General features: G+C 35.6%; 19 protein-coding genes and 1 non-coding gene across 34 annotated transcripts; 13 read left to right on the top strand and 7 right to left on the bottom strand.

Moving 5' to 3' along the window:
• Positions 1-272: 272 nt before the first annotated feature.
• On the bottom strand, positions 273-1,723 carry LOC105254077 (cell division cycle-associated protein 7). Its single transcript, XM_011262553.3, has 3 exons — positions 1,498-1,723; positions 681-1,379; positions 273-578 (listed from the first exon to the last, which is right to left on the bottom strand). Exons 1-3 carry the CDS (start codon positions 1,555-1,557, stop codon positions 420-422), a joined length of 918 nt encoding a protein of 305 aa, XP_011260855.1. The 5' UTR covers positions 1,558-1,723; the 3' UTR covers positions 273-419.
• A 1,386-nt stretch (positions 1,724-3,109) lies between these two features.
• LOC105254075 (ornithine aminotransferase, mitochondrial) lies at positions 3,110-5,866 on the top strand. The gene is made up of 5 exons (XM_011262551.3): positions 3,110-3,192; positions 3,814-3,940; positions 4,055-4,356; positions 4,840-5,170; positions 5,261-5,866. The coding sequence occupies exons 2-5, from the start codon at positions 3,866-3,868 to the stop codon at positions 5,849-5,851; spliced, it is 1,299 nt and encodes a 432-aa protein (XP_011260853.1). The 5' UTR covers positions 3,110-3,192; positions 3,814-3,865; the 3' UTR covers positions 5,852-5,866.
• Positions 5,867-7,855: 1,989 nt separating this feature from the next.
• Positions 7,856-10,758, top strand: LOC105254076 (ornithine aminotransferase, mitochondrial). The gene is made up of 6 exons (XM_011262552.3): positions 7,856-8,045; positions 8,361-8,751; positions 8,954-9,258; positions 9,522-9,722; positions 9,983-10,208; positions 10,502-10,758. Exons 2-6 carry the CDS (start codon positions 8,373-8,375, stop codon positions 10,666-10,668), a joined length of 1,278 nt encoding a protein of 425 aa, XP_011260854.3. The 5' UTR covers positions 7,856-8,045; positions 8,361-8,372; the 3' UTR covers positions 10,669-10,758.
• Positions 10,759-11,060: 302 nt separating this feature from the next.
• LOC105254074 (zinc finger protein 184) lies at positions 11,061-13,247 on the bottom strand. 2 transcript variants are annotated; one of them, XM_020028370.2, is made up of 3 exons: positions 12,970-13,247; positions 12,761-12,901; positions 11,061-12,691 (listed from the first exon to the last, which is right to left on the bottom strand). In XM_020028370.2, exons 1-3 carry the CDS (start codon positions 13,120-13,122, stop codon positions 11,066-11,068), a joined length of 1,920 nt encoding a protein of 639 aa, XP_019883929.1. In that variant the 5' UTR covers positions 13,123-13,247; the 3' UTR covers positions 11,061-11,065. The 2 variants fall into 2 exon arrangements, with proteins under 2 accessions (XP_019883929.1, XP_011260849.1); XM_011262547.3 differs by having other exon boundaries at positions 12,776-12,901; positions 12,970-13,246.
• A 20,937-nt stretch (positions 13,248-34,184) lies between these two features.
• Positions 34,185-163,440, top strand: LOC105254073 (DE-cadherin). Its single transcript, XM_020028384.2, has 16 exons — positions 34,185-34,682; positions 151,819-151,892; positions 155,281-155,416; positions 155,857-156,095; positions 157,152-157,340; positions 158,067-158,368; positions 158,480-158,750; positions 158,874-159,453; positions 159,538-159,719; positions 159,806-161,144; positions 161,223-161,446; positions 161,524-161,739; positions 161,812-162,151; positions 162,231-162,383; positions 162,496-162,683; positions 162,811-163,440. Exons 1-15 carry the CDS (start codon positions 34,580-34,582, stop codon positions 162,636-162,638), a joined length of 4,491 nt encoding a protein of 1,496 aa, XP_019883943.1. The 5' UTR covers positions 34,185-34,579; the 3' UTR covers positions 162,639-162,683; positions 162,811-163,440.
• Positions 163,441-171,290: 7,850 nt separating this feature from the next.
• On the top strand, positions 171,291-187,229 carry LOC105254070 (uncharacterized protein PF11_0213-like). 4 transcript variants are annotated; one of them, XM_025409719.1, is made up of 6 exons: positions 171,291-171,368; positions 171,650-171,774; positions 172,088-172,414; positions 173,934-181,816; positions 181,991-186,151; positions 186,929-187,229. In XM_025409719.1, the coding sequence occupies exons 2-6, from the start codon at positions 171,666-171,668 to the stop codon at positions 187,133-187,135; spliced, it is 12,687 nt and encodes a 4,228-aa protein (XP_025265504.1). In that variant the 5' UTR covers positions 171,291-171,368; positions 171,650-171,665; the 3' UTR covers positions 187,136-187,229. The 4 variants fall into 4 exon arrangements, with proteins under 4 accessions (XP_025265504.1, XP_025265475.1, XP_025265453.1 ...); XM_025409690.1 differs by having other exon boundaries at positions 173,934-182,665; positions 182,801-186,151; XM_025409668.1 differs by having other exon boundaries at positions 173,943-186,151.
• A 3,579-nt stretch (positions 187,230-190,808) lies between these two features.
• Positions 190,809-191,878, top strand: LOC109610568. The gene is made up of 4 exons (XM_025407812.1): positions 190,809-190,829; positions 190,904-191,119; positions 191,414-191,779; positions 191,871-191,878. The coding sequence occupies exons 2-4, from the start codon at positions 190,927-190,929 to the stop codon at positions 191,876-191,878; spliced, it is 567 nt and encodes a 188-aa protein (XP_025263597.1). The 5' UTR covers positions 190,809-190,829; positions 190,904-190,926.
• Positions 191,879-191,936: 58 nt separating this feature from the next.
• Positions 191,937-197,565, top strand: LOC105259189. Its single transcript, XM_025407811.1, has 10 exons — positions 191,937-192,436; positions 192,533-192,713; positions 192,921-193,261; positions 193,412-194,287; positions 194,469-194,702; positions 195,230-195,448; positions 195,842-196,024; positions 196,194-196,411; positions 196,607-196,762; positions 197,205-197,565. The coding sequence occupies exons 1-10, from the start codon at positions 191,941-191,943 to the stop codon at positions 197,412-197,414; spliced, it is 3,114 nt and encodes a 1,037-aa protein (XP_025263596.1). The 5' UTR covers positions 191,937-191,940; the 3' UTR covers positions 197,415-197,565.
• Positions 197,566-198,630: 1,065 nt separating this feature from the next.
• Positions 198,631-201,206, bottom strand: LOC105259186 (transmembrane protein 230). Of its 2 annotated transcripts, none has more exons than XM_011270959.3 (4): positions 201,035-201,206; positions 199,299-199,411; positions 199,021-199,143; positions 198,631-198,816 (listed from the first exon to the last, which is right to left on the bottom strand). In XM_011270959.3, the coding sequence occupies exons 1-4, from the start codon at positions 201,060-201,062 to the stop codon at positions 198,679-198,681; spliced, it is 402 nt and encodes a 133-aa protein (XP_011269261.1). In that variant the 5' UTR covers positions 201,063-201,206; the 3' UTR covers positions 198,631-198,678. The 2 variants fall into 2 exon arrangements, with proteins under 2 accessions (XP_011269261.1, XP_011269262.1); XM_011270960.3 differs by lacking the exon at positions 201,035-201,206 and adding an exon at positions 199,728-199,882.
• A 2,785-nt stretch (positions 201,207-203,991) lies between these two features.
• Positions 203,992-215,238, top strand: LOC105259185. 2 transcript variants are annotated; one of them, XM_011270957.3, is made up of 5 exons: positions 203,992-204,281; positions 206,396-206,513; positions 212,609-212,725; positions 213,806-214,305; positions 214,503-215,238. In XM_011270957.3, exons 2-5 carry the CDS (start codon positions 206,403-206,405, stop codon positions 214,987-214,989), a joined length of 1,215 nt encoding a protein of 404 aa, XP_011269259.1. In that variant the 5' UTR covers positions 203,992-204,281; positions 206,396-206,402; the 3' UTR covers positions 214,990-215,238. The 2 variants fall into 2 exon arrangements, with proteins under 2 accessions (XP_011269259.1, XP_011269260.1); XM_011270958.3 differs by lacking the exon at positions 203,992-204,281 and adding an exon at positions 204,693-204,753.
• Positions 215,239-220,039: 4,801 nt separating this feature from the next.
• Positions 220,040-345,628, top strand: LOC105259184 (rho GTPase-activating protein gacJ). 3 transcript variants are annotated; one of them, XM_011270953.3, is made up of 7 exons: positions 220,040-220,274; positions 244,881-245,132; positions 337,490-337,967; positions 341,723-341,971; positions 342,234-342,384; positions 342,529-342,733; positions 342,837-345,628. In XM_011270953.3, exons 1-7 carry the CDS (start codon positions 220,260-220,262, stop codon positions 345,084-345,086), a joined length of 3,600 nt encoding a protein of 1,199 aa, XP_011269255.1. In that variant the 5' UTR covers positions 220,040-220,259; the 3' UTR covers positions 345,087-345,628. The 3 variants fall into 3 exon arrangements, with proteins under 3 accessions (XP_011269255.1, XP_011269254.1, XP_011269256.1); XM_011270952.3 differs by having other exon boundaries at positions 341,723-342,013; XM_011270954.3 differs by lacking the exons at positions 220,040-220,274; positions 244,881-245,132; positions 337,490-337,967 and adding an exon at positions 339,549-340,318 and having other exon boundaries at positions 341,723-342,013; positions 342,837-345,627.
• Positions 345,629-351,984: 6,356 nt separating this feature from the next.
• Positions 351,985-494,010, top strand: LOC105259182 (LIM domain-binding protein 2). 6 transcript variants are annotated; one of them, XM_025408595.1, is made up of 11 exons: positions 351,985-352,791; positions 353,072-353,114; positions 360,256-360,910; positions 470,966-471,065; positions 488,716-488,818; positions 489,772-489,944; positions 490,621-490,824; positions 492,032-492,164; positions 492,989-493,113; positions 493,199-493,441; positions 493,866-494,010. In XM_025408595.1, exons 2-11 carry the CDS (start codon positions 353,096-353,098, stop codon positions 493,968-493,970), a joined length of 1,860 nt encoding a protein of 619 aa, XP_025264380.1. In that variant the 5' UTR covers positions 351,985-352,791; positions 353,072-353,095; the 3' UTR covers positions 493,971-494,010. The 6 variants fall into 6 exon arrangements, with proteins under 6 accessions (XP_025264380.1, XP_011269253.2, XP_025264373.1 ...); XM_011270951.2 differs by lacking the exons at positions 351,985-352,791; positions 353,072-353,114 and adding an exon at positions 358,048-359,571 and having other exon boundaries at positions 470,984-471,065; XM_025408588.1 differs by lacking the exons at positions 351,985-352,791; positions 353,072-353,114 and adding an exon at positions 358,048-359,571.
• Positions 494,011-494,111: 101 nt separating this feature from the next.
• On the top strand, positions 494,112-496,118 carry LOC112637910. Its single transcript, XM_025408605.1, has one exon. The coding sequence runs from the start codon at positions 494,250-494,252 to the stop codon at positions 494,535-494,537; it is 288 nt and encodes a 95-aa protein (XP_025264390.1). The 5' UTR covers positions 494,112-494,249; the 3' UTR covers positions 494,538-496,118.
• Positions 496,119-503,195: 7,077 nt separating this feature from the next.
• On the top strand, positions 503,196-507,376 carry LOC105259181 (stAR-related lipid transfer protein 7, mitochondrial). 2 transcript variants are annotated; one of them, XM_020029970.2, is made up of 7 exons: positions 503,196-503,958; positions 504,049-504,200; positions 504,287-504,552; positions 504,637-504,764; positions 504,979-505,118; positions 505,204-505,518; positions 507,317-507,376. In XM_020029970.2, exons 1-7 carry the CDS (start codon positions 503,546-503,548, stop codon positions 507,331-507,333), a joined length of 1,431 nt encoding a protein of 476 aa, XP_019885529.1. In that variant the 5' UTR covers positions 503,196-503,545; the 3' UTR covers positions 507,334-507,376. The 2 variants fall into 2 exon arrangements, with proteins under 2 accessions (XP_019885529.1, XP_011269250.1); XM_011270948.3 differs by lacking the exon at positions 507,317-507,376 and having other exon boundaries at positions 505,204-505,804.
• Positions 506,888-508,818, bottom strand: LOC105259180 (DNA-directed primase/polymerase protein). The gene is made up of 3 exons (XM_025415216.1): positions 508,161-508,818; positions 507,211-507,998; positions 506,888-507,112 (listed from the first exon to the last, which is right to left on the bottom strand). Exons 1-3 carry the CDS (start codon positions 508,482-508,484, stop codon positions 506,899-506,901), a joined length of 1,326 nt encoding a protein of 441 aa, XP_025271001.1. The 5' UTR covers positions 508,485-508,818; the 3' UTR covers positions 506,888-506,898.
• A 2,369-nt stretch (positions 508,819-511,187) lies between these two features.
• On the bottom strand, positions 511,188-512,834 carry LOC105259188 (cuticle protein 16.5). Its single transcript, XM_011270962.3, has 2 exons — positions 512,639-512,834; positions 511,188-512,153 (listed from the first exon to the last, which is right to left on the bottom strand). Exons 1-2 carry the CDS (start codon positions 512,648-512,650, stop codon positions 511,323-511,325), a joined length of 843 nt encoding a protein of 280 aa, XP_011269264.2. The 5' UTR covers positions 512,651-512,834; the 3' UTR covers positions 511,188-511,322.
• Positions 512,835-515,044: 2,210 nt separating this feature from the next.
• Trnas-gcu lies at positions 515,045-515,126 on the bottom strand. Its single transcript has one exon. It is a non-coding gene; the product is annotated as a tRNA-Ser (tRNA).
• An 891-nt stretch (positions 515,127-516,017) lies between these two features.
• On the top strand, positions 516,018-519,682 carry LOC105259179 (molybdenum cofactor sulfurase 1). The gene is made up of 7 exons (XM_011270945.3): positions 516,018-516,353; positions 516,850-517,006; positions 517,072-517,734; positions 517,800-518,767; positions 518,861-519,055; positions 519,117-519,334; positions 519,395-519,682. Exons 1-7 carry the CDS (start codon positions 516,272-516,274, stop codon positions 519,578-519,580), a joined length of 2,469 nt encoding a protein of 822 aa, XP_011269247.1. The 5' UTR covers positions 516,018-516,271; the 3' UTR covers positions 519,581-519,682.
• LOC105259178 (migration and invasion enhancer 1) lies at positions 519,495-520,586 on the bottom strand. Its single transcript, XM_011270944.3, has 3 exons — positions 520,427-520,586; positions 520,059-520,156; positions 519,495-519,985 (listed from the first exon to the last, which is right to left on the bottom strand). The coding sequence occupies exons 1-3, from the start codon at positions 520,465-520,467 to the stop codon at positions 519,822-519,824; spliced, it is 303 nt and encodes a 100-aa protein (XP_011269246.1). The 5' UTR covers positions 520,468-520,586; the 3' UTR covers positions 519,495-519,821.
• A 408-nt stretch (positions 520,587-520,994) lies between these two features.
• LOC105259177 (ras-related protein Rab-27A) lies at positions 520,995-524,264 on the top strand. The gene is made up of 5 exons (XM_011270943.3): positions 520,995-521,558; positions 521,877-521,947; positions 522,404-522,518; positions 523,431-523,543; positions 523,684-524,264. The coding sequence occupies exons 1-5, from the start codon at positions 521,415-521,417 to the stop codon at positions 523,865-523,867; spliced, it is 627 nt and encodes a 208-aa protein (XP_011269245.1). The 5' UTR covers positions 520,995-521,414; the 3' UTR covers positions 523,868-524,264.
• Positions 524,265-576,716: the final 52,452 nt, after the last annotated feature.

Genomic DNA, 576,716 nt, shown 5'->3' with positions numbered 1-576,716 from the left:
CATGCTTATAATATGATTATTATGAAGAACATATTGAATATTATCAATGATTGCCATTTGATTTGTCTTTCAAACTAATTAAAATGCTTGTAACAAGCAAATTACAAAATTTTTCATAAACCAATAATTTTCCAAATTTTTGTTAAAATATAAATATAATGAAAATCACTAATTAGATAAGTGTACTATACATAGTTATATAAACAATAATTCATATTATAATTAACGTTTTCAATTAAAAATTTTCATCAATTATAATCAAAAATTTTTTATGTAGGTGAGACATGTAAAATTTACTCAATATTTAATGTATCAAAATATGCATCTAAAATAAATTCTTAATTCAATGATTTTAACTGACATTCTAGTCAATATTGATATTTTACATAACTAAACTTAATCATATAATGCATGAATGTTTAATTATCATCGATTTCTGATGCTTGCAAATAGTCCATAACAGATGAGTATCCTTCCTCCCGTGCAATAGGAGCTAAAATACCTGTAGGACAAAGTCCACTTCTAGTGCGACATATACTACAATTACACAAGCCTCTACAGGGTGGACAAGCCCAATCCTAAAAGATTGCAGTTAATTAAAGTTACAAAAATTTAATCACACTAATATTTTAATGTATAATGCATTATACAATGCTAATATTAGAAGAAATTTAACTTACTGGATCTTTTAATGCTTCTATAGCATTTTCGCCATATCTTCCTTGCAAACATGGACCACAAAATTGTCCTCTAATACCTACACATTCTCCTGATCTGCAAACTGTTTTTGTATCCAAAGTCTTCTGTCTACATTGGTGACAGCTTGTACCATTAATTTTACAATATGTTTTCAAGGACATTTTTTTCACTACATTGTTTAACATCTCTTGCGTAATCTCATCTACCGATGGTATGCTTTCAGGATCATATGCAGATTTTGTTACTTTGTAAACTCTTCTTTCTCGCCTATTTTCATCGAAACTGTCATTTTTGTAATCTTCTTCTTCTTCTTCCTCGTCTACATCACATACACCCATTTTCATTAAATCAATGGAGCGCTGAAATGGCTTTGCCCATGGAAATAAAACTCTCAATTTGGGTCGATTACGTTTAGACTCTGATAAGTCATTTTCTTCATTCTCATTTTCAGAATCGTTAGATTCATCGTTGCCGGATGCCTTCTTTCGGCTTCTAGTGTTGTATGTTCGACGAAACTGCAAACGTATTCCACCACCATGAAAATTTTCTACACTTTCTGAAGTTGTTCTACGTCTTTTCTTGGACGGTTGATTTTCGGTATCGTGACTGCTCAATCGTTTCTTCTCCAGTCCTTTAATTTCTCTCGTTTGTTTCTTTATATCTTTGAAAAGATCTGCAAACTATATAAGATACATTATATCATAACCGAAATATTCTGCATACATACACAAAGAAAATTTTAGCTTTCTCTGAAAAGTAAGGTTATTTACAGTTTCATCGAATGAAAAAAACACTTACAATAGCGTTCCTTTCGGATATATTTTTTTGTCGGAGAGCTTCATAATCGTCTTCATCCATGGGCTTGGTTAAAGAATATTAAAGCTATTGGAATAAAAGATTCACAAAGCTTTTAGACAATAGCAACAGGTGTTCGTTCGAAACAGTTAATTCAAATCAATTTAAATCGCTTTGCGCATCCACGCGCGCATTTTTGGCGGGAAAGAATCTGCAATTGATAAATATACAAGTATAGCCGAATCGATAACAATACTCAAATGATATGAAGTCTTACAGAAATTTACTATCGATAAGTACGTAAAATAACTTGGTCGATAACAATGCTCAAATGTGATAAAATGTATAATTATATTTATACGTATAAATTGCAATTATACCAATAAAATAATTCAATATTTTTGTTGCTGATACTGACATTAAATAAAATTTTATGTTGAAATATTATAGAAATATATTACTGAATATAATTATACATATATACATATATAATTATAACGACGCGAAATGTTGTTTACTTTTATAATAAATAACTAGATTCTTATACACATACATCTTAAAATTTAAAAAAATGGAAAATATTTTCATTTTTTTATATTCTGTGCTAAATAGAAAATTAACAGTTTTTTGCATAAACTTAATAATTTACGTAGCATTAAATATTAGATTGAAATTCATTTATAAACTCGACAAGATGCGTTGTGTTTAAATGCGTCTAAAATAAATATATCGCGTATACAAAATGTCCGAAAAATCGCCCGCAGTACTTTGGGAAGTGATTCGGGACTCAAAAAAAGAAGACAAAAAAGCTATATAAACATAGGTTCGGAAATAAGTCGTTTTCGAGTTATAGCCACTTTTATGTTAAAAAAATCGTAATTTATAGTCCGCTTGACATCCTCCTTTTTAAATTACGGAATATAAGTGGAATATAAATTACGATTTTGTTAACATAAAAGTGGCTATAACTCGGAAACGACTTATTTCTGGTCCTATGTTTATATAGCTTTTTGCCTTCTTTTTAGAATTATTTCTTAAGTACTGCGGGCGATTTCCAAACACTCTATATAATATATGCATATAAATGTTGTTATGCAATAATAACAAACTGATTCTTATTTTGTCATAATAGTAATTTCGCAATAGTAAAATGCTATTAACTATTTTATAATCAACAATTTTACTTCAACAGGAAATTTATTTTTTCACAAATAGGATTATTCAGCAATTTTTTCTTATCGGTAACGTAAATTTGCAATTATTTAGTTATATAGTGATAAAGTTTAATTGCTTTTAATCAAAAATATGCAGTGATAGCGACAATTTTTTAATAGTAACATTTTTTGTCCACAGAAATTGAAATCGTTATTATTTATTGTAATGTAATTGCAAAAGTTATTTATTTATTTTGCGTAAGAATCGTCTTTATATATATAAATGTATCATATGAGAATGTATTGCTTATCGGCGATAATTCGACAAGGATAGATGTATAGGAAGGAAAGTAATAAGATTTGTATTGACGTAAGTGTAAGCAAGAGATACATAATACGATGTTATCCTTCAGTATATACTGTACGATTAAGATAAATAAAACTTGAACTAGCAGCAGAAAGAACATACAATTATACGCCAGAGTTCGACTAGAGTCGCTGTTGAGTGACAAGTTGGTGTACGTGTCGTTAGTGACAGTGAGCTGTAAGACTTAATATATTTATATTAATTCATATATGTATGTTAATCTATTAATGTCAATTCTTAAAAGTTTTATTGCGAATAAAAAATAATTTTTGAAGAATGATTTAATCTTTTTCTTTAAATTTTTAATGTCTAATTTCCAATATTGTTTAAGGATTCAACTATCATAATTAGATAAGAGATATGTAAAAAATAAAGATAATTAATATGATTTATCTAAAATTTCATATTATAATTACAGCTTTTGAAAAAAATAGATTAACAAATTTGTCTTGCAATTTGAAAAATGTTTAAATAATTTATATAATATTTTTCATATAATTTCTTATAATTTTAAAGCTCGTCTAAGGAAAAATATTATTAAAAAAATAAAATAAGGAATAAATGAATAATAAATAGATTAGAAATATTTTATAAATATAAATATAAATTAAAAATATATTTTTTCTTTGGCAAATATTTAAACTAATATTTTAAAAGTATAAATTTATCCAGTGGCGACGGTAAACTTTTACTTTATCACAATTTATCGCACAGAATGTTCGCGAATGCTTTACGACGGGCCACTTAGCTTACGGTCAGAGAATTCTAATATCAAATCTCTCAATCGTGCTTGCGTAGCAAAGCATATTGTCGTGCGGCTTACCAAGCAAGTACCTCAACAATTTCTTCAATGGATCCATTAGCAAGAGTAGCGCTATTAAACATCAAAAGATCGGCAAGAGTGCTATTATATCCTCAATCTTGGGTAATATATATTATTAATACTAATTTAACCGTATTCTTCATTTCGTCTTATAGAATAACTATAAAATATTTTAAAATATGTTAAGGCTAAACTTAATATAATTTCCTTTTTTAGCACATTCAATGTAGAAAACTTACATCTCAACAAATCTTCGATCGTGAAGCAAAGTATGGAGCTCATAATTACCATCCACTTCCTGTAGCCTTGTGCAAAGCACAGGGTGTTTTTATGTGGGATGTCGAAGGTAAACGGTACTTTGACTTTCTAAGTGCTTATTCGGCAGTTAATCAAGGCCACTGCCATCCAAGAATCTACAAAGCGATGCTCGATCAAGCAAAGACTTTAACTTTGACATCTAGAGCGTTTTATTCTGATGTTTTGGGTGAATTCGAGGAATATATTACGAAACTTTTCGGGTATGTAACGCGCTACCTTGAAAGATTTAATGTCTATATTGATAAGATTAATTGATAACGTAACAGAGTATGAGATCTGTGCAGGAAAAATATTATAATCTACAGTGTAATCTCAAGTGTAATCTATATATAAGATGCAGTTCGAAATCCACATTTATTTCGAAGATCTTAAATATTTTGAAAATACTAAGGCTAGGGATATATAGAACAAAATTAATCTTATTCTTTTTTAAAAAATCTTTTTAAAAAATTCTTAAAACTAATGCAATCACAAATGACTAATAATTATTAAATAAAGACATTGAAAAACATTGCAATTTATGAAATTTTGTTTCTATTATATAACTAATAAAACAAAGAAACTTTTAAAAAGGAAACTATTGTACAAATATTTCCTCCAAAATGTATACAATTTTGTAATATTTATCCTTAATAACGTTGCGAAAAAAATTATTCATACTTGATATCTATTTCATACCTCAGATATGACAAGTGGCTACCGATGAATACAGGTGTCGAAGGTGGTGAAACGGCATGCAAATTGGCACGCAAATGGGGATATTCTTGTAAAGGTATACCGCAGAATCAGGCTAAAATAATATTTGTGGAAGGCAATTTTTGGGGAAGAACTATGAGCGCTGTCTCCTCCAGTACCGATCCGAGTAGTTACGGCGGATTCGGGCCATTCATGCCGGGCTTTGAAATTATTCCTTACGATGATCTCTCGGCGCTCCAGCGAGCTCTTGATGATCCAAACGTTTGCGCCTTCATGGTGGAGCCTATCCAAGGTGAATCTGGTGTAGTGGTTCCTAAGGTAATATCCCATGCAAATATTAAATATAAGTATAAGAATTTATTTAAGGATTTTCAAACATTATTTTTAAATTGTCTTTGTTTCAAAAAGGATGGATATCTGAAAGGAATCAGAGAACTTTGTACAAGATATAATGTCCTATGGATCGCTGATGAGGTGCAGACTGGTTTGGCGAGGACAGGGAAGCGAATTGCCGTTGATTACGAAAACGTAAAGCCGGACATCCTGATCCTTGGTAAGGCTCTATCCGGAGGATTTTATCCAGTTTCCGGTGTGTTGGCAAATGATCCCGTCATGCTCGCTATCAAACCCGGTGAACATGGATCCACCTATGGTGGCAATCCTCTGGGATGTAGGATCGCTCTCGAGGCGGTTCGTGTTCTGGAAGAAGAAAAACTTGCCGAGAACGCAGAAAGACTTGGACATGTGCTCAGAAACGAATTAAACAAGCTACCGAAAGACGTAGTCACTCTAGTGAGAGGAAAGGGTCTTTTGAATGCCATCGTCATCAATAAAAAGATCAATGCCATGGATATTTGTATAAAACTAAAGGAACATGGACTTTTAGCGAAACCAACACATGGACACATTATTCGTTTGGCACCACCGTTGATTATTACGGAGGAACAGATACGTGAGTGCGCGGATATTATTTCTAAAACTATTCTTACTTATAATTAGCATATTAATTATAATTAGCATAATAATTATAATTAATATAATTATAATTAATATAATTAATACATTAATTTTTAATATAACATAATTCGATAAATAATTGTTTTAAAGTATATATTAAAATCTATTTTGGATACAATTCATGTAATTTGCGGTAAAATTCAAAACAGAATTCTATTTATAATATTGTACGTTATGTATATATGATATAGAAGACATTTTAAGAAATAAAATATACATATATTAGTAATACGATATATAAACATTTGTTTTTGTACGATATAAAAACATTTGTTTTTATACTTGTAATTATATTGTATTTTTCAAATAAAAATGTGTATTCTTAACAATTTATCATGATACATTATATCTATTCCTTCATTTTCCTGATTTACTTTATATTAAAAAATTTTATTTAATCAAGATACAATCCATTACATACATACAAGATATAATCTTGATAATGTTCATGCAATATCTTAATCTACAATATGCAAGTGCTATCTATCTACCTACCTACCTACCTACCTACCTACCTACCTATCTATCTATCTATCTATCTATCTATCTATCTATATATATATATATATATATATATATATTTATTTATTTATTTATTTATTTATATATATATATATATATATATAAATAGATATATATATATATATATATATATATATATATATATATATATAGGTAGATAGATAGATATAGATAGATAAATAGATAGATAGATAGCACTTGCATATAGTAGATTAAGATATATATATATATATCAAAAGAATTCGATACTTTTGATAAATTGAAATTATCAAGCGATACATATTACGGGGATTAAATGTTTGACATAAAATTGAGAACACGATAAATAGTAATCTGAGATAACGATATACATGTGCAATTTAAAAATATACAAACATCGACATGTATGTATATTTTTAAATTGCACATGTTGTTTATTCATAAAATGTCATTAAACGCGACGTATAAATGTATGTACTTATACGATTATCATTACTTATAATGATTTTTTTCTATTATGAGAGAAAGTCTTCATCTTGAATGGTGTTATTATCTCGTCGTGTTATTATCTCAATAATGATAAAGACTAATGAAACGAGAGAATGTGTGTGTGCGTTTATTCGATTTATTACATTTGGGTTATTAATAGCTTAATACGATAATGTTCTCTACGCAAATAACGATGTGTTCCTAGAGCAATAATACGAGAGATAAAATATGACGAAAAATATATACATATAACTTGTTGCTACTTGAATAATTCACAAGATTGTTTCGTATTGTCTTATTTCAATTAATTTATCAAATTATTTCTCATTCTTTAAATAATAAATTAATTAAATAATAAAATAAACAATTAAATTATGAAATAATATCTAAAAAAATGTGATTATGCTGATATGCCATATACCTCTATATTATTTTTACAAGATTGTAATAAGCAATAAAAGCAAAACAAAGTAAGATGATTCGTGTTTGATAAAATATCTATTTTTCGACACATTATATACAGTTCGACATACATTCAATTTATATCATTATAAACCCAGTTAATAGTTGAATGTGATATTATCTTTTTCTTCTCTCTCTTTCTTATTATTTATCTTTATTTAAATATTAAATAATTATTTGTTATCATTTTGAGCAAAATATAAATTATTTAACGCAAAGCTTATTATTAAAATATATAATCTAAAGTTTTTTGAAGTATTATATTTTCAAGATTTATTCACAAATTTAATTTTTTTTTGTATATATCATTATATGATTACTTTATCAAATTCTTAACAATGATAAAAAATATGCTTGAAAATTATTAATAAAAGAATTTAATCCAAATTCACACGCACAATAATTTCATTTTCTCTGTATCCTTAATGTAGAAGTCATCTCAGATTATTGTTTATCGTTTATTGTTTATTGTTTATCGTTATCTCATTTACTTTGGAACATTGGCGCCTTCATATCCTCAGTCATTAGACTCTTTATCAGATATGGTTTGCAACAGTATTTATTTTAAATCCATATCTGTCGCAATGCTTGCGTACAATGTCAATAAATAAGCAATCATATCTTTTGCCATATCTTTTACCAACTTAGTATAAAAGCAAGATTGATTGAATGCCATCAGACTATTTCTTGGCATTTTACTCTTATTCGTATAAAGGAAAAGACGGTACCTTTCTGTGTATATATTAAATATTATATTAATAATAATAAATTTTTTTAATTTTTTCATATAAAAAAATATGTTAATCACAAGGTATACGTGCAATACATACATAATACTTTCGAATAAATTTACTTTAGAATAAATAATAATTGTTTTAAACGTAAATTTAAAAATTAATATTATTTTCAAAAAATTTATTTTTATTAAAGATAATAATAAAAAATAAAAATAATAATATAAAACAAAATACATTATTAAATAAAAAAATATGATATCAATATAAAGTAAAAAAATTGTAATATACTTATTGATGAATAGGGTGAGAAAAAAATGTCCATGCAATCCGTGAGGCAAAGGTTCTTCAATTTTATAAGAGAATCGGACAAGAGGAGATTCTTGAGTACCCAGGAAGTGATTGATCGTGACACTAAATATGGCGGTATACACTTCAAACAGCTACCGGTTGTCCTATCTCATGGAGAAGGGGTCTATCTGTGGGATATTAATGGTAAACGTTACCTTGATTTTCTGGCGGGATTCTCGACCGTCAGTCAGGGCCACTGTCATCCGCGTCTAGTAAAGGTCATGAGAGATCAAGTTGGAAAGTTGGCGCATACATCAAGAGCCTATTATTCGGAACCTCATGGCGAATTAGGAGAATACTTGACAAAACTCCTGGGATGGGATCGATTTTTACCTATGAACACAGGTGTGAATTCATTTTAAGAATTTTCATAAAAAAATATTTATTTGTTTCTGTTGTTAGTAATTATCGGATGAAACCTGTAGTACTACTTAGTATTATTTATAAGAAACATTCTATATTCTATAAATTACGGGAAATTCTATATTCCCGTATTATGGAAAATTATAAAAATTTGCATCATTTTCTTTTGTTTTACTTACAACAGGTGTCGAAGCTGGCGATACAGCCATAAAATTGGCCAGACGCTGGGGCTACAGAATTAAAAAGGTGCAAAGTAACAAGGCTACCGTTTTATTCGCTAATGGAAATTTTTGGGGCCGTTCATTAGCGGCTTTGTCAGCCTCGTCGGATCCGAACTGTTACACAGATTTCGGTCCTTATGTACCCCTTTTTGAGAAAATACCATACAACGATCCGGTCGCTTTGGAACAAAAATTCAAAGAGAATCCCAATATCTGCGCGTTCATGGTAGAACCTATTCAGGGAGAAGCTGGTGTAGTGATACCGACTGTAAGTTGACGCAAAGATATGCAATATTATGAATATTACGGGACAAGCATTATTTTTATTTATTTATTTATTTTGTTATTATTATATATGATTAGAATATTGAAGAAAGTCTCGTTATTATACAAATATAACTTATCTCCTTTGTTAGATAAAAAAATTATTTCTCAAGTACTTGTTCTAATTATAAAAAAAAAACTAGATTAATATCATTATCGTTATCTTTGTAGAGATACTAATACTTTTTCGCTCTCTGTTCTATTCAGGATGGTTATTTGAAACGTGTAAGAGAACTTTGCACAAAATACAATGTTTTATGGATTGCCGATGAAGTGCAGACTGGTCTCTGTAGAACTGGTACACGTTTGGCAGTCGATTACGAAGGTTGTAGACCGGATATTCTTATTTTGGGGAAAGCACTTTCTGGTGGCATGTATCCAGTATCCGGTGTTCTGGCAGATGATAAGGTATCTGAAAAGATGTTATTGCAGCCACTAAAAAATCATTTTCATTCTTACTTAAATTTTAAATATAAAGTATTTTTTAATAATCATAATTTCGTTTACACACCTTCAAATTTTATGCAAATACGATAACACGTATCTGGATCTACTGTAGCTCCAAAATATCGTTATATCCAATGCTAATCGATTGATTATTTCGATAAGATCTTTAAAAATCTTAAATGTCCTAAATGTTAATTATTAATAATTATCAATCCTTTTAGATAATGCTCTGTCTGGAGACGGGTTCGCATGGAAGTACCTTCGGTGGAAGTCCGCTTGGAAATAGGGTTGCTCTAGAAGCGGTTAAAATATTGGAAGAAGAAAATTTGGCGGAAAACGCAAAAAGACTCGGGAATATTTTAAAAGAAGAATTAAGTAAGCTACCGAAGGATATCGCGACAGAATTTCGTGGACGTGGTCTTTTAGCTGGCCTCGTCATTAATAAAGGTATCGTAAACAATTTACTCGATTAAGCCATCGCCGATAAATTCGGTCGACAAATTAAAACTTTGTTGCATGATACGAGCAAAGATAAAATATTTATTTTGATGCACACGTAAATTGCAAATCATATCTTTATCTCGCGTTGTCGATATCTTTACATAAAAAAGCATGATAAAGTGGATAAAGTGGATAAAGAGACTACACGCGTCTGTTTAACAATATTTTTGAACAATTTTTATGTACAAGATACTGAATCTTGCTATACATGATATATTTAATAAATCTTTTGTTTACAGAGTTTGCTGATGGTTGGGATATCTGTCTGAAGCTAAGAGATGCTGGATTGTTATCGAGACCTGCACACGGTCAAATTATTAGGATATCACCACCATTAACAATCACGGAAGAGCAATTGCGAGAAGGCATAAATATTCTAACTACAATCCTAAAAAATCACAAGTAAAGGATTCAAAATTTCGTCAAAATTATGATAAACATATTTTTATAACAAGTAAAGAAATTATAATGTTTCTATTCTGGCATTATTTCATTTTCTCCAAGAAAAGTGTCTAGATTTCAGATTTTAGATTTAATATTTCTTTATTCTCTGATAGAATATAATAAGAAAGAATAATAAAAAAAAAAAAAGAGAATTTATTTTTTATTATTTTATTATTTTTTATTAAAGAATAATAAAAAAAATAATATCTAATATAAATATAGATAAAAAAATCTTGCAATTATGCAAAATGTATCTTTGTAATAGCCATTCATATATTGTCTATATACATAATATATATATATATATACATATAGAAACACAATTTTCTATGTACATAAATTACAATTTGTTAAATAAATTATATATGCGATTCATTGTGCCTTTTTAAATGTCTTGTCAAACTGAAAGATTGGGAAAACATTTGATTACATTGATTGCACTTGTACATCTTTGAACCAGTATGTAAATTTAAATGCCGTTTTAAGTGATTAGCTAATTTAAATCTCTTTCCACATAATCGACATTGATGTTGTCGCAAGGCGCCGTGCGAAGTTTCATGACTTTTAAGATGACTTGATTGCGCAAATCTTTTACCACATAATTTACACACAAAAGGCTTCATTTTAGTGTGAATCCGTAAATGTTCGACTAAATTACCTTTCTGTACAAAACGTTTGTCGCAATATTCGCATTTGTGCACTCTCGACATTTTGTGCGTTCGTAGATGCATTTTTAGATTATAATTTTGACTAAATTTTTTATCACAAATCTCACATTGCACTAAGCCCTTTCCAGTATGAAGTCTTTCGTGAGCTTTCAAATTCTTTAAAAGTTGAAAACGTTTATTACAAGTGCTACATTCAAATTCCTTGCTTTGTGGCCTATCGCTATCACTTTTATTATGTATTTTTGTGTGTTCCTCTAAATAAGACGGATATGGAAATATTTTATCACATACCTTACATTGATGCACATTGGTTTTGGTGTGTAATCTCATATGCGCATTGAGTTTACTTTTTGATGCATAAGCTTTGCCACAACTCAGGCATTTGAACGGTTGTTGACCAGAATGAGACAACTGATGAGCGAATAATTTAGATTTTTGTCCAAATTGTTTCAAACATACTTCACACTGATGTTTCTTTACTGTTGGAACATCTTCTATGCTTTTTATGTCAGGCTGTTTGTAATTATTATCAGTTGAACATCCATGATATTCGATTACGAGTTGCCTATCTTTTTCGAGTGCTTTTATAAATCTCAAATTTTCCGTAATTGATACATTATTTTCCGATTGTATCGTTACATTGTGTAAACGCTCTGAACTATTCTCTTGGACGCCATCCAAATCAATATTTTCTGGAAAGTTTATATTTTGCATTCCATCGTTATCATCTACAGTGGATCTTTGATAAGACAGATTCTGAATGGGATTGTCAACAGAATGAATGGACCTTTCGTAACTTAAATTTTGTGGAATATGATTAGAATTTTCACATATTTCTATATTTTCATTATCGCATGATATATCTACATTCTCTGTACTATGTGCTATATTATGACTTATTAATTGTCTCCTATTGGTGAAAGTATGGTTGCACAAAGAACAATGCAAGGCACAAGCAGCGCGACTCGAATTTTCTTCGTTCAATGACATAGCATGCATCATATTTGATCTGACCGATGGAGATAATTGCATATTTATACTACTATCATTGGTAAAGTTTGAACCCACATGAGTAAAATTGAGGTATGAATTTTGAGATTCCACAATGTGCATATGTTGCATAGGTATGTTATCCTGTATAAAGGGCAAATGCAGTCGATTGTGGGCGCAGAGTTCTTGATAATTGGTAAACACTGCACCGCATTCCATACACTTTAGCGTCTTGTGAGGATTTTGCACAGGTATGAATCCTTGATTTTGTTGATTTTGATAGAGTTTGCAGCCAGAAACGGTAGTATACGACGTCAATCCAGATACCTATTTAAATATAATCGATAGTAATATTCTATATGTATATAATTCCGAATATACTACAATTTCTCGTACGATTCGTCCTGCTACCTTCAACGCTGCTTGTCGCAAAGCCCTGTCAGCTGCACGACATTGCTCCCTGTATAAAAGAGCCGACTCTGCTCTGGTGACACAACGATCGCACATCTTCTCCGGTAAACCATCTCCTTGCCAGACCTGCAAGTATCATACTCAAAATATGACTTTACATACGCAAGCTTAAAGAGACGGAAAATGTCGCTTACCTCCAAGCAAGAGAGCGATCGTAATTTAGCGGCGAGTGACGAACCAGCCGGGCCCACGAACAAGCATACCATTTTGTCGCCGTCTTCCCTCAAGCACGTGCGACACAATTTACTAATATTCTCACTGTCAATCTCCTTCGTCACTATAAACATTCTTCTACCTCTCTCCTAACCGCTTATCTTGGAATTTGTTTGCGCGATGTCAACGATTCAGAAGGTTAGGAACGTCTCCGCGTCCATGGATAAATAATATACATAGATGAGCCACAGATTTCACACCGTGCTCGATAGAAACTAGAAACAGAGAAAAGACTGATTGTGAGAGGTGTCATGACCTGCTTTTATGAGCTGCTGTGATTCCTGAAAGCGATACTCCCTCTAGGGACATTGAAACGTGGACATGAACTACAAAACCAATGTCCATGAATGTTCTCAGAGGGTAATATAACGTGCACAATTTCTGGTTTTGTTTCGTGCTATGTGCACGAAACAAAACCAGAAATGCCGGTAACACCAGTGCTGTATAATAAGATACTTATGTATGTAAATTGTTAGTAAATAAATTATTCAATCGCGAAAGATACTGTAATATTCAAACATGAAATAAAGATCTTTCTATATTCATTGTCATATTTATATCTTTTTATTTATAAAACACAAAATGCCTGCTGTGGGATAAAAACATTTTTAACCGTATTTCTATAAATCTTCTTAATTAGCAGTAAACTGATCTTTGATATTTATTAATCATTTTTTTAATTATTTGAAAATTTAATTATTAATACATATATAGAATTTGTCAAATTAATCACTGATTCTTTTGAAGTTTTTATAATTAAGATTCGAAAAATATAGATGTTGCAAAATATTTTAAGTCTCTTACTTTATATAAAATATAAGGAATTCATATGTTCCATTTTAATACAGCTAACATTATTTTTATATATTTTTATTATAATTTTCATACCAACATAATATTTTTATACATTTTTATGCTAAATATATATTACAAAATATACGACAAAATATAAAAAAATTTAATATAAAGTATAATTCGAAATTTCATTATACAAAATAATTTATTACATGGAATAATTTATTACACGAAAATGTCAAAAATATACTAAATAATATAAAATATACTAAAAATTTTTATATAATCCAGACGAGACTGATCAGCAAAAATTAATTACGCGACATTTATTATTAATAATAGATATGCAATAATAGAATTTAAGTTTTATATAACGTAAATAATCGTAATCAAAAGAGTCATTAATAAAATTATTAATCGTTTCTGAAAATATTAATTATTGAAGATAAACCTATCTCTAAAATAATTATTGAAGTGTCTGAAAATATTAATTAATAAAAATTTTATGAATGTTTTAATTATTTTAAAATAAAATGGAATATTTTTTATAAATATATGTATTATATATATTACAATTTAAAATCACTATTGAATCACTAACAAAGAAATAAGAAACGTAAAATACATATATTTTGAATATATACTAATGATAAATAATTTATATATTTTTACATCCGCGGAACGATAACGCGGTAAATAACGCGATTTAAGATGCACAAGTATTTTAATAAACCGCGAGTAACATTCAAGAATTCAGAATAAAACGGATCACAAATAGACGCGCGTCCGCACATTTTGACAGCTGGGCTCAGACTCTCCGACAGTCGTTGTTTATAATAATATCTTGACAACGCGCGCGGAAATGATCTTCTTCCGTCAACGTACTTCCCGCCGAAAGAATTCAACGGGTAGCAAATACATCTAGGGAGATATGACGCGGGGACGTAACAATATAATAAATAATGAATGTGATAAATAATTAAAATATTAATGACTTACATCATATCTTATTGATCCATCCATTTCCAAGACTTCCTTTTTTTCTTTTGCTTCCTTTACTTTTTCCTCGTGGCACTCCAATCTTCGTTGCACTCATTTGAATTCCTCGTTAGACTTACGCTCATTCACGAAAAGTTCCTCCTTGCACTTGCAATTGTGTTTAGAGAAAGAATTTGATAATATATGAGACGTCTTACATCACTACTTCACTGCTCAAGAACCACTGAGCGAATGATTGTAAGTCAAAAACATTGCGGTACTGTTTATATCGCCAAGGTTGACTATGTAAAGAAAAAATTTGATAATAAATGAAACGTCACTTTATTGCTCGAAGTTACTGCGAATGATAATAAAGCCATGTAACATATTAACAATAGCACGATACTGTTTATCAAGGTCGAACACGGTGTTATTGATAAAATTCTCTCGTTGCTGAAATATTTTCTGTAATATCAAATATTTGCGCGAGGAATATTAAATTATAGAAGTATTTTAATTTAATGATTAAGATTAATTGATTATTTATTATTATAAATTATTCATCACGAAGCCTTTCGTTATGTTAATTATTTGAATCTATAATTCGATTGTTTTATTTCGTTATGTTAATTATTTGAATCTATAATTCGATTGTTTTATTTCATCTCACATTGTCAAGTAGAATGATAAAATAACGCGGAATATATTTGTGATTTTAAGTATTAAAATAATAATTATTGTCCGTAAAGATCACAATAATCGAAGTGATTATTTAATATTTTGTATTCCTATCATTTTATCGATTCTCGATTAAATTGTGTATTGTTTAATTAACAAGAATTGAGAATATTTAAAGCATTGGTCGAAATATATTTAATTCTAATATTATTAAAGAAATATTATTATAATAAGCATCAATATGATTGAAAGGTCATAACATAAGGATCATAACATAATTAATTCTCTTATGCCCTTTTATGTATTCCCTATTTTAATTTTTATTCGCAGTAATGAATGAATGCGTTTCGATAAAGATTTATCGTTGCGAGTTTTATGTCGTTAATTAATTTTTAATTAATTAATACTTATTGTTATTTATAGCAAATTATGTTTCAATATTAATCCTAATCGTGTTTAACACAAAAATTACAATATACGAAGCGTTTCTCATCACTACTTTATTACTCGAGAGTCACCGTGCGAATGATGACAAAGCCGTGATATGTATAGCGCGCTTATACATTGCCTATACATCGCCAAAACAAACATAATATTATTGATAATTCTCTGCCGAAATATTTTACGTACTACATATACACGCGGAATTTTAAATTATAGAGGTATATTTTATTTTAAATTAATTATTAAATTGATGTATCACGGAACCTTTTGTTATGCTAATGATTTGAATTTATTCGATTGTTTTAACGCGCTTTTCCGAAGTCAAATTTTATAATATTTAGTTTTGCATTTTAAAAGAGTGACTTAGAGCGAACTAAATAAATAAATAAATAAATAATGTTGAGAAAAAGAAAAAGAAGACACAAAACCATAACATAAATAAATAAATAATAGCGTGAAAAGAGACAACATATTATTTTTATATAATAAATTATTATTAATTAAATTATTTATATTTTTATTTATATTATTTATATTATCAGAAAGACATATATAATGTATTATCCTCTGAGAACATTCGTGGCATTGGTTTTGTAGTTCATGTCCACGTTTTTAATGTCCACAGAGGGAGTATCGCTTCCAGGGATCACCTAAAAGCGGGCTATGACATCTCTCAGTCTTCTCTCTGCTAGAACCTAGAACTTAAAATATTGTTAACTAAAATCTCTAGGAAACAAGCACCTTTATTGGATATTGGCAGCTAATGCTTCCATTTATACATTTTATACATTTATGTATTTATTTTTACATTTATATATTTATTTTTGTGTTTATTTTTACATTTATATATTTATTTTCACATTTTACACATTTATATATTTCATGTCTCCGCGACAATCGTGCCGCCATATTTGATTTGTCTCGCTCGACTGACGCAAGATGGCGCAACCGTACCTCGCAAACAGAATTCCCGCCGTAAAACGACGCCATTGCGATTAAGCGCGAACGCGACTCGATGGTGATATTCAAACGTGGCGATGAATCGTGAATCGATGATTTGGTGGAATCATGATAGATTCGATAGCGTCGATTTGTGTGCGTTTATTACAGTCGGTTCGAGACGAGCGTACCGATAAACGGATAATAACTTTCGTACTTTCGAATTTGCATCCGTTTCAATGCGAAATCGGAATATTGACTCGCGCTGAGGCTTTTCACCAACAGCCAAGGTAAATTGTTTTCTTTTCATTTCGTATATTGATATTTGGTAAATACTGCTTGCGATCGGACGTAATCCGTATATATTTCATTCCATTCTACTCTAGTATACGTGTAGCTTGATTCAATTGTTTCTATACTAAATTATTGCACGCAAAATACACATGGAAACGGTTTTGAAAATCTTTATATTTTTGTCTTTTTCTTTTTTATATAAACATATATATGATGTGGATTTTTTTAAGTAATACAAATATATTTGGAGGACAAAGATCATTTATAATATATAGTTATATTTAAATGCAAAAATTTTTTTAATTTCATGTATCTCCCAGGTAGCAAGACGTCTAAAGACCCATATAGCATCCTATGTCCAAGAGACATTAACAGGATATCCTGAAGATGTCTAATCACCCAAAAATATCTTCTGGATATCTTCTGGATATCTTTTGGATATACATGCTATGTGGAGACGTCTTAATGACGTACGTCTTAATCACGTCATTAAAACGTTATTATATCATTTGACGTCATTCTGTCACCTGTGCTGGGTTAATTTTATTTATGAAAATCAATGTTGTACACTTATTAATATAATCGCGGTGTGAATGAAAGAAAATCAATAAAAGTGCTATTTATAGGTGGATATTTTGTTTCTATCATCTATCTCGATTTATGGCAATTTAATAACAAGATGATCTCTTGCTGATATCTATATCGATTCCGTTGATGAAATTGTATTCAAATAGATAATATTGATAGCAATAACAAGCTATGATTAAATATTATTATCATTGAACATGTAGTCGAATAAGTTATATTGCTGAATACGCGTTAGAATTTATTCTAAACAATAACAATTGATGAAGTCTGTTATACATTTAATAGAATGTCATTTATCGCAAACTTTTCAATTTAATTTAATTTTAAAATACAAAATGCCAAACATGAAAATACTAATTACTAAATTATTATTAAACTAATTTAATATCGATTTTTTATCGATATTGATATGTCAAATTTGGAACTTTTTTTTTTATAAATAGTTGACGATAAAATTTATGACCTGTTTGAAATTAAGGAATAAAAAATATATCTTTTTTTAGTATCTGTCTTGTAGAGTTTTACGTGTTCTAAAATTAAACAGAAATATCGATTTGTGAGATTTGATACATGTATTGAATAATAAAATAATTTTAATAATATATATCTATTTCACGAAAAGCAAGATATCGGTATATCAGAAATAGCACAAGAAATTTTTATTATAGTATTTTTTAGATATTTTTTTTGATTTAGGAAAACTAATAGACATGTAATTAAACATAAAACACACATAATAACAATCGATACATCATCGACAAATAAACTTGCACTTATAACAACTCCAATATTAGTCCAAATTTCGCAAAACGATATTAACGATACACATATAAATTTTTGGTAAAAGCTTTTTTGAATAATAAATTTGACAACTTTACGCAATGATTCAAAAATATCGCAGTAAATATTGATATTCAGTTCATATAATGCGCATCGTTAAATGTTGCAAAATTTTTCACTAAATATTGTTCGTATAGTTATGAATTTTCTATAACTTGTAAAATGAAATTTATATGTGTATATAAATGTATAATATATGATGTTAAATATATCATTAAAATACGATATAAAATGTATTGATAATAATGCAATATTCGAGAAAATCATTTTTTTATAAGAGATGTAATTAATATTAAAAAGTCTTTTTTTATTAGAGAAAGAGAGATTTAATTCGAAACTTCCTTTTCAATTCATTATTTTTTTAAAATATTGATTTTATAAACACAGCTCTGTAAGTTTCAACCCGTGATAAAATTCCGATAATTTCTAGATTGATATATTAGAAAGTACATCGCGCGCGATATACATATATATAATATATATATATATATATATATATATATATATATATATATCTTATATCATACATGAAAACCTAAGCAGTGTATAAAATGTATAATATAAAAATACTATACAGTTTTTCAAATGAACATTACATGGAAAAAAATATATACGCTCAATTTATCACAAATTTTTAAAAATTTTTATAACATTTTAGCAAAATTATTTGAAATATTTTATTATATCAGAATTTTTAATTTGTATGTTTAATAGTTATATTAATAATTATTTATATTAATTGAAAAAATTTAAGCCATAACTGCGTGTATATGCGTATATATATACATAAAACGTTTTCTGCCCCTTTTTTGATGAGAATAACAGTCAAAGAAAGTCTCCATTTAATTTGTAAAAAACTTATATTTGAATTATACTTTTACTCTATTGAAATATAATAATAGATTATATTTATCGTATTGCGAACAAGTTTGCTGCTAAAACACATCAAAGAAAATTTTAAACCGAAATATATAATTATTGAAATGATCTGATAAAAATTTTTTGATTTTTTTATTCTCATGGCGTGTCATGATAGAGATTGAATTTTCTCGTTTCAAGACGCGATTTTCGTATCTATTTTCGTATACATTTTCTACAGAAGATTCGATCTTTCGTGCGTACGTGCGTGCATTCAAGTCGTGATTTAGACGAACGAATAAGAAAACGAGCGAAATTTCCTAGAATATTCCTCGAACGAGTTTCCCGACAAACTCGATCTAAGAAGCAAGAAGACTCATGCATGTTTCTGTCCACGAATGCAGATTATTGCGGATACATTCGAACACGCAACGTGACAAACGTATGCATTTCTCTGTTTATCGATACTTTTCTGGTAAAAATATGCTCGTTTCAATATAGATAGATACTTTTGTATAAATGCAACATTTTTTTATCGAAAAATATTAAATTATCTAAAAATATCATTGGAAATAAATCAACAATTACAAATTATTACAGAAATTAATTGTAATATATATAATACTTCCGTTACTTTATCCAATAATGCATCTCAGGACATAATCATAAATTATCGAAGACGTGTTTAATATTTGATTTTAAAAATAATTTATAAAAATTTAGTTTTTTTTGTTGGCAAACATGCTTTTTCATGCGGTTAATCAATTTTAATATATACAGTTCAACAAAAGGGAAATGACGGGGATTTTTTTAAACAATTTTTAAAATTACAATATTTCAAATTTTTGAAATTATAACACTCTTTTATAAAATACAATATGCATATGTATAACATTATTGCGTAAAAATATTGTAGTTTCTCTCATATGTTAAAATATTTCATTCAATTCCAAAAATCACATATTAATTATTAAAAAATTATTAATTTGTTATTAATTTGTAATTTTCGCTATAATATTTTCTTTATGTGTACTTTATGTGTTTCTTCATGTGTTTTCAAAAAGTGAGCGATATATTCATATTTATTTAGATTGCAGTGCTTAAATAAAAAAATTGATTTCTAGATTTATTTTTGCTAATTAATTATAAATGAACGTATCAATTTAAAACTTTCAAGCAAACAATTAGTTAATAAAATTTCTGGCTAATTGAAACTTGCAGTTCCATTTGCCCTTTCAAAAGTTTGTCACGTATCTGAATGAGGTAGATGACACATGGGAAGGATGATACAAAACGAGGACACGCAGCTCTAAATGTTTCGTTAAATATTGTTGCTGTATAATTTTAATAGTTTATATAATGTATCTAAGTCTCTCTAAGGGAATAGTTATGATAATTTTATATTTTGGTTTTTCTTTTGGTTTTCTTTGGTCGATAAACTTTCGGTTGATTATTTCTAATCTAAATTGTGTATAATCTAATCTAAATTGTGTATAACCATCCTAACCATCACATATAGACATGTCCACTATCTACTCTTGTATGTAATTTATAGAAATATTTCTTTTTCCGTTCAAGGGAATATGTTAGGATAAAATGTTTTATTTGTCGATTACGATGCATTTTTATCGCTTTAAATTTTATCGCTTTAATAGTAATAATATAATAATTTTGTATATTTTATATCCATTGAAAATTCCACGTGAGAATTATAACATAAAAAAATAGACGTATTGTATAAAATGAAAAATTTCAATTATAATTCATATATTCAAATTTCAATTATATTGCGGATAAAAAAAGCAAGTTTTATATTCAAATATTATTAATTAGTTACGCAAAAAAACATTAAAAAATACATGGTTTTTATTGTCATTCTTAAATTTTTATTTTCATTCAAATTGCTTTTTTCCTCACTTTATTTAGATTTAGATTATTGTGTGTCTCTATATTATTTAGGTACGAACACTATTTTCCTCTAATTTTTCGAAACTCGTTATCATTTAGATACGTGAAAGCGACTTCGTATCTTGCTCCTCAAACGAACCAAGTAAAACCCGCAGCATCGAATGCAATTTATTTTCCGGGAGATAATGTCTGTATCAGACGTCTTTTCTGGGCTAGGCTACGAACGAACGTGCGACACTGAGACAAAGTGACAAAGCAGCAAAACGAGAGAAGAGCCGAGAGAAGAAGATCAAGAGAAAGAACGCGAGATAGAGAATTGAATTTTCTACACATGCAAGCACGGTTCTAAATAAACGGCATACTGAAAGCAGTTTGAAACGCGAAGCCCAAGTTCTCTCATTTCGCTTCTTCAAAGAACAAGTCTATAAAGACATTTTTTTCCCTTAATGGTTAAAAAGCAATGGTTGTACAGGCGTCTTTGAAGTTCACGCCAATCTATCGTAAATCCATGACTGTTATTTTTAAACGAGATTTCCATTGAGATTTATCCGCCCGAATAAAGATGCGATCTCGGACTTTTGAGGACTTTTACAAGCGTTAGTAAGTTAGTAGTTGTATAAGACATATCTTTAATTTTTATTATCGATTTTTATCGGATACTATCTCTTGCTCACAAGATTGTATCTTTAGCGTTTAATATTAGATTATTCGAAATGAAAATGTATTTATCACTGCCTCGATGCCAAGCAAGTACTATCATAATCGAAATAAAATATGCTTCACACAATATTCTTTATATATAATTTTAAAAAATCCTTGTTAATTGCTTTTGAATCTTATTAATTGCATCATCACAATAATATATTAAATTATAAAATATAGTATCGAAGAAACTAAAATATATACTTCAAGATATACACAGTATTATTATATCGCTGAGCAAATATTTTATCGTGAAATGCGCTGTTTTTAGAATACATTTACTAAACTACCGATAAAAAATCTTATTTTTTGATCTAACATATTTAGTGGCTTCTATTCTTTGATCCGAATTGCGAGCAGCCAGTTAAATTTATCGGCGACAGGAAAATAGATGAAGCGCCTCAAGAGAATTTTCCGATAAACGAACAGAAAAATATGAGAAAATATGATTTAGCGCAAAAATGGGACTTGTCATCAGCTCGATTACATCATCTCTAAATTACTCTAATAATGGATTTTGTTCTTGGGTATTCACACAAATCGTTTGCCGAAAAATATATGGCAAACATCATTTCAATTTAAGCACATCTTATATCCTGTAATATCTAAAATACACACACTTTTATACACACTGCATTTTATTAACATTATATTATCCTTTAAATAAACATACTATACTTTAATATTATTGCCGATACTAAATGTGTATAAATTTTTAAAAGATATAAAGAGCTATCAAATATTTTAAAATCGAAAATGATAACAATCTATGATTGTTTTGACACAATTCACGCATTATAATTGAATCACCCGAATAGTTACACATCCGTATACGTAAACACATGTTTATTCAAATATAATTTTATATAAAATATATAAATTCAGAAGAATTTTGCATGTTTGCAATGCGTTTATCGATTAACTTTTAATAGAAAAGCTCTGATACATAAAAGTCACTCTCTTTGTGTTTTGAAAAACTATGAGATGTTCGTTGTTTTTTCAAAATATAAAATACATTTCGAGAGATTGTACGATATAAAAAATATATAGCAGATATATTTTTACATGGTGCGACATATCCTCGTAATTTTTTTTGTGTACGTAATGCGAGTACACGTGTATGGAGCGGGGGCGAGACCGGTAGTCGCATGTGTATAACGCGGAATAAATGGAGAATCCCGAAGGGGATTTGTTTGACGCGTCGCAAGGCATCCCGTGCGGTCACCCCGTAGTGCTACCCATAAATCATAATTCGCTCGACAAAGTATAAGGCTCGAGCATCGTTATCGCGGACAGTGATGGAGTTTTTATAGCAGACTTTGCGCTACTTTTATTATTCGCATCGTATCGCAAAATTACTCAATATCCTTCGTCATTTCTCTAATTGTTCTCGCGATGAAGGAGAGCAGAGAAAAAAATGCTATAGCAATCAAACAAAATGAATCGCGTTGCACTTTAAGGATTTTGTCATTTAATTTGTATCATGGTGTGAAAATAAATTGGATGCACATCGTTCTTTGTTATACGAATATTGAAAATAATAGCGAATAGCTGTGGGTAGGTATGTACAACTCAATCTGCCGTAGCTTGATATTTTTTATATAATAACGAAATGTCAACGAAAATAATGATTAAAAACGAGATGCAAAAGATAAATACAATATGTGAAAGAGAACAAAATGTTATAAATACACTATCATATCTCTAACTAGATATATATGTATTCGAAACTCTATTGTATAATTTATAAACGTTAATTAAAAGAGAACCGCATATAAGAAAAATGTTATCGATTTATATATATATATACACGTGTAATGATTTATCTATAGAAATGGATATAGCATTATTGCATCTAAAAATATGACATTTTATCTGCTATTGAATTTGCTATATTTGTCATAGAGAAATAAATGGATTAACTTACATGTACAAATTTATGAAAATGGATTTCTGACAAATGAAGATTACTTACAGAATCACTAAAATATGCAACTGAAAAGTTGTAGCAGATGGAGATATCAAAGTTGTACATTGTCGATATACATATAATTCCTTTGGGAACAAAGTTTTGTTATTGATATGCATCCTTCATGCGGCTTAGGAAAAGGAAAGCAAACGTCATGGAAATACGAATTGCGAACGGACTTGCGTGGAGCCATGTCCGAGATGATCTCATAGGTATGCACGAAGCACAACGAGTGTCGAACTATAGTCAATTACAGACCATAATTATGGGATTGGTCATGCTGAGTTGAGCCGTGTCTCATTAGCCCGGTTCTTCGTCCTGCAACTAACTTGTCCGCTGGTCGTCTAATTTGGAAAGTTGTTTAACTGAAAGCGCTTACCTATGCACCCCAGATTGGGAACACTGCGCGCTCAATGTGGACACATATGCCGAAGGGATATGAGAGACTGTGTGTGCGTGTATGTGTGTCTCTCGAGAGACCAAGTCTGATATTCGCAGAATTGTGGCACAACGATCGGCATTGCTTCAACTTGAATTTTCATCAAACATTAATAATTTTATTTTTATACATTTTTACTTTTATTATTATTTTTTTCTCTTTTCCCCAATGTAATTCTATTATTCATTATCTGATGATTCGAAATATTTTCGATTTAAATATTTACCAAGTTTTGATAATATAATACGCTTACAGAGAAACGCTGTGGTTATGAATTAATAAAAAATTTTCAATTCAACCCATTCAGCAGTTGGAATAAATGGTTAACAATAATTTATTGATATTTATTCTGTATATTGGTCACCATAAATAGCTTGTGCTTCAAGCATCATACTGAAATATATTTTTATTTTAAACGTCACATTTTTCCCAGTACTCGGTAAATGTAATATTTTAAAAAAAAACATAAATATGATATCAACAAATGTAATAATCTTAAAAAAAATGGGAGAGGTGACCGCTTTGTATTCCTAAAATAAGTATGACTGTATAGAAAAGAGAGCACACGAATCGCGAAAAATTTAACTAAACTCGCGGATTTATCACGGAGGTCACATCGCGGTGAACAATGGCACATCTATTTAACTTGCCTCTGTGCTTGCGCGGAAAATGGAAAGATAAGCGTGCAGGATTTATACGTCAACGGCGTTTCATCGATGATCGACGCGTACGATGTACGATCGCGATACCGCGATGCATCGCGCTGTCCGCCAAATTGACGTGTTTCGATCGAGCACTACTTTTTTCTAATCGAAAATTTAAACTCGGAATTGATTCGATTAAGGATATGTGCTCTTTCGCGCACATATAGCATTAAAGTAATGATATGCGGACACAGACAAGCGCTCTCGCGATTAGTTAGCGCGGTGTCGGCGAATTGCGCTGCGGCAAATAGTGCTTGCAGGCCATTCGATGGCACATTGCGGTCCCCATATGCAAATCAAAATAGGTCCGGAACCGCTTCCGAATGTAATTTACGGCAACGAAACGCTCGGCCGTGCCATCCGCCGGACTCTACTGCCAGAAAATGCATTACGACTTGAATAGCCTGACCGCCTGTTTTTCGATGTCGCGCGTAATTCGTTGGTGCTTGAAGCATTGTTGGGAAATTATTATAATGAAAACTGTAATTATAGTGTGAAGTAGCCACTATATTCTGGAAAATGCAAATTCCTTTTTAATTTTCATAAATATTTTATATGTTGCCGCGAGTTTATCCGTTTTCGAATTGTAATTACTAATGTATCTTATTCTTATTGATTATACTTTGTCAAGTATGCATATTATAATTAGATAAATATAAATAAGTTCCATAGTCTGCTTATAAATCACGCATCGTCTCGATTAAAGCACGATCAAACTTTTCAGCAATATTGTTGCACATTTCAAAAAATAAAAATTGACAACAGCGATATAACATAATAAAGAAAATTGCAATTATGTACGATGATGTATCGTTGCGTCTATCTGTATCATCTATATTGCCGTACGATGACGTATTTTACGAGAGATTCGTAAATAATCGTTCACATATCGTCGACTTTCGTTTATATTGTCTAGATAAATTTCCAATTAATGCGTCTACGCACATGCTGGACACGTAGATGAATAGATCGATATTGCGACTCGTGGCATCGCACGATCGCATTTTTCACATAAATATCATTTATAACGAATTCCAAAATGAAAAAAAGGCGATGAGAAAAAGTTCTACGAGACGCTATGGGAATTTACTACATCGCGATGGTATATGCTATTATCTAATTTATTTTCTCTTTCCGGGATAATGGGTGAATACATTTTCTCTCGTGGGGATTATACTTTATCGTTTGCGCGGCGTAAAAAGGCGCGGCCTATTATCGAGGCCGACATGATGACCGATCTTAATATTCGTGCCAATTATTCCTTTCGAACGGCAGCAGCGCGTCGAGGAGGCTCTTCGTTAATTCGATTGTGGCAATATATCGATTCGCGCGCCTGATACAGGAATCGTATCGAGCCGCGATTCGTGGCGTTATCGCTATTTAAAATCACCTGACCGACCATTTTTGATGAACCGATGGCAATATTTAATAAAGTCGCGATACTGAAACTTCTTCAAGCGGAATTAGCGCGAATCGCATCAAAAATACACAGAAAAAGAGAAAATATATTTAGTTTTAACATGGAAATCTTGAAATGAGATTATATTGCGTTAATTAAAGAAAGATATAATTGCTTGAATAATTACTTACTTGAATGAAGCCATTATATAGTTTAATCGAGAAAAATATATTCTTATGATTTAAGATTTAATTTTCTTGAATGGTAAAATGTTAGATAGGAAATAACATTTTTAAATAAGGAATTATATTTTTCTTAAAATGGAATTAAATAATTATATATTCTTGAGGTCACAATTACAATATTCAAATAAGTCTATAAAATTGTTAAAATTTTTAGATTCTTCTAAGAAGATTATAAATTGTTGCATATACGAAACAATGAACTAACGACGCGGTTTAATTTAAGTATATAAGTTTTGATTTAACACTTATTTTTTTTTCTGTGTACCGGAAATACCGACTCGTTTACGTTATATGCGATTTCGTCAAGATAACGTTAAAACATCGGCTTTAAATCGTTTCTTCGTTTACGTGTTACAAAATGCGCTACGCTGTGAGATGTTGCGACGATAAACAACGTAAATCGTTATTTATGGCTACGATGTTGTATATCGTATGATTATTTATAGCAAATGTAAAAGCACGATCTGATAAGAGTGCGACGTACGATGTACATACAACTATGTAGTAGTATATAAATATATTGACTATGATTTTTATATCAATTCATATAATATCATTTTCGATATGTATGCTGATATTATGTAAATTATGTATTATGTAAACGCTATTATGAGCATATTAATATGTTTCTATTATGTATGACGCAGCTATTTCATAAATTGTGTTTGATCGTTCAATACGCTAATTTATGTATAATATGATCTCCATCTTTCCTTTATACAATTATCCAGATGACATGCACACATTCCGTAATATCTTTTCAAATGTCAAGCATATTCAGAAAATTGTTTTGCTTGAAAGTAATGTTATTACAGAAACTGACAGTGAAAGAAAAATATAACATATGGAATTCCATTAACTCAATTCTGTCATTAATCCTAGATGAAAAAAAATTGTGCGTCCAATAAAGTGCAATTGTATATAACATGATTGTAAAGCTTTTATTTTTAAATGTTTAATGTGTGTGTTACTAAATTTTTGTCTTAATATGTATTTATTTCGTACATACTATAATTATACATACATATATTTATATATATATCATATAAAATGCCAAGTTTTTCTCTTTCATATTCACCAAAATAAAAACAAATAGTGAAAATAATAGTGATAAAAGGATTGAGAAAAATTTTAAATGCAATGCTATTTGGATATTTGTATGAAAAGTGTAAATTGTTATCTGTATATTTCACGTATAGATTCGTATCGTTCTAGAATAATAGCATTGTGAAATATAAGTGCCATTGCAATCAAAGCCAATAAATTCGATTAATGAGAATGTGTTGAAAAATGAACAAATATGTTAAACAAATATCACAAACATGCAATTATATTTTGTTACATTTTTACGTATTGAGATACGAACTACAATTTCACGTCAATGCTACAATGAATGCGCCTGCGGCATCATACATATACGGTCGATCGAGCGAAATTCGAGGATATTTCGATTCTCTTCGACATCGTGATTGGTAAATTACATTCTCATTACTTATAGTAATTCTATGCAAATTACATGTATCAAATTTTAGAGAATGCCGACATACATATATAATAGATTTCAACATTTTTATAAAAATCTTGTACAAATCTCGTACATTTTAAATTGCATAATTAATTTGCATAATAATATATAACTTAGTCTTCTCTCTCTCTTTTTCTCTTTAAATTATTTTGTCATAATTTTTGAGAGGTAATACAATTAAAGCCAAGAGAAATAGATTTTGCATAATCATTCCTGTTGTAATACCATTGAAAGCACATTGAATTAAACATCGTGAATAAATGAAACCTATGAAGTTTATCAAACGCGATTATCGAAATCGTTAAGTGCATTACGAAAAGCAGCACAGATCGATTATTAATTTATTTAACGGAGAAAATGAAATATATTTTCGAAATGTTTGATTGTTTGTTGATTTTGCGTATTGACGACGAGTGTAAATGTAACGCTGGTATACGTGAAATTGACAAAAAGCTTCTCTAGTACCTGACGAGCAACTAGGACAATTGCTGCACAAGTGGTTCGTGCAACAAACGTTAGTCTGTATCGAAAATTGTTGTCCGCCTGGCAGCCTGTCCTTCGACATAACTGTGTATGTTTTTTTCCTCCTTTTTTTCTTCTTTTTCTTTCGATTACATAGGTGTAAATCGTTTTCCGCTCGAAATAATTTTGACGTGGGTGTTGTGGCGCGGCTCTGTTTATATTTATACGAACATGACGATGATTTAACGGATAGTTTAATGGAATTAATTATATTTCCATGAAAACGCGGCAATTAACAGGAGCGAAAACAATGTATCATGACTCGTTACACTGTGCACGTTCTATTTAATATGAAATTCAAGGCTATTACTTGCCGCCCCACGCGAAAAGTTACGCCTCGTATGTGATATGCGTAATCCGCTAATCTCCTAAAATGCGCTTCTCTTTTATCAATAAAAACGTTTCGAAAGTTTTCTGGCTTATAGTTGAGCTATTAAAAAATGAGGCAACTTTTCGCGTTGATATAAATGATGAAATTCGTACTCAAACTAATTGCTCGAAATGCTAAGAGAGAAAATAAAAAAGATAGAGAGGGAGAGAGCTTTTCGTTTTTATACTGCTCTTTAAAAAAGTGTTACATCTAATCGTGTAGAAAGAAATTATTTATGTAGCTATGCGCGGTTTCAATCCAACAGCTAAATATACTATCTCTAAAAGAAGAAATTTCTTAAAATGTCTTTTCATGAGATAAACAGCTTTCAGCTTTTTTATCTAATAAAATTCATCACGTGAATGTATATGTAATTTATAATTGTGAATATTTACATCCATGATATATTATTTTCTCTCGTTCGTTAAAAGAAATGTTATATGTTCCAGCAATCTTACTGAATATTGTGTAAATATTGAGATTATTTCTTTTCGTTTCGTAACTGTGTGTTTTATCACAGGTTGCAACAATATAATTCATGCGTCATCGATCGTTCTTTACATTGACATTGCACAATAAATGCGCGAAAGATGTGAAACAATGAGCCATATCGAATGAAAGCAAGTGTTCTCGTAAAGAATAATTAACGCGACACGTGCAATCGACAAGCGGCGTATTGTACAGCGGTGGTACCAATGCTGTAACGATTATTAAAAGCTCCAAACTAACAACACACGAGTTTTATCGTTATAATGATGATTAATGTGCTTCGCGAAATTTTCGACACTGTCGAAATGCCGTTACAAGCCAGTTAGTTTGCTTATCGATTTGTAGCTCGCTATCGAACGCGCTAAAATAAATTTTCTTATATCGATTTAATTGTATCGTTTATTTAACACACTTGTAATTTTTGACTGAGAAATTTATTTATACATTTGGTACCGAATAATCCGTCTTATCAATTAGGTCAGAGAGAAACTTGGTCCTAAGGGATTCTTGCAGTGATCGTCGCTTTTAATGAATCCGATTTAGGGCGCTGAGAGACTCAATTAGACTATCCCCAAAGAGATTCAAATGACCACGACTCTCTGAGATTCGAAACAACCGCAAGGGTCAATTGCATAATCTGACATTGTAGCAGCTTGGTCTATGGTATTCGCCCATCAACTCGTATCAAGGGACATTATTCTTAGAGGAAGACACGAGCGACAAAATCTAATTTCCTTATTTTCGCCGTAAACATTCTCGGTTCGAGAAAATTATTCGCTTAAATCGGTCTTCGTCCGTCTTCTAATTGATCGTGAACGGGTTGTTGTTGAGAAGTTTAATTGCAGGGACGCTGTACCGAGACTCGCGAGGAAACGTGCGAAATTGAATTTTACAGAGTGTCCAAGGGGTCAACTGCATTCTCTCTCCGTATTTTGGCCCTTCGGTCCTCCGCGACCCGGGCGAGAAACGAAAAAGGAAGAAACGAAAGTGCCGGGCGAACCTCTAATTTAATAGAAAACCGCGATAATTACGGCAATTGGTTACGAATAAACGTGCACTGCATGAGACAACAAACGACTACGGTTGGCCGGGTCATTAGCAGCGCATCTATTCTCGCAACAATGTCTGTTTCCCTAGCAGCGAGCACTATGTCGCGTATTATTAATGAACGTGTACGTCAGCCTTTCCAGTCAAATCAAAGACAATTTTCCGTAGTTGGATTAACTGCTCCCTTAGATTAGGTGTACATATATGTGTGTTTGTGTGAGTAGGTGTATGAATATGTAAGAGAGAGAGAGAGAGAGAGAGAGAGAGAGAGAGAGAGAGAGAGAGAGAGAGAGAGAGAGAGAGAGAGAGAGATCTATGATATCACAATTAACGTTAGACTAGGAATATTCATTTGTCAAATTTGAAATGGCTTTAAGCAATTATATACACATATATAGAGCAAATTGACATACATGTGCAATAATCGATATGTAATAAATATCTTTCCAAGAATATTATATTATAAAATTTTTCGAATCAAGAGATTGAACACATTATTGATAACATTGATTTAACATATTATTTAATAATTATAATTCTTGCTACACACGTTTGTTACATATAATTGTGAGCATTATTATATTTATTATTGGAAAATATCAGGTTTACTCAATTTACTAATCATTTCGATTAAACTTATCCTCTGTTTGCAATAGTCTAATATTTACACATCTCTTGCAGTTCTATGTTTAATATATAATTTGCATAGTAGATAATATATGTTTGTAATATATGTTATATCGAGCTTCACAAATTACAACCGTTGAACCTTCAGTATATTGCTTTTCATGTAAGAGGTCAGATTATAATTGAGATTCCGGAATATAACATACGTCTCGATATGAATATTACGAATTGGCCTGCGAATAATGTTGAATTATGATCTCTCTAGTATTTGGACCCCTCTCGATGATGACAATTTAATATAAAAGACAAAAAAAATAATGTTAATAATACATCTTTTATATATTTGTAATAACAATTGAATGAAACATGCAAAATATGTATTAATTTATGTTTATGAATAAAATAAGGATAGATAATCGTTTCCATTTTTCTCACAAATCACTTTGATTTACACATACATTATGTGCTTTTCCAAGTCATGTGCGCTTTGAATTATGTGGGGATCGTTTCCGGTTTAGGAGATATATGGCGCTTCAAAGTATAATAATTTTCACCATCTGTAGAAACTTATTGTTCTCGTACGCGCATATTTTCCAACAAGATTAAAATTATACATTCAATAGTAAATCTATAGAGATTTGTAAAAACGTATTGAATTTTATTTTATTTATTCTCAAGTATAAGCTGAACTAACATTAATCACAGAGCATGTAAATATTTGCAATAATTTATTTGCAGTGGTATATGAAGTAATAAGGACAAAATTAATTCAATAATCATATGTAAGGTATAATAATTATACTTTAAAAATTATATGTAAGGTAAAATAATTATGCTTTAAAGCGTCACATCTTTGAAATCAAAAGCAATGTACATAATTCAAAATCCATGCAATTCCATACTTTATTACATATGTAAAAAAATCATAATGATCCATGAGATATAAATTTTATTTAGATAATTATCCAAAGAGAGGTGATAATTATGATAATAATTTTCTATTTCATTTTACAACAATTTTATAATTTAATTCTACAAAAGAAATTACACGAGAAATTAGGAATTACAATCGCAATTATGATCGCGATAATCGAATCAGCTGACAGATATAATATGTATATAATATGTATGTATGTGTGCGTGTGTGTGATAATTTTATATTTGAGAAATTCACGTGCGGATTTAATTAATTTCTAGAGAAATTATTTCGTTTATTATTTTATAAAATTTTTAATTATCCAGAGATACATGTATCATTTTTGTACGAGTTAATATGAAACAATCCGAGTTATATTGTATACAAGAGCACGTGTATGTACATTACGCGTCTATGTAATGTTTATGCGCTGCTTATTGCAATGGATATATTTTTCATGTTTTGTTATTAGAATAATTACATGTTAACAAATTGCAAACGAGGATTTTAATTGCAGGCGATACGCAGAATACGAGATGTGTATGTTATCCTCATTTTCAATGCGTAGAGATAAGCTATATACTCGTGTAATTATTAAAGTGCAATAATACATGAATTACATGTATTTCCCACATACACACAGTTTGGAAAATATGAAAATAAATTACTCTTGTGCGAAATATTTTCAAGTCGCATAAAAATGTTTGAAAACGCGTTTCATACAATGTGCAATAAAATGCAAAACGTTTTTTTAAACTATTAGAGATAACGATAAAATTTCTTTTGTTTTAAAATATATTGTTGTTTTTTGTGGAAAAAAATGAACAGATTATACTGTCAACTCTGTAAAGAGGAGAAAGGAATCTATTTCACACATTTTTCTGAACACACATGCATGGAATCTATTTCACACATTTTTCTGAACATCACATACATGTATTGCTTAAATTGATCTTTGCCATTATTTTTAACTAGCGATAAGATCGAAAAGTGAAAATGAGATATTTGACATTTTACGTATGACACGTTACTCGAGATTTTCAAGAAGAAAAAATTTGTTTGAAGAATTAGAAATTATTCTATTTAAAATGATCGCAAGATTTGTTTTAAATAGAATAATTTTTAATTCTAAGCTCGTCATTTTCAATATATGAGAAAAGTCATAACAAGGTAAATGTACTGGAAAGTGTATTCAGAATGATAAAATTTTAGCTTAAAAAAATAATTCATTTACATAGAAGAATAGATTAATAATTTATATTAAAATTTTAATTATTGGAAGATTAATTATTTATTTTTAGAACGAGAAATAAAAATAATTAAAATTATTTAAAAAAACATATGTTAAAGTATACTAATTAAAATAATTATTAAAATTATAATATTTATAATGTAAATGAATAATATAAAATTAATTTGGGAAAGTAAATTTAAATAATTGTACCTTCCAGTATCAGGATTAATTAAATAAAAATTTTAAATTTTAAATAATCTCGAAAAAAAAAGAGTTAAGTAATTTATAAAAATTAATGTAATAAAATTATTTTGAATAATTATTTAGAGAAGATGTTTTAATTAATTAGTTTGATAAAAATAATAAAAAGTATACGATGCCCGCGCTGTGTAAATTTGAGAGTGTCTAGTTCGAGAGAAGAAATACAATATCGCTCTTTGTGTTTTCCCTTTGTAGGTCGAGAAGAAACCGGGCTCGACGCGCGGTCGCGCGCTCCTGGACGAAGATCAACAAGTAGCACCGAGCGTGGTGGGGGTGCGCTCTGTTTGTGCAGTTGGAGGGGGGGATGGAGAGCGAGGCCGAGCGGGTGGGGGAACGCACGGCGCGGTACAGTGTTGCACGGAGGGGGAGGATTCCTGGCGGGCGGGAAGGGAAACGACGCGTTCCCGTAGGTGGCCTTAGTCAGTCGGTTAGACGCGTTTGCACGGCGTCGGTCTTCTTCGACGTATCTGACGGACGAGTGTTGGCCGGGACGCGTTCGCGGCCGAGAGTCGCGCGAGTGTGACCGGGTGTGTTGAATTGCGTCTTACTCGATTTTTCACGGAGCAGAGGAGAGCGATAAGACAAGGCACGATGAGAGTCGCGTGTGCAGGTGGTGTATGAGTGAGCGTTGAAACTGATTGCGCGCAACCGCCGAAAAGGACACCGGCCCAACGAAGAGGACGATAAAGACGACGTGGTGTGAGAAGCTTCTCGAAGCGAGATTCCTGGAAGAGTGCAGGGGGAGGCGAGACTGTCGACGATGACGGGGAAGTGTATCGCGCGAGAACTCTCGAGGAACCTGCGGTTTTTTCCCGCGCTACCTGTCTTCGTCATCTGCGAATTGCTACTCTGCGGAACTCTGGGTGAGTAAGGCATATCTTCCCGAGGTTACACGCGTTCGTTACAAGACGCGTCCATGTGTCTCGTCCGTGTTCAAAATCCGTGCTCGTGCGCATGCGCGAGCACGGCACGCGTGCGTGTTGGTGCATCGAAGGACGAGATCGCGAAGGTAAAGGAGGAAAAGGAGGGGGGGGGGATGTTTCGCTCGCAGCAGGGCCTCAGGCCTGGGACTTATTTACGAGACGCGATTCATTGAAACAGAGTCACGCATTCTCGCGAACCTGCGGTCGCGTTCTCGTCGTTAGACGACGACGTTCTCGGGACGAAAGAGAGGTAAAACGTCCTACGAGGAAACCTGGCGGTGTTAACTGCGAACGCCACGTTCTCGTGAGAATAACATGGACGCCATTGACGCTCATGGTATGCGCAAGAGCATATCATCGGTGTTCGGTTTAAAGCAACAAAAGCGGCTATTCGACACGTAAACGGATAAATAAAAGTTGAATAACGGATAAATAAAAGTTGAATAACGAATAATGGCGAAATGCGAGATAAACGCGAACCAATGAGAAATTTAGCTAGATTAGTAATCGAATAGTAATTGAAATTTGTTTCATTTGTATTATCGATTATACGATATTTATGCAGTTTTAGCGCATCTCTGCAATTATATTATAACGGAACGGTAATAAATAATCTTTTATGGGACACATATAAATATTTAATACCGATATAATATGTTTTGGCTAATTCAAAATATCTTTAAATAATTTAAAATGAATCTCTTTTATTTTATCGAATCATATAGGTGATTAATTATAAGCGATTAACTTTGTTTTAACTCTGCAGTTTGGTTAGCTTATTGATTTTAGCATTATATTTACTTTAGCTTAATATTTAACTTAATCACGTTAAATCTTTATTTAGGAGGACCCTATTATTTGATTTAAAAATGTAAAATAAATCGTTCGAAAAAGCATCTCTTATACACTTTAATCACGAATTGAAAGGTTATGCTTGTTATTTCAAAAACTTGAGTGATTTTTAAAAGCTCGATTGAAATTGAATTAATTGATATAAATTTTTATTTTCGAGCGATAATCGATCGCAATAGCAAATTTCCACGAATGGTTAATGACTCTACAATGCTTACGTAATCGTATACGATGCGAAATTAATGTTTAACCCAGATATTTTTTCAACATACGCTACATAGATTTAAAATAGTTTCTGTTATAATAATAAATTCCATTAATTCCGTTATAATAAGCGTGTTTCGCATTTCAATTTATTTCTGCCATTTTGGTTTGAATCGCTTCGCAATTTTGTTAATCAAGATGCGCGACTCACATCTTGTAAACGATGTGCACGGGAGCAGAGAAGTAGGAAAATTGCTAGAAAAATCAAGTCTTGTTAGGATACAAGCTAGATAAAAAGTATCAGAAAAAAAAAGTCGCTCGCCAGGCGATTTGCGCTAAAAGAAGATGCACTCGAGTGAATAACGTTGTTTCGATCGCACGTGACGTTAGAAAAATATAGGTTTACGAAATTTTTCTCGTCACGATTCCAAAGAAACGATCGATGGACATTAAACGGCAGTTATTAATTTCGGTTCCGCAATTAGAATTGTTAATTTGTTTGTCTCGAGAATTGGACAGAAAAAATTGACTTACCGCTGCTTGATATAAAAATAATAATTCTAAATATTTCTGAATCGCGTAATTTTTTTTACGATAATAAAATTCGATTGTCATAAATACCGGCTGTCTTCAAAAACATTTTGCAATTATTTTTAATCGCGATAAGCTCGTTTCAAATCTATCGAGCAGAAAAATTGGTTTTTATTAATTTTTTATATCGCGAATAAAGCTTTTTATATTTCTCTTTTGTGATTAAAAAATTATATAATTTTTTTACAATAATTTAATTGCATAATATATTTAGCTCAACGTAGAAATGTTATTTCCATAAATTTTTTGTTTTATATATATATATATATATATATATATATATATATATATATAATTCATTATGAAATATTGCATATTTATAATTGGAGTGTAATATACACATTTTGCTCCGGGCTACACGCTTTCGAAACAAAAAGTTGTGAAACTAAAATAAAAACAAATTTAAAAATTAATTTAGATATTGGAGAAATTAAATTCATTTTTTAAAGATTATTTAAAACAGAGGGGGTGCCAATTATAAATAAAATGTCAAAATTTATTTTTAAATTTAGACAAAAGTATATTATAATTAATCGTCGGATAAAAATATTACCGAGTTGCAAAGATCTCTTACGCGTTATAGAATTAGACGAGTCCTGTGGCTTGATAAAAATATCAAACGAGAGCGAATTGGGATAAAATTGACTTTGCTTTGACTTTAGCTGTAAATAAGGAACACAAGCACAAAGGAATTATATACAGAGAGTTCCTCTCGAGACACTTTCTCAGTGTCTCTCTTGATTTAACGAGATGGTTTACCGCCGTATTAGGTGACACGATACGCGCGACTTATCGCGAGGGGAAGCGAAGAAAGGAGTTACTCAGCTGTAGGTGTGTCGTCTTTCCCTCGTTGAAATTCTCCAACGCGGAATTAGTTTAACTGACACGCCTAATACCCGCGATGTTTGCCGACAGAACATGGCATATTGATGCGAGTCGCGATAAACCCGATGAATTACAACGCGTATATAAGACGATTCCAGACTGTCAACTAACAAACTGCGGGAGTCTAATGAAAATGATCCGAGCTTAAAATTTTTTGCGGCATAATTGAGTAACTTTCGGATGTGTAAATACATCTGTCATCGGATCTCTTTTGAAGCAATTTGTACACAAGAGAGTTACCAAAGGGTCTATTAACACTTCTAATAAAATTAAGGTTAAAAAATGCCACGAGCGTGATATTTTGGCATCTCTTTGTATGCCGACGGGATTTGTAAGACGGAAGTTGCAAGACTAATAACGTGGTGACCGTTTCTGTTTGCTGCATAATAACTTGAAACATTCTTTCACGTCCCTTCTCTTCTACATGAAAGTCGTATCGCAAATAATGTATGAAAGATATCGTGCGGCACGAAAAGAATAAAGAACCGCCTTCTAAAGATATTAAAAACTGCATTTTTAAAGCGTTTTTAATAGGAAACGTTGAACACTAATGTTGGTAAATTTTACGTCTCTTTTCGTGAAAACTTGCTCACGAAATCTCATTGTACCTCAAACACAAAGGATTAATAAAAGGTCGGAGAGGTCACGAGGCTCGCGCATAAGGGTCGGTCGAAGAAACGAGGAACGCATCGATCTCTTCCGTATCGCGAATATTACAAGTCGATTTGAATCTTCTCGGCGAGTCTGCCGGGTGAAAATTTTTGACGGGAGCGATTGGCAATTTGATAATTGTATAAAAGTTACGATGTGCCAGTTCGTAAAGGCGAGCGAAATGCCTTTTTTTTCAACCGGAGACTGCTGGAAGACATCGTAAACGATTTGAAGTCGGGCGTTCACGTTAGCGAAGAGTAACGAAGAAGAGTTCTCGAGGCCCCGGGTTCTCTTGTACTCTGCGTGTTGCGGTTTTATTACCTCCGTACCTGCGGTTGTATCCGCGCCGTAATCCTTGAAAGGTATTCCGGTTGTCTTTGTCTTCATATGCGTGACTTGGCGTTTCGCGGTAGCATCCTACCGGAAAATAAAGCGCGTTACACACAGGGTCTCCCGGATCATTTTTCATACGTGAATCTTTGCGCAATGTGTCGATGTTTTCGTTATCGGAAATAAAACGGCAGAGTACTTTTATCGAGACGAGTTTTTTTCATTTTTCAACATTAAGGATGCTTTGTACCTATTTTTAAAATATTGAGAATTTAATGAAAATTGTACAGAATGTCCTTACATATGTTTAGAATCTTCAGTACAATTTTTAAAACGATTCACTAAAGTTACACTGTAAAAAATTTTGATGTAAATTTACAACTATTATAGTGGGGTGATATTGAGACCAACTATTAAAGGTGTATATTTACATACATTAGGAAATTTACATTTCATAGGTAAAATTATTATCTTAAATATCATCTTAAATAATAAGTAAGCATCTTGTACTAATAAATTTACATGTTAGAAGTAGATTTCTAGAAATGTTTATGTAATAATACATTTTGTATATGTATTTATACAATTTCACATATTAAATTTAATTTAAAATTTACATAAATAATTAGTGTACCAATTACGCTATTTATAACGAAAATATATAAATTCATGTACTTTTACAAAAATTAATTATTTTACTCTTTATTGTGTAAATATTCGTTTATTAAGTGTAATTTCTCATCAAATATAAACGAATATTTACACAATAAAGAGTAAAAAAACTAATTTTTGTAAAAGTACATGAATTTATATATTTCCGTTATAAATAGCGTAATTGTTACACTGATTATATGTGTAATTTTACATAATTTTTTTACAGTGTATAAGGATTTTAATCTGCACCAAATTAACATGTGTTTTTATGAGAAACGTACAACCATGATTCCATCGATTCAAATGACAAAAACACATGGAAATATTCAGAATTTGTTTAAAATTTAAAAAAGTTTAGATACAGAGGAAATATTTGGTCAAGTAATATTATACAAGTACTAACTGGTTAAAAAGATATTAAATATAATTTGATGAAATTAGCCATGTATCGGAATATTTCAGTAAAAACGCAATAAATATTAAAAAATACATCTCTGCACTGTAGCTAAGATCAAATTGTAATACTCCATACAATTTCTTCAATTCAGTTTCCATTCAATTCAATACTCAAAATACACCAAAAGTGGATATTCGTCAATATTGATTTTCAGCTACTTTTTGCTGGGATTGTACATACAAAACCTTCTCCTTATCTTTGCGATCGATATTTTCGTGCAAATCTGTTAGTGTTTGATGAAACTTTATTTCATAATTTTTTGAAATGCATTTTCTTAAAAGTAATTTTTATTCAAGAGAAATCAATGCGTTATCGCAAACCTTAATCGCATAGAGAATTGATTTCGAGAAACTGGGACTGGGACAACCTATATACCATTCATTTAGACGTGCATTTTGCCTGCAATTTTCTGCGATAACGGTGCGTAACGCAGAGAACGTATTAGAATAGACCGTAACAGCGTGTATTTATCGTGATATCGGACTGTAAAATTAATGTCCAGAACGGAGAAGCTATCGGGATAGATCAATGTCGCTATTGTTCAGATCGCTAGACGACCATCGATCCTTAAAACATCTTTATCGATCGAATCACAAGAGTTCGATAGACGTATTTGTCGCAGTACATTTGAAAAATTATTCATTATGCTTGACAGGTGAACTAAAAAAATGATACAGAGATGAATTAAAAATGATGATGCGAGATGATATTCACTCTTTGAACAACCACGATTCATGCTCATCTGTATTCATGTCTGTCTACGTATATATATACATACATATGTGAGGATCAGTGATCAGCTTTTATTAATATTAATTGACATGAAATTCATCCGTGAACGTCTTCATTCAGCCAATCAGCACCGTTTTGTATGAGAATTCGGTTCGAGAGACCTTCGACTTGGATGGCGTGATCTTAAGCAGGTTGTAGTTTTGTACTTTCTCCTTGAAAGTTTGAATTCTTTTTCGTGTCTTTCGAGCTCGAAAACGTGATGCATCGTTTTTCTTCAAAAATATCCCCATACATTTCTTTACTGCTATAATACTATTAATTAATGTTCACACATTTAGATTATCGATATACGCGAGGATAGTAATTATATAACGATTAAAAGCGTTATTGGTATAGATATAATACAACTTTGAAACGATAAAGACGATTGTTTATTCTCGCTGAGGAAGAAAATAAAAATGTACTTATTTTACTCTTTTGATTGACACAAATAAAGATAAGTGATATCACAAAGGATAAAGGGTATGCGAGTTTATAAGATAAAGATAACAAGAAGTTATAAAAAAAGTTGTATATAAAATAGAAAATTTTATATTTGTTATTTGTATATTTTTAAAATGGGGATATTATCAAAAGAGTATTTTCGAGAAAATTTGAACATTATTTTCTTTATCGTTGATTTCGAACCGGTTGGAAATCGTAAATGTCGGTATGCAAGAGAAATAGGGAGAGACGTAAACAAGTGTACAATCCAGTGGGGATTATGCAAACAGCGAGGAAACGCTTGGCCGATTCTGGGATTACGTTAGCCATAGTCGCCGAACGGACGGCCGGAAGAGGACAAAAGAGAGAGAGAAAGAGAGAGTCGGGGTCGCGTACTTTTCGACCAATCTCACGGGTTTGGTCATATTTTAGGACGACCAAAGTCGCTTACTCCGTGTGAATCTTGAAAACGTTGGAAATCACGCGGTTGAAAGTTCGGGCTGACTTCGAAAATTGTGTCGCGCGTAGATTCTCTCCAAGATGGATTTTCACGCGTCGGGAATGGTATTCATATCTGTCGGCTTTGTTTCAAAAGGTAATTGAAATCACGAAACGATTTATCACGGTCAGCGTGATGACGTAATTAAGTTATCTCGACTTCGATATCTTTTGAATTGGAACGAAATATTAAAGTCGTCTATTTTTAATCATTTAATTTACATTTATCTTGCAACTTTTTTTTTCTTATTTATGCAGCCGCGTACACAGAAAGAAGGGCATTCTTGTTTTGAAAATATATTTAGTTTCGGAAAATGGAAATCTTGAAGTGAAATTTTATTACGTTAATTAAAGAAAAATATAATTGCTCGAATAATTTTATATAGTTCCATCAAGAAAAATATATTCTTATGATTTAAGATCTAACTTTCTTGAATGGAAAAAAAATAATATATTAGGTAGAAAATAACATTTTTAAATCAAAGATTATAATTTTCTTAAAGTAGAATTAAATAATTATAAATAATTACAATATTAAAATAAGACTATAAAATTGTTGAAATTTAAAATTATTCAATTCTTCTAAGAAGATTATAAATTGTATATACGAAACAACAACGAACACGTAGTTTAATTATACAAATTTTGATTTGACATTTTTTTTTCTGTGTACGCATTTCGTTTTATATATACTATTAGAGTACGAATTGTATAACTCATCGCGCGCCCAACATGAATGAAGTCATTAGACTTTATCCGCGTATCGCTTGAGAAATTATTACCACCGCCAAGTTAATCCCAACGAAATGCGACGTCAGTCGGCAAGCGTAAAGTTTCGCAACGTCTGTTCGCCGATTGCCTCTCGCAATCGCAGATTCGAGCTGCCGCGAAATCCTTCCTTTGGCGACCGGGACGCGACAACCGCTAAATTGCACCGTTCTCTTCGGTTAAATACGTTCGCAGATTAGCGGCTTAAGATTCCTTGCAGGACTCGAGCGCGGATTTAACGCGCGGATATGCTGATTTAATTGGTTGTAGTGACGGTCGGAAGGACGGAATGATAAAAGGAAGAGGGTAGAGAATGAACTGCGAGAGCCCGGGACCGAGATCCGCGATTGTTCGCGAAATATTCTGCGAATTTAATGAGTTCCGTTTCCCGCGTGCCTCACGGCGATGAAACAGCTCAAGATGGTTAGTCACGTCTCGCGCTTGAATCATCGACGATTTCTCGAGCCCGAGTAGAGCTAACGGTGCACGTGTAACGTAAATCGACATCGCGGTCTTGTTCGCGCTTTTGGTATTTCAGGGTATCGGGGATAGTTAACTAAAATCACCAAACGTCAGTTGGAAAATTCAATTAAGGATGTTTTGTATGTGCAAAAAGTAGCTGAAAATCAATATTGACGAATATATCTACTTTTGGTGTATTTTGAATAAGAAATTGTGTGGAATTCCAATTTGATCTTAGCTACGGTGCAGAGATGTAATTTTTAATATTTATTGCGTTTTTACTGAAATATTCCGATACATGGCTAACTTCATCAAATTATATTTAATATCTTTTTAACCAGCTAGTACTTGTATAATATTATTTGACCAAATATTTCCTTTGTATTTAAACTTTTGCAAATTTTAAACAAATTCTGAATATTATTTGCATATTATCTCCATTAAATTCTCAATATTTTGAAAATAGCTACAAAACATCCTTAATCGAAATGAATTAACTTTTGGCAGAGAATTTCGCCTTGTGACAGATACATATTATTTGACCAAATATTTCCTTTGTATTTAAACTTTTGTAAATTTTCAACAAATTCTGAATATTATTTCCATGTGCTTTTGAAGCGATGTGGTTATACGTTTCCTATAAGAGCACATGTTAATTCGGTGTAATTATATAATTCGGTGTATTAATAAATTAAAATCCTTAACATATAATTCGGTGTATTAATAAATTAAAATCCTTAACATATTATTCGGTGTATTAATAAATTAAAATCCTCATAACTTGTGAACGCTTTAGTAAATCGATTTAAAAATAGTACTGAAGATTCTAAGCATTTGTAAGGACATTCTGTACAATTTTCATTAAATTCTCAATATTTTGAAAATAGGTACAAAACATCCTTAAGCGCTCCAGTTGAAGGAACATCTCATTCGCCGATCAACTACATTAATTGTGTTATTAGCTACCTTTACCGCGAATTAATTTTCTTGGATATGTTTCTTTTTTGCCTGTATTTATGCCTGACGCAAAATTTATCCGTGTTTTTTTTGACTTATATTTGTACTTCGAAATATGCGTCTCATTCGAAAAAACATTTGAAACACGAAACATTTGCATTATGCAATTTTTAGCAGCGGGAAAATAATGACAATAATAAAAATAATTATTCGTGAATATCGGAGAGTTTCAAGTATCGCAAACGCAGGTAACGATGGAAAAAAATAGAATATACAGATAATGGAAATAACTTTGGTTATTTTTCTGTGAAAAAAGATCGCGGAGATAAATTGTTTTTTTCAGGTCGAAGCAATCGATCCGAATGCATTTTTTGTTTCGGAAATCTGTGCCTGTTCCCCGTCGAACGAGTCCGAGATACTGGCGCGCGATGCTTGGAAGAAATAGCGCGAGTGAGACGGGACAAAGGCGGAAAAGAGAGGGCTGACGGTCTGAACGGTCAGAGAGGGGTGGAAAGGAGTCGAGAGGACAAAGAGCGCCTGGGGTCGCCGGCCGTTTGTTGTAGGTGCAGCGTGTATAAGGCAGGGTTTCTCAACGACCGGCTAACCGAAGGCCCCTCTCTCCGAATTACGCCGAGTATTTTTCAGAAACAGGAGCACGCTCGTACGATAACTTTATTTCGTCGCGATTCGTTATTCCCTTTTGTAAATCAGAAGCTCATTTTTCACGTGACATGTTGAGAGAGAACAAAATTGTAATTAATCAAAACTAGATCCAACCGTCAGTATTGTGACGTCGGTACAGCTGATACGTAAAATTCGCTCTGAATACAATTTTCGTTCGTTTCAAAGTAAACTTGAGAAATTATAGACTTCGCCTGTATCGCTCTGAACTTTATGCGTTCGTTTGCAAGTAAAAAATTGTACGAGCCAACCGTCGACGGCGGCTTACAGCTGTGCGCGCAGCTTTTCATTAACGACGCTCGGCGTGGATGTATTTAATCTCGGCACGAACACGTATGCAATGCTCTCTTGCTGCAAAAACCGTTGCAAAACATTCGTAAATGTAGCTGTACCTTTAACTTTTCGCGTATGCGCCACGAGTGGCTTAAATATTCGCTCTCGGAGGCTCGGCGCTTTGCTCTTGACATCGTAGGATTGTGAAATTAATGCCATGTATTATGACACGCGAAATGTTTCGTTTTCCCCAGAGTTTGTAATTGCAGCTGGAGACGCGATCGCGTCAACTTTTTCCGCGGCCTAGCAATTCCGATTGAATTATCGAAATATGATATACTAATATCTATTAATTCTTTTTTATTGAAAAAAAAATTTACGAAGGAAAGAATTCTTTTTTATTCGTTAAAAGTACATTTTATTCGCTGCCGTATTAATCTCAAATTCAAATCCCATCAGTTATTTTAATCCATTTTTATTCCGCCGCTATATGTAGCGTTATTTCATAGTGCATTAGTGCTAAAAACAATTCCGGTTAGATAAGATCAAATTTAATTAACGATCTTTTTGAAGCGACCTTTTTTTTTATAGAGCGTCATATTTTAAGTCTATTAAAGTTAAAGTAGAATCAGGCCATGCCAGCGTTAAACGCATGTCAATTACGCGAGTTTTTCCGGGATATAAGGTTTCCTCGTGCTTTGAGAAACGCTGTCGCAGAACGTATAGCTGCAGACGATAGACTTCTCGACCGCAGGGCTGCCGCGAGTCGTTGCGAGGCCCCATGGACGCGCGATTATGACTATTCTCGGTCGTTCTTCGGAGTCAAAGCGTTCTCGAGTCCGCGACTTTTCATGGATGGCATAAACGGTCACGTCTCGGTATCTCGTTTCGACCTTTATCCCGCGTAGATAATCGCAAGTATCGATAACGTATCTACGGTAACGCGGAAGAGCACGTTCTAATATCATTATCGTTCTGATATCAATATCGTTGCCGGTTGGGAAAATTTTAGACACATTTTAGACATAGGTATATTTATTCCTTCTTTTTTTTTTAATTTTTTATTTTTTATTTTCCTGACCTCGCGTAGGGGAAATAAAAATTTGCTCCTCGAACGGATCTCGCGCTTCTCGAAACACTTGCGAAATATTCGCGGAGATACGTGACCGAGCGTATTCGCGATAAATATGTCTTTCGATGAGCACGCGAGGAACTTTATTCCAGCGCCCGCCGCGCGAATAAAGAATAATGCGCTATCGGCAAAAAAAAAATTGCATCCGTCAAATTTTATTCCCGGCAAAAGTTTACGAGATGCACGGCCGACGGCTCGGCATCCGTAATGGAATTTACCTACTTACGAAGCGGAGAAACGTTACGGGCGTGTGAATGATTTATAAGTTGGGTTTTCACTGTGTCTCGGGGAAAACGCATACTCTCCTTGGGGTCGTTAAGATTGATTTTTTTTTACGAGGAAGATAGATCGCGCTATCTCTTTCAATTACACCGAGTTTAGTCGTCCGACGTTCCCGAATGACGAGCTCGCTTGCGGGGAAACAAGTACTCGAGCGAAAAAAACTTGGAGGAGAAAAAAAAACAAGGAAGATCGAATTTTTTTTTCCCCCGCGTTCTTCCCGATATTTCCGCAGAGCGAGGTGCGCGAAAAAAATTCAAAATGGGCTTAAACAAATTTGGCAAGGTTTTCGCGGTGATTCGAAGCACGAAGCAATGAGCGGAAAAAGGAAGAGGTCCGATTGTCGAAAATTCTTCGTTGGAGGCTTCGGCTATTGTGGCATATAATATTCATTTATCTTTTTTACAAGATCCTCCAGTCTCGTAGTTTTACTCTTGTGTTCTCTTTCCTCCCGTCTCTCTTTTTACCTGTGTGTCACCACGACGAATCTCAGGCTTCCGAGACATCCTTGGTGGAGGAAAATCAGGGAGAGAGGGAGGTCTCGAGTGATTCAACCTGCGGCGTGTAACATACTTTCGTGACTTTGCGTGGAATGGGACAGTAACGTAGTTGTGTATCTCGAAATCCCTCTCCTCTCTTTTTTCTCGCTTGTGTAATATGATTATTTTACTTCAATAAGATCTCCAGCGTGAAATTTCGCTTCTTTCCTCAACCTAAAAAAACAAAGATAACACAGGCCTGTGAGTTTTTGTTTCTTTTTTTTTCTTTTAAGATGCAATAGTGATTTCCGACGTAATTTTGTGCGCTAAATCTGAATCTGGTCGCCAAATTTACGTAGTACGTCACGTTTTTGAGTAATTTGTAATTGAATGGCTCAAAAATCGTCATTTTGGCCAATTTCATGAATTTATTGTGCGGAAACCAAATATTTTAAAATATTTCTGCCAATGGCAGAAATCGTATAACACTCACTTTCGCCTTTCAAATAATCCATTTTCGATTACCGCCACACGTTTTTTTTTGCTGAGATATATAAGTATGATGTTGTAAGAAAATTTATTTAATGTTAAAGAAAATTTATATAGACATCAATATGGTAGATCCATAATCTTGAAATTTGAAAAGACTGACATATGTCAGATTCGGTTGACCAAAAAAGTATTGTAAAAAAATGTCTAATACAGTTGTTACACATTTTGATAAATTTTTCTAAATTTTATGCCTTTTTATTGTGATTCTATTCGCCATATTGGATGCGCCATTTTTAATTTCAAAAGGTCACAGAATGTATTTAAAAATGTATATTTTTACCCTAATTTTGATCCGTAGAGAGATAGAAAGGTAGCACGATTGATTTAGAATGGCTTATTGGATCTCTATGCAAGACCAGTCTTTTAACTCTTATATCTGAGCGAAAAAAAATCGTGCGGTGGTAATCGAAAGTGGATTCGAAAGATGAAAGTGAGTATTATACGATGCCATTGACAGAAATATTTCAAAAAATTTGGTTTACTCAATAAATTCATGAAATGGGCTAAAATAGCGATTTTTGAGCTATTCAACTACAAATAACTCAAAAACCTGATGTGCTACGCAAATTCGGTGGCCAGATTCGGATTCAACGCACAATTAAATGCAAAATTACGTCAAAAATCACTATTACATCTTTAAAAAAAAATTTTGATCCCCTTTTTCACAGGCTTGTGTAATTATTCGCACTCTCATTTTAAATCTTTTATTTTCATTGCGATTAAAAATGTAATAATTAAATGGGATTTACGGAATATAACAGAATCTCTTTTGTATCTACCATTTATCGGGAATGTTAAATTTAGAACGAGTTGATATTTGGTCTGTTTTTTTAGGTATCCTGTTACACAAAGACGTTTCAAAGACGTTTCACATGCCGCAAATTCACATGTCGAAGGCGTTACATTTCATCGGGCGTTTGACGAAGCGTAACGCATAAGCACATGTAACGAAGGGCTCGTTAAAGCCTGGATAATGGCACTTTCATTCCAAACATACCAGAGCGTCTATGATAAAATCATAAAACACGTTCGCTTTATAGAGCGCAAAATATTTGTGTATATACGATAACCAAAGCGAATAATAACGCGAAACTGAAACTTGACGTTTACGTCGAGTTAGCGATTTACTACTCGGTGCACCGCATCTAGTTTATTCAGTTAATAAGCGTAGTTGATTCTGTCCGCCGTGAAAATTTACGGCAAACGCACCGGCAATCGCCGCGTGTATTTTAATGTCGCCGTGGCTTGTATCACGCCCTCTCTTTGTTTCCGCTCTGGATTTTATCGATATATACACTTCTCGAAGTATATTAATAATATTAACGCCGGAAGCGAGGGAGAAAGGGAGAATACTCGCTCGCGCAAACGATAAATTGATGGGGAAGGGATAATTTTGGCGCCAGGGACATTAGGAGCCCGCGGTCCCTGACGCGACAGTAATTCATGTCGCGACCATTATCGTTCTAATCCGTTCTAATTGGCTGGATTTAACGGTTGCGTCGCGGAGTTTAGAAACCCGGCGACCGTCCGTCAGAAATGACTGCTCGAAAGCGATGTTGACGTCCGTTCGATTGCGGCCGAAATACATTTGCATTCGAAAATCGTCAACCCTGCCACTGCTTGTCAGTCGTTTATGATGAACGGAGCTCGTGACGCGCGTAGACGGAGCAAATGATTTGCATGCGAATTTTCTGACCACGTTCCAAGTACACATTAGGCCCGTCACATCCTTTCTCAACATGGTACAGGTCAAGTTTGCTCTCTTTCTTTCCTCCGCAATGTTTAGCTCTGCCATTTAAACGTATGTAAAATTATCGCATCAAATACATACTTGAAAAAATAAAATTTTGAGATACGAACCGCAAATGTGCCACCTAATCACCGAAGACAGTAACATTTATAGCGGGAAGTCGATTGATTTTTCCTTGAATCAGATTATACTTGAAAAAATAAAATTTTGAGATACGAACCGCAAATGTGCCACCTAATCACCGAAGAAAGTTACATTTATAGCGGGAAGTCGATTGATTTTTCCTTGAATCAGACGAATTAAAATATTGAATATTATGTACTTGACAGTGTGTGTGTGTGTGTGTGTTTGTGTGTGTGTAACGATAATGCATTTAATCATTTATAATATACATATTTACGATGGTTTTGCGACCCCGGTATATCCGGTAATGCTCAATATAAATTTGTTATCAACGTGGAATAGAGAATCGATACTTTAACGCTCATCGTTAGTCTTCATTAGCGTTCCTATGAGGCCGGAGAGACGATAGGATCGTGTTTTCTATGCAAAAACGTGAAATTGGCTCGTTTGTCGACAAACTAAGAAGCTATAAATGATCGTGAAATTTACGTTATAAAAATGCCGAGTGTTAATTTTTTCTATTGTTTTATAACAATGCTTAGATGTACTAATTTAATTTTTATAAATCAAAAACACTTTTAAAGAGAGTGCTTTATTAAAAATGTAATGTTTTTTGGCACATTATGTTTGTTAACGTATATGTATTAGGTAGTTTATGTGTTTGTTAAAAAGATTTAAAATATTTCGATACGTATATATCGACACGAGATGTAATGGACAAAAACAAAAAAGAGATTTGTTATGCCATGTATTACGATCCTCGAATAATCGCAGAATTATTCAAAAAACGATCATTTGTTTTAATTCGTCGCAGTAAAATCATAAACGATACAGCATACATGTACAATAAATTATGTGCAATTGCTGAAGAACAGATACACTGGGTTGAGATAAAAAGCAATGATAGCGATAAAATATAGTGTAAATTTTCACTCCGAATAGTCGAGCGAGAGCAAGTTTCGTTGTTTGCCGCAAGAGCGAATTTATAGAGGACGCGAGAATATGTAGTTATCGTTGCTTATTGTTAGTTATTATAGTTGCGAGTGTGTGTCGGCGAATTTTATCGTTCTTTTTCTATCCGTTTTCGCATTTTCTACTTTTATTTACATGTCGAGATAACTCAAACGACAGACAGAGGGAATTACTTTTAACTGCCGTTACGTGAGATCTTTGGTGACGATAATCGGAGAAAAAATTGTAAATTGCTGCGAATGAGATAGTCGCCCATGCAAATTTTAGCTTGCTGTTGATCGCTTTTTTCCTCTCGTAATATTTTTTTCTACCTTTTTCCACCGTAACAATTTCTCGTATAGAATCATAATTAATCGGAACATTTTTACAGTACGCCAACTGTTATCGTCCCAGAGATATATTTTTGACGTATTCTACTAGAGAGAGCCTTCGCTTTTTTCATCTTGAAATTGAAACAGGTGACATTTCAGTCGAATTTTCGCAGAAAGTTTGTAACATCGGCTGTATGCACTCTTGCATTCGTAGTTCTAATTACCTATGACTACGAGGTACGAGAGAGAAGCGAAATTGCCTTTGCAGACTCCCGTCTGCCAGTGCTTGAATTAGCAACTTATATACGTCATATGCCATGTTTAATTTACCGTTTATTTGCTAGTGATGCCGACGCTCTTAGGATCCGAGTAATAAATAGTTTTTCAATCACGACGCTTTAATTACAAGATGCACTCGGAATATTTTGTCGTTGCTATCTGTATGAATACAGGCCGTTGTTCTCTTTAAAAAAGGAAAGAAAGAACAGGATGGAAACTGGGACTTGTTGAAGGAAAGAAACTTTTGTTTTATTTTGCATTTTATGATAATAAAAGGAACTCTCTCTCTCTCTCTCTCTCTCTCTCTCTCTCTCTCTCTTTGTAAAGAGATGTACCAAAGAATGAAAATTCTAGGGAATTCAATAGTAAAAGGTCCACCTTCGCATTTATTACGTTTATTACGCTTATTTATCGTGACATTCATTATAACGTCAACACGCTATTCACTTTCTTTGTCTCTTTTCTCTCTCTCTCTTTACTTGCATATTAATTCTATTTTATAAATCACCCTTCACAATATTGGCAATATCAATTGCATGGAATAAATCTAATAAAACATCAATCGCCTTTTTATTACTCCCGGCTACTGCCAACCTACGATTGGCAAAAGACGAATAGAGTGTGCGTTTTCTTTGATAAGACAAGCTAAATGTGCTTATAGCTACAGAGAAAAATGTATACTGTATTCAAGTAAATATTATTTATTTTAAGCGTCATAAGTTTGTATATCCGCAAATATATCATAAGTTCACCACAAGCAATAAATTTAATTATTCTGAATATATTCATTAAATTTAATTATTCTGAATATATTCTGAATTTTAGCGAGTGCAGTATTTTAGTCAAGAATATTAAATTAAAACAAAAATTTGGTTTGCTTACTACATACAGTTGGCGTAAAGCAAGTTTGATTTTTCTTTGATACAACTTTACAACATTCTTGAAGAGAAAATAAATTCTTCTTTTGAGTACCTGATAATGAGATTTTCTAACACTTGCGATGAGAGTACATCTTAAGACTATTCAAGAATATATTCTTTGTTGAAGAAAAGTATTATACTTGAAAAAAGAAAAATAAATTGAGGAATCGCTTTTCTTGGCAGTAGAATGATATTTTTCTCTGTGCGCTATCGTGCTTATCGATTTTAGATTTTTAGACAATAATTTATCAAATTTATACATCGTAAATTATATTCGCGCGAGTGGAGAAATATTTCGCTGTGTCCAAACTCAGTGTGATACAGTGTAAGGATTGTAAGTGGTACTGTGGGAAAACGCTTATGATGCTTAATGTATCGGGATACCGGAAACGTGGTGATACCGTTTCCGCGCGACGACGTCTCGCTTACATTACACGTCGCATCGCGTTTCCGTTCGACTAATTCTAAATACAGGTCGCGACGTATAACGCAACCAGGTAGAGAAGAGATCGTCGTAAAAGATAACTATCCATATTTCTCGCAAGTCTGTCTCCATTTTCTATTTTTTTTTCCCATATTCTTTCCTCGATATGCGCGGAAATCGGTTTGCGAAAGAAGAAAACACATGGAACCATTTCGCACATGGTTCATTTTGCTAACGACAAAACATGTGTTTTACTCGCTACCGATGTTTTGCATCCTATTGCCTTGGGAAATGACTTTCGCATTTTTAAAGCTTTCCCTTTTTTTTCTGTTTTTCCAAAGAAAAACCAGTGTCTGCCGTAAAACCGTAATTAACCCATCAATTTGCGTTATATTTGCTTATACATTTTTCGTTTATTCGATTTCAAGTTTCGCGATATTGAATTAAATTTAATACACATATGTGTACACAATTTTTAACGCGAATAAAATCTGATACGTATCCATAATCTTTGGATGCTTCCGCCGCATTTTATAAAAGATTGGCATAAAAAAGAGCAACGCCTTTTTCATTCATTCGCATCCGAATGGAAATATCAATGATTATATTTAATCGCAACGTTTGCTATTTAAAGTAAACTTTGTACACTCTTAGAAAGGTGTTGCTTGCGCGGCAAGCTCGGTTCATAGCGCGCGATAAAAAGAAGGAGAAAAAAAAAAGGAGACAAAGTATATACATGTATACGTATATTTCATACTGTCGTCGACGAGTAATAAGGAGATGTAAAGAGGTCAGTGCTGTACTTGGCGGAACGATCAACGTCTCGATGAATTTCTCGCGAAAGATTCGAGTAAAGTAATGGTCGGATAGAAAGAAAAAGAGAGAAAAGGAACTTTTATATCTTTGTAACAAGCGCATCGACTCCGAGCCCCTTGAAATTTAAGAACAGATCTTGAGTGGGCTCTATTTTCACCACGCTCCGGCCGTCCTCGCATGCTTTCGATCGGTATTAAATTTCTAGCTCGCGAGAGAAGAAATACAAGCTGCAAAGTTTGGTGATCGGAACGCGAAAGGTGCTCGATAAAAAAAGTCGACTAAATTCTTCGCTGTCGTACATTAAATTACAAAGACGAGTGAAACTATGAAACTATGTTGAACAGCCGTATCGGGCTTTCCGCGCGCAAGATAGAGACGATTGGAGTGTTTACGCACTTTAACGCGTACTGCAGATTAAGCTACTATTTATACTACACACATAGCTGAACCAGACGAGATTGAATCACGAGATTATCGTACGTCTCCCACGTCCCGGTCGGCATCTGTCAGTCAGAATTCCGCTTTCTGCGCGTTAATACTCCGAGGGAAGAAGCTTAATACATTCGACATAGACACGCAAACGCGACATCGACGTTATTAAAGCCCGAGCGGAGCCAACAGCTGCTGCCTTACCTCTTACCTATCTATCTCTCTATCTCGAGTCGTCTTCTCCCGTCGTATATATTTAACACTAGACGCGTAGACGACGCGTGGCCGGATGCTCCGAGTCACGGGGAAGAAAAACCGGATCTCTCCACGCGCGCCACGTGATTTGCCACGTCACGAAATACCCGTTTTTACACTTACGAAGGTTTGGCGAACGGCTGAGCGAAAGAAGAGCGAAAGATTTGCGCGGGACTTTGCGAGAGAGATGAACGACTAACATAAGTAGCGCGTCAGAGGAGAAGCTTTTGCTTCCTCCTCTTCCCCCTTTTTCTCCTTCGCCGGGCAAGGAATATAACTAGGAATTTAAAAGTTTGCGCGAAAGAAGAGAAGCACGTAGGCACGTTGGTCTTTTCCTCCGAAGTAGCTTTTAAACGGAAACTCACGACCGCCCCCGGATGAGCTTCGGCTCTAACGAAAATCGAGAAACTCGTTACTCGTTACTTCATCTGCCAATCTTAAATCTCCCAAGTCCGCCGCCGCTTTTTCCGAATCTTTTGCTCAAATTTTTACCTTCTTTCTCGAGTAGAAAACTTTTGTGATACAGGTATTACAGGTATTACGTTGTGTTTATATTGATTTTTTGTTTCAAGGTTTTTTGTGCAATTAGTTAATACAGCGACAGTTTTTTTTTTTATACATGTCTCTTGAGGATGTTTTGTATGTACAGTCCCAGCAAAAAGTAGCTGAAAATCAATATTGAAAAATGAATATATCCACTTTCGGTGTATTTTGAATAAGAAATTGTGTGGAATATTACAATTTGATTTTACAGCTACAGTGCAGAGATGTATTTTTTAATATTTATTGCGATTTTACTGAAATATTCCGAATGTTGTTAATCGAAATTTTTAACTTTTGGCAGAAAATTTCGCCTTTTGACAGATACATGGCTAACTTGATTGAATTATATTTAATATCTTTTTAACCAGTTAGTACTTGTATAATATTATTCGACCAAATATTTCCTCTGTATCTAAACTTTTTCAAATTTTAAACAAATTCTGAATATTATTTCCATGTGTTTTTGTTATTTGTTAATCAACGTTTTTCGCTATGTTTCCCATAAGAACACATGTTAATTCGGTGCAAATTAAAATCCTTATAACTTGTGAACGCTTCAGTGAATTGATTTAAAAATTGTACCAAAGATTCTAAACATATGTAAGGGTTTATTAATAATTCTGTTAATGTATAATTCTGTACAATTTTTATTAAATTCTCAATATTTTGAAAATAGGTACAAAACATCCTTAATTAAAAATTTTCAAATCAAGATATCAAATTAATTAAATTGCTTATATAAATATGTATATTTATTTGATACGCCAGACGTCTTTTTATACGTATTATGTCTTTCGCTTTAAATATTCATATTTTAATTTTTTATAGGATACAATGTGAAATATAATATTATGAAGAACAAGAATCTAGTATCTCGAATAATATGGTTTTATAACAGCATGAATATACAAGTTGAGAGTTGTATGTTTCTTTCTTATTTTCCATTTACATTTTTCATTTACGTAAAGGACGTAAAGCATTTGTACTTTTCAGTACTGCAATAACACCGAGATGCCATCTTAAAGTTTAGCTTCGGAATTTTAAGACGCAAACAATTTTAATGACATAAACAAACATGCGCTAATATTCAGCGCAAACGATTAATTTATCTTTACATCAATCTTTTAATATGATCGCATTATTTATTTTCCTCGGTGTTGAAAAGAAAGAGAGGCATTAATAAATTTTGAGATATTTTGAGATAAATTTATATAAGAGAGAAACTTCTTTAAAAATTGGAAATTTTCTTAAATCGAATGCGCTTCATACATTGCTCGTGTCGATGACAAAATCCTACTTGACATCTCGTTTCCATTAATGATTCATTCATTTCAGAAACGTTGAATTTGACGTTACATTCGAGGTGTGAACTTGAAGCGAGTTTGATTAGGTGGATTTCACAAATTAATTCCTCGAAAAGCGACAGGTGGATAAAACGTGTATTGGCGTACTTTGCGTATATCGGGAGCGACGTAGCAGAGATCTCGCGTATACACGGTGACCTCTTATAATCAGAGTTGGAAAAACTGGTCCCGAAGAGCGGTGTAACTGGATTACACGGGTCGACTACCGCTCGGTTACACGACATCGGACGACGATCAACGTCAGGCGATAGTCCCTCTCGATACAATCTCGCTCATCTTAGCCTGGATTTCCTTTACCTTCCGTCAGTTTCCAGTTTATCGTCGCCAGTGAGAAAACCAAGCGGCGGCGCCTTTCGCGGAGGGAAAGAAAGGAAACGAGCCTCGTAATCGTGACCTCCAAGAGTGAACGGCGGCAGGGAAATATAATTAATTACGCTCGGAAATATTTAACGTCCGACAAATCAGCCTCGTAAATGACGCCGAGGAAAATGAAAAGTAATTCGTGCGGCTTTAATAAATAGGACGCGAGGAAGAGATTACTCTTTTTCTTTCTTTGTACGCGATATAATATACTCTCTAAAAGTAAATCAGTGTATTATCACTGAAAAACAGTAAATTGTCACTGATTACAGCAAAATTAAATCAGCGATATTTTATTGAAAGAATTAGTTAATAATTTTGACTGTTTCAATCAGTAATATTTCTCAATATCAGTAATATTTCTTTCTATCATCGGTAAATATTAAACTATAATTCTCTTTATAATTTTCATTAAGTCACCAGACATTTATTTGTCCGACTCACAAGATCGTTTAATATCTGAAATTAAATCGAAGTAATATTTTTAATTTTATCTATCGCTCTTTCCAAACTTTAAATAATTCTTATAACTAAAACTAAATACGATTAGATACGAAATTCTTATGACTAAAACTAAATACGAGAGAGATAGCGATCGTAGTAAACAAACTAGCGATTACTGGTTTTACAGTAAAATTTACTTTTATAATGAATTTTACTTTCGTTTAACGAAATTTACTTTTATAGTGAATTTTATTTTAACTGACCATAATCAGTGAAATACAAGATAAAAAAACAAAAAAATCAGTGTTTCCACTGAAAATCAGTAAAACACTCACTAATTCTCAGTGAAATCTTAGTTTCTTATTCTTTACCGTTGAAATTAGTGATATTTTCACGGATTCACTTTTAGAGAGTACGTAAGAGGGACAATATTTCACGCTATTCCACTATTACGATTCAGTTCGTCCTTGAGAGGAGGAGAAATCTTACGCAGCTTCCTTCCGTACATCCGACACGGCAAACTCGTCCTCTCGTTTACGATGTTCGGTAATAACGCGCGCGAGCGGCATTCCTCGTGGAGTAACGCGTGGTAATAAAAGGTCACCGAGCAGTCCACTCCAAGCCGTATATACGTACGCGAATAAAAGTCACTCCAGTGGGAGAGCGGTTAAGTGGGAATATAAGCTGACGGATCTACTCTTGGCGACGTTGCCGGAGAGCCAGTATACCGCATGTATCTCTCTTTTGCACCGTTCGCGAACAACGGCGATTACACGCTTCAATATGTGCACGTACATGTGCACACACACGCGCGCGCGCGCGTCCATTTACACTAGCGTGGTTTGCGCGTCATACTTTTCTGCCGCTAGCATGCACTTGGGAAAAATACAGTTGCGCCGACAAGAGAGAATGGCCTAGAATCCGTGTTACTCGCGATTGCCGGCTCTCAATGGCTCCGCCGAGACACAATTACGATTAATCGGATTACAAATCAAAGTACAGCTACACCGATACAGAAAAAGATTTCCGCTTGTGTCCGCTGCTACAAATAGAAACCGAGCGGAGAAAGTTGGAAAAATTACTTGTATTTTAAATGGGACAATTTCAATTTTAAAAGCCGATTCATTCATTTTCCATCGGGGGACTTTAAAGGAGGAGGTTAATAACACGTGATTTATGAAATGCATAACTTGAGATATGAATATACATCGCGTAAGTAGACTTTATTACTACGTATTACTTTGTAGGATTTAAGCGTAGGTATATCACAAGGAGCTATATACACACCTTGTATAAAGTAGACTCGGGAGAGAGGTGAAGAAACGCAAAGAAAAGAGCCGGTTGTGCAAGCCGGTCGGCGACTCGCTTGGGATCTTGACGAACGCGTTTACTCTCACTGCTTGGCACGTGATAGCGCTTATGCGATTTTATGCGATTTTATTTTACATATTTATTTGCTCGAGAAACGTTTGACAGTTTTTTCCCCTTTCCCCTCGGTGATTCTTTTTTTTTTTTTTTTTTTCTTTCCGCTTTAATTGCAAACGATTTGTGGCTTTCTGACTGGAAACGATTAGAAGCTCGCAAGCGCAGGGGCTAAGATGAAATACAGCTCGTTTTTCACGCACATCGCCGCGCGATCTCGTAGATGTAAACGCTCGAGTTCCGCAGGCGCGACAGTATTTTTACATTCATAAATTCTGCTGAGGATACGCCACAGGAAACTTTTGTCACGAGCGCGCGTTACAAGTGATTTATCGGCGATGGAAATCTTAATATTCGATACAGATGCGCCGCTATTTGCATGCTCGCGCGTATCATGTTTTACGTACCATCGATATTGTAAGTGTAACATACTCGCGTATACGCGGGTTTATGTTAAAAATTAACGTCTTTGCCGGCAATTTGGCGTGCTATTGGAAAGGTTGGTAAGGATACGGGTTGTACACGTGAGTTTTCTTTTTTTTTCTCTACATTGCTTACAAATTAGTTTTTAATACATTTACGTATTTTAATTAAAATTCACCCTCTGCATGTATAACACATATATGTATATGTATAACACATATACATATATACATATGTATGCGTATACACATTTCATATTTTCGTGTATCCATTTGAAATTAACCCTCCAACTACGGCTGTCGTCGATAGACGACGAATATGAATACTCGTAGTTGAAAGATTAAAATAAGTAACAACTTTAGGATACGGTGCACAACAGAGTTGTATTAAAAGTCGTAAAGATTGTGATTCTGTAAAATATAAATATTTATTCCAATTAAAAATTAATGTTTGAAATCAACATTATTCGAAATTAATAAAATTATACAACTTTCGAAAAAAATATTTTTTAGATATAAACTTTTGTAAAATATGATAGGTAGAAATATCTTTAATTTTCATAAATTGTTTAAATAATTGTAAATTTTATAAATACAATGTTGAAATATTTATATATTTTTGTATACATCTACAGATAACAAAACTATTATAAATATTTTTTAAATATATATTCAAATATATATTTTATATATATTTTATATATATATATATATATATATATTTTAAATATATATTTAAAAAATATATAAAATCTAGACTATTTAATATTCATTATATTATATGCACTGATGTAACGTGAATTACCGTAAAGAACATTTAAATTTAAAAGTAATAACAAATTAAATAAATGTTTATATGCACATCTCACTCAAATTGCTCTGCTGTCACTTGACATCATCTAAGGCCTCCTCTTCTCTTATTCATCTTTATAGCACTCATAATCTTCACTCGCGAAAATACAATTAATTAGAATTACGCGCACTAATCAGAATATGACTGTTGCAATATTTTTCATAGCACTCGCAATATTAATCTCGTGTGACGCATATTTTATTATATTATAATGAGAAAACAAGACAAAAGTATGATTCATTTGAAAAATACGTCGCACACTATGATAATGCTATGCTGCTCCATTTCATTAAAGATTAATATGCGTTCTCGTTTTAGAAATGATTATTATTTGATTACTTCTTGTATTTAAAATGTACGAGTTAACTAAGATATTTATGGACGTGTATATTCGAAAATATGGTTCACTCAAATGATTATTCGCATTAACGTAGATTTTTAATTGAATAAATAGCAAAATATCTACAAATTTTGATGTATTATAATAATAGAAACTCAGCGATGCGATATTTAAATGTATTTGTTACTAAAGAAATAATTATCCTTTGTAAATATTGTAATGAAATGATCATTTATAATATCTATCCATATGATTTTGATTCCTATTTAAAATATCGCGCAAAATCTCTTTTGATAAAGCTATCATTTACGAGGCAATTGGAAATTAATCGCGTGAATTAATTATCTCTAATTTGTAAAGAATATCACGCTTTACATCTCGATAATATTTATCACATCATATTATGAAAAATAACAGTTTCGTACAACTTATAAACACATAAACACAAGCAACACATAAACAAGCGCCAAACTGTGTTATAGTTATTTGTTGTTATGAAATATTTACCGTTATAAGATAAGTGCAGACAAAATACCCTGTTCTTTGAATTTTAAAAATTAATTATGAGAATTAATTATAACGATGCTTGTGTATCTCAGCTTTTCGTTATTTGTATCATTGAATTCTGTGATTTGTATGTTATTTTGCAATCTCATTTTGAAAAAACTAAGCGACATTTTGCGAAATTTATAAAACATGTTTATAACAATTTATAAACATGTTTTTATAAATAAGTTCAAAGTGAAATATTTCAATTCCCACTTTAAATTTATCTTGTATTTAAGTGCAAAATACTCGTCTTTTTCGTATCGAGAAGACGCAGTAATATACAAATCACATTATCGAGTGTTTCAAGCAACGAAAAATCACGTGGGTTACATTAATCGTTTATTAATAATCAATTTGAAATTCGAGAACAATGCAGTTTTCGCACTCACTTACTTTATAGCACGATAAATATTTCATAGCTATACAAAATTAATCGTCACACGGCGTATACGGCGTTTGTTTTTGCGACTCGTACGTATTGTTTACATTCCATGGCCTTGTTGTCATTCGCGTCGCGAGACTCGAGCAGTACGAACTGCTTCGTGTGTGTCGTCGTATTAATTCTCGCAATACGATCACGATAAATACCACGAGATGATAGACCCGATTATTCGCCATAATTAGAGATTATCAGTCTGCGATTAATTCTCACGATTGACAAAAGATATACGGAAGCGATAGCCCATTTATCAAAGCAGCTATTTCACAAAATTTGCACATTTCAAATGTAAATTGATGCGATATGGCACAGATATTATAACTTTATTACGATCTTTACTGGCGATAATGCTTAGCCTCGAATATATCCCGCATTGTCGAGCGTTTCATACGTTGTTGTAATTTGTCAAAATTCATCTGTATTTCATCCAGATTTGTTTTATCGAAATCTATGTAATGTAGTCGATAAGCCATATCAATATCGGCGGGTATTTTCTTTCTGTGATTTTAACTCGTATATTTACATTTGTATTGTACGAAAGAATAATTGTCTTAAAACGAGTATTATTCGTACAAATAATAGCATTGTTGCGAATGGCGCAGGAATTTGTTCGTGCGTTTGTCGAATGAATCGTATTTTCATATTGTTGTTCTATTGTAAAATAGTAAAAAAAAAGAATACGCTTCTCATGTTATAAATACCGAGAGTGCCATATAAATCGTGATCGTATTTTGATTAGTACGCGATCCCAACTTTTCGCGAGTGAAAAATGTGAGTGCCATGAAGAAACAACAAAGAATGAACATGAAAAGAGGAGGAGATACCTGGTGATATCGTGTGATGATGGAAACAAACATGAGGTAAACATTTTTTCATTAATAATTTATTATTTATTAATTGTTTATTTATCACCACGGCAAATCAATTATTTATTTATCATGGAAATCAATTGTTTATTTATCATCAGTTATCATTATCATTTTATATAATATAATGGATGCAATTCTAAATTTTATTTTCAAAAAGAAAAATATATATTTAACAAATATTTATAGTAAATTATTTGTAATAATTCATATTTTTATACATACGTAGAGATACGTATAAAATATTCCAACACGATATATTTATAAGATATATGTAATTATTTAAACTACTAATACATAAAAAATACAGAGTTTTATCATATTTTATAAAAAATTATATCTAAAGAAAAATTTTTTCGTAAATTATGTAATTTTTTAATATTTACTCAATTTTTTAAATTTATTTAATATTTGATAGAGAAATCAAATATGTGCAAATTTATAAAGCTTTAATTATTTCAGACAAAAATTCTGCTCTCTAAATTGAGTATTTTTATATTTACAAATCATCATAGTATTTTTATACAACTTTTTCTATTACTTCTTCTGCCGTTACGCATCGTAATGAGTATTATAAATGTTTATTTTAATCTCAAAATGGAGGTATGTAATAGATTTATGAAAATAATAAATAAATAATAAAATAATTCAAATATGGGTTCAAATATAATAATATTATATAGAAATAATTTATATATAAATATATAATAAACTGTATATATGATATATATATATATATATATATATATATATTCATCCATTATATTATATAAAATGATAATGATAACTGATGATAAATGTGCATATATATATATATATATTATAAATTCTGTACGAAATCCCTTACATATTCGTTCAAATATAAAAACTTTAATTATATATATATATATATATATATATATATATATATATAATTCTATAAAAATGCTCATTTTATAGCTTAAAACGTTTATATTGTAAGGGATTTCATACAGAATTTATAATCGACTTTTCCGCTCTAAAAATACGATAAATTTTATTTATAAAAATTTCTCAACTATAAAACTGATTTAACTATTTTAGTAATTAAATTTTAAAATTAAAATATTTAAAATATAATTTGCGGAAATTTTATATACAAAACTATATTATTTAGCGTACGTATCTCATTAAAATATACAATGCCGGAAGGCTTACGTCATGTCATGAAACCCTTGATCTTTTATAATCTCGTCTCCTACTATGTCTCTTCAACATTTTATGACAAGTCGCGTAACCCGTCATTTCTCTAATCAAAGCCGCGTGCATTAAAGAAGGACGATTAGAGGGTTGAGTTAGAGCGCACAATATGTGCCTTTAGATCTGCTTTTTGCGTTGTCGTGTCAAATGAAATCCAGCTGTTCCGCATGCGAGAGATTTTCGATTGCATCGCTATTAGTTTGCGAAATGAGCGAACCTTTGTCATTTATACGCGTACAGTTCAGTTCGTAGAATAAGGTATTATTATATTTAATAATACCTTTATTTAACATAAAATTCCAAAATTTATTTAATTTTCTTCGGGACATAAATTATTTCCGCTGTGAATTATTAAAAATTTTTATTTTACATTTTAAATGCGCTTAATTATTATTGCGCGCGTGTAACTCATTATTAATGAATTTTATAATTCTCTTATATAAGCAGAGATAAAAATAAATGGTAAAACAGGTCAGATCTGCAATAATTTGCGTTGAATCGGCGGATTCATCTTTTCTATAGAAAGCTTAGCGCGTTGAAAAGATGACGTCATCGAAAACTGCACGCGAATAGTAGTCCTAATCTCTCGAGATCACCCGTCTTATTGAAACGTTTGTATGGATATATCGCGTAATCCTCTTAAGCGTGCAAGAGATGGCTAAAGCTGTCAGTCGGTACGAGAACTCGAAGCCCGTCTATGCATCAGAAATGCTCAATTAGCGATTCAAGGTAATTTTAGTCATAGCGTATCGCGTGTTATAGTATTTATTCTCTCGTATCCCTTTCGGGAAGCTAATTCGTCTCGACATAAAAACTATATCTCCTTTTTATTAACGTCTTTTTTTTCTATTAACTTGTACGAGAAAGTTGCAAAAATGTGAGCCATATAAAAAAATAAATTTATTTTATACACGTGCCAAAATGTGAAGCTTACCATTAATTTATTTCTCGATATAATCTTCCAAAACAGATTTAAGCATTTGCCCCAGCATGATGAATAATGTTACTAATGCTAATTACTAATGTTAATTAATGTACATAATAGCTATATAATTCATTACACCTTTTACAACTTGCCTTGTATTATTATTCGAGCGGTTGCATTGAAATTTCTCATTGAATTTCTCAAATTTCATAGTAGAAATAGTAAGAAATTTAAAGTTTGGCAAATGGCAAACATTTTAATCATGTATACTAAATTAAACAAATCAGTTTTAATGGCAACACGAGTGTCAAGTGTCGATATACTGTGTCTTATAACACAGTTATTTGTTATACAAATAAATATGGAACAAATTACAATAAAAAGATTGCGAACGTTTTGACCCTATTTTTGGGCCCTCTTCAGCGCAAATATGATAATAAAAAATAACAAAGGTTTTATCGGAGTCAATCATAAAGTATGCCGTGTAAAGTAAAGATAAATGTTTCGGTATCTCATTATTTTGACGATGCCTGTAATAAAATCAGTCAAATTTGTCAAAAAAAAAGTTATATGAAATTAAAAAACAAAAAGTAAAAAAAAATTAAATAGATAATGTAAACTAACTGTGAACAAAAAAAGAGGAAATAAATAATGAAATTAAACTTGAAAAGTTAAGAGGTTGAAATTTCCATGTCAATTTAAAAAAAAAATAATTAAAATAATTGAAATAAATATAAACTCTACAGTCGACACTTGACTCGTATTGCCATTAAAACTGATTTGTTTAATTTTATATTTCGAGTCTTTTATATTTTTAATACATGTATACTAAAGTTTCACATATTAGTATATTTATAATAAACGCAATTAATTATATAGTATACTTGTCCTCGTAAGTTATATACTTATGACTTGTCATTATTGGATTTGTCGTATTACTTCTGATATATGCCGTTAATCATTCTACATCACGTTATTTTGTAGTCGATAACGATTAGCGGAATTAACAAAGCTCAAACGAGAAAACTTTCATGAAACAGAATTTTGGTCTTTTCGAGGAAAAATTTTAACGCAACAAGATATAATTCAATAACGATACGTGAAAAATGTTTTGAGATAAAATTACAACGTACACGTTGTAAAAATGAAGAAAAAAATAACAATTTCAACGACGCTCATAAATAAAGCAGTGTTTCGCGCGAGACTTTATATAAATACAAGAACGAGAGTTTATGTGAAAGCAACGGTTTGCGATGCAGTTTGGTAATCGCTATTTTCTCTTCTCGAACTTTGAAAGACGAAAAATATCGCAGATTTCCGGACGGGAAAGCTTTTCTTCTTCCGCGTGCATCTTTTCTTTTAAGCTTTTGTTGCCCGTCCTCGGCTTGCTCGATAAGATATTTGAACGCAATCAGGATTCTGCGGGAATGTTTTTCGCGATGGTAATCAGAGTAGCGCGACCACTTTGTGCCACTAATGCGAGTGTCGTTGTAAACATCCTCGGACTTGTGTTTCCCAGCGGACCGTTGACTCTGCGGTACTGTAACGTACAGTACATTTTCCCGTCGAGAAAATTTCTCGGCGCGATGTTGTTCCGTAATCCTTTGGACTTCGGTGTTGGTCGGGTCGGGCGTCATCCGTCCTGCAATTTCGTGGACGATTTTCTATAGCGGTTCGTTAACGTTTCCCGCATTGGCTCTTGATTTTCGCGACTCGTCCTTTCCGCAATCTTCCTTCCTTCCTTCCTTCCCCGCGTTAAATGTACGAGCCTTACGGTCGGTGCTCTTCAAAATGCTTATCAATCCCTAAACAGTTTCTCATTGTGCTATTCGGACGGGTATTTCCTGATTACATCGATCGACACGTGCAAAGGCGAGTTCTATTCGCTTTGATATCGACTTTCCAGTTTGCTGTCTCGCTGTCGAAATGTAATTTACAATTCATGCGGTGCAAATTATTTTACATCGAATGTTTTACGAAGATTCCTTTGATTTGCGATACATCTTGAGAATTTGTATCATCAAAATACCTGGATGGTACCGCGAAATAAAAAGGCGAGAGAGAGAGAGAGAGAGAGAGAGAATTCGCATCCGAAAAATACGATGATTTGCCTCTGTCTGCTTTTCAATTTCAAACATCGCCTGTCAAAGAGAGATATCTGATTTGTGTGCGAGATTCGAAAGCCGATCGAAGTCGAAATGGGGCCGTATAGAGCGTTCTTGGTAGAGTTCACATTACACCGCACGCTCATCCTCTCAACGCGAATATGTCATGATGGATGAGAGGAAATTCAGGAAGGCCGCTCTTGCCCGTGACAGCTAACTCTGTGTACGAATAGTTGCTTCCCAAAGGGATCCTTTTCCACAGCAGGAAGTACTGTGCTTTCCGACGCCTTTGTGTTAATTCTATGCTTTGCCGACGCGCCGAGAGATTCACGAGTCTCTGCTGGTAGAATCATATCGATAACGGACTAGAATGAAAACGTTTCGTTCTCTCGCATCGCAGTTTTAATCTCGGAACGTTGATGGGAATTATCGCAGCGCGAGCCTCAAATACTCGCAAATTTTTCACTCGCGAATCGATACGTTTCTTTTCGCAACTATCGCAAACGCTCTCGCATCTCTATATCAATTACTAATTGATCACACATAAATCAATATTGAGTTTCCACGTAAATCAATGTAATGCCTTTGGCATTGTGTAACGTCGATATCAATATTAAATTGCTAATCAGCTTGCATCATTGTTCTACATGTAATTAAATTATCGTAATTTATTCAACGCTCTCGATGTATAATTGCGTGGGAATGAAAAAAGAATTTCGAGAGAGAAAGAATCATATAAGATCATTTCTCGGATCGACGTTCATTCGGTGCGCTTTTGTAAAAAGAAATACGCGAAATCGCGCGCCATTACTTTCGCGAATCACGAGCGAGAGGAACATCGAATCTTTATAAAACCCGGTCAAAAGTGGCGCTGGCCCTTCGTAAAAGGAGCTCTCGACTCGGGATTTCAACCCACCGCCTGCCGTTTATCGTCCGCGAGAAACTGCCTTTTTCGCCGTTAAGTCAGTCCCTCTCTCTCTCTTTCCTTGCCATTCACCCTCGGCTTCACCTTCGGCCCTCGCCCTCGCCCTCGCCCTCGTCCTTCGTCCTCGCTTTTTTTCCCGCGGCTCTTTTCTCGTGCCCGCCAAAGCGCAACGAATACACGAGACGGCTTCCTTCTGCCTTCCACAACCCGGGCGAACGCTTCTAGAGGCCCTAGACGTGATGGCACGTCTCGCGTGTTTAGAACGCGAACGTGGCTCGCACACGTAACGAGCGCGATCCAGAAAGGCCACCGCGGCAGCAAAATATTTTTTCATCTCTCAACACGACGGCGCTCCACCGCGTGCGTTTTAATGCAACGCGCCGTTAAAACCGCCGCCAAGATTGTCGTTTAGTCGTTCTTTTAAACGGGAGAATTTGTTGTCGCGACGCGAAACCGAGAATGGAATTCGTCGCTGTCAGCGCGAACGAGCGCTCGCCCATTTGCTCCCGCCTCTCGCTCCCTTCCATTTACTCTACTGCTTATTATATGCGAAATTGTCGGAGACCATTTTTGTATAATGAATATTTCAGGACTGGGGCGCAAGTGTTTTATGGAAAAAAAAAAAGAGAGAGAAAGAAGGCGAATCTGTTCTTTACCTGACTTTTGCGCTCGCGACGTTTTTCTTCGCGATAAAGTTTAAATTTTTAAACTGACATTGCACCGGGAGATTTCACGTCAACCGACGGTAATTTTACAGACTTCTCATTGCACGTTAGTAAAGTGTAATTCGCGCGACGCTCGTTAAAATATTATCGCGCCTCGTGGCTTTTTTACCAAAGTTTTAATAAATCATTACGCGCGTTGTCACACCCTGTCCGAATCGCTAATTAGTAATAACGGTCGCTAAATGCGGCTCCGTGTAAAAGTTTTCGCTTTGTAAATGCTGCGATTCTATTAATGTTAGCTTCGTAAATTCAAATTCATTAACATGCGCTACCTAACGTAAATTTAGTTGAGTCGCTAACCAGATATTTGCGATTAGTTTGTAATTATTTCGTAATGGAACTCGCACGCTTCCGGTCATATCGCAATCATATCGGGCGATATATGTTTGTTTGCTTTACGTTTATCGATAGAGAAATGTTTTAGAAGATAGGAACGATGGAGAGGAGGGAGCAGCTTTGAGGTCGTGTTTCGGAAAAAAAAAAAAAAAAAAAAAAACTAGAAAAAGTTCAATAGCCCGAGGCTTACCGCGTGATTTCCTCATCAAATGGAAAAGCAAGAAAATATTGCGCGTGATTATTTTTAGAGCGCGTGAGATAGTTTGTCGAGAGAGAAGAAAGCGGATATCTATTTGCTCCCTAGCTATAGACTGCGGCGTTTTCGCTCTGCGAAATATAGTCTTTAGCCGCTAATCGTAAATCGATAACCACGGATGTAGTTAGAGCAAACAACTTTGCGCTTAAATTAGATTCGCCGGAAAATGAAGTCGAGGAGAATGGAGAAAGAGTCAAAGAGTTTGAAAAAAAAAAAAGTACGCGGTCTTTACACGTGTAACGTTTAATTTCGCGGTCCAGGAAGGAAATTGCGGCATTGATATCATCGAGAGAACTCGCGAGACTTCACAATCGCTCGACGATGTCACAGGAAAATAAATAAGCGTCAAAATTTATATACTTAACTAACGCGTTCGTCGTTTCGTATGCACGCAACAATTTCTAATCTTCTTAGAAGAATTTAATAATTTTAAATTCCAACAATATTATAGTCTTATTTTAATATTCCAATCGTCACCTCAAAAATGTATAATCATTTAATTCTGCTTTAAGAAAATTATAATCTTTGATTTAAAAATGTTATTTTCCATTCAAGAAAATTAAATCTTAAATCATAAGAATATATATTTCTCGATTCAACTATATAAAATGACTTCATTCGAGTAAGCAGTTATTCAAACGATTATATTTTTCTTTAATTAACGCAATATAATCCCATTTCAACATTTCCGTGTTAAAACTAAATATATTTTCAAAATAAGACTGTCTTTTCTTTCTGTGTATATTTAATTCGTTTAATTGAATTATTTGAAATCGTGCGCATACGAGAGACGGGCACGAGATATCGATGCTATTTCAACACGCTTGGTTTACATTCCGATATTGATATCGCTCGATATGAAACAGGGGTAATCGTGTAAAAAGTGATTGACTTGGGAAAAGGTGATTTTAAAGGCATGAGCCGAATGGCTCAAGTGGTAGGTATTACATACGAGCGATCAAAAGTTTTCGAGGATTGCTTTGGGCGTGGGTGCAACGTCAGCAACACGGTACCGCAGTCTCGAGGATCGCTCGTGTGGCCGCGAAAGCGGAGGCGGGCTGTTCCTCCGCTTAATTATCGCGTGAAAGCCCTCTATTCGGTGGAATGAATCACAGGACCTACTCACGCAAATCGACCGGCTATCGAGAACAGCTTCGGTGCGCGCGCTTAGTACTTATCGAGAGTGCGGTGCCGGCGAGCTATGACCAATTCTCCCCGTTCGAGTACTCGGACGTCAAGTATTCGACGCTTGGCACGTGGTAACTTCGTGCCACCCCCCCCTACGTTACGCACATACGTACGTGTCATTGGACGCATACGCGGAATTGAACGCATACTCTCTCATTGGATTTCCTTTGAAATCCCGAAAGAGCGATAGGGGGGAGGAGGACAAGAGAGCGGGACCGGATTGTTAGAGGACGAGAGAGAAGAGAACCAATTTAGCTTTTCCATTTGAATCTTTTTAACGCATTGCTGCTACCCTCTTCGCGTATAACGTATATTAGTCAGCCACTTTTAAATGCCGGCTTTTTTCGCGATCTAGCTCATACGCGTGCACGTATGCGCAACATTTGCTTCTAAAACTAAATGCATTTTATTTTATTTTATTTTATTTTATTTTATTTTTTTTGAGCTTTGCTTTTAGAGAGCGCGTTAAATTGCGTGGAAATTAGAAAGCGAGAGAGACGAATGTCGAACGCAATATTTTAACGAAACGTTCAATCTCTCGGTGTATACCATAGGGCCAGAAACTGAGTCTCTTATTATAATGAAATACGCATAAGTGCATCGGAATACCGCGGGAATTTTGCGCCGTCGACGTGCGAGAATTGATCATCTCCCACGCTCTCTACGCGAATATCGGCGCGCAACACATCCGCGTGCGACTGTTTCACGTATACACGCACACGAGAGTTTGCGATATGAACCATATACGCCGACGTAATTCCCTTTGTGGAAGCAAAGTTGACTCGCATCAGGTATACCCGGCGCGCGATGAGTGTGCCCGGCTCCGGCTCCGGTGACGTCACCCGCATTCTTGACTCCCGTGTCACACACGATCGTTAGTCAGAGACTCTTCTACGAGTTCCTTCTCTCAACCGAGGCGTTATGGATTCATGCGGTCGTCCCGTTTCATCGCAAAGATCGAATTTTCATCGACGCGAAAGGAGTCGACCGATCCCTTTAACGACGAAGCCACGCTTTGCGACATTGATATCCATAAAAGCGTCCCCCTGTACATAATTTCGAGCAGAGAAAATAATATAACGATAAAAGACAATGTGTAAAATTATAAATATAATAGAGGAGAGAGATTTGCCAAAATGTAATGCGGCTTTAGAAATTGTAATTGGTTTATTTGGAAGTATAATCACGAGTAAATGCGGGCGTTTGCCTGTGGCCCTTAGCCAATCACGTGCATCTTTTTCATTGATAAGAAGACACCGGCATGGGAACTAATGCGTCACTTCCTCTGCGACGGTATATCGCTCCCACGAATTCTTTTATCGCTAATCCGAGTGTCGTACGATGTGAATCTTATCGCGATATACTCCTACAATTTCGATCGACGGTCACTTTCCAGCTTGCGATAGCGCGTAACGTAGACGCAGGAACTTGCGCACAACACGAAATATGTATGTTTATTTAGTGTTTCTATCTTTCGGTTTTTTACACGGCGCCTTTTTTCCAAGGAGCGTACCCAAACCTTACAAACTTATCCTCCTCTCTCCTCTTTTCTCATACTTATATTGACAAAAACAAAATAAACTAAATAAAACAATAAACTACAAGCATACTAGTTAGTACGACACTGAAAAATTTATAATTTTAAATAATATATAATGGTTTTTTTTTTAGAATCTATAATTCGCTGTAACCCACGCCAGCCAAACTATATATTTCCATTTATCCTCCTTAGTCTTTCTTAAGTCTTTTACTTTTTTTTTATTTCACCTTCCTTCTCCTTCACCACATATCCCTCTTCGTAATCTTTCCCTTTTCTTCATCTCTCCGATTCTCTCTATTTTCTTAATCATCTCGTAAACCTCCTCCATTCTCCTCCAGCAGTACCTTTATCTCAATTTCTTCCTTTGTTTCCTCGCATTCTCTTAGTATGTGATTCCAATCCTCCATTCCTTTTTTACATATTCTACATTTTCTTTCCTCTTCTTCACTCCAATGTCTACTCCCTCTCACCTCATTCCCGCATCTATACCTCGCAATCCTGTTTCTTTCTTTCTTTTTTCTTCTTCCTCTTAGGTATCCTGGTCTTTCTTCTGTTTTTATATTTTTATATTCTTCATTATATCTTGATTCATTTATGCACTTTCTCCTTTTTTCCTTTTTCTTCTCTTCTAGTTTATCCAGCACTTCTTCTGCTATCTCATCTGGCCTCATGTTCTCTCTCTTCTTTACTCCATCCCGTTTTTTCTATTACTTCCCTTCTCTTCCTTTCGCATTTACTTTCTTCTCCTTTTCTCCTTCTATCTCTCTTAAACATTCTAACACAATCTTCTTTTCGGAATTCCTGGCTGATTCTTCATATTTTATTGCCCTTATTGCTTCCATTCCTAATTCTCTCACCTTTGTCTCTTCTATCACTATATAATTCGGAATTCTTATGTCAAGCATCCATTTCACATATCTTCTTTTTATTTTGTCCATTTTTTCCTCTTCTCTCTATCATATTTCTGCAAATGCGTCAAACATTTTCATCCTCTTTCCAAAATCTTCCTTAAATAGCCTCTCTCCTATGCTCCAGGTCTGTTTCATTGTTACTATTGCTCTTCTTATTCTCTCTTCTATGCTTGTCTGATCTACCATTTTTCTGCATTGTGTATCCTAGGTACTTCATCTCTTTCACTCTTCTATTTCTTCTTTGTCCCATCTCCATATTCTTATTTTTCTTTGTCCTTTTTCCTTCCTTTTCAAGTACTTCTTAAATCTCTTTATCATCCCTTTCATTTCTTGTTCGCTCTTCGTCACCAACACTATGTCGTCTGCATACGCCATTGTCCAGAATTTCCCCTTTCTATTATCATTCCTCCTGTCTGTTCCTTCCACATTACCGACTCCAATTCCATTAGGTATATATTGAACAACACAGAGTTCATTGGACAACCCTATCTTACTCCTTTCTTAGTCCAGAATACTCCTGATTTCCTATTACCTACTTTTATAACATTCATTGTGTCCTTGTACGTCTCCATGATTCTCTTCCTTAAACATTCGTTTATATTTGCTCTCCTCAGCATTTCCCCTAGCTTTGTCCTGTCGATCATATCAAACGCCGCTTTTAGATCCGCGAAGAACGCAAATATCTTTCCTCTTTTCACAACACGAAATATAAAAAATAACAAATTTCAACGAATGTTTTATACATGCTTATATTCTTGCATCGTAATCGATGCAGCCAGTCACAGCATCGAACTGCGAAGTGAAATTATTTTTACATCCTCATCGCAGACTCGATATTGCCGATATTTCGCGAATCCACGCGAATTACGATTGCGATTGTACACAAGTACGGAAACTTCCCGTATTATTTATACGAGTCGCGTTCAGTTACGCGGAAATCGAATATCGCTACAGGCGTTTTATGCACGATCGCATACGTCGCGTGATGTTTTCGAAGGCGAAAAATGACAAGAGCCGAGACCGTGGTAACTTGCATAATGTAAGGGTCGACGTCGTCCTGTACAGGAGGAGGAATCCCTCTCTCTCCAAGACAGGCGAACTTTGTTACGTGAAACTTGCGGAGAAACCAAATCTTGGACAAGTTTCCATAGTCGATACTCACCCGTCGTTGCTGTTGCTCGCTCGCTCGTCTTGGCGTTCATTTCGATAGTTGATCTTCCACTTAAACAATACACGGCCGGGTCTACCGTGAGAAAGTAGGGACATGGAAGGAGCTATTGATTACTTCATAACGCTCCATAATTAATGCCTCGCTTCGCGTATCCATTGTTCGCGGTCTCGGAAACGAATGCATTAAAATTTTGCCGCAAAAATTTTCGTTATACAACACATATTGCAATTATCTCGGGTATATCCCGTACATTATACATCGATATGTGCTCTAATCATCGTACGAGTGCGCGATTGTTGACTCGTCATTTACCTGAATACATCATTTTGATCAATTGCGCATTCGTTTATTTTTACTTATGTACATCTGCGTGTATCAATTATAATTACGTCCATCAATATTTAACATTTTCCAGCTTCTCAATTTATATCTCTTCGAGTAAATCACATTATCATTTTTCTCTCTCTCTTTTTTTTTTTTTTTTTTTTATTTAAGGAATTGTTAAAAACTTTACAGATTCGAATAATGCTGTAATTATCGTACGAATGCGCGATTGTTAACTCGTCATTTCCTTGAATATATCATTGTGATCAATTGCGCATTCGTTTATTTTTACTTATATACATCTGCGTATATCAATTATAATTACGTCCATCAATATTTAACATTTTCCAGCTTCTCAATTTATATCTCTTCGAGTAAACCACATTATCGCTTTTTTCTTTCTTTTTTTTTAAAGAAATTTATTAAAAACTTTACAGATTCGAATAATGCTCTAATCATCGTACAAGTGCGCGATTGTTAACTCGCCATTTGCCTGAATACATCATTTTGATCAATTGCGCATTCGTTTATTTTTACTTATATACATCTGCGTATATCAATTATAATTACGTCCATCAATATTTAATATTTTCCAGCTTCTCAATTTACGTCCACATTTATATCTCTTCGAGTAAACCACGCTATCGTTTTTTTCTCTTTTTTTTTTTAAAGAAATTTACTAAAAACTTTACAGATTGGAATAAAATTGCGAGGACTTTAATGACAGCTGTATAATTACTATATTAATCTGGATATCATCACCTCGTATGCGGGATTTGCATGTCGTCTAATATAGATGCGGCTTGTTCTCTCGACGATCAAACACAGGGCGTTACCGTACTGTCATTTCTTAGTATGATAAATTACGATGGGGCGACGCGCGAGATACTCCCCGCGATCGGTCTAAGGGGAGTCGTGCACGCGCACCTGTTACTACGTACATCGGTTCGAATGTAATGAATGTAAACGCATCTCTGTCCCCTCCCTCGGGTACGACACATTAAAATTGCGTCCGACGCAAAAAAGTCAAGGGATTCGCTCGCGTCCCACAATCGCGCGGACGTTTCGCCCCCGTTCGAATCCTGGGCGTAGGGGATTTCGCGCTTAATTGTTGTACGTCCCTCGTCGTAACGTGAGAATGGCGAACAAAGGGCCGTCGCGATTCGTGAGAAACGCGTCCGATGCGCTTCAGGGGCGGTCGGGCCGGCCTCGTTACAAACGGTGAGCACACTTGGAGCATAAAATTGATCCTAAAACCGCCGTAGAACGTCATTTTACCTATCGCTACGAGTCTTCTCGAACGCACGCATGTGCGATTTTATGAAAAAAAAAAATATATATATATGCAGGATATTAGGGCAATCTCTTATTCCCAAAAAAAGTTCTTGTAGATTACCTCGAGAGCTTTTCAAAACACTATAATAAAGTATTTTTTCATCGAGTACTTTTCGAATTATGAAGCTTGAAATAATCTCTTAATTTTACATACACCATAAAAATTTAGTAAAATATTCATTTTTCGATTATCTTATCTTAGCACTTTTATGTACAAAATAATGAGAGCGATCAATTAGTGTAAAGAAAACACATAATTGTTTCGAAGAAAAAATATATAATTTGCAATTAACAATTACATTTTTTTTTCTCGAAACAATTATGTGTTTTCTTTACATGAATTAATTTCTTTCATTATTTTATATATAAAAGTATGAAGGAATATTTTTACTGAATATTTTATGATTGATGTAAAATTAAGAGATTATTTCAAACTTCATAATTCGAAAAGTACTCGAAAAAAATACTTTATTATAGTATTTTGAAAAGCTCTCGAGATAAGTTGCAAGAGCTTTTTTGTGGGAAAAGATTGCCCTGTATGGCCCGATTCCACAACTCGAGTTAATCAATCGAGTTTAATACATTAAACTGGGTCCTGATTGGTCCATTCACTACTTAAACTCGGATTAACTGGATCGTGGAACTGAGCCTATATCAGCGTTTTTCTCTCTTACAAATATTTCACTAGACGTTTTCAAAGTTTGATACGAATTCAACGAACCCATACTTTGTCAATACACAATCGATAAACATAAACGATCGTTACTTAATGTGTATGAAACAGCTCGATGGAAAATGCGCGGATTCCGAGCGGAAGTTGAAGGCATTCGTCGATCTATAATTAAGAGGAAGCGTGGATTTCCGCATTGAGAGGAAGATTAGGTATAATTTTCGGACCGTCGCGCAAGAGGGAAAAAGAGCAACTCGGAAAGACGATATGTCATCTTGGCGGGAGCTACTAATACGCCACATCGGGCGCAGTAATGAGGTAAAATAATGGAGATTGGTGCACCGTGAGGTCATGCGCCAGAGTCACTCGCGCTACTATACAACGTGCATATTGTACATGGACGTGCATAGAGGCAGCTGCAGCTTTTACGTATACATATACATATATTATATTATATTTTACATATAAAAATTGTAGGAAGCTGCAGGGAATCATATTTTACATATGCATATGTATTTGTCACATATACATATGTAATAGAAATCGTAATAGAACTTTATATACATGCATATATTTTACATACGAATCTACAATACCGTTCAAAAGTATTCTATTACTTATAGAAAGAGGAGAATTATTTTAATAAACACAAATATACATATAAAATTGTCAAATTATATTTTATTATTGTTATTTTATTTTTTTTAATATCGTAAAAATTATATTATTGCAGTAAAAAGAATTAGAGATGTTAAGTTTTTGATTCGTCAAAATTGTCTCTTTGCTTTCTTGGCACTGACAATTTTTGTTTACATTGTTACATATTTGATTCCGATATGTTTGCAAGTTCTTTTACACTTTCATTTTCCGTAAATTTCTACATCAAATTTATTCCAACTTATCAGATTATTTCGAAGAAACAAAAATTATTCATGTTTGTCACAATTTTCAATTTTTACGTAATTTTACAAAACATAAAATAACAGTAATGTAATACAAGATGATAAAATTTGTACATGTTTTTGTCGATTAAAGTAACTTGTTTGTCTCGAGTAATGCGATACTTTTGACCGATCCTGTATATTCGCGCACTTGTGTAATAATAGAAGCCCGTGCACCTAGCGCGACACAAGATGCGTCGGGAGTCGCGCGACTACTACTCAGTAGGTAGCCAAGTTAACCAGTAACTCATTAATGTAAGTAGCTGAAATAGCTCTCCCATGGCGGAGACAATGTGTGACAGTAGCGGTACTAGATTGCGACACTCTCCGCCGGACCCAACTGTTGTAAATTGCAAGGTAACTCAATTAGTGCGGAAGGAAAACGGTCGCATTAGTAGAGAGCGCGAGGCAACGAAAGGAGATATTTCCCGTTTGTTCCCGAATGCGACCTCGCGGATATCTTAAATTGGCGGATCCCGCTGGCAAATTCCTCGTTTTATTCTCGAGCACAAAAACTTTCGGTCTCTCGGAGAAAGACGGAAATAGGACCGATGCGTCCGCGGAATATTTCCATTGGATCGCGCGAAACAACCTACCGGATTCATCGCGCGTTAACGCGCCGGGGAATTTTCCTCCAGTCTTAATTGAATTTGGTCCAATCCGATTTCCAGGTGGCGCGTTCGCTCGCGGTATTAGTTCTTTTGTTTATTTAGTTCCGCTGAACGCACACCGCGGAAGATGAAACGCAAGCGCGCGCGACACGGTTTCATTCAACTCGAGATTAAGTCCCTATCGGGTCGGCGAAATGTGCGAAGATGATTAAAATAAGCCTCGTGGAAAAAAAGGTAGCTGCGGTAGCACGTAATATCATCACCATCACCGCCGTGTCCTCCCTTTCGTCGGGACAATTTTCTCTACAAGTGTAACATGAACGACTTTGCGTTCTCGTCGGAGAAATTGGCTAATTTTATCTCGCAGGACGATTCGTGCATTCTAGAGACATAGCGAGTTAGTACGACTTTAGTGGCTGACCGGGTTACATCGCTCCCTTTATTCCGTGCTTGCTTTTCCTGTGCTGAGAATTTCAAGCGGGGAACAAGAGCACAAAGGCCGATGTCGGTAAGCTTCAAAGTGAGTGACGGAACGAGGGGAGAGGATGCAGACACGCTTATTTAAATATTTATCATTAGCGATCACTCTTGACACTTACTTTGCGAATAAAACAAGAGTCGTGATAGACCTGGCTGCATTGTAGCCAGCGTATTGCTTCGCGACTTGTAACCGTATTTCGAAACTGTGCGTCATATCGGAATATCCTCTTATGAGTCAGAAATTACACAAGTCGATTAAACGACACAATATCAGACTCGATAATATTTTACTCGACTGTCGTTGACTAGTTAAATTCCGATGCGCGCGTAAAAATTTATAAACATGTATAATTATGAAAGAAGGAACAGAGGAAGCGTATTTTTATTTTTGTCTTTGTTTTTTTGTCAAATGTTATTTCTTCATTCAAAAATGTATGTGAAATAATATTTTGTATTATTTTAATTTAATAATCGTTATATCATCGCATATCTGTGTAAGAAAAGGAGGCTTGCGTTGGATTATTATTACTGTGTCAATCGGAGTGAGTGAGTTAATGCAGCACGATTATCGAGATGGCGCGTTAAACTTATTAAGCCTGCGAGTTATTACGACCTTTCGATACTAAATGGGATATGTATTCGTCTCGTGAAAATTATTGCGCTGTATGATCGAAATAGTATTCGACAGTGCATGCCGCGGCGATTATCCTACATCTGTTATATATTGACCCGTACTGTATATCTCCCGTAATACAGATTACTAGATCATAATTATCATTGCATACGCGCCGGCATGTTGCGAGCTTAATTAGTATGCTAATTTTCGTTCGTTCCAGTAGCGCCATCTTTTGAAATCGTATCCTCTATTCCAGAGATGTAGCCTTTACTCGTGCTTGATTTACTGATATTGATAAGGTGTGCTATATCTTACGAAATGTGCTATATCTTACGAAAATATATATATATATATATATATATATATATATATTTATTTATTTATTTATTTATTTATCAAGTTATATTTTTTTATACATTACATCTTTTACTTATCGTTATTTCAACAATCAATAATAATAATGCCATAAGCTATATAAGATGTAATCTAAACTTGATAAAATTAGCTTTTATTTTCATACGAAGAGAAGAATGGCCACTAGTTTTCGAAATATAGAAAGACTATTGGCCCAAAAAATATATGTCACGCGCAAAATATTTTATAAATCCCGATATTATTGTTTCGCAGTATAGCATCATTTTTATTTAAAAATTCTTGAATTATTAAATTCTATTCTACTCGTGCAGCTCAATCACAATTTTTTCATTATTGTATACGGTACATTGGACACGCAATAATATTTGCGATAAAAATCCGATTCAAATTTTTTTCATGCAGCTGCTTACATCTGAAAATAAAATAAAATACGTAATTTCAGCTTTTTCCAAATTCCACGATCGTTGTTAACATCCAAACACGAATTTCGAACGTTGTTTCCGATGGGAAAAGTCTTTTCGCATTTTTTTGCGCGGCCCGATAAATACTATACCTGTTGGAATGATGGCGCGTGACGTAGAGTTAAATGTAACGGATTACCGCGAACACCCGTATAAAATGACATCGACCTGTCGAAGCGTACAAATTTTTAACGAAAGAGAAGGAGCGATCGCACGGGGGGCACGTACAGCGCCGATAAAAACTTGACGTGTGCGTGAATCTTTTTCCAATGATTCGGAAACGATTACATGCACGCGAGAGAGAGAAAGAGAGAGAGAGAGGGAAAACTTTTAGCATTGAATAAACGTAGATGCGTTGTAGAGAAAAATGTAGCGCGGTAGTATTCATTGTGGAAGCGTCAATACTCGGCCCGCCAAATTGCTTGTAAATCCTCATCTTTTTTTCTTCGCTTCGCAGATATTCTAGATTTATGCGGAACACTTTTTAAACGTTTTGAATACAAACCGGATTCGCAGATGGTGCACACGCATGCCAACTAAACCGAGTGCGAAGCTCGGGCGGAGAAATTGAAAGGCGGTGTTTGCAAAATATTGAAAATTACCCGTTTTTGTGCGCAAAGGCGGGCGGGGAAGCTCGTTAAGTGCTCGTCACATAGTAAAAAGCTCGGATAAAACGCGGGAGAGCGTTTGCCGTTCACCGGCTATAAAATAAATTCGTCCGACGCGTGCGTTACAAGAGCGACTGGATTTTTGCGCATATGTAACCGAGCTCTATTACGCGCGCGATTGATTAAAAAAAAAGGCGCTAAAATATTTCTTTCTCTTTTTTATTACGAATGAATGGAAGGAATCACGCGGAATTATCGTCGGCGACGTTCGTGGAGGGAAAACGCTCGTCTTCGACGACGTATGTCCATTTCCCGTGTGCCAAGGAGCGCGTGACGGCCGATCGAGCCTTTGTGGTCGCGGACAATGATGAGGACGAAGAGGCTTTCGTGAAGGCATAGAAAGGAAACGGTCCCCGAAGGGGGAACAAGGGCTGGAGGTGGAAAGCTGGAGGCGTATTAGAAACGGAAGACATGCTTTTAAATATCTCGGAGCTCGATCGGGGGTCCTTCATCTCCTAGCACAAATGGATCGAATATATACGTATTATACCTAGGTGTACAACTTGGACGTGACATTCGTTAATAACGTTTCAAATTCTTTTATTATAAGTCGACCCTTTCCTGTTATTGTAGGAGGATTTGTTTTGAATTACTATGCGATTTTAAAGATTTTTTAATTTATTTTATTTAACATTCAAAACAATGAAACTTTTCTCGTGATACTTTGTAAATAATCCTTTATTTTTTGAATGTAATTTTAATGTAATGTATATTTATAAAATCACATGCAGGCAAGTTATCAGTGAACAAATTGATACTTATGTGTGTAATATTTGGATAAAAACCACCGGGAAATAATTAAACAATTATTTGGACAATTTTGACTGGTTGTATTAATCGGCGTGAATTTCAAATGAATAGATTTACTATGAAAGGGCACTAACACTTACCAATCTTGTTGGAATTCGAGCAATGTCGCTTCCTAAAAAAAAAGCGCGTAATAGCTTTCATCGCGCTTTTATCGTTTGAATGATTTTCACACATCGTATAAAGGACTGAATGAAACGTTCGCATATAAAATTGTGGTATCTAACGGATGCTGAAAAAAAATCCAAAAAGAAAGAGAGAGAAATAACAACGCAACGTGAGCAACGTTATCTACTAGAGAACATTTTTTACAAAAATATACGCGAGAACACGACAAACACGAATCTACCTCGAAATTGAATTGTGTCGGTGACGGTGGTGAAAAACCGAGCGCGCGCTCGAATCCTTTATTTATTTTTTTTCCTTTTTTTTTTCGGAGATCGCTGAACCGCGAAAAGTCCGCGTGTGATTTTCGGTCCTCGGAGGAAAAGTCGGTTATCGCATTAGCATTCCGGATCGCTCCTTTTTCCCGGTCGTTCTCCTCCGGTCGAGCATTAGTATAATGTCCATACGCCTAATTATACTCGAAAGTGGACTCGACTGTAACTCGGCTTGTCAGCGACAATTTTTCCCGCGAGCAAGTCCCAACTTTGGCGACGTGGCCGAGCTCCCCAATACGACGCAATTAACCCACCTCAAAATGAATTTGCGACTGTCCGGCCCGCTACTCAGGATAATTGGTTCGGAATATCCAGCTGATGCTTTTATTCCGGATGCGCTCTCTTTTCGTTTTTAGCCCACAGGGAGTAATTACTGTCGTCTGCGCCGGCAGGCGAATTATTTGCCGGGTAATCTAACGCGAGAGGCTCGCGAAAAACTCGGGACTTTGACATTATACAATTACGTCGACAGATAGGTAACAACAGTCGATATATCTATATGTATGACAAAGTTAGATTATCCTTCGTTGAAATTGTTTGCTGTAAAATCCGACTCGGCGAACGTGCTGTTTATTAAACTACGATTCTCCGCTATACTTCTTTTACATGCTAGATTGCGGTAAACATTTATTACGTCTCGTTCTAATTGCATCGTCAAGCTGATATTGTCCTTGGACAAGGTAATAATTGCATGCTTGGTCTCCTATTTTTTATTCGTTAATCTCGCAACAAGTTCGAAAAGCTTCGTCTACCAACTGTGCGTAACAATTGTCGTGATACGAATTTACAGAATTTTGTAAAAATCTTAATCTTTACAAACAATCTTTCCGCAAAGCGACAAGTATTGTCTTGAAATCGGTGGGAAAAACGTCCGCGTTATTAACATAAATATTCGCATAAATCGCATGCAGAGAACTAAGTATTGATTTTTCAACTTGCAATTTATTGTAGAATATTTTTTTACATTATATTTTTACATTATATTATTGAAATGTATTTTTTTGACTTTTAAAAGAGATGGCAAAAGTACAAAATAAAGAGAAATGCGAGCTGGAATAATCAAAGAGAGCGTACGTTTTAATCGATAATCGCTAATTTAAATAACACCATAGGACGAAATATGCAAAAATTTCAAAAGAAAATAATTTCAAGCACCATCGTGTGCAGATATGGATGCAAAAAAAGAGAAAAAAACGTTCCTGTGATAGAACGTATTCAAAATACATGGAACAGTTGAAAGATCGATTGCGATTTAAAGATGAGACAAAAGGAGCATTCACTTTTGAATAAAGGTATAAAAATTGGTGCACAATTTTCACAGATTTTCGTTCACGTATCACAATAGACTGATACAGAGATGGAGATGAAAATTAATATAAAAAGTTGAAATGCGTCGAGTCGATTTTAACCGACAAAATGAATAATACATTCGCTCAGATGTAATTTATATATACTTGATTATATTATTCACATTTAGCTTTTTAAACAATCGAATGGATCGCTCAAATTTTTTGAAGGTAAATTTTGATTTTTGAAGGTAATTCAATTTTTACAGATTAATAAGTTATCATCGGGAAAGAATAATATTATAGATATGATAACATTTTTGCTGCGGCCTGAAATGAATTTCGTATTACGTAACATAAATGAAATAGTCTGCAGCAACGCGCACACAATGAAATTTTGCGTAATTTACCGCATCAACATTTTACGTCGAAGGAATATATGAGAGAATTTTGTTACAAAGTTTTATACCGGTTCGCACAAGTTGCTCCGTATTGTTTCGCGATGAGTTGCTTCTTACGAGTCGTGATAAAACAATAAGAATAAAGAAACAAGCATTGAAAGATGAACAATAGTTGAATAAATATCGCGAGATAAATAAAAATAGCGCGTAATTAAAACTATTGTAATTAAAAACAAAGAGTAAAATATCGTGTACTTATTTTCAAAATACACAACAAATCAGAGAATCATTTAAAAAGCTGTTTTTCATCAAATATTCATTTTTATACATATATATATATATATATATATATATATATATATATATATATATGCGTGCGAGCAAATATTTTATTCACATAATAATATATATTCCCGAACAAAATTAATGCATATTTTTTCCACTTTTTCTTTAAAATTTTTCGTTAAAATTTAAATATCAGCTTTTAAAGAAAAAGTGAAAAAAAAATTATGCGTTAATTGGTCCAGGAATATATTATGATATATGATGATTATGATATGATGATTATATGATTTTTTATTGTAAATTTACTCAAAGGATTAACATTGTTGTATATATTTAGGACAATGCGAAAGAAGCTTTCTCTTTACATAACACAGTGCTACGCGACACGTCGTTTACAGAAATTTTGGATTTACGTCCAATTACAAACACGTGATCTTAATGGTTCTCCTACGACAATTGGGGATCGTGCGACTGACGTCAGGGGACTGTTATTCGGCGCGCTCTCTCTCTCTCTCTCACACTCACTCACTCACTCACTCACTCACTCACTCACTCACTCTCTTTCTCTCTCTCTCTCTGCAAGTGAATAATCTATAATGATATATGCGTGCCAAATATGATTCCCGACATATTGCATTTCAAATTTCAAAAAGTGATAGAAAATACCGATCGGTCAAAGATATGTAAAACAAATTCTGCAACACAAGTAATGAAAATGCAAAATTGTATAAAAAAAAATTGCTTTTTTTATCGCCTAAATAAAAATATTTTGTATCCGTTTCATTTTTGAGCGCAGATGAAAAAATATAATGTATATTCTTATTTTTCTAACTCGTATCCTCACGAAATCGAAGCGCAAAAGATGAAAACTTTTGTATATTAAATTTGAAATGATATCGTTGCTCGAAATGTATAAGTTTGCGAAATAGATCTTTAAACGTACGCGATCAGCGAACGAAATTGCCGAGCATTTAGCTCGCTAAATGATTCTCTATGTTGTGGGTCTTTCATCGCGCCTTCGGCCCATATGGCGCAGCTGGAATTTCCCAACGTTTCAATTGAAATAGAAGGAAATCGTCACAGGAAATTGCTAAATTCGAATGAAACTACGCGGAACGTTTGCGCACATTCGCGAATGACCGATATTGAAAGCGCGAGATCGATTGAAATAAATATGATCGTTTGCGCGCGTGCTTTCATTTTTATCGTCCTACACGTACTTTCGTGAGCGTTGCAAAAGTCGATTTCTTAAACAGCGTATTATCGGCAGGAGCGAATACCATGTCTCGCGTCTTTGGAAGCGTCTTTCGCGAACCTCTCACGCCCTCAATGGACCTCCCCGAATGGATTTGAATGAATCGCTCGCGATGCTTTACGGGCTGAAAGGGACGCGCGTGGTGATTGTATAGCGCATGTATAGTATATATATATACACTATACATATATACTAAACATCACTTCTATAAATACTGTGTCAAAAAAGACTCCTTCAGCGCACAGCTGACGCCTCGATCCCCAAAATGCACGCGCGTGGACGCGATAATTTATTGCAGCCCGAGACATGCACGCGCATGCATATATGTACACACATGCTCTCTTCTGTAATGCCACGTCAAAAAGGATTCCTATATATATACATATATGTATGTGTGTATGCGTGTATATGTGTGCTTGAAACGAGTTCCCGATGCGGCCGGGCGGACAAGATAACTAACCGGAATCTTCTAATGGTTCTAAAAATAAATCCCGCGTGCATCGGGCGCGACCCGAAGGCTGTTTCCACGTGACTCGCTCGCACGATACGCACTACTATGAGGCTACGTGGCCTGCCACCTTGGCCAAGTATGTTGCAACGAGTTACAGCCTCGTTCACAACGACCGAGGAGTTGGAAGGAGCAATGTTTTGCTCTTTGCGAGCGATAGAAAGGGAAAATGTTCCGCGAGCTGTGGGATATTCGTCCTTGTACGTTCGAATCGTGGAATGACATTGCTCATCCTCGTTCCGGAATATCAATATTAACCGAGTAAAGGGTGGTACGGTGCCGTTTAACCAAAGCATTGCCGAAGTATTCTCGGAAACGTGCAGTTCCTGACGTTGGTATGCCATTTTTTTTTAGCAAAGAAGTTTAAGTAGCTCGATCAAGTTTTTATTCTTTCCCGCTTCTTGCCAGGAATGAAAAATTCTTATCGGCTAGATTCTTATTCGATCGTTCTCTTTTATTACTCTAACATTGAGGAAAAAGAAAGTAGCGTGACGCTACAGCGGAAATTCTCAAAATGATGCGTCATCATCTCGCATAGTTGTTAAATATTCCCAAGGTTGTACTTGCGATTAAGTTGAGGAGAGGAAAATTCTTGATTGCAATAAAACGCTGAATATATGATGAAAAAATTTGCCAAGATCGAGTTTATCTCTTTTTAATATATAAATACACCTCGCACACACATGAAAATGTTTTATCGGATGTTGTACATGTACTTGTTCGCGAATCACATCTTCTCCTTCTTCTTAAATTTCTCATCTTTTAAAGTTTTCGAAATTATAAAAGTATAACGTAAAAATATTTACAAAATTGCTATCTCTCTTTTATTTTCTCTGGCGCAGATCCTAAAAGATTGTAATTTTTTACATGATAATTTTTGATATAGCGAACAAAAAGAATCTTCTTCAATCTAAGTTTCTCGTTCCATTTTCGAACCAAGAAGTTTTATTATTCCGATAATATTGTACGATACGCATTGGGAGATGTCCGCAGCGAGACTTTGCGGACTCGAGTACATTGCTGGTCCGTCAATTTGAAATTTAAAAGCGCAAAAATATTTGTCGTACGTAAGTTTGAAACTGCGTTTACTTTACAATAGGTCTCAAATTGCAATTTTTTCTTTTTAAATAATTAAAGCTTTATCCAATTTTTTTTCGTTCAATTTATACCGTCCAATAAACTGTCGAGAGATCGATAACAAAAACACAAATTTAAAAAACTATTTTTTAATGAAATCTTAAATTCATTTTTTATTCCATGTTGACTTAAATCGAGTTATTCACGGACTATATTAAATCTTGTTCTTTTGTTCAAGTTTGTTACGATGAAAAAAAAGTCACAGTTGAAAAAGCAAATTGTCATGATGTTTTCTCTCGATACGATGCGAGTTACATGAACTGGAGAGATTTTCGTTTCACGTGTATTCCAATGACGAGGAAAATTAAGTGAACGCCCGATGCGGCACGGATTCGAGACATCTGGTACGAAAATACGTGGCGTGCATTCATCAAGGATATAATCGCGAGAATCGTCAACTGGTCCCTCCTATAACAAAATATTTTCCACAAGAGCCCAAATGTAATATTTTTCCACGATCCTGCGATACCGGTTTCCACAGTTTTCCAAATGTCGTACATCAACTGTTCCTTTTATTATCATCACTCTTTGAATTATAATCAATTATTTTCACAAGGCATTATTATTTGTGCATAATACTAATAAACGATATAAGCAATGCAATATTGAAGCGAAATTTTTAAAATATATATTTATACACTTCTTTTGACTCCTAGATTCAGCAAACAATTTGAATCAAATAAATTCAGTCTATAGCGATTTGCATATAATCTTTCTTTAAACTTTAAAGGAAGATTATATGCAAATTCGTAAATGTAACTACATTTACGAAAAAAAATCAATTTTATCAAAGCTCGATTAAAGCAATTATTATTTAACATCAAGATGGATCAAGGCCATTTCCGAATCCATCATTATCCGCGACGCTGTCACATTGAATCAGTAAGAGCTCCTTTTGTATCCCACAATCGCGTGCACGCTGCGATAGAACGGGAGTAATTGAGGAAGAAGAGGGAGGCGAGAGATGAAGCAAGCAGGAGAGACCAATAGAACAAAGTGGATTCTCGATCTATGAGTCACCGTTGCGTACACCCGGTATATGCGCGCACACGCGCATACGCTGCATCGGCGGGCTGAATGCATCGAGAGAAGTGGGGAGAGGTGCAGCAAGGGGAACGTGTATAGAAAGGTACGTGTAGCGGAGATAGAATGAATAGAAGAATGGGCAAAAGTGAAAATAGGTAGATCTCCACGAGGGGGACTCGGTCCGTGCCACGTGAGTTAGAAATAAAGATGGGAAAAGGGCCGAATTCGTGGGGGGTAACTTATCGATCTGTATTCGTTAGGACCCTTTGCGCGAGAAAACTACCGATCACGAACGAGACAAGCACTCGCCCTTATATAGAATTTCATGTTCCTTACGATTATGTTGTTTAGCACGAATGAGATTACGTGACTCCTACTTGATTACGTCAAATACGTTTTCTAGACTAGAATCTATTACAATTGATCGTTTGTACAAAATTCAAGACAATGAATATGAAAGGCATAATACTCGGATTTATTAAATTGTGGTATTAAAGTATGGATAAAAGACATTCAATCTATTTAATTATGAAATATATGAATTTATTATGAACTATTGAATATCGGAATTTATTATCCATTTATTGAAATATATGTGAAAGTTTTCTCTTTTAATTTCCCGAAAATATTGTCGAGCTTTATAAAGATAATCTTGGAATAAATGACAGTTGATCGATTTATAGTATAGTCGCAACGAATAATGATTTGTGTGGCGATTGGTATTGATTTGATTTGATAAAGAGATGCAGAAATGTCTATTGTCGCGCAGTGCGTTATGTTGTCGGGCTGTTGGACTGTTATTCGTGCCGGAAACGACGGGAGATGGTTTTGTCAGAAGCGCCAAAATCAACGTGGCATATCGCCGTCCATCGCTCTGACGGCGGCATTCGCGGGGCAAGTTCCGCTGGAATATCTCTCGAAATCTTATTCAAATCATTTCAAACAGAAACTCTGTCCGTTCTTCTCCGCTAGCGGGAATGAAAAATTTGTGCAAAAACTTCCGCCATAAAATTTTTATGAGATCTATTCATTAAAAGTTCAAAAAATTCGAAGAATTTCCAATAACTCCAAGTTAGCAGAATATACGGTAAAATGTAAGGTTTTTTAGAAATTAGATGTTATTCTTTACCCGCGAAAATGGCCGCGTTTTATAACGTTTCGATTCGTTCCAATCGCATGAAAAAAACAACATATCGATTCAAATTCAATAATTTACAGTTGCTGTTTATAAATATTTTTACATTAACTGTATTGCAGAAAATGTCGATATTTAATTATTTATTTTTTTACGACCGAATTTAATCTCTTGAAAAAACTACATACGCTACGATTCTCGATTTATTTCGGAAAAAAAAGATTTATAAAACAGAGTCTATTTATCTTGTCATCAGTATTTAAAAAATATTAATAATAGGGAGAATAATAGTACATAAACTGCATTACGTTTGCACAATTACGTATAAACGTAACACTATTCCGAATAGTTACATTTATCTAATAATGTTATTATCCCCGGAATTTGCGCAAATTTTTATCTTGCCAAGATGGAGTTTGGAAATAAAAGTTGACGCAAGTTTATCCTCGGCTCACGACTAGTTTCTACTCTAGATTACAATAGGTTTCACATTTCTCATAAAACCAGAGCTGTCTTCCATTTTAACATAATTAACGTTCACTTGAATTCATGAGACGTCGGAATCTACTGCGCGAAGAAAACTAATTTTACATATTAATTAATGCGTACGCCGACAGAACGTTTTTGCAACGATCCTACAACATGATAAAAATTGAGGTAAAAATCGTACGCATAGATATACACGTCTGTCAAATGTTAAAGATACTAAAAATACTTATGGTGTTATCAATATTATTATTATCACGAGCAAATGGCTCGATGTCATCATTTTTCATGACGTACGTTTGTGATGTCTCAACAAACAAATTCCAATGAGTTAGCCTCTAGACGTCTAGCGATTATGATTACACACACACACACACACACACACACACACACACACAATTTGTCACACATCATGATAATTATAATGATCAAAACACGCTGCCGGTAAAACTCACTATTTGGAATGAAACCTGTATAAAATTTCCTTTTTATGTATATGTGTTTTATACACATTCATTTTAATATCCAAAAGTTAGTCAGGCCAATCGTGCGAATCAGACACGTGTTTTCTGTATCATAATTTAAAATAAATTGAGATAAATTTTTGGAAAATATACATATCCGTATCATCCGGTGAAAATATTCAAACTCTAATGTCGATTCGATAGCTTTAAACCTTAATCGATGATGTGGAAAAAATTGACATCAATTTCTCTTCATCGATGGAAAAATATTGAAGCCACACACGTATAAAACGTAGAAATATAATGTTCAACAATATAAATTGCAATCGATACATGCTCTTTTTCCTATTTACCTTCTTTCTTCTCTCTTTTTTTTTTTTATCATTTATATTCTCGTTGATAGCTGATGCTAACATAATTCGGGCTGCGTAATTCATGTCGCTTCCGCTTTCTGTCGCGACGTTGACATTTCGACCGCTGGCTGGGATTATCAGGAAAGTCAATCCAATGCATTGATGCCGCTATAATTGCGGTAACGGGCTCTAAAATTGCGTATGCATAATAACTCGGTTTGCCATTGTCGGTAAATTAAGTAATTTGTCTATTTAATTTTCAAACAGTGTTCCGCTGAACGTATTAAATTAAATTTTGTTGGCGCGATAATTGAGAATGCTGTCAATATAATTAATGAGCACAGATGGTATATTAATTCCCCAAAAAAAGTAAACAACGTTTAATGTTTAATATTTTGCCTATAATTAGAAATATATTGAATAATTTTCCTACTTATATATAATATAATGTGTCGTGCGCAATTTTCAATTGGATCGTGTTACACATTTTCTTTAATTACTCGTACTATCGTGAAACATTTCCTCATATCTTACTCGTTTGATGTAAAAATATCGTGTAAAACTTTGGCCAAGTGCGATAATATCACTTGCGCGGGAGAAGAATTTTAATTCATTACCAATTAAAATCCTTCGCGTCTTAGGCACTTGGTAATTTGTTGTTTCGTTGTGAAACTCGGCACGATATCCCATCGCTTTTCGCGATGCTCGAGATTATAGAAACGTGGGTAGTATAACATGAGTCGAATCTTGAAGCTCTCGTGCAAGAGAGAGTTCCTCATATATCGCGTGTTCGGCCGACACAGTTAGTGTATACCTCTCGTGTGAAACTCTCGAGCCAGAGCTGCATGTGATAGACACACACACACACACACACACACACACACACACACACGTGTGTACGAATATGTACGAGCGCTGCATGCATCCCCTTCGATCGTAATTTTCGGTAGAACGATAAATGCCTCTGATACACTTCGCCATGAGCCATTTTAATTTTGTTCCTAGCATTTTGTTTCCAATCATTCATCGTTGACATTCGGACTCGTTATCGCGCGGGTTCAAATCCTTTACGATAAATTATCAACCGGCTAAATTATCAATTACAACTTGGATAACGCCAATCTTATAATAATCAAATTGTGTTATTAATTTTCAGTTGTATTCGACGCTTGGTATGCGAATCGGGATGTTCGGATTTGCGTATTCGATAGAAATTGCATTTAAAATAATTTCTAGTCAATTTTTTATTTTAACAAATTTTTAATCCTAGTTCTTTCTATAGTCGCATTTTCTATAGTGTTACATTTTTGTTTGAAAGTCTTGGTATAAATAAACCTGAAAACGAATATTTGCCAATATAAATCGATTTGAGTTTTCCGGAAAAAATTAAATTTTATTCTTTCATTTTCATTACACATTCAACTTATACTTTTAAAATTCAAATATCGGTGAAAATCTATAATTTGCAATTTTAAATAGCCGGGTATAATTTAGTTCGAATGAAATTTCTAAATGACTTGAAATAAATTGAACGAAAATTAATAACGTCAAGTAAAGATTCTTTATTTAAGAAAAATTTTTTATAAAAATAATCTTGTTATAACTGTTATTGGTCACCGTTATTATTTTAAGCGATCACCTCCATCTCGAGCGATTCAATCGCTTTTCTTATCACGCTTGGCTTATCAAGATGTCCGATAATGCAAATCACGAAGCGATAATCGTGATGCGATAATAGTAGAAAAATCGCTAAAACGATCTTTTTTCGTCCTCAAACTCGCGAGAAACTACGTTTATTCGAAAGACGCGCATTTCACGCTATCTCGTCGTAATGATAATACAATTTGTCATTTAAGCGTTTTCCGAGCCGGATAGCTCGCTACTATTAGCGACGCTGCTCAAGCAGAACGTTCTAAGGTTAGACGATTAAGAGGGGTTAAACGGTACAGGCGGTCGAACGAAGTTACCGTTGGAATTAAATTGTAACTGAAAAGCGCGGAATAGGATGAAATGAAATGTCCTTCGTAGCGCGAGATGCATTTATGACCGTGTGACTTACGAGCACCGCGGGATGCTATCTGTGCCGGCGAGGAAATTGAAAAGAACGTTTGACCGTAAAAAAATTATGCCAGGCGCTATAGTTTAATAACGCGATGGTAGAAGATGCGATCAAATCGCTGTAACAAATTGTGTAACAATTGCTTTTTTTTACTCACCCGTTATCCGATTCGTCTCTCGATGGAACACTGACAAAAATCGTTTGATTGTACGAGACGGATATGATTGAAGGCATTTTGGTTAAATCAAACAAGAATTTTTAGAAATTTTTAGAATTTTTTTATTTTTATCGTGATAAGACTCGATTTTTTATAACTAGAACGTTTAAGTAACGTTTAGATTTTAAGGATTTGGTTAGTATTTTCTGGTTGGATCTACAATTTCTTGTTACATTAATTTCTTTGCTTGCCACTCTTAACTTAACTCGTATTCAATTTTTGCCATAAAATGTATATAAAGAACTAGTATTAACATTAAATCCAAAGTATATTTTTTTTTCTCTTACGAGCAGTAGTGCCAGAAAGAGGACACTAGCTCTCTGATTGTGTGTGTTTGAGCTGCATCCTCTTCTTGCATCACTGTTTATCAGTTTAATTTCTAACAAACTGAATTTAAAATAATTTATTCGATAATCTGGATTGCATTTATCCAATAATCTTGTTGGAAATCAGAATATTAAACAGACTTTTGAGATTGGAAAAAATTTTAGACGACTTGGTGCTGGCGAGTTTGGTATTATTAACCAGAAAACTTGGTAAATTTAACAGGAAGACATTAATCAGATTCATCTGGTAATTCCTACAAAAATTCTGGTTCGTCCATTTTCCAACAGATATACTGGTTGAATGTGCCAGAATTCTAATTAATGCAATCAGATTTTTTTCTCAGTGAAGAAATTATTCCACACACACACACACACACACACACACACACACACACACACACACACACACACACACACTCTCTCTCTCTCTCTCTCTCTCTCTCTTTCCATTTTCTATTTGTGATATTCTTGTATACGCGACTCAAGTAGTAATCGTTGCTTTCCAAATGTATGTAAGATCTTCCCCATTCGTGTTAGCGGGGCTTTCGGAATACAAAGACGCGTTACATTGTGCACGTACACGAATAACAAACGCATTTGTATTTGCGCGCGATGCCAGCGGAAAATTTCATTCCTTCTCAATTCTATGGGAATTCGCGATACACGCGGATACGACGGATACGACGGTTACGCTGCGTCGAAAGATACGTTTCTCTTCTCGGTCGGAGTCACGAAGAGGAGCTTACGGAGCACAATACGAGGCATAACGGCGAAGAATAAACAAGCAGAAGGGAATACGATTCTGCGGCGTGATAGGGAGGACAGATGGAATGTTTCTTTCGCGGTACGCGTTCAATCACTCCGCTCGTTTCTCGAGGGGCGGCAAAGCCCGTCCTGAAAATTGCGGCGGAATAAAACTTTATATTCCGCGTATAAAATATCGCTGCATCTCGCGAGGTCGGCTGTTTGACCGCGAGCGTGTTACGATCGGCGAAGCATCTCGCGTATTTATGGTAGATATTCGCCTCCTCTTCCGTAAAACATATTCTTCGCGGCGCATGCACGAATGAATCTCGATGCTCGGAGAGAGAGCCTGGTCTTGAGGTGTAAGCATGACCCAAGTTTCCTCTAGCCGAGTTTATAACTAAACTTCGGCCGTCTCTCGAGTATTCTCGACACACAAGAATGAGAGACTCTTCCGCCCGTCGCCCACTCGAAGGCGAAAGGTCCCCCTTCGAGGGAATTTTTGGAGCGTGAAATTCGCGGGTCCGAGGTGATCCGTACGTACGTATACATACGTATGTACGCGGATACGTGTCGATCTTGTCGCCCACGCGCTTTGTCCGCGGTGAGACGCGAGAGATGACGCGGACCGCATACTCCAACGGGAAATTAGCCTGGAAAGCGGCGCTTCCGGTAATTCGTACGCTCGATAATAATTGACATAACGAGGACGTTGGAGGCCGATCAATGGCACGATCGTATACGTATGCGCATATATTCCCGCGGGTCAGGATTATGCCGCGCGCTCTCCGATCGCTCCGGGATTGCCGTTGGCTTTCGAAACGCCAAAACAGTACACGGATATTACGCCCGTTTCGTCCGTCGCATCATTTTATGGGATATAATAACATTTGCGGCCAATCGGACAATTTCATCCGCTTTGAGTGATATTTTTCATTTTGTACGCAACGATGCACTTTTTTAATTATCAAGATTTCCACGTATCATTGAGGAGGAGTAAATATTTGCACAGTATTCCGCAGTAGAGCGTTTTTCCCAAGTGAGATGTTTTTTTATCATTTTTATATTTTATATTATATTTTCATATATAATTTATATTATACGAGAGTTATAATAAAGAAGGGAACCTGGGAAAAGGGCATTTTAGTTTCTTCCTTCGATGTTTCTTGAAAATGATGTTTGTTTTTATCACTCGGGGTGAGAGAATTATTATTGTACGTCGCCAAAATAGCTCGATTCGACCTCTGTATTCCCGAGTGGATCAAGAAGCGTTAGATAGGACAGCAAGAGCATCCAGTCTTCCCCTTTGCCGCCCGTCGCGATTATATTGCACGGCGGCTCTATCTCTATTAGCACGAAGTACTCCTGCAGGATACGGAGACGGAAGCGACGTTATATAGGATATCCTAGCATCTCATTTATACATGTATATATACACATATATAAACATGCATATACTGGAAATTTAAAACTGCAATTTTGTTTAAATATGTAAAATATAAAAAAGAGTTTTAATACGTACAAAAAGAAAAGGATATTTCGTTAATCTTCAAAAATCTATAGTTGATGATAATTTCAAAACGCATTTTTAAATTTTTAAGAAATTAAAATTATGCAAACAGAGTTTATTACGGGTACACACATCTTCTAATTAAAAAGTCTTTAAAGATTATACGGGTTTCAGTTAAGAAATCAATAAAAATTCAATAAAAGGCTTTAAGGATCAACACAATGGTAAAAGAAGCGAAATAAAAACAGTTATATTAAAATATAATAAAATAAATATAATAAAATAAAATAAAATAAAGGTGACAGTCATTAGTAATACGTAATGGAAAGACGCAAAAACAAAATAAATAAATAATAATATAAATGTCAAAATAGATTCTTATATTATTATTTATTTATTTTGTTTTTGCGTCTTTCCATTACGTATTACTAATGACTGTCACCTTTATTTTATTTTATTTTATTATATTTTCGTGTTTATTTTATTATATTTTCTTTATTTTATTTTATTTTATTATATTTTCGTGATTTGACATTGATAAGGATCCGAATTGGATCGAAACGCGGCGTTTGTCATTAAAACCAAATAAACGTTTGAATAGGTTATTATTTTAATATAACTGTTTTTATTTCGCTTCTTTTACCATTGCGTTGGTCCTTAAAGCCTTTTATTGAATTTTTATTGATTTTATCTTATGGACCTTTATTTGATTATATTATTTTTAATTTGATATCACTTAAGAAAGATTGATTTAGAGAAAGTTGGTGCAATGAATGACAGCTGGACTTGAAGGAAAAGAAAAATTAGTCCTGAACAATACAGGTTTCGCTATTCATGCACATACAATTTTAAGGTATCTCTTACACATGAATATTCTGTAAATTCGACACATGCGAGTGCATATGTACGCGTAGATCATGGAAGGTCGAGTATATACGTTATATCTATGGAGATGTGATTTATGAGACCACGCTTGACTTCTGTAACATGTTTGCGCATGCTGCAGCTAATCCGTCTCGCTTCGTCTCTTCCACTTTTCCTTCGAGAAGCAGTTGAAATTGTTTCCGACGACACGGGATGCAAATATTGTTCTCTGTGCATAATTACTGCAATTGTCTTTTCATATATATATATATATATATATATATATATATATATATATATATATACATATACTAGAAATTTAGAACTGCAAATTTTTAAAATATAAAAAAAAAGTTTCAATACATATAAAAGAAAATTGCTCTCTCCCTTCTTTCTTTTTTTCTCTCACTCGAGTGTCCATTAAAATATGACATATTGCTTGATATGAGCAATATAATTCAACATTTTTAAGATATATTATAATTACAATATGATTAAAATAATTCATTCGGATCGAGTGTGTAAAAAAAAATTATAGATATCTATCCCTGATGCATTTACCGTTGGTTCTCAAAAAAACGTAAAATGCGTTGGTAAGATTTATGAGTATTTTTTTATAGTAAAAAAATGTTGTAACAATTCTTGAATAATATGATGAAAAAAATTATTATTTGCACGAGCAATTTTTTACGTATACATCTTAATTAGTTTATTTTCATTTTCCTCCTTTCCAATTTGCCGCAATGACATTAGTATAACTAATGATAAATCTTGACAATGTTTATTTATTCACCTGTTTTAAGCCCCCTTTGTTTTTCCATATGCTTTGTACATCACGCATCCGGTTTCTCGTTTAATCTGCTTTCATTTCCTCAAGTACAATCGTCTCGAGATTTTCTTTGAGAACAATGTCGGGATAAGTGCTCTTGTCATACTTACTTCCGAGAAGTTCAATACTAGACGTTTCGCGTAAACTTTATCTCGTTACCTCCATTGAACGTTTTAAACTTTGCAACAATTTTTAACGAAATATTTAGTACGATGGATATTAGTTGCGCACATTTCATTGTTTATATATTTTATTAACGTTGCGAACAAAAGCCGAACGAGCGATTTCAAGCGATAAAAGATTTCTTTGCCATTTTCATCTTCGAACAATAGGATGGCCTAGTTATCTCAATCGATGGCTGTTATATTTTTATTACATCAATTACATTCAATTTTTGGATGAAAAAATTTTGATATAATTGAATCGATATATTCGAGTATCACGGTGCGTTGGTGGATTCGATATTGGAGCACTCTCGTATATAGAACCAACGCGCTCTTGTCATAAAATAAATAAAGGTAGGCTAAATTCGGAGCACCAGACGTTCCTCGTCTTCGTACGATAAATGATTAGGAAAGAAGAGAGAGAGAGAGAGAGAGAGAGAGAGAGAGAGAGAGAGAGAGAATGAGAGTGAGAGAGAAGCTTTGTCGGAAAAGCTTCAATATATAACGGTTACAAATTATCCCCTTGCCTCTTGTTCTTCTAAGGGAATTTCGGTTATTAATGACGTTCTAGATATTATTAAGCGGTAGAATTAAAGCATAACCGATAGATGCGCGGTCCCATTTGAATGATCGCAGCGGCGTCATAATTATTCTCGTCTATCGTTGCCGGTTGAAATATTTTCATATCGGGCACGCGTCGCATGCATCCCAGAAAGCCGGCGACATTTGCACAATGCCACGCTGTACAATCGGCCGTAAAATCAACATTGACATAAGCTCCGGTACAAAGACCTCGGCATTACGAATCCCCGATGGGACATACGCACATGCGCACAATTTTTCCAGCTGCGTCGGCGACGTAGGGGCTGGAAATTGGATTACAGATTTTTGCGTGTCGCTGCGGCTCTTGTTGCGAGACACGGATACTACCTCGTTTGCACGGTGCGCCGTATCGCTATTCGCTGATAACGATACCATCGTAAAGCCGCGAAAGCCGCTCGCGAGGGGAAATTTTGCTCCAACAGTCACATTTTTCTCGTATTTTCTCATCCGCAAGAATCATATGGAACAATCTACTTACGATTTTCACGCGAGGATCTCAAACGTTCGCTAGAAAAATCGCGCGTAAATGTTAAACCTAGATATATTTCGATCGATGTGTGATATATTTGAATAGCTGTCACTTTTTCGTATAAATGTGTGAATTTTACGAGACTATTTTTTTTTTATTAAATTATATAATCTGCGATTAGGTGTTAAATATAATGCGGTACGATACGATATTTCGGAGACGTAGACGAGGTGTATTATTATTCGGCACCTGGCTCAACGAGATTGACGCTTTATTGATTACGCGGTGTTTGCGATGGAGCGATTTGAGAAGCTTGTTTAAAAGAATTGGTACTCTGCGCGCGGTTGTTGCCTCGGACAACAGTAATTTGCGGGAGATTGATACGCCCGCTACAAGTATACGATGCGCCTCGCGTAAAAATATCGGTGCCGTCAGCGAGCGGCGCGAACGACAGTGTATTCCCTCTCGATGAGGTATGGGAAGGTAACGAAATTCCGAGCGAGAAGAAAAATAAAAACCTATAATTGATAGATATTTCATAAAACACGAATGAGCGCATATTTTCGCGCGCTGGGGCTGCTTCCCGTCGCGCTTGAAGCGGAATCTCCGATAATATTTGCTCATTATTTCGCGAGTAATTTCACCCTTAATTTAATTTTCCGCCGTGTCGCCCATCCCGAGTTGGTTCGCCTTCCACGAGTTGTTCTTTCCGCTTTCCGACTCCCTCCTCCGACCTCCTACACCCCGGTTTGTCCTTCCCCGATGTCGCTCTAATATCGCGGTAGTTACGACGTTTGAATTGTTTGCGCACTAGGTCGAGCTAAATGGGACGGAGAGGAAAACGAGCGAATGTGCGAGCGAGTTACGGGGAGATATACCGATGGTGAAGACGGGGAAAACGAGAGAAAAATAAGCCCGTAATAGGGAGATGGAAGTGGCGAAGAGAGGAGAGCGTTTCTGTTGAAACTTTCTACTTTACCAGATTGAAATTGTTTTTCATCGTCTCTCTTTCCGGCCGGGGTGAATAAGCGTTGGCATGATTGTACGTTGGCGATTGCGAATTGGACTTTGCCCCTCCCCTCCTCTCCTCGGGCGTTTTCTTTCGCCACCTTTCTCTCACCCTCGTCTTTCGGGCTGTTCGTCCCTCTTGAAAATTATCGCCGTTTAATCATTGACGGGCGTGTTGGCGCGTCGCGGGGCGTTTTCGAGAAAGCAATTCGCATCATTCGTCGGCCTTCGTAACGACGCTCGCTTCCGACTTGAATTACAGACACGTCCACCACGTCCACTACGTCCCCGAGGTACCATATCGTTCAAAGAACATCATTTCATTTTCGTAGCTTGGTGAAATTTTCGTCCGTCTCGCGCGAAAATATCCTCCGGAGAGTTAGAACGGTGTTGGTGGTAGTTATCAGCTAGCGAGCAGCGAAAATATAGCGTCGCGGACTCGCTTTAAAATTATCGGGACGTATCCCAAGTAACTCCGACTAGTTGTATTTAGTCGCCGTTAAGTGGAAAATATCCTTCCCATGCGGAAACATTCGATCAGCAGAGTCGTACTTAGTCGACGGAGTACTCGAATGTAAATAGTGATCAGCGTCCGCGCTCCGATCGCCGCGGTCGGTTCGTTAAGCACTATTTTATTTTCTTTCCCCATGAATTGCTCCATGTCCGGCATGAGATTATCAAAAGAATCGAATCGACTGCAATGTTCCGCGTGATTACATATTTTATTGATAATTCTTTTACGCTTCGTTAATACATTCGATTTACATTTTAATTTAAATACTATATAAAAGAAAGAGGAAGACGCACTGTAATTCTTGTACATTTATTACCGATTTATTCCGATGTATCGATCGGACGCTTTTGTCGAACGTCTAAACTTCGCAAAATTTCGCATCGCGAAATTACGATTCCCAATTGTTTCGAGCGAAAGCCAGGTTGCTACTCGAGCAAAAGAGTCAATTTTGAGAAAGTAGCGTCGAGAAATTACCGGGGTTAAGAGCCGACGAGCTAAAAAGCTCCCTTACGCCGCGTGTCTTCTCGTCAGCAGCGGGATCCGCATAATTTTACGAAACAAGCAACGCCATTGCGCTCATTTCGCGCAACTACTTTTACATTTAACGTGTGCAAGTCTCTGAAGAAACAAACGACGACCCCGACGTGGAAACGTCGGGCAGAAAAATTTTACGATTATCATAAACACGCTGAAGTGAGATCGTAAATATAGAGACGTATAAGCTACATTCTGTGTTTGACGACGACGACGACGATGAAATAGACAAGAAAATATGCAACATGGAATATTATCGGCGGGCACCTTTTCTAGATTTACATCTCGCGCTTGCACGTAAATTGGCGGGAATTCTTGATACATCCCCTCGATGCAAATTGTATGATTGATATAGTGTTAATATAATCTCAAACGACGTTGATGAGGTTCAATGGGATAGATATTACGCAACGCCGATGTATTATTTGTCAATTACAATTAACTGGATTTCGTGCGCAGGCATTTCGATACGATTCTCGTTTCAACGATTTACGTAAATTATTGTTTTATTACGGCGATTATATTAAATTATTAAAGGGGGTTATTGCTTTTTAATTCTAGATTTTCGATTGATTTTTAATCGAATTATAGGTAGATCTTTCCTCTCGCGCAAAATCCCCATATTATTTTACAAACTGTTATTACCTCTCCCTTTTGCATTTCTCTCTTTATTATTCCGGCTCGTTTACGGTGGAATAACGCGCGTATAAATTATGCCCCATTCCGCGGTAAATTATCGATTTTCAACATTCACACCAACATACATAATTACACGGATCGCAGCATTGTTGTATTGGCTATTGTCGATACACAATATTTGTCAATGGCGTAATCGCTTGATCGGAAGGATTTTCATGGGGTAACTGTCGACACGAATCCCGAGGGTACGGGTGGCGCGCGAAGGTGGCCTATATAAAAATATAGGAAAAGCGGGAGGAAATAAAAGCACAAAACGAGGCGGCGGGATTATGCGGACCCGACCCTGTTGATCGAAATGAAATTTATATTACAATATTGCGCCCTTCGGCCTGCGTCAAGGCACGAGTGTGCATGAGCGTCGACGTGTCGGTGGAGAAAATGTCGATTTTCCCCACCGTTCGATTTCTCATTCCAATTCTCGAAATTTACCATTGGCAATTAATTCGCATTACTTTATTAATCTTTTAATACCGCCTGCAAACAATGTGTTTGCGAGTAATATGCGAATTAATTTCGCAAAAATAGATTCCAAAGCTACACGCGTAAGCTTTTCAGCCGTATTTATTACAGAGAGACTCGTAAACTATCATTTTGATTACAGCCCGAGCAAATGAAAAATTTATACATAATCTCGAAAATATATCTCTATGAATATTTGAAATGCACATTTTCGAGATAATTAAGTGAAATTTCCAAGCGAGTTGATACATAGCGACCGATTAAACCGTAGCATACGGAATATATGCAGTTTATAATTTTACATAGTTTGATTTTATAGTTGAAATATTTCGGTCGAATTGCAAGGAAAACATTTCGGGCATACTTATCATATCGTGTATCAAGCGTACAGCTTTACGCGTACGAAGGGTGAAGCCCTTTTACGTTTCATCATTGATAACTTTCGAAGTCGACGCCTATGCATTCTCGGACACACCGACTGCAGTCTATGTATGCATATGCGGTAGACGCAATATGCGGCGTTCGTATCCGTGAAGGGGTCACACATGGATGCGCGCAGCGTGCAGTCGGCACGTGACCAAGTCGGCATGTGAAAGCGAGGGGACGCGGAAGGGGATGGAGCTTCATTTCGACGGGGAAGTTTTAGCTCTAGAGTCTCGAGTCGAGTCAGCTGACGCGGCCTCGAATGGAACAGCAGCGGGGGGATCCCCTACCCACTCGTGAAAACCAAAGTGGGATCTTGCGGGGTGTGTTACGGCCTGTTTTACGATATTAAATCACGCCGGCCTCCTCTCTTCCTACCATCCGGCAAACTTGTTCCGTCGAGACACGGATTCTAACGCCGTAAGGTACAATGGGCGCCAGCCGAGGGGTCGTGCTCCGCGCAAAGTGTCACCCTCGGCCCAGCAAATTGATTTGCCATTTGCATAGCGCGAGCCTATTATGCACCTAGTGTCACACACGCGGGCACGTGTGCGAGGATATTGAACGGGCTGCGCGTGTGCGTATCACTCTCGGAAGCGCTCATGATAACGCTTGGTGTCGGATAACTTTAATTCTCTCGGAAGCCCCTCTGCGCGAAACAATAGACCGACGACGGGGGAGAAAGAGCATTCTATTCTCGGGCCTTCTATCATGATCGCATTAGCATAAAAGTGAACTGTTTTAAGAACGTCACATTAAATAAAACGGGGCTAATAAAAGAGAGATGGAAAGAGGGAAACACTTGACATCGCGTTATTTGAAGAAATATTTTATTCATACATCCGCATTCGAGATATTGTTTTCCGTATTCCAGATGTAAAACAAGCGCATTTCAAATTCGTCAAACATATGTTGGTTGCTTACACAATAGTGCAATTTAACGTTTCCTTGCTATTTTATTGAACAATGGTCGTTAAATAACGCTAAATATCGTCGGCGCTACAACAACAAGTTTTACGTATTCTTTTCTCACAACTTTTTATTCCTCTTTTGAATAAAGCGAGCAAAAACTTGGCCGTAGGGTAATAAGAATCACGAATTAACTTTCGCACATCGTGCAAGTTTCTAAATGTATACTGTATCATGAAGCTACAAGGAAAGCTATTGTTACACGGACTTCTTATTTGATATTATGCGCGCTAAAATATTTCACACAATGCAGTCAGCGTAAAATATTTTGAATAACAACATATACATATTCAGAAAATTTAAAAAAATAATAAAATTATGATTTATCCGCTCGATGATTGCGAAAAACTTTAAGAAAATTGTAAATAATTTTTGCATCTCTACATCACACAATTGGACAAGAGACCATTTTTATTAATGTTCTCTTTGGACAAAACGAGATTCTCTTTCATATAATTTTTCAAAAATATATTTATTCACAAAGAAAGAGGGTACACAGAAAAAAAGGACATTCTTATTTTGAAAATATATTTAGTTTTAACATGGAAGTCTTGAAATGAGATTATATCGCGTTAATTTAAGAAAAATATAATTGCTTGAATAATTGCTTACTCGAATGAAGTCATTTTATATAATTGAATCGAGAAAAATATATTCTCATGATTTAAGATTTAATTGTCTTGAATGGAAAAGAAACAATGTTAGATGGAAGATAACATTTTTAAATCAAAGATTATAATTTTTTTAAAGTAGAATTAAATAATTCTTGAGGTGACGATAATATTGTTGAAATTTAAAATTATTAAATTCTAAGAAGATTAGAAATTGTTACGTATATACGAAATACAATGCGTTAGTTTAAGTATATAACTTTTGATTTGACACTTTTTTCTGTGCAGCGTTACGACTTTGTATCGCGAGATGCAATGCTAAAAGTCATAAGAGAGGTACATCGATAATGATCGCTCCTTTCGACGTCCCTTCTTTCTCTCTCTTTCAATAACGGCGGAAGTCGAACGCTCTATTACGCTTATACTTTACTGTTAGCTACGTGCGTGCTCTACCTTCTTACGTGTATGTACAAGATATGAATGCGACCGAGGCGAATTGAACATGCGCGCAATATTAGCGACACAATGCACGCCTCCGCCTCCGTGACACGCGTCTCTCGATTTGATATTGTATACGCGACACAAGCCTTTGAGTCGCCGCGCGCTTACGTGCGTGTCGCGGGACGCCTGATTTTCCTCTCGCATGAGAACGCAATCAATTGATCGTTTTATTGCGCATTCGCGTCACATGTCTCCATCCTATTATCCGGACTTCCGTCTCCAACATTCATCGCGATACGTGCACATTTCCGCGTGATAGATCTGCCGATCGCGCGCACCGAGGAGCGGGGAATGTCCCTGCTTTTTGTTTGCTCCGCGGACGTCCCGGTGCACGAACGAAGAGGACACGACAAATTTTTTTTTTTTGCGGTAAAAAACTTCGGCGTCGATCTATCTCTCCATCGGGGTCGCTCATGCGATACTAGGACTCGCGAAACATTTACCGCTTATCGATTCATCTTTTCGAGTTACGTGCGCATTGTTGCATGTTGCGTCTTCTCATGAATGTTCTCGTTTTACCCAGCTGATCGTGTCGCTCGCTCGCACCCCGAGTACGGTGCGCCTCCGCCGCGTTGGCCGGAAATGGAATCTCGCCCCCGATTTTATGCGGCAATAACGTACACGCGTCCCTAGTCCAGATTTAATTCGGTGCCATAACATATCCGATTGACATGCGGCAATTTGCGCGTAGGATGAATCGCGAAATGAAAGTATTAAACTTGAGATTGAAAGCACGAAATTTTTTTTTTTCGCGGTGCTTATGTGATCAGCGAACGTCGTGTTTGAATCGGTATAAAAGCTTCTCTGCGGTTATTAAATTTGGAAAATGTGCACTCGCACGGAGATTACGCGATTTTATTGTACGAATTTTTTAAATTTTTATCGTAATTCTCCTATTGTATCTCTTGAAAGCATTTTAACTTTTTTATGATCAAAAATGAGAATTATCATCGCGTTGAAATAAAGTATAAAATGGAAGAATAGAAATGAAATTTGCTATGCTATATTTAACTATAGTTGCTGTCACTTGAATTATCTTTTGCGATGAATCGATTTGTAAATTAGTCTGTGTTTAATCGATTTTTTTTTCGGCTTCAAAGCTGAAACTATAAAAATGTCCATGTCTATCTGGATGAATCTAATGTATAATCCATTTGTCATTTCGCGCTCTACTTACATTTGCGTTCGAAATTCTCCTTGAATACTCCAAAGAGCTGAATTACGCCAAGCATGGTTTTGGCATAATGTAGCAGCTGTCATCTTCCAGAAAATTATGACATTAATGTTAATATATTTACGAACAAAAAATTCAAATTTAATTTATTCCACTTCTATTTTGTGCATGGACGTGGAAATAATTTATTATTAGTTTATAAATGTCGCCGACATTTTTCTTTCAATTATTCTTTATATTTGATATTTACGTTTTATATTTAATAATTCCGTCGCTGATGTTTGATCGACAAATTTGTACTCGTATCTATTGAATTTTGCACGACATCATTTTATCCTCGCAAACGTCTCGTAAACTAAATTTCCTCGCGAAGTTGTGAATATTAATGTGACATTTGACCAATGCGATAAACATATTTAATTTACGACGCGGAAGGCGATAAAATCTATCGGTGGAGGTGGAGGTTTCGATCGATATTCCTACTTTGATTCTTTGAACAAGGAAACGATTCTTGCGAAATTGCAAGGAAAAAAAATTCGATAGGGAATCGTGAAATATCGAATCACAAACATCGTCGATAGTGTATCAAGCGGCGTCACGAGCAACATGGACAAATTCAATTGCTTTTCACGTTACGGTCTTCCGCGACACAGTTTGGCACGATAAAGCAATGAAATGCTCTCGGAACGATGATTCCACTTCTCGAGTTTGAAACTGATTCGGAACGAGCGCGAAACTAGCGTTAATTTTCTCGCGAGCTGCAAGTTGCAAATCAAGAGGGCGGGGACTCTCTATTCCCTTCATCTTTCCGCGATTAAATCATAATTCTCTAGGAATGTCTTTTTATCGAGTAGGACAAAGGAAACGATATTATTTCAAGAACGTTGAGTGAACGTCTTGTAAAAAGTCTTAAGTTTTAAAATTTCATTGCAATTTTCTTTTTCGTGTTTCTTTTTTGCTTTCTTGTAATTATTTTATATATATATTTTATATATATATATTTTATATATATATATATATATTTTTTATATATATATATATTTTTGCTTTCTTGTAATTATTTTATATATATATGACAAATTTGATATACAGGAGGATGGTTTAAAAGTCTGGAAAGGGTCAATTATCTCCGAAAATAGTAGTCTTGTGGGAAAATGTTTCAGACAAAAGTTGTAGGGTTTTAAGTGACGCATTACACACTAATATTACTATGATCTTGAAGAGTGTTGTTTAGGTAATGTCAGGATCACCTTTCTTTTCTTAAACGGAACCCCCTATTTTTTATTGCATATTCTTATAGCTTATCTCGAGAGCTTTCCAAAACACTATAATTAAGTTAGTTTTTATTAAGTACTTTCCGAATTATGAGGCTTGAAATCATTTCTTAATTTTACATAAATCATAAAATATCTAGAAAAATATTCATTTTTCGATTATCTTACCTTAATTCTTTTATGTACAATAATAAGAGAATAATGAGAGAAATCAATTGGTGTAAAGAAACTACATAGTTATTTTTAAGAAAAAATATGTAATTGTTAATTGCAAATTACATATTTTTTCTTTGAAACAACTATGTGTTTTCTTTGCACCAATTGATTCCTCTCATTATTTTGTACATAAAAGTATTAAGGTAAGATAATCGAAAAATGAATATTTTTCTAGATATTTTATGATTTATATAAAATTAAGAAATGATTTCAAGTCTTATAACTCGAAAAGTACTCAATGAAAAAATACTTTATTATAGTGTTTTGAAAAGCTCTCGAGGCAAGAATATGTAATTAAAAATAGAGGGTTCCATTTAAGAAATTTAAGATGATCTTCACGTGATCTTAACAACACTCTCCAAGTAGTAATATTACTGTGTAATGCGTCACTTAAAATTTTACAACTTTTGTCTGAAACATTTTCGCACAGGACCGCTATTTTCGGAAATAATTGATCATTTCCAGACTTTTAACCACTCTGTATACATATATACTCCGTATACATAACTCGTGAAAAATATTATACATTCATTTTTCAACGATCTAATTTTCAACATTTACCATTTGACTTGACAAAATCTTGCACATTCTAGTATTTTTTTTCTCATGAAATATCGAACTGAAATTTTCCAAGCTTTAACGTAAAAACAATCGTTTCCTACTTATATAATGATTGAACTTTAATAGAAATTGTCCGCAAATGTATCTTCCGTATTAGATAGAATCTCGATTATGTTCCATTTTCTTGATCCAATAAACGCATTCACATCGAACGAGATACTCCCTCAATCTGCGTCGCGCATTGCGTATAACGAATACGTTAATCGCGTCAGTCCGCGCAAATCCTTTGTATTTCCTCATTCGGTGTGCTGAACGGCAATTCCATTTATCGACAGCCCCTTTTCGTTTTCCTCTCTTTCGTCTCTTCGGAGCTCTCCCCGCGAAATTAAATTCTATTCTTTCACGCTTCCTCTGCCATATTATGTACGAGTTGCTTGGCATCTCCATCGTCTGCCCTTCTTTTCCTATCATCTCCCCTTTTTACGTGAGTAAAAAATTATCGGTACTCCTTCATCTGCAAAATTTTTAATTGAATTATCTCGTTACGCGTTTATCTCTTTTTCGTTCGTGTATTCTGATGATGCCACGTTCCTATATAACATGTACATACGTAAGTTCTTGCTGGAAAATTTGGTACTTTTTCGTGTTTACATTTTCGTTGAAATTACGGTCGATTCAAGGAAGTACTTTGCAAATTAAAGTCAATACTCTGCTTTTACTCTCGGTAAATCATGACTTTGAAAAATCGCGCTTTCAGCTATTTAAACGCGGCCTCAATTGACTTAATGAATGATATTTCAAATGTCCGTAACGAAAATGCAGAAAAAAAATAACAAATTATAATATTTCTTCTCTCTCTCTCTCTTCTAGATTATATTACTATGAAAATCAAGCTCTCAAAAGCTTGTTTTTCAATTATTACAGCTTATTTGAAAAATATTTGTTTCTTCTTTCTATACAAATTTTATAATTATTTCATAAATTTTCTTCTCAATTATTTATTTTGCTTTCAGGTGAGTACAAATGATCCACTTGGGCCAATTTATTATTTACAATGCACTACATGTAAAAAAAAATCTGTTGGCAGAATGCACAAGGTAATTCAAACATACACACAACATTATATAAATAGTATATTTTATAATTTAATTACGAGACGAGAAGTTTTGTTTTCTTTTCTTTATACTTTTTTTTTTTCCTTTTTGATTCCTTTCTTCCTTTCTCTCGTAATGTTCATTAATTCTCCGGTAAAGCGCTTTTTTCTAACAAGAATTTAAGCGAAGCTTGTTATAACATAGATTATTTTACGCGAACCGCGCTAAATCGGATACTCGAGATCACTGCATGTATAATTATACGCGTACATGTGTATTACATGTGCTCATTACACGCGTTATGAGTCAACCTTAAGTTCACGTGGCGAGAAATGGCCTCGAGGGTATCACTTTGTCATCAATGAGCCGTCGCTGTCGCTATGATAATTTGCATTTTGCTCGATATATCCTTCTGATTGTCAATTATGCAGGCAACTAATTACTCGATAAAATAACCCGATCTCATCTTAACAACGAAAACCAATCTAACTCGTTTTTCACCGTAACATCTCATTTAACGAGCGTAAATTAATTATCAAAGCAGCGGCTTTTTTTTTTTCACGCACGCGTGAACGATGGGAGTAAAAAGTGGTGTGTGTAACGTGAGCGATAAAAACGACAAAAACGTGTAAAAAATGCGGGATTGTGACGTAAGAAAAAACTCGTAGATATTTAAACAGTTAATGGTGTTCCCGAGATAATCTTTTTCCGATTCGCGCGAGTTAATTCTCGCTACGCGCGGATTTGCAATGTCGGCAAACGGAACTGAATTGTTCAATCCTTAAATAGCCCCGAATGGTTTTTTAGTCTATGGCGTTTCCTTCTTTGTTCAATGAGATGATTGTTACGAGATTGTTATATATCCGTGAGGTCGATAATTGTGCGAGAAAAAGAAGCGTATAATATCGACTTGCCAATCTGTCCGTCCTTTATAATAATAAGCGTTCTTTCAATAATGATTGAACCGTAAAAATTGCAATTGCCCTTATCGTTATCAATAAAAACTCTGGTATTTTTACCTCGATATAGGATTGTTAACGATCGAAAATATTTTATGTACCATAAATAAAGATAACGATTTAAAATTTTTAAAAAGAGTTTGTCGAAGAGAGAAAGAAATAATATTATATACGTTCGATGTGTCATTAGTTTTACGGTATTTATCAAGTTCTTTCTCAAGAAAGATTTTTTCAGAAATATTATCTCCATTTACGTGAAATAAAATATTTTTGGTCTTTAACGATTTTACTTCACAGTATAAATGCCGTACTATTTCAGCCGTAAAATTAAATAATGTATCGGATATTTGTGATTGAAAGTATGCCACAGGTTAAAATTATCTCAATTTGTTCCATCACAAAGATGCAATCTATTCATTTTGTCTTTTAAATTTTCAAATCTTTTACGTCAAGTTTTACTACGATATTGTCTATAGAAATCGCACCTGTATCTGGGATCTCTTAAAGTATGTGATAACCGTACTGGAAAATTTACGACAAAACTGTTGCTTTGTTGTTCGGTAAATTTTATGAAACGAAAAAATTAACGAGAGAAAGAAGAAAAAGGATAGAAAGCGATTTTCATGTTGAAAATATGATACTGTCTAAATTACTTGCTTTGAAAAGCCGTACATAAGTAATGTGTCAGACAAACGTGCAATTATTTTTCAGACAGTAATGCAGGCAGCATAAATATCTTTCATTTCGATATACATTATAATATCGAGCAAAATCGATATACATAATAATATCGCTGTTTGCGATTAATTGATTTGTTTAATTAGTCGCGATAATAATTACCATCATATCGATGAATGTATTTATAATTATTATTTTTTAAAATAAAAGATAGATTTCCCCGATGTACTTATCGTATTCGCGTTTCACTGATGGATTAGACTATGTTAATTTAAGCCAATTAGTTTTCTTTCCGAAACTTATTTTAAACTTTGAACGGACAGAATCTACAATGTGGAAGATTCGCTCTGATTTACTCGTCCGAAGGTCTCCCTTTCGTTTTCGAGGGAAATTTCTTCTACAAGGACTTTGCTTTATTCCAGATTTTCGTCGTTCGTTCTTCCTCAACATTCTCCCGAACCATCTTGCCTTCCAAGTTGGCTTATTGCTCTCACGGTTCTTAATTCTTCTCTACAATGCGCACAATCAGGTACGACGTCGGATTTTCCTTTCCCTCGCCCTTATCCTTCTCTTGGGATCTTTCTGGGTAATTTTCTCCGGGTTTTACGATACAGTGCATCGATATCGACGGTTTACAAGAATTTCAGATGTAATGCAAGCGACGAATTTTGTCCGAGTATTTGAAAAGCGACTCCGAAAATAATTTCAACATTCTCGTGTCGGGCGAGCTTCGCCTGACACGATCCAAGGGTGGTGGCCGGTGAGCCTGACGCAAAGTGGATCGCAAAGCTATTATATCGCGTCTGATCCCGGTTTAAGCTCGCGGATGTAATCGCGGGAAATGGGCAATGGCGGGAGCTTGATCTGATAATCGCTACGAGAGCCTGGTTCGTGCACGTCGGCGTCCGCACGCCCGGCGTGGCGGTTTCGTCTACGTCGCTTCGTGCTCCCGTACGTGCGGAAGTGCCGGCACGCGCGCGAGTGCACGATAATTGCCACGTGGAAACGCCAACTCGGCCCGCGTTTATTTTACATATATACGAAGCGGCTTTTTCATCCCGCTACCGGCAGCGGTGGTTTATGCCATCGCGCGAAAAGTGACTGTTGACGAGAAATTACAACGTGCTCGTCGCTCGTCGAGATGTTCCATATTTGCGCAATAAAACGTCCCGCTCTCTATTGTGTTGATAGTTGTTTTAATCGTGCATCAACTATCGTGCACGCGTCTATGAGGCTATTGTGTTGCCCTCGAGAGGGCCGGCGTAATTTTTCAACGAATAAAATTTGTCGGTATTTTCTTCGCGTCGCGCGTACGAATAATAACGCGAAATCGTTTGATTGTACCAACGAGATACGTATATGATTGGAGGCATTTTGGTTAAATTAAACCAGAATTTCTAGTTATCATGATAAGACTCGATTTTTTATATGGTCTATAAAATTTCTTGTTGCATTAACTTCTTTGCTTGCCGCTGGGCGGCGAGCCACTCTTAACTTTACTCATATTAAATATTTGCCATGAAATGTATATAAAAAACTAGTATTAACATAAAATTCAAAGTATTTTTTTTTCTCTTACGAGTAGTAGTGCCAGAAAGAGGACGCTAGCTCTCTGATTGTGCGTGTTTGAGCTGCATCCTCTTCTTGCATCATTGTTTATCAGTTTAATTTCTAACAATTTGAACTTAAAATAACTTATTTAATAATCTGGATTGAATTTATGCAATAATCGTGTTGGAATTTATAATATTAAACCGACATTTGAGATTAGATGGACAAAATTTTAGACGACTTGATGCTGACGAGTTTAGTATTATTAATAAAAAAAATTGATAAATTTAACAGGAAGAAATGAATCAGATTCATCTGGTAATTCCTCCAAGAATTCTGGTTCGTCCATTTTCCAACAGACATACTGGTTGAATCTACCAGAATTCTAATTAATGTAACCAGATTTTTTTCTCAGTGCACTGTTTATCAGTTTAATTTCTAATAAACTGAATTTAAAATAATTTATTCAATAATCTGGATTGAATTTATCCAATAATCTTGTTGGAATTCAGTATATTAAACAGACTTTTGAGATTAGATGAAACAAATTTTAGACGACTTGATGCTGACGAGTTTAGTATTATTAATAAAAAAAATTGATAAATTTAACAGGAAGAAATTAATCAGATTCATTTGGTAATTCCTCCAAGAATTCTGGTTCGTCCATTTTCCAACAGAGACACTGGTTGAATAAATCAGAATTCTAATTAATGCAACCAGATTTTTTTCTCAGTGCGATAATGTATCCTCTCTTAGATCGGTCTCTCTTAGATCGTTGAATAAAAGTCACTCGACAATCGTCGTTTACGCCGTTTGCACGCTTTCGGAAGGAGCGTGAATCGTATTTAACAGTAAGCGCAATGTTTTTTGCAAAGCGCCGCCGTCGTGTCTTTTATTTTTCGCAAGATCCGTTTTCCCGCGCTCCACGTCGATTATACGTCGTTTGCTCCCGCAGCGCAAAGTTTAATCACGCATCTATTATCGTTTTTTGAAATCCCCCTCAAACACATTTTGCCAACGAGGCGCATAAAGCCACTACGGCATTCCCATGCGCGGCAAACCTATTATTCTTTACGTAACCCGAGCGGTTGAGGCTTTTCGTAACAACAGCTGCTGCTACAAATAACAACGTATTAATTTTACAGCCTCGCGGTTTTGCCGACGTCTGTAAAGAATGGCGACGAATCTCAGCTTTTTTCCCCCAATATCTCGTCCCGTACGAGTCGTAAACTAAAAAGAATTATCGCAAAAAGTCCAAGCGAGATTCTCTCTCGACAGATAGCATTTTGTACAATTTTTTACATTCGCGTCGAGCGTTTCTTCTTTTTAAAAAGCAGATAAGAATGTGCGAATATCGTTGCGCGGTAAAATTATATATATACGAGGGTAGTTCGAAAAGTTCTCGGCCTGGCAAAGAAAACACATGATTTCCAGCAAAAATCTTTTTTATTTTTCAACATAGTCCCCTTTCAACTCAATACATTTAGACCAACGATGTTCTAATTTTTTTATACCCTCAGTATAATACGATCGTTTCCGCGATCGACGATGGGTGCCGCGTTTCTGATCGACCGTTAACAAACGTGGCACCCATCGCGCTGAGAGCTTTTTTATATGCAAATGTTCATGTAAGATATTGTGAACACGATCTATTGAGATGTTTGCAATGTTAGAAAGCTCACGCACTTTTACTCGTCGATCATTTAACACGCTATCGTGGATTTTTTGAATGATTTCCTCATTCGTGGCGGTTTTCGGGCGACCCGAACGTTCATCGTCAAAGATGGATGAACGGATGATGGATGCCACGTTTAAATTCAGCAGCCCATTTCTTCACTGTTGAAAATGATGGAGAAGAGTCTCCCAAAGTGGAATCCAGCTCGTTTTTTATTTCTGTTGCCGTTAATCCTTTTAAAACGAAATATTTTATGACTGCGCGATATTCAATTTTATCCATTTTTGGAGAAGTATCAAATCTTGTCTGTTTTACTCGAGCACAGTAAACAAACTAGCGAACGAATCTATCTGAAACTGTGCGGTACGCCCTCTGAGGGATAAACTTGAGAAAAATCATAGCCATTTGATATTCTTAGCAACATCTCTATATTAGGCCGAGAACTTTTCGAACTACCCTCGTATATATATATATATATATATATATATATATATATATATATATATATGTATATGTATATATATGTGTGTGTGTATGTGTGTGTCTAATCTTTCTCCGGATACTTTTAACGAACATATCCGGAATTATGTGCACGCACGGGATGCAAATGTCGACCCCTGTCCAGCCGCGTGTCGCACAATCTCTCGTCAGTGTACGTACGTACGTACGCGCGTGCACGTGTTGCTCCGACATTCCTGGATATCACGCCTCCTTTCGTGCGGGAAAATAAAAAGCGAGGGGTTAAAATAGAGGCGAATACCGCTGTACGCGGAACGTAAAAATAGGGTGCGCCGTGTCGGAAAGGGACTGAAAGCTCTGACCCGTTAATCCAGTCACGAGGTCACGGGAGGATGGCTATCTGTGTCTTAATGTTGCGCTATTTAAATAATCGGCGAGCCAACGATCTTATCCCCTCGCGTCAACCTGGTTGGTTAATGTTAGACTGAATCTTAAGCCGAGTCTAAGCGTCAACCGTCCATCATTTTGATGGACGATTCGAGTTTTCGACAAAAATTCATTGTATGTTCATATTTAAAATATTGATACTAGAGATAATAATTATTCTCTTTTTATGCTTTTTAATATTTTACAACAAAATTGAATAACTAATGCAGCCTTTTCGACAGAGTCACGCGTAAAAACATACGTACACAAAGAAGAGATTATATTTTAACAAATTTACAATAATTAGGTCTCGTTGAAAGTGCCACGATGTAGCGACTAATCTATGAAAAAGTTTATTTAAATTTCCTAGATTTTTTTTTACCGCAGTATAAACAACGCTGCAATTATTTGCGATGAAATTTACATAGCGATTTAAACACGGGCTTGAGCGCTTTATTTTTAGCGAGTAACACGGCAATTTAAAGTCGGTCCACATGGCATTAGCTATCGATGTAAAATGGAAATGGAGGATCGAATAGAGGAGGGGCGTGCTGCAATAAACGACGCCGATAAGCGACACGGTTTTCAGGCAACGCCGTGTCTTTCCGTTGCTGCCATTACTTATGGCACCGCTCGTTTTAAATTTTCAAGTCTATCAAGCGTAAAGCGCGTATATTTAACCGAAACTACACTGAGAAAAAATTCTGGTTGAATTAATTAGAAATCTGGTAGATTCAATCAATGTCTGTTGGAAAATGGACGTTGGAATCAGAATTTTTCCATTCCTTTAAGAATTACCAGATGAGTATGATTAATTTCTTGCTATTAAATTTACCAAATTTTCTTGGTAATAATACTAAATTTACAAAAAAAATCACTCTGTCCATGTTTAGTTAATATAACAAAAAGTTTTATAGACGTTTTTTATAAACGTTCTAGTTATAAAAAATCGAGACTTATTATAACTAAAAATTCTGCTTGCTTTAAGGATGTTTTGCATGTACAATCTCAGCAAAAAGTAACTGAAAATCAATATTGACGAATATATTCACTTTTGGTGTATTTCAAGTAAGAAATTGTGTGGAATTTTACAATTTGATCTTAGCTACAGTGCAGCGATGTATTTTTTAATATTTATTGCGTTTTTACTGAAATATTCCGAATTTTGTGAATCGAAATGATTAACTTTTGGCAGAGAATTTCGTCTTGTGACAGATACATGGCTAACTTCATTGAATTTTATTTAACATCTTTTTAACCAGTCAGTACTTGTGTAATATTATTTGACCAAATATTTCCTCTGTATCTAAACTTTTGCAAATTTTAAACAAATTCTGAAAATTATTTCCATGTGTTTTTGTCACTTGAATCGACGTGGTTATACGTTTCCCATAAGAACACATGTTAATTCGGTGCAAATTAAAACCCTTACAACTTGTGAACGCTTTAGTGAATCGATTTAAAAATTGTGCCGAAGATTCTAAACATATGTAAGGACATTCCGTAAAATTTTCATTAAATTGTCAATATTTTAAAAAATAGGTACAAAACATCCTTAATCAAAATATTCCTTCTATCAGATACGTCTTGTTGATTCAATCAAACGATTTTTTTCAGTGTACATTTACATCATAGAGAGAAACGACTGAATAATATACACCGGATATACATTTGCGATCCATCTCGAAAAGAATCGACTTTTTCGTCGAGCGAGTGACGAGAAAGCAAAGAGCGTAAGGCGATTTTCTCTTGCTCTTTTCACGTACAAAGTTCACACGTCAAGTACACGAACACGACATACGAAGAGCGCTGGATATGAAAATGTGTGCCGAGCGATGAAAAACGTTTCGAGATCTACGGGGTTATCATCCTCTTGGAAATGGCATAAAATTATAAAGCGGAATTAATTCCCTCTGCCAAGTAGGTCCGTCGTTGATGCACCGCGCGATTCAACGAGGGAGGAAACGACAATTCCTTTTTCGCCGTGTCAGTTTTGGCAAATTGTAGAAACGGATGCACAAAAGTGGAAACTTAAAGGGAAGATGCGCTACTCGGTCCTACGCTATACACACGCCGATCTGACGGTATCTAACCTGCTCGAAAGTTAGAAGGGAGCGTACGTGTGGAGCTAAAACGCGAGGAGAAATAGAAAAGCTCCTTTGAGAGCCATGATGAAAGCCGAGCTGAACACGAACCCGCATGTACACAAGGATCGCGCGTTATCAACCGAAGACTATCAAAAAGGAGCGCATTGTACACAACCGGTCTCTCTCGATGTGACGTTTCTTTTACGGCGGACAAAAAAAAATCTCCTTTCTCCGAGCGAGGTCGGTAATCGGTGGGTTCGGACCTCGGAGTAACGTTATATCGCTGTTTAAACCGGGATATTCGGATTATCGGAAAAGCGATACGAGAGTTATCTTTTCTCCCGCGGCATGGATATGAGGTTACGGAATCGTACAACCGGGGCATGGAAATGAGAAGTAACCGGGATCACGATCTTTTTGTTTTGCGCTTATGCGGGCGGGAAGAATAATGAGGCGAGCGTCGCTTAGTCGCCGGCTCTTGTTTGGTTAATCCGGTGGGAGAGAGAACGAAAATAGGGAAATAAAAATAATATCGCGATATAAAAGCGCGCGGTGGATAAATTACGAGTGGCAAGGGGCGGTTAGAATTACACGCGCGTGTAGACTCGCGACCAGAAATACTGCGAGCGGTGCTAAATGTTGAAATAGAAAAGTGTGTGTGTTTCTTTGAGAGAGGTACATCCTGATGAAACTCGACTCGCTGAAAGCACGAAAATGCCTTCGTGCAGTCTGTCCATTCGTATATTTGCCGCCGTTAACCCAGACCGGCTTGTATTTGCCAAAGTCCAACGAGGGTGCGATTGTGCGGATGCGCGGGTGCGCGTGCCACGCACACACGTCGTCCTTGTCGCATGCGCATCGACAAATCGCCACATAACGCCACGTGCGCTTGAAACGCACGCTGCTCTAGAATTTCAACAACGACATATACATATAATCACGCTTGCGATCCGCAAAAGCGCCGTCGTTCGCGAATAATGCAAGTTATTGCGTTCGTCTATCGGAATTTCGTTTATACGCACATACTTGTTACACACGTGTGCAGTCGCATCAAATTTATGTATTCTCATATTAGAGATTTCTGCCATAGCGCGTTGAATTTTCAGACGAGCGATTCGAAAAACGTCCGCTAGCGATGTAGCTCAATTTCCATATGCACGATTCGCATTACGAATAGGAAACATTCGCAGTGATATTGCAAGGGTTATATCGGCATTGTACAATCTCGCGTATCCTGTTCGTGTATCCTTTCCTTCAGAAGTTACCGCTCCCTTCTCGCGCCTGGTGTCGGGAAAGTATAGAGCAGCGTGGCATAGGCGGCCTGTAATTATAAAGCCACCTCTCTCCATCCCCCTCTCCCTCTCTTCACGCGACCCGGTCAGCGGCCCTATCATTCGGTTACCTTTTGTACTTTGACTACTAATACCTTCGGTATTATTCGGCCCGCCGCGTCGGTCATCGTTGGACGCCGCAACGCGCGACCATCGACCACCGAAGGCCTCTTTTGCGGGCGGCATACAACCCGCGAAATAACACGATACCATCCCGATCGCGGGGGTGGCGTGACGAGACGAGGCGAGGCGAGGCCGGAGGGTGGAAATGTGTTTCCCCCGATGGGGTGTGTTCGACCGACGTGATGAAACGATGCGGCGCGGCTCACATTTGAACGCAAAAGAAATCCGCAATGATTACACGCCCATTAATCTGATCGCGTTTTGCGGCTTTTCGGTTTCCCGGCTAAAGCTCTCGTCGAGACAAAGATTGAAATATTTCCCATGTATTTTTTTCTGTTTTTGTTTTTCAGCGCGTTCCTGTCACGGGCGAAATTTGTAACGTTATTCGTTTTGCATCGATCAATTTTGCTTGGTTGGCGCGTAAATAATTGTGAATAGATATTTTTTAATTTCCAAGAGATAAAAAAGAGAGAGATGCGATTGGAGCGTATTTCAAGTTGTCACGAGCGAGTATAATAGAAATCGATAATAATTACAATCCATTTGAAATTTTCCTTGGCGATTGTAAAAAGTTAAATGCATTTTACTGCGCGTCTATAGAATAATTATCCTCGAATATTGGCACTCAAATATTCTGTTATATCTCTGATATAGATAGCATCGAAGATTCTATAAGTATAAGCCATGTATTTCTTAATTGCATAAAAGACTAGGTAAAAAACATCTTGCTAATCTCTATCTCTCTCCTTTTTTTTTTAACGAACGAACAAGCGGTTTGAGCCAAAAGTGACAAAACACAAAAGGAATTTACGATATTACACAAATTATTTAATCTTGTTACAAATGTCGCATTTTTCACTATTGCCTCCTGCTCTCTAAATAAAGAGAAAAATTGCGCTCACTTGCATTATCGGTGTAATTCAATTATTCTTAATAGACATTTTCACATAACGGTACGATAATAAATTCCTCGCATTACTCATTAATCGATTTTTGAAACTATTATTTTATTCACGATCATGTAAAAAGTTCATTAGTCGTCGTGTACAAGAATGAGATAACGCGATGCGCAGTTAACGATAAAATATTGATAAAAAATATTATATTCGCGGCCGATTTAATCCGATCCAACGCGGGAAAATACGAAAAGAATCCGCCATGAGCTTTATCGAGGAGCTTTGCTACGGGCCATTACCCTTTTTTCTTTTATCGCAACTACGAAATTACATCTTACTTGCTTGTCCGGAAAAATTCTCTCGTTTCCTGTATAACTTTTATTATAAAAGCGATTACTCTGTCTGTCCGGCAAGTGTGCCTTTAGTGTGTCGCCCGAGGCACTATATTTATTGGACTTTTACGTCAATTCGCTCTTAATCATCGTACATAGTCACAGCGTGACCGTTTCCTTTTGTACTCGCGATGTAATCGACTGTCGACCGCGGACGAAAAATATCAATGAAAAATATCAATGAAACGTTCTCCGCGATAAATCGAATCAAAATGTCCGAACGAAACGTGAAAAGCGTTTAAATTCACGTCGCTCATTGTCTTATTAATTATTACGATCAAGTTTTTTGATCTTTGGCCTTAAAGTTTCCTTCAACGAATCTCGGCAAATATTCAAGAATATCTATTAGACTCGATTGTCGATGCAAAACAGCGCGATGTTATTTAATAAGGAGCGAGCGTTTAAATTCACGTCGCGCATCCATTTATCTTGCCTTTTTTCTCAACTTCTTAATGTTTTTTCAAGCCGACCCTTTCAATTAACCGCAATTTCGCGCCAGATCTGCGTCTAACGAGCCACTTGCAAAACAATGCGATAACNGGCGCGCGTCTTATACTTGCGTTGCGTTTGAGCGAATTAACGCGAGGAAGCAAGAGGAATGCCTTCAACTTTGTCAGAGCAGCTGCTTACATTTTCCTGGACGTTGTATTGTTACTCTTGCGATCCGTAAGACGTGTATATCGATCGCTAATTCGTTCCGTTCACGCGCGTCGAGACAAAAATAGCATATCTTGAGACAGTCGGCGTGATAGATGGAATTCGCGTCGAGTTATGATGTATCGCGATTATTTAAGTGGCGCGTTCATAACGCGATCATTGACACGAAGCACAATGGCGCAGATAAGGCTAGAAGACGCGACTTGCGGTTGACCGCAAAAAGGCCGGCTCGGTGTAAGTTTAATAAGAATAGAGCCGCGTGAGATTAACCCTCCAATATTAGAAATAATTGATTTTATTTCATGATTCGATTGCACATTGTTTGCACAGAAATGCACTTTTTTTATTTTTGTTTGCACACTCCTAGCAAAAAAGTTATTTAAAAAAAACTTTGGGGGGGGGGAACAACTCACATTAACCCCCCAATATTTTCAAAAATGGTTTTGAATTAATATAATCGACAGATTTTTGTTTGCACACCTTTAGTAAAAAAGTTATTAAAAAGAAAATTTAATTTCACGTTAGTCACCAATTTGTATAAAAATAGTTTTTAATAAACAAAATTGATATTTGTTTGCACATTTTCATACAGTTTGAATTTTTGTTCGAACCTTTTTTGAAAAAGTTATTTAAAAAAAAAACTCGAGGGGCTAACTTTACACTCGAAAAAGTTCAATTGTTGCCAATATTTTTTCGTAATTTCTTAATCCATAAATTTATCTTTGCACATTTACATACAGTTTGCATACACAAGCGCATGCATTTTGATGCACTTTTAATTTTATCCACTCGTCCCACGCGCGCTCTCATCGATTGCTCTCATCCGTGTTTTTGTTCTAATGTTTGCAGAAACGTAAACGACGATATTTATTTCCCTTAGAATGCGTTATACTAGTCCGTGTTTTTCGACGTAGCGTACGTCGATAGACTCGACGCGTAACAATTTTCTACGCGATGGAACTATTAATTATTCCGCGCAGCTATTCTCCGCCATTGGAATACATTGCCGACTTGAGAATTTCAATTACTGTCCGCAGAACTTACAATTAGCCTCGCGACTATGGCCGCGCACGGTCGATCCGCGGTTCGTAAGTGGGATGTACCGACGATGCGCCTACGTATTTGTAACGATTATGCGGCGCTTGCAGTCAATACACCGTTCTGTATACACAGGGTGCTTTTGAAACACACACCCGACGAAACTGTATAAATTATTTCGTTCGGAGCAAATTGCGATGGGATGAAAATTCCACAAAAGGTTGCGCGCATGATCCTTTGGAGGAAATTTTCATGACCGATCTCTCGCTTTTATCTCGGTGTTCGTTTCGCCCAAAGAATTCAAGTCGCATCCGATCCATCGGCCTTGGATTCAATTCGGACGAGCGGGTGAAACGTTGTACGACGAAGCGTTTTCGTTTTGTAATTTTGCGGACGGTGCAAGAATTAGATCTCTCGATAAGATAGGACGGTGGTTTACGAGTCGCCCGGTAGATTCGTCTATACAGATACGTAGGTGACGTAGGTAAACGATGATGGGTACAAATGCCATCGGTCTACGCGAACGGGGAACGAGCGAGCGCGTGCATAGATATAACCGTATATCATTGTTTCCTGAAACTTGCGGAAGCTCCTGGCTGGCACGTCCTGCCGCGTGATTTCTAGAACGAGCATCGTCCACGTGCTTTTTAGCTCCGCCAAGCTCGGCCGCAGGTATCGCGATTAAAATAGTCCTTTACGACGGCACGGATGAGTTTTGGCATAATGTTCTTCTCTCTACTCGCCTCTCCAACTTCGCCAGATTTTGGTCGACGCGAACCGAGAGAAAATAACCCGGGCGAAATGGAACGGAAATTTCTTTCGTATCTTTTGCCTCACGGACCTCTCTTCCGCCTGCGTGAATACAGTACATCCGCTTTGGATTTTTTCGTCATCGCGAATAATAATTTTGCAATTCTCACTTGAAGGTGTTTGTTAGCCCCCGCGAGAGGCGTGGCTCGTAATCTCCTTTCGTTATACTTGCAAAGCTCCAATGGGTCGTTAGGGCTCCCCCTTCCTTCCCATTACGAGCCTTGGTCGATGGTTTTAGTTATGTGTAAAAAAGAAGTCAGCTGGCGGTGACAATTAAAAGGCTCCTCGACGCGCAGCGCTTTCAGCGCGGGATTTCGTTTGTGTTGGACGAACGGCGTGAAAAAGAGGCTTGCTGTAATTATCGAAACATTGGACGTGCCGCGCATAAAAAAGATGCTTTTCAATTACTCGCTAACTAGAAATCCGTTTTGCCGCTCCAAAAACACAGCCTGCGGCCGCTTTGAACCGGAAATCGGAACGACGCCACAGAGGTATTCTTTGCCGATTAAAGTGTCGCGATAGACAATGTCGAATTTTCGCAAAACGATTTTCAAATGGAAATCGCACGATATCCCGCAATATGTTTCCAATCATTATGAAGGAGGGAGGAACGAAGAGTTCAAAGCTTCTTAACTCGAGCTTATATAATTCGGCCCGTAATCCTTCGCAGGAAATCTGGACGTAAAGTCCGTTGCCAGTTTTCGAATGAACACAGGCGAAACTTTCTTCTTCATCCTTAAGACCCGCTGAATGCGCGCGAACGCAAGTAATAGTACGCGGTCGGATAATACTACTTCGTGTCTGGCCCTAATGACAACGATCTGAAAGTCGGAAAGTTTCTTTTTCAACGCACAGAGACGTTCGAGTCTATTTCTAATGAGGTTGAAAGAGTTCATCTTTCATTAAAGCGATTCTCGCCATTTTCCTTTCCAGATTATTATCGCTTTTCAATTTGTGCGCGCAAATTCTGGAGACAAAATTGTATGAAACTTTGTCCGCGACTCGCGCATAAATTATTAGATTATATAGCGCGAGCATCTACGAGCGATGAATACGAAAAACTTTTTTTGTGTGCGCGTCATAAAATATTGATCGCCTCGACAAGGGAGATCGGAATCGATCCGATATGTTTGCCCATGTATCCAATATAACGCTGTCGATACACATATACGTATCTCGGCCGCGAGAAAGCGACCGAGATTTTATCCCTGCCACCGATATTCAGCTCTTAAAATTATTCAAGCCGAACGAATCGACGTGCGGAAAAGCCCCTTCGCCGCCGCGAAGGCAAACTGCCTTTATGAAACGCGTCGAGAGATGTAAACTTCAAATAAATACCGCAAGCTCGTATTTTTACGCCTCCGGCAATGGAAACGCCGTGAGAAGTGCGTAATCTTTTTACGACTTGTGCCACGTGAGCAAAAACTATGGAAAGTGTTTTAGTCTTGGATGTGGAAAGCGCGTCGATATGATCTGGATCGAAGAGTATCGAGAAGCGAGCGCCATTTTGTCGGGATCGCGCAATTTTGTGCTGGCCGATATAAACGACACGAAGCGTACCACCGCATGCCTCGGTCTTCCTTTTTCTATACGTCGCAAAGAAAAGAAGAGCTTTAAACTGCACGTGGTTTTTTGCGGCTTCTATGTGTGTATGATGTATAAAAGAATAAGAGAGAAAAGTGATTTGATCGCGGGATTTAATTATGGTTTACGAACGTGCTACGCGAAATTTATACACACCAAAACAAATCTTAATTATAAAAATATTAATTATTTATAGCAAGCAAAATTATGCCCGTTTATATTTTCCTAAAGTGAAAAGTACTCTTGCTAATTGGGTAAAATGAGCATTGGCTTCTTCATTCGTGCAAACCGACCGAAGAAATGCGTATTTTTGTTAATTTTAAACGAAAGAGAATAATTAATTCTTTGTAGATTTATTATAATGCCACACAAATAATTATTTCTACCGGGAAAGCAACCGTGGTATTATTATTATTATACGGCAATCGGTTTTATCGTTTCCACTCGCGTTTAATTATATGCGATACAAAGGAGCAAGAATTTTATCCATCGCTTGATGTTGGACGCAAATCGAAAGGCATTCCCAAGAGTGTACTACGAATTAATTTGTATAATATTCAATCTCATTGCATACAATTAGCTGGTGTAACAATTAGTTACAAAGCTGATGATGTGTTCTATTACACGAATGCGGAGAAAGAAACGAAAGGGGATGTGCGCTATTATTTATTACTTTGTTAAAGAATTATTACTTTTGCGGATGTCATGTTATTTGAAAATTAAACCGTTTTGTAGATTATACCACGAGTTTGCCGCACGTATTATTTATATAATTTACATTATGAGACTCAAAGAGAGAGATTAATACGCGGTTAAAGAGATTGAGAGACATAAAAAATTGGCAAATATATATATATATATATATATATATATATATATATATCACTATATGATGGTAAATAAAAAAATGATAATTTTCTCGTACGTGACAAATTGTACGCCATAACTAAATGCACACATGTATGATTTTCAACGATATTCTCGACGGTCATAAAAGCATCGGTTCCGGAGATGCTGATTCATCCTGTGGAAATATCATAAGCCGTAAGTTTCGTTGCTCCGGATATTTGGCCACGTCGGCCGAAAACGAGGATAATCGATATGCTTTATCATGCTGAATTATTCAAACTTTACTTGGTTTATTCTTTCTTTTGGCATTGAGGTCGTCTCATCGCATATGAAAGAAAAAAAATTTGATGCTTGCGCAAATATGTATTGTTGGACTGAAAACGTATCGCGAACAATGCCACTAATAATGTTACATCCATTCTTCATTGCACGCCAATTATTTACATTTATTGTAAATATCTCATTGTTATGAAATATTTTAAATAATATCAAACAAAATAAAATCGCCTGCGGAAATCATTTTGAAATGTATATATTTGCTAAAACAAGCAAATAAGTAATCCGATTATTAGAGTTATATGTTAATGGAATTTTTTATTTAAAGAGTATTCCTTCTAAAAAAAAATATTTTGTTGCTGATTTTTTTATTGAAAAATATAAAATTTATTTTTATCGCGGATTGTTTGTATCTCTTGGAGAGTCAAATATATAATTGCAAATACATAATTTGCATCTCTAGTTTTTGCTAATTTCATAAGCATCTTTTATACCGATCGATCTCTCTGACGCATCAAAGTAGTCCATCTAGCGATCCCCCGCATCCTGTGTTCAATTAATTTTCACCGTTTTGGAAAAACAAACAAAACAGACAACTTCCTGTCGTTCTTTCGTTTCTCTTATAAAACTTACAAATTCGCAATAATGATTGAATAAAGAACACGAGCGTCATGTACCTGCTAAACTTAAAGAGATCTCTTTTCATCTCTTATAAAGTTAACCAATTATTTTTAACAGGTATCGAAAGGGAATTCCTTTTAGTTAAGTTGAAGTTTTGAACATTGCGCATATTATTTAATAATGCATTTCATTCGTTAGTGACGAGACTTTTATTATATTAGAATTTATTCAAAGATACAAAATAAGAAATGCTTCGTTAATAGAATGAATTCCCTTTTGCTGCTCGTATCGTTTAAAATCCATTTGCCCAAAACGCTATAAGATAACACTTTTCACGAAGAATGTGCAGTCATTTGAGGTAGAAATAATTTCTACACGATTCTACGCTAATTGCCACAACCTCTTTGCAAGCTCTTCGCTTATTAAACCCTCCGGCGACATCCGTTTCGTGTACCGACGAAACCGCGTCGGATAATTTATGAGCCTTGAAAATGTAACCGTCTGATTCACGTGGAAACTCGTCGACTCGTCAGGGATAATTTACCGTCGTAAATTCACAATTCGTGACGGCGCTAGGATACGAGGCTTTGACGAGAGGAGTTTTCTATGTAAATCCACTGGCCCCACATCATAAACGATCGCGCGTGTTTACTTTAATCCTACGCATCCCTTCCATCCCTTTCTCCCGGAGTGAACCCTCCTGTCCAGAGCGAGGACGCGTGACTTTGGGAATTTTCTTTTTCGGTCCCCCTGGAGGAAACGACGAGGCAGTCACTCTCGTCTTGTCCCCCTTCGCTCTCGAAACGATCGTTTGGCTAAATAAATGATCGGTCGGAAAGTCATTTTGTTACTTACGATGTTTCCTCCGGGGCTCGATGGGGATTGCGCCGTCGGTGGTTGCGTCCCTTTAACGAAAAGCTCGTAATTCATCCCCTCCGAAGTCAATATTCTCGCCTCTTATATCCGCGCCTCGCTCTTAATTCCGCCCGATTCGCGGCCCCGTGCTTTCGCTCGGGATAGGAGGAATCGATCCAAGTTATTGTCCGCCGCGCCGTTTAACGTTTCCCGTTTAACACAGGACGATAAATCACGTTCGCAGACTGTGCGGCAATAAATAACCGCGCGGATGGCGCTGTGCGGTAAGAACAACGTATCCGGCGACCAGGAAGCGACCAGGGACTTTACGACTGTCATGGACATGCGTACAAGTTATCAACGGTCAAAGTTGCTCGCGATAATGGATAACGGTGCGAATATCTCGCGCTTTCGATCGAAAATCAATCGCGCGGACGTGGGTTTGGCTTGGACGATCAGGAGAGGACGGCCCACGCGATCTGTCATTCTCAATTTCCTCCCATCCTTCTTTACAATTTGCAATCCCTCGCCACGTGTCGCTACTTGAGCACGCATTTTCGCATTTGTTCGTGCGAAGGGGATGGCAATATTAACTTCCCGCTTTTCGACCATTTTATAAGAGCATTGTCATGTAATAACGAGATCCGAAGAGAAAAGGGACCTCTTGGCCAGAACACGCGCGCAAAGATTGAAAAAATTGCTCGGGCACTTTTCATTCGGAAAAAAAGAGAGGCGGTAGAAAGGGGAACAGGATTCTTAAGCGCGACTCTCAAGCTGGGCGCTTAATCCCAGGCGAGGTTTTTTCTTTTTGTAGAATGACTACTTCCGCCGGATGAAACGTTTCTCGAAAGTAATCCGAGAATTATAGGTATGGATAAGTGAGAGCGATGGAAAAAGAGGGATCTCTTAAATACAGCTGCAGTAATTAATGGATTAATGGACGCTATCGCCAACTCGCGCGATTATGCGTAGCACGACGTGTGTGATGCACACGTTATGTATCAAATTATCTTACATTCGCTTAGTCGCTTGTCATTTGATTGGGTCAGTTGATGGGCAAAATTATTTAAAAAGATAGAATCGCATCTGAGACTTGTAAATCGCTAATAAACCTACATCGTGACACGATTTGTAAAATATTTTCTGAATATTTTCGAATAATATCATCGGAATTGTTGGCCTTTTTTAATATTGGATATAAATTTTCTAAACACGAAGAGATGTACGTTTGTAGAGTTTACGAGCAAATATGTAGGTATCCTAATTGAATTAAAAATAAATAAATTGAGCGGCTCCTCTTCTTTTCATCGATTCTCGATGGAGTTGCCAAAGGCGATATATACGTGTCGAGAATCTCGACCAAGTTATTTCATAAAAAATTTTTTTTTCAATCACGACTGTTTTCTGCTGAAATTGATACATTAGCACAATTTCATATTAAATTTCTATATGCCAAAAATGACAATATAACTACACATTTATTATGAAATTCTATATTATAGGAATTTATGAATCATATAAATATTGGAAATTGGAATTTCTTCATCATTTAAAGATTGCGAAGCAAGAATGTAATTTTATAATTCTATCCATTTTGAATTTATCCATTTTTATTTATAGGCATTACAAAATATCTAGGGAATTAATATATTTCATTTACAATTATATTTTGTGCATTATTTCGACTCTCATACTTCAAGTTCAACATAACATCAGAATCAATAATTATACACGAGTACAAATAGAAAGAAAATTTTCTTTTTTTAATATTTTTCCTTTAAATATTTTTAAGTGCACTTTGTATAATGTGCAGTCAAGTGTGCTTAAACTCGCAAATATTTATACTTTATACAAACATATATATATATAAATTGCGATATATCTAAATTGCCAAACACAGATGACGAATTTATAAAACTATATATCGCGTATAGTTCTGGGTGATAAAACTACGTTTATCACACCATTTATGATTTTTACACTCGTAAAATTCCGAGGCAATTGACCGATTTTGCGGCGAAATCAAAGGAGCACCTTTAATGCGCTCTGATTCGTGACGCAATCTATAACAGGCCGCAGTAATACCTCTCGCCATCGATCTCAGTGACGATTTTATTTTCTCTCACAGTCTTTTTATTTTCGCGCGATAATTTTCTCAGTTCGTTGAAGCATACACATACACACACGCGAGAGCTCGGGCGAAATTGCGAGCTGCGTAACATTTTAAATAGCACCAAGTGTTATTTAATATTTTTGTCGTGTTCTGTAACATTTTACCGACGCGCCACTTTATAGCTTTTTTCCTTTTGCTTTCTCCATTTCCATTAAAAAGGTATTTCGCATTTCAAAAAATGTTTATAAACTTATTTACATATAATTATATTGAAATGCGCCTGTAATGTGATATATTATAAAAGCTTTTTCGCAAATTGTAGAATAATTAAAGTTTTGCTCATTTTGCCGTAAAATGAAAAAGCATTAAAAAAAAAGAGAGAATACATGTATAAAGGATATATCGGTGCAAAAAATAATTTTATATTCTGCGATAATATTTCGTACAACGTGCATATGTGTCAAGATACATATGTCATCGTACATATTACGATTGCGGCGAATCGTTTAATTATTTCATGATATATCGAGAGTAATTTTCGTCCGATTGCATTAAATGAAACTTGTCACAGTTTAAAATTGAGAGGTGTATTGCAACACACATGGATGTGAAACTATCCTTCTTTTCTACTTTTTCATCTTTATTTGTGTCCTTCCAATAAAGTCGAGCATAAAACGATGGAAATTATCTCTTGGCGAATCTCACTTTGCTGTCACATACAGTTGCCGTTATGTCTCATATTACAACACGTCCTCTCCTTTTTTCTCTATTAGCTTTATGTCCGACATAATTTTTCTTTACAACAGCGCGCAGATGCGCCATTCTTTTTATTCGCAAGGTGTTCCGTAGCACGTTTTCGCGCCGGCTGTAACCGGCTCAACCGGCTGAAATTTACAGCCGCGCCTCTCTATTTCGTGAATCGCATTATGTTGTCGCTTGGATTCGACATGTACGGCGCGCTCCGGAATATTCCTAACTAAGCTCGGTGCCGACTGAAAGAGACTGGGGAAAAAGTTTAGCCCAGTTTCTCGACTATGGCTATTTTGGCTCCGCGACAACGGTCCTCGTCCCCTTGGTACTTTCTACTTCCGTAACTGGAACCGCCGGCGTAAAAATAACTTTCGTTGTTGCGAACTTTGCGATTAACGATTTCATGAAGTATCGCCGGAAGCGAATCAAATGGAAGGACGAATAAGTGAAGTGCCACTGTCGAGGGGGAAAAAAAGAATATTTTCTATCGACGCGACGTCATTTTTTTCCATAATCATTATTCTTTCATACGTTTGATTCGAAATCGTTGAAGTGTTGCCGAAATAAAACTTTGTCGTTTGATGGCATGTATAATTCTGTTTCTGCTAATTTTGAATCGGTCTAAATTTATCGCACGTCCAAATTTCTCTCATCGCAAAGTGCATAAAGTATCCTTCTCGTTATACCTAGATACGTCTTCAGTTTGCTTTACATTCGCTGCTTGTATTATTCAGGAAGATTACCAGAAACAGAACGTTGTATCTGGCCGTTTGTGCGCTTAGATTCTTCAAGGCCAGGCTTATATACGCTATAGACACGCCGCGGAGGAATCTTATTTTAGCTCTCAGGGTCGCAATTTCACTCATAAATCTGGGGATGAAGAGCCACGGCACGCGAGCCTCCCCTATCGATCTCTTCAAGTTTGCACTTCTACTTTTATGCGTCTGCAGTAATGATGTTTCAATCAAATTTCTCCCTCTACTAGAACCCAAGAATACTACTGCCCTCCTCATTTCGCGTTATTTACTTTATTATTAGCGACGTTTACGTCGATTTTCCTTTGAAAATAATTCCTTTGTGACAAAGTTTACACGATTTATAGTTTTAATTGCATATTTGAACTATATAATTTTTTAATTGCATATTTGAACTATATAATTTTTTTAATTTAAAACGCATAAAGAGAGTAATAAATTTTACATTTGGAATGCTTCAGATATATTTTATTTTTAAATATTGTATTACGAACGCACCATTATATTTCCTATTTCAAACGTACTACCTTACTTTGTTAACGCATCGTGGTAAAACTATATCTGGAAAGCGACAATATAACCAAGACCTAACAGCCCATGAAATAAAAGGAAGCACAGAAAGTCGATAACGGAGATATGGGAATAATGACTCACACGGATTTATAAAAAAAAAAACCCCCGGAAATGTCGCAAATATAAAAAAGAGAAAAAAGGACAGCAGAGATTGGAATGTCTTACGATTATGAATATTTTTCTTATCGAAAGGGAGGGAATGAAAAATGTCGGCGAGTGTTGCGCGAGTCTGATTGACAAATGGATATAAAAGAACGTAACGACGCGCGAGTGGCGTTCGCGAGCGCCGGTTAAGGGTGGCTGGTTTAGCGAGGGAGCGAGAGAGGAGGATGAAAACGGACAGAGCGACCGAGTATAATGGCGGGGCTAACGAATGGTCGCGAACGACCGCAATTGAGTTCTAAATTTAACTTGGTGCCAGAGGTGGATTCGCCATTTCTGCGATTTCGCGGGAGTGCCCGATTCGATTCAATTCGAACTCCGCTTCTGAGAAATCTCGTGGACCATCAAACCACTTATTCCCCATTCCGACGTGGCTCGCCGGCTCACTCGCGTCACACAACGATGGTTTGATCAATCTTATTATTTGGGGGCTCGAGCCGGCTCTCGGTCCCGGAACCAGCATCGAGCGACTCGACTATCGAGCGGTGGTGAATCGCGTATACGTTAAGTACTTTATGGCCAAATTGCCCGCGAGAAAGTTTCGCGGTTTGCTTGGCAAACGTCGACGTCGTAAAATAAATAATGTCGTTTAAAAGATTGCTAACACTTTTGATAACACTTTTGAGGACTTTCGAAAATTTATCGTTAAAATTAAGAGTACTCGCAATATCCAGAGTAGCATTAGGGGAAACGCAAAAGCGCATTCATTTAGTTAAATAAACGGGATGAGCGGAAATCCCATCGACGGCGAAAAGTTGCTATAAACATTCGGAAGAAGTGAGAGAGCAATCTTGATACGTTCAAACAAAATATACTATATGTATATTTACATAGATTCGGCCACAAACTTCGCAAGTTGAACGCTGACTGTATATAAGTTTATGCATGCGTAATGTAGAGTTTGCGCGATCGCAAATTACGGCAAACTTTGGAAACTTTTTAACTTCTCGAAGATGAACCACTCGCCGTACTTTAGGCGTAAAATATTCACATTTTCTCGAGGGTGTATAAATGTGCACGTACACATCGAGCGATACAGAGAGAGCAGCATTGTACGCGATGCACAATAAAAGCGAGCTGTACAGATGACGAGAAGCGATGGCAAGAGTCACGTTTCTCTTTCCGTTCTCCTTCCCGATAATAGGAATTGCCGTCGCGTTATGCAGTCACGAAGGAAACTGCATAAGGACGGGCAGGATATTCCGCGCTTTCCAAAACGAGCCACGTCAAGAATTCGCACAAACATCCACGCCACGTACGACGAGAGGCATCTCTGCGTCTGACGTATTTTTGTCCCTTTTTTTTTTGTATATCTCGCGATATACAGCCGCATCCGCGTTATAATGACGTTACGATGACGACGACGGCGTACGATGGTTAAAATTATTTTCGTGGAAAAACGAAACTTATTCGCGCGAACTAAATCCATCGGAATAAAGCGCGAATCGTACGAAATCTTTTTTCGCCATCTTTTCATTTCGCCGCCGGTGAATCGCGTTCATTTTTCGAGAGTGAGTTTCGCGAAAACCGGATATGATTCCACGGATATCGGACGTATATGACGATGGATGTACGTTAATGATCGCATCAAGGAGGAAGCTGCAAAGAGGCGACCCCACTTGCTTCCTATAGGCTCCAAAAGGCACAATGAAGCGTGCGATATTAACGCCGCGAGGCTCAAACTAGAACTGCAACTAGGATGCAATTATTGTTCCGGCGCCGTCATGGCATCGCTTCAATTTTTTTTTGGCCTAACGCCCGCGCACCTTTATTGCGAGCACGTTTCCGGACAAAACTGCAGAATGCTTTTGACGTTAACCCTTATACGTCACACATTTTTTTGCTCCGTTCCGGTCACATATGAATCTTCGTAATGTCTTGTCGCAGTTTTAGCTGCCCCAAAATAGTTGAAAAAATCCATAGAAAAGTTTACATATACACGTATTCCTTGAAATTTGTGTAAAATAATTATAACAAACGTTAAAAAAATAGATTTGTAATATTTTTATTAATTAATTTTACTAGTATTTTTATTTTTTATTAATTAATTTTTCAGATATTTTATATTTACTGTTAAAATATCGACAGAGTCGAAATGACGTAGATGTGATTTTTAAGAGTTAAAACTAAAGAGAGAAATTGAATATGCCCTCGCGTCGGTAGTCGGTACGCCATAATGAAATTATCCTTATTGCGAGCTGTTAAATACAACTAGTGAATTCTCTGAACTCTCTCTAAAACCACGCATTTTTGTGCATTTCCCCTAATTGTATAATCTCTTATAATTCCATCTCGCTCATAATCTTATAGTCTATTTGGAGCTTATAGTCTATTATAGTCCCTTTTTCGATTATATATATTTAATTTTATATTTTAAACTCTCTACCACTATGCATATGCGATATTGTTATTACAGAAATTCGATGCGATTGTTTTTTCATCACAGAGCATGACAAATTACAAAACTACCTCTTATTTAGAATAATTAACCAAATGTAAATGTAGCTTTAATCTCGCAGATTCGAATTGATTCGTTTAAAATTTAATTCTGTCGTTGACGAATTTCTATCTTGGGAAATTTTTATTTTAATTGCGTCGGAGAGAGCTTCTCCAGTTGCCATGAAATTCATCCGTTTTACAAATCATATCGATCATCCACGTGGCAGGTGAACGTGACTGCGCGCAAAGCCGGTATTTACGATATAAAATGCGCTGTCGTGAACGTTTCCGATATCTTTCCGCGCATTATGTAGTACATCAGTTACGGTTCCACTCTATTTCTTCACCTGCTTTCGCCGTCTTTTCTACTCCGCCGTGCTTTTCGCTTATTTGCACTCGCATTGGGAATCTTATACTCCCGTCCTTCTCCCTCATAGATTTCGCGACGTTAGGTCGACCTTATTTGTCTGCGGAATGATCTCGTGACGCTCGACCTATCTACACGGTTTATCCGGCTGTTTGCCGGTGCATTTACTTATCCCCTCGTTCGAAGGGACCGGATAAGAAACAGACGCATTCGAAACAGACAATAAATATCTTGGGATAAATCCGTATCGATAAGGGAGGGCAGACACGATATTTATCGTGCCGCGTTGCGCCAAGTACGCGATATTCTCTATCTTATTGCCGATTTCCGGTGCACCGGACATCCGATTTAAGCCGAGCAGCTTTGTACAGTTCCGCGCATTTGCGCCTCGTGTGAATGGCCGTGCGAAGTCATGCAGGCGGTAAATATAGTTGCGTCGAAGAATTTTTTATCCGGCGAAACTTTCTGATGCGGGAGTGGGCGGAACTGAATATTTGATTGCATGACGAAGCGGGACGAGCCTTTTTGAAATATTCCAAAAGAGTGGAAAACTCTATTTAAAAAACAAGACATTTTCTGAAATTTTATCGAACGCACTTTGATTTCTTCCATTGAAAGTAACGAATAATCAATGCGCTTCATTTTTGTCGCGGCTAATATTTGTCTTTCGACTGTCGTCGGCATTTTATACGATTGGGCAAAATCCATTATATTCGGACAATGCTAAATTAGTACATTTCTAGATACGCGCTTGTTCTAAAAATTTTGTTGAAATATTCCAATCCTTGTCAATGGATAATATTGGAGAAGTGCTGTGCACAATCCGATTTTAATGACGACACGGCTGCGACATGGTTATTCTTAATCTGATGCATGCGATGCAAATGCAGCGTTTTCGCGAATGTATCAGCGAATGCTAGCGCGTATAATTTATAAATTACATTATGTGGGACGCGACGTATCGCGTTCGAATAGAGAGCGAGATTCTTTTCGCGATTATTTTTTCACCCCCAACGTACACGTCCCATGGACGGGTTTTCCGAGTTTCACCTTCAAATGGCATCCCTTCTCGCATTCTCGTATATCTCGTCGGCGCACACGAGGTTGGCGGTTCACGCGGGATATTAATTTCAATATCGAAATCAGATAGTGCAGCGCGGCTCGGCTCGGCTCGGCTCGGCTCGGCGCGAAATACCGCGAGTTTGGACCAAGTTTGTTTCGATTCGCTGCGATCCATGAGGTACGCGAGGCAATATCGATACCGCTGCTAGCTGTTTTCTCTCCCCTTCTATCTGCAGCGTATAACGCGATGAATGGTTTGTTGATGCGGCTGTATTTCGCGGAGCCGCGAGCTGGCGCACGACAGACTCGATATCAATTTTTCATTATAACTTGAGGCGATTCTCGGATTGTCACGAAGAGACGCTCTTCATTTTCCTCAAAAGCGGTTTAATATCCGACAAGAACTTTCCCGAGATCCATTAAAGTAGCAAAACACTTGGTGTGACAGTCCGTAAAGTAATGATCCATGACGTACCGAGAATAAGTAGCTCCGAGAAAGGATCGTTAATTAAGAATAGCGTAAAATTATCTTGACTCTTATCTTGAATTCAGAATCTTGAATCTTTCAGAACGTTAAATATATGAATAATAGAGACGTGTTGCAGGTTGAATGATTTATTTTGACCGCGTTTTTTTTTTAAGAACGTCATTCATATTCGACTCTCTCGATCGATCTTAATTATTGTCATCGATATTCCTCCATGTCAAATAATCCTGCGTTATCGATATTGCCAAAATTGTCCGTCATAACTGATGTGCGCTATCGATCCCTTTGCCTTTGTGACGATTCAATCGGGCGCGATGCGAAAGATGATTAGCGGCCATCCATGGAAATTTCAGCATCAGCGGCTGTCAATTGACGACCTAATATTGTAACCAATCGTGTATAATTTTGGCAAAGTATAATCGCGGTTATTAACGATCGTTGCTTATCCCTGGCTTTCTCAACGTCGCTTGACGTCGAGAAGATCACGAAAGATTTTCTTATAGCCAGTCGATATAATTTCGCGAGGCGTGGAAAGTCATTCGCGTGCAAACGATATCCGTCTCGTAACTTGCCGCTACTAAAGGTAGATGAAACTGCAATTTGGCAGGTTCGAGTATTCGTGATGACACGCAACCCGACTCATCTCTCGGGTAGACTCGACGCAAGAAGTCGCGACAGATGAAAAATTCGGAGACAGGCAACGTACGAAGAAATTGGCAAACCGGCAAACCTCTTTGTTCAACAGCCATTTCTCTTGGCAACAAGTGTCCCATTTCTCTTGCGTGAAAAATCTTGAATACTACTTTGTATCGTGCGCGAAATGATCAATCATTCTCCTCCATAAATCGGACAGCCGAGTCTGGCTAATTATCAGCAACGCGAGACGATCGTAGCGATCCTTTTTTTCTTCCTCGGTGATATCTATATGAAATCCAAAACGGATTAATCTGCTGGACATTAATTTTTGCCGATTTAACTTTTATGCGGCAGTGTAACCTATTGGATTTCAATATGCCGCAATGCCGTGCGCACAATCGATACTTCATCGAAGAGTTATTTCTTCGATATGAGAAAATACATGGCCGCCGTCGAAGGGATACTGATTACGCTCTTGTTTCTTGTTTTCAATCCGCACTTACGAGAACGTTTATTTGCAGGTTCTCAGAGTTAAAACCTTTTATAGAATCGTCTCCTCGCGTCTCCCCTCATAGAGAAAAACGCACGAGCGTGTGTGTGCATATATGTATGCGCAGAAAAACGAGTTTTGAAATCACGCAAACCAGAAATCTGTGGCTTTTTCTAAATGGGACTTGACAGTGACATATCTTATCATTATCTTTTTCTAGCACTAATGAACATTGTTAGCGAACGTATCCAAGTTTTTTATCTACTACTAGAATCTTTTCGCGAATGAATACACGCGTTTGCTCAATTAATTTTTCAATATTTTATTTACGCTAAGTGGACATATATGATAAATGGACTAGTATAATTTTACATTATAGTGTAACAGAGACTTCTTTTCGCGTTTAAATCAATAAATAAGAGAAATTAAATAAATATCTGAGTTATCAATAAACCGATTGCAAAATATAATTGTGTATGAAGTACAAGTTTATTTATGTAAAATTTTGAATTGTGGCTATGATAATTGTACATTTCATAAATAACAGAAAAATTATTTATCCAAATCAATTTATTTAGAAATATATATATATATACAAAATGATAATGTGCTTCCTTTGTCAAAAGCTTTTTCTCTCGAGTTTATATTTATAAAGTATAATTAATGTGATATGTGAAATAAAAATTATTGACACGTCGCTACAAAGTAAGATTTTTAATTTAAACGACTTGATATACATTTCGATATACATATACTTGTATTATTAATATGATGACGTGTTAAATTATAGCAGACCTTCCTTCACTTGACCGAAAATCGATTGAGCTCCGAGGATCTAAATTTAACACTTTGCTATTTTGACATAAATTTGTTTCTTCATTTTTTTTACCAGCATTTATCGTCAATTTTTTTGAAATGAATTTCTCGCCAAAACGAGATATTTCGTTTTCGATAATTTGTCTATATATCATATACATATATGTATATCATTGCAGAAAAGAGCTATTAAGAAAACAAAACACAATAAACATCTTAAAAGTCATTATTGCTGCATATTGCTGCATTATTAATATTATATTTAATTGGACTTGATTATAATTTTAATTATTCATATATAACTATAATTATAATTATATTCAGTTGAAAAGTTAGTACATTTGGTAATTATTAAAAAACATTTTTAGTTCATTTGAAAATTAATTAATGCATTTTGTATAATTGTTTAATTATCATTAACTTACTAGTTCATGTTTTACAATTGATAAAATATACAAATGGGGAAAGGCAATTATCGATTCATTGAACATAAAAAAATGAGAATCGAAAAAATTTTACTTTATTTCTAGTATCATTTTTGTTTAAAATTGTTTAATAAAGTGTTTTGAATTTTCAATTTTCACTTTTCGTTTTTGCTCGCTCACTGCTTTTTTTTGTTAATTTATTAATTTTAAAGATATTTATCAAGAATCATTGGATTGTGTATTATTAATTGTTGTAAAATTCATTTCGAGCAGTTGAAGAAACAAGAGCGAGTTATATATATTATATACGAATATCGCGAGTAATGGAGACAGGCATGTCGGAAATGCGACAAATGTTTAATGAATATTTAAGCAGAAACAGAAATATGAGATAACACGAATGTGACGATTTTGCTTGAAATTTTGTCCGTGAATTATTTTAAGGCATTTACTTACATTCTATTAATAAGAAACAGGTATGTATCTAATAATAAATTGAGATTCGATTTAGCACTTCGTTTCTCATTCTATAGTTTTAATAGATGAAAAAACTATTTTACAAAATTTTAATTATAAAAGAAAAGGGCTTACAATAATAAAAAGGTAAAATTAATCTTCAAACTGCATCTCGTATCCATAACTGTTTTACGGAAGCGTGTAGCGGTCAGCTCTTATATATTTAGCCGTCAGAGGAATTGCTTTTATCACAGTCACACTGTGAAATATGCATGACGATTACGCTACATGACTATGGTATAAAGGCTGCAATCGTTGTCTACTTTAAAATCAGATAGCTCCAAATCTAATGTAGCGTCATGTGTCAAAACGTTATCGAATGTCGTGCGAGTGATACATAAATATAGATGTGAGGAAATGTCAGACAGTAGCGTGTAAAAATGATCGGAAACTTCAAACTGCATAAAATATATAACGTTTACATTAATTAAATGTTATTAATTTGATAAAGCAGAAAACATTTTGATGTCGAAAGAGACGAAAAGAAGCACGCGCGATATTCGATTACAAATCATCTACACATTTATCAGCTGTAAAAAGCAATATGACATTTCGGATATTTGTGCAAAATTGTTCCAAATCCATTGTATATTAGGACTCAACTTTAAATGAAATCAACGAGGATTTAATCGAGATACATAATCATTGGTATTGTTAATGCCGCAAATGAAATCTCTTCCGTGGAGTTATCGATAATTATCGTAATTAAAATCATACGTGCGAAATGATATGAATTTGATATGATTAATTCATCGATGTAAACGCGGTGAATTTTTATTTATTTAATGTCCGCGTAAAGTGATTTTTGCGATTGATTTCAAATCCCAGTACAATTTTAATATCAAGTAATGATTTGCGTTACATTTTTTAATGTTTGTCATACAACAAATATATATATATATATATATATATATATATATATATATATACGAGGGATTTAATTATGTTTTATTTACTATAAACGAAATGTAATCTCAATCATTATTATAAACGGTAATAATGATTAAATTAACAGCATGGTAGCACTTATTATTGATCGAGAAGGTCAGAATTTTTTTTTCAAGTTTTTTTTCGAAATATGGATTTTCTCTCTCCTCTCTCTCTAATCTCGGATCATCACAAGATTTTAAACACCCTTATGATTCATTTAACGCTATTAGAAAAATATGTCTTTCATCACTTTTTGCAACCTTCGCATCTGTGAGTAATTTCCGTAATGCAAGTAGATGCACTATGTGGGCCGAGTTTCTATAAATAGGCTTTGCTCGATAAAGTCGGGACACCAGAGACCGGGTTCGACAACGTTGTCACTTAAGAATCATGACAGGTCTGAAGAACGAGATTTCAATATACGAGAAGATATGCGAACAAATATTAGTCTCTCTTGAACATTACAAGAATTGTACATTAACCAAATATTACAGTCACGTAAGTAAAAATAAATACGTGATAATATAATAATTAAATACGTGATAATATAATAATAATAAATACGTGATAATATAATAATTAAATAAGATTAAATTGCTCTTTAGAAAATTGTGTAATAGTCTTTATGACAAGGTTTAGCGTCGCAAAATAAGCGACACTAAACATGCGAATGAATAAATGGAAAACGCGAAATTAAATATAAGGATAACATGCAAATAGCAATAAAGTTTTTTTTATTCTTGCCATTCAAATGGCGCAAATTTCTATTATAACTCGTTTACGTCAAGCGGGAAGAAATTGGAAAAAACCGCCAATGGAACATTTCCGAAGGAATTTCACGTTTTACGTAACTCATAGGAGATTCGCGTGATTTACGTTTCTATTGCAAATAGGCGATAAGTCAAATGTAACTGCCGGCCATCACGAAATTAAGCGGCGTTTCCACTCTCGTCGCTATCGAAAGTCTTATCGAGCATCGAAAACGTGGATTTCTCGCGCGACCCTCGAGAGTCTTTATCCTAAACGATTTCGGCGCCAACGATCAAGATATATCGGTTCTACGTCCGCGGAAAAGGATGGACCCTCGTTATAGAAAAGGCCATTCAACGTTAGTCCTACTGTATTGAATTCAACGACAACAATGCCGCGCACAATAGACAATATATCGTGGCAAGTTAACAATGCCCTTCCGCGGAATGTGTATCGTGTAGTTGTTAGAAACACGAGTCCGCGCGAGCCGATCGAGCGTGTTCCCTTCCGTTTCGAAGATTCGGCACAATATTTCGAACGATGCGGACGGCGAGATACCGGAAGTATACATCTCGCGAAGAAACACCTCGAGAGAGCTAGAGAGGAATCGAACGAGCCGAGATATTTTAAATCCTTCTAAACCGGCATGAAAATGACAATGAGCCGCGATGGACAATAGATCTGCAGAAGAAAACAATTCCGGAAGAGAGAGGGAGAAGGGGAGGATATATATCGAACGCGCGAGCCTCGTCCAACCCTCCCTCCTGTGTATCCCTTTGTATGGACAATCATTCGATGTACAATGCTCCGTTAATACGTTTCGAATGGAGTTCGAGATGGGGTCTTTGCACTCGCGCGATAATCGCATCCACTCGGAAATATTTAATTAATCGCACGACTATCGGCGTTAGATGGCCTCGCTTAGCCTTCGATTCGCCTCGCCCAGCCATCCCATGAATGGGAATCTTTGTTCTTTTGCGTATGTGTAACTGCGTCATTTTATATCTCAAATCAACGCGTCGACCGAGGTAATCAATATTTTATTGTTCGCACATTGAAGTATTGAAAGATTTACTCGAAATCGTTTGAGAAAAACACTGTACAATCGTAAAATCATAGCAGCCTTGCGCTATAGTTATTCAAAATGCTTTCCAACACAGAATTGGAAAAAAAAGTTTTAATAACACAGGTCTGCGAGGTTTTTTTTTTTAAGATGCAATAGTGATTTCCGACGTAATTTTGTGCGCTGAATCCGAATCTGGCCGCCGAATTTGCGTAGCACGTCACATTTTTGAGTAATTTGTAATTGAATGGCTCAAAAATCGCTATTTTGGCCAATTTCATGAATTTATTGTGGGGAAACCAAATATTTTGAAATATTTCTGTCAATGGCATCGTATAATACTCACTTTCGTTGAGATATATAAGTATGACATTGTAAGAAAATTTACGTTAAAGAAAATTTATATAGACATCAATATGGTAGATCCATGATCTTGAAATTTGATGAAAAGACTGACATATGTCAGATTCAGTTGGCCAAAAAAGTATTGTAAAGAAATATCTAATATAGTTGTTACACATTTTGATAAATTTTTCTAAATTTTATACCTTTTTATTGTGATTCTATTCGTCATATTATTGGATGCGCCATTTTTAATTTCAAAAGGTGATAGAAGGTATTAAAAAATGTATATTTTTACCCTAATTTTGATTCGTAGTGAGATAGAGAAGTGTCACGGTTGATTTAGAATGGCTTATTGGATCCCTACGCATGACCAGTCTTATAACTTGTACATCTGAGCGAAAAAAAATCGCATGACCAGTCTTATAACTTGTATATCTGAGCGAAAAAAAATCGTGCGGCGGTAATCGAAAGTGGATTCGAAAGATGAAAGTGAGTACTATAATGCCATTGACAGAAATATTTCAAAAAATTTGGTTTACTCACAATACATTCATGAAATTGACCAAAATAGCGATTTTTGGGCTATTCAACTACAAAAAATAACTCAAAAACCTGACGTGGTACGGAAATTCGGCGGCCAGATTCGGATTCAGCGCACAAAATTGCATCTTAAAAAAAATTTTTTGATGCCCTTTTTCGCAGACCTGTGCAATTATTATTAAAAAAAAATCGGAGCAAACTCGCGATATTCTAATTTATTCGTCTGACAAAGTATCTGCGAGCAAATTGACGAGTCCTCGGATTTTTACGTACTGCCGCCTTTACGACGTAGAAAATAAATTTCAAACTTTGTCGAAGAAGGGAAAGATTTATCAATTTCGCAGTTGTATATCGATATGTCGCCATGATTGACGCGAACGTTAGAAAATCCAGTGAAAAATATACGTTTTGCGGACAAGGGGAGGAGAGAAAACTGAAAGTCTCTGTCGTGTTATTCTGTCGTAAAATTCCACGTGACTGACTCTCCATAGCACCGTATCATACATATAACCGGAAATTTTTTCGCTTTCGCCATTTCCTGCGTCTATATCTCGTAGGTTTTAAGTATTTATTGCCATCTCCGGCGGCGAGATCGAAATCTATTAGAAGTTAGCCCCCCACTTTTCGAATTAATAAATTTTAACGGTTGTGCTGAATTGTGCTAGGTTTGTGCTATATTGTGCTCGAATATTATAACCATAATATGAAAAATACGAAAGAAAATGAAGAAAAACGAATTTTTAGGTCAGCCCCCCACTTTTCGTTTTTTTCAATTTTTGCGATTGTGCTGAATTGTGCTAAGTTGTGCTAACATTGTGCTAAAATATTATTTAAAAAAAATAATAACAAAAAAAGTTACGATGAAAAAATCATTTTTAGATAATATTGATTTTTTTATCATAACTTTTTTTTTAATTATCCGCTGACGATAATATTGCATATCTGAATTATGCTAGCCTAGCACAAGTCAGCACAACTTTCGGTTTCTCCAGCACAGCGATATCAAGGGCACTTTACTCTTGAGCGCGAGTTCTTGCGCTCGGATTCTATGTCCGTAATTCGGCTTTTCAATTGTCCGATGAAGATAATATTGCATATCTGAGTTGTGCTAGCCTAGCACAAGTCAGCACAACTGTCGATTTCTCCAGCACAGCGATATCAAGGGCACTTTACTTTTGAGCGCGAGTCCTTGCGCTCGGATTCTATGTCCGTAATTCGGCTTTTCAATTGTCCGATGAAGATAATATTGCATATCTGAGTTGTGCTAGCCTAGCACAAGTCAGCACAACTGTCGATTTCTCCAGCACAGCGATATCAAGGGCACTTTACTTTTGAGCGCGAGTCCTTGCGCTCGGATTCTATGTCCGTAATTCGGCTTTTCAATTGTCCGATGAAGATAATATTGCATATCTGAGTTGTGCTAGCCTAGCACAACTCAGATATGCAATATTATCTTCATCGGACAATTGAAAAGCCGAATTACGGACATAGAATCCGAGCGCAAGGACTCGCGCTCAAAAGTAAAGTGCCCTTGATATCGCTGTGCTGGAGAAATCGACAGTTGTGCTGACTTGTGCTAGGCTAGCACAACTCAGATATGCAATATTATCTTCATCGGACAATTGAAAAGCCGAATTACGGACATAGAATCCGAGCGCAAGGACTCGCGCTCAAGAGTAAAGTGCCCTTGATATCGCTGTGCTGGAGAAATCGACAGTTGTGCTGACTTGTGCTAGGCTAGCACAACTCAGATATGCAATATTATCTTCATCGGACAATTGAAAAGCCGAATTACGGACATGGAATCCGAGCGCAAGGACTCGCGCTCAAGAGTAAAGTGCCCTTGATATCGCTGTGCTGGAGAAACCGAAAGTTGTGCTGACTTGTGCTAGGCTAGCACAATTCAGATATGCAATATTATCGTCAGCGGATAATTAAAAAAAAAGTTATGATAAAAAAATCAATATTATCTAAAAATGATTTTTTCATCGTAACTTTTTTTGTTATTATTTTTTTTAAATAATATTTTAGCACAATGTTAGCACAACTTAGCACAATTCAGCACAATCGCAAAAATTGAAAAAAACGAAAAGTGGGGGCTGACCTAAAAATTCGTTTTTCTTCATTTTCTTTCGTATTTTTCATATTATGGTTATAATATTCGAGCACAATATAGCACAAACCTAGCACAATTCAGCACAACCGTTAAAATTTATTAATTCGAAAAGTGGGGGGCTAACTTCTAATAGATGAGATCGAACGTTCTTCGTCGCGCGATGCTTTACCACAGCTAGCACGGAGCATCATTACTGCATATTCGGAAAATGTATAGGTGTTATATGCGGGCATCTGCACGTGCTTGGTGCAAAACCGGGTGTGCATGCCCGTTGATTGTTCTATATACCGAGATATTCTATATTCACATCCCCCGAACGGTAGGATGCGCAGCGAGGCCGTTGATAACGATAACCGCACACACGAGGACGATGATGACGACGACGACGACGAAGACGACGAAGACGACGACGACGACGACGACGACGGCGACGACGACGGCGACGACGGCGTTGGAGGCGCTCTACTGCTCCACTATTTTTTACGACACACGAGAACACAGCAGATGGGAAGGATGGCGTAGAAAAAGAGGAGTGCGCGTGAGAGGGAGCGATGAGAGGTAGTGTCGTGACGCGACACGACAGGTCACGCGAAGCTAAAATTTCATCCGACGACACAAAAGCGTTCCAACCGTGATCTCCGTCGTGTCTCTCTCTCTTTTTCCTTGGCTCTACGGTTCAAACATTTTCGGGAATGCGGCGTTTTTGTCGGTCAGACATACACACGTATCATGAAGCTGTTTCTTGGACGTATTTTTTATCTTGGACTACAAAACCGCGGGCCATTCCATTTTTTAGATGATATAATTATCTCTCTATTTTCATGTTGAGATTATCCTTTGAAAAATTATTATTTAATCGCGTAATTTTCTTTTATCTTGAGCCATGAATGGTATCGGAGAATAAAATAAATTATTTCTCTGTAGAGGTATTTTCACATTGAGGTTGTTCTAAAAAAATTATCATTTGGAATAATTGTTGGTACAATTTAGCGAGTAAGTAAAATAAATATTATTTTATCAATTATTTAGTCCTTTTTTAACGCGAGAAAAAGCTCCATGTTTTTCGACGTCTCGGCTATTCGCAGCGTTCATTTTCAAAATTAATACATGAGAATGACTGGAATCATGAGAATAGCAACATTTGCGCGACAACAGATACTATCATTAGCTTACTTTGTTGCTACAATAAATCTTTTTTATTATTATTCTACCAAAACGCGAAGCTATAGATGCACCAACAAGCGTTGTCGGCTTCAACGGATTCTGGAAGAAGAAATTTAATGACGTAGAAAAGACATGCATATTCAATCGCGATTATTTTTTCCAGAATTCCAGCGTTGTAATTCTAATGCATTCGAGATTAAGAGATATCAATGTCCATTTTATTAATTCTTCGACACGCTCGCGCGATAATCGAAGCGTGATCTCAAATGTCAATCACCTTCGCAGACGTCAATCGGATCGTTGGGACGTTTTCATGTCCATGCGTACGTAATCGTACGCATCTCTGCGCGCTCGCGCTTTATCGAGGCTACAAAAGTGACGACTTTAAATCCGCCTTTTACGAGCGAGCACAACTTTGCGCGTTATACTCTCATAACTGGGCGCGCATGTGGAAAATGCGTCTGCACCAGTAACACACATTTTCAACCCGTAAATGAGGCAGAGCCGTCGACGCATGCGGTTTGTAATAAATTATAAGCTTGGCAGTAATGTGCACGTCGTGGTCGTTACGATGTGTAAGCGTGCTTTGTGATTTCGATGCTCGTCCCGCCAATTGTCGACGTATGTTTTAAACGTTAGCCGCGTTTATCTCTTCGTTATATAACAAAATAGTGTTTTACGAAAAGATTTAAATGAGATTTCTCTATCGCGACTTGTCATCTTTTAAAATGTAAAAAATATTCTATATATATATATATATATATATATATATATATATATATATATATATATATTCTGATCGTAATATATAATATCTCGAAAAATTTTCTGCGGAATCTTAATCTCTTCCGTTTTCGATAATTAATAATTGACCGAGTTTCATCAAATATAGCATTTTATTAAGTAAAATGAAGCTTTCATATGTACCATAAATTAATAATGCGAAGTAATAGGAAATAATTCCACGGTATTGGGCAAAAGTAATAAAATTGTTTAAAAAATTTAAAAGAATTATTTTTATTTTATTTTATATTCAAAAATAACTTTTAAATTTTCAAATTTAAATTTTCAAATATTCAAATTTAAATTTTCAAATTTTCAAATTTAAATTTTCAAATATTTTTTACTTTCGTCCACTGATGCGAGTGGCTTTAATTATATATTATAGTCTGTATTATTAATTTATATTATTTTCCGAAATTTCGTTTGATGGACAGAATTAATTGCTTGAAAATAATTTTTTACTGCAGTTGGACATTCGGTGAAAAATTAGATATTTCGTAGATTCTGTAAATAGTAAGTTGTTTTGTTAAAGTACACACAATATTACAGTTTTATCGCTTTTTCACGTTTCGCATAAAGAAGTTTCTCATCAGTTACTAGATAGCGGGCAGAATGCACGCGCGTATCTTTTTACGAGTAGCAAGATGTCAGTTGTCACTGTTGCGAGTCGGATTTGATGACGAGCGTATTTGGTGCTGTGTACTTCGAGTACCACAGTAGCTCGTAAACTTGTAACGATGCAGCAGTTTTAGGACGATGTCTCCATACGTTGCCCATGACACCATGTTTCGCACCCTCCTACAAGCACGGGTAGAATTTTATGAATTTATTTGCGCGAATTCACGATTCTCGAAATCTCGACAGTTTACGACGATAATTTTCGCTTTGCTTAATACGGCGTTAAATGCCATGAGTGTTCTCTTTTTCGCAAACTTTAGACTTAGCGAGGCTTTAAATTTTTGTGGATTTTTTTACGTTTTAGCGAACTCTTAGATTTTTACGAAAACTCATGTTCTTGAAAAGTTACGTCTTTTTTTATCGCAACAATTTTCCGAAGCAATTCATATTTTCGAAATGGTATTATTTTCAAAAATCTTTAAAAAACTTTTTGAAATATCGGGAATATGTAATTTCGATATTAAGGGCGTTTTGTATGTACAATCCCAGCAAAAAGTAGCTGAAAATCAATATTGACGAATATCCACTTTTGGTGTATTTTGAGTAAGAAATTGTGTGGAATTTTACAATTTGATCTTAGCTACAGTGCAGCGATATATTTATTATATATATTTGTATTTTTTAATATTTATTGTGTTTTTACTGAAATATTTCGAATTTTGTGAATCGAAATGATTAACCTTTGGCAGAGAATTTCGTCTTGTGACAGGTACATGGCTAATTTCATTGAATTATATTTAATATCTTCTTAACCAGTTAGTACTTGTATAATATTATTTGACCAAATATTCCCTCTGTATCTAAACTTCTGCAAATTTTAAACAAATTCTGAATATTATTTCCATGTGTTTTTGTCATTTGAATCGACGTGGTTATACGTTTCCCATAAGAACACATGTTAATATTCGATGCAAATTAAAATCCTTACAACTTGTGAACGCTTTAGTGAATCGATTTAAAAACTGCACCGAAGATTCTAAACACATATGTAAGGACATTCTATACAATTTTCATTAAATTCTCAATATTTCTAAAATAGATACGAAATCCGTCGAAAACTGCAACGCTGAAAAATGAAATGACAACAGTAAATTAAAAACTTGTTTGAAAACTTTTATCCGGGTGGAGTATTATTTTATATCGAAGAATTTTTCGAGAATAAAGGGCAAAGTAGTCTCGAAAGAGGATGATGGAGCGCGAGGATTGATTAAGCGGCTAAAGATTGACCTCGATATGCCGCTCGAGGAATATCAAAACTGCGGCGTACAACGACGTGTGTCGGTGCGCGAGCGAACGCGAGAGTGAGTCGGGAGCGGGACGGGGGGGGGGGCTTGTGAGGCTGCAAAGTAGTCGACAAGTTGGTTTAATTGAGTTAGGCGCGGCGACAGTAATCCATAACACGCGTACATACACACACGTGCGAACAAATGAGAGCGAGCATCGAAGCGGGGGGGTGGTGGCCGGTTCGAGAGGGTGGAAAGGTGGCGCAGAAATAGTGCCGCGGTTTCTCCCTCTCCCCCCCCCTCTTCTCCCCCGCCCGGCACCGTCGCGTGTAACGTGTGCGCGTGAGGCCTGGTTTAGCTTCGATTATCGATACGGAATGCACTTACGGTCCATAATGCACCCACGAGGCGAGGTACGTTCGCCCGCAGTCAGGCGTATCCGGGTGTCTGGCCGCCCGCGGGCCCCCTTACGCGATATTTCATCGTCGTACGTACGGACGTACGTACCGCATCGCTCGCTTTTTTATACCCCCTTTCGCGAGCATCGACGTCGTCTATAATCATCCATCGCGCGAACGTTCCTGGCGCACGATGCACGATCGGCGAAGACGCATGATCGAAAACGAGGCACGAGGATCGCCGTAACGCGCGTTGGCGCGTATCGAATTTCCCTACAGAATAAACCACAATTATACGTACTCCTATCGTGCCGCAATGCATTAAGGCATATCTTTTATAGTGTTACTCGTATGTACAGTCACGCGGCACGGAGAGATCGATATTACTCACCTCGGTGGAGTGACTAGTAATTTACAAGCTTCCGAAACTTTTGAAACACGCTGCTTTTTTTTTTCCTAAAACCTGCGTGATGTAACGCAGGCCTCTTCAATTATCACGCGATCGATCAGCTGATAAGCGGTCGTCCCAGATTACTACGCCAGCGTATATTGTACGATGCAAAACCGACTAGAGTTATTTTTCAGCGATCGTGCAACGCGTCGCAAATCGAGACGGGTGCGTGCAAATTTCGCGTGTGCGTGTCGCTACACGATACTCGCTGTTAGTCACGCTGTTAGTACGTGCGATGACCTGATTATCGATAATCCTCTCGTTAGATAAACCTCTGGTGAGCGGTGGTAAGCACATGCCGCACCCACATCCGCGAGACCAATCTCTCAACAAATTAATTCAACTCGCCTCGTTTCTCAGTAGTGGGAAAGATACGGCTCTGCTGGTGTTCCTCTTAGTAACTTTGCGGGAAAAAATACAGAATTCAGGCAGCCCCCAAGAGGATTTTCCCCGAATTGAATCAGCGCGCAGAAACGATACGCGTCAAACATATTCATGAAGCGACGAAAAATGCGTGCGGAATTTGTGCATTCGTTAAACGAAACATGCCATTAATTATTTTCCTTCCGAAAACTGCTACCTAGCAATTCGTAAAAAAAATACGCAGCTTAATTTGTTCTCGTCTATTTATTTAGCAGAATTTTATGCACTCTCTCGGAGGTATTTTTCGTAATATTTTAATGAAAATAGCCACACAGAGAAAAATGTCATTCTACTGCCAAGAAAAGCGATTACTCAGTATTTTTCTTTTTTTTAAGTAATAGTTTTCTTCAACAAGGAATATATTCTTGATAATAGTTTTAAATTATACTCATTACAAGTGTTAGAAAATCTCATTATTATGTACTCAAAAGAAGAATTTATTTTCTCTTTAAGATTATTGTAAAGCTGTATCAAAGAAAAATTAAACTTACTTTACGCCAACTCTTGTAGTAAGCAAACCAAATTTTTGTTTTAATTTAATATTCTTGACTAAAATACTGCACTTACTAAAATTCAGAATATATTCAATTAAATTTAATGCTTATGATACATTTGCGGATATGTAACAAACTTATGATATACTTAAAATAAATAATAATGAATACAGTATACATTTTTCTCTGTGCATCAGTCGCGAACGTATACATCTATCCGGTATTAATCCTCGCGTCTGCGAATCTTAGAAATTACATAATGCGGAAGATCCATCTAAATTAGCATATTCATCGCTTTCCTATTCCGTCTTATCCCAGAGATTGTCGTGCATCCAACTTTGACAATAATCCGGACGTAATACTCTGTAGAAATGGGATCGACGAGATCTCCTTCTGATCTGGCCGCTGTTAGGTCTATTGTAATCTTCGTCGCTCACGAAAAGCCAATTAATTCGATAATTACACGGTAAACAATAGCGCTCCACAATCAAGATAAATCGCACAGAAATTTGGCGATTTTCGGCGCGCGTTATCTCGAAGGTTTTTTTTTTTTCCTTTCTCTCTTGTTGATGCAATCGCATCGCATGTCGCGTGCGTGGGCGAGCTGATTTTTAATTCCTCGTTAAATTCGCCAGGAAATCGGGACCGGCGAGCTCAACAAACGACCGCGTAACGATTACAGCGCGCGATTACGCTGCAAAAAATGGAGATATTGGCTTCGTTTCGGGTAATGAGAGCATCGATGGTATCGGAATAAAATCGTATTTCGCTTCTCGTGTCCCCGGCGCGATGCGAGAGATCGTCCAGAGATCGCCTATCGGCCGATTCAGGAAATATCGCGCGCCGTGTTGCCTGGCTCTGTGCGAGCGAGATATGAAAAATGCGAAACGGCTCCCGGGCCGACGCGAATCCTTTTACAGTTGACGCTTTTCCGATGACGTCGCCGATAATGCCGGAAATGGCATCTCCCGGGGGTCGATCCCGTTCGTTTTCGACGACGCGACCGGTAAATCCGGGCACGCCGGGTATGTTTTGGCGCGTCCCGTTCTCTCGCGAAAAAATACCCCGCATTTTCATAAGTTCTCCTTTTTTTCCTGCCCCTCCTCCCGCTCTCTCGACAAATTTTCGATGGCGCGCATGTATGGCGCGAAACCAGGGGATTTATGGGATGCGACGCGCGCTGCAGACGGTTGTGCAATAAGCGAAAAAAGACGATAAATTCGAAAAATGTTTTAACCCAATTAGATATAAGTTAATGGTACGTTTTATCGCGGGACGCTCTCGCGAGGAGATAAACGCATGGCGCGAAAAATTATAAAGATTATCCGCGCGTATACTGCGTTTAGGCGCTACGTTTTCGCTGAAACGCGATTTCGCTGTTAGCGAAATAAGCTGGCAGGCTGCTTAAGCGGCACAAATATAACATTCCGCGAACAGCGTGCACTTAGCGAAATGGGGCTTAATAATTTTCGTAGTTCATATAACGGATAATACGCTTATGTACGATGCGACAATCCGCGTAAAAAAATTTGTCGTCGAAAGCACCGACGTGGATTGACTTTGTAGAGGTTCAACTTATCTCGTTTGCCATTCATATAACTGCTCATGCTACCGGTTTAGTATAGTCACTATCACGTTTACGGAAGACGATACGAAGACTAAAATGAGTAAAACGATATCTTGTTGGCGGAATTTCTGTTAATTTTTCTAATTAATATTCACCGTCGAGAAATTTGCTAGCGTCGTTTCTGCAAATTAATTATATCTCGTTTTATCGGTATTTCTATACCGATAAAACGAGATATAATTACCTGTAGGGTGTTTCATTTTAACTTTGCCATATCGAAATATCTCGTAAAGTCTAAAAGATACGAAAAAATGTTTCAGACAAAAGTTGCATGGTTTCGAGGGGGATATAGGATGATGCCATTAGTTTGACCTTGAAGAATCACCTGAAGATCACCTCCAACTTTTTAAATACCCTATATGCTTTTACATATTCTTATAGCTCATTTCGAGAGCTTTCCAAAACACTACGTATTACACTAGTAATTAAGTTAGTTTTCATTAAGTACTTTCCGAGTATAAGTACTTTATGAAACGTGAAATTATTTCTTAATTTTACATAAATCGTAAAGTATTCATTTTTCGATTATCTTAGTACTTTTATGTACAAAATAATGAGAGGAATCAATTGGTAAAGAAAATACATAATTGTTTCGAAGAAAAATGAATAGGTAATTTGCAATTAACAATTACATTTTTTTTTTACAATATTCGCAGACTAAGAAAATATGTGAGGCAACTCGGAAAGTGCTTAATGAAAACTAACTATTTTTAGTTATAGTATTTTGGAAAGCTCTCGAGATGAGCTAGAAGAATATGCAAAAGCATATAGGGTATCCCATTTTTTCGTATCTTTTAGACTTTACGATCTATTTCGATGGCAAAGTTAAAATGAAACACCCTGTACAGTTTCACAAATTCACGAGTATTAAATAAACTGACCAACGTCCATAATTTCCAGCTGGAGCGCGTTTGATTGATCGATCATCGAAGAGCAATTATTAAAGTGCGAGCGCGATCAACTTCTCATTTACTCGACATCGCGGAGTAAAAATAAACAAGGAATTTGAAGACCCGCGTGATGAAATCGGGCAACTATGTACGTTTTCGTAAATGTTTTTTTTTTTTTTCTATGGATTAAAGAACGTAGCGCGTTGCCACTTAAGCCGGAAAAATCGGAGCACGAGAGGAACGATGCGGTCGGATTCAATAAATCTCGCTCGCTGATAGTTTCGATAAATGGTTTTGATACGGAATACGGCGGACTCTATCCGTAATCCGCTATAACATACCTGGTTTTCAGCTCGTGACATAAATGCCGTCGAGTCTCTTTGGGCACAAAATGGAATATAGGATGGCACGACTGACACGAATTCCCTCCTTAATGTGTGTCTCGCGCAAAGTCTCTCTCGCGAAGAATCTTTTTCTCGCGAACGAATGGGTCTCGTGTCACTTCTCTTATCTCGTGCTATCTTAACATTAAGTGTCACCTGCTTTTTCTCGAGTTGAACTTATGATTGCCAGTATTTCTTAATCTTGCGTCTATCTTTTTATGATCCGTTGAGACTCATTTCTTCTTCAAAATATGTAAGGACCCGATTATCGTAATGATTTTCATAATAAATTATATACATTACAAGTTACATTTATGATATTTCAAAGAAGGAAACTGCAAAATACTTTATTTCTTCCCTCGACCGAATAACTAACATTTTTCGAAACGAAATATATAGGTCGAACGGAATCGATTCATGAACGAAAGGTATAAGTATCGTAAGTACGGCTGCATTGTTTATGATGAATGAAATGAAAAATGATAATTTTAGTTGAACACGGTAATGCAATTTCTTTTTAGAATTTGAGCGCAATATTAGATCGATTGTCTCTTCTAAAAAAATATATTTATCTTTTATTTGTTTTTCATTTCCACGTACTTTGGTACGATAAATGGTTTTACCGCAAATAATCGATGAATCAATCTTTCGCTGGAACAAAAAATTGTAATTCCGTTTGTATTTTTCATAATTTCGTTGGGTAAAATCAAGCCACTGTCTGACCCGTATTGAAAGTTACGATAAAATACAAGGCGAGAAAAGCGAACTGGATAAAAATTTCCCGCTTATCACGTGAAACTCCGCGAGAGCAAATGTAAAGTCTTTAATGGATCTGTAGCGGAAAGAACCGTCCAAGAGACGCTCTCTTCCTCGGAGATATCCAAGGGAAAGGGCATCATCGTTACGCAGAGTGTTTAACGCGGCCAACATAGAGAAATACAAATAATTTCTGCTACACAGATGTTCCAACTGGAGCGGAACAAGATAATGGCTAAAGTCTCAGTTTGAATGTTTCGGAGAACAAATCGATTCGTGGTTACGAATAGTGTGCTCGATTGAATTTGAGCGATAATAAATTCGAGTGACGTCGACGAGATTTTAGATTGTCCCAAATAATTTCGAGACAAAGTGCGATGTAGAGAGAGAATGATTTTCAATTCAATTATATCGAGTTTCACTAGCGATTCGAATAGTCGCGTATAATCATGCGCTTATTATATATTATATTTTAATCAGGTTAAACAAGAATTGTTTACTGATTTTCTCGAAGAAGTATAATTAAAACCGTTCATTGGGATATACATCATTAATGTCAAACGGATCGATCGCATCGATTATACATATTTGTGTATACCATTTTTATCAATCGACAACTCGTATAAAAAAATAGAAACAAAAAATAGAATAATAAAAACAAAAAAGAGAGAAAAACAACTCATGCATTCGAAACATGTTGGAAAAAATCCGCGCAAACAATTTATGGTCGAAGATATTCTTTAGCTTCCTCTCATTTTGTCGCGTTTTATTTATTTTGTTATTTCAGCGTATTTCGTAGTGACGGCGCGTTCCGAGAGTGACTGGCTAGTTGAATTTTATGCAATTCCGGTGGTATCGCTTTCACGACGGCACAAATTTACTTAAAATTCGGGACAGAGCCCGCATTAAGTACGGGCAAAACCGCATTGTATGACTGAACCACGCAAGCTGCAGAAATGACAGCGTTTCGTCGCTGTCACGTGGTTAGAAAGTTGAAGACATAATAAAAGGGAGCAAAACCATTTCCATTTAATTTGAAAATATCGACGACAAACATTTCGCAAAACGAGCGCGATCTCGAGTCCGTCTCTCTCGTTTTCGTCTATATTTTGATCGAAGACCAATTATACATAAAAAAATATTATTTTAATAATTTTTCCTTAAACCTATGTGAATTTTATTTAAAATTACAGACGAATATTTTCCGCTCGACCCGTTACATGCTTACATACAGTTTGCTAACGAGCCTCTCAACTTTATATACGTAATACCTTTGCATATTCTTAGAGCCTGTATTTTCTTCGATGTACTTTCCGGCTTCGCGTCTTTGTGCATTAACTTAAAGAAACTCTAATGCCACATTAGCAATGCCTATTTTGTTTAACTTGCGAATAGTTTTGTAGCCGCATAAGTAGTTAATTTAAACTTGAATTCTTCGTTCTTGTTGGGAGAATATACCCTTGTTGTGAATGAGATGCATAAAGATCTTTACAAGCAAAGTTTCGCCTCGAGATAGATGTGTGCAATTTCTAATTTAGTTATAGTATTTGGTAATTATAAATTTTAAGTTAAATTTGTCCTACATTGGAGAAGTTTATTAATTTTCTCATGGAAATGTATGTCGTTTCATTGATCGTTTTACATGCGTACGCGCGTATTCTCATGATTATTATTAAATTTTTACGCGAAAGTTAAATCTCATGTAAAAATGTGTATCGAGGGAATGCTTAATATTTTAAATTCGCGTTTATTTATATAAAACGCGCAGCAGAGAGAAAATTTGCGTATATCCAAAACAGAGAGGGCGAGAAATAAATGCGAGTTGAAATAATTATTAAGCGGAGCATTTAACTCAGGGAGCAATCTTCGTCTTAAATATTACAAATTCTCTCTCGACATTTTAGAGAAGAGAGAAATATTTCAACGCACGTTATTAAATATATGCTCATCGAGCGAGCTATTTTCAATCTATTTTTCTCTTCTCTATTCTCTATTGCACAGTGGACGATATGTGCATACGTAGAGGCCGACATGAATATTTGAACTTTTATATCTCTATTTTCAAACGTATTAAATGTCGTGTCATTTTGATTTTCGGTGTCATTTTTCGGTGTCGCGTTATTCTTAGATTCGAACTTTCTAAGCAATTCGTACCTATCGAGCGCAATATCTTAAATGGACGATATCATCATTCCCCGTTCTTTCTTTATGTTACAGCAACTGCAACGAGATTGAGGCACTCGAGACACCTGGACGTGAGATCGCAGTTTCTGGGCGAGGAAGAATTACCGGTGAGTGCTTCTCGATTCATTCTTGATTCGATTTCTCATCCCTCCTTTTCGCCTCCCCTCTCGCAACCCTCTGTACCATTTACACTCCTTTCCTTCTGTCTCAGACATCAACTCCGAGGTTCCTTTTACGAGGATGATCTCTACCGAGATCCTCGTATAAACCACCCTTCCCACCGCGTGTATAATGGATTTGTTCCTTCTCTTTCAGCGCTAATCTTCTCGGCGATTAAATATTTACCGCGCGCGCGTCAGCAGTCGTTTTTACGTGACATCGACGTGCGGCGGGTCCATTGTTGCCTGTTGAATATATGTAGAATCTATAAAAAGCCGTGATCGCGAGCGATAAATTTAATATTTCGACACTTTATTTCTCTATTATGCAATTGATCGTTTCGATACAAATTTGAATTTGATCTTATCACGATAATGTAATTTCGATCGTACTCTAAATTTGCCACATTTCTTCTAATAAAAAGAAAATTTAAAAACGTATTTCTGGAAACTCTAAAAAGTACCGATAAAACAATATTAGATCACGTTTAATATCGGATAGATTCAAATGGATTCGATTAAGGGTAGCGCGCTAAAAGAAGTGTGATCCCGGATATTTTTTTCGACGCTGTTAAAATATAAAAAGCCTTATCGATAACGTCGAGGCGACGTGCCTCACGTTCCGTTTGTTCGTCGTGCATAAATAATTTGCCGCAGACGGACGAAATCACTCGTAATTCGATGAATAGATGCGCGTTCCACGACTCGCGTTCGTACGTTCACGGTGAGACACTTCCGTGAGAAGTGCTTGGTCGGCGTCCCCTGAGACTTGCTTACGAATCGCTCGTAAATCCTTGACATTACGCCGAAGTTTGCTCGGCGGAGCGTAGGATATTTAGGAACGCGAGAATCGCGGAGAAACTGCAGGGGCCATCTCGTGTGCGCACGATTCCTACAATATGTCGAACTTGGCGATCGAATGAAAATTGTCGCTTCGCCGAACCGATAATTGGCAGCACTAAAGCTGTTTGAGACCTTCATATTCGCATGATGTACCCCAGATAATTGTAATACTTCTGTAACGCGTGATATAATCCTCTTTCTCAATATAATTTCTGTACGGCATAATGCTATATAAACATATAAATATTTAAATAATTAGATTTTTATTAGAGATTCGCTATGTATATAATTGCAGAGGCCATGAAGCATAATAAATGTTTTTTTTTTTTTAATTGACATTTTCGCAAGCGTCGTTGAATATTACTTTAATATACGTAAATTAAATTAAATAAAAGAGAATTTATTTTTATACGCCAAAAGCGGCACAGCAAGAGAAAAATATGACCGTACTATTTATATTAACAATCCAATAGTACACAGATATATAAAGATAAATTTTTTCACACATTTTCAGACGATAGCTCCCATCATTATTTATTTATTATGACAATTTAATTCGTTATCATGACAATTTTTTTTCACTTTCAGTATAAGAAATCTATCATTTTCAAGGCATCTTTCCAATCAATTTAGTTCTAGTACACCTTTTTTGAAGAAAAAAAAAGTCAAACGCAAGAATAATAAGATTCTGCTACTGCGACGTAGCATTTTCTTCGCTATCATTAATAAAACGCAGTTTTCTTATAGATATTACATTAATGGAATAACGTTCAACGCTCTCGGTCCTTTTAAAGAATCAAATTTCATCATTTTCCTTACCCTTGGTATAAGCTCCTACCGTGAATCAGAGATGGTAATCGCGGTGAAGCTCGTTAGTCTTTTGCGCATATTAATCGTCGCGGAAAGATGCCGTGAGCAATTCACAAGTTACGGGAGCTTTTTCATCTTTAATATTAATTAACAGCCGAGAGTGTATCTCGCGATCACGTCACGTGTATCATTCCCTTAAAACTCGGTACAAAGTATCTCGAAAGAGAGAGAGAGAGAGAGAGAGAGAGAGAGGAGGGTCATTTATTCGAGTACAACGTGTACAGTTCGCTTTACAACACCGACTATGATGAAATTACTCGGCGTTTCAAGTACGATATTTACACCGACGTTAAATGGAATACCGATAATTAATGCAATTCACTCCCTTCCCTTTCCTTGCTATTCTTCGAAATAACAGTTTTCGACGACGCGGTGCGTACTCGCGGCAATAATCCGCTCTTCCATCCGCTCTTCGAGACTCTTTTTTCTCGTTATTTTCCCTCGGGTCCCGTTGATGAAGCGATTACGAATTCCAATTGACGGAGAGAGACGTTTCTTGGAATAAGTCGGCGTGAATCAGCCGCGAATAACATAACGGAGTTAATATGCTAAAATACACGGCGAACTTGTTTATCGTTAATGAGGCTGGAAAGTACGAGAACGAGCACGCCGTGCCGGTGCTATATCGAGGTAACATATGACCTAGGCAAAGTGCAAACGCGAAATTCTAAGCGGTCTGATGGGTTTGCCAGATGCTGGAGGCGTGTCTCGCCGCGCGAGCAAACCCAGCAAGAGGAGAGCACACGCGGATTATATTTCTTACCAAATGCTGTTTACCTGGGAATATCGTTATCTCGTGGGACAGAAAATAGTAATGAATATTAATGTCGCGACCATTTAATTACATCGACGATAACTATCTAGGGAGTGCGTCACCCACGTACTTTAGCGTGGTAAGCACGAATTGGAACGTGCTTATCCAAGTCGGAAGAATCTAGCGCGATATATTAGTTATACACGTACCATATTATTATTATTACTGTGTTTGAAAGAAAATTTCCTACGTCGACGTTGTAAAGTTCGCAGTCGCTTTATTGCTACTCGATGTGGACGAATTATTTATTCTTGTCCCAAGTTAAATACGACATCGATCAATCGTACATTACGTATGTTAAACGCCGTTGGATCGATCCTTAATCGCGATGAAACGGTAACACACGGAACGTTATACGGGGGCAGTAGCAGTCATAATTCATGAGAGTATAGCTCGTATCGCAAGACGCAACAGACCGCGTAACCGTTGTGCCAAGCCGTGGAACTTGTCTAACCTTGCACACATGTTCTAGATCACCAACGTGCATGATTATTACGAAGCGCCTACTTATATGGCGCTCCGTTTTTTCCACTCCCTCTCTCTTTCCACCTATACTTGTATCCTATTCTAAGAGGCTATGGATCTTTTATGAGGCAATACGACATAATAGACCGCTCGAGTCCACGCCGTGATTAATGGCGCTTGGTTTATGAGGAGCGCTTTGATTTATCGAGAGCCTTGTTCTCTAAAGTCTTGCTCCGCGCGCCAAGTTTACCGATTAATCCCCCGGACATATCTTTCGGGGACTCCCTCATCTTCCCCTTCGCTAACACTCGCGCTAATAGCCGTCCGTTTCTCTTGCGCTTTCAGCTCGATGAGAATCACAACCACAAGCCGGTGTTCACCAATTGCTCGAATTATGCGCCCGTAGTGAAGGAGGAGGAATCGCGCGGCACGACGGTGATCCAGGTGTACGCCGAAGATAAAGATCCGCCGGATGAAGGAGGTATCGTATACAGCGTGTCGTCAAGTATAACTCTATCGTCATAAATGTTGCAAATTATGCGCCTGGTTAAATGGAGCAATCTTTTTTTACAATCTAGTCAAAGTTTTATTACTTTGAATCGGTACAAACGGAAAAAAAAGTTCGTAGACACGTCTGTCTTCATGTTTGAGCTTATTTTTTAATTACACGAATCAGTAACTTTGTTTTATTTTCGGTGATTTGCCGAGCGAAATAACACGTGGCACGCGATTTAAAAACGAGAAGTCAAAAGTCGCTGTCGCGGCCGAGAATAGACGTATCGGCTGGATGAAATGCCTCGCCTTGCTTTGCCTTGCATTTATAAATTAATCGAGTAAAACACGTGCATTATTTTGTACAAAGTGGAACCAACAAGAACACTACGTCGAGTCGTAATGGATAATTATCTGATAAATTTTCAGGCACTATTACGTACAGTTTCGTGACCGCTCCCGACGAGAGGTTGAAATTCGAGATCAACAGTACGACGGGTCTCATCCAGACGACCCAGATCCTCGACAGGGATGAGCCCGCCAGGGAAAAGGAGGCTTATCTCACAGTTCTCGCGACTGACAATGGAAAACCACAGTTGGATGACGTGTGTACGTTTAAGGTCACCATCGAGGACGTCAATGATAATGCACCCGTCTTTGACAAAGTGGTACGTGATCAACTATCCAGTTACCAACTCGTAATTCCTTTACGATTCGTATTTACAAAAGAATCCGAGTGCATGTAGGACGAATAATATATAATACGCGCGTACGCCGCTTACAGGTATAATAATTATGATTCGTATCGGAAAAATATTGGAAAAATTTATTACGGTTTAACAGCAACATGTTTTTTTCAGTTTATAAAGTTCATTTTACCAGCATATGAAGAATTTGATTTTTTCAATATTTTTAACATTTTTTTTCACCAAAACATTTATCGTAGATACTATCTTTATCGATAGAAAGAAAAGAGATGGATTTTTAAGTATATAAAATATTCCATATATTATACACTTGAAAAAATATCTTTTTCGTACATTCTATAAGATTTTTGAAAAATAAAACATTCTGGCAAACGCACATTTCTAGAAATGAATAGAATTAATTTGATGAAATAATGAATAAACTATATCGTGAATAAACTATATCGCAAATTATGGTAAAGGTATTCGTGTACTTACAAGTTTCCTTTTTTCATAGACTAACATATTATCACTATTAACGATTTCTGCTTGAATTTTTTTTTGCTTTATTTCAATCCCAGGTCTTCCGTGGATACGTATGGAAGGTTGGTTTCGAATTTGCGGTATAAAATGTTGTTCGATATGCGAGATGAATGAAAAAAATTAAAATGTCTCTCAAATGTCGTCTTGTTTTACATACAGTTTACATTTTTTTTTTTTCACGGAACAAATTTTATTTAATTTTTATATATTGAATGTGAAATTTTATCTGTACGAGTTTCAAACGATATTTTTATACGATCTCTCTCTCTATATTTAGTCAACGAACTACCTTTTCCGTTGTCCTTCTGTGTTAAAGAAGTTATCATGCACGTATGAAATGTTTTAGAAATGATAATGCACCGTAAGCATGATTTGCATAAAAACTGCATGTAATATATTACGCGAAATGCGTAATATATTAATTTTAAAAACTACGTGCACTTTGCGTGTAATAATCGTTTCTCGTTTGATGCTAAATTTCGATTTGTTACACAGGCATACACGGAATCCGTGCCGCAAGATTTACCTGTTGGTCGCGAAGTCATGAGAGTCTCCGCTAGCGATATCGATGACGGTAATAATTCTGTCGTACGATATAGTCTAGCGGCTAAGAAAACGGAGGATGCCGCCTACTTTCGAATCGACTCAGAAAGCGGTATCATATTCCTCAACAAAGCTATAGATGTAAGTAATATGAGAGAGAAAGACATGGTTATAAGAGGGTAAAACGCTACTTTGTTTCATAAAGTCCTCTCGAAAGAACTTGTAATATTTTCTCGTGTAAGATATTTTATTAGAGTCTTGTTGGTACAGAAAAATACGCGATGTCCATTCATTACTCTTCTTCAGCGCTGAGAGACTTTCCCTTTCTTCGAGTGCCTGGGCTTTTATTGCCCTTACCGATACACGCCGATCAATTGGCGATCGATTGGCTATCAATTTGCACAGGCTCGATACTAATACGTCATTCCGAGACGATTTCGGAGTACCTTTTCCGTGAATCTCAAACGGCGGATCCGTCAGTGGAACTCCACGCAAACTATTATCTTACACTCGATAGTTTAAATGGCGATAATAATAAATAATTCCTTTCATGATTGTTTCTGAATTTCCATATCATTAGCAAGCTCTATTACGTAAACTATGTGCGTTGAAAATATTACTTCAACATTTTGTATGTGATTAAACAAAGTAATTTATCGGAATTATCGGAAAAACAATTTGTTACTCTATTTTTCATGTTTACTAAAAATTTTATTCCAATTAAAAGCTACGTTAAATAATGCAATACATTGATCCGTTAATTTAATTTTAAACAAAAAGAAAAGAAAGCTTGAGTTTTTCGAAACTCTTACTTAACAGTTTATACATAAATTTCTTATATATTATGTTCATTTTGAATTTGTACAGCGGAGTCCAAATTATAAATTCAGTATGACAGCCACCGCCAAGGATATTGGCAAAATCTCACTCAGGAATTCCATTGATCTTGACATACGGGTTGTGGAATCGCATAAGAAGGCGCCAGCTTTTTTGCCAAGGCCTTTGGAGGCAATTAAACTTAAGGAGAATTTTAGCGATTTCGATGCGAACATTGTCCGTTTAAAAGCAGTCTCCAATATTGATAATTCCAGCAATTCGGACAGTTCGACTCTGCTCTTCGAGCTTGTGCCTGGTAGAACGGAGCAAACTAACAAAGGGAACACTTTTAGGTAAATTATGTTTATCTCATTCTCCTTGCACATTTATATAATAACATGTCTTTTTGCATTTATGTAATTTTATCTCATACTTATGACATATATGTATATAAATATAAATAGATTAGAATCTACTAAGGACGTAGCGGATATCAAGCTCGCTCAACATCTTGATTATGAAAGTAACACGCAGTATTCGTTAATAGTACGAGTACAAAATAAATATCAACTAGCCGCCGAAACAGTGATCGACATCGAAGTTCTCGATGTAAATGACAATATTCCAGTTTTCCGTGATATCAAAAAAGGAAGCGTGTTGGAGAACGAACCTCGAGGAGTTCCTGTAATGCAAGTACGAGCCATCGATGCTGATGGCACTTCCGCTAATAATCAGGTATTGGAGTTATCTAAATATTTCATGCTTTAAAAATATTTTTTTTTTGTTAACGAGTATCCCAGGTAAAAGGATTATATCTAGTTATTAATACGATATCTTGATTTCATTTTCTCTCAAAAGGTCAGTTACGAATTGGACAACTTCAAAGATCTCTTCACAATCGATCCGCAAACTGGCAATATCACGACATTGGTGACGTTTGATAGAGAGGTCGAAGATACGTACAATGTCAAAGTAATAGCAACGGATAATTCTCCAAGCGCTCTGTTTAAAACCGGCGAGCACAATAAAGGGCAACAGGTGTTTCGAATCGAAATCGCCGATAAGAATGACAATCCGCCTCGTTTCACTGAAAAAGTCTATACCCATAATTCAATTTACGAAAATGCAAACATCAATGCGCCCGTGACTGAAGTCAAGGCTGTCGATTCTGATACAGCGAGCCCTGTCACATACAGCATTATACAGGGAAATACTGACAATAGCTTCTATATCGAAGCTACAACGGGAAAAATTCGCGTGAATAAGGCGCTTGATTATGAAAAGATCACCAAATACAATTTGACTGTGAGGGCGTTCGATGGTGTATTTAACGATACTGCTCAAGTTGAAATTTTTATTGAAAACATCAATGATAATCCACCAGTCTTTGAAGATTTTAACAAAAATCCAACGATAGAAGAAGAAAAATTGATAGATGGTAGGATGTCAATACGCAATAATTTTCAATAATTAAAAAGAAATTAATATTAATTTTTAATACAAACCTATATGCTTTAATTAGGATGTATTACTACTGTGGTGGCTTACGACCCCGATATCGAAGATAGAAATGCCGATCAGCATATCGCATATTTCATCGTCAAAGAAGATCAACAACCTTTGATAGGAATCGACAAATCTGGCTGTCTGAAGTTGAAAAAGCCACTGGATCATGATCCGCCGAATGGTTATTCAATGTGGACTGTGAGTCAGATTAAATGATGTTTTTATCGGCTTAAAATATCTTATAAACTTAATTTTGACTTCTGATTTTATTTTTACATTTGCAGGTGATTGTAATGGCAAGAGACGAAGACGGATCGCCTACGGCTCTACGCGAATTGGTTATGGTTAATATCACTCTCATAGACATAAATGACAATGCACCGTTTCTCGAAATGCCTCCCGTCATTTGGGATGAAAACAGGCCGCCAGGCAAGATAACTGAACTCAAAGCGCGAGATTACGACTCTGAAGAGAATGGTCCGCCATTTGAATTCCGAATCGATGATAGTGCGGACGATGAAATTAGATCCAAGTTCGACATTCGTGACGTTAATCTATACGCGCGAGTTGAGTTCGATCGTGAAGAACGGAAAAGTTATGATATACCGATCGCGATCACGGACAGCGGTATGCCACCCATGACAGGTACCTCGACGCTCACTGTCATTATAGGCGATGAAAATGACAATCCCATGCAGGAAGGTTCGAGTTCTATATTCGTTTACAATTACAAGGGAGAAGCTCCCGATACGGAAATTGGACGCGTTTACGTTAACGATCTGGACGATTGGGATTTGCCTGATAAATCTTTCGATTGGGCCTCTCCTCACGATGGATTCCATCTAGATCCCAATACCGGCATGATCACTTTGCTGTCGGGTACGTCAAATGATACCTTTGTATTGAAATTTATCGTCACTGAGAGAGGCCATCTTATTAAATCGCACCAAGTATATGCGTATGTGAATGTCACCGTTAAAGAACTTCCGGAAGAAGCCGTGGATAGATCCGGTTCCGTGCGATTTTATGGGATAACCGCGGAGCAATTTGTAGAGCCTGACGAATCCGGCGTCAGTAAAAAGGAAATATTTCAAGAGAAGTTAGCCTCTATGCTAAACACATCCCTCGAGAATGTCGATGTATTTACGGTGCTTCATTCGCCTCATCACAACAATAGAAGTTTGTTAGACGTCCGATTTTCGGCACATGGCAGTCCGTATTACGCTTCCGAAAAGCTAAACACGATTATAGCGCAACATTCCAAGCAGATTGAACGAGAAATGAAAGCGGACATCTTATTGGTAAACATCGACGAGTGCTTGTTCGAGAAGGTTCATTGCAACAGTTCATGCCGCAGTTTCTTAAATGCCAGCACTATTCCATATTCCGTATATACTAATACTAGTTCGTTCGTCGGTGTTAGAGCAATTGTTGATCCGTTGTGCACTTGCACCGTAGCGGAACCTATCGTTTGCTTAAATGGCGGTACTCCTCTGGCACAACGATGCGAATGCCCACCTGGTCTTGAAGGACCGAGATGCGAACTATTAGGTATCGGTTTTCAGGGAGACGGCTGGGCCATTATGCCACCACCTAATCAAGCTTGCGATGAATCGCATATAGGTACTGTTTTCTAATGCCTTATGTTTATTAATACATAATTTTCATTATGCTTCTATCTATATAAACAAATTATCACAGGATTGGAAATAAGACCACACATGGATAATGGCCTTGTTTTTTACTTTGGTCCTATGACTTATAGTCCTAAACTTGGACTTCGAGATTTCATGGCATTAGAACTTCAACATGGGTTCGCCGTATTGTATATCGACTATGGAACGGGAACTGTGAGACTAGATCACAAACAAATTAAATTGACGGATGGCAAGAATCACAGAATAGATATTTATTATACGAAAACTGTAAGAATTCTCGCTATATATTATTTTATTTGAAATTGAATAAGTCATTATCTCATTGTATTTGATTTTTTTTTTAGTCAATGGAGATGAGGGTTGATAATTGCGGCATATCTGCTTGCATGAGTCTCACTGCACCGCAAGGAACTAATGAATTTTTAAATGTTAATAGTCCTATGCAAGTAGGTGGTACATTAAGTAATTTAGCATACTTGGCATCAAATTTAGGATGGGATCATCAACCAACTAATAAAGGATTTATTGGTTGTATACGTAACATGACATTCAATGGAAATGTAAGTGACAAAGAAAAAGAGATAAAAAGTATAGTTAATTAAATTCTATTTCCCTTTATTCGTTCGTTTCAGACATACAACTTAGGCATGCCATCGCTGTCTAGAAATGCAGATCCCGGTTGCAATCACGGTATGGCAAAGGCCATCTCATTCGGGATCGACACGAATTTTATAGTAGCCATAGTAGTTTGCGTATTAATATTGTTAATATTACTCGTCGCGGTAGTAGTGCATAGAAGAAAGACGGATGATTTGTATAAGGATATGGATGATATTAGGGAAAACATTATAAATTACGAAGACGAAGGAGGCGGTGAGGTTGATACGGCATTTGATTTGAATGTATTAAGAGCTATTTACGATGCACCGCCTATTGATTCCAAAATAGCTCCAATTAGCCTACAGGGTAGAGGTAAAAAAACGAGCAACATTACTAATATATTACTTATACATAAATTGTTGTAAATTAAAAGAAGTCTGTTCGTTTAAAGGAAACGACGAAGTTCCAGACATTTGCGGTTTCCTAGATGGAAAAAAGGAAAGCTGTGATAAAGATCCCGATACAAATCCATTTGACGACGTAAGACATTATGCTTACGAGGGAGAGGGTAACTCGGAAGGCGATCTATCATCGCTAGCTTCCTGTTAGTATTTTCAAATACAAATACAAGCTATTTAGACAGAACATATTTCTATTGCTTCAATTTTTTGTTTATATTAATATTTTTTAAATTATTTTTTACATCTCATTTATAGGTACCGATGATGGAGATCTCAAATTCAATTATCTATCTAATTTTGGACCAAGATTCAGAAAGTTAGCGGACATGTATGGAGAAGATCCAAGTGATGAGGAAAGTGACGGAGTCGGTGAACGAGAGAGCGAAAGCTGGTGTTGAGTTTTCTTAACCGAAAATTTCATAGCTGTAAAATTTTTAACACAGGTAATATAATTAGTTACATAATCTTTAAATAGTGTTATATATTATTTTGTAACATGTACAATATTAACATAAATATGATTATTATTATATTGTTAAAAAATATATATATATAGTATGCATTTTACAGATTCGCTCCAGCATATATGGTTTATGTAACCACAAATATGAGTATACATGTCACAGGATTTGTATTATAGAGATCTACAGCCTCAAGCTTTTAACAACAAGCAAAGAACACCAGGGCTAAAACTGTACTTAAAATTACGCGTGGTTTCATTCACCGATTACTATAATTTAAAGACAGCAAATAAACGGAGAGCATTAAAATATGCAATCCTATTGACGCGATGTGTAATTACACATGAGCGTGATTTATTTAATAAACGAAATAAACTTTACAATTATCGCGAGTGATTATATGGACGCTATAATACGAATTCCGTTTATACAGGAAAGAGTGTTGCGTATCTCATACTGATCATTATGAATTTTTATATTATCGAAAAAAGATTCACGTTTATGTTATAATTTTACACTAGAGATGATATATGTATAATAAGTGGAACAAGAGAGAAAATAGTGCGTTCACTACGTTGCGCGAATATAAACATTACAAGTTCTAGATTATCGTATTCTCGTCGTATGTATTTCGACGAGTTATTGGACAATCTGGATTTCCATAGGCAATTTTTTTTTTCTATAACTAATTATGATGTGTAAATTATGATATATTGTATTTTGAAAAATTATAATAAGCTATGCTCTATACATGGGTTAAAAATATGTAAAAGAGATAATCTGCATAATTTTTGCATTATATAGACGGCTTAATACTTTATCAATAATTAGAAATCATTTCTTACTGATAATTACTAAATATTGTATAGAAAATGATATATAGGAAAACTTATAAAAATTTTGTTTATGCTTTTAAAATAAAAATTAAAAAGAATTTGCATAAATCAATAATTATACATGAGTTTATTTCCTTTTTTTATGTTTTTATTTTACTCTAATTTCGCCAAAATTATCGAAAAGCTTTTTTCTATGTGCTTTTCCATAGTTGATTGATAATTATAACATATATTCCATAATTGATTGATATTTATAACATATATAACTTCTTTTTTTTCAATATATATAAAATTAGCGAAGTATTAAGCATATTTTTTAATTGTTCATTCGTCAAATTTGGATAAGAGAAAGAGAGCTATTTTCTATTTTGTTAATATTTTTTTAATATTACGTATTTTATAATAGCGATGAAATGACTGACTTTATAACTCGCCGTCTAGGAAAACCTAAGTAACTTTATAAAAATACAAAATTGACTGCCAGATTCAAGAGAAAACCATTCGCCTTTTTATGCGCATCATTAGCTTTTAACGTTATATGCATTCCAGCAACGAACAGAATAATTGAGAGTATAATATCAGTTTATAAAATGTCAATAACATACACTGTAGTTTTGTAATTAACAATCTATAACAAGATAGTAAGTTTTATCGATTATTGATTTGTAATCTTGAGTTTGGCAATCTTCAAGTTACGAGAGGAGTTTCCAGACTATTTTTTATACATACTTTATATAAATAAATAAGTAAATATATAAAGATATATACAGGGTGTCCCCGATCACCTGTACAACCCTTTTAAAATAAAAATAAATGGCTTTCATTAAAAATCGCGAACAATTTTTAAGTAAATCGGGTACGCTCTATCAAATGGTGATATTTTCAACTTTTGATTCTGACTGAAAATACACTCCGGATCGGAAGTTGAATTTTTTTAAGGGGAACATGGTACTTCTTATTACAGATTCGAATTGTACATGAAAAAATAAGTAACTTTTGTATCAAATGTTTTTTCTGACCTTGAAAGTAACTGTGATGAAATAATGATCAATTTTAAGATTGACTGACAGAGGCACTTTTAGAAAAAAACGTTTGATACAAAAGTTTCTTATTTTTTCACGTACAATTCAAATCTGTAATAAAAAGTATCATGTTCTCCTAAAAAAATTCAACTTCCAATTCGAATGGCGCATTTCCAGTCGGAATCAAAAATTGAAAATATCACCATTTGAGTATCCGATTTACTTAAAAATTGTTCGCGATTTTTGATAAAAATTTATTTTCATTTTAAAAGGGATGTGTACGGGTGGTCTGGGACACCCTGTGTGTGCGTGTGTGCGCGTGTGTGTGTGTGTATGGTGTATGTGTATATATGTATACTTATACACATACATAATGTCACTCAGATAAGTGAGATCAATGAAATAATTTTAAGAAAAGCCGAGGACATTCTTATGAGAATAAAAAAAGAGCAGCGTGCAAATAAAAGAATGAAAGAAATAAAACGTTACTCTTCTATAGTTAATTGATATAGTATTTTAATAATTATATGTACGTGAAAGTGAGAGAAAAAAAAGAAAAAGTGTGTATGGTATGAAATGCCATGAGTGTATGCGTCTCGATTATATCAGATGAACATGCGTACATACAACATTATGTGTGTATGAATTGTTACATTCGATATATGTTACAAAACATACCTTTTATATACGTATATTTCTCGCGAAAAATTATTCTCGTCGCAAATTTGTCCGTTCTACTAGTAGGATTATAAGCAAGCAGATATTTAAGTATTCCACACAACACACACACACACATTACGTTAAGTCGTAATGACTGAAAGCAATGAAGAATCGACGCATCAAGATCCATAGTGCCATAGTGCGCTTTGAATACTGATCTTTCTCTTAATTTTGCAAAATATCATCTCTATCAATCTCTATCAATAAGATCACTTCGTATTACGATGTGCAAATAATTTCGAGATGATAATAGTCTCATCACAGAAATAATTGTTTGTGTCTTTCATTCATTAATCACTGTTTCGTATTACTAACCCTAATCATCATTTTTGCTAATATATCTTTATGCGATTGATAAGCATTTATATATATCACTTGACATAAAGCTCTTATTTTTAAGCTTCTTAAGCTTTTTTAAACTTCACGATAAAGTTACGATAACATATATATTGTCTGCGCGTGGTTATGTTGAGACATTCTGAAAACAAATGTTTTTCAATTATTTAGTGCTTTATAAGATTTTATATCTTATTAACGAAGAAATAAATGCAAACGAAAATTTTTATATTTCGATACTTATCATAATAATAGAAAACGAGAATATTTTGAAGTCTTCAATTCACTTTAAAAAAATTCAAGATAATGTCAATAAAATCTGTATAATTATATATTCGACAAATTTTCAATAGTTTGCTCATTCCGTGCAAAACTGCGTACAACCAAAAAAATGCTCAATAATATGTTTTTATATTTAAAGTATAATATTCTTACATATTTTACAAATAGAAATTATAAAATACCATAATTTTTTCATAACTATGTTCAAAAAAATAACAAAAATAGCATTAATAACATTTGCCTTTTGTTAATTGCTTGAAAAACAATCTCAACGTACTGCGCTTTTTTAATACATATCGTGAAATTTAACGCGTATGACGTGCATATGCACGTGCATGTATATGATAAGGAACACAACTTAGGCGGATGCATGTGATCTCAAGAGCTGCACATTTTAAATGCTCTTCTTTCATAAATATTTATGAAGAGCTACTTAGGCGCTTGCCATTGAACAACGATTAAAAGAAAAATGATTAGAATATATCAACTTGTAATTTAGTCATTTGTAGAGAAAGATATAAGATTATCTGTATTAAAATTTTTTTTTGTGCAAGGTTTTACAAAAATTCACTTTTTTTAATTAAGGCAATATTTGAAGGCAAGCATTAAGATAAGATGTTAATTAAATATAAAAAGTTTGTATGATAAAGTAAATATAAAGATTAATGTGTATAATGTAATAGGCTAATTCGTCATACAACAACTTATGATAAATATTACTCGATAAATATTTCCTCTATTATTTCAATAATGATAAAAGATTAACAAATTACACATAAACAGGAAGCATAAACATTTTATAACTTCTTTTTGCAAAACATTTTTTATTTATTTATCTAATGGAAAATCCTCTCAAAAAACTTGCCTATGTATTAACCAAATTTATTATAATAATTGTCATTTCGTAACAAATAACTTTGTAAAAAATGTTAAATAATTGTTACTCTTCAGCAATTTTATATGCCTATATATTGTCATTTCTATTATTTGTACAGACAAACAATAGATAATCTAAATAGATAAAATATCAAGAGTAATTGCTATTGATAAAAATTTACTTAACACTGCCTTTAAGTGATAGAAGAAAATCATAAATTCTTTGACGTGCGGTTTTAATAATTAAATCTTAATCAGGGGTACTATTCTACACTTTAATAAAACCTTATTGTAAAAAGACGTAAATATAGAGATACAAAAATATATATGTACACACGTATAAATATAATGCGCGCGTGTATACACAGGCTTGTACATTACCTAGAAAAATAAGAAATATTACGAAGAATTTATTATGTGATAATTGACAGCAACGCATATGAGCGCACCATTATCCTTTCTCTTTGAACCACTTTTAGCCCGAGAAATTATGTGTAATTTCTTTTTTTGTAGTAATAAAATGAGATTCGAATATGTTTTGCTTTCTATTTCAAAATCCACCTTAGACGATTTATCATCCATAAAATTCAAATATTATATTATGTCCTGCATATCTTGATATATATTTCATAAAACGCATATGTGATATGTTCTTTTTAATCTTTTTTTAAAAATATTTTCTATATTATATATCAAGAAATAAAATTCTGTTAGGAATCATAAATTATAACTCATTTAAAGTGATCTTAATTGTCACAGTTATAAAAAAAAATTTTTTAGAGAAATATTTCTTTAATTACGATATTTTATTGTGTGATAACCCAAAAATTAAATATATATATTATGTAAGATTATATATATATATATATATATATATATATATATATATATATAACTGATTGATGAAGTAATCTATGAGGCTTCACATCCTGCTATGACGCTCTTGTTAGTAAATTAGTCTAGAAGCCTTTAAGTGTCACGGTCGCACGCATCAATTTCATTTGGCAATATACATGTCACGGATGATGCAAGTAATATAAAGTTTACTTTTTCGGACATAATTAATTTCATTAATGATACTGCATAATAAGTATTAAAAGAAAAATGATTGTCTTCATAAGTTATTGTATCAAAAAATCAGTTTTTTTTTATCAATGTCTTTTTTTCTTCTTTATTGTAAAGCTTAAATATAAAAATTTATAAAATGTTACATGTTCAATTTGATTTTTTTCTTTATTTGTACAGATGCAAACAAGTTGTATCTTAATAACTGTTGCCGTGATGATTTGTCTCGTGAAAAATGAGAAATCAACGACATGAATTCTCGACTATGATGGGTTTTACTTAGACAGAATTATATCATTTAATTTTGTCGTTTACGTACTTTCAATTATGTAAGAAAAACTATAAATGTGCTATAATGTTATTAGCTTATTTCATTAAAATATGTTTTGATTACAGTAGGAAAAAATATGGTCATACTAAAATAATTTTCAAACAAATATTAAATTCTTTAATGATCAGGCTAATAAGTTAATGGATTATATATTGCAAATGCATGCAAATTAAATTTGACGATTTCTTGTTTTCTAAATATATTTATAGTACTAAATATATTTATACATTTACATATACTTTTATATATATATATATCTTTACATATACTTTGGTTATATCTATTTTTATATATTTTAGAAAATATTTGATATTACTTTTATTTGAAGAAAAATCTTGTTAAAAATATTTATATATATTGAATAATTTAATATATATTCATAATATTGATCTATTGGCAAAAAGAGAACAAAAATATTGCATATAAATATAAAATAGAATAAAATAAATATAAAATAAATATATATAAAATAGATATAAAATAGAAAGTTATATAAAAATTTCTATTTGATATTAGAAATATATATGTATGATTTCTTATTTGAAACAAAATCTTCTTTATTTTTTACATTATGTTATATAAATATATGTATACAAATGTGAGATTTATAAAATTATTAAGATTATTAAGTAAGATATATCTATAAAAGATGTGTTATTAATTTTCCAAAATCGATTTTCTTTTCCTGAAAACATATACAATTCAACATATATAAAAATTGTATTCTTCGATTCTCTTTTTTTTATATATAGAAGATCAGTACTTTGTGTACTTATATTAATTATTATATCAGTTACAAAACATTATATATATGAAAAAATCTGGAAATTGATGTATAATGATTATATAATTTCATATTTTAATATCACATAATAGATGAAAATATCCAACATTTATCTTTTTTGAATGTATGATATATGCGATGATAGTTTGATGCATGATAATTTGCAATTTTATTTTGACACAGTTTGTGTGTGTGTCAAATATATTAATTACGATGTATATATGCAAAAACAGCTGATGGTTTTGCAAGGTCGCATTAAAAGTTATAACGATTTGTATAATAATTGTATTTTGTATAATTATATCTGATAATTATATCTCTAAATGTATTTTTATACATACATGTATAGTTTTATACATGTATGGTTCATAGATTTTTCAATTGTTCTCAATTTTCATATTAAATTTATGTAAAAGAAAAAACTTTGAATGAAACTGTTGCAAAGTGAAAGATTCAACGCCGACGCAGAGGTCCTATTATTTCCCCCTGAGATAGTGATTAAATCAAGATGTTGTAATGCGCGCGCGTTAAAGTAAGGGGTCAGCAATGTATAAAAACAGCAACCGCATCTTAGATCTCTTGTAATCGAAATCTTTTGCACATCGGCACATCGTCTCACGAAAAATACATTCTATACATTTGTACGAAAGTGTTATCATGTGAGTCCCTTTTTTATTTTTTTGTGCATATACAGTGTAATTATTTATTCTTCATTTCATTATAGTCATTATAAACTCATTCACAATGATACTATGCACATTTTGCTTGAGGTGTTTGAAACAAACGCAATTGTTGATTCATTCATTTTTTTTAATTTAATCGAAGATTACATATCGCTGTGTGTAAAATTTTGTGAATTGATTAAGCTCTACGATTTTTTTTCAAGGTTCTGTAAGATGCCAATGAGTTTGTTCGCTTTAGCGTTTCTTTTCTTAATCCTTGTTTCGGATGGTGAAGCTCAGTTAAATTTTTCTCCCGGATGGGGCCAAGGTAAAAGGAGTCAAGATATGCGGATTAGACCGAGTAATACGGATTGTTCGTCGCAAAGCGCATTATTGGAACAATTGTTAAAATTATATACATTCATTCAGGTACACGAAGATGCAAGATTGATTTGAAAATTTAATGAATGCCCTAAAAAGACTATAAACGATTAATTTTTTCGAGTATATATTTTTTAATTATACACATTTTAATTCTAACAGATTTATAGTTCTTATAATGTCTGTTTATATGTGCTCAATAGATTATAAATCAACATACATATTGAAAATATATTTCTTTTATTTACTTATACTTCTTTTATTTTATAAATATCACAGCAAATATTTATTGGAACGCTTATGATTGTGAATTATTATAATGATATATATTTATGATTGCGTTATTTACAGATTGAAGCGCAGAGGATCTTGGATTGTCAAAATTTGAATAAATGAACCGAGCGTCTTATCAAACGGACTCGTCCTAAATTATTGCCCGAAGATATAATTGAATAAAATATCTAAAATGTTTTTGAATGGATACAATATAATTAAAATGTCACATTTTCTAATTTTGTATAGCGGATATTCTATTTATTCCTTATATCATCAACAAGTTTCTTTTTTTGTTAAAAGACACGAGCATCTGATATCGAATATTTAAATTTACTTAATGTATGCTTTGTACATATTTATTATAGCAAGAGCTAATATTGAGGCAAGTGATGAATGACACTGAAGTTAATTTTTCTGCAATCAAACATTTACTATATTACAATTATTTATAAATTTTGCATTTTACCAATATAATGTAATTTTAACAAATTAACAGGTATTGTTAATTGTAGTCTGAAAGTATATACAGCGGAAATAAATATATTTAAAAAATAGTCTGCAATGCTCTCATCCTCTATTATTTTTTTCTATAGCTTTTGTCTATTCCTTTAAAAATAAACGATATGTGTATACCTTAAAAATAAACGATATATGTACACCTTCTAAAAAAACAATATATGTACATCATTAATATTATTTTCCATTTTAAAATATCTCAATTATAAAATATCTCGAATATCGTTTTATAATATCAAAATTATCTGTTAAGATATGCTTAACGTCACAAATATTCGCAATCGCAAATTTTAATTATACATTATATAAGTTTTCTGCCTGAATACATACAGATTTTGCTTTCAAATGTATTCAATTAGAAACCGGTTGACTTTTGTTATTGATTTACGAACATCATTCACATGTTGCACATATATATATATATATATATATACACATCAAAACAATCATATATATATATATATATATATTAAAACTCAGTATATACGCGCGTATCGTAATTTAAGAATTACAATTTTATGAAATTTCAAAGAGTGTGGATCATCTGATTGTTATACGATCGTTAAAATTTGACAACGAGGTGAGCAGAATCTCTATGTCTTTGACAAATTCATTTTTTATCAAAATTTCTTGACTGTAATCATTAAAAAATGTTGTGGTAGTAGTTTAATATAAATTATGTTCTAATGATTGCAAGGTAAACATTTTTTCAAAATGAAGAATTAATATACAATTTTGGAAAAATACTGTTAATTAGATTAATACTTTATAAAAAAATACTATTCATCGTAAATTAATATTCTATTCTCACGATATAGAGAGCAATATAAAACATTATTTTATAAATCTTTTCACTTATAGATGAATTAATTTCACAATGCAAGAGATAATCTGTCTTTTAGTCGCATTTTTAACACTTTCGCATGGTGAATTTAACTTGGAAAATGATCTGAGTTATCAACGAAGACTTTACAATATTGAAAATGGTAAGAATTTGAATCTTTTTCTTCTGATAATTTAATAAAAGAGACAAAAAAATTAGTTAGAAATTAGCCTAAATTATTAATTTTATGTGAATTTATTTTTATACTTTGCTCTGGACAATTAAATTATTGTAATTACAAAAATATTATACATATATATATCAGGATAAGACAAATTAGCGTAATTGATTGATTTAATTGATCAACTTAAATGACTGTCATAACATTTTGAAATTGATATAGTATAGTAAATGCAATGAAAATGGATAAAATCTCCTTTCTACTTTATTAAAAATTTTAATTTGATTTTTTACAGAGACACATAATTACAATAACTTAGAAAGACATGCGAGTTTTGAACGACCACAGTATTCTCAATTTCATCGTTTCAAATGCACAGAATCAGGTCTCTATGCCGATGAAAATGATTGCCAAACATATTATGAATGTACGAAAACTGAGAACAAACATCACCTTGAATTTCGTCAAATAGTTCACAAATGCAATTCTAACAAAGTTTTTTCGTATGCATATGGTGGTACTTGTATACAACCTCATGAAAGTAAAAGAGTGAAATGCAGTGGTTATTCGCGGTTCAAAAGAGCAGCAGAAGTGCTGAATACAGATAAAGAACATAATACAGGTAAAAGATTCATTAACAATTTAGTAAATGCAATTGTAAACATAACATGAAAAAAAAAAAATATATATATATATATACACACAAAGACAGAAAAAAATATTAGAAGTATCAAAATATAAATACTCGAAAAAATGAGGAAAAACACCAATCTCAAAATAGAACCTAATAAATCGGAAAGGTTTTCTACATGTAATACCAAAATAAAAAAACAAGAAAAAAAAATAAAAAAGACACATATGATAATGTACCGTTAAATATTATGGTAAATGGTTTACTTTACGTCACACAGCTCGAAAAATGTTTATTTTCAGATATGTTGTAGAGGACACGTTCCTAAGTAATACACCGTTTGAATTTTGTGGCGCTCTCTCTTCCTGAGATATGCAATTTTGAAGTTTCATACTTACTTGTATTATCTTTTCGTTACTTTCTAAATATGTTTATATTTTTGTGTTTACATTTCCCGAGGTTATCTTTCTGAATAACTTTCAGAAGGTTTTAGCCGCTTATTGTTATTTATTAAATAGTTATTAACAAAAAAAGTTTCAAGAATAGAATATAATTTTATGACATCATGTATGTTTAAGAAGAAATATAGGCACACACATACACATACACACGCGCGCGCGCAGGGAGTGCAAGAGAGGCCTTCGGCCTCCCCTCCTGCAACCACCCCGCCGGTAAGGGACGCATTGCGAAGAGTTCAATCACAATGGATATATGCTGTAAGTTGTAAAGCGAGGTCCACCTTGACTACCGGCAGGGTGGTTGCGGGAGGAGGGCCGAAGGCTCCCCTTTGCGCCCTTCGCATGTGTGTGTGTGTGTGTGTGTGTACACATACATTTGTGATATTTTTTAATTGTATGAAATTGTATTAAATTTTTAGCGACATGGAAGTCATAAGTAGCAAACGTAAACAAAAAATATAAACACACAACGAAAATATAATATCAAATCGTGTTGAGCAAATGTAAACAAAAAATGTGAACACATAAATAGGATATAACGAAAAAATGACATTAAAGTATGAAATTTCAAAACTGCATATTTCAGGAACGAAGAGAGAGCGCCACAAAATTCAAACGGTATATTACTTAGAAATGTATCCTCTACAACATATGTGAAAATAAAAATTTTTCGAGCTTTGTGACGTAAAGTAAACATTTACCAATATTATTTTGAAATCTAAAATTAAAAGGATGTATTAACACACAAGGATAATTTGCATCGCATTCTAGAAACAAAGAGGAATAATATAAATAGCAGCCTCTGTTCAGCGAATTTGTACTATACGAGTTCTTATTATAATAATAAAATTAAAAAATTAAAAATTTTTGTTTGCTGGAAAAATGTATAAAAGTAAATATATAAAAAAAATGCTATGTATTAAATGGTTATTTAAGTAGAAAAGGTTATATTAAATAGAAAATCCATATAATTATAAGCAAAGTTACATTAAAATAAAAAGTTAAGATATAATAGCCAATAAAACAGATAAAAATTTAAATAATAAATACAGATTTTAAAGTTTCAGGAACTTCTTCAAATATATCGTTTAGTATAACAAAAAACAATAACTCAAATAAAATAAACAAAAAGGAAAATAGCGAAGAACATAAAGTGCAGAAAACATCACAACATGATACAAATAATAAGCAAAATGAGAACAAAAAAAAGAAGAAAAAAAAAGAAAAAGATAGTGATGACTCAAGCAGAAGTAATAGCAGTAGCAATAGCAGCGAAGAACGTATAAAAAAATCGAAAAAGAAAAAAGGGGCAAACAAAGAAATAGAAATTACAATGCAACATGTTTTGCAAGAAGAATATCCCGTAAGCAAGGAGGATGATCAGAGCAATGAAATTACAATTGCTATCCCTGAGATTCTTCCTGAGAATCAATCCAAAAATAAAGAGAAAAAAAATAAAAATAAGAAAGATGATAAAAAAAAAAAAAAAGCGAAACAGAGCAGTGAAGATTCGAATAGCAGTGAAAAGCATCCAAAAAAACCTAAAAAGAAAAAAGGTACAAGCAAAGAAATCCCAACGCAACAAATCATTACACAACATAGCTCGGTAGAAGAATACTCCGGAAGCAAGGAGGATGATCAGAGCGATGAATTTACTATCTCTGAGATTCTTACTGAGAATCAATCCAAAAACAAGAACAATAATAAAAATGATAAGAAAGATGACAAAAAGAAAAAAAAAACGAAACATAGTAGTGAAGATTCGAACAGTAGTGAAAAGCATCCAAAAAAACCTAAAAAGAAAAAAGGAACAAGCAAAGAAATAGAAGTCCAAACGCAACAAACCATTACACAACGCATATCGTCAGAAGAATATTCCGGAAGCAACGAGGATGATCAGAGCAATGAATTTACTATTCCTAAGATTCCTCTTGGAAATCAATCCAACAGTAAAGAGAACAATAATATAAATGATAAGCAAGGTGATAAAAAAGAGAAAAAAGGTAAACATAGTCATGAAGACTCGAGCAGCGGTGAAAAGCACACGAAAAAACCTAAAAAGGAGAAAGGTGCAAGCAAAGAAATAGGAGTCACAACACAACGAAGCACTTCAGAACGCGTTTCGCCAGAAGAATACTCCGGAAGCAAAGAGGATGATCAGAGCAATGAATTTACTATTCCTAAGATTCCTCCTAAAAATCAATCCAATAGTAAAGAGGACAATAATAAAAATGACAAGCAAAGTTTAAAGAAAGAGAAAAAAGGTAAACATAGTCATGAAGACTCAGGCAGCAGTGAAAAACATGCAAAAAAACCTAAAAAGGAGAAAGGTGCAAGCAAAGAAATAGGAATCACAACACAACGAACCACTTCAGAACTCGTCTCGCCAGAAGAATATTCAGGAAGCAAAGAGAATGATCAGAGCAATGAATTTACTATTCCTAAGATTCCTCCTGGAAATCAATCCAACAGTAAAGAGAACAATAATAAACATGATAAGCAAGGTGATAAGAAAGAGAAAAAAGGCAAACATAGTCATGAAGATTCGGGCAGCAGTGAAAAGCACGCAAACAAACCTAAGAAGGAGAAAGGTGCAAGCAAAGAAATAGGGATCACAACACAACAAACTACTACACAACGCGTTTCGCCAGAAGAATATTCCGGAAGCAACGAGGATGATCAGAGCAATGAATTTACTATTCCTAAGATTCCTCCTGGAAATCAATCCAACAGTAAAGAGAACAATAATATAAATGATAAGCAAGGTGATAAAAAAGAGAAAAAAGGTAAACATAGTCATGAAGACTCGAGCAGCGGTGAAAAGCACACGAAAAAACCTAAAAAGGAGAAAGATGCAAGCAAAGAAATAGGAATCACAACACAACGAAGCACTTCAGAACGCGTTTCGCCAGAAGAATACTCCGGAAGCAAAGAGGATGATCAGAGCAATGAATTTACTATTCCTAAGATTCCTCCTGGAAATCAATCCAACAGTAAGGAGAACAATAATAAACATGATAAGCAAGGTGATAAGAAAGAGAAAAAAGGTAAACATAGTCATGAAGATTCGGGCAGCAGTGAAAAGCACGCAAAAAAACATAAGAAGGAGAAAGGTGCAAGCAAAGAAATAGGGATCACAACGCAACAAACCACTACACAACGCGTTTCGCCAGAAGAATATTCCGGAAGCAAAGAGGATGATCAGAGCAATGAATTTACTATTCCTAAGATTCCTCCTGGAAATCAATCCAACAGTAAAGAGAACAATAATAAACATGATAAGCAAGGTGATAAGAAAAAGAAAAAAGGCAAACATAGTCATGAAGATTCGGGCAGCAGTGAAAAGCACGCAAAAAAACCTAAGAAGGAGAAAGGTGCAAGCAAAGAAATAGGGATCACAACGCAACAAACCACTACACAACGCGTTTCGCCAGAAGAATATTCCGGAAGCAAAGAGGATGATCAGAGCAATGAATTTACTATTCCTAAGATTCCTCCTGGAAATCAATCCAACAGTAAAGAGAACAATAATAAACATGATAAGCAAGGTGATAAGAAAGAGAAAAAAGGCAAATATAGTCATGAAGATTCGGGCAGCAGTGAAAAGCACGCAAAAAAACCTAAGAAGGAGAAAGGTGCAAGCAAAGAAATAGGGATCACAACGCAACAAACCACTACACAACGCGTCTCGCCAGAGGATTATTCCGGAAGCAAGGAGGATGACCAGAGCGATGAAATTACTATCCCTAAGATACCTCCTGGGAATCAATCCAACAGTAAAGAGAACAGTAATAAAAATGATAATCAAAGTGACAAAAACGAGAAGAAAGATAAACATAGTCATGAAGACTCCAGTAGCAATGAAAAGGATACGAAAAAACCTAAAAAGGAGAATGATGCAAGCAAGGAAATAGAAATCACAACGCAACAAATCACTACACAACACGTCTTGCCAGAGGAATTTTCCGGAAGCAAGGAGGATGATCAGAGCGATGAAATTACTATCCCTAAGATTCCTCCTGGGAATCAATCCAACAGTGAAGAGCACAGTAATGAAAATGATAACCAAAGTGACAAAAACAAGAAGAAAGATAAACATAATCATGAAGACTCAAGTAGCAATGAAAAACATACGAAAAAACCTAAAAAGGAGAACGATGCAAGCAAGGAAATAGAAATCACAACGCAACAAATCACTACACAACACATCTTGCCAGAGGATTATTCCGGAAGCAAGGAGGATGATCAGAGCGATGAAATTACTATCCCTAAGATACCTCCTGGGAATCAATCCAACAGTAAAGAGAACAGTAATAAAAATGATAATCAAAGTGACAAAAACGAGAAGAAAGATAAACATAGTCATGAAGACTCCAGTAGCAATGAAAAGCATACGAAAAAACCTAAAAAGGAGAATGATGCAAGCAAGGAAATAGAAATCACAACGCAACAAATCACTACACAACACATCTTGCCAGAGGATTATTCCGGAAGCAAGGAGGATGATCAGAGCGATGAAATTACTATCCCTAAGATTCCTCCTGGGAATCAATCCAACAGTGAAGAGCACAGTAATGAAAATGATAACCAAAGTGACAAAAACAAGAAGAAAGATAAACATAATCATGAAGACTCAAGTAGCAATGAAAAACATACGAAAAAACCTAAAAAGGAGAACGATGCAAGCAAGGAAATAGAAATCACAACGCAACAAATCACTACACAACACATCTTGCCAGAGGATTATTCCGGAAGCAAGGAGGATGATCAGAGCGATGAAATTACTATCCCTAAGATTCCTCCTGGGAATCAATCCAACAGTAAAGAGAACAGTAATAAAAATGATAACCAAAGTGACAAAAACGAGAAGAAAGATAAACATAGTCATGAAGACTCGAATAGCAATGAAAAACATACGAAAAAACCTAAAAAGGAGAAAGATGCAAGCAAAGAAATGGGATTCACAACGGAACGAATCACTACACAACGTGTCTCGCCAGAGGAATATTCTGAAAGCAAGGAGGATGATCAGAGCGATGAAATTACTATCCCTAAGATTCCTCCTGGGAATCAATCCAACAGTGAAGAGCACAGTAATGAAAATGATAACCAAAGTGACAAAAACAAGAAGAAAGATAAACATAATCATGAAGACTCAAGTAGCAATGAAAAACATACGAAAAAACCTAAAAAGGAGAACGATGCAAGCAAGGAAATAGAAATCACAACGCAACAAATCACTACACAACACATCTTGCCAGAGGATTATTCCGGAAGCAAGGAGGATGATCAGAGCGATGAAATTACTATCCCTAAGATTCCTCCTGGGAATCAATCCAACAGTAAAGAGAACAGTAATAAAAATGATAACCAAAGTGACAAAAACGAGAAGAAAGATAAACATAGTCATGAAGACTCGAATAGCAATGAAAAACATACGAAAAAACCTAAAAAGGAGAAAGATGCAAGCAAAGAAATGGGATTCACAACGGAACGAATCACTACACAACGTGTCTCGCCAGAGGAATATTCTGAAAGCAAGGAGGATGATCAGAGCGATGAAATTACTATCCCTAAGATTCCTCCTGGGAATCAATCCAACAGTGAAGAGCACAGTAATGAAAATGATAACCAAAGTGACAAAAACAAGAAGAAAGATAAACATAATCATGAAGACTCAAGTAGCAATGAAAAACATACGAAAAAACCTAAAAAGGAGAACGATGCAAGCAAGGAAATAGAAATCACAACGCAACAAATCACTACACAACACATCTTGCCAGAGGATTATTCCGGAAGCAAGGAGGATGATCAGAGCGATGAAATTACTATCCCTAAGATTCCTCCTGGGAATCAATCCAACAGTAAAGAGAACAGTAATAAAAATGATAACCAAAGTGACAAAAACGAGAAGAAAGATAAACATAGTCATGAAGACTCGAATAGCAATGAAAAACATACGAAAAAACCTAAAAAGGAGAAAGATGCAAGCAAAGAAATGGGATTCACAACGGAACGAATCACTACACAACGTGTCTCGCCAGAGGAATATTCTGAAAGCAAGGAGGATGATCAGAGCGATGAAATTACTATCCCTAAGATTCCTCCTGGGAATCAATCCAACAGTGAAGAGCACAGTAATGAAAATGATAACCAAAGTGACAAAAACAAGAAGAAAGATAAACATAATCATGAAGACTCAAGTAGCAATGAAAAACATACGAAAAAACCTAAAAAGGAGAACGATGCAAGCAAGGAAATAGAAATCACAACGCAACAAATCACTACACAACACATCTTGCCAGAGGATTATTCCGGAAGCAAGGAGGATGATCAGAGCGATGAAATTACTATCCCTAAGATTCCTCCTGGGAATCAATCCAACAGTAAAGAGAACAGTAATAAAAATGATAACCAAAGTGACAAAAACGAGAAGAAAGATAAACATAGTCATGAAGACTCGAATAGCAATGAAAAACATACGAAAAAACCTAAAAAGGAGAAAGATGCAAGCAAAGAAATGGGATTCACAACGGAACGAATCACTACACAACGTGTCTCGCCAGAGGAATATTCTGAAAGCAAGGAGGATGATCAGAGCGATGAAATTACTATCCCTAAGATTCCTCCTGGGAATCAATCCAACAGTGAAGAGCACAGTAATGAAAATGATAACCAAAGTGACAAAAACAAGAAGAAAGATAAACATAATCATGAAGACTCAAGTAGCAATGAAAAACATACGAAAAAACCTAAAAAGGAGAACGATGCAAGCAAGGAAATAGAAATCACAACGCAACAAATCACTACACAACACATCTTGCCAGAGGATTATTCCGGAAGCAAGGAGGATGATCAGAGCGATGAAATTACTATCCCTAAGATACCTCCTGGGAATCAATCCAACAGTAAAGAGAACAGTAATAAAAATGATAACCAAAGTGACAAAAACGAGAAGAAAGATAAACATAGTCATGAAGACTCCAGTAGCAATGAAAAGCATACGAAAAAACCTAAAAAGGAGAATGATGCAAGCAAGGAAATAGAAATCACAACGCAACAAATCACTACACAACACATCTTGCCAGAGGATTATTCCGGAAGCAAGGAGGATGATCAGAGCGATGAAATTACTATCCCTAAGATTCCTCCTGGGAATCAATCCAACAGTGAAGAGCACAGTAATGAAAATGATAACCAAAGTGACAAAAACAAGAAGAAAGATAAACATAATCATGAAGACTCAAGTAGCAATGAAAAACATACGAAAAAACCTAAAAAGGAGAACGATGCAAGCAAGGAAATAGAAATCACAACGCAACAAATCACTACACAACACATCTTGCCAGAGGATTATTCCGGAAGCAAGGAGGATGATCAGAGCGATGAAATTACTATCCCTAAGATTCCTCCTGGGAATCAATCCAACAGTAAAGAGAACAGTAATAAAAATGATAACCAAAGTGACAAAAACGAGAAGAAAGATAAACATAGTCATGAAGACTCGAATAGCAATGAAAAACATACGAAAAAACCTAAAAAGGAGAAAGATGCAAGCAAAGAAATGGGATTCACAACGGAACGAATCACTACACAACGTGTCTCGCCAGAGGAATATTCTGAAAGCAAGGAGGATGATCAGAGCGATGAAATTACTATCCCTAAGATTCCTCCTGGGAATCAATCCAACAGTGAAGAGCACAGTAATGAAAATGATAACCAAAGTGACAAAAACAAGAAGAAAGATAAACATAATCATGAAGACTCAAGTAGCAATGAAAAACATACGAAAAAACCTAAAAAGGAGAACGATGCAAGCAAGGAAATAGAAATCACAACGCAACAAATCACTACACAACACATCTTGCCAGAGGATTATTCCGGAAGCAAGGAGGATGATCAGAGCGATGAAATTACTATCCCTAAGATTCCTCCTGGGAATCAATCCAACAGTAAAGAGAACAGTAATAAAAATGATAACCAAAGTGACAAAAACGAGAAGAAAGATAAACATAGTCATGAAGACTCGAATAGCAATGAAAAACATACGAAAAAACCTAAAAAGGAGAAAGATGCAAGCAAAGAAATGGGATTCACAACGGAACGAATCACTACACAACGTGTCTCGCCAGAGGAATATTCTGAAAGCAAGGAGGATGATCAGAGCGATGAAATTACTATCCCTAAGATTCCTCCTGGGAATCAATCCAACAGTGAAGAGCACAGTAATGAAAATGATAACCAAAGTGACAAAAACAAGAAGAAAGATAAACATAATCATGAAGACTCAAGTAGCAATGAAAAACATACGAAAAAACCTAAAAAGGAGAACGATGCAAGCAAGGAAATAGAAATCACAACGCAACAAATCACTACACAACACATCTTGCCAGAGGATTATTCCGGAAGCAAGGAGGATGATCAGAGCGATGAAATTACTATCCCTAAGATTCCTCCTGGGAATCAATCCAACAGTAAAGAGAACAGTAATAAAAATGATAACCAAAGTGACAAAAACGAGAAGAAAGATAAACATAGTCATGAAGACTCGAATAGCAATGAAAAACATACGAAAAAACCTAAAAAGGAGAAAGATGCAAGCAAAGAAATGGGATTCACAACGGAACGAATCACTACACAACGTGTCTCGCCAGAGGAATATTCTGAAAGCAAGGAGGATGATCAGAGCGATGAAATTACTATCCCTAAGATTCCTCCTGGGAATCAATCCAACAGTGAAGAGCACAGTAATGAAAATGATAACCAAAGTGACAAAAACAAGAAGAAAGATAAACATAATCATGAAGACTCAAGTAGCAATGAAAAACATACGAAAAAACCTAAAAAGGAGAACGATGCAAGCAAGGAAATAGAAATCACAACGCAACAAATCACTACACAACACATATTGCCAGAGGATTATTCCGGAAGCAAGGAGGATGATCAGAGCGATGAAATTACTATCCCTAAGATTCCTCCTGGGAATCAATCCAACAGTGAAGAGCACAGTAATGAAAATGATAACCAAAGTGACAAAAACAAGAAGAAAGATAAACATAGTCATGAAGACTCAAGTAGCAATGAAAAACATACGAAAAAACCTGAAAAGGAGAACGATGCAAGCAAGGAAATAGAAATCACAACGCAACAAATCACTACACAACACATATTGCCAGAGGATTATTCCGGAAGCAAGGAGGATGATCAGAGCGATGAAATTACTATCCCTAAGATTCCTCCTGGGAATCAATCCAACAGTGAAGAGCACAGTAATGAAAATGATAACCAAAGTGACAAAAACAAGAAGAAAGATAAACATAGTCATGAAGGCTCAAGTAGCAATGAAAAACATACGAAAAAACCTAAAAAGGAGAACGATGCAAGCAAGGAAATAGAAATCACAACGCAACAAATCACTACACAACACATATTGCCAGAGGATTATTCCGGAAGCAAGGAGGATGATCAGAGCGATGAAATTACTATCCCTAAGATTCCTCCTGGGAATCAATCCAACAGTGAAGAGCACAGTAATGAAAATGATAATCAAAGTGACAAAAACAAGAAGAAAGATAAACATAGTCATGAAGACTCAAGTAGCAGTGAAAAACATACGAAAAAACCTAAAAAGGAGAACGATGCAAGCAAGGAAATAGAAATCACAACGCAACATATCACTACACAACGCGTCTCGCTAGAGGAATATTCTGGAAGCAAGGAGGATGATCAGAGCGATGAAATTACTATCCCTAAGATTCCCCCTGATAATCAATCCAACAGTGAAGAGAACGATAATAAAAATGATAATCAAAGTGACGATAATATAAATGATAATCAAAGTGACAAAAACAAGAAAAAAGATAAGCATAGTCGTGAAGACTCCGGTAGCAATGAAAAACATACGAAAAAACCTAAAAAGGAGAACGATGCAAGCAAGGAAATAGAAATCACAACGCAACATATCACTACACAACGCGTCTCGCTAGAGGAATATTCTGGAAGCAAGGAGGATGATCAGAGCGATGAAATTACTATCCCTAAGATTCCCCCTGATAATCAATCCAACAGTGAAGAGAACGATAATAAAAATGATAATCAAAGTGACGATAATATAAATGATAATCAAAGTGACAAAAACAAGAAAAAAGATAAGCATAGTCGTGAAGACTCCGGTAGCAATGAAAAACATACGAAAAAACCTAAAAAGGAGAAAGATGCGAGCAAGGAAATAGAAATCACTACGCAAAAAATCACCACACAACGTGTCTCGCCAGAGGAATATTCTGGAAGCAAGGAGGATGATCAGAGCGATGAAATGACTATCCCTAAGATTCCTCCTGGGAATCAATCCAACAGTAAAGAGAACAGTAATAAAAATGATAAACAAAGCGACAAAAAAGAGAATAAAGGTAAACATAGTCATGAAGACTCGAGTAGCAATGAAAAACATACGAAACACCCTAAAAAGGAGAAAGATACAAGCAAAGAAATAGGACTCACAACGGAACGGTTCACTACACAACTCGTCTCGTTAGAAGAATATTCCGGAAGCAAGGAGGATGATCAAAGTGATGAAATTACTATTCCTAAGATACCTACTGAGAATCAATCCAACAGCAAGGAAAATGGCAGAAATGATGACAGCAGCGAAAGAAAAATTTCCAGTCCTCAATTTCCAATTGAACATCAATCGGAAAGCAAGGAGGACAAGAATAAAAACAGCGACGAAGATAAAATAACCACTTCACAGATTCCAACCAAAGATGTATCTGCAAGCAACGAGAATAACAAAAATAATGACGGCAGCGAAAATAAATTAACTACCAGTCATATTCAAACCGAAAATTTTTCCGGAAGTAAAGAGAAAAGCGAAAATAATGGCGAAAATGAATTCACCACCCCTCAGAGTTCAACCGAAAATCAGTTCACAAATAATGAAGACAATGAGAATAACAAGAGCAGCGAAAATAAAATGAACATAACTGAAATTCCCACAGAAAATCAATCCGAAAGAAAAGAAAATAGCGAAAATAATGAAAATAGCGGAAATAAAATAACCACCCCCTATATTCCAACAAAAAATCTTTCCGGAAGTAAAGAGGACAACAAAAATAGTAATAGCGGCGAAAATAAAATAACCACTCCTCCAATTAAATCCGAAAGCAATGAAGACAACAAGAATAATAAGAGCAACGAAAATAAAATAACCACTCCACAGATTCCAACCAAAGATGAATTTGAAAGTAGCGAAAATAGCAAGACTAACATTTGTGGGAATAAAATAACTACCCCCTATAGTTCAACCGAAAAACTTTCTGAAAGTAAAGAGGACAACAAAAATAGTAATGACGGTGAAAATAAAACAACCACCTCTCAGATTCCAACTGAAAATCAATCCGGAAGTAAAGAAGATAACGAGAATAATAAGAGCAGCGAAAATAAAGTAATCACTCCTAAACTTTCAACTGAAAATCAATCAGAAAGCAAGGAGGACAAGAATAGGATCAGCGACGAAAATAAAATAACTACTCCACAGATTTCAACAAAAGATGAATCTGCAAGCAACGAGAATAGCAAGAACAACGATGGTAGCGAAAATATGATAACTGTTCCTCATATTTCAACCGAAAATCTTCCCGAAGATAAAAAAGACAATAAAAATAGTGATAGCAACGAAAATAAAATAACCACCCTTCGGATTCCAACTGAAAAACAATCCGAAAGAAATGAAGATAACGAGAATAACCAAAGTAACGAAAATAAAACATCTACTCCTCAACTTTCAACAGAAAATCTGTCTGGAAGTGAAGGGAATGGCAAAAATAGTGATAGTAACGAAAATAAAATAACCACTCCTGAGTTTCCAACTAAAAATCTATCGGAGAGCAAGGAGGACAAGAGTAGGGACAACGACGAAAATAAAATAACCACTCCACAGATTCCAACCAAAGATGAATCTGGAAACAACGAGAGTAGCAAGAATAACGATTGCAGCGGAAATAAAATAACTACTTCCCATATTCTTACCGAAAATCTTCCCGAGAGTAAAGAGGACAGCAAAAACATTGACAATGACAAGAATAAGATAATCATTCCTCAGATTACAACAGAAAGTCAATCCGGAAGCAAAGGAGACAACGAAAATAATAAGGACGAAAATAAAATAACCACTCCACACTTTTCAACCAAAGATGAATCTGGAAGCAAAGAAACTAATCCTCATGTAGCAACTGAAAATCATTCCGGAAGTGAAAAGGACAACGAAAATATTAGTGGCGGAAATAAAATAACTACCCCACAAATATCTATCGAAAATCAATCCGGAAGTAAAGAAAACAACGAGAATAATAAGAACAACGAAAATAAAATAACCACTCCTCAGTTTCCAACCGAAAATCAATCGGGGAGCAAGGAAGACAATAAGAATAAAAACGACGACGAAAATAAAATTACCACTCCACAGATTCCAATCAAAGATAAATCTGAAAACAATGAGAAGACAAACAACAATTGTAACGGAAATAAAATAACTACCCCTCAGATTTCAACCGAATATCAATCCGCAAGCAAAGATAGTCAGAATAATGAAAACTCTGAGAGCGCAATATCAACTACACAGATTCCGTCAGAAAATGATCCAGAAATCGAAAAAAGACCAAATGAGTTTGTTTCAGATTGTGTGTCCCCTGGTTTTTTTCCAAATCTCAATGATTGTACAAAATATTATAGATGCGTGGAAGTAGAATCGAAAGCATTGAAAAAGATAGACTTTGATTGTCCTCGAGGAACAGTATGGGATCAAGATAATACAATTTGCAATTTTCCATCGGCTGTAAAACATTTGTCATGTAAAAACAATGAATCATCATCAAAGACGGTGGTTTTATTCAAGAGAGAAATTAATGATAATGGAGAAAGTAATGATAATGAAAAACAAACTATTACTAACTTCTCAACAGCTACCGAACCTCCGACAGAATCAACTATTTCTACTGAATTACCTTATCCTATTGGAAATTTGATTGGAGATCAAATGGATTTAGTTTGTCCAACTGGTTTCCAACGTCATCCAAGATATTGCAATCTTTTCTATCAATGTACCACAGCAAATAGTATACATACTAAAGTTATTATATTCATCTGTCCAGAAGGCAGAATTTTTGATGATAAAAAGATACAATGTGTGAATGAAGGAAGCTTCCATAAAATTCTATATTCGTACATTAAATGTAAGAATTTTGATTCCTCTGCAGATATGTCAAATGCATTTGTAAGTATGAAATAATTATACTATTTTCTATGATTAACTTATATATTTACATACCTATATATTTATTGTTTAAGTATATATTTTGTCAGATATGTTATATCATCATCTATTCTAATCGTGAATTCGAATTACTGAAATTTATAAAAATAATTATATTCTATAAAAATAATTATATTCTTTTATTTTTTTAATAATGAAACAATTAATAAAGAAATTAAATAGTCATTCAGTTTTGTTAAATTATATAACTATTTAATTCTGCAAAATAAAATTTTTAATACTTTTTTCTGTTAATATATCTTTATATAATATATCTTTATAATTTGTTATAAATTATAATATTCAATAAATTAGAACAAATTACTTACAGTATTGGAAAGGATAGCATATGTGCTTTCAAACTCTCAATTTTGTGTAAAGTTAACGTTTTTATAAATGCAGTTTTAATAATATTAATTATTAAATTTCTTTTAATTATATAAAAAATTTTAAATATAAAATAGTTATAAAATTTACACAGAGAATCTTTCAAAAAATATAAAACCATATAAAAATTATATAACCATAATTAAATTATAAAAATTACTGATTTCTAATTAAGTATAAATTTTACGTACATTTAAGTAAATAATAAAAGTTACAACCATAATTAGGAAAATAATCGTTAAAAATTTCTTGAAAACTATCTATAATAATATTATACATTTCTAATTAGTTTATCTGGAAAGTGTATTTGTATGAATGAGAAAAGTTTATGTGATTAATTTTTATTTTCAGCTAAAAGCCCCTACGAGAAAATTATGTCCAGGACAAGGTCATTATCCTTATAGTAAAGACAGTTCCGAGGCATATTATAAATGTAAACGTGATTCGCATGGTGTAATTCAAGGATATCTCTTTAAATGTTCCAATGGACAAGTATTTTCAAATGTTTCAAGACGTTGTGAACGCATTGAATACCCAACTTTGCAAACAGAAAAATGATAATAGACAATTTACGCTATTTAAAGTATTTATCAGTCATCATGAAGTATTTTATGTAGGTACGACTTTATTATCTCAAAAATATGGTTAAAACTTAAAAAAAATAAGAATATAAACTATTATTTCTATACATATACTTTTATCAATATTCGTTATTGTAAAACAATTCTTGTGTAATAAAAATCTTTGAAAATTATAAATATACTATATATATATATATATATATATATAATTTGACGATAAATAAATATATATAATTTCTATAAAAAATATATCCATGACATAATTTCATTAATTTATATAGAAAAAAATATTTAATAGAAAAAAAATATTCCTGAGTTTTCTCTTTCTGTTCTCCTTTATTTCTTTCTCTCTCTTTTTTTCTCTCTGACAAAGTAAAATGCATAATAATACAACATTGTTTAAAAGAAAATATACTTCACATAATAAAAAGTATATTAGATTATTATTATATAAATAAAAAAACTATCATAAAACTTTTTACGATATGTATAATGTTTTTCAATAAAATATATTAATTGTCTTGCACATCATATATTAATATAATATATTACGCGAATATATACTATATAAATATATATGTACATATATATATATATATATATATATATATATATACAATAATAATAATATATGATGTGTAAGACAATTAATATATTTTATTGAAAAACATTATTCATATCGTAAAAAGTTTTATGATAGTTTTTTGATTTATATAATAATAATCTAATATACTTTTTATTATGTGAAGTATATTTTCTTTTAAACAATGTTGTATTATTATGCATTTTACTTTGTCAGAGAGAAAAAAAGAGAGAGAGAGAGAGAGAGAGAGAGAGAGAGAGAAAGGAGAACAGAAAGAGAAAACTCAGGAATATTTTTTTTCTATTAAATATTTTTTTAAATATACACATATATATATACATATATACTATATATATGTGTATGTATGTATGTATGTATGTATGTATGTATGTATGTATGTATGTGTGTATATATATATATATATATATATATATATATATAGTATATATGTATATAGTACATATTTTTGCATAATATATTATATATACTATATATAGACTATATAATCTACGTCTTACCTTCAATCGAAGCGTAGACACATTATATACACATTATATGCACGTATTACTCGCGATCAAATATTTCAATCTTGTATTTAAATAATCACTCGCAAACTTATACACAATTGTATATACTGAATTGTATAAAATCTTGTTGAATTCGTCACACGCGGAAGATTCAAGTTTTTTACTTCGAGAATCGCAAACGATGATATATCGATTTCTGGCGACACCAATGCCGGCAACTTAAGCGGATATTATATTTGTGTGCAAGAAAAATTTATTCGACGCAGATTGGCTGTAAGATAGAGTTCCTATAGTTCTAACTAGAGGAATTCGAGAAATTCTCTATCTGCCTTAGCCAATCACTGAACTGTAACGGAATAAAGTAAGATGGATATATATTTAAAGTTTAAAAGAAAGTTTAAAAGAAAGAAAAAAAATTTAATAAATTTGATTATAAAAGTCAAATTTATTGACAGTAATGTTCATTTTTATTTCATTTTTAAAGGAGACGTCGTGTGATTAAAAAGAAAAATATCAATCCGTCATTTTTCAAAAAGACATCACTTTTATTTTAATATATTATATTGGCAATTTTTCTCGAGCATACTATTATGACTCAAACGACAAGTTAGCTTTTTTTTTATTGTGTTTACGTGTTTTATATGTAGATTTTTTCTTTTGTGATGATTTCTTCTTCCTTTTTTTCTTCGCTTACATCTTTCTTCGCTTACATGCGAGAAATCTGTGACTAGCATATAAGATTACGCCAAGTTCGAACAGTGATTCTCAATAACGATTCTATTAATTTTTTCCGCAAACATGAACTTTATCATCAAATATATATACTTGAAAAATAATTCCTGACATTTGCGTTTATTCAATGGTCATATAAAAAATTGATTATTGCATATTATATATTTTGAATAATTTATAAATAAAAACTAAAGCACGTTATGACAACCTCTGAAGGATAAATTCCTATCTCATTGTTTTCCGTTTCTGAGAAGATACCGATAAAGAGTATCACTTACAGTCTGACATAACAATATAAGGGCGATATTATTCGTACGACAAAAAGATTGTCCAACATACCACACGGCTATCGAATGGAGAATTATTGGAATCTCTATTAGGCATCTAGGAAATTCTCTATCCGACAACCAATCGACGCAGATCATTATAATAGTACCGTGCTCATGTAACATCAAGCTGGCGGCGCTATCATGCAGATATCGATATCATTTGCTTGCGATTCTCGAAATGAGGAACTTGAAAGTTTACGCGGCTAACCCGAGGAAGATTCCGTGAAATCAGTGACTGCAGTTTTGATACATCACCTTTTTATTCACTATACATCATTCTCTCGTTCAAACCAGTTGTTGGTTTGAATACACTGATCGCTCCCAGATCAGAGGTGGTCAAAATCTAAGGAAGAAGAAGTGACTGCAGTTTCACGATTCGTATCGGTATGTACGTACAAGAAGATTGCACGATGATAAAATGTATGTATTGAAAAGAAATTGCGTATCGTAAAGTGATTCTGGAAATTCCTTGCCTGTAGTATTAATAAAATCTGATATTCAGAGTTTTTATTATACGAAATATCGTGTAGTTTTTTTTAAATAATATTTTTATACACAATTTTAATATGAGAACTCTTTACATTGATATGTATATTATATTTTATTGTTGTATTAATGGCATATTTCTAGGTTCTATAATTTACATCTATCCATGATTTTTTATGCAGTTTAATTATGATATGATAATGCAAATATTTTATCATACATGACTTTTCTTGAGAAACCAGAATGATGAAAACATGTGCTTTTAAATCAGATATATAAAATTTTTTATTAGTGCTAATAAAAAGAGAAAGAGAGAGGAAACTTTTTAAATTATTTAAATTAATAGCAAGACATATATAATAAATATATAATAAGACATAATGACACGCAAAAAAAAGACACAAGAGAAGAGTAATTCTATATCAAAAGGGATTCGTGCATGTACTGTTGTACTACATGACATTGCCTTAGAAACAGATTTAATTCAACGCTATCAGTTACATTTACCTTTAAAGAAAGAGCAATTGTCAAAACAATCAGCATCATGTATTAATACATCTCTACATTCTAACATATCTACTGATAAACAGTTGATAAAAAAAAATACACGAAAAAAAAATGCTACAAAGAATGAAAAATATACAATAACAAAAAATTTAAAAAAAGAGAGAAAAGATTATAAAAAAATTAAATCCCAACAAAGTGGCAAAGAAATAAACAAAAATATATCTTTAAACTATCAATATTATGAAGCAACTCCAAAATTTATATTATCAAAATGCATAGCACCGGAACAGCAATTAATACATCATAGCAATGTTGAATCATTTTCTAGTACAAATACTAATGAAACATCTAGTACTACATCTACAGATACACATTTTACTTATATGCAAAAAATGACTATATTGAATAATAAAAATGTTAGAAGACCAAACACAGAAAAAAACAAGAAATTAGATTCTAAAATTAAATTAAAGATATTAAATTTGAATAGGCCAGATGGAACATGCAGTAAGTTTATTTTTGTATTTTATTATATATTATAATATTACTTTATTTTATATATTTATTTTTTTCGTAAATAGATGCAGATATAAGGTCAATCAAAATGGGTTCTAATGAAAATTGTTTGGATAAGAAAAATTTAACTGTTACTGATTATAATAGCAATATGCAAGAGATGTCTAGCAAATCTATTACATATAAACAATGTAATAATAATTTACATCTATTTAATTTTTCTGATGAAATAAACTGCAAAATAAAACAAGAATTGTATGAGAAGAGTCAAAACAGCAAAGGTATGTGTATATTGTTTAAATATAATATTATTTTTTCTTCTTTATATATAACAATAATAATAGAAATGCTAAAAAATAATTTCACATCAAAATTTTTGAATTATATCTTTAAATGTATTAAATGCAAAATTTTAAAAATAAAGTTTTTTAAGTGTAACTAATAGGTATTGGAATAAAAGTAAAATTTAAAGATCTCTATTCTACTCATAATTTTTTAATTATATAATAAAATGAATAAGAGAAAAGACTAGCAAATAAAAAAGTTGAATAATAAAAGCATATTTTTAATTATAGATAATATAGTACAAACTACATGTGGAGGAAAGTCATCAAAAAATGAGACATTGACGCCAATAAAACAAAATCTACCAAAGATAATTGCAAATTGTGTTTTACCAAAAGGAATAAAAATTCTAAAAGGAGTGAGAATTGAAAAATTACGAATAAATAACAGCTTACAGAGCAATATTCCTACACAGATCTCTTTAGAACAAGATGTAAAAACAAGATGTAATAATGATAAAAGTATAGCTCAAACTTTTTGTAATGATACAACAGAAATTATTACTACAATTGAAAATATTAGAGAAAAAAAACATCATACATCCCATGAAATAAATGAATCATTTGATACTTTAAAAATATCAAGTCCACTTAATAGTAATGTTGATTTAAAAGATAATAATAATGTTGATTTAAAAGATAAAGACTTATCAAATAATAAGTCACATAGTAAACTTATTGATTATAGAAATTTAAATTCTGCGACAAAAGTAAAAAATAATGGTGATATAAGTATTAATAATATTGGTGAAATAATAATGACACATGAAAACTATACGTTAAGTAATCAGGAACAATTAAATAGATTTACCAATAACACTGAAATACATGAGAATAACATATTACAAGACAATAGAAAATGTGAAGAAAAATGTACTAAAAACATATTAAACAAGAATGTTTCAGATCTTATGGATATTGATGATGAAAACTATATTAGTACATCATCAATACTCGCAAGCAAAGAAGGGAACATATTACTAAAAAAACCTCTAAAGCGTACTCTGAAAGAAAAAGATTGTAATCAGAGTAGTAAAAAAATGAAATTAAATAGGAACAGTTGGCTACAAAGTGTAGCATTTAAATCGAGTAATTATCAACAAGATAATGATTCTTTAAGTAGTGTTACGACAAATACAACAGTAGAAACAAATAAAACTAAAAAATATAATCAAGAAGAAAGACCAGATTTACGTAAATTTTTGAATCAAATGAAATCAGAAAAAAGTTTTAAGTTAAAGCCTACAGTTGAAAGTAAGTATAACAATTGAAATATAATGCATTTCTAAGTAAATAGATTTAATCAATAAAAATAATTGTTCTTTTTTTTTAATTATATAATAAATGCAGTAGCAAATGAGGAAGTTTGCAAAAAACTTTCTGTCAAAGAAGAATCAACTTTAAATGGAACTTTATATGAAAAGAAAAGTGATGCCCAAGAGAACCCTAGCTCAAGTGTTGCAAGTGATGATGAAGATGATGATTGCATTTCTCTTTTTGCAGAATCTTTTGCAGAATTTGATACAAGCCAGTAAGTAATAGACTAGAAAAATAATATATAAGAAATAATATTATATAATAATATATATTATAATTAAATTCTTTTTGAATTTAAAGTTTTTTTTATTAAATTTATAACTTTTTAAATAAAATATTTTGGAATAGTTATTAATTCTAATAATGAAATTAATCTAAGTATAAAGTAAATATTCATATATTTAAAAATGTATTATTATAGATGTGAAGATATATTTTTGAATGAGAAGGACAAATCATCTAAATCTCTACATTCTGATGTACCATATACGATGACTGCTAGTAGTTTCGATAAGTATGTGAAAGAGAATAACAAAGAATTTAATAAAGAATATGCAAAATGCATAAAAAATGATACAGAATCTTTGAAATCTGATAAAGCAAATGAAATATCCAATAATCAATCTACACAAGTTTTAAATACATATTGTGTACCTGCAACTGCAATACAATCAAAATCATCACAAATTAAAAACATTTATTCAAAAAAGAAAACTCTTTACGATTTTATCAAGGGATATTGTTATCTGGTATTAAAATGTGGTACATGTTACAAAAATCATTATCAGTGTACATTTAATCATGATGTAAGTATATTTATTCGGTTTTTTATTTTTATTTTTATTTTAATATTGTTTAATATAATTATTTATATCATATATCGTAATATAATTTCTCATTTCTAGATAAAAGAAATATTTCAAATAATTAATTCGGAGGATACTAGAACAATTCTTGACATAATGCCAGAAGCATTAACACAGAATTTTAATTATTTTTGTGAAGAAGTATATATAGCTTTATTAAAAAAGTTAAATATTGATGAAATTTTAATAACATACAAGATGCTTTATGACAATTGGAACGTTAATTGGAGAAAGGAATTCACAAGATGGTCGAGAAAAAATATTGCTTCTAATATTATCGAAGAACTATTAAGTAGACAAATATCATTAAAAACTATCGTCGACTGTATGATGACACATATTTTGCCCACTAAAAATTTAAAAGAGCTTAACAACATATTACTGACTGTAATTAAATATGTGAAACCTGGTGAATATTGGAATACTACTAGAAATTTAATTTTAACATTGCAATCAAATGTTCCTAAACATATCATTGACCAAATACTATATGAATGTGTAAGAAATAAAGAATTACAAAAGATTCAAGATGTTAATAGTAACTTGATAAGTAAACTTGATTATACATTAATATCAACATTGAATCAATATGTAATGAAATGTTTTAAAAATATGTTAGTTGAAAAAACTGCAAAAAATTCTGAAGTATTGACTCAAAATTTTGGGGAAAGTTTAATAACAACAGAAACCATTGCTTCTCCTGATTCTCCTGACCCAAGTATAAACTTCACACAACAAGAACCTCCAATAAGATATGTTAGTTCTATCAATGAAACTGATGTAAACCAAAATGAAACTGATGTAAACCAAAATGAAACTGATGTAAACCAAAATGAAACTGATGTAAATCAAAATGAGAATCATATAACTCAAGATGTAAATGTACCAAAACCATATATATATGGTTTCATGCAACCTATTGGTAATTACTTCATTTTACTATCGATTATTTATGAGAATATGTATATACTTCATTTTACTATCGATTATTTATGAGAATATGTATATACACATATGTATACATATACATGTATATACATGTGTATACATTTTTTTAAAAGTATAGAATACATTATCATTATATTTATATATTTTTTTTCTAGATGCACCCTATGCGCGATCTATGTATAGAGATCACGAACGTTTCTGGAAATTTTATATGGATTTAGAACGATTTGAAAAGGGGCTTATACATGAAGATTACAATTATATTATTGATATCTTAAAAAATTATACAGAAAAACGGGAAAGTGAGTTATTTGTTAGTAAATGTTGTCTTATACTTCGAAATATAAAACGTTCAGAATATCATTTAAAAAACATCCTAACGCTAACAGGTAATCAATATTTTAATAAAGATACACTTATAGAGAGAGGATATATTACATAATATATATATAGTATAGATAATATTATAGTTTCTTTATCACTTTTTAACAAATAACTATAATATGAAACTGATTAACTTTTACATATATAAATTCAACTACTATTATTTTGCACATACAGAAATATAACTAATTTTAACCTCTGATGCAAATAATATATATCCTTTATACAGATTTAAAATATCAAGAGTTATATATGTCAAAATTAGAATCTCATAATTAATGATTCTTTCTTTTTTATTTATCAATATTATTAAAGATATATGCATTTTTTTTTAATAACTAGGAAAGCATTTTTTATTACATATATATGAATATCTCTTATATAATATAAATAATATATATAAATATATATATTTTATTATCGCATTATCATTTATGTTATATATTGTAAAGTATTAAAATAAATAAATCTCTATATATAACTAAATCTTTTTTATTTATAATCTCACCTAATTCGTATTTGGACATTTCAGTCCAAATAGGTATCTTCAGCATTCTAGGTAAAATCTTGCTCGACATAGGATTAAACATATTGACCAGTTTAGTGGATGAAGAGGCTTGGGGACTTGCTCTCCAATTCATTCAATTACTTAATATATATAATTTACCATATAACGCAAAATATTTTCTACTATCGGCTGAAATTTATTTAGCTAATAATAAGGCAGTGAAGGCATGCGATTTACTTAAATGTGAGTTCATTCCTCTTGCAAATGCACAATTCTGTTTCTTTCTATAAATGTTAATATACATAAATGAGGAAAGATATATATAAAGGAAATATCCATAAATGCTCTTTTTAATATAAAAATAGAATAGAATAGATACTATCTTATATTTTATCGATTATTTTTCATGTTAAACATGTTTGATTTTTTAAATTCATATTATTAGAGAATATAAGAAAATGCTACAACAAATCAATACACAGCAAATATATTTTAGTTGCTTTTAAGTTTGTTATCATTTATTTATGATGTATATATATATTTACATACCCACGCGCGTGCACGCGCACACACACATACACACTCACTCACATAGTATATATACATGTATTATTTATTTTTCTGTATTTTTTTCAGATCAGAATATAATATGTACAAGTCGTGATAGATGGCATGTTAACAGCACTATTAATGATGAATACGTAAGGAACAAAATAATATGCATTCTGTTGGATTTATTTTGTAATGAATTCCTTGAATATGCTTTCTTTCTTTTCCAATTTTTACTTAAAGATCAATCCAGTTATTATAATCCAATAGGTAAAGTAAACTCTTATATATGCATTTTTATGTTTATAAATTATATATTTATAATTGTTACATTTGTATTTTTTATCATATATCACTTATTAACACTATATGTCACTTATATAACTATACTATATTCTCAGTAACATGTATAATAATAAAGACTTATCTTATGTTTTAGATTTATCTCGTTATGTGGACAAATTAATTGTATTATCTTTATCAAAAAATGATACGAATTTAATAACAGAAATGAGCAACGTAATACTTAAACATAATTTTGCGTTAAGTACAACAACGTGTCGTGCACTACTTTCAACAATAATTCATATAGACGAAGTTTTAGCCAGACAGATATATAATTATGCGGAAGGTATGGGTATCTATTCAACAATGAAGGTAAAGATTTATGATTTTACTTATAAATTTATACAAGAAAGAAAAAAAAAATTTCAATCCATAAAAAAAGATTTCTGGCACAAAAAGTACTTTTACTTTTTTCGTTTATTTTTTAGCAATCTAGTAACTTTTAAATTATATTTGATATATTTATTTTATTTTTTCTATCCCTCTTTTTTCTTGTTTTTGGTATAGTTGCTGCCAATAATACACACTATTATAAATACCGACTTAACAGAAGAAGAAATATATCTTATATTTTTACAATTATTAAAAAATCTTATAATGAATTTTGGACACGCGATTGAATTTGCTAAACCTCGTGAAATCAAAGTATACTTCATTTTAGAGGTAAGCATTAACAAACAGAATTTTCTCTAAAGAAGAAGATTAAATTTCTACAGCACTTCACACATTTAATATTATATATATATATATATATATATATATATATATATATATATATATAGAATATAATTATTGAATATAATATATAATTAGTCTTTTCTTCCTTTCTTATTGCCTTATTTTTTCTTTTCCTATTATTTACTATTTCTTACATTAATTTTTCACTTCTTTATTTACATGATCACGATATGCAATTTTAATTTTTTGTTTTCTCATACTACATATAGTACAGAATTACAATTTTATTAACAAATGCAAGAACAAATTAAAATCTAAAACAGTAAATAATAGAAAAGCAAAAAATAAATAACATAAAAAGCTGATCTGTAATAATGTTTTTTATTTTATACTCAATTATATTATATTATTATATCTTAATTTACAGATAAAAACGAATAAACAGTTTTATTGCGCTGAACTACAAAGCCATTATAATAATAAGGCTATTATGAATGCAAAGGCATTAATTAAAAATGTCTTAAAGAAACGATTTGATCCGCCTATATTACTAATGAAGTCAAATGTTAAAGGTAGAATAGGAAAGTTACAGAGTACAAGTCTTATAAATTATTTGAAATCAGAACATTGCAATTAAAATCATATCTATGAACAAAAGTGTAATGCAAAAATAAGCAAGTAAAAATCAAATAGAGATTAGAAATTAATCTATTTCAATATTCAACACTGAGAAAAATACTGTAAGTTTTATTACTCAAAATGTGAAGTTTTATATTATATTGCATACATTTCTCTTTCTCTCTCTCTCTCCGTGCACTTTATGTATTTGAATTATATTTATAATTTAATTGCAGTATTAAAGAAATTTTTTAACTATAAAAATATACATAAAGTGTACAAAATATCTATATTAAGATATATATTTTTATGCGTATTATTTATGTGATTTAATAATTGCATATTATTTATATGATTTAATACCTTTATAAATCTACTTTTTATTTCTATTTTTTAAATATTGTACTTTTATAAAATTTTCTTATTTTCAATATTTATCTGCATATTATATATAACATTATATATTATAATTGCTTTAAATGTTATGGGCATGCAGAGATTTTCTTATATTAATTTTTATTTTTTGACTCATTTACATTCTTATAATATAACTTTTGTCACAAGAACATAAATATATTATATATATACATATATATTGCTTATATAATTTTATATATAAATTTTGAAATAAAGTTATGGATTAGCTATTTATCCTGTAAAAAAATTATATAAAAAATAATTAACAATAAAGACATGAATATTAAATTAAGTGTTTAAGAGTTAAGAATTTTTATTTTATGTATGTGTACATGTATACATATGTGTATTATAATTAATTCTTATTAATAGTGCATTTACCAAGTTGAAAGCAGTATATGAGCACATAAACGTACAAGTTTATAGAACTTTAGCGAATATACATTTCCATACTATAATCACAGTTTTTGTAAATACACACAGATAAATTTATATTTTGAAAATCTTTTAAACATATTTATAATGTATTCATGGAATAGCTTTTTGATATTTGTATTAATTATATAAAATATTAACACATCTCTGTAGATATTTTGAAATATTTTATAAAAAATAGATAGCAGTATTATATTGTTGTCACACAATTTATATATCTTTCTTTAATAAGGAAATATATATATATTTAAGTGTACATTATATAAATGCTTCAAGATAAAAAAAAGCAATTTTTTATAGTATTTTTATATATTCTTTAAATCTTTTATCTATTGCACAAGTAGATTTTTTTATATTAAATGCATTTTTCGATACACAATATAAATTAAAATTAATAAATAAGTACTATGTGCATATATATACATAATCATTCAATCAAACTCTGGTATATCATCAAAAGAATAGCCAGGTACTTTCTGATATGCTAATATAGCTACCCTCATATGATAAGCTCCTGGTATAAACATCAAGGCCCCTAAAATTATCACTGGCCACATGCGATCCGAATACTGTAACATAAACAAGATTTTTTTCTACAATACCTGTAATTTTGATAAATGTGTTCTCTTTAAAATACAAATTTCCATATTTTTATATGTATTTATCAGACAGTAATTCTATATATTTGTTCAAATTATTGATTAAAAAAATAAAATGTCATCACATGTAATTAGAATTTTCTATAATATCTATAATAATGAGATAAATCTTACTTTTGAATCAATGCGTCCACTCACAATCAAACTTCCCATAATGAGCATAACGGTACCTCCCACAAATAGGAGAGCCGCTAATGTAATAGCCTTCCATGGTATCTTCACTGGTGGACTTACAAACTATTAAAAGAGATTAGTTATATAAAATAAATATTTCAAACGTGATATTTTAACAAGATGTATATAGATGTATAAAGATAAGTATTCATAAGGTATCATCGAATAATAATGCAAATATATTATATTTTGTAATTCTTATATTATTTTTTACATACTTGTGAATCAAAGAAACCATTATCGGTTTCCGTAAGTTGTGTGTAATCCACGTTGCCAAATTGTCTATCACTTTGAATTTTCTTTCTGCACATACTCGCCTTATGAATATAATCTATGAAAAAACATATTTTATTTTTTATTTGTTGCCAATACTTTTATATATAATTATTATTTTTAATATTGTAATTTTTACAATGACTTTTTTTAAATCAAGTGATTTAAAAATTTCAATAAATTATATATAAAAAATTATTTAAAAAATGTTATTCATATATTTCTAATTATTATGCGAGCTATAAAAATGATTCTTTTATATACTGACTCTTCTCTTTCTATTTATTTTTAATTCTGTGACAATGTCAATTGTGTTGACATAGTTTGACATTCTCTTATGTAGCTTACACATTGCGACAAATAAGCGCTATTACCATAAAAATTATCTCGCGATGTTCATGTTTGTTGCATGTTGAACATAGAGCATAATTCTTGCTAAATAAAACTGTACACTAAAATCGTTCGAAATATTTATATCAAATGTATAATATCAATATCATTCATGACGTAATAATTTTAACAACACAGGAATAGAAACTGCGTCAGCGCATAAATATTGTTTAGCTTATTGCTTGAAGATGGCATTACCGTATTTGCTGTCTACCACTGCTATCTATGGCGAAAAACGCAACTAGTTATTAGCATTTGAGGCGGGAACAAAAATGAAGAGATAAAAAGTAATTTTTTTAACAAGTATAATAGTTATAATACATAGTTATATATTCAAGATATTTTTAAAATCCGCTCTATGTTAAGACTTTATTTATATATATGATAAGACTATAATCATCACTCTCTAAATAATTATAGTAATAATATTAAAATTTTTGATGTATTGTTAAATTAATACAAATTTAACGTGTTTGCATGTTGTAGAAATTAAAAACTTTTTTTTTAATATAAGCGTTGGAAAAACACTTTCTTTTGAGCATAATAGAAGAGATTGCACGCACATGAGACAAGCATTTTCTACATATAAATATGTTTAGCAAGTTCTTTAATATTATAATTCTCTTGCAGATTTATGAATCTTTTTGCTATGCATATGCTTTATAGCATCTGTTTCTTTTATATATATTTTGTTATTTTGAAACAAACAAAGAAATTTCTCATTAACATCACTAGAGAATTTAATTAGTATAAATGCGTTTTTTTTTTTATACTGTTATTATACTGTTAAATTTTATATAGTTTTCATAATGTTTGTACAGACCTTTTTTCCAATTTGCATAGCTATCCTATTCATTCTTATTCATCTATCAATTTTATATATACAACCTTAATATGATTCAATTTCATTGTATCAATTGTACGAATTTTTGCCAATGGAGTGAAAAAAGAAATTTTTTGTTGAAATTATTAAATGCAACTGAGATCTTTGTATATAGAATTTTGATCTTATTCTCAAAAAATATTCAAAGTAATCTACAGTAACTATCGGCAAGTAATCAACTGTAACTATCGGTTAAAATAAATATAGAAATATAAGATAGTATTATGTAATTCCTCGTCGATGTTGCTACACATCGAGAATCACTCGTTAGATTCAGTCATAGAATTATAATCACCAAAAAGGGATGGTTGTGGCATACAATGTTACTCACTGACAGATGAATCTTAAGGTTAGAGTCCAAGTGTAATTATCAAAAGATTACACGCGTTTCTTTTGTGTTACTCATACCGAATATGGAATCCCGATAGCCTGGCATAGCGATCAGCGTTGCACGTGCTGCTCGTTGACATAGCAGACTCTAGCTCTCCAGACTTTTCGGCGAGTTTACTTGCCAGTCAGACACGATCGATCTGAGAGAATATAGGAGGCTGTGTTTCGCCCTGCGTCGCGACACTGATGACAGTGCAGCGTTGGGATGGAGGGTGGTTTGCACCCCAGGATGCGCAGTATATACTGAGCATGCTTAAACGATAAATATGTTATAATTATATATATCTTTATTAAAATCGTTGACGCTGTTGATGATTTTTCATCAAAAATCAAACCACCTCCTAATACATTTACCCAGGCAATTAAAAAAGCGCAAATTTTGCACTTTTAAATGTAAAAATTTATATTGGGCACTTTTTTATTCTTTGCAGTAAAAAATGAACATCGGTAAAGTTTATATAGAATTGTATTATACAATTATGTATGACTGTATTTCTGTGAGTCATGCTTATTATATATATTTATACATGATGCAAGACTCATATATAATTATATAATTATATATTAGATTAATAGAGATCCAAATATAATTGTAACATATTTTTATATTTAAAACATTGTAAACATTATACAGGGTGTCCCAAAAGGTAAGGTCAATCGGTCAGGAGATTTAAAAATATTATTTACATTATGTGTTTCACTTATGTTCCTTTTTCATCTCCTAGCCAATTGATCTTACCTTTCGAGACATCCTATATAAGTGCAAAGTGCGCACTTATATATAATTATAATAATAATATATATATATATTTGTATATATTTGTATGAGTGCAAGAATTGCTACATATAATTATATAATTGCTGCGTATAATTATGTGTTCCATTTTAATAAATGCATGTTGACACACACCCTGTATATAAATATATATAATGTCTTATACTTTATCATTTATAATTATAATACACAATTATGTTTAAATTTCTATAATTATATTCAATTTTGCATGAGTATATATGAACAATTTTTTACCGGGAAGTAGCAGTCGATAAAATGTTCACAACTATATGATGAATCATCATCCATATTTAACGTCTAATTTAGATAGAATTTAATATGGACTGAAATCCATTCTGTTTCATTTGTTGATTTACTAATTAAAACACGTGGGCAAATATTCTGTGAAAAAGAGAGATAAATTATGGCCACGTAAGTTGATTTTACATTTTAAATCAGATATACTACAAAATTACAAGTATGAAACTAGACAATATTTTGAAAATACTGTGTGCTTTAACATTTCGTGATTCTATGCTATAAAGCGTATTTCTTCCGACTATATTTTGTGCAATAACAGTGTTCGTAGCACGATCTCACGTGCATAAAGCGCATTGTCGTTTATACACTTACCATCTTGGGTTAAAAAGATACAGTAGCATAATTCTGGAAAGTAACAATTAAAAAGAAAAAAGGATAATAGGAAAAATAGTAGATGATATGCAAATAATAGACGTTCTTCGTATATAAATTATAAATTATAAAGTTATCAGAAGGAGAACTCGATTGGTGTAATCGCGTTTTAATGTTATTTTAATTATTTACGCACGAAAAATACATTAGTAAATAAATTTATATATGCATAGTCTTTTATGTCTCCTATTCGTTTTATGAGCGAATTTACTATCGATTCTTACCACAGTTAAGGTTTCGTGGCACACATAAGGATTTACATAAGGAGACAAATATTGCATCTCAAATTATGAAATGTACAAGACGCTGTATCACTTTACAAAGCTTATATGCGAAATACTTTATTAAAATTGATTGTTTATTCGCGCTTAATCGGATTTTTATCGCAACTGTATATGTTTTTATTATATAATATATATATATATATATATATATATATATATATATATCTCAATTTTACACAAATTATTTTATGTTCGCTTTTCTTTAATTTTTTTTCATCTAACAAATTAATGTAAATTTATTTTATTTTTTCATCTAACATATTAATGTAAATTTATTTTACAGCATGTGTACGGAATTTTAATCTGCACGTGAATGCACTTTGCCTCTAATCATTTATTTAGATTATGTTTTTAAAAAATAATTAATGGTGGAACATGTATTTATGCATTTGCTAAAAAGGTTTTTCTTTGCAGAAGAAAAAAATGAAATACGGAAAAAATACAGAGACAATATAAATTCGTTAAGAAATTGATTCAAAGCGTTATATATTACGACCATTCCATATTCACGACCATTTTTCTAATAAACTTGTGACGCATATGCGACAGCAGGATCTGCAATCCTGGTTTCTATTCTAACTATACTTTTTTGAAGATAGAGGCAATGCGGGGAAACTCTGCAGCTCTGTGCAACAAGAGCATATACCGCATCAGGATCTGGAAATTATCTCCTTCATCCAATCGTCGCATTGACACGTATGTATCATTTTCATAAACTTTTTTTCTCACTTGCATTAGCTAAAGTATCGTATTGTCATGATTATGTCTAGCTAACAATAAGATTCACCGTCCGTGCTTTATAAACAAAAGTGCAAAAGAAAGAGAAAGAGAGAGTATATAGCTTCACAAATTTTAAATTATGAAATTATCGATATAAAGTTATCGATATAAATTCGCCTCGTTGCTTTTAATGATCTTTCGAGTATCATCTTCGTATCTACAATTATAAACTGCTTTGGCCCACTTTAGGGGATTTACTAACACCCATGAATTCATTGTCCATGAAGGACGTTATTTCCCCGATAAAAGTGGCGGGTTGAGGACCTAAGAAAAGAGCTGACTCAGCTTAGTTCAGGATTGTTCGAGCAACATTAGCAACATTGGCAATTATCACGGCCCTGCGGATCTTTCAAGGGTGCCACGTGTTTAAACCGCGGCACTGTTGGCGTCACGACGCCTGCGCGTCGTCATCCCGACAGCGCTCGGTGCATGGAGGACGACGATGGCCCAGGGGCGGCAGTGCGGGTTCAGGGGGCGGCGAGGGTGGGTGCCTCCTTCGTTGGAACTACAGCCCCTTGACAACAGCCCGCGACCATTCTCGCCCTCGGCGGCAAACCCGTACGTTTTGCACACGTAGTAGTTTCGCACGCTCGAGGCCGCGATCAATCGGGGGTAATAGTGCGATCAGTCGACGATCCCAGTGCACGAACGTCGCCGTCGCCGTCGTCGTCCTCCTCTCCAAGAGGAGGATCCGCGCGCGGCGTGCTCGGACGACAGGCTCCCGCTCGTTCAGGTAAATCGATTATTAAGCGTACGTACGTGCAATTTCTCGCGGATTTACCGCGAGATGCGAGAGGCGAGAGAGATCGCTCGAGCAGCGCGAGGATACGAGACGTGGGGATATGCAGCGATGTGTAGCTTCTAGATTGGACCATTCTTGAATCGGGGTAGAAAGGGGGGGAGTTAAGAGGGGACCGGGAATTGCACAACACGCGCAACCGGCACCGCTTGCGGTCTCGTGACATACCGGCGGTTTGAAAATGTATCTCTGTAAAGCGAGTGTGTTCTCATCTCCGATGGCAATCGCTCGCACGATGGGCCACTGCTCTTGTAATTTGCAAATTCCGCGTCAAAGTATCGCTATTCTCTCGCGTTACAACTCTTATGTATCGTGAATAAGAGTCTCGCTTCTTGATTCTTGCTCCTTGATTTCCCTTGATTATCGTATCTAACGATTATGATTACAAGTGCACTTTCGCTATAATGTGAGTAAATTTCTGCTCTTTTAATCTCCGATAAAATATACAGACAAGATATAAATAGTTCGAGCAACAATTCGGTGCAAATTCGTATTAATCTCTCTTCAGCTAAAATTAATTATATTAATCTCTATAGTTGTATATATTATATTTATTTAAAGATACAGATGTAAGATATAATGAAGATAAGGAAACTCTCTCTAATTTCGCTCATTATTTTGTAAATTATTTCGCATAATCGGTCTATATAATAAATGCGAGTGCAAATTTCTTTAGCATTGTATATTTTGTTATTCGAGTTGTTGTAGGTGTTGTAAAAGTCAATAAATGTACGAAACTTCGAAATATTTACCCAGAATATATTTCGATCATATTGCAATTTTCATCCCAAGCAATTTGCAAGAGTTAACACGATATGTACACTGATAATAATGTTTGTTTTATTTTAATAATCCATCGATTTACATAGATTTCTATCCTTTGATAAAGCGATAATGAATGTCTCGTTTTTTTAATCTATTTCCTATACAAACGATAATTGGACATTCGATTAAACTTGCGCAACACGAGTTTATCGTGTCTCTCGGATCGGTTGCGTCGTAATCCTACAAATTTAAGATTGTGCACGTCGTTAAAAGACAAGAAGCCCTTTACTGTTCGAGGAAATTTTACAAAGATCATACTGACCTATATTGCGCTGACGTAGTATAAATACGTCAATATTTCTTCCGTATTCGCAAAATTTTTAAAAATTGTTACGTAACTATTACATTAATGAAACAAAATAAGTAGAGACAAATTTTTTGATCGATATTTATCTTAAGTATAGTCACATTTTTGTGTGAGTCACATCACTTATTTTTATATTTACTTACATATATCTTTATATCGATAATAAATGTTCTTACTACAGTTTTTGAATATTTTATAAGTTTTCAGGACATTTAGCAACATTCGATTTAGCACATTACGGTGGTAAATCGTATAAATACGATATCGTCCCAAATAAATCGCTTATATATCATATTTTATATATATTCATATTATATATACTCATATTTTATCAATATGATATCAAAAGATTAACTGTATTTCACAAGAATAAAAATTAGCTTAAAAAATCTAATTAGGCTTTAAACCGCCGCATATAATGAGTAAAGCCTTGAAAAAAAATTCAAGTTGTAGATTTTTCACCAATAACACGTATTAACGCTAAGCTCGTCATATTGTCCGCGATTTATGATTATACATAAATATTTCACCGATATGCATCAGCCAACAGTCCACGGAAACTGAAACCCGTGTAGCGATAATGAATAGGTGAAGCCGCGTTGCGTGTCTCTTTGCTAATATTATACACAACTTTTTTTTTTTCATAAATTTTCAAAGTGTCACGAACAGAGGATTTAGCAACCTTGAAAAATTATGTATTAATTCCTTGCGTCAAAATTAGATTAATATTGATTTTAACTAAAAGTAGAGCCACGAATTATGTGTTTCCAAAATCAATTCCGAGTTGATCGCCATTTTGCTCCTGACATTTATAAGAAAACTTGAAGGTTTACAAGGCTTTAACATTCACGTAATAATCTATCTAATCTGTGAAATAAGTCTCTATCTAATCTGATGAAAGTCTCCCGATAATTAGTTTCAGCATGGAGTGTCCCAAAGCGGTAGAACGAGGTCGGAATTTTCGTCTACTCGCCGAAGAAGAACTGTCTAATCTTTTAGATTTTCTTACGGGATACTTGCCTGATTCGTTGAAGGTACGTACGTCCTTCTTTATTGCAATCGAAATAAATGTCCTTTTACATTTGCGATTCGTGCGATATTAAATTCTTCGTAAATATTTCATAATCGGAAATACTTCTTACGTATATCTCTTTGCCAATAACGATGCGACAAAGGAAAATTATACGCGTTTATAATATATTTATACTTTTATTTATTAAGGATATATTTCTATATTTAGGCTTAAAGTGCATCTTCCTGCCGTCACTTGCTTCATGCAATTAGCTTATAAATTAATAATATGTTTAGAATAGCAACTACGTAAAGCGTCAACTTTTAATTTAATTTGATGTTGATGAAAGTGAGAAAAATATTATACGAGAATAAAAGTTCTCGACACACACACATTCATAATGAGAAAAAATAGTATATAATAAGACTCATATAAAAATAAATATATATATATATTTTTTTTTGTAAAAAAAAATTGTCGATCGTGCAATACTATGATAACAAGTGTTAAATTAACTTTGCATTGTATACTTCTCAAAGATATTTGACAAAATTTCTAAATTGTAGTGCAGATATTTCACAACTGTATTTAATTTCGAGTTTATTTTTGTTGAAAATTTATTTTATTTTTTCTACCGTTATCCAATTACAATTTGTATTCTCTGAAAATCACCTCATTAAAAGACTAAACATATTCTCCTCCTTACACCTTATGAACACAAAATTGAAATTTCATATTTATAAGATGTAAGGAGGAGAAAGAGAGAGGAGACACTGCGTTCATCAAAGGTGGTTAATTACTGCGTTCAGTGTGCAAATTAGCCTCTGTTTAGTCTGTAAACGACCCCAGCCTTCGCTACGAGCAATAAATTGAACTAATGATTATTTTATCGATCAATAATACAATTGAAAGGCCGCCGAAAGCAGTTTACAATGGGAGAACCGGGAGCTTAATCCTATTATTTTACAATCTTTGTAATAAACACTCCCGCTTTCTGCACACTGCATTCGACGTTTTATTCTGTTTAATAATAACACGTCTCGAAATCAATATAACTCAACATATGTACGACGTGAAAGGGCGTATATTTAGAAAAAATTCTTCTTGTTCAGGATAAAATATAAATTTCTATAGAGACAATACGTAACCTTGATACATAACAAGGGATACAAGAATCGAGATTGGATTTATGATTTGCTTCTTACAATTTTTGGTACCATTTGACATCGAGTTCTCGAGAAATCGTCGCATCGTCGTGATCGCAAGAGAGAGATCGGATTTGCTCTCGAGAGACCAGCTTCATGTATCGATGGAATAAGATTACCGTCATAGGGAGAAAAAGTGCAATGTCTAAATCGCATCGTAACGTGGCCCAAGTGCCGATGGTTGTAAAGGGTCAGGGTTAAGATTGCGTCGCGTGTGCCATATATATATATATATATATATATGTATCATATTACGTATACGCGAATCTTTTATTCGGCGAACGTAATATGTCGAATATTACGATATATAGAAATGATGCTCGAATATTTGTGAGCTTGATCGATCATTGTACAAATTATCAGAATAATCAATAACTTGTATAATGAATTCAATTACTTATTGAATAGCTCGTTGACCATTATTAACGCGCAGCAGCGTAATATAGTAATTTTAAATGCTATTTAAATAATTAATTTAGCAAGCAAATCCCTGCTTTGTCATTTCAATCGCAAGAAATATGAAATTTTCAATGGCAAAAAATATCTTTTTATCAAGGGAAAAAAGTTAGCTTGGTACGAGAGAAATATATATTTAACCTTTTATTCTATATACGATATAACTATCAACTACCATATATTTAATGGATCGATATGAATAATTGCATACACTTGTGTTTTCAACTTTATTTCCACTTTTCATTTCTTCAGCAAATATTTTATTCTCAATTCAATTAAATGATAAAAACAACTGTCATGATACATAAAGTTTTTTATCTTCTTTTTTTAAATTAATCTTTTAAATTCAATTTATATTTAAATTTAATAGAATCAACTATTTCGAGTAATAGATTGCACGTTTTCTTTTCTCATATTTTATTAAAATTATACATTTCATACGATATTAAGATAATTTATTTTTTTTTCCTTTTTCCTTCTATCCTTCATCTAGTTTAATCTTGTTCCGATCTATGTCGGACTATGAAAATATCAATTCAAAAAGCTCCGTTCATTCTTTGATTATTAAATGGATCAACATTATGACGCGCGACCACGCTAGCTTAATCAAAAAAAACGGTCGCGTATACCGGGATGAAGGCCAGGGTCGTTTCTTGCACACGTCGCGGTCATATTACTCGCGAATCGCCGCAGTGCCGATCTCGTGACCTCGCTCGCGATCACGAGGCATTAACACAGAGTTTCCCCTTCCGGCATCACGGAGAAGAGAAATCTGCGACAATCGATGTCAATAATCGTGAACACAATCGGCATTCGTAAGCTCCGTAACTATTATTATTAAATTGAAATCACATCTGGCACAAGTCACAACGCGATATCGTGCGCTCTAAGAGAGACAAAGGTAATTCGTATCATCAATTTATCGATTCGATTACATAAACGGTCACGCTAAATCCCAAAGATATATATATATATATTTTCGTCTCACGGATAGACGAACGCGCTTGTTTTTAACGTGAAAGGTCGCGTTCGGTTTTTCAATCACCGCATAGTCGCGCCCTACAAAGAGAGATGTGTACGTTGAATCGAACAGACTGTCTCGCGTGGCTTTTCCATCGTCGCATTCTCCCCGCTAGTCTCGCGGCGGAGAGCTATATCAAGCCAGAAAGCAATCGGCGGCTCGCCTGACAAATTATTTATAGAAAAACAAGTAAGTAGCGTAGGTGGACGCGGTGTATAATACTCGAGGGAGATAAGGGGAATAGCTGAGCATGTCGCAACGATCACGACCGTGTATCGTTGCGACGATCACTCATCGGTAAACTCTGACGATACGGCGCATGCAAAGTGCATCGATTATATGCTACATGTGCGGCGACGAAAAAGCAAGGTGTGCGTCAGGATACGACCTTGACCTCTGAACACCTTTTCGCCGCTCGTTGAAACCGGTATGTGTCTGCGGTTTATTCCGGGATAAACTGCAGGGGCCTGCGCACAATCCTTTTCGTGCCGACTCGATCTAACGATGTTTATATAGCACGGCGTCGTTAACTCTTCCGGATCACTTTCGCGAGTCTCGAAGCGATGCGGATAATCGCGTTGCATATCGGATGCATGCAATGTCACGTATATATCGAAAACGTCACGCGAAAATCACAGGGTGCGGATATGCATTCGAGAGAGAAAGCTCCATCTCCTTTAACAATCCTCACGAAAAATATGAGAGTAAAGTACAAGCTGGGGATTTATTTACCAGGGGAAATAGCGATGCGAAGGCCAACGTATCGATGAGATGGAAATCTAAACAATGTTCCGAGTCAGAGCTCGCTAGAACAAGCAAAGAAAGTCGGGCTTTCATGTATTACGATAGTAGAAGTAACATAAGACACACATAAAGTACATATAACGATATAATAATTCTCGGTAAAGTTACTAACAATAATTGATCGATATATTGTATATAAATTAGATTTTGAAAAAATCTCCCACACTCTAAGGTTGATGAAATTTTCACTGAGATAGCTTGTCATGGCTTTCTTTATTATCGTGATAATATACTAGCGATATGTGGATGAAGTAACGACTTCGTGTAATGATCTGCGGTACGATTACCATATCGCTGTTAACCTTTGTGGTTTGTTTACGGTTCTCAAAGCGATTTAAGCATGAACATTACTTTGAATATACGAGCTGTATAATACAACCGATCGTTCACGTATCTCATGTTATAGGATAATCAAACTTCTATGGCTTTTACAATCTTTTCCTCGAACATTTCCTTATAATTTCCGAGCATTCAAAATATATTGTTCAAAATATATTTTTTTATTATTATTATATGATAATTACATTATAAATTTTGTTCTTAAAGTAATTTTTTTTAATTTTGATATGTATCCATTTTTGTTCGTCCATTACCTAAAAATGGAATCACGTATTATACCTATTTTATTTCGAGATTTAACTGACATTTATAAACGAACATGCACTCGCAGATATTACAAATATCATGTCGTGAGATCATGTTATATATCGCGAATTTTTATTACACGAGTACTAAATTTTACATATTTCCACTCAAATGTATTCAACGATTCAATCCCGTAAAATCATTTTGTATTTAAATAATTGTATTTAAATAATTTGTCAGCTTAATAACAATCTTTCTACATTTTTCATATTCGCTTTCCCAATCTTTGCAGTTTAATTATACATACTATATGTATGTTATGTAATCTTAATTCCTGACTTTTAATCGTTATGTTTTAAAATTTATTGTTTTCTGAAAAGTAATAATGTATAAAATTATTAATTTTTATCGTACAATCTTTTTACATACTTTACGACATAACATTCTTGATAAAAATTAGTGTCATTATAAATTAATTTTTTACATGATTTTATTTGCAAATAAATCTTATGGTAAGAATAAAATTTTTTACTCATTAAAAATACTAACTTTGTTCAACAAAAGTAATATATCTGCAAAAATAATATAATGTTCCAGAGAAAAGATTCAATAGTAGATTGTGCGTTTAAATCGATAAAAAGTACATATTGTATAGTATGATGCATGGTCATGCCAAGCTTAATATACATTGCAATAATTAATCAGGAAACTTTTTCATAAATAATGTCAATATGTGTGCGCATAGACTTTTTGTAAGCAGGAAATTCGTTTACAGAAATATGAAATATGTGTGTATAGTTTAAAAAATAAATTATCTTTTGCAAAATCTAAAAAATAAAGCAAGAATGTTATTATTTCTCTTTTTATTTTATTATTTTTATAAAGTTGATGCATAACATTTTATTGAAACGTGTGTCCATTTATGTAATATATTTTATAACAACTATTTTGTTAAATATCAAACGCATTTATAAAAATATTTTATATGATTCTTAGAATCCATATAAAAATAAGCTGATGTTTGTGATTATTATTCGGATTGACGTCAATTTGGTAATTCAGAAAGTCAAAGGAAGCTGTCGTGTAAAAGTGCAATTACTTTTATCGATCTTTCCCATCTAAACTGCATTAACATCACTTGTGTTCTGTTATGCTATTTTTGAGAGAGATTTATATACCTTTGAGAGAGATATTTTATTTCGCTCGTTATTTTCACCTGGTGCATTCAATCAAAAAACTCTTGAAAGTGATACAAATATATAGTTAACATTTAATATTTATTTAAAATAAACTTCAATTATACCATGTGAATGTAAAATCTCATTTTTTTGTACATTTAAAAACAAGTATATGCAGTTTTTGAGCAAAACAGAATATTTTTTTTGCAATAGGATAGATTTTTTTAAATAGGTCATTTAAGACATTGTATTATTTTTCTTCTATTTTTCCTTTTCTTTTAATTCTCTACAGAATTCCTTCCTTTTTCCTTTAATACTCTAATATCTTTTTATTTTTCTACGAGTAAAATTAATGAACTTAGAAAAAACCCTTCTATTCATTTCAATAGAAATACCACTCTCTTTCTTTCTTCCTCTTTCATTCTATATTTTATAAAGAATAAATAAATTAACCAGCTTTTTGACATTTTTATTAAACTATATATATATATATATATATATATATATATATATATATATATATAGTTATATATATATATATATATGAATGTGTGTATATATATATAAAATATATAATTTACTCTCTAAAAATGAATCAGTGTATTATGTAGCAGTTATGTAGCAGTTATAAGTACAGCACTGTAATCAGTGCTGTACTTATAACTGCTTGTAATAAAAAAACTGGCTAATTTATTTATTCTTTATAAAATATAGAATGAGTATTTACTGTTTTTCAGTGATAATACATTGATTCACGCTAGTGAAAGTAGTATATATACTTATTTACCACTGCATATCACTGATTCACTTTTAGAGAGTATATTATTAACTTAAAAAAAGATATGCTAACATTATACATTTTTTACAGTTTCATCAAACCGTACTAACTTACATACGGGATAGAGTGTGGGAATTTCATTTCTACGTGGCCAACGATTGGCCCGAAGATGCAATCTGCTTACATTTTCCCGGAATGACATTATCTGTAAGTATAAATTAAATTTATGCTATGATTTAAGATTAGGAAGGAAGTTAGTCTGATGCAATCCTAAACAAAAATTTTAATTTTTATAACGATATTTTGTTATTTACGATAAAACACATTCCCGTTCTTACTTTCTTAATTACATTCTTACACTTTAAAAGATTGTTCTATCTCAAACTTATCTAATCTAACTTATTTCGTTATTTGTGACTTTGTATGTAATGTATTTTGTGTAATATCTCTTCCCTCAACAAAATGAGATACATACACAAAAGATTGAAAGAAGCGAGATTGAAGGAATCGTCGACAGAAAAATGTAATTCTTCCGGAATGTTGCATGAATCATTAATTCGCGAAATATCATATATAGTCAAAGAAAGTATTGCTGCTACAAAAAATTTTTGCCATAAGTAAAAACTCATTATTGCAGATGCGCTATTCTTCAATTTAGAGTGTAAAAAAGTGGGTTGGCCCATATTCTACGAGCTTGGCTATTTGCCAGACTTTCCTCTCTCTGTCCTCGTTATCGTTGATGCCAGTCTTCTAAAATGATTTTGCTCGTGCTCTTTAATTCATTATCATCTCCGCAGTACCATAAATTCAGTAACTGTTAATTATTAGATTCACATACGTAAATACTCTTTCTCACAAATATCAATATATCATCACATCGAAGAATTACGATGTAGTCTCTGACATTTAGCATTTATATCGTTGATCCGCATTTATTTCATGAGTTTGATATTAAGAGATATTAAGAGATTGGCAAGAAAAACACGAGTGTTTTTCGATATTTATACCATGAAAAATAAGAGTATTCTTACTTCATGATTTATACACAGATTCAGAGTATAAATATTCGATACATTAAATACAGAATGCTTATCATTAACGTATCTCAGAGAATCTATTTCTATAACTTTCATAGATTTCAAAAAATGCAATGTGTGAGAAAATTATGACAGCAGCAATAAATATCTCGTTAAAGATTTTCAAGTCGTTTTTCGCTCATGTTGTATATTTTTCTTAATGTTAAACATACTACAGATGCTTTAATCGCGTCTTCCGTTGTGCTTCCAGCCACATGGTTTAGTACACGAGAGCGTCGGTGTCTTCTGTCCCAATGATCGGCTCGAGTTACTTCGTCTTCTTCGAGAGGAGGACGTTCTGCTAGACTGGTCAAAACCTTTGTACATTAATTTCGTTCACTGCGATATCGCCGAGGAGTTAACGCGTCTTTACGAAGATACCGGTACCATTGAAACGGTCGTGGGTGATGTCTGCGCGTGCGAAATCTTCGAGCTGGAAGGAGAGGAGAGCCAGGGTGAGATGACCAATCCTGATGTCCAGGTACTACCTCTAAAGAGTGAGCATGCCGAAGGAATACATGAATTATATCCGGCGAATGATATGGAATGTCACGAGCTTTTTCTTCGACTCATTGGAAAACTACCTGCGGCGGGTGTGTTTGCGAAGGGCAGCTTGGCTGCTTGGATGGTTCAATCTTATTACGGAGCTATGTTCTCTATGCAAACCAAGCCGGAACATCGTAGAAAAGGTTATGGGACAAAATTAGCAAGGTACGCAAATTTGTGAGTTTTGACATTCGTACATTTTTTTAAATGATAACGATTAATGATAACGATTAATGATAACGATTTAAAAAGATCTTAGGAATATTTTAATTTTATAAAAAGAAACAGCTTGTAATTGAATTCTATTATATATATATATAATTAAAATATATGATGAAATATACGTGTGTTTAAAATTTTAGGTACCTGACAAAACGCGTAGCCGAGAAAGGGTATTATCCATTTGTAGTGATACGTCCAGAAAATGAAGCTAGCCAAAGTCTGTATAAGAAGCTGGGCTTTAGGCGGCTTTATCAACTTGTTCGAATGACTTTTACGCCTTTCACATGGCAAGAGAATGAGAATGATTCAAACATTCTTAGGGATAACTTGGAAAATGCCGTTAGACAGCTCACAATCGAGCAAAGGGTAATAACGGCTTTACGCGATCAGCAGGAGAACGAGGAAACAATACGAGATTTTACGGGAACCACGGAGAACGAGTCGGTCAACGTCAAGTCCGAAGGCGAGGAACAAGGCGAGGAGGAAGGCGCCAATGAAAAAGAACTCCTTGAAACTATCGAGGAACAGCCTGAGGACAGGATAAATACCGCGGAGGACAACAGTACGGTAACTGAAGCTGCACCGGAAATTGTGGAAGTTAACGGCTCTTGCTATGGCGACGAATAAACTTATAGGGAACGTTTATAGCGATAAACGCGACGGTCCATAATTCACGTTTTGTTTGCTCGAAGACACGCTCTTCGCCAAGGAATGTTGATAAACAGCGAAATATTTAAGTCGCAAACGGAAGTCGTAAAGTTCTCTTAGGAATGATATGCAAATATTTCTGTGTATCTTTTCTAACAGCTACTTGTATCTATATTTAGTTCGATAGAAATAAACGTCCACATAACTAATAATAATTAATGAATCATATTCAAAATAATGATTCATAGTGAATAATATAACATTATATTTTTGAATTATTATCACAAAGATTAAAAATATAACAGCTTTATAAAATGAGAAATATTATCGATTTTTAATTGCACATTATAATGCGACATGTGGATATGCATATATCATGTGCGAGGAGCACTTTTCTTCGAGCGATAAAAACGAAAGAATGAAAGATAGAACATATTTTAAGAGATTTCGATATCGCATCGTGTTCGTGCGAGGCTTCAATATACAAATTTAATGTACGAAGAATCAAAATTCCTCGTATGATTCCTCATATCAGACTCTTTCCAAAACGTCGTGAAAAATCTCAGGTATTGGTATAGCTACTTTTGAGTTGTCAATGTTATGCAAAGTCTATGCGAATATATATTGGTAAATACTTTAAAAGAAACATCGTCAGTGTTACTAATAATTTGTTACAACAATGCGTTTAGAAAAACGCACTTATTTAATATATATATATTTAAATATATTTCTAAATAAATTAAAGTTGAAATTACAATGTAACGGTTATTTATATCTATTCGCGTTTTTCTTTTATTTACTTCACATACATTTATTTATCAGTAAATCATATGTATTTTGTGTATGACGCATTATATATATATATATATATATATATATATATATATATAATGGTATAAGATATGTATTTATTACAAGTATTTCGTATTAGTGTTTTACAATGTTAACGAGTTTATAATTCGTAAATTTTACATGTATTGATTTCTAATTACTCAAGATATATAAATAAATGAGACCTTATTTGATTTAGGCTTATATGTTATGAATGTATAAGCCTAAATCGACAGTAAAAATAGAGAACGCGTTAATTTTCACCAAATGCAAAATCTACGAGGTAATTCAAGCTCTCTGTGATTATTTTCATGTATAAAGTAGAATTTTGAGAGAAATAACGAAGCCTCGTGCGATCTCGACACGCTTTCTTTAATTTAATAAAAGTAATTTGCTGTGTCGGTGTAATTGTGCACAAATTATAGATAAGCTTTTTTTGAAAAATTCGTCTCGCTAATTTTTTATATTCTTGAATTTACGTACGTTACACACGTAATGATTAATAGATTGTAGAAATAAAATTACCTCGGATAATTAAATATATAAAATTACTTGCAAAATCATAATTGCGTTATGGAAAGAGCTTTGCTTTACAATTTTCTGCGCGTTTTATGCACCGTCACAGCGATTACCTTAGCGTTTAATAATAATAATAATAATATTAATGATAACAAGAGGAGCATGATTAATATTATTATTATTAATATGTATAATAACGATTATATGATATATATATATGTATACATATATATATAATATATATATGTGTTATATATATATATATATATATATATATATATATATATATATGACGAATATGATATAAATACCGCGCAAAAAGGGAGTTTGACCGATTCAGCTCCGTCCATCGGAAACCTCGAGATCTTAGATAGCTACTATTTGTATAATTTTTTCTACGTTTCATAGATGACTTATCAACAATAATAAGACGGGTAACATGTAAGAAATCTGGTTCCGAGCGGACGGAGTCGAAGACGACCGTATGACTCTTTTAAGGCCCCCTCCCCTCTCCTCCCTTCATCCGATCCAAAAAAATTCCTCGTTTAATTTTTGTTTTGAATATTATATCGGGGGCCAGCTGTGATACTTTACCCAATCCATTTACATTCTGATCGTACCAGATCTGGTACCAAATCTAGTCTAGGCGAGGATCAGTCGTTGTTAATGGTGCGCTAGAACTCGATCAATTTCATATACCTTTTGCGCTTCGCATTATCTCGAATTCGGTTTCAATTGGACAAAGGGAGCTTATTCAGTATCCTGCATTCAACAATAGGCACAAACAATCAATCGAAATTGTATGTGCATTTCGCGAATGTCAACATAATACACATACATACACGCTATTACAATGCATATACATACAATGCTATTTTCGTAATAATGCATTCTCAGTTCTTTTTAGATAGTACTATCGAAAATAAATCAAATTGACATGCAAAAAGTTCGAACATTCTCGATCTCTCAAAATTATTGAGTTTATAGATTTTGATCTTTCATTTTAATCTTGTCTCATCCACGTTTTGCATGTAAATTCATTTCTGAACATGGTTGAAAAAAATTTGGCTATTACGGAAAATTCAAGAACTTCAAGCATACTTAATTATGTCAATTAAAAGTGTGATAGATGTTTATATCTTGTCGTTAAATCATCACGCAACGACACTTGACATAAAAAAATGACGACATTGCACGCACTTTTTGCTCGATGCGACTTGCGATTATAAAATAAAATAATTCTTGTGCAATTGTTGTGGTCGATATATCATTTAAAGCATCGCAATATCTCATTTTACGGTGATAAAAAGGGTACAATAGTAAATGATACTGTTTATCGTCCCATTATTAAAAAAAATATACGTATTGCGATACATGTACGAATACATATGGCACAATTGAATTTTCCGCAATGGCTTTTATTACACTTGCATCTCTTTTGCATAGATTTAAATAAGCAAACATCATGCTTTTCCCAGCTTCAACTTCTACAAATAAGCTTATTTTCTCTACAAGACACGAGAGATTTTTTTTACGCACAATAACAATTGATGGAAACTATTTGATAAAATAATCATCTTTCGCCTCCAAAAACACTAAAGATTCATTTTGCCCCCATTGTCAAACCGTCGCTGGAAAATTGCGGAAATCATTAAAAGCGCGAAAAAAAAAACAACGAACTTATTACAACATTACTATACCAGCCTGTATGTAGTACGCTAATCCTAGCGCTGTGTTAATCAGTGTCTCGCGAATTAGGCCTACACCTAAAATCTGCCTGAAGAGGCATCTGATACGTATGTAAATATAATATATATATATATAATGTATTCTTCCTCTCTTTCTTTGTCTTTGTGCACGTTGCCTTCTATTGCAACAAAAGAACGTTTCTTCTAGAACAAACGCAAAATTAAACCTTGATCCTTATGAAAGTTACACGAAAAAACGAAATAATTATGTAAAACGTTTCAAATCTGTTTGTTATACAGAGCGATTACGGAGAGAAGAACATTTAATGACATTAAAATCCGTTTTTTTGTTGACAGCGGGCGATACGCATGTGTATAATATCTGTGAGCGAGAGGAAATTATAATGTGCGAAGAATCCGTAGTTTTATGAGAAATGGATAATATTGGAAACTGGATAAAAGAGCTTTGGATAATAAATGGGACAAACATATATAATTTTTTTTAACGATAGTGTCGTTTATTATGCACTTGATTGCCACATCTTTGATTGCGCATATTCATTCATATCGCACATTTATGAACCATTTGCAAACAATGAAAACATGGTATATATTTTCTGCACAGAATATTAATTTATCTGGCACGAACGATAGCAATTCAATTAAATAAATCACTTGCTACAGAACATCCTTGATAAGCAATATTAATTTAACTATAAAACTTGAAAATTGACACATTTTTACTTTTTTCTTTAGATTTTATAAGAGTAGAAAAATCGCCCTTAATTTTTTCTCTTTTTTTTAAACACATTTACAATAAAAATCGAATAGGAATTTAGCTCGACATTGTACAAAACGCAAAGTGATTTAATTATTGCAATGATAATTTCACACATTATTGACTTAAACTTAACATGCAATTTTGCTTTGGACAAAAGAAATTAATTTTTAAACTTTTCGATCGACGAACAAATCGTTAAACAAAGTAAGAAATTCGCACATTGTTTCACGTTAATACACATGTTTATTTTACAAAATTGTCCACATTAATTAGTAGCTTTAATATAAATAAAATATAAATAAAAAAACACAGAATAACAATGTTTTGTTTTTCAATCACATTTTTTCAGAGATTTTTTGCGAAACATAAAGAAATGAGTAAATGAAATCATTTTTTATTAATATTTCAAATTTATCCGATATGACGCGTTACTTTGTACATGAATTTTTAATCTCGTAATTTTTTTGTTACTGTTTATTTGTTGTATAGATCTTTCATAAAATTGAATGAAATACTTTTGCCTAAAGAAAGTTTGAGGTATTTTCCATTGCTGGCAGTTGGTATCGTTGCACAAATTTTCGCGAATACAAACGCGAGAATACGAACAATATATGTATCTACGTATCATTAATAGCGAATTAATCGTAAAATACCGATTGCAAACATATATGTATACACAATCACACACGCACACGCAATGTAATAGGAAACGATATGCAGCATTCACTCACTGAAAATGTCGCGAAAAGTCTTCGCTTCATCGCACCTCCATGTTCTCGAAAAATTTTCATCATTCGTAGCAACACACGGTTCTCACACGTCGCACAGTTTTCCGCCAGCGGAATACATCGCGGAATATTACTCGGAATGTGATCGCGAATCACTCTCGACTCCCGTGGATACGCGACGAACGCGTATAAATCACGGTGCGAAAAATCCGGAACAACATCGATGCTACGCGGCGCACGATCACGCAACAACTGCGAGCAAACGCGAACGATCGCGAGCGTCGTTGCCGCGAAGAGAACGTGACGCGAGGCGAGACGACAGGTGACTGGTCGACGAGGCGAACTCACTGAACGGCCGCGCCATGTGCGCCGTCGCCGCGGTTACAGGCGGGCTCGGGCGGACTCGGGCGAAGTCGGCCGCGCTCGGCCGCCTTCGGCGGGCAGGAGTGGGGCGAGCAGTGTATCCGTGACGTCACATAATTAGAGTAAATACAAAGTAGTCTTGATGGGACAGCGGCGTGCGCCGCACCGTGAGTCGCTGGTCCGCGCGCGTCAAACCTATATCGCTCCGATACACGCACACCGCGCTCTCGCGAGTAGCTCGTGATACATGTTCGCGCGCTATGTGCCGTCAGTGTGTGTGTCCGCCAAGGGATTCTAGATGACTGTGGGAATAGTGAGTGACAATCGTGCAGCAAAGAAATGGAAAAGATAGAGGTGAGAATCGCGAATGGAAAAGCCGGCTTGTGGTAAAGCGTGAATATATCGTCGTTTGAAGCGCCATCAACGTAGCGCTGCAAACAAATTTCGCGCTTAACGTCTTTCTCTCTCTCTCTCTCTCTTTCTCTCTCCCACTCTCCTTTTTCTCGTCTCTTTCTTTTTAATCACCGCGTTTCGGGCTTCCCTCCCCCGCGCGTTTCCCATTCCCCCGTCTCTTTGCCCCTTCCATGTAACCGTCAGATTTACCTCGGCGAATATTCGCTCGACTGTAATGCAGAAGTGACAGCATGGTGACGAGTGGGAGGAAGGGGTAGCGGATGGTGGGGAGATTATCGTGTAGTTAGACATCTGGCAACGAATACCATTGTATATATCTTCAATACAGTGCTTATTAGATAGACTAGTTATTTCTCTTTCGCTCTGTCTCGTTCTCTTTCTCTCTTTCTCTCTCTCTCTCTCTTTCTTTTTCTCTCTTTTCTTCAAAACCATTATCATCTCTCTTTTCATTTTCATCTTTATCTCGCATTCGCGCGTTTCTCACCGATTTTACTCCCTCTCTCTGTCAGTCTTGGTACTTTCTTTCTCCGTCCTTCTCTCTCTATCTCTCTCTCTTCTCTGGTCTTTCTCCGTATGTATCTTTCTCCGTTAGTCTCGCGTTCTTGTTCTATCAACCATACTCGATATCTCTGTCCCTTTTGCTCAGACTCTTCTCCATGCCATTCTCCCTCTCCTTCCCTCTCACTCTCAGTTAGTGAAGTATTTATAGATGTGCCTTAACCCGATTTAACGCAGCCAACTCGACTCGCATTGTCCTAACGACTATTTAATATGAAATTGCATTGTTTTCGGATTTTTATCTCTCTCGTTATCTCTCTCGTTGCTAATCGCTCTTCGAATGGTGTATCGCGCTCGCTGTGACAAATGCTGCGCGATGTAAGAATGAGAAAAAAAAAAGACGTTAGAGGAAAGCGACATTATTCGTCACATGTCCAAGAATCGAATCGATAAACGGTTACGTTGTTATTACAACGGAATTTCGTTGTGTTTTGTGCACCGTATGCGAATCCAATTTTGCAGCTTTTAAGATCATCTCGCTAATAAAATCGTGGCCACGACGGCGAAGATGGAAAAAAAAAAGAATGGTTTTTGCAGCGCTTTGTCGAAAAAGGCATGTACAGTCCGCGAGGAAAGTTGCTCGCGATAAGAATGTTATTGTTATCGCGAGAGACATCATTTTCTTCTCGGCCGTTCGTCGAGCGTACACGCTATTTATTTACACGATATACCGGAATATCGTTGATACGGCTATATTTATTTGCGATACACGCCGAGTCATTGACAATATATGTATACGGATAAATATACCGCGCGCGCGCGTGACAAATTTTCCGGTGGGGGGGGGAGGGGGATGCAGTTTTTTCGGCACGTTCTCTCCCCGTGCATGATGCTCCGCTTCAACTCTTTTCGTTCCCCCCTCGCCCTCTCCCACGTCGACCACCTCCGACTCCCCCCACCCACCGCTCGCATTCGTTCTAGCGGACGAATTGAAAGTATACGTTTCAGAATTAAATCGATAAACGCTGAATCGCGAATTGCAGCGAGTAATTATTTTATCGACTATTCATATTTTGTTGCATCTTATTTATTTCGAGAGCGAGACGAGTGAAAAAATATTGATACAATCTTGGAAACTAAAATAGAAGAAGGAGAGTAGATGTAGGTTACGTAAAATTTGGATTAAAAATTAAATTACACGCGTAAAGTGTTATTTGACTCGTCATCTATATAAATGACATGTGATGCACGTGTTTTTTTTTATGATTTCTATATTTATCGTTGATACGGGTTACTTTGCATATTTTACTCGCGCGCGAACAATGAAACAGTGCCGGCCTAAAACCGTCTCTCGCGAGCAAATTCTACGACGAAATCAAATTCCAAGGTGGAAGACGATCGCTGCGATTCAAGTCGTCCTTGCTTTCGCTCGCTTTTGCACGATCGGAGCTACAAACGAATCGTGCGCGGAAATAAAATTCGCGCGTCGAAAACAATTGTAGTGATTTATATCGGCGCGTCTAATTTGCGCGGATTCTCCGTGCTATGCGAACAAACTTTTCGAGAAAATCGAATAAGAGCGCACAGAATAGGATTTTATTCGTGTGTGTGTGTGTGTGTTTTCTTTCTCTCTATTTCTATCTCTATCTCCCTCGCTCAGACTTCTCTTTAATTATTTTTACGTTTAACTCGCGAAAGGATTGCGAGATGAAATAAAATGTCGCGAGGAAGGTCATGCAGCTGCATTTATAATGTCACGTATTTGCTAACGCGAGCTGCATCGCTCCGTAAGCAAAACGTAAAAGTAATATACATGCAAAATAAATTTATAATTTTTTTCTTTTCTTTTTGCGCGCAGCAAAAATATAATAATTTAGTATTTTATTTAGCGATACACACACATACACCCAATGTCACATAAATATATATATATATATATATATATATATATATATGTATATATTTATATATTTATATATATGTATGTGTGACATTGGCGTATTATGTCGCGATAAAAATGGCTTTCCGGATGATCGACGCGATGAAAGAAATATATTCGCGCATAATCATATACTCACTATAGAAAATATATATTTAAAAATTCGCAATAACGTGGCAATTCTCTTGGAGAGTAATAAAATCGAGTGTTTTCTCGTGCTTTATTTACGCGCAAGGTTACTTAACGCTACTTTAATCGCGTGACGTGGATTTTGTTTTTGAAATTGTATCGAATACCAAGCTGAAGCGATATCATAACATTGACGCTCAAATATCGCATTTCATAGCACGTAAACGGAGACATTAAATGCGACGTTTTGAATGCGAGTTTAATATTTGTTATGCTAATCGTGCGAAAAAAAACATGACTTTTTATATTTGTTGGCACGTTAATAATTGTGATTTTTTTCAAGTTTTTTCTTTCCAAGTTTTTGTAGTCTTGTTGTATGTTCTTTATATCACGTATCATGATGAAATACGGAATTTTATCATCTTTTTATTTCAACATCATATCATTATTCAAACGATGCGAATGTTTGATGTAACGTTTATATTTATTCATAAATTCCTTTTTTTATTAAAATAATTTTTTCGCTAATTAAAATTATAATTGAATATTGTATTCACTGCGCAATATATCTAGTAACGCGACAATATCTCGTCTCTATTAGAAAATTGCGAATTCCACTTAAATTTGTAATCATGACACATCATACACAGGCGCACACTCATACACGATTACGTACATATATATATATGTGTGTGTATATATATATATATATATATATATATATATATGTTTACTTGTATATTGAAATTATTCTTCCCATTACATAGTGCGAAGGCGGAGCACGTAGACGAATTCTTTTTATCTCGCTATTTTCCAAGTATCCTTTTTTATATTAATTTATCCGGTAATCGTGCGTGCATACATACCCTATTACGTGGAGTCGCATATCCGACGTGTTTACACGCCTGTATCTCTGTGTGAAATCATCAGGATCGTGCGTGTGCGTGTATGTGTGTACATACGTGCAAGCCGGACTTGTACAGGACGAATCAAATTCAGCCGACTGAAAGTGGGACAGGTGTTGACAATTTTATTGACCAGTTTACGCGTCAAACAAATACAATATTTACATAATGGAACATGGGTAAAAATGCTCTTTCGTTGGGGAAAAACATTTTCTCAAAAAGTGATCGCGCGTGTCATATACATCTGTGTCTATTATTAATTCAACGTGCGCTAAAAAAAAATATTCGTTATAAGGTTATACCAGTCCACGAAACCGATCGTTCGAATTTAATTATGCGTACATTTCAAATTGAATCTTACTTGACTTTATTACTTTAAACTACGTTGGATATTATTATGGAGCTACGACCTTTTGATTGAAATACGAAAAGTAATAGAGAGAGCGAATGGAATAAAAACAAAATTAATCGTGTTGATGGAAAAAGTTTTTTCGCCGGCGTATTTATTCGAATTTATAACTCGCGCGGACGTGCATACATTTATTGATCTTTTTGTGCCACCCATTATCCATCCATAGAATCTGTCTTTTTCTCTCTTTCGCCCTCTCTCTCTCTCTCTCTTTCTATCTCACTCTCGCCTTTCCTCGCTTATCTCTCCAGCCTTTTCATCGTACTACAGCGTCAATGTCTGTAAATATTAACGCCGTTAATCTCTAAATCCTCGACGTTGATTTGACCCGTCTCGTCGTCTTTTTCGAGCTCTTTTATTTCTCATTTCTCTTAGCTAACGACATTAAACGGAAGTACCCACTGCTGCTTTAATGAAATTTACTTTTGAAGCTTCCTAGAGCTCACAGTCTGAATTGCATTATAAGAGAACGAAGAACAAGAAAGAGGGAGAAAGAGAGAGAGAGAGACCAAAATAATGATGCGACATTAATTATCAGATTAAGAATTGTTTATTGCATTGTATACTGTCGTTGGTTGACGTATAACAGCAACTTGGCGCATTACATTTGACGTAATTTTAGCAGTTGTATAAACTTGGAAATTAGAGTAAATCGTATCGTATTTTTATCCCATTAAATTGTCTCTTTCATGCAGCGTCAAGGTTATCTTCCGTGTCCCTCTAAACTGTTTAATCGGTTTTAAGCTCAGATTTCTTCTTCTAAATTCTCGCGTTAAAGCGTACGCTAGAGTTTCATCGAAATAAGGAGGGAGCGAGGGCGATAAGAATCTTTTATTTAGCTATGATAACGCGCGAGGTATATGATATTGAATGATTCATTTAGTGTCATCAAAAAAATTCAAAACGATTCATCTGAATTCGTTCGTATAAAAGTTATACGTAAAAAAATGTATTTTTCCATTCGGAATATTTTATCTCATTCTCTACCGTTCGAGAAATTGTGGAAAAAAGATTAAAATTAAAACTCTTTAAAATTAAAACTTTCCTATATTGATTGACGATTGCTATGTCATTTGAATTAATGTAATGAAATTAATGAATATGTGCGATTAGATATCGTACATATTCATTAATTAGACAAATGTAAGACATAATACAGTGAGGAAAACTGCCAGCCAAGGATGCTACTTTATTCGGAAATTCTGCAGCGAACTGTACATCATGTTAAAATTCTAATCGGTAAAATTAGTCGGGAGGGGATACAGTCACGCTAGAAAATCTGGCTGACCGCGATTCCGCAGCAAGAAAGTTATGAAATCAATTCAACCTAAACGCGATTTATATTATTATGGCATTCTCGCAAAATAAATAATAAGATTACAATTCTTTCTTCATTTAATTAAATTAAATTAAATTAAATTAAATTAATTAATGAAAAAACTTATTCCTATAATTTGAATATTAATAACGACGAAGATATTAATTCGTGCTATTGACTAATTAAACATTTTCAATATGAATCTTATGAATAATTTTTCAACGTTATACAAATGTGTATTAAAGGATAATAAATTAAATATCAGATATATATTATGATTATAAATTAAATATCAGATATATATTATGATTTAATTACATCGAAATACGCTGTTATTTAAATATTAATCAATGTGTCAATATACACGTACATACTTTCCGTTGATTGTATTAGTGTCAATGTTTGTGTAGCGGGTCACATAAACGAGTATTCTCCAATAAGTGCGTTATCATACATTATACATCGTATCTTTTTCTTTTTTTTTTATCGATTTCACTTGCACATTGAAATATTTCTCTGTTGATTTAGTTTCGCGGATGTAGTACGCGAGGTCAGCAATTGCGGATATATTATTATCGTGATTATGGTCGCAAACATAACAAGGGTGTTTATGAATTTTATTGCGATATAATTACAGTACCGAATGAATAATTTCTGTACATATGAACATTATCGAAGTTAGTCTAATCTACACTTTGGCCGACCGTTTCATCTATAGAAATTTTGTCATTATAAAGATAAAGGTACCGAATGCTTTTCCACTTTGAATCATTAGTCACATTAACTTGCTGCGATCGTCCTCGCAATTACGATCACGTCATTGCTATTTAAAGTTCGCTGCGCTGTTATTAGAGAATTATTATTTTTGTTATTTCTTGCGTATTCCGTATCTCTCTATCGATTTTATCGGTACTTTTGATAATACTCGCGTATTGAATTATAATGCGGTCTTGGCTTTTAAATAATAATATTTCATCGTTAATATTGCGTTTTGTTTCCTTTTTTTTAAACAATTAATATAATTTTCGTCGCGGTCGATGGTCTGCTCGCTCAAGCAAGAACGTGGGTTAGAAAATCTTTTTCATTTTTACTGTACATTAATATTCCACGGTTATAATCGTAATATAATTCCTTTTACATTTCTCGTTAAATCTTTTTACGAGCCAGTCCATATTACTTACCGTTTTATCTTCTTTTTCCTATTCGTTTGCCTGTATATTAGTATAGAGTGCTCTTATATGTATATGCGTTTCGTATATATAAAAGATCTTGTTTATCAAAAAATAACATTCATTTTATTAAGTTTTAAAATCCATATACTTTTTACTTATATTTATTAAATTTTATTCCACATTAAACTTACACACACACACACACACACAAATCTTGACGTTTCCATTATAATCTTTCGCAAACAAACTTTTAACAAGATTTTATAAAAGTTTCGAATTAAAATTTATAAAATATTTGTTTGAGATATATCAAAGTTATGTCGATTCTTTTATTATATTTGTATCTTGCGGTTCTTATAATTGTGAAATTATATGTAATTGTTCTTCATTACGGACGAATGCGATATTCCCATGGTATTCTTTATTTATGGTATTCCTTATTGCGATCAATAACAAATTACAGTAACTCCCCGTACGTATCTTATTTGCTGATCGGACTGTACGTCTATACACGCATATGTATGTACATACGTCCGTGCGATTACATTGCTCGTTTCAATCGGCCGAAACGAAAAAGTTGAAAAATGAAAGCTACGGTGGTAATGTAAAAAGGAACGCGAGCAAGCGCCTGTGTCGACTTGATTCTTCTTTATCTACATGAATTATGACTGTGCGTTCGTTATCTATGAGAGTTACTTTATCGAGAATCACCGATAAATAATGTATAAGATCTAATTCCGTTCTAGTTACTTCATATTTTACGTTAGGCAATTTAAATATGTCAATAATATATCGAATAGTCTCGTACATAATATAAATTATACAGCGTTATAAAAATTATAACTAATTTATAACTAATTTAAAACTACATAAAATTTATACGTTATAAAGCGTTACACGCGGGGCCCTCGGCAATCATTTAAATTAATAGCATAAAGTATATAGTGGATATAAAAGTTATAGGCATTATAGATTGTTATTATATTTTTCAAGCGTATTTTGTGGGGAAACGCGTGTATATAATATTTATATTTCTAAAAAATTTTATATTCTACCTTTTTTTTTTATATTGAGCAAAAAAATGAATAATGTCGGAAGGTGGTGCGCTTTTATAGTTGTATCCATAAAACATGTACATTGCTATATTGATCCGAGCCATGTAATACTTTGTTCTCTTCCTCGTACGTGCTATCTACATATGCTTGGTTCCAGAATCAATCGATGATTTCCATTATTTTCAGAATAGACTAAATCATTTGTTTATCTGCTTAAAACGGCGACAAATCGCAATTTGTGCTTTATTGATTTTTTTTTATTCTTGATATCGCATCGGACAACGCATTGTACAGTTGGATTAATGTTTATTCAGCCTTGACACGTAAGCTCTTATCGAGCTGCTCTCTCGCGTTTCGGTATCGTCATCCGCTCTAAAACGGCCTTAATGAGTCTTGGCAACATTTTCTCGTCGCGCTTTCTCACGAAATTTGTCGACGAATCTTTAGAGGATGCGTATACATACAGAAATACTCTTCATTCGATAAATTGTACGATTATTCGCTTTAGAATTGAGACAGACATAGCAGAATACAATAAAATAAGCTATAATGAACTTGAAATAAATATTAGAATTTTAACGTGCAATATACTGATACGAAAAAAAAATTAATGATAAAAATTAATAATTTAAATATTAATAATAAAAAAATTAATAATAAAAATAATAGCAAATAATATATAATAATTATTATTATTAATATTAGCAGTAATATATACAAACTTAATATTGTTATTATTTTTATTTAGTTACTATTTACATATTTTAGCATTTTATTTTGTTTTTCATCATCTATATTATCCCAGAGTTGAGATTAATGAATGGCAAAGAAAACAAGTGCGTTTGATCAATGATGCCGTTGAAAAATTTTTTTCTTTCTATCACGTAAAGTGCAAAGAAATGTACTTGTAATATCTCTAAATGTACAATCAAGCATTTCGCACTAAGGTACTAAACGCGAAACCTGTGTATTTCTCTGTGCAACTCCCTCGTGTTGTGGGGATTAATCGATACATTTCACACACGTCGAGAATTCAGGAGAAATCGACAAAACCGTAAGAAGTTTAGAAACGGCCGTTGCATCATTATTCGAGCAGAAATTTTGCCATTTTGTTAAATGCGATATGAATGGAATGAATAAATCTGTATGATAGATTATAATGATTCACTCGTTGATATATTCTTCTATACAAGATCGTTACATTTATCTTTTTATACAACATTAAATACGTGACAATAAAAATTTCTTTTGACATAAATTCGAAGTACGAACTTTTAAAATAATTGTCAGGAAATATAAATAACAAAGTTTTTTCCTTTAATTTATTTGCTACAAATTTTTTATAAAAATTTCCATATTTGATTATTTAAATAAATTTAATATTTCGAAAATAAAAAATACGAATGTAAATGGAAATTGGACATTTATGTTTCCTATCAAGTCAGTTTGAAATGTTTTTTAGCGACATGTTTTTCTTAAAATATTTGATGATCTAACATATACATATCAGCCTTTCAGAAAGAGGTCAAGAGATCAATTCTATTTTTTGTAAAATTTTTAATTTTAATATCGGAAAAAGTAATTACTTTGACATTAAAATTAGAAAATTTTAAAATGAAGTGAATCAGTTTCGTTTTTCTGAGATTTATACATATCGTATAAATTGTTGAGATTTTCATAAATAAAAAAATCACTGTGCTCTTCAAGTCTTTTACTTGTAGAATGTAACGCACCAATGCGAAGAAAACGTGACTCATATTTGATGACCGAATTTAATACATGCCATTTAAGCGTTACATTGTTGTCCCTCTCTCGTCGGGCTCCTCCATTGGGCTTTCAGTTTCTTTCTTCCTTCTCTTTTGTTCTTCTTCAACATGTTCCCACGCGATCTGGCAGGTAATCGTAAAAGAATGAAGTCTGTATATACTGAGCAAAAATAATGGTTGTAAAGTTCAAAATCGCTGTAAATTGCAGTAAATTTCTTTAGCTTTCTATTTAAATATTTTGACGCTATAATATCCACAATAATTCATAGATTTATAAAATGATTAGAACACAGTGATCGGAAAGAATTTTAACACTCATAGATAACCAAATGTGTCGAACGTCTAAATAATATTTTTAGAACTATTCAAGATCGAAAAGTGTCGAAACGAATACGTTTTCCGTTGAAGGGATTAGCTACGAAAACCGATCGAGGAGAATATCACGTTATGTTCTGATTACGCGGTATCGATCCTGCGACATTGTACCATTATCTGATTCCATTTTCACGAACGACTGTGTGATATTTAATTGGTGGAGTGAGAATGTGACGAGTGGCTTTCCAGGAAAACAGATTAATTCCGCGTTCATCGAACACGTCAATGTTCGAATACCGGAAATTTCTGTTTGTTTATCCACAATATATAAAGAACATTTTTTGCATCGATTAAGTTTTATCAAATATGATCAATTTTCTCTGAAAAGAACATATTATCTATTTTCACATTGCAAATATTATTGCTTAAAGAAAAAAATTAATTTCAAATATATTTATTTTGTATGAAATATATTATATGTTTCTTGTACATGTATTTAATAAGAGAGATTTACGATAAAAATATAAAATTAAAGTTTTGAATATTTCAAGAAAACCATATATCATGAGTAGTATGAAAAAGTTTTCTTGTGTAATTTAAACGGACAATAAACTCTGATAAATAAATACTCAAGGATCTCTAGTCTATAGTCTCTAACGTCCATTAGTTCCTAAGAGATACATATATCTTTACTATAGAAAAAACAACTGAAATCATTTATCATCTTAAGAATACACATAAAAGATACACATAAAAGAGAGGGATAAAATCGCTTGAGAAAAAGAAAATTAAAAAAATGTTATAATTTAAAACGAATATCCAATATTCGTTGTAATGCAAACAAAATAATAAAATTCTTAATAATGTAAAGCACTGAAAAAAAAACACTCGCGTGATACAATTTTTTAAAGGAATTGCAACATTTTTAGAAATTTCTTACGATTGGATACATAAAAATATATTTTTGTTGAATATTTATAACGTCGCATAATTGCGAGATTCTTCAATCATCCGCTATAAAATGATTGAATAAATTGTTTAGAGCAGCTTTGTCTATCTTGTTAATATAATTATGGAAACGAAGCCCAGCGAGACTTCGTGCAGCTGGATTGAATAATTTCAAGCTTCCCGGATTTGCATACAATTACAAAATTACTCTACAGTCGACCGACCGTGCATTGTAATCGCGACAATACCCCGATTCTATCCGTCTCGCTATTTTTCTTATTCATTTCCAAAGTGTTTCTTCCGCGTAAAGAATTGCCCGAAGCTTCGCCGAATCGGGTCAAGTGGGAAAATTGTTTAAAAGCATCTCGTTTGTGAGGGGGAATCAACGAAGACGAGCCCCGCGCGCGTGCCACTAAAATCGATACGTCGCGCAACGATGTAAGTGTCACTTCCGTTGCTTGTTAAATAGTACATCTTTCTCGTACTAATCTTCATTAAATTTTCATTTCACAATTCTCGCTTCATGTCGCTTCATCGCGTTAACAAGAATGCTATCGATCCTGTTTGCATAATTATAAACGTCCCACTTTCGCGAGTCTCGAAAATGTAATTTTTCTATGGGCATTCGAAAAAAAATCTGTATTTTTATAAGAAGTCTCGCAAGCGAGCCAAGTGCGAGAATTCACCGTAAACGTGTACGGAAGCAATTTTTGCTTTGACGACGATAGAGGCGTTGGGATAGAGGCGGGACGAAGGCGAGAGGAGTGAGAACGGATGAAGAGGATGAAGAGGGAAGAGAGACGGAGGTAACACACGGTGGCAAAGCCGATAGAAAGGCCCGATGTAATTACTGTTGGGAATTGGACAAATGGAAAATGCATTCTATTATTGTACCAAGCTTCTCCGAAAAGGCAGACTGTCTACCAGAATTGTGTGTCTTTGCTTCTTTTGTATCTTCTATAGCCGGCGTTTTGTCAGTAGAATCGAAATTCGCACGGTGAGATCTTTAGCAAATAATTCAGAAGACGAATCCCAGAATGATGCCACAGTGATGTTTGACCGCGAACTTTTCTCCTCGATTCTCACTTCCGTCTTCGTGATGGAGAGAAACCGGTTCTACTTAAACGACGGGTTACATGCCGATTGTGTTAGAGATTGTAATGCATGCTCTTTATCATAATGCAATGTTTTTAAATAATATACTTTCCGATAAATAAAATCAAATTTTTATTTTATCGATGTCATTTTTGGATTCACGATTCGTGATTACGCGTTATCGCGAGTGACGAAGCTTGCGTTTTCTTTCGGACATCTTGGAGACATTGATGCTTTGATATCAATAATATGCATATAAACACTGTGCGAAGAATCGATATTTGAATAGAAACGAGCGCGCAACACTAGTCAACCGATTTATTGGATTTGACGTCAAATTGAGAATAGATTCATATTCTTGATACAGCAGAAGAGTCGTTTGCTTAAAAATAATGATAATGTAATATAATGTTGCCCGATGCGTCACTGTCGCTTCCAAACTTTTTCAATGAAATTTATATCGAGCGATAAATTATTATACCGCGCCTGCAACTTTATACACGCATTTTTGTTTAGTATCGCTGGTGATTTATAATAATACTGATTTATAAAATTGTTAAAAACGGCCTGTTATCTTTTCATAGATTTTTAATTACGTGGACGCGAAGGGGAATTTTGTCGAGAGCGATGAAACCAGTATAATTTGTTATTTTTGATAACAATATTTATATTTTTCGCCGCATTTTATTTAATTATCGTATATAAAAAATTATTTGTTCACCTCGATGTACCGGATAAACTGGATAACCGGCGATAACGTATTTGCTACATGCTCATGACAAGTTATGGTAATTGTTTGACGCCGCGCAATGGAATACAAAGCAAGGATTTGTATTTTCGAGAAAATGTTCGATCGCATTGCGTTATTGCGTGCCTCCGAAAATTCCTATCCGCCATTCACGCGCATTCTATCGATCGCCTACTCCTCCTATCTTCGATACTGGCGAAACGACGAGCAAACAAAAAAGTATGTGATAAAATATCCGTCGTTTATTATTAAAAAAAAGGAGGAGAAAGAAGAGTGAGAGAGAGAGAGAGAAAGGGAACGGTAAATTGAACTACTCTGAAAAATAATACGCAATATCCTCGAAGGGAAAAATAAAGAGAAGGAGGGGAGGTTTTTATCGATCGCTTTTGCGAAATGTAATATAAACATTAGCTGTTTCTCTTCTTTCGCGCGAGATATGTCGCGCGCGCGCGCATACATGTGTATCTACGCATATTTACGTATGCATCGACTCGGTCTTGCGCGTATGCACGCGTGCATACGTCCCGTGAATACGCGCGTGCGCACCGTTTGCGCGATGAGATACAATCGGCATACACATCTCTACTCTAAGATGAGGGGGAGGGAGAGGGTGAAATCGCTCTCCTCCGCTCTCGCGTCGCCATAACATTCACGGAGAAAGGGTGGAGAGGTCACGAGTGTATAACTCACGTTATTTCTTCGGCTTAATAGAAACTGGGTGTACACACAATCCCACGATTCCCCGAATGCATTATCGACGTTGACAACCGACGGAACAAAATGCATTCGGCATAGTTTGCATATTTGTACAGCGCTGGCTAAGAATATGTTAACTCGCTGCACAAATATCGTTATCCTTCAATTGGTTGTCGAAAGACACAAGCATCGTGCGTTTAATTAAAAGATTTGCTCGTCTTCAAAATCGCATTTATACGCTTTTGATATTAGAAATTCTCTTTATACTTATTTAAATTATGCTCTAAATTTGACTCATATGACGTAAAAGAAATGCCTCCGCAGAGAGATTCGTGATTTTTGCACGCATTTGCGTCTCGTCTTCGAATTGTCAAACCTTTGCTTTTTGAGTGTCAGTTTGTTTAACGCGGCATCCCTAGGGTGTCGTCTGAAATGCACGTATATAGTCACTATATATGGATCAGCTTTTTGTCTCTGACGGTCCCTTCGTGTTCGCATTTTCTCCTCCCTTCGTTCCTTTTCTATTCACACAATACTCGTATACAAACTTTCTACACTTTCTTTTCGAAGTATTTCCTACTAAAAAAATATTCTTCGATATTCAGAGTTTATTTCAAAATTCTAAAAAAATTCTCATATGTGTACACAATATTATTTTTTAATCTTTATCTAAATCTCTTCAGGCTACATTCCATACAAATATATATTGCGTATTGTGACTCTTTATATTATTTAAACATTGATATTTATTGGAATTATTGAATATATAATGCATTTTATTGAATATATTATTATTGAATATATAATGCATTTTATATAACAAATTTTTTACAACTATTATATATAACTTTATATCTTGAATTATTTAAAACATTAATTTATTAAATTTTGCTATATATTAATTAATCAATATTGATATTTATTGGAATGTATAATGTATTTTATTATATAACAAATTTTGTACAACTATTATATATAACTTTATATTTTGAATCATTTAAAACATTAATTTTTTAAATTTTGCTGTACATTAATATGTGCAAAAATAATTTTATTTTTTGAATATATTTTAATTCGAAGGGATTATACGAGACTCAGGGAGAAATAAACTCTCGTAACGCAACATTTACAGTGTACGTGTATTTTAGAAAAAATACTTTAGATTATCGTAGATTTTGATATCGCAATCTCGCTTATTATTGAATGCGACTTTGCTCATATTCGGAAACGCGTAGCACAAACCGGAAGAAGTAAATAAACGAAGCGAGAAGTCGCTCAGCGAGAGTTACTCTTCGGAGAAAAGTGAATTGAATCCAGTCGATGGAGCGGGTAGGTGAGAGGAAAGATGCTCGGAAAGAGTCGACCCGGACCGGGAAGAGGCAAGAAAAAGAGGGGGAAGGCTTCTCCCCTCCCTTTCCTCTCGAGAGAGGGTGAGCGCGTGGGGATGGCGCGGGACGAGATTAATCTCTTCGCGGAGAAACAGAATGAAAAATAACCAAGTATAATATAAATTAAACGACGCAGCAAATGAAACTACCAAAATGCATTAAATATATATAAAATTACATTTCTTTTAAATTTTTTTACAAGTTTCCGTTTCTCTTTCTTTCTCTCCCCCCCCCCCCCCTCTCTCTCTCTCTCTCTCTCTCTCTCTCTCTTTTATTATGCGGTAACATTATTTCGAGAGTGTTGTTCAACAGCATTACCGTTAATAGCATGGATTAATTCAAGTCGAGGCTCGTGATTTAAGTAAAGCGTATTTTAAATTTATAAAATCCTTCAACGCGCCGAGTTTATACGCGCGTTTTTTTATACGCGAGGTCTCGTAAGAGAGCGAGTAGATTCGAGGAAGAAAAATGAAGAGAGAAAATAACGGAGAGATATCTCTCTTTCTTCCGTCTCTAAATATCGTTTAATCGCCCCAATAGCGATTACAATTGGTCGCGTGTACATCACGTATATTTGTTAATTTTTGCGGCGACACAGTCTAATCTAATTTCGCAATTACGCGACATAAAGGAGTATAAATGCGGTCGATGTCGAACGTTTACGAGCGGTCCCTCGTTCAATAATGTTTTTTCATTCTTTACGTTAGAATTTAATAATAATGCGATATCGGATCTATATAACACGTATATCGTGCGTGGCTCTGTGTATGCGTGCGCATGCGTAGCTCGTGTGCGACATATTCTCTCTGCCTTCTCTTCCCCTTTGCCCCCTCGTGTCCCACACGCACACACGGTACCTAAATCGACAATACACATCCCTCCTTTCTCCGCACATTCACTTCCCCGACTGTGCGCGATTGGGAAATCGTGACTGCAATAGCGCATTGCATTATCGGCGCGAAACTGCATGTAAATGCAAAAATGACTCGGATGAGATAGCGTTGTGTACCCGGTAGTGGGGGTATTAAAAGTATTATAATTTCAGATTTCTTTCCGACGCACGAGAAAATAATCTGTAATAATTTTCTTTTATTTTCGTTTTTTTCCCTGCTGTTTGCGTTGACGCGTAAACACATCGTTGCTGTGTGACTAAGTTTTCCCTTTTTAAAATATTTAAAATAATCGAAATTTTTCACCGATCCCCCAACCGATTGCTCGGTAATCATGATAAATAATCACGATTCTTGTTATTTTGATGCGCACCTGTACTTTTGGTATCTTATCGTTATTTTCGTTGCATGTAAGATTGGAATGTACGCAAGTGAATAATAAAATCCTTTCGTCACGTTCTTCGGCGTTGACAATTTCGCGCGGCTAATGCCATACTGATTACGACATTCTCTTTCTCTTAGTTGATGCTGCTGCCACAATAAAGGGAAAATGGCATAATTTTTGAAATTCCGCCCTGCAATTAGTTTCGTAGGCATAGGTCGTTCACATGACATCATAAACTTTAATGAAGGCAGCAATTCGCGATTTACGTACTCGCGGAGCCGACACGACGAAGCCGCTTTAACAGTTACCATATGCGACTTGAAAAATCTCTCGTCCTGGAAATGTGAAACCTTGGTTGGGAATCACTCAAAAATTCCAGGAATGATGCGAGGGAGCGTGATACCGGATAGACTCCGATAAATGTTTGTACGTAATATGTGTTTTTATGCGTTTCCACGATTATCCCCCTGTGACAAAGGTGCAAATTATTTTTTCACAAATTTATACATTAGTGCTTCTCTTTTATGCGTATGTTTAATACTTTATTTTATAAATTTGTTGTGTGATTTTTAAAATTTTGACGTTCGTATTTATATTTCAATGTAAACATATTGCCTTTGATTCGTTTTCTTTGTAAAAAAAAAACAAATAATAATAATAATTCTTTTTTTCGAATTAATTGTTCAGTTTATTCAGACTCGTTGCAAACGCTATCACGTGTAATATCGTTAAAACGAGTGTTACGTAAATGAAACGCTGTTTGTCCGCTTTTATTAAATATTTTACAAGTGCGAACGTAAAGAACATGCAAATTGAAAATGCAACAACAATTTTCCAAAATATAAAATGATATTTTATGAAATGTTATTTTCGTTTTACAAACGAAAAGAAAAATTTAATATAAAATATATTTGCAACAAATAAATTAAAAAAGCGAATGTTTTTGAAAAGTAACTTTTTTTTTCTAATAAATAATATTTTGTTGCCCACGCTTAATTACACATATTTAAGCTAGTTTGTTGAGAACAGGCTTATTAAGCCTATTTATCATACACTTATCGTCTAGTATATAGATAATCAGCAGGCGGTAATCTACGTCCTGATAATGCTACGCATAATGATGTCGCATTTTTCCTATATCTGATAAATGTGAAAATAAGCATTGATTAAGGATCCCTTGACCAAAATAGGAATCCATACACATCAAGAACCGGTTTTATTTTAGATGCCGTTGTCAAGGTGACTTTTGATCTGCAAAATGAAGATCTCTCTCTCTCTCTCTCTCTCTCTCTCTCTCTCTCTCTCTCTCTCTCGTGCGCGGGGAGGGAATGGACCGATTTATTTGCCGAAGCTCGGATATCTTTTATTGCCGATCGACGCGACGCGTCTTTCACGAATGAGAACCTTCCGCGGGAGTAACGACGATAGTGACCCTATGCTGTGTAATAATAACTCGATGAGAACGATGCCAAGGGGCTTTAGCGGGGAAACGAGAAAGAACGGAAGGAAAGGAGGCAGGAAGAGGGACGACGATACGGTCGGCAAGAAAACGAATAGTGCGAGCGCAACGCGTGCTTTTGAAAGGCACGATATACACCGTGTTCTCGCGCGTTCTTCTTTTTCATGCGCGAATCCTTTGAGCATTTTTCAATAAATCTTTCTTCAACTCTTTGATATAGAACAAAATGAAAATAATTTTCAATTTGCTTGTGTAAAGTTCAATAATTTTTTTTATTAATATGTATCTTTTACAAATATATTTAATTAAACATTAATAATTTAATTATTTGATTAAAATCGCTATGAAAAAAATAATAGGAATAGATTGACATTTAAATACATGTGCTTTTGAATTATAAGGAATGAAAATTTATAGAAAATTGTAATTATATCGATGCAAGCAGATTTTGTTTTAACAAAATATTAATTCCAAGATTTGTCTTAAAGATGTATATCAAAATTTATACAAGAATACGACGTTCAAAATTTTTATCAAATACTAATTTCAATTTAAGAAATCTGTAGATAAAAAGGAATTTAAGGAAATTTGAGACACCCTATACACCCTATACTTGATGAACACGAATATTACACGTCCCTGGCAGCCTTCAACGAATCAGTTTTCAGTTGCGCTCATTTTAACAATCCTAGTATTGAAATATAATATAATATTGTAATATATATATATATATATATATATATATATATATATAATCTTTTATATCTGTTGTTTCGAAATAATTGTTTCTTTTAATGTTCGATTTCTATCTTTGTTTATTTTTCCAATTCAAAGACGAAGTATGAGAGTCCATTTGTTATCGATAAATGACTTATTTATTATGCAGCATGTTCAGTGAATAATTTGGTTTATCGATTGACACAAGAACTAGATACACACGTCCCGATAAAATATACATTGACGAAATGTGTTTGCTGGCTTCACACAATCGATTTCTGAATGTACTAGAGAGGGAGGGAGAGAGAGGGAGAGAGGTTCCTACATTATGTAATTTAAAATAGCTAAATATAATCAGCGAAATGCATCATTAATTTTTATTAAAATCTTTTGAGCCATAACACAATTTGCATATCTACAGCATACGAATTTACGAAATTTAATTTAATTCTCTGTGTGAATTTAAATATAATATTTATTCAAATTTCCGTACGACAAGCGCATACACTTTCTGCAAACATATGTTACATTTATTATTAATATCGTATTATACATTACTGCATTCGCTCCCTATCTTCTTGATATGTGCCTTACTCGCTCGGAATATCTAATGTAGGGTTTCTTTGCAGAACATCGTTCGACCGCGCGTAATTGATTCGTAGCACGCACAAGAGGGATAAGATATAGATCGGTAACAAATACGGATAAGCAAAAATCTAGAGCGTACGAGAGGGATATTTATTTGCGAAACTATCCTCTATATACATCGATAAACTTCATTTTCGACACGATACACGGCAGCCCAAATGAGATCTTTAAATGTCCGTGCGCGCACGAGCGGCTTTGTGAGGTGATATGCGTTGATGAGTCAAGTGTGCCTATCCGTTGATTCATCCGCGTATGTATGCGTGACGTACCTGAGTCAAATTCCATGTATATTAGGTCGGCTAGCTGTGCGCGTACACCCGCGCGCACGCGCGCGTGTGTGTGTGCGTGCGTGCGTGTGTGTTACTCTCGCTCTCACGTACGCGCGCGCGGCGGTGGCCACCTCACGCACACGGGAGGGGAACATGTACGGGACCCTCCGCGTCGACGTGTGTGCACGTGCAACGCGGGTTAAAGGTCCGCTCACACGATACAGTTCACGGAAGTTTTTAATTAAAAACTGGCGTCGAGATATATCCACCATCTTCATTTCGGAAAATGAGACGAAAGTGGAGCGCATCGCGCGCATCGTTCTAAGCTTATCTTTTCACTCGTTATGTTAATTTATGAGACGGAATTTCATTCGGACGGACGTAAACGTAAATGAAATATTATATCCCCGATGAAATATATCGCTCGCGTTAATAGGAGTACTTAATTTCAGTGTCGTAAAAAACGACTGCGTATCTAATCAATGTGTAATTAATACCTCGTATTTTATTTTTATTCCGTTGCGACACATCGTATCATTACTTTTGGTGAAATTTAGGGATTATAAAACTGATTTGTTTAAAAAAATATATCATTCTCCCTTTCACGCGCAGAATGACGTCCCGACGGAGGATAAACGAATAATTGAGCATTGTCGTCGAACGACAGCGAGCTCCTTCGCTTTCCATTTGTTGGATTCTCGAATCTCATTATTAACAATGCAACGTCATTGAATCTTCAAGTTGTTTCTTTATCTTTCGGCCGGTGATTCATGCGATGTGTGACGGACGCTTTAAAGCGGTTAGTAAAACTCATTCGCCTCTAGAGGAAGAGAGAAGTCGAGCGGTGAGGAAGCGACGCGCGAGCGCGAGCGAGACAGCGCGACGAGTTTCTAGAGGAATATCATCGGAAAGAGAGACAGATGGGCAGGAATATAGACACAGTAACAAGGAGGGAAAATAGAAAAGGGAGATCGAGAGGGACGGTGGCTTGGCGGCGGACAGCTTCGTATATATGCGATTACACGCGGTGAGGATATACAATGACCGAGGAGAGGAGGGAGGGAATGAGCGGAGGGATGGGGTGCATTGCCCTATATCCCGTCCTTTTTTCGATCCCCTGGGTGCGCGGCAGCGTTTTTTTCTCACTGACCCGTCGCGCGCGTGCGGAGATCTCTTTACTCGAGATATGAACGAAGAGCTATCCGATTCGCGCACGCTGAGAGAGAGAGAGAGAGAGAGAGAGAGAGAGAGAGAGAGAGAGAAAGGTTAATTATATAATGCAAACGTTGCGTTTCGCAATCACGAGCATCTCAAATGTCAGTCGACGTGGGATTTTAAATATTTGACGTTTGGCGATTTTCCGATCGTGGCGGGGCTCCTTACGAGATTCGGAATCGTACATAGTGCCGCGATTGTAATTTGTAATCGTTGGTATTGCGCGATTTCATTTGTTTTCTTTCCTTTGTTCATGACCGCGCTTCTGTGGCCGATAAAAATATTTCAATTATCGCCGTTTATATCCACGCCTTCTCTCGATAATGAGACGATTGCGATGTATCATTCGTTATATTTCCGGCAATGCGAGCTATTATATAAAAACCATTAGTACAGTACTATTAAGAGCTATCAACAGTGATTTATTCGCATTATTCTAGTCGTTTGCATTTACTAATTTCGCGCACCGCCTTTCTACTCTCTTCGCCGTCCGCCCATTCTTTTTGCATGTTTAATGAATACAATGTCGCATGTACAATGAAGTGCTGCGTAAGCGATATGGTGAGACTATTCAACATTTTCGGATCTTTTCTAATCGATGAACGCATCGGCATAGCAAGCAATGGATCTTCGAATATATATAATATTCACGACTGTAGGTTATTTATGTTTTATTAATTTCGTATTTTGATTTTTGATTTTTTTAGCACGCAATCTTGTATTTCGAAAAAATAGAAGAAAAATACAATCATTGTTTTAAAGAAATAGAGACAAAGAAAGAAATAGCATTGATCTTTGAGACGCGCATAATAGCCTCAAAAAATTCTATGCGACATAATTTTTTTAGATATAATCGATTCTGATTTAAATTCTTATTTAAAGATCGTTTTTTTTTTATGTTTTTCCGTATTTTAGATAAATGCGAGCAAAATATTTTGAAGAAAGATAATACAAAACACACGCTCTATGAATATTAATTTATTCAAATATTTTAAAATATTACTGGAATTATAAATATTAATAGAATTTATATTCTCCTTTCTCGAATTTGGTTAATATTGTATGCAGTATAATAGAGCAATATAATGATTGTTGTTCCATGTGAATGCATTTTTGATATTCATATAACTGAGAAAAATATAAACATGAACATTTACTGAAAAGAAAAATAGAAAACTTTATATATACATATATACACTCACACGCCTACATCTATATATGTATATTATATATTATTCTACTCAGTGGTCTTAAAATGTTACGTGACGCATTTTTTTCGCTCTCTCTCCCTCTGATTCTCGTCGTCTCCTTCTCCTCCTTCTTCTCCTCTTCCCTCGCTTCTCTTTCCCCTCTCCCCCGACCGTTTTAGCGAGTGTTTCTATTGCAAGAGGAAAACAGACAACGATCATTATATAAAGCTGCAGAAGTTCCGAGCGTAATGTTACGGTATATTCTCGACGGATAACGCATTATTAAGAAAGATAACAATTATCTTTGCGCGCGCGTCGTATACCTAGTGGCGAACAAGAATTTCTCGAATAACTTTATACTCGATATATTTTTTCTTTTTTTAGTTATCTTTTTTAGTTATCTATTTTTAAAGAGATAAAACAAGTCCATGCCTCTTTTGCTTTATTTTCTTTATTATTATTATTATTACTATTATTATTATTATTATTATATTATTATTATTATTACTATTATTATTATTATTATTATATTATTATTATTATTATATTAATATTATTATTATATTATTATTATATTATTATTATTATTATATTATATTATTATTATTATTATTATTATTATTATTATTATCATTATATTATTATTATTATTATTATTATTATTATTATTATTATTATTATTATTATTATTAACCTAGATTTCGTGGAACAAATTTAAATTATAAAAATTAGAACAATGTTTATGTATCCTTAGTGCAACATAAATGTTCAATTTTGTTGTTTCATGTATATGTTAGTATCTTATTATATATATATATATATATATATATATATATATATATATATATATGCGGAAGTGTGGATGTGTGGTGTAGGTATGGAGGAGGGGGAGGATGCGTGCACGCCTCTTGCACCGATGCACTTGTCCGTGTTGATAAAAGAGCGCGGTAAAGATGCAATAGCGATATCAATGACGACTAAGTTTCGCGTGCGATGCAGAGTGGCGGAGAAACGAGATTAACTGCTATAAATACCATCGCCGGCTGATCTTTCGCCCGCTCGTCTTTCGCGGCAGATCGGACAAACTCTTGGCCGCGACTGTACTTTTAAAACATTGGAAATAGTTATGGCAGTGGTGCTCATTCCACAGAGCGGTCGTTCCGATGCCATTATTGATTCAATTATGTAACGTGGGCTCGATTGATAGCGCGAGGCGACGTCGCTCGCTTGTCGATCTGCGCAGTAATGAGCGACTTAGCGACAATTTTGCATATCGAAGCATACTCGAGACTCGCTCGTTTTCGACAAACGTTTCGACTGGCTGACCCGTGCGCGGGCGTGCGACCAACATGACCCAATATCGAATTCATTTAATCGACAATTAAAGGACCTTGTTACTTGAGATGAGCCTTTCAGAATCATCTTTCTCCATGAAATCGATACATTGTCGATACATTGTCAAACTGTGTGCTCTGTCTCTCTCTTTCTCTCTCACACAAACGTATACATATACGCGTTACGATATAAAACAATAAATCAAAGGAGAGAATTTTATTGACTTGAGTAAAAATGTCCAGCATTTTACGCGAATATTCTCGAGCATCGATCTTTGCGCGCCTGTCTCTTTTACGTCCAAATCCGATCCATTTGAAATTTCGCCCGGATAAATAAAGCAAAGGGAGTAATGGACAAGTTTCCGCTGCAAAGCAGCAGACGCCCGTACAGTCCGTGTCGTAAGTGGGAGCGGATCTCTCATCGTGTTTTTCCTCTCTCATCGAGTGTTTTGAATTACGAAAACAATCCTTTTTCTGCGGCCGCGAAAAAATTCGCGTAATATATTTTCATACATTTCATTTATTGTTCCATATGTATACCATGGTATTTAATATTTGTAGCTGCAATATATTGAAAAATATATGAAAAAAATGAGACAAATGGTATTTACATCTTCTTTGCAAACTCGTATAAAAGCGACGAAATTATATAAAAATGTGATTAATTTCGCTGTAGAATATCATCAAAAATTTCGGCAATTAGAACAAGTTACCTTCGGAGAATTTGCATTGACAATACAGAATAATTTCTGCTGATTGATATGTATGTGGAATGACACACACATCGATACATTCATAAGCATGTACGCGAGAATTCTCGCATTCGACTCTCTCATAGAACCGGTGTGACTGCTTTCGCGTGTTTTTTTAATTACCTGCGTTGACACAGTTCGAATCTTATTGTTAACAGAAAGAAAAGAGACGCAACATAAAAGATTCGAACATAAATCGCATAAAAGATCAATCGAGAATTATGCGAGGGACTGTACGCGCCGCGTGCACGGTTCGTTTGCTCTTTCGTTTGCGGAATTTTTTTCAGGAGCCGGATAATAAACATTTTTCTCATTGAATAATAAATAGTTTTTCTAGGGCAACGAGGAGAGAAAACTACGATGTAAAATCAACGTCACTTGTACCATTCGCAAAAGTTTTTTTTTTTTCATTACTTATTTATCGTTTTCTTTTCTTTTATGAAAAACACAGATTAAACTTTGCGTTCTTTTCATTAAGCGAGAGATTTTCGTCCTTATCGGATATTCTCTTATCCTGATGGCAATTAATTAGTTTTTCACGCGCGTGTTTAGCCTTTATTATTTGCGGTCATGAATTAGTCACGCTTTATCGATTTTAATCGCGTCCATTTCACGAGTCAAAAATCCACGTGCCACTTTTAACACAAAGATTTCCTTCTCATTTTACATCGGTTTATCTCGCGTTACTCATGTGCGTAGACACGCATGTGTAATGGTGCGAATGTGCATGTGCTTTGTGCTTCGCACTGCAAATACTCTCTAGGGAGGCGTAACCCTCCGCTTTTCTGTGGGATCATCCCCTGCCGCCACCACGAATCTTTCGCGGTAGTCGTATCCGGAGAGATGATATTTTAAAAGCCGACTTGAACGAGTTTTCGCTGGCTTCAAAAAATGTGTTCTCTCAATCGAATAATCTTTAATTAAATTGCTCAAATTGTCGGCGTACAAAAATATGCTCTTTGCCACGTTAATCCATTTTATTTTAATATAAATATGCAATCTGTTTATCATTAATACCGATTAATATTGCAGCGTAATACATTGTAATATTCAAACGCATTTCTCATTAAGCATTAATGTATGTTAATTATAATATTAATAATGATACGAGAATAACTATTAAATGGCGTATGTGCCGCAAGCGTATTATTAGAAGCAATATTGCACGGAAATTATATAGAGAGAGAACATATTTTACGTGAAATTCTTTTTTCCATCATATATAATATACGTTTTTTTTTCTTTTTTAGAGAAAAAACACACAAGTCAAGTATAGGTTTTTATAAATTATTTTTTATGCTTTCAGTTATTGGGCGGTGCTTGCTTCAGCCATGGCCCTTACACATTTTATAAAGCGGTAAGGATAGGTAACGGCCGTGTTCTTCGTCTCGGCAGTTTCTTCCTAACGAAATTGTGGAGCGATGCCGATCTCGTCAGCATTGGGGAACTTCAGCTGCTGTGGATGGACAGTCGTGGACCGAATCAGCCTTTGGCGTCTTTACGGCTTTATTTCTTACCTGAGAACACACCGGACGGAAGGAGGGATACGCACGGAGAGGTGAGTTATCTTAAAGATATCTGGAAATGAACGGGGACTAGACTTTTGGCGGATTTTAATATATGGTCGTAAAACAAACAGCAAATATATCACTTTAAGAGATGTTACTTAATTACTGTGCTAATTCTCATTTAAAAAATTTATAGTTCAAACTATATTAATTTCTCATATTTTTAATAAATAAAGATTATCTGGAAATGACCGGAGACTACACTTTTGGCGGATTTTAATATACGGTCGTAAAACAGCGAATATATTATTTTAACGAGATGTTACTTAATTACTGTGCTAATTCTCATTTGAAAAGTTTATAGTTCAAATTATATTAATTTCTCATATTTTTAATAAATAAAGATTATGTATTACACGTTTTTCTTCGTGAACTTTCCAATCTAATAACGTAATTTATATAGCTATAAAATTATATATGTATAACTTTGTAATATATAAACTTTATTTTTAAAATATATGGATTTATAATTAATGCAGTTTGAAAATAAGTTCTTTATCTAAATAATATCTGCTAAACTATTTTATTATGCTTTGTTGTTATAACGCGCGTGAACTTTACGATTACGGCAATTTCTCTTTTGCCGACCATCGCGTCGATAATGAACGTATCGTATGATACTTTGGCCTTATCATTTTCTTCTCTGTGTTCTTCTTGATATTTTTTTTAATTTATTAGTATTTCAATGTGTATACTTCTATAGGAAATTAATAAATAGAAAATCTTTTGCTATTTTTGCAACCAAATATATCGATTTTTCCATTTAGAAAGAGAGAGAGAGAGAGAGAGAGAGAGAGAGAGAAAATATACGTATATATTTTCATATGCATAAAAAAGCTATTTATTTTATTAATATAAATTTAAATAGTCTTATACATATATATACATATACATAATTAAAGTATACACATTGAATATATCGTATATATGATTAATTTGGCCAACCTAATGTAATCGAAATTATCATATAATCACAACATGGCGCATCGATGTAACTATTTTCATGCACGAGATTAAATCAAACGAATCACGCGAATCACGAAAGAGGCATTATTCAAATATGCGGAAATACGTTGAACGCCCCGGGGCGCATAGTAAGAGGAAAGGTCGGGCAAACGAAACTTGTGAAATATTGGTATGGCCTTAAAGCCACTTCGAGGTCTGAAAGGATACGCTAACCCCTCGTCTGCTGTTAGGGTGGCTTTTGGGGTCGTCACGTTTCCTGCCCTGTTGTTCCATTGAGACATCGTCAATTAAGCGCACCCCTTTGCTCGTCATTTTCACTGTTTGCAGGCCGATTATTTCGGAAGGGGCAGTCAAACTCGACTGTGTAATCAGTATCCGTCTTCGGAATCGCCATCTCTGTCATTCTCTCTTTTCACTTTTATCTATTAGCTACACATAAATGCGCGAGATGGATTCTTTCAATATGATAGTTCTATTTTTCATAAATTTAATTCTCTGTTCATTTCCTTTTATTCATCTCTTTATATTTTCTTTTTCATTCGAAATCGCGGAACAAAATTTTGCTATACTTTTGAAACGATCGATACGCATTTAGTTCATGGCCGGGGCAATAAATCGATTTATAGCGAAAAGAAATATTGTTTCTCTCATTCGTATAATACACGAGGAAAAAAAGAGTCGAGGGTGCATGGATTGTTCTTTGATGGGAACATTATGAAGGCCAATAGCAAAATATCCCTTCGTCATTGTCTTCGAGTTTGCGTGCTAGTTTAGAAATTGCTCGTAATAGCTTCTTTTTTTCAAAAACAACTGTTGGAATATAATCCATATTCAGATAATAAAAAGAGAAAGAAAGTGAATAAGAGAGAGAGAGAGAGAGAGAGAGAGAGAGAGAGAGAAGGAAGGAGGAAGGGAGAGAATTAGAGATAGAAACCCATAACTGTGGGTGCTACTTTTGACCCTTTTGTTCCTCGTAATTACTCCAGAAGGAACTGAACGTTTTCTCATCGACAATTATGTCGAACAATACGATAGAAAGCATTATCTCAAGTCAGCGTCATTGTAGCGCTTTTCCCTTGCTCCAGTTCGAAAGCGATATTGCTGCAAATTACTTTACTAATTTTTTTTAATTTTGCTATATACATTTTCCCTCTGTTTCTCTTTTTCTTTATCTATTTTGTTCTTTCATTTTCTTTCGAACGCGCGCGCGCAGACGCATGTTATCGCGAATCGACCATGTCGTGTGTAATTGACGTGATTGATGAGCCCGGTTGGGATGGGGACTTTGCTTCATCTTGACTATCGAAGCAAAATATTTGTCCAACAGCTGCTGGCAATCCGGTTTTCGGTTACTTTTACAACGTAGGAAGAATTTTCATAAAATTACCCAGTAGATTGTAATAATTGAGAAAATATATTAAATTCTATAAAAAAACTCAATACGACTATAATAAACTTTTTCAAAATAGAAAGACAAACATATAAATTTTCATATTTCGAATGAAATAAATTGATTGTGTACTCATCAAATATTTTATAAAAGTATCATGATAATTTAATTATTCTAAATAATAAATATAATTTTCTTATCTCTTTTATTGATGTTTTATTGTTTTTAAAATTAATGTATACTCGAATATTTTCATTAATATTATGTTTTACAAAAAGGAATGATTTCTTAATGATATACTAATGATTTTTCAAATATTATATTTCAATTACATATCTTTGTAACTTTAATAGATCTTAATATATATCGACGAAATAATTCTAAAATAAACTATTTTATAATTATTGAATTGTTATATATATATATATATATATATATATATATATATATTAATCTGGAACCAAGAATGTTAGTGCAGGTGCATATTCGCATGGTACAGTTGATTATTGGAACGGAACCTTGTTATATTAGCCAATAATTATACCTACGTATTATCGCAATCGACGTCCGTTGCAATAATACTTTTATATTATTTCGTAATATTATTTCATTGATTCGATTTTTAATTAAAATTTTATTGAAATTGTTTACTCTGCAATTCAAAGTTGATTACATTGCATTCTCTATTTTTACTGCACGGCGTTGCCAACCGAAAGTTGGCACAAACTCAGCGAGAATCCGTTTCATGAAACTTGATTTTCGTGTAACCGCTATTAGTTTGCATAAAGTCATGAGAAATTCCAATTACGGTAAACATTTATTTATATATATATATATATATATATATATATATATATAACCTCATTAATTTCTGCGAATATTTATAAATTTTAATCAAAAAATATAATTGGAAAGATCAAATCTCTTTCTTCATGAATGTTTAATAATGATAAAATAATTCGATCGTAATAATTCAATTACTTAAAAATAAGTTTAATGAAAAGTGACGTTATATACATTAATTTTCTTGTCTCTACTGTATATACATTATCAATTTATTTCAGTATATCAACGTTGCATCAAAACTATTTTCATTATGAAGTTACTGAAACTATAGTTAATCGAGTTTAAAATCAAGAATGTTTCTTGACAAGAAAAGTTGATTAAATTATACACGCAAGACCGTTAATATTTAATTATAAAATTCCAAATAAAAAAATATGTATAATATTTTATTATCTCGCTGATTTACGTAAACCGTGCCTGTCTACTCGATAAATATTGAGGTATAATGAAAAAATTTCTTTGCGATTAGTTTAGTCGGCGAGACGTTTTTAACTTGGTTGAAGTAATACAGAATAAGCTAATTAATTATTCGAGCGTGATTACATGCAGCAGGTACAGCCGGTCCGCGTGGAATGCAGCGGACTTGTTTACGTGTGTCCGATACACACCGACACACACGCACGGGCACGTATCCGCGCGTGCGCGACCCGCCTGGCTTTTATCAGATGCAACAACGATTTTACTTTCCTACCAACGCGAAAAGAGATAGCGCGCGCGTCCTACCTCGTTACTTTGTAATAGTTCAAAGAACACCGCGCACCCGCTCCTTCTGCAATTTTCGTAATTTTAAATTCGCCTGCTTCGTGTAGGCAAAAGTATGCATTTTTATCCGATGTGCAAAATTTTAATTAAAATTCTCAGACTCTCGTTCGCTCTGATTCGTTCGATAAAGCAATTACGCGTGTCATTATCTCTGCCGTACAATTAGATGGAGAAAAGTTTAGTCTCAAAAGTGGAGAGATTCGGGAGACGAGATAATCTCGAATCATTTTTCATCCCGAATCGAGTCTACATGCGAAAATGCGAATGCGCGATTTGTTACGACCTCTCCCTATCAGATTTACGACGTGCCTACGTCGCGCTTTCTCTATCGCTCTATTTTTTTCCCGTTTACGCGAGCGCACTCGTCACGTTAGAATAATTCGATGTTCTAAATAAAACTCGCGGAATTCGCATGCACGCGGTTGTTGTTCGGCCGCTGGAGGACGGAGGAGAATCTGCGACGGGTGAACGTACCCTTAAGGCCGTCACACAACGAGAGATCGCGCGATTAAGATTCGCATTGCTCGGACAGTCCGCTTTGACGAAATTTCAAAACCGAATCGCGATTGTATCGTTACACTTTAAAAAGTCCGTTATATTCAATTTCATTATTCAAACAGCTTTACACACGAGAAACGGTATTAAATTATTTATCTCGAGAGTAAAATTAATTGGAATGAAACTATTCTGCACTACGTATATTAAATCTATTCAAATGAAATCGTTAGAATTAATAGCATTTCACGTTGATTCAATTGCACGCTAAAATAGATATAATGATATGTGCACATATACATGTATCGGCAAATTACATTAATTATCAATTAATTGAAATTATATTGCACTTTCAGAATTTCCCTCTCTTGTTAAAAAAAAATTAGTTTCTAGTAATCTTACAGACTAGTCAAAATGTATTATTCCTTATTGTTGCAAACGGAATAAATAATTACATTAATAACGTGGCATTTCATTTGTAATAATTAAAGTGTAAAAGCATATTTACGGTAATTATTTTTTCCGTAGTACGCTATTTGTTCATTATAAGTAGTATTATAGGATATGGCATACCTTTCACGGTAAAAGCAACGAGAATGGAATTCAATATTTAATTTCATTTAAAATTTAATTTCCATTTAAACAATTTTGTATCTGAGATGTAAAAGGCGGAAAATATAGGTGTGTATATATATATATATATATATATATATATATATAAGGATATTAAATATGATATAAGGGAATATAAGTCAACATTATATAATGCTGCTCCTTGCAACATTATCATTAGCCAAGCTCTTCTTATTAACGACAACAATGTCGACGTAGTTGCCAGTATTATCATTATTATTGTTACAACTTTCCTCATTAACGAGAAAATTGAAATACTTTGCTTGTGAATAGCGATATAATATTATGAAAAAAAAAACGGATATATCTTTTTTCTTAGAAAAGAACGATTTAATAATATGAACCATTCCTCTCATTTTTTTTTTTTTATTAAAAAGCTTGACATGAAGCAAGAAATGTCTTATTTGCATTATGTAATACCAGTACGCGTGTAGAGAAAAAATGTAACGATTTGCATTTTTCGATTGAACATTTAAAAAGGTATTCAAATGATTCTAAAAATTTGTTTGGAAACTTTTAATCAAACGATTTGTCTGGCGAATTTAATTAATCGACCAATTCAAGAACCATGTTGTTGCGTTTGCATTGGGAAAGCACAATAGAGTAGTGCACGTCGATAGAAGGTCAGTGAACGCGTAATTTCATCAGCCAGCCGCTGTTGTGTTACAACAAGGCAATTAATATATTCATCGAGTCGATTTGATGAATTAGTAAAGCAACGATCGTTGCGAAGCTTCGGATTTGGACGATTCGTCGGACATGTCGGTCATCGATTTTCGACCGCGATGCAACGTCGCGTAGCAATATCTCCCCCTGCTCCCCGTTCCCCTTTCCCCATTCTAATTATTTGCGTTTCGATAATCTTTTATTATTGTTTTCGTTATTCTATCTATTTTTCAAGAGCTTTCGAAGTATTTTCTTTTTCATAATTATCCGCGTACTTCGAGATAAATAATTTTTTCATTATTATTCGAAACCTTAATTTAAATACAGAGTCTCTTACGAATTTTTATTTTGCAATTATCGCTTTAATTACATTCATCGATATAATAAAATAAAAATAGAGATTCCTGCTTTTCTTCGACGACCGGCATTTGGCGAGTATTAGGTATTCGAATGGATTTATGCGAATGCAGTTCGGCGTATGCGCTTTGCTATGATACAGTACAACGTGGTATTGGTGCGTTGCCGTTGCAACGTGGTTGGCATGGTTGGTAGAGTGGGCGACCGTGGGCATGGAAACTGGGGAAGGGAAACAGGGACAGGGGGATATGCCAACGGGGGTGTCGAAGAGAACCTATAGAGCGGGGAAAGAGGGGGTTTCGAGCCACTGTATGGGGTAACTGGGAACGAGGAAGAGAGAGAGAGAGAGAGAGTCAGTGTTATTGGTTTTTGTTGCGCATGCCTACTGCCGGCGCCAATCTGGCGAATTATTAGCCAAGTTTAACCGGCCGGAGGTGAGATAGATTATGACAGGAGCTGGCAATTTAATACCTTCCTCTCACTGCGCAAACCTCGAATCTCGGAGATCTCGGGGAAAAAAAATCATTCGATAAGTTTCCGATGTGATGGGAATCGGCGAAAATTTTAAGACTCGCTCTTCCATCCTTTCCCCGGAGATTTTTTTGCCTACACAAGTTTAAAACTTTTATAGGGTTTTAATAAATTTCGCGCAATATTTTCACAAACTTTAAAAATATTTTAATAATTATTAGTTTATTCGAATATGCAGCACTTATTTAATATATACACGGATATATATATATATATATATATATATATATATATATATATATGTATATATAATATAATATACGTTATTCTCTTTTTCTATTTACATTTTAAGCACCGCAATTACTTGCATCTTATCAGTATTCCCAGTAAGCTTCTTACTCAGCTTAATTTACACATCATTATGAGTGCTAATGCAGAGTCAGGAAAGTTTATCTCGAATACGAATATTTTGTGTAATTCGATTTTATAAAGAAGACGACCGAAGAATAATAAAAGACAAATGCGATAAATGCAATCTTTCCCCTCTCCTACTCTATTCCGAAAGAGAAATTTGAATTTAAATTTAGATATTGTGTTTCTTGAAAGTTGTTGCAAAATTAAAGATTTATTCACCATCTCGAGACGAAGCGATAATATCAATGACAATAATCAATGATACCGAAGAAAGCATTGCCCTTCGAGCGACGTTAATCTTTAAATTGCTGCAGGTAGCAGCATCGGTCTTCGACCGATACAGACAAGGGATGTCTCGATGGTGTTTGCACATGCGTACATGTTTGTGTACAATGTACGTGTATGTGTGCGTGTATTAGCCGATGTTGCGCTTTTGTATGCGCGTATACATGTACGCATCTTACAAGTCGCTTTCATTAGTGTGCATTTGATACCTGCGGCGATTCCTTAAGGCGCATTCACAGGCATCTTGAGCACATTTTACTTGCTTACACTCAACGAGATGAGTTTCTCATGGAATTGTTGAAACTTGCTTAAACAGTATACTTGGTTCCTGTTTGCTTTGCATCCAACAATAACTGATTAAACGTTTACATTTAATACGTGATACATTTTCGCCAACATTCAAACGCAAATGGAATAAAAATCTAATTAGATCAAGCTTTAGGTACTACAGACTATCTGGTAATTAGATTCTTCTTCAATCTAACGCTATTATATTATATTATATTATATTATATTCTTACTTTATGATATTATTATTTTATATGTTTAAAGGGCGAGGGAGGAGAATGAAAAACAATTTCTTGATTAATTTAGAAAAGCAATTTTGTATTTACGTATTTACTACATCACACCAGAACGAGTCTATTCATGCGCGATTTCAATCAAGTTTCTCGTAGCTCGCAGCTAAACATCGTTCTTAATCATTAGTAACGTGCGAGTTTAATTCGTAGGTATGATTAAATGTATGTAGTCGTGTATTTTGACGCTAGCAATCAGTAATTTTCGCAAGATGGACTAAACTTTATGCCGTGTACATTCTCCGGGGTGGGAGGGTTGAAGGAGACGCGGCATTTCCTCGAAACGTAACGTAACTCTATCGAAGTTTGCGCGTAACATTACGCTAATAGCTTTATTACGTTGCCGCACATTGCGAGCGACTTGCACTCCCAAACCGTTTCCATCATTTTCAAGATTGTCCGATGCCAACAAGATATGGTAACCGCGAATACGTCAGCATTATAAGCCAATTATTCGATCGATCGGCACGAGCGCGATTTTGTGAATTCACGTAATCCTCTTACTTATGACATTTCATTAAAATCTTATTTCTAGGTAATAATTAGAAATTGCATTTATGTAATGATTATAGTTTTACTTGTTATTTTTTAAGACGCTGCTAAGTCTGCAATTTCTCTTTCTTCTTTTCTTCGTATTTATCTGGATTGTCCGGAGAGAAATTATAATTCCCTCGTTTTATCTCAGTCTATTTTTTGACGATAATCATGTCAGATTTGTAATTTATATATTTATTGATATTTCGCAAATTCACATTTTCTACCTTGTTATGGCTTTAATTTAATTTTTTACTTTTTAAAATTTATTATTGTTTTTGAATTATTTTACTTTATGTCGCAATTAAAAATTAAATCTAACATTGAGAAAAAAATGCGCGATGCAGTCGAATCCGATTAATGAAAATACCATTCCCGCAAATACATACTTGCAGCTCAATGCGTATCGCATACGGGCGTGGTAATAATTATTATACTAATATCATTAGTGCGGTGCTTGTTTAAAATTCGAATTTACGGCTTCCCCTGCAGCTCCGGCGATCGATGCAGCATTAAATTATCCCAGAGTCGGGGCTAAAATTCCGCACCGAACGAGTCTCGCGGAGTGCTTCGCGCTCCATAATAAAGTCCGGCGTTGTTACAAAACATTAAGCTTGCCGTTGTTCCTCCAAATTGTTGCGCCCGCCTTTTCTCTCATAATTTTGCAACAAGCTAGACTATCAAACTCGTGAAAAAAATCTCGTTTTGTCTCACGTTATTTTTACTATCGAACCGATACTGTGACTTTTATCGATCATGTATAATCGCAGTTTAATATTAAGACATCGAAAAAAGAGAAAAAGGAGAAAAAGGATGACGACGAAAAATAGCATGAGCGCTGCTATATATTTCGCGCATATATATATATAACTTGCGCAATCTTTTTTGATGAGATTGGTAATTTTGATACATAATCGCGCACGTTTGTGCTTGTAATAAGTTTAACCAACTCCGACAACTATACGGATTCTTTTACTATAGGAATGTGGCAGGGATTTCTTCCCTCGTACTCATCTCGTTCTTTCTTCCAAGTTTCTCATCTTTCTTAGCCGAGTTTCTCATCTTCTTCTCTTTATCCTAAAGATTGAAAGAAAAGGACAGCTGAGCTTGCTCTATAATTGTTCTTTTCTTTCTTACTCGCTCTTTCTACCTCGCCAAAAGCTGAGTATTTTCTCCTTTTGCGTCCGAGGGGAAAAGAGAGAAAAGTTCATGAATTCTATGTACGGATATGTGCAGTTATATATACATGTGCGTGTATATATTTCTATATATGTGTGGGTGTGTATATATATGCGAGAGGACAATAGAAAACTATTGAATGGAAAATTTTTAAATTAAATTATTAATTTTTGCGTTTTATTGCACAGAAATAGTTTTCTGTCTTTTTAATGAAGAGAGAGAGAAAGAATGAGAAAAAAATAAAAGATAACACTCACTAAAAGACTTTACGATGATTTTTTAATTGAAGAAGAAAGTTTTTAAAAAAACCTTTAAAGCGACAGTAATTGAAAAAGCATTATGTTACAAACTTTATCTTTCTTTTCTTCTTTAAAAATTCTTCTTTATTAATCATGAAAAAATATATATTGAGAAATATAAATAATGTATAAGTCTCTAATGAGATAGTAATGTTAATATTTTTTTTTGTAGAGAAATATTATGTATTTTTTTATTAATATTTTTTTATTGTTATATCAAATATAAGATACAATATGCAAATTATTTGAGGAATATTATAAATTATGTAATTACAATTATAAAACTGTTTATGTTACATGCTATGAATTGTTATTTGCGCACAAGATATTTACATATATTTATGTTCTAATTGTGACAACGCATAAATGTCCGAAATTGCATTTTTATCGTTTAATCTACGTAAAATATATTCGCCAATTCGCGTAATCCTCAACTGGCAGATCGACCGCCGCAACATTTTTGCGGTTGCAATTTTTCTCGCACGGAGATTTTATTTAAAGCTCCGAGGCACAAGAGTGCCGGTTATTTTCGTTCTCCCGGTATTTTTAAAGCCGATGTTCTCTCCTTCACGGCGAAATGATTACTTGTAGCGGCGGTGTGTGGGCAGAGTGATAACAAATTCCGAAAGTCTATACCAACACCGGTGTCGTCAGTTTACCTTGCGCATTATCGGTGAAGAGTTACACACGCTCACTGTTACATTTTAACCGTGTATGTACATACATATATATACACAGTTGTTTATGAACCTTTTTTTTCGTCTATCTTTTTTTCCTAAAAATCTTTCTTATTATATATTATTTCGAAATAACATTTAATTTTGAAACCTATTACGTTAAAACCATACAATTTCGTAGCTTTCGTGAATACGTTTCATGCATAAAACATTTTAATGAAACGAGCAGTTACAGCGCGGATCTCTAATTATTTTTTTCTATCAAATTAATTGTTCTCTTACAATGAATTATTTTTTACTTGTAGGATTCCGTTTGAAATGTTTGTAAGGCGGAATATATGTATGTATAATCGTCAAATATACTCTCTGGGCAAAATGGGAAAATTGGTTCTGTATTATTTTATATTGCAATACATCAGGGTTTGGGTGTGGCCTCATTTTGGTATCGAACCATTCGAACGAGCTCAAATATATAAATGTGTTTTGAGCTTTGCTTTCGATGATAGGCTGTCGGCTGAAAAGTATATTGCGTATCAGTTTACTATTTATTTATTTTATATCGGTCTTTAATGAAAAACGTTAACAAATGTCGAGAAATTGCAAACGTAAACCAATTATTTAATGGGCGTTATAAAATGAAAAATTTCGAACGGTAATTGATTTTGCTGTAACGATTTTATGATGTGTATTGTTCAACAAGCTATGACTCGAGATTTTTATACATTTATTTCGGTTGGATTAAAAATATATATTTAATTAATATACATAAATGTAACACAAATATCTTTTAACAAAATACGTTAGTATTTTTATATGCATGTGATATACATCGTGTGATATATATAGCATAATAAATTAATTATACTCAGATGTATGTTTATATATGCGTTGTATATTTTAGAGAATTAATATTTCTAGAATAATATATATATATATATATATATATATATATACACGTGTGTGCAATTTTTATGTTTTTAATTCTGCTTTATTGAAAGATTACATTTATATATTTTTTAGTATTTTTATTATTGAATGAAACAATAAATTTAAAAAAATATATATGTGTGCGTGTGTGTGCGTGTGTGTGTGTGTATGTGTGTGTGTGTACAAAGATTTGTATTAATTTAATGAGAAAGTTATTCTATTTTTTAATAGTCGCACTAGCACATAAGTCAAAATAAGATGAATTATGGAAATTGCGGGAAAAAAAAAGTTTTTATCGATCATGATAAATCTATGATACTGGGAAGGTTATTATCACGCTATTGTAATTAACAATGCGAGATACACTCCGTCTCTCGCTCTATGAGCAAAGATAAAATCACAGTTTACGCCTATGTGGCTCGCCCTGTCGTCCATTAAAAGTCGTCGGCCCTTGTCTCCCTCCGTGAAGAGTACAAAAACCAGAAAACGTAAAAGGCATAGCACTCGTTCGAAACCAGTTCACGCTCCGGGGGGAAGCTGCGCGCGGCGCGGAGCAAAATAGATTGTTAACGAATATGGTGCGGGAGAGAGGGGAGGGGAAAGAGGGAAAGTTCGACAATAAGATTAACACGTGAGGAAATAATCACGTTCTTCATTAATGATGCGTATACGGAAACGCGGATAATAAATTATCAATGTCCTTTTGAAAACGTGATATCGGTTCATCTTTTCATCTCCAAGATGAAAGATATTGTATCAAGCACATTGTATTTATAATACAAAAAAGATTAATAATTTATATATAGTTATATATTCTTTTTAGTAAAATATATTATAATAATAAAAGTGTTTTGCGTTGTTGTAAAATATGTATGTTACATTAAAAAATTAAAAATATAGAATATATTTTACAATTAATTATAGAATAAATTTTACATTTTAATTTATACAATTATTAAAATAAGATTTGCGAATAGAAACAGCTAGAATAAATGTACGATGCTCATAAATATGCGGAATATTACGTTTGAAAAACGAGTACTTGCCTTATATATCTTGTACCTTTTTCTTTTATCTCATCAATTTATTTATAAATTTATAAATTTATATTCAATTTATTTATTAATTGCTTATGACGTTTTCTTTGCGATAGAAATTCAATATTTTATCGTATTTATATATTGAAATTAAATGGCGATCCAATCTTCATCCGACAAGTTTTCACAATAAAGCATTCTTCGGTTATATCGCTTGTTTTCTTCGCTTTCGACCTCTGTGGGATCAATATACATATATAACAAGTGTACATATATGCGGCGAATATTCAACGAATTGGAATATTGTGGTAAGCTTTTCTGCATGCTTTAGTCGCGCATTTACGAGTAAATGATTTCAAGATATTAGATGAATTGAATTGAATTATTATTATTATGTTAATTATTATAATTATTATTTAATTCTGCACATTTTTTGCAAAGAAAAATAGTAAATTAAAATACAAAATTATTACTTGAGAAATGATATCTTAATTGCCTACAAATTTTGATAATTTTTAACAAAATAATTTTATAAAAGTATCGTGTGTGTATCATGTATATACGTGTGTGTATAAGGTGAATTAATCTTTACATATGTCGTTATTTTAAAACGATAAATAAAAAACCAGACAAGCTACAGAAATTAATTTGATTTTTGATAAAAAAGAAATAATAGAAAATATATGGGAAGAGTTGTGATTTACATCAAGTAATAGTATACGTGACACGCTGTTATTATCTTGGTCGACACGGTTGAACGGGAAATTCACGTCGGCGTGTGTCACATAATAATCGCTTTTAAATTTATCGAATTTCTATTTCCGCGCATTGATCTACGCCAATGTGCCCTCCCGGAGTTCGGCGCGCGCGCGCGCCGGAAGACGAGGAACGCGCGTTTGTATTCCTCCTCGGGTATCCCTGAGGCCCCATTGACCTACGGAATCGTTCATCTTTACACGCGACGTCTCTGATTTCCATCTTTGACAGGTAAATGAGGGGCTGATGAGATCCTTGAAAGTTTTCGCGGACAAACCAAATTATCTTACGGCGCGCTCGCGCAATTAACGCGATATAATTTCATCGTCGCCGAGAATGACCAAGCGCTGCATTTACTTTTCGTTACAGTCGGCAATTTTAATCCGCGAGAAATTGTCGAAAAGAACGGTGGATCGAAAATCCACGATCATCACGAACTTTGGCTGTTAACTCTAAGTAAACATTATCGTTATATAAATCTACTTTATTATTATTCATTATTAAGCTTTATTATTATTTATTATTAAGCTTTTATTGTTCGTAACAATTTTTTATCTTCCTTAATTATGAGTCCTTAACAATTTTTTTATCTTTCTTAACTATGAGTTTTTAGCATGCGATTAATTATAATGAAATGATATTTCCGACATCGCTACGGCTCGAAAATATATGAAAATGTATATATGAAAGATTAATTTAATATAAATGCTAATAATAGTATCCGCGTCGGTGCATGTAATGTGTCGCATTCTGATGTATACTTCGCTTCTAGCGATTCGAGTGAATCACAAGAATCTCGGGGAATTTACGATGTCAATAAGTTTTTCGAGTCTATCAATTTATTCGCGAGTAAATTTTCCTTAAGCGCGAAATGTGGTTACAATGAACAGATGGATTCAGCGTCGTGTCCGATCGTGATTGATAATCTCCCTTTCTCCCCCTCTCTTTCTTCTCGAAAAAATGTAAATTTAATCCTGACATGTTGTAACGCAATCCCGAACGAGAAATCGTCTCATAAAATATGACTTCCCATACGAATACTCGCTACTTACACCATGTTACAGTCCTGTGTGTATATAGAATGCAAGTATGTGTAAACACATATAACTATATTCCTATATATTCCTATCCGAATGTCTGGATGGGAGAGAACGACGCGTTTCCATGGTAACTTACCCCTCCTATCAAATTTCTCTCTCCCTTTCCATGTTTCTCTCTTTCTCTCGCTTTCCTCTATCCCTCTTGCTTTCTCTTTATCTTCACATCTACTAGTTTCATCTCCCTCGCACCGCTTACTCGGAGTCACACGCTCTCTTTTTCTCTCTCTTTTTCCTCCCCAGCTTGCCACCCGTTCTTGCCACGGAAGAAAACTATTCATTGTCAATACTCGAGGCCCGACATCCACCGACCGTGAAACTTTCTCTTTCTCTTTTTCTCTCTTTTCACTGCGACGGATTCCCATGAAGGTATCATTCTCTTCTTTTTCTTCTTTCAGCTGCCTTTTTTTTCTTTTTTTTTCTAATGACCATACCGAAGGTCAATGATCTTTTATCACACTTGGGAGAGAATTATGGAGAGGTGGAGGACGACAGGGACCGAATACAAGATTCTGTCGAGATTACGCGCGGTGAACATCGAGCGAGATAAACTCGCTCTCCTGAATTGATTTATCTCCAAGTAATTACGAGAATGCGATTATAGTTACGTAATTGTAAACGATCTGATACACGCGCAGATTTGATCTGGGATTTTTTATCTTGCGATCATTCATAAATCATCAAGAAATTTTGTTCAATATTCCAATAGAATAGAATAAGAGGAGAAAAGAATAAATTTAAGAAAAAAATCTGAGAAAGAAAAAGAAGGAAAGAGAAAAAAATAGAGAGTTATAATTTCAAGTTTCCTAATTACATATGTAATATTCGTTGATTGATATTCAGAGGAGTTTGTATAGTGTCTCTTTTGAAAACGGGGATCTATTCTCCCCTACGGTCCTTAAACTTGACCCTCGACACCCCTCTTGGGAGTTAGTATAGCTAGCAGCTTCCCTTCTTTTGTTGGTCAATGCGGAAATCTTTTTCGCTTCGTGACATCGATGGCTGACTTGTTAAAGATTGGCTCGCGTTGCAAAACGCGCCGAGAAAGCGGAGCAATAATTGTACGCGTTCGTTTGGACCGCGTCCAGGAGATACATATTTCGAGAGTCGCCTTTATTAAAACCGCAAAAAACGGAGAGGAGGCAAGGAGCGAATCTTTCGCGCGTTATTGGCCGCGTTCTGTCGTTGCGACTGTCGTTGTGATGACAGAAATGCATGCGAATCTTTCGAATCATAAATACGAATAATTATTCAGACATGTCGAATAAATTTGAAAATATACGAATATATATATACTAGCTTTCTCGTTTACGATACTTTTGACATTTGCATAATTGAAAACATCTTATAAGGAATATTTTAGAATTAGTACATTTGTGTGTTTGTGTGCTGATTCAAATATTTAAATCTTGAAACAGAAAATCAAAATAATTTAAAAATAATTTAAACATTTTAATCATTAAATAATTTAAACATTTTAATCAACGAATAGAAGATTTATAAATATTAAATGTTTTAAATAATTTTAAAAAACTTCAAATGCTATTTCTCAACGTGGCTTTTCTAATAATGTTTAATATGTGTGTTATAGCAAAACGAAATATTACTTACTAAGAAAATTAAACGAAGACTACATTACGTTGAATGCTACACAATATTTACGAAACATGTACGTTCAGCTTTGAAACATACGGGTTTATTTAAGCTTCGGTAAGCGAATCGACCGCGGGTATAAATTCGCGTGTCATGGTTATGATCTCACACATTTATGCGGATAAACCGCCAAGTGATACAATCTCGAGATTGAAACAGTACAATGACGAATATCGCAACAGTGATTCGACATAAGAGATGATTTTCAAAATTTAGATTCGAGGAACAATTCATCATAATCATTTTCTCGGGAGACGTCATTTATTATTATACCTCTTAAAATATATTTATTATTACATTTGAAAATATTTATAAAATACTCGCAATATTGCATATAAACGTCTTTAATAAAACATTTTCTCAAGATTCCGAAATGTAAGTACTAAAACTTTTAACGGCAACGTGAAACAAAAGGTGCCTTATTCGCGCAATTTAGCTTCAGGGACGACGATCAATAATAATCTCGCGCTCGAAGAGAGTGGGTTGTATGTAATATTTTTTTTTGGGTATCAAAACTACGCGTGTTTTCCCGCTGGAATACAGTAAATAACTTGCATTGTTCGTTGATTAGTTTGTCGCTTGTGTAATCGCGGTCAAGCAAAACGATAGAAATTTTTCAACGTCACCTCGCCTGTATCCTCTCGTCGCATGAATACGCAAAGATGAGAGCATCGTTTTTTTCTGGAAATTGTTTTTCGGAAATTGTTTTCAAACGTAAATTTTTGGCGTAATATAGTATATGTCGCAGAATAAAAACAAATAACTTTGCGAAGAGCATTCCAGAGAGAAGTATGTTATACAGAAATTTTTATTCCCTGTCGCAAAGAGATAAACGAAGTTTTAACGTCGAGTTTATCGTGGGCGCGTCGTCTTTTCGCTTCGCAAAATATTCCGTGCATCCGGCGACCTTTAAAATATTTAGATGGTCACTGATATATTGTTCCTCTGTTATGAGAAGGCGGAAAAACTGAATGAATAGAATGTACAAATGATCTGACAAATGAGAAGTGGCGCCATGTCGATGATGTAGCTTAATTTTATAAATGAATTTTAATGCTTTTTACGCGAGATAAAATATATCTCGCAATATTAATATCAATATTTAAATAATACGTTTTAAAGGCGAGACATTGATCGTATCGTTAGTTTTATATAAGCAGCTATTTTCTTCAACTGTTACGCGATGGCAAATGTTAGTGTAAAACATTTTTTACATTTTAACAAAGATTCTCGAAGTATATATACTCGTTATTAAAAATACTATGAAATTTAACCGCCCGTTACACGCCGGAAATATAACTTGCGCGCATGAGGCAGAATAAATGCACCAGCTAAAGAGATAACAGTTATGATAACGAAAATATGGAAAATGTAGAGGATCACGTGGCTTATTATGGAGTGCTTCGTTGAAAATATGAGCACATATTTCTGCATGTATTATTTTATATGTTATTTATGATTTATATTCATTTGTAATGAATTTAATTAAGTAGTAGCGAAATATTTTTACTAATGCACACGCCACGGAAAAATATGGAAATAATAAAAAATAAAATAACAAGAAACTGTTCATTAATAGTGATTAAGCTTTATGGAATTTTATTTTACTTGTAATCATGAATAATGTAACCGAATATTCGCGAAATTTTATTCGAGAAATAATATTTGAATGAAAAAGGCAATTAAACGTTTAAATTATTTATTTTAAAATTAATTATTTTCACTTATAATTTTAAGGATAACATTTATTTTAAAATTAATTATTTATAATTTTAAGGATAACATTTATTTTAAAATTAATTTTATTTCCACTTATAATTTTAAGGATAACATTTTAAGGCTAAACATGCGATATTTATATTTATATTAAAATTCCAACGCGTCCCATAAAACAGGTTTATGTCAAATCTAATAAAATTATCTATAAAATTAATTGACTGTGCAATTATAAAATTATTATATCTTACAATTACAAGTGCACGGTCAATAACGGAAATAACGATTCCTATATAGAATGATCGTGGTGAACGGATAACGCGTTACGACGGCAAACATAGCGGCGATTAGCGAGACGTTATACGCCAATGGTGATACAGGCGAGGCTGCAGTCTGTTTAAAGTCATTGGCGTGGCCGCTAGCGCGTTTTGGAGCTCCGCATTCATGCATTCATGCTCTTTACAAATTTACAAATCGACAAATCGCCGCTGGCAATCAGCCATAGTTATCCTCCCCGTTAATGTTTCTATTGCGCAAAACTCTACTCACATTAGTCTCTTAATCACTGATTTTATAATAGATTGGCTGAGAGAGGATAAGCTGGCGAATAATTTATTTTCATTTTTTTTTACAATTAATATTTATTATCGGTAAAGTGTACGCGTCATAGACGATTTATTAACGATCTTCGAATCGTGGCGAAATATTTCGCTTAATAAATCTTTGCCATACCTGCGTTTTGCCATTGGTAAATGTAGTGGTAGCACACGCTCTCGCACACAAAGAAATATCTCGCATCTATTGCCAAGTATATGCGTGTGTGAATCATCGCTGTACATATTTTCGATATTATATAAATTCTACAGCAAAAAAAGCTTGTTTTTATATCGATGAAAGATTAAATCTGACAAAACCTAAATTACATATAATTACATATAAACGAAATAGTATATTTTTCCAAATGTATTTTTTTTGACATCTATTTATATATAATGACTTTTTTACGTATAATCAATGTTTGATGATCGAAAAATAATATAATATTTCCGCTTGTTCTATTAATATCGTAACGCAAACTTTCTCACTCTCAAAAAGTCTCACTCTCTGAATCTTTTTAAAATTCTATTTCAATAAATTTGACATGTAACACACAAATTACATGTGATGAAAATAATAACTACCGCTGGTGATGTTTGTATTTTTCTCTCCGGTATATTTTTTTCAGTATGTCAAAGGTCGGGTTTTGTTGTACGAATTAAACATAATCTGTGCCGAATCTCATGATGCGAGTCGAAAGGCTCTGCTCGCAGCCACTAATGCAGACGCCTATGTACCGTCCTTGGTACTTGGCATGCCGATCAAGTATTGTCCGCGTGTAAACCACTTGATGCACCCGTCGACGGACAAAATATCACCGATACAGTCGGCGAGGGTTTCACAATAATAGGAAAAAAAGGCAACCCTCGCTATTCAGACCCAAAGCGGTTATTTCTCACTATAATTTAATAACGATCCGTATTTTGATAACGATATTATTTTACACTGTTCGAAGGAGAATCGTTTTTGAAATTTAACAAACATTGATAAATATATCACAATCAGCTGCGAAAATACTTGAATTCAATAAAAGACACGATTGTCTCTTTTTGATTCTCCGTCTCGGAGAAAATTCAGCGTAGACCGACCAACTTTATAATTGATCTATTTACGAACTAATTAACGTAAAAACAACTCTGGCAAACATAAATATTTTTGAGTTTTTATCGACACTACTTTCCTGCAGACCGAAATATTCAGTCGTAGGAATAAAAGTGGAGCAAATGCTTCTGGTAGAAGGTAAAAGTAAAAGCAGTTGTTTTGAAGTAAAAGCTTGCGAAGCGAGAGCGTATCCTACATTTTGCATGAATAATTTCTTTTGCCATGAAACGTTGGCTCGCAAATGTAACTCTAGTGTACCAATGTTCATTTGAAATTTAACAAGTATTACTATAAAAACATGCAATTTATAGTTTTTACTGTATGTATATATATATATATATATATATATATATATATATATATATGCATGTATAAATTTCAAATTTATTTTAAATGTAGCGAAATTTTTCATTTCGAATGCAAAGATAAATGTGCTGGAAAAATCGTTACATTTATTTTTCGAAGCGCTCAACGATATTCGTTCTATTTTATTTATTCGATCAATTGCTCATGTAAGAAACGGTCTCATTAAATCCGTTTGACCCCCATAATTTCGCTCGTCTAATCGATTCCTTGCTCCGATCGTTGAAGGTTCAAGAACTCTTCTCGACCGGCGACGCGCATCGTCGTTGTAAAAGCGGTTTAGCGCCTCTGTAACGCGTAGCCATTAATGTAAACGCATACTCGAGCGAGCTCTCCCGTCGACGAGCATCTTGCATGTGCATCGTGCATCGTGGCGTGGCATACAGGTGTCGCGGTGCATCGCCCGACACGCGCGTGCGTGCGTGCGTGCATGCATGCGCGCGCGGGCGGTCGTGACATACACGCACGCGGTCGCGTGAGACAGTGACAAAGCGGACGGTGACGCATTTGTGGGTACTACTACTATACGTGTCGGTAGATGTGCGCACGTTCTCTCTTACCGCATGGAATAAAACGAAGAAAGCGAGCGAGGACCGAGAGTAGGAGTTCGAAGATCTCCGAGTTGTTTTTTCTGTCCACGAGAGAGGAAAGCGATTATTATTATTCGTGATTACGTGATTAGGTGTGAACGCGACGAGAGGAAAAAAAGGACACGAAATTGCTGGCAAAGAGTGAAACTGAGAGAGAGAGAGAGAGAAAGAGAGAGACCGCGACATGTAATTAAAGCAAAGGAAGGGAGAAAGCAAATAGCGAGCGACGCTTTAATTAATGCGCAGGGTCTTTGTGTACGGTGCGTTTCTGTGTTAATTAAAATTAACTGATTAAACAATTCGGCAGTCTCTTTCTCCGTCTTTCATGGGCTTTCCTCTGATAACGCACAATGCAATCTTGCCAAAACTATATATACATTTGGTCCGTATAAAGATGATGTACTATTCAAGCAAGGAAATAATTAATGATGCGCTATCGTGTCGTATACAGCTAGTGCAATCATTCTTTAATGACTCAGCCGACGACGTGGCCGCGCGCTGCTCGATAGGTCATATTAAAGATAGAGAAAAAAGCAAATAGGGGGCCATTGTGTTTAGCATCAATGCACAGGAATGTATATCTAACTGACGTCATGTATTCATACTTCGATGACCGGTATACACAATCTGAAAAGTTTCCTCTCGTTTATTCTAAGATGTTTATTCTACGATGATTTAAAATATCGATGTTTGCGCAAGATTTCTATCTTATTCTATTATCTATCAAAGTTGAAAGTTTATCGATTTAATTTTTATCGAAAGTTTTTATAAATATCAAATCAATATAATAATAAAAAAAGGAATAAAATCAATTTCCCAATTATTACTTTGTACTTGAGAAATGTAATTGTAATGTCATATTCGACAGATATTTTTTAAATGAACATGCATATATTTGTTGTATTCTATTTATATATTTTTTTTAAATTTAACAATGCACAGAGAGAAATATCATATTGCAGTAAGAGTTTTGCGAAGGAAAAAAGAGAAAAGTTTGTTCCTATTACGCGGCGCGCGTGCAATCTCGCACACAATCACACTTTCGCAAATAAATATTATACTATGCTGTTTGAAAAATATTCATGTATACTGAAAACTCGCCACTCGTATGAATAGCTAATTTGCTTTTGGCGATTACTGTACGCCGCGGAGTGGAGTTTCTCTACTCACACGTTCGCATAAATGTACTGTATACACGTACACACGCGCGCGCGCGCTCATATCCGCGATGTGGAAAACGTTAATGAGCAAGAACAAGTTATAAAACTATCAAATTTAATACATCAAAGCGTATTACATGGCAAAAGATGCGGCGGCGCGCATCGGGAATAGCAACAACAGATTTTACCATCGTAAATTCAAGAGTTTGCTTATCTCGGTAAGCTATCTCGGGTTAGCGAATGATGGCTTATTCACGCTCATAGTCTTATTTTACTCTAAGAGAATACCGAGTTATTTATACGATTACATGCATTATATCCAATAAAATATCTTTTAAGAACTTGCAGCAAATTATATCGTTGAATGAATGAATTTTTCGTATTGTACAAATATATATTTAAAAATGACGAAATTGACGACACGCTGAAAAATATCAAGGTGAAATAGAGAATGTAGTAGTAAAGATTTATACATCTGTTTATTATAATTATTATTTAAAAGAGAGAGAAAGAAAGAGACAGAGAGGAAAATATGTGAGGTATTAATAATAAAAAAATGAATAAAATGTAAAAATTCTCATTAGCATAATATATAAAGAATATATAATTATGTTAATATATATTATACATACTTAATTTATATAAATTATGTTTAATGTAATTTATTGTTTCATTATTATTTTAATATATCACATTCCATATCCTATAAGAGAGATTATCGTTATTATTTTCTAATTAAAAAATTAACATTTGAAAGAACATGGTATAATTAAAAAGAATGTCGTAGAATAAATTACAACTTTTCGCTTTTTTCCTCGTTTAGTGGATTAAGTTTTTACTGAAGTTCCATGTTACTCGCGCACAGCATCTCGAAAGAATCGTTATCCGCGCACATGACGCACACATGCGCGCATGCATATGCGTGCGTACACGCTCTCCCGCGAAGGCGGGAGAGGCCGAAAGGTGGAGAAGAATGAGAGAATGAAAAGAGGAAGAGAGAGAGAGAAATGCCGTGGGATCGGAATTTCTCGGGAACATTATTATCATTGGAAATAACACGCGCATCCCAATTCGATTCAGTCAAAACGCGGTCGCGTATATCTCCTCGAGTGTTCATCAACCGTTCTGCATTCGCGTGTGACGTATCATAATTGATCGCGTAAAAATTAAAACTTGACTATTCGTTATTCCTATCGAGGGAAAAAAATGGAAGCGAAATATAAATCTCCAACAGTATCGGTTCAATGTTTTCCGTTATACAATTTTCAACGTACATTCGATATACACACATTTAATCATAATATTATTTTTTAAATATTTTATGTCTCTGCAGAAAAATATACACACTTTCGATATTATTATAAATGTAGTATTATATTTTTGTATTATTCAAGTAACGATTTTAAATATATTATTTGAACATTTGCGTAATTATGTTTTTTTTTTTCTCTTCCTCAGTCTTTTATGTCACGGTTGAGATAATTCTAGGAGAATTAAACGCTTATCGCGCGTGCAGGCGTGTTGGCGCGGGAAATAAACTGGCCAATGTGTGTGTGTGTGTGTGTGTGTAAGTCGGGAATAAAAATTATTTTCAGAAGTTATTTGCGATCGAAGAAGCGAGCGTTACACTTGCGAATTCACGTGCAAACCACGATAAAATTGTATCTTTGACTCGCAATCTGCGATCAATTTAAACCGCGTTATTACGACGTTCTCAGATGCTGTTTTCGTAATTATAAAGGAAGGGTGATCGAAGGGGGAAATGCAAATAGACGAGTAGAAGGAGAATGTATACCCGACCGACATTTAAGCCGAAAATAGTTCTATATCGCGCACTCTCTCTAGCCTTCTCCTATTTCTCCTATTCCTATCTCTTCTTCTCCTGCCTCTTTTCTCTTCCTTGTTTTTGCTCTCAACAGTTGCATATTTTTTTTCGTCCTAATTACTATTGGATATGCGAAAGAGAATTCGCATAACCTGCCTGCATCGCTTGGGTAAATCAGAGAAATAAGATTGGCGAGTTTATCGCCTCTTGGAAATTAGTAGAACTTTTCTCTCTTTCTCTCTCGTCTTTTCTCTTTTTCTCTCTCTTATCTATTCGCTTTACCGCATGCCCATAATTTTGCGAAATGTACGAGGCTAGACCACGGTGTATTACTCGCGCGAGCGGCTGCTCTTCGAGTGGTTACACATCACGATACCGAAAGTTATTTATAATGCACCGTCGCTTTCGTAGCCGCGAGATCGCTCGGACTCGCGCGATTCATGTATGACGGAAACATGTAGATAGAAACGATAGTCGTCATATACCACACTATCGAATACAGTGATGAGCAAAAGGCTCGGCCTTCTTGGCCTCGTTACACACATTATTATTGATGCCTTGAACCATCTCTTTCTCTTTGTTTCCTCTCCTCACTCGTCGTTGATTCGCACTCTCATCGCAATATTTTAACGTGTGCTTTGCTACTAATGATTCTTGATTAAAAATCTGGATCATCCCTTATTCCTTAAATTCGATTGGAGATACTTCGATGAACCAGAGCCGTAGAAAAGGAGAAAGAAAAGGACATGCGCGTCTCTCATCACGGTTGACGAGATATACATTAGCGAGAAAATTTAATGAGCCGAGCATCAATTGTCAATTTCTATTAGGATTGAACGCGCAGAGACAAGTCTGATGTGTTTCTGTACAGGTAAACGTGCTATAGCTCGACATGTTGCGCCTTACATTGGGGTTAGACAGAGAGCGGTTAGGTCAAATCGATAATCCGTTTAAACCGAAAAATATCGCGCCGTCGATGGAAATGAACTCGAAAGTTAATTTTTCTAGCATTGCAATTGTACAAAAGAGAAAAGAAAAAAATTACGGTAAATTATGCATTAGGTCGTGTAGTAGAAATTGACCGATTTTTGAAGAGGACTGGTTTTTTGCAATACGTTATAAAACATTATTCGAAAAAGATTCTCGAGGTACAAAAATACAAACACATTTTAATCTCTTTGATGTTCTTAATCAATAAATTAAAGCTACAAATGGGAGAAGCATTATTACATTGTGAAAGATTATTATTTTATTCTCTTATACTTGTGGAAGATTATTTTCGAAAAATATTAATTCAATTAAATATATTTGAATATTTTTTTCAAAATTATCAGAAAGTTGCTAATGTATAACAGCCATTCCGGGCACTGTAACGTGATAAATAGCTGAAGAAAATGGCACTCGTTCTCTGGAGTGCAACAGTGCCGCAGCATCGCCCATGTTTCCAGTCAAAAGCTCGATCATTGCCAACACTCATGATGCTGCTATCCGTAAAATGACGATTTTGCCGTTGTGCGATTCGTTTTGAAAGCGTAACGAAATATATACAATGATTGCGAAATTTAATCGATATCAATTCGAGCGGTTAGACGATGTCCGAAATTGAAATGTCAGACGATTACTATCGATTTCCGGGCGATAAATATCGAGGCAGAGAGTTGGGTTTGCCAAACGAATTCTCGCCTGCGCTTCCATTCGTGCATTCTCGTTCCGTGTCTCTCTTTTTTCCGTCCGTTGGTTCTACGCATCCGAGTTGAACGAGAGAAACCACCCGGTATCGAGCAGCAATGCGGCTGATTTGCGAGAAGCAACTTGGCGAGACCAGACCGAGAACTCGTAGAGTTCGCAGAGAAATCTAAAGGATTCTCTCTGCTGCCGTGCTGTCCCACGATTTTACAACGTGTACAAAGATCAGCGACGCGTATATGTATAAGAGTTATTTACAGAAAATTCATTTAAATTTCCATTTTCGCTAAAAGCTTGGAATTGAATAATATTCCGGATCTGAGCTGAGAATTTTTATAACACGGCGAAATGGATTAACTTTCTGGCTAACTTGTTCTATTTTTATAATGTCAATATTACATTAATTAAAAACGAGACAAGTTTGAGAGGGAAAGAAAGATAAATTAATTTTTTAAATTACAATTTTTTATTAGACCGTTTTGCCAGCAGGAATAAAAGTTGAAGAAAAGTTCAAAGTAATATTTTTGCTACAATCGGATTGCACGTGTGTATGTGACTTCGGTTGAAATTAAAGTCCAGTTGAAAACCGGGACAGGGTTAAATGCATCCAAGGTTTGTCCATCATTCACATTGATTGCACGCGAACGTTAAATTCGTTTAGCCAGGCATCGTACAAAATCACTCACGAATCAACTTTACCGAGAGGAACAGATTTAAAGCAGCAATCTCACTGACATATTAATCGTATTAACTTAATTAGCGCATAGTCAGCTTTTCCGCTTGTATTTGTCGTCACGGAGCTCTGTGGATCAATAGAGAGCCGCGCTTAGAATTCTTCTGCATTTTCCCAACTTCGTCAGAGAGTTTCCTTTATGGATTCGAAAGGAGTTTTTGAAAGAGTTTTCATAACTTTGAGCGCGATCAGTGCTTGTCGTTCCACTTGAGGAACGCCGGACAATAACTATGTAGGACAACAATGTAAAACGGATACTGCAATATCGAATATCATTGCGGTACAATGCAAAATGGAAAAGGTAGAAAAATGTAATTAATATAATTGAACGTGAAATTATATATATAAATTAATTAATTCGCAATAAATTATTATATAAATTTAACTTGTAATGAAGATATTTTAATATTCAACAAAAATTATTTATTAATTTTGGAATGTTTGCACAACGATACATTACGGTAAGAGATAAGAATTTCATTTAAATTCAGCGATATTACGCTTTATACGCGCACGCTACTTTCAGATGAATAAGTTTTACACTGCAGGTAGCGATATTAAAAGATAACGTTTTCAGGATTACTTTCGGTTTATAAAAACACGAAATTAGATAAAATTGAGAATTATTTCTGAGTAAGACTTTGGTAATAAATCTTGATTTTTTAACGAGTCTGTGCCTCAACGAATACGGTCAAAATCGATATTCTCGGAACGTTTTTATCGCGAGGGCGTCACGAGTAATAAAACGATCCCATCTATTTGTGCTTTGCGCTATAATTAAATTTCCGCAAATACTTGCGTTTTATTTATTCGGAAAGTCGCGATTTTACTCGTAAACGAATCACGCTTCTAATCTTTCGCGAATTATTTAAATGATACGAAATGCTCGAAGGACGTTATATTCATATACCACGACAAAAGGCGCAAATCACGCTGCAAACAAGCTTGCCCCCGACGTTTCGTAATGAAGTCGAGGAAAGGAAAGAGAGGGCAGAGAGAGGACAAGACGAGCGGGATTGCTGGTGTAGGACAAAATGTAAGAAAGGGAAGGAGAAAAGGGAAAAGACAGAGACGGAGAGAAGAAACGAGAAAGGAGATGAGAAACGAACTAGGAAGACAACGTGCAAGCAGGAAGTCGAAATGAATAGCGCGAGAATTTTCTTTCGTATTCGAGAAGCATTACAAATGTTGCAGATATATTCGTTTTTCCGATTCCGGAGAAGATTTGCGAAGCAAGGCCATGCATTCTTTACCAATCGTTAAATATCGCGATGGAATTTGCGGACCGCGCGTGTTCGCAGTCGGAAATATAAAATCATACGAGTTTAGAACGGAAAGTTGCTAAAAATGAGATCTACGTTTATTATACTCACAGATCTTGAGAATATTACAAGCGAAATGGCATAGCACGACGGCTGGAAAGTTATCTCTAATTGCGGCGTGGCTTTTAAGTCGCATTACCAATTACAACGCGCGAGACAAGTCTTTCGATTCCGAAAGAAGATTTATTACGCGCGACAAAACATAAAACCGAGAAGCGTGCGTTAAATTTGAGTAATGAAAAATAATTCTTTGTCCGCCCGTGTTTTCTTTTAATTATAATCTTATTATAATTTATTATAATGTCTTATATATCCTGTTATAATTTAAAAATAATCTTTGTTATTTTATCGAATTCGGCAACAAATATTTACCGTGAAAATAGGAACGATCAATAACGGATGAGATATAATACGATAGCGCGCGAGCGTGCGCGCATGTGGGAGGAGGGGAGGTTGTTCTAAATCTGAATTTCATGTTGCACGAGAGGACACTAAATTTGCACGTAATAATCTGAAAGTCAACTATCTTCCGTTAAAGGCGAAATAGATCAACAAAAACAGTCGGTGACACATCATACCTCGTTATAAACATTATATTTACGCGGAGAAATTGTAGAAACACTGCTGTAAAAACAATTTTTTTGAAAAGATAATTTTTTAACAATTATACCACTTTTTTAGTTCTTATATTACAGTCGTTATTAAATTGTTGGTTTTAAATCGAATAAATCATAATTTAACAAGTGTAAAACTGTACATTTTTCAAATGTCATTAATATTAAAGTTTCGTATTTTTTTCTGTTTCAGGTATGACACACATCGAATTGAATATTACTTACTTTAAGAAAAATAGATTGAGCAGCATGTAAAAACAATCTAGAGGTAAATCAACGAAATATTTTTATACGCGAGATATTGAGATGTAGGTACATTTTATAATACCGCAATTCCTACGATTTTACACAATTAGGTCACTTCAATATTTTATTATGCCAGTTGAATATTCAGGCAGGTCGAAAACTCAATTTTGTCGATACGTTTAATTTTAAAAGTTTATTATTCCGAGGATGGAATTGAAAATTTTTTTTCTACATTAATTATTATATTATTATATTATTATATTTTGTTGGAGAAATAATATACTCAATCTATAATAATCTAATAATATACTCAAATATGAAAAATTACATCGAATAGAATATTATAACGATATAGATTGTAAATAGAATTTATTTACGTGAAATAATTAATTTATTAATCATTGAAACGTTTGCATAATTTAAATGGACAGCGAGCACAATCGCAGCGAGGTCGAACTAAAGATTAAATGCAAACGATTGCATCATTCTCGATTAGTCACGTCGATGTCGATGTCGATGTCGATGTCGATACGCCGGTATTTTAATTACATCTATCAAAGTTATTATCAATTGATCGTCGCACTTTTTGGAGCATACGTGCAACGATTTAACACGCACTAATTTCGTATTAACTACAATTTACAAAATGCACGCGCGCGCGCAGTAATAATATTTCCCTAAATACAAATTAATTATTCCATCTACGTGACGCTGTTTCCGCGGAATATTCGCTGTATCGAGCAAGTTTATTCACAAACTGGCAGTATTATCAACCTGGGAACAGCGTACCACCGTTGATTGCATGTTGCACATAAACCGCATTCAAAAACAATATCTCATTCAATTTCGAAAATAAATTGCATAGCGACAACGTGGCATTATTAAAAGAAAATAATATAAAATGTATAATTAGACAAGGCAACAGTGTACGTACTTTTCGTCGTATTTTCTTTTTTTTTTTAATTTTTAATTTTTAAAGAAAGAATATTAATGTTCGTTATCGCGTGGCCGTCATACACGTTATTACTCAAGCATATTCAGCCTTGATTACAATTCTTCCGTGAACGTCTTCGTGAAGGATGCCGCGCGATGAGTTCTCGCGGCAGTTCAAGGTAACAGTTTCTCTCTTTTATTTCCATAAAATTGTATTTACGAGGAAAAAACAAGTAAAAACGGGGACCGACAATGTATTAGAGGCTCGATGCGGAACACAAAGGGACGACACGTCGTGCTCTTTATCCGTTCACCGGCGTCGGAAAATAATTCTTTGACTCCTCCATACGTGATTGCACTTACAAGTGCACGCTGCGAGTGTGCGGTGCGTGCAGCTGCTCTCGTGCGTACGCGCTCGTCTGCTTTTATTTCTCCGTGTGCATTCACGCACGGTGAGTTCGTCGCGCGCAGCACCGATAATCTATTCACAAAGTGTCATAATTTGCATACGAGCATTTCGGATGTTCGCCGTAACAAACGAATCGTTATTTAATATGTGACGGGAGAAATCTTACGTCATATTTATTATTTCAATTTATTGCCGCATAGCGTGCATCGCGTGTACACCCATCTACCTACGCTTTTTTGCCAGCGAATCTGAAACGAGTCACGATTTGATTATACGTCGAGCTTGCGAATACAGCTTCTCAAGCGAATTTTCAAAGTAACACTAATTTTCTCGCCGTGTTGCGTAATCGTTTGGACGCTACCAATAATTATCCGCCGCGTGCGCGCGTGTGTTTCTCATCTCGACTAAATCAAATAAATCTCTCTAATAGCAATAAACGTCAGCTTGTTTATCATGATTGCCTCACATCGACTGAGTGGATAATTGTAAATTACAGTTTCTCGCAATTTCTGTGTACACTAGCGATATATATATACATATATATATATATATTTATGCAAAAAGAAAATTATGCAATTTCGTTAATTAGACACGTAGGTATCGCGACATCGATACATTATGGTATGCCGCGATTCGATTCGATTCCTCCGCCCGTAGAGGTACCGATCTAAAAATAAGCGGCAAAAACCTGTTCCTTACGTATCGCGTATCAAAAGGTGTTAAGTATTCCAACAAGCGAATGAACGAGCTCGCGAATGCAAAGCAAGCGAAACGAAAGCGGACTGCACGTCGCTATACCTACGAGAGATCTTATTTCGTTCTTCTTCGTATTTTGTCATAAATATTCATAAGCGAATATCACCGCCATTCTCTCGTACTTTACAATCGCGCTGTATAAAAACTAAGTGCCAGATAGTTGTTGGTTTGCCACGGACAATTCGTGTATGCGGAATTAATGGCATTTTACAAACGACAAGTTTTTTTCTATTACATTCCCATGCAACTTCAACATTTTTCTACAGCTAGCTTGAGTGATAAATCGGTAGAAGCACGGCTTACATAATAGAAGCTATTATTCATTGTTAGATGTATGTAATGTATGATATACAAAGTAAATTAAAAGAATAAAGTATATAAGGAGAGAAAAATTTTTAAAGCATGAAATTTAAAACACAAGGACCTAACGTATAGGATAATCTCTAAAATGGCGCGCTACGTTTTCATGAATTAATAATCGTTCTAAATATATACATTTAGATATTTTTAAAAATCGTATTATTCGAGTATTATCTTTAGTTTCGTTAAATGGGCACTTGAAGGAAACGAATCTGTTATATTCTTCATTTATATTATCTATTTACATAAATACTATTTATATGTTACTGGAATTTAAAATTATTATATTTTCACAACGACGAAAAAAAAAATTATTAATTTAATACGCTGTTGGAAATGATAAAATTTATCGGGCATCTCGATGAGAGAGAGAGAATAACGTAGCGCATTAGTATTAAAATACACACATCTTTCTACTATCGAGAGCATCATCTTTTATAAAAGCGACAATGATTTATCGCGTTTCTGGTTACGCGATTAAGAATGTGTGCGCGTATACGCGTGCACTCACGCGTCTGTATTCGTCGCGTTATCGGCATAATATAACGCGTTAGTTGGTACATGCACATATACGATACCATTAAACGCTAGGTGTAAAAGCAACTGCGAATACAATATCCATCTCTTTGCGCCGTAAACGCGCTAATTATGCAAGTGCATTACGTCCGCGAGTAGATTAAAATCAGGGAAATTGCGCAACGGCTCATATCTCAAATATGGCAAACGGACTTCGCGATCGCTGCTTTTCGATGCATATCGGTGATATTCTGGGAATAACGCGCGTCACATGTCGCGAATATTCTTCAATCATCGATTGTCGATGTTACGTTTCTCTTTCACTATTGTTTTTTTTTTAATGCAAACAAGAAACAAAAAATGGGACGCGCGTATCGCGCATATTGCACCCGTGGGTTTTTTTTATTTCTTTTTACGAAGCAACATTGAATTGGTATTGTTACAATCTTTTTCTCTTATCGTTATGATTTTACTCCTGAACGCTTTACTGCGTTTATTTTTGTCGTTTGTTTGCGCTCGTTATTTTTAATTTGATTTTTATACATAGTTATTTTATTAATATTTGTTAACGGTTAATTAATACAAATAGTTTTCAAAGTGATGGAATATAACTATGTAAAGAAATAAACTATTTAAAGAAATATATTATTTTTACGTTCTATATAAAAATGTGGCACAAATTAATAATGATTGTACTTCTTCTATAATTTGACTTGAAATACCGTTTTTAATTTTCGAAAATAATGAGTTATCCAATTGATATTATTGATTTCTTTCGCCTTTATTGCGAATTCAGTTTTGTTAATTCTTTATTAAGCGATTATATTCATAAATCACATTTATACCCATCATCCATAACGTTTGTGGAGAGGAAAATTTTACCAACTTGTAGTATGAAATTTTTTTTAAGTAAAGCATAAAAATCCGTAAAAAATATCTCATGGAAAAGTAGCGTGAAAGGGGATAAGATGAGAGCGAAGGCATTAAGGGACGCGAGAAAACCGCTATGAAGAAGGAGATTGCGAGAGATGCAAAACGATAGCCGGCAGTTGACTGTTGGCAAGAGAGAGAGAGAATGAGTGAATGAGTACCATGCAAGAGTCGCGAAGGGTTTAGAGTAGGGCAACATGCCGTCGAAAGGAGACTGATAAGGATGGAAACTCTCGAGTTTATCGGGTTTTTCTTTGCTCGCGGTTCATTACCGTCCTCCTTTGTTGCGTTCCAATCTTTTCTCTTTTTCTACAATCATCCCCGTCCGGCAATGTCGCAAATTTGCATCTGTTTTTACGATCGATGCAGATTTGCATCTGATCGGACAGCGGTAATCCTCTCAAGACGGCATGTCTCTCTTCTCTCATGTTTTCCCCCCTTGTTTTCGTAACTTCTTCCGAATACTTGTTCCGGCGTTTAATTTTGTTGTCTCGATATCGATCGGCGTCGAGTCAGCGTTTCCGCACACGGTAATCGCGTGTAAAGCGAACTAAACGTCATGCAAAGTTAACGAAGTCGCACTTTGAGGCGTCTCTTCATTTTTCTAAATGTCATCGGCCTGATCGATGGGCTGTCGCGCGCACGCGTAAAAATAATTGTGCCGTCGCGAAATCCTTTCGAGCACCGATTTCGCTTATTCTGTTTACGCTGATATTTCCCACTTTTAACGAGACACGTCGGAGATAATGACGTAATCTATGATTACCGCGCAACTTAATTATACGTTTGATAAATGATTATAAGCGAAGCAAGTTTAGATAGACGTATAAAGATATTGTTTATTTACGAAAAAGATTAAATTCCTCGCTTTAAAAATTATCAATTTTTATGCCTCATGATTACGCGCATATCAATTAATTTATTACGTCGTAAGAGAAGTCGATTGGATTTTCATCTTTCGTGCATACGGTACTTATTCGTTACATTAGAAAATTCTAACAATCTTTGAAATTGTGCTGTCAAACAGAGAGAATACTAATGAGAATAATAAACAAATGACATTTCATCGCGGGAATATAGTGAGTCTGATTGTAAGTCAAATCGACGCTGCATAAGTAGATATGCATTCAATTGTGTTTGACTATGCATAATGATGCGATGTTTTATCGGTCGTATATCGCGCGTTTGATACATTTGTTTCACATGCAAATGCAGCCTTACAAAAATGCAATGCTGGTATTTGCCGCTCGTTCACCGATTTAAGCAATGCGCAAAGCATTTCTTACTACAAATCAATTGGATTAAGGCAATGTGAAATAATTGTTAAGTCTACCACGATTTTATGAGAAATATATTAATAATATATTAATATATAAAAAAATAACGTAACTTGTTTTTAGCTGCGTAAAGGAAATGGATTATACAAATTGTATGTAAAGTATCTAACATTATTCGAATCGTAAATGTCTCGCTGCGTCTCTATGCAAAATTTATTACCGCTATCAGCGTTTTCTGTCACGTTTCGACATTATATTTATCCTGACATCTTACTCGTCGCTCGAACGGTTCATATTCGCGTTTCTAAAATTACTCGTGCAGTCTTACAAATACATTGGGCCTTGCAAATGTTATATATTCGTAGACAAAGTTACCGATATATTCGACATACTATATGATTTAATAATACGCGAACAGTTTTCTCGCGCGAGATAAAATCCGATCGGTACGATAAGAGCGATAAACGCGTCGAATTTCATTATTTTCGTATGTTATTGCGGAAGAGAGATGTCCCAGAATAAATCATTCGCGGCGCAATGCGGGATTAAAATAAAATTAACGAGAGCCATGGAAATGTATTGCAGCGTGCCAATCCGAATATTCGGTATTACGATCTAATATGCTTTCGCGGGAATAAAAATATCAATAAAGTTTCAATTCATAATTATAGACACGATTACACATAATGCAGTCGACTATGCAACGATAACATTTGTCTAATGTTTCAAAGCATCGTTTATCTTTTCATCGCACTATTATGAACAAACTATGTAACGATACATGATCTTTGCAAAATTAGATGCAATCGAGGCGATTATTCGATCTCTCCTCCCCTTCATTTAATTGCACGCAACAAAGATGTATTTTACGGACTGGCGGATCATAAATCTTACGATCCAGCTCCTTGCATTTACATACATCTTCATACGAGCAATTTCTTCGAGCTATTATCCTCGACAGAAAAGTAAACGAGCAAGCCCGACATATTGTAATATTTCTACATATTTTTGCATCTTTCTCTCCAACACATTCATTTAGATTTAGATTTAATTAAACGAATTTTACGCAATTGCGCGTTTTATATGTTTATCTTCTGGGATTTGTATGCGTTATTGATATTAATTTTTACATTAATTTTTAATTAGTTCTATTCACAGAATGTTAGCTTTTCTCCCATTTTCGCCTTCTCTCTTCGCAATCTGCAATTAACGATACAATTAGATCCGACGAAACGTTTCTTTCTGGCTGTTATTATTTATTCTCGCGATTGTTTGAGAAACATAATATCAGCTAACGCGTCACTTTTATCGCGCATGGTATTATAAATTATGACGAAACGGACGTGCGCAGAACGATAACACGAAAAAGAGGCTGCTCGAAGGATTACCGCAGCGTCGTGATGCAACGGCCGGGACTCGAGGAAAAATGCATTACGGGAACGAATGGCGACTATGTCAGACGGATTATCCGATCTCGACAAATTTATCGGATTCCGTATACGCTCGCTAAACAACTGATTAAATTTTATTGCGACTTTCGTCGCCATCTATATGATATATAATTAGTATCGCGAGTTATATTATATAAATTGCGTACGCGCGCACTCGGTGCGCGCGACCTCGCCCATCTCGCCGTTTTATCTATTAACGAATGATCGAGCAGCGTCGAAACCGCGCGATATTATTAAGTATGACAATACGGGCGTGGTTTTTCGCCGAGCGGCGATTATCATAAAACGCGATATTCTATTACTATTAAAGAATAATTATATTTTATTTATTTTAGCTTAAATGTACACAAAAGTATTTTTCATCGCGCGCACCACTTTGAATACGCGATAAATTGCTGAAATAATAGCAATTAAGGTTAATTTAAGGTTGAATTTTCACAATGAAAATTTCGAAATTTGCTTATGATTAACTAAAAAATAGTATTTTCTCTCACGTATATTATACAGTGGTATTAATTATACGGTGCATTATGGAATTTTTTTCATCGTAGCGCCGCACGCAACATCGGTTATCAGTGGCCAAATTTAACCGTTATACATATGCACGCGTTCGGAACTAATAAAAAAAATTATTTATCGGCAAACTGCACCGTCATGCGCTAACGTATTAATGAATAATTAAGCGGCGGCAGCATTAAACGCAACTGTCGCCGAAACGCATATTTTATGAACGCACGCGTGCGCATGATTATTACGCTCGCTCGCTCGCAATCGCCGCAGTCGTATCGGTTCAATATATATTTTATTCATATGCAACATATGAGTTTGTATACCTCGCGCCGGGTTAGGAAGTAATTCGTAGGTTTTAAACTCGATAAATAAATGAGCGCTCCTCGTCCTCGGGGCGTAATGAATGTGACTCGTTTTGAATTCACGCAGAAACTTGACTACGGTAAATGATGATCCACGTATATACCGTACTGTATAACGTGTTACACAGAAACATGTGGTTACATAAGAGAAACTTGTGTGTACCGAAAGCACTTATCAATTTTAACGCGATAGAAGCTCACGTATCGGGCTATAATAAGACACAAGTTTAATATGTCGCTTTCTGTTATGGTTGGCTGTTAAATTAGTCGGGTTATTGATTTTTACGCGTATGCCGAATAAGGCCAATAATTATTATCGTCGTATAAAAACCGTCGATAAGACAGACATCAAGCTTGTCGATGACTCTTTGATGTCGAGAATCTTTTTCTCGCTTTTCGATCTCTTGGAACACTAGTATTACATTAATATTTCATAATGCGAATATGTCACAGATCGAGAGACGGTGACTTTAAAAATAATTTTTTATATACATGATTATCGTATTTTTCACGAGTACATTATAGACTTTTTTTTATTCTAAATTGCAATCTAATCAGTTACTCTAATAAGCATAATGTGTTTTCCGGTGTTTTCTGTCTGATTAGACATTTTTAGTTTTTTGATATCGAATGTATACCGACAAGAGCTTTCTTTTTATACTAGCTTTTATAATAATAGCTTTATCGACAATAAAAATTTGTTTGAAAAAAAAAAATAATTGTAAGATAAAAAAATAAAAAGGAGACATCATACGAAAAATAAAGATAAATAATAAAATTTTGTCTTGCATGAGGGCTCATTTTATTCATGTTTAGCTATAGAACAAGCACCGTTATTTGCGACAAGTCTCATAAATATATAAAGCAATCCTATGAAACGACTTGCTGCAACGGGATGGCTTCGTTCTATTGAGACAAATGCGCATACATAGGAGAACAATGCGAAACAATAATGAGATTCTTTAAAAATATATATAGTGCAAAATATAGTGCATTTTATTATTCCCTTCATTGCGAGTTCTTATACTCTTCATTAAAATTCAAATTACACGCACCGTCTCCCGTCTTTTATATCGATACATTTGATATGTTGCAATATTAATTTAGTCTCGGGAGCCATTCATCAGATCCATGTATATGTTTTTATAATGCCTTGATACATAAATAACAAATGCTCGATGATTTTGATAATTTTTCTATCTTTATTGTAAACGCGATAAAAATCGCGAAATATGTTATGTTTATTATTCACATAAAAATTTTATAAATAAACAAAAGCGCGAACGCAAAATATTAAAACAGTATATAATATAAATGAAATACAGATAAAATAACTATATGATTATAATATTAATTAAAGACTTACGTGTTTGAATAAATTGTTTGGATAAATATTGTTTGGATAAATAATTTTCAGATAATTAACATTTCGTTATATATCAATGTTCTGGAAAATTTATGCTATTATGCAAAACTATCGATTATGCAACTCTCTTTTTTATTTCTTTTATATTTCTACACGATAATCACGTTGTTTGTGGTCTTGCAAACCGGATCCCTCTGTGCCAGCAATGTAAACGAAAAAATCTGACAAGTGACAAATCGAAGGGGTGCTGCGTGTGCCTCTTTCGCGAAGAGGCAAATATTATGAGCGGGCAATAGTTTTGCGATGGTGATCACGAATGCGCGTTTCCCGAGGAGCGCAGAAATTGCGATTCGCGTCGAAAAATTATCGACTGAATCAAAATAACGAAGTGATAATAGTGTATACATACGTCCACGTGCATTCATCGAATCGAAATTAAGTTAATTCAGAAATGTCAATTTCATCAAAATATAGATGCGACAGAGAAGAGAAAAGATGTCACGTGCGGAAGAGTAAAGATGTCACGTGCATTGCATTGCCGATACCGAGATCATGTTTCTTTTCCGAATCGATTACATAACGCACGATGAAATAATGATTCGAGTTAACGAGCGAGTTTCTCGCATAATATTAATAATCCAGATACTTGTCTGTCATGTGATAATTTTACAAAATACATATGCTTCTCTGAATAACATATTTATGTTGGCACATATATCAGATAAATTCCGTATGCATCGATAAATTAAAAAGATAAAGAAAATAATTTCTTTTATGTAAACACAGATTTTTTTCGTATTTTTACAGAGATTAAATTCTATTTATTAAATTCTATTTTTGATACTGTAAGGAAATGATATAAATGTTTTTGATTTAATACAAAGTTCTCTCTCTCTCTCCCCCCCTGTAATAGTAGCTGTAATAATAAATTTATGCCATCTTAATCATCATGACATTTATATTTTGTTGATGATTATTAGATACAACATGTTTCGTTAATCATGTCGTGCAGCCTGAAATACTTTTATATCATTACTTATATCAGCGTTTTCCATATTACAGATCTGATCGAGTGCCAAAGTTACCGAAATAAAATGTATAGGCGTGTTACGACGATAGCGAAACACAGACGGTTCGTCACCGAAATTAGTTTTAACGATTCGTTCAATCTCGCGACGGCTGTGCCTGATCGAGTAGTTATCGGAATAATGGTTGAAAGTTCTCCGTTAATTGGCAGAGTCACTGTTGGTAATTCGGTTTGTCAGAATTAGCAATTGTATCTGTACTCTTTAATATGCTGAAATATTTTAACTTTAGCAATTTCATTTATTAGCTTCAAAGTTATCAATATTTAAATTTAAGTTTCCAGTTTTATGTTGTTTTGAAAAAATCGTATAAAATATTAAAGACTAAAAAAAAATGAAATTATAATTTTACGAGTATAAATTATTCAATCTTTGTCATATTTTTTAATTAATTTGTTTTCACTTATGCTACTCTCATTTTCCCTCTCTCTCTCTCACTTGCAAACTAGAAATAAGTTTATTAAATTTTTATATCGCGCTGATATTATGTCGTTTGTACGTGATAAATGTTGTAATAATATCCTATATGCTTATTGAGAGCCCTCGGCAAAATTGTAACTTTAATGAAATTGCAGTCGGCAAAAGTTCATATCATAACATTTTCACATATTCAATAGAAAAGGCCAAGCGTTATGATGTTCAATTTCGAATTGAAAATGATTTTTTGCATTTATTACGCAATGTTCGATCTGAATTTTCCAATTGAGAAGCGTGTGAAACTGAGGAATTCGTGCGCATAATACTTAGAGCTCGAGATAATGTCGCGAGAAAAAAGAAACAGGTTTTTTTATTATCGGACTTTATTGTCGTGCTCGAGAAAAAAAAGAGAAGGAAGAGAGAAAAGAGAATGAGAGAGAGAGGATGAGAGAGAGAAAGAGAGAGCGCGCGCAATCTCGTATAGTTGATTAATCACTGCGCCAAAAAAGTAACCGCGCATGCACCGTCGTTGCGCGGTATCTGTCGACACAGTGCGTGTGACACGAGTGCGCTTTACATAATATATTTTCATTTCGCGGCGCTTTATAGTTTTCGCTCAACAAAACTCTCTTTCTACCAAAGGACACCGCAGAGCTTATTTAATTTCCATCGAATACATTTATACGTTTGCCGGTTACGTGCATAATTACGTCGTATTAACGCAATGGAAATGCGCCGTGTTTGAGTAAACGCATTAATCCGCGCCGTCGAGTCTCCCCATTTTGATTATTTCCAAATGAACGGTAGGCGAATAATTACTTCCAACATTGGCAGTTTACCTATTGGGTAGTAAATAACTATTCCTAATCAGGGCGCGAATGTTACCCTCCAAAGTGGGAATAGCGCGCCGTGACATAGTTCTCGATTGTACGTCGTCTAATATTAAATCCGTCGTCGCCTGCTTCCCTTCTCCCCCAATGTCAGATTCATACAAGTTTTTAACGAATAAAAGCACTCGCGCGGCGTCGCTTTGAAATTCAGCAAATTTGTTTTCCACGATCGTGTGTGGGGAAATAACCGCAATGAAAAAGCGTCTGTCGCTTCTTCAAAAGTTGTAACAGTAATATCTGGAAAGGAGGAAAAAGAAAATTTCTCCCTCGAGCGATATCACGGTGCGATATAGCGAGCGCGAATTGATAATATGAAATTTGTAATCTTGCTATCATATAAGCCGCGTAGTTTCTCAAACTCTATATCTTAGCAATGAGGGGGAGGCTGTTTATTCATTTCTTTTCATTTCATAGTGAAAGAGAGAGATACGCACAAGTTATATAAAACACGCATCAATTCTGCTCGACCGCGATACTTCGGGAAATTGATAAGTGTAGCTCGGTTAGCTTTATTACATTCTGTTATAAATTTTTATTAAACGCAGTATCGGCAAAAATAAAGCTGTAAAAACGCGTGCCGATATTAATAAAAAATATATATGCGTGTAAAAAAAAAAATAACGGAGCATAAATCGCATCGGAGGAAAAAATGAAATTACAGAGAGATTTTTAGCAACGACTGCATAGAGTATCTCGAATATCGTTGATTCAAGCATAAGTGTATCGCCACACTCGCGAGGATTTTCTCGCGAGCGAGCTGTGAAATTATTTTTGCCATTTATTATATTCGCTCTCCCGTCTGCAACAGGGCATTTAATTTACTTTTAAGCGGCACGCTTTCAACTCTTTTTCGAAGATACTTGTAATGAATCCGATCGTGCGGGGGCTTTAAAAAAAATTGAGCTGGTTAGCTCCCCACTTGGCGCGATCAATCGCGATTACATTTTCACGTAAATGACACGTTCGCGGGGATTCGTAGGGGGCTCGTAGGGGGTTCGCACGAGTCACGACAAAGGGGGCGGATCGGCTCGGGCGCGCTCGTAAAAGCGATTTACCGTCCGTTTCTGTTCCTGTGCTTGACATATGCATACAGATACGCGTCATCGGCGTCAGCGGCGCAAATGCGAGTGCAAAAGTGTACGCGCCGATCGAAATTACATACCGATCTACATACGCGCGACGATGCTATATACACGGCGATGTGTCGCGGCCAGAAATTCATACGCACGGCTAATAAAACAAGTAATAATAATCGCGGTACATCCAATATTTGCTCACTCGCGCGGACGAGCGTAAAATTGCGTGGCGCCGTAAAAAAGATCATTACGTTCCTGTTTGCGCAATATCATTGATAGATATTTGTTTATTCTCTTTTAAACATCGCGTAATATTTTTTGCCCATTCCGTATAATGCGCGTTTACCATGTTGGCACGTTAAACATTCCGCTACACAATGCGACGCTTCGTAAATTATATTTTAACGAGAAAAATATTGACGAGAAATGACAATTCGAAGTGAATGATAAGGAAAAAGAGATAACGACGAATAGTGTGGTAAATTGCGTTTCGCGCCGAGTTTATCTTGTGATTTATTTGCATTTTGTGCAAATTTCTCGCTAATTAATAAACATTGCTCTTTGTTATGAAATTATTATCAAACTTGTTTTCATCGTTGGTTAATATTTGTTTCTTCTATTTTTAAGTGTAGGAAAAAATAACACGTATATAATATAGATAACAAATTTATATGATAAAACGATAAACGTATCGCAAGGGCAATCCTTAATGAGCCGCGCGTTCCGTGGACGCAATTTCAATCTCTCGCAAAAGTCTGAAGATAACATCGTGGGCGTTATTGCGCTTACATTAGACATAACTCGATAAACAGGTTTGCGAATTGTAATGCGAATCGTTAAGGAGCCATTGAAATGTATATGACATTGTTATTCGTGAACACACTGGATGTTATACATATGCACACACTGGAGTGCCCGTTCGTCCGCACCTTTGGAATTTCATTTTCAACATAATGGAGACGCGCATTTGCGGGGAAAATGTACACGTTTCGCAGAACGGGGTAGTTCAATGAATTGTTAATTACGTTCTGCTGATGTGGCGCGTGACACTTTTGAAGCTTAAAACTCTGAAAAGATCGGTTGCTTCGGATTATTTCTTTGTCAAATAATTATTTGTACGTGATGGAGAAATTTTTAAGCACGTTAAAGAAGATTTGTCTTTTTATTATCATTCTAAATTTGATTTTAATTACTATAAAAATTGTTATTAGTATATATTATTATTAATATATATTATTATCAAAAATAATGTGTATTATATGTATATATATGTATATTCCGAGTTACTACAATATTTAGTTGTTTCAAATGAAATTATTATGTTAATTAACATAATTATATATGTACATATAATTATGTTAGCTTATAATAAATTGGTGTCTTGTTTATCTAAACTTTATCTAAAGTATAATATATTTATATATTTCTATTTTTTCTTACATTTCTCTTCTAATACATTCTTTTCATGTACATACACATATGTTTGTGTGTATGTATCTTTTCGTACACATATTACTTATTCTAAATAATGATTTCGAAAGTAATAATAACTTAAATTCTATAAACATATAAAATAATTCTTACATTTAATTACAAGAAATAATGTTAAATATACTGATTTTTGTTCAATAATGGTGAATTAATGATTGTCGGATAACATATCTTTATTGAATTCAGGTGGAAATTACATGTTATTAATAATATTTGAAATTTTAAAGCCGGCAAGGAATTTAGCTTCAGCAATGGAATTTCTGTCCCTGGATATCTACGAGATCTGACAAAATTTCAGAACTTGCTATTAGCTGAGTTTGCTTCGATCCATGTTTCAGCAATAATTATTTTGCATTGTATGCATAATAAGCTGGAGCAACAGCAGCAGTCTCGCCATCGCGCAATTTGAACTAGTAACGCACACGTGGCACACGTTTGTGCTTGTGCCCGCACAACGGACGTGGTTACACTCGAGAGCATGATTCATGTGCCAATTATCGTGCACACATTTAAACGGGTTTCGATACATGCGCACGTGTACGGATTGCAGTAGTGTATCTCTTTTCGATTATGTCTTGCGTAAATTGCCGCTCGTATCCTTCTCCGTACAATAACAATTCCATTATAATTACTTTAATTATACCTGTATACAATTACTTTTTATTAATTTAATTAAAATTTAATCAAAATTTAAATATGGCAGACGCGCGAATGTTTGATGTAATAGATAGACACACATACATATAGGGATTTATTCTTTTCGCATCATCTTTATTATTTTTTCAAATCCACTCTAAAAAATTGCTTACTATATATAAATGTTTCTTGAAAATAAATGAATATTACGTATTTATCTAACGTGCTAATTTGACGGGTGTGACAATGTGAAACATACACAATGATGGAAATCTCGCTTGAAACGAATAATACAACTACGCTAAACGCGATTGCACGCGACAGAATATTGGAATCTCCGTTGTCGATATGGCATCTATTTTAAAGTACACCACGAAAAAGTCACTGTGGAAAATATTACGTCGAGATTTCTAGTGATCTCACGTATTGCTTTCGCTGTATGTGGATTTTATAGATAATGCATGAGCGCGTAAAGTCAAAGTTTTCTTTCTCGTATATTTATTTATTATTCACAATTGTTTCTCGAGAGTACTTTCAACTATTTAGCATTTACGCATTTCTAATTTTTACTCTAAAATTATTAATAAATACACGTATAAATTTTATATTACTTTCTAAATAAATGAATTTACGCGCGAAAGAACAACCTTTCTCGAGAATATTTTCAACCATTTAGCATACACGCATTTTTAATATTCTTGCCAAAATTAATAAATGTACATATAAATTTTATATTATTTTTTAAAGGGATAAATTACGCGTAAAAGAACAAACTTTTTCCATTTTTACTAAAAGATTAAATCGAAATCATTAAAATCATGTAGAAAAAGAAATTAATTAATTAGAAATGCATAAGCAGACATATATTTTAATTATTTTGTTAATTATTTTGTTAATTATCTTTTATTAAATTTATTTACTTGGTAAATAACTGCTAGAATAAATTTGAACTAAAAACTTTGGACTAAAAGCTGTTCTCTTTAGCTGTAGTATCTCGTTAAACTTGTACTAATTAAATTTGCCAAAATAATATCTTTTCTTTTTCTATTTTTTAGAGGATATACATCCCATTTAAAGAATATTAAAAAGGTTTCTTAATTCCGCAGTGTACTCTGTAAAAAATTTGCACATAAAAATGTGTTCATAACGCAAAAAATTTATTAGAGAATACACATTAAAGAGGAATAATTCATTCGTTATAACAGAATCCATAAAAAGGAATACACATGATAGCATCGCCATCGTAAAAATGGAAGAAAAGATAGATAAAAATTGCGTATTCCAAAAAATTTATATTCTCCTTAATATTGATTTCCTTCATAAGGACATTCGCGGAATTTAAAAAGAATCTGCAGGGTATTTTGCCGCAGCTGCTATGATGGAATTTAAATACCAAGAATCTAAGAGGTGCCATAAAGACACGGTAGTTCGAAGTGATCAGTTGGGAAACCTTATAAGAATGAGGATTAAAAAAAGTAATTTATTACTTCACAAGCCAAGTTTATAAGCACGCAACTGTAAAGCCTTAAATAATCTGAAATCTCAAATATGTTCCGATATTTCGATCGTTCGAAAATTAAGTTTTAATGAATTTTATACAGAGTTTAAGGCATTGAATTTTATATAAAAATATTATATAATTCTGAATATGAGGAAAATGAGCGAAAATAAATTTATAAATATACAACATCGTCTTGTTATATTATTGAAATTAAAACTAGAAGCGTCATTATTAAACTAAAAGTCATTATATTTATAAATTATTATTTTTTAATGTGTGACGACTACAACGCAGCAAGAAACATAATACGATGAATAATGACTCCGCGCGACTACGTTATACAAGTTAATCGCTACTAAGACTTAAATGACAGCAAAATTCGGGATTTATTCGCGGCTTGGCCGCACGCTCCGTCACGCGTGACACGATAAATCGCACGCGCAGCTATCATCCTCGAATATCGGACGGATGACGCCGGGAAATAAATCTAAGCTCTGATCTGATTTTCCCACAGTCTCCGGCGATATTTCAGAGATTTTTGCGAAATTCCACGAATCGTCGCTGAATTATTTCCTATCTGGAAGGAGGTGGCCGTCCGACTGAAGTAATCGCGGAATTTGAATGATCAGAACTCAAGAACCGCCTGCTCGATAAATTACGACGCATATCCGCTCGATTGACGGCTGTAGATTTATCGCGGCGGTAACTTTCGCGATACCTGTCATATGGAGCGAAGAACCTAACTGAATGCTTCATGTAGCGTTTCCAGTTGAAAGTAAATATTGCTTTTATGTTTGTCATAATATTTAGTTCTTTAATATTCATTTCTGATGCAAGATGCAAAGAGTATGAGATTCAAAGATAGAGGATTATCTTTTGTAAACATCTAAATAATAAAAAAGCTATTCTTTGTTTATACATTGCGCGTGTGATAAGCGATGACAAGTCAATTCTCTATATTATCAAAACCGAAAACCGCTTTTATCTCTGACGTCAATTATCTCTGAAGGTTAATTTTTCAATTTATAGAGATTTACGATTCTTTTCATTCAGTTGAATGCCTAATCTCTACATATATATTTTTTAACATTCCCGTAATCTCTATATTTTACTTTAAAATTTAGAGCATCAACACAATCATTAATTTCAATGCAAGCGATCGGAAAGTACACAGAATTACCTATATCCAAATACGTTCAGACAATTAGCATCCATTGTTTTATTAGCATCTGATTCAATGAAATATTTCACTGACTGAAACACACGTTGGACGGGGAGAAAAGGAGCGTGCAATTAAACTCGTCCAATTAAAAAGCCACGCGACCGCTAATCACTGTTTCGTTAATGTGCGTTTGCCATAAAGCCGCTTAGAAATGCAAAATCGAGTCGCGCGGACAATCGACTCTCGCACTTTTGCCGTTCACACGGGAAATTTAATCGAGCGTTAGGTGGAGTTCACGACGCCCCGTAGAATGTGAAATGCTGTATTGTTTTACACGAAACCGCCTCGTTGAATGAAACATTGCGCGGATTTCTAGCTCCATTTGTTCTTATTAATGGCAATATTGCGTTCTCATTGCTCGAATTGCACCAGGTATTTGTTGTCTCATAAATTTATATTAAATATACAGATACGCCCACACACACATATATATGTATATACTGTGCGAGTAAATTTTTCGGAATCTTATTAATTTTTCGAAATGTACATTTCTTCTCGTTCTCTCTATCGAAATGCCTGTAATTTGTTCCCGGATCGTATGATTGTATGTTTTCTCGATGAAATCGAAATTGAACCGTTTATTCCGGAATAAACGACTCGTATTGCTTTTATTGCCTCTCTACAGAGAAATCTATCGCTATCTGGAAATACATCCTGAGTAGTTAATCGCTCGTAATCCACTTTGGCGTGATCTATGCCGCTTGGTCGTCGGTACCGCTACTGTTTAGAGTGCTGCTGTGCCGACTATCGCTACGATGGCATACTTGACTGTCTACAGTTTTGTCGCTATCGATTTGCGCAGACTCGCTAGCTTTCCTTGGTAATTATTTAGTGTCGTAAATTATTAATCATCTCATGCAACATTAATGCATGTAACGTTATATAATAAATATCGTTTCAAAATATATACTATATCTATATATTTTTTAATTACATTTCCTTACAGTATTGTCTCTCAATTATTAATTTATTTAATAATAAAAATGTGTGTGAAAACAATAGCTTTCGAATTACGTTAAACATATAAAATTAATACGTGCCAGTGGAATGTAAGCACAATTAGCTGCGGCCTTAATTTCTGTGCAAAAGACATTTGTAGAAAATTAAATGTCGCCATTTGAAATATAGAACTGTCGATTCGCGACTCGAAAACCACTGGGTTTGCGATCGTACGCTCACGCCGCGTAAATTTATGGAGGAAACCGCATGATCTTAACGCACGTTCTTAAGCTTGTAATTAAAAGCCACGATGTCTGGCTTTAATTTGGCGCGCCTTCATTTACAGTTTGTCGCGACGAGTAAACCTGAACATAGTTCGCGTGTTCAGTTTGGCATCTCGAAAACTAATCTCGCTTAATAATTTCGTGATTCATGAGAATTTCACTTTGCGCCTAACGTCTTTTCTCCGCCATCATGCTTAAAATGATAACGTAATAACCACATATTATTTTAAAATATATTTTTTCAATCTACAAATGTACACATATTCATATATACACCTTTAGTTTCTATTTGTTTTCTCTTTCGGGAAGTGTTTTATGTTTTTCGACCTAAAGTATATGTATGTGTACCTTTTGGCTTTCCATTTCCTCCACTTGTGTACTCAAGGTACACAAATGTGCATTACTTAACTCTGTGGAAGCAGGAAATTGATTAAAATTAAAATTTGAGCTATTTACTTTTCGGTTGCATTTACAAGCACGTTGTTATTAAAGATTTAAAACGTTTTTAAAAATTATGATTTTTAATCTAAAAAGATTAAAATTAAGATCCTTAAAAACTCGTTATTCTTGCTTTTGCAATTGCACGGTCATTGTAATCGATTTGAAACATCTTTCATCTTCGATGACACATCGAGCATCTTTTGCTGATTAATTATGTTTCCGTGGCTTTTGTTCCGTGGGAATGATTTATCGCTCGCTGTTAAATGATGAGCGAGGTCATGCTAAATATCGAGGTTTTATTGGTCGTGTATTTTAAACGAAACATTGCAAGTGATATTAAATGCCGGTCACAGATCGATATCTGCATCGTGGCCTCGTATGCTAGCGTCGTAAAATAAATCCAAGAATAAAATAGCATTACTGTAGTTGCATGAGCTAAATATTATATAATTAAGATTTCGATGCTTGATTAAAAACTCTTGTTGATGTTTCATTACATACTTGCATAACATACAAATTATTTAATTTGAAATACAAATTATATTATAAAATATTCATCATACATGTCATGCATGTTCATCATATATGTATAAGTATATTTTTCTGATATATAAATTGATGATATTTTATATTTTGCGAGTATATTATCGAGTAAATGTGAGAAATAAAAAAATTAAAGAATCGAAAAAATTAAAAATTTCTCGTAATCAGGCATTTTGCGTAATCAACATTGCTCTGCAAATCCCTTTTCGAGTGCACCCTAATACTGCATATCTTTCTTCATAATTTAAAAAATAAAGAAACACATTTACGTATGCAAATTTTGCATTTTGTGAATTTATAACGATAGCTTGTGAAGACGCTTAATTTTCCTTTGGTAATACCCGGTAAGTCGAGTGCATCGCACACCGTCGTCAAGACATAACACTCAAGTGCAACGCGGACTGCGGTTAAAAGAGGAGGAGGAAGGAGAAGGGTAGCCGCAAATATGGGGACCGAAGGAGATTAGGAAAGGGAGGGTGTGAGGGATCTGTTTTGTATGTGCAGCGTGAATTTGAACACGTGTTTCATTTAAATATTTGTACCTGAAACTCCTACGTCATCAATTGACACTACCGGATGTTACGTGTGTATGTATGTATTCATCGCGTGAGCCTGTCTCCGGTAGCAATCACGAAACGACATGGCCCGAAGAATTTTATCCGACTGAATATGTGGCCGGAGAATGACGAAAAGTGTATGATTGCCTTCGTGGAAAACAGGTCACTGGCTGTACCGATCTGATGCACGTGGCGTTTCGCAGGGACGTGATGCCATTTTCGGCTAAAAGAACAGTTACGAAGAATCCCAAACAAAATATAGTAGATACTCACTTTTCATCATCTCAAAGTGTATATACATATATGCGTAATTATATGTGTTATGTTTGCAAGTTGTTTTTCCTAGTATGCTACATTCATAAGTTATTTTTCTTTATATTATATTTATATTATATTTTTATATTATATTTTTATATTATATTTTTTCATTTTAGTAGGACAGATGTTATACTTTATCACGAGAGAGAGAGAGGGAGAGAGAGAGAGGAAAAAAGAGATTTGCTTATGAAATAAAATATTCCATAATATTCATAAGAGAGATAATTCCAACTTTACTAATTATTCACGAAGAGAAAGAATTACTTAGTTGCTTTTAAGTATTCTGTAATATAGAAAACCATCTTAAATGAATTTCGCGAAACAATATTTTTATTCGTTATATTCTTTTTTCAGCTCTTGTTTTATAATTAGAATTTTATTTCATTAAATGCTGATTTATCTATGTGTGTTGATACATATTTATTTTTGTTATAATTTATAATGCTATCATATTAAATAACACATTAAATGTATATAATATTAAATAAAAAAAAGTAATAAATTTAAAAAAAATTATTTTATTTAAAAAATACATAAATAATGTATTATATAGTCTTTTTATACATAACACATTTTTTACTCGTATGTTACATAAATGTAATTATATATGAAACATATTGTGAAAAGTGACTGAATATTTTCTAGATAAACACGCAGAATGTTGTTTTTACTATCACGAAAATTAATTCCGCGTTTACGATACGTCTGATATTATCATCGTGACTGGTACATAAGGGAGTGAATTGGAGCCACGCCAGCTGTCGGCGGGCTCCGGATTCGTTCCGTCGAATAAAATGGGTATGAATGAGCGATGAATTTAAAGAGCGGACGACGCGGAAATCGTCGGCTCTGCGGCAGCGAAAAAAGATTTTTTTACGAGCCTTCCGTTATTGTTGTTGCCTCGTTTCGTTAGTCTCGAATGGGTGTCGTCCAACGTGACTAACGCGAGACTATTGTATCCGAATTTTTGATCCGTTGTGTAAAAGTTTACCCGTTTGCGTGCCGTCAAACGACGAAAATATTGAACTGAAATGGTTATTGCACCTCGCGCACGCAAACAGAATAAATATGCAATAGAATAAATAAATATAAAATAATAATTATAAAAAATAATTTCTGTTTTTCCCGTTACATAATAATCTCTCATTTTTTAACATAAATTTTGTCCGCGTAAAAGAAAGGAAAGAGAAAAAAGAAACAAACTTGCGTGCGCAAGATTATGAATAATTTTTGTACAAATTTCATACCATCTCGGCTTTTCATGTTTCTTCGCAATTTTTATTTATCGTTGATAATGACAATTAACTCGAAATAATATACATCGACTTTCTCTCTCCTTCCTTCTCTCGTATACATTGATTTCGCGTTGCCGTGATGCACATGCGTGTTTGTGCATATTTCAGAGAGAGAGAGAGGAAGAGAAAAGTACTGTAAATGTGTGAGAAGGACGGAGCTATTGGAATATAACTATAACCAGTATGCCAATGTATACGATTGAAAGGAGTAGATAGAAAGAAAAAGATGGAAAACGTTGGGGCGAGTATATCCGGTCATTGCCACGTCTCTAGTGCTCGTTCATTTGATTTGTCTCCCCCGCTCTATCTGCCACATGCATTAGAAACCATTTGCACAGTAAAATGCATGATATTTGCGCTTCAGCATTTCTGTGTTTTATGTTAATCCTTTTTTTTTTATTTTATGAATAACTGCTTGTTTGATTAAAAAGTGATAATAATTATTTTTGCGCATACATGTATATAATAATAATTTAACATCTCTAAAATTATTATTTATATAAAATAAATAAATATTTGTTAGAAATGTACAAAATCCTGAAATGAAACGAATTGAAAGATTCACGATAACATTTATTTCCAACAGAAATGTAAATTGAATGCATAACTCTCTCCTTTTTCTCCTTTTCTCTCTCTCTCTCTCTCTCTCTCTCTCTCTCTCTCTCTCTCTCTCTTTGTTTTGCCGGATCGATATATTACATTTCGGCTTCATTTTACTCTTAATTACCCGTTATTACACGGCTGTTGTTCAAAATAATGTTTTTTAACTGATTATTATATGGGGAAGCTTTTGTTATTTTATAATAATGTTATTTTACATATATCTTTTCGTAATACACATTTAATTTATTATTCACGATGCTCAAACTGAATAATTAATACTTGTCACTTTGTGACGATGCATTGATGTAATTAATAAACGCAATGGACTATAGACTTGTTTATTGTGCAATATTATTTGGCTTCCGCACGCGCGCAATATGAGGAAATATCGTATACGCAAAATTTTTATCGTATAATAACGTTTTATGTTTAAAAAAGAACCATATAAAACAGAGTTTTGAAATTGCTATGCAATTTAATTTTTAATAACGATATTTCTAGTTTGGAAAAGTAAATTATCGCATTTACAAATATTTAAAAGGAAGACTTTGAAAATTATATTTAATTAAAATAGAGGTCTCAATCTAAGATACAATAATTATTAAGTAAAGTTTTAACTTGCATATATATATCACAGTAAAAATATATATTCTACTATGCATCTCTTATCAAAAACTGAAAAATGATAAATTTTTAATTATGATGAACACAATTAAATGTAGATTCAATGGGCGCGATGTGTGTGTCGGATTAAAATTTTATTCGCACTACGTCTTTTCATTCGTTTGCAATTTTGTTTTCTCGATTATAACTCGTGATTTCCGCTAAAATACCTCAAGCTTAACGAAACGGCTTAACTGTTGTCCATATGATGGTACTCGCGAATTTGCATTCCGCGCGAAGAAACGAATTCGCGAGATATTATTGAAGCACGCTGCGCTTTGTGAGTGTATCGCTCTGATATTAAATTTCCATCGTAAACCAAAACGTTTGCATAGAATATCGGCGGCGATATTCTATCCTGAGATATATTCTACATTTGCATACACATCATCGAATATATATTATTATTATGCGTTACGTTTATCTCGCCCGCTCTTTCGCCGCCATCTGTCATTATCTCCGTGCGGTAAAAGCTTTCAGTTATATCCTACATTGATCTAAATAATCAACCGATACAAATTGATTTATCCATAGTGACTGACGTATAATCCCGAATGAATGCTGGCCTCCATCTATCAACTTCAAGTTTCATATAATCCAACTTTTTTTACATTATTAATGAATTCCTAAGATTCCTAATATATTATGTATTTTTGTCTCTTCTGTATCAATTAAGATAAAATTTTCTATCGATTAAGAATCAATCAATTTTGAATATGTTTAAAAATTAATATCATTTTTGATGTCTAATCTCTCAAAATTTTAAAAACACCAACCACTTTGAGATAAAGCTGTTGTCTCCCTTTCTTCGGAGACTCGCTTTAATATATTATGACAGTTTATTGACTATACATAAAAGTATTTCCATCGTTCCGAATTGGAAAATCTGAGAGATATGAGATGGTATCCGATTTTCGTATCGATTTCCGGAATTTGTCCAGACGGCACTTGCACATTTTGCAGCTACATAAATATACTTCACGTAATTCTCTTTTCTTTTGCACGCTCTTACCACCCCTCGATGCCTTGATTTACCCCGGTCTTTCCTGCTTTGGCATCGCCGTTACCTTCCATCGCTTTCGCTATTGCTGCTTCTTCCGCTTCGTCTTCGTCGACGGACAATATTTTATCGGTTCCTCTAACATGTTACTATAGCAACCCGCTTGGCGACCATCGAGTTCCCGAAAGCTCGGATTCCAGTTCCTTTTTCATTCACAAGACCCATATTCCCGTCGACTTCTTTCAGCTATTATGCAGCGATTTGTCCCTATCACGATCAGTGCTCGTCGGCAAAATTTGTATGAAACGTCGCGAGAAGCGAATGTTTTCAGAGAATGGGTGTGATTTTGAAAGAATCATCGTTTGTCCCGGAGCGTTTTGTCGTTCCGAGTGCTTTAAACCTCGATGAATACATATTTGACAAGAAAACTGTTTTCCAAGAAAACTTTCAGTCAATCCTTTACATTTTCTAACGATATTTGTTTGAATATTTTCGACGTGTGCATAGCGATAAATTGAAATACTTTTATGTTTCATTCTATAAAAATCTAGACTACTTTGATATATTTTAGGATATCTTGTTTCTTTTTATTAAACACACGACATCATGGTATAATCGATGAATTACGATAGTAACAATTATTCACAGCGCCTTGGTGATATTGCTTTCACAATTGAAAAGCACCCTTTCTCCTCGCGCACCCTCCGCGTGCATGTTTCTGTCAATCGCATTTTACCCTCGATAAATCGAAATACTCGCATTCCGGCTACGCACAAACAAGTGAATATAACGCGCGTATTTTATTATGCTGAAAAGCGACATAAAAAGAGAAGGAAGTCGAGCGTGGAGAAATAGGAGGGCGGGTGAAGATTTTCATTTGACGTATCCGATTTATGCGATTCACAATTGTAGCCGGCATTAAACTTTAAACAGTCATCAATACGCGCACGGTTAAATGTTAAATTATTCACGAGTTAAAATTTGTTGTTGATAAATTTCATATTAATATGTATATTAGCGCGGGAGAGAACGGATATCGAGCGCATAAATTATTTATATGAGTTATGCGCGTTATGTGCGTATTAATGCCTGTTGCAATTGGCCGCATAAAATAAACGCATTATCTACGATCAATGTTATGTCAATGTGCAGTCTCGCGTGTAATTTCATGCGATTCATCTCTCATGATTTCAAAATACGGAAAGTATTCGAAATTGAATTTTACTCGAGTCAAATCGCCATATTTTTGCAGATCGTGCTTTCTTTGGAAGCAATGCAAGGATGATAACGATCCTCGCAGATTTGTCAGAATCTCGATTGTCGGCCGGAGTTACCTTGTATTCGCGTTCGTTCATCAACCCTCCGATCCTCTAAATGCCATTTCTCCCCCTCCCCTCATCTCCTGTACAGTCTGGACGAGCAGACACGCGAGGTAACCACAATGCCCTCTGGCCTTCCATTCGACGCTACCTTGTATAGGGCGAATCAAGTTAAACCGGAGTTGTATGTTCGCGCCGTTATAATGAGGAGCATTCCGCTAATCCGCTGACGCTGTTAACGATAGTCAATGGACAAGTTTTCTCATCGTACGCACTCCCGAAGCAATTGAATTTCATTTTTCATTATAATAAGCATCGTTACCCGTTACACGTCATGTTCCGTTAAGTTTGAAGATTTATTTTATTTTATAAGTGAGCAAATGAAGATATTAGGACTCGAAATTCTAGATGGAGTTTTTTTTTCAAATTCTGTAGAAATTGCTTTTACCCATGTGTATGCCATCGATCAATTTTTCCTTCTAGATAATTAATAGACCATAGAATATATATTGATCCTTTCCAAACCTCAGTGAGAGCATCATAAATTTTACTCTTCTTTCTGCTATTCAATCTTCACAATCGGATTTCATAAATTTCTTCTTACTATTGTACATTAAAAATGTTCCAGCATGTTTCTTGACTTGATCTCCTCATTTTCAAGCCTTTTAGCAATTTACTCATTTTTCAACGCGTTATTTCATATAATTTAAATCTCATTTAACGTAAATCTGATAGGAATGGATTGTAATAAAAAGAAATGAGAAAGTATTAAACTATCTTTTTTTCTAAAGTATTCGATTGAAACTTTGCGAAATCGTTTCTCACTTACTTTATAGTGTCTGCAAACCTTCATTACAAAACCACGCGTTAAAATTAAGGAATAAGAGAAACTACCTGCTGTGAGATGTCATTCGTTTAATTTAATCACAGACTTTAATCGCAGACAGATTTAATCACAGATTCGAAAAGAAAATCTCTTCACTCGACAATGGCACTCTATCGTACGCATTTGGATTACTCGAGGAGATTCATAGGGATTACTAATTGTATCGATATCTCGCAAGGAAGCTTTATATCTCTTTCTCTTTTCTTCGCGTAGGAAACGCGGGCAAAACAATCTTTTCCACCTCGTGTAATCGGGACTTTACGCATCGGGTTATTCATATGTCGCGTGTGTACGTACGTGCGCTCGCACATTCTCGCGATCGCCATTCATACAGCGAAGGAGGTATAAATACTACGCGCGTGTGCGCATGCGTACGCGCTCACGCACATACGCACGCACGCACAACACACCGGCAAACCATGTAACGACTCTGTAAATCCCCTCCGCCCCTCCGCCCCGTCGCTCGTCATAGCTTTGTTGCCACTCGAGGGGCTTTTATTTATTTACGGAATACATCCCGAGATTCAATTTGGTACATGTGCACGCTCGCGCTCCGCTAGTTGCCCGTTTGTTTGTCCATTTTATTCGTCATTCTCTCCCCGCGATATTTTTTTATTTTTCTTTTTCTTTTTTTTTTTAATACTCCTCGCGTTTCTCTCGCAGCGATCATCATGGAATATCTTCTCGGCAAAGTTTTTCATCCCGTTTTTCATTCGCCATCTATTATGCTCATGCCGTAAGTAGGAAAGTGTCGCGGAGAAAATCGAAGTGGGTTGAAAAATGTGGTAGAATGAATAATAGTGAAAAAATCGTCCATGTATATTTTTATTGTCTGAATTTAGTCTAAAATTTATAATATAAAAAAAAATGAGATTTAAATTGATAAATTATATTTTTTTAAGTTTGAATGAGTAATATCTTCATTAAACGCTTTTAATGCTAAATACGAGTTATTAGAAATCACGGTCGCGTGGACTTTTAACATTTATACAACATATATTTAGATACATGATAAAAAAATACTTTGCATACTTACTTTATCCTATTCTCACACATATGCAATATTTAATTGCACAGATACTTTATAAAATTGAAACGCATAAGACACATTCATGTCATGAGTCATTCACTAGCAGAAAGTAATAAAGAAACCTTAAGAAGCTGAGCATTTATATTGAAGATGGTATTTGAACCCAATTGAATGTCGCGTCCTTTTACAAGCTTTTCACATCGAGATGGATTTCTCCATTTTCTTATCACAATCTCATCCCCCTTTTGGCATCTCTCATCCCTTAACTCCAACGATACTTTTTCTTTTTACGACTTTGCCGAATTTCTGTTTTCACTCTCGTTTTGCGTGCTTAGACTCCACTAATCCTATTTTTTCCTTTATGTAATATGAGAGATATTTATTTTCCAAACCTTGAGTTTATATATATATATATAGGGGACTAATTAAACCTATGGCGTATATATCGAATGTGTATTTATATCGCGTGTTTAAGCTTCAATAAGCTTACAAAGTTTGGCGATGTTTGGGTAAAAGTTTATGTTGAATTTAGCTCGATATTAATTGAGTTTAATCGAAATTATTTTTTGCCGTGACTGATACAAATAGTATATTCTATCTCTTTTTTTTTATTTTATAGACGATGCAGGGCATATATTAATATGCGAGCGAAACAATATAGGAAATGCGCCGCCTTCGGGAAATGCAGAAAATACAATAGAACAATTTGCGAGTAAAATGTAATTTCTCTCTCTCTCTCTCTCTCTCCCCCCTTTCTCTCTCCCCTTTCTCTCTCTATTTTAGAATGATTTCTCTAGGGCGGTGCGTAAAACGAAATTATAGACAAGTTACGACACGCGATATATACTCCTGTTGTATTTCCGTTATCATACTTATATACCAAAGTTTTTTTTATTCGGAGGTCTGTTTTATGCAAACGTCCGGTTATTCTGGAGCACTTGCGACAGGTGCAGATAATTGTGTAACATTGCAGTCAATGGGCGTTTCCACGATGAATCCCCTTCGCGTAAGACTTATTTTTGTAACCTTAGATAAGGAAAAATATACAAGACTATAGGATAAAAGAAGCTGTGGCATATATATTATATATAATATATACGCGGTGATTTAATACATAGGACTGAATTTTATATACCTCTCGGATTAAACTACGTATATTGTTCTTTTTATCCCGTGCGAATATTTTTTCATAAATTTTTCATAAATTTATTTTATCGATATTTTTTCATAAATTTAATTTTACAAGTTTTTCACTAAAATTTGAGGAGCACTGAATATTCCATGAATGACCAAAGTAATTTACGTTTATTTTTCCATAGTGGCAGTATTAATTAAAATTTATATTTTATGTCTTGTCTGAAATTTATAAATTTTGCCGATATTGCGCTGTCAAACAATATAACTAACAAACTTTTCATAGTTTTATATTATCTCGTTCAGAGTTCAAGATTATCTCTCTAGTAAGGCGGGATTAAAGACAACGCCGAGAGCTCCATGAAGTTTTCCTACTATTCAAGATTATTTTCCGCCTGATATTACGGCACGGTATCTAACGATGCAAACGCGAACTCGCAACGTAATTAAAGTTCGTTTCGCGTCGGCCGAATGTCCTTTTATATGCAAAGCAAGTCAATTAGAATATCAAACGTGACCTCAAACGGGACACACCATGCCTGTACTAGAATAGCACGGATACCCTCCGCCCCGCTGTCACTTTTCCCTCCCCCCCCTCGCTCTCTTTATAACCCGCCGTAATCATAGTCCTGTTTAAAGCGATTTTTAAATTTATTCGCGCTGATAAACAAAATGAACGACGTTGAAGGCTGATGCATAAACTGCACGTGTCGGCAAGTGTCGGTCGTAATTGACTTCGTTGCGTTTTGATATACATTCAGTTTTAATTATGCAAACAGAATGCGTATACGAATAAGGAGAATGAAAATTCATGGGCCATCGATTTAAGAAGATTTTCAATGTTATCAATAATTTAACATTCATCGCTTCTTTGAATTGCTTATAATATTAGCCGTATCGCGTCATCAATTTCAGCGCTTCAATGTAAATGAGAGATTAATGACTATATCCCCTCTTGATATAAATTTGATTACGGAGATTATAGAAATTGTTTATCGACTAAATAATTTTATATTTGAAACATGTTGATCGAAGTAAAAGTTTTTCAAGAAAATAGCTGATTGAATAATTAACAAAGTTGGAGAGCATTTGATTAATTAACGAGATGCGAAATAATTTTGACGGATCATTTATAAGAAGTCGCGTCTCGTTTCACTTCACCTTTTCAATCGATCTATGACGCAATAAAAATGATCGCGCTCAAATCAAAACGTGACGTTTGAAAGCGACGAATCGTTGAAGAATACATTGCGTCCTAACAGCGTGTATCGCTCTGTACAAAAGAGCAGAGAAAGCAGCGATGACGGGTCTTTATTAGATCGCGGATAAAGTTAGTTAAGCGCGGGAAATAAAATGTTGGTAAAACGCTACATGACTTTATACATTGTGCCAGTTCTCGCACACTTAAGCCGAGCACGTACCGACTTCTCGTTGCAATTTGCATGCTTTTATGAGGCGCCAAGTTTACAACACGCACGTATACACGTGCCGCCACCGATCGGCCGCCACCGCGTCGCACATTGTGTGGCAAAATTTCTTGTTTTTCTTTCGCCCTGTTGTTACTATCTCGCTATGTTACTGTCATGCGGCAAAATGGATAAATCCCGACTGGCAATCTGATTGTGAGTCATCTACGTTTGAATGCGCGGGAGTGCGACCGAAGGAATTCACACGCCGAGAGAAATTTCGAATTCAAACCCGATATATCTCATTCAGCGCGATATTGTTCCTCCGATGATCGTGAATAGTCGGCTGTTGGAATCAATCCAGTAACTCGTCTCAGAGATATAATCTCCATTTCTATCCACTAATTATTTTACCTCGGATTTAAATGAAAAATCTGCGACTCTATATGCGATACGTGCCAGAGAGAAAGAGATGTATAGAGATGTACTCTTCGCAATTAAACTCGTCAAACGGAAACTCAATTATGGAGCGAGTATTTCTTCGTATGGAACAAATAACGACGCAGCTTATAACGTAATAACGAGCAGTTACGTAATAATGCCGAGTGTTGTTGAATTGTATTCTCTGTGTTCTATCGAATGATTATCCATCGAAAAACAAAATTTTCTTCCTACTGAAAAGTTCTTGACATGCTAATGCTGCCCTTTCATTGTTATACGTTTGCATCTATGATGCAAATTATCCGGATCTCATTTGGATTAATTATTGCTATTGTGACTAATAACCTTTCGTTAATCTCACGTTAATTAGCAGCCGCACAGTCCCCAATCTGTCCCAAGCTCGTTCGAGCCAAACCTGATTTCGTGTGGCATAAATGTCGTTGACAATGCGCGTAGGGTGCGTAATTTTGCGTAATTACACGACATTATCATCGGGACACGAATTCAAGAGAATTCGCGCGGAGGTGTTCATAGGCACTACGTTCGAGAGCCTCTTTGGTGCGATCGATCGTCATGTTTAATCTCTATGGGCAAACAATTTTAGAAAGATTTAATTCCGGAACAAATGCTAAACGAGAAATTATTCATTGCTGGATATCGATAATGATTATATCGCACTCGAGACTAGATTTTAAAGCGACCGGTATTCCGATAATGAATAAAATTCAGATGCTTGGAATTAATGAGAATTTCATCAGCGAATCAAAGTTCGTATTGTACCTTTTCGCATTCAATGAGGAAGTTTAATCAGCGCTGCTCTATCTCTCTGGAGATATAATTATATAATTTAAATAAATTGCACAAAGAAAGAAAGAAAGAAAAAGAAAGAGAAAGAATGAATATATGCGTAAATGTGTAAATTATATAAATTGCAAATTAAGCGACGTGCTTTTAAAAATACGAAGCAAACGAAGGCGAATATTGGCAGAATATCAATATCGAAAAAGTAATCATGTTGTTTGAGAGACAAGAAGATTATTGATTCTTATACACTCAATTCAAGTCTCGAGCTCTGTGTGCTCGGAGATAGTCGGACGAGTTTTAAGAGGAGGTGATGTGGTTCGAGGGGTGGGGACAAGGTGGAAAGAAGTTGCAGTAAAATAAATTATGCAAAATACTTTTCTTCCTCGGAATATGAAATCGTGGCACCGAGTTCGTTTTACACGAGGCGGAAGCTGAATTTACTTTCCCATGGCAAATTATAGTTTGTATAAAAAGATTACTTCGTTCTGTTTAATAAATATTTCACTATACCACAGTAAAAAAGCTTACATTACAATACTATTATTTTATTTTAATTTTAAAGTTTTTTAGTTTTAAAGATTTAATTTTAAAGTTTTTTTTAATTAAATTTAATTAAATAATATTAAATATAGATAATAAAATATTCGAGCAAAATTTATTTTTAAGTGGAAAAATTTTTGATTTTTAAGATATCCTTCTTTTCTATAAAATTGATTTATATTTACATTTTTATTATTTGATAATATCAATGATAAACGATTCTAGAATATCAAGAAAAGAAAACTTTTGACAAGACTACCTAAAAACAAATAAATTTAACAATTTACTGTGTATTTCCGGCATATACTGATAAAATATAGTTTTCACTGTATATAATGTTTTCTTTTGTGTACTCACAAAAATATAAATTTTATATATACATAAAAGATCGGAAACATGTGAGTTTCTTCAATCGAGTTCTTAGAATATTTACAAGACTTCCGTAACTCCTCTCTTTCCCACATAAATTTTCTGTTGGATTGCGGGAACGGAAGCATCTTCGCGTCGTAACTCACAACGTGGAGAAATCAATGTGTGGAATTCTTTCAAATGCCATTCAAGAGCGTACATCAACGAGAAAATAATATCATAAATTTTTCAGCAAGAGAGAATGAGGCAAATGGCAAACTAATTTTTATTAATTCAAATATAAATGTTAAACTAAAAAAAAAAAAAAAAAAAAAAACAAATATGCGTTGAACAGCTCTATTATTTTTCTATGTATTTTTAAAAAAAAGTTTAATTTTAAATATTTGAAATTTTTAAATATTTGAAATTTTATGATATTTATAGAATTTGTGCTAGTATAATTGTAAATAAATTTTTTAAATTATATCGTGTGTCATGATAATAAATTTTCATTAAAACGCGCAAATTTAGGAAACAGATTGTTATAAATTTAGAAAATAGAGATTTATATTTTACGCTAAGTTTCGTGCGATACGGACTGCTGAAAGAGTAAAAATTATAAGCCTTATAAGCTTTAAGTTTTCGCCTTGTCCTTTCTCCGGATCATTTGTACTTCCTTCGCGTTTCATCCGGATCAAGAAGTACTATAAACATCTTATGAATATCTGGCCGTTTTTCTTTATTAATATAAAAATGACGATTAATTCTATGTGATATAAGATACAAATATTTTTTAAATAAAAAAAAACGGAGAACCTTCTGTCTTTTTTATTTGTGCATATCGCACGAGTTGTGGTGAAATTAATAAGATTCTTAAGATAATTAACGCCAGAAAAAATAGATATATATATATAGAAAATCCTCGAAATGAAATGATGAATGTCATAGATGGAGAAAATTGGCGATTAATAATATCGATGATCTGTCTCACAAATTGGTTCTTGAGAGGGAACGATATTACATTTCTGATTAGAAACATATATTCACTCTTTTTATTATTTACGCGGATTTTCACTAAAAGTTTGCGCTTCGTTTATAAGCGAATTTTGCAATTGATAAAATTAGAAATCTGCAAATATTACCAAAGTTTATATACCTTGAAATGAAAATTATAGTTTTCTCTCTCTTTTCTCTTTTCAACATTAATGTTTGTATATTACAAGAGAAAACTTTCATTGCTCGGAAAATTCACAAACTTTTCCTGCATCTCTGTTCGCTTACGTAAGCTCCTCTATGTGAAATCATGAATTGGGCATTGAACGATTTTACGATCGCTTTGGCGGAACTATTCGAACGTAACAGCAATCGTAGATTGAACTTTCGCTAAGTTCGACAATTATTTTTATACGTCAGCTGTAGAGATCAATGTGCCGACGGGATAGTCGAGAACATAATAATAGATACCGATCAATACATCTATCTCATCGTAATATACATTTTCCCTCATACTGTTATTCAGTTTTCAGTGAATGTCGTTGAGATGATTGTAATGAATCACTACTCTTGCTAGCACAGGAATATATTATAATGGATATTCTTCCCTTCGATATCCAATATATCTGTCACACGATATCCATATATCTCTTTGGTTGGCTTAATATCTACTATAATAAATAAGTTTTTCAAATTTCATAGATTTTATCGCTCTATAATTTATAATGATAGATATTTTGTGACATTTTTATTAAAAAGCAATTTAGTTCATTTAAAAATTCACCTCTAGTAAAATAATTTCAGTTTAAAAAAATAGAAAAATAATTAAAAATATTAAAAGAAAAAAAGAGAAACGTAAAAAATGTAAAATATATAATTATATACAAAGTACAATCTTATTTTTAAAAAAGAGGAAATATTGTATTGTCTAATAATATTCTGATATTGTTAATACTTATCTTTAAGATGGATGGTTTTATCTAAATCTAAGATATAAAAATAAGAGGAAAAACATTTTTAATTCTTTTTTTAATTTTTTATCGTTGTGATTGATGTGTTTTCAAAAGCAAACGCTTGTATACAGGAAATTTATTCATCAATTTGAATATTTGTTTTTTTGTGCTATGCAATTTATTCTACGAATATCAATTAATAATAGTATTAGTCAAGAGTATTAAATCAATTATTACTGGTAATATTATTCTACGAGATGATAGATAGTATACCATATCATTCGAGAATGAAGAATTCGCACTTATTCTCCCTCGAGATTTTTCGCGAGACTCTATGCGGTCCACAAACGAGCCGGAAAATACTGCTACTCGCCGTCTGAAACTCGTTATTACCAAAGCGGAGTGGGTGGGGTACAATGCTGTCCCTGCAACGAGATACGTCGTTAAAACTGTTTAGTAGTCGCCGAGATAAATTATAAATTTCTCGTTACCCGCAAAGGTATGCTGTAATAGGATATGATATCGCCCGCCAAAATGTAATGCAGAAATACAAGGAAGAGCGGATAATAAGTTTAACAAGGTATTATCATAAGAGAAAATTCTAATTAATGATAAAAATATTAATGTAATTTGTCATAAAAAGTATACTGTCACATTATATGTACGTACATTGCTTACTTGCTCATTAGAGACTCTATTGATTAATTATATACTTGCAAGAATACATATAATATACAATACAAAAGAGAGATAATGTAATAATATATCGTGTACAATGGAAAACCAAAATTTCGTGTATTGAGAAAAAAAAACTGCATATTTTTCATGAAGAAATATTGTATACTTACAATATATACATAGATAAAATTTTACTTTCAAATTGCGAAATGACAACTATACTGATTTCAAAGTATCAATATTACGTATCGCGTATAAGAGAAGAGATTATAATACTTTTGTATCATTAGAAATATATATTCCTATTGATCCAAATGATTCATCTTGATCTCACTTGTCTCGCAAATTCTCATCCGTCTACGATAAGAAATCTCAAAGCAGTATTGAAATTCCATTCGGTTTCAAAGTGCCACATTTGCATACTCAGAGCTTTACTCGACTTGGTATACGTATGTTCGTATATACGCACATATGTGCACGTGATGAATCCACGAAGTGGTCCGAAGTGGTGACCATTCCATGCGTACACACATATATACCTACAACCAATCTCCTCCATATACCCGCCTTCGCCTTATTTATCACAGTAATTCTCAATAAACCATTCGCTTCCCTTGTCTCTCGCTTACTCATGATGCAATAAAAGCAAATTTACACCACCCTACGCATCGTTCGATCGCACAACGTCGCTTATCACGCGTGCGTTTTAGCATTTCTTTTTTCTTTATTCCTGAATGCATACATTTTTATGTCTAGTAAAAATGGAATTTAATTTCTGACGAAATTTTCGACGATGTATCTGATGCTCATTGAACTCGAGAAATTATAATATAACGCATATTTTAATGATTATCGAACATTTTCAAACTTAAATTATTGCACGATCAATATATTGTAATATATAACGATATAGTAGAAGCTGATATTATTTTCCTGGTCATCGCGCAATATTTACTCATTACTTCCCCTTTATTGATTAATTTTAGTCAGGTTATTTCAGCAATTCATGTAATTGAGCGAAAAAATTGTATCTTTACTCTATCATTTTAATGAACAAGAATTATATTCTGTGCAATTCGTGAGACCAATCAATGATAATGACGCACTATTGATGCGGAGAATATTATTAGTGACTCATGTTTTTCAATTACTAGCGACGATGTCGTGATCACAAAAAGCGACAAAAACAACATAGATAATATTTGACTACACATAATTAATATATTGAAAATTAATATATTAAAAAAAATATATCAATTATATTATTATAATTAATATAATAATATATTAAAAATTTGAATTAAATTTCAAACATAAAAAAAATTATTCAACAATAATTATTTTACACTATAATATAAAAATGTAACACGAGGAAATATTATATAAAATGTCTAGTAAAGTAAAATAGTATTTGATAATAAATTAAAAATTAAAAATTCAATTGCGAACTTCTATGGAATAGATTTCTTTGCCATTGAACAGATTTGAAATTTTTTGAAAGAGTTGAATGTAGTTCCGTTATTGAAATCGTTTATTCAATTCACCAAGCATAATACCCGAAATAACCGCCGAAAAAGACAAATACAATAGAGATCTGCTTAACCTTCTTACAGCATTCGGGTCCTATCCGACCTCATTTTCACTCGAGACGTAACACCTCCTCATATACATGACCTCGGACAAGCGAACTCGACAAAGTGAAATCTGCGTTACGTCGAAACTGAAACGCGGGTCGCTTTCTGTGTCTTGGTGAGAAGGTCGAAACTCACGAATGCGAATGTATGCAAGCGGTTTAAAAATAGATTTCAAAGAGGAAATATCGTTATGAGAAATGAAAAAAAAAACACAAGAAACAATGAGAAATATAAAAATGAAAAATGTATTTCTCTCGAGAATAAATGCAATCGTATATTCGCATCTAAATGAAAAATAAGAATCGGAATCGAGCTAATATATTCTATTTTATCATTTTATAACGTAAAAACTTTTAAAATAATATGTATCATTATTTTCTCGATAAAGAAATTTAATAAGTAAATTCTTGTCAGTGATAATCTTTTTTCCGAGAGTGATGCGAGAGAAAGAGAAAGCTATCGATCATTCACGCCCGCGTTTAACTCACAAACAGATACATTTCACGTTTATCGATTGCTGTTGCGTACACTACGCTTGTATGTCACCGCAGGGCGGAAATACCGCTTTGCAGACTGGTCATCAATATTGGAAAGGTTAAGTGGCGGGAGAGAATAAACAAATATGATAGAGCTATGTGACAGGGGATGAGATAGAGCGCAACATAGTCGAACTCTCCTCTCATCTCCTCGTCTCCTTTTCATCTTCGACAATAGTTCACTTTCCCCATGTACTTTCCCATAATCTTTTACACGGCTTATTCAACCTTCTTCGGAATCGGAATGAGCCTTATGCTCGCAGCTGCGTAAGCATTCACGAGGGTGAACTTGAATGGAAAATTGTGTGGGAAGAAATATAGTGTCCATAAAACAACTGTATTATTTTGTAACGAATTCCTCGATAAATTTGATAAATTAAAGATAATGTTCATTGCTGAGTAAAAATATATATACTAAAAATATATATAAAAATATATATAAAAATATATATAAAGTAAAAATATATATATTAAAAATAAAAATTTTAAATAGGTTTATAATTAAAAACTGATCAATGTAAAATAGTAGATGACACAAGTAAAGTCCACAAACAATTTAATTCGTTTCTATTTACGTAATGCTGAGCCTTTCATGATTTTCCATTTCGTAATTACATCTTGTTTAACATCAAATATTTGTAGATAATTTGTGCAGATTCAATTTATATTTGAGCATTTGAAACAATTATTAACAGAAAAGCTTTTAAATTAATAGAACAGCCATATTGAAATTATTTATTTCCTTTCAGCGTTCATGAAAAAAAACATGCTGCATGGAAAAATTCTGTGAATTTTCATTATTGATATTCGATAGTAGAGAGTTGCTGTGTGGAGCTAGCGGCCGGTGTCAGATTTTCTCCAACATACTGGATAGTGATTGACAGTTCGGTTATATCAATATATACACAGGATGATGGAATTACAAAGGGCTTTTTGATAATCTGAGGAAATAAGTATTCATAGACGAGTTGTAAATATAATAATTGAAAAGAGAAACATTGATTAAAACTTACTTGCATAATACATTTACTTTTAAAATTGATTATGGTAATTTCTCGAATTATGTCTTCGCGCAATTCATGCGCTAGTATCGAGGTCGACATTGTCGATGATAATGTATGCGATATTTCTGAGTTATATTGTAGATATGCTAGCTAGTATATCGGTGCCGTCGATAAGAGGGAGATCCATGAAGTTTACAGTCGGTGAACGTGTAATTTTGAATCGCATTTTCTCTCTCTCTCTCTCTCTCTCTCTCTCTCTCTATATATATATATATATATATATATATATATATATATATACATATCGTTCATATAAATAAAATATAAATCGTTTCTCTCGTATAAATAAAATATGAATAAATTTATAAAATGTTGTCCTTACATTATTAAAATTTTTTTTAAAATTTGATAATGTAATTGAAAAAAATTTAATAATTGATTTTTTTAAGTTTGTCAATGAAAAGCCATTTTTATAATTTTAATTTGAGATCGCAAAAGATAGAAAATTTATATTTTCTAATTTTTCATAAATTAAATTTAATAAATTTAATTATAATAAATTAAATTTATTATACAACTCGAATTGCAAAAAATTTCGTAGAACTGCATTAATCTATATTTATAAAAAAAAGTAATATAATTTTAACATAATATTTGATTACGAGAAGAGAAATTTAATTTATAAGCGCGTTTCATAAAATTAAATATTGTGACATTTTATATACAATACTTCTAATATTCTTCTAATATTAGTAAAGCAAAAAATTTTATATTAGTTTGAAAAAAAATTAGGTTTTTCCTTTATTTAAATATGCGTTTGCGAATATCATTTATTTTTAGATCATGACGGTAGTATTTAGTATGACGATGAGACAATTATATACTTTATGTAACATATACACATCAGATATATTTTTAGTTCATGAAAACAAGTATACGTACCGCATAAGCACGTTCCGCTTTCTCCGCTTTTACGAAGTAACTGATTTTAAGGTCGCCGTTTTGCTTGGTAATCGATACTATTATCTTCGTAGAGAAAACACGTAGGCGATAATTATATAGAAATCCTAACTCGCTGTGAAGGCCGCTAATTTTATTGTCGTTGATTGCTGATAAGCATTAAGCATTACATTAACCATTATTTAATTGTTTAAAAATATTGGTGCATCGTTGAATATTTAATAAACACGAATGTATAGTAGTGCATAAAAACACATTTCTTCATTAAAAAAAAATATGTTTCTATCATTGTTTTTATCGAATCGTTGAAAGAATATGAAAAATCAACATTATATAAATATTTTAAATATTTAAATATTTATAAAAACCTTGAATAAAACAACGGAAAAATTGTGTTGAATCAGATTAATAAATTAATGTGAAAAATGCAAATATATTACGTAGAAAGCTATTCGCTCATGTATTAGTTTATTTTAAATGAAGCCGTGGGCGTCGCGTTATAAATTCCACACGGCTTAATACAACGCCAGCATACAAGAGGGTTCGCACTTACATGGATGAAAGTATTTATGGAAACACAATATGTATAACGGACGCGTAATTAATCCTAAAAATTTAATTTCGAATACGAATGCGTGTCACGCCGAGTATGGAATGACGATCATTTTTTAATATAAAAAATTATTAGAAAAATTTTAAAAAAGAAAACATACAGTCCAATTTTTGGCGAGTCACATTTAATGTTTCGCGGCAGTGATATAATTGGCTCTAATAGAAGTTCGCGAAACGTCATTGAGCGCTATTTGAAACTTTCTCGCGAAATTTTACGTCTCATTGGCCACGCGGATCGCACTTATATAAGGAAACGCACAATGAAAGGAAAAATGCAATTCGAGGCGAATGAGAACCGCTGCAGCTAGCAGGTTGACTGTCCCCTCTTCCTCCTTGTTCCCTTTATTCCGTGAAAGAGCGCAGACCATGTTACACGTTGCGAACCGCCTTCTCGCCGGTCGATACGCATTTAATTAATTAAGTCCGTAATCCAGCGCATGTTATTACTAATTACCAGTTTGCCGGCAAACACTATTGCCTTACCCTTCTATTCCCTGTGTAAATTTTATTCGTTGCTTAATTGTTATTTATCGCGAAAGTCGATCGTCAGAAAAAATTATCATCAAAATCGAATGGGTGACTGAAGCTTTCTCGAAAAAAAAAATAAAAATAAAAATAAAAAATCGGATTCTTGATACAATTGATGTGACGCAATATAAAATGGCGCTTGCATAGTATATATTATATTTTCGTGTTGCGTGTTCTTCGACGATATTTCTTTAACATGAAACGCTTTATCGTACAAATAACTTCGTTTTGCGAGTAATTTGAAGTCTACTGCGGAGTTTGTCTTCATTGTTGGATGGGCTTAACTTTCTATCGAACTTCTCTTTAAAGAGCGCTCCGTGCGGCATTAAAGAGCCCGGGCTCGCTTGTAAATCTTGCTTGTATCTCTTTTTTTTATTTCTCTCTCTCTCTCTCTTTCTTTCTCATTCAATTTAAAGAAGGACGTTTGCTCCCTCTCCTCTACTGGAAACGACCATTTTCAAGCGGCATTCTTAACGAAGCGTTATTATACAGATCGCGCGACAGTATACATACATTTCGCGAATTTATATTTTCCAGCTAATGGAGCGTGTTGCTAAACGTAGCCTTTAATAAACGGACATTAAGAACTGTAATCAAAGAAAGTCGTGAAAAAAATATTTTAAAGGCCACATTTCAGATTAATATTAACATTGCTGCTGATGCTTAATTGCTGTTTAATTATTATCGAAAATTTTATTATATTATCTTATTATCGCTATAAAATAAATTTTATTTAAGTAACGTCTCTATGAATATATCAAGTACAATAAAATAGGTAAGAAAAAAATACAGATGAAAAGTAATGTAACAATCATAGTTTTTTTTGCTACAATGTTATAAAGTAAAGTTAAAAATAACAATTCTTTTCTCTTCGCTGACGAACAAAGAGCGAAACGTACAGGGATTTTATAGCTTCTTTATAAAAAATGTTATAATTTAACTTGTCAAATGTCCAAATCTACAACGAAAATATCTGAGCTTTACGAAGAAACGTGGTACGAGGAAGGATATTTCATTTTATTATTTCTAGTCCATAATATATTTCGAAAAATATTTTACAGAGCATGTAGCACGGATTTTCTCCACGAATAAAAAAAAATGTAGCGAAAATGGTCATTCTCCTCCTGATATTCTATTGAAGGAACGAAGCCTCTCTTCTCCTTTTTCTCGCAGCAGAAGCGGTATATCGGAGCGGTAATATTTATAGACGAAGTATTAAGCGCACATGTACGAGAATCGACAGTGACTTAGAAAAGTCCCACACGAAATCTGTGGCCAGCATTAACTATACCATGGAGAGCTCGATTCGGGTCAAATCGTGTCCGCCGGCTAGCTCTTTCTTATGTCATTCGCGCTACGAGGTCTATCAGATAATTATGCAGCGAGAAAAGATGCTGCGTTGAGATACGACTTTGTCCGTAAGCTTGGCCTCGATAAGATACGATAACTGTATTTACATCGTTCAAAGGCGTGTGTTATATCAGATTTCGAAAAGTCCACGAAAAACATTGAATTTCAAGAATCATTTGTATCTCACTCGACCGACTTTTCGACACGATTGCATTCGTAATTACATTTCGCGATTTTTATCGGTTTAATCAATGTAGAGTGTTTTTCGCGAAAAAAAAATAAACCCGTCAAATTTATTGGCTCGGAGGAGTTTCCATCTACTGAAATTGCAATATTAATTAATTTAAATTACATTCGCGTGTGTATATAGATTATTACAATTTTGATATAATCACAATGTAATTAAATGCAAACAACGCACAGTAGACGGCGTTGAAAAGTTTAAAGGCCATGATGTTCGTTACGAGAATAAAAAAAAAAGAAAGAAACGAATTATGCCATTCGGCTTTGCCAATGTATAAGGCTATAATTAGCGTAAATTATAAATAGCCGGCTCGCCTTACGTAATTCAAATTTCGAACTTCTTCGACGAGACTATTGGCTTTTTTCTTCCTTTCTGCATTCGACAAATTGAAAGTGTCTACTTCTCGTTACAGAAGTATGACGATGAAGTTAAACTTCGTTAAATCGGAGGAATCGATGGTGATTCTATTCGCATAATCAAAGACAATGTTATTCGCCAGCGTAACGGCGTGCCGGTTATTAAAACTTTAATAATTTGTATTTCTCTTTCTCTATCTCTCTCTCTCTCTTTCTCAAGATACAGTCTGCGCGATAAACCAGCTGTCGACTTGCGACGAGTACAGTCATTCATAAAAGTTTTGCGTGGCTTTCGGTTTCATCGACCAGGTTTCATTTCTCTCTTACGTGTTTAAACTACTTAAAAATGGTTGATGATATATACAAACATGATTTTATATTCTATCTTTATGAGTTATGATAAGCATGAAAATATTAAAGTAATATCGCATAAATTAGATTATTTACATTAGGTGCATAAAATACAATTTTATGTATCTTTTTTTCCCATTACTCAAGTTAATTTACTCGCAAAGTTTTTAAGCAAAATTAAATTTCAAATAAAATTATGTTAATAATACTTTTCAGATTTCTTGAGAATATAACTATGAAATATAATGCGACATTTCCATACGCTTATCTCACTTTAAGACTTGTCGATTAAAAATGTAAATAAAATAGTCGATTAAAAATCTAAATTCATGCACGCGCGTACGCTTTATTCTCTTGTTTTTATAAAACGGAGCGAAGGTCACCGTTAAAGGGTTTTTTCTTCGTTATAGCTTTGCAACTTTGTTGCACTATTTACGTGGAACTGAATGCATTTTACATGCCGTCTCTTACGCTTCTCATAAATCATTTCCGTTTGCCAGGCGGCCCGGTTAGGCTAACGTAGTCATTTTAATGTTAACGACTATCGATCACAGTTCGCGTATTAAGTAGTTTTACCTTCTATGTTCAAGTGCGCGTGCTCATGTAATTATTAATTAGTACGCGAATAAAGACAAACGTTGGAGAAGGAAAATTCGAGCTCCCGATTTTTTCGTTAGAGTCCCCGCGATTTTAATTAGATCTATCCGGCTGCTTTTTCGTGAATAAACTCGTTAAGAATACTCCACCCCTAATATTTATCGTCGTATTCGCTTGTAAAATACTTTCGTCTCTATCGAAGCACGCGAGTGCCAATGAGTGATTACAGCGAGCTTGACATTTTATCGACCCGTCCATTTCACTTCCGATAACGTCCAATCACCATGAATTTAGCAACGCTTAATTAATTAATCTCGGATCAATCGCTGGACTTTATAGCGTTCGGGGAATGCGATCGCTCATCGTGGTTTTATCGAACTTTTCACTAGAGATGTCTAACGATCGCCGATGATTAAGTCCGAGCGAAAGGTGTGTGAGTTGAGCAAATGTAAAAAGAAAACTCGAAAATGATGAATTCTATCTAATCATATCGAGCATTTTTAATACGCGTTACAAAATTGCTAGCGACGATCGATCAATGATGTTTTTTTAATGACTATTTGGTTAAATTATCTCGTGAAATCAGCGTTAATTCTACCCCAATATTAACGTCCCTCATCGTCGCGAGTCTATTCCATTTGTCAACATGTGTCGCCCGCAAACAATACTCGTTAACGGTCCATCGCGACAGACACGGCAGAGTTGTGCATATGAGACACGCTAAAACCGCGTTTCGAATATCGTTAACAGAGACACTTGCGAATAGAATCACAAGCATATATACGTCCCAATCGCAATTATCTTTCTATTAATTAATAATAGATTCTACGAATTGTGGATTCAATTGTGAATTTCGTAATTATATGTAGATATATGCAATCTTTTTTGTTTCTATTTAATTGTTAAAACGTGATTAATATTTCTGAAATTAACGTTCTATAAAATTACTCTTGCAAAATTAAATATTAAATATTATAGATATTAAATATTATATATTAAATATTCTGGCCGAAACGAGACTTTTCTTTATAAAGCAAAATATCTGACATCTTTATGGAGAATTCTGATATAGTTTTGATCACTTTGTCGATCGCAATCTTGATATTGCGAGCTATTCAAGACGTTATTTCATATTCTGCTTTATCGCATGTTTCATTAGATTTCGAAAGTTTACTTGAAAGGCTGCTATTATATTATTTAGTCACTCCCTTAGAGACCATCCAAAGTTGATTAGTTAATTACTTTATTAATCTACCAAATAGTAATTTTGAATAAATGAAAATTATATGAGAGATATCCAGAGTTTTTCAAGCGTTTTCTACATCTATTCGTTATCTATACAGGCCATAACTCTTTTTTTAAAATCGTTTGCATTAATTTATTTTTACCATGTTGCTATCCGACTATCATCTTTATTACGACTAATATCTCAAGCAGGAGAGCATCGACCATAGCAGTGCGCACGCGTGAGTTCGCTCGGAATTGAAGGCAAAGCTGCTTCTGCACTGCTTGTCAGACACGATGAAGGGCAGAGTCCCTTATGATTAATCTGCGCCTTGCATCGCGATATCAAAATTACCTCCGACTTTGTTCCTATATTATCTGAATGGTTAATCTCTGTAATTTGGAATAAGGAGTGCTCAAAAGGCGTCAAGTTCGCAGGCGCGCAACGATATTGCTTTGAAATCGCGTGAGTCTGCTCGACTTTAGGAACCACGGTGGATCACGAGATATTTCATAATAACATGCAGCGGCATGTATGTACTTATATGTTACGTGTGTATTCGCGTAACTATTTCGAAATAAATTAATATCGGGGAAAAGAAGAAATTGACTCGTATATCGAACTCTTAATTGGATATATAAAGTTTTAATTGATATTGTATGGATATTTTTAAATATATACCGACAGTTTTACTATGATTCATTCGCGTGAAAATGAAAAATCTGTTATTTACTGCGCGAAACAAGACATTACGATCAATTTAAATCACATAAAAATCTTTTACGCGTGCGTTGTTTGATTTATTCATATTTTGTTGCCAGCACATAAAATACAGAATATACATTTTTTTGTGTTTTACGCAAAAACCTCAATTCCTACCTTTTCCAGCTCGAAAGTGCGTGTAGCGCGGATGTGCGGAAAAGCTGTCATTTATAAACAAAACCGTACCGACGCGACATAAATATTTGCCCATGTAAACGCGCTCGATGCATGCACGTCGCTCTGAAATACAATACAATTTTCCAATTTTGTTGTACCGTTTGGGGAACCGGTAAGCGCGTTCGCGGTATCGCCGATTCTTTTTTTCATCTCGCCTCGCGCGATTGCAGTTTCCACCGAAACTCTTCAAAAGCGACGTTTGTCGTTGCTGCGACAAAAATTCTCAAATTTCCGTTGGAAATTGATCGCTCGTCATTGCAGTTATTTTTGCGCGAATCACGCGAATTTGCACGAATCACATTCGCGCGAATTCGAATACTAGTTTGACAGGGATTTATTTATATTATTGTACGTCCTTGTTAATTATTTTATTAGTAATCTAATTAAATCTTATTTTAACAAATTTGCCCGTGAGAGGATAAGCCAATTCTGCCGTTTCTCTCTGGGAATATAGCTCTAGCTATAAAACAGATTAGGAACAGAGGATCCGCGTTACTCACGGTTAGTTTTAACCGGGATTGGTGTAACCGGCTTTGGAGCGCCTCGCGTGTTATCGACCCGGCAGGGCTACATCACAGGACGATTTCATAGATTAACGTTCTCACAAAGGCGCGGGGTAAGTTAGCGCGAGCTGCGAGTATTTTGACAGGGCACAAATGTCAAGCTAACCGCGACAGCACTGACCTCGATTGATCAATGACCTAATTGGATACGCGATACTCGTGAAATATTCCGCAATTAATATATCCGTACAAGAAGCGCCTTTTGATGTAACAAGAAAGTTAAATGTGAAAAAAATTAAAATACACGGTAAACTGCTCGCATATTTCCCTTTTGGCAACATCGTGTCATAGTCGTGATTCGACAGATTTTCTTGAATAAACTTCATGGCAATGTTCCAGGTCAAGTTGCGCTCTTACATTAAATATCTGCGCTCTGAGCATCGTGGAAAATTGTTGGATTTAGGAGGCATAATTGAATAAAGAACGTTGTAGATATATATTAAAACGCCCACGGTTATACGCGAACAAAACCGACGAATTTTACGAAAATGTGCACAGTCGGGGGTATCTAAAATCATCCGACATACACGCGCAAATTTTAATGCCCGTCAGCGTATAAAGATGTAAATGCGACTGCCTGCGGTACGAAGGAAAGTCCTTGCATACTTCGTCCCTTATTTCTTATATACAGGGAAATTATATTTCAAGCATAATTATTGCCGAGGTATAGAGAGATACGGAACGATATTTCGTGAAATTCTGTAATGCGACAGCGAGTAACTTGATTGATTTGCTTAAGCAATTTGATTAATTTGCAATTTCCTCCTTAGTACGTAACAGTAAATAACGACTTCGATGAGGATAACCTAGTTTCGCTGAGATATTCTAAGGGCAAATGCATTTTATGTTCAATTAAGCATCAGAGTTTATTACCGTTTCGCGTTACTTTCATTGTAGCTTAATTTTATTTCGATCTTTACGAAACTATATTATTGCCTCGATAAATATTTTTCACGATATCGTATCTAAACGTATCTGTTTAAAAAACTTTTCAGTTTAATACTACGTCGATGCAACCTTACGTATAAGGTACGAAATATGCGGATTATTTTTAACAATATCCTTGCGGTTGTCGTCGCGAAAATCTTACCTCGCTGAAGAATTTAATATGACCGGAATAATTCCGGAAGAGCTTTGGTTCCGAAATTCGCTGCCGATGAAAAGAGAAACTTGACTACTTCGTGCGATCGAAAATTGCTCGTCTAGAAGTTTCCCACAACGTCGGTGCGCATCTCATAACGCTCGCCACTTCGGTGCCTCGCAAACAAATTTCTAACTCGGCATCGAGCGGTCCTGGCCCGCCATCCTCTAACTCCCTCCCGCCCTGATCTAAACCAATGTATATAATAAATTTCCTTCCCTTGCCTTTCTTATTCTCGCGAGATTTTATCCGCGCGACGCTGTCAGACATTGCCTGCTAGTTTCATTCACCTTTTGAGATTATTCCGCATATCCTTGTGAAGTTAGCATAAAAGCTACATTCTCGCAAACAGTTTAAAATTTGATATTTTGGGAATATCGAAAAAGCGCATGTCGGATGTAAGTTACTCATTTTACCGTTGAAAATTGAGAATCTTGGAAAATCTCTCGAAATTATCAATTATTATTATTAATTAATTTTTATTCTCTTGCAAATTACCAATGGAGTCGCTTTTATTATTTAAGTTGAATCGCACGAGCGTTTTTTTAAGTAATTAACTTAAAGCGAATTTGCTCCGCATATTAGCACAGAGCATTTGCAGGATCAAAAGGATATTGAGCACTTTGAAATTTACGAGCGGTACAGACGATCAATATATATGTATGTATATATCCTTCATCGATTCATAACTTGACGATAAATGCAAGGAAATGGTCGTTGAATGTATTAGATCGCAACAGAACATTATAATATATCGTAATGTAATGATATTGAGGCCAATAAATGTAATGATATCGAGGCCAATAAATGTAATATCGCGTTTTTGTTAAATACAACACGCATGGTTAATTATCTAACAATTAACTAATTGAATGATTCGATCAAATCATACATACGTTTACATAATTATTTTATATTATATTATTATATATATAAAATAATGTAATATAAAATATTTAAATGCCTATATTTTGCTTTCGTGTAGACGTATATATATATAAATGTATATTTGAAAGGAGATTAGATTTAATTATACATTCGCAAGACCTTATTTATTAGATTTACATTATACATGATTAAATATTTATTTGAACGAAATATTTCATCATATAATATTAAATGAATATTTAATGAAGTAATATAATTTCAACATTCAATTTTCTCTTTGAAGAATTAATTTTCAAATTAAATAATACATATTTCTCATGGCTGTATAATATTTTTCTTCAAAATTGAAATTATTATATTCTCTCGAGTTATATAATATTCGTGAATTTAATGAGTGGCGGCAATAATATTAATATTAATATAACGCTATATAACAAATTTATTAATCACAATGCAGTATTAATTGTACAGTCAATGTAGCATTAATTAATATCACGCATTATTCTAAAAAAGAAATAAAAACTATATATTTCACTACTAATTTTACTAGGTTACTAATTTTTTCTCTAATATATGTAGTGTTAGAGAAGAGAATATGTTTTTTTATAAATTTATCTTTTTATTTATCTTTTTTAAGAAAATTATAATCAAATTGTAAATTTTAAATGAATATGATTATGTTCAATTACAATAATTCGATTTTTATGCATCGATGCAGATTGATATGAAATACAAGATCGTTTACAGCGCGTTTTGATTTCTCTCGTTGGATAAACTTTAAGAGAGAAAGAGATGCGCTATTTAGTACAATACATTTTTTGTTGTGTCAACTATATTGAAACTATTTTTTAGCTCAAACAATCTTTTTAACGAATCATATATTTGCAACGACGCAACAGCTGTATAATAATCAGATTTTTTTCGTCCGAATTTCGCATACATATCATCGATGCAGTGTTAACCAACATGATCGGCTCGAAATAGTTTAAAGTTCAGCGCGATTTTTATTTCCCTCCCCTTCGTCGCGCAATATTACGGTAATAAAACATTAGCAATTTATAGCCGGGTAAAGATCTTTTAGATCTTCCCTTTCATCGCTTCACAGAGGAGCCCCGTGGAATCTTTTATGCGAACACGTCTCCGTCATCAATCAACGTCGCGAAAGAATAACTCGGGAGCGTTTGAAAAATGATACCGGCCGGCAGGTAACTGCTTTACCGATGCCCTTCTTCCAACCGCCCGAAGATAGCTCAGTCCGTTGACTGATAATGGGATAGATCTAACAATCGCGCACACGCGCGCTTCACATAAAATGTAATGAGCAATTGCCATAACGTGCCGTTTAACGTAGCGCAGCGCGTTAATTTGGCGAATTTGTGCTCGACTGTACGCTCTTTTCCCGACTCGGCATCTCGCGAATCAACTCGTGCAGCAAAGGGAAATCTGTGGAATCTCATCAAATTGGTTCTCCCTAGTAAATTATGTCTCTGAAATAGCACAAAACAGCGCGAATATATATGGAGAAAACGTTTTTATTACCTCCTTCCTCCAACCCTCCTTCCTGTCATATCTCTCTGTTGTTATATATTTTTACCGTAACGTCCAGATCATTGTTATCAGAATGCATCACATGAATTCCTTTTATAATTGCCATGTATGTATGTGTGTGTGTGTGTGTGTGTATCCGTGTCTACACTTCCGAAATAACAGAGCGACGATTAAGATAAGGACGATGATATTAACTTAACGGTACATATTAATTTAACGCTAATCTTCTCTCTCCTTATCACGAGAACTGGAGACGATGCATATAACTCGTTATCTTTTCAACAGTCAACGTAATTTCAAACCATGATTCTGCAATTTCCGATTGCGCTTGAGAGTTTGAAAGCTATCCGTAATTCTATTGCAAATAGCTCCTTCATTGCTTTTACATATAATAAGCGCGTATTTATATAATTGTGATAATCTAAGCGGAAATATTGTCGCGGAGATATTGAAATTAAATTCGAGATATATACACACATATACGTGTGTATATATATTTAAATTTGTATAATTTGAAAATAGTTTATGGAATAACTCATCGCGATTACGGGTGTACATATTTTGTTCTGCCAGTATTCTTAGTCCCATAAAAATACTTGGAAAACGTAAGAAAGACAAGAAGGAGTCATGACAGCGACTTTAATGCGAATTTGCGACCCTCTTTGCCATGCTTTGTACGGTGTAAGGGGATTGTGGCGGCACAGGAATTGTCCAAGCTGTGCTCAAAGGGTGGGTGAAATGACTGAGGGTAAAAGGGACACGAGTCAGACTAGAATTTGCTTATTACTTTTATATCGCTATAAAGAACTCTGGCGTGCACGCACGATCTTTCCCTCTCTCTCTTCCACTTTATTTGAGCAAAATATTTTTTTTCTTTCATTCTTGCGATTACGTTATCACAGCGATAGAATATTCCTATATTCAAATTCTTATATACATGATATAATACATTAAGTGGAGAGAATAAATACATTTTTTAAATGAATAATAAATACATATAAACAGATAAACACATATCGAATCTACTATTGCTGCCGAATCTATAATTTTTTATAACTTTTTTCAAAAAAATGTAAAATTGATACACAAATATATAGAAATTTAAATATTAAAAAATATAAGCGTTTGAAACACATTTAATCACATATATATTTTTATCTTATAAGCGTATCAAAATTTAATAAAATTTTAAATTATTATTTATCATAAGATAATATACTACTATACACATTGATATTTTTTTAACAATTCTTTCCGTTAAACTATTATATTGGTGGTACTATCACAATAACAATTATTTAAAACGAATAAAAAATTACTTTGTAATTAATTAAACATTTAAAATAACTTTAGATACTATTTAAATAATATTGAAAGTTTCTGAAAAATAGAATATCTATTAACTAAATTACAAACATGATTTAAAAAATAATAAATAGTAGATAAAAATTAATAATAAATAATAAATAGTACATAAAAATTAATAAATAATATATTTATATATAAAATAATATATAAATATATAATATATAAATGATGTAATAAATATATATATATATATATATATATATATATATTACATTATTTATATATTATACAATTTTTCCCTTCTTTGATACATTTTATTTTTTTAATTATATTTAAACGATCAAGTCATTCGTTTAAATGAAATTATTCGTCGGTAGAGAACCGCTGGAGGCAAGTCATACCGCAGGAATAGCACCGCGCCGATGTTGCATGACTGTGTTATGCATGTAATCTATTATGTTTGAGACTTATAGAATAGCTTTCACCTTGGTGATGAACATAAAGGTCCCTATTTTGCCGTTACAAAAACTTTTCTCATCTTGCGCTTGAAGCATATTACTCCGATATTCCGATTGAGCATTAGCCTCATTAATTCCCACGCTCATTAACCGCCTCCTAATTGGCGCCTAGCAGAACGCATTCGCCGGTTATATGGTCGCCGAAGCTTCGTTATGAGTTTGTGACTATATCTTCTACCGTTCTAATCACATACTTATCTAAGAATGTCCAACTAGAGCTTTAATTAAAATATTTGTATACACATACATATGTGTACGTAACGTTTTCATTATTTTTTATCGTTTGCATTTCGCAAACTTGCATAAAAATATATTTATTGTTTTAACTTTTAATTTAAATTATTAATTTATAAAAAGATAAATTTATAATTTAATATTGAAATTTTTTATTGAGAATCTCATAAATTTATAGAGATATATTAAAGATAGATTAGCAGATAGAAATTAAAACAAAACAAATCGTCGATGGGAATAAATTAATTGTATTGTCCTATCATCGGTTCATTAGTGGAATTTCGTAAATAAAGTATTCGCAATTTATGATCGGGACGTGCCGATTCGCGAAATCTAAAGCGGGAAACAAGTGATTCTCACATGCTTTGTTGCGCTTTTCCGCAACGTTGTGCCCGCTGAACCATTTTTAATTGCTTCGAAGATCGAGACGAGACATCCTGGCATTACACTGTTTCCGGCATTGCTCACAATAGGATGATTATCACGCTTATACACGGGTGAAAAGGGTGAGTTACGGTAATGGTATCAAGGCGGCCATTGTTTCGGCCGGGGTAAGATTTTTATTTTAAATAAGCTGCATAATCATATCCTCGAAAATGTTTTCTTTTTCGTCAGACTTTTGTTTTTGTTATTTTTCCTTTTTCCGTACCAATCCAGATAGAATACTTATACACGCTACTTACGTACGCTGTGTATTCTGTTGTATGTTATTTTTATTACAATTGTAATTTCTAGTACTATTAAACAAATAATAATTTCATGCGCGGAGATTGGAACATGCGAGATACTCTTACGTTCCCGTAACGCTTTCGTACACTCCCATAAATATTCATGAAATGGCTCGTTGCTAAGATAATTCAACTGTCGTAGGTAAGATATCTTGCACATATGCCCCCCACTTGCATAATTTACATAATTCTCTATTTAACAATGATAATTATTGTGTATGTATGTGAGTTGCGATGAATTTTTTTCCATTTCTTTAAATTTAATTTATACGGTGCGTTATATTTTCTAATTTTTTATTTTTGTATTAAAATTGAAATGAAAAACACTATTTTCAGACAATCATCATTTTATACATGGCAAGATTTTATTCATTCTTGGTGCCTTTGATTCTTTTCGCATCTTACTCTCTGTCATACAAAATCGTTTATTAAAATATTCTCGTATCTTCGAAAAGAAAATAAAGAAACGTGCGCTTCGTCGAAACCTGTTTTGGAATGGCCTTACAATGTCGGGATTACCGAGCGAGATGGATTTCGCGATCAGCGAAACAACTCGGTATACAACTATACTCGATAAAATACGTACCGGTTTAAATTAACCCCGTGTGGAGAGCTTCGTTATGCCAGACGCATTTCTCGAAGAGCACTGGAAATAAACATGAAAGTCGCATTTAAGGACATCGCGCGAATTATCGCGCTTCTGCGCGCATAGACTCATGCTTAAAACGACGTTTCACGATGTGACGGTAATGACAGTTATAAAAGAATATGATCAATCGGAGATGCACGAATCATCTTGACCTTGCGTGAGCACCAACACCCGACATCGACCGCAACACGCTCGTCCGTCTCTCTCATCCGGCTGCGGGCAAGGCCTTCACGTTTACATACATCATTTCACAGTCTCGCCCATAACCACGCCGATAATGTTTTGCGGAATGCGTATTTCGAGAATGCATGAATTTTGTTACACTTTGAATAAACTATCACGTTAAGAAATAGGAGTGTATAAATTCATATTGTTTCCTTATTTTTTTTTGCCAAATTTAATAGATGGCAATTTAAAATATACATAAAAAAAATTTATAAGATATAATATGTAATTTAAATATATATATATATATATATATATATATATATATAAATTGCACAAATATATATATAAATATAAATATATATATATATATATATATATATATATATAAATTGCACAAGGTTAAAGAAGAATATGAGTACCTACAGAAAAAAAAACTTTGAGATAAAATTAATATATATATATATTAAGTAAATAAAATTTTATCTCAAAGTTTTTTTTTCTGTACGTACTCATATTCTTCTTTAACCTTGTGCAATTTATATATTCCATCCATACGCACAAACACGCTCATATATATTTTATCTTCAACATATTTTTTATTTTTTTTTTCAAATTTAAATTGTAATTTAGCTAAGATTTATAATTTAAAATATTAAAAGAATTATTTGATTTTTGAATTTATTTGTACATTTACCATAATAAATATATTTTAATATTAAAATATACTTAGATATGAATATAATTGAAGCGTTAGGACGATAATTTAAAAAAAATTCTACGGTTATGATAATTTATGATGAAGGAGAAAGAGAAATGAGAGGAGAGAAAAAGAGAGAGAGAGAAGGAGAGAGAGAGAGAAACAATCGCTGCGCGTAGTTGAATATACTCTTTGCATTTGATATAGTCAGACATTTCGCCTGAATGCGAATTCAAAGGTATTCGCCTAAATTTATTTTCAAATGGAATCCTCTCACTAAAGTCATCTTTTATTTACGCCTGAATAACTAATACCGTAAATCCACTGTCCTCATAGATCGTTAATAACAATTTATATTCAGAGATATACATTTGCATAATGATATAAATAATTAAAGCTTGATATCTGCGTCATACAATTTTTTTACATAATATTAGAGCAACAAATACATACACATATACGCAAACACACGCATAATTTGTAATACGAATATTTCATAATGCTCCATTTTTCTAATGCAAATTTTATATATATTTTTTTATGGAAGAAACATGTTTCAAATTAGTTGATGGAATATAAAGAAAAAATTTACTGTCGGTTTTAATCTGAAATTCTACGCGAGTATTGATTGCTGAGCTCGCTGCTGCAATTTCCAGTGTGGACGTTTCGTATCAGTTTCACGAGGTTATTGAATTAAAGAAGCAACCGCGCTCGATCCCTCTGTTATTGTAGTTCTCAGCAAGACTTTCATAGGGACGAACGTCATGCTACTGAATACTCCATCTAGGAGTAGAGAGATTAAATAAAATTTATATAAATATATGTATAATTTCGTTTAATTTTGTTAAATGAATATGTGTATACGTTATCGTTTTATTATTAATTAATGAAATGCATCATACGTATTTAATTACAGTCTATGGAAAGAGATGCAAAATTTGATGACACTAACCGATACATTTGGTTTCATTCCGATTGCGATATTTCTCGACCGCGTTATATCAGCATATACCTATATAATATATTAGCATGAGTATTAATTTAATTAATTTCGAGCGCACGATCCGATTATTCCGAGGATTTATTAGCAAATTTCTGAGTAATTTTAATAATTTGATAGCGTATTATAAACTGGTCTTTGTGGCGCGACGTAAACATGAATTAATCAATAAAGCCCGGCGTTGGATTAAGGACACGGCGAAGGACTGCAATCAATTATGTTTAATCGTCCAGCGTTTCTCCTACGGTTTAATGAAATACATATCCAGTTACTTCGTTAATCCTCTGTATTACGCAACATAGAGATAGGGGTTGCGTATACACGTATAGCGTGTTGAAATGCGCGTCCCAACGAAAGAACGATTTTTTTTAACGCCGCCTTCTTGGCGCGCTGTATCGCTGACAAACCGGTGTTTGCCGTTTAACATTTATTGGATTACCAGGGTTATCGTATTATCTATATATGTTGGGAAAATGGCGTCATATAAATTTAGATTAAAATAAAAAATATATGGTCAAATATTTTTGTGTGCACGCCCGTATGCAATATTTGCATACTACACGGCAATACTTGGAGCTATATATAATATGCAGCGGGACGAAAAAGGCGAAAGGCCAAATGGTGCGAAAGAGAGGAACGGAAGGGACAGAGCGATAGAGTGAGCGAGTGAATGAGTGAGAGAGTAAGAGAGAGAGAAATAGAGGAGGGAGCCACGAGGCTGCATCGATCCAGAAGCACCGTGTGTAAACCATCGAGCATAATCAAATTCCTTTTAGCTCGAGTTCGTACGCGATATACCAAGATGGTTCTGTTTTTATTCAGAATAGTCGAATCGTACAAAAATTCGTTTATCGCTTTAGAATTAAGATTCGACTTTTGTTACGACGAAATGACAAGTCTCCGTTATACGCACTCCAATTGCTGGCCTGGTTTAATTGTCTCGTTTAGCAGTAATTTTGCTGTCTCTAGTACACGTTTCGAACACGAGAGAAATTACAATTAGTATTGGCGCAAGCTAAAGAACAATCGAGATTGTTAGTCTAGAATTTTTACGTTGATTTATGAACTATATTTTCGAGAATTATCTTTCGAATAGCTCGCAGTTTTGTAATAAACATAATTTTATCTTATATCTTCATATCTTAATACAATAAAAAAATGTAATAATTAATATAATTGAAAATGTTTATTTATTGTGTTTAATAAAAATACAAGTCGAATGTAACTCTATCGAATAATTAATCGTAAGTGTGTCTAATGCATAATTAATCATAAAATTATGTAGCTAATTAATATTTATAATTATTGATTAATATTTATAATTATTGATATTTGTAAAAATATATTTCTTTGAATATGGACATATGAAAAACAATTAAAATTATGTTACTTTGAAATGAGAAATAAAATTCTGTCGCATGTTAATAAAGTAATAGATATTCACTTTGGGCTTGACATCTGCGAGCAGTGACTACACGCGGGTCGATGAAATATGGATCGGAACTTTTGGGTCACCCTATATTTCCTGAAAGCATACCATTGGCCCATCTACTACTGCGTGCTCCAGGGTTTAATCTAACAGTGATTTATGCTTCCCAGCGGCTCTCAATAACGCTGATTCACATTACTTGCTGTTGATTCAGATTATTTCTATCGATTCTCTCTTTCTCTTGCTGTCAATGTGTTTATTTTTTTCAGTTTTACAAAAAACCTTTCGGTCCCGATAACGATTTATTATTATCTCTAATTGTGTTTGTTCGCCTCTGAGCGATGCATTGAATTCACATTGGCATTGTTATGATTGTATCGTAAAAAATATTTATATTTTACTTTGTATGGTTAGCTTTTAAAAGAACAAATATACAATGTGGATAAATAGATGCAAACTTTTGATATTCGAAACTTGCATGTTATGAAAAAGTACACGGCGCAAGAGTATATTTGTCTCTTGTTACACGAGAGAGATATTTATTTGGTTGAATATATATATATATATAATATTATCATTGCTATTCTCTCGCAATACGGTTGAAAATTTTATTATACATATTATTATTATTTTATTATATATATTTTATAATTTCACTATTTCATCAATCTGCTTTTAATTACCAATGTATTGCGTATGTTCTTTTTTTGATGCAAGTTTTTTTAAATATTAAAATTGATGCTTCTTTTCATTTTACATCGAAATTTCTCGTTATTTATATAATTACTTTTGATTTTCTACAATATTTGTCAAGAAATTGACCACCACTGCGTCGAGATGCTACATATCCCCCGTTCTGCGTATGAATGTGTTATGTACGCTCGGCGAATATGTCAACTGCAGTATCGCGGATTTATACTGGACTCTGATTCTTCGTTTGTTTTTTTTTCGTTATTTTACAATTACTCGTTTGTATGATAAAATTTATGCGCTTCGTAACAAATACAGAATACAATTCAAACGGCAATAAAAAACGAAGGCCATTATTTAATTCGATAGCGCTTTGCGAGAATGTATTCATTATCAACGGCCGAGTGATCGTCACGAATTTTAATTTGAGATTATTATTTTGTAATTATGTCTTGCGTCTACACGACTCTAGCTGTAGGTAACTCGGAATACGATAAGAGTAACAGGCGCGTCATGACACAAAAACATTTTTATCGCCAGTTGAAACTTGAGCTCTTCCGATATATGCATATCTCTCTCTTTCTCTCTCTCTCTCTCTCTCTCTTTCTTTCTCTATTTAAAAGACACTTTAAAATTGATTTTAATTTCAATTAATTATTAATTATTAATTATTAATTTAATTTAATTTTTAATTTAAAAAGGCTGTTTAAAATATTTAGGTAAAAAAACGACATATATTACGCAGATAAAGATTCTAGTGACTATGGTAAAAATATAATAAAAATATATAATAAAATATATATAATACTTCTCCTCTGTTTATACGTTATAACATATGTTTGTAAAATTAGATCCAATAGCTGCGTATAATGCAAAAGGTCATTTACAGACTAGAGAGAAGGTTGCGTGACTTCGTTATTTTAAAATACTTGTTACGATACATTATTAAACCTAAAGAGAGAAAAATGAATATCACTATGTGTGAGATTATACTATAAAAATACCGAACGTTAATAGATATAATAAAATGTATAGCACGTACAACGTAATATAAAAATAAAATTCTTTTTTCAGTTTTTCTATATATTGATTATAGATTTCTATTACAACTCTTGTAACTGCTTACAATTTAAATTTACATGAAAGTTTCAAATCTATACTTTTTTTCTATTTTTATTAAATTTTTTTTGAAATTTAATTATGCAGTTTGCATAACTTCCTTCCGATCGCTCCTATCTGCGCTCCTCGTATTGATAATTAGCGTTATCTAATCTTAGCCTAAGCCTTCAACTTCATTCTCCCCTCTTTACTACGTTTAGTAATACGAAACATTGTTGCTTGTAATATGTTATTGATTTTCTAGTGTTTTGTAATGATGCAGTTGGTACTTTAATATAGTTAGTATATTGAATTTTTAAGCACTTATTTCTCTCTCTCTCTCTACCAAGTTTTTATATATATTTTTATATTAACATCCAATTTCATATTTCTCTATTCCTAAAAGCATATTTCGTTACATTTCAAAGAGCTAATTTCAACTAATTAAAACTGCAAAAGCTTTTTACAAATTGCATTAAAAATTTTAAATAAAAATATCAAAACAAGTTATTAATTTTCAAATATGCTCTAATAATTTTATATTAAATATTGAGAGAAATTTTCTCTCTTGAAAAATTATTCTTCGCAATATAACTGCCGCGTTCGATTTCTCTACAATGAAAACAGGTGCTTATACTCTTTACATATGTATTTACGTACAGCAAGTTTGCGGATTGATAGGTTATCGGTGTGTTTAGGACGCGATTGAATCGCCATAGCAACGTCAGAATACATTTCCACTTTGATTCAACGCGCAACTGCGATGTCACGACGCACTCGATGTGTCTATCGCTATACAGTTGAACTCTAGTCGGCGCAGCGTGGCACGTCGTTGCATTCGGCCGCACGGATGCAGCCACGTGAGGACAATCATAATGACACTTCTACGCTACGCTTCTATACGCGGCTACCGTTTCCCGTGCGAAAGGCGGAAGACGCGAATCGGAAATGTGAAAGCTCGTACGATCCCATTTATTAAACTTTATTTGATTGTAACAATCTCTCGATATAAGGAGAGAAAAAATTTCTATAGAAGAGAATTATGATTTACATATATTACACACATATATATATATATATATATATATATATATATATATATATATGTAAATCATAATTTATTAAATTTTATTTGATTTAACAATCTCTCGATATAAGGAGAGGAAAAATTTCTGTAGGAGAGAATTATGATTTACATATATATTGTATTTATATATATATATATATATATATATATATATATATATAAATCATAATTCTCTCATATAGAAATTTTATATATATATTAGAGTTTAGATATTATTTTGTTTCTTATAATGTTTAAAGGAACAGATAACTACAGAGATTAATTATTCACGACAGATTCGCGATAGTGAAATAAAATTTTGATTGAACTTTATATGATTTTTTGCTTTTATTTCAAACAGCAAAAAATATAATAAATAATTCAATAATGACAAACACAATACTTAAAAGATTGATAGAGACAAAAATAAATGCGAATCGAATATAATAATGTATTAATATGACTTGCCGTTTAATATGCTTCAATAATATAAGTATATTTTTGTATGTAAATGCTTGTAAAAATATGTTTTGATATGTAATACGAGTTATTAATATTGGTAGTATGTTTACACATTTTAATATAATATTAGATTCTGTATACAGGGTGAATTTTAATGCTTGTGTCAATCTTTTTATCATGCAGGAGATTATCGACTACATAATAAATTGATCAGTACATAAATATCAATTATTTGAATCGACCATATCGAAGGCCCAAATATAATATGTATAATAGTAATAATAATAATAATAAATATGTAGCTTTGATAATAATAATAATAATAGATCCATACTACATAATTTCAGCTATTAATTTGCTTTAATTGGCTTTAATTTGCTTTAATTTCACATTATATATTCGGACCTGAGATACGATCGATCCAAATAATTGACATTTATGTACCGATCAATTTATTATGCAGTCGGTAATCTCCCGCATGATAAAAAGATTGACACAAGTATTAAAACTCACCCTGTATATGTCTTATGCATATGTGCTGCATCATGCCGCATTTTTGCATATCATAGAATGAATATAAATTATAATTTTTATACTAATTTAAAAAGAATGAAAAACACTTTTCTATGAAAACAATTTTATAGAAATGACTCATCAATTTTATTGCTAAAGCGTCATTGCTATAATGATCCAATGACATCTTATACTAAACTCTCACATTTTGTACATTATTAAAAGTTAAAAAGCGATTTCGTTTAGTTGTCGCCAGAGTTATGGAGATTTTATAATACAATAGAGTATATACGATGGCACAAAATGCGTCACATTTTCGACGAACAAGTTTCGTACAATAAGTCCAACTTTTCGCAAAGTACTTCAACTTCAAATCGATATATTTATTTCGCACGCGCTGTCTTATCGTCGACAATGTTAAATCCGCGACTTTGCAAACTTCAAGATTGAATTACATCAGGTTTGACAAAAAATCACGATCGCCGGCGTCGCGAACGCGAACAAAAACAATCGATCGGCGAAATCGTGCTCGGCAAATCGATTAGTCGTGTCGTGAAATCCGAAATCTTTCGCGGGCACTCTCGGGAAATCGTCCGTAATAAATCGACTAAAAGTGGAGAAAATTCGCCTCGCGTCGGTCGGAATAATGATGTAACCGAGGTTACTTCTCCTCCTCCAAACGAAAAATTTTCTATCCAATGAGGAATATTCAAAAGCAGGAGAAATGTAATAAAAGTTTCAATCTGTGAGAATAAAAAAAGAAGCAGAATAATATAGGACTAATGTTACTTTTAGAAATGTCTATTACTTTTACATATAATTTTACATATTTTAGAAAATTCTCTCAAAATATATGTTTTAAATGTGAAGAATTTTAACGAATTTCTTAAGAAAGCTTATTTTCCATCATGTTTATTCGTCTTACGCGATATCTTCAATCGTAGTTTTTCGCGTGCCTTTGCCTGAAAGGTTTGTTTTTAGCATCGAAATTCACCCAGACATGAAAAAGAGATAGAACGAATCGATGTGCAGGATAACATAGTGATGGAATCAAGCATGATTTAAACGGTACTGAGATTTTTTTCGATTTGATACGGAAGATCAATTGCGGACTCGAAGATCGCAACCCTCTTTTCCATGAGATTAATCTCTGGTAATTCAAAATTGCTTCACAGCTAAAGCTAGAGATGTAAATAGAAAAAAAGACGTAAATAGAGCACAATTTTTTTTCATAAAATATGATGTTTTTTGTAACAAGCTTTGTTTTCAAATTTTTGTTTCTTTTCCAGATATTTAACATCTTTATATTTTGATTATTGCAAATTGATATTTCATTATTTTTGATTTTTTAGATGATAGAATTAATTTAAATTAATCATTATTTCAAATAAATCACATTCCAATTGGTTATATAATTATATAATTACTATTTTTAATTATGTAAATTCTCTGAATTAAATAAAAAATAAACTTGAATGAATTGTTTTTATTAAAAAAAAGGTATAATTTTGTAATATTTAAAAATTTATTTTGTCACTATTTTAATATAATTTAAAAAAACTAGAATTATATTTTTTAATTTATTTTTTTTATTTCCAATTAAATATATAATAAAAATTTTTATTACATCTAAATTGAAAATTATCCAAATCCATGTTTAATGTAATTTATCTCATTAATTCAATAAAATTATTTTAAAAAAAAGATAGATTAAAAATATAAAGTTTTAGTTTTTTATTTTAACAAAAATATACAAAAAAAAATAATATTATACTTTAAAAAATAATGAAAAGAGAGAAAAAATTTTTTTAATAAAAAAACGTTTTTTGACGTTTATTTTCTATTTAAAACATGTTTTTTTTTAACTAGAGCTTACTGTGAATTATTTTAACGTTTCATTGCACCTTAAAGCGTAATTTTATTATCGATTCGCTTGTTTAAAATTACTTTTAGTGCGATTCTAGAATAACAATGTTATTCTAGAGCAATTAAATAATTAGTTTACGTTAAAATATTTGTAAAATGTATTTTCGTAATTGCAATCTATTATATTAATATATATAAAAGAAAATGCAAATCTCTCTATTATATTTTATATTTTGCACAATAAATTGAATCAATGAAATTATTTCAAGCGAGTAATTATGATTGACATTTTTCGAGAATTCGAAATTTAATATTATTATCTAATAATACATATTATTAGAATAGAAAAATAAAATTCAGATCGTTTTTCGTCTATTTCTTAAATGAAAATTACGCCTTGACAACTTTGAAGAGTGTTTAATGTTGCACGAGGAATTAACGGGAAGTGATGAAATGCGATGCGAGCGTGATTCAATTATTAGATCGGACAGCGATTATTCTAACGTCCGTCGATGGCTTTCGACGAGAGAGCCGCTTGTGAATCGATTGAAAATTACAGCTCGGGAATTGGATCGGGCCCATCGCTAGCGGTTCGGTAGCCGAGAGGGAAAGAGATGAGAAACACACGTCGGGGAGAAGCAGAGCGAGCGAATAAGTGGGGACGACGGAATGAAACGCGTGGTGGGACGAGGGCGAGGGTGCGCGGAGACAGGAGAGGGATGGTAAGGGAAGGGCGGCATGAAACAAAGACAAGGGGAGCAAGAAAGGGGTTGAGGGGGAGAGAACGAAAGGGAGGACGACGATGGAGAGAGACGATAGAAGCCGACCGGTAGAAAGGTATAGTAGAAGGGAAACTACTATTGGAAGAACTCTCGGGGTAAGAGAGGGAGGAAGCATAGTGGTAGTGGAAAGGGGAAGGGGTGGGTGAATCCGCGGGGTTGGGGAAAATACAACACGGACGAATACACACACCAGAGAGCTAAAAGATGAAAGTATAACCCGGGCAACAGTGGCTCCCAAGCCAAATAGAACATTATGTCACGTATAAATAAAGCCGTTTCCCAACTTTGGCTCGATAGATATTGCAACGCCAATAAATTATCTTCCGCTAGCTACCGTATAAAATCGCCCTGGGCGTGTACGAGGTAAATCACGCTTCGTTCGGCGCGTTGCACAATTACCGAAAGAGTGTGTCTTTCTTACGGCGCGCGGGTTTTCACTCGTGCGGAAAATTTATCGGATTATACACAGAGTCAGTGGCCATAGAGAAAAAGAAGCCATGCTCGGAGAAACGCGGGAAAAATTATTTTTGTTCCTGTTAAAATTAAAAGCTTCGACAAATTAAAGTATACATTTATACAATTATTATCTATTAAATAGATGAAAGTATCGATAAAAATAAATATATAATTAATTAGAGAATGCAATGAGAGGCTCATATGATATAAATCAATAACACGAAACAATAAAGGCAAAGAGCCCTATAGGTGGAAGTGTGTGAAAGAATTTTTTATCAAATTATAAATTGTATTAAAAATATACAGTTATATATACAACTCTTCGCATAATACAAATTCGACATACAAAATATTATTGTGATAAACGTTTCGACTTCATCCAGACCCTTTTCAATGTCGACAAGTTAAATTGAAAATTTACAAAATAAGAGCAAATTAAGTCAAGAAAAAACAGTATAAAGCAGTATAAAGTACATTTAAAAAAAAATAGTCAAAGCAACACAAATAATGTCCAGAGTGGTACAAAGGACAAGAAAATCAATACAATAAAAAAGAAAAAATAATTTGTTCACTTCAATGGATGAGGTCGAAACGTTTGTCACAATAATATTTTGCATATTAAATTGAAAATTTGTAATATGCGAAGAGTCGTGTATAACTGTATATTTTTAATACAATTTAAAATTTGATAAAAAATTCTTTCGCACATTTCCACTTGGTTCTTTGCCGTTATTGTTTTGTGTTTTTGAAATATATAGTTATTCGAATAATTATTATTATTTTATTTTTTCTCTCTTTCTCTCGCACATGTATCCCCGATGTTAAAAATAAATGGATAAAAATGAATAGAGATAATTTTTCATAGAATTATTACTTTGTATCAGAGAGAAAAATAAAAAATTATAGATAAGCGAATTTATATACGCATAACGCAGACCACATCGAGTCATTTACATGCGATATAATATCGTTCAAGTTGCGTAAGTGTTTGAACTCTGCTCAAATGAGTGATAATAATTTATGCGTTTAATGCGAAAAGCAGATGCATACGGGGCAAGTAGTAAGTCAAACTTGGCGAAAATGACATCGCTCTGAAAGCGCAGGCGAACAATTAAATTATCGTGGAGGCGGAGTAGATAACGATGCACTCGAGGGTGCAGCATAAACCACGGGTTATGTGTCACGTGGATTATGTGTATATATACGTATACATACATTTCATATAGTTGGAGGAAAGGAGAGACTGTTACGCTCTCTCGTCCTGACACGGTTCTATATATCTCTCCGTGAAAGCTCGCGCGAAAGTTCCTGGCATTCTCACGTAGAGTCGCTACCTCTCGATTGAAAGTCGGTAAACGCGACAAAAGCCACATTGCGAATAGGATAGGTAAGCGTAGGTGTCCTGTCGAGAAAATTCCTGCTGAAATCGCGAATTTGTCCGAATTCTCGCTCGCGCGATCTCTCGATCTTGATTTATTTGCGCGGTTATCGGACGATAAAATACGTAGAAAAAGAAGACCTTTTTTCTCCCATTGAACAAAAATTCTATTAATTACGCAATCGCAGATATTAGTTGTCACATTTTTTGCAACATTCTATCGATTCTTGGTAGCAATTATATATCTCGGGATAAAAATTTTCGCGACAAGCTATATTAAATTGTTATAAAATAAAAATACGATAGCTTTGGAATGTTCTCATATATTTGTTAGTTGTCATTAAATATAAAAATCTATCCGGTGTTTCGATGCATATTTTTCATAGACGATGAGACAATATCGATAGCAGATACATAGATTATCAATAATAAATTAAATTAATTTTTCTCCGATTAATATCGCTAATTTTGATTATTTTTTGTATTCCCAGGATGAGGTGCTGACGATATCGGAAAAGGTGGTTGTTCGTGTACACGATCTCGTCACGTGGCTTTCGCCCTCGTTGGAATGGTCATGGGGTCGAGAGGTGTCTTATCCGACGACCCCGACGTCGTCTCCGGAAACCAGCCCGCTGCGATACGAAATGCCGCAGCCGCAGGTGCTAACGGATCCAGGAATCGACTTCTCGGATGTCGATAAGCAGCAGAAGGAGTACGAGAGCAACCTGAACTCTTCGAGGAGATTGGATTGTTTCCAGACGAAGGTGGTGGTGCTCTCGTATCCTAGGTATTGCCGTTACCGAGCACTCCTACGTCGACTCGAGGGCGCCGAGCCTTCCTGGCTGTGTTCGTCTATCGCAGCCGCGTTAGGAGGCTTCACCGCGACCCCCGGCACCAAGGTACTCTTCTGCCGAGACACCTTCGACTATCCTGATCTCGAAACTCACGAGCTACTGTGTAATCATTTAGGTATGTACGATTATCGATCATTTAATTTGAATTCAATTCACGATTCGATTCGCAAGGAAAATATCAATAAGAGAATTTGCTTCGATTTTGTCATATCTCTATTTTTATACAATTGTGGATGATACAAAACGTCTCGGAAAAATATTGTCATACGATTGGAGAATAATTCTTTTCAAGATAGTAAAATATGTACGATAATTTTTTTATTGCTCGTGTATAATTTTTGAAAATTAAAGTACTTGTGTAAAATAAAATATTTATTCGTGTTATAACTGGATATTTTGAGAAACTTGTGTATGCGCATTTAACTTATAAAATGTTGTAATATATATACACATACGTGATCTTAAAGTTTACTTACAATCTGTACATGTTATATACGTTTATATTGATGTACATAGCGTTATCTGTTGTATTATTATTATTAAGCTTATTTACTTTTATACTTTTAATATCAAAGCTTGTTTACTTTTATTTACTTATCAAAGCTTATTTACTTTTATTTATCTTTCGAAATGACAACATGAAATAATCATGAAAATACTGATATCCTTTTGGCATTAAGATTTCATAATCTCTTACTCTTCTTTCTTTCAAAATTATTAGAAATAACTAATTAATAGAAATAACTATTAATCATTGTTTTATTTATATTGTAAAGATAAATTTTCTTGAAAACTTTGCGCGGTTAATAAAGATTTTACTTTGTATACTTTTTTTTTCATGAGAGAGAGTTGTGTTTCTTCATCGGTTATACTGTAATTTGGAGTGAAAGTCTCTTTATTTGGAAAGGTTTTTTTGTATAACATCATTTTTTGTTGTAAAAAATCGATAACTGACGTATGAAAGAAGGGAAAAAGATAGTAAAGTATTATTACGAATTAAATGCACTAATACGGAGAACGAAATTATAAAGCGAAGAAAATTCAATCCATCAATTTGATTAAATATTTCAAATCTCTCCAACTTTTCATACACACACACACACAAACTAATATAATAAATCAATATGAATATAAAAAAATAGATCTTTTATATATTTTAATAAGTATCGTCAAATTATATATATAATTAATATTTTTGTTTAATATAATATAATGAAACATAAAGCTCTTTTTCTTTAATATCTGTCAGAGTTGTGCATGCGAAAAACTCGTTACATATAAATTTATCTCTCCTCTGAAATATTAAATTATCAAGAAGAAATATAGAAATCTGGAAATATAGAAAAACGATCGAAAAGCGAGTAATGTTATTTTCCATTCGTTTCTCTCTCTCAATTTTTTTGGAAGAAACACAATAGCTAATACGTACACACAGATACATTCACACAAAGAGATGCCGATTGCAAACACACCGCGACCTTAACGATAGACGAGGTATTGAAGGACCTAGTCCGGGAACTAGTCCGTGCCGGCGCTGAAAAAAAAACTGACTTTGCGGTAAACTCGTTTCATTGGGCCGCGCGCGCGATGCCGGGAACAATCCCGCAGGATGTAATAGCAGATAAGGCCCAAGCGTCACGAACGGTATCGAATGGTTAAGCTAGATCCCATTGTCAGTGAATCCGTCGTCGACGCTCACATTCGTTGTTTTCACGCATCGATCGCGCATAAGCGAGACAAACGAGACAAGCGAGGCGAGTGCGCGACGCACGATACGCATGTCCCTGCGCTTGTGACGATTCACGTGCGCTTGCGTTCGAATCGGTTGATCGAAAGAAATTGTCGCGTAGTGTACGTACTCTACGTTCGTATCGAAAACGCCGGCGAAGAATGTGCCTTTTGCAATTTTGTTTGTTCGTGATCGCCGAGTATTTTTTTTCTCTTTTTTATCGATCTAATTCGACGGGATGTTATTCTTGCCACGGTATCGTTCATCGTGATTCGACGAGCATAGTGTAATCAATATTGTGTTTTGTGTGTGTGTATATGAGAAGTGTAAATTATATACAGTCTGACGAAGATAACGCGAAGGAAAATCGCGCGATCTAATTGATTTGTGTTATATTGATTCAACTCATGGAAAATTTCAAAAATAAACTAATTATTATAGTCAAGAGATAAGAGGTTACGTTACGTATATCGGTTCTTGGCAGTGTACATTATCCTAACAGCTCGACGACAAAATTACCTCGTCGTTTGTTTTATCTGTGTCGCTCGTCGTATTTTCAAGTCTATATTTTGTTGTCCATACATTATTTAAACTGTTGCTATTATTCGTAAATTATTACGATTGTCATCCGATTCTCGATAAGTATATCATCGCGAGTAATTGGAACTTTACAATTAAAACAATGGCCATTGTAATGAAAATTCGGAATAATCGAGTAGTTTATCTAAACATACCTGGTAAGAAACAATTAATAAAATATATTTTGTAAGAAAATTATTAAATGAATCTCGTGTTCTCATATCGATTTTGTTAAACACGCATATAATATACATGTTGTTAACGTAAACATACGATTAAGATCTATTTTTATACGATATCAAATTAAATATAAAATTAAAGTAGCAGTTTTGAGTTGTGTTAAGTATACACATAAAATATACAAGTTATTTCAACAAACTATTTTAAAGCATTTATCAAGAATGGTCGTCTTATATATTTTTCTTTACTTTTGAAAAAAGTCGAATACATTATTGTTATTATCGATTCAATGTTAGTATGATTATTAATATGATATTCTAGAATTATTGAACTTAATTAAAATGTTGTCAATATACACTACCTTTAACGTAACTTTAACGTAATTTTGCTTTATTCTATATAAATAATATATATCGGGTATCACGAAATAAATCAAAACGATTGTAATTTTACAAATATTCTTTATAAATAATGATCAATACGCACGAATCAATGGAAATTGCACTTTATGCTTATGATTTTATAACATAGTTGTTCATAATATGTTGTAAAGAACATTATTAAATAGTTATATTAATAAAGTTTCGTATGATCGATCGCGTATTATAAATAGTGTTACGAACTTTCGAGGCATTTCGACGTTCTATCTGTTTATCAATAACATTGTTTCGCATCGAAATAGATAAATACTTCTCGACCTTGTAACCATACACTACTATGAAATATTCAATCCAAACATTCACGTGTTCTTAATATGCTTTACTATTGGGCGTTTACGATTATTACCTTGAAACAGTTATATTTCGTGTGAAATACGTCGGCTTAAATTTAAAAACATTACTATCTCTAATATAAACAAAATATTACGTGTACATAAATATATGCACATAAATATTACATGTACATAAGTATATGTACATAAATATATTTAAAAATTATTTTTTATCATTGAGTGACGTAATGTAATTTGCCATTTTTATCGAAACAATTATTAATTATCTGTAATACGAAATATTTACGCAGCATTTAAAATTGCTGATTAACTGGTCTTTTTTTCTATCGAGTCTTAAAAAAAACCAACGTGTATATATTAAATAAAATATTACATGTACATAAATATATGCTAATTTAAAAATTATTTTTCATCATTGAGTGACGTAATGTAATTTGTTATTTTTATCGAAATTATTAATCGTCCGTAATACGGAATATTTACGCAGCATTTAAAATTGCTGATTAACTAGTCTTTTTTTCTACCGAATCTTAAAAAAACCAACATGTATAAAAGAATGCGGTTTTAGATACGCAAATCTCCGAGCGGGGGAGAGAGAGAGAGATAGAATCTGGACGATGATTCAACATGTTTATCTGTGTTTTTTCAGCACCAAAATTAAAAGGCAGACCACGACGAAAACGTAAAAAGCGTAGCGCTTCGCCGGGCGAGTCTTCGAACGAGAGCGAAGCCTCGGTGGCATCAACGTCGAGGAGCACACCGGCGAACACTAGCACTAGCCTAGTTATACCCACGGTCGGGAGGCCTCCCTCTTCCGCGGTACGGCGGAGCGAGAGGAAGATCACCGCGGAGGAAAAGAAGTTTATCACCGACGTGCAGAGTTTTATGAACTCTCGGGGTACGCCGGTCGGAAAGATGCCACTGCTGGGCTACAGGCAGAGTCAGTATCTTGTTATTTTTCCTCGGTATCCGATGACCGGTCTTGCCACCGGAAGACCGGATCGATTTTTTCAATGTTTCGAATTTCATTTCGCGCGATTCGATCGTCAAACTGCAGAAAGCTAACATACAGCAGGGTTTCCTTCTTGCAAAATCGAAATTACAATCGCCCCGTGTTTACAATTTTAACGACGATTTTAAAGGTGCTTTTTTATCCCTAGTCGATCTGTTCCTGTTCTACACGAAGGTGCAAATGCTCGGTGGTTACGATTCCGTCAGTGCTGGCCGTCTTTGGAAAACTATCTACGACGACATTGGCGGCAATACGGGTTCCACGAGCGCGGCGACCATTACACGAAGACACTACGAAAGGTAAAATGTTTTAATAAATATTTAGATTGTTATATTTCTACTCGAGCATTAATATTTCTACGATTAATATCTGTTTATTTCCCACATCGTAGCAATTTTCAATGTTTAGCTCGTGTATGCGCAATAACAAGAGTTTTTTTGCAGGTTGTTATTGCCTTACGAAAGGTATCAACGAGGCGAAGAGACAAAAGTAAGACTGAATCACGGACGACGTACCAAGAGTATGAGCGTGTTCGAGGATTCAGATATCAAGGAAGAACCTAGTGATTCGTATCCATTGGAAACACCGCCCGTAGAAGCAATTTCCGTGACCACAATATCACCCTTGCAGCCAATAATAGCAGCAACGGTAAATGGCGTTTTAATTTAACCAATGCACAAATATATCTGTGTCACATTTCCTACGTATCTTATATTTGGCACAAATTATATTATCTCCTGTTTACTTTCAGACTCTCCTCTCGAATGAGAAACCCAAAACAGAATCCGGCAAGACGTCTTCGTTGCGTAGCGTACGAGTGAAACCGGAACGTCTAAAGTCCCTGAACACAATAATCGCCAATAGCGCGACACCTTCCAGCCAGCAAGCTAGCCAACTGCCAAGTCCACCGCCATCCTCCAATACGTCTATTTCGACCCCGAGCAGCACACCCTCCACAACGCCGACGAATGGTACCAGTAATAGTCAGAGCGTCTTGGAGAGACAGCTCAACAGTCCTTTGATATCCCAACAAGTTCCACCATCGTGTTCGCCACCGGGCTTGCCCGTGACCAGCGTAGCGACGAATGCGTCGACGGTCGTCACTTTGACACCACCACCGGAGAAAGATATGAAGGAGATTAAACTGGATCCCAAGCAAACGACTCTATTGGCGCAGGGGAAAGAGAATATACCGTTGTTCGGCGGCGAGAAATTCACGGAGAAGACGATTGTACCGCCGGTCTGCAGATCGCCCGAGGTGATCGACCTCGAAAACGAGAGCGATACGAGTCGGGATAAGATAATCATTCCTAGCTTTAAGAAACGCAAGCTCGAGATTCTTCGCGAGGGCGGTCTCGAAGTCACCGCTGTTGATCTGGATGCCCGGCCGAGCGTGATCCAGAGCAGCGTCGCCACATCACCGCAACAGACGCCGCCACCGCCGCCGCTGCCGTCGGCTATGAGGTCCACCGAGGAGAAACAACCGTCGATCTCACCGTATCCGATGCCAGCCACGCCCAACTCCATTCCTAAATTAATATCCGTCACCGTGACGCCCGACATAGGACACATGCTGCCGCAGGAGCATCAGAATCACCAATCGCGAGTTCCAGTGGGCAAGCAACAACCGGTTCATCACAATAATAATAATAATAGCACGATGAACAACAATAATGTAACGAACAGTCGGGTGATAAATCTCGGTAATTCGAACAATGCGCTGTTGCAACTGTATGCAAACGCGAACGTTGCGCCACCGATTTCGGCAACGATTCCGCAGCAGCCAAATAATCGCATATTACCAATTCCGAACGGCAGGCTTATGCCGCCTAAAGTAACGCAGTCGAGATCGATATTCATGCATAACGAGAAAACGGTTTACGGAAATCCCAAGGATATTCTTATCTCTCCGAAACATCGCTCGGTGCATCCGCATCAACAGTCGCAGCAACGCTCGCAATATTCGCAAATGAGCAACGACATCGGACAAGGAGGTGTTCTCGATCTTACGCAAAAGTCCAACGAGAAACCCACGTTTCCCAGGCCCAGTCTAGAAATAGTCAGAGTACCTGTAGTGCCGAGGCCTAATCCGTTAAATCTGGAAATGCGAAATTTATCCGGGGCTAAGGACAAACCAACGTTAGATAGATCTTCCGCTGATTGTTCGAAGCGAGTATCCTTCCCTCCCTATCAGAACGTAATCGACAGTCGAACCATCGCTTCGAACAACCTCGAGATTACTCTCGTAAATCCCAAGCAGAAAAACAATCATCATCCAAGTACACCGTCTCACGTCCAAATACCGAGTCCACCTAATAAAAGTAACGCAATAGGAACGATCGGTAGCGCGCAGAGAAGGCAACAGCAGCATCAAGTAAACGGAAAGTATGCGGCGAGAAACGAACCGATATCACCGTATACGCCAAGAAAACCGAGTCATCCCGTCATACCTAACGTACCCAACTTGAATCATCTAAATCACAGTGGAAATTCGTTTCCCAGAATGCAAGCAACGACGATGCAACAACAACAACAACAACAACAAATGAGCATCGACAGAAGGAAAGCGGCCGCCGAGGCCGGCAGGGATCATCAGCATCGTAGAATTAGCGAGAGCGAGAAGTCGTCGTTGGCGGCGCAACAACAGCAGCAACAAGAATCTAGGCAAAGCGAAGCCGGTCGACGGCACAGTTTACCCAGCATACCGTCGGGTTTTGTGCCGGCGGTATCGCAAAACAACTCTGCCGCATTCCCATTGCCACAACTGTCAAACACGCCTGGTAAATTCCTACCGATTCTGGACCCTATGTATTACTCAGCGTTCTACAACGGCTTGTTTCCGCCACCGATTCCGCCCACGGCCGCTGCTGCCGCAACGTCGTTTCTACCGCCGGAATTTAGCGCATATTACAAGGAATTACTAGTTTCCTCGCAACCAAGACTGACGGGGATAACGGGGCAGCCGCCGTATCAACAACCGGCCGCCCCAACGTCTAAATAGACAATGGGATCTCAACATGTAGGGTTTCCGGTATAGCGAGGGATGCTTCGATTACTATAGAGAAACGTGGATCCGTCGGATTTGTTTCGCTGTCGAGAAACGTATATATACCGCGTACGAAGCGCGATTGTATGGATAAAAGTGATGTTAGCACATTGAGATTATCTACGTTCAGTTATGTTGTTTTTTTCATTCGATTAACAAACTGTAATTATTCACAGTGTTCGTTCATGATAGAACAAAAATTGCAAGTCCTTCAAAATTTCGCGCAAAGATAATATAATATATCGACGGATTAATTACGTAATTAATTACAAGTATTTCTGTAGTAGATTATGTATATCGCAATAATGCGCTAAAATTTTATTTCATTTGCTCATTTTATCGCTCGAAATTTTGAAGGATTATCGATATAAAAGATATGCCCTGTGATAAAACTGCGACAAAAAAGATTCAAGAAGACATTCGATGGAGTATTACCATGGAAGATTGTTATTTTTATATGTTTATTTTATGTAAATTGTATACGCGTGTTTTTCAGTTTCAATATTATATTGAAAAAAAATATTCTGATTTACAAGTTTATATTTTCAGTGTTATGTTGGAGCTTCCAAATATTTTTTATTAGCTCTTCCTAAAAATTTTCTTTTTCTTCAAGCGTACATACAAGTACACATATGTATTGTTATTTCCAGCTTATTTTTATTTTCGGTTTTCCTTCTAAAGGTGCATTATGATTTATTTTGAATGTACTATGTGATAAAGATTCGAAACAAAGAAGAAGTAGAAAATTATAATAAAAGGCGAATATTTGTGACCGGCGGATCATCGGAACGTATATAATTTACTGTGTAATGGTAAATCTCTTATATAGTAACGCTCGTGAAAACCCTATGTATAATGTATAAGTTAGACAATTTTCATTCTAATAAAAAAAGCACTCGTACAAACATACACGCAACATACACAATCGCATACACCGATCTATAGTCACTTTTAATGATATAAGCGCACGCATGCAATGTTATAGCAGCGACATGTATATATAGTGTATATAATTACGTAAATCATTAAGCTAGATAAATTCTGCATTATCTTTCAATATTACGTAAGAAGGTTAAGTTTAGTAAATGTACAGGCTGTCTTATTCGCGTGGCCAACGATTGTCGTATCGCTGTTTCTTTACGAAAAAGGAACGAAAATGGTATTTTACAAAATATTTTCGATATAATCTCTTTTTTTCACTCGAAGGAAACATGTGAAGATCTTTTATTTTCTAACGCGTGGAAGTGTTTTTTTTTCTTCAGTTCATTTCATTCATTTCATTTCATTTCATTTCATTTCATTTCATTTCCTACTTTAGGGAAGATAGAAATTAAAGAAAACTAAAGCAATGGACTGATTGTTACGCGGTCGCTGCCGAACGTGTGATCGGACATCGCGGGCCACTATAATATCTTGAAAACAGATTTTAAACAAAAATTACCAACGGTATATCCATGTTAAATGTAGACATATTGATAGAATATGTTCGTTTTAGGATATTCTGATCAAAAGAAATAAATATGAGAATATAATGTTAAAACATTCGTAACTCTAAGATGTACAAGAGGAAGAAAGGTCCATTCCGGATCGTTCTCTGACGAAAAAGAAAATCAGATTTCTATATCGATGTCTTTCAAGAGTATGAGTTGTTCACGTTTTTCGGATGGTTCTTTCGTGATAAGAAAGTAGGCGTTCCGGCGAGACCGCGGCTGATTAACAACAGCCTTCCAGTGGTATTCAACGAGTCGAAAAACATACTGAATTATCGGTTGCAGAGCGCAAGAATCGGGCCCAAGATGATAGAAAACGGCTACCACTGTTGTTATTTTTGTAAGACCGCGGCTGACTTCCGGCGATCCGGGCGCGTCGCGACTCTAGATCGTCGCGTCGCGTCACTTTTCGAAATGGTGCTATGCGACGAAAAATTCTATTAAGTAAGTTTTTTCGAAAATTTTAACGGGCGTTGTTGGGTACCAGTGGATCTCTGGCGCGATTGCCCGAAAGAACTACGATCTTAAGATGTAATAGATCTTCACGTCCAAGTCTGATAATCGTATACAAAAAAGAGAAGCTAAAAGGACTCCACGGGTTCTAGTGTATGTGTAAAAAAAAGAGAAAAGTCGAATATACATATACAAGTTCGTTATGGTTGCGATACTCGGCGGTAATATCGCGGGGTTCGTACAGCGACGAGGAAGCAAACGCTGGCGAAAAGGATTTAGCAAAGCGGATATTGTCAAATATCTACGAGGAAAAGGGCTTGTACGAGAATACGTGCCATAAAAAACTGATTAGATAGCGATTACGAACAATGGCGACGGTCATTTGTATATGCTTTTGACGAGCCCTTTAACAGTTAGAGAAACTAAGAAGGTAGACGCGAATCGAAGAAAAATGAATAATAATAATAATAATAATATTAATAATAATAATAATAATAATGTGCAAAATTCCATGTGGAAGATTTTATATAATTTCTTTGTTTATATTCTGTTGCCGCGATTATTCTGTAAATCTCGAGTCCTTTTGCAGCGCATGTGCGAATGTACGGAATAAACATGAATGAGTGAATGAATCGTGAAAGAATCTTGGAGAATGATTCAAAGAAAAGTCTATTTGTTTTCGTTTCTGCGAGTTTTCTTTTCAATTTGTATACTTGGAACGAATTTAGCATAACTCTCGCGCGTTTTCCCACTTTAATAATAATTATTATTATTATTACGATATAAATATTTTTTATTATATGGGCATTTCAGTTCCTAAGTTGGAAATAAAATATCTACTACAAACGGACTTTTTTTATTGTATAAACACAAATACCAAGCGAGACAGTGATAAGTCGTGCGTTTGCGATTGTACATTTTCTTTACAGGATTTTTCCAAAGTACTAAAAAATACACTTGTAGATTTTTATCTCAAAAATTTTGAAGTATTTACTATTTTCTACACGGTAGGTATATCTTTTCCTATAATTTAATAATTTTATAAGAATCTATAAATCTCATTCTCATTCATGTAGTTTCCAGACTTGTTAGTATCGTGTATTGAAAAATAAAATAATTTACATTTGCGTGTTAGTATCACATCGGATCTAAAGAAGCTAATTGCTAGGTGTATATAAAGATAAAACATTGATGTTTCAATATTGTACAAGGTAGAGGGAATCGGCAAGAATTCAATTAGAAATTAAGATGCCTGCGTGACCGCTTCATAATTATGAGAGAGAATACGCGCTTTATGTGGGACCGCGCAGCTCGCCCTAAATAGAGAAACCGCTTCCATTAGCTCAACCGTCGATGCGATATCGGCGGTTAGCGTTCTGAACTTAACAAAACGACCGAAAAACGAAGGAAAAGAACGACACGAGTATCGTGGCGTGGAATGCACGGACACATATGCCGCGAAATTTAAAATCTCTTTACGGCAGCTATAAACTGATAACCTGTTTAACCAGTCTTGCAAACTGACGGACACCAAACGTTTTACCTTCGCAAAATCATTCCTATTCCGTTTTATCTACCATTTCTTCTTTCTCGTGTTTTTTTCTTTTTTGCCACTCCGAGGCAAGCGAACCTTTGTTTTACACATCGGTACGTTTTGTAGTTTTAGTTTGCACGTTCGTTGACGAATATAAAATTAGAAAATAGCGAATACATAAATTATTTTTGGTAGCTAGTTTTTAAAGACATAAGTCATATTTTATCATAATGATATTTCCTTTTATCTTTCCTACATAATTTATTTATAATTTTAATTTTAATCGGCAGCAAAAAGTTATGTAAAAAATAACATTATTTCAAGTCTTCTCCATTTTATGAACGTTATGAAATAAGGACTCACCCCCTCAGAGTTCGGTTATCTTTATATCTCGACGAAAGAGCGTCGTTCCTGCATCTACACACTTGCATCTATTGTTGTATTCCGTTCGACGAGTTGATGGCTTTGGATTGAGAGAGAAAGAGCTTTTAGTTATCTTTGTCCTTCCTTTATCACTCATGTTGTAGCAGGAAGAAGTTTTATCTACGGCAACTCGGTCTCACTCGTGCTCTCTAAATAATAAAAAGAAAACAACAATTACAATTACAAGCAAATGATTATAAATTTTCATTTCGATATTTATACATGTACTATTTAATAATGATAAATTTATACGCAAAAACTATTACTGTACATGAAAGTCGTGTATGCTATAATATTTACTTCATCTGAGTATTCAAATTAATTCAAATAAATTATATTTATATATCATATGTACCAATAGCACGATTGACCGCGGGTAAAGCGACACCCTGCTTGTAAAACACAAGTTAAATTTCCTCGCGATTTTGCTCGTTATAGTTGATAAGCGTCGGAGTATGCGTGTGTTGTCCTCGCACGCACGACGAGCGATGATTAAGGTGGTGAGGTAAAATTGTGTTTACCTCTCGATCCCCCCGGTGACAATCGACAAACACACGGTCGTTGTAGTATTGTCGCGCGTCGCCGCATGCCAAACCACCCCTATGTACACTGCGGGATCGCAGTTTAGACCCGCATTCGCCCACGAGGATCCGCGGGATAGGGTGGTCTCTATCGCGGTTGAGCCGAGAACGGGTCTCGTTGAGACGGGAAGCGCTTTCGTTTCGTTTCTTCGTCGATACAACGCGAGCTTGTTGGGCTTGGCGGCAGCCGAGAGATCGCGGATGACGCGGAGAAATTATTTATATAATCGCCTTTTTACTTTGCCACGCGCGATCGATCGATGGGCGCAACGTCCCGAGTCCATCAAATTATACCACGTCAATTTTTTATTCCGCTTAGGAGAAATTAACGATGGGCGGGAATAACGAGGGACGCGTTCGATAAATGTGTGCGTGTGTTTAATATAAGACTACCTGTTTTTCGGATTTTTTTAAATTTATATATATTTATATAAATTATATAAATTTATATATATTTTAACACTAGATTAACGCGATATATTATGTATTTATGACAGTCGTCCGAAATATTTTTTCTCGGCATTTTCTCATACTATGCGTTTAATCTAACCTTATCGATGATATTTATCGCTGCAGTAATTTAATTTCTTTGGAATTTTTTAAATACATATTTATTCATACATATAATTTTTTGATATAAATTATATGCACAATACGCTTGATTTTGAATCGATCGATTCCTGATATTGCGGTTTATTTGCCGGCGAGATCTAGTCTGATTTAATCTAAAATCGGATGTAGCGAGACGCGCCATTCTTACCTTCGTAATATTATACAATTGTAGAATTGCAACTGCAACGATTACAGCATTAGATCCATTAAATTTGCACTATAAACGTTTTTGATGCCGCAAATAACCGCGCGCGAGATTACACTACGATAAAGCGGAAAGATCACTATCTCAATATCTCAATTTCCGTTCCGTTCCGTTAGACCATTGGTCCGATTCCAAGATTCCGAGTTTTGCGCGCGAAAATCAAATATGGCTGTTATGACGTGAACATGGACTTATATAGATGCGCATTCCTATTGAAGACGAGAAGACCATTAATAAAAAAGACATAGAGAGGCAAATGCATTTCTTATCCGAATCTCGTATTTGAAATACGCTTGCAATTTACGTACGCAAGAAATAACGATTAAAATTTAGATTAATGAATGAAAATTACTACAATTCACGATTGTCCAAAACATAGAACTTAACATTTATCGTATTCAAAGTATAATAACTTACTTTTCGCTCGATAAATATCTGACAGGTGAAAAGCGCGATAAATGCACGTATTATTTGCTCCTGTCTTCATTGTTTTTTGTTGTGGAAAAATAGCATGTTCGATATAACATTATTATTTCGTCGCATCTCGAACTGATTAGCAGCTGTTTTGCGACACTGTGAATCGTAAATAAAGCGTGGCCAGACTCGCTTCCGAAAATCACCGCCCTTTCTTGTTTAATATACCATCTTGACTATTGCGCAAATTAATATCCACTTTTTCACGGTTATATCATGTTATATACAAACGCGTTATTCCCGCAATCTATAATACCTTTATTAAATTTTCCTTGTCCTAGTTAGTAAAATTTTGATTTTCAATCTTCACAATCTTAATATTAAATAAATAATCTGCTATTGACTCGAATAATGCAACGCATTAGTTAATAACCACTGGTAAAAATTACTATGATATTCGCGCGCGTTCTATATTCGATGTGCATAATGTCACATTTATATTCGTGCGATATTCATGTGCGATGTTAATGTGCCGCTTAATAGAAACGCATTCGAACGATGCATGACGTATCTGCTAGTAGTTGGTATGACTGAGTGAGTTATATTTAATTTCGTCAAGTTGAGACCACTGTGTTTTAACGGAATCAAAAGTGAAGATTGTTGCTTTCAAAATAATTGTTGTTAAAAAGATTGTTGTCTTCAAAATAATCGCGTATGATGGTTTATATTTGTGGCATCGGGAGGCTCGTAGTACAAATTTAATCGATCGATTGCAAACGAGTATCGTGAGTATCGAGAAAAAAACAAAATGAGTCTATCGCTGTAATTATTGCGTACATTCCCATACGAGATTTCCCATTAGTAAACTCAGATATCTACATTTATTATTTATTGCACGCACACGCGAAATACACATAACCTCCCGGTCCGTTCTTTACAGAAAGATTCCTAGAGAAATTTTTTTAAAAATATAAAAAGAATCCCTCGCGCCACGTCCTAGAAATTCTTATCTTCTTCCTGGAAATTTCGATTCTCGGAATCGCGCCCAAGCACAGCGCTCGTTTTTTGTTTGACTCGCTCTCACTGTCAGTCACCTTGAGCGCTTATCTCATGTCAGTCTTTTTCTCCTCCTCGCGGCAATTGGACGGAGCATCGCCGAGAATGTCGTTCGCGTGTCTCTTTCCGAAATCGTGTCAAATGAGCAAATTAGTGTCGCGAATCGATTGCATTTAGTGACGGACGGAATGCGTACGTCGATTATGGTACATGATCGCGATCGATAGCTTCGATGTAACCGTAAATATCGCGTATCGTGCCGTTTAATCTCAAATGTTATTTATTGTTTACCTCGTCGATTTACCGAGATCGGTGCAATCGATCGATTGATTTATTTACTAAACATACGATTTCCAGGAATTTTCAGATCAGCGACAAAATCAAAACAAGCGATGAGAAAAATTATCCAACATACATACTATAAAATAATAGTAATTAATAAACATCCCAGTGGCGGAAGAGAGATTACGTCCTGCGAGGAATTGCTCGATCTGTAATTTTCGATCGTTCCAACGCGTGTCGCGAATGTTTCGATGATCGTTATTTTAGCGTAATTCACTGGCCAAAAGTGCGTTGCGGATGCCACAAATGTGTCGAGAGTATCGCGAGAAGTTGAAACGGATACTGTATCGTTTATTGTTAATTAACCTGGTGAACTCGTGACTCGTCAATTAAATTCATAGCGATCGCGAGCATCGAGCCAAAGCGATCAAGGAGCGATTACCATTTTTCGCATTATTTATTTAAAATATGCCACGAGTGAAATAAGTTAATAAGGAAGTGCCGCGAATATCGGCGATCGAGTGTCTGTGCTGTTAACGAAGTGTTTGTCCGAAAGAACGACGATGGAGAATCGGAGTGAGAAGGCAACGGCAATGCATTGTCATCGCTGGTGAGTAAATTCATTTATCATATACGCGCAACGAATTGTTTGCTTAATTTGTTCACGATGTAATTCAATATATCGCGTTGCTTGCTATAATAATTGCACTTTGGCATTCATCTCCTCGGTGAATTAAATAATAGAAAATAAAAATTATATATATATATATATATATATATATATATATATATAAATTATATCTAAATAAAATATTATTTGTTTTAATTTTCTCTCTATCATCTGCTCGATTTGAAATTGATATTTTACATTTCGATAATTATGCTTACAGGACGTTCTACAGAGAAATGCAACAATGCTGGTGCGTCGATTCGGTGAGTGAATTTATATTTTACATTTATGCGACTGTGTATACGCGTTGTGTGATTATTCATTTATTTTCGCAATTATTTTTTATATTGCAATAACATTTTATCGAGCGATGGTTGTATTTTGCATAAATAAAATATATCGCATCGATGGTGAGGACGCATAATTTCGAGTAAATTTTGCTAAATCAGAACTTAAAGCATTTTGTTAAACACATATTAAACCAATTAATAAGATAATATAAATACTTGATGTAGAAATTTCCTCTCTGATTTTTTATGGAACTTCGCATAAAAATCTACTTGAAAAAAAATTACTTGTGCATCCTGTGTTTTTATAAATTTATGAATATGGTATAAATATGATTCTCAATTATCTACGTTATCAAAGAAAAGTTGGATTTGATTAGAGTTGGCTACGTGATATAAAATTAATGCAATGACGAATATTAAAAATAATATCGATACAAGTGATAAGGTAAATTGAGAGCAAAAATTTACAATAAAATGCAATTATACGAAATCCAAAAGCGCAAGAATATAATAATAAAATATACAGAATATATATATAATACATTAGCTAAAACAAAAAATCTATTATCGCTTAAATTTTTAACAGTAATTTTTTACAGAGTCATCTTAATTATTGATAAGTTATATGTCGATGCTGATCATAAAATATCATTAGTCAGCTCAAATTTGCATATAACCGGAGGATATCGATTGAGAGCGACAGCGGAGAATCACGTGGACAGAGATGCAGATTTCTTAACCGTTCCGAGTGACGCCACATCTTCGCATTTCGTGCGAAATTGGTGACTGCGCGAGAAGCCGAAGCCGTCTCTTCCGCTCGGTTCTCATGAGCACTTCACCCGCCAGACAATAGTTTACCGTATCGACCTATTCCCCACTCCTCCTCCTCCACCGCCTCGACCCTGCCGTGCTTGTTCACATCTACCTCCTCGTGCCACTCCGTTCAGCCAACCACGAACTTGCTTCTTCTGGTCTTCCCTTCGTGCCTTCCCACGAATCCAACTTGCTTCTGTGTATCCTGAACTCTGAGGCTTCCGAGTTCGGTTAGGAAAGGTCGCGAGCTACTCTCGAGAAACTTTTTTGCTATCAATTTCATCCGAGACAATCTCAAAGTTCAACGAAACGCAAAGTATATAAATAGACATGCTCATAGTACCAATTATATTTTTATACAATTTGGAATTTACTTTGTCGCTAAGATATTTTATACCGCTTAGAAAAAAGAATTAAACCTTACAATCTGCCTTGCTGTCATGTAACGATTGTAGCAAATTTAACTAAAAAATAATATTTGTCATGTTTAGCGTTATTACAATTCCGTTACAATCCTTGCAATGTTTCTCACATTTGCAATTTGACGTAGCAACTGTTTTTCATCATATGAAACGATTTTGTTCCGTCTCGAGAGTCGCTCGCGCATTTTGCCAACGCGCGGCTGGTAGTTTCCGAAGGTCGAGATTTGTTCCAAAGTTTGTATGAATGAAACTTATCCTAATATCTCTGAACGGCGTGCGGCTTCCTTCGGCTATTCCGCTAGATAGGGTAGCGGCGACGAGAGGCGGCTACAGGCGCAGCGTGTTGGCGAGAGAGCACGTGCGAGAAAGAGAGGGAGAGAGAGAGAGAGAGAGAGAGCCAGCCGGCGCTGTCCGCGCCGCGTCGGATCGCTCGCTCGAGCAGGGTCACTGGAACATGCTTGTGTGTACGAACTGTCTGCAACTGTCATTCACCTCGCGGCACACCACGTGTGTGCCGGGGAGATATTTCTGCCCGTTCCATCTCCGTGTGCGAAAAAATGCGGCGGACGAGGACGGATGATGAACCGGGAAACTTTTCACCGGAGAGTTTTTGCGCCAAGATATTTATCGGCGACGTGGAAGCACGTGAACGGCGGGGAGAGCCGGCGTGATCTCTCGATTTGAAATCACGTCAGATTTTGCCTTCTCCCGATTCGCACACCGACAATTGGCCACTTCATACATGTATGTACGTGCGTGCGTGCGATATAGTTTATATCATATTAAAATAATTGCATGCAAGATTTCGACAAAGCTAAAATTAAATTGCAAATTGTCGTATATTGATTAAGTTTGCAATAAAGTTACAGTATTTGGAGATGAAAGGAAAGAATCGCATTAGGAATAGCGAATGACCATCAAACTGCGATTCAAATTTCCGTATTTTTTTTCCACAAAGGCGAATAAAGTTTAAATTCGAAAACCACAAATCGAGATATTATTTATCGAGAAAAGTAGGTTCAAATCTAATTAAAGCTTAGTCTTTTGCGGAAAACAGCTAGTTATATGTATTGAAAAGAATGAAAAACTGCATTAGATTATTTAGAGAGCCATGCAAATCGTTTTCATTATTTTTAAATGTCTGTTTTGTAAAAAAAATCACTTTGACATGTATATTTTTCTACAACTGTCAAATTGCAGAAAAGTCATTGCAAACTCTGATCTGAAAAATTCTTTCCTCCAAATTTTCCAGACAGTCAGATAGATCCGTATATAATGTTTTGTATTTTATACTAACAACTCGCAAAAGGAGCAAGAGACTACGCGGCAGTTGCCTGAACGTGAACGCACGCACACGCATAGAAAAGAGGACGCATTTCCTCTCATATATGGAAGTTTCTACATGTTTTTCGATAATTTTGCTCAAACTACCGTGCGAACTAAATTTTTCAGTAGCATTTATAGCATTGAATTTCCGCAATGTTACACGAAAGTACGTCGTCATTTGAATCTTACAAGTTTTTCTAACGAATATTAAAGTAATTTTTTTCTCGAGTAAAATTCTCTAAAAATGACTTATTTGAAATATTCTACGTTTTCATAAATATAGGAAGCTAAATTAATTCGATCGCGTCTCTACAAAATCATCCGCGTGCAATATTTAAGTCTCTTTGGAATGACTGAGAAAATTGTTACATTTTCAAATCTTTTATCCTCTCGAGATACAACGAGGTATATTTCCTAAGACGATTGAAATGCGCGCAGGAAGCATCACCTTGCGATTATAAATTTCGACGATTAGCGTCGCATCATTGCATGTTCGCTGGAACGATATGCCTTCGTGAACATCGACCCCCGCTGTCGACGTTCCTGAGACAGGGGGTAGATACGTAGGAAGGTAGATAGGTAGATAGGTAGGTAGGAAACGAGAGAGGCAGAACGAGTAGAAACGCGGAGAGGAGTCGTACAGAGGAGAAAGAGGAGGAGGAGGAGGAGAGCGGGCAAGGCCGGGGGTGAACCCCTTATTGATTTTTAGGGTGACACTGTCAACCGGCGGCGAGTGTCGAGTCCCCCGCGACGGGCGACTTTGAAACGACAGCGAACGAGGAAAAAAAATGCGCCGACCGGCGACGCAAGTTCGCGTCGAGTCTCTCGACTACACGTGGCAGGCAGGTAACGACGCGACGTCCCGTTGACGTCGCGCGTCGATCAGGATCTCGTGCCGTCGGCGACGACGACGACGACGACGACGACGACAACGACGACAACGACGACGAAGTTAGGACCGGTCAAGCTTGGTTGACGCGCGTACCGGGCGAGGCTGTGCGAACGTTTTTTGTGCGTCGCCGACGGTCGGCGACGGCGGTGACGGCGGTGGCGACGGCGACGCCGACGCCGACGCCGACGGGATAAAGGGGAACCGCGGCGCAGTCCCGTTGCGGTCGGGGGTGCAGCTTTCTCTCGGCGCGCAGGGCCGTACGCGTTCGTGGGAGATGCTCCACGTGGGGAGCGTGCTCTCGGCCGCTTCTCGCACGCACGTTCATCGTCTTTGACGTCTTCGTCGCGGCGGGATTCGTATCCATTTAACGCGGGTAGTTGGCACCCTGGAGACGCGAGGGGAACGCCGAGGGGTGCGAGCGAATCCCCGTAGTAGTGATCGTCGTTGCCCTCTCTCCACCTCGTCCGCGCTATCTCTTTCCCTCTCGCTCTTTACAACCTTTTTATTTTCTTTTATTCCCACCCCACGTTTTTCCGCTCTCCCGGCTCCGAGATAGGCGTTGCGCTGGCAGACGCGAGTGACGTATAGACGAGTTGCATCGGAAACGTGCTCGCGATTCGCGATCATGGAATCGTTTCCGCAAGCACGTGTAACGGGACATTGGGATAATCTTACGCGCTGCGTGCTTTGAGTGAAAGTGCGTCACGAGAGAATCGCTCTCGCGATTGAAAGCGTAAATGAATAAACTACCGATTTTCGTGGCAAGACGCTCCCAAAATATTTGTCGCGATTGTCAACATTGGTTCGCTAGATAACATGCTCGAGCCGAATTTGGACGCGTAACCATCGCTGTCACGCGTATATACACGGCGTCGCTCGCATGCAACAGGCGACACCGCGTTGCCAAAGTTTCCTCTTGTTTAATCGATCGGAAATTACCGCGTCCGAGCGATATAACCGCGTTTCGCGAATTCGAATAAATCGCGTCAACGAGCAAACTCAGCCGCGTCGTTTCTCTCTCGCAAAGTAATTATCACAATTAAACAAGAAAACACTTGTCTTTCCTCGCGAGGGATCGACGTCACGAAAGAAGAGCGACCGCCCGCTCCGTCGAGGGGACAGCCGTGAAATTACAAAGTGCGACGAGACACGCGAGTCACAATCGATACCGAGGTGTGCGGCGGACGATTCGACGACAGTGCGGAAAAAAGCGCGGACGTTTTCGCGACGATAATCGCGGGTAGCGATCGTTGGCCAGAGAGGAGACACGCACGTCGGCGCGACGCCTGGCGGTGACGCGAGCCAGCGCGGCGCGGCGCGGTGCGGTGCGGTGCGGTGCGGTGCGGCGGGGCGCGGTGCGGTGCGGTGCGGTGCAGTGCGATACGGTGCGGTGCGGCGCGGTGCGGTGCGGCGCGGCGCGGTGCGGCGCGAGACCGGCGGCGAGGTGGTCGCGCGAAACAACAAACCACGCGGCGGAGAAAGGGTTAGCGAGACGACGGGAGAAGGGGTGGAAGAACGGTTTCTCCTCGAGGGAGGTGCGTGCATCTCGCGTCGCGAGCGTGACGAGGCTTCAATCCGCCGCGGCTCCTCCGTCTCTGTCCGCGACCGCCGCATCGTCGACGTTTCAAGAACGGAGTAAAATAGCGGAAAAATGGCAGCCCTCTTCGACATTGTCGTGTGGAATAGCGATTGTCGTCTGCGAGCGAGGAAAAAGTCCAGTTGACAGTCGGGCGTGAGCGGCGAGAAGCGAGGAACGACGGAAGAAGGAAGGGAGAGCGAGAAAGAGGAAAGGAGGGCGGAACACGTGGTCCGCGAGGGAGCAGCCAGGGGTGAGGTGCGTGCGTGGCTTAGTTACGCTCCTGGCGCACGTGCGTACGTGCATTTCCCCGAGTGCCGCCGCGATGACGCGTGACTGACAGAAATCGGCGAGTGTTTACGAATAATGGTCGTCGACGTGGTACAGTGACATCGACGATTTTCTCGCGATTGTGACGTCTCTCGATTTTGTCCAGAGATCCCTAGTGACGCGGTAGTTGGCGATTTTTCCGAAGAATCGCGAATGAGGGAATAGTGAGAATTTTGGTGTCTTTCCGACCTGTGCGAAGCTAGTTGAGTATATCGCCGCGTGAACGTCGTCATGGCGTTTGGCGCCATCTTCCAAGTTACATTCCTGACCGCAAAGTTCGTCTGTTGACTCCGGTGGTGTTTATTCGCGCTCGGTCCGACTCGCCCTCTCTCTCTCTCGCGCCTACAACGCCGGCGTTTTCTCCCTCTCTCTCTCGCTCTCGCGGACGAAAGAGAGAGAGAGAGAGAGAGCGAGAGAGCGCGTGCGCGCGCGGGCGGGCGCACTCGCGGGGTCGCTTGTGTTTGGAACGTCGTGAACTTTTCTGCAATGTGACGACGCGGGGGATGAATGGTTACTAGCGTCATGTCGCAGCAGTGCACGCGTCTGGGAGCGAATGCGCGAGCGAAACACGAACGCGCGCCGGCCGAGGCGTCCTGAGTCGGCGACACGCGTGTCAGCGTCAGCGTCAGCGGATCGACGATCGTTGGAAAAATGCCGGCGACGCGACCGCCGCGCGACAGGCCCTTGTTGTTGTTGCCGTTATCGCTGCATCGAGACGAGCTCGCGACCGTGCGCGGGGTGTCGCGACGAACCGTCGACGTCGCCACGGACTCCTGAAGCGTGCCCGGCGATCGCTGTGCCTTGGCCCCGAGCCGCCCGACGCTGGACCTGGACGTCGCGCGTCTCGCCTCCTGCGTGTAGGTTAGGTGTACCGGCACATAACCTTAAAGCTCGAACGGTACAGAGACCCGGAGCGTCGCGCTTCGCCATCCGAAGAATTGTTGTTCGCGGGAAACGAGTTTGTAACGTCGGCGTCCGAGTTACGTATTGTTTATCCGCGTATCGGGTGATCGGTGAGATGGAATGAACTGGGTGACGACGAAACAATGAAGGCCAATGGGACAAACAATGGTGATTTTCTCGCATATATTCTCGTTTATGTGTGAAATTGTGCCACTGATATGTCATCCGATTCGTCGCTTTAGTCTGTAGGAAAGAAATTGTACTCTATGATAGTATACTTGCGTATTACATTGTTATTTAGATAGAATGCATCCTTTGACGCAGCAAGTTGTCAACCAATACCTCAAATGCAAGTCTTTATGTAGTACGCAAGACTTCTGCGTATGTATGTGTGCGACAGTTTATTCTAGTTGCTTTCAGTTATCCTTTTTGTTTTAAATACGATACAAATAAGATTGTTGGAAGCATTAGCGAGTCTTTAATCATAAATGCAGTAATCTGACCAATTTGTATTTGTTCGTTGAGACTGTAATCCAACAAGTTCATTTATCAATGCTATCCTTAACATGTATTTTCAATTCTTTATTCGTGTCTACATGTTATAATTCTTTATATATGTTTATACATGTCTATTATAATTCTTTATACATGCCATAGTGTATATTGCGATTGAATATACAGTGAAAGTGTTTTCCAATCTTGCGCAGTACAATCTTTTGTTGCTTTTTACATCTTGAGTTTTCTTTCCAATGATTTTATAAAATTGCATCGATGAATCAATATGGAATATAATATTTAGCATTTACAATGTCGATAATTTCTACAGAATTATACATGAATTGTTCTTTACAGGCTGTAGCCGCCTGAATACGCCATTGGCAGCCACCACCACGCTGGAGGATCCGGGTACGCCAGCCTCTTGGAAGGGCCCGCCGCCCGGTTCAGAGGCATCGCCCTTTACGCCCAATTCCGTCGGTCAGGGCGGTGGTCCTGGCTCGGGTCCGTACAACAGCACGGGCGGTCCATCCAGTAATGCGGGCTTCCAAGGGCCGAGTCCGTTTCCCGGCAGCGCCGGCAGTCCGGCCGGTGCACCGCCATACCAAGGCCCACCGCCTGGCTCGGCGACGCCGCAATACACCGCCTCCCCTGCACCGAGCGGCTCCTCGACCCCCGGTCCGGGACCGCCGCCCAATTCCACCGGTTTTCCGCCACCCCCGAATAACGCCGGACCGCCGTACAACGGGCCCGGGCCCAGCCCGTTCGGCTCGCCCTCTGGCGCGCCGCCGCAATTCGTCGGTCGACCCGGCTCCTCGGGACCACCGTTCGTCCCACCGGGTGCCGGTAATCCGCACTTCCCCTCGCACGGACAACCGTTTGGAGGACCGCAATACGGCATACCACCTGGAAGTCCATTCGGACCGGGAGGTCATCCTATGGCGGGACCCATGGGTCCGGGGCATCCAGCGATAATGGGACCTGGCGGACCTGTCGATAGATTGGATCAGGGGTGAGTTTTCGCTCCAATATTACTCCTCGCACGTTTTTAATCCACGAAGCGAGTAATTGCTCTATATCGATATCCGACCGATGTAAATTAATTGCCACGATCAAATACGTAATATTGCGGTACATAATGTTTGTAGAGAAGATATTTGCGTTTTTCTCTACATAATCGTCGGCAACGGTTTCATAGATATCGATATATAGAATCCTTACTCGCCTTTACTTTGCATGTACAGTTTATGTTTGGATAACCGATGATCGCACGACTCGCGCGTTTATAGATCGAAGCAAACAATTAAGTTGGACCAAGAACAATAACGTGTAAATATTGCTTCTACCGTGCATGCGAATGCGATAAAGTCCGTTATAAATATTCGCGGACGCGTTACATATATTATTTTCAATTAAGACACATTTTCTAATTATATAGAAAACTTTGGAAAGATTTTATGCACCGAGAAATGGAGCGCGATTTGTTGAGAGAAAGTTGCACGCAGCAACGGTTACACTAATGATTATTAATCGCAGTGAAAGTTACCATTATTCTGATTTGCAGTAATTTTGGGTTAGAGAATGTAAACTGTTTAGGAAATATCAACGTTAAACTTTGCAATCTATATTTTATCGTGGTAAATCAACGCAAATGCATATTTTTGCATTCGCGATACATTTACTGGAAAAATCTATTTTACATATCATATTTGTAAATCACATCTGTAAATCTTGCGTAAATAATAATTTGTAAAAAAATGAAGATGCGAAAAACATTTAATAATATAATAGCGTGAGCCTTAACACAGGAACAATATTGTATAATGATGTATCATTTTTATATCTTCAGATTTAAATTACAGATTATTATTTATTACTTTTTTAAATACATGGTTAATTTTTCTAAACATATTAAATTTTTTTTTAATTCTCAAAATAGAGAAAATTGACGCGTGAAAAACGAAACAAATTATTAATCTAAAAATATATATGTAAAAGTGTCTGAAAACTTGATATATGTTTAAACTTTGATACATACAAGATATGTATCCTCGCGCATAATTGAAAAATATAATCGAGAAGGAATTCAAATTTAATCGATATATTTATCGAAAAGTCCGGTAGAAATTTTGTGCGTCTTGCGTTATAAAACTGATTCTAGGTATAGATACACCGTCGTCTTTAAAAAAAAAAATAAAGCGAAGATAAAATAATGGCTCGACAATGACACGCGAGGTAAGAGAGAATAGCGTGCACTTATATCGCTTATGTCGCTGTGTGTTGACATTCCTAGATAACGTGGTTCACAGGTAGCTGGGTTATTTATTGCTCGTTTTCCGGTCGGTCCGCATTCTTACCGATAGTTGTGCTCGAGCAGGCTCGCACGTTTACCCTTATCCCTTCGGGATCCATCTTAATCGTTCGCAACGAGTCGTTGTTGTTGCCGTCGTCGTTCGTGCGCTCCTATGCTCGACTAACTTATCACGCACTTTGCGAATCGTCGGTTCACAAATCGCCATAGAAGCCCGAGCGACTAGGCGCGCGCGCGCGCGCGCGCACGCATACACGGGGGGAACATACGCGGGGTTGCTCGCTCGAACGGCAGAAACCAGTTTTTCGAATAGTTTTGTAACAAGCGTCTGGGACTGTTACGCGACCCGGTTCGATCGGCCGAATGAGGCGGAACGTATTATTCGAAATTTTCACGATGCGCGCGATGAAACCGGAATGCGAGATGGATCGGTGAAAAAAATCCGTTACGAGTCTAATAGCTATCAGTACACATATACATGCGTTGTATCGGGCTAATACCGTGCTATAAATCGGGGTGATTTTTAGGCACGAACACGTTCCGTGGAAACGTGGTCGCGATGTACGGATTCGCTCGCGATACCCGCCTAACACGCGCGACACGCACGTTCATGTGTGTATTTCGCGCGCGTATGCGCGTCGCACGTGTCCGCAGGTGCACAAGGTGTGGGTGCGAACGCGCGGCGTGAGGGATATTCTAAATTCCGGCAAACCACCGAACCGATTGCGTCAAACATGCGGACGGTGATGCGCGAGTAACGTTAAAGGAACGCGACTTTTCGCGTTTCCTTGCGTCGCGAAAATCGTAAACAGTCGGCGAAAATTGTGCCCGAGAAACGTCAAATTTATATACATTTATATCCCGACGCATTCAATGTAATAACGAATAATCCAATGTTTTGAAAAATCTTTACATTTTAATGGCGAATTTTGAGGAGAACTCGGAATCACTTATTATGGAAACTTTACGTCGAAAGTTGAAGAATTGCGCATAAAATTTTAAAAGTATAAATGTATCAAAGTTTTGTTCTTTGATTCTATCTAAAGTTTCGTAGAATAAAACTTGATATTTACTTGATAATCAAAAAAACTTGAGCATTTGCGTTATTACTTGAAAAAGAAGTTGGCTTGACATTTAAAAGAGTAAAATAGTCGTGAAATAGTATATTGATACGTAACATTTTATAACCTTTGACATTTTATGAATATATTCATAAAATATATTCATAAAATGTGTGCGTGCTTTAATATATTCGATAACGATACTCGATATCGGCGCACTCCGAAAATGTAGCTCAACTTTGAGGGATCGTGTTCGGTAGTACATCGATGAAGAATGCGAGGGAAGTAGAACAACATCATTAGCGAACGATGCTATAAGCTCTCCTCTATTTTCCCGAGAGGGTTGAAACGAGGTGAGCCGCGAATAAACGTAACTTAAAAAGGAAGTTTTGCTAGCGAAGGCGCGTCACGTGGGTGGTGCACGCATTCATTTCCCGTGGCCTTCCAACGGCACACACATTTGACTCTCTCGTAATATTAATTTACTAAATTAATATTACGAGAGTCAAATGCCGTTTGTTCTTTCCGGACTAAAATGTACTCGAAATGATCTGCCAATCTTTTGATATAAATTAATATTCCGTGGTACTATTATCGCGTCGCGAGATAAATAATTCTCTCGTGTATCGAATAAAATTTTTGCAACGAAAATTATCGATTCTTTTTTCAACGGACGTTGAGCAGAAAGGAAAGGTGCGTTTGATAAACGCGAAATTTATTAAGCTAATTAATTAAGAAAATATTTCTTTCGAAATAATTTTGCCGATTTCATAATTTTGCAACGATTGCTCAAATTTATAACTGATTTTATTTGTGGCTTTCTAGTCGTTCAAATTGGCGATAACGATGTAAAATTGATTTAATAGCGTACAGTAATAATGTGAATTATCAGAATTTTGTTTTTCTAAGAGTGAAAATTAACGCATTAAGGAACATCGACATTGGCGCACTAAATGAAAGAATTTATTATAGCACCTCGCGGTGCATAGGACTCTGAATATTCGAATATTATTCGAATAACGATTAACGAATAATGCTAAACTATACGGGATTAATCAGCTCCAACGGGTTAATCAGCTCCACTGCATCTCGGAGACACGCTAGATTGCCTTTAATCATTCTAATTAGCGATATATGCGAAGATTATAAAGTAGTCGAGATGATGGCGCGGCGACGCGCTATTGCAAAAAACGTATCAAACTGAAACGACAAAGTCGAGCGATTCAGTCTCGCTAACATGAATTTTAATTCCTGTCCACTCTTAATTAACTTACATAAATTATATGGTAACCCTATATAATTTTGTGGACGTTGAATAATCGTCCACCTGTCACAACTTAAGTTAACCCTTTCCTCCTTATCCCTCTTCTTTGCGAGAGAGCGTACACACGCACTTGGTCGGAAAGGAATGGAGAAATTGCAGTAAGATAAATTAGCCGGGATAAAATGCGTTTCTCCCTCTTCTTTCCCCCCCCCCCTCCTTAAGTATCTCCGGCGTATTGTCCGAGGACGAAACAAAATAAGTATACGTGAAGTTTTGGCATGGATTGTACAGCGCGAGGTGACGCGGACTTTTGTACAGTGTTGTACGCGACCTACCTCCCTTCCCCTTCTCTACTCTCCCCCCCTTCCACCCTAAACCCTCCTAGCTACCCCGTGTTACGGAGGGTGGGTCGGGGTATGAAGGAGGCGAACGGGGAGGGGGAGGGGAGGAAGAGAGGGGAAAAGAGTGAACGGAGGTTCTCATATTTCCAGTGTTTTAATTTTTCACGATATCTCTCCGCACTGTTGTCTGCAAATTATTTGTCATTCTCCGTTGTACGCTGTTCGCCTTTTAGCACGCTCGGGTGCCGTTCTTTTGTTGATTCCTTCAGAGAAACGAGATGCACAGCGGACGAAGGACTCTCGATTGTCGTGACGTGACGCTCGGATCGATAGTTAGAGCGTGTTAAAGGTAGCACAAAAGTTACAGCAATTTCACAAATCTCGCGAAAACGCTCCCTTTTTCCGCCTCGCTGTATCTTTTTTTTTTTTACGGCGTGTAAAACGGAGGAAAAAATTATATATCCTTTATTGCGCTACCGAATAACATTATCGCGAAAGAGGAATTCTTACAATAATTATGCGATGATATATTATATTACAATCGTTCTATATTCATTTTTTTAATACGAACAAAATGTAGAGAAAATCACGAAATATGTAATGTATTACTAAAAATTGATATTATAATACGACTAGTCATTATAACGATATTATATCAGGAACAATGTAATAATATAACAAATTACTAGATCCTTATTCTCTAAATATCTTAGATAATTTGTATTTTTCTTCGTTGTCAAATTTCTGTCTAATTGTAATTATATTAATTATTATATGAAAGAAGTTGAAAATCAGCACTGTTGCAATATTCGTACCAAAAAGTTCTCGGTATCAGGTAGAGAATAGGTGAAGGATTATTTTTCTACAAGATATTTATTGAGAACCACTTGAGTTTCCTTCTCCTTTTTACTCTTCCTTTGGTGATAGAAAAAGAGAGAGAGAGAGAAAGAGAGAAAGAAGGAGAGACAGAAAGGACCAGCGCGACGGCAGGAGGAGGCGTTGGTTGGTTGGTTGGTTGGTTGGTCGGTCGGTCGGTCTGTCGGTCGGACCCTCGGTCTCGGGCCGAGGCAGCTCTCGCTCATGCATCCGCCACCGCCGTTTACACTTTCGCGTGCAAAGGGATACCTCGGAACGTCGCGGGGATCTCCGGCAAGCGAGCGTTTCGTTACCGTTTCGTTTGTCTCAGGTCGTGGTCGAGCGGTTCCACGCCGTTACTTTCGCCGCATTTCACAAAACGATGAGCAAAAATTCAAATTGCTCCGTAAAGCGATCCCCCCCCCGCTCTCTCTCTCATTTTCTCTTTCTCCCTTGATCTTTTGCAGAAAATGCAATACGAGACACGAGTCCTCTCTTATCGAGTTATTATCAGTCGTTGCTGCGATATGTAAATATTTTTCATGTTTGGATAGATGTAATTTACGACCGGAGAAACATTCACCCGCGACATGTTTATCGCGCAAAATTAATTTTTCAAGAGATTCACGCAAAGATAACTCCCTGATGGATTCCTATTCGTAATCTTTGATATTTTAATGTAAGATTCTAGGGGGACTGTGATTTGAAGTGGATCTCTCTGACAAGACGAGTCGAACTTGTGTTCGTGTTCTACAGAAAAATCCGATAATGTTGCTTTGTGAAAAAATATAATATCAATATTTTTGCGTATAACTGGACATTATTATTCGATTTTATCGTTATATAAGATAAAATGAAAAATATTGACAAGATAAGAAATAAGAATAACACTTGCAAAAATTAATGAGATATCTATCATTATCAAAACACACTTGTCCGTATTATAAAGTAATCTAATTTTCAGTACGATTTATCGCATCACTAAAAGTGATATATAAGTAATAAAATGTTTCGATATGTCGCGTGGTGATGTTTTTGATACTACTATCATTAATATTACTATAATGTCGCAGAGATACAGCTGCATAGAAAATGCATATAAGTTGCATTGCACTTGGAAATGGCAACGAGGCGCCATGTATCAGACACTGTCTCGACCTGCCTTGAATTTATGGTTGATAATTTTCTCGGGCTGCAACTTGTTTCCCCTGGCTCGAATATCTCGCCCTTCTTACGCGGGTATTTCCTCGCTACCTTGGTAGCAACTTGTTTGTACTGTATTCGTATTGGTATTCGTCCGCTTACTACCAACTTCCTTCGCTGCATTGAAATCACTCCTAGCTCCCGAACTGTCGCGTTACACAGAAAGTTGATAAAGATTATCTTGTATGCATCTGAAATTGTTCAAACAACACGTATAGTATTCGAATTACTAGAGTCGAGTAATTTCGGATGGGATAAAGATAGGTTTTTTAAAATAATAACGTGTAACATTACTTATTAATATCGCGCGCGCACGCATCTAGAGAAATCCCTCATTTTGCTTGCAATGGCAATGCAAATTTCTACCTCCATAATTTCGCCGATGACGAATGTTTTCGCCGACTATGTAGGACGTTATCGTGAAATGCATTTCGCATGAGGGAATTCTCGCGATAGGAGCGCGCATAGCTCGCGATCGATGCATAGAAATCGTTGAGAAATGATTTATTGATTGTTCTTTAGATTCGCGTTCTCTGCGTGCATTATTAGCTGCGACGGCAGTGCGTCGAGGAAAAGAGATAGTATTGATTTTTACCGATATTTAGCCGTGGAATTATCCCTTCTCCCCCTTCCCCTTTCTCTCTCTCTCTCTCTCTCTCTCTCTCTCTCTCTCTCTTTCGCTCTTTATGGCTGCCGCCTTCCTTTCCTTTACTCCCCTCTGCCCCCTTTCTGCTTTCCCCCGGCGTTCCGCTCACCTTCCCCTCTGCTTCGCGCGTCCTGGCTCCACCGTTCCTTTCGAGCCACCCTCTACAGACAGCACCCTTCGCGTATCCCGAAGGAGAGAGAGGTTGAGTACCAGAGATAGAAAATCTGAATACCTATGACCCGGAAGGACATTTCTATGCTAAGTGCGCGTTGAGCAATGACGAAAAAACTAGGTTCCTTCCCTCGAACATAGCTCCGTAACAACAGTCATGCTACTTGCCGGAGTTTCCAACTCCCCGAAGCACTGTTGCGAAATAAATTTGTCCCGACGGGAAATTATAAATAATAAACGTAGATGTGTGTTTGTGTATACATGTAAGAGTTTTGCTTTCTTGTTTCATTACTTTAGATCCTTTTGTCGAATCGTTTGTACGATTCGGCGATATCGAGCCAAGTCTTAATAGGATTCCGATTATTTATTTAGCGCGAAAATTGATTGCTACTTGTCTCAGCAATATGTCTCAGCGTTATTTTATCATGAAGCTATTAATCTTTGATTTAAAAGCAATTTTGCGTCTTTAATCGATATCGTATCGTTTTTTGTTTTTTTTTTATACAAGATCGACATTTACCCGAAACATCAGTGCTATGTGTTAACGATAAATTATTGACTTCTTGCACCCGGGTGCATTATATCGTCACTCGGGGGATGAACCCCTTCGGGATCACCTTCCTTTTCTCTCCTTTTTTTTTGTTGCCCCTGGCGACCTCTGCCAACCCCGATGAGGAACTCAGCGAAGTGGATACTCCATGGATATAGAAGCTCTACTACGGTATTCCCCTAATCGGCGCTAGTGTACGAGCGTAGGTAGCTCAGTTGCAAAGGGGGAAGAATATAGGAGGAATCCTAATTTATAGGACTAAAGGCGAGAGAGAGGCAAGTGGCACCGGTCGGAATCGGAGAGTGAGGGATAGGGGAAAAGAAGAGGAGCGCCTCTTACTAAAATTCAAAAGTTCTTCGCCAGAGTTTACGATGCCGTCTAGCCGGCGCGTCGCTGAAATTCTCCGTCTCCGTCGTTTCCTCTGTCTGCTACCCTGCTCTCCCCTTCCCCCGTCATCCCTGTCTTGTTTCCCATGTCCTTCATAAATGTTCCTTTCGTTTTTTCCGTTTATATACACGCATGTATATGACTACGTAGTGAATCTTTTAATTTGATGCATCTCTCATTCAACGTCTCAAAACGAATCGCTCGAGTTTAGAAGCGAATGTTTGTAATGAAAAGCACAGATTTTTTTCCACTTTGGTTGGGAAGCTTTATTTACAGGAATTGGAAAAATGTCGACCGCTTTGTCGCGTTTACATGGTCACGATTTATCGCGGAAATTTCGCGCGCAAAACTTGCGGCTCTCGTCGAGGTCTGCGGCAATTTTCAAAAACACGTTTCAATTCATTTGTTGTATTTCGAGGGACGCCGTATTTCGCAATAGTGCGCGGTTTTGGTTTTGTTTCCGAAGCTATAATATTTCAACTGTTCAAAGCTGCCAGTTTCGCCCAATGACATATTTACACAGGTCAAGCATTCCTTCTAAGGGATAAAATCGTAAATAAACAATTGGGAGAAAGATACTTAATTCAGTACCTTTTTCACTTTACACTGTACAGCAATATTTTCTTGTTATAAAATAGAGTGATAAAAGTACTGAGGGAGAAACCTATTTCTTTCAGTTTAAAATTGCCAATTTTCTATTTTATCCTGTATTATGATAAAAAGTAGTTTCTTAATTTATATGTATAATAGCAAGAATTTTAGGATAGTCGAAAAATTCAAATACTTCGGATTTTGAGTTTTAATTTAATTTTGAATTTTAAAGTTTTCGATATTTAGTTATTTAAATTGTTAACTGTAATCGCGCGTATTTAAGCAGTTGAAAATTCAGATCTATATATTTATTAAATTAGAAGAATTATAAGTTAAAGAAATTTAATTTTATACATTGCTCGCTGTTACGCTGTCAATTACTTTAACGCTTTTTTTTTCTAAAAAAGAGATTAATCGCTTTATTTGAAAATTAAAAAACCAAAGGCGTGTAGAGCATGCACATTTGTATATATGTCGAGCATTCTTTGTACATCTTAAAGAAAATTAACAGATGCTGACGCCAATCTGTCTCGAAAAGCCTCGTTAAAACGACCGCGAAAAGAGTAGAAGCCATCGTAATTTATTGTTTATTATAAAATGTTTTATTTCCGAAGATCTCTCTCTCTAAATTTTTTCCGCGATGCAATGATACGTTAAAGGTCTAATTAACGATTTATATTTCCGTATGTTAGATATGATGCATGATTAAAATTACGCAAAAAAATTGTGATAATAATATACCTTCTTTTGATAAGAGTAAGAAAAAAATGGTTTTCTTAATAATACAGAAAATGATGAAAAGAAAATGTTCATTACACATTTTAATAGCGAAAATGGTGAAAGAAGAAAAGATAACGTTCATTATATCGCTATTTCCATTTAAATATATTTGAATTTGAAATAGCATGTGTTATATTTATACACACATACATTTAAAGAATAATTAAAAAACAATTCAATCACTTCAATTTTAACCACATAAAGAGAGAGAGAGAATAATTCGTAATTCATAATATTTATAATTGATCATTTTGTGTAGAGAAAATCTCATTTTTTTAAATACTTTACAAGTATATGCTAATTAAAAATAAATTATTATTAACATCTCCTTTTTACTTTCTTTATCATTTGATGTGAATTTTATTCAATCAAATCTTACTTTTTTTTTTTTTTTGGCTCTTTTACTTTCAAAACAAGATTTCACGATTGATTCTAATCAAATCATAATGTCAATATGTCAAAAAGTGATCGGCCACATCGTGATATCTATAATATACGTCTATAATCATACTCATATCAAAATAGATTCTCCTATCTTTCCCCCTTATATCGGTCGAGGCATGAGTTACACTTTGCGCAACTCCGCGCACAATCAGACATCTAGTCACGCACGAATTGTCCCCCGGTTCTTGGAGCACGCGGATGCTGCGCCCAAGCTTCTTACTTCCGCACGCGGTACATTAAGGTATCTCGCTGTGCGACATGTGTATCTCGTTACGTCCGTTATCTTCTAGGTATTCGTATGATAAAAACTTACGCATACCTGAATTGCGTTTCTTTTTCAATCGTTTATTCCGATCCATTTATTCCATAAGAACATTTTTTTTCGTTATAATTGAAAGGAAATGTCAAGTACGCATTGTAACAAGTGCAAACGGCTTACATCTTTATCATTTTTATATGCAAACTTTTTCATCGCTGGAACTTTTTTGTTGTGTCTAGCGATTTCTATCTTATTGTGTATTAAATATTTTTTCAGTTATTAATTTATGTAAAAAAAATTTCTTTACGTTTAATTATTATCGATAAGGGACATGCCAGCATGGATATAGAATAGAGAAACCGATGATAATAATGGACATATACTAAATATTAAATAATAATGAGAAAAACTAATGATATAATTATAAATTATTAATATATCTAAGTAATGTGCGCTTTCCTTCCACTGTAATTTTCTAGTGCGATTTGTTCCGGTAACTCTGAAAAAAATGCAGGCTACTCGCTTTAATTGCCGCGCCTTTCACGAGAAATTACTCGCTCGCTTAAAAATTTCCCCATTCTATCTGATAATTCGTAATATACAGCACAGATTGTGGGTGACTGCAATCAAGTATCAAGTATGCAATAGTCATTTTTTCGAAATTTTCTTATCGATTGTCACAATCTTTAATAATTTGTTATCGTATTAAGAAAGACGAATTGTAATAGCTGAAAACTTTCACGTAAAGGATTTTACGATGCAATGTCTTCGTAACATATGCCAATTGTTGTCTATATCTCTATATCTTTAAAGTTTCTATCAATTTTTACTCTTGAAGATTTTCTTTTTAATTGGCAATTGTACATTGAATTTGTTGGCGCGTGACAATAATATGCATCGAATCCGTGAATATAACAAGTTGTGATTTTTCTACCATTAATTTGTTTTTATTTTTTATTTATACTTTTATTACAACAAGAAGAAATAAATTCATTGATGAGTTCGGAATTGACAAATTTAGAAATACAATCATAAAAAATGAAAAAAATAACGAGTAAGTTTTTTAATTAATGACTATATCGCTTAATTCGAGAAAAAGCAAGATTTTTAATGTTTTGAACGAAAAATGTTCAGTTAGATACTTTGATGGGGAAAATATGTTTGTCTGACAAAAATTTACGACAAAGAGATTTTACTTTTAGATAAAAAAATGTCATATTTTTTTCCTTCTTGCGGAAGGAACGGATATGTGTGAAGAAATTATCTTAATAGTTTTTCATATGACGCAAATATGATAGTGTTTGTGCTAATTGCGTGTCAGATCGGTCGAGGGGATGATCTCGAGGGAGAAAGAGAACAGATGGGAGTAAACGACAATGACAAACGCGTTTCCTGCGTGATTCAAAAATCAAAAAGTTTACGTGGAAACTCGCACGCATCCCTCTTTATACGCGAACCTTCGTTATAGCTTTTTGCGACTCACATTATATGTATTTAAGAACAGCGCTTAATGAATTGTTATGCACGTTTCATCGGTTTTCCAATTCTTCGAACATCTCCGATTCGCGAGGCTTTCTGATTCTGTTCATCGAGTGCCCGTAGGTCTCCCTCTTCCGACGAATGCGACGTGAGCCATTAGCGCAGGTCACGACGTTATTAAAGACAATGAAGCAAACTTTATACGAGCGGGGGTACGGGGCCAATTACTTGGCAATTAGTCGAGCGAGCAACAAGTGAGCATCGCCACAGACCTCTCTCTCTCTCTCTCTCTTTCTTCGTCTTGCGTCTCCTTCTCCTTCACCTTCATCTTCTCGGCTCACCTTCTCCGTTCCTTTCTCCACCGTGTGAATCGACATAGCCTTCCTCAAGATAGGTCGCGAAATATGCGGGAAAACGTATTTTTCGATTGTCGATCGATTCGTTCCACTTTGATGTTGCCCTCTATTAGAGAGAGAGAGTTCCACACTACATCTTTTTACCTATTATTTAACATATAAAATTATTTTCAAAATCTTTCCATTGGTAATAATTAAATATAGTTTGTAGACTACAAACATAATCATTTAAGGCAAATTATCATTTAATATTTACGAATAGTTTGAAATGTTTTCCTACATCTTATAATTTACCGAAATATTTGATAGAAAATGTTCAGCATTAAAATGCATTTATGCTGATATTACTTAAAAGGAGTTTAATCGAGGGCATACTTTTCTTTCCTCATCCAACAATAACGCACCTTGGAAAGTCGGGGTATAAATAAAGCGGGGTCACGGTCCTTTTCGCTGAGCAAGAGGGTTGTCCGCGCAGCGGCGACTCAGGCCGAGGACGCATAATTCTAATTATAATTTTTAGCAGGTCGCACCTATACTCGTCCTACGTGGTGCTTGACGAGGTGGCCAAGCGCGGGCGAGAGCCACCTCGGTACAGGAAGTTTACTCTCGCGCGCTTTGCGCGATTTTTGACCCACACTCCGACTCTACCGTGTTATGTACACCCTTGAGCATTCAGATACGTAGACACCAGGGAAGAGGGGTGGCAAAGGGTTATGGGTACATTCCGACTCAGAAGTCGACGCGTCTTTTGTAGATAGTTGTGTAATTTAGAGCCAAATTTGGAAAATACCTTTTGGCCTATTACACTTTTAGAAAAACTTGTCAGAATTTTATTTTATTTTCCGCGTTTTTTTCAGAAGCAATATTTATCATTAATACAACAAATATTTATCATTCTACGTATGTTTTCCGCGTACTTTTTGCTCTATGAATTTTCTCTCTACAATTAAACACTATTCGATGATTTGGAAAATTCTATCGAGTTCCTTTTATCCCTTCTCGAATTTTTAAATTTGAGACTACATGTCTAAAAATTGCTTCTTGGCCGAGAAGGTAAAATGGGATGTTTTAATAAATGATTAAAACGAAAAAAGTAAAACTTTTTTTTTCTGTAAACGAATAAGAATTCAAAGAAAATATAGATTGTTGAATCATTAAATTCCGTATGTTACATGGGCGGTAATTGTAATTGCGTATGGGTAGATATATAACGATTGTTTTAATACCATTACCATTAATTACAGATATAACGAATTTATATATATTACGATACACGTATTATATATTATATTATATACGCATATACTATATATGCATATATATATATATATATATATATATATATATATATTTATGAAGGTTAAAATTGCTAAATCGAAGAACGCCATTGCGTAATAATCATCGAGTGGATTCAGTTCGTCACATTCCAATCACATATCTACCGGAAAAGGCCAGAATCCGAAACGTACGAGCGTATGTGCGTGCATACGCCGCAGTTAAACCGCTGAACCGATCGCCGGGAAAATTGGCCGAAAAATTCAGAATCGAATACGGGCGTGATACGCGGATTTACGGATTGCCACATTGTGGATCTCGCGACCGAATCCCCGCGAGTTGAATTTTCGCCCGAAAATAGTCGCTACTCTCGACGGATCTCCCGCGGAGATCGCAAAAAATTCGCGAATAAAATTTCGCTATCTCAAAAAGCGGCGGGAAATTTCGCATTTAATTATTTCGAGCGAACCAATTTACGAAGCGGAAGCCCGCATATTTATTGTACAGTCCGCGACAAAATCCGGAAGTCGTTGCCCGACGCTGCTTTGTGCGATAAAAAAGATTCTTACGGCGCGATCGCTCCGGTTACTCCCGATGCGCGTGTTGCAACCAAGATTGATAGGCTCGCGAGATTGTCAAGGCTCGACGGATATATCCCTCTTTGTCGGAAATCTTTTCGCATCTCGAATGTACTTGTTGACGCGACCTCGATCGTGGGAAGGGGACGATGACATTGATCATATCTCGACGCATCGATGCAGAAGTCCACCCTGCAACTTTTGCATCGCGCTGTACTCGGTGTAACCCCTCCCCCCTACCCACCCTCCAGGGGGTGGTGGGCGGCAGGATGGGGCTGCGGCGGGCGTTTTTCAAATAATTACATCGGGCTGCGGTGGTGGTGGGTCGCCATGGCAACCGCAGTGCCTTCAGCATCCTACGACTGAAGGCAACCGAGCGACCGAGCGGCGCAACCCGGTTCTCTCTTGCTGCGGACTTTGGAATCCGGATGCGCGCGCGCGCGCGCGCGGACCGGTCGGAAACGGTTTTCCGCGGACATCGGCGGTGCGTTTGCACTGCCGTTGATGGAATTGAATAAACAACTACGGATTAGTAATCCGCGAATGTATTTTCCGCGTTGCTTTTTTTGCGGACGCACCCTAATAAAATACTTCCTCTCCTCTGATTATTTCATTTTACGGTAATATTTGTCAAGTATTTCTTGTTTAATTAATTATTCATAGGTAGACAAGTGAATATATGTTCAACTTTTATATTTGCATCTCTCTCTCTCTCTCTCTCTCTCTCTCTCTCTCTCTCTCTCTCTCTCTCTCTCTCTCTCTCTCTCTCTCTCTCTGCCTCTCTTTCTCTCTCTATAATCTTTTATTATCAATTTTAAAGTTCAATAGAATATAATAATGATTGCATAAGTTTATTTTTCATAGATTCTTCATTCGTGGACTATATTTGTAATATTGACATTAACGATACATATATTTGAGAGTTATTTGTAAATTTGGAGTTATTCTCTCTCGGCAACAAATCGATTCGTTTGTCGCAACTTGTCAATTACTAATAAATTAAATATTTCAGTAATTAAGTATATCAAATTAAATTTTTGTTGGTACTAAAATATATATTTAATTTTTTTCTTTCTATTAAATTTTAAAATTACCAATATGTAATTAAGTTGAAAATCATCACCATCTTTTTCTTTCAGCTAAAATTTTTGCTGTGTCATACGTTAAGAGACGTATATTATACAAATGTTATAGTAGTTTTTTTTATATAAAGACAGCCTTTACGTAATTTTTAAAATATTACAGGATTTTATTCACACATGTCAGCAATTCGAAAATTGAAATCGTAATAATTTAATTTGTATAAATCATAAATATGCGAAAATAATTATTGCAATGTTAAATTGATAAAATTTGAATAAAATTTGATTTAAAATAAAATTTATGTTATTTATAAATTTAGCGAGAAAAATTTCCAAACAATTTTTCCGTTGTATATTTTACCAAGTGTATCGTATGATCTTTGACGAATCGTTCTTACATCTTCCAATGCGATACAGAATATATTTGGGACTTTGATACATAATACGGCCTTGACTTCCTCGTGAGGTTTGCCAGACCACTTCACGTATACGCAACTCGTTCCAACGCGATATAGCTTCGTGGCTATTTCGCGATCATAAATACTAAACGCGGCTGACTCACAGAGGCAATGTATTGTACGAAGATAACTTTTATCTAATAGATAACTGAAATTGGGTCATGCGAAAACTATGGTAGACCGACGTGCAGATTTTTTTCAAAATAGAATTATCGTGTCCGAGGAAATATCTAGTGTGAGAAAAATGTAAATGTATTTTTCTATATATCTTAAATAAGTGAAACAGTATATATATGATGGAAACATAATATTGTCACAATTTTATAGTTGATGTCTTTTTCAATAAAATATTTTTTCGTTCTGGATTTTTTCGTTTTTTTTCTGGATTATTTAAAAATATGTATACTAGTATACTATGTACATAACACACGATGCGTTGTTTCATTTTTAGCTGACACGTTTACGAACGCTTTTGGGCATATTTTCTAAGAAAGAGAAAATTAGGGCTTGCTTTATTTGTAGCTTAATATAAACCAGTTGAAATGTTGGAAAGATTTTACGCTACGTCAGCGTTACGAATGTTAGTCATGACGTCATCTTCTCCTTCCTTCGATGGTTCACTCGACCTATTACGTACCTACACACCTAACTTAACGTGCTATGGGTCAAGCGGTAGTCGGGTGAGCTTCGACAAAGAGAAAAGTAGATAAGAGAAAGACGGAGGGACAGAGAGAAGGAAAGAAAAAAGGACAAAGAAAAGAGCAGAATGAAAAACAAACGACAACGTTGAGATAAGAACGGAGAAAAAAGAGAAAAGTATAGAAGAAGCAATCTAGAAAAAGATAGACTGCTGTCCAAGAAACTGCAAAGATGCGATAGATAGAAAAGAAATAGGAAAGAGAAAAAAAGAATAGACCAAAGTAAGGGAGAGAAAGAGAGAGTGATAGAGAGGAAGAGAGAGGGAGGGAGAGGTAGGCCGAGAGGAGTGGGGTCAGTTCGTGACCCGACCACCTGTGGAAGCAGCCGGTAGCTACTTCTTGTTTGCCGTTTGCGCATACCTCTACCTACCACTTATACGTAGTACGTATTACGTAGGCGAACCGCCAACCGATGACCGCGGTCACGGCTACCTCCGAAATTACGTTCTTGGTTCCCTCTGAATCCGCGCCTCGCGCTGTAATCCTGACGAGACACCGCGGTATTCGGCGCATTGGGCAGCTTAGGTGTTATACCCGCATAGATAACGTAACATTCTCCCGATATTCAATTTTCACAAAATATAATTTATCAGCGATTGTTACCTTTCATTAATCTCAACAGCGCGAAATTGATGTAGCATTATTATTGTACATAGTATCGTTTATGATATGTGTTGCAGTTGAGACTCGAATTTATTTTATATATATATATATTTTTAAAATGTTTAAAAAATATTTAATATTAAAATTTTTTAAAAATATTTAATATTAATATTTTCCCATCACAGTCGAAGAGAACTGAATAGAGCGTTATTTTAAGGAAAACCACACAAAAAAATGAAAAAGAAGACGTATAATTGACAATTTTATATTTATCGATGCGCGCGCGATTTAATTTTATACGCATTGAAATCTAAAACACAACATGGTATTACGTTTTATCGCAAAAAGCTAATTCCACCCTGCGATTACTCATAACAATAATTTAGGGGATCACTCGTTCCACGTTAAATAAATGTATTATTTACACCGAGAGGATCGAGAGATCCAACGTGCGAACTCACGCGACGATGGCGATCAGATAACGTCGGGCGTGCACCTTTGCATCTCGTCGTGCCGACAAAATTAGCCGCGTGCCCGAATACAACACACTCTCGCTGGTATCGCCATAGGTGTAATGTAGTCACCGCCGCTTAATAGTACTACGGCCATTCATGCGGCAGGCGCACCATGCTGCTGGCTTAGCACTCTATTAATCACGGATTATTATTCACGCGACCGCGCGGCGCTTTTAGCGTCGTTGATTAGCTTTTAGCGACGCATACTTTCGTCGCTTTCTCTCCCACGCGCTTTCCTTTTCTCCTTCTCGCTATGACCGCCCTTCTTCTTTCGCTCCTTCCCTTTTCTCCTCCCTCGTGTCCCCGAAAACCAGATCGCTAATTCTTTCCGGTTTCTATCCCGGTCGCGCCTCATTAATCGGCACGTGGATAGAGGCACGAGATCGAGCGGCGGGCTTGTCGCAGTAAAAAAGACCGGCGACATAAAAGCGACAACGCATTACGTTGGCGCAGGTCCGCTTAATTGGTTCCACAGCGGTATTAATCGCGCGACATTGTCGGGTATAATGGCTGAAATTAATAAGGAAAAACGTTTGCTTTCCTGTCTTGCCTCGGGAATGTTTTCTTCCGCGTGAGAAACCCGTTGGGCGAACGCGAAAAAATGGAGCACGAGTCGCGGACAAAGGCTGCGACGAGAATTAAGTTTGATTGCGGCCACACGTGTTTGCTAATTTGACATTTCCTTCATCGTGCTGGATACGTATGCCTCGTAGAATTAGGATGAATTAGAATATGTATTTAGATTCCGCGGCAACATTACGTTTTATTTATACATGGTATTATACGTGATATGCAAGCATTAATGTAGAACATTTTGCCAAATGGTTTCTCCGAACATGACATATATTATTTATCTATATATATATTTTTTAAATTTGAATATATATACGACAGCTTTTTGGTTTAATCCGTTAATATATTATTTTACAGCATTCGCGTTTCATATCAAAAGTATTTACGATTTTTTACGGTATACTCTTTGATGGATGTCCAAAGTAAAACAGATTTCCGCCATTTCGAAAACATTTGGTTTATTTATATTTACATATTTATTTTTTATTTTTTGGTCATTGTTACTACCTATCGGTCATAGTATTTTCTTTTCACTTTGTAAGCCTTTGGATTTATCAAATATCACATCTTTGATTTTTTGCAGGATTATAATCTCGATTTGTTTAAAAAATTTAAATTAAAATTGATCATATTTAAATTAAAATTGATCATACCAATCGATCTATCAAAATTCAAGACGGCAAATTAACTACATATGATTAATAAACTTGTTTTTCGCATATATATTTCATTGCTCTGTAATTTATTCGAAATGTTCTTTCAATGAGTCTCGTGTATTTGTTAATTCTTAATTCGGCTAATTGGCACGGGATGTAATATTACGTAATATCGTATTTTTATCTTTCGATTACTATTCAAGACGCGCCATGTCGTACGAAACGAGCAGAGATGACAGCTTTATTTCTGGAACAACATGTAGAGTCCGCATTCTCCTCTCGGCTGAACGATCAACTTTTTGCGAAGGATTCGACGAGTGCCATTAATTATTGCGGCGACTCGTTGTCTCGCGAGTATCACTGATATTGATGTTGTTGGGCGGATATATATATATATATATATATATATATATATATATATATATATATTTGAAAAGGCCATCGACTCTCGACACGAGTAATATTAATACATTTTCGAATAAATATTTAATTTAATTATGTTACATAAAGGTTAACTAATTAAATGTTATATAAAGGAAAACCTATTTATGCAACAATTTTCGAGAACATAGCATATTATTTATAGAATTTTTTAATATTTAGATAATTAGTCACATTTAGTTGCAAAGGATATTTTTGCGCCGGGTTTGCGAAAAAAGTCACCCTTCTATTGGTCGCGAAAAATTTTCCATCACATCGCGTTTGACATTTTTGTGTTTTTTTTTTCGCTCGAGTATAGTTCCGCTATGTGACGCATTTATTTTTCGCACCTGCGCCAGCTTTTCGTACAAGCTATTTTCGTACAGCGGTCATTAATTCGCACGCTTCCGTTTCCGCGGAAGAAGGGTCTTTGTGCGCGCAAATCGCATTCGATTTCTCGCGGTTGTCGTGTCTCGTCAATCTGACAGACACGTGCATACGTACAAAACGGACGGATGCTGGCGTGTTCAGGCGCGTGCCGCTCGGTTAATTGGCGCTTAATTGGCTGTAATTAAATTAACTTGAGCAGCACGTGGATGCGGTCTCCGCAGAGATTGGTCGCGCGGGCCTAAGCAGATTCGAGCAATTAGTAAAATTGAAACACGGTCGAGTTTCGGCACCACGCGAATACGTCTCGACGTACCTGTCGTTGCATCGTCCCGTTTTTCTCTCGTCTTGAAAACTCTACTTTGTATCACGCTGCCGCGATTTCTTGCGCCGCTGTAAAAACTGGCACTTTTACACTCACCTGCGGCTACTAAACCGCGGTAAAAAAACTCGGGTTGTGCTGCTTTAATTTCTTATACATGCGTAATGGTATGCACTCGGGGAACGTACTTGACAATTTTTGTTAATTGAAATAAAAGAATGCTATACGTGTAATTTTTTAATTTAAGCATTGTTCTTTCATAAAATGTGGGCATAACTTGAAAAATGAATGTAGCACACAGAAACGGTAAAAAAAGTCATATAAACATTTATCTCGCGAGTATTTAAGAGTTAACGCGACTTGTGTTCGTGTGAGGCAACATTAAACATTACGAATCTTTTCACCGCAAATAATTTGCGATATATAAGACAGCGTATCGCACATTTGGTTTAAATGTGTTTTTTGTACTCTCGGCACGCGTCAAGTTCGCGTGAGCCGTAATCGAGGTGCCTGTGGGGCCACGCGTGATCGATCGTCGAACCGCAGATATTTCGGGTAACACGCGCGCGCGTCGCATCGATCAAGGATACGAATGTTGGTGGGATACTTGGCGGGAGGAGAGGGAGGCTCGACGAGTCAGGGTCACTCGGGAAGGTGGTGACCTAGCCTTAAATCCCGACCAGGTAATTCACCTCCACCTTGAATTCCATCTTTGTGCGTATATATGTATGTATGTGATCACCTGTCGCTGACGGAGACTGACCTTCTGCACACTTTCGCCCCGTTGACTTTGCCGTGAAGCGAATATATTTGCATCTCGTCCGCCATTTTTCGCATCTCCGTTTCTTTTTTTCTTTTTTTTTCTCTCCTGACAAAAGGCCGGGTATTCGATGTCCTTGAGATCTCGCCGACTCTCTCGTGGAAAATAACGTGTGGAATAATCTCATGTTCTTGCGCATGCGGAATACATTTTCTCTTTTGTCTTTTTTTTTCTTTTTTCAAAATATTGTCATTGAGTGCTGATACTTTAGTTTATTTTTATTATAATTTCTTACACAATTGTACAGTCGATTTTGTTACGTAATTAACCGTATGTCGATTATAAGTGTAGATATCATTTCATCTCTTTTATATTTAATTAAAATATTAAAAATCAAAATTAATACACGCGAATCACGTAAATAATGTCGATGTAATAAAGAAAGTTTGCGGGAAAAATTAAAATTAATCCTTTTAGAAAAAATTAAAATTAATCCTTTTAGAAAATTAATATATTACATTCATATGTACTATACATTAATTATATCATATAATATTTATAAAGTATTAGTTTCATTGTACTACTACTAATTTCTAGGATAGAAAGGATTACAATACAAAATGCTTGTGCATTTGAAACATAATTCCAATATGTTTTGACTATATTATTATAAAAGCCTTAAATACTTTTATCCGTTTTACAATAGAGCAACAAGCTTTGCTAATATTACCAAAATATTTACGCTGAGATATTGTGTGCTAATTAATTTGCGATTAAATTTTGGCGGCTAAAATCAAAGAAAGAAAAAAGATATGAATAACATCTAATAAGGCATTATACAAAATCTCAAGTTTTTTTTATCGTCTTTACACTGAAAAACTGAATGATACCAAATTAACGTTAAAAATTATAAATATAGCAGAAAAAATTTGAAGATCATTACTCCATGTTGTCTCTTTGAACAATGATTTTTTAATACGTTGCATAGTATAGTATCTTTGTATGTTTATGATAACGTGACTTTTTACCATTTTTCACGCGCTTTAACGGTCATGAAAGAGCGGAGGAAATTTACCTCGGTACCGGAAGGCTGGTGGTTATACTCGGCCGCTTTTCGGTTAACGGAAACTCGCGTTTCCTCGTTTACGCGAATACATGGGATAAAAAGTCGCGAATAATGTCCATCTGCAACTATTTAATGCGGTCGGCTGCACCAAAGAGGATTTAATCAGTATTTCTCGACGCGCAAACCCACCCTTTCACCTTTGAGGAATTCCTTTTAGATTCCTCCGACAGCTAACCGAACCCTCTCCCTTTTCTTGGCAACGTATACACATAAATGCAAGGGGATCATCAGGCCGTCGTCGTCGCCGTCGCCGCAAAAGTCGAGTAGTACGCCCGGTCAAGATTCTTGGCTAGAAATTTCCAACGGATGCCGGATTATTACTTTGTCGGGTAACGAAAGGGGATGCGATACCCGTGTCAATCTTGTCTTCGTCTTCAAAGACGAGGGATTCAACGTCGCTGAATTCGCAACGCGGAGGACGCGATGTCGGGAGCTGTAAACGGACGCCCGCGGAGAGGATTCTTAAATCTTTAAAGGCGCTTAAAGATGCTCGCGCGATAATCGTGTCCGCCATTCCGAAACTTTTCCGACACTCTCGCCTAATCGGTCTTTTTTTTTCCTCAATCCTCTGTTGTTGACGCGATAAATCCCTATACGCTCCCACGAGAGAACATTCGTTTTTTTTTCTCCATCTTTTACACTTTTTCTTCTTCTCGAACTGTTTGTCTTCCCGCCAACCATTCTCCGCCTCCGCACCTCGTTTCCGATAATTGGCAGGAAAGCAGACGTTTTGTTTTCGGGTCGTCTAGCGGTATAAAAATTCGGCCGGTTTCTTGAGATGTAGATGCGTTCTCGGAAGCGAAGCCTCTCGCCGACATCGGGCACCGTCTCGAATGAAGGGAGGCGCCCCGCGCGGGAGAGGGCAGTTTAGCGTAGCGCAAGGGTGGGCAAGGAGGGGGATCTCGCGCGCTGAGGACCAGTCGATCCTCGTGTAAAGCCGGGCAAAGTTTTGTCGCGCGACGCACCGCACAGTCGACGGCGATAGCATTGCCCGCCAGCGCAAAAGTTCACGTTGTCCCCGGCGGAACAATTATTGTCCTTTGTTGCGGCATTACCCGTCTCTTTCTCTCTCTTTTTCTCTCTCTCTCTATCTCTTCCTTTTTCTCTCGCTCTGTTTTTCTCCAGAGAAAAAGATTCTTCTCGTCCTCTACCTCGTCATCTTTCTCTATCTTCTCCTTCTCCTCGCAGTCCTTTTTCTCCCTTCTTTTTCCCCCCTCATCTCCCGTATTCTACCTACTCTCTACCATCTCTTTCGCTTATTTGTTTCTACGTACTTTAACGAATTCCGACCTTTGCGAGACGTAACGACGTTACGGTTTCTGTCGATATATTCGATCATCTCGCAATTGATCCCGCCAGTCGCTGGATCCAGATACGTTATCGGAATGATCGACGAGTCGATTCTTTCGGGCGTCGGTCCGACTCGACGCCTTCCATGATCACGGCGAATTCTATGGCGAGAAAATATAATTATCGGCGACGTTCTTAATGCGCACGCAAAACGTGACCCACATTCGAATTTATATTCGGTATTATTAGAAAAGTCGTCGCTACTACAAATATGGGTAGAAATACATCGTATAATTATTATTTCGCGAGTATTCCAACTATTCTGACAATGAGTGGAATAATGAAAATTTATGACAATAATTTTGAATTAATGAGACAAAAAGGTATTTTGGTGAAAATACTTAATTCGAGAATTTTACAAACTCTCAAGTAATGCTATCTTGAATTTCATCGGTTATGATGAATATCAAAAATTTATATTTGTCTCCTTTTTTTCAATCATTTTTAATTTTATAAAATTATTGATGAAAAATTGAAAAATTCCATTCAATTTTTAATTTCATTCAATTAAAAATTTGAAATTTAATAAACTTACTAATACGAATGTATTTATTTTCAACTGAATAATTCGTAATTATAAAATTATCGATGAATTCTAAAAATATTACTTTTTTATTAGATATTTTGATATATTAATGGTAGCATATGAAAATAATATACATTTTTAAAAAGGATTTCTCTAAAGAGAGAGAGAGAGAGAAAGAGGCAACATATGATTGCTTCTTGTATGTTTGATGTACAATATTTTAAATGGAAAGTTATTAAAATTATTGCATCTTGTTTTTATCAAGTTTTTACAATGTACAATTTTCGTTAAAACAAATATCGCAGTTAGAAAAATCTATTTACTGATTTTTTTATTTATTTCTGTAAATTCTATTTCACGTGAATTTCTCAGTCCCAGTTTTTTTCTGTAAAACTATTTTCTAATTTATTTTAAATGACCATTGCAAACATAATCTAATTGCACTTGATTTTCTATCGGTCACGCAAGTAGTCAAGTATCGAATCTTAATTTAAAAATAACTGCAATTAATTATCGTCCGTAATTCCGTGACATTGCGAGGCGAATAATTTTTTCTTTTTATCTCGTTTTTAGCTTGTTTTTTAAAATTTTTTAAATTAAAAAATTTTTTTTTACTTGTGTGTTATCGCCAACTTTAAAAATCACTTAATGTAATTTATGTGGGCGCGTTAGAAACATGTTAAAAGATCTATGTTAAAAGATCAGCTATCTCTTTGGGGAGTTAAAATATTCTTTAGCAAAAAATATTTAAATTAATATAAAAGATACACATTTTCCGTTGTGGTAGAACCGGTAAGAAAAATCGCGGGAAATTCGTGTCGCTAGCGCTTTCTCGGAGCTTTAATTTCGTTCCGCGGAGCGCCGCCGGTAAGGAAAATATGGAAAATCGTTATAAGAAACGCGGGAAATATAGGACTTCCATCTCTTTCGCCTGGGCGGCGATGAAATTGTCTTTTCTCACGGACCGACCGTAAAACTATTGGCCGACTCTTTCGTTCTCTCGGTAGCGGTTTTCTCCGTTTGCGCGTCGCCCGTTGCAATATTTTATCCACCTCCGTTTAAAGGGCAGCGCCCTTCCTGACCGGATCCCGCATCGCGCGACTCCCAGATAAATAAATGAAAGATGGAAATAATTAAAAAGTCTTTTTAACATTCGTAAAGGATCCCTTCGTCGTGTCTTTTGATTACTCGGTCGCGTATTCGCGTGCCCATCAGGGAGTTTTATTTACGCGACGTATGGTACGTCATCGCGCGCGATTCGTAGAATATAAACTAGTTTTCCCGGTAAACCTTCATTTCTCCCTTTTTTCCTCTCTCTATTCTATTTTAATATTTCGTCCGTTTCCAATTCCACGCTTGTTCCGCGAGACGAGAAAAATGCCCTTGCATCAAAGGGTACAACGCTGCATCGGCGGAGCTCATTTTTTTGCGATAATTAGCAGTGAATAGCCTTTTACGGTGCTTGTTTGCATCGCAGACAGACGCATATTTGCATATGTTATGTATAACTCGCACTATATATTCTTTTATTTTCCCGTTTAACAATAATTGCGAATTTTATACATAAGTTTTACGCGAATTGTAGTAAACGATTCTTATAATTCGCATTTTCCAAGCATTTTAATATTCTCCAATACATTTATGTCTCATTTCTTTCTTTTAGTACATTTAAGAAGAGCGAGAGGGAATTATTTTTACATAAAATACATCAAAAACAAGTATCTAAAATAATTTATTTCCAATCTTTCGATTTCTGTCTCATTTTTAATATTATGATTCGACGTTTGTATTATGCGAACGACCATTGATTCGCGCTCGATGATTTCCCTTTATCCCTTCTCGTTACAACGACGCTCCCGTTTTTTTCCACGGAGAAATTCGGTCAACCGTATTCATGTCCGCGCTTTTTCGATGCCTCCGAGGATCTATTGCGTCGCCGGCAGTTTTTTGTCTCCCTTTTTCTCGATGTTCGGACCGATCCCTTGTCAATAGCATTGCCGCTCGTTAATACCTCGTCCGGCCAATAGTTCTCCCGCGGCTTTTCGCCCTTCTGCCCCCCCCCCTCACCCTCCCCTGTCCTCCTCTCTCTCTTTCTCTCTCTATGGCAGAGCTTCCCCTACCTTTTCCGTTTCTGTCTTCCCTTTCCTTCTCTCTCGCCCACATCTATGCGCCGGCACATACTCTGCCAGATACGTGTGTTTATATCACATTATGTACTGTCGCGTGTTGGTCTACATATCTATGGCTTATATATGAAATATACGCGTTACTCCCGTGCGCGAACATATACATGTTGTACTCTGGGATGTACGAGGTGGTGGCGAAGAAAGTAAACGACACGCGTACACCGCTCTCTCGCGCGCGCGCCCCGTATCGAAGAAACACGCCGAGAGGGTTCTCCGGGGTCTACCTGATTCAATTTAATTGCGCGCCTTATATCGGGGCGAAACGAGCGTAATTTGCCGGAACGGAGGGGGAGCAGCCATTTCCTATTATATTCCTTATTTCGCGTATCTCGAAACGACTCGATCCATCGGGATCATCGTCGTCGTCGCGATCATTTTTTCACGAAACGCGATTTTTGACGACGTAGGTGTGTCTTTGCGAAAGCTGGGAGGCAAGAGCGGAGAGGCACGAGTCTCCCGTTCAACTTTTTTTTCGGGAACACCCTGTTTGTGAACGCCCTTCCCTTTTACTACCTTCTCTCGCTCTCTCTTTTTCCCTCTCTCTCTCTCTCTCTTCTCTATGTAATGGGCTTATGTATTACATTATGTGCTGGATACTTTTGTACATGGCCAGTTAGATATACGAACGGAAGGAGGACGCGGGCGGAGCTGTCGGTGGCTACACGTTCACGCTCGCGCACCGACTCACGTTCACGCTCGTGCGCGCGCGCACGTTCACGTGCACGAAACGACGTTGACGACGTACATAAGCGCGTCCGTACGCTGCACACACACACACACACACCCAGACGCATGTATATATTATATATATATTCATGTACACACATATGCATACGTACACTTGCACGCGTCGATCGGTGCACTTGTCCGTGTCCCGTGCGTTCCGCAGTGGCGCTCAACCGTCACCAGCGAGATAACAACCGCAACTTTTTCGAAAAAGATTGAGATTTTCGAAAGAGATGATTTCGATTAATTTTCTAATTTTTTTGGCGCAAAAGGAAAAGCGAAATAATTTTCAAAATTAATATTTCAAATAGATTTAGAGTCTGGTCGATCTCTCGTAATAAAAATAATAACATAATAATTTTGAATGATAAATCTAAATTCCATTAATCGTTGAAAAGTATCATTTTTTTATTATTGCGCAGAATATATAAACTTTGATATATTTTTCTAAGAATCCCTACTTTTGCAATTTTAACTAATGCAATTTATTTCTACTTGCAATTTAATTGCATGTGTATAAGTATATAAATATAGTTAATTTGACGCAAATAAGGTATCGTTAACTTAAATTTATAATTTAAAGAAGAAACTAAAGATTTCTTTGCAAGGAACGTTTACGTATATCGATAGGAGCGCAAAGGCCAACATTTATATCTCAAGACTATTGTTCATGCGATAATTTTCCACGTGCGTCGCGATATATAATTACATAATATATACGTCGTGGTTTATCGCTCGCGGATGTACACGTGTAAAAATACTTCGAGACCGTCGTGAAAAAAATACTTTGCTTGACGGTAAATATTGTACCGCGGACGGATAAACAATCGGTGTTGATTTATACCGTATCGGCTCTTCTACCTAAATATTACGCGATCGTAACGTACGCGCATGGTATACACATTTACATTTTAGCGAAAAACTGTGGGAAACGCAAGAAAAACGTCCGTTGGTTGTCTCGTTGCCGTTTCGCCGCGATAAAATAATGCATAGCGTTGTCAGACCCTCCTTTAATATAACCGACTCCACTTTCATCGTAGCACACAGGACCCGTTACGTCTAGTTTCCTCGCGGTTAGCGAGTCCCAAGTGGCGACGGGCCATCGCCTCGGGCGGCACCCTGCGCGGTTACGGCCTCGTTGCCCGTAAACTCGAATCGAGATTTAAGCGATGTATGCTAATACGGGACTTAGTATGCGCCGCGGTGGCCCCGCATTATGAAGATTTTCAATTTTACGCTGCCACAACGGCGAATAAATATTTGCCGCATGGCACGACCCCCATGTTACGACTCCCCATCCCGCCGTTGATCGTTTGGCTAATGCCATTAACACTTGTGCGGTTCACCCTTTCTCGTTCTTCTTCTCGGACAGCGGCAGATTAATGATCGTCTCTCCTGTGAATTTAATTTATTACACTCCGTAAACATGCGAATCCCATAAACGGATTTAGATTTTCTTTTCTCTTATTTTTGATTTTTGGGAATGGCTCGAGAAAACTTTTGAACAAGTATTAACGGTTTTCCGCGTGATCGAAAGCTACGAGGGGTATACTTTAATAAAGGTTTGTAGATTCCATCTTTTTCGTTTCATTTGATGATTTCCGCACGATCAAATTATTTGTGAGATTATATGACGATGCTCTTTTCTTGATATTAATACAGACGTAAGCTTCCGTTGGCGCGTATGTTACGACGCATCATTAACGATAAAAGCGGAAAACAATGTCCTTGATTGAGAATTGACATCAATGTTATGTAATGTCGCATATTATTGCGCAAGTTAATTTATGTTAATTATTCATCGAATCATGTATCTCTGTTTCTTGATCGAGACAAGATTTATTAGTCGGATGGCTGGAGAAAATTATGCGAGTCATTTTATTTAGTTTTCCTTAGTAATTGTCATTAAAATTGTAAAATCTTTTTTTTTATAAATGTAAAGATTAATCAAAAACTTGTATCCCTCGCTCAAGATTTTATCAAAATTCAATCGTAGTTACTTTCTTGTTTAAAAACGAATCATTTTGACATTATACTCTAATTAACAAATATTCGCGAAAATGTTCGTCATCTATCGATCATCTAATCGATCTTCGGGCCGAAAGGGAGATAAATCAAGATGTGGAATTTTCGCGAATCGAGGAAAGAATAAATTTTAGCGCGATGAAATTTTTAAAACATCATACTTTGATTTCGTCCGATTTTATCGTCGGATTCTTGCTCGTTAGAATCGCACGGCGCGCTAAACAACATCCTCGGGAAACAATGCTTAATAATGGGGAATTCGCGCGGTGCAAGTGATATCGCCTGAGAAAACTCGCCTCATTCACCTCGCCGCGACCTTGACGAGGGCGTTTCCGTGGAAATGGTACGTATCCTCCGCCGCCGCGTATCCTTTCTCGCGCGCCCGCTATCCTTTTCCCGAGGGACACTCGCTCGTGTACACAGCGAGTGTAGATAGCTATCTCGACGGCGAATCTATTGGCTAAGAAGTGGGTGTAGCTGCGGCGCGCAAGTTATAAAACCACAACGAGGAGAACGAAGCCGGTTGTGTTTCACGAAAGGCGTCCGGGATCGTCGGTCGTTTGTGGCCCGACGTTCTCATTCATCGTTTTATGCAACTCCACGCTTAATCGCTCCGCCTTCTCCCGCTTATGCATAAGTTAACCCCAAGTATATTTTGTACGGTCGTGTCAAATCGTCGAGTTATGACGCGCACGCCCACGTCTCTTCCAAAATCGTTTCATGCGCGGATCGTCCATCTGCGTTTTTAATAACCGTGCGTGCAAGTATTTGTATTACACTTATATCTCGATGAACGCGAATTCTCGATGTTATGTAAAGATTTCAATTGTTGCGTAACGGTTCGTTGATTTATAATGTACGGGGTAAATTTGGAATTAATTGGAAAATTGCAACACTCGAGATAATTTACTAGAAAATTATGAATTACGAATGATAAATTTTCATCAAATTGTTTCTCATCGACGTCATCGTATTTCGTCTCGGCTGATAGTATTATCGGCTATAGCGTAACACTGATACGGTCAATCGACGTAGACCCAAATTAGGGGGTTGTGACATTCTCGTTATCATTACTGCGAAGCGCTAACTTAGTTAGTCTTTGCAATTACGCGCAACGTCGATGAAAAGGCCGGTCTTGTCGCTGCACTCTCGGACCTCTTTTGCCTATGCAAGTCTCGCGAATGCATTGGACTTTATTACATTACGGTTCCCTTTTCGAAATGCCGCGGATGTTGCGCGCTTTGCGAAAAACTTTGACGATGACGACTTCGTAAGACGTACAATTGGGATTTTAAAAGTATCCAAAGTAATTTCAGCACGAAACGACTGGATGCAGCTTCAAGATATTAAAGTTTCATTCGTCGAAAATTATATATATGTATAGTTACATATAGGGCGATAAACTATATAATCTTGAAATTGTAAAGAGAAATGAAAAGCAAAAGAGAAAATGTTACATTTTCAAGTTATTTTTGAATCACGGATCTATGCTGTTTGTCCTCGTTTATCAATAAAATGAAATTTTTTTCGAGTAATGAATCGTGTTGCGCTTTGCGAAAAACTTTGACGATGACGATTCGTAAGACGTACAATTGGGATTTTTTAAATATCCAAAGTAATTTCAGCACGAAACCACCGGATGCAGCTTCAAGATATTAAAGTTTCATTCATCGAAAATTTTATATAGGAAATCTGTTGCCAAAAAAGCTCTTGTAGCTTACCTTGAGGGCTTTTCAAACACAATAAAGTATTTTTTCATCGAGTACTTTTCGAGTTATGAGGCTTAAAATAATTTCTTAATTTTTACATAAATCATAAAATATCTAATGAAATATTCATTTTTCGATTATCTTACCTTAATACTTTTATGTACAAAATAATGAGAGGAATCAATTGGTGTAAAGAAAATACATAATTGTTTCGAAGAAATTGCAATTAACAATTACATTTCTTTTTTCAAAACAATTATGTGTTTTCTTTACACCAATTGATTCATCTCATTATTTTGTACATAAAAGTATTGAGATAAGATAATTGAAAAATGAATATTTTACTAAATATTTTATGACTCGATGAAAAAATATTTTCTTATAGCGTTTTGAAAAGCTCTCAAGGTAAGCTACAAGAGCTTTTTTTGGCAACAGATAGACACTCTGTATATGAATAATTACATATAGGACGGTAAAACATTATGTCCATAATCTTGAAATTGGTTAAATTGTAAAGAGAAATGAAAAGCAAAAGAGAAAATGTTACATTTTCAAGTTTTTTTAAAATCACGGGACGATGCTGTTTGTTCTCGTTTTAAATATCTATCGATAAAATGAAATTTTTTTCGAGTAATGAATCGTACTCGAATGACTCGCTTTCACTTTTGCTCGGCGGAACTGAATGAGATGAACGAAATTGTTCGGTAAGCTTTCGCCGCTGCTTTCTCGTAAATTGGAACGCGACTCGCTCGTTGGGGGTTGCAACCGGTTCTAATTAAGAAACAGAGCGGCACGGTAATTGGCTTCCGCGATGCGCCCGTGATGAATGGAATGTTTTTATCCTGAAAGGAGCAGCCATAAGTACCCACCATCGTAAGTGCCTTTGATTCGAGGAGAGCGCCTCTCTTTCTACGAAGCTAGTGGCCTGTTGCATGCCACCGTTGCTTACCGGCCTCCGGTTATGCACCGGGCGTGTTTCTCGAGCCGCTCCTGCGCTCACGATGATCGATTTAAGCACGGTTCACACTCGTCGGGGGCTCGACGCGCGCGTGTGTCCCGCAGTCTCTCCCAGACGTCGACAAAGTACTCTCAACAAGTCACCGCGCGCCTTCTCTCGCGCCTTGTCTACCGCGCTCGTAATCCGTCATGGAGCGGCGAAATTGATTAATCGAACATTTCGCCGATATTCACCTCTAACGAACATGTAACACGAGCGTGAGACGGATTACCTCCTCCGAGGGAGGCTTACCTGCTTACGTAGCGTACGAGCGACGATGTATTACACGATCCGACCGAATGTTAATACGCCAACTTGTATGTTTCTCGTAATAATCGTGTCGTTTCATTTTCGTTCCATCGATAAAAGCGACATTTTATATTTTGAAAAAAAAAAAAAATGACAAAATTTAATATGAGAAGGCGTAAAATTAATGCTTACTTTGTCCAGAATTCGCGACATGTAAATAATTTCGATATTTTTGCGGTTTGAATATTAATAGATATTTTTCTCGTTCCGTTCACGCTTTTATGAATAATTTCGCGACTTTGCGAGGCTTTTTCTTTGGACGTCGAGAGATCGTGCCAAACGAAGGAAGAGCGAAATTAATGCACTCGTGGACGAAAACGTCGATCATGGGGCGCGCGCGCAGGATCGTGAGAAGAGCGTGGCCAAGGCTCCGCACCTAGCTTAACCACAACGTTTCCTATCTAAAATATCGCCGATGTGCATCTAGCGATGCCGCGCGACAAAACTAGGATCATGACCGAGGGCGGCACGCTTGTTCGAGGGATTGGAAACAGTGCATTCTATTAAAATCATTCGCCGGGCGGAAAGTTGGGAACACTTCGACACGCCGTACTTTACGGCGTTCGATTCATCCGACAGATAACTTGGACGATTTATGTACCTGCGAATCTCGCGCCATTCGACGAGACTTTACGACTTTACGATCGTTGAGAAGAAATTTTTTTGAAATTCAATTTTGACCTGCAAAAAATGTCGTGGATTCTTAATAGGCGATTACTTAAATTTATTTCGAGCGTTTGCGTACTTTGAATATACGATTTATTTTTAAAGTATTGTACTTTGCACGTTATGATAAATCGTATGTTAATAATATGTTAATTCTATTCTGTATTCCAAACACATTCGGCGCACATGAGATCCTTATTTCGTCGACAAATAATGTCGGTCAAGGGTCGTAGGAGCCATTTAAACTCGCGCGGAGACTCGGAGAATCTTGCTCCAAATATAACGAAGTTTGAGCGACAACGACATGTACTACACGATAGTTTCATGGCGTCATCTCTCCCTCTCCCCGTTTCTCTCTCCGTCCGCGCTTCTCGCTCGTCGTACCGCATCTACGGAGATGGCATCGGGGGGTGGTTGGACCCTCCGAGGGGAGAGGGATGAGGCGCGGCGGCCAGAGGGGAAACATAGGACAATACTATCCCCGCTGATTCAGTTTATGGCTGATCATTCGACCCTGGACTCTCTCTCTCTCTCTCTCTCTCTCTCTCATCTTCCGCTGCCTCCCTCTTCTCGCTCTTCCTCTCCCGCGTTCTCTCCGTCTCTTTGTATGTATATGTATATATGTACGTATGCACGGATGTACATATACGCTCGTAGGTACATCCGTGTAAATACTCGGGTGTGCGAGCAAATATGTAGATACCTGTGTGCACATAGGCAAGCATGTATCACCTAGCTCTATGTGCCATTCGCCGCTATATACGCGGACATGAGCCGTGTGCGCGCATACGATGCGCCGCGTCGTTTCGCGTGCATACATATACATATATGTATATATGTACATATGTACATGCATATATACATATATTACGTACACATATATGAGCGAGCGAACGCGCGCGGGCGCGCATACGTTACCGCATCTCTCTCTCTTTCTCTCTCTTTCTCTCGTCGTGCACAACGCGCGGTGTGCACGTGCTCCTCTCGCGTTCGCGTGTCTCGCGCGCAAAAGCCGCGTGCACGCGCTTCTTCGCGCTCGTGCATGCCAGGTATGCGTTTACCGCGTTCCGCAACGAATCGCGACCAGAGAGAAGGAGAGAGAGAGAGAGAGAGAGAGAGAGAGATACGCGCCATTTCGTTTCGCGAGATGATACTCGCTCCCGTAATCTGCTCGTTATCCCGTTCGCTCTCGAGACGGCCGTCCGGGAGGACTGCGGGGGGATTCGTCCGATACCGGGCTACGATCATTCGCGAATAAATTACGCGGCGCGCTTTATCGAGCGGCGGCCGTGCGTTCCGTTCTCGCGCCGGAACTACGTTATTTTTATGAAGTCCCGACTGCGGAGAACCGGTTCCCCGCCGCGTCTCGACGTCAAATTTAAGCGAAACACGAGAACGTAAATTCGACCGGCAATTGCCCGCGCTTTGACGTTAAGCCGCACTTTAAATTCCATTTCGATCTTAACCCGCGACTGCGTGACAAGGACAATCGAATATCGGCGTCTCGCGTTTATATTTACCGATCGGTAATACACTTTACAGCCATATCGCGCTTGAAGGCCCACGTTCTCGTATCTTAACGATGGTACCTAAAAAGGGTGTCGAGGAACCATAATGATAGACTCGGGTCCTCAAACTTTATATCAAACTCGATATTACGATATTTTATTTTTTCGAAAATATATATAGTAAATTTTTTTAAATGCATACGCAATCGTAATCGTGCTTTAGAAATCCACGCGCATAAGTGTATCTTAATGACAAAACGACTTATAAGTTATGATGTAGAAAAAAATTATTCATGAAGATATTATAATTGGACACATTTAAATCTTCAAGATAAAATTTCATGGTACGATACAACGCGAGTTTTACATCGATTTAATATTTACCAAGCCTTTACCAAATAGAGTACCAACGCTACAATTTATGCGCGTTCTCATAACGTCTCTTTTTTTCGCGAAACTGTTGATATCCCGAGGCGAATCGACTCAAGAAGAAAGGTTTCTATTCCGTCCTTTCGACATAAGCTCCATGTAACGGAGCTTCTTCCTCGGTTCACATTCCGGCCTTCTTCCTTTGCATGATTGCACACGAGCTGGTGTCAAAATATTCCGCTGGATTAGGCCGAGGCAACCACATCAAGATTGGTCGAGTAGAGAGAGAGAGAGAGAGAGAGAGAGAGAGTGCTACCGTTGGATTATACACAGTATACTCTACTCATATCAAATTAAATTTCATGACAAAGTCTATTATTCATTTTAATTTCGTCCACATAATTAAATTTTATTTTATTAAATTTATATAATTTACATTTGTTTATAATACTGAATGCAATAAAAATTTGTAACGCACGAAATAAGCTCTTCAAGTATAATCTTATAATGAAATTTTATTAATGATAATTGCTGAAAATTCCAACCAAAAATTAATTAATTATTGCAACGCGCGGATTTGAATCTTGGTCATTCCAAAAATATTTTTATTAATCAACAAAATCTACTCCAGGCTCGTCAATGACGGTAAAATTGAATGCGATGGGAACGGATTGTCCCGCGTACAATTATACACGAATCTCGTCGTGTCGACCTCTGTTTTTCCCTCGATCTTCCTGCCTCCTCGAGTTCCGCTGCGGGCGACCGCGCACAATCCAACGCTAATCTGGTTGATCGCCGCGGCGATCCGTCAAAGGGAACACGTCGTTCTCATTTTCAGGATCTCTCTCTAACCCCAGTCGTTTTCGCTCTTTTTTTAGCCATCTTTTCCGAAATAGTACTCTCGACAGCGCCATGCTCGCAACGGAAATAATTTGCATCGAGGCACTATATACTTAATTTTTTATCAAGCGATTCTTTGACGGAAACTCGCTTTTCATTGACCAAAACGCTCACACATATTGGTAGTATTTAACTAATGATAGATATTTTAATATTATGCCCAATTTAAGAATGTTTGTTATTTTGTCAAACGTAAAAAATTTGATCGTTTATTTACGCTGGCAAGATAATAATTGCTGATGCATTCTCGAGAAGACACGCATTTATCGCTAAAAGCCACTAAATATTGATATCGTGTACGTAAAATACAGTTTTGCATTGAAAGCTAATTGAAAGTAAGTTATGAAGCATTTCATTTTATGTGAAAAAAAGATGAGAGCAGATGAGTATAAAATAGTACTTGGAGAAAATTGTCGCGTTCTTCATAACATACGCGTTTTCCTTCTCTTTAGACGCGCTATCTAATTTAGCCGCTGGAATCTCGCGGAATTAGAATACGGTTTATTCGGCGTATCAAAGGCTAATGAGTCGTTTCTCTAAAATATTTAACGGTTCTTATTTACATTTTTCGCCTCTCGCGACCAAATAGAATCTCGCGTGCGCAGACTACAATTATTAGTAATTTTCTCGGACTTATCCTCAACTTGTTAAGAGCAGCAATTCGAGTTTCAACAGGAAGGGGCTTTTTCTTTTCTTTTCCCTTTCTCCGACATATTAATGCAGTTTTCTTCCGATAATTAATACACTAACGTTTCGTCGCATTGCGTTAAAAAGATGCTAAAAAATTATTAGACGAATGAGAGACGGTTTTTTTTCGGTTGTGTCCCTCGCATTCCTTAATTATGGGATTTCGTTTCTTGCATAGCCGCATAAGGATTAAACACGGATACCCCCGGATATAGAAGATACGCGAAATTTCCTTCTCATCTCTCTCTCTTCTATCGCACGGTTGTGCTCTCTGCGTGCCTTTCTCAGCAACGTTACTCTCCGTACTTTTTTCCTCTTTCTCTCTCTCTCTCTCTCTCTCTCTCTCTCTCTTTCTCTCCAGCTTGAACCCCTCTTGCCTCCCATCCTCCTCTTATTTTTTTCTCCCACTCTCCGACGCTCACCCTCTTGCTCTTGCATTTTTTGTTACCTTCTACAACGGCGCGGCGCGGGTCAATTCCTTCGCGGCTGCGGCGTTCGCGCGCCTCCGTCGCGACGCGCAGTTGCTACGGGCAACTCTCCGTCGCGACTGCGAAACTGCTGTCCGCGGGATACCGGGGGATGGTGGCGGGCGGGTTGAGGCTGGTGGGACGGGGACGGGAAGGGGGAGGAGAACAGCGGGAACCCGGGTGTGGGTTGCGCGCGGAAGGGGGCGAGCGGGGGGAATCGGCGGAGCCGTGCGCACCCTGTGCCAGGAGCTCTCCGCGTCGGGGAAAAATTCAATCCCCCCGGTTAAAGGGGATGACGCGCTCTTCAGGGCCGTACAGCCGAAGCGGTAATTTTCGCGAGAGTCCGCCTTCTCTTTCTCTCCCCTTTCTTCGCCCGTGTCTTCCTTCCTTCACGTAGGAAGTTTCCCCCCTCCCCGTTGCCCTCTCGGTCCGCCTTGGCCGCTTCTGTGTAGAAAGAATGAATGGGCATGGATATCGTACGACTCGAGTATCCTTCTCGAGATGGAACGCGCACGAGAAGGATGCGCATGCTTCTTGCCCTCTCCGTGCGAAAGGGACGATCGCTCCTTCTGCCGCAGTCTGAGCATAATAAAACTAATGTAGTCCAGAATCGCGCGGAAATTTTGAGAGAGCTTCCTTTCTCGCGAGAGATTTGTGAAATCCCCGAAAATTGAATGGGGCAGAACATTCCGCAAAGATTTATCTATTTCGTGTCTTTGCGCGAAACATTCGCGAGTGGATTTTTAGATTTTAGACACTTTGCTCAAAATGTCAATTTTCGACGACAGAAGTTATGTTTCTCTTTTCATTGTCATTCATATCGAACGGATTAATTAAACAGACTACAACGAAGATTTAGATTCGAAAGAGTTCGTGAATTAACATGTCTCGAGTCGAGAGTGCCATTTTTTCTTTAGTCTCGATTAGTTACGATTTTCTGACGAATTGTAATAACGCTAGATGAGAAAAGTACAAAATGGCTCCGACTTTATTAAAATCATCCTTGCGCGAAAAGATAATGGCGACCGATGCGGGGTCGACGGTCTCGGTTGCCGATATTTTATGCCGTTTGTTGCGTTACTTGAAGATTACGGATAGGGCAAGGGCCATAGAAGCGGAGATTAATCGGAGAAACGGCGAAAAGGTCCTGGGAGAGGGTCTGATTCAACCTGTGTCGTTCTTAATGTTTAATCGCGATTTCGAGCCGATGTCGAGCCACGCGGGATTCCGAAGGGGCATTTCCTCCCGCGCGACAGTAAAACGAACGACCGAGCCAGCGGGTTTACGATGCCACTACCTCCCCGTTTCAGGGTCGGACACTGACGAGCACCTGGGGTGAATCCGTAGAGTGGGTTAAGGGGGTCAATCTCCATCGGCGCTTAATTCACAGTCTTGCCCCGTTGACACGATTGTTCACCGGTCATTAAGTGTCCCCCGCGCCTTCTCGAACCTAAACGAGGGTAATGCAATATTCGATTACATGATAACCCTCGTATTAATAAGTCGCTAAGTAAAATTAGTTGTCGACAAAGCATTGGATTTGCGCTTACATTGCAATTAAATTTGCTTCCATGATATTTATTTACATAAACATACGGAAAGTATATTTATATAATACTAAAATAAATATGTTGCTTGAAAAGGAAGAATATTTATATAGTGCCATTTATAATTTTGTTAACATGTTTATTGACAGAGAAATGGACGGATTATTACGCTGTAAGAGAGATAAATATTCTTCGATATTTTTTGAAAATTTTTCCTCGATAATCCATTTGATAAATGCTATCTAATGAGTATGTGTTTGCCAACTTGGTATTGACTGTGCATGTCGCGTTGTTTATTAATATTATTAAGAAATTTCTCACATAATTAAAGTGCATATTTTCTACATCATCCTGTCGATTATTATCCAGCAGAATATAACGGGTAATTGTAAATTCCTTTCATTATACAATACAATTCCGTTACATGCTAGGTCTAACTGTTCACATATCGCACATCGAGGCCGTATCTTATCGCCGATAAATAAGTATATATTCGAGAATATACATGCGCTCTTTTCTCTCTTACATGTTGACACTTTCGTCTCTGTCTTATCGTCTGCCTATCTTGGTCGATCCTTTTGTTACAAGGCTATTTTGATAACACTCTTTTGACTCGCGCGCAGCAAATCGAAATGTTGAAACTAATATTTATCGCGTATCGAATCTGTCGAATTTTTGTTGAATAACTGTGCCTAAAATTACTATTCGATTGCTTTTGGAAAAAAATATACGAGTATTTAAATTAAAGAATATTATAAATTTCAATGCAATGGATGCGACGTGTATGCAATTTTATCAACGCGACATTTTTATGAATATTTTATGAAATCTTAGCATGGATATAATAGCATAGAATAATTCAACGTTTGATTGTAAATTACAATGTAAACTTTCGTTGTAATTGTTACAATGTTATTTGAATTTTCATACACATATGTATTCAGAGGTTCGAATAGTCTGGCTTTGATATTCGTACCGTAAATAACAGGCATTTATATTTGAGTATTATGAATAGTGCATATACATTTTCTGTTAGAGCGGGGTATAATGGGCGCGTAACACACGGTTCAATAAAATTAGAATGTTTAACCGATTGCAAATGCAGAATTTGAATGCCGGGTACGTAGAACAAATCCTACGATAATTATTTTCGCTACACTCGTCCTAGCACCGTCATGTAAAATTATATTATTATATATTTCAGGTTTGTTATACACCTCCGTTTGTTATGTAAATTACATTGTGAATAATTGCACGCATGCACATAGCAGACATAAATTTACTCATTATTTATGTTAGAGTGCAAGCGCAATATTTGCTCATATTTTTGCATTTTCCATATGTATATAAATGCGGAGGAGGTTTATTTAAGGAAAGAATCATCATTTTATTTTTTTCACAAATTTAGATTTCACAAATATATCACGTTCTCGTTGCATTAAGCGCGACTATACGAATTCGACTATCGTTTCTTTGTCGTTGAGTTCCTTCTTCCACGAACGCGAAGGATCCTCGGAAACTCGAACGTCACGAAGCTTGCAATTTCTCCGATACTGATATCGGAGCTTTACGCGAAATCCGTCATGAGACTTCGAAAACGATCATCCTCGATCGCACGTACGCGATACGCTATAGGTAAATACTTATGTTCGCATGCAAACGCAAAGTTGTCTCGACCGCCGAGCAGGTGATCCATTCTAATCTCTCCTCATTTGCCCGTATATCTCGTCAGATTTCCTGGTAATGTACAGGTAAAATTGAGCATATAACGGGGATACTCGTAAATCGACAGTAATCGCGAATGTCAATGGTTACAAAACACTTGTAAAAAATGATTCGCAATTTTTTTTATGAATAAAGTAAACGAATGTTACTAAATTTGTTCTTAAAAATTTTCAAATTATCGTTAAGGAATCGTCAGGATTATGCATAGAGATATTACTTTTATGAAACATTAATGAAAGATATTCTTGTCGAATGAGAAAAACAGAATTTTCTTCTGAATATGTAGGCTGATTTTTCCATATCTGAAAGAAATGTTGCGGCAGTAAAAAACGATGGGGTGCGAGAGGCATCTTCGCCATGCAACAGGTACGATTTTTGCGTCTGCGGAATTCCGCTAGTTATCGTTTTATTATCCTCGTAAATCGGCGATCTCGCTTGCACGCACGTCATCCTCGTGTCACCGCGATGACTAGCAACGGTAAGCACGGACGAGCATCGTATAATAGTTGTGAGGAAGCGCGTCGGGATAACGAAGAAGCGGGAAAAAATACACGAGAGGGATCAAAGATATAGAAAGAGAGAGGGATGACGCAAAAGAAAAAAAAAGAAGAAAATAAAGAAAACGCTGGCGTGGTCATCTCGTTCGATTCTCCCTTCGCTTCGCGCCCCCTTAACCTGCTGGCTTCAACTTCTTCGTCTTCTTCTTCTTCATCGTATTCTTCTTGTTCCTCTTATCGTTCGCTTCTTCTTCCTTTTCTTTTTCTTGGCATCCTGCGAGTCTCTCGCACGATCGGGAGAGAAAACATCTCTTTCTCTCTTTCTCTCCCTCGCTCTTCTTTCCCCTCGACTCCCCTGCCGCGATTCTCGCCAGCTTCGGTGCTCTCTCGGACGCGTCTGTCCATTGGCGCCAAACAAGCGCACCCGCTCAAAAGATACGCGACAAGCTTATCGACACACGGTGAACGTGAGCGCTTTACACGCCGACAATATTGGTCGAATGTAAAACCAGTTTGAAAGCCGGCGCGAGAAAAAGAGAAGACGCTGTCCACTCTGCGTATGTGCTTACTCCTCTGCGAAGAGCCTTGCTCCCGTGTTCTGGTCATACGTTTCGTGTCAAACGTAGATGTTTGTCTCTCGGTTGCTTAAAGTATCGCGCTCAATGTCAAATAGAGATCAAAATCGGACGTCTGCATTCGGCATCGAATGTAGCCTACCTAGGTATCCAGTCATCGATTTCTATCGGCGCAGAGATAGCGTCCGATAACGTTTGTATACGCGCCGCATTTAACGATAAATGTATGAATAGTGAGGAATATAGCGGCGCGGACCTTGGTATCTCGCGGTTAAGAGATGAGTCTGCGTCTCTCTACAACGTGGAGAGCGAGACGTATGAAAACTGGTTTACAAGATGTATCTACGCAGATGAAAAGACGCGAGATTCTCTGCGCCAAGCCCTTTCTAACGATTCGCTATAAATCCTGAAATCATTTTAGCTGGAATCTGAATAAATCATTGTCATAATATTTTAGTCAAAAGTTGGATCGACTCGTCGTTTGTAACCTTTGATGGAAATGCTTTTCGTTTTATTCGTTGTTAATATCGTACCGCGATTTACTCGTTGATGATGGACGAATGACATCGCATTCCATAATTGTCGACTGCATTCGAAATTCTCGACGAGTTTTCCCAAAGTGCTCGTATCGATCGCCTTACATTTTGGCGTCGCAAGATTTTATAGGTGTCCGTCTTAAAGCGAAATGTTACAACAGTTGTCCGCGTTGCGTCATTAAACCTTATAAAAGTGTTCCGAGATTCGAATAACATTTACAAGGAATGCGATCGATGGATCGAAATTTGCTCGAAATTTACGGAAATTGCCCAAAGCATGCGGAATAAAATTGCAAATACCAACGTTTTATGCCGGCGGATCGATCGGTACGAAACGGCAGAAAAAAATCCTGCCGGAGATCATCGTCCTGGTAACGTCTCTCGGCGTCGAATCTCCCGTAGCGTCGGCGAGAACGACGGAGGAGGGTAAACGAGGGAGAACGAAAGAGTAGCGCGAGGAGACGCATCGGAAGGGCAAGAGGAGAGAGAGAAAGAGAGAGAGGGAGAGAGGAGGAGGATGCCGGGTGCTGCGAGGACAGGGGTCGGAGCTAAGGGAACACAAAAGGACAGAACAGAGACACGTACGTCATGGACAAAAAGCGCAGCGCCTTCGCAAGAAAGGTCGCGCGCGCGAAAAGTCTCGGGGTTTCTCTCTCCAGGAGGATCATCGCCCCAGTTACGTCCTTCTTCCAGTAACCTTGCATCTTCCCACTCCGCGTCTTGTTTTCTCCTGCTCCTCCGATCTATCAACACTTTGTTTCTCTCTCTCTCTCTCTCTCTCTCTCTCTCTCTCTCTCTCTCTCTCTCTCTCTCTCTCTCTCTCTCCCCTCTTTACTCTTTGCGCCTTACGAGCGACGAGAAAATCATTCTTGAACTTGTCTATGAGGGGAACCCGTGGTTACATCCGAGGAGGCTCGCGATTGTAGGCAAAAATTGTATCGACTCAAAAAAAGGACCTGCAGCAGCGCTGTGAGATGGCAAGGATGAAAGTGCGCAAAGAAAAAACGAGACGCAAAGCTATAGAGAGAAGGAGAGAGAGAGAGAGAGAGAGAGAGAGAGAGAGAGAGAGAGAGAACAAATGAAACGAATGACGAGGAAGACGATGGGAGAGAAAGAGAGACACGTAGAAGAGACACGCTGCAAACAATGGAAGCGCGTGCATGATGTGCTCTCTCTTCTCTCGTAGCCTTGTCTCTATCTCACGTTTATTATCTCTCTTTCCAACTTTTGCTCGATATCTCTCTTTCTCTATCTTTCATTTTCTTTGTCACTCGCTCTGATATTGATATATATATATGTGTATATATGAAAGAAAGAGAGAGAGATATAGATATATATATACGATTATATATATATATATATATATATATATATATATATATATATATATAAAATCGTATGTATATCTATCTCTCTCTCTCTTTCTTTCTCATCTCTTCTTTGTCCCTTTCCCCGCTCTTTCTCTTTCTCTCGCATCTCGTGTCTTTGTCTCTCCTTCTATCGCACACGTCAGAGAAATACAGCCGAGGTAGCAGCTGCAGCGGCAGCGGCAGCAGCAGCAGCAGCAGCTAGATATGTGAGTGAGCGAGAGAAAGAGAGAGCGAGAGAGACAGACAGATGGAAAAAGAGTGAGAGGAGCGTAAAGCGAGAGAACGACAGGAGAGGTGAGAAGGGAAGGGCGGAACAGGTTCCAGCTAGAGGTGGGTGGGGTTGCCGGAGGGCGCGGGGTTCGGACCTGGAATCAGGGGGGAGTAGGAGGGAGGGGAGAACTGGAATCCTGAGTAGCAACGGCGTAGCCGCGAACCGACGTACCTGGGCTCAACCTTAAAGCGATGGATCACTTATGATCGTCACCGCGGTACCAAAACGTTACCTGGAGAACGTGTTTTTCAGGGTAATTGAAGGTAATTCGAGCAGTTGTGCGTTCCGAGTCGGTCGAAGAAACCATGTCCAAGTTGTCGAACGGAATCGCGGGCGATCGAATTTCGCGGTCGCGATCGTTTTTCGTGTTATCTCGATAGAAGAGATTTATTTGACGTTCGATTAGACGCACGAGACACCTCGAGCGATCTTGGGAGCGGATCGGGAAAATGTCTGATTGATTGCACAATTTGCAATTTAGAATTACGATGCGGAATAATCTAAAAATGATGCTTTATAATTTGACAAAATATTCTTTCTTTCTTGAGAATACGCGTAATTAACACTTTTATGCGTGCGATGCGCCATAAGATTTCTTTTTGATTGACATTTTCAGCATTTCTATCTTTAATCTGCATTTACATGTTCGAAAGTTTTTCCGTATATCATTAGAAAACTTTGAAAGTAATCTATTATCAAACTATCGAATCGTATTAAATACAGCGCCTTATTGAAAGGAAATGCACTCTAATCTTAAAGTTTCATTTAAATTGCAGAGAATACATTTCCGCGACCAGAACATTCTTTTAAATTATTATATCTAATGCTAAAAATAATTTAACACTTTTGTCTTATAAAAATATTTTGCTATTTTAATCATTAAAATCTACAACTAGCTCGAGGATCAATTTTGGCAGGATTGAAATTTGACGCGTATGTAAGCAAAATTGATACCGTCAAATTATTCGTTCGACGCACGTTTAGCCGTCGTCCTTAGCATCCGATCACGAATACTTGAAGGAACAAGTACGGATGAAGTATTCCAATAATCGTGTACAAACCGAGTCAGCTCGATCAAAGGGTGGCAATTTGAGACGTCAAGAATTTCGGTCAGTTATCGAAGAGTAACATAGCATGATAATATCTTGGCGGTTAATTAATGACTACGAGAGAGAAATTCGAATCGCAGGCTTCGATGCCTACTTTTGATTATAAATATTCCTTTTAATCTATCGTTAGAAAGTTTATAATAATCCAATCCCCGCGAGAGTCAGATTTTCCATTTTTCTATTTTTATTTCTTTCAATCCGCAATATTGCCGGTTAAAAACGCCTATTATCGGTTATGAGAGATTTATGAAAAATTACAAAGAAATTATATTCGGAGACTCTCGGGGGATCCTTTTTCATTTGCTAATGTTCGGACACTTACGCTCGACGCCGGTAGCAGATTACAGGCTAACGACGGGGGCAGCGCACTTCATTAGTTTCGAAGATGATAATAAACGCCATTATCACCTGGCACACGGGGTCACGTGGAAAACGCGTGTCGATAGCGCGAATACGCGCGTTAGTCGGCAAAAACCATATCGTTGGTCAGTAATTAACATCGCCGCTCTCACACCGACGCCGCTCATTGAAATGCTAATACTTAGCACACATTGTTTATACTTGATTTATGCCTCCGAACGCGTAGGCCGCGACCTGCGCACGCGTTTCCACGCGTTGCTGCACGCCAGTGAAACGCGAGCCACACGCAACGTTTCCCTTTCTTTCCGCGGAACGAGAAAATGTGGAGCGGAGCGACTTACATCGAGATGCGTCGAGATCGAAGCGCGATGTTCCCGCATCCCGATGATCGGTTTTCGCGACTGCTCGCGCACGGTGTTTCGGAGAACGACAGCGGCGTCTGACAACACCGTAAATATGTTCGCGCACGTACATTTTTCCCGGCTTAACATAACATTCGTGTTTTTCATCCGTCCGTTTCTCTAGGGCGGAAAATTCTGTTTGCCTCGTGCAGCATATTTTTGCTGCGCGATAAAAGTGCCCCGCGGCTCGCGCGAACGACAGCGCGGCCCGGCCCGGTGCGGCCCGGTGCGGCGCGGTGCGGCGCGGAGATTGTTTTTAAATCCGTGAACGAAAAAAAAAAGAAGAAAAAAACACATCGGTGCGCTACGGCTTTGCGGTTTTAATAGTAAGTCGAACCGATCGTATTTTAGCTAAATATTGCCGAGGATTTACGCGACATGATTGGTCGTTAGCGACGCATTAGTAATCCGTTCATACGATGGGGTCTTCCTTCTTCCTTACGTTTGATTTTGCACGATGACCTTAAAGTTGGAAAACAAAAAGAAATGCATATACTTTTTAGAATAGCTTTTAATTTAAGAATGTCGTTTCTGCGATAAAATATTTAATAATAATTATATTCCATATGCTACTTTCGCAGAAATATCATTATTTTAAACAGAGATTCAGAGCATCGTAAAGTGTAACTTAAAATTTCTCGACTATTGCTTTGAAAGTAATTTTTTTCTAATCCAAGAATCTGGAAAAGTATTAAATTAATAGTTCTCTAGACGTAACGTGAAAAACGTGTACAGGGTTCGAGAAAACCACATCGGGGGTCGCGCTCGGTTTCGTGCTTGCCTCAATTGGGATCTCAAAGAAGCTACGATGTAGCGATCCTCCGGGCCAGAACCAGTATCGTCCCTAGGGACCCCTTTCATTCCTCGCAACCCTGCGCAGCTTACAACTAAATTAGCGCCTAATAGCGAACTGTCGAGCCGCCGACCCGACACGCATAACCGATTATTTTCAGATGCCGGGGTTCATCTCGTGTTATTTCAGACTATTATTGCAATCCTGATGAGCGCAATTTTCGACATTATAGACGCAAAAAAGCTTGCGTTTAATTCTAACGTTCTCCTATTCGCAAATGAAGAAAAAATTCATTTTTGCACGATTATTGCACTGTAATTTTAGTTTCAAACTTATCGAAATTATGTTAGAAATTCGTTTTTACGTGCATTTTTAATTCACATTAATTCTTTCGGAAAAGTATGCGAAGCAATCAGTTTACAAAAGCCGGCACGAATTTGATTTCCTCCTGAAATCGACGCATCGATTTAGATTTAAGGCGAATCGTACAGTCCTCTCACCGGCGAGGTAATAATGTGCCTCGACGCGTACTGTTCTTAGTCTTTTTTTCGCTGCAACGGCAAAGGATTCGTTCGCGATCGGTGTTGCAAAATGCTCCCCGGGGGGGACGTTGTCCTTGCACGGTTGTACGAGGAGGTCTCGCGGGAAAACGTGAGATCGGAATGCGGAGGAAAAGGGGGTTTTCGGTGCACATACGTACGTCCAGATTACATACGGCACCACTACCGCCTCTGTCAGTTTCTCTCTCTATCTCTCTCTCCTCTCCGTTTACCCCTTTCAGGTCGGTGGTGCGGCAAATCAGTCGTTCTTACGGGAAACACGATGGTCGACGACGTTGAAAGCGGTGGCGGCTGTTAAAGAGGAGGGTTGTACGTTGGAGGGAAAGAGGCGGGTGGATGGGGTGCGCGAAGGGAGGAGGGGGTGGTTTGATCGTATGGTACCACGATGTATTTAATCTGCAGGCCGCTATATGGTCTTGGTTATTCATGGTGGTCGGGTGATGGGGTTCTGGTGGGGGCATGGTGTACCGCTACGAAGGGTAGTGGTATGGTGGTGTGGGGTGGGGGCGAGATATTGATCAAAACCTACCCTGGCACCAACCCCTGCCGCCTCTCCCCCTCACCCCTTCGCTTCATCCAACCCCACGGCACCCCCTCCTTCCTCTGCATCTCCCTTGGCCTCCTCCCTCGACTGAGCCGAGCGTAGCCAGTGACTCTCATGCGAGAATATTTCGACCGATATTTTGTTCATTGCAAATTACATTAGCTGCATGCAATTTTGTATTCTTCGCAATGGCTCGTCTGATTCCATATTTTTACAAATAATACCTACTATTAAAGTGCTTGTTTAAATCTTAAAAGTGTTAACAGTGCAACGAGAAGATGAGCTTTCTGCGAAAAATTTGAATTATTAATATTAAAATATTAATAAAATTAAATTCAATAAACGTGATAATATAAATAATTAATATCGATATAAATAATAAAATATCGTGTATAATAAAGATGCACAAGTCGCGACAAATGTAAATCAATTTATATTGAAAAATATATATTGAAAAAATGGACGCACACATACGCACACATACGCACATATATACTATATAAAGTAAAAACGAAGATGTAATTTGTTTATAATATTTTTAAAAATGTCGACTTTCATTTATAGCAGAATCGGCACTAGAATAGTAAATTGTTATTAATTTGTAAAAACCCGGCTATCCCGAGAACGCAGTTTGATTTCGCTTGAATTTTTCATAACTATTTTACGTTCTATAACGACTGCGTTAATTTACCATTAACGCGTTCGAACACGGTTTTGGGCAATGTTAGTGTGTGAATCCGCGAACTACATTTACATTGGTTTCGTTGCGGTCTTCGAGAGGGTGCTCATATTTACGTAAGTTTAACTTTAATTACGTCTACGAGTTCTAATAACTTTCAAATGCTATAAAAGAGAGTTATGTACTTTCCTGGTATCATAATCGTATCATTTATGTACGATATATATTTTAGAGAAAAAAGGGAACAAAAAATATTTCTCAACACAAAAACGTAATGGTGCTTTTACACAAAAATTTTTACTCATTATTAACATTTTTATATATAATTACAAATGTGTATTGCGTGTAATTATATATAATGTAGTTGAATAAAAAATTCGGCCTTTTTAGCGTTTAAACAATTAATATAAAAATAATTTAAAATTTTTAAAAATGTTTCCATAAGCATGTATATATATATGCTTTTCTCGAGAACACAAGCTGGTTCTTTTAATCAAAAAATACGGAAATGTATCGCCACGTAATTCGTCCACGTTACATCGAGTATTGAAACCTTTCGAAATAACGAACATAAGAATTCGAGACATTGATCTCCGGCCGACAAATTTTAACTCGGTTCGCAGTTGCTCGCGCAAAACCTCGAAATTACAGGCGAGTTCACGTATCGTGTACGCTTGTGTGTGTGTGGGCGGATATTCGAGTGGATTTACCGGCGCAATGGCGGGATTTTTTTCATCCGCGGAACGATTTTTAAAGGCTGAGCAAAAAGAGATACGAAGTGCGGAGCGAAAAGAGGGAGAGATGCGGGGCGTGCGGGGCAGAGCGGACGAAATAAAAGAGATAGGCGTGATTTCGGCGTGATATCCCGACCGACGCGACGTGCTGGTTTTAATCCGACCTTATTCGCTCCGCTACGAAGATGTATCCGTTGACTATAAAATTTCATGTACGCTCCAACTTCTTCTCTCGTAGTACCGTTTATCCGACGTCTTGGGAATTCCGATACGATCGCGATCTAGAATTCAACGGCAAAATGTGCCGATACGTTGAAAGGTTGCAATTTTTTTTATTTAAAAATGTCACAAATATATTTTCAATGCTTGGTTCTTTGATTTGAAAAATGATCTCGCGATATCGTTGAGAACAAATTTTTCCATCCCATCTACATTTTTCTACCTGATATTTGCATAAAAAAATAATATTTTATTTCTTTCAAATTTTAGAAAATCAACCTTTCGGGAGCTTTTTTCAATTTGATATTTCTTTGATATAAAATTATTTACGTTTAATGCCAATATGAATATAGGCTTTAAAGTTTCGTAGACTGTCATGTGCTTGTGAAAAAGATAATTAGAGTTGAATTAATATTGCCCCCATAAAGTCAAAATCTACAACGACATCCTACCTCTATCTTTGAGGCGATGCGGTGTCGCAAAGCGCGCAAACGTTACCTTTGTCGCTCGTCGACGACAATTGATCGTGTTGATGGACATTGGCCGCGCGCTAATGGCCGGGAATGTTAATTACGATTCCGGGACGCGCGCGTATTTGATTTCGCGGTTCGAGATTCGCGCGATTCCGGAAACGCTTTCGAGAGGGTAGCGTCGACGTTACGTGCGAAGACCATACGTGACCTGGCGTCCCCAAGGAGACGAAAGGGGGGCGGGCAATCGCGATCCCAAATCTTCTAAAAGAGACGGCTTCGTCGTGTCGTTGGTCGTGTTTGCGTCAGGATAATCTATGTCGCTTAGGGAATTCGTCGTGCGGAAAATTAAAACAAATGTACGCGTCTCTGTTAAACTTGCCCTTTCCCCGCGCATCGTCTTTTTTGTGTGTGATTTCTCGATTATTACCACGCGACGCGCGAAAATTATCGTAAGATTTTTTCATTGTTTTATTAAAACGTAGCGGCGATTCACAAATTTATAAAACTTTATGCTATATTATTGCTTTTAGTTGCTATAAAAGATAATTTCTTTTAAAGCAAAAAATTTTATCGACACGACGTCATTATTTTATATTAATTCTCCTAGTTACAATTCTTTAAAGTGTTTGTAAATTTCTATTAGATTCAAGTTTTTGAGATGATTAAGCATTTATCGCGTCAAATATCTATCAACTAAATTATATTACTTTGAATATCATTCGCATCTGGCAACCAAGAATGAAGAAGGTATCTGTTGCGGAAAAGGACAATTCACGGGGCGGTGCTACGAGATTACCGAGAAGATAATATAATTCTCGATGAGAGACATCGTTTATAGTATAGCTGATGGTTGGACGCTAATAAATTCACGTGGCAAGTGCCGTGAAATTTCTTTGTATGATACGTGCCAACGATTCTCGTATCTGCTAGCCTTGCCAGACCGTAATGCTCTTCTATACATGCAGTAAATTTATTTTTTTACATATTTCTTAGAAAAGTTTACGTATATATATATATCATATATATGGAAAAAATATAGGAGAAAAAATTTCTCTTAAATATTAAAGAAATGTTTAAGAATTTAATTATAATACTTGAAGTAACATAATCGTCGGTTATTTATAATGTTAATTGATCGCATCGATTGAGAATTAAATCGTAGTAATAAAGAAAATTTCAAGCGTATTTCTTGTAGAAAGACGAACAGTTACAATCTGGGAATATTCACATTGCTCTGTGCGACATTAACGGAGAGCTCTCGCAACGAGGCCCCAATTACGTTCGCCATACATTCCGAAAGGAATGTGTATTTTCTATATATTTTCAGTTGGTCATTTATTGGCAGAAATTCTTGCATACGCACGTATCCCACGTGCACGTTTCTCGTAGAAAACATCTTGGCCAAGTATGCAAAGTATAGAAAAATGAATAAACATTGAAACAAGAAATAAAATTATCGGTATATCGATTCGGATAATATTAATGCAAATTTATTACATTTTACGATCAACTATTACGTATCATGCATTAAACGTTTTTATTGCACTGCATTACATTAATGCTCTCTACATTTTTTGTTACTATATATAAAAAATAATACGATTAAAATATATGTAAAATTATTTGCGTAAATGTACAAGTTAATCGGATATAAGGATACGCGATAAAAGGAAAAAGAATATTATTCGATCCCAATTATCAATAAGAATGTATTAATATATATGCGCGCGCGCATATTTTGTTCTCTTGTAATTTTACAGCAAATATTTATTTTGCATTCGTACTTACATGCACAAAAGTTTCAGTACACAGCATTCTTGTTAATATAAACATAATTCTTGTCTGGTAAAGTCTATAAAATTGTTCTGCGGGACTGCGAACAAAGTTGGCAGGCATAGTTCTGGGTCTGTCGGCCGCGAGCGAATTGCGTCCTTGTAGCACCCGGTGAGTAGAACGGCGTGGTAAATAAGATTCATAACGCCAGTCGCATCTATTATTTCCGGAATTTCCGGCGAGAAGCAGAAGCGGAGGCGCGTGTTGTATAGGAAGTTGGTCGGAGGGAAGTTTTTCATCCGTTTCTCGCCACGCCGTTGACTGTGACTAATTGGACCACGCCGTGCGGATAAGGATGAGACCTATTCCGTGCGAGCGGGCGCGTGTGCGTGCGCGTGTGCGTGTGCGTACCGACGTTGGTTTAACGGTGTGCGATTTTGGTTCGATGCTCGATGATATTTGCGCCAAAATTATGCGGCGTACCAAAGAGATTCGACGCATGTGATTACGCGTTCAGTAATTTTCGAGTGCATTTCCCGAGTACGCGCTGTGTTATGTTGCACGCACGTTTCGAATGCGTGTTTCGAATTCGGAACTCTCAGGGTTTTGTGCGATTTGAGAGTTTTGCAGCGGCAACTGTCCGTATACATCTGTTTGCGCCAGTAATTGGCATTGTATAGGTTCGAAATTGTGACGTCTTTGCGTTCAATTTTCGTGAAATTTTCTTTGAAATAAGGTTGAAAAAATAAAGGTGAAGAAATAAGGTCGAAATATTTTATGCGAAATACTTTGTCGCACAATTATCTGTTATTTCTTCCAATATCAATGTACGGTTTAATCATTATTTATAAAAAGTAAACAAAAGAAACGTGAGGGAAATCAAAGATATAAAAAAAAATTATATTCTTGTTATCGAAAATTCGTATCGTAACAATTACTCATTTTTGCGGATTCTTTCTTTTTTCCCTACTTGCAAGATTTAGATTGTACTACGGATTAGTGTCACAAATTCTTTCAACTATCCGCTCAAGTGACTTCTTCCTCCTCTGCCACTCTGCGGGTTTTAATTACGCGCCAATTAATTAACACACTGCTCTCTCTATTTTTTTTTACAAACCCACCCACTGGGCACTCGGACCATGCGGAGCTATTAGAGGCTGTAACGCAACCGCGACACGACGTTCCTCTCCCTTCCCTTCTTTCCTCCTTTTTTTAGTTCAACTTATCTCATTAAGAAATTAACCACGAATTAAGGCCGTTTTGCCGCATAATTAGATGACTTTTAAAGATTACGAGGTTTTAAGTTAATTCTCTGATAACTTGACCGTTGTATTGCCTTCGGCCATAACATTACTCTATTGCTTTATCGCATTATCGATGTTATTGGCTTGTCAATTTCTTTTTCTTCCCATTCTTTAATGTCTGAATAAGAATACAAGAATGTAACGTTTCGAATCTTTTAAAAGAAAAAGTATCAAAATTACAGAACAAGTATCGGTATAAATATATAATAATGATAATATGATATAGAGGTAGAATGTAATAAATTATTATCATATTGTTCTTCTTTTCGATAGTTTCAAATGAGAAATAAGATTGATAATATTGCCGTTATTTGAATGTTGCGACGGTGCGATCAAGTGGAAATGAGTCAAGGTAACGGGATATCTTCAGGAGTCTCACTCGTCAAAGTAACCTAATGGATTAAGTAGCTTCCACCGTCGACAGATGTCCGCAATTAATTTATGTGGAAAGAAACGTCATCGCGGACAGAGGATAAGCGCGAATTTTTCATCCTGTCAGATATTCATTTTAATCCTTTGATACTCTTTAAAACTTTTATATTTCTGATATTACGTACACTTTATTCTAAGATAGATGCGAGCTTAAAGTAGGTAAAAGATGAAAAGCAAAGTAGTTCAATATTTTGTATCGTCATCGAATCCTTTTTATTACGCGTAACATAAATATTCGTTTGCGATACAAATTTCGCGTATTAAGAATGTTATTATATACATTATTATCATTCCAAGAGTCAAAGATGCTAATCAGTCTCGGAGACGAACCGAATCATCGATTAGAAGATACCTATTACAAACCCGATGAATGAGCACAATGCGTGCACCTGGAATTCGATCGCATTTAACGAAATTTAATCCAACCCACAGATCGATCAGCTAATTGGCGTTTGTTATAGAAATCCAGGTCGCGATACTATCGCGTAACTATCATCGGTAACATCATTATGCCGCCGACTGCAGATGTGTAACTTCATTCATCGGTGCTGGCGCGTGTCAATTTTGCGCTTCGTGGATCCGTTTGCGATCAAAGATGCGCGTGCGACCGATTTGTCGTCCGACACGAAACATAGTTGTCAGGTGAGAACAAAGGTAGTGGCCGAGATCACGTGTCGCGATAATTCGCTCGGCGATCGGTCGTGCACGTTAACGTGACTCCGATCAATTATTTTCGGGCTCATTAATTGGGATCCTGGTACACGAGATGCGATTCCGCAGCCAGATTGTATATTCGATAAATATCCCAGAGTCGAAAGTACAGGTGTGGACGGACGATACAGGAAATCGAGATGAGACATCTGGGCCGTTTCGATGAACGACGTTATATTAATTAATTAGGGAAGCGCTCGATGTACTCTCGCGAGAGAGCGCGCGTATCTTTGGTCAGGCGCGCACGGAATGCTTTATTAGTGACGTTCATTTGTTCGCGAGAACGAAGATGAGGTTGTTTATACTTTGATAGTGACGAGCAAAATGACTGGTATAATGTTGGAATGTCTATATTATGTGTAAAAAGCTATCGTTCTCCGCAAATCATTTTTATTACAGCTAGCTTATTATAGGATCTTTTTAATCTTTGATTCAAGAGCGATCTTTCTCGACGAAAAATTTATTATATTTTGCATACTTGTTGACAACTTGATTATATTTGTAAAATTTCGGTTTGATATCAAACGATTGTGTCAATAATTCCATGGGCTTTTTCGAAAATATTTTGGCAGAAATGTAAGTTGACTTAAAATTTAAAAATACTATAAAGCAATATAAACGATATAAAGAAAATTACATATATGCTATAGCTTCTATTTAATGAAAAATGTAACGCTACGCGTAATTTACTCTTTGCATCTCGACATGCGGTCTCAAAGTCGTCGCGGTATGAAAAATCGACCGCTCGTTCGTCTCTCGCAAAGAAGCAAGTTGGAATCTGTAATGGGATCACCTTCAGTACCGCGACCATGAACTCAAAGTTCGTTTGTAGCCTTCACATGTATAGCCGACGCAACGCGTACGACAGTGTCACCAAGAAGTTAGTAGATAGTTGCGGGTTAGATTGAGGATGATTGGGTAACCGCTAAGTATATCGAACTTAGAGTACTTCTCGGTCCTTCGGACGAGGACGATGGCACTTGTTTGCTCAATGACGATGCGCCACAGAAATGTGGAATTTACTATTGAGATAGACGAGGATGCTTTCCAATTGTATATATCTAGTTTAAATTATTTTGCAAATTATAGCCTGTAGCTTAAATAAGATATTAAAATATGTGAAATAATTATAAAATTATTATTACATTTATAGGAATGTTTGAATACGGCTGATTAAAAAGAGTTTTTTACAAAATTTTCTCGTGTATCAAATTACAATGCAAATTGGAATATATAAACATATTTAATCAGAGATCCGTTTGAAAGTGTAAAATTGACGGTAACCCGATGTTTGGAGATTTATATCGATCAAGTATATCGCACATTGTATTTTTATAACTTTAATACACTCAGTCTTGCCAATATTTGAGCGATTTTGGTTCCGCGTTGACGCGTGGAAACATGATGCACGGAAAGCGATATTTTTTTGGTTTATTTGATTCGTGCCAAGTTATACGTCACATCGCAGTAAATTAATATCAGCGGAGGTGTGTATTCCTTGTCAAAAGTGCACACGGTTTTACTTTTATTTGTCCGGCAGTGCCAGTGCAAATACGATAAAAACATATTTTTGCGCATCAGCAAAGAATCGGCGATTATGTTAGCAAAGAGATGATGCGTTAAATGATATTTAAAAGATTTACGCGTCCATATTTTTAATATCACGTTTCTTTAACGATCTCGCAGCGAGCACGCAAGGACCTTCCGAAGGTAAACGGAGCGAACCGCGATGTCTTGATAAAGGAAATATCGTCTTTTCGTACATTGACTCGGCATCGATGCGTGTAATCGTTCGGTAATGCCGCAAGCCGCGTACCGGTCTGCTTCTTATGACGATACCATGTTGCGGTCTCGCATTCTTCCTCGCTGCTTCATCAATGGTGATGCAATGTAATTTTCTAATGTGCAATTTACACAATATCTGGTAAAAAATTATCAATTTATATAGAATTCTATCGCGTACCGCATACATTGTATTTTTCTAAAATTTACATCGACATAATTCTCGTTTTTTTTTTTTATTTTATAATTCATAATCAAGAATTTAGAAGAAGTATGAGCGTTAAAAAATTAGTAAGAATAATTTCTCGCGTTTTGAAAAACATTTACTTTAAATAAGTAAGCTCATTTGTTACACTGACACTGACTCTTATAAATGCGCTACGGGAACGTAATCTATTTACGAAAATGATAGTCCCGCCATCCGTTATTCTAGTCCTTGCGAAAAGAAATATTACTATTAGCGACACGATGGCTGCGCAATCTTGCTAAGTATGCCCGTTTTCCGAGAGAGCATACAGCTCTTTCGACTTAAATTTCATTTCGTTCCGTGATTCCCGCGAAATTCGTCTTCGCGTAAACAATCTTGGCCACTCGTGGTATATTATTTTTCAACGTCGGCGCGCGATCGTGCGGCCAGAGCGACCGTTTTCCCGACATCGGCAACAAAGTTTCTCCGGCTGTTCACGGGTGTACATCATCGAACGCGGAGAATGAGTCTCTCTTTCTCTCTCTCTCTCTCTTTCTCTCTCCTTCTTTCCTTACCTTACCTGCGTATGCACAGAGGCCTGTGTACGCCGGTTGCCGCTCCGTCTCTCCAAGAGTGAGTTCTCAGCCTCTTCAACGTATTCTCGTCTCGCTCGCGCTGCGAGCTCTTGCCATCTCGCGCTCTTTCTTTCTCTCGCGATATTTCTTTCTCTCTCTCTCTCTCTCTCGCTCCTTCTCGCTCCCTCATCGTCTCTTCGTCTTTCCTCTCGAATGTGTCCGCGCTCCGTCTCCTTTCCTCGGTCTGTCTCTCGGTGATGGCAACGAGCGAGTTCGAATCGAGGCGAGTCGAAGGGCTCTCTCGGTCGGGAGGAGGAAGGAACGAACGCTGAGTAAATGCTATCCTCTCGGTTCCTCCGTACCTCTTTGCCGTCTCTCTGTCTCTCGCTCTTTCTCTCTCGTTTCGTCTCTTTTCCGCCTGCCTCTCCTCGGATCTCTCTGTCGCTCCTGTCGAGCGGAGGTCAACGTACAGGCGCACGGCGTGACCGAAATCACACACACGCTCATTGCGAACCCACTCGACTGTGACTCTCCTCGTCTTTATTTGGCCTCTAATTGTTCCTTCTTCTTTAGCGACGCCCGCTGGTCTACTTGATGGCCCCGATACTCTCGTACGCGCGCGCTGCCCCGAACAACGAACTTTGTCGTAAGGATTCACTTCGATGAATCCTTCGATGGCTCCGATGAGACTTGGCGCGTGGCATTTTGATAGATTCAAGGAAAAAGATGTACGTAAAATTCCGCCCGAAATTCATTCTTCTAAAGCATCTTGTAAAGTAACCGATCTTTTCAATTTTGCATTTATTATATAAATACTGCAAATAACTTTAAAAATTGCAACTTAAAGATCTTGTGCGATATATTATTTATTTTTATAACAAATTTATACAGCAGGGCTTATAACAAATTCTGTTGAATCTTTTTTATAATTTATAAATCATGTTTCTTTAAATTGAGAAACTAAAGAGAAGGAAAAAAGTTTAGATTTAATTTCATTATTTTTGCAAGAAACAAGGCGAATAAAATACATTGGAAATTTGTAAAATTAATGAGATAAATTAAACTTTGCGAGTAATCATCAATTAGCATCACTGTTTGAGTTATCATCATTGTTATTATTATTATTATTCTTTATTAATGAGAGCAATTATATCAAAATTTGAGTAATTTTACGTGTCGAAAGCATCGATTATTATTTTTGAATATAATATAATTCTCGCGTATATCGATAAATTAACGTATTCTCTTACGAAACTTTTTACAATCGTATCGTTGAATCTTTTTCCAATCGCTTATACATATTCGCGCAGCTGCCGAAGAAGCCGTCAAGCATTAACTCGCTGCGAAGCGCAAAGGTAAATACACGCCGTACGTCATGTATAGACGTGATACGTGAACGGTTCGCTCCGCGAAGGGAGAGATAATCGACTCCCACCGCTTGCTCGGCCAACCTGCGTGCGGGGTGCAAACCACAAATCAGCGTGAAAGAGGCACAAAGTACCACATCGCTCTTACGCAGGCGCTCGCCCGCTGTCCGCGATCAATTATGCCGAGATATAGATCCACCGACTTCGATCCATCCTAGAAAAAAAGTAGCCTATCTCGCTCGAGATGTAACTCGTTTTTGCGGCGTCTAATGAAACAGGTGGATCTACCGGAAATAGATGCGATCGACGACAAGTATATTTTCTCTTGTCGCAATTTGTCATTATTTTCGTTGGTGTTCCTTCACTTTTGCCTCTCGGGCGGAACAATGAGCGAATCATGCCGAATCCGAGGCTGCTTAGTCCATCTGGTTGTTCGGACAATGCCGTTCGGTTTTCTCGGATCAGGTTGGGTCTAGGTTGGTAGGTAGATATGCCTACCTGCATCGAATACGCCTAGAACCATGAGCGAGGGTGTCTCGAAAGGACAAAAGGGAAAGTAGAGGGAGAGAGGACTCTGGTTGTCACACGAAATAGATTAATGGTCCCGGAGAATTCTTGGTAGTTCATCCCTAGGCCAGCTCTCTCTTCCAACCGCGAGCTAGGCGAGGATGCCAGAAGGCTGTACGTGAGGTGTAGACTAGAAACACCACCCACGTCCAAAAAATTTCATTCGGATCCCGCGAACGTCGCCACGCTCACGCGGCTCCCAAAATGGTAGAGCGATGACAAAAAGCGTCTCGATTCAAGTCGAAGAATTAAAGTTGCGTCGAAATTTTTTTATTTATCGACGAAACTTGGCAGGCACTAATTGCCGTTGGAGATAGCGTAGCGATTTGTAACAAACGAAAGGAAGTCAGCGAGGGAGCGCAAGAGTTCGATGAACTCGGGATCAAGAAGTAGAATGTTATTATGGTAACAGGTTCTACTAGGCTGGCACGATTCCGATTCTGAAAAACGTCCGTGATGATCGCGTTTTATGCCCGAATGTCGAGTCATTCTATTTTTGACGCTGGTACATTTGGCGAAGATGTAAGTTAAATATACGTTAAATATATCTGAGACATTCTCTCTCTCTCTCTCTCTCTCTTGTTTTTTTCTTTGACAAACATACGAACAAACTTTTCCCATCATAAGTCGGAAAGTTAAAGTTCAAAAAACGTGTTAAACGACAAAGTATATCTGGAATTTCTCTAGCGTCGTTTTGTAAACGATCGACTTGTGACCTCTTTGCACGTGGACAATATCTCTTGTCTCAAACTGTATCTGCATAGTTAGGCACTGAATTACTCGAGTTTTGTTCCACACTAGGACCGACTTAAGTCTCAGTTGAAGCCTCATTGCCAACTTTATATCGTTTCAAACTTATTTTCTTTTTTGACATATGTTATATTATCCTGCAGAATTTTGAGGATTATTTATTACGAGACATAATTATTTTATTAAATATTTATAAAAATAAGAGTATTTTAATTATATATTTATTTTATATATTTTAGAATTATACATTATTTAAACATGAGACTATTATAATCATTATTATAATGTTTAATTATTTTAATTACAGTGACCATTTATTGATTTATTTAAATAACTTTTTTCTCTCATTAATTGTTGATTAACGATAATTCATCATGCGGTTTGAATGATTAGATAAACACAACGAATAAATAAAATCGAATAAATTTAGCATTTAAATTGTTGCAAATTTTTACATTTTTCTATCTTTCTCTTTTCATTTCTATATCTTAATTGGCTCTCCGCTCGACAATGATTCACAAACTATTTCTTCAACTTGCAACGCAAAGTGAGCGCGAGTCAATTACTTTTAAATCCGAAATTACTTCGGTGATAATCTAGTTAATTAATAAATTGTAAAAAAAAATGGCGTAAAGATAGTAAATGTCACGACTAATGATAAGACTTATGTTGGAATTGTCCGATCTATTGAACTTTGAATTCATTGATATGACACTTTAGCAATTAATTAATTTTTATTGATTCTGATTTTATATGGTATATAACGTGTACAACGTATCGCAAAGTGAATAGTGCAATTTTGAATATAGTCGATTACAATACACGATATGACGTTGTTACCTGTTGTTGTTACCTGTGATTGGGATACGGCGATGATTCTTTTTGTACCATCATACAATTTCAATTTCTTCTTATTTAATAATATATTAATAATACAAAAATATTTTCGATAATTGAATGCATAATTTTTGCTAATAAAGATTTTCAAAAAGCAGGAAAAAGTAATTTTGTAAAATTCAAGTTGTGTATATTGTCGAAAATGAAAATTTAAAATTTGTCTAAAAATTATCTAGAGGAAAAGATTTAATTTTGAAAACATATATAAGAGATATATTAAATTTTTCTTTTTCTTTCACTTTCTTTCTCTCTCTCTCTCTCTTTCTCTTGATGATCCTCAATCCTATAAAAATATTTTTTCGCATTCCAAAGAGACGGAGAGAAAAAATTTGTGGCAAAAATTACATTTTGTTTGAGATTTTTTTTAAAATTTTAAATTAAAGAATAAGTGGATTATTATTTACACAATTAAATAAAAATGTTAAATTTGATTATGAATATATTTGATGTGACATAATTATATTTTATTGGAAAAATGTGTAAGATAATTATGCAGGTTCATTTTGAAAAAGTTAATTACAAGTTTGGATTTTTCTTACAACTTAATTTTTCTTTTTAATATCAAAAGATACAAACGCAAAATAATATCGTGACGAATCACTGGATAAATACAGTCGTGTTTGCGTTTGCGAATCGATTGATCAATACGGCATGTCGATGCGCGTCAAGACGACGAAAGATCATTCTTCTTCCTCACGTCGTACAAATACGTTCAACTTGACCCCGATTACGATGAATCGGATTTCCGGACTACGGTGATCCTAGCGGACACTCTCGAATCAATCCTTACCGTGGAGATAGAAAGCGGAAAGGGGGAAGGTGGTCGAGCGATTCGAATCGCACGGAAAGTGAAACTTGGTATCCTCGCCGACTTTGGCCATATAGATACGAATAGCTCTTCCTCCTTTACGAGCAATAATTTACCAAACTGAATCGGACACCAGTGTTTCCGGATCTAGTTACGCGGCCGCATCTCGTGTGTACGTAACAAATTTCCCAAACAAGCCGCGTTAAATCGCAACTCGCAACGCGATTGGAAAATTCCTTACATCTCGCAACGATTTTTACATCGATTCCAAACAATTTGGAAGGGAGCGAAAGATTACAAGTATAAAATATTTGCGTGCATTCGACATGTATCGGCGGAGGAAATCGGAGCGCGGAAAGATCGATTAGACGTGTTGAGACATACGCGCGATATATCGGATTAAATAACAGTCTAGCTCAGAGCGAAAAGGAGAAAAATTGCCCGATTTTTCTCGCAGATAACAAAAACGCCACGCAATTTCAACTAAATTCATCAGCCGCCTTTAGATTAATTTCAAACACGAACTCGTCCAGCGGCACGATATTTCCCAGATATTCCCTACTTGGAAATTTCATATATCCGCGTTATCACACTCTATACTCGCGTTCTCGAAATCCTGCGGGTGACTCGAAAGGGCTCGCCGGGAGAACGACACGTGAGGTTAGGATCCATTGCGTGGACGTCGCGCGCTCACGTGGCACCCCTCCGCCTCTTTCATTCTCGCGGGTATCGTATACGAAGTTTTCTCGTCGCCCGGCATCCCTTTCCCCTTCCCCCTCGCTCGCCGCCCCACCGCGGCGGTCCTGCGATCTTCTCCCCCCACTCCTTCGCGCGACGCTGCCGCGCGTCGCCTTCCTCTCCTCGCCCCGCCAGCCGCCAGTCTTCGCCGCGCCGCGTCCTCGACAGGAGGGCCGATCACAGCGCCGTCGTGCTCGCCGCTCCTCAGTAACGCGAGCGCTTTCGTGGAGTTTGGTACTCGGATTCCTGTCGCTCGTGTCGCGTGTTGATCGCTCTGTGACACGCAGCGCGGCGGCAACGCGCGTCGTGCGTACACACGTCGTTCTTTTTCAATTGTGTCGATGCGTCACAGTGTCGCGTCGCGTCGCGAGTGTTTCCCGAGCGCGTCCTTTGTGAGTAAACATCGAGACGAGTGTCGAGTGATTCGAAAGCCTCGGTACTACGCGCGAGGCCGTTTACACCGCAACGTTTGTGAGTGGCCGTAAACAAAGAGAACGAATCGAACGGCGCGTAGCGTATCCCAAGTATCTCTCGGAGTGCGTCGTGGCCGGTAACCGGTGTCCGCGGTGGCCGCCGAGTTTCGTATCGTCGAAGCGCGCCAAAAGAGAATGCCGAGACGCGTAACGTCGTCGATCGAGCAGCAGCAGCAGCAGCAGCAGCAGCAGCAGCAGCAGCGGCGGCGGCGGCAGCAGCAGCAGCGGCGTGCTCGCGTCGGCTTGGTTTTCGGGTCGCCGAGCGGCGACTGAGGGGGGGCCGGAGCCGGGGCCGGGGCCGGGCGGGAGGGAGAAGGGATGCGAGGGATCCCGCGGGAGCAGCAGCCGGCGCGGAGCGTAGGTAGCGGCGTGTTGGTCGCGTAGGTGTCGGAGGAAGTGAGTAGGCGGGAGGGTGAAGAGAGGTTTCGGTGGCGCGAGGATGGCCGGCTGGCGACGAGTAGCGCTGATCCGCGACGTAGGTGCTGCTGCGCGTCGCGACACCGACGTCCACCGACACGACGTGACGGCCACGTGCCGCGCCGGACGCGTCGTCGTTGGCCAGTGGCATTAACTCTCCCCCTCTTTGTGTGCCAGGTGATTGCGTGCCGAGTATGTCGTAACCGCGGCGTCGTCCGACACGCGATCGGTGTGTATACTCGACGTCTATAACTTGGAGTTTTTCACGTATAAACAGAGCCGAGACAGACGCGCGCGCGCGCGCGGGCATGTGTTGGAAGCGACTCGATATAGCGGAAAAGTGAATATATATAAATGTGTGTGTGTTTGAAATACTTGGCGCGGTGACTGCTGGTGAATCGAGTTGACCGTGCACGATCGCGAGAGGAGATTCGTCGCAGAGATTTACGAGCTCGGCTCGTCGCGGAAAGACGCGAACAGGTGGCTGTCATTTTCTTTACGCGTAGGCGAAAGATTCTTCCTCGCGCGATATACTTGGAGTATATTTCTTGGATATTTCGAGTGAAACTAGAAGAAATCCGTAACGTCCGCCACGATATCTTCCGTCCGATGTGTACGCGGGAATAAAACACGTGCTTCGTTCTTGTCACTTGTGTCGAGATATACTCGTTCCCCTAATGTGCAGTGATACGTAACCCTCGCAGTGATTGTTCGCGACAGGAGAATCGAGCAACATCGTCGATATTTTGAGAGCAGAAATTTCTCAAGACTGAAGAGTTGGATGGATGTTTGGGAGAAGCGCGGGATAGCGACTAGCACGCGGTACGAAGATTACGTTTCGAACCTTGTCGTCCAAGCTCGAGAAAGAAGAGGATAGAAAGCGAGGCGAAAAGAAGAGAGAGAAAGAAAGAGAGAGAGAGAGAGAGAGACAGGGAAGAAGGGAGCGAGGGAGGGAAGAAGAGGGAAAGCTCTCGACAGTCCGATCCAAATCCCGGCGGAAGTTCGCGGCGAGGGTGAAGAGCGCGGAGCGTCGTGGAGGGGGGAGTGATGCCGGCGGTGAGCGTGGCACAGCGCCCTCCAGGTGGAATCCCACTCCACGCCGGCGTGCCGGTAGCGCCCAGCAGCGTAACCGCCCCCGGTCCGTCGGGCCGGTGCCTCGGGGGCCCGGCAGCGCCCCCCGCCGGCTCGCCACCGCTGCCACCGTCCCTGCAATCCCTCGGCGGCGGCGTCGCCGCTAACAGCAACGTCAATCCCAACAATATCAACCACGGTAACGGCAGCGCGAACAATCCGCTCGGTGGCGGCAATCCCAACAACCCCGTCAACAGCAACCATCATCTCGGCAACAACGCCCTAGGCATCACCACGGCGAGCGGGGCCACGAATCCTCTGCAGGCGATGGCGTCGGCGGCGGCATCGCTTACGCAGCTCAACAACATGGCCAACGGCCCGTTGCCGCCGCTCGCGGGCACGGGCCCGGGGGGCCCGCCGAGTCTGCCGCCGCCGCAGCCGGCGACGACCCCGACGCACGGCGGCCCGCCGACCCCGCACGGCGGCGTAAACGCCGCGCCCCATCTCAACGGCGCCTCGCCGAGTCCCCATCCGATGCCCCCTCACGGCATGATGAGCGGCTCGCCCCACACCCCTCACCCCCACATGGGGGGCGGCGGGCCCTCGCCCCATCCCCATCACCCGGGACCCCACATGGTCGGCTCCCCGCATCATCCAGCGGCGCCCCATCCGATGGGCCCGGCCGGCATGATGGGGCCGGTCGGTATGCAGCCTCAAGGCGCGCCCGGTATGTGCGGCCCCGGGCCCAGCGGCCCGATGGGGCCGCACGCGCATCCTCAGGGACCGGGGGTACCTGGACAGCCGCACATGCACAACGACCCCTTCTTCTGCTCGCCCTTCGGATCGCATTACTTCAGGTAATTCCCTCGCGGAGGTACCTGCGCCTTTCGGCCGCCTACGCGTTTATTCCTCGGATATTATTTACGATTGATTATTCGTTTTTCCTTTTCGCGATCGCGATCGCAGAGTTTTCCCAGAGGAAAATTGCTGCAACATGCTGAATCACGATTTGTCTGTTGTAATTTTAATTTGTTCTTTCGCTACACTTATATATTAATTTTTAAATTAATGTGAAAAAAGATTATTCTCTTTATTTATATACTATTTATATACGTCAATATATAGATATATATTTGACGCAGTGGGCGTTTTTCAGCAGAGGACAGTGAATCATTTCAGCCTTGTTTACATTCGGCAATCAACAAGGATGAAACGATACACTGTGTCTTCTATGTCGCTTGCTGAAAAAGGCTCAATGTCTCGAGAACAAATCGAATTACAACATTTTCATCTTCTCTCTTGGACAAAAACTTGACGAGAACTGATGTTTCGACACATATTTTAAAGCGTAATTTTACATTTATGACTCGAAATTTGGAGTAAATTACACATTAATCTTTAAATTATACGCATCATTCGGAGTAAATAAGATTTTACGATTCCTGACAAAATGATTTTGAAAATGGTAAATTTGATATTTATGCATTGAAATTTTTACAAATAGATTATATATATGATAAAAAAGAGAGGAAATGGTTCTCTACTTTTCAAGTTTTTTTGTCTTTGTTATCGCACTTCAAGTTACAAATTTGATTACGGAATTTTGCTGCAGAAAATGTAACTCAAAGAGGTGTGTAAAGTCGATAGTGTGCGTTTTTTAGTCGCCAACAAATTTTCCGTCACGTTCGACAGGATTGATTTTTATAGGATCAATACAGTTGATAGTGCTTCTTTGCCATGCGTAGTGAAATATACTGTAATATCAAAATTATTATAAAAAAAAATATATGCATATTCGATTATATCACGTGAAACGAGTGTTGCAACACACTGTTGATATCTTGTTCAGTATCGAGAAAGCCACGTGTGTCTTCATTTATTATTAAAGAAAACATCCTTGCGCAATTTCAAAGCAATTTTACAGATTACTATAAAGGATGATAAAATTATATAGGTTTTCTAAAAAATTGCTTTTTTTTATGATTTTATGCACTTTTTAAGCAATTTAAACTTATTGTTTTATAATATCATTAAATATCGTATTTTTGTACAAATTTTCATTTTTTGTTATATTGAACAAAAATTTAAATAATTTTTTAAATAATTATTAAATTGAGATCTTGTTAGAGAAAATACTTAAATTTAGATTAGACCAGAAATATATATAGCTTTATTATTTTTATTTACATCTCTAAGAATTAAGGATCGATTCACAAGATCGCTTTAAGATAGTGTCACTTATCAATTAAATTTTACATGTATATAATTTCTTAAAATTGGTTTTCTCTCTTTGTCTTCTGCTTAATTAAAAGTGCAAAATTTCTGAAATGCTTTGCATATTAATACATGTGAGTAATTTGTCGTTAGAGCGGACATAATAATTTGCTGTCACGCGAAAGAACACTCGCACGTGCATCTCGCGAATCGGAGTAAAACTTTGTGTAAAGGCGTATGTAAACTTTTTTCTTGGATCAATGCGCGTGGAAGGGTAGTTGGAGGAAAAAAAGCGGAAGAAGGACTTTTGCAGTCACGCGAGGTTTTACGAAAAACTATCGCGTGGTCGAAGGAATCTCTCGCAAAGCTCGCCTCTTGCCGCCATTTATGCTATGCTTTGCTGTACTTATACTGCTTCGTATCGCTGATAATCGCGATATATTCCGCTATTTGTACAAAATGGTATTCTAATCGATGATAAATCTTCACGTTTCGTTTACGTGACTTGTGGTACTTACTCTTGTCTCGAGCGCGAGAAAAAATAAGTCTTTTGCAATATGCAACTGACATATGTATTAATCGAGAACGATGTCAGTAGATTCGCGCGTTAATTGAGCATTCAATTTTTTTACCCTTTTTCCGGATCAATTTGGAATTTGTAATTTTATGTGAAATTACAATTGCCGAAGAAATTACGAGAAATGGACAATGAAATATAAAATCATTTGCGCTAGATTATTGTAACAATGGTAGTTATTTTTCAACGCGATACAGTCGATTAAAACTATTTAATATTCTTATATAATATTCTTCAAATGACTGTTAAATGAATTCTTATTATATTTCATGATTCCATAATGTCTATTAATTCCTTCGCGTTGTGAAAAATTTTGATTATTAAGATTATTCTCGTCTTCAATTGATTCGACATTATTCCATGACTGGATCCACAGATTGACGAGCTTTTTTTTTCGCGTCGCGGATATTTTTAGACAATTGTTTTACGGTTCGATACTTCGTTCCGTGCCAATCGTCCGGTAGTCGCTCACTAGTACGTTCTCTCAGGCGTAGTAACAGTATACTTCGAGAATCCGTTATCGTGCCTCACAACCAGGATCTTCCTGGTCACCGTTGCACAGTTGGCTCCGGCGGAGAATAGGAAATACAGATGGATTTTTCAAAAATGTACAAAATTGCTTGAATAATTTAATCATCAATCGCCAACTTTAATGCGGATTTGTCGAGATTATTTAGATTTATAATAACAATGAAAAAAATGAAGCGATTAAAATCTAATCTAATTAATCTGCCAAAAGTTCTGTCACTTGTATAAATACAATAAGACAAAAAAAACTCCATTTTTCGCGAAAATGCAGTTTGTTACGGAAAATATCTTTGGCAAAATTTCGTTGCCCAAATGGCATTAGTCTTGGATCGAAAGGAATAATTATCAGATACGTAGATGCGCCAAGTATATCTATCGCTCAGGTGCGTCGAAAGTCGTCGTCTTCTTTGCGGTATCTTTCGAACCTTCGGGTGCCCGCAGGTGGGAGGGAGGTCGCCTCTGGTGCAGGTGTGCGCGTACGTTTGTTCGCGGCTTTTTTCTTTGCCGGGGCTCACCTCGCGAAAAGCAGTCGGGGGTTAAAAACGTCGATAGTCGGTATGTGCGATGACGACGATTATCCGGTACTTCTCCTCTTTGGCCTTCTTTATATCCGGTCTGGCTGTCTCTATCGCCACGGCATCATCTCCGCGCTCGCCGTCCTTGTCTGATAATCGCGCGGGCTCATTAACATAAGCGTTCCACCCTGCTACATTCGCTCCGGTGACGATGCCACTTTGCTCGCGTACAATTGTAGCGAAAGCTTTCTTTCTTAACGTACTCGACAATTTCATTAAACGTTCGCGAAACATTCGACTCGATCGTCGCTTTTTAATTTTCGATCGCGACTGTCGCGTCGATAACAATGTTAACAAAAGTCTTACGTATAATCGGGAGATGTTAAATATTAAAAGATTACTACGCGCGATGATTAAAATATTTTTCGACCGCTCCAAGATACATCCTCTGCAAATGTTTTGAGCTAATTTGCTTTTACGAGCTACGCTTTGGCTAATATCATCTCGCAAGATTACAGACGCGATGTGTTGCGCAGATAAGAAAGCGTTTACGTATCGTCGTTGAATTGCTTTGACTCTAGTGCACACTTGACTGAGTTTCTTAGAATATATAATATCATAACTTGGGAAAATCCAACGTACATCGTCGTACTAAAAGATGCTGCTTCGGTATTGTAGATTTCTCTTATAAATCTTTAATTATTTTTCTGAGTGAAATCTGATCCGTCAATTTTTTTATCGTAAATAAGAGATTTTTGAGAATTTCCCGGAATTAAAATTGTTATTTACGATGTGATTACGCTTGAAAAGAAATATGCGATAGTTTCTGAAATAGAATATAGTTACACAAGTATGCACGCGTCATTGTTATATAAACTCTTGTATATATATGTGAATAACGCTACATTATTTCCTGCATAAAAATAAATTTCCGTTTGTCGTTTGTTGTCGAGAGCGAGAAGAGCGAACAGCTTCGATAATCTGCGCAAAATGTAACCTTGACGTTCTTATTCTAAAATCTACCGTCGCAACGTATATGTTACATCATTCAAATATTTGCACCGGCTACATACTGAGATTACGCATACTCGCGAGTGAAAGATGTTTCAAATTTTCTCGGAAAAAAAGAAGAAGAAAAAAAGAATACGACTTTATCGCGAGACGAGCGATGACGCATCGGATACGTTTTAACTGCGACCTAACTGCGTTCTCCAAATTTATAATCGTTGCAGAATGTTTCGAGCACGTGTACAAACATATTCTAGGATGGCGAAGGTGACAGCCAGCATGAGTTGTCGTGATAGTTTCGCGCTTCGATCTCGCATTAATACCGCTATAAAATACTTTATCGCGTTGGATTCACGGGCGAGGCGCGCACATGATTAGAAAAAGAAAAAGAAAAATAAAAAAAAGTAGGAGAACGCGTCATGCAAGGTGAATAAAATTAATTACGCGACCGCGAATATAAGAAAATACCAAAGCGCGAACAAAACGTTAAAGCACGATCGGAAGTACGAGCACCGTCGGTGGCCTTATCTTATCGCGAGCCTCTCCGTAGGATAAGAAGGACCTTGATCGCTTTGCCACAAAGCGAATCGGCACCTTGCCTCGTTTCGAAACACATCGATTTTCTTTATACTACGCGGCTTTTAATGTGCGCGAAATGTTTCGTACACCTCGCGTCAAACCTTTCCTTCGTAAAAATTCGCATCAAATCTGAATTACGCAATAATTTGGCGTTAAAGATTAAATCGGTCTTGTCTCGTATTTTTATTTTTAAGTTTATCTAAAGAATCTTAACTCGTTGGAATTGTCACATTTATAAAGATATTCACACGCGCGTGCAATTTTCAAGTGAGAACAAATGGCGCTTAATCGAAATTTTCGCAGAAGAGAGATTATTTCTACTTTATCGAAACATCTATCGTTCAAATGTTATACTATAGTATTTGTAATCGTGAGATATAAATTGACCCTGAATATAAAACCCGTTACAGATACGCGCGAAATTATGATATTCGATATCAACAATGATGTAATTCTAGTTAGTAGAGTACTTTGTATAATTAAGCGCGTACACAGTAATACATAATACAGCTTTGTTCTTCGATGCAAGGTGATTCCTCTCTTGTTTTTGCGACACAATCGTTTCTCATTTCATGCGAGACACCGTTGACTGTCGTCTTTCCTAGCAGCTAGCACGATTAGAGTGGGATTAGCATGCGGCACGTACTATATTTCTAGTTAGTTACAGGGTGTTATAAAGTAAACGTCGGTGCGATGTAACTAGCGCACATACAAATCAACGGGACTATCCGAGAGATAGTGTGTCTGAGAGATGTTCTCTAAAATCACGATTTACTTTTGCAAAGTGTCAAATAACTACCGTTTGGATAGAAGAGTGAATTTGATTGATTAATGACACATTAAACATTTTGAAATTTTTATCATTATTGAAAAAAGATTATGCAATTGTGCTTTTTTTCAATATAATAGTAGGTATTATAAAATTATTTTTGAGCAAAATGTGTTATTATTCTATCAAAAAATAATTATAATCAAGCATAGCTGCACTTTCTAATAAATTCTATTAAATTTTTTATTTCGTGTCATATACAATTACGAGTGAATTTTCAATCTCTATCTAGACAATAGAATATTTTCGTCGAGCATTCTACATTCTAGCGGTCGGTTTAACTACCGCAGTCGGCTAAAAGGTTAAAACACAGGAAGCATCGATGTGCACATCTTTGCTTATTATTTTCCGAAGAATAAGGACTCTTTTTTTGTATTTTACTTTCTTGCGCACATGTGCGTGAGAAATTTTTGAAATTTTATCCATCTAAAAAATCCAACGTTAACATATATTTTTAGAAATGCGATATAAAACTGTAACATCGAATTAAAAATCAATAATCGCGTCGGTTCTGCAAAATGAGAAAGAAAAGTTGAGCAACTTTTTTTTTTCGGCGGTCAACTCGGATCAAATCGAGGGCATGAAAAGGGGGGAGAAAATGGTGAAAAAAAAGAAAAGAAAAGAAAAGTTTGTTTCGCTAGAGAGATGCATCGCGTCGTTGTGTATAGAGCCATGCGCAGAGAGCGCATCAGGCCATATCGTCGGTTCCAGTTTCACGTGAAACTTCTTGGCGCGGCCCGACAGGTTCAAGGCGAGCATTCGCGGGCATCTCCGCCGTCCGACGAGGGGAACGTGTGCGCATCACGCACACGCACGTGCATGATGCATATGGATCGCGCGCGCCGGAAGTCGTCGGTGCAACGAAAGAGTTATCGAGTCCGGTGAAATGATTTTATTGTTGCTACGTTACATCGCGCGCAATGTGTATCTCCTCCCACCGGCAAAACTGATTTCCATGCAATCAACCATTCGTATCGGTTACATCGATGTTAATTTTTTTAATAAACAGTCCGTCACGGGAGGCAGGAGGAGCTTTCATCTCTGTGTATAATTGGACGGCCAATTATGGATGGAGAACATGTTCGAACTTTGTACGAAGCGCGTATGTGTAAATTCTTGAGCCACATATTATATATCACGATGAAAAGAGATTGCACTTTTGGGTTAATTTCTGATTTGAGAGTCTAAAAAAAATGTATATAAAAAATTATATATTTGATTTTTTTTGTCTCATCGATTGTGACGCGAATAGGCAATATCGACGAGTAATCCATTTTTATTTTATACAATAATAGCAACGTTGACTGTTAAACAAATTTTGAGGATATTGTTCGAGACCGGAGTCTCTTTTGAAAGGAAATATTTATAAATTCAAGATCTTATCAAACACCGAATATCATAGTACAATTAGCGTCGAGAATGATTAAAAGAGGAAAGATGGGAGGAAAGAAAAAGTGAACACGACAATCGCGTCATACAATAAAGAGGAGAAAGGCCTCTTCGAGTCACGGTTTACCTAGAAACATCGATGCAGGTGTCTCTTGGGACAGGTGTAATTTGGCAAACGTCTCCCCCGATTGTCAAGCTTTCCTTCTCGCAGGGCCGCATTCGTCCTGACGCTACGCGTTGAACTTAGCAAACGCGAGGCTATGTTTATTTTAATTAGAAACCTCAGTGTAATAGCACGCTAAATGTAAATTACTAGGGTTTGCCGGGTAATTAGTTTTAATTTAATTAACACAGCCATGTTCAAAATTTCTGCCAGCGTTATGAATTTCTTAAACGTATCAAAAATTAAAAATCTGCATTAATTAAATGAAATGTTTTATAGTATATTTTTGTGCGAATATTGGCGGTTCATAATTAATTTTCCTGTGCGTTTTCTATGATTTTTTGAAAAAGTTAATGGAATAATTTTGGCACATTAGTATAAATATTTTCGTCAAAATTAATATGGTTGCGTCTCTCGTAAAATTTGCGCTCGCTCTCTCAGCCGATCGGATCTCTCGCGAATCGACGTTTGCCGAGCGATTATAATTTCAAGCCGCATAATCATCTCGCGCGAAGCGACGATAGGCTACTCTCACGTGCGCCGACGTCAATGGCGTTTTACGAGAAAGATTCCTTTGATTTACCCGACCCGTTCATTTACTCCCTTATCTGACTCGATACTCGATAGTCAATCTATACGCACGTACGTCGGGCCCGTTAAGTTTTATGGGTCAGGTTGCCTCGAGAGGTTCCTCGATTACACCCACTTAAAGAAGATCTCTCACGAATCACTGCAGCGGCGGCGCGTGTTTACACGTAGGCTGGATTTCTCGGAAGTCAGTGTAAACATCCCTTATCTCCAGGCGTTCAGGGATCTGCTATCGGGTGTCGTCGAGGCAAAGGACCTCTTTCCCTCGAGTTGTACGATCGGCATCGCTGGAAGTCTGCCGAGATCTCTGCTCAACGATACGCTCGATATTATTCATCGGATATTACACGACTTTCGATCCTTTACGTTGCGTGTACCTTCTCTTCCCGTTTTAATCATTCCAATTAATCGTACTTGAAATAATATACATTATTTTTATCAATTTAACGTTAATCGCGCAATGTTCCCGCGAGCGCGTTTGTCTTCGTTCCCTGTAATTTACGAGCTGCAGGCCTCGCGTAAATAAGCCAAAGAATATATTCCCGCGTCGAGGAATACTTTTGGACGAGTTTGACACAGTTTGTACGGGACGCGGCGTTGCGAAAATGTTGGCATTCTCTTTGACACGCGGGAGTTTGACAATTGGGCCAGAAACTAAACATTGATTAACTCGGCGTGACAGCTTCTCTTTTGTCTCGCTCTTAACGGCGGCGGTCGCGCTTATTTATAAAATAGCGCGCAGCGTCGAGGGCGCGTGCGCGCGTCACGTTTCGAGCGGCTTCGTTAGCCCGCACGAAACGTTACGACAAAGCGCCGTTTATTCATTCGCTCGTTCATTCAGCATTTCGGCAACGGAGTTTATCCCGGCCGCCGCGCCCGGCGAAACGCGCGCCTAACGACCTGTCTCCGGCTCGCGGGCGATTAACATCGTCACCTCGTCCTCGTCGCGCTCGTCGCGATGCGACGCTACGAAAGAAGCGACAAACGAGCCCGTGACTGTTTAACGACGGATACTGTCACGACAATTTGAACGGCTTATTTTTATACGCGCCGCTATTTCGAGCCCTCTGCCCATAAATAAGGAAGCACTTATGCCCGCTCCTTTCATCGCTCCAACGTATATTTTCAATATTTTAAATATTCTCGTATTACGAATACAGGAAGAACTTTATATTTAATGGTTCGGAAAGAAAAACATTCCTCGTCGAGGAAAAGAGTTACACGGTCGACTTTGGAGTATAAATAAATGCGGTTATTACTCTTGTCGTTCTCTCCTTCTTCTCAGAGTCGGGGATTAATAGCGCATCTCGTATTCGTATCGATCAACGTAACGTTTGAAATAATTATGGGAACTTTGAAAGCTGTCGGGCTTTCTTTAGGTATTATAAAGATGACGCGAATTTTGACCATCGAGGATCGAGACCGGAGGTGGCTCATCGGGACGTCGAGTTTCGTGGGTGTCGTAGGTGTCGCGCGGAAATAACGGACGATCGGCAAATCAAACAGCGAGCTATAAATAATGAGATTAGCGCTGCCTATCCAAATGCAGCGCACGCGACCTCGCGAACCTCGCCAAGCGACTGTATATTCCGTAGAGAGCTGTGGGTTCAAGCGACCTACCTGCGTCGAGAGCGCGCGCTCTGTTACGTTCCAGCGGTTCTCATCGCGAAAATATCAAGTCAATGCGCGGCGCAAAGTCGCCGGCGGAAGCCTCTTTTTCTTTTAGAGAAGACAAAAAACCAGCAGCTTTAATTATAGTCTTGTTTGCTCTTTGCTTTTTCCTACGATTCTATAATTTTATAAATTGACAAAAGACGAGTGAATCACGGTGGAATTGAATTTAATCGAATGTTGGCAAAAAAATGAGGATTAAAAATATATCCGATATAATTTGTAACCTATCGCGCCCGTTGGCTGTCTGACAAATTTGCTATATAACGCAAGAGTCATAGTAGTCTAAATCGTTTCTCGCGCATTCAACAGGACGTACATCGACTTGCATCGACGCGCGTTTGCCTTGTCGTCATCGTTCTTGCATCATCGTGATTGCATAACGTGTCCCGCGCTTTGCGATGTACGCGAGATTTTAAAATGTCAAGAATCTGCCGGGGCACGTCCAGATCAACAGTGTCCAAGCGTATCGTTCGTCACATCTGATTCGATCCCGTCCCTTTGTGATACTCAGAGGAGGGGAGGGGGGGAAGAAAAGAGAGAGATTCGCGCGCAGCATCGGGACGCCCTGTAGATCTCGAAACATGACTCGATGATTTCGGCGATGACTCGAGGATCTCTCCGTTTCGTTCCCATCTCGCGACTCGATTTCGAAAAGAATCGTGACGCGAGATGAGAACCACGAATGATTTGCCAGTGAAGCAGTTCGTTCGCGTTGGAGTTGGCTCGGCTGGTCTCTCCCATCTCTGATTCTCTCTCTCTTTCCCTCCCTCTCTGTCTCTTTCTCTCTCCGTTTCTGTCTCCGTCTTCCCTTCTTCTCCTTCTCGCACTTTGCCTCCGCACTGGTCTCTCCGTGGTCCGTGTTCTCAAGGCCGCCTCCTCGGATCTTCCTCCCTCGCCTCTCGTCTTCTCTTCGCGTTCTCGTCTTCTTCTCCTCCACACCTCCAACTCGGCCTCTTCCTCCTCCGCTCTCTCGTCGCTTCCATCTCGTCCCAACCTACCTCTATCCTTCGACATTATCGCGTCTCTCTCTCTCTTTCTCTTTCTCTTTCTCTCTTTTCTTCTCGGGCATCTTCTCTCTCGACTTCTGTGAGACAACTTAGCTACGCGCGCTACACGGTGCAACCAAGTTTCGAGCGAACTCAAAGTCAATCGTAGTTTGAGTTTACCGCCGAAGCATCGGCGGGATGCATCTCTCCGGTAGAAATTGCAGGCACCTTGCAACGTGGAAAATGTCGTTTGACCAGTTCGCGCTCTACAACCGGGTTGCTCGCGTTGGATCTGGTCCGGTTGCGAATCTCTTTCGAACGTCTTCGAAAGTTGCTTCGATCGTTTTTTTTTGTTTTTTTCTTGCTTTTTCTCCCCATTTTTCCTTTCGAGCACGACGCTGGAGATAATCGTTTTGTGATATTTACGATCCACTCGCGCCTTTTTGCGGACTTTGTAATTAATTTTGAACTTGGCAAATGCGTAGATAGTCGTGGATAATCGTGGAAATTATTTAGCCTCTTTTTTTTCAGCAGTTTATAAAGTAATTTCAATTCTTTTAAAAAATATATATCAGCAGCGGAATCATTGAATTTATTATCCCGAATGAAATTTACGATGCAACGATTATTAACCATTTAATTAGAAGCTTGTAAGTATATTTTCAAATATATACAGTACACGCTTATATAGTTAGGAAACGGAGATATAAGTAAAGGAAGTTAGTTAAATAATTGTATTTTCACTTGAGAGCGAGACGCATAACACGCACATCTATTTATATACGCTTCTCTTATTGTTCTTCGCTTTTACGTGTAACAACGAAATGGAGGCAGGTATCTCCCCTTCTTCCTGTCTACACACATATCATTTTAACATATCACAATTCACAATTGCTGCACCGTGAAAGACTTGGCGGTAGGTTCTCGAAGAACTTTTTCTTTTTACCGGACGGGCGATCTCGACCGTCGAGATAACGGCTGTCGCATTAACAATGCAATCGGAACTTTAAATCGCATCGCCCAGCGTTGTATTTCAGCCGAAATTAAATCAGAAATTAAGTGTAAAATTATGAAATCCGAAAGCATACGAACCATAACTGTCGAAATTAAAATAAACAGTAGTATCGTGCGGAAATATAATTTTTCCATTCTCCGTTCATCGAAAGGACCGCGTTACTTATCGCGCGATGCAAAAATCTTACACTCGGCGCGATGATAAAAACTTTGTACGCGTAGACGTTGGGGCTACATGAAGCACACAGACGGGAAGAGAGTGAGAGACCTCCGCCGGTCCATTCGTCCATGTTTTTTTTCGGAAGACGAATCCCGCTCACCTTGAAAGGTACGTCGCGTGGCTCGTCGTTCAGGCCGTTCGTCGGATAAGCCCTTCGAGCGACGCGCGTAGGGAACTTTGAAAAGTCAGCCTCGGCTTTCGTGTTTGGATGCACTTTTCCTCGGAGCGAGGCGAGGACGCGCGCATTCATTTTCAAGGCGATCGTGAGCGGCAGTCGCCATCGCCATCGTTTGTACCCACCTTTGCGCATAAATTTCAGAGACACTGACTCTGGTATAAATTATACGAACGCGCAATTATTCTTACACAAGATTGGTGGGCGCGAGGAGTGATTTTCGATGCGTTTCCCCTTGAACTTGGATCGAATATTGTTTTCAACTGCAGCGCTTCTACTCGAGCGTCTCTACTCGTCATTTTCCTCGGATCCGGCTATTTTCTGTTCCGGACTAATAATGCCGATACCGTTATTCGGTGCGCGAGCGTATTTGATCTGAAACTTTGCATCGTGCGGTTATTAACCGAGAAATCCGACGTATATTTCTTTTATATACCGCTGGTTCATATTCGCACGATTTTGGGAAAGGCCACTCAATTGCTAATTTCGAATTTAGAAGCATTGTCGTAAATTTCTACAGAGAGGATTAATCTCTCGATTCGAGAAATGATCCAGTCGAATATTAAATAACAGTGGTGTTTGCGTTAATTCATCGCTTCAAAATACGAAGATAACTCTAATTTTTAATTAGATGACAGTACTTTAAAAATAAGTACGCGATATGTGTGTGTGCATGCGTCACGCACTGTTGGGATTTCGGGAGCCGGAAAGTAATCGATATTCCGTTACAGCAACGTGGGGTCCGGTAACGTCGTTTCCGCTCTACAAGTCGGATTTATTCGGCGCGTCTTATCCGCGAAATGATGGCGGGCGATGGACGTACGCGAATCACGTACCGATTCGGCGGCTAGGCCCGAGACGAGAGGGACTCGTTTCTTCGCGCGCGAGGAACGGCCGTCGCGTCATCGCGAGACGGTCCTCGTCGCAACGTTGTGTGTGGGTCGAGCCGGGATCATTTCGGAAACCAGTTCCGAGAGAGCGGGTCGAAGCGCCTCGTTGTTGGGTCCCGCGTGCCGTGCGCGCGATCATCCAGCGAGGATTAATCCTCCCGGCGTGCTCGGGGTCACGGCGGAGCGATTCACGAGGCTCTACATCTTCATTCCGCTTTTTCCCGTCCGATCGACAAGAGCGAAGCTTCTTTCCGCTTTCGAATCCGCTCGATTTGCGAAATATTATTACGAAAAGCCGCTTTCTCCGGGTCGCCTTTCGCGATCGAGGGCTTGCGACTTTTTCAAAAGTAGGTTGCGAGGCAGATATTTGAGGATGATTATTACGCGCATCGATGGTTTTAAATTTGCCAATATGGCGACGGTTATAAATTTCTCATTTAATCGTACGATGAAAAAAGAGTTTTATTTCGTAACGATGATTTAAAATGTAAAGAAATTAAAGGCACGCGAGAGAGTATTTGTAAAATATTCAACGAGATAAATGCGACGTGTAATAATAAATTAATTATATCTTTGTAATATTAGAGAATTTACCTTATTGTAAAAAGCATTATATTTACATTTGTAATATTTCCCCTCTTTTTGATGAAATAATGACGAGTAAGGGAATGCGGGATAATTGAAAATATTCTATGGGAATTAATATAGGCGGCGCGGACGCGGAAAGTTTATAAACTTCATGACAGCCGAGTCTGTCCTATTGTACCAATTAGAACGTATTTCCATTGGAAGCGTGTCCCGTGATTGGCTCACCGATGGAATAAACCTATCGAGAGATGGAACGACCCGATTCTAGTCATGCAAATTTATTCCAATAATTACGTTTGTAGCCAACTCGCGGAATACCGCGGTACACAATTTTGATATTATTGACAGGTCGATGAGCGTCAGTCGTTTCTATTAAATATGCGCGGATTGACGATACGTCTACGCGAAAATGCAAGGCGAACGAACGGGCGAGAGTTAATCGGCGTCCGTTAAATGACGGATTCTCTCCTCATTATCGGGTAATCGGGAATCTCGGGTCAATCGCGTTCATTCCGCTTACGTTCTTGACAAATGGCGGAACTTGGGCGATCATTTGTCTCTTGCCAGTTTCTCTCGCGCCTACAACTTCAGGAATCGCATTTAAATCAGCTGATTAACAATTACAAACGCATCGGATAATGTCTTGTTCGTGTAATCATACGGACACGGCGGCGCATAATGGCATAATATATCGTGTGACGTGCATGCCGATGAAATTCGTTTGATCTGGATTCAACGCCGCTTACGATCATACGTGTATATCTCGATAGTTACGCTTAACAAGTTTTAGAGAAATTTCAACGGAGAAGACAGATTTTATAAACATTTTTTCATTTTAGCACGCTTTATTTAAACTCAAAGTTACGCTCGGTGCTTACGTACTTGGCACGTATAATTTTTATTTATTAAACGTTTTTTCAATGCTTCGTAATACTTGCTTATTTTCATGCCGTTATTGTTGTTTATTCACTTTTTCTCTCTCAAATATTCCCCCGTCAAACGTAAAGCAATTTTTTCCCACAATCTCAATTAAATATCTCGAAATTATTATCTTTCGCACGAATGTTTGTTACAAGATCACGTATTTCGAGCATTAAACTAAACGTAACTTTTTGAAATATCTCTCGCACGCGTACTACGGCTACCGTATAACAATAAGATTTTAACTGGGCGGTTATGCTAGCCGCATTTTTCCTCCGTCTCGATGTAGTACAAGCTAAGAGCACAGGATCGTTTCGAGTGCTCCACGAGTTCCGCACGTGTACTAAAGTCTTTCCTCCATCTCCTACGTTATAGGGATTAAAGCTTGTAGCGGGAGGAGGTGGAGGCCACGTGGAGAAACTAGCACGCGGAATAGTTGTCTAAGTGCGGCCAGCTTTTCAAACTTTCATACCCACGAAGCCCCAGTCATTTCGCTCTCGGAATATTTTCTGGGAAAGACGAATCGTAGATTATGCGCGTGGCCGTTTGTGTCACGTTAACATTGATTGATCGCTCTCGTTACGTCGCGGACGGAAAAAGTGTGCCAGGAAATCGGTATTAGATCGTCGACTAATTCAATCGTCTTTGCAAATGATAATTTTACTTTGCAATAAAATTTACATGATCACAACAAATAAGATATATTAAATAATATTTTTGAAAAATGGAAAATGCAAAAGACTCGCTTGCGATTAGATACAATGTTGTTTTTGTGCGATTTTTGTAATTTTGTATTTTTTACAGATTAACTTTTCGTCAACTTGGCGATTATTAAATCCCAAAAATTCGCATTTTCTCCAAATGGATTTTTTTATTCCGATTATTTTTCCTCTATCATTGAAAACGGTATTTGCGCTATTATTCTTTTTATTCTTAGTTTGATGCTGTCGGACATGTTTCAAAAAGTCCGATGTAAAAAGTCCAAACTGCCTCTCTGGCGTAAGCTAGTTTTTCAACTAAAGTCCGAAGCTATCGCGAGCGATCAATGCTGGCCGAGGCGCAACAATTTTTCGCATTTTTGCGTGAAGCCGACGTTCTCGTTAGCGAATTAAGAAAAACACGAAAAGGATTCCTCGATGCGCTCTCGGAACGTGCGACTCGCTCTTTTTTTCTGCGTTTAGCATTGTCTCGCATGAGATTGTACACGTGCAATCGATCGGATAATATAATTCTTATATAATGAGACAATATCGAGGAATCCCGAAAGGATTCGTGCCGATTGAAAATTCCACAGACCTCATTAGAATTGCGAGCAACCGATCAAAGAAGTCTCCGAGGGGAAGGCGATATTTTTCACGTTAGCTCGTAAAACGGGCGGTCCCGATGGCGCGGCGAAAAAAAACGGTTGGGATTTATCGAAGCCTCCGCGGACGTGTCTATCGCTTCGTTACAACCTACCTACCTACCTACCTACCTACGCTATATGCCGAGCGAGTGCAAAACTTTTTTTTGTGCAACAACAATAACAACAAGTTGTCGCGTAAGGTTTATTCTGAATTTAGGAGTTTTGTACCTGTTCGAAATCGAGACCACCAGGTATTTTTGATCGAGTGACAATGACTTTTACAGACTTGTTTGCGTCATTCTTTTTGATTTAGAAGCTACAGTGATTGAAAGAGAGAGAGAAAAAATATCTCTTTTTCAAATTAGGAATTTTTTAGCATCTAAAATATAAATCTTTTTAAAATAGATGTATATTTTTTCACAAAAAAGAAAGTTACGATTGAATAAAAATAGCCTCGATCTGTATGCGAGTCACTATTGTCATCACGATTAAGGATTAATATATAATTATTATATATTCTTATCTTTAAATAAATATTTCAATACAATATTTCATTTACGTTGAGAAACATATTTAAATTTGTTGGAATATATGAGAAAATAATAATAATTATGTACAAAATTACTTTTTATACTATATTAATAATGGAATAATATTCGTTATTAATATATATATATATATATATATATATATATATATATATATATTCGCGTTATTAATATATTAATTTCTATAATATATTAATTACAAATATGTAATACAAACATGTAATATTACATTACTTTGAAAAAGCAATTTGCCGACAAATTTTGCCACAATTAAAATCCCGCGAAACAGTTTAATTCTCGTGACCTAAACGATCGATGAAGAATTCACGATCGAAGGACGACGATTTCCGCGTGGCATCCCAAAACGGCATCCCCAGGGTAGCGTAGGAGGAAAAACACGGAAGACGGGATTTATCGGAAAGACCGCTCGCACCGCAGTCGGGAGGGATCGCTTTTGTGCGGCTCTCTCTCCTCTCTCCCCTCCTCACCCTCTTTCTCGCTCGCGCAGGGGTATGGATTCCCACGGGACGTTGCGCACACCACGTAACGCCAACACGTATGCACGCGCGCGCGCACGGGTTGATACGTACAAAGGAACGGAGGAGCCTCCTCTCCCTCGGGTTCCCACGTGTTTCCGACCGCAAGCCGCAGTTATAACGGCGCAGTCGCGAGTCGTCGACCAGCAGGACGACGAGCGACGGCGGCGATGCAGCGCTCGAACGCACGGTGCAACGCGAACCAGCTTGCCATTGCTGTCGCTCCAGAGTTCGTCGTCCTGTACCAGCGAGTCTCCTCTTGCTACGCGCCTTCCACCGTGCGCTTCTCTCCCGGAAGCGACGTGGAACGTCGGCCACGACCTCGAGGTCGACAAAGTGGAGAGATGCCGATAGTCCTCCTTCTTCCTCTTCTCTCTTCCTTTCTCTCTTTGACGATTCGTCTCGCTTTCGTTTTTCTTTCAGTCTTTTCCTCCGTCTTCGAAAGAGGATGCCAATTGGCGTTAGGACGCGCAACATTTTGTCTAAAAAATTTACAAATTTTTCTTCCGATTCGAGGAACCGGTAGAAAGAAGAAAAACATTGGAAATTTCTATTAGATTTTGCATTTATGAAATCTGCCGCCTTGTAAAATTAGTATAATCAGAATCTTGGAGTCTTCATTAAAGAAAACTTTGTTGTGCGTTAAAAAAAAAGGGAGGAAAGTTAAGTTGCATAATTTCTCGAGTTAACACACGCCATTTAATGATGATTAATTGCTATTTAATTTGATCTTTGTATTCCCGCAATATACTTTGCGTGCTTGACAAATGGTTTTCTAACTCATTAATTAAATGCATAAATATCTTACATTGTGTCATATCGTACTTTCGAATCTATGCAAAAATACGCGTGTTCATCGGGGAATATTTCCAGGACAAATTACTTTCTTTCTCTCCGCGCACTTTCGCGCACACCGGCGCACATACATTACCCACTCTCTTATTCTCTCGACGAAGTGGCTCGAAATGACTCACCCTGCCTCACATGGGTGAGTTCGCATGTACCGCGTGCCGAGCAAGGCCGCGTTTTTACGCCGACTCTCCTTCGCGAAAGCGAGAGAGAAAGAGAGAAAGAGCATTGGTAACGTAGCGGCTTACACTTAGGGCACTTTTGCACGGGCATTCTATTTTTATTGTCGCGTCTGTGTGCGCCGTGCGCGCGGAACATGTCGATTTTCGTGTCGACCACACGGTACGGGAGGGATGCGCGCTCGCGTAAAATAAACGTCACGCCGCTGCTCACCCGATGTCGAATTTATGACAATCGAGCGATTCTCTCCGTGTTCAATCGCGTTTGAAACATTCCCTCGCTAGCTAGATTAATCCTAAAAACAGCTAACCGTAGCAAAAACTGTTCGCTCGGGGGAAAAAATAATCTCAAAAAATATATACTCGATAAAATTGGATATTGCTATGTGTTATCATTAAATACATATTCTGTTCACAGCTAGTAGGATTGTAATCGATAAAAGTCGAGTTTAAAATAGCTCTCCCTCTAATAGTTTGTTAAAAGTAGTTACAAACAACCTATATTAACCAGTTGTGTATTCGATGCGCTCCTACGCGTCGTGCGTGCGTTCGATTTGCTGCAGTTTAAGTTGGCGGAACGAGAGCCTCGTGGCGATCTTATCGGCATGTTACACCGCCGACCGATATCGCGTGGCAATATCACGACAAAGTCACGGGACACTTTGACTCGCGAAGTAACGGAACGTCCGGTACGATCGAGTCTAGATTAAAAGCGAGTAGTCTGCCGTTGCTCCGATCTTGACATTACGGTCGCTTGTCTGGAAATTAGTACGACGAGCAAGTCCGACCAGAAAACGATTAGTCTCTCGGATATCGATATTACATCGAATCGGCGAATGGCTGTTTTAATGCGTGAGGGATAACGCGCTTCCTTTCTCTTATTCTTCGGTTTTACTTCTCGTCCCCTCTTTCTTTTTTTAGAAACTAATCGTTATCTTTGGCTGTGAAACGACCGGAAACATTGCGATGGGTCACTGAAATCACACGGGGACCGCGATAACGGAACCATTGATTACGGCTTGAGCGACATACTTGAACATCTCATGCGTGTATCGATGGCCCCCCACGTTGTAATAATATCGTTTCTCTCTGTAATTTTTCCTTAAATCGTTGTCGGATTATTTTCCACGAGTCGCTGCGAGCGATGGCAATTAGACGTCCGTTAATTATCCTCATCCTCCGACACGGAATGTTATCGATGAACGTAAAAGCAGACACGGTGTTTAAATGCCGTTATTAATGAGGGGAAAAATGTCGATGCAAAATGTTGATATATTGTTTTAGCGCGTTAACTGCTTTCGCATCGTATATCGAGTCCAAATTTGACAGAGAAGACAGCCATAAGAGATTTAGAGATCGATATCACACCCACGATACACAATGTAAATGCAATCGCGAACAATCTTTTTCTTTATTTATCTCGTGAATGTGAAATAAGGTCAATGGAAAGATTTGTTTCTTTTATTTCGATCCGCGCGTCAAAACTCTGCGCATCTAATCCAAAATTAAAGTCTCGAGACGGTCGGGCATGCAGACGAAGCCGAGGCAGAAGAAACGTCGCCAGGAATTCGAGCAACGTGACCATTCTGGTTGCAGCGATGATTTGTTGTAGTTTTGCGTCGGAAAGATAAATGTTAAGCATCAATCATTCTTACTATATTAATACTAAAATTATAAGATAAAGAGATGAACAATTTTTCAAAAATTGCAATCGCAAATTCCCTTTCACATAAACGGAATATTTATTTTATCGTTTATTGTAAATATAAAATTGTGATCGTATGTTACTATAAGATCCACCTGCTATTCTTCATTCGACAATTCCATCGATGCTGATAGAGAATACGCGTAATTAATGTGTTCATGTTCAGCGTAGGAAGAGGGTGGGGCATAGGTAAAACCATACATATATTACGTCATAAATACATGGGAGTGATAAATAATGCGCGATGAATAAATAAACGGTGATACTTCTCGACACGGAATATCACGATCTTTCGTCGTATTGAACAGTGTACGTGGCACGGTACAACATTGCTATTCGAGCAACACCTGGCCACCCACGAAGTTGCTAGATGTTTCTTAGAAGGTCGCATTCCCGATTTCCTCGAGACAGTAGATTTTGCCTTGACATAAACCTCCAATACCTTGATTATTTGCAGGAGGAATTTTTGATGATAAAAGATGAATGAATATATCGGAATGAAAATAATCATACACGTTAATAGTGGAGTATTAAAAAAATTTTTATTATTGAATTTAATAAATTTCTCATAGATCACTTTTGTGAAAAAATATCAACGAATAAATGTTAACATTTGTTTTATTTCTAACATATACGCTGCATATATTTACAATTAATTATTGAAACAATTTTTATAAAATAATTAAAATTTGCAGATTTGATTTAATTTTTTATTTTGAGGCTTACACGGAAAGTAATTTTATTTACAAATCAAAATAAAACGTTATTCACAAATATATTGGCGAATTATTAAATTGGAGTAGGGAACTTGGGAAGATTAATTTTAAAAAATTTTATATATGTATAAAATTATGAATTTAGCATATAATGATTTTGTCCGGCTCTTTTTCAATGTGAAATGAGAATTCCTGCAATCGTATTTTAGCGCTACACGTGTAGCGATATTCAGAAAGCAATATGTGGTGCCAAAGCGAGTATGAATGTCCGTGCGTTGTAGAGAAAGAGGGTACACGTTGGTAGAACAGGAGTTTTTACGCGAATCTGTGTCGACCAGCGGCAGTGGTGGAGCTTTACTCCGTACTGTGTGTGTGCTTGCTGGGTGATTCGCCCTCGAATCGAATTCAAATTACATTCCCTCCATCTCCCTCTGCGGAAGCTCTTTGCGGTCATGGGACACCGCCCTATGGTAGTACGATTATATTGTACGGTCCGCTAAAAGCGGCTAGAACCTTTCGTCCGAAAAATCTGGCCGCGTTATCGCCACAATACAAACGATTGGTGTAAACAACGGCTAGCGCTATCAACAAAGCACCGCACGATGCAATAATAGTCGGTGTATCAGAATCGGATCGAAACGGTTTATTTAAGCTTATACACTTTAATATGCATGTGTATGCGTGTCTTCCTAATGTAATAATGCAATCGCCAAACATACTCTACATTTTTCAAATTCCATGAAATGTCATATCCGATTTATGGGATTCGTGTAATTTGGCTTTCATAGTACGAAACAGATTTGTGTAATCTCAATTATTAATTACATTTATCTTAATTAGGATGCCAGTGAAAAGTTGCGTGATATCTCTTCGAACGTGCGTTTAAGCAAATAATATTCCAATATGTGTATTTCTCTTTTCGTTCTTCGCTAAAGAACGCGTAAACTCGTCTTATTGATACGCGCCTTTTGTATCAATTTCTCGTGATAAATGCGAAGATGTCGCCTATCGAGAATGATTTAAGCGTTATTATAAGCTTGGCGTTTCGCAATTAAGACACCACGATTGCCTCGAAGAATCAATCATACGTAACCATTGATCACGACTAGCGCGATAACGCTACCCCGCGGGACGAGAGCCACTCGTTTATACGGTATTAATCAAAAGTTCTCGCCCACCTCTCTTTCTGCGGAAGCTCCTTTGCGGTCACGGGACACCCCAGGGTACCCGGAGAAAGAGTCGGTCGGCTATGCAGCGCGGTCCGTTAACGAGTAGTTACGCCCCGGACCCTCTTTCTCTCTCTGTCTCTCTCTCGCGGCTCTTCTCGGCACATCGGAGCAACGGCGCTGGTATGGCGTTCCGTATAGGAGGTTTACCTATATTTAGCCCGATAAAAATACCATCGCGCCTCCCGCATGACGGCCTCCCGGCCCGCCATTCCCGATTTAAACTTATACCGACGACTGCGAGATCGCGAGAGAAAGAGAGAACCGAGTTTCAGCTCTTTGGCTCGTGCCTCGTCGACCGTAAATCCACGAAACAAATCGGTGCAGCCGTGACAAAAGGCCTAAACGTCCGTGGCGACTGGTCGATAGGTGTTTAAACCTTTCTCGGGGCAGATTCGCGAGCGGGCTGAAAAATTTATGTTTGTCGGAAGAGGCTTTGGATCAAGTTGTAGCCGTGATAGAAAATTGCCTATTGCGTGAAATTTTTCTTAGCGCACTTTTGTACGTATCTTTGGTTTCTCTAATTTTATTCTTTCAATTATTTTTGTTCCTGATTTACACGCAATATGTATTATAATTCTAACTTGAGAAAATGACTAGTGCAAATATTTTCTCTTGGATAAGAGAGATTTTACATTCTATATAATATATGCAAGAAAATATATTTATTTTCTATCAATAAATTGGCTTTAAATGGACTCGATTGGCGCATCGGAAAATATAAAGATGCCGTTATATTCAGGAATATCATGACAGATAAATGATTATTATGCTTTTTGACATAATTAGGTATAATAATATATAATATCGATTTAGATTGTACGTTTAAATTGGCTCGACATAAATTTTTCCAAACAGAGACAGATTATCATCTTTATAATAAAAAGATAAAAAAAAAACAGAGAGTCCGACAAATACAATTAATCTTTCGTATAAAAATGTTTTTATAATAAAAAATTATAAAATATTCATCTCACATTCACTTCTCCGTTTATGTCTAAATGTTGAATCACAGTTTTGTTATATTGATAATTTTAACGTGAGGAATAAGTAACTCATGGTTGAGTGACGTTTCTGTCAGAAACAATCACTACGTGTCAGTTATGCGTTTCGCGTTATTGATCGGTGTATTCTGAAATTAGACGTTGACTTTAGACATCGATCGTCGCGGACTTGTCTTACTGAGACAACCGTAAATTCTCAAAACAAATCGGCGCGAGATAAACTGCATTGCAATCGTTCTGTCTAATACGGCACGATTGTCAATCTGTCGCGCGATATCTTTGTAAATATTTATTTAACACATATTTTCCACGCATTTTGTTGATTGTCGGGAAGATTGATGGTTACTTAAATCTGTACCAATCGGTCGCCATTTCATTAGTTGGAATTTAAGCAAAACGCCTACCGAACCTATTTGTTGATACATACTGCGTCGACAATAAATCTATGGAATAAATCGGTTTCTACGATAGATTAGATAAAAGAACAAGTGAGAGATGACAAAAAAACTAGATTGATGAGAAAAATTCAATTAATGGTCAAATAAATAAAATCAAGTAAATAAATTATTAAGTTACACGTGATTATTGTAGTATGATGTAAGCGATAATAAATTAATGTTTTCATAAGCACTAAGGAAAGAGAGAGATAGCGAGAGATAAGAGAGACTTTAATTGGCGGATGTCGATCTGCGGTTTGATCGCAGCTACGAATCGAAATGATAATAATGTATTTTATGTCATTATCTAGAAATAATTACACGTCGGTAACTTCTATTAGCGAAATTAATGGAACAATTGGCGTATTCTGCGGCCACTATCGCATCAGAAATCGATTATACTAAAGTATTTCGTATCAATTATAATTAAAACGAAGCTATTTATGGCTCCCACCTCGCAGCCCCAATAAATGAGAGTATTAGTATTCACTGAAATGTTGTATGAAAATATGTGATTTTTAAAAAATATATACGCATGTGTAATAACGTAAAAATATGTGTATTTAGATTTTTTAATTATTTCGTACACGATTATGTATCAATTGGAGTAATTTTTCAAGTCGCTATTATTTACCCTGAAAATATTTCATTTATTACATTAATATTATATTTCCTGTTATATTTTTGATTAAAGTGCAAAAGCTCGTTTTTGACAAAGATATATAAAGCGCTCTTACTCGCGTCGAGATTGACGCGCCGTCGTGACGATTACGCGCGAATGCGTCCTCGGTGGTCTCAGTTGCGCAATGATAAGGATGACAAAGGCTCCAGTGAGACAACAGCGCGATAATAACGATGGTAACGAGCGATGTTTTTTCGTGGAACAAACCAAGATCGCATAGTGTCTCGTCTTTGACGTTTAGGCTCCATTATTTCCTGGATTCATCCTCGACTCGTGCCTCGATTCAACGTAAATTTTTTAATCATCAATTTAATCGGATGAGTATCCGTCGCTCGTCCCGTATTTGTCTCAGGGTTTTACTCGTGCGATTTTTTTACCAGTCTCGAAAGCCTCTTCCGCGACGCTACATGGGAAAAGAGAAATTTCTCACGTACACGCAACAACGTCGCGTGTAACGCGCTGCGCACCGCTACTCCGATCTGCGCTGTCGTGTATTGCGTAAACGAATGATTGACGTGCCGCTGTTTACGCCGTCCGCACCTATGCTACCATATGACAGACGTAATGAGCCGCTGGGCTCGCGACGGAGAACCGGTCACGGAACACGATCGAGATTTCCAGCTATCGTACACGTTGACTCTTCTCTCCTTCGCGATGTAATGTAAGTCGTAAGTACGCAGTAAATTCCGAAGAGAAAAATTTCCTTCTTTTTCCCCGTCGACTACTTGTATCTCCGGCATGTTTATATCTCGCATCAAAGATAAAATTAGTATCGCATCGAACGAATATTGAAAAATTGTAAAATATCGCGAGTATACATAAAATTATAATGGCTCTGCGATTTCAAATCGCACAACTGCCGCGTTTGTATTTATGTTCGCGGTATACGTGCGGGCGTAAGCGTGTGTGCGTGGCTGCTGACACGTTCGCGGAGCTCGAGATTTCTGCTCGAAGATTGCGTAAACGATTGACTGACGTTCTAGGAACAGTGTTTTCTAAAGCTGTCGGTGGTCTGTAGCGACGTTATACCACGGAGACCGTCTGCTTGTGCGCGTAGCTTCGTACATAACTTTACCGCGCGCGCGCGCGCTCGTACTTGCACATGTGAGCGTGCATGTGTGCTATTCACGCACTTGTATCTATATGTGCGCGTCATCAGTACCGATAAGCGGAACGTTCGAAACTTTATCTATTTTTCAACGTGGCGCGCGCGCTCTAGAGCTGGATTCACTTGCTTCGATTCGTTTAAGTGATTTTATCGTGCGAGTTCCGTCAAGCGTATATTCTCATGTCGGCCGAATCAAATGGAATTGAATTAATTCATAACTCCTAACCGTCTGTGATTCGATTACATACATCTCCTGCGTCACATTTTGATTTGTCGAGATCATATGTCATCGAATATAGAAAATCTATGACTTGTATATCTGTAAAAATATGTTGAAAATAATGCTTCATCTTCCGAGTATTTTTAAAGATTTGATTTCCGCTAGGACTTTTTCAATAAAGTATTGTCTGGGCTCCTCTTTTTATTTTCATTTATAATTTTTGAAAAAGCTCACATATTGGTTTTAGGTACTTTTATACTATAATTTCTTTTATTTTCGTTAATTAAATTTCTAAAAAGTTTTAATATTAAATCCAAAAATTTGTTTATCAAAGGATTCAAGGTTTTTCAGAGTCCCTTTTGGGAGCCTATTTACTTTTCAAAAATTAATTTTACATTAAATTTCAAAGGTGGGACTGATGCCGAAGCACTCGCGTGACGCGAGATTTCCTATGGCCGCGCGGAGAAAATTTATCGCTGAGTGACCATTGCGTCCAACTCTGTCGACGTCGGGATTTAATCGAGGGAACAAACCCATGACGTTTGGGAATGCGAAGGCATCCTTTACAGGATATCCAAGAGACGATCGGAAATTACTCATCGACTGTCGTCGTAAAATTTCCAAGCATTTGTCAACGATTGATCCATTTCGCGGCATAAATTAGAGAGAGATGGCTACGAAGAAAGAGAAGAGAGAGAGAAAACGCGCGAAGCTTATCTTAGCATCGTATGCACCGGCGTCTTATACGTATATCAAAGATTATGCGTGTATAAGTAGAATACCGGCGAAACGCAACTGCGTATATAGGGATTATTTTTAGGTCCGCCCCGGCCCAGCCGACGATTATTCTTCGCTAAATCATAACTTTCGTGGCGCGATCTCGTATAAGCTCGCGCGAGCTGGTCCAAATAAATCGCTCCGCGAACTCCTCGGCTCTTCGACGTGCTTCCAGAGGGCAGTGTCCCCTTCGCTTCAATGCTGTTAATTGGTGGCTGTTAAACAAGCCAAAGTAAATAGCGCGATCTCTTCAGCAAAAATTAATTTGTCGAATTCGTCAAAAATCTTAATTAATTAAGCACCCCGCAAATTGGAAATTTGATATTAGTCTTAGTATATACAAATAGCCCGAGCTGTCGAATAAAAATTAATTTTTAGTTAAAGATATAATTAAAGAGCGAACGAACCATCGACGGAATCTCTCGGCTCGATAATACATAACGTTGAAAATTACTTACAATTAGTTACATGTGTTATTTATCTTATCGAATCTCTCTCAATTTGTATTGCGGATATCTGACCTTGCGCTTTTTATCGCTCGAATACGATAACGTATTTGAACGAAACGCGCAATGCGAGTCTTTTTCCGCGCGCACTTCCTGGATCACATCATTTCCGCATACGCAACGACAAGATGACAGAAAAAGAGAAAGAGAGAGAAGCCGAGGTGTCACACCTGCTGTACACGTGTACGTGAAAGGCACGTGCCTCTTGGCGCGACGTCTCGGCTGCGTCTCATGTTCCAACGGTGTCAGGTGAAGCGGCGTTCTTGTTCGCTTTATCATTCGGATCTCGATTCGGAATTAATTCACGAGACACGATTATTCGATCGCGATCACACACCACAACCTTAAAAGTGTATTAATTCGCATTGCAATATGTATATTTGTACATATATTTTCAAAATTTTAATTTTAATTAAAATAAGATGCCATGTTTTATTACCTATAACGTATAATAAAACATTAGAATAAATTAATGAGTTTAGCATTTCAAACTAAATAAAAAAATTTTTGGATTTGGGCAAGAATGAGAGATTTTATTTTCTTAATAATGTTTAAAAGTGTATCTATATAGTGTGCATTTTTTACACACATAAGCAATTTATTATGAAACAATTAAATATATGATTAAAATTGCATAGAATATTTTTAACTAATACGAATAATTTTATGAGAAAAAATTTTTTTACATCTTGTTAATTAACGAGCGAGCACAATTGAGTGGAAAAAAAGAAAGAGGTGACTAATCGAGAAATCAAGTCCATTCGAAATGTATTATATTATAAATCAATTTGAGCAAAGTAAATTCTTTATATTTGCGCATCCGCAATAATAATCAACTGTGTCATCTTATATTTTATATAATTAACATTCGCGTTACACGTACTGAATAATCATCGCATTATGCAAATATCTCATTGGAAAAAAAGTCGTTAAAATCTCTCAAAAGTGCAAAATTTCTGCATGAAATACTACAATCGGATGGAATCGCATTTTCAAGGATCTCGCGTGATTTGATCGGCATTCTTTTCTGGTTAGCGATTAAGGGTCATGAGCCGCAATGACGTTTACACATTCAGCATGAAATCTCTCTGCTATTGATATCTCGCGCGCGTTCCCACGTCACGCGCCGCAGCCACGTGGCACGCGTACACGATGCACTCGCGCGCGCACGATATCGCGACATGTCCGTCTCGTCTTTCTAGAAGACGACACTGTGTCTCTCGCTCCTTAACGGTGCGCTTCTTCACGCCTGTCAGGTCGCGCTACAGCACGGATAATGTAAAGCAGCCACCTTTGCTCGGATGATGGTACGTTTTTCAGGTCCCGATCAGCTTGCGATCGTCGAGAGATGGTGTGGCGGCGAGACACACACATCGACTCTCTCTCCCTTTCTCTTTTCTTCTCTCCCTTGTTTGCGAGCGTCGCCTCCGGCTAGATTCCGCTCTCGTCCGCCTCTTCGTTCTTTTTCTCGCACGCCTTCTTGCGTCGCACCTCGCGGCCGTTCCAACTACCTGAAGACACGTGTCGGCCGATCTTCTGGACGGCGACGCGCTCGGAATAAGGAAGGCTTTCTTGCGAAACTGAGAGGATAATGAGGCGCGACGAGCCCTCATCGGCCGACGTGATTTTACCAGAGATGTGTGTGATGATTGCGAAATCACCTCGAATCCACGTGTCTCCTACGTTTCGTTGAATGTGATTGTCTCCGACGTCACGTCAACATGTGAGATGTAATCTTGATATCGAGCGGGGACAAAATTCGGGAATCGCAATCGTTGATCGTGTGATACGTTCGCTTTCATCGCGCGTTTTCATTCGTTTAATTCTTATCGACAACTTTAAAGAATATGCATTTGAAATTTTTAGAAATTATATTTCAAGAAATTAGAGTGAGAAAAAGTTTCATGTATTTATAAAAGAAAAAGATTAAAAATTTATCATTGTATACAGGGTCCCATTTTAAAAGTTCCACCCTCATAACTTTTTTAATTTTGATTGTAGAAAAAAATGTTTCAAATAAAAGTTGTATGGCTTGAAGGGGGATATAAGATGGTGTCATTAGTTTGACATTGAAAAGTCACCTGAAGGTCACGTGAAGGTCACGTTTAAAAAGTTGGACGTGACCTTCACGTCCCTCTTCCAGTCATACAACTTTTGTCGGAAACATTTTTTTCTACAATTAAAATTAAAAAAGTTATGAGGAACTTGTAAAACGGGACACCCTGTATATGAAAAAATATTATAACGGAATGCAGAAAGAAACGTATTTTTACTTTTCTTCTCTGTCTAATACTTGATCCAATGCAGTCTGGACGGTTTTTCCGGAAAGGTTTAATCTTCCTAGAAAGCAACATGAGGGAGGGATACAATGGAGGTCAGGTAGAAGCGACGTCGTACTCTAAATTTCAGGCCGACTCTTCTAATGCCCCTCCTATTGTGTCCTAGAAGGGACCGATGTCCTATAAAAGGAAATGAAGAATTCTGGGGCCCTTTTGCATCGCCGCGAACCGGGGAAGAGAGATATTAATATCGTCTAACATTTAACACGAAGGCGCCAGAAATTGAAATAGTTGAGAATGAAAGCATTAAAATTTATTCTCTCTCTAATCGTCACTTTATTATTTAATCAATTTCTTTGCGAATAAATTGATTTTAGACGCGCTTATTTGAGAAATGATTACAAATATTAATAAACCCCCCACAAATATATGGAATAAGTCGCGCTCTATTGCATGAGAAAATGTAGACTGGATGTTAAACCTTTTATAGACACGTTTGGATTTCTTAAGCACGTTTGGAATTCTTTAATTTTTTAGCGCCAATAGATTCCAATTGATTGTTATGTAAAGTACTGGAACCTTCAGTAATCCTTCAGTAAAGAAAAATTGATTTATTAAGACACTTTAGGCATTTCCACAAAATTACGCGTGAATCTGAGACGCGTTTGTATTCGAATTATGATTTTCATCGATAGATATGAAATAGAAACTGAATGACGCATCATCCACTCGTTTCAGGATTAAGGACTATAATAAATTTCCTCAGACAACTCTTTTAACTCGCTATCTTTTTTTTAAAACGGAAATTCCCAATAATTGCACGTCAAAGCGATGCTATATAGAATTGTTAGAATTAATGGAGCGCACCCCACGCGGAGAAACGGAATCGGTAACAGCTGTGACGGAAATTATTCTCTCTCTCTCTTCTTTCTCCTCCCTCTGTTTTCTCTTAACCTTTTTTTCTCCTTCATCTACACCCCCGATTTTCACCCTCGCAGTTTCCGGCAGACGATTGATAGAGACATCGGTCTTAGACCGCGCGAGACAAAACGTCGTTTCTAAAATTGGTCGCATGCGCGCCATGCACCTATGCTTGCACGCATCATCGGGAGAGAGCGGTGGAAGGGAGGGGGGGCAGAGGCAGGGTTAGAAGGAATATACGAGGAAAACGGCGACTTCCACAGCCTGGAAACGGTTCGGGAAACCGACGAAAAAGGGAAGAGTGGAATGAGGAGAAGCGTGGCGCGGAAGAGCTCGGGAGGGAGGGTGTCGGCTAATTTCATCCTCGCACGTGCAAGGCGATGTCGACTGCGGAGCCAGCGAGCAAAAGCGTCTTACGCAATGCGCACGCACGCGCACGCGGGCGATCTCAAAATTCACGCGCGGCGACACGCGTATCGCACGCACCGCCACAGTGGAAGAGGCGATGTTTAACCGATCATCATTAATAATAGAACTAATCGGCCAAAGTCATACGCGCGTTTCAAGTTTTTCATCGGGAAACGTATCCCTGTTTCCGCGTTTGCAGAGTCGATCTCATCGAATCGCGATGTTACTTTTGCACAATGTTCGTGATATCCGAGAAATATTTCTCTTTCTATTTAAGTTAATTTTCAAATGAAATTTCTATTTTGAATATTCCTTTTTCTCTACAACAATTATTTTTCTTTATTACTCATCATTTTGAATATTTTATGTCGTGTAATTTTAATAATTGCCTTTAATATTTTACTTTTATCTGAATAATAAATTAAAACGTAACCCCATTTTTTGTTTTAGTAGTCATTTTATACGTTGAGAGACATCAATGGTATCATTTGCAATTAACGAAAAAAAAGATCAGATAAATCTCACACTTTCCATGCTGATGAAAAGAAAATGTTTCGTTTTGTCTGTTTCGCGATCGCGTCCAAGACGACACACGGCGATCATCGGTCGAGATGAGCACCTCATTAATTTCGCATTGATCTTAGCGATAGCGAATATATATATATATATATATATATATATATATATATATATTTATATGTGTAAAATATATAGAAAGCAAAAATGTGAAGATAGAACTGGAAAGATCTCGGCAGATCGGTTAATGGCATTGGCGTTGTTATTGGCGAAGAGGGCGGCTCTTGTTTGAGACGAAGACAGAAGTACCCCTTGACAATACATCGAACACGAGAGCGAATGAAGGAGGGCCGTCGGATGCGGAGGATGCTGCACTTATGAAACGCATATACGCGGACGGAATTGACGCGCGCGGGGCAAAGAGATCGTGTAAGAACCAAGTTATAGAAGCGCCCGGAGGCGTATTGCGCGGGAATAGACGAAGGGATGGTTGGAGACGCGGAGAGAGAACGAAGACAAGTACAGCCTCTCTATCTCTCTCTCTCTCTCTTCCTCGTAATGCATGCGAGAAAATCTCGTGTCGCGGGCATTGAATTGTCAGCGATGTCGTGTAAGGAAACCCTCGAATGATAATCGGTTCTTGGCATTGATGATCTTCCGTCGAACGAATGGATTTATTTTGGCATAAATTAAAGATCGTTAAATGAAAAATTATTGAAATTTAAATTTAAAGATCGCTAATTATTGAAATATGATTTTCTCACGTTTGACTACTTCTAGTCGAGTTATTTTGAACTGAAATTTAATTTATTTTTCTCTTTAAATTTTTCCTTTAATTAATTTCGGCTCAATTTTCTTCCAATATTTCTTTAATTTGAAAAGTAAAATTTTTCAATTGAATTTTTGGTCTATATATATATTTTGTGGATTTAAAACGTGCGTCGTTTTATTTTCAATAGGTGAATTTCAACGATACATTAGTCGTATTGCGTCACCGATCGTCGAATGTTCTCCATTTCTAGTTTCGTCGTTTGAATTGTTGATCTTGGCTGCAAATCCTACATCGTCGGAGCGCAAGTTTGTGTTGCGATCATTTCGCGATTTGTTTATCTATCCTTGAGTAATGCGTTACCGTGAGCGATAACGAATAGCGAGTTATCTAACGGTGCCATCGCACAAGAGGCGAAGTCGCGGAAACGTCGCGTTTTGCGTATGGATGAAACAAATATAGACGGTTGCGGCAAAATAATAAGTACTTTCAGCCTTGTACGCTCATCGAATCGTCAACGTTTCTGCGTGCAACCGCAATTTTTACGCTCTCGGATTACATCCTCCCCTCTCTCAGAGAGATCGCCGATCTCTTCCGTCTTTTTATTGCATCGGAAAGCAATAAAGGTTAGCTTGAAATTTATGCGAACATACGGGTATCGCGGTATTAAATTCTTTTTCTGCGCATGAATACATTTACATTGGCGCATATCCATTATACGCATTTACCGCGTTATAAATATATAAATGTAATTTATCAGCCTTTATATAAAATGCCCGTCCGGTAACATTAAAGAAAATTGATCGATCGATCAAATTATTATCAATATTGCTGCATGTTGGCACAAACGCACATACGCGTGCGGAAAAAGGTACCTTCTAATTCTGTGATTTCACGAAAATGTGCGGCGTTGGCGTTGCATTTTGCAAACTGGCTCAATTAAAAGTTTATTAATGACACATTTCTGAATATCTACATAAATAACTTGAACAAATGGGAAATAAAAAGATTTCTCATCAATGCTTGTTAATTGTTAATAAACTGCATACTTGTGCGTAATGCGAGTTTATTTTTAATGTTGTAATCGAATATGTGACAGTCGTAGACAATTTAATTTCGCTTAAATTTCAATGATGCATCTAGTTTACGTCGACCGAGCTAAGCTGACGGAGATGCAGTCGACTCTAGAAACGGCGCGGCTTTGCACTCTAGCGCCGTACAGACAAGGCCTTGCCCTCTTTAAGGCAATTAACGACTCAATCGGGATCAGACTGATTGAGCCTTTATAAGGGCCTGTTGGGGTAAGCGCGCGGCGCGTGGCCGGACTTCGCGATGCGCAGAATGCACTTGCCTGGTCGCGTTTATTAACGCGGCGGCGGCGGCGGCGCATGAACCCAATTAAGGACGACGGATAGCGTGGTTCGATTGAGGAAACCGGGGTTGCCTCGTCGTCGTCGTCGTCGTCGTCGTCGTCGTTGTCGCGTGCTACTCTCTAGCTCGCGTTCGTTTAGCGACACACGCGCGATTTTCTTGCGCTCGCGTCGCGAGAGTCATAAAAACGACAGCTTTTGGTGCCAACCTTTTCGTTCTTCGTCTCGAATTACCACTACGCTAAGAATAGCGGACACAATAGCGAACGCTATAATCCGCGCGCACGAGATTTCAACTTTGTTATTTGCCCGCTGACGCATTTTTGCTGCAAAAGTCGGCGCGAATCAAATTTATATGTATATTAAGACGAGTATTTTCATATGTATAAAGGTGCTGGCTGACGCGTGATCGTGCTTTGACAATTTAAATCACACCTTCGATAAATTTGACAAATTCAACAAATATAACGACGCAATTCGCTAAACATAGACGCGCGGGTGGAGCTAAAGCCGGGAATCGAAACCGATTTCATTTCGGCAAGTTCGCATATTTCGAATTTTTCACGTCGGCGACACTCGAATCTGAAAATTTGGCGTAAAATTATTTATCCTCTTTGTATTTATACGATATCGAAAAGCGAGCTATACGTGTAGAGTTGATTTCTTATGCAACCGGGACAGTCATATTTTCAATATCGCGTGTATATCGCGCGCTTGGCGTGGATTTCCGAAGCACGTTTCGGTGACTGGTGGGCTACGTTTGGCCGCGGGACAGACGACGGATTAAAACGGCAATGGCATGATTCATTTGATGCTCGTTGCGAACATTGTATCGCGTCTTGCGTGTCACCGACTCTGACAACGACGGCGGAAGGTCTTTCCTCGATTAGATGAAAATTTCACGTGTCGCTCTCTGGCGCGCGAGACACCCGCTAAGATGCATACGCGCGCGGTTTCCCTACCCCTGGCTCTTGGTCGTTCGCTCACAGGCCGCAGCCGAGTGACGTTAATGCGCAATAAATTAGCAGCCTCCCACGTGGCGCGACTCGCCGAGAGATCCGAGCGTTCGCGGCGACTTGTCGCGCGTGTCTCGCGGCGTGTTTTGCAGCCCCGTGGAAAAAAAAAGTCACGGGGGACTCTATCCCTCTCTCCAGTCCTCTCTTTATCGCCGTCGACGTTCCTTTTATCGTTCCCTTGCGTCGGAGAGACGGCGTCTTGGCTCTCCGTTAAATTGCGAGACGCATCTTTAACGCGGCCAATCGCTCCCTCCTCGAATCGATCTGTCGCTTTCAACGCGACATTTTGCGTATCGGAGTTTCCGATAAAAGTGTCTTAACGCGAGGAGACGGATGTTTCATGACGAAAAGAAATTGGCTCTGTGTCCAGCGCATACGGCTTGAATTATCTAACGGTACATACATCATCGCATCGTGCGCCATTCTGCGCGATTGTCATCGGATAAAGTCAGAAATGTATCACGCCACGTTATACGTGAATATTCATAAATCTCGCGATATTAATGCGACGAATTTCTCCGTTCGAATTAGACGCAGGCTACTCACTCAACTTTACACGTTTATTATATATTTCGAATATAGATATATATTTTTTTCTACGGAAAATATATATAAAGTCGCGGAATCTCGCAAATTACTTGCTTCTCTCTTGGTAGAAAAATAATAGCGTTACATTATCGTCACCGTGGCAATGTCGTTTGCATTTAAAATGAAAATTTCTCTTTCAATTGTCGTTGGACGGCAAGTCCGACGTTACGCCGCGTTAACGCTAATCCCTCATACGCGATGTCGTCGACCGATAATTATTTTATCAATAATAGAGCGACACGGCGCGCAATTATCGCGCGCGCGTGCGCTTGCGCGTGTGCGGCACGCGTGAGTTGTACGCAAAATCGATTTCAGCTTTCGGTTGATCTCGGGGGGTCCGTCTAAATCGCCGAGGATGCGCCGGAATAAACGTCGGAGGAAGTGGTTTATCGGCGTAAAGCCGTCGTACTCGTCTCTCGTAAACCGGTATTAAGGCTTTCCAGTCCCGCGTGGACAACGATGGACCGTGACACCACGGATTTATCGCGCCGTGTCATTTCCGTGTAAACAGCGCTAACGCGCCGGTAATAACGCCGCGAGACAGCCTTTCGTTTTGCGTTTCCTTTGTCGCACGGCCGGCGATAAATTATCGTCGCCGTTTTAATCGCGCGATATGTCGCGTGCATGCATACCGAATGGTTCCGCACCGGGTAATCGTGTTGTTCCGGTCGAAACGCGATGAGCCGAATTTCAACCGCGACCGTTCGCGACACGTGTTACTTTGTTCGTCCCGCGAGTGGTGAGTTCAACATCCGCATCGATCTCTCCGATGTGTATATATATATTTATAAAGCCGAAAAAAAAGGAAAGAAATACGCGCGAGATATATAAATACACGTGCACGCGGTCAAAAATTTGTGCGTCCGTATGTTGAAATTTTGTTGTTTTGCCACGTTTTGATTAGTACTTTAATGTAAAATTAACATGCTTATGTGTTAATTTTATTTATGTCGACTTTATAACTTAACAGTTTGTATATGTCTCTCAGAAATGGAATATTATTTTGAGTATTTTTAACATAATCACATTTTAAACATGTCTCAAAGTCAGTATAACATTTTCAAAAAAGTTTAAGTAAATCTTGAATTTTGACATACAAAATAATCAAATTTATCAAGATCAAATGTTTCTATTACAAATAATTCAAGTTAAAATAATTACTATTGTATGTTAATGTCCTACAACAATTATTACGAGTACTTATTGTAACTATTTTTTCATGTAATTTTTAATTTTTAATTTTTAATTAATTTATATGTTATTTTTACATTACGCTTAAAGTCACAGTAAAAATAAATGAAAAGTATCGTGTCAATTATTTAACATTTTTGTCAATAAGTAATGTAACATACGATGAATGAATTATTTTAACTTAAAATTTAGAGTGAATTTTCTGGGACATGTAAAAAATGTAATTAACATTTTATAATTAACATTTTATTTTTTACTGTGCATAATGTTCGACGCATAAGGTTGCGCTTTTATATGACGTATACCCATAGATTAAATAAAAGAGCCTCGCGAGAACTCGAGACCCATCGATAGTGATAATGATATGTTTGCAATAATGGAATTTGATATTATGATTACATCGCTGATCTCCGTTTTCTTCGTGAATTGTAGAGATCATCGTGACTGTGCCATAAACCACCGTTTAACTCAATTAAAGCGTACGGTTACACGCGAAACATTTTACTAGAATTCTGATAATCATTTATCATCGTACATTTACGTTAACAGAAATTTTTAACTTGAAATCGCTTGTGCATACACAGATTTCATTCGCGACTGGTCCAAACTAGAAACGAAGACGAAAACGAAACTTGAAACGAGAGGTTGACATGTATCGAAGAAGAGGGAAGAAGGATAAACGATCCGTGACTTTTTTTTGTCGTTCGTATGATCCAAACCGGTTCCTCGAGATCTTCAAACCCAGTAATCCCACGGCAATTTAGCTCGAACAGATGTGTCATCGCTTTGTTCCAACGTGTAAAAGTTCATACCTATTGTACGAGCGTGTTCCTTCTTCCCTAATTTAAAAGAGAGATGCAAAGACGACAAAAGTCTCATATTATAAACAATTTATTAGAAATGGATTATTTTTCGTTATAAACCTGGTTGACACTTGTTTAGAGTCGGGAAGATATACCGGTCTCTGCTATTACGCGGCAGCCTACAAACCGAATTTTTAAATGTGTCATCGTGGCCAAGTTAAAAGGCACCGTCCGGCAATTCCGCGGAGCAAAAGCGGTAAATGCAGTTTCCGATGTACGTCGCGAAAATCTCATTAGCGGCAAAAATTCAATCTAACACGCTCGCCAAACACTACTTGTGTTCTGTGTATATTTACTACAGTTAAAATATATCGCGTCTACCAATTTTCCCGGAGCAAAGCAAGCGATAATGCGATTTTCAATGTGCGCTGGTAAAACCTCGTTACTAGCAGCAGAAATTTAATCTAATATTTTCATTAAACTACTTATATACGGTATATATGTATATCTGTGCATCTATATTGTTTTGTATGTCGGCCGTAATTATAATGTGCCATCTGCCAATTTTACGAGGTGACGCTAGCGATAAATCAATTTTCGACACTCGACCCTTTCTCTCTCTTTCTCTCTCTCACACACACACACACACACACATACACACACACGAAAGGTTTTGTTAGAACTAAAAGTTATTAAAAATTTGGTATCTATATACTTTACTATTAGCATAGTAATTGAAAAAAAATACAAATTTTAACATAATTTACCGTAAGAATATATAAATATTGATAAATTAGAGAATGAGAGAGTTTTATAACCAAATTATTATTATCTATATTGATATTATTATTTAAATATAGCGAATGTAACGGATAATTTATTCATCATTAACATGTATATTCATTGATCATGATGATCGCGAGAAATTTTCGTTTGATTAAAGTGCCCTAGTTCACCGTTCTTATTTTTTTATCGCTCGATGTTAATTATAAATTTTTCGACTTGTGGCTTTTGGACTCCCGTTAATAAGTGGCGGTATCGCTAATTGATATCTAATCGTTGAGGGTGACAAAGTAAGACTGTCCGAAAGCAAAGTTTATTTTTTGTCAGTCATATCTTGCATCGAAAAACGCTTGCCTTATCGAGTCGCATTTAAATTAAAGAGCGGTTGTTTATATCTCATGATATTTAAGATGAAATTTAACTTTTTTCTTCCACATTATCATTGAATCGCGCTCGCATATTCGTTACTTGTGACAATAATATGACTGTAAAATATTATATTTAAAGGTTATAAAATATTATATTTAAAGAAATGCTCTAGGAATTTAATTTCGTGTTTCTTTCATTGTTCGATAATAATTTAAAATAATGACGAAACATGATAATGATGATTATGACGCGAAACTTGTGTTTACATTAAAGTTACAAAATGCCGAACTAATCGAGCGAACGTCTCTTTATACTTTGCTGTAAATGGCCGCTTTAGGAGCGTGATGCGTTACGATAAAAATGCAGCGATCATTTCTAAGGTAGTTTGTAATAAGCATACAGCTCGTGTATCCTACGTGAATGACGAAATAAGGATCTCTCATTTCTATCCTAATGGTGTTTCGCCTCCTTCGTGATTTCGACATGAAGTATGATGAAATATCTTATGTGCCGGCGTCGCAAGGTGCTTTGCACCACTGAATAATATTCGTTTGTACAGTGCTGAATGTTGATAATTATCACGACATATTTGAATATTTTTATTAGTATTTTTTTACCAATTTAACCAATTATTCGTAACATATTTTTTTACACAATGGATTGTATAATAAATATTCTGCTTTGCGTCTATCTGATTTATATTTCATTAATTGAGAAAAATAGCAGTCATTATAAATCTTGACGTATCGTGAAAATTATTTCCCGTTTGCGGAAAAGAGAATTTCCGGTTCTTTTAGACGATGTGCGCGCTTACGCGTATGTATATTTGTGTGACGTTAAAGATTTATTTGTAACATTCCATATTGAAAAAATATCTATAGCATTGCCAACAATCATCATATATCGTGTTTTAATAATTTTTGTCTTTATTTCTCGATCATTTTACCCGTTACATCCGAATATTAAATGCAACAAATAAATGTGCATAGTTTATCGCGTGAATGTTGCATAATATAATATTATAATAATATTATGTGCATAATATTACAATAATATTGTCGCGTATGAAGCAGCAAAATTGTTATAAAATCATGCTAAAGATGATTCCCTTTTAGAGAAACTAAAGACGTACGGATAGAGGTACGGAAGAGGTACGGATAGAGACGTAAAATTTTTCGTGTAATCGTATTTAAAAAAATAGGATATTTTCTCTTTCACCTCTCTAAGCGTTTGCAGCCCGTAAAATGTCGTTCGCCGAATTCAGAGTAGAATTTCTTCCCGCTTGATAGCGCAATTCCGTAATCCGCTGCTGCCCGCGCGCGATTTCATCACGGAGAGGCTCACGCCGTTCACTTTTCCAGCAATGGCCAGCCCGAGTGCTCGAGTGCCCGAGTTTGAAACGAGCCTCGATTATTGCTCTTTTATGGCTGCGGCGGAGCAGCGGTGCGGCGTGATTCTTTCCCGCCGACCGATCGCTTTTCGTCCATTCCCACGACACGTCTGTCATGCGGGGAACCCAAGTTGCACCGCCTATACGCAGTCAAATTGCGGAGGTCGATTTAGTTATCGAGAACATGCCAAGAAACATGTCGACAAAATATGCCCGGGAGAAATCGCCATCCGCGTAGGAGAAGGAGAGGGAGGAAGAAGAGCGAGAACGAACGGATCTCTCGGTCCAGGTGAATTATCCGGCGGCGGGTCTGAGGGTGGAAAAAAGAACGAATATCGCCGATAAAACGCCGTCACAGGCAGCGATAAATTGCTGGCGCGGCGGCGCGATTACTGCTGCGCCAGCGACGGAAAGTCCCCGCGAAAGTGTAAGGTGGTTCCACCAGCCGTCGCCGCCGCTGCTGCTGCTGCTGCTACTGCGATTGCTGCTGTGGCGTCGGCGGCGGCGCCGGCGGAGCTGAGTCGGCTGTTATTCCGAATCTGGCCCGGCGAGCGAATTTCTGCGTGTAATTAAGAGGAGAGAAAGAGAGAGAGAGAGAGAGAGTCCACGCGCGCTGCCGTTATCCAGCGATTTTATCACGCTGCTCGCGGCGATGTTTTCAAAATATCTAGTATCATTCTGATTGTACACAGAGAGAAATATCATTCTACTGCCAAGAAAAGCGATTACTCAGTTTATTTTTCTTTTTTTAAGTAATAGTTTTCATCTACAAAGAATATATTCTTAATAATAGTCTTAAAATATACTCATCACAAGTATTAGAAAATCTCATTATTATGTACTCAAAAGAAGAATTTATTTTCTCTTCAAGAATATTGTAAAGTTATATAAAAAAAAATCAAACTTATTTTGCGTCAACTTCTGTAGTAAGTAAACCAAATTTTTGTTTTATTATAATTTAATATTCTTGACTAAAATACTGCACTTACTAAAATTCAGAATATATTCAATTAAATTTAATTCTTGTGGTGAACTTGATATATTTGCGGGCATACAAACTTATGATATACTTAAAATAAATAATATTTACTAGAATACAGTATATATTTTTCTCTGTGTATTCGTTAAAAAAAATAACGACGATGATGATTCTTTAATTCGTTATTTAATTTTATATAAAATTTCCGTCATAAAAATAACGCGACTTAATCAGATGTTTGATTTGAGGGACATGGTGGAAAATTTTCTCTTCGCGATACGTCAAGTTCAATACTTTACCTTTTTATATCCAGCATATGACGATGTTTGTATATAAGATATAAATGTTTCAACGATTCTCTCTCGAATAAGCGTGGCATCAGTGACGCGATTTCAGATTTGGCAGAACTGTCCCTTCGATCAATACGAAAGGTTCGTTAATAGCGAATGCTGCGTCGCACCATCCTTCGACAGTTAGGCCACCACCATATTGCATCGTGCGTGTGAGCGGGCTAAAACCCGTGATAATGTCCTCGTACGAGCTTACTCGTACCTTTCGCCATTATTATCCTTATGACATGCAGATTGCGCATTACACGCGGTGCATCACTTTGAGACACATAATGCGCCGTGTGCTCAACGCGGCACTGTTTACGAAAGTCTTTCTCCCCGGCTCTACTTAACGTTTCATTTACAACAATTAGTTTTGCCATCCCCTTTTCGAAAGAGATAAAAGGGAAAGAAACTATTTAAAAAATTGTACAACGTATGCGGATCGTATCACAGGTTTTCTCCTCGCTATATTATAGACGAATTAAAAACCATTATTTTTTATAGAGAAAAAGATATCTTTCATATTTTAGATTATATAATAAATTAGAAAAAAAATGTCAGCGGGTTATACGTTAGAGGTGTAAATAAGCAAGTAAACTTTGATTAATTACTTTCCCAGTCGTCGATTAGTTTGAAGCTGAATTCTACTTCAACCAACTAATCCTACTTTACTTGTTTAAAGTTCAATAATCGTCGAAGTGAGATACTACGGGGGCGATTTGCACGCGTGGAATATTATCGCGAGACGATTATTAATGGCGAACAATTCGGCGGGTCCGCGCGCATAATCAATGGGACCGATGTCGTCGCCGTCGTTAGTAACTTGCTGCCGAACTCGCGAATAACACGCGGAAAACAGCCGCGTGCGGAGGATAATGCCCCAGAGTCCACACACGGAGTTGAAAATATCCATCCACACACGTGCGTTTACGCGCGTTTCATTCTTCTTCCTCTCTTCCTTGTCGGTCCCTCCCTCTCTTTCTCTCCTCCTTTCTTCCTCTAGCATAGATTAACTCTGTGTGCACCACTACACGCGCAGCGAGCAGCGCGACGCTCTCGACACACTCACCCGTCTACGCGCGAACTTCCATACATGTGTGTACTCGCGCGCGCTATATATAGACTTCGGGGGAGGGGTTTGGGGACTAGCATGACTCCCTGGCATTGATCGTACTGCCACCCCATGAGCAACCCCTAATAACACCCTCCTGCTGCTTCCCCTCTGCCCCCGCGAGTTTCCCTTCTCTCTCTCTCTCTCTCTCTCTCTTCTCTTTCTCTTTCTCGCTCTCTCCCTCGGCGCCGCCGCCGCCCCCTCGCTCCAAACTGCGCCCTTTGCTAACCCAATCTGAGACCCCTGCAGGCGACGGCTCTCAACCGGCGGTTCCGCGCACGCAGCGTCGCGATGCGACGCGACGCGAGCCGAGCCACGCGGGCCAGCTGGTCGGTCAGCTGATTCCCAGCGGCGCGGTGCGGTGCGTCGGGACGCCCATTAGCCACGCGAACTAAACTAAAGCCATTAACTCCCGTGGCTTAATAACGGGCGAAGCCACCCACGGCGACCTGTTTGCAAATCCCGCGGACCCCTACGGGTTGCGACGAGATATCGGCCGCGCTGATGCCGCTTCCGGCACGAGCACGTGGCGCGTACAACGTCGACTCGAGTAATCGGACAGGCTGATCGTTCACCTTAACCCTTTCGAGGATGCGGTGGGGTCGGTGCAATCGGTAACCCGGTGCGTCGTGCATCGGCGAAAATAGGAAATGCTGAAGGATACGATCGTATTTGGAAAATGCAATCTCTCGAATCTTGATGAGTCTAGAGATTAAAAGCTATCTCAATTTTATATGTTATAATTTATTATATATCGTTACATTCGGGGAAGTAAATGGAAATTGGAAACGTCCAAATTTTCAGAAAAGATGGGTATATAATCGTCCGATACCATAGCCGAGCATCGATGAGAACGAATTGTCGCGCAAGATAATCGCATGGCGATCGATACATGCCGCCAATGTTATTTTAGTAACTAACGATGAATTATGTCCGTCTATGCGGGCACAATCGAGAAGAGTATATATTATCTCTACGAAGACGTGAAGTTAATGTAAAATCTATAATAGTAGTAACATGTATACTTAAGTTTCATAGTTGCCAAGTTGCGCTTTATAAAAGTTGCCTTTTCTGATAAATTTATTAGATTTTTATAAAAAAAATTCATCACTTTTATCATGAGAAAGGAAAAATGATTTGCAGATTCTTACGTCGAGTTGTACGTTACTACGACCAATGAACGATGACTCTCGAAATCGATCAGTTTTCCTATCTTATCTTTGCTGTTCATGGCAGCGTGGCGGTATTGGATCAGTGAATAAATTGAAGTGAATAAAACACACACATTTTTATTTATTAAATTATAATAATTTTCTTCAATAAATGATCGCCAATAAAATTTATTCATATTTTATATAAAGAATGCGCACAAGGAGCAAATATATTCGTGAAAACGTAAGTAAAAAAAATTCTAGTTCGCGAATTTACTGTCAATAAAATTTATTCATATTTTATATAAAGAATGCGCACAAGAAGCAAATATATTCGTGAAAACGTAAGTAAGAAAATTCTAGTTCGCGAAAGAAGGAAATGATGAGTTGGGGATTAATGAATCTCTCGAAACGTAGACTCGAAGGCGCAGCCTTGAAAGATTCCGAGCTGCATGCCGACTTGAAGGCGCGCGTGCGAGGCGCTAGTTTTTCATTCAGCGGATTAGTTCCGTATCGGCGAAATGATCTGTCACGATCCTTTCCGGATTCGGTGAAGAACAGGGATGTAGGAAAAAGGCGAGTAAAAATCGTAGCGGGCTCGCGCCGGCGACCTGCCTGTCGTGCGACGAATTAATTAGTTCGATCGGTGCTGCACGTCTTGAATGAAAAGCCAGGCGTTACATGCACGCACGGTACGGGGGTTATTGCACGACGCTCTACGGCCTCTACGTGCCTCGCGTGAAATTACGTTATCGGACTAAATATTAGCGCGATTCAATTCCGTCTTTACACGCTCGATTCCTCAAGTGTGCCGCGCGCGAGTGTTTCCGACACAATCCGGAAACAATCGCGTCCCTTTACGTCTCTTTGGATCAATTCTCAGATGACTGTTATTCGATTCGAGAAATTGCAAGTAATCGAATTCAATAAATTGTTAGTAGGCGACTAGACGTTTAAAATTTTTTAAGAAAATGGAGATTTTTAAATAAATAAATCTTATCTGAATTTTATGAACAATTAATTTTTAGGAGAGTAGAAATAATTTATTAAATATGTGAGATTAAAGTTCGAAAAACCTCGAGTCTTATTTAACGATTTTTTTTCAATATAATTTCCATCATTACAATGCATCGAGCATTTATTCTCGAGATATCTCGAATGAGCCGAAAGGCTTGTTCACGCGTCTCGTCACTCCCTAGTAAATCGTATACAACACTGGGTTACCCTTGCAACCCTTAAGTCCTCGAACTCACCCCTGGTAAATTTGCTTGACGCACGTACACATGCGCGCGTTTACACGTGTGCGACAGTGACGTGTCGCCAAAGTCCCATGGCGTCGATTCTCTGGAGACGAGAAAGTCCGAGTTTTCTTTCCCGACGCGATCGATCTTGGAGCAGCGTATTTTCTCGCGTATGAAAAAGGAGAATCACGCTGAATCTTTTCTCCAGTCTTGATCCGACCTCTCTATTATTCATAATTATTTATTTCATTAGTTGACATTTATTAAAGTTTTATCGACAAATATACTCTTCAATTTACTCTTAATCGCGCTTAAATTTTAATTTTAATTTTAAATATAAGTTTGTTGACATCCATATATTTATCTATCATGTAGATTGCAAGATTAGACAAAGTTATCTATTTACAATTTTTAATATTTTCTCATGACATAGATTTTGAAAAATATTGTAGCGATTTATCTTATCGATGGCGCTGAATAAAAAGCCTTATCATTGTGGCTAAGGATTATTTTTCTGAAATTATGATTTCTATCAAAATTCGTGTATAGAATTATTTTATTTGCATTCCAATTCTAATTAACTTAACGTGGTTGATTGCAAGAAGAAACTGTTGTTTCTTCGTTTAATTATTATATCAAATATTTACCATCTGTTATTTCCTCATGTAATTACTGTACCGGATATGTACTATCAATCATAATTGGCGTCACAAATCCGATGGAAAATTACAGATAAAATGTTTTTACGACATTCGAGGATTTAAATAAAGCGTTAATTTACATTTTTGCAACGTCAATTACGGAACAAGTCCGTCCCCCGATTTCTAAGACTTACGTACACTAATAGGCGTAATTATTATTCTCGCATCATCGCAACGCTTATGTCTACTTTGTTTATCTATCTTTCCTCCTCTCTTAGCCTCGTACAACTACACATATATGCGTTATAATTAGCATAGCGATTTTACAAGGCCGGTTAATATATGGAAAAAAAGACTGCGACACGTGTATCACCAAGGTCGATAGCTCGAGAATTCGGAAGAAAAGGGTCTTTCGCTCATCCTATCTTACAATCTTTAAAGTAATTTTCAAAATAACTTTACAATTTTCTCTTTGATATTTATCTTTTTGCTTTTCTTCAACGCGTAGATTAGGATTATGCGATTTTACAAGGCTGGTTAATCCATGGAAAAAAAGACTTCGACACGTGTATCACCAAGGTCGATAACCCGAGAATTCGGAAGAAAGGGGTCTTTCGCTCATCCTATCTCTTACAATCTTTAAAGTAATTTTCAAAATAACTTTACAATTTTCTCTTTGATATTTATCTTTTTGTTTCTCTTCAATGCGTAGATTGGGATTATGCGATTTTACAAGGCTGGTTAATCCATGGAAAAAAAAACTGCGACACGTGTATCACCAAGGTCGATAGTCCGAGAATTCGAAAGAAAGGGGTCTTTCGATCGTCCTATCTCTTACAATCTTTAAAGTCATTTTCAAAACAATTTTCTCTTTGATATTTATCTTGTTGCTTCTCTTCAACGTGTAGATTGGGACTATGCGATTTATTCGTACATTACGCAAAACACCGCGAAAGAATAATGTGTAACGTGCTAAATATAGTATCGATCGAACGATGCTGAAGTTCGTTACCGGAAATTCGGCGCGCTGAACTCTCTGTTACCGGAATATTCTGCGTACTCTTGTTATTAATCACCGGGCCGCGCTGTTTCTTAATGATCATTCGTCCGGCCTCGGGACGCGAATACGCGCGCAATGTACAATCCGGACTATTTCGAGCACTAAATATTATCAATGCGACGTTAATTACCCGCCGGTTAACCAACTGTTATTTCACGATCGATCGGGAACCAAAAACCTGATCCTCGATGATTTGAAAAACGCTTTCAATAAAACGCTCTCAATAAAACACATCGTCTTTCTCATATGAAAAATTGTAGGTAGAAATAAAAAGAAAAATTTACAGTACGCGTGTTTTTTTAAAAAAATTATTTCCAACATTTTTAAACGTTTAGGAATATAGGAAGTTTTTATATCAACGTTCGACCCGCGCCGCGCGATGAATTGTTCCTCTAAGTGAATAATTCACGGACGACGTCGTGCACTCAAATGAAATGGAAGAAAAATATCATGGTATTGCAGTGCACGGAAATTAATTCGCATTTATGTTTGCCATTACAAAATTATTGTAATCAGCTCATCGTTGTACTATGATTCGTGAAAATTGAATATGTCCCTCGCGTGTAATATATTTGATAATCGTTATCGAATTATTAGTCCGGATGATCGTCGACAATCGGACTGACAACATAAATATGACGACCTTTGCGTTATTGATCCCGATATATGATGTTATTTCATCAAACAACTAAATGGCGGCTAAACTTTTCAATATACGACGACGATACATTCATATACGAATACTATTAAAGCTCGATTTTAAAGGTTTTTATATACACATTCGCAATTAATTTCAGAACTTCTAAATCAAAACTATCAAACAACAAGGATACGCTTGAAAAATATTTCTTTAGCAAATTTCAAGTAGAAAAGGGATTATTTCGGGAATATTTACGACTTATTACAATTTACAAAAAATTTCAACACATTGTATTATTTTATAATAATTTACATTAAATTAAAGATCTGAAAACAAATATATATAAATATATATAATATTTCATATACATCAAGAGAGTGTTTAAATAAGACGTGGCTCCATAAAATTGCTTTGTGGAAATGGAAATAAATTTAATATGTATAAAAATAATAGGTTCTCTCTCTTCATCTTATTTTAACATTTTACAGAAATTGTTGTGTGTTTAATAATTCTCATTATAAATATTATTATGAGAGCTGGAACAATTCATTCTTACTGTTTACTTTTTTTGAACAATACATACGCATACACGCATACATTTTACTATTTGTTTATAAACACTTTTCTTACGTTCAATCTTTCTTACGTTTGAATTTTTCTCCTCAGTCTATCGTCTCGATCGTAATAAAGTACGTCGAAAACTTCTAATCGCGTACAATATTTTATATATTATATATATTATATCTTTTTTTTATAAAATAATAATACATTGCATTTTATAGTAAATGTATTCACCTTACATTTTGAAAAAGCAAGATGCACATTCATTATCTATCTCGGAGCTATCAAAGTTGAAATGACATTGTCAAACTATACACGTGAAGAAACACGCAGCTTATATGATTTTATTAATTGTAATGTCGAATTGATACAAAGATAATTACGATAATTTGCTTCTTTAGATATTTTCAGTTATATAATTTTCCTTAAAATATTGAAACATGTCGCGGATTAATTAATGCATTGCAAGAAAAAACTATAAAATGCAGTAAAAAAGAATATAAAAAATGTAATAAAAAAGAGAAGAGGAAAGAATTATATTTGTCTCGGGACATATTCTTGGCCAGTGTTTCGCATTTGCGGCATAAGAAAAAAAAAAGGTTAATGACATTTTAATTATATATTTCGCGGCACGATAACAACTTATCGCCTCCCTTTCGTTTTAGAATTGATAGCATTTGTTACATTCTTCTGCAGAGAAAAGTGCTGAATCTTTTTGAAAGATGTACGAGTATATTATGTCACACACAAGAAATAATTTTCGCTTACAGTAGCGAAATCTGAGCTTACTGAAATTATATCTTCAATTGAAGATTGAAATTTACAACATTGAGAAAGTTCCAGAGAATGTCTCACTGTTATATTGTAGATATATTTACGTAGACATTACGTATTAAGTAAGAAACTTTTACAAGTGTACAGCGTTGAAATCATATTTATTAAAATTACATAAGTGAAAAATTAACTATAACAATGATCTCGACAATTTTTTTTATTTTAGGACTTGAATAAATTCATTTTGAGCGAACATAATTTTAATTAATTCTTCAGAGCTTTTTTTCGACGAAATGCATTAGAGATTGAGTGTTGCATCGAGCCCTTCGACACTTGTGGCATTTATAAATTTTCGCTTCTCCAACGCCCTTGCGTTGAAAAAAATCGAAAACTGATGCGGATGTGCTAAAAGTCCTAGACTACATTTCGCGAATCTGTGCCATGTCCGAGGGCATTTTGTGCTCGTGCTCGAGAGAGTCAAGCAACCAATCGGTAGTACCCCTCCTCTAGGGATGCCTTACGAAAATTCGACGAGGGGGCTCGACGCAACGCGACCATCGCTGGTGTATTGTATGCATGAAACATTCGCGCATACACGCGAGAGTAACACGCTGTACACAGCACACCTAACATTGACCGATCGGTCTGATCTGACAGATCGTTGCCTGTCCCCAGGAGGCATACTCCAGCCTATGGCTACAGCCAGCCGGACTACAGGCTCCACGAGCTGAACAAGAGGTTATCGCAGCGCACCGAGGTGAGTACGCTTTCAAATTTATTTCTCTTTTCTTTTACATACGCCTTGTTTTCACACGATCGGCAAGTCCTACTTATCCTTTGTTGGCTCTTTGCGCGATGTAATCGAAGTTCTCGTCTTCATTTGCGCAACGAATTCATTGCTCGATATGTGTTTCGTCTTATCACACTTTGGAATGAATCAGTTTTGATGTAGTAGAATAAAATTTATACACTCTATCTCGAAAGAATTGAACCAGTTAGAGAGAATCGGGGTTGCCAAAATTTATATAAAATTTGTATATTGTTCTAAGTTATATAAATTGCCTGAAACTCTTTTCATTAGTCGCCAAAATATTATTGATTCTTAATAAACTACAATTACACAATGGTTTCATTCAATTCCTCGATTATGTAGACAAAGGAAATATCTTTTTTTTCATTGAAATAAAAAAATAAATATCTCTTTGAAACAATAAAAAATATTTGCGGTAACCAAAATGGTCAATGCGACGGAATTTACGGTATGCTTAATCGAATACTATTTATCGCAATTCGAGATATCGTTATTTTGATAAAGGTTATATTGCTTACCGTTTTGTTTAATCGCGAGCGTTAAATCGTTTTGCAATTTTTATTCGTTTTTGTCGGTTGCGTTACACGTACAAAAAGGTTTATACATTAAACAAGCTTAGAGCATAAAATTATTATCACCTTTTTGTATTTTTTTTCTATTGTATTTATGCGAAGAACGTATATATAAAGATTCTGTCACGTTTACTAGCATCTCTTAATTATCAATTTCAAGATTGTGTAACTTTCAACTTTCTCTGCAAAAAATATTATATATTAAATATAGATAATTGAAAAAAATATTTTTTTATAATATTAAATGCAAAAATATATTCCAAGTAACGTATTCCAATTTTATAAATCAGTAGTCTCAATATACTTTAATTGATCATTTTTAAGTTGATTCACCGTTAAATATTATAATTAAAATATAATTTTGCATATGTATATAAAATTTTATGTATATTTATAAGAATATTTTACATAAATTTATAAGGATATTTTTTAATAGTTAAAAACTTTCTTTCTCAGAATATTTTATGACTTTACTAACTAAAGATAATATAGTATGTGGAAAAGTGAAATCGAAACAGTATAAGATGCATTATTTGATTAGATTTATAATTTTTTTTACTACTAGTAGAACATGCGAGTGATAAGCTATTTATGCAAAATGCTTCCGTTTGGTATGTTTGGTATGAGATGGAAATCTTTTCCTTTAAAATTATATACTCTTGGCTTTGCTATATATTATAAAATTATCTGCATTCCATATACTGCCGGCAGATAAATTAGCCTCTTCTGAGCGATTCACGATAATAATGATAAGATATGATCCAGGGAAACCATTAACGTTCGCACACATGTCGTTCAGACTGTCGATGGTTAATCGAAGCTTCACAGAAAATTTTGTATTTGTATGTATTACCGCGATTAGTGTCATACCTGATTTTTGATTTTTACTTATATATTCGAAAATTAATTAAAGATAAATTATAAAGATTAATTATATTTAATTGATATATTTATAGGATGATTTTTTTCATAACCTTTACAGAGAAACATAATTGAAAAGCAATGTATATCACATATGATACATCTTTAATTAGATTCAATTTTTAAAAATTATAATACGAATAATATTAAGAATAGAGAAGATATAATATAATTTTAAAAATTGTATATACTCGCAATATTTTACAATAGTTTTGGCAATTGTTGAATTAGAGAATAATTTGTTACATTTTTGAATTAGTAATAAAACAACGGATATGACTGAATCGTATGGCAATAGTTCTAAATACAAGTCGTTAAACTCGAATAATTATTTACATATATATGTCACTATTTGCATACGTACGTATTCATAAGATAGTCTGTGTCGAAAAGATTATTTTGCAAACGATGCGCAATTTATGGTAGGCAATAGTGGCTATATTTTTTCTTCGAGGTTGATATTTCGAGTAGTGGTCAATATGTCATCAGGATTGAGTAACGCGTGAAAAAAGAATGAATGTGCTCGAGGTTAATGCGTTCTAATGAGCCTCCGCTCCTAGTACAGCTAGCGTTCATTAATCTTCGAATGGACAACCGGTCTTCTTCCCTGGGAGGTCTCGATAAGCGGTCCGAATAAATTCTTCGGTTTCTGTCGCGCGTTAGTACGGCATAAAAGGAAGGAGCATGAGACGAAGAAGCAGCGGCTGTTAACGCTTCTAGCGAAAAGTATACGTGCCAACACGGAAAATCTTTTCACGTGCTTACCACTTATGCGAACAAGTTTTCGAGCAGATTCTCGCGACGAATACTTCTGCGATGTTATTTTTTCAAATTATAATTTCAAATTCTAAATACTACAGGTAATATTGCAGCAAGATAATTAACGTAGGTATTCTTATCTCGAATTAGCATCTTTTGACATTTCCTAGTGCCATTAATTTATTAGTTTCGCAAAATCATAAATTGTATGTTCTATTCTGGAAAAAATGTACAGTCTTTTTCACACGTTTAAAAAATATATATGCATTCTCTCTAGACGCTGAAAGCAAAAAAATGTTTTGATATCTTTGAAATATTATTTCACGATAAAAAAAATGTTTTTTCTAAAATGTTTTTTGCATTTGTATATCACAATAATTATCTCGGCAAGCGCAAAGCTATTTGGGAAATTTTGTTTTTCTCTTTTAGTGGTCATTCTCGCGCATAGAGGATTGGGCGTGTGCAAATTATATTTCGCTGATACAAGCATGTATGAGAAAGAGCGAGAGAGTGCACGTGTCAATATATGTATACGCATATATATGCGAACCGCATCGATCGTTGCGAGAGAAAGAAAAGGTCAGAATCGAACCGGCGTATTGCAATTGCTTTTACTTATGCATACTCGGACTGTACATTATGCGTGCATCCGTGGATCCTGTAAATGACCCAAATTCACGCCGACATAAATAAATCGCCGTGGTGTCAGTCTTTCTTTTTCTTTTTTATAGAAAAGAAAACATACTATTCTAGTCTTACTTGAATAATTCGATCGCAAGATTATGCAATCGACGGTTAAAATCCGGCGGCGATTCGACGCGTTCACCGAGCAGAACGAAATTATGCGCCTCGATAGATTTAGTAAAATAAACGAAACATAAATGAAATAAACTTTCCGCTATAAAAAGATTTTATCTGCTATCGCGATATTAGCGCATGCGCGAAAATGGCGATTCTCGGCGAAATTATGGTGTGTCGTATAGCGATTAAAATGAAATGGGCCCAAAGAGATTTAACACGCCCACTTATAGACGCGCGTTTATGCCGTTTTTTTAATGTCGCGGCGCGGTTACGATAAGCCGACCGGGCACTCGTGTGGCTTCGGTTTTATTTTATGAATCGCGACGGCGGCTCCGAATGGCAAGTGTAAAAACGCTTTTTCATCGCGGCGATGTAACTGAAGCGCCATTACGCCGCGACAAAAATTGCAGGTTCTATGCAATCTCTTTACTCAAACTTGCAACGATATCGTTTTTTGTTGTAAACGCGTTGTTTAATTGTAAACTGGAGGCTGCGATCGAACGCGAGCTGTCCCGGTCCTGAAAGAATTGCGGAAAAATACAAGCGAGGCAGAGCGTTAAAGCCCGGAAACTACAGCAAATTTTGCCGAAAAAATATTTCAAAGAAACTTGTTGATGCGTTAAAAAATATTTTGCGGTCAAATTTAATTTACAAAAAAATAAAAAAATAACTCTTTCGATTTTCAACAAATAACGCATATAAAGCCGAGAGGAAAAATAAATATATATGAAATTTCTGTGGGTCGGAAATATCGCGGCCTTCTTACATTCGATCCAGCGATCACGCGATCTCGACAAACAGTCTCGTAAACTGCACCTTGTAATGACCGTGCACGCGGATCATGCGTAGTTTAACCCTGCGCATATCACGGTGACAGGTGCGTGTATACAAGGCGTGCTTTTAAACGCGGTCGCGTAAAGTCATCCGGGCTAACGAGGCGTGGAACCTCGCAAGGCAGCGATCCAAATTTCAATGTTACAATCCCTTCGAACCGTGGCGGTAGCCCGCTTTGGTACCATTTATCTCCTCTTTCTCGTTCTATCTCGATCTCTTGAAAGCGAACTGCGTGTATAAGATATTCCAGTAACATTTATTTTTTTTTAATTTCACTGGAAAATTTTCTTCCAAAAAATTGGTATTTTTCTTTTAAGTAACTTAAATTTAAAAATAATTTACACCTACTTGTGTGCATTAAAGAAAATATTCTTCGTATTACTCTTTTTGTATGCAATTGAATTACATATGCATAAGGTTTGATATTCTTAATTCGCTGTTCGATTACCACTCGCTTTTGTCATTTTATTTTCTTGCGTTACACATGCAGTTATGTATTTGTCCTCTTTTCGTTTTGTAAATTTTTCTTTGTATTTACTATCTGTCGTGTATGTTCTCATATATCATGTATAGTGTTCAGAGAGGGCTTTACTATGCTTTCTCTCTAGAACACGAAATAAATTCTACTCTAGTTTGCTCCCTGCTCTCCATTCCGCTTCGTTCTCTCCCCGCTCTTGGTGTTTTTCGTCCACTCTTTACTCCCCCGCGCACGTGGACACGCGCATATACGCACACACGCGCGTACACACGCACACGCTCGCTCGCGTAGCCGTTCGCAAAGTTTAGCAAACGACATGGCGTGTCCCACGGTCATAAATCATCTTTCCTCGCGCTATCGTCGCATCTCGTGCGTTGTCAGCATGCGTTTGCAAGGTTCACCGCCGTTTCTTCCGCTACTTCCGTCAGGTCCGTACTAACGCCGCTGTAGAAAAACATCTTGTTATATGTAAAGGAATATTCCAAGTCGAACCGCCACTTTTTAATCACTTCTGGATTTTTAATAGTAAATAATTAATAACAGTTTGTGCGATTAAAATTTAATTTGCAATCGAAAAATGCGGAATCAAATAATGAAAAATATTCAGCGTGATTGTTAAGGCATGAAATATATATCCACATGTATGTATAGCAAACAGTACAGTGATGCTTATTAATTATATCAAAATCGAGACATTGATTAAATATGTGCAATGTAGCCATTATTTCGTTGAACATGAGTATATGTAAAAGTGATTGATAGAGATGGAGAAAGTAAATAAAGAATGAGAAGAAGTAGAAAGTAGGGAGAAAAGAAAGAACGTTAAAGATTGTATAAAAAAAGTATTGTGCTTTTAATGGAAATTCTCTTTATTAAATAGAAGCGGAAAATATACAACCATAAATAATGACAGAGGAACAATAGATGCATGGCATTTTTATAACGAAGAAATAGAGAATTCGTAAAAGTAAGGAATTGTTTTCTATCAATAAATGAGAAAATTTACATGCTGGAAAGCAAAATGCAACATGTAACTTGTATAATAAATAAGTTATTTCGTCTAACTCATATTGGTCTTAAATTTTACCGCTATTCGATGCTTATCTATATATAATTAGTACATACGCGAAATATAGGCGTGGATAAAATTTTATGCATTTTAATTTAAGCAATGATCGGTGGTGCATAAAATGTCATCGAGTCAAGGGATCATTGACAGTTCGCCTTGAATCGCTTACGAAACGAATCGATGTTGATTTAATACTTGACTCTAACCCGGCCGCATTAACCTCAGTGTTAAACCGTATGCGTAGTATATTAATAATAATGATATATTGTAAATGTATTATATATATATATATATAATACAATAATAATAATATATTGTAAATGCGCCACAAAGTATTTTAATAATATAATATTCATAATAAAAATAAAATTATATTATTATAATCATACTGTCGCGATATAGATTATTTTTAGATATTACTTGCGATAGTCGGATCGACAGAAAATATTAATTTTGACGCGTAAGAGGATTACTAGCGATTGTCGAAATACTATTCGTGGCAGATCTTTACGCTGCGGTTGCCAGAAAGAGCGAAAGAGAGAGAGATAGTCGGATAGTTGCTAAGTGTACCGTTACTTCAAAGTTTGGCGTAGTTCCATCTATCTACAGCGGGAGTTACCTAGACGAAGACGAAGAGAAGCGAAAGAGAAAAGCAAAGAGAGAGAGAGAGAGAGAGAGAGAGAGAGCGAGAGAGAGAGAGAGCCAGAGATAAAAAGGAAAAGGAGAGAGCGATTTAGCTGAGTGCGAGAAAGCTGTCGAGAACAAAACGAGAAAAAAGACCGAGCTAGCATGTATAGGAAGAAGTAACGGCTAGTCAGAAACAGAAAGAACGATCGTTTTTACGATTCGGTGTCGCGAATTACGAGCCTTAGGAATTCATATTTCTCTGTTCGTTTGCACGAAAGAAAGCGTCTCCGTTGATCTAGCAATCTGGCGGGTATAAAGTGGAATCGATACTCGACTATTTGGATCGAATCGTAGCAATAGTCAAAATTGAAGTAAAGCTAGCTTAATGCGATTGCCTATTTCTTTCCAGATACATAATTCCAGAACATAATTCTCCATAACAGTCCTGCATATGATGTGGCAGTGAAGGAAAAAAAAAGTCAAAATTATGGTTGATTTTAGCTAAAGCTAACGTTAAGCGGTACTTAACTGGACTTTAAACTTGCGAGTGTCTTGATGTTCTAATTTCAAAGTATTGGTGAATCTCAAGTCGACTTTACTTTACGGAAATTTCATTTGAAACTCACTTGCCAAGAAAGTTAAATACATACTGAGAAGTTGTGAAATACATTGCGCGTGCAAAGAAGACATGGCAACTTAAAATTTTCGTCAAAGAGAGAAGATATTTTTACAATATTTTTCAAGATAAATTTCAACAATTATTGTGAACATTTGAACACGTACAATATATTGAATGTACATGATTTAGACGATCGCTAACAATCTTAATTAAAAAACTCGAAAACGGGCCGCATTTAAAGAAGACCGTAAAGAAAAAGAAACTCCAATAAACGATACACAATACAGCAATAAAATGCAATAGAAATATTCATATTCGAGAAAATATCGAGGAACCCGCAATCTATGGAAGGAAAGCGAACATACATGAGAATGTATATGAGATCGATGAAATTTGAATCGAAGTGGATGAGTCCACCCTTCCGGGCAAATGCGATAGTACGTAAGAGGAAGATTCTGGCTTCTCTATCCTCCCTCCCTTCGTTTCTGTTCGTCAGTATCGGTTAGAGCTAAATCGATTTCCAAACGCGCCGTTTCGAATCGACAGGATCTAAGCTCGAAAGAAGCTTATAGTACAATCGGATAGAATGTGGCACATTACTCTATGAAGGGCGGCGAGTGGTTGATAGTTCGGGTTGGAATTAACGGATGCGTAAAACGCGGGATAGTCAAGACAAGTCGTGTGTGGGCGGTGATGATAGTATTAGTTACGAATAAAGTTTCAACCGCGTCGCATGTGCGATGAAAAAAAATCTCACGTCACACACAAACTCGCGTGGTCGAAGGAATTAAATCAAAATTTCGTACTCGCAAAGTCGCATCGCGAGTAATTTTCACGCGTTTCTCACTCGCTGGATGATATTAAGATCGGAATGGAGTTCTCTGGATTGGTCGCGGCGAATCAAGTTTCGAAGTATGACTCGGAAGCAGGAATATCTAATAATAAAATCACGGAAGGAAGAAACGGCTGGAACGAAGCCTCAAAGCGATATAATGACTTACTACTAGAGAAGCTTCGTATGCACAGCACGCCGTGGAACTCGGGTTCAATAGGAAACACTATCTCTGCGATAAAGCCGGTCTCGGAGATGTATATTACATCGATTTTATCTTAAGAAAAAGAGATTTAATAGACAGGGATGAGAACCGAATGCGCATAATGTCTTGATAGGGAATGTGTCGCTCGGGAAATTGGGACCAAGTAATTTCAATATCCGAGCGTATAAAAGCGCACATACAACGTCGATACATGTGCTATAAATTTCGTATTTTGAATATGCATTAAAGCAATTATTATATATTCACATATGAGTCTAATATCATTGATGTAACATAAGAATTGATTATTTCACGAAAAACTAGAAGCGGATAAATATGTGCAAGTACTCCTTGTGATAAAAAATTTCCCAATTATCTATATAATATCTTGTTGAAATAATATCTGCAGTTAGCACATAGAATAGAATGTAAGCACATAGAATAGAATGTATTAAAATTGCATTAAAATGTGGATTTATTAGCATTCGCTTACAATTTAAATTAGCACGGAGAGAAAGAAGGGTCGAACCAGGAGCCACGACAAAAGTGAAGACTTGCGCATAAATCGCTCAAATTAATTTAGACGAGCCGCAACAGATGTGCTGTCAGACGCGAGCCGCTGCTGAATCTTTAAATGAATTGATCCGCGGACGGCAATCATACTTTCCAATCTTTCGCGAGAGAACTTTGTTCCCTCTTTACGTTTGTCGCTGATTCTGTTCTAACCTTTGGAGAAGGCCGCATTTGCTTCTTCGGAGCTAGTATTACGGAGAATATGTAACAACGAAGCCGATGGAGCTCCTTAATGGACGGGAGGGCAAAAATCGAAGGGAACTTCCGACGATGGTCAGGCCTCTGAAAAGAAAGAAGGCTTGGAGCGCGTGCTCTCCGCTCGCGTTCTGGAACCGAAACGAACGGAACTTCACGTGCTTTCTCTTCGATACTTTCTCGGGGTCGCCGCCAGCCTTCTTCTCTTTTCTTCGCGGCACGACGTGCCGCCTTTCCCGATGAACCATACACGCGAGCTATCCTCGTGTATCTCGCAGCTAATAATGACTGCGTTTTTTTTTCGATTTTATTTTTTGAAATATTTGCAAACGAATTCGTATCGTAAATAACAGCTAGAATGTTCATACTTTTCTACGATTATGTAGGAGAAATTTTCAGCTTAACTTTGAAATCAGTAATCTTTTGAATCTCGTTTTAAATATCAATTAGCCGGCAGCTCTAATTCGCCATAGTAAATCAGGTCATGAAGCGATAAAATGATAGACGTTTACTCGATTTACTTCATGGTCGCGATCTTGGCGTTGCGTTACGTTAGTAAGTAGTTCGCGTAAAGCCGAGGCGATAAATGTAAATAAAAGTAAATGGCGGGTAGTACGAAGGAAAAAAGGAGGACAGAGGATAATAAAGAGAAGACGGGAACGTATTATCTCGTCGCAGGAATGATACGAGCGAGTGTAACGGCGGGTAAAAATGAAAAAGGCAAGAGAAAGGAAGGGACTGCGTGTAGAGAAGACACGTTACAAAAATGCGAGATGATGACCATAGTTGCGAGACAAAAGGCGAAATCTGCCGTTTACAAAGTGAACGTGTTTAAACAAGTTTCAATACTCTTCGAAGATAGGCATATCTATGAATGCAGACATATCAAATGATAATTAACGATATCGGAAAAAGGAAAAAAAATTTGTTAACCGGTTCCTTGCAGATATGAAAACGAGTTTCTTAGGAGCCGATGATGCATTTTCTTCACGTAACCTTCTGTATACTATTTATGGAGCCGATTATGTCCGATCGAGTCGTATATTTTTTTATATCGCTTTGAATTAATGAAGCGATCTGAGATATTTATACATGTTTCCGATCGCTATAAATTTTGCCGCCGGAACTAATCTCGTTACTTTTAATATATCTGTTATGACATATCGACATCTCGGAGCGATAACAATCTGCAAAGTTCTGTGACTTTCCTCAAATGTCTTATATCTGAGTATATATATATATATATAACACATCTTTCTGCTTCCAGGGCAAAGAACCTTATTCTTAAGGTCGTAAATTACAAAGCTTCGCGTATTCCATATGATTTATATTTCTAAACTAAAATGAGATCAGTCCGCGACTAATCTAAAATGTCTCGAGTCTGTGTGTTTTCGCGCGATTCTATTAAAAATAAGTTAGGAGATAAATTTTTCGACTGACGCAAAAGATCAGTACGCATATCGAGATAAGATATTATAAGGATATTATAAAGATATTATAAAGATATTTGTGCGATCATACCTTTCTTACCATTCGGTGAGAATATTAACGTAGTGTAGAGTGTTTTTGTGCGAACGGAGGATTTCGAAGATTCTCTTTATTACATAAAAAATTAATAAAACATGACATATATAAATGAAAGAGAAAGTTTATATTATAATAATGATCGAAGATAAAAACACTTCGTATATTTTACATGGAACATGCAAGCGTGAAATAAGAAACTCATCATCGATGTGGATAAACGTATATTCATGAGAAATATAAAATAAGTTATTCCAAATGGATTTGCAAATATTTCAAGAAAACGCAAGAAAATAAAAACGGAATGCGTAATATTCTTCTTTATTATTTTCTAAGAAGCATGATACGCAGAATGGCTTTTGAAACGCATCGTGTTGTCCATTGTGCGTCTCTACCTCTCGTAATAAAATTGTTCCCAACGACATTTTCACGCATAGTTTAATCACAGACTTTTTTCGCGACGCATCAGAGTGAATTAAAATTAGAGGGGGAAAGAGGGAAAAGGGAATTTTTTCTCGCGTGATCGCGGACATTCCGTTTCGGCATTCGTTACTCAGCGAAAGAAAGTGCATTAATTTCCATCATTGGACTTTGACGTACGCGAGAGAGATCCACTCCCGACTATGACGTGGAGCATTTTGACTGTGACTGATGGCGCCTCATTTACCCTTCGTGTGTTTCCTACACGCCTGCTATGCGATTCTACATGCGCACGCGTTTCTTTTGTGCCAACTCGTCTTTTTTTGCTCCGTTTCTTTATTCGCAACTCTTGCATCTTGTTATGCAGGCGCGATAATTTCACAATTACGATAAGACAGCGATAAAATGTAACGTGAATAGCATCGCGACTTGTTAATTTATAGAGGAAAAGATTTATAAAAAGAAATTTGAATAAATTTCTTTATTTTATATACGTGTGCGATTTCACCTATTCTGTATTCACATTTAGAGTTCGCTTCAAATGTATATATATATATAGTACATAATATATCTTGATTTGTATGAAACTTTTAAAGCAATCATGCTTGTTAATATCACGTGAAAATAATTACATTTGAACAAGTAACTTTTAATGAGGGAGCGGAGAGAGATTAATTTGGATTTTCATGTATTTACGATTGAAAATGAAAACTCGTATGATCAGAATATGCATTTGTACGGAAGATGGATGATGCGAGCGATGTTGTTGTAAACAGCATGTAGAAAATATTTTAGATTTATCGAAGAACCTCTTATCGACAGATTTTTTGATAAACTCGGATTTATATCAAAAACATCGCGCGATGAAATTGATTGTCTCTCGCAATGTTTTTTCAATATTAATATTTAATTTACAGATTACTTTTTCGACGAATAAAAATCTCAAATGAAATATTCGTGAAAGTAAGTTCGACCTGAAATTACCCGAGTACAGACTTCTGTAGTTCATTTTTCTCCTCGCAGCTTCGAGTCTGAATTGGGGCAAACGTTCCTGAAAATTTTTCCGTGAGAGAAATTTTCTCTTAAGAAAATTCGCCAAATAATCTAGATTCTAAAATATTCTTCGGTACAGCTGGAACATTCCGTATAAGCGTATAAACTAATAAGCGCTATTAATATTTTAATGCATCGCATATTATACGACGCGACGAGATGTTCCGTAGAAATGGCGAATTTCTGCGAAAAATTGGTTTTTTCCGCGAGGAAACTCGAGATCCCGAGGGAGCGACGGGTGTCGGCGCGGTGACGTCGTTGCGCGAGATGACGTTATCGAATGCAAAAGCCTCCGTTACACGGTTATCGAACACTTTTCGCATTTTCCATCGCATTCGCGCATCCGTCACATCGCGCTCGCTCTCGCTCCCGCTCTCGCTTCGTACGCCACTGTATCCTCGCGTGGGATAAAAATAGAAGCAAACATTTTCGCGGTTGTTCTTCCGCTGGCGAGTTCGCACGCTTACGTCCATCCAAGGGATGTAGACGTGCGAACGCGTTCGATACCTTTTCGATCTAGCGAGACCGCGGATCGAAAGGAGGCGAGTCGGACAGAGAAACGGCGGTCTCGCGCGAATACGTGTTTACGCGAAACTTTGGCGCGAGATGAAACGTGCGAGCTACCGCGCGAGAGGATCAAGTTCGGCCAAGGTTGAGAACCGTCATGGGAGCCTGGGTAATAAAATGAGGGCCCCTGCTCTCCCCTGGGGGTGGGGCCCCCTCGATAACCCATATTGTACCCCCCATCCCCTCGTTCTCTCCCTCCCCCCCTCACGCTCGTCCCTCGCGCCGCCGCCCCTGGCCGTATATACTCCGATCGGCCGGAAGAGTTTTGTCCGGGCTCGTCGCGCCAGAGAGAAATCCTACCAAATATATCTGCGGGCGAACCGCGTGTTCGAAATTTCTCAAAAATGATGGTCGTGTGGCGGGGAATTTTTCCGAATTTTCGATATAGCGCGCAGCCACTTAGTCCACGGATTTCCCTACGAAAAGGATTTTCGCGAGAAAATCGAGAGGTGGAGCGCGCCGACAATACTTTTGCGGCGGCGTATATACACGATCATATACCACCCCTAGTCTCCCCACACCCCCCTAACAACAGTGGGGTGGTACAGTCCCGACGAAGAACCGACAGCAACCCCGGCGTATAGTCCGCGCTGCCAGTCGGGACGCGCGAAAAATCACAAAAGTGAAGAATGGACGGATAGGATGAAAAAGGGACGGATTTCATCGGTCGAGTTCGCGAGGAATGGATTGAAAAAATTAGGATTTCGAGCTGATATAATTCCGCCGTGTTCGAATATAGCCGACACGTGAGAATATTCTCAGCGTTCATCCGCGGAGACTATGGAAACGGCAATATACAAAAATTCATTCGCCAAATCATTCTTTGCGCTAAATTAAATCGAGTATAGTTTCGAGCGTTTTAGTTTTATAAATCGGCGAATCAGTTGTGTGTTGTCAATTTTTTCCCTTTTTTTTTTATAAATCTCTAGAGTAATTAATTTTCCTACAACACGCTTTACGTCTGATTAATATAAAACACATTTTTTTCAGATATAAAAGATTCACAAACTCGATCTAAATTATAACTATTAGTTTCAATTCTCGGAGAAAAATTATAGCGAGGACTAACGTCTTCTTGCGAGAGACAGATCGAGATTTTTCTCTCCGCGTATTCAGCGCTAAATGCAATCTGATTTCGAACTTTATCGATCTGACTAGAGGACGGGAGAGTTTTAATATCAATATAAGACGAGGGAATCTAAATAAAATAGCCATAAGTGTAACCGTACTTAGTCGCACGAGAGTGTACAGCCGAGAATTCGGGGACAAGGGCGAGAATTTTGGGAGTCACCCGGGGACAGAGGGGGGCAAGGAACGCATCGGTCGCGGGCAGTCTCGAGAACGGTCGACGCGGCCGAATCGATGAAAAGAAATTTATTCGTCGCGAGCGCCGGCGGCGGGTTTAAAATACGGCGTCGACGTCGAGACGCTGCCGCCACCACCGTCGCTGCCGCCGCCGCCGCCGTCGTCGTCGTCGTCGTCGTCATCGTCGTCGTGGTCGTCGTGGTCGTCGTCGTCGTCGTCGTGGTCGTCGTCGTCGTCGTCGTCGTCGTCGTCGTCGCCGTCGCCGTCGCCGTCGTCACCGTCGTCGTCGCCTCCTCGCGTTCTCGGAGTAACGCAATGCCGTGCTACCTGGTAACACGGTGGAATTACATCGGATTCTTTCTCGTCGCGCGTCCGGTATGTCGGAATCGGACTGGAATTCGGGACGACTCGATGCCGGACATTTTTTCGGCGACCGAGCCGGGTCGAAACGCGGCGTCGCGCCACCACCGGGTTATTACGACGCATCCGGGGCGATTCAACTCGACCGTGGACGACTTTCGCCTCTTTTTTGTCGACTCCGCGCCCTTTTCGGCCCTGGACAAATTACATTTAACTCTACCGCTAATACGGACGCCAAAAAATGCGCGTGAAAATCACGCCGCGATTTGCGCGTCCGCGCTCTTCTCCTTGCTCGTCCTTACTCGCCTTCTGGGATGTGTGTCGATCTCTTTGAACGCGATATTATAGACGCCGTGGTGCGCTACAATATCAGAGTTTATTTTAATGAAAATACAAAGGCGTTGTATATAATTATATTCTCGTCCTCTTTCTCTCTCAAATTTCCAATCTTTGCAAATAAATTAGAGGAGAGGTTGTGCGCATTAAACGCAAAGTACGGCGTCAAATTTTATGCAATTTGTTAATAATGCTCTTAATATTAATAACGTGCATTGTAGTATTTTTTGTCGAGCGTTTTTGTCAGGGTGGAGTTCGAGTTCTATACTTTTCATACTTTCCGTTGCATCGCAATTTTCGCTGTTATTAACTTGGGCGAATTGAAAGTACACGTATATATATGAATGTCGCTTTTTGTTATTTCCTTGTCATTCGCGTGATATATACATAGTTTATGGCGGAGAGAATCAATTTTTATTTTGTGGGAATAATATTGAATTTCGACAGTCTGCAGCGAGGATGATGCGAGTGCGAATTTCTTGCGCACTGTCGGAGGGACGGTTTTGTTCAAGGCGAGAGAATTATCGGATCGAATATGTAGAATGGAATAGAATGGCCAAAATACAGATCGAACACGGTATTATTTCCTAGATACATTATTCACTTATAGATTCTATTTATTAACTAATATCTGAGGAACGCGTTGTAAGTTAAAAAAACGTCATTAAAATACAAATTGGAATGAAATTAAAGCAATTTAGCATGCAAAACTATTATTAATTCATTTAGTTTGCAATTTTTTAAGTAAATAAATAGAAAACATAAATAATTATAAGATGCTGTCAAAATTTATTATATTTTTATTCTTAAAACATGTATGTTAGATTATGTGCAGGCTATGTTAAAGCAAATAAAATATCTTTAATATTAGCGTGAATTAAAAACATCTAGTCGTCACATCATATTATTGAAACGATGGTGATTGTATCCGATTTGTACCCGTCAGTCAATATGTTAATATTATTTTTTTAAAACAAGAGATTTTACGAAATATCATATATGACATTCTTTATACATATTCGCAGAGTATATTAAAAAGTTTAATAAATAACATATAAAAGAATCAGTAAAAATTATTAAAATATAAAAATTATTAATTAATTACTATAAAATATTAAATGTTAGAATTTTTTTTGCATATTTGTAGAAATATGCCAGAAATCTTGACTAAATATGAATTATATCTTTATTTTTTTTTAGTACATTTTACTCTATTGGGTTTTGATTATCAATCTGCGAATATTTGATAATATAATGTTTTTGAAAAAAACATATTGATACTACTTAAAAAAATTAAAAATGTTATTGGAATAATTAACGAGCAATTAATTAAAATATGGTAGATATTAAGTTTTTACAATATTCGTACAATATATAGTTTTTAAAATTGTGAAACTAATTGAAGGGTGTTGATTATGTGACTTTTGTGACTATTTTTCACTCGAGACAAGCTTGAGATTAATTCGAGAGAAATTCGAGAGTAATCATTGTACACGTTATTGGAAATATATATATATATATATTGTCATATTTATTATAAGCAATATGAATGTTGAAAAAATATATAATATAAATAATAAATATAAATTCGAAAATTAATTGTCACACTTTATCTAAACATATATTACATGTCGGAACAGATTATACGTATTAAACATGAATCGAAATACGTGACATTTACATTAAACGTATGACAAAACACATATTACATATTGCGTAAATGCTGATTTCTCATCGTCTCAGTCGAATGATTTCCCGAACTTGTAGCAATCTAGCTACAGTTCTTGGAGAGAAATATTTTTCTCTCTCAGCCTCACATTATTGAATATCACCTATTTGTCGAGCAACGTCTTCTTGCTCGTTCAGTTACACTTATCGTGTCACTGTTTCGCCTTCTACTCTATCTCGAGGTTCCTCCATCCGGGCCGAGGCGCGCTTGCCAGAAATATCAATTTGCGCGGGAGTGGTAACAGTTTGCTTGATTTGGCATGGTACAGCTTACGTCCGAAATAAATCTTCGCGAATGCAGTGTCGATGCCCGCACCGGAAACCGATTGTCTATGCGGATTTGACACGATTAGTGTACTCGTCCCGGTTTCGCGAACGATATCTCATTCTCGCACAAATCGATTCGCATCTTATGTATTTATTTCTGATCGATCAGAAACACGTGTTTCAATGCGCGAGGAAAAGCATTATTCATTCCTATTTCATTCTTCTCTTTAAATGCACCGATGTCACATATAGGGCGTTCCTGCCATTATGTTAAAGTTGAGTTTACTTTCCGATGCACAAAATTAAAAGGTGCCTGTTGACAAGCGCAATAGTGGAAACACATAATAAATTACAGTGACAAACATGATAATTATTGTTCCGATAATGAGCGTTTTGTAAGCGTTGCTCACGAAAGTAAATGTGCTCAGAAAACAACCCATCGGAGTGTATTAATATTTCGGAATACATTTTGCATACTATCGAATGTTGCGTTTATTTGAAAACTTTTCTGTCGCTCGTAACATTGTTTCTTTAATATTTAAGAAAAATATAAAATAAATATAATTTTATATTAAAATAATTATATTATAAACTACAATCTAACATTATATCTTAAAGTTTTTTATTTTAATTATATCAAAGATAATGAGGCATTTTTAATTACTTAGTTTTTTAAATATTTTATCGAAAAAATGAAACAAATACATGCATTTCGATCTATTGCATATTTATTGCAAATTATCTTGTAGAATAATATCGCTAAAGAAAATTTATTTGGACATAGAAATATTTAAAAATTCCATTTAATTATAAATATTATCAGATTATATTGCGTATATACACAATGAGTGTAAAAAAAATTGTATTATTCTATATTAAATTTATATCAAATCTAACAGATAAAGATTACGCCTTAAAGAATTAAACGCATTCTTAAAATGGCAAATGAAGAATCTTGGATCGATTCATGATATCTATGGCTTTTCAAATAGGGATCGTTATCGAAATCATCGACGACAGCGATTTTTCGTGCGCGAGAAAAACCGTCGAGCGACCGAGCTGCATGTGGGAAAATAATAATAAGAGGAGTGCCCGCGGGGATAGGTGGACTACTTGGTGGAAGGGCGCTAGGAGGATAGTGGAGGTGGAGATGCATAATTGAATGAAAGCGTGGTGAACAGCAGAGCCAAGGGGTAGTTCCTACGACTGAGAGGGGGCGGAATGCTATAATTTCAAGCCAGACAGTCATGCGTTATTCAGCGTCGAGGTACAGGCTCTTTCTCTCTCTCTCTCTCCTCAGCCTTTTCTGCGCCCTTCGTGCGCATCTTTGGGGGAAGAGGAGGAAGGTGTCACCTCTTCATTCTCTCTTCTCCTTTTCATCTCGTTGTATTTTTGTCCTCTGGCTAACTCCTCTTTCGTCGATTGTTTCCAATTTGCAATTCGTAAAATAAAATAATCATCGATGCGACAATATATGCGCCGAGAACAATTTTTTTTTCACATGATATCACGCAAGCTAATTCTTTCTGTATTTTTCTCTGTTTTATTTAGGAAAGTGACAACCTTTGGTGGGAGGCCTTCGCGAACGAGTTTTTCGAGGAGGACGCCACCCTTACCCTTCACGTCTGCTTGGAAGACGGACCGAAGAGATATTGTAAGTATCATTGATTACTCGAGCAGATTTGCATGTTTCACTGGGTGAAGAAACTTTTGAAAATTCACAATAAAATTAATAATTATCAATCAATCACTTTTTCCTTCGTTATATCTAATTAATTGGAAAAAGATGCAGTAAAAGTAAGACATCTCTATTTTATAAAATTGATAGAGAAGCACGCATGGAAAAAATTGAGTTACGAGGAAAATGTCTTGAAAAGCAACATGACATTCTAGAATAGAGTTTTCCCGACTTTCATTAAATACAATCGATTTTTGTGCCAGCATTTAATTTTTTACATTTTGACATCACGATCCGTTGTTATTGATGCTTAATCGTTGGTAAGCTCGTACGATACTGCCTGTGTTCTAAATAATGACGTGCCACTGTGCGGCAATTTTGCAGTTGGTGGATTTTAATGTCACTTCTCACACACACCGTCGCGATAATATACGGCGACAACGTGATTACATGTCTTGCGGATGCATGTCGTTGTCGCCCGGATATAAACGACAAGTTTGCCGTAAGACGAGTTGCGATAACGCAAGATGCATTATTTTGCAATTAAAAAGAAGAAGAAATGTTCTTTCTATTTTCTTCACTATTGTTATATAACAATTTACACATTTATACATACATATATATTATTTCTTGTGTCTTATTTATGCATCTTTGCCCATTTTTCGCGATGGATTACAAAATCAAGATTTGGGACTTAAAGACGTAAAATTTTTTTATTTTTATTTAAAACATTTATAAGCAACTTTTCAAAATGCAATATATATCTATGTGCCGTATTTGAAAGAAATTTTGTATCTAACACGGAACAATGCATCGATCGATCTAAGATAGAGCTGTCCATCTTAATAATCGCTTCGTCTCTTTCCCTTTTTCTCCCGCAACGCGTTTCTTGCATTTATTTCTAATTGTTTCTATTTTTATTCTTTCAGCGATAGGAAGGACGTTAATACCTAGGTATTTCCGCTCGATATTCGATGGCGGTGTTACAGAACTTTACTATACTTTGAAGAATCAGAAAGAGTCGTTTCATAACACCAGTATAACCCTGGACTGTGAACAGTGCACGATGGTCACGCAATACGGGAAACCGATGTACACTAAGGTACGAACAATTCCACAACAGAATTTATATAATAAATAAATTTGTTAGAATATATCTATTATAATGTATAATATAATATTGTTATAACGTGTATAATATAATGTACCTAAATCTTTTATTTATCGCACAGACATTAAATTCAAATATTTTCTAGAAATATCTAGATCTAAAAGCTATATTTATAAATATATCTAAGAAATGTGCTTATTTCTGACCGAGACGAATATCTTATTAGCGAGACTGCGAAGTAATCTCGGTTTTGACACTCGACATGTTCGTACAAAAATGTATAAATTGAATATCTCGTATCGTTTTTGACCGCAAACGTTAGCCTTACTCTCTCAATCTATTTCTTTCGTCCTTTCTTCTCCAAATGTAATTTATATATTTCTGACGGAGAGATATATATTAGATCGCTATAAAAACATGCATCTTGTTTTAATTTGGCATAATTAGAAAAATTAATCGTTCTCTTGTTTTAAAGCAAGAAAAATATAGAGATTAAAGAGATTAAAGTTTAATTGGATTTCCGTAGTTTCTGCAAAACTGTTTCCTAGCTCAAGTTCTACGAATTCTCTTCTTCTCTTTCTTCCTTCCTCGACAGTGACGCGCGAAATCGAATACTCTTGAAATAGCAAGCCAAGACAGATTTTGTTATTCGAATTTCTGATTTTAGGTATTAACGGAGGGTAGGTTAATATTGGAATTCACCTTTGACGACCTCATGAGGATAAAGTCGTGGCACATGTCGGTGAGAACGCATCGAGAACTGGTGCCGAGATCTGTTGTCAGTATGCAACAGGATCCGACGATGCTCGAGCAGATCAGCAAAAACATCACTAGGCAGGGCATGTCCAACTTCACCCTCAATTACCTTAGAGTATGTATCTTTTGTGCAAGTGTCATCTTAATTACATTAATGTTCCCAAATTGATTGCGTTAAAATTAAAGAATTGAAAATTTATATATTAAATATTTTTACGCGAAATAGGAAACGATCGAATTTTTTAAAAATTACAAACGAATAGAATAAATATAAATTAAAGAGGTTTTTCAATAATTTTGACGCAAATGAATGAAGGGGAGAACTTCTGAAATAGATTTTTGCCCTGCAAAATTCAAAGTAAAGAAAAATAATGATTATTTTTAATTTTTACACATACACCTTAACATGTGTTCATGAATAAGCGTTAATTTAAAATGAATAAATATGCATAATAATCAGGGACATAGCTAGATAATAGCAGCAAGGTGTGTCAATCCAAGATTAGATCGGAATAATTACTTTTTCGAAAATATTATTTCCGGGTATCTCCAGGTATTGCAAGTGCATTTCGAACCTACGTTGAAAAGCTCATCGAGTGTTACGTCGATCACAAGAACGTTTTTACTCATTGTTAAATTAGTACACGATGTTTAGAGCGTAACCACTTTTCGAATAATTTTTTTTATGGATGAAAAATCAATGACAGAGTTGATTTGTAAAGGAAATGTCGGAAGGTGTCGCGCGAAATTTCAGTTATTCTTCAAGTTGCTAAGTTTAATTGTTGTACACGATATAATGTACACGATATAAAGATATTAATGCATATAAAATATAAAGAAATTAGAAATGTTTGATTTTAATTTTACTGAAAAGTTTATTTGATCGATTTTTTTCTATTTAAAATATTAACATTTAGAGTAATGAGTATGTACAAGATGAGTCACAAGAAACAAATCATTTATGTCTTATTTGAGGTTGAAAACATAAAAAAATAATTTTATTTATTTTATATACATTAATAATAATAATGTATAATATTTTATATATATATTTTAGAAATATTTTAGAATTTTTTAGAATATTGTTCATATATTTAAACTTAAAAGAGATATCTAAATGTAAAAGATTCACTTCATTGTATATTAAATATTGTATCAAATTATAACATCGCATATATTATTTGATAAATTATTTGCAATGCCCCAAATTCGACTCAAAAGTATAGAGAAATTTTATATACATTCTCAAAGTTAAAAAAACGAAAGATAGCGCGATTTTTTTATTATGGTTGATTTGAATACATATAACGATTCTGTTACAGTTATGCGTGATTCTGGAGCCGATGCAGGAACTGATGTCGAGGCACAAGGCATATGCGTTGTCACCTCGTGATTGCTTGAAGACAACCTTGTTCCAGAAATGGCAGAGGATAGTTGCCCCGCCGGGTAAGAGAGGTAGACGAACAGTTGCTTTACATGAGAAGCACCAGCCAGTGGAGCCGAACGACCATCGATCCTGATAGACAACGAGATCGGTCTTTGCCATTCGCGAAACGACGTACTGTTGTTATCGTCGGTTTTCTTTGCCACTCTGTCGCGATTCTTGGTTCTACCGGTTTCCTTCTCATCGAGTGTGAGATTTGCTGATTTTGCATGGAACCTTCCAATGATTAAATTAACTCATTGAAGATTTTTAAGGTTGCTAATACGTTGCTTTATTTTTAATAATTAAATTTTACGAATATTTCAAATCACAATTAAGCATTATTATTATATTGAAATGTTAATTTACTTTTTATTTTGTAAATATGCATATTTATGATTCAGTTACTTTCGATTGCTTGACGTTGCGTACTGCGATGGACGTCTGTCTGTCTTTATCGGATTTATACGTGAATTGCGTTTTCTATTTCACTTGCAATATTATGCAATTCGGATGTACCCATTATTTCCTCTTGATATTTTTTTTAAATATTGATAAAACCGTGGAACCAAGCAGTTATGACACTCTGTATTATCATGCTAAGCATGTTTCTCTGTAAAGATCGCTTGAGAGTGCAAAGTATTTAGTAGCGCGTCAAAGAAATAGACCAGACATGTGTCTATGTATTTGTTCGTCTATCGATGCATGCTTGTGCTTGTGCGTGTCAGAGACCTTTGATGATGAGAAAGGTCCACAGCTGGGTAGTGCTCTTAAGTTTATCAGTGTGTAGCTACACACGTGGCCAAGCGTGGCGATCGAGTGCGCGTCGTGCTCACGATAAATTTATCTTTTCCAGAATCTCAACGGCCGGCTAGTAAAAGAAGAAAGCGAAAGGGCAGTACATCGGGACCGGGTAACAATGCGCCACCCGCTCCCAGCAAAAAGCGTTCGCCAGGGCCAAATTTTTCTCTAGCATCGCAGGTAAATTAATTGATTACTTTCCTCGATTGATTATTGATGTTTCAAGAAGGGAGTATTAATTAGAGATTCTTTTATTTTGGTACAGGATGTGATGGTCGTGGGTGAACCATCTTTGATGGGTGGCGAGTTTGGAGATGAGGATGAACGACTAATAACAAGGCTGGAGAACACGCAATACGATGCCGCGAACAATTTAGATCCTCATAGTCATGACGCGGCCGGCGGTCCACCGCCACATCCTCATCAGTTCCATTCGGAACCGACACCTGGTAATTCCTGGCCGCCAGATCGCGGTCCAGGTCCGCCACAGGGTGGTCCTGGTAGTCAGGTAACATAATTCATTTATTTATAAGACTGTTGAAAGAATCAATATCATAAATGCTTGGTTTTTATCAAAATATTAAGGAAAAATTAATTTAAGAAAGATACTGATTCTACTATTAGAATAGAATAGAGTAAAATAAAAAGTTTATTTCCCTCAGAGGATTACAATCAATATACATAAATACATCAGCGCTTTGCTTTATTCACTAACTTATACTAACTTATACAATTAATTCCTTAAAACTAATCTTACACTATCTCCACTTCTCTCACCTAATATACATACACACAAATACACATTTTTCTCTTAGTCTCTATTTTAATCTATTAAGATCTCCGCTTAATAATGAATAATGCTCAATAGTGAAATGCTTAATAGTGATATTAAAACGCAACATGTTTTTAACGTCGCATATGTACTGTTTTAGGGAGTCCAGGGTGGTCAAGCAGGAGGTGCGGGTGCGGGTGTACAGGGAACGCAGGATGCCAGTCAACAGCAGCAAGACAAAAAGAGCCCCGCGGTGAGCCAGTGAGGCCAGGAGTCCCCGCGCCCCCCCACCAGGGGGCGACGGGGGCGCAGGCCCAAGAACGTGGCTCCCTAGCGGGGCGAGAATCCTAACCTCCCCACTGCCGCCGCCTATCTGGCTTCTGCGGCCGGCTCCACGGCTGGCAGGTTGTCGTCACATGTTGGCGTATTTCCGGCGTTGGCCTGCCAACCCAGTCTGCCAGCATCAACAGCGGGCCATCATCATCCGGAGCAGTTGGGTCACGTAGCCGCCGCCGCCGCCGCCGCCGCCGCTGCCGCCGCCTCGATGGGCATGGAGTCCTCGGAGTTGATGGCGATGGCTCATTACCAGGCACAGCAACTGCAGCGACAGTTGCTAGCCGAGCAATCAGGTCCAGGCACCACGATGCTGCCACCTACGTCTGCTCAGTCTACTGGTGGAGGCTTGACGCAGCCGCAGGGACTCCAGGGACAACAGCAGCAGCAACAGCAGAGTCAATTGCAACCGGGTCAGGATCCGCTGCAGAGCCTGGTGCAGCAACTGCTCTGTTTACAACAAATTGAATATTTTCTCGCGCAGCGTGGTCACAAGTAATTACATTTTGGGGAACGTATGGATCATCTCCCGCGAGAACGAGGTGATTCGATTGGAAAGTGACGTATAAAACTCGTAAGCGAGAAATGCGTTTGTGTTAAAGTGCTCTGATTCATCGATAGGTAAATTCCGTGCCGAGTTGTCGAGCGACCTGCAATGCTGCTGCAATCAATGTTGTGACTATCGAGAATGAAGACAAACTTACGTGCGGTGGCAGTTTACTCGAGCCCGTAATGTTTTTCTAATTTTTGGACGGATGGGGGAGGGGGAAGAGTGGCGCGGTATCTTCGAGTCTGTCATGATGATACGGCAAGATTACGAGAAGAAATCGAGGGAAAGGAGCGGTAGATAAATAAAAGAGAATTGAGTCCGTTTACTCGTGAATTATTGTATCGTTTCGGAATACCGTGCGGATGGACAATGATCTCCGAAGTAGAGGAGGTCAAGTATTTTAGTGTGTGATAAAAACTTTATGTCAAAAATTATATTAAATATGAAAGGTGGGACATACAATGTGACTGAACAATGAAAGATCGCTTTTGGACAAAAAGTAGAAAGCGAAAAAAAGGAAATGCTACACGCATCAGAGACGATTATCCGCTCTAATGCGAGCTGTGAATGAATCTCTATCCGTCAACAGTATTGATATAATTAATAGAGTAAATGAATATAAAATATTGTAAGAACTATATCGTAAGTACGTATTTGTGCAAATGTCAGTATGCAAGCTAGACAGAATGCGCGGTATGACAGTGGGAGTATATGCTCGGGTTATATGAGAGAGAGAAAGAGGAAAAAATGAGTACGCGAGGATGTGAGTGAATAAGTCGGAGAAAAAGAGAGAGTGTGTGAGTGAGAGAAAGCTAGACAGAATTACTTTCCAAGATGTTTTTAAATGCGGGGATTGACCAAACGTCACACACAAATCTCGCTGATTATCCTGAGGGCTCGTTCTAGAAGTTTATCTTTTATTATTATAATTATTTGACGGAAAGTGTGAGATTTTGCACGTAAATTAAGCATGTAAGAGAGACCTCGTTTCCAAACGTTCAACATTATTGGTATATGTAACATAAGTGTAAAGTATTCTTGGAATCGAGTCGACACAGTATCAATCTCCACAGTGCAAGAAAAAGAATGTAAAAGCGTTTTTAAACACAAAATGCTTTGCGTTTTACATTTACGATACATCGCATTATGATACGTAGCACAGCACGTACTCTCGTTTTAGGAATTATATGTGTCTTTTAACTTTATATATGGGATATATCTAGGTGAACACTTTACGTTCACTTGATCCGATCATGTTTCTACTTTTAACCAGAGCTTTTTTAACAGAAAAAACATTAGGACCTTTATATAATATTATTTAATATATTAGTAATGTTTTTTGTGCGTGTGGTGATTCGATACAATGCACACAATGTACGTCAAGTGAAAATATATATATACACAAAACACGATACAGACATTTGTAGATCTTTGAATAAAGTTCCTTGCGCGTTACATTTTAAACATCATGTATGTTCCTCGTTATATGTTTAGACGCGTCGCATTTGTTCCTATTTTTTACATTTTTGCGATTCATTACTATAAACATATAAAGATTATATATTATATTATCTTTATATCTTTATATGTATATTTTCATATATCTGTGTTCCTTTTTATTCAAATGATTTAAAAAAAAATAAATCATTTATATTTATATTTTTAATCATCAGTATAATACCTGATGATTAATGTGATCTTTGATTCTCGTGATTTTTTATATACGACGATTATACGATTGTTTAAAATTAATCATTGCAAATAATTTAGTCAAATCTCAAACTAGAAAAAATGTATAATATTTTAAATATTCGCATCATTTACATTGATCATGAAAAGACAATTTTGTGTTGATGAGATTCAAAGTTACACATTACTGCGCGTCGAAATGTAAGAAAAAAAGGGGAACATTGTTTTAGTTGTAATAATTATAACACATCACACGAATTCTGTAATAATACATCACACGAATTCTGTAATAATAATACATCACACGAATTCTGCGATTCCTTTTCGCGATGTTTTTCCACATGACTAACGTCATCATTTGATGAGTATATAATGCCTTAACATGTGAAATTGGTCATTTAGGGCTAGTAATAACTAGACGCATCATGATCTTCAAAAAAGAACATTGTTTTGAAATTATATCATGCACGAACAACTTGGTGTGTCTAGTTATTATTGACCTTGAATGTGATCAATTTCATATGTTAAAACATTATTTAACGAGCTCTGCTTTGATTTCAGAATCAAATTTTTCGAATATATATAGATACATACACTTACAAACATAGGCACATATACTTGAGCATATAAACAATTCGCGTGTCACGAATTGCTCTATTGTCGCAAATATTTCCTATCATTATAAATCGCGAAACACAATCATCATTCGCGCGCTATTTTCACATCGGGTCAATCGGATAACAAGTGTGTGCTGTTGCGAGAAAACGAAAGAAGAAAGTTTCTAGATTTTATATTCTGTTGCACAAAATTTAAGATAAAATGTTTTTCTTACTGTTTGTTCAATTTTAATTGTAATCCAAAGAGCAATATATATATATATATATTATATATTTCTTGCTGGAAAATCAAAACGGTATATCGCGCCTTCGAGATCTTTGAATCAGATAAGCCTCGGGTACAAGTGAATGAATCGAATCCGATTATCTATCAAATTTCACACAAAGAATAATGGAAGAAGAGACGGGACATGCATATATATATACATAAAAATTCATGAAGTTTTTATATTCTCTGAAAGAGTAAAACATTTTCTGCATTCTTGGCATGTCGAAATCGCGCGGAAATATATTTTGAGACATGTACAAAGATGATCATCAGACATTCGTGTGCATCACACGAGTATCATTTTTATAATTTTTCTTCCTTTTCGAGAGATCGCCATTGTGTTCTCATTATTTTGCCGGTTTTTGAATGCGGATGCGTATATTGTCACACATTGAGCTTGTATCTTCTTCTTTTATCAATTTCTTTTTTTTTAGATTGAAATAAAGTGGGTCACACACATGCATACACACACAAACACACAGATAAAAGCGAATGTAGCTTATACGTAGAAGGTACCAAGAGCGAAAAACGAATCGCATGTAACGAGAAAGGACACGCACATATTACACGTATATACACAATTTCATACATATACATTTGCTCCAAAATCACACACAAAAAGAATCATGAATTAGTTAGATAAGCCACGCGTGAAGCCAGTACAGTCCCACGGTGTGAGAGTGCGAAAGTAGGAGAAGGGTGTATTTCGTAAAATATACTTGTGCATATAAAGAGAGAGAGAATGAGAGAAAGCTAAGCGAAATCGCAGAGCGAGAGAGCGAGAGAGAGAGAAAGAGAGAAAACGCACGTGTATCAGGAGCGCGTGTGTATGTATGCATGTGCGGGAGAATACGCGAGAGAATGTACGAATGATTTCGACACGAGCATGCGGTGGGTTTTAGCATAAATGATCTATTGACAAATGTTGTATATTATTACGAATTATAATGACACTATTATAATTAATTAATTAATTAATTAATTATTATACCCTAATAATGTGAATTGAATTTAAACGACAAAAAATACACGAAATGATAAGTAATAGGCGAACAAATTTTTAATTGTTAGCGAAACACGCACGAAAGCCGAAATTACAATGCCCCACGGGCATCCCTAGGCCGAAACTCGAAAGTAGCAGCAAATTGCATCCGCGCGACGTAGTCGAAAATAAAATACATTACACAAAGTACGCGGCAAAATCGCGCGGAGGCGAAACGATACTATACGGTATACTTGAGATCCTTGCCGGGAGAAAGTGCATCGCCCAGACCTCGAGCGGCACGATTTGCCCTCCGTATAAGGAAAGGACTGTGATCTTCGTTATAGTAGTCCGATCCGTATCCGCGCGGTTCACGCAACGCTTCGCTGCGAGCAAACAAGATCTCGACATTCCGCGGTATCGCACTAGTCACACATTCGCAGGCAAGCGCAATGTCATAAAGTCGAACATTTACAGGTCGATGATGATTAACTTTTAACCGCGGTATTTTTATCGATTCTTCGCCTCTTTCTAGCTTGAATCTCATAGAAGGGAATGAAGAATCGTTCCAGTCGAATTAACCAGTAGAATCAGTCCATAGTTGATGACAGATTGATAAAGATTTAACAAACATCATTGTTGGATATCGTCGTGCGTTATTGCGTTAGATATTTTTTCAAAAATATATATATCATTTACGTTAAATTCTCTCTCTTTCTCTCTCTCTCTCTGGAGAGCATATTGTTTTAAATGTTTATCCAGAGGTAAATCTCATCTGTGTTCCGTTCGAATAGTCGGCGATGCACTTTGAAACAGTGTTGAGAATAGCCACGAGATGCGAGACGAGACGCGCAAACTCTCGGCCGCATCTTTATTCAGAAGCTATTTTAATTTCAAACAATGGTTCTTCAACGAGTTGTCGCGCTATGGGACGTCTCGAGCGATGCTCCTTATGATTGTTCATCGCCATATAGGGTCATACTTGTACGAGTCAAGTTTTTTTAATTATGCGCAAGAGGAAAGCGGAGGGACAACGGGCTCGGCGGGCTCAGTGAAAGTATCGATCATAATAGAGTGACAGGTCGCACACAAGGCGGATGACTTAGGGTCGTGCATTAATCTGCGAGAAAGCGGCTTTTCATTTCAAACGCATTTCATTCTTTTCTTTCTTTCCTATTTTTTCGAATAAAAAACGCGGAATTGCGTATATTTTTTCATACGAGAAAGAGTATATAAATGTCGAATATTTCGCTATATGGCAATCAGAAGAGATTGCCGGGATAAAATTTAAATGCTTGCCTTTGAAGTTACGCGAAATGTGCAAAAACACGACGAACGTAAAAGACAACGCAAAATTTATTACGAATAGTCGTTAACATGGCGCGTATAATTTCTTAATTACTTAATGCGATCTAGCGTTAATTACTGTCTTTGTTGCGCGATGCTCGACGCTCTCGCGAGCAACTAAAAGACTAGTGCAATTCGTTAGTGAATCTTCTGTTTTTACCTGATTCGGCTGAGATCATGTTTGATTCGCACGCTGCATACTGCAATGCAGCTTTGATATATCAACGAATATGATTTACTTGTATCACGAGTAAGAGTTTTAACATTTTGTATGTTAGAATTTTAGATTCTAAAATTTTCGAACTATACAATTATTGCTCTTTAATTTTAAACAAGTATCTTCTTTTTCCAGAGACTGATTTAGAATTGCAGAGTAATTTTGCAAATTTTATATCAACGAAAATCATTGATTCTCAAGTGAATAGAAATGCTTAAACCAAAAATCATTCTCTATAAGTGAATAGAAATGGTCAAATTAAAAATATCATATATTTAGAATTTATTTTAATTTTTTGAATGAAATTATTTTAATTAAATTTGATATTATTGTAAAATTGATCAGCATCTAATGAAGTCTAATTTTAAAGATTTTATCTAATGATTGAAACTTTTATTTTAAAGTTAATGAGATATTATAACAAAGAAATTGAATAAATTTGTGCCGAATTCTTGCTGTAAACTGCATTATTAAACGTTTTAAAATGATGACCTTTAATTAAATCTTTCGCGATTGTGCAAATCGTGTGTGATTCACGAAGCAATCGACTGATAAACAGCAAGCGTTCGATTAGCTTAATTTCTATTCATCAACAAGATTTAGTACGAATGACATTTGCCGCGATAATTCATGATTAATATTTAATAGACTGTTAATAAACGAATTGTTCAGCTAGCATCCGTGAATAGAATATCGTGTTCATTCAATTGACTTATTCGTTCAAACATTAGTACATTTTGTTTGATTAATCTACATGATAACAATTGGTATTTCATCGCATAGAAAAAAGAAAATTAGAAAAGATTACAAAATTATTTAAATATGTTGAATCTAAGGATTTTTTAATGGAATTATTTATTTTCCTACCAAAGCAAAACACATCCTTTCTGACAAGATTAACGTCTGAAAGCATGATCGGTCGAATCATATACAATGCTGCTAATTTTGCGTACGAGATTCTTCGTCGCATGATGGTTCGATTCTAAGTCGGAAGGATCTCGAATATATTTTGGCTCAGGGAGAGAAAGAGTGTGATCGTATTCGAAAGCGTTACTTGGATTTTTGGATTGAATAATAGAATGATCGCTGCGATCGTTATCGCGATCACTCCCTTCTCGTTGACTTGATCGAGCTATTCTTTAAATCGTAGGATTGATTTTTGCAAAGTTCCTCATTTAGTGATACAAAAGTTTATGTAGTGATACAACAATTTTGCACGAAATATTTAGACTCGTGTACCCTCTAATATATTAATTATCTTTATTGGATATACCAAGATCTTTCAACAGATCTTTTTGCTTTGAATTTCTGTTAATAGAGAAAGGAAGAAAGAGAATATGGAAATCGAGAAGTGTGCAATATATTCAAATCTTATTTATCTCGATAAAAGAAAGTCTTTTGCCAAGTTTTTAATTAATCGTTTGTTTAAGCCGCGTGTTATACATTTGGGAAAATTGTTTCTCGATATCATCAATATATAGATATAATTTATGACTCGAAACACCAAAATCTCATGATTATTACGCCGTGATCTACGCAGAACTTTACAATTATCTTGGAATCAAATTGCATATCACCGACCGAATCTCAGGAGAAGCTGATTAGTATTACGGAAGCGATGCGGAATGTCGAATATTACGTAACCGCGATCCTAGACCGATTAGCATCTTACCCTGTTGTCCCCATCCGATGCTGTTTACCTTAAAGGATGATATTCCAAATAATTGTTGATAAATGGTCAGTCCTGTATATAATGCTAAGGAGGGAAAGAAAAACGCGTGCCATTCGTCGCTGCACGACGAACACAAGTGAAGGCAATACATCGTTGTTCCAAGTTCAGAGGACTCTTTTTCATTGTCGTCTTTTCGTCTGTCGATTTTTTTGAAGCTTCGTCTCGTCCTCGTGTACGTCCAATTATAACTCGAATCGTTGAATCCTATGCGAAAAAACCGCGATTCTATATCAAACTGAGCTTTTTTGATAGGGCGATATTTTTGTCGAGTAATTCTTTCGATGCAATTATTCTCTTCAATCAAGATTATTGATAAGATTATCGTTAATTTTTGTTAAAAGAATCGCACTGTAGTTAAGTTTACTACAACAATAAAATTTTCTTTTTTTATTATTTAAAGCTAAAGAGAAGGGAACATTTAAGCATGAATTAGAAATAATTATATAATTGTGATTTTTTGAACTACATAAGAATCTGAAAGATAAGAATTTTTGCAGACGTCCTTTGAACGTTACTTGGTTTATCTGATAAGCAATGTAAACAATGCATAGGAAAGATACATTATTGTTCATAGAAACATAATATCACTCACCAACTGCTATTGTCCTTTGAATTTGGTACACTGAAAGCTCCGAAAAGCCTCTCGCTGTGGTCGATGTGAGAAACACAATCCTGAGATCGGCGGGTCGATCAGATCTTTAAATACCGGACATCAGTCTTGAGCGACGATTGTGCACTGTTAGTGTGTAAAATATTAGCGAATTAGGGACGATTTAATTGCGATCAAGGATATTACCTACCTACCTACCCACTTAGTGGACATGGGCCAAACTCAGTATATTATATTAATATACATTGAAAGTGTTGGCCCATCGCCATGACCAATGAAGTAATAAGAAAAGAAAAAAAAAAGAAAATAAAAACAAAAATAAATTGTCATCTAATTACATTTTTACGCACTCCAAATTTTTATCCTCGTCATTTGTATCATAGCAACCATGTGTTTAAAGAAGGATCCACATTATATGTATGTAATCAAAATTGTAACTGATAAAACGTTAATAAAAAAACGATATCCGAAACTTGCCTGTATATCCCACCATAACTGCCGACCTTTATTTTCGCCTGTGCACAATACGAGTCCTTTAATAAGGAACAATATTTTGGTTAAGTCCAGATATAGTCTTTCGCGCGTCTTTCGTTAATATTACACTTATTTCCGCGAGACACCAGCAACATCGTTAAAAGAAATAAGACCGATTATGTAATTATACGCAATGTCAATTGTAAATATATACGATTATTAACAAACACTGATCACTCTGTTGTAATGACTCGTTTTTAAAAAAAACTCAACGTGCCATTTCGAGAGAAGTATCGTTAATACACTTGATTTGAAAATTTATGTAGATCGCATGCGCACACGCGACTTGTCAAAATTTCCCCTAGTGGCCAGAATGAGTACTAAAAGCCCCTACCGAATGACTAGTTTTCGCACTATGGTAAAGATCCGGTTGCGATCGACATCATTCGCATCTTGTATCAATGAATACAAATTAGAGATGTACAGAGTCAGCTACGTAAATGCTTAGAAAATTGAAATACGCACCCTTATATCATCACTTCTCCCTTTTATTTCCTTTAAAAAAAAAAATCGGAATTGACACGCACACGACACGCCTTTGAAAATTCAAATTCTAGAAAACCGCGATTGATCCTCCCCCCTCCTACCACATGCGTACATTCATGCGCAGCTTCTTTTCGTCCATTGATAATCGACTGGTTATGCGCGGTGATTATGTATGCGATCGGTGACGATGATTTCTTAGCATAGTTAATTTAATTATGACCTTGATCGATTATAGCTATCGAATTGAGAGAAAAATGAGTTTCATGCACGCGTCGTAATTCGCTTGCGGCGTCTAATCAATAACGTGAGAGAGAGATCAAGATACCAACACGAGGTGTTACGTATAGAATCGTCGCGACTTCCCGGTTATTTGTGTGTGGAATATTCCATGTGTGTATGTATATATGAGAGTGAATAGACTAATTAATCGTACTCTCCGTGTGGAAAGAATATAACGCAGCACCGATAACGTACGATGTACACGTGGAAGTTGACCGGTCGTGCTTTCAAACGATTCAACACCAATTATAATAGTTACGGCAGTAGCAGATTGGCCATCGTTTTGGAGCATTGCGGCCCAAAGACGCAAAATCGCGGCAAATTTGGCATTTACCGCAAGAGGATAAGTTTATGGTTCCGCGAACAGGGCACGCAGGTGGCCCACGTTTGCAAAAAGCAATTCGAGTTTGTAGCCGCACAACGAATCAGACGATACATACAGATTTTTCAGCTGTACACGAAAATATGGGACGAAGTGGCGTTGAGGGAATTCATGCGATCATGGAGATTGAGACTCGCCAGAAACACTAAGAATTTCTTGATAAGCGCGACTGGCGTAACCGTGTACAATTGGGATCGCGAAAGGATAAGCAATGAAGAAATTAATAGGTGATTGTGACAAACGGTTACGCTAATGACAAAACATATGTCTAATATTGCTAGAATAATATTTTTCTAATGATACTTTATTTCTTGCAGACATAATCGTGAGATTGAAGGAATTCATAAATTACGAGATTCCACTGTAGTCTGTGCCAAATGTCATTTGCGACTTGTCATTGATGTTGTACAGCCCAATGTGAAATATTGTAAATGTAACATTCAATCTTCCTGTATCTCTAATCAAGATTGTAAGTTTTTATATCGATTATTCAACATTGAGATGTTATATTTTGTAATTTTATATATATTTGGTATTTAAATTATAAAATATCAGGTAGTTGGCAGCCTTTCATCGAACGTCAAGATATGTTAATATGGAGAAAGGAAGAGCCTGATTCTGGAGGATTATTTGCGTACAAAGTATATGGTTCATTCTCTGATGTTACGGCTGATGATTTTCTACAAGTACAAATTGATGTAGATTATAGAAAACAATGGGATCCCACTGCTCAGGAATTAAAGATTATTGAAACTGATCCAAGATCAGAATTGTCCATTAATCATAGTACTGATATTATTCATTGGGAGATGATCTGGCCTGTAAGTATGGCATAATTTACCATCTTCCATTAATAAATGGAATAAATCTTCTTATTCAATAATTGATTGATTTGCATTGCGTAGAAATTATTTTCTAACAGAGATTATGTATATCAACGACGATGGATTGTGGATAGAGAGAAGGGACTTGTAATTATTGTTAGCCGAGTAACAGAACATCCTGATGTACCAGAAAGACGAGGAATTTACAGGTGTATAAAAAATTCGAGAAACATATATATTAGATATACATATAAAATATTGTTAATTAAATTAATCAATGCTCTTTACTTATGTATTTCATTAAATGATGTAGTAATGATTTATTTGAATGATTTAATGTATATAGATTATCAAAATTAAATATTAATTTCACATTTTATATCAATGAATCAATTTGTATTTTAATTTTGTAATATGTAATAGAGTCAAGACGTATTGGTCGTACATGGTGATAAAGCCTTATACAGAATTCCATGAACCAGGCATCGAATTTGGCCTCACTTATTTTGATGATCCTGGTGTTGCTGTACCGTCTACTGTTACTGCATGGGTAGCATTGAGAGGTTTGTTTTCTTACTTTTTATTAAGGTAAATGATAAGACTTTTTTCAATGTATGATAATAATTATATGTATATATATTTTTTTAGGTTTACCAGACTTTTTAGTTCGCATGAGGCAGGCTTCAAAAGATTACCAAAAATACAAATTGATGAAACAAAATGCAACTGAGTCTGAAAACAGCCATCTTACATTACCTGTGGAGGACGTTTCCAAAGAGCAAATTAAAGTTAATGTAGAAAATAATTTAGACGACAGTAAAAAGTCTATGAGGAATTCCCAAGATCGACAAGATGATTCTGATAACAATACTAACAAATTGGATGTAACGCACGATGTACAACAGAATAATATGATGGAAACTGAAAATAAGGATACAAATTCGACATCCAAAGAAAAACAAGGTTTATTACATTATTTTTACCTTGGAAAATTATTTGCATTTTTGGATATTTGACAATTGGATTTAATGAAGTAACTTTTGAATGGTAGATGTTTTAATACAAGTTTTAATACAAAGAGAATAATAATCTACTATTGCTATAAGAAATAGAGCAAGTTCGTAGAATAAGTAATATTTCATTAATATATATCAAATAAATAGCATATGCTTTTGTGTAGTATTATGAATGTATGACAACCCATTAATTTTCCATTTAATTAATGATTTTCACCTTTTATAAAAACAACAAATAATAAGTAAATAATGAGACTGATTAAGTACGTCATTGTAATTTTAATTTATTCATTGAAACTTTGCATCACATGTTAAATATGTAAACAATAATGAATTAGAATAAACAGAAGATAATCTGCTTTTGGAAAAGTAATGAGAATTGAGGTGATTTAATTTGATAATATATATATGATATATAAATAGATTTCTATACAAAGCAAAATAAAGTCATTGTAACTCTCTAAACAGTATAAAACAAATAAGATATATTTGTATATTGTTTCAGTTATATGTATGTATGTGTCAAATGTATAAATTTGCACAAATAAAAATTTGAGTTTTTTTTTAAATACAATATTTAAAAAAAAGTACTGTATTAAAAAGTTGCAATTTGAATAATTAATTTTAAATTTTCATTATTATTGAATTCTTTTGTATCTCAAGAGATATTATTTGATATTTTTAAAATTATTATTTTTAAAAATAATTTTGTCTTTGTAAAAATTGTGCATAATATGTTATATATACAAAATATCTTAAATGTTTTATATTATATGTGTATATACATACATACATACATACACACATGCATAATATATATATATATATATATATATATATATATATATATTTGCACAGAAATTGTAAATACATGTAGAGTGTACAAGTATATAGTTATTTATATATTATGTCTGCGAATAAGAAAACAAAGAAAATATATAAATATTCTTCAAATATATACAATATATAATATTGTAAAGAATAAGGAACATATAAGGAATTGTCATAAAAAATGCAATTGTAATAATTTTCATTAGAATAATCGTTATGTAAATAAACTGTATGTGTAAATTATATATCATTAATTATATCATTAATTAATATCAATATAACTGACGTTTGTTTTTTAATGTTTTCTATTTCTATAATATAAAACATATCATTTTTTATCATTTTTTATGTAGATGTTAAAAGGTTTTATTCTTGAAGGAAAAAAATGCTATAAAAGAGATTTATTGAGAAGTAAAAAAATATTTTTATACATGTTTTTATATAAATTATATTTATATGTATATATAAAAAGTGTAATAGTTTTTAATTTTTTTTATTATGCAATATTTTCATTTATTATTGCATGGGATATAAGAGCATCACCTTCTATATCAAACTTGAAAGCAATTTCTTCAGGCAAATTCTTTGGTGTAGACAAAAAACCTGAACAGTCTTCATCATGACATTTCTGATACATTTTTTTCTTATTTAAATCCACAATCCAATATATATTGTTGCTTTTATGACATCTACCAATGTTTTCACAGTATCTAAAATAATATAGAAAATACATTATTTATATTATATATATTATTGAAAATACATTATTTCTTCTATATATATATAGAAAAGAATAATTGATTATTACCTGTTACCATAAATTTCATATCTCAATATTTTGGTTTTATCGGAATATTTAGCGATTCGTATTTTGCCGGGATCAACAAGATTGCTAACATATTCGTCTATTTCAGGGTATGGTGAAATCTGATTATCATCCATGTTATTATATTGTATTGGTATCTTTGAATAAAGTTGAGTTTTTACATCACTTCGATTAAAAAACTCGAGCAAAATTAAATTTTGCTTGTTTGGAAAATACGATATCAGGGAGTCCAAAAAGACTCCTAATTCCTTTTCTTTGCATTTATTTACTGGATTATGTATGCAATCTGCAGAGACTGTTAAATACGATTGTTTACCCCATTTGGTAGAAAGATATAATCTAAATTGTCTATTCTTTGTATAAACGCCATTGTCAACAAACAACTTTTTTCCATGATTTGTTTCCACAAGTAATTCTTCGATATCTGCTTTATTAAATTGACTTAAAATTCCATGCGATTGTGTATCTGAGTTTAGATAAAGCATAATATCATTATATATCGTTTTGATGAACTTTCCAACATGTAAATTATCCTTAAAAGCCATATCCTTCATGGTGAAAATCACATGTCTGCTGAATTTTGTGCTCGATGTAGAGTCCAGTATTAAAAAGTTATTTCTATCACACAACAAGTGATAGTGGGTTAGTAAATATACACGTATAATATCTATTAATGTCTTGGTCATGCGTGATCCATTGCATAGTGGATTTAATTCGACCAAATATTCTAAATCCAGATACAACCAACACGGTGAATCTTTTGGTATTACCTGTTAAAAATTTATAACATTTTTTTGTACAATCTTTTTTGACATGTGTATGTGTACTTCTCTATCTTTTATTCTTTAAATTTAAGAGAGAACTGTTTTAAATGTTTTAATGATTTAGCATATATTAAAATAAATGAAATGAACGTGTGTTCAAGTATTCACCTCGTATGAACTTCTTTCTTCTTGCGGTTTTGCCTTGTAATACCACCAGTAGACTTCGGGATGTGCAACAACGAATCTGCGACTACCATCGCTAGGTCGTTGATACGCAAAGATACAGAGTGTGTCTTGTTTAGTGCTACATTCAGCAGCTGCTGTCAGAGCATCAACTTGTCTGTGAAATTCCTCCCAATATTGCGTTGGGCCTAGTATATGAGACGGCATAACCCGATATGTTTTCACCCAATTAACGTTGGAATTGAATTTGCGCTTCTGTATTTTATTGCCGTAAAACTTTTCCGTGGAAATCGTATCCATCATGCTCATCTTATGTATGAACGAACAACTTACGCAATTCCATTATCACTTTATTATATTTTAAGTATAAAAGATATTTCTCGCATGTATACATGTTGTATTCGAACAGCTGAGCTAAACTTTTCCCGCCAAATTTATGACAGTGTCATGTCACGTGTCATCACATTCTAATGCAAATATGAGTGCGTTCACAAATCTTATCCGTGGAGTAAAATAGAGTTTAATTAATTAATCGAGACAAAAGAAGTAAAGATTTGTTTATCAATTATGTAATTGATCAATTCGATGCTGTTCTACTCTACAATTATGCCCGATTTCATCAACAGCGTTTAACTTTAATCTTATTTAGTTTAACTCACTCTTTATCTCCTTTTAACTCTTCCTTTAGAAAGAGACAAAGAGTGAATTGAACTAAGATTAAAGTTAAACGCGGTTGGTGAAATCGGGCCTTAGAATTTCCGATAGCATCTTAGGTTAAATTCTTATAAGTGGTGGTCATATGAATAAAAGTTATTAATAATTTTATGATATTATGTATTAATATGTATTGTTAGTTTAAAATAATCTATTTTATATATATATATATATATATATATATATATATATATATATACACACACACATTTTATTTGTATATAAAATAATGTAAATAGATTGAGTATCGATGACATAATAATTTAAAGATAAAAATAAAAATAGAATAAAATAAATTTAAATTTAAATTTAAATTTTTAAATTTAAAATTAAAAAAGAGAGATGCCAAGCGGATTATAAATTATAATTTTTTTAACATAAAAGTGGTTTTAACTTGGAAACGACTTATTTTCAGACCTATGTTTATAAAGCTTTTTTTCTTTCTTTTTATGTGCCGAATGTCAATCATTCTAATCAAAGACTATTTTCAAAAACAAGCGCGAAATTAAAAATATAAGACATGTGTAATTAATTAGATAGATAAGAAAAATTTGAATATATATTTATTAGATTATAATAGATAGAATATACATATATTTATCAGATTATAATAGAAGACCAAAAGATATGTTTATCTTTTTAAAATATTCTGGAAAATAGACTGTAGAGCTTAGCTTTTCAAGATTGCAATCATGAAAAATGTTTTAATATCGCAGCGGGATAGGTAGATTGGTTAAATAAATTACACAAATAGCACAAATATTATTTCAATAAAAAATTTTACATTTCATCATCGCGACTGCTCCGAATTTACAGGAAATCGGTCATATGTGAAAGTGGCTTGTCGTATATATGACTGGATTCGTGCAACGACATTGTAACATGATCGGCACATTTCGATTATCCATTGTATGCAAATTTTTTCCGAAATTCAACTAGAAATTAAGTGGCACATTCATCCACATAACACGCATCATTTTCTATTAGCTATTGTATCCTGATCTTTTGTGTTTGTGATTCATCAATTATAATACGTACGCACGTAATCTTATTCTCATGTATGAGAATCCTAAATTAATCATATTTATGTCTAGATACAAAAATGTGCAAATAGAGGTAAAAACATGTCGATTTTAAAAAGGGGATAAATAGAAATTATGACCATATATACCATATTTTGTTAAAATTCTATTATTTAAATTATTTTATAGTTTATATTTATTCATACACAGTTATGTTAATACAATTATTATGTAAATTTAGTACAAAATTTCGAAATATATTCTATTAAAGAAATAGAATGCGACTCTGACAACCTGAGAGAAAAAGAAGAACCAGGAGAGACGTGTCAGACGTTGACGAAACCTGAGTATTTATCAATTTGTATATTATATTGTTATATAAATTTGTGTGCATTATAATTTTTTCGTTTATTTGAGCCATTTAAGAAAGAAAGCATTAGAGAAAAATACTTTTATATAAATTCTGTAAAAATGTTTTTAAAGAAAAAATTAGTTTTTTTTAGGATTTATAAATTATTTTATATTATATTTACTAATTTATTAATTAATTTATTTTTTTTTAATTATTCCATTATATATTTGCTTATTACTGTATCAATTGGAAAATTTGGATATATAACAAAAATTGTTTAAAATATTAATGATTTTGGATGCTGAATAAATTTTATTTTGAGATTTTAATTTATTTAATAGACTTACAGAGACTTGTAGATAAATCATAAATTGTAGATTATGTATATAAATCCGTTATTTTAAAATGACTGAAACAAATTAGAAATTGGAGTAACTTTTAATAGATTAGATCGATTTAACAGATTAAATGACTTTTAATAAGTTCTTTTGATATATACGTATTGCAAGAGTAAATTAGGATAGTATAAATTAAGAAAGGCTAAAAAACATGTTTTTAAATAACATATAACATATGTCGATTCTAATTTTTTTATAATTTGTTTACATTTACAGGATCAGAAAATATTATCGGAAAACTTTGCTTAAACTCATGTAAAGCCAAGTTATCAATTCATTGAATTACATATAATGTGACAATAAATCATACAAACGTTTATTTATCATTATTAATATAAATTATTAATATAACATTATATATAACAAATATTCATCAAAGTAAATTTTCAGAAATTAAATTATGTGATGATAATTGCTCACAACGAAAAAGCTAATCAACATCACAGGTAAGAAGCAACAATAATAAAAATTTCAAAATTTTCGAGACGATTTTGACACTTTGATATCGATTTATCGTGCTTTTTTAAAAATCGGGGATACGTAGAAAATCTTACACATGCTTCAGGCGGAATATGATAATTGCCGGTGCGAGAAGAAGTTACAATTTTCATAATTGTCGTCATGGCTTCGCGAGAATTAATTATTAACATAACCGATCTGTTTACCAGGCATAACTAGTGCCGAAGCCGCTGAAAGTGGCGTGCACCACGGGCGCGGCCGCTTCGTACGAGTAAGGGGAAGCATAAGCCTTGGCGATCACCGGCGCGGCCGCTTCGTACGAGTAAGGGGCAGCATAAGCCTTGGTGAACACCGGTGCGGCGGCATGAGCGGCGTACGTAATCGGGCCTTTAGCCAAAATCGGAGCAGCGGCGTAGGCGGTCTTGGCGATGAGCGGAGCAGCAGCGGGTGCGTACGCGTAAGAGGCCTTGGCGATCAAGGGGGTTGGTGCCGGTGCCGCGTATGCGGCGTACGTGGCGGTCTTGGCGACGATCGGGGCGGCATAGGTCTTCGTCAGGAGCGGGCTGGCATAAGCGGCGGGTGCGGCGTAGGTCGCCTTGGCCAGGATCGGTGCGGCCGCGGCGTATCCGTAATGTCCGTAAGCGGACTCGGTGATCACCGATGGAGCAGGATGCGCGGCGTACGCGGCCAGGGTTGGCGCGTAAGCGGCTTTAGCGAGGACGGGTTGTGCGGCGATCAGGGGCTTGGCCAAGGCCGGCGCGGCGTACGTCTTGGCGATCACCGGAGCGGCGTAGCCGATGGCGTGCTGCTCCAACAGGTCGTTGCTCACGTGGCTGTTGCTCACGCGCACCGACGAGGTCGCGGAATCTTCGGCCCGGCTGTACGAGGTCACCACGTTCTGACCCGCGTAGCCCTTCTGCGTGGACTCCTGGCTGTAGCCGATGCTACTGTGATCACCGGACAGTGTGCCGATGTCGTAAGACGCCGGTCCGCCGGCATTTGCCACTGCCACGAAGACTGCCAGTATCACGAACTGCGATGAAGAATATTGTCATCAATATAATATATTGACAAATTAATATGACAATCTAGAATTATTGAGATAATTTTCAAAATCTAATAAATGAATTAATGTATTTATGTACTAGATTTTTATAGATTTATGAAGCTTTGGACAATACAGAAGTGATGATTTTCAGTTTTAGGGTAACCGACTTTATATTTAAAAATTATTCCTATTCGCAATCTAGTTTTTTGATTGATTTATTAAAATACAAGGAATGTAAATTTCAATAAATAGCAAGATGTATATAAAACAAATACTTTAGCTATAACTGGAAGTATTTTGATTTAATTGAAAAAAATTTTGTTTGCATAGAAATATCTTGTTTGCATAGAACGTTATTACTTGTAATAGTTCAAAATTTGCATTCTTTGCAATCTCTTTTATTTATTAATGCGTATGTGATACAAAAAAATACTGGTACAAGAGGTCTCGACAACGTTAATATGTCTTACCTTAAATGCCATTTTGCTTGTTTGAATAACTACTGGATTCTGCTGCGAAATTGTATCTGCTGGCTACTATTTATATGCGGGTGAGATTGTAGGGGGTTCAATTGAATTTTGGGCACAAGCTTGTTCGAAGTGATTGGGCATGGCCAATGGGAGAGGGAAACGTATATGAAACTTCTTTACGAGAAATCATTAAGAAAGCAACATCTGAAGGTGCAAAGGAGAGGAGGTAGAATAGTCGTTCGAAAAGGAACATGGACGAATTCCGGGCGTGGTCCTGAAAAAATTAAGATCGTGCATCTGGTAGCTTATTAGGAAACATCGAGAACGCGACAATTATATGCTAATAATTACTTTTCACTCTTGTTTCGCTCTTGGCATCCGATTACTTAACATGCGGAATATTTAATTATCTTTCTTGCATCTGAAGATATAAAGACATATGTAATTAATTATAATCAATAACACTTTCTTTCGTACAAAACAAATATAAAATTTATAATAAAAAGTATAATGTTCCTGACAAGTAACGTAATTTTCATAATAAAACGCAATTACTCATAATATTTTAAGAATGAATATAAGAAAATTGCTTGGAATACGAGATATCTCGAGCTTTGTTTTTGTCAATATTTGTTAAAACTATATTATATTTAATTAAAACTTGTTTTTGTTTTCGTATATTAATTGCAGATATGCAAATATGCAATTATAAAATATTTGTTCTCAAAATTTACTTATTTGACCATCATAATAAAAGGGAAAATTAAACAATGCGATTTTCGTATCTTAGCCAGTCTTATTATGTAATATGATAAATTGATATAGATAATTTTTAGCATGATATTGTAGAACTCGTCAAGGACACGCTTTCTCCAAATTCTCGCACTGACATAAGCGTTGTCATATATGTAACAGTTGGAGATACGTAACATTTACTCTCATTATTAGATATAAAAAATGTGGGCGTGATTTTTATATATAATTTCATAATCTCAAAGATTAAACTCAATAGCGAGTTATTTATACGATTTGAACTGTATGCAAGTCATTTAAACTGTAATTATTATATATAGCTTTTAAGAGATTACTTTAGAGGAATAAAAACAGATTAATCAAAGTGACAATCAATTCTCCGGTTTATAAATTCGTTTCTTGTCTCGCCAATTTTAAAATCACTGATAATAGATACATCAGAATGGATTAAATCAGTAATAAATGTGATAAATGGAACAATAAAAATGAATGATTATGGCACACATATACACACACAGCTTTGATGTTCAGTTTACAAATTAATTTAATTTTTATTAATTATAATTTTCTTTGTATTCTGTGTTTTATAATTATATGAATTACTTGCACACGATTTGTATACATTAAATAAAAATATCTTGAAATATGAGATATCTCGATCTTTGTTTTTTTTCAATATTTGTTAAATTATATACTTTATATAATATAATCAAAACTGCTGTTCGCCTTTCTAATGAGTTCTTTTTTTTAACAAAATTATTTTAAATAAATCTAAAATATTAGGATCTTTGAAGATTTAATTGAAATATTTATAAATAATTAATAAAAACCGAATAAAAAGTTTATACAATTCGCATTTTCATTGAAAAGCATCGATGCGGCCCTTTATCATAAAGTTGGTCACCACTGCTTTAGCATGATGGTGCTAGGTCACGGACAGGCGTACCCCTTCACATAAGTTGAATTTTCTCCTTTGTAAAAGTATGCTTTATGCGAAGATTACGTCCATGTTTTTGGCCATGACCTAATATCACATCCTAAACCCTTTATATTACGATCAATAAATGTAACACCGATAATTTTTAGTTTTTTATAAAAATATCATAAGAATTAATATATAAAAATGTTATATAATTAAGAATCTAATATCTGTTATATTAATGTTTCATATTTTATCTATTTTATCATAAATAAAAAAAGTACATGTAAAGAATTTATATAATATTTCCATTCAGAAAGTTAATAATTCCCAGCAAACACAGAATATTGCAGCAATATTATGGCAATATTACAATGTTGCGGCAATGTAGTTGCAATATTTTGGTTTGCTAGGTTTTATCGTAAATTCATAAGTAATTTATCATTTCGATAATTTTTTATGAGAAGATTGATTTAATTTGAATTTAAAAAATATTAAATATCGCGAATATAAAGTAATTAAATATGAACAAACTAATATATATAATCTGTATACAAAATATATAACTCTTTTAATTTTTCCATTTCTATAGTCATTTCAAAATAGTTAATAATATTAATATTGCGATTTTCTTGGTCATATAAAATTTATATTATAGATAGAAATTATAAATATAATAATTTCACGATATTGAGAATGTTATTTTATACAAAAAATTATCAAAAAAAAAAGAACGACGAGGATGGGATTCGAACCCACGCGTGCAGAGCACATTGGATTAGCAGTCCAACGCCTTAACCACTCGGCCACCTCGTCACGCGTAAGTTCCTCTTCGAAATATTTATAATAAGGAATAATATATCGTTTTATTCGCAAGTACATTACTCAGCAACTTTCACAAATTGCATAAGATATAGCAAACAGGCAGTTTAAAATATGTATCAGCAGTCTATAAACATCAAATATACAGTGTGTATTAGCAAGATAATACAGTTTATATATTTATTTTCTTTTGTGAATACCGAAACTTTAAATAATAATCGCGATAGTTAGTGAGTAATGCATCTTATGTGTTGTGAATTGTATTTGAAAATATATATAAAATTATTAAATAAGTTATTCTTTGATTTCCAGAGTCAACAATTAAATAACAGCATGCAATATAATTCATCATATGAAATGCCTGTATATACTATTTAATTAATTTCTGCAAATGTTAATAAATCTTTGATAAAATTTAAGACTGATTTAAACATTGTGATTTTGTAAAATTTATAATAACATATGTCAAGTCCTAATCAATTGATGAGCATTTCCAGCTAATATTTTATTGCAATTATACTGCAATAATATTAATTATTATATTAAATTATATTAATGTCTGAATATAATAAATTGAAAATATTTAAATATGTTAAAATATTTATACATAGTAAGTAATTTCGCAACGATCTATATTGATATGCAACAAGTTGCAATAACATGAAATGTTAAAATTTCTTTATAAATTTTTATCATTTATCTTTCTAATGTGCAATGATTTTGCATATATAATAATACGAGACTTTCGGCAATAAAAGAATATATATATATATATATATATATATATATATATATATATATATATAAGATTCTTCTATATCATATTATATATCGTGTCATTTGATAATGACATTTGCTTTTTTATCCCGCGTGGATCTTCTTAATTCATATCTTTATTCACTATGATGCATTGTCAGTAATGTCATAAGTTATTGCTGTTGTGTAAGTAGCTGTCACGCGATTATATCGATTCTCCCACTTTTTCTGGAAAACTGAATAGTGGGTGAACTCGATTGAGTAATTGTCTATTTCCACAACTTCCTTCAGTGTGTGATAATAAAACTCTAGAAGTTGGTGTATCCACTATAGTGTACTGTTAGTGCACTGGTGTATAATAAGATTTAATATAAGGATTTATCATGATAGAGACATTGGAATTTACGCCGGTATACGACGATATCACTACGAAATTCCTGCAAAATGAATTTGCAAGACTTAAAGGTAATTAAGAGTGTATCACACACGCATATATATTGATAAATTCTGCTTATTATTTTACAAGTTATTGCATTAATAATTTCTTACAAAGGAATATATCTAATCTTCCCGCTTGTTTTTCGCATGATATGTAATAGATTTAACTCTGCTATAATAACGTGATTACAAGGACTCAAATAATGATACTGCTTTAATAGTATTAGATTCCATAATAGATTTTATTAACTGCAGAATGTTTCAAAATTATCAAATATAAATATTCTTTCCACCGATTTTTATAGCTAATTTTGCAATTTTTTAATATTAATTCTCTTTGCTTTAATAAAATTTTAACAATATTTTAATAATATTGTTATTACTATAATAAGATTATTCAATAAAACATTGTATTTTTTAAATATTCGCATATATATTTAATTGAATGTGAAGGAAATAGATTAAATATGAATAATATTACACAATTGTCGCTGTTATCTTATTTACATCTTTTTTATTACAGATGAATGTTACGTGGATCACGCGGGCGCAACTTTATACTCGGATACACAGATCAGGAAGGTCGGCGCCGATCTGCATGGCTCTCTTTATGCTAATCCACATTCTATCGGTATCGGGAGTTCTATGACACAAGATATTATCGAGCGTATGAGATATCGGTGAGACATCATATAATAATAAAAAAACCGGGGGTGATAACAAATTAATTTAAATTATTACTTAGGATTTTGAGCCATTTTAATACAACTCCTGATGAATACAGTGTTATTTTCACCTCGGGCGCCACAGCGAGTCTAAAGATAATTGCGGAAGGATTCCGTTTCAAGGCGAATGAAAATAATGAGACAAATCGGCATGCAGGAAATTTTGTTTACGTCCAAGACAACCATACGTCAGTTCTCGGAATGAGAGATGTAGTTGCTGCTAGAGGTGCCGAGGTCATTTGTCTCGATCATAATCGAGCGTTTCATATTTTCAGCCAGCATGCAATCTCTCCCAATCCTGATGAAAGACAGAACAGTAATTCTCTTTTTGTGTATTCTGCACAATGTAATTTTTCTGGAATGAAATATCCCCTTGAATGGATCGGAGATGCGCATACCGGAGCGCTTTCCATTGTTGTTAGTGAACCATCGACTAGATGGTATGTTCTACTCGATGCGGCTGGCTTCGTTCCAACGAATAATTTGGATTTATCTATTTTCAAACCAGACTTTGTATGCGTATCTTTTTATAAAATGTTTGGCTATCCCACTGGCATTGGCGCCTTGCTAGTTAAGAATTCCAATTCCGATATTTTGGACAAGATTTATTACGGGGGCGGGACCGTGGACGTTGCTCTCAGTTCTGAAATGTTTCACAAAAAACGTCAAGTATTACATCAAAGGTAAATAAGAATCGCATTTGCTTATAGATAAATTAGAATATTTTAAAATGTCTTAATTTTTATAGATTCGAAGATGGAACCGTATCGTTTTTATCCATTGCATCCTTACAATATGGTTTTGAAATACTTTCAAAACTTACCATGGATCAAATATCAAGGCATGTTTTTTCTCTTGCCCAAACTTTGCATCATTCCTTATTAACATTACATCATTGTAATGGTAAACCAGTTGTAAAACTATACTCTGATTCTGATTATGAAAATCGCAGCACCCAAGGAGGTATCGTTACATTTAATCTCATCCGATCCAATGGTGAATATGTAGGATATATGGAAGTTGTAAATATGGCAGCATTATTCAAAATTCACCTTAGAACAGGCTGTTTTTGTAATCCTGGTGCATGTCAGAGACATTTATCTCTTTCTACTAAGGCAATTCTTCAAAACTATGAAGCAGGATATACATGCGGTGGCACTGCAGATTTAATAAATGGAAAACCGACTGGAGCAGTAAGAATCTCTTTTGGATATATGTCCACGATTAAAGATGTTCAGACAGTCTTACTTATGATCACAAAATGTTTCATTGACAAACCATGTATCAGAAAATTTCCACAATGGTGGGAAGATTATAAAATCAGAATTAATCAAAAATACAAGCATTTTTTAAATTCTAATATCTCAGATTATCCAATTCCAAATATTACAAATACCGAGAAAAATAATGCAAATAATAATCTGCGAAATAATTATAGTAAAAATGGAAGCAATTGTATTATAAATTCTGATAAAATAATTACACAAGTAAATAAATGTATCTTGCAACAGTTATTTATATATCCTATCAAATCATGTGGAGCATACGAAATAATAGATTCATGGAATCTGAATGCAAAAGGTCTAGAATATGATAGAGAATGGATGATAATAACATCATCCGGAACTTGCTTAACACAGAAGCATCATGTGAATTTATGTTTGCTTAAACCTATTATTTTCAAAAAACAAGGAATTATGAAATTAACATATCCAGGTAATGTTTAATTTTTGCATGTGACATTTGACATTTTGTAGTATAATTTAATGTATCATTACTTTAGTGTAAATCATAATAAAACATTTTAAGGAATGCCAACAATTCAAATATCTTTAGAAAATATTTATGAAAAGTCAAAAGAACATCCAATATGTCAAAGTAGAGTATGCGAGAGTAAAGTACAAGGCATTGATTGTGGATCAGAAGTTTCTGAGTGGTTAAGCTTAGCATTGGGCAAACCAAATCTTAGATTAATTCGACAAAATCATGAGAAACAAAAAAAAGGTACAATAAAAATATAAATGTGTGTTATTTGTATTAATTGAACTTAGTATTTTTTTTGCAGGATTAAACAAGGCAGACCTATCATTTTCTAATCAAGCACAATATTTGGTAATAAATGAAGCAAGTGTGTCATGGCTTATTGATAAGATATCTGATGATACAGATTTCAAAAAAGATACAAGTATACATAGATTTCGAGGAAACATTATTGTAAAAGGCTGCAATGCTTTTGATGAACTGCAATGGGAATATATTCGTATAGGAAATAATAATTTTAAAGTATGAATTGATCAAGTTTTTAATAACACAGATATGTTGCTATAGATTTAATTATTATAGGTAAATGGTCCTTGTACAAGATGTCAAATGATATGCATCGATCAAACAACTGGAAAAAAAACTATTGAGCCATTAAGAACATTAGCGGAAAAATTCCATGGAAAGCTGAGATTTGGGATTTATTTAACCCGATTGGAAAATACACAAGATGTGCTTAAAATTGGTGATCAAATTTGGTATTCCTAAATATATTATACGAAATGAATTATATGAAGTAATTTCTAAATGATTAACTATATATTTAAACTTTATACACACATTGAAATGCAACAAGAAGAATCTTTAAATGTGTTCTATCAAACAGTATTCAGTAAATTATTTATAATAAATAATTAAGTTTTGTATATAAAATATTGTAAAATAAACTTATTTTATATATCAAATTTGTGATAAAAATATTTGCAGTGTATACTTATTACAAATGTATTCATGATAATACACATTCTACAGCCTGTTGTTGGTCAATTTTTCTCACTGGTTTACCTATAGATACATCTTTGATCATATCTGCTACTGCAGCAAAATCAGGAAAGGCTAGCGTTTGAAGCTTTGAATATACTAGCTCATCATTGACTTGCACTTCAAAAGATGCTACAGAGTAACAAAAAGTAATATTAGAAGAATTTTAATAGTTTATATCGATGTATTATATTTATAAACTTGCCTTGCCTTCCTGCTGCACCGGCCACAGTGGCATTGGGGACATTTTTTTTAATTTCATCTGCTAGCTGAAGAAATTGTCTTTTATGTCCACATGAGCCACTGCAAAATTATAGTAATTTTTTAATTATATAATATAATGTGTTTTTATATAATATTTACAAATATAAATGTATCCGTACGAATTGTGCCATTAACAATATATTATCTGCAAAAATTAGAAAATAAAGATAATTTTTTATGGAAAATACTTATATATGTATAATAGATTTGAAATCGTGCACCTATAGCAGAGAGAAAATTTAAATTCGTGTTTATTTCATAATCTAACCTAGATCAATAGAAAATCTTGCCAGATAATAATACACTTACCAATATTCAACGTCAACTTTTATGTCCGTTTCTTCTGTCATCTTACTTTATTTTATGTCATATAAAATCGTACTCTTAATCATACGCATATTAACTATCTTTTCGTTTGATTAATTTATTTGTGAGCACTAAAAATCATAACATATAAAATACATAGACGGGAGCATTAACCGCTGCTATAAACAAGGGGAGGAAGCGATACGCCATCTATAAATATTAAAACGTGGACATCAATTACGAAGCCAATGTCCAATGACGTTCAATGCGTAACATGTGCATAATTTTTTATTGTGATCCATGCTAGATCCTATAATTTTGTAGCATAAGATACTACCCTCTTCTTTCCTCTTATCATAAATCCTTCATTCGTCACAGAACAGGTTATGTATTTTATACATCTATGATAAAAACAGCATCTTATTCGCAGAGAAAATATTTGAAATATTTCTTTGACTATATCGAAGAAAAGAAATATTTCATTTGAGAAAGATGGGTATTTATTTTTTCCCCGCGTCCTTCGTTTATCGCGCGATTTCGAATTTTCATCGCGACGCTTGTGGTAGCCCTGCAATTGTAGACGCCATTTTTTGCGCTATTTTTCATCGCGATTTGTTACGGGCTGCGTCGACTTGATACACGCGACATACACGTCGAATTCGCCGCGAATACCCGAGCTTTAAATCGATTACGTTTGCGGAATGCGATTGTCAAATGATGATCGAACAGTTTCATCGATTGTGATCTAGCGGTGCGTTTAGCAGGGCGGATCTTTTGAAAGTGGTACACGTAGGCAACAGGTGTCCAACGTCAAATGCCGCACGCGTTTGACAGTTGATGACACGGCTATTCGCGACGACGAGAAACGGAGTATCGGGCACGATAATTTATTCGCTCTGCTAGAATAAAATTGTTCATTTCTCTTCGCGACAGCACCGGCAAGCATCGGATCAAGTTTCTTCTTTGGAGGATTCACGAGATTCTTACCGAGATGAATTATGATTATTTGGTAAAGTTCCTGGCACTCGGAAACTCTGGTGTCGGGAAAACAAGCTTCCTTTATCAATATACCGATGGTACTTTCAACTCTCGATTCGTCTCTACTGTTGGGATTGATTTCAAGGAAAAACGAGTGGTGAGAAAATGTTTATATATATATATATATATATATATATATATATATATATATATATGTATGTATGTATAAATATATGTGATAAAATTATATAAAATTTGTATGTACATTACATTTAAATAAGCTATTTTCATATTAAAAACAACACATGCGATAACAGACTTTGAGTGATTAATGCTGTTAAATTAAGTGTAAATGTTAAGTAGACATTAAGTAAACATTACACATATGTTATATGTACATCAGGTACAGCAATGATAAATAAAAATTGCGTATTTTATATGCTGATATTTTGTAATAATACTATTTATGTTACAGATATATCAAACAGCGAATGGCAGAAGTCAGCGAGTACATTTACAGCTTTGGGACACAGCTGGCCAGGAACGGTAAGTGCGTAAAGATAAGTTTGTAATTGGAACTTGTAGTTTTTAATAGAATTTGATATTGATCGCTAATCTAGTAGATACATATTTGTTGCACTTTGGGAAATTGGCATTATATTAGCAAATATGACACTTGTGCATTTATGTCATATTTATGATTATTCAATTATTTATGATAGAAATAATATAAAAACGTATGATATGCTGCAATTATATTTTGCATTAGTAATCAAATGATAATTTAATTACATTATCGCAAAGCTTGCATATGCCAAAGCGCATGTTGCAGAGATCTGAGAGATGCAAATACTCTTATGAAATATATAATATATATATTTAACATAAGCATTATTGGTATTCTAATTAATATGTATGATACATTCTGCATGTATGCAAACAAAGACTTAATACTTCCAATCTAATATTCCACACCAGTAGCTTAACATTGTTAATATCCAGGTTCAGAAGTCTAACCACAGCCTTTTACCGGGATTCCATGGGTTTTCTACTAATTTTTGACCTGACCAATGAGTTGTCGTTTCTTGAAGTTAGAAACTGGCTGGAGCAGCTTAGGGTATTCATCATTTGTTATTGTAAATATTATACAAGATTGGAAGGTTTGGCTTAGCTAAACAATTCTTTCCATCCTTTTCTTTTGTTTGAATTGATTTCCCCTCTTTTTTAGAGATTGTTGTGCATAATATTTTAATATTTATATTGATTAGTGCCTGAATACAGTTACTTTAATTTATATTGTTTGATATATGATTTTGGAAACAAAATGAAGCATGTAGATGATTGGTGAGAGAGTGATTTATTACAGAGTATTAATATGACTCTAAATTTAGAGAAATATATTGATACAATCTATTTTAACTATTTAAAAAAGCAAATATTTATTTATTTGAGTAAAATACTTGCTAAAATTTAAAAGAATTGGCAAAATTCAATATACATAATTAGGAAGCTAAATAGCACTATCTTGCATTTATTTACATCAATTAACATATTTAATATAAAGATAGATATAAATACAAAAATATATAAAACTATGTAAATATTACATTAATATGATCATAAATTGGGAAATTCAATTAAATACATTTAAAAATTTTTGCAAAAGAAGTGTATTTTGTTCATGTATTATTAGCTTAAGCATCTGCAAATTTTTCAACTTATACTAATTACATATTAATTATTTGCAATTGTTTAAGCTATTGTTTGTTTTAAAAATTGGTAAATATTTGGTAGATGAAACAAAATAACATTAATGACTAAGAAATTCAATTATTGGATGAAGAAATTCGCGTTTTAACATTAACCTGAAATGTTATGTATGTATACCTGAATTTCAAAATTGGATAATGCAATTGTAAATTTAGTTTGCATGAAATTTTGTTGTAACCCAGTGCGCTCGTAAATCTTGTAAAAGATTTTTACATTTATTGAGCTAATATAATATTTTTATATGTATAAATGCGCGCAGACCCATGCATATTGTGATGATCCAGACATAATTCTTTGTGGCAATAAATCCGATCTTGAAGACAAACGCGTCATCAGCGAGCATAAAGCGCGAGATCTTGCTGAAAGGCACGGGTAAGTCAAATTAGAAATACTAAAACGCATGTAATATTTAAAAAAAAATTATAGATACATTTTCTTCAAGTTTTGTTATATGTATATCGTATAATATTTTTTATATATATTTATTCAAGTGAAAATATTCTCTTTTTCAGCTTGGTTTATCTGGAGACGAGTGCCGCGACCGGCCAGAATGTCGAGCGCGCAGTGGAAATATTATTAGACCGCGTAATGCGCAGGATGGAGGCTACAGTGGACAAGTCGTTATTACCGCATCAAAAAGTTTTAAGATGCCACGAGCGCGATACTCCACCGCCCAGTAGTTCCTGCTATTGCTGACAGTGCCGGTATATGTAGTTATCCAAACTACTATGCCAAAATCAAAGAAAAGAGCATATTATGAAACTGGCACTTTACATTTGCGGAACAAATGTAAATTTTATCATACACTTTTTCAGTTAACATGTTCGTTGCGAGTCATTTGAAAATAATTTTACATTAATTATTTTTACATATGCTACATTTTTACAAAACAAAAATTTCAATTGATATAAATTTGGAAAATTGTGAAAATTGGTAAAGAAATCGACCGAATTGAGAATTAAATGAGTTAGAAAAAACTTATTGACAATATTGTGTAATTGATAATATATTGATTGACAATAATAGATATCTCAGTATTATGTGAATCTCATTATGAATAAGCAAATGTGCTAATAAAATATAATTCATTATTTTTCTGTCACATATTATATATTCTGTTACGTATTATTTTTTATTTCTCTGTTATATATTGTATTATTTTCCATTTTTTGCTTTTTTGTATATTGAATATTGTGCAAAATTAGTTATTGATTTTTTAATAGCATCTAGAACAAATTTTTTGGGTCCAGAACATATTTTAGGTGCAAATAATGTTAGTTTTGACTTGTCTCGAATTTGATATTTTAAGAATCTTCTAGTTATAGAAATTTTTCATTTTTATGGACACTGTTTTTGACACATATCTTTTCTGCAATGAAAAAAATGCATATCCACCAACAATATTTTTTAATTTGATTTTTTTGCCAAAATTATGATATATTTTGTATATATTTATACATATATGTTTTAATAATGGCGATGCAATGAACATGTTAGGAAGTTTTGCGATAATTATATTTCTACAAAATAGCTATTCAGCATATTTCTAACAGAACATCATATATATGAACATTGAAGATTTCTTGTTATTCTATATATACTAAATGTCTTCCATCATTGCTTATTATCAAACGAAAGCATTCCTTGAATTCAACAAACCTGCCAATGAATTCTCGACTATATTTATACAATAACGTTGAATCTTGTCTTTTACGGACATTGTTTTTTCGAGACTTCTAACGCGTTTACCCTGTCCTGTAAAATTCTTTTTATACCACTGTCGTGTCTTCCAATGTTGCTTGTTCTCATGTGATGACGTTCATCGAATTTAAACGTCATTTAAAACTAAGAATACCTTTTATTACTCTACAATAATACTGACCTTTTCTATCACTATTATCATACGCACAAGGTGTTCAATAAGTCAATCTTTTCTTACTTGCCAAAAGTGTGATATGCGACCGTTGTTGCAAGAAAAGTTTTGGAAGTTAAGGTGATTCACTTTTGATTGTGTGTAACGTATTTTTGATGATGTTATTATAATCAATCAGAGTCGATATATTTAATCATAAATGAATAATATATATTAAACGCGAAATATCGAATAATGCGCGTATATCGATAAACTAATCTCTTGTGATATTTATATCATATATTGAATGAAATTATAAATGATTGTATTGTGATTAATCACTAATGCCTCAATTTTATGAAATAAATGCCACCAATGTTAACAGAGAATTATACATTTATTAATTATTTAGTGTATAAGTGTTTACAAATGCATATATATATACACACTATATATATATTATATGCATATATCAATTTTCCCTTCTAAAATAACTTTGGATTGTTCTAGAAACGCCTTATATTTAATAGATATTGTTATTAAAAATTATGCACTTTCATTATGTTGTTAATTGTGACTTAGCACTTTTAGTTGCCTTACTTCACGAGATGAGATGCTGAGAGCGATAAATAAATAGGTAAGCTTATAGAATTATGTATACTATGGAGAAGGTGTAATCAATCTTAACTGCAATTTACACAGAATTTCAACTCATCTCCCTATATATATTATATATATATATATATATATATATATATATATATATATATATATTACCACTAAATTAAGTAAGAAAAAAAAATAATTGAAAAAAATTATGGACATTATACATTAATTAAAATGCTTAAATTTTATTAGGAGTTATTAATTATGTGAAATTATAATTATGTAATTGGTTGTGGATTTATTACCAATAAAAAAATGTTTACGCAATTAAAACATAAGATAATTGAAATGTTACCGTGATGAGAGAACATGAGAATGATTTTAGATCGTACGAGTTTATTGACATTATTCGTGATAGAGGTAGAAATGAGCGCAAAGTATACTATCTAAACAAACAATAGGAACTCTGGAAAGTATCTCCGGTAGCAAGCATTGAAACTTTAATGTTTCATCAATGAGACGAGGAGTTACAAAGTACACTAGAAGAGATTAAAGTTTGCCGAAGAACTTGCTTCATTGCTTGCTTATTAGTCTACTACTTATATCATACGGCTTGTTTATGAAGATTTTATGTTTTTTGTTATATGAATACGAAATTAATAGTGCATATGTGTATATATATATATATATATATATATATATATATATAATTTTTTATAAATATTTAATTTTTTTTAAATTATTTTTATATATGATAATTTTTTAAATTATTTATTATGATATACCTTATTTAAAATAAATAAATAAATATATATATATATATATATATATATATAATTGATTAATATTTATAATATATAGAAAATACATACGCTTTAATAAAAAAATGCAAGAATGATATATTAATAATAGCTATATTACTGAATGTTAAATGTATTTTTAAATTATATATTATATTAAAATTAGCTGCAAATTGCAAATTGTATAATTTTTCCTTCTTTTAAAGAAATTAGAATGATACAAAATTTGAGATTAAATACATTATAATATCAATATGCATTTAAAATATCAACAAATATTTATTAATATATAAAGATTTTTCACGCAATTGTTAAACGATAGAAAATATTAGAATATTGAACAAAAATATATTCAAGTTGCTGGTTTTTATGCATTTTATTATCTGGTTTAAATATTATTGAGTCGTTCGCCTTTTTCGTAATTAGCCTCTGGATGTGTACGGTTATTTTCTACTACTGCAACGAGAATTTTCAAGATACACAAAGATATCGTAGTATGAGAAATTATTAGAATGCTAACTTAGGAAACTCGCATATACAATTTATAAAGCTAGATGAAAGCATAAGTTGCGAGTTCACAATATTGCATACTTAAGAAACCATTCCAGACTTATTTAATTGATTCTTCGTATGATAAGTTTAATCTATATAAGTACATTATAAAGGTATATTGTAGGAATTGATATTAATTGACTTTCTTTACTTATTACAGACATTTTTTTGAAGTGATATATATATATATATTTGCCATTTCGAAAAAGTGTCTGTAATAAGTAAAAAGCAAGTCAATTAATATCAACTACTACAATATGTATAATGTATTTATACAAATTAAATTTATCACATAAAGAACTCAATTAAGCAAATCCGGAATGGTTTCTTAAGTATAAGATATTGTGACATTTGCAACTTCTGTTTATGCTTTATTTATTTATTTATTTTGTAGTAAGAACTATATTTTTATAATAACAATTTAGAAGTTGCATAAGAACGAGTATGTCAAGACGTTTAAAATTGCATATTAGTCTACCGATTAAATATAATTTATAAACTGTAATTTCTACATTATATATATTTCTACATTATATATATACACATTATAAATATAATATCAGAAGATTAACATATGATTAAAAGTTCCATGTCGTAAAATTTAATAACGTTGTAGGGTGAAAGAGAGTATTAATATCTAAGTTAATATCTTTAAAATTATATACGTGTAGAAAGTTGTGTGTAATATATAGTTTTAAGCATAAGTTTCGTTTCTCAAAGCATACTGAGAAAGATTAATATTAAATGATAAAACTGATAAAGAAACCGTGCAAAGATAATTCTTAAAGTAATTTTAAACATCATAAAAATAGAGATGTCGATGTGTTTTTCGGAAAGAAAATTAAAAAATTACTGAAATGCAAATACGAGCCATTGAGTATTTATTGTATTAAATTATGCAGCTTATCGCTGCAGGTAAAGCCGGCACAAATTTATCTAGCAACTGTATTAATGGTAGACTATTTATCGAACCGCGAACACTTCGTTGCTCGAGCAGTAATCTCCCTTTCTTACACTTTGCCCTCCCTCTCAATTTCTCTTTCTCCCTCTTTCTCTCTCTCTCTTTCTCTCCCTCTCTCCCTCTTTCTCTCTCTCTCTCTCTCTCTCTCTCTCTCTCTCTCTCTTTCTCTCTGTTTCTCAAGGTGAGAGTAAGTTTCCGTGAAGTTCCGGCGACGGGTGTAACTTCTGACCGGAAGTTTCATCCTGCTATCTACCTGAATTCCCCTTGCTAGCTTGTTCGCCAGAGATGCGACGACTATAGTTATACTCGCTCTGCATGAATTTTCGTCGCACGTACTAGGCAGTCAGTTTCAAAGATGACACGGAGCTGCTTGGTTTCGCAATTTCACGAGGTTTGTTTTACGCTAGTAAAGTAGTAGAGTTGAAACCTACCTATTCTGATATATATACAGATATATATGCATGAGTTTGTATATCTATCGTCGGTGACAAGTGTTCGCTTCTTTTCATAAAAAAATTACATTGATTTAAATGTGATTACATTTTCGTCGTGTTAACGAATTTATTATTTGAATATGACAACCAATTTTAATTCTAAATAGGGATAAGAAACATTTCTTGAGTGATCTGAAATTTATTTGTATACGTAACGCATTATTAAGTTTGTTCGATTTGTTAAACGCGTTCTTTAAATCAAAGGATAGTCTACTAATATCTTTTACATATTGATAGAATTAATCATTTGTTAAATCAACACAATTAATTGGCATTAACTGGTGTGACTTATATTGAAGATTGAAAAAAATACGGAAAAAATGTGGCATCATTTATTGAAATAGATGTTAGCGGTGTAGCGATGATTGACTTCCCTTGGCAGTGGTAAGGCAGTCGGAACTTTTAACACGCTCTTACCTCGGGGTTGCAAAAGTATCTACACCGACCACGTTAAGTGCGAATGTTAGAACTTTTAACGTTTGGTGCCAAACTACAAAAGCAACATCAGCTTGAAGCTGCCATAAGTTTCAAAACATTCCCGTTGAGATTTTTCAAGGTTCACACGGTTTTTTTATTGCACAACTTTGTACAGGATCATAGTACAAGAAATGCGATTCTTTTTTACTCGAGACATATGGTCTAAAATATTTAAAATACTTAAAAATATTACTTGTTTACTGTCCATTATTGTTGCTTATTTGTTTCATTATTTTTTACACATGTAAAAAAGAATCTTTTATATGTAATAAGTGAAAATATCAAGCCCCTTCTCTTCAAATTTAGATGAAAAGTAATAATCGTTATTTTTGTTAGTTAAACAACGTTGAAATTTTATTATTTATATTTGTAATAATTAATTATATCAATTTGAATTTAATCGACATTAATCGATTGAAATAATTTTGCAAAATTTTAAAAATACGTTTCTTTAATACACGAGTAAGAAGTATATGATAAAATCAATATTCAAATAATATCAAATGAAATTGGATATTTTAATATTTCAACAAGATATTTCTAATTAAAGTTTTATTCTATCAATAAAACTTATTAGTTTAATGAATCAATAATGTTAGTGGCTTTTCTTTTCAACTAATAGAATAAATAAAGGAAACACTCCATCTCAAAGATAACTACGCGATTCCTTTATTTTCTTTCTACTTTGTCTTCTGATTTTGCTGCAATTTTCAGCAAAGAGAAGATTACGAAGACCCGCGGTGCTCCGAGAAAACCTTAATGGCACTAGTGTTGTAATTTTTTGTATATGCATTTATCTTTGAGATTTTCGTTGGATTCGTTTTATCTATTTTTATCGTGAATTAAGATAACTGACAGACATCCCAAAGATATTTTCAGAATTATGCGCATCTTATAAAGCATTTTACCATGTTTAAATCGGCTTGCAAATAGATTATCTCTGACTATATTTGGACACAAAGCGTTCACAATGCCTCTTTATTCGCGCGGAATTGCTTTTAATGCCATTGCTTTTTGTTCTCAGAATTGTATGCTCTACTATACGCATTAACAATTCGTTTATTCGCATTATGTATTAGTACATGGTTATGCACATAGTTGAACTTGTATTTTCGCAGATAATAACAATTGAACATATACATATTTTATATTTACGAAAGTACAAGGAAAGATTTTTTTAAAGCCGTCAATCATGTTGCGCTATTAAATTAATATTCAAATTCAAAGCCACAAGATATCATCGTGCGCATTCGCGTATATATACGGACGTTTTTTTTTCTTTCTTCTCCGCGTGTTACATGTATCGTATATCACTCTGTTCGACATCAGCTTTTCCTCGTCGCGAGGTTCCCCCAAGATACATTCGCGTATCCACCCCCCGCATTTCATCTCGCTTGTTTTATACGTATGTACACTTGAGGAGCGCACCGAAGCGAATAAGAGAACGAAGAAGAAGACGACGAAATAGCCGGGGTGTTGTTTCACCCTCCCGCGCTATCTGTGAACGTGTGTGAACACCGGCGAAACAACCCCTAGGACAATAGCGTATATATACCGCGTATGTGTGTTTGTGTGCGTGTGTGCACCGATAGGCAGCGGAAGAATTTCGGTTAGATAGCCGACTGCTAGATAAAATGAAATTACGTCGCGACCTCGAGTCGGAATGGGCAACGGAATCCCCTTACCGCCTCTGTTTCTGGGTCGGTGCCGCTCTGCCGAGTGATTTATAACTTCCGTCTGCGCGGATATTTCACGTTCAGTGGCACACGACGGTAGCGCGGGCGAAACCGTTTGACCGTCTGGCCGGGATTCCACCGACGGTTGAGAACGGCTCGAAGGCAACATCTTGAAATAACGAGCGCGGGACGCAGCCTCCACAATCGTCCAGCGAAGCAACTCCGATGATTACTGGCAGAACTTTCGGTTTACATTTCTTTTCGATTAATGTTGGGTGCTTCTGTCTCGACTTCGCTTCTCAGCGAGCGTCGCGTGGGAGGATGGAGCGGTCGTTTTTAATCTATGTCTCGGACATCGATGGCTGTGACAGGGACAAAATATTTGCTGATTTTTCGACAATTTTGCAATATTAATATAAAAATTATATATGATTGTATAACACAGATTGAATGAAATTGGTAATTTAAAAAATTGAGAATTCCATTGGAAATAAACGTTGTTGAATATACAAAGAAAGTATCCTGCACACAAAGAATTTGATAAAATATAATCACAGATTTGTAAATAATTTGATAACAGCTGGTAATATATACATTAAAAAATAGTGTGAAATTCGACGAAAATGATCACAAAATATTTATTTCATACCACATGTTACGTAAAGTAAGTAGTTTATAAGAAAGACCCATAGATCGTATCGTATTTCTCGTGGATTTCCTCTGAATATTTGAATATGAGGGTAAATTGAGAGCATTTCGATGTGTTCTCTCGGGATTCGGAAAGAGCTTCGCCATCGATTTCGGGCCAACAGATCGGTCATCGTCGATTAGATGATTTAAGAACTGTCCAATCGCATTCGGGTCACATTCGCAAAGATGCAAAGAAGAGGGTCGCGCTTATAGTCAGTTCTATTCAAACGTAGAGAAAGCATCGTCATTCTGTGTACGCTTTGAACAAGAGCGCTCCCATCCCTTCGGTGGATTTGCGGGACCTGTACGTTTCTATCTGTCTGATGCCCACTAGCCTTTTCTCTCGGGGACTGCGCGAAATGCACTCAATTGTTTCGCTCGAGATTGTGAAACACGAGAAACTGGCTTAGACGGAGCTTTACGCTGCTGCTCGGGGCTGGCTCGTAGCGCGGGGGATGGTTTCTCTATGGAAGTTGAACACGAGGATGTTCGCCTAAAAAGAAATACATCCCTTCTCCTTCCCTTCACCGTTACGCATCACGCTCACTTTCCTTTTCAGTCTCTTTCTCCTTCGGTAAAATATTTTTTACACACACTCATTTTCTCTTTTTCACTGATGAAATTTTCCTATGGCAGCGTATTTCCACTCTTTCATAAAAAGTTGCTAACCAGCAAAAAATCGTGTTTCAAACGCTGGATACAAAACGTATCCGGTATATTTTTGTTCTACTTTTTCAGAAAATTAATTTTTTGTGATATCGTTTTCATTAAAAATTTAAAATTTTATCGCAAATATATATGTATAATGAAAATTATGTTGCACATTTGAGATATTATATTTAACACTGGATATTACTGAATATTAACACTGGATATTACAGGATTCTAGTGCTCAATCTTAAAATAAAAATGAGGTTAATAAATCTATTAAATTATTTATCATAATCATCTTTAACGATAGGAAGCATCGGAAAAGTGTCGCTCTTTTATCCGTCAATTAAAAATAGAAAATTATTCTTAACCGAGTTAAAAACAGATTAAGTGATCGTCTCTTCTACAGCAATTGCTGATCGGTCATCGTGTTGGTGGCGCGATCGATCGAATTCGCTTTTCCAATTAACGTCACGTTTTCGTAGGGGATCGTTATCCCTCTTGTTCGGCAATCCTTCCGCTCCCGTTTCTCGACTCGGAGTTGATCGAGGAAAAGTCTCACGAATCGCATCTCGTCCCGCTGAAACTTGGACTCTTTATCGGGGGACGTTTCCTTCTCATTCAACTTTCGCTCGGCTTTAACGCAGTCCAGGGAATCGTAAACGGCGAGACTACTTCCGGATGCGGCCTGGCCGGACCACCTCTCCCCTCCCCCTCCTCCTCTTCCGCTTTAAATCTGTGCTGGAGGAGATACCGTGGGACAATAAGAGGTGGTTGGTAAGAGGAGCGCGGGAAAGTTCGCGGCGTCTCTTTATACCGGTAGATGAGACACTCTGTGAATCACTTCGTTCGCGCACGCGGGCCGTGCTAACAAATGCGGAAAGTTCGAAAGGAGAGAGCGTTAACAACGACGTTACTGCGTAGAGTTTGGCGCCGCTCGTTTGCCGGGAAATTTCATTACGCTTGTCGCGTCTTTTGCCAGCGTCGCGACGCATTCTGCTATTCTCTTTCGGAGCGGCATTTAAGTCCACGCCGATACCCTTTATGCGAGCATCGATGCGATAAAATGCGCGATGGTAAGAGAAACCAAGTATCATTTAACTTTGTTATTACCAAGATGGGTAATAATAATAAAAAAGGAAATGTAAAACTACTTAAGACTTCAGATGCTTAATCTTAATCCCACGAATGATAGGATATATCATAGAATAGGGCTTGCGAGAGTTTCGGAGAATTTATGCACTCAATTGTTATAAAATCTACTATTCACAACTTAGCACTTTACTATCTTTCTTTTTTCACGTAACATTTTTGCGAAATTTAAGACATAATATAACGAGGAAGAAAATTCTTCTATTATAGAAGATAATTCTCCTTTATGAATCGGGCAAAAGTGTGTTCGTTTAATATGCATATATTATTACTCTCCCACACAAGACAGATACCTTCTTATTCTCGGATAAAAAATGTGAGAGAGTACGTGATTCTAGATCGGATTATCATAGAGAACTAGGCCAACGATTACCGGGGATTTCCATATCCCATCTTCCGTGTGGAATATCTTCCTGTTCCGGCTCTTACCGTGACTTCAGATGCTCCTGAAGTACCGCGACCGGGGAGATTCGGAAGAACGTTTTATTTCGACATTATAAGCTATTTCACTTTGAAATGGGACAAATGGAATTGTAGGCCCTCCCATCCGGCGTCGCATCCGCATTTTTCCACCACAGTTTTTCTCTATCGCACTCACCTATCGACCATTACGTCGAGATTCGTTCCAATTCGGTTTGAGTCGTGAATATGATTCTCGTGAAATTAAAATGTTCTCTCTCGACGCATCGATCCCTTTGCTCGAGGGAAGATATTGAATCTGAAATTATCTAAAACGACGGCGCATCTATCGTTACTTAAAGACATATGCTTACGCCATCGATTTTTTTTTTATAATAAAAAGAGGATATCCTTAAATATCTCATCAAGCTAATACGTCATTATTTTCCGTATATGTGCGAAAATTTCAATTTTATCTTCACATAATAATAATCGATATTTCTTGCATGCAGAGATAATTCGATAGCGTGACGTTCAGTCACCTCAGTTTAATTTTAAACATTATATATCGTATATAGAGAAGAAAGATATAAAATAAAATCATAATCTCAAATCCAATTAAAAAGTTATTTTAAGGAAAAATGTAAATTTAAAAGAAATATATCTTATTTTTAGTACCTCTTTCTTTCTTTCTCATTTGAGATAAATTTTATTAAACTATAAGGACAGTCGATGTTATTATGCTAAAAGTAATAGTTATAAAAAAATATATATTTTAATATCTATTTTTTTTATTTAAACAGACAGAATTCAAGCAATATAATTTAATGATTTATGTGCATTGTGCCTATTTAGTTAAGTTGATATTTTCATCATATTCTTTATAAAATTTTTATATTCTTTCAATATATTTTTTTATAGAATTTTTTTGCAATTATTATACTGATTAAAACTAGCCAACCACGTGGTTACCTCGACACTTTCCATTATGTATCGTTTATGGAAAGCAATTTACGTAGCTAACGCTATAATGTCCCAAGAAAGACTTACAAAACAGCTGCTCTGCACTTAGCTTCCGTTCAATGCTTTATTTGCTATTTTCTCTCCATTGTTGCTAATGCAGAGTTAGGTACGCGTTTAATAAATAATTGTGCGAATAATTTAAAATATACGACAGTGTAATCATCAAGAATAGATTAAGATGAATGCAATATATTTGCGAGACAGTTTTAAGATTAGCTTTTAAAATGTGTTATAATAACTTATTTAAATATCAAGTATTCAAGAATCGTGACCTTTACGTAACTAAATATATTGTTATTTTTTTTGTGCAAATGATATTTATTTAAAGATTTGAATTTAAAAATTATTTTATATAAATCTTATTTTACCTTAATAAATGATCACATAAAAATGTACATATAAAATTATATTTCTTATTTTTCTCTCTCTTTTTCTAAAGCATAGAGAAATCGTTGAAAGATACAAGTTAAATGTCACTGTTTTATACATCAAATAAATTATATCAAGTTCATAGATTATAAATTAATAACTAATGAATTAATAACTAATAAATTAATGAAATTTTTATATTGTACTTTTTAACTATCTGCTAAAGAAGTCTGTTCTTTTTGATTGAATAAGAAGTTTGATCGATTTTAAATGCTGCGCCAGATCTCTTTTAATTGAACTGTCAGCAGCTGTTAAATATATTTTTCATTTGTAAATTTGAAAATATTTTAGTGCAATAATAAAATAGACGGATTTTTCTCATTTCGTAAAAATTATGTCTCGATAATTACATAGAATTAATGTAGCATTCCGCTTTAAATTACCGCGATTTAAATTGTATCCGTGGACGTAAAATGCAAGCTCAACCCCGTCCGTTATGTGCGCATGAGAACACTGCCAAGTGGTAAGACCGACAAAAAGCTGCGGCTGTCGCTTTCAGGAAGAAACCGCAATTCGGAATCACGGTTTAAAATATCAGGCTTATGAGGAAAGCTGACGTTGTACGGTAACGAGATTCTGAAAATTCCTTAGAAATTATAAAGTTTTTTTAATGCAAGAATTTATATTGTATATCGATATGAAAAATTAACTACTTTTTAAACTAACAATTTGAGATACTGCACAGTATCGAAGAATTGAATAAACGTGTTGAAAACACTTTGAAAAAGAATCCATAGTTCAAAATACGATAATAAATCAAGTGTAAAACAAAATATTGAGATATATAAAAATGATTGAAATGAAATAACGAAATTTATCGCCGTATTTTTATAGATTTGTTGATTAGAATATTTATAACGGACAATAAGCAAGCAAACTGGATATTCGAAGAAAATTTTGTATTATCTTTCGCAGATTTAAATAACCAATAAGCGGATTCACTCAAAACAAACATATTGTATTTCTTACATAAATATTGAAATTTTATTTGTATCACTTAATTATCACGGTTTTTTGCAACTATTTTGATCAGCAATATTAAAATTATGAGAGAACGAAAAGAGAGTATAAATATATTTTAATTTACGCTTGGAGATGTTGTGACTCACAGCTGACTATCTCCGATTCCTGTGGCAATTTCGTGTGTTCTTCGTAAAAATTCTTTTGGTAAAATTACGAGTTAATTAAGTTGGATATCTCGTTGTTACACACAACGTACCGCCCGTTTAATTAGCTAGATTCCGTTTATGAAATAAATAGGATTTTATGAAATGTTAGTTCATTTATATCTCTATGTCGTTTTGATTCGAATTTCTTTCCTTTTCCTTTTATGCGGAGAAGATAAATCCATATGGGAGATTTTAAATATTTTATATATAATTCTTAAAAAAATATATATTGCGCTTTTGCAACAAGAAAAATTTTTGAAGAGCAAATTTATTCTAGCAAATTGTATTACGCATGGTGATTAATTTAAGGAATGATTTTTGCAACTATTTATATATAATTTCTCCGTGCATTTGTTTTTTTCTTTTTCATTTTTTTTGGCATAGAAATATGATGCGGTTTCGAATATTTGTAATAAAATTGAATATGGTGAATCTGTAAAACTGAAACTTTCATAAAGAGTTATGTTACTTTTTTCCCTCTAACATTACAATGCAGTTATTTCAGGACCGCGGAAGATTTTAAATTGTTCTTTTTCGGAAATAATTTCGTTTTACGTTCGAAATAAAGACACGTATGCCATTAAGTAGTGAAACTGACGACGAAAGTGACGATGTGGGAAATTCTAACGAAGTGTAAAATCAGCAAAGCGTAACCGAGCGCTATGGAACGCATCGCGCACAAAATTTCATAGTACGCGAATAAGTGCGCTGACATTCCTCGTTTGCGAGAACTGCGAAAATGGAAGTGGAACCCGTTGCACACATACTCTGCGTACAATTTTCGTAACGTTTTATTGGGATGAGCACGTCGTCGTTGTAACATTCACCCGCGCCATGACGTAAGATAGAAATATTTTACGAAATGGAACTTGAAGCCGAGACGATATGCGGACTCATCGCTTTGCTCTTGCGAAACATACTTTAACGTGTACCATCAGCCTCGACTTTCCCACGAGCAGACGTATTCTTCATGGGATTTAGCGGCGAACCGTAAATTCGTTTGCTCGCCCCCTTAAACGCCTCTAGTCACCGGCAATATTTCATTGAAAAGGACCTCTTTCCTTTTCGCGAGACGGATCTGCGGATCAACGAACACTCTACAGGGAAGCGATTCGCGTATACGTACGTTTTTGTTCAGTCAAGTATGCTCATTTCGCATCCTCGAATAATCATTTATTCTACTAAAAAAAGAAAAAGGCGAATAAGGCTATCCGCGAAAGAAAGTAATTAATCATGCTTTCGAAAGTATTAATCAATCAAGACATTAATTAGCCAAATCATTCACTACAATTTGTCATTTTATAATTCAGAGAAGAGAGAAATATTTTACCAATTTTTCCGACATCTGAGTATTTTTAGTTGCGCCAGTTTCATTCTGAAGATGCGATATTTCTTGGATCTGACAGCTGACGACCTAACTCATAAATCGGTATAAGATTGTTATAAAATAACTTGTATGGAAGAGAAGTTTCCTAATCTCCTCTGTCTGCTTTAACTTTCAACTACTATGCGGTCAGTTTGGCATCAGCGAAGATATTTTATAAGAGATCGGAGAGAGAACTTTTTTCTATCTTATCGTTTCTCTAATGTCTTTATAATCTTGTGTATAGTTGTTTCTTTTTAATAACAGAAAATAATAAAAAAATAGGTTAATGAATCATTTTTAAAAATTATGTTAATATAAATTGTAAAGTCATTTATTTAAAATCAATAAATGTTATAAAAATCTTATATAAATCTTATATATAATAATAAATTAATAAATTTAAATAAAGTAGCTGAGAATTATTATACATATTTTTTAATTACTTACATTTTTCTTTTTAAGAAAAATGTAAGTAATCAATCTTTTTAATTTCCTATGTTCCTATGTAAAAAACTGTTGCATTAGAAACACTATCTATACATTTTTGATTATACGTATGTATTTTTGTTTTATATATATATTATGTCATTATTCTTTATTCAGGATAGAAATTTGTCCTATTTCAAAGGAAGAAAATGACGTTACCACGTACAACACTCGAGTACAATATTATCTTACGAACGCGGATGCACTTAGCAACTTCCAGTATACACTTCGCGGATAATAAATCCAGTTACTTCCGGCTTTTTATTTGCGTCAATATAAAGTTACAACATTGGGTAGGAAATGAGGACTGAAAGAAGGTAGAAAAGAAGACCGGTACGCGTTGATTACTTATCGATTGTTTGCGCGAGAGCCATTGCGATTCGTTCAATTTAAAATCGCGGTTTCTCGTTCGATGTTTTCGCAGATGGAACGTAATTTTCTCGCTTGTCTGACCCGAGATTTCTTTTCTCCGATTCAGTACGGTTAGATAAGATTAGATTAGCTCCAAATATGTATTATTCCATCAGCAATCTATTGGGGAAAAAAATTTTTAATTATTTTTATTTTTATTTTTTACTTAACGGAAAAGTTAATTAATCAGTGCTAAGTATTTTTTTTATATAAAACAGACAACAGAAAACTGTAACCACTTTTTCAAAGAATAAAAACAACTCTGATATCAATTGAAGAAAAAAAATAATTCTAATACCTTGGCAATTAACTCTCAATTATTTTGTTTTACGGATATAGCACTTCGAATTACGAGATATAATTACCGTTTCGGAGTTTCTGCGGATTTGATATTGGATTAAACAGACGTAGCAAATTGACCGCTCACGTACTCAGCAATTATTACTAGCTGGAATTACAGCGCAGAATGTAGGACGATAATAACATCGTTGTAGAGATTTTCATTAAAGTGCTTTATGTGTCATCTCCGTTCATAATATTTTAATATTTTAAAATTTCTATATACTTTTAATTACCTCTAAAGTTCATTTTGTAACTAAATGTAGAATATTTCTTTATATATGTGTTTGAATATTTGAATTTTTTAAAATTTCATTTATAAATAACTTTGTAATTTGGAAATAATTAAAAATTACAAAATTTTCGAATTTTCGTTACGACAAAAATAATGATTTCGTATTAAAATTTATAATTTTTAATTATTTCCAAATTATAAACAATTGAAAAGTCACACACAAAGAGAAGAAGAGGAAGAGAGAGAAAGAATGAGAAAGAGAAAAGTTAGATTTTTTACAAAATCTTTTGTACTCTTTAAATTAAATTCCTTTCAAAAAGTAATTTGATTGTTCCTGCTTACCTTCTTTATCATAATATATAAATTAATTTTGTTAATTTTGTAAATATTATTAAATGTCGCACTTTTATGTTGAAATATTGTAATTCGATTATTTCATATGCAGAAATTAGCATCTTTGCTCCACGAAGAGACAAAGAATTGTATGTTATCATATTTTATTATCGGTTTTTATTTTTTTAGCGTACCACGATTTGAGAATTCGAAAGTGCAATGTAATATTGAGATAGGTCGCTTGCATACAGTCGAAATCTGAACCATCTGAAATACTTCGAAACGGTCCTTCTATGGTGGAAGTTCGTTTGAACCGCCATGCCATAAGTTCGTCGACGAGTTTCTCGAACTCGAATCGTTAAACATCGATTAAACGGATAGGTGACTCCTGGCGTGGACGCGAACGGGTACTCCCGGTACGTGGGAGTGTAGCACAGATTGTACTTACGGGGGTGAACAAGTTACAAGTCTCGTTACAAGCAGACCCAGAAGTTGGTACAGCTAAAGCGGGCTTTGATGATGATTAAGTCGCGTTAGCGTAGAATCACGACGTGACCTTTGATTTCTCGACTTGGATCCGCGTGACATGTGACATTAATGTGTACAATAGCGTACATTTATGGGATGCTTGCGGTACAACAGCATTGAAAACACCGTGAAAAAGTCAATATTTTAATCTTTTCAACGACATTTTAATATTTTTTTTCTATAGTCGATAACCTAACAGAATATGGTTCGATTTTTTTGAAATTGTAAGTTCATTAATAAGTAGAACGTGATGTCTCTCTCTCGCAAGCATTTTTCGTAACGATATTCGACGGCAGTTAGATACAAAATAGCGACGTTCCGATCGACATTTTACGTGAGAAACTATTATTGAAGTAATATCACGTCATTTTTTGTCAGCTCAACTGTTGCAAAATTTTATTCAATTTCTCAATTTTAAGGAAAAAAATTATTTGAAATAACTTACGTAAAAATGTACTATAAAAATCAAATTTGATATATATTAATATGATGTATATTAATAATAATTTATTATTAATAATAATTTATAATTAATTTAATAATATTTTTTATGTTTTTCCGATAAATAATCTGATATATTTCAGAAAATTAAAATATAAATCTTGGAGAGCGATTGACTGTAATCATTAGGAAATATAACTGTGCTAGTAATTTATGTCGAGCTACAAATAAGCTGCACATGAGAGAGAATGTAAGATTTATAATCAAATGCGATTCTAAACCCCGCCAGATTTATTTTCCGATATCTTATGGTGACTCGTAAAATTCTACAGACCTCTACATCCGTTGCTTGATAAAGACGTTGCGAATAAAAATGTCAAAATTTTGGCGATCTCCGGTATATATAAAGTGTAGGAATAAAAACGCTTCCGTCGGGACCATATTTCACAAATACTACTTACAGGCATACACCCATCGTTCTTCCTGTAGACGCTTTTCTGCTTCCGAACTCGCCCTACGGAAATTATATGCGGGATTCGAGCCAGAGTCGCTACGTGCGCTTTGCAAGATCCGAAATCTTTAGGATTCTGCCGAACGTTAAGTGTCGAATTAATGCCAGATGTCGCATACATTGAACCCTTCGAAGAGTCGCGCGATTAATACCTGACGGGCTAAAATTGTCGGAAACATTTTGATAAATTATATATCAGCTTGACAATTTAGATGAAAGAATATTAAGAATAGGCAATGCGGATATTTTATACCTGCATGATTTAAAAAAAAAAGAATATAAAAAAGTGCAATGTATTAAAATTCCACAAATTTATAATACGCTATAAGCTTCTGGATTGATAATATATAAAATTATCGATAAAATTTTACCGATGCCGTTTTAAATTTACTTGTGTTACGTTCATTTGCCATATTTGAATTTATAAACATTTCGTTGCTTGTTAATAAAAAGAATTTATTTATTAACAGCTTGTAGTTGCGGAAATTGTGGCACGTTGACGGCTTAATATATAATAGGAAATATTGAAGACTTCTTTTATATTTATTTAAAGTTGAAAGCATATATTCTATAAAAAATATGGCAAATGAAAATTTTTACTATTCTTGACAAGTATAAAAAGTTTACTGGAAAATCCTAGATTGATAAATTGAAAATAAAATTAAATAAAATAAATAAAATAAAATAAAATAAAATTTAATAGAATACTTTCTTGTTCATTTTTTAATAGCATTAATAAATTGTATACGTAATAATATGATGAATATATTATATTCGTCAGATAGTCATAATGAATATTTCAGCAAGCGCATTTGTACAAATTATATTGAAAATCATGCGTTAATTAATAATCACGTACGAATTTACATAAAACACTCGTTCGGCTGAAATAAATGTTTGTTAAAATACGCCGCGTTGCATAATTCATCGTTCGCGAGAGCTCAAAGATATATCCGACATAATGAAAATTTTTTTTTGCACATAATAGTAATGAAATATTTTTTCATCTTTATTGAATTTATGAATTGATAAGTTATTCGTATTCCATGTTGGTAAAAAAGTTGTTGAAATTTCAACCGATAGTATGTCAAGTACAAATCGCGTAATACTTTATGCCGGGATATGACTTTCATTTTGAGTGTTTGCACTTCTGAAGCATCATTCAACGGAGAATTCGGAGTTGGAAATACGTTGTATTAACTACATGGTAACGAAAATTGGGTCAACTAAACCGACTACATTGAAGATTCGTGCGAGAAATTTGCGCATTCAAGCATGCGTCTCGAGCAAAGCATAAAGTTAGCCTAATAGATGAAATATATTTGAGCGTACTATATTAGAGTAGCGTAGATAGAATGTTTCCGCAGGAAGACGTTGCGAGCAAAGATCTGGGCACGATTAAAGATTGCGCCAATAAAATTACATTATGTGCACGAAATACAATCGTGAATTTATTTTTCCGCACTCGTAATCGAGTGTATTTTTTATCGTGCAATTTTATTATCTTTCACGATGTAACAAGTTTCACTGCATATCGATCGTATTCACTTGTACCTTGATATAAATTTTCTGTCCCCTGAGTACGATTCACTTTACCTTACCAACTTATATCTTTGTCTGACACTTTGCTCCTATTTTATCATTGCTCGTTTACTTTCGGAGTAATTTTACGCACATACAATTCCCGTAGATATATTTTATACATATATATACACGGTATACACCCCCATTTCGAGTTTCTTTATGACGAAACGATGCTCTTTTTCAAAGGCAATCTGTGAAAGGTTCATTGCTGCGGACCATTTCTCCGCAGTCAGCGACCACCCTAATTCAGACCGCTGTCAATAAAAGTGATGGTTTCACAGAACATAGTGAAATTATGCGATGATTTGAACGATAAACGACTCGAGATATTAAATGAATCGATTTAGGCTTCACAATTTCAATATTAAATTTGTAACAGAGAAGAAGAATCGTGCTTTTGCTACAAATAATAAAGACATCGAGAGAAATAGAATTATTGGTGACATTACATATTTAATATTAATTAAGAGAATTGAATCTTAGATACATACTTATTATAAGTAATCGCAATTGGACATGAATTTAATTCAAGAATTTTGACTTTTGTATAAGTTTCAAATCTTCAAACTTTTTTAATTCTATATGTTTCTCTATGTATCTCTCTTTCTTTTTTTTAGAGAAGATGATATTTTGTTCTTGACGTAAAAATACGAAAAATTCTTGACGAAAAAATTAATAATCATATAATAATAATAGTGTATAAAAAATATTCTTTATATATTAATATAGAAAGATATTTTAGTAATCTGTACTTTCGAAAAATACATGCGTCAAGCGGCTTGCCATAACGTAACTTTTCATTCCTCTTTCTCGTATTTCTCGCTCTATTTTTGTTAAAAATATTTTTCTTCGGTGTTTTTAAAAGATCTGTGATTTGACACGCTCCAGCTTGTTTATTCGCGAAATGCATCTCTGTATTTTTATTTTTAATTTTTCTGTGGCGTGTTAAAAAATCGTAGTCGCGAATATTCGTGTTTATCGCTTTGAAAGCGATGCTGTTAAGGTGTTTTGAAAACAACATTTATTTGCATATAACTACGAATGTAATACTTTTATATTTTTTGGTCGCAGATAAAGGTGTCTTAAATAAGATAAAGAGAATTTTTAAAAAGATTTTTTTATATACATTTTTTTAATATAAATCATATTATATAAATATCATGTTATATAGAAATTTTATATAAATTCTCTTTTTCTCTTATAATAAGTTAGCTCAGAAAAGTAAACGAATGAAAGTGCAAGAGAGAGAAAGAGAGAAACAGAGAGGGAGAAATATAGGACAGAAATACGAAATATTGAAGCACGTGCAGCTTACGATCAATGATCATTTCAACTGAAACTCGATGACATTTTCATTTCGTAAAAATACTTATTGAAGCGAAACGAGCTTTCTTCGCGTTGGATCCGGGCATTTTCTTGGAAGTCTCATGCGGGTGCATCGCGCGGGACGTGTTTACACGACGGAATGGAGGCTCGTTCAGCGTCGCAGCCGAGTTGTAGGGTGAACCGCAAGAGCACCAACCTAACCGCAAGGCTATCTTATCTCATCTGGCCTCTGTTAAATTACCCGACTCCAGAGGCTTTCCCATTCGCCTTCCCCTTGCCTCCTTTCCTTTCTATTTCTCGCCACATCGCGGTATTCTGAACGAACGCAAAATGAAGGGTGAGAGGAGGCATGAGAAAGAGCGGATTGCAAACAAGGAGGGCAAACAACGGCGCGGATAAGAGGACGGAGCGAGAACAAGGTGAACCGAGAGGAAGAAGAGAGAAAAAGAGATGGAACAAAATTGCAGCGCGTTCCAGGTGCCTTCGAAATCTCGATAATGTCAAAGATTTTCGCGGGATAAGTAAGAACAGAGAGGGAGGGGAGGATGGCTCGAGGCTCGATGGGGGTGAAAACTCTTTCGTGAAATATCGCCCGGGGACCACGCGCTCAACTTTGGATATATCATTCGCGACTACTTATCGTGATTGGTGGTGATGCTGAAGATCCGCGCGGCAGACTCTCGTAATTCTTCGGTCAGCGCATCCGCAGGATTATCTAGGGCAACGTTCGGAGGTAGTTTTTCGGTGAACACGATTCACGAGAAGTGGGTCTTCCTCTCGAACGCGGGATTCTCACTCGCGAGAAATACGGGGTTTGCTTTCGGTTGCGTGGCACGGTAAACGATAACTTAATCGATGAAGACATTTACCTCCGTCGGCCGCTGGACGTGGATTAAGCGCGCGGCCGGACGCCGTATATCTTCCGAAACGCTCGCTGCAGCTCCAGAACGAAGAAGAAATGAAATTCAGTAATACGTACTGGTCAGAATGCACGTATACCAGATAGAAACGAGCTTAGAGAGAAAAAGAGAGAGAAAGAGACCGGCGTTGATTATATTCGCGTACTTACGCGTGCAAATCAAATTCGAACTAGTCTCTGGCTCGCGGACGATTGATTTACGGTGTTTTGAAAAATCTTAATCTCTTAGGATTCTTTCTAAGCGCCGAGAATTGCCGATGAGTTTCGAACAATCTCTTTCCTTTGGATTTTAAATTATTGCATTGAATAAAATCATAAGCAAAGCATTTTGCGAATATTGGAAAATATTCTTTCGACCTAGTATTACCGCGCTTGCGTATATGTTTTGTTTATGTTCTACCTCTTTAAAATGTTGAGCTAAATAAATTATTAATATAATTGATATTTTTTTATTCAATCAATACTCAATTAATATTCAATCAATATTCGATTAATAGGTTTTAGAGAAACATGTGCAACCGCAATTTTTTTACATATAATCTTACATATTTTTATATATTATCTGTATCTATAATTTCATACATATGCACTATATTTTATATTATATATTTCATAGTGTATTTTATACTATATTTCTGTACATATAGTCTGATCATTATAAATATAATACTTTTCATATGTATATGTATATGAATATTTATAGGAGAAGTTATTTTTTTCAATCCATTTAAATATTTATAATTGCAGTCGATATTTGAAGCGATTTATAACATATTCATAAAACATGTAAAACATATAAAACATATATAATGTACAGAAATGTATGTACCTTTCTGTTTGCAATGAAATAAATTAAAAACAGTCAACAATTTATAACATAATATACATAAAATAACTTATATGCAAAAATTATATTTTTCTAGGATGAAAGGGAAAAGTAATTTCAATAATTCGTTTAAGATTGAATCGGATCAAGAGAATTTATTCAAGGGAAACTAAAAGACCATGCTATTTCAAACGAGATGAATTTGCCTTAATTCTATTTAAAAGTTCATGCAACATTTAACTTGCAGATACTGTTATAGACAATTGGAACTGACATTGTCAAATAAATAAAATTATATGCAAAACTGCACGAAAATAATATAATTAGCTACTAAATGCAATATTTTGCAAATTCGGTGTAAGAAAATCACGAGACGAAAATCACGTATATATATTTAATGATAAACGATAAACGCGTAATTGGCTTTGCAAAAGCACAAAAGCGCGATAATGTGAAAATAGTAATTGGAACACATAAATTCTCGCAAATCTGCGAAGCGCAAACCGCCCAGAGCTAATGGCAACGTCAACACGGCGCTAGCTAGTAAAGTTAAACCAATCACTGTAAAGTTATAACTATGTTTTAGAACGAAGTACGAGGCATGGTGATCTTTCTTGTTCTACGCGTTCCATCGACAGGTTTTTGTTGGTCCTTTTATTGGAAAATCGATACTCGTCAGAGCTTATCATAATTATGTATAGTTCAGACTCATGAATATGATTCGCGAAACGGCTCGCGGTATATCTAATCATTGTTGTCTTAGTGATTTCGAAAGTTTTCTCAAGATTTTCCGCGTATAAAGATTTAAAGATTTCTTACATTCCGCGATAGCGCATAGCTATTTACAATCTTGAAGAAGAGAAAGAGAAAAAGAGAAGATTATGTAAATTTAAATATATAAATCCAGTTATATATACAGCATGTGCGTGATAATTATTAATGAACTAATAATAATTATAAATAATAATATAATTATATAATTATAAATTGTGGATAAACTAATAATATTATTATATACATCTAATTTGGAGATATTAACGAGAAGTCAAGAATCTTAGAAGAATTTTTAAAGATCGCTTATGAGAAATCAAATGAAACTACAGACGTAGACAAGATGACTTGAATTTCTATCAATTTTTTCACTTTTTTAAATTTGATTATTGCTTACGATTGAAAATTATTCTTCATATTTTCGTGATTAATAACAAATTTAATTAAATTTTAGTTATATGTAACGAGCACCAAATTTCTTCTTCGTCTTACAATTCCATTGTGTACCTGATTTTGATATCAACGAGGAATGTGATAGGGGAACCTGAAAACAGGAGTATCTCTGGAATGAATTCATTTGTCACGATTCGTCGACGTAACACGACGTATATACGCGTATCACCGGAAAACCAGGGCGCTGTATCAAAGTGTAACAATGCAGAAACAGGACGAGGAGGCCGTAACCTCGGTCGTGCACGTAAACGCGGGCTATATAACGGAGTATCGCCGAAAGCGAAGAGTACACTTTGCTAGCGTGATCGAAGATGTTGGTCGAGAAACAATGCAACGTACTTGGAACAATGTGTTTTATTCTCGGATGCGTCTATTATCTTTAGAGAGGAAACCAGGCAGGAAAATGGGGAAGCTCTTAAAAAAGCCTGTTTTTGCTCGATTCTTCCCCGTTTGACGTAAGCTTTAATGGAGATTGGCCGTGAAGATGCGGCATTATTCCGCGAGATGTGCTTACAAAAAAAATATATTATAATATATAATTACGTAATACTAGTGATAGTGACAGTTATGTCAGAAAATAATTACATAAATATTATCTTTATAAAAAAAGAAATGTATGCAATCTGAATGCGATAAATATTTATTCAGAGCATAAATAAATCGCTTTTATAATAAAATCGATTTCAGAAAACATAAACATGCGTCAAGATACATTGTAGTATTTTTATTTTGTCTTAACATTTACACAATTTTGTAGACTTGGTATGCAAAAGTATCTCTAGAGTAATCACTGGTTTGTACTCGAAAAATGTCGAGATTATTCATAGAAATTTTTCGGGTTACTTTTTCGTTCGCGTTCGCTCTGTGATAATGTAACATATGTCTGTGTCAGGTAATTATGTTTCCAACCGAAGTTTTTACAACTCCGTAGTAGAGTGGCTGCCATGTCGACGTCATTGCAAAGAGGCTAAAAAATACGATATATGCATTAGTTTGTTTGCTGAATTTTTTCGGTTTAAAAATGCTATCGTTTCGGCAAAATATTTTGTGTTAGGTAACCGTGTGTAACATATTAAGTTAAATATTTATAATAAATTACTTAAGATATGTTGCAAAGTATTCGTTCAATTTAGCGTGAAAAGACGATTATAAAGCTGATATGATATTATCCATGTTAAATATAATTTACATTAGTAACTAATATACACATTAATTAATAGTCAAAATTAATATTATATTTAAACAGTGTAAATAGTATAGATTAATGCTGATGCCATTGCATTGCTTAAGAGAGAATATTATATTAAATATATTATTAATTATATTGATTAATGTATGATAAATATGATTAAAATTGAAATTATTCGTACAAAGCTATTTTACGGTTAGGTTTAATTAATTTTACGGTAAGCTTAAATTTCAGAGTAAAATTTATATTTATTTGAAATATGTAGTTATTTTTTATGAGATAATTATTCATAATTAAATATTATTTTTTATTTAATTGCTTATAATTAAAAGAGACAATGTTTGACATTTTTTTATTTGTTAATTATTATATAATTCCAGAGTTTTTATAATTATTGTTATTACTATTTATTACACGGAATATCCCATTTAACGTGATTCAATATATCTCCGTTGTTTTTAATGATATAGGAAAATCTTTCGAGAAGTTTTACAATGTAAATAGATAAATGTTACAGTTGATGAAATACTTTTCATACTTTTTTAAATCTCATAAATATTTTTTTTAAATTCTAATAAAAATCTCCAATATATTCGATGGAGAGAAACTAAACCGTGAAAAATCAATTGCTGAGAAAAAGAATGTAAGCTTTCAAAATGTTGTTATATTTATTTCCAATGTATTGCATTATTAAATTGCGCAAGTTAAATTGCATAGTTTTTTTAACGATAAATGTATTATTTTAGAAATATATATATATATAAAACTAGAGATAATACACTTCAATTTTTATAGATGATAGTTGATTATGAAACGATTTTTATATTCGACTTTTGTTTTAAGAAATAAATTGCATTTTATGTAACATCGTTCGTATGATTTTATAAAATTTTTTTCTCGTATACAATACTTTTCATAATAAATTTAAATTATGCGATACGATATTCTCTTCCTCGATTTATCCTGTTTGTTTTAAAAGTAAATTTTATAAACATTTTAGAATTACATAAAGTTTATTCAATATAATAATAAAAATTATGTTTACATACGTTAAACATATATTTTTTTAATAACTACAATGAGTATTATCTTATTCATGCAATGTTTGCATTTAATTCATTCGTATCATGCACGTATGCCATCTGTTGAAGCTGAACTCGATGTATAAGTTTGTGTTACTAGCCTTGATTTAGGTATGAATTTAGATTGAAAAATTTGCTGACTACTCGTTATTACACTTTTTATTTTCGCTATCCCGTTACGTAGCTTCGTTATCGTACACTGCGTAGCTCTGGTAATCTATTCTCGCGAAAACAGAAAGAAGAGAAACGAGTGTCCGGCACAACTAATATTTTATCATATTTCACTTGCAGATTACGACGCTGTGGAAAAATGACAAACGCACGTATCGATTTTCGCACTGGCTGATAATCCTGACCTACATAATGCCGCTGCATCATTTGTCTTTTATCTGCTACAAATCCTCATAAAGATTTATTAGTGACAGCGGAATATAGTATCCCCAAATGGATGAGAGGGTGAGTAATGGTTCGTTGCACGCGTGTATTAAGCAGGCTAATGCATTCTTTTTCGCGCTTCGTTGTGGGATTTATCTGGACTAACGTCAAAACAACTTATATCATTAACCTCCTGAGACCTTTCGTGTTATCATATGATACAGTATATTTTTTTTTTGTATACGGTATATATTTTCTGCATGCTTAATTCAGAGGTAGTCGCATGAGATGTAATTTACATCTCAGTGATTTCAAATGGAGGAAAATGGAGTTGTTTATTAAATATTCTGATTGTTTAATAAACGTATTTGTTGTGTATATAAATACGATTTAATAGAAATAATTTTACCAAGTTTTCCAATGTATGGCTCATTCATATTTTAAAATCCAATATAAAAACCATTATTACAGCTACGCGAGTTTGTAGTGCGCGCAAGGAAGAGTTAATTCGAAGTCTTTTGTCCCTGTTTATACCCATGCACTCCATAAATTCCATTTGGTCTGCCGTATTAGGGCAAGAACAATGATCGAAATAGTTATCGGGAAGGATCTTATTATCGATTTACTATTTGATAGCCGCCATAAATTCTAAGGTGCAATATTCACGTATATCGCGCAATAATCACATATTCTTGCTACGATAGATTTTTTTCTATTCGTCTATCGAGCTTGGCGTTGAATATAAAACAGTTCCCTTAGAGGATCGATGTCATTTTCAAGTTAGAATTGAATCGCGCTTACAATACGATTGTGGTAGTTATACAATTCGATAACATGAAGGGGCGTTAATCTCCGCGAGAGAATCCTTCAGCGACATGTCCCATAAGGCCGGTTTCACACGGGTTGCAAGTGGATCACAAAGTGTTTTAGCACAAACGTGCCGTTGCCGGTAAAAGAACAGTCTTCTAAATAGAGGTTTTTACACGTAAAAATAGCTTGTGAAAAGAAAACATCTGAGTGACATCCAATTGTGTTAGGATATAATCCAGTAATTTTTTTTATAAACGTGTATTTCTTTTCACTTATTTAGGATTGTTAGATATTTGAGATTTCTTAGATAGATTGTTAGATAGCTTTGTTGAATTATATTAAATTTTCCTGTTAGCAGTGAAAACTAGTGTATATCAATTAAGAAATATTTCTTTTATTTAAGTTTCATCATGTTAATTTAATAGTCAAAAAATGAAATAAAATTTTTCCATGATGCATAAAAATAATCAATTAATGATGAGAAATATATTTATATTCTTCAATTTTTTTCGATGGATTAAATACGCTGCCTTATCTTATATCTTATTTCATATCTCTAGAGAAAATGACATTTGCAATTCAATTTTTAAATAAAGCAAGATGTTCCTAATTTATCTAAATTTACATATATTCGAATATGATTACATTTGTATCTTAAATTCACTTCTTGTGAAAAATAAAAAGCTGCTCGAGTAATTCATTAAGCAAATTAATAAATTCATCATTTATTTACTTCGACAATTTTTTGAGCCAGTTAATATTACCGTTTTACACGAGAGAGAATTGAAAATCATCACGGTGGAATTAATAACTCGTACGAAACTGGCTTAAATTGGTCTAGGGACGTGCTCCAGCGACGACGCTCATAATTGCGTCCGTTGGGGATAATTCCAGGCGTCGATGGATAATCACGAGAACGACCCCCGCGTACGTCGATCGCATTCGCGTCGATTTTCGCGAGGGCACGGCTGAACACCGCGAAAGCGACGGGTGGATGAGATTATTATTTTAATAGTGGCTTAATTTGGCGAGCGCACAAAGCGACCACCGAATCGGCGAGCGATCAGTTATGGAGCGTCGATAGCAGCGCACGAACTCAAATATATATTCGAAATATATCCTTCTCCATCGGGCAAATACACACACACACACATACACACGTACACATATACAACCCTCATCTCTAACGCGCACTACGCAATCTCTCGCACGCCAGTCGAAACGGTCCATTGTGCGGACGTTCGCCCCGTCGTTATTGCCGACTCGCATACCCTCGTTCGAACCATTTCCCCTTCTCCCCCTCCCCTATCGCCCATCGCTCTTGCGAGGGGGTGTACGCACGTCTCCACGTATATATATGCTTGTCATCCGCGATTTACTCGCGCGCGACGACGATGGCTCCGGGGGGCGATTATATACGACGGGAAAAGAGCGCGCTTCGATAATGCGGATAATGAATCGAGGAGCAGCATCTTTTTTTTCTCGCTTCTCTTTCTCCCTCTCTCTTTCTTTCTCTCTTTTTCTCTATGCAACCCGAGTTCCGCGGAGCACCCGAAGGAAATATTTCTCGTGCGAGCGGGGAACTATCAACAATGAAGCTTGTTTTGCTCGTGGTGCGCCGAAGCCGCGGGGGTTGCTTAACGCGCTCGGCGTGCTACATGCATTACTCGTGAATTAATTATCGCGAAGAAATGGAGATATTCTTCGTATTTTCGGTATTGTGTTGCCGGCTGTTGGTTGAAGTCATAATCATTACATTTTGCATGCTAATTGGACAGCTTTTATGTACAAGGAGTGAATGAAATTCGTTTATTTATATCTTGTGAATATATGAGATTTTTAATAATGATGTAATTCTCGATGTTTATTGTGTGATTTGAAATACATATGGAATAAACGGCGTCAGATTAATGTAAAAACAATTTATATACATAATAGTATACGTATTCTATTTTTCGACAAATAAAATCTGTATAAAAGATAAAAACGAAGAGTTCTTTTCGTAACAAATATTCTATAAGATATAATTCAACAAAGGGAGCTATATATTATAATTCTTTGCAATGCTATTTAAGCAGGCAAGCAAAAATAATATTTTTTATGAAAACGCAAAATAAAACGTTAAATAAAGTTAAAGTTGTAAAAACTAATTCTTATCAAAGTCTTTGCCGATTTTGACGAAAGGAACACGTATGCGGGTTGGATTTAAGTGAGTTCGCGAAAATATGGGCGTTTATGCATCAACGCGATCATTGAAATTGAAATTTGTTTGTTATAAAAGTTTATTGTTATGTTACAATAGAATAGCTACACTCATCGTGACGTTTTATAACTCTAACCATGAAAACAAGATAAAAGACGAATATCGTATTTCGCAGTTCGAGTTCGCTCTTTGGCGAAGCACTATTCACGTTTGGATAAAAGCGCAATTATTGTTTGTAATATTGATATTGCTGACAGCTCTATATTGTTTGGCTCATACTATGTGCGTGCTATGTATATTTTATGTGTGTACTATGCGCATCTGTATGTCGAAGTAAATTTACATCGATAAAATTAAAAGCCTCGCGAGGCAATTCAATGGATATGTCACTGCTAATAAATCTTCTATGCAATACGTGGCATAAAAATAATACAATAGAAGCGGATTTTATATCTATTGATGATTCGAGAATTAATCATGCATTGTGAAAGTAAATACAAATAATTATTTTTAACTAGTTGGATAATCCCAAATATTAAAAATGATGGTATTTCTTTCCCGTATCTGATTTTAAAAAGTATAAATAAAAAAATTTAATACGTCACATAAAATGATATCAAATAATATAAAGATATTTATGTTAGTTGAAGCATTTCATTTGTGTAATACAAATTGAATCGGTGATGAATTTTGCACCATAAAAACCATACGTTACTTTAGCTTCATATACATTGATCATTTTAGATTTATTAAATAATACACTTAGTGTCCTCACATTTTATAATTTAATTTTTTCGAATTCAATTAATTCTACAACACGAAAACTATGCATTACTTCGGCTTCATATAACATTAATCATTTTGAGTGATGATTTATTATATGAGAAAATACATACACGGTCGTTTTATAATTTGCCATGTAAAATTTGACGAATCTTTTTGACGGCGAATATCGCAGTGCATTACATGGCCGTTTTCAATAATTCCCACGTGAGATTTCACGTGGGAATTATTGAAAAGTCTTTAGCAAGTTTGTAGATTAAGTTCGAAGCTTCCTACATCTTTAAGCCTTCACTAGCTGAACGAATTCTAAAGAACTTTGGAGCGGTTGCCGTATCAAAAGTTGACTTCTTTCTAGCGTTCTTTCTGCGCGCTGCAAATATGTCTGCCGATAAATTCGCTCCCAAAAGTCGATCGTGCGACGGATAACTTCCTGAGCGGAAAGAGTTGCGGCAGCGATTATCCTGAAACGGGTCCATACGGCGTGCTTGTGCGTACGTGCGCGGATGTGAAGCAATTCCTCTGAGGATAATACGTTTGTGTACGAGTACTTTCTCCGCATACATATCACCTGCATTATTAACACCGGGCTTTCGTATAATCGTTTGTGCCAATCGCAGCTTGGTCTTGTCTCACGCTCTCGGAACGAAGAAATTTCTTCCGGTAATAAATAATAGAATAAATGCATTTCCTGTTTTTATGTTTAATAAAGGACAATATTCGCTGATTTTGTCGAATATCTCGAAATTCTGACATAATACTCGGAGCGCGAATACGCGTTAAGACGAGGGGAACCGAGGAAGATGAAATAATCCGAAGGGGTGAAAGGGAGGAATACAAGCTCGCGCTAATTTTAATAACGGAGATTTTCAAGCAGTCATTAACGAATTCGCTGAGTACGTCTTGTTAAAGATGATAATGGAGAGCGAGAAAAGCGGGGGATGGGAATGGGGGAGGAAGCAGATAAGCAGAAAGGCATGGGATGGTGTGGGATGAATGAAGAGGTCGTGGATCGTTATAATTCATCCAACTTCATCCGTCCGACGAGGTAAATGTGGCGCTATCCAAATCGAGTCGGAGATATTCTATTGTGCCGAGTCCGGCAATCGATTTATGTTGTTTTGTGTTTTCTGTATCCTATAGCTTCTTATAATCGCAAGAGTTCGCGATATGTATACGTATAGGGATTTGTCAATATGCAGTACAATGCCAGTCGTTAACACGACTTGGAGTTGCGAGTCAAGCGCGAATCGCGAGGAAGTAGAGCCCCGTGTGTCTCTTACAGTCATACATTGATCGATGCAAACTTATCCGTTAAATAAATAAATGTCCCTGCACTATATAAATAATAATATAATATAATAATAATATAAAAATATAAATAATAATATAAATAATATAAATAATAATATAAAAAGGCTAATTGTATACAACATAAATATACATCTGATATGTTGCTTAATAAATATATGTGAGTTTTTATTTTATTATTAATATTAATGATGTAATAATATTTGCCAATTGCAAATGAGCTAAATTAACGAAGATTGCATAAGTTATAAAAGATATTATAAAACCGGCGTGTGTTTTTAGATAGAAATTTTTTATTCCAAGAAATTAAAGATGTATGTAATCTATTTGGATTTTGTATTTTATGTGAAAGGTTATCGAGTTAAATAGATTTCAAATAGATTTGCAAAATTTACATTGCATTCAAATTCGTATTAATTTAAAAAAGCTCACAAATTCAAACATTTTTAAATTTATTTTATTTTCGGTGCATGATTGAAAACACACATCAAACAAAATTGCAACGCAATTAAATGCGCAAATGATTTTAATGTAACATCATGGAATTTATTGGAATATCAATTATCTGCGTATTCATTCGTTGAAAGTAATGGGAAGTATTCGTTGAAACTAATGGGAATGGTAAACATTTTCTTTAGAGCATTTGTATATTGCCTCTAAGCTTGCCGTCGTGTTGCAAAATCCTAGTAATTACTTTTCAAGTTTTGAGCTATTATGAATCGTATTTCAAACTATTTCAATTAAAAAGGAGAGAAAAAGTAGATGCAAAATGGAATCCAAAAAAATGATAAGATAATAAGGAACTCGTTTCTCAATTTTAAAATATGTTACTTGCAAGCTAATACCTTCCATTTCCTTCGCATCGTATCGTAAGATATCATAATGTACCGAAAAAGAGTGGCACTAATGGTTGAATGTGGTCTAACTGCCGCTTGGTTCGTTAGTTGCTGGCCGTTCCGGTGAAAATCTGGCCGTTTATTGCAGCCTCTTAGACGCAACGAACCTGAACCGGGCTGCAATGCTTGGTGAGAGAGAGGAGGAAAAAACTTTCTTTTATTTCTATTAGCCGTCGAAAGTTCCCCGATCCGGCTACGATAGCGGCGACCTCCGCCGCCAACACTTCTACATAGCTTGTTTCGTCGCTTTTTTTATTTTCGGTTCGAGGGGCGGACGTCCGGAGAAAATAAGAGAGCCGTACTCGCACGTCGGGGGTAATTAATCCAATTAACCACGAAGAAATTATTTAAATCATCGACATGCGCATACATACAACATTAAATACTAAATATTTAAACTTTTCGGTTTTTAATAGTAAGGAATAGTCTAATTGAGATAATTTATGTCAATTAAATTTAAGAAGTGTTTTATGGACCAAATCCAACCGAAATTATCTACTAATACGATATAATATATTTTTAATAGATTTAAGGTTTAATAGATATTTTATAGATTTAAGGTATTAGCGGACACACATGTTTTATTTCTGTTTATTCATTATTTTTTATATTTAATATAATAATATATTAAATATAGAATATTAATATAATATTGAATATAATACTATATTTAATATAATTATATATTATTATAATATATTATTAAAAAATAGTACAAAGTTTTTTTTAATAAATTTATTTCAATTATTGTGATATTACAGCTATCTTTAAAATATAGCTGTAAAAGCTAACTAATACAAAATAAATAACAAGGGAGAAACTATGAGTAATTACACTTTTCAAGGATATAAAAAAAATGATTGATTTGCATCTTATGTCTTTTGAATTTTTCGATACTGTTTTATCAGAGATATTGAAGATTAAATTATATATGTTAATTCAATAACTTGAGATAACTTTGATAAAATAAAATAAGTTTCGAGTGATATAAATCTGTATAAAGAATGAGAGATATATCTACGGAAGACATTCTGATTTGAAATAAAAAGGGAGAAGAAATCTTCTCTTACAATTTGCCGCAAGTGTATAGATATTTAAGGCATCGCGAAATTTATGTTGAAACATGCAAATTTTCCGGGGAAGTTAGTCACGTCGCGCACCACCCCTGCAGCACTATCGATTCCTTCGATTTCAGGACACATAGTTCCCTCAAATATAAAGCCTCGTGCATCCAATAATGCCATATTTGCATTCTGTCTCCAAGACTTGATTCCATCGGATATGCCTTGCCTAACTTCACGTGTGCTACGCTTGTTCTCACGTATGAATTCGCGAATCTGTCATCGTCGACGACGCGAGGTACTTCTTCCGTTCTTCGTTGGCACTACGAACGTGCCTTTAAAGTATGACCCAGATTCTCGAGATATAAAATTGTCACAAAGCGGTTGGCTTTCGATTCAGTGAACGTGGAAAATCAGAATTTCCTTGATTTTGTTATTCAGATGATGAGTTTATGGAGGAGAACCTCATATATGACAAAGCAAGCCGACATAGATTTATTACATAATATTAGTCTATGTGTGAGTCTTATGTATAATTTAATTACTTACAGTTTCATGAAATGTATGAAATGTTTCAAGAATTCTTCTTTTATCAACGAAATTATCGGAAATATGAATATAGAATATTTTATGCCGCGTCGTCTCATAATATTTAATCTTAATATTCATTAACATTAATATTAACGTATAAACATTTGTATAATTAAATTTAAATGAAATTTCTGTTACCTTATTTTTATAACATTATGTAAATTACAATATTATATAAATAAATAATTAAATAAAAGTTAAATAATGAAATATAATAGTAAAATATTAAATAAAATATAATAATAATAATCATATTTTATTATAAATTTGCAACTTTGATATTTGACCGTTAGTAATTTCGAATAGCTTATAACTAAAAATAATATTATTATATTAAAAATATTATATTAAAAAAAGGGAAAATGTATTTTTTAGAATGCATTTGCATTATATTCTACATTTGTAAAATGACAATGGATGCAATGCGTAAATATACCACTATAAATCCGCAGTAAAAAAAAAACATAATGTTTCCTGTCAAAGTTTCAGTACCTTTCGCATCACAAATTCCAACCCATGCTGAAAACAGCTTCCGTAATCCCCAAAGAGTAATTCGGATTTATACTTCCGCACAGTGCCCTGCGTCCTGTGCGCAAAAACGTTCAACTTTTCCCTGCAGCTTTTTCAGATTCGCGGAGTTAAGAGGACACTGAAATATTGCAAAAGCTGCTCCTAGTGCGCATTGCAATAAGAGAAATAGTCGATAAGAAGCTTTTGGCCTAACTCGAAGTTTCAATAGCAATTCGCTCGGGCTATAGGGAAAGTTTGGCGTGAAAGTTTTCGACAAACCGTAATTTACTAAGTCAAAAACGCGAAGGTAGAAAGTGGAAACTCCTTATCGAAGGCACATAATTGCTCAAAAGATGTTCCTCGGTGAAAACTTTACCAATGTTTCGAGAGAAATAATATTACATCGTTATTTATATTAAATGTGTAGGATTAAACAAATTTGCTATCCGCGAAATTAAGAATTTCACGCGTCAAATGTGAAAATTAAAAAAAAAAAACAGATGGCGAGACACTGCGGGAGTGTAATCAGAAATTTATCTAATGATGAATTTTTCTGTTTCAAGTGAAAAGAAATTGATGTAAAAATTGTAAGCTACAGATATATGAATTTTTCGAGTTTTACTTTGTCTAAAATGTCACAAACATGTAAAGCTCTTTATTCTATTTTTCTTTCATAATTAGTTATTTTTTAAAACTAGTTTTCTCCCATTATCCCAACGAATGGTGTTCCGGTGATTGCGCTAACAAAATTCTGGACGCGGCTTGCATTAAAGATGCAAAAATCCACAGCGCTTCGCTAGAATTTGCCGAGGAGATCTCTATTCTGATATTCACACGACGTGAGATTCCTAACCGAGATTCGAGTCTACGGTAGATTAATGGCGACTCTCATCCTCGCACATGCCGCTGGGCAGAGCTCCTGAGAATCCGTATCCTCTTTACGTATGCATCTACGTGCAAGCGTATGCGTATATGCAAGTGTGTAGGCGCGTGCAAGCGCATATTTGTAGCAACGCGTAGGTGTCGGCCCGTGAATATCGATGAAGGTTCTAAAAGAAGAGGAATTTTCGAATTTTCTATATCATAAGTGCGCTTTGCGCCGATCGTTAATAAGGAGTTACTCAATCCCGTTGATTCCACTCTTCCAACGTGGACGCTCTCGTGGCTACCCCCCCAAATCCGTCGACAACTCTTGCGGTTCTCATCTGCCAGTGTGAGATGTATTTCCTTTCTCTCTCTTTTTCTCTCTCTCTTTCACCCTTTCTGCTTCCTTTCTCTCTTCTCTGCACTGTCGTGTCGCGGACACCCTCACGCATTACTAAGACGAATAGCTCCCTCGTGGTGTCGTGCAATCTCCGCAAAACACGCGCAACCATCAACGAGCATGGGCCAACTTCATTACAGTTTCTTGCACATATTACACTGTAGGAAACGAATATTTAATTTTTTATTATTGCATTTCCAAACATGGCGTATTTGTCGCGTATCTCTGTGTCTAGCGTATGTCAGAAGAAGAATTTCTGCGTTCAACACATGTGATATATTATTTGAAATCACGTTCTCTGTATACAATTTATTTATTTATTTATTTATTTGTCAAATTAAATTCTTCGGTACTTTGATATAAGATACTAATTGTACAAGAATTCTACTATTTTCACATATATCGACGAGATATTTTAGTTTGAAATTTTGTTGGAAAAAATATAATTCTTATTTTTTTAAAATCCGTTTGTGCGATATTGTTTGTCGCAATACGTCACATGTTCGTATTTTTAGCGCGAACGAATTTGAGAGAAATAATATACTTGTATTTGCATCAAGAAACACATAGCGTAGTGTTATCTTTCGCTAGGAACAAGATTGCGTTTCTTATGTACACATCAAACACGTGTCATCCGAAATGTCAGACGGCAGGTAAACATTTTATAAGGGAAATTATAGATTATCCGTTTACGTTACACGACGCATCCGCTAGATCAAGCATCGTTGCATTAAGGTAGTTTCTGTTTAGAGAAACGGATGGTAGGATGCGGCGAGGTTAATTGCAACCAGCAGCGAAGCCACGAGACATGTACGGAGGCGGACGTGAGAGACACGTGGCACGGAAATACGTGGCGTCTTCATAATCCGGCGTCGCCTCCGGTCGTAAGACGCAAAACGTTTTGATCCCGTGATTCCGAGATAGGTGTCTAGAATTGGGACACACATTTGGAATGCCAGCTAATCTGATTTAGTTAATTTAGATTTTCTTGCCTCATTTATTTGCAAGCGTATGCGATATATTCGTGACATAAAATGCGCTTCAAAGTTGAAGCATTATATTGAAACACGAACCGTCTTAACCGTGTATAAATTAATCATTTATGAAAAGTTTATTTTTTTATATGAGAGAGAGAGAGAGAAAGATAGAGACTTTTCCGATAATTTAAAAACTTTTTCATGTTATTAAATATTGCGGTGCGACAAAATTGGAATATTCTGAACAACGAGATTATCTCTGCGTGCTCAGGTATCTTTTTATGTTGAAAATAATTAATACACGAATAAATAAAGCGAAATATACGATATTATAATACTTCGGAAACGCAATTACGATTGTACTTTTCACTGTTTTCATTGCATTTATCAAAAAACAAATGCGATGCTTTTTGTGAGATGCGAGTTTCACGCACTTCAAAGGCATTCGATGTATAATGCATTGAATTTTACTCGCTACTGTGTTTTCATTATATTTAACCGACATTAAATCATGATGTAAAGACATTAATATGAGACGATCGCAGTACGTTTTATCTGCATGGATGATAGGTGGATATAGTCCATCGTTTCGTTCATTCGTAGGAGACCGCATAAAGTTGATGAAATGTTCGAATTTCACGTACAAAACAGGACCAACTTCGACGAAATGAATCGTGTACCTTGCGGCCTTTCGTACTACACGGACCATCGAAGCATTTCTCTTTCCGAATTTCCATGGACAAGTACTTGTTAGTCCGCGAAAATTCGAACTATTTAATCGCGAATTTGAAATTATGAAGTATGCTAAATGTGTTACGTAATACGAAACGATGCAATTGCATGTTTAAGAATAAAATAGTTCAACAGCTCAAAAAAGTAAAGTTTGAGAATTTATCATATTTTACATATATCAGATATATAAAGAATATATTTAATTAATTATAATTAATTTAAATTAATTGTATTTTGTATTAATAAAGAGTAACTCCATCAGGGAACAATACATCGCTAAAGCAACCGTGGTTGTTTTAAAATATTCCGTCTATAAGTATAAAAAGTACACATAACTTTTATACATGTCGATGCGGAATTTCGAAAATTGCATAAAAAATATTACATAATTGAGATTGTAAACGACTGGTATATTAAAACGAAAGGTTTTTTTCCTTCGTAACTATCTGTTACACATCCGTTGTAATTAGAAAATAGTTGCGCGAGCAACGCAAGGAATTATGACGAGGTGCAACAATGTACTACCACTCGCGGTCTACGTAACACTGCCCGTGCATCACTTTAATAGACAGTATCAAGATGCATCTAACGATATGCCGCATTGTATCTTGTTGATGCATTAACTATGAGATATTGCCGGGAACGCGAGAACCTGTCTCTCTTGAGTATCGTCCTTATAAGGTTTCGTGTGGTTTATCTGTAGCAGAAATCTTGTTTGAGTTTCGCACAAAGCATAAGCAAATATCTATGTGACTTTAGTATTTGTCGCATTTAAATTGCAAGCGGCTTGCCACTTTAAACGTATGATATAGAGACATCTTTATAGTTTAAATGAATAATTAATTAAGAACTGAGGCTAATAAAGCGATTAGTTTTTTCTTGCGAAAGTTACAGTGGATTTCATATTACGTCTATATTTTTTTAAATTGTCACATTTCTCGCATAATCATGCTACATATTTAATCGTTATGTCGTTCATTTTGTTTTTGATCCATAAAACATTACGTTCCATGTTCTTCTTCTTCGCGGCTTGTCTACTCGCCAAAACATGGTTTTTTTAAAGGCCGCCACGTCACGTGTTTCACGACATACAAATGTTATTTTCCCATTGCCACACATTTGATCCTTGCTACACGCGAAAGAGTACTATAAGAACGAGAAACGATTTCCACGAAATGGGAACTGTGCGAGTGGTAGTTAAATAAATGGAATCGCGGATGGTCGCCTCGAAAATCGGGTTGGACTCTTCAAACGTTGTTGTATTGGGAACGAAGTGACACCAGGAGTGTCTTGCGGCCCCTTCTCCCGTTGTGAGATCTCAGGACGAAGTAGTTCGCCCTAGAACACGTGGCGTTCTCATCGTCGAAGGACCGTTGGGTTTTTATTTATCTGGGCTGTGCGTCCTCACCACCGTCATCCCGAAGAGTCTCACTCCTGAAGGACCCTAGTTTTCATCTTGGCGGTTCACCTTCTTCCCAAATTCAACCCCGCTGCTTCTCGATACGTGCTCCACATGATCAATGAGCCCTGGAAAATGTGGTAGTTCACCCTCCTTTTCTTGGACCCCGTCCAAGTTGCTAGTTACATATTTATCGTGGTATTGTGCATCGATTTTTGGCTGTTTTTTTTTGCCGCAGGACATGTTTATGGAGATTCCGATACGTCTTAAAGTTTACCGATATATCACTTTAATACCCCGTGATATTATGTCGCGATAAGTAAATATCATGTCTTTGGTGCATGATTGAAGTAAATCGGCGAAGAAACGATAAACAACTTTTCTAATTATTACGAAGCGAGTGTAAAGAGTTCAAGACGCGACTCTGGAAACACCGGGGAGGCTACCGAAGAAATGTGTCACTGAAAACTATCAAGAGTGTTTCTTACCGTAAATTCTGCCCCGCGCATGAAATAGGATTCGCAACTTGGTGAGCATACGTGACATTGAGAAATTGGTCGCGTAGATTACGAGCGTAAAACGCGCGAAACAATGCCCCCGTACCTGCAACGGTCGCCGATCTTCAACGTTTTAGTGCCACGTCGTAAAAGATATTGATATTCGTTACCGGTAAAGCGGATATACATACATGTAATGGACGAAAGTGTCGAGGTAAGTGTGCAACGGTGCCAAGAGGAGGTGATTCCGTTCTGTTTCACATCGCGCACAAACAGGAATAACACTCTATCTCCGCGGACAAAATTGATACCGTTTCTCCCATGTTTCTCTTTCTCTCGCTGCTCTTTCTGATACCGATTTCAGTACCGTACTCGTCGTTGCGTATTACGAAATCGATATGGCAGAAGCGGTTGTTTCATATATATGTATTGATATACTGCATAGAGAAAACTGTTTCACTCTGAAACATGTAATGTATATTAATATATTGCAGAATGTACGCGCGCGCACGAGTGACCATTCGATGCTTGGATGTAGAGAGAAAATATTTCACATATATATAGATCTGATATTTTTTTCAAATCCTCCTGTTTTTTCAAATTATCAAATTTTCAGTAGATATTACTTGTCGATAATCTCGTTTTAAAAAATATAATACTGTGAAAGAAGATTTATTTCTCTCACAATGCTGTGCAAAAAATATATATATTTTTATACAACTTATTAAGATACATGTTACTTTCAGCTAACGTAATCTGATTTTTTTTTTCATATACATTAACCATTTATGCACATTTCATCTCAATGAGTGTCTTAATTTTTCGAAAAAAAATTAAAAAATAATCCGACAATGTAATCGAAGATCTTTATGCGGTAGCGCGAAATTTTATCATGATTCTCATATTCCATTAAAAGGAGCATTTTCAGTAGATATAAAGGCGAGCGCACCTGTGCGCGTGCGCGTATATCTCCTGGTTTAATTTAAAATATGCATTTAATAGTAAAATGTCTTCGGGCGCGCGAGAAGAGAAAAAAATTCTTCGTCGTCATCTCACGGATGTAAGTTATTTCATCTTTTCTTAGGGAAAACCGTAAAAGGACAGCTTCCTAGTGAAAGAGCACGACGCGAGGGAGACAACGTATTTACGTTCACGACAGACGTCCCGTTTATACTGTCCGCCCTTTCTTTTTTACAATTACAATTCCGCGGAATCAAATTCACATCTCAGAGAAACGTACGTCCTTTAGCCTCCGGAAAAATATATCCGGATGAGTGTATAACACAATCTCCCTTCAATATGAAATAATATTCCAGAGCAAAATCAGTAACGTTATCGAATGAGCGATTCGAGATATTCGCTTTTATTATCGAGGGCTTTCCTTTTTTTTTTTACGATGCCAGATAGGACGAATCTTTCGCTGAGCTTGCAGCGGGAGTACGAATCGGTTATATTGTAACATTAATACGGTTTATCGGCCAGTGCTTTTTGTAAATCGTTTATCTCAGATTTACTCGCGACGTTCGGAGATTTGCTGGTGACGCCCTTACCAGGCGCACCGGTTCGACAGCACGATTAATCCGAGAATTCCAATCGATCCGTTCTCTGCAACGTACGTATAATGGCACGTACACTAGAGAAATTTGCCTTCTATTTAGCCCTTAAGCTTACCATTTATATAAAATTGATATTTATCGAGATTTCAAAATTAAAAATTGCTTTTTTTACAATGAATTTTAACATATATTGTGTACACTCAACCGTTAAATGAAAAGCTTCGAAATTTAATTATATTTTTACGCAACATTTAAAGAGCAACAAAATAAAATATGCATACACGTTCATATTTAACAGAATTAAATTTTGGAATTTCGATCAATTTGTGCGTTATTGCGTTATTGATTTGAGAATTTTGTTTGATTTTGACATCAGACGTATTGTATAATGGTGGCACTAAAAAAATCGTTTGATTGTACCAACAAGACTTATCCGATAGAAGGTATTTTTGTTAAACGCAGAATTTCTAGTTCACGATAAAAGACTCTATTTCTTATAATTAGAACGTTTAATATATTTTACTGCAAGGATTTGGTTAGTATTTTCTAGTTGGATCTATAAAACTTCTTATCTTTCTTAATTAATTAAAATGAATACAATGATGCCATTTTTGTTGTAAGTTTAATATTATTACCAAGAAAATTTAGTAAAATTAACAGGAAGAAATTAATCGTACTCATTTGGTAATTCCTCAAGGAATTCTGATTCGTCCATTTTCCAACAGACATACTGATTGAATGTACCAGATTTTTAATTAATGTTAACCAAATTTTTTTCTCAGTGTGGGAGATTCGGTTAGAAGTTCGATTAGATCCAGTATACCAAACTATCTATCGGACTGCGGCCTTAGGCGAACATCAAGATTTGTCGTTGCTTATACGGTTGTGATATACACTGCGGTTGTAACGTCAACCACTCTCGAATTACTTTGCCGCAGATTTATCCCCGATTCACCGAGATTCACTCTAATCACGCATCGCCACGGGCCTTGTTACACGGCGTGGTATCGCGGGTGTGGTTTACGATCGTTCCTCGCAGATTTAGCCCGCCCGGGCTGGCCAGCCCTTAATTTACGAGCTGCGTGCAGCCCGCGGAAGAGCCAGACATTGCTCGCCGCGCAACGATTGTTCGACTAACGATCGCGGACGATGGGTGTGAGATGGATACATCTCGGACCCTTCGAAAGCGTCGTTAACGTCTTTTCTTACGTTCGCGCTTCGGAGTTTCGTCCGGGATAAAATCGAAAAACATCAATGAGCTAAAAAAGAGGATGTTAAGCGCGGGTCGTTTATCGCCTCCGATGCATCTTTTTTAGAAGACAAGGGTGTATTTTTCTTCCTCGTATACGAAGCTCGTTTGTTTCGTGGATGAGACGCGTGAGTAGCATTTTGTTTTCTCAAAAAAATATTTCTTTCGCGATCGTTTAAAAATTTGCAGGATCATTTTTAAGCGACAAATGTTAAAAACGCTTGATTCGCGAAGGTAACAATAAGCTTAACCGAATGCTGCAGATTTAATGCACGCGGTGCATTTTAATGCTCGCGGCTTAAGGCTGACTGTTTTGTCCAAAATACATCCCTAAGCTTCTTAATATACTAGCCGTCAGTAGAGCTTTAGCTCGTAATATTTTATCATAAAATGAAAAATTCTGTTTTAAAATAATTTTTTAATCGTTAAAAATTTAGATACGTTTGTACCTGTACTTGTATGTAGCGTATGTACAATATATGTAGTAGGAGATAGAAAGCTGGCGCGCTGCGTTGCGAAATGGAATGATCGAACACCGATAATCTAATTCGCAACGGTTTCGTTCTCGAAGAACAAATCACGGCCTGACAGAAATTCCTCCCTTCTGTACCGAAAAATCCCATGTCATACGGCTTGTTAATTGACGAACGAGAGTTGAACGAGTTTTCCGGTGTACGCCACGTACGTGGATTGCGTAACGCCGAATTCGCCTGGCAAATTCGATTACAATGTTTTGTGAATCAAGGTAGTCGAAAAAAGTCGCAAGGTTATTTGTGATATTCGCTGAACACAAAGCACGCGGAAGCCAATATGTAGGGGGGTTGTCTGATGTATGTACACGGGGAAGCTGTGCGTCTATCGAAACCTATATTGCACTCCCTTGCAGGCACGGTACGATTTCCAACGGATTTCCCGAGGAGATCCGGCACGGCTCAAACTATCCTACGTCGGCTATGAATTACGCCCGAAACTTTTTCGACATTAAATCTGGTCCCGTCCGAGGCGTCACGACAAAAATATATTTCCCGGTACACGAAAAGATTAATTCCCGGTGGCGCGGTCGTCACTTTTTTGCCGTGTTACCCGCGTGTTTTGCTCGCTCATTGAATTAAACCGCGCGAGAATCGCGTTTAATTCTTGACGTCGTCGCCTCCCGTCGCAATGTATGCATGCGGTATACGCGCTTTTTCTTCCGGAAAACGCACGCGTGCATTCCCCGACGTTGCCTGATTCGCTCCGACACATTCCGTTCCTCTCCCCTTACCTCTCTTCGTAACTTATGAGCATTACTCTCAATGATTCTCGCATCTCCACAAAGCGTCCCCTAATTCTCGGCCGCGGCCGCCGTAGATCTCTTTCACGAATTTTCCGCCGTGACCGGGGGATGGAGGGATGTGTGTCGCGCGCGATAAAACTCTTGCGCGACCGCGTGCCGGACATGCGAGAGCATTTTAATCGCGTTATTTCATTTTCACCTTTTTCTCACACACGCCGCGTCCACACACTCGCCCGCCGCTCTCGTAATTCAGACATTTGGCGTGTGCTCTCGCGTAGATACGCGCGCGTACGTGCTGGTGAAAAGTTTATCGTAGAGAGAGAGAACCGTGACGATTAAAGCGTCGGAAGTTTCGCGACGCTTGGGTAGAAATTTTTTCCATCAAAAAAAAAAAGAAAATAATTTTCCTTTTTCATAATTTGCGTTATAAGAGTTATATCGTGATTTGTAAAAAAAAAAATTGAACATTAATATTCACTTAAGATTATTCTTCTTATAAAGGATAAAAAAATATCTCTGCTTTCACAGAATTTACATTTTATTATTTTTCAATTTAATAATTCATATAATGGCGGATTTAATCAATTAGATGGATTGTTACCAACATGAGTTGGTTAATGGATCAATTTGGCACACTTTTAAAAATTTCTAATGTGTTCGCGAAAGAACGGGAAAAAACTATTGGTCAAAAACTAATCTTTCCATGAAGATACGTATTTTCTCAAATAGCTGGGACGAATCCAATTTCTTCAATGACTATGTAATCGCGGCCGAATGGGACGGCTCTAAGGCGGAAAAATAAGTCGACAGTTTAACGATCGCGGACGCTTTATTTAAAAAATACGAGAGCCATTTCGAGATGTACGTAAAGGCCAGAGAGAAACTAACCTACCCAGCCAAGATATCATGAATGTCAAGAAAATATATTATCTGGCTGAAGAAAATGTTTGTAATAGGCTATATAAAATTGCGCTTTTTCTTCGTTATTATTTCAACATAAAGAATGCGAACAACTGTTGCCTAAAATTTGCGATTTGAAATTGGACATCATTTTCGGCTAAAAATAAAGTTTATGATGTATAGATTATGAATATAACTTTCTAGATGAGCCGAATTATTATTTCAGAAAAAGTAAGTGAGCCGAATTATTATTTCAGAAAAAGTAGTAAAATAAGTGTTTTTTATAAGGATAAAAATTAAAATTTTTATAAGAATGAGAATTAGTTGGAACTCGGTTCATCTGAAAATTTGCATATTCATTATCTATGCTTCATAAACTTTATTTTAAGCCACAAATGATGTCGAATCTCGAATTGGAAAATTTTGAACAATGAGTCTATGGTCACTTGTATGTACACTTTAGAATTATAATATCCGTAATGTAATAGAAAAATATTAAACTATACATATTTCATATTCTGTATTAAATTATAAACTTTTTCAGTGGCTTTAGCAGAGTCAGCTTTTGTACAAACGCAAGAAAGAGTATCGTGAATAAATTTTCAAAATTTAATACGCGCAATAATTGATATTAAAAAAAATTATGATACTCGTATAAAGCACGATTATAAATAACAAAAATAGTGGTTTTGCGAGAATTCGTTATTTATAGAAATTCTCGTGTAATACCGAATAGTTCGAATATTATCGATAGATATGTATATCCGCGAGATGTGACCACACAAACGCACGTTCAAATTTATCGAAGCTTTGTTGACTCGATGTATCGCTCGCTCGCTTTTTTATTCACGTCGTGGAGCAGAGGGACGCGTTTCCTACGTGTAATACAGCAACGATACTTTTCAGTTCTGAAAAAATAATGCCTTTATTACACGAGAGACAGGCGACATTTGCGATCAATTGGTCGTGCAAAGCGAAAATCGTGAAATGTATTTGCAGCGAGAACATCGCGCGTTCGCATTAGATTGTAAATATATAAAACATTTGATACATTATTATGAAACTTTTTTATTTTATTTATATTTTATTTCTATACTATATTTATAGACACATGTATATATATTTTATAGTATACTTTTAAAAGAATATGTTTTATTCGAATATTTAATATTTATAAATATTCGGAATATATTTAATAATTTTACACAATTTTATTCTCGCTTTCTCTTGCTACTGTTATTTATGTACGATTTTTTTGTATGTGCAAATTATTCAAGTATAAATAACATGTCATATGCAAGAATATAAATATTCTAATTAAGTATATGCGCAAATTAAAAATATCTCACCCCGATATATTTTACGTAGAAAAGCGATAACTTTATTTTGATCAATCAACTTTAAACTGTAATTAAGTCGTTTCATTGCCAGCGAATCAGATTGCATCGACAAGATTAAGATTCAAGTATTTTTTTCAATCCATCCTACGTGACCCATATCGCGCTCTCCTCTTGACGCTAATGGAACTCATCGGACTGCCCGGAAATACAAATTGCTTCTTGATTGTTAAATGTAATCCTGCAGCGATTTATTAATCAGTCGAAGAACATTCGTTGAATTCAGCGCAACGACCTTAATATTCTAATCTTTGCTCTCGCTGATTTTATACCAAGCGTTATTTGCTCGTTTACAGCGGCGCATTCGGTCGACCGATAAACGGTTTGACGTTTCTGTGAGCGCGCGTCTAATCAAAGTGCGTGTTCGCTCGCGCTCCGACATCGACGCGAATATTCGGAACCGATTATGGTGGTTAGCTTAATTGCATCGACGTAATTTCTCGACTGGCTTGCGGGCTAGGGGCTCGCCGGTTTTGGGGTTGGCATTAACGTATGCTACTCGAAACGGGCCGACGCGGCGGTTGTCGATCCGTTCGATAATCAGCGCAATATATAGCGGCGCACATGCACAGGTGCGCTTGGTCGAGATGCAAACGAGAGCGATTGGTTGAAAAATGTTGCGTAAATGGACGATTGATCGGTAAAGGGTCCATTTGACAACTATTCGAACGTAAGCGCTTTAAAGTATTATCATCATGGGTGATTTTAATGTACATTTTAAAAGGATACGCGTGCAAATAACCTTTCTTTAGGAATCTGAAAAATTGGGAATTATGCAATTATAAATATATATATATATATATATATATATATATATATATATATATATATTATGCCTTATATTACAGTCATCTAATTTTTTCCTTTTATCGAAGCAAGTGTAATTATATGCAAATTAGTAAAATAATAACAATTGCATAATTCCTAATTTTTCAGATTCCTAAAGAAAGGTTATTTGCACGCGTATCCTTTTAAAATGTATATTAAAATCACTCATGATGATAATACTTTAAAGCGCTTACGTTCGAATAGTTGTCAAATGGACCCTTTACCGATCAATCGTCCATTTACGCAACATTTTTCAATATAAATATATATATAATATATATTCAATATATATATAATTATATATATGGTATAATAATTATTTTTCATTGAGACAAAAATGATTGTATGTATACGTTATATACAATGATCGCTCTTATATAAGATGGAATTTTTACAAAGTGAAATCTAAATGTTTGATAAATTTTATAAAGCATTTTGGAGGAATTATTATATTAATCTCCATGTTTTCGGTGTTTGCTCGAACACAAGCCATAAATATGCGATTTGTCCACGACTGTGTTAGCTTCCGATTCACAAATTTCTCGATATTATCGCGTGGTAAGTTGACACTGTTCTGCGAGCGCATCGAGGTGCGAACTTTGACCGTTAATATCATCTTCGGTTCAGAGGTAACTTTGGAGTTTGGTCTTTTGAGCAATAACCGATCTCACGGGTGCAGGATAATTTCCGCGCAAGCTTCCGACGTAATTGAACCAGCGTTTCAGTAATTGAACCTCGGCTGTGCTAACTAAAAGCCAGTTAATAATCGCCGCTTTAACGAAGAGACGTGTCCTCTTTACGTGGCACGAGAGATTATAGACTCGACGGACAACCAAGGGAGGCTGCAAGCGAGTGTCGACGTCAAATCGCTTCCTAGCCGCATACAAAATTGCATTAACGGGGTTGCGCGAAGCGAAATGAAATCTCGCGTTGTGATCTTGCGCGTTCACGATTGAAATAAAAGAATATATTTCGATGGCACAGGAGAGTAGGTCACCGACGAGGTCGGCCATGTGCGGCTTACGCAATAAATTGCGCTTTAATCCGCTCGCGTCGCTCAATAAATCGCGACCCTTCCAAATTACTTTTCCAATTAACAGCCGCGTTTTATGTTGCATTTGTCGATAATCAATCTTTCGTATATCTGTGTGCGTCCTCCTCCCTGCGTTCGTCGCAGCCGAATGTGTTCGCGTGTTGACGTGTCCATCGGTATGGCAGGCTTTGCTCATCGAGTGTGTTTGGTCGTGTGCATCTCCGATGCACGTTCCGATTGCTTGCTCCGCAAACCGGCTACGTACCTATGTATGTTGAAATATCGGATGGACCGATTGTTTACGATGCTGCACGCGCGCGTTCGCATTTAATAATTATATGCTCCTTAATTCATTTCGCGAAAATAACGCAATAATTATACATTCGAATATATCTCGCAATTACTTTCCATCAAGGGCAATGAGAGAGTCGTAATTTCTTATTCCATTTATTTCGTATCTAAAATTGAATATCCGATAATCACATCGCTAAAAGGAACATTTTCATTCACGAACAATGAGCGCGTATCTCAGTATTTCATTCCGATCCTCGTTCACTTTGATATTAATTAATCATAGGATTTGATCAATCACGCTGCTCCGATAATCTGATGCGTGTTCTCCGAATACAAAGACGCTCCTAGAGAAATGGCTTTGCGAAGATGGAGAGCATGCCAATGCCCTTCTTGAGAGAACACTGCCATTGAAATACCGTGATCTGTCTTTCTTCTCCGCGCATCATCCAAGAAACTACGGAATTTAGATGGGAAAGCCGAATCAACTGATACTCTATTTTGCATGCTGCGCGATGCGATCTTACTGCAGTACCTTGTAGAAAATGTTACACGCATCAGATTTCAACGCTCGATCTTCACAAAGATTCCTTCTGCTCTCATCCGATGCATCAATGGCTGTGTTACTTTTACTTTAAACTGGTGTAGCGTTTATTTACTCACTTTTCTGAAATAAAAGACGTGCCATATAAATAGACATTATAAATGAAATAACATAAAATCTTGTTGATTGATAAAAATAGAAAAGACGGAAAGAATTGATGAATCAAATATGATGTTTTTTTGCGAAATTTTTTAAAAGAAATATCTAAAAATATCTACGAATTTATTTTCCTTAAAACGAAATATGTTCTCTAAAAAATCTTACGGATAAGATTGTGTAAATTAAGAAAAACTATTCTATTTCAATATTAATAAAACAGCCCGAGAAAAAAGAGATTTATGTATTATATAAGATCATATATAAATATATATGAATATAATAATTGGTCATATAAAATTTGATCCGAAATTTGACGCGATATGATCATATATTTATATAATCATATTTGGCTAGATCTCACTATCAGATGTAAATCTATATTATCGGTTATGAAAAGGTCTAATAATATATGCTGTATTATATGATCATATATAATAATATTTGAAATTTGGCATCATAATGATTTTATCTTTATGTAATCATATTTAGCTAGATCTAATTATATATCAAAAACAGATCTGATAGAATATAATCATATAAATATAAAATCATATCGCGCCAATTTTCAGATTTGGCATCATAATATGATTTTATCTTTATGTAATCATATTTAGCTACATCTAATTATATATCAGAAAACAGATCTGGTCGAATATGATCATATAAATATAAAATCATATCGCGCCAATTTTCAGATATTATATATAATCATATAAAATCATATACGTCATCAGATCTTTTCGCATTTAATTATGCATATTTATATCCGAACATATTATACCTATTTTTTCTTGGAAGTAATAATAATAAGATTGCATCGCTAAACCTCGTTCTTCTTTATAATTACGATAGAAAAATTGTCAGCTCCGAAGATATTCATTCGTTCCATCGATTTCACGTTCATTTTTCGTTCTCATATGGATATAATATGCGAACCATAAGAAAGTACGGTAGTATAGCAGAGCAAATGAGACGTTAACCGTTTTGCGCAGGTGTGTCCTTTCCAATATCCTTTTTCGCAGTGCTTGTCGGCGATCCACGTTCGAGCGCCCGGATGTTCTTTAAATATCGGCCGGGTACTCAGAGGTGAATTACGATTTACTTTGGCAAACGGCGGAGCGCCGAACGTATGCTAAGGTAAAGGAAATGCGGCGCGCACAAGGATGGCGTAAAATCGAGCTTACACGGTACGTAAGGCGATTTCTTAGACGCTCGTCCCGCAATATAAGTACCTATAATGCTCCGAAACGCGGAGCAAGCGAAACCATCTCATCGTTTATTCGCTATCGCCGCCTATAAACAACAGTCTTAACTGGTTACTGGAAGATTGCGAGGCCACTTTAAAAATACTAATAACGATGTCGATCTAAGCGAATTTCGCGTATCCTCGAGATCGCGGATTAACTCTAATAGCATTCGCGTAACGTTACGTTCGGTGCATTACCGTAGTTCATGCAATGTATTACCGTGCCGGTTGGAATACGTAAAGTTCGAGCATCGATCGACTTTATTTGCGTATAGCTTCACCAAAATGTTCGGAGGGAAATAATCGAGGAGAGAGTGAAAGCCTTTCTTGGCTTATCGAAAATAATTCTTAATGTAAACGATTAAAATGTTTGCTTTTGCTTGTATTTCTGCCATCTAGGTTCTTGACTATTGTTTGTTCTCGACTACTTTAAGTACTATCTGCTGCCAGAGACGAGGGAGCTAAGGTACACAGACGGACGACAGAAACAACTTTTCGCCAGGTTAACGGATGTTGCTGTTCGGAAGTCAAGATGTTAGAAGGATGCAAGAGAGGTTGTGATGGTAGATGATCTAGCTTAAGGTGTATTTTCTAGACAACGTACACGGAAAATTTCTATCTTTTCTTTTGCATATTGCATAATTGAATTAAGATGTAAAATATGTGCAGAGATGATAACTCGTGTTAGTTTTAAAAGATTGAAGTGCAAGAATACGGTTGCGATCAATTTATTCGATAAATTTTTACATCCTATCGTATTTTTATCCGTTCGAACGTTTGTCTTAAATTGACCATGAAAATTGTGAAAAAACTCGCCGGGTTAGATCTAAGTTTCTAGAAAATGCAGGAGAAAGCAGAATTGGGGAAACGAAAAATAGGATCCCCGGATTACTAACAATAAGATAGCTACGTGATAAAGATGAAACTTTTTTCCGTCGGTGTGTACGATCTGCATTTTCGTGGAGCGTCTCTACATTAAGATCCAGGTTTAAAGGAAGCTTTGAATATACAAGCGTTATGGATAAAAAGCAATGTAAAAACAGTAATACCAACATAAAAGATCGCAGCTAACAATGATTCAAGTTAAATTGCAAAAACACGTAATGGCATTTCGTATATTACCGTATTGCGGATAATTCGCGAAGAATTTATATGCGAATTTTTTTAGGAATTGTACATTTGTTCTAGTTTTGTCTCATGAAAAAATAGCGCAAACTATATTTACTTTAATATCATGCACATATATATATATATATATATATATATATATATATTCATATATGCAAGATATATACAATTAAGCTATGTCCAAAGGGTGTGTCCTCGGTTCGCCGCGTTTGCTTTCATCTATAGATTCTTTGATAAATTTGACGTCCACTTTTCCCTAGCGAATTCAATTAAAGCCACCTTCTCACGTATAGGTTTTATAAAAAATTTTTCTGAATTTACAAAAAATCCTTTGTCTCCCTAATTGTTTTTGTCTTGCATCTCTCTATCGCTTCATCTATTGTAAAACTGTGAGATGAAATTTTGCGACAATTCAATTTTTACTTTTATATACTTTTATGCTCCTGTCCAAGATAAGCGTAAAATTTTATGCTTCTGTCTGTAGATTTTTATTTCTCGTTTTTCCTCAGCGAAATTTATACAATATATAGCCGGAAAAGTTGTAGGAGAACTTTTTATAGGTTAAATGACACGCGTATTTAATTCTAAAAAAGGATTAATAATCAAATCAAAATTCATCATTCGTGAAACCATAAGCGGGTTCGTGCTTCGCGACATTTAGAGCCGATTTCTCTGAGTAATTCAATCTCGGTAATGAGAAACTGGTTGAGAGGAATCGAAAATTGATTCTCTCCTGCATCGCGTATTGCTTCGCGATGATGTTTCATGTTAGCGTATAGCATCGGTTTCGGTCTTCTCTCGTCGATAAACCCTATCAGATGCAGGTGATGAAAGCTCGGTCCAGTTCGCGCCGTTCATCTCGTCGCGTTCCCACGACGATTCGCATGCGTGTATACAACACACCTGCACGCACACAACAAGAGCGCGTCATAAATTCGGCTGGACCGCGACAGCGTTCGCCGCCAGTAATTAACCGTTCGTTGACTGTCAGTTCTTCTCTGACTGGATACGGGATCGGATCGATATGTCTCCTCGATAGGTTCGCGCTCGAAGAAACTGGATGGCGAACGCAACGCGCGAAGAGAGCGGCAGAGATGCGTCGATTGATGGGATTGATCATTGCGAGATTAGCGAGTGACGAATCGTTATTTGTTCCCGCCGAGCTCTCGGCAGAGCGAGGCGCGTTTATATTCAGTCTGCCGATAATTAATTCCTCTCGAAGGTGAGCCTGACTAATCGTCTGGTCTTAGAGGCAGACAGCTTTCCTGAGACAGCTCGATCGTTGTAGCTGCTTGAGGGCATGTTTCGAGAATGCTTGCAGATTCTAGATTCGAAGAATCCGATTAATGCCGCGCGTAACGATAAATATCGTCGTGGCTCAATATGATTTATCGCCTTGTATTCTGTAATTTGTTAAACTATCATCCCCCGATGTAATTTATGCGTAGCAACCGATAGCTTCGAGTACTGAACGAATGCATCTAAGAGAGTACGGATGAATCACAAATTTATATTCAAAATTAACTTAGAAATATTTTTTCTTTCGCGTTGTATTTTTTCTCTTTATTTTCTCTTCTCTTTGCAGCTTTCACTGATAGATGAAAGCTTTCTCTTAATATTTTTTTTATTTGCTCATGATCCAGTCTTCAACTAATTAATTAAAGTGTTTTAAAAAATCAATAGCTTGTAATTCTAATGATATGTGGTAAATATGACAAGTGATACAGACACAAGTGCGCACACACACGAAAATATATGCATGATATATGTAGCATGTTTCGAATTTATTTGACAGATCGTCTGACGGATAAGTGCAACCACAAATTTGAAATTCTAAATATTGCACCAGAGAGACCAGTATGTGTGCAATCGATCATTCGTAACAAGTTTTCTGCTAGGATATATCCTATTTGAAATGCTTTTACAACACTCTGCATATCTCTATTGCAATACGTAATCGTATTGCAAATCGTAACTGCGTAGCATGAGAGGAGCAATCTCAATGCCATATATCCCAAGAGATATTGCATCACTATTAATATTTCATGCGAAAATGCTTTATAACTCACACGTTTTAACATAATAAAAATCAAAAGACACATTAAAAATAAACTTCGATAAAGAATTTAAAAGTGTTACCGCATGTTTTCGCATATTGATCAATAAATAATTATCGATCGCAAACTTTTGCCACTTCATATAATTCACGCTTATTAATTAATAATAAGAAGTTGTGCAAAAAATATGATGCACGATGGCGCAATCGAATATTGGCGAGGACGTATGTGAAAAGTAAAGCCGCAATTTACGCGAATAGTTCGAAGGGAGGGAAAAAGCAGACTAAAAAAAAAAAAAAAAAAAAAAATTCTTATCCGATATTCAATTTTCAGGCGGCCACAGAGTGTCGACGTCAGCTCTTATTTGCCGAAGTTGTAATGTAAAGCACCCAATATTTGCCGGATGCGTCGGCGCCTGTTTCTACTCGGTGGCGAAGAATATCGCGCCAGTGCTGGATAAAAATAAAGCGGTACCGAGCGGGGCAGACCCCGTTATTGGAGGAGCGATAGGACGGTGTACACAACGAAATTGTTGCTTCCCGGTTCCCCGCGCGGGATGCGAGGGAGAATCAGGGTAGCGCGGAGAGAATCGAGGGTGAAAAAGAGAAAAAGCGCGCGAAAATTACACGACAGTAGTGGTTCGTGCAGATGTGGCGAGGTTGCCGAGATGTGTTAACGTCGTCGGTAGATCGGCTTTTTCCACCTGATAAAGTTTAACCAATTAATGCCCGCCGATTAAGTCGC

Source organism: Camponotus floridanus, unplaced genomic scaffold, assembly GCF_003227725.1.
Source record: "Camponotus floridanus strain SB8 unplaced genomic scaffold, Cflo_v7.5 scaffold1, whole genome shotgun sequence".
Taxonomy (NCBI): domain Eukaryota; kingdom Metazoa; phylum Arthropoda; class Insecta; order Hymenoptera; family Formicidae; genus Camponotus; species Camponotus floridanus.
This window is presented reverse-complemented; position numbering and strand designations above follow the sequence as displayed.

Coding starts and splice junctions, on each gene's coding strand:
- LOC105254070 (XM_025409635.1), top strand. CDS start 171,666: ATGCAAGAGATAATCTGTCTTTTAGTCGCATTTTTAACACTTTCGCAT. Junction 171,775..172,087: donor ACTTTACAATATTGAAAATG/GTAAGAATTTGA, acceptor GATTTTTTACAG/AGACACATAATTACAATAAC. Junction 172,415..173,933: donor AGATAAAGAACATAATACAG/GTAAAAGATTCA, acceptor TAATAAATACAG/ATTTTAAAGTTTCAGGAACT.
- LOC105259177 (XM_011270943.3), top strand. CDS start 521,415: ATGAATTATGATTATTTGGTAAAGTTCCTGGCACTCGGAAACTCTGGT. Junction 521,559..521,876: donor ATTTCAAGGAAAAACGAGTG/GTGAGAAAATGT, acceptor TTTATGTTACAG/ATATATCAAACAGCGAATGG. Junction 523,544..523,683: donor GATCTTGCTGAAAGGCACGG/GTAAGTCAAATT, acceptor TCTCTTTTTCAG/CTTGGTTTATCTGGAGACGA.
- LOC105259184 (XM_011270952.3), top strand. Junction 337,968..341,722: donor GCTACTGTGTAATCATTTAG/GTATGTACGATT, acceptor GTGTTTTTTCAG/CACCAAAATTAAAAGGCAGA. Junction 342,734..342,836: donor AGCCAATAATAGCAGCAACG/GTAAATGGCGTT, acceptor GTTTACTTTCAG/ACTCTCCTCTCGAATGAGAA.
- LOC105254077 (XM_011262553.3), bottom strand. CDS start 1,557: ATGGATGAAGACGATTATGAAGCTCTCCGACAAAAAAATATATCCGAA. Junction 1,380..1,497: donor TATCCGAAAGGAACGCTATT/GTAAGTGTTTTT, acceptor TATCTTATATAG/TTTGCAGATCTTTTCAAAGA. Junction 579..680: donor TAGAAGCATTAAAAGATCCA/GTAAGTTAAATT, acceptor GCAATCTTTTAG/GATTGGGCTTGTCCACCCTG.
- LOC105259182 (XM_025408581.1), top strand. CDS start 422,696: ATGCCGGCGGTGAGCGTGGCACAGCGCCCTCCAGGTGGAATCCCACTC. Junction 488,819..489,771: donor AGACGGACCGAAGAGATATT/GTAAGTATCATT, acceptor TTATTCTTTCAG/CGATAGGAAGGACGTTAATA. Junction 492,165..492,988: donor TGCCCCGCCGGGTAAGAGAG/GTAGACGAACAG, acceptor TATCTTTTCCAG/AATCTCAACGGCCGGCTAGT.
- LOC105254075 (XM_011262551.3), top strand. CDS start 3,866: ATGGATCCATTAGCAAGAGTAGCGCTATTAAACATCAAAAGATCGGCA. Junction 4,357..4,839: donor TATATTACGAAACTTTTCGG/GTATGTAACGCG, acceptor TTCATACCTCAG/ATATGACAAGTGGCTACCGA. Junction 5,171..5,260: donor CTGGTGTAGTGGTTCCTAAG/GTAATATCCCAT, acceptor TGTTTCAAAAAG/GATGGATATCTGAAAGGAAT.
- LOC105259186 (XM_011270959.3), bottom strand. CDS start 201,062: ATGCCAGGCTATCGGGATTCCATATTCG. Junction 199,412..201,034: donor CTATCGGGATTCCATATTCG/GTATGAGTAACA, acceptor GTTTTTTCATAG/ATTATATTCATAAGGCGAGT. Junction 199,144..199,298: donor ATGGTTTCTTTGATTCACAA/GTATGTAAAAAA, acceptor CTCTTTTAATAG/TTTGTAAGTCCACCAGTGAA.
- LOC105254076 (XM_011262552.3), top strand. CDS start 8,373: ATGTCCATGCAATCCGTGAGGCAAAGGTTCTTCAATTTTATAAGAGAA. Junction 8,752..8,953: donor ATTTTTACCTATGAACACAG/GTGTGAATTCAT, acceptor TACTTACAACAG/GTGTCGAAGCTGGCGATACA. Junction 10,209..10,501: donor TGGCCTCGTCATTAATAAAG/GTATCGTAAACA, acceptor TTTTGTTTACAG/AGTTTGCTGATGGTTGGGAT.
- LOC109610568 (XM_025407812.1), top strand. CDS start 190,927: ATGGGTTCTAATGAAAATTGTTTGGATAAGAAAAATTTAACTGTTACT. Junction 191,120..191,413: donor GAAGAGTCAAAACAGCAAAG/GTATGTGTATAT, acceptor TTTTAATTATAG/ATAATATAGTACAAACTACA.
- LOC105259181 (XM_011270948.3), top strand. CDS start 503,546: ATGTACACGTGGAAGTTGACCGGTCGTGCTTTCAAACGATTCAACACC. Junction 503,959..504,048: donor AGCAATGAAGAAATTAATAG/GTGATTGTGACA, acceptor TATTTCTTGCAG/ACATAATCGTGAGATTGAAG. Junction 504,765..504,978: donor GAAAGACGAGGAATTTACAG/GTGTATAAAAAA, acceptor AATATGTAATAG/AGTCAAGACGTATTGGTCGT.
- LOC105259178 (XM_011270944.3), bottom strand. CDS start 520,467: ATGACAGAAGAAACGGACATAAAAGTTGACGTTGAATATTG. Junction 520,157..520,426: donor AAAGTTGACGTTGAATATTG/GTAAGTGTATTA, acceptor ATAATTTTGCAG/TGGCTCATGTGGACATAAAA. Junction 519,986..520,058: donor CGGTGCAGCAGGAAGGCAAG/GCAAGTTTATAA, acceptor GTTACTCTGTAG/CATCTTTTGAAGTGCAAGTC.
- LOC105259179 (XM_011270945.3), top strand. CDS start 516,272: ATGATAGAGACATTGGAATTTACGCCGGTATACGACGATATCACTACG. Junction 516,354..516,849: donor TGAATTTGCAAGACTTAAAG/GTAATTAAGAGT, acceptor TTTTTATTACAG/ATGAATGTTACGTGGATCAC. Junction 519,335..519,394: donor TAGGAAATAATAATTTTAAA/GTATGAATTGAT, acceptor TAATTATTATAG/GTAAATGGTCCTTGTACAAG.
- LOC105254074 (XM_020028370.2), bottom strand. CDS start 13,122: ATGTTTATAGTGACGAAGGAGATTGACAGTGAGAATATTAGTAAATTG. Junction 12,902..12,969: donor GATCGCTCTCTTGCTTGGAG/GTAAGCGACATT, acceptor TGATACTTGCAG/GTCTGGCAAGGAGATGGTTT. Junction 12,692..12,760: donor TGAAGGTAGCAGGACGAATC/GTACGAGAAATT, acceptor ATATTTAAATAG/GTATCTGGATTGACGTCGTA.
- LOC105259189 (XM_025407811.1), top strand. CDS start 191,941: ATGACACATGAAAACTATACGTTAAGTAATCAGGAACAATTAAATAGA. Junction 193,262..193,411: donor TTATCTGGTATTAAAATGTG/GTACATGTTACA, acceptor TCTAGATAAAAG/AAATATTTCAAATAATTAAT. Junction 196,763..197,204: donor AAGTATACTTCATTTTAGAG/GTAAGCATTAAC, acceptor CTTAATTTACAG/ATAAAAACGAATAAACAGTT.
- LOC112637910 (XM_025408605.1), top strand. CDS start 494,250: ATGGGCATGGAGTCCTCGGAGTTGATGGCGATGGCTCATTACCAGGCA.
- LOC105259185 (XM_011270957.3), top strand. CDS start 206,403: ATGGAGTGTCCCAAAGCGGTAGAACGAGGTCGGAATTTTCGTCTACTC. Junction 206,514..212,608: donor ACTTGCCTGATTCGTTGAAG/GTACGTACGTCC, acceptor CATTTTTTACAG/TTTCATCAAACCGTACTAAC. Junction 212,726..213,805: donor TTCCCGGAATGACATTATCT/GTAAGTATAAAT, acceptor TTGTGCTTCCAG/CCACATGGTTTAGTACACGA.
- LOC105254073 (XM_020028384.2), top strand. CDS start 34,580: ATGACGGGGAAGTGTATCGCGCGAGAACTCTCGAGGAACCTGCGGTTT. Junction 155,417..155,856: donor AGATCCGCCGGATGAAGGAG/GTATCGTATACA, acceptor ATAAATTTTCAG/GCACTATTACGTACAGTTTC. Junction 159,720..159,805: donor ATGGTTATTCAATGTGGACT/GTGAGTCAGATT, acceptor TTACATTTGCAG/GTGATTGTAATGGCAAGAGA.
- LOC105259180 (XM_025415216.1), bottom strand. CDS start 508,484: ATGAGCATGATGGATACGATTTCCACGGAAAAGTTTTACGGCAATAAA. Junction 507,999..508,160: donor AAGAAAGAAGTTCATACGAG/GTGAATACTTGA, acceptor AATTTTTAACAG/GTAATACCAAAAGATTCACC. Junction 507,113..507,210: donor TATGAAATTTATGGTAACAG/GTAATAATCAAT, acceptor ATATTATTTTAG/ATACTGTGAAAACATTGGTA.